This window comes from Argiope bruennichi, chromosome 10, assembly GCF_947563725.1.
Source record: "Argiope bruennichi chromosome 10, qqArgBrue1.1, whole genome shotgun sequence".
Classification (NCBI taxonomy): Eukaryota; Metazoa; Arthropoda; class Arachnida; order Araneae; family Araneidae; genus Argiope; species Argiope bruennichi.
In genome coordinates this window covers 91,709,027-92,239,134 of record NC_079160.1, presented here as the reverse complement: position 1 = coordinate 92,239,134, position 530,108 = coordinate 91,709,027, and the positions used below count along the sequence as shown (strand labels likewise).

The window sequence follows — 530,108 nt, the reverse complement described above, 5'->3', positions numbered from 1 at the left end:
GCTACCGTAACTGGCGTTGAAAATTCATGCATGCGCATTGTGTTCTGATTGTTCACAATTATTATCAACGAATGAGGACTAGATTTTAATTATTTTTAGGTTAGTTGTATGTAGGGATTGCAATACCGGTATACCGGGATACCGAATACCGGTATTTTGAACCATTTGTACAATTTTGTAATACCGGTATTCACAAGTTTAAATACCGGTTTTTCGGTATTTACTAGAAATTTTTAAAATTGTCGCCACTATATGTTCAGGTATCGCGAACATAGCAATATAGTATACGTTTTTGTTTTTATTTCTGCCTAACGGGCGAAATTAATTAGCAAATTGATGGCTTAATTAATTGTTTAAATCTAAATTAGCGAAACATGGATTAACCCTGAAAGAAAATATTGTATCCATAACGAATAATGGAGCAACAATTATGAAAAAAGTTGGAAAGTTGATTGGTGCAAATCAGCAATTGTGCTATGCCCATGGAATTCAATTAGGAGTAATAAATGTATTATACCAAAAATATAAAGAACAGAAGAATCCAAATACTGTGGATATAGAAACTTCGTATTCCGACTTTGAAAAGAGTAAGAGTGAGAATAATATTGACAATGAAGATAATGACAATGTAATTGTTGAAGAAGATATTGCTAATGAGGATGAAATATTAACCTATCAAGAATTGCTTCCTATAATTTATAAAGTTCGAAAAATTGTTAAAATATTTAAACGTTCCCCTATAAAAAGGATATATTACTAAAATATATACTAACTGAAAATAAAACAGAATATATGTTAATATTAGATTCTAAAACACGTTGGAACAGTTTACTCCTAATGATGGAACGATTTTTGAAACTGAGAAATCCAATCCAAAAAGCAATAATCGACTTAAACCTGCAAATTAATTTTTCAAATAGTGAATTCGACTTAATATCCAGAACTATATCAGCTCTACTTCCAATAAGACTGAATATTGAGGCATTATGTCGGAGAGATTCTAATTTTATTAACAGCTAATACAACAATAAATTTCATGTTGCAGTCACTGAAAGAACAGCACACATCACTATCTGAAGAATTATATATTTGCATTGAAAAATCGCACAGAAGAAAGGCATACCGAAATAGAAAATGTCTTATGGTATTTACATAATTTTAATGATTTTAAAAATTAAAATGAAAAGAAGAAAAGAAAATAACCAATTCAAATCTGATTAAGTTAGAGTAAAGTTTCTTAAAAAATTTTTCCCACAAACCTATCCACATTCAGAATTCGATTCAATTATCGAAGATTATGATGTCACTACTGTTGATAGTGAAAAGGAATTGTCTCTTGAACAAAAATTAGAATTAGCGATAAATAAAAAAATTTCAACGAACCAAAATACAATACAGAAATCAGCTATATCCAAAACCATTCGACGAGAAATCGATTTATTTGAAGATGAGGGATTTAGAGGTAAATACTTGGAAAAAGTATATCGCGCATTGCTAACCGTACCACCAACTAGCGTAGATGCCGAAAGAGCGTTTTCGGCAGCTGGTAATTTTTACACAAAATTACTTTTAAGGCTTAATGACAGTACAATTGATGCATTATGTGTTTTTAGATCACATTTCAAAAATTTGTAATAGTACCACAGACTGAATAGTGATACTTACACTTTTTTGTGATTTAAATAAATAAGATGTTTCTTTGTTGTTTTTTCATGTGATTATATACTGTTATAATTTATAAGTTACAAATTCTTTTTTGTGATATTTTCACTCTCTAACAAAACTGGCAAATAAAAAAAGAAACACCTTTATTTTCTTTCTTTTTTCCAAAATTTCTAATACCGGTATTAAAACCGGTATCCCGGTATTAAGATTTAAAAAATACCAAATACCGGTATTGAAATTTTGGTCCGGTATTGCAATCCCTAGTTGTATGCTTTTGAAATTAAATTGTATTTGTTAGTTATATATTTTTTGTATATGTTTATAGTTTTAAGTACAACGTTTTTTAAGTAGTTTTTTAACCTGTTTTCTACCGATTATTTTAAACGATTCATTTTATTTTCTTAGTGTTTGATGCATTTAAAATTAAACATTGTTAATTAATCGATCTGCTCATGATGAACCTGAGAAAATTTTGTTGACAAATTCTTGAGATATTACATAAATTAAGAAAGATATTTTTTAGTGCCTATAAAGTTTAAATGCTCAGTGACTCTGTTTTCAGTAATCATATTATTAAAAAATGCTTTGTTTCAGTAAAAAATATTATTTTAATAATCGCAGATTAATTCTTTCCACTTTAATTTTAAGCATAAATTCTACGGGAACTAACAGAAAATTAGAGAGATACATATTACATTATGACTGAAGGCCTTTATAATATTATGAGTGAATTATATGACTATCAAAATTTGAAGTTTTAAAATATTTTGATGAAGAAGCTATTAAAGTAGGAAATGCATAAAATATTTAGTTATTAAATTTTAACGAACATTAAGATTGGCGAACCGGCTGGTCGCCAAAGGCGGCTAGTTTAACAATAAAATAAACTCTGATTACACCGAGGCTGAATTAAAATAATACGGTCAGAAACGGCACGTTATTCACATGCACGTGGGAAAAAAAAATTGAACAAAAAAGTATCTAATAGGGCGAAAATCAAGGTCAAAGAATAACGAAGAATTCCGGAATGCGCTCATCCTTTCGCGTCTCTCCCGTTAATGAGATGGAGTCGTCGGAAAATGGTCGTCTCAGAATTAAATTTTAAACTAAATCTGTCAAAGGGATGATTGCCTGTCGGTCAGTATTTTCGCACGCATGTAACGAGGAAAATCAAAATTACTTAAATAAAGTTTAGAGCGTTACTTTTTTTTTTCCACAAAAATTGTATTTTTGTGTCAAACCTTAAATTCATTTCTATCGGAAAAGAAAAAAAAAAAAAAAAAGTCATCCTAAATGCACATTCGATTTTCTTCTCTTTACTACGAAATACAACTCTCATGTGTAGAATTCTGAAAATAAAAATCGTAGAGTGGATTGTCTTGTCCAGGTCCAGTGGCTTATCGAAGGTAACAGATGCCCCTGCCATATTAATAAAATTTTGATTTTGTTTGAAATTTGAGATCACATAATGAAAATTATGTATATTCAAGACTTAAGCCAATATTCTTCTGAAATCGATACTTTATCACACTAAATTACCATCGCGCATTATAGGCAGTGATAATTTAAGTCAACATGCTTTAGATAGCTTATGTATTAAGTAAATAAATTAGATAATAAATTAAGCACGTAGATAGTTTAAGTATTTCTAGGGTTACAAGTGACATCTTAATACATATGTTGTATAGAGAACGGCATAACACGTATTTTTAAAATTATTATATAGTTATATGAAGAAACTCCGTGAAATTTGAAAATTTAATTTTAAATTTATTATGTAGAATATCATTTGCTGAAATTAAAAACCGAATCTTTTGCAAATATATTGTTACGAAGCTTTCAATTCCACTACTAAGTCCGTAAAGTCACCAGGTTCGCCTGTAGTGGGTGTATGGTGTGAAAACAATCGGCAGGCCTCAGTAACAAACGGCAACGACTTTTATTAAACAAGGACAACACAGAGAAGACAAATGTACACAGGCGAGACGAACACAAGCAACAGACAGCAGCACACTACAACACACAGTAGTAATTGGTAGCAATAACAACTATAGCACACAAAGCGGCCAGACAGAATTCAGCAGGAGAAGGGAATCTACGTAGCTTCACCCTACGACCTCTCTTAATGCCTGCAATTCTCCAGTGTCTCCTCGCTTTAACTGTATCCAGCTGTCGACGCATTACGACACGACTGGCTACTCCACACACGACACGATGCTGCTTCCACAATAAACGCCAGGACTCTGCACACAGCCCCGTGAGCTCCACACAACGCTTGTTCTACGTTATCCTCTGGACGACTCGATACTTGTCTATGACTCCGAGCGTGCAGCTCGAGACTGCCGGCCTTTTATAGTTCCGGAAAGGTGGATTCTGGAAGTTTCCAGTAATATCTATTTTGTTGCCAAGCTCTGAGATCACTGACGCGGCACCCGATCAACACTCATCAGACCTGATCGTTAAACGGTTTTTCTAGTGATTGAACTAACCGTCCTGGGAAGCAACATTACAAGTTTGTAACAATATTTATTTTTATTAAGTCTCTGCACTATCAACTTGAACTGATTATAATAAGTTTTGATTGACCTTATTTGGACCTTTTATTGATACAATATTTTGCATTAATTTCATTGACATTTAAAAGAGCAGTCGTTTAGAAGGGAGAATGAGTCTCATTGATTGCTTACTCATAAATGGTTTAAAAACTTTATCTACAATTTAAACAAGAATAAGCTGTTTTCAGAATTATATTAGCCGCTTTGGGGCTAATACAATTACGAGGGACTGTTTGCCGACGATATTAATTTAATAACGTCAATCAACTTTCATGAACTACATCAATTGAATTTTCGATTTTAAATTATACGTGCATGATAAGGATAGAGAATTCCGATTGGTTTGCTTTGCATGTATGCACTATGTTTTTTTTTTTTTTTTTTTTTTTGCAAAATCGACCTAGTCGTTGAGGATATGTCACGGTTTTATTTTGCGATATCTTCTAGAAAATGAAAGGGCGTGTGACCAATCGTTAATGCCGTACCTAAACATCACGAGCTTTTAAATGAAACTACAATTGGTGAAATAGGTTCAATAATTTGTATTAAGGGACAAACTGCCAAAAAAAAAAAAAAAAAAAAAAAACCCAGTGAAATGGTGTTGTGGGGATAGTCCCGAAAGCGGAAGTTAGAGGGGAACAGGCGATCATCTACTGTTTATCTAGCTGTAATGAGATTTCACAAGAAATGAAAATTGACGTAATCGGACTAATAATTGGGCTGGGGAAGGTTAGGGCTAGTTCTTTCATTTTCCTAATTATTATCCAATTAATTTGAAATCAGGCTGGTGATGCATTTAGCTGTTATGAGTTTTATATTAGAAGAAAATAAAACACCAAAAGGCAGGAAATGTTTCAAATATAAATCTTTTTGGAAATTAATAAAAGAACGTTTAAAAAAATATTATATTAATTTAATAGATTCCAAAAAAAAAAAATGTTCATTAAAAAAATCATCTTTAAATTATTGTTCTCGAAATTAGTGATTAATGATTGCTCTCGATTAATTCGAAATCGGTTTATTTTTGGACATTGACGTTTTCGAATTTGACGGGTCATCTTTTCCTGCATTTATTTTAAACACTAAACCCAACATCAATGATGACTCTTTTGGACTGAGCCCGCAGTCTTATATGTTTTCCTCTTTTGACATGACAAGTAAGTGTTTGTTTTCCCATATTATTTAAGGTTTTATCTTCTTGCAAAGCGAGCTGTATGCAGTAAATAGATTTTGTGGAACTTTTCGAGCCCATTCAGCAACATTAGGATTGAATTTTTTTTAAAAAAACCGTCCAATTCATATTAAATACGGATTTTGAGCAGCTCATTGTTTTTTTAAAAAAAGTCTCTAATCTACTTTGAATAGTTTCTCAGATAATAAACAAACCATTCAATAAACTCAAGTATGGTTGACTTAATACCACCGCGCTGCTCCCGCAGACTGAATGTCACTACTCCCAACAGAAAAATGTATTCTATTCTATCATGCAATCTCGCGGATGCTCATTAGCTGCAACTCGGGAATCTCATGGGGGAAAAAACAAAAACAAAAAAACAATCTTGTAAATCGAAACTGGAATAATCTATATTATATATATATAAAAGCGAGAAAAATGGAGGTTTCCCCACTATACAATTGCGAACAGTATTGATTTATTTTTATGAGCTATGACTATGATCTTTTATTCTTGTAATCCTTAGAGATCGGCATTTTTTAGATGGAAAAAAATAAGAAACTTGAAATTCCTTGTATTTTCCCGGTTTTTCATGAAAATTTTCCAATTCCCCTGCATACTTTTTTAGACGATTTTTAAACTTCCTGAGTTTACCCCTTTTATCCCTGTGGCATGACAGCCATGATTAATAATTGCAATGAGTCGTAAAATCATTGTCACTGAATGCTACAATTTTGTATATTGTTCAATGAATTAATTGTGATTTGTAAAAGCAGTTGAATATTAATATATACGAACTTAACATTCCTCTAAAAACATGTCATTTATTTTCTTTAATATCCAATTATACAATTTTAAATAATAGTTTGATTTAAGTGAACAACAGATTTTGATTTGGAAGAAAACTATTTAGAATGAAAATATATTATTATACATTTTTGATTACAAATGAAGCTAGAAGACAGTTAAAATTTTTTTTATAACACAGTTTGGGTAATCAAATTATAAATCTGTCAGCAACATGCATATGACAACATTTCAATGTCAACAGTAAGTATATCGGATTCTTTCTTGGTGAAAATAATATATCTGGAGTTGAAAATTTATCTGACTGCTTTTTTTTTTATCTAATTAGTACAAGAATATAAAAATTTATTAACTACAAAAAATTTCACAAAGGTTTTTAAAATCTTTTTTTTTAGAAATGTCCCTTTTTTTAAACATATGTAATAACGTTGTACATGATTTCCAGTAACTGAAAATAATCATTCGAAAGAATTTAGAATTATATTTTAAGGCAGCTTTAAAACTCTTCTTTAAAAATTGGAATCAGGTTATAAACAGGAAGTCCTCTGTCATTCATCAGGAAATACTGCCATTTAACCCATTATTTACCTAATTATTTTACCATCAATTTTTTTAATGTTACTTTTGCAATATTGGTTAAATTTCAGTGAAAGTGCAGAATAAACATAAGAGAAAGAAAAACACTTTTAATTAATATAATGAACAATAAATTATTCTTAATATCTGTCTTTAGCTAAAATCTACCGATTGCTGTCTGAGCTACACTTTTTGCAATCTTTTGAATATCACCAGAAAAAAATCATTATGAAGATACCAGCCTGATTAAAAATTGTACTTTTAAATACTATCCTTAAATGAAGAGTTAATAAATAGTAATAAACATACAAAAAGACATGTAATTCAGTTGTAATAGTAACTTCCTTGATTAGGTTTATTTAAAGATTTCAAACTATCACATTGTTTACTAATACAATCACAATGACATATTTAATTGTATTAATGTTTCAATAACGATTAAATATATATTTATTGAAATTTATTTATTTTTTCATGTGAAAAAACCATTACAGATACATAGATGTAAAATGTAATTAATTTTTGTTATCACTATATCTGTAAAGTTCATCCAGAAATTTTCGATATTAGTTTGTCTGGTATTAAACAACATAGCAAAATATCAATACAAACCACGATATAAGAGAGAATTATTGAAAGGTGTTTATAGTATAAACAGGAATAGATGAAAATGAAATCGTACATATTTCTGTAAATACACAGATGATTTTAAATCCTTATTTTTCATTCTGAAGAATTTCACACACACAAAAAAAGCAACACCAGCAAAATATTTATTAATGCTCTATTGTTTAACTTAAATATGTAATAAAGTCCTTTTGTGTAATTGTAAGGCTTCCTGTTCAGATAAGTTCTTTTCAATGGGTTGAATTTTGTTGGTTCAATGGTCAAACTTACTTTTGATTTCTGGCCATAAACATTTCAATTCCAGTTTTCCATGAAGATGTTAAATTTTAAACTGGTGAAATCATACATATTTCTGTTTCTTGCACAAAAATTGCACAGATAACTTTAAATCCTTATTGTTCATGTTGAAGAATTTTATTAAATAAAAAACAAGCAACACATCAGCAAAAAATTTAATACTATACTATTGTTTAACTTAAATAAGCATATAAAGTCCTTTTGTGCAATTTTAAGACTTCCTGTTCAGATAAGTTCTTTTCAATGGGTTGAGTTTTATCAGAAGTCAAGTATAACTGTGGACGCTTTCCATGAATTCCAAACACCACTTGAACCTAAAAATAAATACAATTATTAATTAAAAGTCATGCATACTTTTTTTTCTGCTTAAATGTAGTGAAAAATGTTAGCTGCATTGATAATACAGGAAAATGTATAATGATTCTATTTCTAAAGGCCAAACAATTTGATCCACAGCTATCAAGATTACTTATATGATTGCTGAAGGTGGCTAAACCAAATAAACTACAAATGGCCAGAAATTAATTTTCAATACTTTTTACCTTTACTTGTTGGAGGCATATGTACAATTAGGGAGTAAATCATTAACTAATAACCTAATATAAAGTATTCTTCAGTTTTCCAATCAAATTGTTACATTGTGTTATGAATAGATAAATGCTAATAAGGGAAAATATGGGGAAATAAATTATTTAATTGAAACATAGGTGTAGAAAAAGCTATTAGGCATATGATGAAAATATGAACCCAATACTTTAAGCTTTATAAGCGTTAAAATGTTTTCATGCAAATGTGATTCTTAGCATTTAACAAAGATCAGTACAAATATAATTTTCTAATTTTTTAAAAATTTTGTTTTATTAGTTTACTTTCATATCTTGAAATCTATATTCATAACATTTATCTAATTGTGTGAAATAGCATGTAAGGCATGTGAAATTAATCCCCAATAAAATATCTGTTTAGGTCAAAACAAAATAAAATAAATTTGAAATTTTTATCACATTGCAAAAAAAAAAAAAAAAAAAAAAAAAAAATATGCATCTGAAGCTATTTTTTTCTTCTGTTTCTTTTATTATTTATTTATTTTCTCTGCCTAGCTACAACCTAATGTCTATGAGAAAAATAAATCTAGTAGTAGATTAAAGATATTTTCTATATATGTTTTGGTGGATAGAATAAAATGGAATGATTAGTTTTAAAATATTATTCAAAAGGATATAGCGCAAAAAACATATTCTAATAGAAAAATTAAACAATAAACAATTGTTTAAAATCAATTGATATTTCTTACATTTGCACACTTAATTAAAATTACTTACTTGACGAGAAAGAGCATCACTTGTTAAGATATATTTTCCTTTTGGATTTTCTAGCAACACAGAACAAGTACCAACATCACAAAGCTCAATGTTTACAAATCTAAACAAATTCATAAGTTAAATTTTTTTTTAAAATAAAAAATGGAAATATATGAAAAAAAAAATCGCTTATTTTTAAAATTTCAAAAACTATCATTTTTATTAAGGCACATTTTACAATTTAATAATTTTTTTTATGAATTTTAATATTTTACAATTATTTATTTTTTCTTTTTTATGTATTGTTAATAAACAACCATCTGTTAATATTACATATAATTCACACAATTAAAAATACATACACAAAAAAGAATAAAGAATCTTTTCATTCTTCAAAATGATACAAAATTTTTTTAAAGCTTATAAAAAACAAAGAAAACAAATTCTTAAATTTTGGAATATTAATAAAAAATAACAACAAAATACAAAGTCACTAAAGTGCAATTAAGATTTAATACCCATTACTAAACAGATTAAACAATGCCTGATCTTATTCTTTTTCTCTCTCCCTCTTTATTTTCTGGTAGATTTCAGAAAGATAGGAATTCTTTCTCTTAACTCGATAATACCTTTAGATCCTATTTAACCATAAGGTATTTAAATGATTTTTCTTGTTTATCATTTTGTCTAAAAATCAATATGCATTCCCAAACTTTTAAGCCATTTTCAGTTGATAAATATCATTCATTGCACAGATTTTGAAGTCAAAATGTTATTATTTTGATTTTTTTTTTTTTGCTGTTTTATTTTTACTAAAGCAATAAATTAGATAGTAATTTCTTTATATTTTATAATATTTAAATTTTCTTTAACAAAAGTTTAAAAATACATAATTAAAAAAATTGCTGAAATCTATTGTTTAAGTTGAACATCAATGAGCTAATTTTTAATTTTTTTAATAATAAGATAAAAATTAAGGAAAAAAAAAATTAAATGCTGACAGGGACAGTGCTGAAACATATTTTTTTATAAACATTTATATATTAAAGTATCTTAATTCTCTTTTACTTCTGCTTCCCCTTTGTTAGTGTAAAAGCACTGATTTATTATAAAATGCACTTTATTTGTTAAAAAAAAATTATGTAACTTACATAAATAAAAAAATGAGCATTGTGTGAAAGCAGAAGTTGAGAGAAACAGGAACTTTGATACAAGGTCACATTTAAAAAACAATACAAAGTATAATTTTTCTTTCATTCATAAAATTTTAGTAGTTTAGGGTTTCTCTTACTAATAACAATAAATATTATATTTTTAGCACATATGACCTAAAAAAAGTTTTAAAGCATTTTCTAACATTAATTATTTAAATTTGAATTTCATGCTACCAATAAGAATGCCACAGTATTAATAATGAAGTTAAATAAATCAATATAAAAAAGAATTCACGTACTTGCAAAATGGTTCACCATTCTCTTGATCAACTTTTAATTTTTTCCTTTTATCTCCATCAGAGTTTGTATGCTGATTAGGTGGGGGAGAGCCATTTGCTGTGCATATAATTATATCTAAAGCAGCATCTTTGATCTGTTCAAACACAAAAACATAATTAATAATATTTTATGTACAAGTAAACTGAATGAAGCATACAGACATACCAATTCAATGTAATATATTGCTGGAAATCCCTAAAAGTATGTCGATTCCACAATATCACTAGCAAAGATGACTAGATGAGATTATTCATTATGTATTATTATACAGAAATGATAATAATTAAAGTATTTAATTAAGTAAAGAGATTATTCATTAAAGTATTTTTTATACAGAAAGAAGAGTAAAAATAAAAGGAAAGGAATAAAATTATTTCTGAAGAAAAAATAAATAAATACAACTTTGCTACTTCTTTATTGAAATACGTAGACCCTCTAAATGGGGAAGGGAAGCTAAATAGGTCGATTTCGAATTGTGCATGTGGGGTAATTGATGGATTGGTGAAAACTTAATCACTTTGTTTCAATATGTGTCAATAATATTAATGTATATTAAAATAAAATTTTTCTGAATATTTTACAAGAGAAAAATCAAATATTTTATTATTCACATATTTATTTTTGCAGAATGGTTATACATATAGAATTATATTTATTTAATAGTAATGCTTTAGATGACACAGCACACAAATGTATTTATAAGAGGCATTTCACATTTCCAAGTATACTTTCTCCTTTGTATAGGACCTTACTTTTCTTAGAATAAAAAGTAAAGATTTTTTAAAATCCTAATAATTGTTTGCCAACGGATTCTAAAACCCTCAGCGCCCATTCCAATGCATTAGAATGGGTTTAATTTGTCAAAATAGGGGAAAGAGGAAATGTTTACATTTAACAATAAAGTAAATTCCAGAAATACACCCTTCCATGTGTCACTTAGAGAGATAGAACCGCTGAAAAGTGGTTGTCTCAAAATACTGAAACGGACAGTACAAAAATATTTTATTATTGCTAATATCAAGAAAATTATAAAAGCCATACATTTTTTAAATATTATCATTCAAGAAAAACAACTTGACTACAGATAATATATTACCAATTTTATTTAATTGGGAATTATTGCATCAGAAATTTCAGCAGTACCAAAATCATGAATGCACCATAAAAGCATAACTGACACATTGAAGTAACTGATAGAAATAATAGCAATGGAAAAAAAAAAGTGTACATTTAATTAATAACTTCATATTTTTGTTTACTATTTAAAATAAAAACATTTCTATTAAGTTCAAACAAAGATTAATTTCAAGAAGAATTTTTAATCAACAGTTTCAAATTTCTCAGAACTCCCCATAAAATAAAATGCTAAAACAGAAAACAAGCAAGAAAATAACATCAACTAACTTACTTGTGATGTTTCTTGAATAATTATATTGTTAGGTGTTTCAGAAGGTAATGGTTGAAGAGGAACCTTCAGAGTATTAGAGATGAAGTCTTTGAAATTTTCTACAACTTTACCCAGATTATGGGTAAGGGGTTTCACACCAACATAAACACAAATTGGATCAGATGGTACCAGATGAGCCTGTAAATAAGATATAAAATAGAAAAAGTAAATATTTTTATATATCATCAAAACGCTATATATTCATCAATTTGGATTCGGGGTTTGTATTTGAAAGATGTTAAGCTCCACTTTTAAGAAGATAATAAATTTTATAACTTTCTATTTTAGTACTGAAAAAAATTCTTATATATTTATATTAAAAGTATAAGAATTTAATGGTTATTAATGTAATTAAAATCATGAGTTTGATCCTTCTAATCAAAATTCTCAACACAGCACTAGATTGAAGCCATTATTTTGTGCTGTTAATTGAACAGCAAATCAAAACATATTTGGAAAGTGAAAAGCAAATTTTAAGAATATTTTTATCATTGAAATTTTTGAATGAAATGCTTTTCATGCCACAAAAATCTTAATAAAGACATTAAAATACCACTTTAATCTACATGAAGGGGATAAATAAAAGGTATCTTTACGATCCTCGGATATTATTTCACCTGATTTTCAAATGAAATAAATAACTATTTGCAATATATCTAGATACAGAGGTTGTACGTAAAAAATATCCTTTATGTATAAATCTACAAATATCCTTTAAAAAATCTACTAGGAAAGTTGAATGAAATAATTTTATTCTGACACTTTTAAATCAAATCAAATTTTATTATAGAAGACTCAGGAAAATTTGACATAATATGTGGATATTTACTGAAAATTTTGAGTGGTTTTAAACCTAACAAATATCAGCAACACAGATAAAATTCTATTACCAAAGAAATAAATGACACTTTTGCCATGTTTTAAATTTATATTATTACATATTTCTTAAATTGATTATTTTTCCAATTTGTAATTCTTCCCCTCCATCACTAAGGCTTAAAATAATTTATAAAAATAAATAATTTTTGATATAAATTATCAATACATCCAAATTTTCTACTTATGTGAATCATATATAATTACTAGTTAATTTTTGGCACCAGCCTTTTTGTCCTTAAATTAATTAAACTTAGAATGCATTTATTTAAAATCTCACTTGTTATTTGATAAGTGAAAAATATTAATGGAATAAATTTACTACAAACAATTGATCATGAAAATTAAAAAGTATATTTACTATGAAAAAAAAAGTCAGTGATAATCATACTTTGAAGTTAATGCCCCCCCCCCAAAAAAAGAAATTCTTTTATCTTAATTTTAACCATGAAAAGTGCATAGGATTTAAAGGTTTGATGGTACAAAGTTATTCATTTAAATTTCATCATAATAAAGAAAACATTGTTAAGGTTTGCGTCAACTTAAATTAGAGAAAAAAAATCATATAAAAGTTTTATTAATATAAAATTCCAAAATTCATTTTTTAATTAAGATAATGTAAAAATGATTTTGTGAGATAATATTTTCAGAATAGCTGGGAAATACATGTTTGCTTGTGATTATATTTTAATTAGTCTTATACTTTTATCGTTGCTAATGATTATCTTTGTCTTGAAGAGCATGGGTGCTAAATTTCATCAAGCTATTGTGTGTCCAGCATGCGAACACTTCCAGACAAATGTCTATGTTTATGGCAGTCACTAAAGAAACAGGTTACTGTAGGAAAAGTTCATTTCGCACAGGTAGAAATTAATTCAAGTTTCTTACATTGGCATGTTTAGTGCCAAATTGGCAATATTTAGTATTATATTTAATTTTTGAAAACATCTGATATTCTTGTCATATGTAAACAATGCACAAAAAGAGAGAGGGGGGGGGGGAATTAAGAAATCTCAAGCAGAATCATGCATGATAAAAAATTTATTGTTTTTGTTTCATTTGTTTTAAACTTACGTAAGTAATTAATACCAAATTCTGAGGTGTAAATATGAGGTAATCTGTCTAATTTAACATAAAAACAATAGTATAATTAATTATAGTTATTTCATAATTTTTAAATAAGGTTGTTTATATTCTAATATAAAGTAAAATGTTCATTGTTAAATATACTTGAAAATTTTCGAAATTTATTTTTTCTGAAGTATGTACTATTTTCCAATACAAATATTTTCAGTTTTTAAAAAATCTGCCTTTTATTTGCATTTTTCAATATGCAAAAGCTTCTTGCAACATAATTAATTTTACAAAGTTTATATGTAAAAGTATCCTGAATTTGAAAATAATTCGTGTTCAGGCACGTTCCAGAGATCACGGACTTAAAGGAAAATCCAAATAAATAAACCCAACATCACTTTACATCATTCTGCGAAAAAAGCTGTAAAAGTTTGTTTTAAGATAGTATTCCAGATCGCCATTTATTAATGTTCTCCGGTTTGAAGGGGGGGGGGGAATCTAATTATTTCAAAGAAATCTTTTTCTCACAAACTGTCATTTCAAATAATAGGGTGATAAATGAGATTTTCTTTTCAATTTATAGCAGTAGTCATGAGCAACGTAGCAATAAACTATCTATAAATTTCTAAATTCATTTTATCATTTTGGGGTTGAAAATTCTTCACTCCTAACGTCCTTCAAATTTCTGTTCAAAACCCATTAATGCTGGTTGAGAATACTCATCAGTCACCGTTTTATTATCACAATCAGTGCACCGGAGTAGAAGAAATCTCATAAAATATTTTTATTATTTAAGCTCATATTAACATGCATAAATTTTTAGATTCTTGGAATTATATATAAGAAGGGAAACTATTAAAACAATAGGCAGACAAAAAAACAAGCCTGAACAAACGTTTTTTTTTTTCTTTATTTCTTTAAAAAAAGTGTAAAGCACTTCCTATTATGCAATATTTTCTACATATCATTATATTGTTGAATAATGTTTCACAATGAATATTTAATAGAATTACTTCTTAATAATTAATTGCATTTGCTCACTGAATTCCAGGAAAGAAATTAAATTGTTTAAATCTCTAAATATTTTCATATAGTATAATTTTTAATTTCAAAGTAATTCTTTTTTCTTTTAAATTTAAAATATTTAATTTCGAATAATTATTATTTTGCATTAAAAGTAAAAGCTTAAAACAATTTTTTTACTCGTCATCTTTTTATCTTGAAAATGATTGTGATAGGAGATAATTGAATTATATCTGTAGATATAAGGAAATTACTTAATAATTTCGATAAAGTACTGAATTTGTAAAATATATTTCTTTTAAAAATAATGAAATTCAAAGTTTCCTGCAAGAACTTATTTTAACTTAAATCTACAGTTCAAATACAGTTTCCAAATAAGGAATTCAAAATCAATAATCAGTTTAACTTTACCTATATAAACACTGAATATAATTTGCTTAAAATGTTTCAGATGTTTATTTTTTTTTTAAAGTGATCTTGAAACGGATTTCTATATTTTCATAGCTTGTGAGGAAGAGGAACTTTCAAAGATTTTGCAGCAGCTTCTACGGAGCAAAACTTTGTTACATTATGCCCAATTTTACATGCTTGTGATTTTATCCAACCTTTCTTAAGGCATTTTAGAATGTCAGAATTTGAGATAAGAAAACAATTATTAAATAATCAAATGCAGTTAGTATTAACCCAAAGAATAAGTTAATAAAATATAAAAAAAGTAAGATAAGCGCATATAATGATACATACAATTGCGGTTAAAGCAAGAAGACGAATGAGCAACAGCTTTTTCTTTTATCTCTTTAAATTGACGTCAAGCAGGGAAATAAATAAATATCACCAGACTTTTGTCCAATTCCTCCTATTTAAAATGGATCTTCCCTACAGAAATTTGTTTTTATAATGCCTACCGTAAAGATAGACATTTGTCTGGAAGTATTCTTGTGGTGGACACACAGTATGTAGATTTGTATAAAAGATATACACACAAAATTTCATCTTTATATAGAAAAATGTTTTTCTATAAATTATTAAAAGGATAAAATTACATCCAAGTCATGGATTTTTGATAAGAGAAGTAATAAATTTCAGAACACATTCTAAATAGGTTTCAAATTCTAATAGGAACAATTCAAAATAGATTTTAAAGAGTATTTGTTATTAGCAGAAATGTTTTAAGAGATCTTCCATATTTAATTTCTATAATATAAACAGATTATAAGGATGAAGGAAAATAAATGTAAAGATATACCTTTTTCCTAAGTTTTTGAACACGATTGATGACTTCCCTAGCTGTGCCTTCATCTACCATCTCTTGATTACGAGTCACATCCAACAGAACTAGAACCTTTTAAAAAAAAAAATATCACCTATATCTTATTATGTATTATTTATTGTCTCTTACTTTTTAATTACTTTGAATTGAGCACAAAAATAGGTGAAGATTAGGAACAAGCACATAACATAACATTCTTTAAAGGTGCTGAGCAGTTTTATTATCCTAGAATAAATTTTGATTTAAATATTTTATGCACACTTAATGACAATCTGATGCGATTCAATCAACAGTTTACTTTGCAACCCTTCTTTGTCGCCAATCAGATTGCTTGGAGCAACAGTACAGTAAAAATACTAGTTAATAACCCTTTTTTTAATGACTGTTTCCTTAATGAATATAATAATTTTGTAAGATAATACACCAAATAAAACCCATGGCAATTATGCAAATGGTTAAAAAATAATATTGCAATCAATAACCCTCTAAAAATTTCCAAAAGGTATTTAATTCTATTAAGATGTATTATAACAACTTCACAATTCAAAATGAGGGGATGTGATTAAAAAATGTTGCAACTTCTGTTGCAATGTTGCCTGCTAAACAAATGCTGCAGGAAAGGTGACTTAACTTTTTATAAAAGTAGAATATACCCTTAATTGGATAAAAATAAATCCTTGTGAATGCAAAATATGTACTTGGAATTATTATTATTATTTTTTTTCAATAGAGAATCAGGGGAAAAAAAAAAATGGACGAGTTACATAAAAAAAAATTATTATTTTGATTTTAATTACCACTTTTATAAATATTCTTATTGTAAAAATGGTGTATATTTTTGAGAAGAATATTCAATGCATGATTAAAAATTCTTTTTCAGCTACATCATAATTAAATATTATGGGTTTCGAAAACCTGAAAAATCAATAAAAAAGAAACTTTCAAATACAGTTTAAAGGAAGCAATAGTAACAAATTCAAAGAGTAAGAATAAATAATAAAATTCAATTTAACAATGAATATCTTTTCAAAAAATTCAGAATGTAATTAAAGATACTTATATTAAACTTAAGGTGAAAAAATTAAAAAATAATATATTCTATGCTGTTGGTATACAACATTTTAAAAATTTACTACCTCTCCTGCTGAATGAACTTGGTACTTCTGAGAAAGTTCAGCAGCTTTCTCTCCACTGAAGCTGTGCATCAACCTAATGTCACTCTGTCCCAGTGTCTGACCACATACTGTTATTTCACCTTCAGATATAAAGCGTTGAAGATCTTGGCTTTTTAATTCCTACATAAACAAAAATAAAAAATAAAAATCCCAATAAAATAATTTTTTAATTTAATTATTACTCATTTTTTAAAAACGATATAGCATAATTTTAATTTAAAATTTTCTTGGTACTTTTCATTTAATCCAACAACAGAGAAATGTTCTTTAAACACACCACTTTTGCCCACAAAAGTTATCAATGCCAAGTTAATATGCTAAGCACAGCAACCTTCCATTTGCTATTTTTATGTTTCTACTCAGTGTAAACCTCTTCAGCTTAATGATTTTTAATTGTTATTTGAAATTGAACTCTATTAATGAATTAAAAAAAGCATTCATAATGATATATAAAAATTATAAACAAGAATTTTATATTTCTAGAAATTTATTTCTTCTTGTATTTTTTTTTTAATTTAATGAAATCTAAAAAATATTATAAATTCTAATCTGAAAAGAAAAAAAGGTTTCTAAAAATTATGTAACAATTTATATCTCCATTTCAAATTTCATTTTCTAAAATAAATATTATGACTTACTTTCACAGCCTGGGAGATTGCTTTGGACTCAGAACGGAACTTCTTTCCTATTTCCTTAACATCAGGTTCAGCCCGTAAAACAACACCATAATTCTGCTTTTCCCTTGTAACAGTCAAGGTTTTAATATTCAATTCCTATAAGAAAAAATACAAAAACAATATAAGAAGAAATACAAAAGCAATATGAACAAACAAACAAAATAAATAAAAATAAAATTAAAAACAATGTGACAATTCAATGAAGTTATTGATAATGAAGCAAGAGTGGTAAAATAGTTCTTTTTAACAGTTTCAAATGTACTGATACATAATGCTGTAAGCAGAGTATTTTGTTTATTTACATATCCTTATCATTTTTTACATTTTTTGAAATTTAAAAAAATCTTGTACACTTGCAAAGGAAAAAAATTGCTAAAAATTAAATTTTAATATTAAAACAATAACTGTATACTAATTAGATACAAACCTCCACAATGTACCTTTCCAGAGATTTAACATCATCCAAATACTGTGAATCTTCATGTACAACCACAAGTTCTGATAGAGGATACTGCAAATAACAAATTCAGTAACATTTTAAAGTACAAAATTCATATGAATAGTTCAATAATATTTAATTATACAATAAAAATATCATGAAGGGCACTAAAAATGTGAAAGATAACATTCAACACATGAATAATATGAAATAAAAATTTGACTGTATAATAACAATAATAATAATAATATAATAATTAGTATTAGGAAATTGTAATATGTAAAGTAAATTTGTTTTAAGTGAATGAAAGTTGGAGAATGTAATATCAAAACCAAAAGTTATAAGAAAAAGTTTATATATAAGAGTTTTAATTAAAAGAAAATTTCTAAAATTCAAAACTATTTTAGCAATAAGAGACATTTCATAAACATGAAACTACTAATCATTATTTACTTGAAATCTTGCTGACATACATAATTCAAACATAAAATAAAACTCAGATCAATTCATTCAACAAAGCATATAATTTTAGAACTTTATTTCTGCAAACATACTTATACAAGTAGCAGTACTTACTTTGATGGGCAGAGTGTTTCTTTCTCGAATTAAACGTCCTATATCAATTACTTCTTGCATTCGAGAAACTTTCCTTTCTACCTCTTCATTGATAAACTGTTCTCTAAAGATATATATCAAATTAAGAAGGTTTCAGGGGAAAAAAAAACCCCTTTAAAGTTATAGTACAAAATTCAATATATAAATTTAGTTTCTTTTAATGAAGTATCAGGGTCTCCAGAGTTATACAAAGGGGGGAAAAAACAATTTTTTTACAACCTCATATTTATTATCATACTGTTTTCATATGATAATTATAATCTGAAATCTACTCCCAAAGTTCAATAATAATAGCAAATACTTTTAAGCATAGTTTATCTGATGAATCAGACATTCACTAAAAACCAAATAAAATAAAAATTATAAAATCAATAACTATTTCATTATTTGATTAAAAAATAGTTAGATTCATACACAAAGATCAAAATAAATCAAATATTCAGGACAATGATTTCAAAATATCTCAAGAATAATTGGGAATTCACTATTTTAACTTAAACTGAAAAGGACTATTAAAATTGTGTAGTTTATTATTGATTATCATAATTTAATATCTTTTAAAGAAAAGATTATTTATTAAATATGTTATAATGCATATAAATTATATATCAATAGCTTTAAAATACCAATAACCTATTTATTTTTATGGAAAAAATTAACAAAATGCGATTTATAAATTTATGTGGAAACATTAGTGAAATGAAAATACAGGATGGCCATAAAATATCTATGTCTGTTTATCAGCATCTACAGCTAAAACTAAATTAAAACTTAATTTCATATACTGACTATAAATAGCATGCAGAAGCAAACAACATGAAAAAATTTAAAAGCAAAAATCCGAATAGGAGTGCATTTTTACAAACTGGAATGAAAGTCGTAATAAATGCCAAGAAAATGGAGTGTACAAAATTTCATTAATGATTGAGTAATGAAAACTGAACATAGAGAAATGAGTGTCATACACAGAGAAATTAAAAAAAAAAAAAAACTTTTATTAATCAGGATAAATGCATTAACATTAACGAGTACAAGATATTGCATCAATAGCTTTTAATAGCCCCTCCCCTCCTCAACAGAATTCATCTTCTCTTATCTTTCATAATTTGCATACAAAATCTGATGTTCCATTTATTAATTTTAGCTGCAGATGCTTCCAAACATGGAAAATTACCTTACGTTCACTATGTATTATACCTGTTTCAAAAATATCAAATCACATTTTTTTTTTTTTAAATCAAAACACACAGATATGTCTAGGGAGTTAAAATACTTACTTGTGTTGAGGGAAAGTCAAGTAGTGAATACTTTCTTGATGATCATTTGTTTCTTTCAGAACTTTTCTTAAGTTTTGATAGACATGTTCAGTAAAGAAAGGAGTGAAAGGTGCCTATAAAATAAATCACAACATTAACTTAAAGGGCCTATTTTTAATATTTTTATATACATTCTCATGTTCATATAACACATTTCACGAAGAATGGAAACCAAGTTTCTTGATACTAAAACTACATTAAACAGCAAAAAACTATTTTGTTATAGACACACAACAATATTGATTCTTCCAATTCTACATTTTGAAATTCAAGTGCAATTTAACCTTATACTTATGTTACATTACAATATAGTAGAGATGAAATTAAAATATTGGAGCATATCTGATAATATTCAAGCAAGCAGAAAATACAAGAAAATATTTTAAAAATTAATTTATTCATTACAAAGGTGATAATTAATACATGTTTACTAAAGTAGTAAGAATTAATTAAAGTGATCAATTTATCTCTTCATGTCTCAGTCATGAAGCTTTCTGAAAGAGCTTAATATGGATCTTAGTGCAAAATTATATGTTTGATATAAACATGTATAGAGATATGCAAAAGGATGTTATTTTCCATGTAAAAACTAACCAAAACAATTTAAAAAATTGAATGCATTACAAGTTGCACATTTACTTGAAAAAATATATGAGTGACATTATAAGAGATAATATGAGTTGTACAATGTGATGCAGTTGCCACAGTGATAAATTAACTATTAAAAATATGTTTGTTTGTGGTTCCACTTCTGCGGGAATGCCCTTATTAAGCTATTTGCAATAGTCAATAATATTTACATACAACATTGTTATATTTTATGAACCAAAAACACTAATTGTAGAATGTGACACACTTTTTTTGCATATACTGTATACAATCTTCTAAATTTCTTGCTCAAATGAAGCACTCTCTTGGTATTCCAATTTTTTCTTTAAAAATATTGTTTATTTGTCTTCATTTTTAAAAAAGAGGGATGTATTAAGTGAAAAAAGATATTAAAAATTTTGTCAATAAACATGTTAAAAAAAAACTAAACTTTTAAAAAAATTCTATACATATGTATAAAATAAAAGAAATAAGTAGACTTATTTATAGATTTATTATTTATGACTGTATTTATTACTTGCTATTGGTAAATATCTCAGTTGTTCTATAAAAATAAATAAGGAACAAATGCACATAATGGGTTGAATCTTGTAATCCACATTTACACTATTTCTGAGGAGCACAAATGAGATGTTCAATGAAGATAATTAGCATTTGACAAACTTCATCAGTTACCTTCCCAATTCTTTTTTAGAATGTATGAGCAATGCTGCACATTTTTTTTTAAAAAAATTGTTTATTTCATTATGTTTTTAGTTTCTATGTTTTAGTTTCTCTAATATTATGAGATATTAATGATAACACTTTTATTAATTGAAAATTGTTATTCATCCACTTTTTTTTTTTTTTTACTAATGTCTTTTCATGCAGTTAATCATTACTAGAAGTTTTACAAGGGTAAATTTCAAATACATTTTTCTCTTCCTTTTTTAAACAAAATAATTGCAAATTTTGTAAGAAATATTTATAAGGAATTAAATGGAATAAATAATTCTTTATTTTTAAAAATGTAAGCAAAAATTTCATAAAAACTGCATTTTTCTTTTCTTTAATTCTGTTTCCTTTTACCTTCACCAATGCCAAAGGAAAAAATTTTAAGTTCATTCTCACTAATATCCAGCAGACAAGCACTCAATGCCATGCATATATCACTGCCTTCTGAACTGCATTATTAAAAAACAAGACATTTAATTAAACAAATTAACTATATTAATTGACTCAAAAAAAGAGGTACACTGAAAGGTTGCTCCCATAAAACATATTAATAGCTATATACATACATCAACCCCCCCCCCCTCCTGCCATCATGATCAAAATATTGAGCATAATGTATTATACTGACATGATAAGAGAACTGATTAAAATTAATTTTAAAAAATGAAATTCTAAGGATGTTTAAAAACTTATTCTACTTTATCAGAGCAATCTTTTGTAAAGCAGTAAAAATATCTGTCAACAATAAAAATAACTAGACAGTGTACCTTCCAACAATGGTTATCCAGTCATCTGTAGCACTTTCAGTTATATTACGTATAAAGAATATCCATAAATTATTGAAGAATAGATATTTCCTAAGTATTTTAATTTCTTAAGCAAAACATACTCAAAATATTTAACAGGCATTTATTATTGACTAAATATAGCATTAAATAATTCGATTTTTTAAAAAATATACGATTTTGTTGATTAAATAAATAAAAATTCGTTAGACATTTACAATTTTTAAAAGCATTAGATAGCAAGCAACTGCACTTTTTTAAAGTCACTATTACTTAATTTAACATTATAGCAAACTTCCATATGCTTTTTGTAATGAACAGCGACTACAATGTATGACTTCCCTTGATAGTGACTTTTGTAATCGTACAGAAATAAGAATCTGCTCCCCCATCCTTTTTTTTAAAAACCCATTCTAAAAATTATTTTTCATTGATGTGAACAAGGATTCAAAACGTAAGTACTTCTGTTTTTTTTTTTTTTTTTTTTTTTGTAGTTCTTTATAATTTTTTACTACATATCTGCTAACTTCGTAGTTTTCATTTAATTTTTGTAGCATCTATGGAAATTTCATAGTTGTTGGAAGGTATGAGACAACATAATTTGTAATTCAACATAATTTTAAATACGTTTAATCACTTAATATAATTTTTAAAATGTTACCATCATTCTGATCATTGTGTAAAGAACAGAAAATAGAGTTTCCAAAGCTGTTTTGCAATCCTCTTGACCACCATCACCCTGTAATAAAATGAGTTATTAGCAGAAAGATTAAGAATGGAATCACTCATTTCAAAGATTCAAAATGTTTTAAAAGTCAACATCTACACTTCAGCATAAAATTTTTCACACAAAGATGTCTTCATTTCTGGAATTTGCAGTGCAAAATATATAATAATAATAGCAATAATATATAATAAATAAAATTTACAAAATGGTAAGGCACATAACAGTAAACTACAGATTATTATATATACCACAAATATCAAGGAATTTGATGTTGCTTTAATTATCAATTCTTCAGTAAATCAGTGTCTTTTGCAGCTTATCATTAATAAAAAAAGATTTCAAATAAGACTGACAGTTAAAGTTAAACAAATTATATTTCTCAGTAACTGATTAATCAATAAGTTGATTGCCCATCCCATTTTCAAGTTTCTTAGTTCATGATTTCAATTATGTGTTGATAAGTCCATAAATAAATTACTGAATAGGTTGGGACACAATTTTATATATAAAAATGGAAGAAAACAATAAAAAAGAATGCAAATTTTTTGAAAAGCCCTTAAAATCCTAAAGAAGATATATATATATATATATATATATTTGCTCAACTTTTCATAATTAAAAAATAAATCCAATATCAGTTTGAATTTTTGAAATTCATAATAAGTTTTTTAGATGGATTTTATTAATAGACAATATACTAAAGTTTTTTTTTTTTTTTTTTTTTTGCTAATTAAAATGTTTACCTTCAATCTTCTCCTGTTCATGCGCACATACCAGTTGGTAAGATGATCTACAAACTTCACTAACCTAGGCACAACAGTATACAAACGATAAGCTGCAAAGAAATAAAATAAAAAATTGCTTAACAAGAAATTTGATTAATTTGACTTCTAAAACAATCCAAAAGAACAAAATAAAAGCATGAAAATCATTCAACTGAAAAAAAAAATTATAATGTAATTACTAAAAAATTCTTTTCAATAAAAAGTAAATTGAAATTTAAAAGATGAAAAAGTTATATTAGGAATTAGATTAAATTAATCCATATTATAAATTTCAGCAAGATTGCTTAAGAGTTGTATATGATAACAGAACATAATACAAATTTGCTTACATTTAAATCCCTGTTTGAAATATATATATTTTTTTTAGTAAACTGATAGAATGGCATTGCAAATCATATGTTGCAAGTCAGGAAATAGAAAACAGCTGTGCTTCTATTTATTTCTATATTCCTCAAAAACATAATTTAGTAAATTTTGAAAATACAAAACACACTCCTCCTAGCATTTCCTCTTTTTTTTTTTTAGCAGAACATTTTTTTCAAGATTTTGATAACAGATATAAAAAAATGATAATATTTAAGGGGAGGGGGAGTTAAAAGTAAGTAAAAATATTAAAATCCATTTACAAAATATTTGCAATAGAAAAATTCTGGTAGCAAAAGCAAATGCCTATTTAGAACTAAATGAAGAATTAGAAATTCCTATTTATTAAAATTCGAATGATGATGCAAGATTTTAAAAAATGCTACAAGAAATAATTATTGGTAAATTAAAAAACTAAAATAACTTAAAGATACAAGAGAAACTGGGTTATCCAAGTTCATTGAGATCATGAGCACATCAAAAAATCAAAAACTTGAATAATAAATAAAAAACATTAAATTACAAAACATTAACTCAATCATACGAGCATTTTTTATATGTTTACATAGCCATTTACCCCCACCCATAAAATTGCATGGAATTTATTCATATAACCATCAAAATGGAAATGTCTTTATTTACCCTCTCCCATCCCTAATTAACTCCTTAAGCAGCTAATCATTTCCCGTAAAAACATTTCACAAATTTTGTATTATGAAAATCAATATGCATTTTCACAACATTTTCTGAAAAAAGATGTAATTTTACTAAACAATTAAAAAAAGAAAGATTTGATTTTGTGGCTTATTAACAAAGAACCAGATAATCATTTTACTGCATTGCAAATATTCAGCACTAAAAACTACAAATACAAAAATGGTTAAAAGATGATTTCTTGAAATTAAAGCAATAAGGTATAAAATTACTCTCGCCAACCTTTCATTTCCTTGGAAACAAACGCTACCAAGCTCTGGGTAAAAGACAAAATCCAACAATCCATTAGATTCTCAGTATTCACATTGTCATGCATTTCTTCAGAGTATATGAATTTAGCATTCCAATTCTGAAAATAAATAAATAAAATAAAATAAAAAAAAATAATTAGTTAAAATCAAAATTAAAATTGCAGAAAACAAAAATTTTCATTGCATTTTTGACATTTCTCTTCATTTCTTCAGAAATTCAATGTGTGTAAGAGTCAATGTTAGTGAAGTTGCATAAACACACAGTACAAAACCAACCATACTAAAGTTAAAAAACAGCCTCCCACAATAATTTTCAGCAAATGCTTTTTTTATAATTTAGAAGCTGATAGGCTAACACAGATTAAAAAAATAACTTTGGCTCTTGCACATAACAAAATCCTATTTCAGCAGCAACCCATTTTGATAAAGAAGTTATGCATAAACGTTGAATTAAATACAAATAATTGATGAGTATTTAACAGACTGACATAGCTTAAAAAAATATCATAGGGAGGCAAGATGTATTAATCAAAACTCATTTATTTCTATATAAAATTATAAAACTAATGGTCTGCAAAAATGGAAAAATATATAAGAAAGTGCACATAAATAGGAATGCTCTCTTATAAAGTCGAATTAAAAAGCAGTAAAAAAAATAATTTTTTATGGGGCACACAACTAAAACATGATAAACAATGAAATACATATTTATCAAAATGATATAAATGAAATGGAAAATAAAGATATGATTTTGCTCATACCCCTCCCCCTTTTTTTTAATAAAGGAAAGGAAAAGTTATATACATTTTTAATTTTCTAAAGAATTCTAACTTTCAAAACAATTAGTTGAACACGACAAACTTATTCTCAGTAAGTACAAATGCCAATTCAAGTTATAATAATCAGACTTTTGTGAAAAAAATTAAAACAAGATATTTATTAAATAGGTTTCAGTCTATAATGGGTACATATTTAAAAAAAAAATCAAAATTATTTTAAAATACTAAAAATGGTTATACATTTCAAAATATAGATAAAGATTCAAATTGATGAAGCATTCCAAAATCAGAAACTATACAAACAACTTATCTGTTTCTAATAAAGCTCAGAATAATATAATAGAAATCAAAAAATTAACTTCAAAACTGATAGAACAATGTTCAATACATACTGCTAACCATCTAAATAACAAGATTCACAGAAATTAAATTTTAAAATATTAATCACAAACACTTACCTGTTCATACATATGAATGTTTTGAACTAAGAATCGATAAGAATTATACCATGGAAGAAATACATCTTTTAATATATCACGCACACCTTCTTCTTTAAAGCATAGAACTTCAGCTCTCACAACAGGAGAATTAATCAGATACAGCCTGCAAAAAAATGTTTTTAAACACAATTATTTGGATTTGGACTTTTTTATTCTTACAATTTGTCAAGCTATTGGCAGTTTACTTTTATAAGCTGATAAATTAAAGTAAAACACCAATATGGTTATAAATATATTTAAAAACAGGTATAATGATAAATCCTCTCCAACAAATAATAAACAAAATTTTAATTCAACTATTCAATTTGCAAATAAAAGTTTTAAAATAACAAAATTTCAAGAATGCTGTTACATAATTAAAATAAAACCAATCACTAAACAGATGTTATAATTTTATATATGCAAAAGCAAAATAAATAAAATCTCACATTTGAAAATAAAATAGTATTAGGAGTTCATATAAAAATCTAAAGCACATTGTCAAAAGATTTATTATTTTACCTTAGAGCATCTGCTCCATATTTATTAACGACTTCCAATGGATCAGGATAATTTTTCTTACGCTTACTCATTTTTTGTCGGTCACTAAAAGGAAAGTCGCAAAAAAAGTTACTATGATTTTCTGAAAACATCAAAATGAAAAATATGTTGCAAAACTTAAAAATAATTTACATAAACAAAACATAATACATGCAATCTCTAAGAAACACTGAAGAATTTTCCAATCATCATATTGCTCTAACAATAAATAGCAAAGCAGTAAGTTGTATTAAATTAAAATGACATTTTATTAAAATAAGTTTATTTTTATTAAAAGTAAATTAATAAATTTAGAACAATTTTAAAAAAAACAATGGAAATTTATTTTCAGCACATAATTTTTAAAAAAAAATTAAGTTCAAAAAAGAAAATACTTTATGACATAGTGAGTAAAATTTTAAATATAAAATATTTTGAACACATATAAAGACTGCACAAATGTAAAGTTTCTATCTATGTATGTAGTGATAACAAAATGACAAACAACGCACACCGCACACACACAATACCGAACAGTTCATAAAAACTCAAGGATGAATAAATTCTGCTTTAAAATTATCAGTCAAATATTGAACCAATAATTTCAAAGACACTATTGTAAAATAGCATTTAAATAAGTGAAATATGAAAAATTAATATAAATATTAGGCATATACTTTGCAGCTACTTAATTGAATTTTCGTATATAAGATTGTGAAATAGTAATATAATTAAAATTATTTCACCAAAAACCTGCTCTTAGAAGGGGGGGGGGAGATAGAAAAATAGTTCAAGAATTAGTAGTTAATATTTTGAAAAAATTTTATTTCAAATATATTCAAAATAATGTTCTTAATGCGAGTTCATTTCAATTTTAAAGGGGCAAATGTTTTTAGTGAAGATGACCAGAGGAAGAAGAGAAAAAGAAACAGCATAGTTTATTTGATTTTTGTTATTTAGATAATGGCATGCAACAACAACAACAAAAAAAATGATAGAAATACTTTTAAATTAATTTACATACCTTGCTAATACTAATCCATTCACAATAACATTTTTAAAAGGAGCTTTTCCATATAATGCAGTGGAAATCACTAACAGAGTGTAGAACCTAAATAAAATAATCTATTAACATTAAAATAACAAACATTCCAATAAATGTTTAATCAAATTTGAATCATAATACTAAGTAATCAAATATAACAAAAAAAGGCAGATCTGCTTGCCCTTGACATAAATTTCATCCCTAGGTAGAGTAGAGTATCTTGAAGATTAATTCAATGTTTAGATAAATGCTAAATATATCATTATTGCATTGTCTCTTAATCATGAAGATGATATAATGTCTCCCCCTCCCCCCCCAAGCAATAATTACCTGAAATTTAAAAAAAAAATCATTTTAAAGCAATTCCATACAAGACCTTTAAAAATGGATTTTTTTTTTTTTTGCAACTAAAATGCAGAGAAAACAGCACATAAACTTTTTTTTTTTTTATCAAATTTTAAACAGAATTAAATGAAAAAAAATTTTGCTATAATAAGAGAAAAACTTCTCATCATCATCCAAGAATTTCTTTTTTAGTTACTCAAATAATACAAATCAAAATTATTTTCAGTCACAATTTTTAAATTTTTCCCCCCAAATTCTAAAAATTTCATAATAATTAGTCTTTTCTACATAATATTTGGTTTATTATAAATAGCTTAGTTCCAAAGTTTTACATTGATACAAGGAACAATATAAATTATTTAAGTCAGCTGTCTTATTGGAACAGCTATCTCCTTAATACTCGAAAATTCTTCATTACTTACCACCCACGAGTTTGATCTACTCCTTCTGCAATGAAGTCAGCTGGAAAACCTTCACTGAATTCTTTGACATTTTCAAAAGGATAATGAACCTGTGCATAAGGCATGCTTCCACTTTCAAACCAACAATCAAATACCTCACGGACTCGATGCAAAGGGCCCTTGCCTCGAGATGAAGGAATGGTCAATCCATCCACACTGAAATAAGATTTTAATGTTAAGTAATACATAAACCAAACACAGTTTAGTTAATCATCTGAAAATGGAGCAACGTTATTTAAAATATGTGCAGTAAACAATGTTAATTATTATTTATCAAATAACTTTTTTAGTATTTTTCATTTCTGGCCACATTTCAAACTTAAAATTCTTGCAATCTCTTTTTAATAACAAATTTTTCACAGTACCAATTGTATAATATAAGAAAACAAAAGTATAAACTATTATTGAACAAAAAGAAGTTTAGATAACATTTATATTAGGCAAATTTTAATGATACTTTTCAAACTAATTTGATTTTTTTAACATTGAAGAACCTAGTCAAGATACTTATTATGAACCTTTTTTACAACCTTAAGAGCCATGTGCACTGTTTTTGCAGTTGAAGACCACAGTTTAAAGAAATCCTGAATTACAACTTTAAAAAAATTTAATACGGCTCTTATTAAATATACGGAGTGTAATATTCAGAGCTGTATAACAAATGACATCAGAAGAATTCTTATGCAACGGGATTCTCTAAACTGTGTAATGATAGTTTAATATAAATTAATGCTACACTTTTCATTCAAGAATAAATTCAGATAAAGACAGTTTTTTAACTTTACAAAATTAAATTCTTTAATAAGTATTCTCAATTTATCAAATTATTGTGTACAATGCACATGCTTTTTTATTCTTCCCTTATAGGAGGTTTTAAAACCTTATCTACTGACATGAATTAATGATTGGTCACAAAGTGCATTTACAGTAAACTGTGAACAGTTTCAAATTGATAAACAAGGGAAAAAAATGTGCAACATCATAGAAATTTAAAATAATTAAAACTTCACTTACGATTCCCGGTGAATATCTGTGATTTTCTGATTAGTCAATTTTTCCAGTTCTTCAATAGAGCCAACACAAACCACCTGAAAATTTTTTATCAAAAATTTGCTATGGGCAAAGCATAATTTATACTCTAGAAATGAATATAATAAGCCATAATTATGCTTACAACAAAAATTTGTCTGAAAATATATATTGATAACAAATAATTTTTGAGTTCAGATTTATTATTTTTAATTGCTTTAAAAATAAATAAAATATTTACAAAACTATAATGATATACTTTCATTTTTTTTACAAACAAAAAACAGTCAATTTTTGGATAAAAGTATATCTTTTTAATATTTATGTTCTTAAATAATCAAGTTAATTATTTGATTCGAATCATTGCTTAAACATTGGGTATAAGATTTCAAAGTACAATATGTCAGAAATATTTTAATATCATACTATATATTAAAAAAACATTTATCATTAATACTTGAAAAGCATTATCATTATAAATAACAATAAGATAATCCTCATAAAGCGTCATTTTGGTTAAAAAATTCTAAAAATTATTTCTCCAGTTTATTCAAATCTGATAGATACAAAAATGAACGAAAAATAAAATTACAGACATAACTTTCTTGATATACAAAGTATGAAGCTGGCTAATACACTTGATATAGTTGCAACAAGTGGAGAAAAAAAACCCCCTTTGATCTAATTTACATAATTTATCACAAACAAAAGCACTTCACATTTTTGTTCTAATTTTAACCTATGTACTTCTAGTACCCTTAGCACTTACAGTAAACTGATTATATCAGCTACATAAATAGATATTTTATAGTCTAAAAATTGTCAATTCTTAATAAATGCTTTGAATATAAAATAAATAAATATCTGATAAAAGAGGAATGAGCCAAAGTTTCTCGAGTTATTAAATAACAGTATCATTTTCTTCTATCACACTCATATCAAACTGTGCACACTCAGTTATTGTTTTCATCACAAATAAAAATCTATATGATAACATTTATTTTGTTAATTTAATAAATGACACGAAAATTGTATTTTTTATTATGGACAAAAAGAGAAAAATCAATAAATATTAACCAAACACATATTTTGCTATTTATTTTTACTTTAGTTCTTATATGTATCAGACAGCTTTAAAAATAGTTTAACTTTCATATTCTGATGTTTCATTTTCAGATTTTTATAAGATATGTGCATGTTATACACACTGCCTAGCTTCATCATTGGCAATTTTAAGAGAATACAATATTTATTAAATACAACAGATTGTTATATAATTCAGTTTTAATGGCAAATAATATTTTAATGCATAAATGAATACCAGAAATTAAATATAAACTTTTATCTTTCTGTTTATGAAATAGCAATTCAAAGCTTTAGCTTAATCACAATAAGTTCTAATTCAAGAATATGTATCAGAATACTAATTACTTATACAATAATATACTTTGTTTAGAAAGAAATTTTAAAGCAAAAAATAAATAAATAAATAAAAATAAAAAAAATAAAAATAAAATACTAAATATACTGCACCTAATAATGATATAAAATTTGTATATTATATATTTAAGATACAAAATTTAAATACATTTTTAATCTTAAAATTGATACATTTAAAAATTAGAAATAATTTTCTTGAATTTTTTTTAATTGGCTTGATTACTCTTTTCCCCAATTTTATTATGTTCTATTTCAAAGAAGTTAATTTTGCATTTTAATTTTACATTTTCTTTAAATAAAATTCAAGTAAAAAATTCTTTACACTACTAAGTATATGACAACATATCACAAACTTGGATTTATCCACTTTTGAATTTCATTTTTCAAAACTTAAAATTTTATTAGCTACATATAGAATAAACAATCGAAATATTATAACACAAAAACATTTTTCATATCTTACTTCTTCTCCGTCATCACTAATCCAAAGAGGAATGGGTGTGCCCCAGTATCTGTTCCGTGATACAGCCCAATCTCTTGCTTCACTCAACCAGTTGCCAAATCTTTTTTCTTTTACAAAATCAGGAACCCTGAAATCATTAAGTTCTCCATTTTATTATTCACCAAATCAATAGTTTTACACTATATGGTGAACTAATGCATAAAACAAGTTTAAAGGAAAGTTAAAAATTAAAAATACTTGCTACATATTTTTTTAACTCATAAATGATTAAATTTTATAAATAAAATCTATCTTTCACTCTCGCAGAGATTCAAAGCTTTCTTTGGATGAGAATCTGAGGTGGTTAATATTGTTACAAACTAGTAATGTTGCTTTCCTACACAGTAAATCTCCTTGTAGTGAAGATAGTTTTACAGATAGCTCTTAATAGATATCAGATTAATAACTCTCAGCTTGAGAAACAAAATTATAGAATTTAGAAGCTACAAAAAAATCTTGGAGTCAGTTCCATTAGGATTGAAGCTGCATCATTTATTCTAGCAGCTTTTGTACCCTATTTTATAAACTATACAAAACTGCGAAACAAAGTGGATAGTCAATTGTGCTGTGTTAGAGTAATCTGTTGGGAGAAGAAACAAATTGAAAGAGGTGAGCAGTTGAACAAAATTTTTCTCCTATAATTTCTCTCTTATCACTTTGTGCTGTTACAATTGTTTTATTAACGAGTTGCTGTAAATGCTGTTTAATATACATTTTAACTGTGCTTTGTTATTTCTATATTTATGTAGAATGAAGATACCTCGTTCATTTCTGTCCTTCCACTGAACAATATAGTGACATATTAAATGAGAAAGGCTGATTAATACTCAGAGGCATAAATTTTAAGAGACATCATAAGAAACATTTTTTAGAAAAGAAAAATTTTTGTATTTAAGGTAATTATGTTAACAAATGTGATGCATATTAAAAATTTTTTCTCCATGACCATCTTTTTATTAACCATTAGTTTAACTACTACATTTCATCTGCAGAACACAAATGGGTTTATTTACCAGTAAGTTTCCTGGTTAGAAGCAACCAGCTGATCCCTCATGTGTTCCACTCGAATGAACCAGGAAGGCACAGCACGATAGATAAGTGGTGTTTCAGAACGCCAACAAAATGGGTAACTGTGTTTGGTAGTGCTTTGATGGACTAGACGCCCTATAGATTTAAGATGTTTGATAATATTTTTATCAGCATCCTAAAATACAGAAAGGGTATTATTCAGAAAGTCAAGTACTAAATGATATTTTTCTTATGAGACTGAAAATTTATTACATTAAAAAAAATGTGAATCAAAATTATTTTACATATGATTTACTTTTTAAAAAAAGGATTTGCAAATGCAAAATGCATCTATATATGCTAATGAATTAATAACAAATTTTAATTAACTAAACAAATCAATACTGGGTTGCTTTACTATGAAATTAAATAATTTATTATACAGTCTCGTATTTTTCATTTTTGATATACGACTACTGGCAAAAAAATAAATGAAAACAATAAAAAATTAATGTTATGATCAATTTAATGACTAACAATAGATTTTTATCAGATGTGTTCTTAAGCACATGGGAAAAATAAATTATAAAAGTTTCACAATACCATTATTATAATATTTTTTATTACAATTTCTTAATACAGAAATATTTTTATAAAGCATGATAAAATTAAGTAGCGTTTGAACAAGATGGATAAAAATTCAAAGAAAAGAAATGTTAAAATGTTATTTATTTTTGTAAGTATTACCTAACAATAAACAAAGAATAAGTTCAAAAATTATAAACACATGGTAATAAGCTTGCTTACATAAATTTATCAAACATTGTATACAATTCCCTTTTGGCAACTAGCTAGTTTGCTTGAATTATTAGTTAGCTAAGATTTTGACTGAATCTTTAGTAAGTAACTTACAAGGAGAGGACAGGAAAATTAAGTTTGGAATGGGATTTTGTATGATGGTAATATATATACCTTCAGGTTATTCATTCATTAAAATTTTAAAGCATAATAACTAGTAAATTCCAAGAAAACAAACTACTAAAATCATAAAATATTTTTAAAAAATGATAATTTAGATGTGGTTTTAAATATATATATATATAGAATTATTTAAATTGAATTAATAACAATATATATTCAATTAAAAATATTACTAATTTTAATAGTGCTTAATTTAATACATAACTAATCATGATAATGTTTATTTTAATGAATCACTAATATTCAATTTAATATGTTATTAAATTATTATGCAAAATTATGCTCAAATCATGGTATTTGAATTATAATTAAATTTTTAAATGTTACAATATTTATAAATGTAATTTTAAAGATGATTAATAATTTAGATAGTTAATATATGCATAATATCAAAAGTTTAAAATTTTATGACTTTTACCATAGTAAAGTTTTTGTTCTAACTCAACAAAACCAAATTTATATCAAAAATTAAAGAGAAAAGCTAATAATTTATTAAACATATTGGCAAACCTTCTCTATTAAAATTGGAAAGAAATAGTAAACCGCCATTAATAGGCAGGCGGTCCAAAATTTTTAAGAACATGATATGTGATGCTTGGTACACTGCCCAGCTTTCAGACAAAAGAAAAATATTTTTGAATATAAATGAAACTTGTTTTCTAACAGATTTATTTAATGATGCTCTTGTGAACAATCATTAGTTATCAATTGTGTAAGATATTTAAATGTGTGTTGTTTTCCAATGATTCTACAATAAATACCATTTTGGATCTCTTATATCATTAAAATTTAATGAATGTAGAAAAAATTTCTTGAAATACTGATTAAAATTTTTTTTTTTTATGCCAGTAATTATAATTAATATTTATCATCACTTAAGTTATATTTGTAGTAATTTTCCTGCTTAAAAATTAAATCATAATTAAAACATTATGGAGTATGAAAATTATTTTTAATAAAAGAGAATAACATATTAACAGGGGTGTTTGTGGGACCCCAAAAAATCCCCTGAAACTTTTACGGTCTTACTACCGACATTTTGGAGTTTCGAGAAGGGGGGGGGGGGAATGAAAAATTACAATTATGAAGTATTGAATGACCTAATTATAAAAGTTCAATGAATTACTTTTTTTTGCAAAATTAATAACCATAAATTTTTAAACATATAAACTACTACATTTTATGTAAATATTTTAAATTACCTGAATTAATTCTTTAAAAAAAAATTATCTAATTTCTGCTGCTTTTTTTTATTTTCTGATGTTTGTGGGCTTGTCTTTCTTTTGTGGTGAACTTCATAATTGCAGGAAGGTTGACTTTTATTTTCCTCATTTACAGTTGAAGAAATTTCCTCGAGAACTGCACATGCAGAGGTAGAAGCAGTTTGCTTTTCTGCTAATGTAGAAGGTTTTTCAGAGACTTTTATAGGTGACTCATCTGAAATACATGTTTTTAAGTCCTCTTGATATGTTTTCCAATTTCTGTTCATATTGAGTAAGAGATCTTAGTGAATTGGATCAGTCATTAGATTTTTTGAGCCATATTTTTCACATGAGGTTTCTTTAGAAGCCATTAAATCATATTTAATAGTCTGCACTGCATCTAGGGAATCAATCTTAAGAGAGGTTCTATAGTCAGTGACAAGTGTATCCATTAAGTTGAATGCACTTTCCACTAATGGGCCATGGAAGCAGCTAAGGCAGGCTTTGACCAATTTAGCCAATGTAGGATACTTATAATCATTTGTGAAATCATTTTTTAAATTAAAAACTTTAGACCAATATTTATCAATTGTACACTTGACTTGATTTCCACTTTCATCAGATGTGTAGAGCATTTCTTTGGTGATATCAATATCATTCTGGTATAACCTTATTTCAGCTTCTACTTTTGACTTTTCATTATCACTAAAAATATGGGACATAAAAGGTGATAATTTTTCAAAAGCTAATATTGTACTGGTTTTACCTCTTAGCTCTGGATCTAATGCTGTAAAACTAATTAGATATGAATTTTTAAGGGGTAATTTCTGTTTCATATGCTGTGCTGTATTAGTATAAGCTTTCATCAGAGAAATTTGGAATTCTTTTGCTATTGGATGATTTTTTGATAATTTCTTCAGGAGAGTGGAAGCTTCTGCACCAGTAAATATTACTTTGCTAGGTAGATGGAATTCTGGATTTGTGACATCAACCTTTAATAAATCATCATAAGATGTGAACTCTATATTTTCTGGCTTCATAAAAAAAGAGAAAAATTTTGCCATCAATTTATAAATACTGGAATGTATTAAATGAAGCATTGGTTTTTTTGTTTCAAATAATTTAATATATGTGTTGAACTCTGGTAATACTGCTGAATATACTGCCATATGCAATAAAGTTTTGTTTTGCATAACAAATAACCATTTAGTATTCTTTTTATCCGAGCTAAAGCATCCTTTGTGAGTTGTTGGAAATGCAAGCAAGAATACACCCCTTCAACAATTTTTTTTTTGAGCTGCAGAAATATTTCTTTTATTGTATACAGTCTCAACATAAGAAAAATAATCCCCTTTATCAGTTTTATCCAAGTAGTGAAAATAAAATGCAATAAGAGCATCCCACAGATCTTTGATTCTTTCTAAAACACATAAAATGTACACCCACCTATGGTCTGGTCTCTTCAAGGGCTTAAGTTTTTTAATGGCAAGGGATTCACAGATTTTGAAAAAATTCTCTTTTACTGCAGCTTTTCATATCAAAATAGATGTCATCAAACAAATCTTCTAAGTATCTATCAAAACAAGAAGCAAATTTTTTTGCACAGTTATTAGCTGTGTGACATGTGTCACCATCAATATCTAATAAGTGGGGTGCTTTGTTTGATCGTAGTCCGGTTTCAATACCCTTTTTTTTTCCACACATGGTGTTACATGAGTCCATTAATACACTAATTAAGTTTGTCCATGGAATATTATTATCTTCAACAGTATTAACAACTGCTTTAAAAACAGCTTCTGAATTGCAAGATTCCATCTTAAGAGATGCAAAATGATGAACTACAACTTCATTTTGATTGTTGTCATAAAACTGCACCAATATTGCCAGTATACTTTCTTGAGCATTGCTAGTACTTTCATCCAAATTTAGAGAAAATGGAGTCTCCTTTAAAGTTTTAATGATATTTTCCTTAATAGTTTTTGCGAGCCCATATTTCATCTTATAACATGCAGCAGTCCTGGACATTTCCAACGAGTTTAGTGCCGTCTGATCGCGCCTCGACTGTTTGCAGAGTTCAATTAAATTGGGAGCTACATTGACAGAAAGAGAATTCTCGGCGATAAACGAAGTTATTAATACCTCTTGGCATGCTTTTCTTGTCACTATATCCGATGGCCGAGCATCAGTCTCCAGTAAGTCATCAGTATTTTTTGAATTAGCATAATTACTTAAAGTCATTGAATGTCTAATGCACTTTGAATATTTTATGTGCGTCACAGTTTTAGAATGATTTGTGAAAGCCTTGAATCCTTCCCTACCATACTTCAGCAGTGAGTTACAAAAAACACAATATGCTTGTCCAGCAACATTTATTTTCTTGCACCATGTGCCGATGGTATCCCCATTACCATCTCTCCGTTCAATCCAATTCCACCTAAATGCATTCCGGACACCTTCTTCTAATTATATAATATCACTATTTATATCGAGAAATTTCATAGTGAAATTCTCTTGCGTACATAAATAAAAAAATATTTCAATAAACGAAACGAAAAATTTACACGTGCATCAATAAATGAAACGAAAATTTTACACAGCGGAGAAAAAAAAGTTGCGAAGCGATCAATGACAAATAGCTAATACGGCGAAAAATCCCCCTTCTCTACTTATTGGCGCCACGCCAGGAGAGATAAGACCTTTGAACCCACTTGCCGAAAAGAATCCAGAAGAGAATGTCCGAGAACCAGGGGAATGAGTCATAACTCGCAATAAGGAAAGAACAAAAAAGAAGTTTTTTCCCCCTTTTCACGCATTATCACTGCCTTTGGAGAAAGAAAGGAAAAGTTTTCACCACACACACTGACCTTGCGTTTTCTGCTTTCAAAGCAAACAAAATTACCCAGATCAAAATAAATAATTCATTATTATTCCTTTTGAACGACGATCCCCGGAATTTCCGGGTATCGAAGTTCAAAATCCCCGGAACACCCCTGTATTAACCGAAACTATCTATAAATTATTAATTTAATTTAAATATTTTTATAATTAAAAAAATGCATCTATATTTATAATTTATTGCTTTTAAGATTTAAATTATAATTTGCATATTAAAAGAGAAAACAATTTTTGCTTAAAAAAGTGAATAACATCGATAATTGAAACTATCGATAAACTGATATTTTAATTTAAATGATTTTGAATAGTTAAAAATACATTTAAATTACTAATCATTTTTCATTTACAAATTAAATTATAATTCAAGAGTTAAGATAATAATTGGAAGAATTAGGAATTCTGTATAAAGAAATGAAAGACATATTGATTAAAACTATTTGTAAATTGTTAATTTGAAATATTTTTGAAAGGAAATGAATTCAGTATTGAACCCTGGTCTCAAGGATGAAAAAACAAAAACTCTATATTAAGTGTACTGGACAGTCACTTAACGTCCTGTACAGTCATATTAACTGTACAGGACGGTCAATAACAGTTATAAATTGCTAATATTTAAGCTGTGCTCAAAGTTTAAGGGTTATTTTCTGGGAATTCACTTTAAAATTTTAATGAATGAATATCTTACCGTCATAAAAAATTCCATGTCAAACTCAATTTTCCAACCTGTGCCTTCTCCTTGTTAGTTTTAGCAGCTTCATCAACAAAATATTTATAAATTTTAAATTTCAATAATGTAATTTGCACTAATTTAGCAGGTCTATACAATTATATTGTTATATTCTATTGTGTTATATGCCTTTCTAATTTTCTATTAATTTCATTAAAATTTTTATGTTTAATTTTGAAAGGGAAATGATTATATTTCAACCAGTTTCCCTGATTCAAACAGAAAAAAGTCAGCATATTTTAATAAAAAAACAAGAATTCAAGCTAAAAGAACACATACTAAAGATGTCAGAGTTAAAAACTTGCTTATCTTTGAAGTTAAATCTTAGCTGATTGCCACAGCATTTAAAATTTTTATTAAGAGCATGTGTTTATCAGATTTCAACATAAAAAATGAAAATCTTCATAGTTTGATTGCCAACAATAGAAGAAGAGGGGGGCAGGGAGGAACCAAAAATGAATGATTAGTAGAAACAATGAAAACTATTTGGGCTTTATTTACAACAATAAGAATATTGCTATATAAAAAAAAAAAACCTTCACATAAAAATTTTAAAGCAACTAAACTGATATTGTAGAAAAGATAATTTTTTAAACTATAAAAAAGTTAAAGAAAATCCTTTTTGTACAAAAATATTCTAAGAAATTATCGAGAAAAAAAAGATTAATTTTTAATTAATAAATTTTTTTTTAAATCACTCTGAGGTGCGCATTTTCATTCTATATATAATAAAAATTTTAAATTATAAAAATATAATATAATTATAAAAACATAATAAAAATTTTATTTTTAGTAGAGAGATAATTACTTAATCAAATTTATACTTTAAAAATAAGAATCTTCAATATTTTTTAAAAAATATCAACCTTATTCCTTTGACCACCAGTATTAAAGCTGTCAGGATTATCCTTCACATTTTAAGAAATCATGAAAAATTATGAATTTCAGGCAAAATCTTCAATAAAAAATGAGTTGTGCAAATAATTGAGAGTCGAAAAAGTATATTTCAGAAAGGGAATGAATTTATATCATTGGTGCAAAATGTGGAAAATCATCCTTATATAAAACAATATTATGTGATTAATTATACCATTCAGATTTTAGTACACTGATAGCAGTGTTTTAAAATAATGGAAAAACGTTTACCAGAGTACCCATGATGGTTATCATTTAACCTATGATAACTCAAAAATATATATATATAAATATTTAATCAAACAACATTTTACAATAATAGTTTTCTACTGCTTTACTCAGTATATATATATTATATATATATATATATATATATATATATATATATATATATATAAATGTTAACTAAAATGCTTAAATTAAATGTATCCTATATGAACTAGTTAATGGGCAACACATTTAAGAGCACCTAATGAAAATTATGTCTACTTGTTAATATGTAATCTAATTTTTTATAGCAAAAAAAAAAAAAGATTTTACCTTTACATACTGTCCTTTGAAATCAATGACAGGATCTACAAATTGTCCACTTAAATCAAGAGGGCATACTATCTCTTGATCCTTGGTGATAACACCATTGGCTAAGCATACACGGTAATCATCCTAAAAGAAAGGGGGGGGGGAGAGGGAGTTGAGAATCATAATTTTTGTTGAAAATAAATATGGGAAGAATAATAGTAATGGTTATTCACAAGAAAAATTAAAACCTAAAACTTATTATTTTCATTTTCAAAATATGCATCCATGCATGTATATTCACATTTATCAATAGTTTAACATTAATTAATGCAGTTCTAGAATGCGTCACTAACCTATTAATATTATTAATGTGTTGTTAACTGATTTTATACTAACTTTTATTCATTATAAAAATACAATTGAATTTTTTGATCTAATATCAAAATATTTAATTACACATGCAAAATAAAAATAAATAAATATTTTTCAAAAAAATCCTAAAAAGTACTAAGCAATTAGTGTTTATATAATTTTCTTAGCTGTGGAAAAGAAAATTTTCAAAACATTCACAATAATTTTGAAAGGTAGTTAATAATTAGGCTTAACCATTCAGTGTTAATCCTTTTGATCACGAGACTTCCAGTTCTGAGGAAAACGTTTTGAAATGTATCAATTCACTTTTTGTGATCCAATCTTTAAAATCCTAGGTATCTTTGAATCTTATAATATATTAAAAGCACAGGAGTTACAAATCTTTCATACTCATGGGAAAATTTTTAAACAATTTTTTTTTTTTAAATTACAAGTAGAAGTGCACATGAAGTTTAGAAAATGTCCCTCATGTTTAAATGAAATGCAAAACTGGCTGGTTTTATTGAAATTAAATCAAAGCTTCAGAAATACAAAATCTCATCTAATACATATAAATTAAATACAATCAATATTTACCTCCCCAAAGTAAGGTGCTTGATGAACAGCCCCAGTACCACTTTCTCTGGTAACATACATATCACACAATACTCGGAATGCACCGCGACTTTTGTACTATAGATAAAGAAGTATATGAATTCAAATTATCATTTAATAAAAATAGAAAATGACAAAAGATAAATTTTTTTTATACCTGTTTAAAATATGGAAAGAGGGGTTCATAACCACAGCCCTCCAAAGTTTTACCCTTGAACCTATAAATAAAAATCATTTTCCAGTAAATATGAAGCAATTCTATATTAAAATATTGTTTCATTTTTGGCTATTTACAGAACTGTCTTTGCTGAATGAAAATTTTTAATAAGTGACAGTTGTTATGTAAGTGTATTATGAAAATTCATATTCAATCAGAAATGGCCTAAAAAATTCAAAAACATTATAATGTAAAATTTTTTTAAATTATATTAAAATGTAAATCTGAATTAAATTAATTGTATTTATTTGAGATATTTAGTATAATATTTTATTACATAATTTAATTTGTTCCAGATATCACCATATAAAAGATATGAATTATTGAATAAATTTATATTATGGCAAGCTTAAACATAGATAAAATTACATTTCATAATTATCAACATTCATTACATTTTACACAACTTGCATCAAAATATATCAAGGAAATCCAAAATATTAGGATTTCCTTGAATGATTATCTTTAGTGGAGCTATATTGATTGATAAATGACATAATTTGTCAATCAATAAACATATCCCCATTAAGAGTTCAGAGAAAAAATGATGTAAACTTAGGAAAGAGGAATGTAAATAATAGGAAACTACTTATATTATTTATTACTTGGACTTAATTTGGAAGGATCAATAAAAAATATTGCAAATGAAGGAAGAACTTTAAAAATCAGAATGCAAAACCATTGTAAATCTATATATCTAAAATGAAAGTATGAAGTCAAATCTTCAAAAGTTATTTTTTTAATATGATTGCTTTATTGTACAACAATTCATTTTAAATCCCTCCTACATAGAGATAAATGTTTTTTAAGAGGTATGAAACAGTATGAAAACAAAGAATTCCCAGAACATAATTCAATTTGTTCAGTCATCAAAAGGTTCAGATTTATAGGTTCAGTTTTTTAGAAAAATTCAAAAAAAGGTCTGACAGAGTAAAGTGTTCCTTGTCAAAAAAGTTCTGAAGAAGTATAACTTATTATAAATATAAATGCAAATTCTAATCATTCAGTAGATATTTAAAATTCTATTTCTTAAAATTGCCATTAAATTAATTTGGAAATCAAAAATATTAAAATAAATTCTATATATTAATTTTCTAGCCTAAAACTAAAATTGAAATAGCATTGAACATGGCTTTCTTTCAGGTGAAGGAAATAATGAAAAAAATGTTAAGAATAAAGTAAAAAAAAGCGAGAATACCTTTTTGTGGAAATTTAGCACTCTTGGAAAAAAAACTGCAATTTAACTCCAAGTTTAAGAGTATATATAGTTTAAAAGAACATAACTATACTTTTAAAGTATGAAAACATTGTAAAATAATTTCACATGATAGACAACAAAAATTAAAAATTTTAGTTCAATAAATTCAATAATAATTTATTTCATGGAGAGAAAATCGTATTAATGTTAAAAATGAATGCAGAACAAGAAAGTGATTAAAATATACATTAAAAATGTTATATTATCTGTCTTAACTTATTATTTGTTACATTATCCGTTTTGTTTTGATTTTTAAAAATCTTACTTTTCTAAGACAGTATATTCAGACTCATTCTTGAACAAAGCCTCTAATCTGGCCTCCATCATTATATATACCTTTTCAGTTGAGTTATCTGAAACAATAACATGCTTCAATCCATTAAAAAAAAAAAAAACTATATATTTCTGCAAGTGAATGCAGAATATTTTTTAAAAAGAATGTCAGTATTTAAACATAATAGAAGCAAACATGTTAGTTTATTTATTGATTGTATATCAATGCTCGTTTTGGCTTCTTAAAGATGTGCTAGAAGGAACAATCCAAAAATTTAAAAAGAAAACAAATTAGGAATATCTACATTTCAATTGAAAAATTCTTATTTAAAAAAATGAATATTAAAATTATGTTAATCACATATTCACATCAAGTTAATAAAATTAATTAAAAATTATACATTTACAAAATAAACAAAAAAAATTATAAAGAAATAGGTATGTTCCAAATAATAATAATAAAGTCAATCAGAGCAAAGCATAAGAGTAAAAGAAGATGTCAATAGATCAACCATGTACAAAAGCAAAGAAAATTCATTCCCCTACAACAAATATATAACTCACTACAAAAAACTTTTAGAAATGATTAGAACTAATGTTTGCACAACTTCGTTATAAAGTTGACTTATGATAAATCGAGAATTGATTAAAGTGATGATGGCCATATAAGTACTGATATCTTTTTACTGGTAAAAAAAACAATAATAAAGAAAATCTTAGTCGAGTTTTATATTAAAAAGATAAAAAATTAAATAAATATTTATTTGCTTAATTAATTTTTTTTCTTGTAAGAATTTATGAAATTTTTCAATGTAGTCAGTCGGTCAATGTAGAGTTAACGATTTTAATGTGAAGTTGCATGTGCACACAAAATGAAATTTCCATTTAGATATCTCATTTTTATATTTGTAAATGATATAAATGATGATCTTATATTGTAAATGATTATCTCATATCATAAATGATTACTTTATATTATCATTTATGGTATGCATGTTATATCAATCAATATGCAGAGTAATAATCATAGGGTAAAAAAAAGATGCAAATAAGAATATTTTAGCACTGATTTTGGAATGCTTTAAAACTTTATAATCAGTATCATTGCCAGCAGCAAGTAACAGTTACTAAAAATTTCTTGAACCAAACAGCAAAGAAATAGAGTAACCATACAAGGAAAATTAGTTCAAAATTTAACAGATATTAAAAAAATATTTCATAATTATATAATATTAAGAAAAGTATAATAAGTTTTGAATGAAAACTTATACTTATTATATATTAGTTTTCAATGAAAACTTACCTCTGACTTTGACATAGTCCTCATCTGGATTGAGACAAATAGACATATTGCTTGGCAATGTCCAAGGAGTGGTGGTCCAGGCAATTAAAGAAACACTAGGATCCTTGTCTAATGGGAAACTGACAATCACTGCAAATAAACATATCTCATCAAAATAAACCTTAAAAGTATTGAGAATACAAAAGTGTGGCATCCAAGTCATGAAGCTTTTTGTAAAGAATTAGTAATCAATCAAAAGATAAAAGGTAACATTCATACTCCTGAAATTATCCAAAATGATTATATCATTAACTTGTGTTTAATATGATCCCTATCCTATAATAGCAAGCAAATAATCAGTTTTCAAAATATTACATAACAGCATATCAAACAATGATTTAAGATCAGCTACACTTATTGGAAACTAACTGAGTATATGAAATACTAATAAAATCAATTAATATTAATACTCCACATTTTCTTCGATCCAAATGAATACAATGATAGAATTAATTTAATATTTGAAAACTCAATTACTTCAGTACAAATGCTTAAGAAAATACTTCTTTGAAACACTATATAAAAACTCAATAGACATTTAAGAACTAACATGGTCAGGTTAATTAAATTACAATAGAAAAAACTTTTGATGGCACTTGTACATTTCAATGAAAATAAAATAAGATTTCAAATTCTTGATTAAAAATACAATACAGCAACATTTAAGAATATAAAATTAAGAGAATCTGTAAAATAAAATTTTCAACTTTTAAATATACTTTAAACATTCATCAAAAATACTATAATTTGAAGTGCTTTTTAAAATTATAAAATTTATGTTTTAAATAAATATAAAATACCCACTGCACAGAACCAGTTTAAAACAAATCAGAAGTAAAATAGGAGATCTCCACATCATTTTATAACATAGAGAAGACCTGCAATAACTTACCAGGATTTTCAGAAGACATGCATTAATATAACTATATCGCAACACAGTTTTCAAATTATGTTTTGTTAAACTGAAACAAGGCTAAGATTCGTCTATTTAGTGCATCATTGTGTTAATTTAAAGTATAACTGCACTAAGGAATTTATATTTATTATTATAGGACTATCACAATTTTCATGGGAATTATTACATAAACAAAAGTGTATTTAATGTAAATATATTCAGATATTTGTTAAAAAAAAGTAAATTAAGTTTCAAGCAATAATTTATATTATACTGACAGATATCAAAATAGAAATTCTTAAAATAGTAGAAAAATGCATCCAACTATCAGTCCAAGAAAACTAGCAATTTAAACATATTCACTTTCAATTATCCACTTTAAATAAGAATATCATGGTAATTTAAAATATATCTTGAATATGAGATTATGATCTATAATGTTCATCGTAGCAGAGGTATCTTAATCACAATCTTTCTGCAATTATGCACTTTAAATAAGAATATTCTCTGTCATGTTAATTTGAGAAATATCACGGATATGAGTTTATTATTTTTAATGTTATTCACAACAGAGCATTTTAATCTAAATCTAACTCTTTTTTTAATTGGATTACAATTTTTTTTAATAAAGAGAGAGTGAAAGAAAAGCAAAAGTAGCAAATGAGTTTTAAAAAAAATACCAAAGAATAATAGGTAAACATATAAATGCTGAAATAAACTCACCTGCAGGGTCCACCACCTCCTTATAATTCTGGCCTGATTCAAAATTAGATAGGGGTGTGCTACAAGCTGTTGAAAATGGCATCACCTAAATAAAAATGTAGGTACAAATTTTAATTACCCTTAGTACAGTATACAGGATGCTTTAAAAAAAAAAAAAAAAAAAAAACCTCTTGTAAAAAATGTTAAAACAAATTTTTTGTTTTCCCCCAATGGAATATAAATCAAGAAATGCTATTTTTCTGCAGTCAGAAAATGTTTTAGTCCAAATTAGGCTTTGAAATCATTGATTTCAAAATTTAATGATTCCATTTTGATAATGTAACTCTTGAAAAATTTTTAAACTCTTTCAATACTGAAAAGCTAAAAACATCCTTTCATGTAAAGTCTGGTAAATGTCCGAATGCCTAAATATTTCTGCAAGAATTCCTTCAGTATGACAGATTGAATACTCCAAGCAAATGTTTTGTTCATTAGCATTACTCACCTTTAAGGGTTCAGAGAAATGAGGGATGATGTAAAAATTATTTGAAGACATCATAAACAAAAGATGCCTGCAAAAGTACTCAGATTTTCTAATTATTAGTGGTCCCTGAACTCCAAAGGTATTAGGGATTAGAGGGCAGTGAAAAGCATCATATCAAATACTGCTATCAGCTACAAAATTAATATTTTGCTACCAAACTCAATAGCAGCAAGAAATTTGTTGGATTTTTTTTTTAAATGTACATTCAGAAAACAATGCAATGCATGTTGTATAAAGCATGGTATCATGGAGGTACTTGAGAGTAATAATTCCATTCATCAATTCTAGGAAGAGAGGGTTAGGACATTCTAAGAAGACATAATGTTGCATTTTCATTTTGCTTTTTAAAATCAAATATAACGAGGAGAGCGGAGAAAAATATGTAATAGAAAATTCAAGCCTACAGTGTCATTTGAATATCAATCCTTGTGTACCTAATATATATATATACAAGTCATTAAAAGATTTATTATAGTATAACCACTTTTTTTAAAATTTTTTCTTTCAATCTTTTTAATATATCTGATATTAAATAATTTTAAAACTATATACGTTGTTAATATTTAAATAAAATTTATCTTGGTTTTCTCTATCATCTTTCCAATTTGGCTACATATTTTCAAATCATCCTAAATAAAGTATGTACAAGAAACTGAGCAAATTAGTCCAAAGTAGAATTCAATAATTCTCTCATTTTACCATTTTATGTTCCCATTATCTATTAAAAGGATATATTAATTTTATTAAAACAACAACAAACAAAAAAAAAACAATTTCTAATAAGAAAGGAAAATTTAATTGTTTTAGTTCTAAAACAAATATTTAGAATAGTATGATTTATTTGAAAAGATATTAATAATTCCTATTCTGATTGTTGAAAAGAATCAAAGTGAAAATAAAAATGACAGATTTCATTAACTAGACACATTTACCTCACGGCTCAAAATTAATGAAGTTTTGTTTTTTTAAAATCATAATTCTATAAAATGATTCATTGAAAATATAGACAAGAATAAAACCTTTCAAACCAGTCTTGAATTATATATATATATTTCATGATGATAGCAAGCAGTCAGAGAAAGATACCAGCATAACATTTATCAAAATAATTTGCCAAACATATATATATATATACATCCACAAATTAAATGATTCAAATAAGATATACTTTTGGAATGTTAGGCTTTGTTTCTGATTGATATCTAATTATAAAAAGAAAACTTATTCACATTTTAATGTAATGTTAATGAAAGCATTTAGATTTATGGAAAATATACAAAATTAATAACAATCACAATTACATCTCATAGAAAATACGATTTAAATAATCATTTTCAAATAATAAAATATTTTTTATTAATTATTTATTTATAAATAAACAATAAATATTTTTATTAATAAGAAAATTATATTTTGATCAGTAGATATTCACATATAAACTTTCAACTTTACAGTGGACATACACTCATTAAAGTAAAGATCAGAAAATCAATTATTTTTAACTTTACAAATTTATCATATACTGAAATAAAAATATTTATTCAAAACTGAAATAAAAATATTTATTCAGAAATGTGTACCTTTACTCCACGATACACAAGTCCCTTATTGTAGAGCTGCTTGAAAACATACCACACACTTTCCATAAATGAGGGGTACAAAGTCTTGTAGTCATTTTCGAAATCGATCCATCTTCCCATGCGACTAACAATTGTCTAGAAAAGGAGGGGGAAAAAAGTTCATGAATTGGACTTTATTAATAAAAATAAGCAAATATTCAAACGGAATAGAAAAAAATGACAAGAATATGAAATATTCTTATTATATTTTTAAGAAATATTTTAGTTTTGATTTTTACCTCTCAAGAAAAACTTGCACGGGATTAAATTTTGTGAAAATTAGAAGTAACAAACACAAGGAATAAAATATAAGAATTTTTTTTAATTATTAACTGTCTCAACTATTAAAATTTTGAATAAAATCTAGAATAGCATTAAAAATGAAATTTTTTGGAGAATAATATGCATTGTTTTTTACAATATTATATTACAACTTGCTTGCTGATCATTAAAATAAATACTTTTTTTCATATGGAATTCAAGTATTACATTTTTCAATCCTGACATTTAAATTTTTCAGTCTGAAAGGTCTAGAAAGATATATTAATATTTATATAAGACAAATAAGTTCAAAGAATATGCTTGAAGAACTTTAATTTAAGGAAATTTATAAAATTCAAACATTTATTTTGTTGTTGGTTTGAAGTAGTAATTTAAAAACAACATACATAAAATATTTACACTGATCCGAAATTTGTTTGCTGAATGATCATTAATATTTTCCTGAATTATTTAAAACCGATTAAGTAATCTTTTTAAAAAGCTCTACTCAAGACTGTTTTACTACTCATATACAGAAGAAAACTCGCATTACTTTTATTTTTATAAGTTTTCCCAGTTTCATAAACACTTATTTTAATACTCTCCTAATTACAAGAGAATAATATCTTAGATAAGATACATCAATTCAAATTTCAAGCCCTTTAACATTATATTTTAAAAATCCCATTCCATTACTTTACACTCAGTGCATGTCTTCTTTATTCTTTTAAACATACAATGTTACTAACAAATTAAAATACAATAAGAAATCACAGGCATTAAATATTTTATCAAATGAAAATACTGAATGCCGTTACCTCCCATTCCGAAGCATAACGCATCACAATCTTTCTGCATTCATTGTTGTAATTTTCTATGCCAAGTTTCTCAACATCACTAGGGCCTTTAATGCCTAAAGTCTTATCAATCTCATATTCCTAAAAGAAAATAAAAAAATAAATTTTTGGCATAGTCATCAAAGGGAAAATTCGCCACACACCTTAATATAATTAAAAAGCAATTTCATAATGTTAAATATAAAATCTAATATATAAAAATGAATTTGTGTTTGTTCGTACCTCATGCGTTGCCGTACCATTCAACTGATTGCAATGAAACCTGGCCAACTTATTATTTGTACCTGTCCTAAGGTTATAGGCATGGTACAGTTATTATATCCAATATATAAAAATGAATTTTTGTTTGTTCATACCTTATGCTCAGCCGTACATACCGATTGCGATAAAAAATTGTCTACCCTAAAGCATTTGAATAATAAAATTTTAAAAAATATATAGAGAGAATAAATATTATTTATACTTCTTTATGTATCGTTCAATTCCAATGAACATATTCATTTTCAACAAGAAAATAAATATTCTTTTTATCAATCTTATTTAAACAAAATAACTATTTCAAATGATATTTCTAAAATTATTTCTTCTGCGTTAGCAACATGCCGGGTAACAGCTATTTTACAATTAAAAAAAAAAAAAAAAAAAAACCCAGAATTAATGACACCGGAGGAGAAAAAAATTGTTTCTTCCCAAAACATTTCTTTTAATAATCTCAGTTTTAAAAATTTACTCATAATTCATAATATGAGTCAATAAGAGGAAAGATGGTGTTAGTGGGTGTCAGATAAATTTCAATGTACATACTAGATGATAAAAAAAAATGAGATAATTATAAAAAAACATAAATAAAAGCATTTATTAACTTAATACAAATGAAACTCAATTCACCAGAATTACCATCAATTGTTAATGTTAACAAATTTAGTTGTTTCTTCCTAATTGCATGTTAAGAAAGGGGAACCATAAAATGTAAAATAACATAAGATACTGAGAAAACATTCCACATATTTATAAATTTCACGAGCTTTATTGCAAGCATATCGTTCTATAACTAGAAAAAATTTATTGAATCATTATTTTCTTAGTGAATCATTACAGTCTTAACACATTATAAACCTTTCATAAGTTTTAGTTTAGTTTAGTTATATTAATGTCCCGTTTGAAGCAACACTTGGGTTATTTTGGGACGGATCTCGTAATTTTGAATCGCGGTCAGATGACGAGGACGACACCTGAGCTGGCACCTCCCTCTCCACACCAGCGGGAGGACGTTTGGTCAGGACGGATTTAACGTGCAACTGACCCCCTTACACGATGGTTCTTCAGTGGAATCGGATCTCGAACCTGAAACCCTCCGGTTCCGAAGTCGACACCTTACCACCAGGCCACGGCCTTAAACCTTTCATAAAACAACTAATATAATAAATACCACTGATTAAATTTTTTATAGTTTTATTAATTTAGAACTAAGTAGCTGCTATTACAACACAACTGGAAAATAAATAAACTTTTTCTTTTTTTACTACATATCCATTCATACCCAAAGATTACTTCCTCCTCCCCGCCCACACACACAAAGGAAAAAAAGAAAAGTTCACACAGCAACTTTAGGCACAAATTTCAAATCTATATAAACCCAATATATATATGAAATTTGCAATACTATTTGATAAAGAATCATAAACTTGGAATGTAAATATAATATCAATAATTCTTTTCATTTAACTAAGAAATCAGGAAAGTATTACATGCCTTATTTCTGCAAAAGTGAAGAAAAAAATCAAATAAGATGCTGTATGTAAATTATTTCAGTATGAAATTGATACAGTAATTTTCAGTACTTTTACTATCAATTAAAATTGCATGCAATTTTCCATAAGTGTGTATGTATTGTTTAAATTTCATCATGTATGGTTCAAATAGAAACCACTATAAAACCTATTACACATAGAAATATTTCTTCTACAATTACAAATTTGTAAGAATTAACATTGTAAAATCAGAAATCTTTTAATATCCAGGAAACTTAGAGATATTTAAAATAATGACATATAAGAATGCATTATCAGTCAGAAACATTAAAGACACAAGTTATTAAAAAATTTATAAGTATATAAAAGATATAAGTTACTAAGTAACAGCAAATCCATACTTGTATAAAGCTCAATGTGTGTGTGCGTGTTGGCGCTCTACAGGCCAGACTGTTTGACCTACAGCTACCAAATTTGGCACATGCATACCTTGGAGGTTGGGAATGTGCACCTGGGGTCCCTTTTTTTGAATGTTTAATTAGAATTTTAATTATTAATTAAAAACTAACTTTCCTGCCAAAAAATCTTTTCATTTCCCCACTGCCAAATGAGTAAGGCTTCAGTTTTTTCCTCCCACGCTAACGAGAATAGGCTTAACATACTTTCGGCCGATTATTTCAAACGATTCTGTTTATTTTCTTAGTGCTTGATGCATTTAAAATTAAACATTGTTAATTAATTGATCTTTCAGATTCATTCTGCAGTACTTTTGAATTAAAATAAAACAGTATAAAGGAAATGAAAAATTTCTAATCTGCCCAGCGTTACCCCAACTGGCGTAGAAAATTCACGCATTTGCGTTACCATAATTGGCGGTGAAAATTCACGCATGCGAATTGTGTTCTGACTGTCTGATTCTGTTTTCAATGGATACGGCCTTGATTTTAAAGACTTAACATGTTTCCGCCCTATTATTTCAAAAGACTCTATTTATTTTTTTAGTGTTTGATACATTTAAAACTAAACATTGCTAATTGATCTGTTCATGATGAATCTGAGAAAATTTTGTAGGAAACTTCTTGAGATATTACATAAATTTAGAAAGATATTCTTTAGTGCCCATAAGGTTTAAATACTCAGCAACTTTGCTCATATCAAAAAATGCTTCGTTTCAGTAAAAAATGTTCTTATATTAATTGCAATTTAACCATTTCCACTTTAATTTAAAGCATAAATTCTACGGGAGTAACAGAAAATTAGAGAGATACATATTACGTTATGGCTGAAGGCCTTTATAATATTTTGAATAAATTATATAACTATCAAAATTTGAAGCTTTAAAATATTTTGATGAAGAAGCTATCAAAATAGGAGTTACATAAAATATTTAATTATTAAAAATTTAACGAGCATTAAGACTAGTGAACCGGCTGGTCGCCAAAGGCGGCTAGTATTAAATAAGTTCCAAAATTGTATTTTCAAAGACTTGATTTCAAGAAATAATAAAATCTAAATTAATAGCTTATTAAAAGCTTGCTATAATATAATTCTGAACTAGACAGTAAAACAAATTCACACAGATTAATGCATTTGTTTAAAGAAATGAATATAAAACTTAGAAAAAGATGCAGAGTAATAATAGGATAATAATAAATATGATCATGTTGAACTCATCATTTTTTTCTACTTCTTGCTGTAGGGCATTGTTGGAGGTATTCAAAAATAAAAGACAGAATTAATCATTTAAAGTTTTTATTATTAAAAAGTAACAACATTGAAATTTTGCCAGTTAATACAAGAGCAAAAACATAAAGGTCAGCAATAAAAAAATTGTAATAAATTATTTAAAAATATTACAAACCACTGGAAGTCCATGACAATCCCATCCAAAACGTCTCTCCACATGATGTCCTGTCTGATGGGCAAATCGAGTTACAATGTCTTTAATAGTTCCTGCAAGAATATGGCCATAGTGTGGAAGACCAGTAGCAAAGGGTGGGCCATCATAAAATGTGTACCTAAAGAGAATGTTACTATTAAATTTCAGCAGCAAGTGTTGCAGTCACTAATACAAAATTGTGTATAAAATTAAAATTTATATATACAATGCATTTTAATATGAATTTAAATTTCAAAATTTTATTTTTTAATTTTTTAAAATTATTATTTTTATTTTTTGTTGAAGCATACATTTTTGTACAAATATTTCAAAATCAAATATTTCTGTAATATTATGTCATATGTTATATATTATAGAAATAGATATTGTTTAATAAAATATTTTATATTATAGAACTATATATGATTAAATATTACATAATAGTGAATTGTCAAAATTTAAACTTAAGACATACGTAGAAATATATTTAAAGAAAGTTTAGCTTTATTTAGAACAGATATTAAAAAAGACTGAAAAAAGAAAAAGAAATACATATAACATTTTCAGCAAAATGTAAATTGAATTAAACAAAAAAATGGATATTTAATAAATTCTTCTAATTTTCTTCCAGATGTATCTCATTTGTTATTGATTGGTGAAAGTCGAGTTTTTCCCCTTCCAAAATCCGGGGGGGGGGGGGGCAAATCGAAATGAGGACGAGATGCTTCCGGCATGGTAATTGGATCTCGCCACCCTGAAGGGTACACTAATAGGTGGGGGATCTGACTCCTCCCATCGATGATGGGTCATACTTCCTTCGGAGAGGGTTGTACTGTGGCTGGTGACGGCCCTTAGGTTCCTGCCAATGTTGCTGTTGCGGCGGTCCGGTCATTCAGTTTTATGGTTTAAATCCGTGTGACTTCGTGGCGGGTCGGAGAGTTAGATGGTTGACTTTCCCCCTTCCAATTACGCAATTTTAGAAATTGAGATGGATCCCATTGCTCATAGGAAAATTAAGACAGATATAATATTTTACAATCAGCATAAAATACACGAAAATTTATTTTGATATTTTTAAGAATTTCTACAGATTATTACATTTTCTTAGAAAAATAATTCATCACAACAAAAAAATTACAAAGTTTTCTATAAAACAAAATAATACTGCAAAAATATACCTTGGCTTTCCTTTAGACTGCTTCAAACAATTTTTAAAAGCTTCAATATCCTTCCAAAATTTTAAAGTTTGTTCCTCGGTTTTAGGAAAATCAATGTATTCTGGAACAGCTTCAGCCATTTTGTAGTAAGCATGCAAATCTACAAGAAAAGGATTACAATAATGAGTAATAATGATGATTTTAAACAAGTTTTTCATTTTTCTTAAACTAGTGATAGCTGGTACATCAAATAAATATCCATGAGGCAGTGGCAGAGTAAAGGAAAATAGCATCTAGATTACAAAATATTTTCATTCTTCACCATCAAGTTGTATAGCATGAATAAATAGCATACTGCTTAATATTGCTTTTTATATTCTTTCACCATATCTGCCTTTTAAAATATGACATAAACACATTAGTGTTTTGACTCCATGGCACGAAGACTGATACCCAAGGTATCAGATTCCTCCTTCAAGCCTCCAATTGCTATGCCACTGACATAGGCACAATACCAAAATAAATAATTTAGCTGTCATTAAAATAGCAAGAAGAAATTGTTGATTCAATTGTGAAATTAAAGCAAAATTATTTACTTTGTCAACAGCATTTAGTTACAGTTAGTATGCAAATAACAAGAATCAATTCATTTTACGAAGATAACAATAATTGCATGATTGAATTAAAGGCACTATTACTTTAGCTAACATGTTAGGATGACATCCCTTCTAAATATGTAATAAAAGAGCCAGTAAAATATTTTTAGAATATAAGTAATGCTGTAATAAAAAGAAATGAAAGTGAAAAAGTATGTTCACATTAAAGAAATTAAGATATTTATGAAAGTAGTTATTTTTAAAAAATTAACTCAACCTATATGCAGTTATTTGTATGTATATAAAATATTCTTAAATATTTGATAAATTGAAAATGTAGCATAAAACAAATGTTGCTTTATTAAAAATTTCAAGAAAATTAAATATAGTCAATATTCCAAATGGATCAGTTGGTTGCTAAAGGAATAATTTTAAATAAAAAGAAAGATCCATGCCCTTGTGACAAAAACTAAATGACAACCTGAATATTACTATCTTATAAAAACACATAATTTTAGACCACTCTATTGATGGTCTCAAAGAAGATATGTCAATCAGTGTTCAGATTCCCAAAGCTGATTGGCCTAAGATTATAAAAAAGTTGATTGTTCAAAAATTCTAATAATCAAAAATTCATAAACCAACCAGACAGATCAGAGAAGATAGAAACTTCTTTTCTCTTTTATTTAAACATTAGAATGTCAAGAACATTTCACAGAATATAATACGAACTGCATAAAATTTATAATGTATAATTTTTTAACTATATATATTAACTGAAATAAAATAAAATATTATTTATGTCATTTAAATAATTATGAAAGTAATTTTAAAAATTGAATTTTATGATGAATCTGATTCATTTTTATTGAATAATGTGAGATGCTGCATAAATTATGAATATTATTATGTACTACAATAAAATATCAATGCTGAATGATTTTTTTTTTTTTTTTTTGCATTTATATATTTTTTAAATTTAATTTCAGCAAAAAAATTACTTCCACTTTAAATTGAAATTCTCATTTTATGGGAGCTGAGAAAAAATTAGAGATACAAAGATACAACAACCATAATAGTACAAGTTATATGATTATAAACAATTGATGTTTCAAAATATTTTACTGAAGAAACTATTACAAGACCAAGTTACATAAAATATTTAATTAAAAAATTTGGCTGTCAAAGGCGGCAAATTTTAAATAAAACAAGAATGTTCTTGGAAGTAAAAGAATATTTACAGTAAAATAAATATGATTTTATCTATTACTATACTTTTCAAGTAAATTATTACTATATAATAATGATTTTAGTTTCCGAATCATTCACATATAACATGAACACATTCACACATGAAATGAAAGAATGGGCAACAAAAGTAAAATAGGGGAAAAGAAAAACTTGTTTCAAATATTTCCCAATAAAATATTTCGAATTTTTTAGAAAATTATATACATAACTGAATATTTTTTAAAAAACAATAAATAAATCTAAGATATAATAAAACATAGTTTCTTCATAAATTGACAAAAAAAAAAAAAAAAAAAAAAAAAAAAAAAAAATAGCAATCTAAAAGGAAGTAATTTTATTTATTTATTTTGTATGGGAATAAAATTGATATGCATCATTCAAAAACATTTTCCCATTTAATAAGTTGGCTAGAATTTTTATCTTTTCCAAATTAATATTAACTTTTTTCAGACTTACATATAATGAAACATCACTATAAAATAAATGAAATAAATAATCTCAACATAAACACTGAAAGATAAAAATACCAAGCTACTCTTCCAAGTTCTAATAATAAGTTTATTTGTTGTCAGTAACTTAAATGTTCCAAATATCAAAATGATGAGGCAATATTACATCACTATAAAAATAAAGTTAAATATGTCAAAGATAAAACATGATGAGCAATATTACATCACTTATGAATTTTTATAAATAATGCGATTTAAATACAAATGAGCCCTAACATAGATATTTACATAAAAATTAAAAACTATACAAATTGCACTACATAGTCTAACAAGGAGAGGGCACGGGGTTGAAATCTGAGATCGAGATGAGACTTACTATAATGGTAGTATATATTTAGAATGTTCATTCATGAAAATATTAAAAGGCAATGACCAGTCAATTTCGAGAAAATGGTCTTCAAACTTTTGGTAATGCTTATATACTGATAACTTGACTCCCCTCCGATGATCTCGATGGCATGGTTGTCTAGGTAACCATCTTGTATGCAGGTCAGGATTTGAACCTGGCTAGGATTTTTCTTTTTTTAATAACTTTTATTCAATTAAAAATTTACAAATATTCTTAATTAATATGTTTTTAATTTCTTTCATCTAGAATAAATATTTATTATCGAAATGCATAACAATAAAATTAAAATTTTAAAAGAAAAAAATGATAAATTCAGATGCATTTTTTAAACAAAATAAAATTATCTAAATTTAATTAACAATTTACAGTTCGTTTTAATTAATATGCTACTTATTTTTATACAAGGATAAATGTTTATTATTTTAATACTTAAATTGTAATATTTAATAAAAAATAGTAACAAATTTAACCTAAATGGTGATAATTATTAATTATAAATACTCACATTGTAAAAAAAATTATTCAATATTTCTAAAAAATTATTCTATACACATTTACTTTCGATTATATACAAGAATCAGAATGGTAATTATAGTAAAAACATTGGAAACAAAATATATTTCGGCATCTTGCACACCCGATAAATGATGACTGTCCACAAGAGAAAGGCTTCTTTAAGAGATCTATGGGAAAACAAACTTCATTTGCATTTAAAAAATATCTCTCTTTCATCAGAAAGTTGGGCAGCGTACCATGCATACCTTATCATCTTATTAAAAATTAGTGATGACAATTGATTGTGTACAACTGATTGAATTTTTACACTATCTTCGCAAGAATTTATTTCTTGATCATGTTCCATTAAATAAGAATATTATATACACTTAATACAGCTTTGAACCATCTGCCTCAATAAATTAACACCTGCTCTCTACTATTTCTTTTGATTACTGCAGTTGGGGATGTTTGCATACATATTTAACAAATATCAGCTGCTCCCTTCAATTTTTGATATAAATACAGCTTGGTTGAGTTAGAATGATAATTTACTATTATTAAAATCCAAGAATTTGAAAATTAATTGTTTGAAAATGATGCAAGCAAGTTAAATGATCAGTAGCCATTAATGCTACATTTTTAATTATTTTTCCTTCAAACATTAAATTTTAATTTAAGCATTAAAAGAATAAACATTTATACTTGCATAAAAATAAGTAGCATTTTAATTAAAACTATCTGTAAATAGTTAATTAAATTTAAATAATTTTATTTTGTTTAAAAAATGCATCTGTATTTATATTTTTTTCTTTTAAAATTTTAATTTTATTATTATGCAATTTCGATAATAAATATTTATTCTGTATGAAAAAATTAAAAACATATTAATTAAGAATATTTGTAAATTTTTAACTGAATAAAAGTTATTGAAAAAGAAAAAAAAAAAAATCCTAGTCAGGTTTCGAACCCTGACCTTCTGCACACGAGATAGTTACCTAGACAATCATGCCATCGAAACGGGAGTCAAGTTATCAGCATATAAGCTTTACCAAAAGTTTGAGGACTATTTTCTCGGAATTGACTGGACATTGCGTTTTAATATTTTCATGAATGAACATTATAAATGTATACCATCATTATACTACATCTCATCCCGATCTCAGATTTCAACTCCGTGCCCTTCCCTTGTAAGGATGAAAATTCATCAGTAAGCAATTACCAGGTATTTTTATTAATTTATTGTAATTCCCTTACAGTTTTCATGAAAATGTTAAACAACCTGGTGCATGCTGCTTCACAAAACAAAATAGAAAAGATGTGAAATTTTATTCCATTATGGTCCAAATTCTATATTTGTCCAAAATTAAACTTAATTTTTCATCTAAGATTAGCAGATTTTTTCAAAGATTAAATCAGTATGTAAATTGTTATGAAATATAATTTTATAACTACTAAAATGAATACATTCCTGGTATCTATCGACTCTTAATTACTCTACAGAATCTATATTGAGTTAAATTTGGGTTGATAATAAAAGAGATTTAGCTAAGCTGTTATAATTATGTGATTGAATTATTGCACCTAGAACTGATAAATTTGATGAAAATATTCATCAAAAGGATCACAATAGGCTTCAATATGGCATTTATTAACCTCTGAATTAATCAGGAATTAAATAAAATTATACTATTTTAATACATCAATAAATTATATCAAAACATGTCCTCTTAAAATTTAGTATCTTTTCAATTGTATCAAAGTACTAGTACATTATCTGCATACCACATATTGTCTTCCCCACAAAAAAACAAAACAAAAGCAAACATATGTTAATCTTTAGACTATTTTTGTCAATGACACATGGTTATGCTTTAAGTTTATCAATGGCATACAATCAAGTCCAAAATTTACAGTTAATACACAAGCATTAATATCAATTTAGTTACTGATTTACCCCTAAATCAGAACAATATAAAAAAAGTTTTTTTGTGTGTGTCATTTGAAGCAATACTTTCCACTGTTTTAATGAAAATCATATTAATTATAGTTTTTATAATTAAATATTTATCTGCAATCCCTTCCATTGTTTCAAGGCATGAAGACATTAAAATTTTTTTTTTATACATTGTTTTATTTTGGGAACTACATGATAAATTAGCAAAGAATAGGTAGATTTCTTAGACTGCTCAAACAATAAAGTTACAGTTTTCTTTAAATTAAACAACTACAAGTTATAAAAGTACACTCAGAAATTAATTTATTAACAAAAATAAATGCAAATATTGGGATTTGTATTAGCTCTCTACCAGGCAGAGAGCTACTATTGGAGTTAGAAACTTCAAAAGAAATCAGACAATTTTTGAATATGTAACCTATTTCTAAGCATTGTTGGGTTTCATATTATGACGTACAACAATATTTCACTGCTTTTTCAACTTGGCTTATATTTTATTGTTTTTTTTTTTTTTTTTGTAATAACTGCAGATTAAAATATAAATGCCTTTTATAATTTGAAGATAGAAATACCTTACTAAAGGTGCTTTGGGTACGTAAACAAATAAGATATTTTAAATGAAACAAAATCAGTATCCCTAATGAACAAGTTTGTTACCTAAAGTTATGAATCCCTAGAAACAATCTAATCAAAAAGTAAATCTTGTGTATATATTAATCAGACCTAAAATTATCAATTATGATAAAAGCATAGTTTGAAGAATGTTGAGTCCATCCGGTATTTTTTTAAAAAATAAATTAATTAAAAATTAGGTAAAATGCAAGAATTTTAAAACAATAATTTTGCAAAGTTTCATCATAAGGAAATTTTTATCAGTTCAGAAAGTTATCTAGTATGATACCAATTTAACTGTGTGGAAATTTTTTTCTAGAATTAAAAGTTTTTATAAAAGATATTTTTAAACATAATTAGCAACATAATGAAACTAAAATTGAGAATTTATTGTTTTTGCAAATACTTATAATTTCTTATACTGTTAGAAACTAATGCTTAATATAAGTAGTTTAACTGAATTTTTACCATTTAAACTTTTATATTAAGGATTAAATTTTATGTGGCATCACATACCCAAATTAAGGAAGTGCATAAATATAACAAAAAGATATACTCAACAGATCATTTCTATTGAACAAATAAATAGTAAATTAGTGTAAAGATTCTTAAATAGTGTGAGTTAAATGTCTTTCATTATTTGAAACTTAGAAATATTTTACTGAGGAAAATATTAAATTTAAAATAAGTATAAAGAATTTAAATGAAATTAAACATAATAAAAATCCCCATCAAATAAATAAGATGACAAAAGTAACTATGATACAAACAGAAATAAAGAAAACCAAACATGCTTGTATAGTTAACTGCTACTACATATGCTTAGGAAATTCATAATGACAAAAATTTTATTTTATGTTCATCTGACACAATTTGAATAGAAAATGTCCTCTATTCTTACTTTATGTTCTTGATTACCTGTATTCCAAATTAAAAAATAATTTTTCATATTTTTCTACAGAAAGAAATATAAAAAAAAAAAAATTTAGAAGTTAGAAAAAAAATTTTTGTGGCAAATACAGAGAGTAAGTAGTATTGTTTCCCTCCCACATGGTAATTCTTTTAAAAAAGTGACATAAAAGAACTAAGTTCTGTCCTGATGGAGCACAGTAAGACAAGTACTTGGGAATTCGTCTCTGTATTTCCCGATCATTATTTCACTGGCTAAATAAAAAAAAAAAAAATTTCAAATAAATTCATAAATTGTTAAAATTTAATTCCAAAATAAATAATTGAAACACTGTTCTTATTTCTTGCTCCAATTATATGGTCTGAAGAATTAGGTGTTATTCTACATCCAACAATCGAGACGGCTTTTCCATTTTTAAATGTTGCAGAGCTTATTTTAAAGCAGTTTTTCATTAATCATTCAAGAATGGATATATCTCTACTTTTAAATCTCGACGATGACAGGTTTCGATTATGTAATGCTATTTGTATATTATTTCATGATTGAACTAATAAACGTAAAATAATGGACACTATTAACAGAGGTAAGTTTAAAAATTCAAAAAAACAAACCGAAACAGCTTGTAACAAAACCATATACAATATAAGAAAAATACTCCGGACAGTTATCACACTTACTCGAGATTCAATTCAATGGTATGTATGCAAGTAACTTCTGATCTAAACACTGAACCAGAAATAGTACTATAGCAAATAATTCGAGAACAAATTATATTTATAAATATCGTGTATTCATATAATAACCTGAATAGACAAACATGTGGACGTATCAATAAACATGTGCAAGCCGCACGGTCTTATTTTAACCAATCGAAAAGGAAATCCATTGTTATGTTACACGAAGGACTTATACAGAAGTGACGTAACGGAAGTCAGGAATATGGCTGATGAAACTTTCTGGAGATTGCATCACATAGTTTTCATGTTCGACATGTGCTATGTGGAAAAAAATACATAACAATAATAATAATTGAATTCTTTTATGATATCAAAATTTCACACTCAATGGAAATTATTAAAAAATTACATTTCTTTTCCTGAGGTCCTCCCCTAAAATTTAGATATATGATTATTATTTGGAATCTGAAATTAATTTCCATTTTTTAATTTGTTTTTATTATATCTGTTTAAGCCCAAATTTATATTGTAGCATAAGCCAATAAAAACACTCTTCTGAATCAAACCAAATTGATTCGCGAATGTCCGCGAATTGGTATATCTGGATCCAGACAATCACTCACGAACGAACGACATAAGAAAATGTGGTACAAGTTCATATCGTTCACTTGGATGTACCGTTCTTTGCGAATTGAATTATCGGGAACGACTCAACTTTAGAACCATTGAGACATGAATGAGTCCAGTTTCCCAGTTCCACGTGTGTTTAATCGAGTCGTTGCTTCGACATTATGATTATCTTTGCTTTTTCTTCAGTTATATAACAATAATTTATATTTTGCATGTGAATAATCTTATGGATCTACATGGTTGAACAGCAAGGATGAAGTGTGTAATCTAAGTTTTCTTAAATAGTTTGATTGATTTTCAAAATTCGTTATATCATTGGATGTCAAACATCATTTCGTGTGAAGTAAGTGTTGATAATGAAATGTGTTCTCATACATGATCATTAGTCTAAAGCTGCTTCATCCAGATTTCCAAAAAATATCAAATAATAATTTATTTTTTTAAATTATCTACTGAGAATGAAGACAGTACCCAATTCCAGTCTTGCTTGTACTGATAGTAAGTCGAATGATATTAATTCTAATAAATGTGATGTAGTCAGTAATAAAGATATTCTTGATTGTCAAATTATTTATGACAATCAAGATTTATCTACTGTGTGCCCTCTGTGTAATAAAAAATGTAGAACTAGAAATGTGATTCGATACCATATGTTGACTCATACTAAAGAAAATCCATTTTCATGTTATCAGTGCAACAAGCAATTTCCATTGCGTTGTCATTTAAATGAACACATTCTTACACACAGAAATGAAAAATCTTATTTGTGTGAAATATGCAGTAAAGTGTTTTCTTCTGGAAGTGCATTACGCTATCATACATTTGTACATATGAATGAAAAAAACTATAAATGTAATCAGTGCAAAAAAACATTCTTTCAAAAATGCCAACTAATGTCACACAAGCGTACACATTCAAAAGAAAAATCATACATATACAGTATATGTCAAAAAGAATTTTCTCAAACTAGTAGTCTTAATGCACATTTACTGACTCATTCTAAGAAAAAACCTTATATTTGTAAGATCTGTCAGAAATCATTTTCTCAGCAAGGTAATTTAAATTTGCATTTGCTCATTCACTCTAAAGAAAAGCCACATATTTGTGATGAATGTGGCAAAGCATTTACTCAAAAAGGTAATCTGAAAACACATTTGCTGACTCATTCTAAGAAAAGATCCTATGTATGTAAGATTTGTCAGAAATCATTTTCTCAGCAATGTAATTTAAATTCACATTTACTTGTTCACACTAAAGAAAAGCCACATGCTTGCGATGAATGTGGCAAAGCATTTACTCAAAAAGGTAATCTGAAAACACATTTGCTGACTCATTCTGAAAAAAGGCCCTATATGCGTAAGATCTGTCAGAAATCATTTTCCCAACAAAGTAATTTAAACTCGCATTTACTTATGCATACTAAAGAAAAGCCACATGTTTGTGATGAATGTGGCAAAGCATTTACTCAAAAAGGTAATCTGAAAACACATTTGCTGACTCATTCTAAGAAAAAATCCTATGTATGTAAGATTTGTCAGAAATCATTTTCTCAGCAATGTAATTTAAATTCACATTTACTTGTTCACACTAAAGAAAAGCCACATGTTTGTGATGAATGTGGCAAAGCATTTACTCAAAAAGGTAATCTGAAAACACATTTGCTGACTCATTCTGAAAAAAGGCCCTATATGTGTAAGATCTGTCAGAAATCATTTTCCCAACAAAGTAATTTAAACTCGCATTTACTTATGCATACTAAAGAAAAGCCACATGTTTGTGATGAATGTGGCAAAGCATTTACTCAAAAAGGTAATCTGAAAACACATTTGCTGACTCATTCTGAAAAAAGGCCCTATATGTGTAAGATCTGTCAGAAATCATTTTCCCAACAAAGTAATTTAAACTCGCATTTACTTATGCATACTAAAGAAAAGCCACATGTTTGTGATGAATGTGGCAAAGCATTTACTCAAAAAGGTAATCTGAAAACACATTTGCTGACTCATTCTAAGAAAAAATCCTATGTATGTAAGATTTGTCAGAAATCATTTTCTCAGCAATGTAATTTAAATTCACATTTACGTGTTCACACTAAAGAAAAGCCACATGTTTGTGTTGAATGTGGCAAAGCATTTACTCAAAAAGGTAATCTGAAAACACATTTGCTGACTCATTCTGAAAAAAGGCCCTATATGTGTAAGATCTGTCAGAAATCATTTTCTCAACAAAGTAATTTAAACTCGCATTTACTTATGCATACTAAAGAAAAGCCACATGTTTGTGATGAATGTGGCAAAACATTTTCTCAAAGAGGTAATCTGAAAATACATTTACTTACTCATACAAAAGTAAGACTACATACATGCGTTTTTTGTGAAAAATCATTTTTACAAAAGAGCCATATGTATTCTCATCTCCGTATGCATACTACAGAGAAACCCTATAAATGTGAAGTGTGTGCTAAAGCATTTTCTCAGAAAGGTAATCTGAAAACACATTTGCGTATTCATAGTGTGTAACACATTATTTTACTTAAAAAAGTATAATTGCATATTTGTTAGTGTGAAAAATCATTTTTACAAAAAGGTACTATGTAATTTCATCTTTGTATACATATTGAGACATGTAGAATTGCATGTATGTGTTTTTTATAAAAAATCATTTTTGCAATATATATATATAATATTCTGATCTCTTTATGCATACTAAAGAGAAACCCCAGAATTATGAAGTGAATGTTGAAGCATTTTCTCATAAAAGTATTTTGAAAACACATTTGTATACTCATATTATGGAACATATTAATTTACTAATATAAGTAAAATTACTTATTTGTTTTTATGAAAAATCATGTTTTACAAAAAGGCAATATTTATTTCCATCTTTGTAGGTATAGTGGAACATATGCAGAGTATGTTAAAGCATATTCACTCAAACCTTAAAAAGCCATTTAAAGATTAATTCTAAGGAAAAAGTTCTTAATCCAAATGTTGAAATAATTACCTGTAATTGAAAGTATCATTATTTAAATTTTATTATCTTAAAGTTATTATTTAACCTTTTTGTAAATGAAAGATTTGTGTTCTGAGAACTTAAAGAAAAAAGTTTGCATAAATAAAATTTGTTGAGGGATAAATAAAAATTAAATTTGAAGGATTATTCCATTTATGAGAAAAGCATTTAGGTCATTGCAGAATTAATTTGAAAACTTTATTGTTAGAATTTTTCTGAAATATTTTATAAACTAATAAATTTGAGAATTATAAAATTTTTTACTTATCTTAAATAAATATATATGGAAAAATGTCTAAAAAATCACAGATTCTATTTTATACCATATATTAATAAAAATTATAAAAAATCTTATTCATAAAAAATAAGTTTGAAAATAATGAAAAGGGATCAGTATCTCAAAAAGAAGACAGTATATGATATTGTTTGAAATAAGGACGTATGCAATATCTAACATGAATTCGATGTATGCTACTGTTTTATAGTTTTTTATGACTATTTATATGGAAACTGTGCATCATCTATAACATTTTCTCCCATTTTTATTAGAGTAGTTAATAGTCTGTTCTACTTTAATTCTAAATCTTAAAGTTAGAGGTTATACTTATGCAGTGAACTTTCTTTCAGGCATATAACCTTCATAGTCCAAAAATTTGTTCCACAACTTTCCTTTTAAGAAATGCGTCTTTAGTCCATATTTATTGTTGTAAAAACATTGTCATTCATGACAGTAATATCCATCATTCTAAAAAAATACTTTTTTACAGATTTTCAAAATGATGGATCTTTATTTGTGTTTAAATTGTCAAAACCTCCCATGTATTTATTATAATCTAAGCTGCTTCAAAATATCCTTTAAGGGATCTTTTTAAACTCTTTCTTCCATATTTAACCAAATAACATGATACTAATACTAATACATCCGTCCTCCCCTTTGAACAGAATCGTATTTTTATTCTGCTCCACATTTAGTTTTTTCTCTTAAGCTTTTTCTTGTAATATTCTTCAATATATTTTTCCTGTTCTTAACAGTTCCAAATAGATTTATCTTCATATATTCTTAGTATATGGTAAATAAGGGGAAATTTTAAAAAAAATCTCATCACCTTACAAATTATGTCCTTTCTCCGATAACTCGCTAATGAATGTTCTTATTACTCATTGTCTGTATGGTGAACCATGGTCACTTGCTATTAGTCTCTTCCCCATGGTAAATTAAAATGTTCTACACATATCCAGAACTCCGTTCGGATAACTTGAAAGTTTTTATTTCATTATAAGATCTTTTGGAAACACACTTTTTTCTATATCTTAGTTTTCTATTCCAAGCAAAAAGTTGTCACTTTCTAGAAAATGTATCAGGAAAAAAATTCATTTATCATTTGTTTGTGCTTTTCTATTAACTGCCCTTTTCTTTTTGCCATTAAAGCTCATATTTTGTAAAACAATACCAAATATCCATTTCAATGCTAACTAAAATCAAAAAGAGGAATAAATAGAACTTGTAAAATGATAGATAATTTCCCTCCCCCTCCCCCTCTTATTGCTAAAAAAAGTATCCTGTATAAGTAATAAAGTGAATATGCATATATTTATACCACTTGTTACAATTAGAGTCAACTTTTTATTTATATCTCTCAGTCCCTAAGAATCTGGCTAATATATGAGTAACTGTTAGAAAAGAAATGTGTTTGATGAATTAAATTCTTTATTCCATGAAATTAATTACTCTGTTGTAAAATAATATGCACTTGGTTGACACAGCTAGAAAAATTTTTAAAAAATGAATGATACATGTTCAATCAAATTTTAATATCATTTGATAAATTTTAAATCAGAATGATAAAACTTAATGGTAAATTTTGATCATAAGTAATTTATAAAAATTATTTGATAAATTACCTATGTTATGATTTTTAATTTTCAAATCTATGTGCTTAGAAACTTATCATGGCCACAAAATTCCATACACTGCTTTCATTTTTTAAAATTTGAAATTGCTCAGTTGTTTTTTGAAGTTTTGGTTATATTGTTTTTATGAATTTTAAATGACCAATAAATCATAATACACTTTCTCTTCGACTTACAAGCAATTTAACTTACAATTACAAAAAAATATATTTCAAAGTGAAATGCAATTTTGTGCTGTATTTTTGTATAACAATGCATAATATGTATTTTTTCTTATAGTGTTATTTTTGCACAAAATATATTTTTTCTTATAGTATGTGATGGTATAATGCTTAATATGCATGTATATGCAATAATTATATTTATACAGATTGAATTGCTGTATTTTATATATAATTTTAAAACCTTTTTGAATGGAAATATGTATATTTTTTTTGTGATTTGTTATCTGTCAGAGAGAACAGAATAAGCTTTATGCTAAGGAGTTTGTAATTAATAAATGAATTCTTGTTTATATATATATATATATATATATATATATATATATATATATATATATATATATATATATATATATAATAAGTTATTGTTAAATCTAGATATAAGAATATGGTGTGGCTGCCAAAGTTGACTTTTTGGGGTTACAATTTCTCTTCAAATATAGTAATCTTGTAATTATTATTAAAAATATAAACAGCTGCCAAATGTGAATTTTTTGAAAACATTCTTTTTGTTTATCGTCTGTAGAATATAATGGCGATATTATTTGATTCTGCCCTATTCCTTAAAAGAACAACAATAACATTACATATACAAGTGGTAAAAATCACCATTTGGCCTAAATCAAAATTGAAACATTTATTTGCTACCATGAAAGAAAAAAAAAAAAAAAAGATATATGATTTATTTCTGTATAGAATGGGGGTGCATATTTTAGTTTGAATTGAGAAAATGGATATGACTAAAAGGATAGAAACAGATGGCTTTATCTATTGTTGCAGAATGTTTGGCATGAATGTCCATCACGGTAATCCATTCACTGTCAGGGAAATTTACAGACGCTTAATTTTATAGCAGTTTCCTACGAGAATCTCGTAAATGGATTAAAAGGTTTATGAGAAAGGGTGATTGATTTGAGAAAAGCAAACTATGACTCGGATTTTAGTTCTTATATATATCCTTGAAGATGAAATGGATTGTGGATGAAATAAATATCTTTGAGTCAATAGTGGTTGATTAGAAGTGTTTTTACCTTGTGGTATGTGTGCTTGTGAGTGGAAGTTAGCTTGGTTGATAGGGCGTTGGATTCGCATCCCTTGGGTTACAAGTTCGAACCCGCCGGCCGAAGACTCTCCGTGTGTATGGTGGCTGACGCACATATAAATCTGCCGTGGTCAGAAAGTCCTCCATGTCGAGAATAATACCACTGGGAGTACTGGTTCAGAAGTGATCGTTCTCTGATTCAGATCTAAATTACAATCTGTGGATGAGTGAATGGAATGCATGAATGAAGTCCGCCCGTAAAAAAAGTTGTGACGTGTGGGTAGCTAAGTCGTACTCTTGGCCCTAGTTGGTGTTACTGAAAAAAAAGAGGCGCGTATTCGGCTTAAATCGCCGAAATAATCGATAACTGTTAGCGGGCTTGTAAAGTGTTATAAGTTACAACAATAACAGTATTATGCTTTTAGGTGTAGGTATAGCGGAGACAGGTAATAGGGATATGATTAGGGTTGCGGCAATTTACGATTTATCAAAAAAAATCGATATTTTTAAAAATTAATTTTTTTTATATAAGTTCTTGAAAAATATCGATGTATTGGTATCATGGTGCAGGATGAATCGCGATACAATAAATCTATATTTGCTGTTAATTTGTATTTTCGTTTTGGTTTCCGGTTAGTTTTTTTATTTATTTATTTGCACTTTATTGTTTTTCAGCTTCATGCTTAATTTTTGTTTATATATATATAATATGTTAATATTTATTTCTTTTGTTAATATTTTTACTTTTCAAGGCTTTGTTTATGTATATCGGTGAAAAAAGTCTGTTCTTTTCTTTTTAATCCGCATACGTTTCTGTATTATGCACTTTTATATTTCTAAAAGTGTTCTTGTTTTATATCTCTAAATATATATATATATATATATATATATATATATATATATATATATATATATATATATATATATATATATATATATATATATATTTCTAATTTGAAAGACATTTTTTTATGGCAAATACATTGACAGAAATTATGAAAAAATTAAAAAAAAAGGTGCCTTCTTTTCTTATGAATTTATTGTGTTCTTTCTTTTATTATAAAACATTAATAATTTCTATTGTAACATTCAATTTAGATTATTTTGGAATTTTGGTGTAATTTACAAATCTATTTTCCCCCAATTTTTTTCCCTATCGTAGTGTTTATTATCGTTTCTTGTGGCCATCCAAAAAGTACTTTTGGCTAAAAATCACACCATGTTCTTAAATGTTATACATTTTTGAATTTATAAAATAGTTTTGATGTAAAAGCTGCATATTTTTGTCATATTTTGAAGCAATAAAATTCACAGTGATATTTTTATATTATTGTCACATTTTCTTACTAAAAAGACATGTTATATACCTCTGTGACCAAAGAGAGATAATCCGTATTTAATTATAAGTATATATGATTCAATTTTAAGAAAATTTATGATATTCAACAATATTAAATGCAATAAGTTGTGTGGGAAGAGTAGGTAATCATACATATAAGATATGAAACATTTGAATTTCAGTTTTTATTCATTTTATTATTCTTTTGTTGTTTTCAACATCAACTCGCAATCGTGAGGCTTTTTCATCTTTTTTAATGCTAATTCGCCCGGGATGTCGATTCTATTTAATTTGAATTAAATACTAAATGGCACCTTATGCCTAAAGTCTGGATTTTATTTATTTTGCTCAAAATTTAATAGAAATCTACAAATTTGGTATAATAACCGTGTACAAAATTTCATCTGTCTAGCTCAAAGCGTTTTTGAATTATCGTTAGCACTGACAGATAGATGGATTTTTTCTAAATATATGTCTTTTCGAAATCGTGGAGGTGTAAAAACATAGAAATTCGTCAAAAGCCCGAGCTCGATTCTTTTGACGATTACAATACTATGTATACAAAAAAGTAATGAATGATTATTATAAGGATTATTAACTAAACAAAATTTTAAATCTAAGCTACAAATTTTATTATAAATTCTAAATAGACAACTTTTGAAAACGAATATTAAAAAACGATGTTTTACTGCACTATTACTAAATTTTTGTATAATAAAATGCTATAATTTGTTTTTCTTTGAATCCTTTTATTCACAAAATCATAAAAAATAATAAATTCTTACCTACTGATTAATAAACATGAAATCATAGTCACAATGGCAAATGTAACTTCATTCTCATGCAAGTTGCATAATAGAAACATCTAATCTTATGTCCACAAATTGACTCTGTTTCCTCAAATTAAGCAGATGAGTGTATAAAGAAAATATTGCTCTTGTCTTAAGAAGGTTTTTTTTTTTTTCCTCACTTAAGTTAAAATACAAATTCTGTATAAACTTCAGAATTATTAAAATGCATTGTGCAAGTTTAATAAAAGTTCAGATATTCATTGAAATTACTTTTAAAATAAAGATAAAAATCTCATTTGCATTCAATTAATTATATTTTTTCTTTCGTATGTGATAATTCAAGAAGAGCATGCATCATTTCCTAATTTTTGTCAATATAAAAATTATATTTACAAAATATAATATGTAAATTATGTAGCAGTAGGAGGTAATCATATATATAAGATCTTAAACATTTGAATTTCAGCTTTTATTTATTGTTCTGTTATTGTTTCCCGCATCAACTCGTGAGACTTTTTATTCGTTTGTAAATACTAATGTTCGTTTCAGTATCTTGAGACGACCACTTTTCGACGATTCCATCTCACTAAGGGGTTAGACGCGGAAGGATGTGCGTATTTCCGGAATTTACTTTACTGTAAAATGTAAACATCTCTTCCTTTCATCTTTTCTCTCACCCCTATTTTGTCGAATTACACCCATCCTAACGCATGCGCAAAAGCGCGGAGGGTTTTAGAATTCGTTGGCAAATAATAGCTCGCCAGGGATGTTGATTATACTTAATTTCATTTAAAGTGCTAAAACATTTGCCGAATTATCAGACACCCAATCTGTGCTATTTTAATAGTCTTGCATATGCTGTTCTTTGTATATATGAACATACCTAATAGAAACGAGTCACATGACATCATCGCGCTGTGAAAAACATAATATCTCTTTTCATCAATCTTCGAGATATTATAACTTTTTCTTTTTTTTTTATTCGTCATGTAACCTATGCAGATATTAAAAGGAAAAGAAATCCTGTCAGCAAACTGGAAGGCAAAGTAGATTCCTTGTCATTTAAGACTGAATGAGTTATAAAATTTAGAATTTTAGTTTTATAATCAATTCAGTGGCTGCCTCGGGCAAGTCGTCCATTGACTGGCAAAGGTTCCTGGAGATAACCTTTGAAATGGTATAAATATATGTAAAATATTCATATTTTCAGATAATTCGTCTTCTAATGTCATGTTGTATTTCATGGTACTAAGTATTCACCCTGATTCTACACGGATAAATAACAGAAATTTTCTTTCTCAAATTTCAGTATTGGAAAAAAAAAAAAAAATAGAGGGAATGGGTTTTGAATTTTATTTGGACACCAATTTCTGTAAAAGTCTAACCTTATTTTTAAAAAAAAGCAGGATAAATCCCCCCAATCACAACATTAAACCACCGCAGTTGTGACAGCTTTCTTCATGTCAGTCACATTGGTACAACAAGTAGCATCCTTTTGTACAAGATTCTTGCTTCTTATGGACAGCCAAAAACCCCACGTGTTGGCCGTGCGTGGCAACCCATTAGATGGGCGGTGCACTGTGGTTCTCGGTATATCAATCGGCTGGCAGCTAGCCGCTTGAGTGGTTAATCTGCTAGGGATCAAGCGAAGGGGTAATTTCTTGAGCTTGGCTTTAAAGTGGTCACTGTCCCCGGGGGTGATTCCCAGCGTATAGGTTCCAGCTAGCACCAAGGTAAGCGCCGAAGCTGGGGATGTCCAGAGTCGGTGGCTGCTTTTCTCTTGCTGGGCTCCATGGTGGGCGGTGCCGTCAGACCTGAATTTCTATCAATATCGTACGGGCTCCCTTCAGTGGGCAACAAATTACCTCCAACACTTCAACAGCAACAAATTCTCCTACATTTTTTTTTTTTTTTTGTAATTAAAAGATTATTTGACACTAATGAAACATTTCATTCAGTTTCTCCATTTTTGGTAGAAAAGACCATTACTAGTACTATAAGTGAAGTATAAAGCCCTAAAAAGCTCAGGTCCGGTGATTTACTGATCGAAATATGTTCTTGTAAGCAATCCCAAAAGATTGTTAAAATGAAAGCACTTTCAAATATCCCAGTTATTGTTTCTCCCCATGCATCTCTGAATTCCTCCAAGGAGTCATTTCCTGTGGGGAGCTGTTTAATGTTCCGATTGAAGAAATCACTAAAGATTAATAAATATAGAGTTTGAGCCATGTACGGCGTATTTCTATACGTAGAGATGGCCAGCTCCTGAACACAAAACATTTAATTTTTACGTTTAATTCCTCTAAATTGCTAGAACACATAAAAGTTAGTTATATGCGCCTTGCTGTTAGACCTTATATTCCCAATCCATTACATTGTTTCAAGTGCCAACGCTTCAGGCATTCTAAATCTTCTTACCACGGGACATTGACTTGCGCCCATTATGTAGAAGTCGGTCATGACAGTACTGATTGCATTGCTCAAGAGATGTATGTGAATTGCAAAGAGGAGCACATTTATTTCTCTCGGAACTGTTTCGTCTAGAAGCAGGAAAAAGAAATCATTTCAACTAAAATAAAATTTAAAAAAAAAATCTTATCAGAGAGCCCAAAAATTAATAAAATCTAAAACTCTACCGCTGGAAATGGTTATGCTTCTGCTGTCAAAAAAATTATCTACCATATCCACTCAATGGGATCTAAATGATCTACTTCTGGCATTAGTTTGAAACAGTCTGACTCTGCACCAGTAATATGTTGTTCAAATAATCTATTAATGTCTTCTGCACGCTCTGTTGCACCAGTTTGTGAAGTCATTTCTGCTTCACCTGATATAATAGTTATAAACTTGTTACGCACACGAAAAAGTTGAAAAAGGCTTCTCCTGTTAAAACAAAAAATGCTACCAAAGGCTGAAAAAAATTTCAAAATTTTATATCGCATTGCTTTGTCAAAATCCCAACACAGGTGCATTATAAAATACTCCAGATACTTCTATTCAAACCAAAATGCTTCCTTCAGCTGACACTGTTACTCCTTCAAAAGAAACAAAAGTGAAAAAGTCTCAGGAATTGATGCTGATGCCGAGATGAGTTCCTCCTCTGTATCGGATGGTGACACATTGAATATAGCATGTCTGAAGACTTGGAGGACTCACCAGAAGTTATTAGTTCACCTCCTTGCAAACCCAAAAGAGAGAGAAAAAAAAGTATATTATTCCGACAAAATACCGAAATATTTAGCCTTTTTGCATCATTTTTTTTTTCTCTTTAGAATGGTTTGTTATTTATTACCCCGAGTTTTCTTTTGGCTTTACCCCAAAACATAATTTCGTATATATTTTTAATTCTACTTTGTTTATTTAGACAATGTTAAATCCTTTTATCTATTTGCTTTACATTTCTGTCGCTCTAATTTTTATCCAAAATTTAATGTTTTAGACGTATTTTCATCTACCGTTTTGCAATGCGAAAATTTACTATATTTTACTAATTATAAATTATACCAGGGAAAATTTCAATGTTTTTAGAATTTTAATCTTTTATACATCACCATATATTTTACCATCACGATCTTGTTTATCGGCCATACGTTTTTCGCAGTATGACCAAAAATGGCTCTTGCGCCAATAAAACCTACCCACCTACCCACCAACCAAGAATTGAAAACGTTTATCAAATCCTTTCCACTTGACGAAATGCTCTTTCTTTTTTCCTGTGCCTCTGCTTTTCAAAATTTTTTCTATTTTCCAAAAATTATTAGCTGTTTTTATCACTTTCTGCAATCCCTGCTCATAAAATCGCCCTTTCGCTAATTCGTTTTCTCAAGTCTTGCAGAATGTAATTAGGTGGGTTTGAAGGAAATCTTTTTTGTATGCTAAAATCCTCATCAGACCAGTTTGGTAAAAATCCTCTACGGAAAATTTTGGTAATTTTAGAAATTCTAACCTGATCTCCTTGTTAAACTTATATTAAACTTTGCGTTTTGAATCGTATAATTTGTTAAAAATTAGAGACTAGTGATCTTCTCTTACTTAAGAGGGTGCAAACCCAGTACTGCGATGAACCCTGTTATTGCAAGACTTTAATACATGTTCTAAAATGTTTGTGTATTTATAGGAACATCTAGGAGTAAAAATACGAGTAATTTGTTTTTTAGAGTGCTGTTGAATCTCCCAATAACATTTGCTTTATATTCACTGTGAGAACTGTAATGGTTTATACCTTGTTTTTTAAATAGTTCTTGCACTAATTTGTTATAAAATTCAGTTCCCTGATCTGTTTGTAAGTTTCGAATTTTATTTTTCACTTTTTTTAAACAATTTTTTAAAAGCTCCTACCAAAGAATGTGCATTTTTGTTTTTCAAGGGTATTGCGTAAGCATATTTTTTAAAAAAAAACATCAATTGCAGTTAAAATATATTTAAATCCTTTATTAAATTTAGAGTATTTCGAAACATCCACTAACTTACACTGCATCAAGTTCCAATGCCCTATGATAGCACTTGCCTCCTCTTAAATCTGAAATGTATAGGCTTGTGAAGGGTATATACATCTTGCGTCATAAACCATTCCTTTGTTTTCTGCGGTGTCACATTCGAGGCCTTTGAAAGTCTTGCAACTCTTTCAAACGAAGCTGCGTGCTTTATATCGTAGTAAATATTACTTAATATTCGATCCAGTTGTTGATGGTTTGACTTCGCATTTTCCATGATGGTTCTGCTTCGCGTACAAGAGCTCTCTACCTTGCTGACTGAGATCGTAGGCGGTTAAAAATTGGGGTTGAAGATTTGTAACTATTGTCTTTTTCGCTCTGGTCGATGTCGTTGGAAAATAAAAGGGGAAGTTTCAATTGATTTCAGACGTTTTCGATATCCTCGAATGCGGGATATTAACTTCTTTGATTGCTCTCACAAATCTTTCAAGGTGTTCCGGCTTCTACTTGTTTTTTCGAAATTCTCATCACGTATGAGAACAAATCTACAATTTTCGAGCCTTTTATAGGAATTCAATTTTCTCTCATATCTCCATATTCGTTGATATGATACAGCAATCAATGATACAGCCGCGTTTCTACAATCACTAGTATATATTTTTCATAAATGCGATGAACTGCATATATGCTATCTCACATTATTTCATCATCGTCATGCTCTGTTGGCTTTTCTTTATCTAATTTTGATGTTGATTGTCCGGTTATGCTGACTGGAATGGGTGGTGGTGGTTCTCGTATAATCTTTTTATATCTCATTATTAACTGAGATAATAGTTTATTATGTTGGTCATTAGGTAATTCGGATTCGTCAAATAAATTCAATATGTTTTGTTCCAAATCTGATCCGAGTACTTTTGGGTGATGGTATGCAGCTAATAACTCAGAAGCAACCAAAGCTATTTTTTTTAAATGCTATTATGGACTGCACGACTGACCATTCTAGCTACAGCAGATGCAATTGCAGATGGTAAAAATATAGTAAACAATATTTAATGGTAAAAATATACCGGCGATTGATCAGAATTTTCTGGTGAATGTTTTTGTATTAATGAAGTATAAAGTGAAGCATCTCCTGTATATATGTTTTCAAGAACCGATAAATAAAACTAGAATTGTTCTGTTTCATATGTATTTATTTATTTTATTATCTCAAATCCTATTACAGATAGCTCGACCTACCATTCCAGCTAAGGCTGAAACAGCAGCTGGAAGTATTAGCGGTAAAAATCCTACGGTTTGATTCGCCATAATTTTTTTGTTTTTGTTTAATGCAAATTGATCGACCAGCAATTTTCTGATAATTTTTTTATATATTGCAATTTTTTTTTTTTACATTCACATGAATATTACCTACAAGCACGTTCAAACAAATTTCGCATATTGACAGTATTTGGGATTTGTCTGCATTTTGCATCAGTTTTCTTCTTTGTTTTGGAGAAACTATTGATAATAAATGTAAAAATGAATAGTTCTTCTTCAAGTATTTCATCATTTTGGTCTATATACCCAATACACACCACTACTATCTGGAAACAAATTGTCACGCAATCTGTATTTCTCTACCGTTAGGAGATGGAGGTCAACTACTAAAGAAGTAAATGGTTTCTCTGTCGCCTATCAAAGCAATGAATTTGGCTCATATCTCTTGAATTTTTAAATAACATTATATATCTAAACTAGCTGACCCGGCAAACGTTGTTCTGCCTTATAAATTATTTCTATTGAATATTTTGGTTGTTAACGAATGTATAGGGATGGGATCTATGACAGAAAGAGGAATGGAGCACTGTAGACGATGATCGCCGACAAAAACTAAAAAACACCAACCATTTATTTTCTCAATACAATGTATTTCATTAACTTCACGAACATAACATTGTTTGATCTCTTAAAAGTTAAACGTAAAGTAAAAAAAGTAATATATTTTTTTGTCCTAAAGTATAAAAATGAAATAAAGAAAATCAATATTCATTTCGAAGAGCAATTGAGTATACGATAGTTTTTCTCAGTCCGTCTTTAGACAACACAAATGAGCTCGATATTTTGCCCACGCGAGAACGTGCCTCGTGTGAAAAATATGGTGTGCCCAAATCTAAGCCGCAAACAGACATCGTTTGGCCTTGTGACTTATTGATTGTCACTGCGAATGCGAATCTAATAGGAAATTGAACGCGTTTGAATTCGATTGCCGCGTCTGTGAGAATCATTGGAATTCGTGGCAGCAAAACATTTTCGGCTAGGAATTTACCATTCAAAATGGTGGCTTCGATAACGTTTTTCATCAATTTTTTAATGACCAATCGCATGTCATTGCACAGCCATGGTGGGTTCAAATTCCGAAGTAAAATGAACGGAGATCCAACTTTCAGTCGTAGAAGGTGTGGTGACATGCCTGGCAAATCCAATGAGTTCAAAAACTCTGTTGGATAATTTACAGCTTCGTTAGCATCGCAAACTATATCGATCAATTTGTATGATACCAAGTCGCCTGGCAACGACTGCTGTATCTTGAAGTTTAAATCGTCGACGTCCACATTTTTTGCTGCCAAAATGGTTCTTTCTGCCAGCCACGCATGATTTATGTATTTTGTGCGTACATCGGGAAAAATGCGGTCAATGAGAGCATTTTGCGAATCAACGATATTGCAGAAATTGTGGGCCATTTTATGCATCCAATATTTTCGTAGACAGCAACTTTTCCATCACCGATATCTAACAATTGGTCTGAGAATGTGTCAGCAGATGGAACTTGTAGCATTTGGATGCGCATGTTTATTTTTAGCTGGACTTTTTCAACATTACTTCACAGTGGCGATGATTTCAAGCAAGCGTTGGTCTCCTCATCGCACGGTGAAAGTGGATAGGAACACCCTAATTACCTAGCATTATGAAATATACTTTACGACCTATTCTCATACGTACCAAATAGACATAAAAAATTTCTTGAAAATCGGTCGAGCCGTTTCGGAGGAGTATAAACACAAACACCGTGACATGAGATTTTTATATATTAGATTAATATCTCGCATAATTTTACATTTAGGAAATAAATTTTGCAAAATTATAATTACACTTTTATTGCAGTGGGTGTGAAACCGCAGTAAATAAATCAGCAGTTTTATCATTTAAATGATGCATAACATCATCGATTATTATCAAATCTGTTCCTGTGTAATCTTCAGGAAGACCATGAATAAATTCAATGCCTGGTTCTTCAAGAAACCAAGGAGAACTATACACCTAACACCATTTTATTTTATTGAAGCCCTTATTATAATTATTGTTTTTTAGAATTTTCCGCACCAATGATGTTTTACCAGACTAATTTTGCCCAACGATTAAACACGTACTTGGATGACTCAGCATTTTTAAATATATTTTTACAATCCAAATTTTTTTATAAAACTAAAAGTAATTGATTTGTACTCGAATTTTTATAGTTTTTGAAATGTAACAACGATTACAAAACTGTATAGTGGTTACCGTTAATAACCACCAAAAACATATACTAGATTCGAACAGAGCTGGTCTAAAAAAGAGGGTTTGGAAAGTGTTCAGTGAACCATCCAAGCATCTAATCCTAGAAAGAATGCAACTATTGAAGCTATAAAAGTGTTTTTGAGACCTAATCAAGAAGTTCATTCACTTACTCAAAACGTTGGAAATGGACTTATCATTCAAAGGGTGTAAATCCCTAAAAATAGTAGTACGATAAAAACATGTGAACAGAAACAGGAAGGTCGGTTGGGTTAGGAATGATAAGCGGACATAAATAAACTGCACACTGCTCATATAAGGGAAGACAAATCTAAAAATTACCATTCACATATTATGTGAGAAGCAGACGGTTCGATTGCAACATAAGAAACATATGCGATGTGCGCAGCAGTCGCAACAAACGTGATGTATGCAACAAATGTTTCAACTGCATGTCCAGAAAATGACATGTTTTTGACAAATAGTCCAGGAGATGACAACCTATACTACTCATGTGAAAAATCTCATTAAAAGGCTTTAATCACATTCTAAAAATATTTACAGTTATAAATATAATTACAATATAAATATAATTTACATGAAAGGAAATTATATTATAAACTATAATTTACATGAAGGGAAATATCTACAGTAATTAATAATAGTAAAACAATTTATAATGCCACTTTATTAATATTCCAATTCCTCGAAATAAAGTAAGCAAATCTCGAATATAAAAATCATGTTAATTTTATTAAATATGTAAGTAAAAGGTTGTTTCCTATTAGAGACTTTTCTAAATTCTTTCGATTTCTCACAAATAACTTTTCCCTACTCATTAGACTATTTTGTTAATAGTGAAAAGCCTCTGATTTGCCAAACAAGTGCATTAACTTTATATTCAATTTCAGCAATTCCCTTTTCTAATCTAAATCCAGTAAAAATAACTCCAACACATGTGAAACCAGCTGAAAATGTCTCCCCAAGAAAGTTATCATCATCCCTCCTTTCGGTATAAAAAGCAAGAACGTAGGATGTGGAATTCTAGAGTGTACAGTTTTTTTAAAATTTTTTACAGAGGCACTGTATAGTAATAACAATAATAAACTGAGTATGCTCAGAAATTTTTGAAAGCCAATTTCCAAAATTTGTAACATAGCTACAATTTTAGAAACAAAATTACTTGCCAAATTTCACTTACCTAAGCCGTTGTGGTTTTCTGTTACAATGTTTATGTGCATGCGAACATGATGACCGACAGACGCTCAGTTCGTAGATGCATTTAGTATAAAATTTTGATATGGATGTATACTTTAGGTGTTAAAACTGTGCCAAATTTTACCGATGTAGCGTTTTGCGTTTCGAAATGATCATATTCACTCTGTATTGTATTCACAAACAAACAAACAAAAGAAAATCACGGAAATGGATTTTGCTCACAATTTGAAAGAAATCTGCAAAGACAAAGCTTTCTGCAGCTCAAAGCTTTTTGTGTTATGTTCAGACATAATTCTCAAAATGTTTTATTCGGAGGTTTGAATCATGAAGACCGGGCAAAGTCACGAGTTCGAATTGTTTGGTAATTACATTTCTTTCTCTCTGAATAGTTCGTATACAAAAAAAAAAAAAAAAAAAAAAAAACATTGAAAAATTCATCACGCTAAGAAAATACTGTCTATAATCGGACAATTCTAATTTGGTTAAATGGGATTTTTTTTTCCGCATCGGGGGGGAGGGGCACTTTTAATGATGCTCCGCACCTTGAACAAATTCAAAACTCTCTTGAATTTGAAAACTACAGTTACGTTTTTAGCAGTTGGAAAGTTAGTATATGTTTAGATATAGTTTATAGCATAAGAATTGTTCCTTCAAGATATTATTTATTCATTTTGTTGTTTTTTGCAGTCTTTACAATGTTCTTGAATGAATCCCCATCTTTTATATAGAAAGATGCTAGCAGCCATCGATTCATTGCATTGTTCAAATTACAGAACAACCTGAAATAATTCCTATTCCCATGTAGTAAAGTATGTTTCTTTTTATTTGTGATTTCAGATGCATTTCAAACAACATATTTAAAAAAAAAAAAAAACTTGGTAGCAATGAATAAAAATTTATTTTGAATCCTAGTTGCTAATCATAATGCCATTTGTAACTATTATCCATCCATCAAAATATATAACCATCCATGCCACCTGTAATTCTAGGCAGAATTGAAAATTGTGGCTTATATAATTATCAGATGAGAAATCCTAACTTCTGTTTTGGTGCCAAGATAGATTTATTCTATTCATCGAATTAACTGATTTATCAGTGTGAGAATAAAGCTAAGCATGAATAAAAATTAGTTTGGGATAATAAACTTCATATTTTATTTAATTTTTTTTTATGTTGGATTATAGAAAAAATTAATGAGATTAGGTCTACAATTTTTATTATTTTATTTCAAATCAATTTTAATTATTAGTTGTGATTTGAATGCTTGTGAACATAATGTAAAGAGAAAATTGTTAATGTTATTATATATTTATATCTAAAGTGTATTATGATTAATATTATATATATATTTATTTTTTAAGCAATATGAATTTTACTACAACTTACATTAGTTAATGACTGAGAATCATGTCTAAAATATTATTAACAGAATAACAGCCCGTCTAGACAGGCACATCTTCTAGTGTCAGCATAAAGATGAAAAGATTAAAACACAGACACTTAAAATAAAACAGAACGATGTGGGGGATAAAACAGATTTTATTGCATTTACAGCAACATAACATACAGAACGTAGTCTGTTCATTCTTTCATTCATGAAAAGTTTTAGTTTTCAAAGTGAAAATAACTTTAGAATAAAAGTACTCAAATAGTCAATCATGTTTATAACCAATAAAACTGATTTCAACATTTTTGAAGTCAATAAACCATCAAGTTATGATGATCATGCTCAAAAGATTGATTAATACCAATTAAAATACTCATCTGTTGAACACAAAAGTAAAATAATTACAATAAGTACATTTATATGAATACAAGTGAACAAGTGTGTTAATTTCATCAGAATGTAGAAATTGAAAACAGAGTGTTAATGGATAAGAATTAACTGATGATACTCAATTAAAACCACTTGCTAAATCATTTAAATGTAATTAAAAGTAAATAAAAGAAATGTCTTCCATGAAGAATCTCATTGCTATGCATTATGCTGCCTATAATATGAACACATTACTTCACACTCCAAAATGGCCGAGGCCTTATAGCATTCTATTAAAGGTTTATAGATATCTAATTTTTATTTCCTTTATTTTTTCAGGCATCCACAAGTTACTTTTCTTTTTTAAAAAGAAACTAAAAATACTGTAACATAAAAATAACCAATCGATAATGATAAATAAAAAGAATTTGAATCAACGTTACAAGAGAAAATGCACATAAAACCAGTCTGGCTTTAAAGCATGATGAGCAACAACTTGTTCACAATAAACATGAAATGCAAATGTTGCATCGTACATAATAAAATATCACTTGATTAATAAAAGCTGTTAATTATATCTTTAATCTCCCACCACCATTCATTACTTAACACATAATTCAACAACTTTATTTTATTCATTTATTCTACAAAGAGAAAACATATGGAATGTACCGATTTGTATATAACAAAACAGATATACACACACAAAATATTAGTAACTGTAAATCTAACAACTCATAGAACAGCGATTGCTGGGCAGATGCATAGTCAAAATTTCTTTTTTTTTTTTTCGGTTTCCTGGGGCAGTCTATAGTGGTTGCCATTAGACTATTATACTTGTCAGCATCTGCCAACAATCTCTAAAATAACCCTATGGCACAAGGAATCAAAATAATTAATTTCTAAATAGACTCTGAAAATTCGCAGGCGACCACTGCAGAATGCCCGGCAGGAACACAGCTTTAGCTTGCTTGGTATTATTATTATTATTATTTTATAATCATCATTATTACTTTTTTTACAACTCCAAACAGCAGTATTATTGAAATATTCACAAAAAATAAGAGAAAAGCCGTAACGGCACAAACTGTACAAATGTTCCGACTGCTAAAATAAGTACACTTATACACCCAGCCAGTAATAGACATCACAAATAAGTCTCTCGCTAAGTCCTAAGACAGTTTTAGGTGACTACAACAAGCATGCTTTAGAGATACGACACATATATGTTAGATACAGACAAAAGGAAAAAATGTTTCAAAATTCCGATATGTGTTTTCCGATTTATCATGATCTATAAATGATGTGCAAGAAGGGGAGATATTTATAGTATTGAGGGTCTGCCAAACGTTAACCTTTACTGCCTGGATGAAAAAAATAATTTATACATAGGTCAGGGTTTGCCTTTACGAAATATGTTACAAAACTGGTCCACCTTACTAAATGCATTGGGCCTTTTAAGTATAAATAAATGAATGAAATACATTCAAGAGGTATGCAATAGGTCCAATGAATGTGCTGAATGCTCATCAGATATCTAAAGCATATTTTGAAAATGCAATAGTCATAAAATAACAAACATATAAAATGGATTTTTTTGAACATTTATTATACATTTGATGGATAAGTGCAATCATATTAAACATCTATCTAGTTTTAATAAGAATTTTCAATGAAATTAAAATAACTGGAATATTTTTTAATGATAATGTAATAAAAATTTTGAATCAATAATTATCAGTGTAAACACAAACCCTGAACCATGGCAAGATGCACACATCACCATGCTGCAATCTTGTGCAAACAACTACCATTTTCAGTAATAATAAATTCCTAGCAGCTAGGATTGAGGTGAAAAGAAATGGAGGGATATTAAATCCAATGGCGCAAAAAAATAGGCTAAAAAAATCTGGTAGTTACAATGTGCTCATTGACAATTTGTGCTGACAACAAGGTTGTGAACGGTTCTCCACACCGTAAAGGTTAGGCATTTGTGCAATCATATTCTCAGGCAAGGTTCGATATATCCAAGTTAGCATTTACGAAGCATAGAAATAGAAAAATGATAGAAACAAGGAAGGCTTTATGAAAAAAAACAAAGAACTGGAGCTACGCGTTTATAATCTTAAGAGGGAATTATCTGCAGGAACTCAAATTTACCACTCGTATGGCACTAAATATGACACTGATAAGAATATAAATTGATGCCCTAATAAAGATGATCCCTTCATTCAATGAGAAATCATATCGCAAGGAAAACTGCACTAGATAATTTACAGAAAAAAGAAGAACAACGGATTGCTCAGTGAAAACTAATCCGCTGTGAATGTTCGTGTAACGATATCCGCATACAAATTTCTAAAGTAGCTGGTGTCCTTTTATTATTTTTTTGAATTAATTTTTGTATTTAATTCTTCAGAGTGCTTTTTTCCCTTTTCAGGTGCGTGCCAAACAGCTATCTCCGGAATGCATGTATGTGGATACGTCGAAGGGAATTTCAGACGCTGCTCAAAAGTTGAGAGTTGAGTCGTCCCATTCCAACTCCTTGGTCTTTGCTTTGCCTGCAGTTCCTGCATCCTCCTCTTCCTCAGAGGACTCACCATCATCACGGTAACTGCTACCATCATCAGAGCTGTCGCTGTCCTCTTCCTCATTGAGGGGACGAGCAGCTTGCTCTTGCTCAATTTGCTGCGAGGGAAAAAAAAAATTCAAACATACGTTCAATATTATGGTAAAAGGTATTGTTAAAATATTTTCATAAAAAAAAAAAGAAAAGAAGACAAATGTAGGAAGGCCACAATAACTTATACAAAGGATTAACTATAAACTACTAATTGTATTTTAACATGTTTGTAAACATAGTATAAGCATTTAAAATGTTAGTTACCATGATTCATATCTGCGATTTAAATATTCTATCTATACTCTGTTTCACCCCAACTTGGCAGTATTGTAAAAGGTAGAAAATGTGACGCTCCGCGCTGGGAAAGAGTTCCCCATCCATTTTGACTTTAAAACAACTAAAATGCGCTGAAATTTATCAAATTATATCATAAATTACAGATATCGTTTTTTTTATCAGCATGTATTTAAAATTATTCTCAAGTTAGAAGTGCTTATCTGTTAAATATTTTGTAAATAAAGCGAACGAATAAAACCAAAAGATTGACATAATGAATTCCACTTTGTAGAACCGGTCTCCAAGGTCAAATATTTGGCGCGGTTCTCTTGTACGCCCTCGCCAGCTATCCATTTAGTTCTCACCGTTATTATCATCACACGTACATTTTTTGCTCTCGCTTTTTAATTAACTGATATTTTTTGATCTTGTTAATCACATTCATTTTCGATTGTTGATATTTATTCAAGTCGTCATTTCTAAAATGTCTGAAAAAGTGTTATCCCCGACTACTCTCTATACACCTTCAAGACGAGGGAAACCAATAAAAAGTGCAGCACGTAGAAACATATTAAATGTTTATTCTCGACTCCGAGAAGAAAACCCTCAAGACTCTATCAATCAAATCGTTGACAAAGTTTCGCATCTTACGGGCGTTTCACAAAGAACAGTTTTCCGTTTGAAAAAAGAAAAAAAGGCATCCAGTCCTTTAAGTACCCCTGGAAAGAAGCGACCAGGCTTAGAAGGTAAACAATCAAGACTTATAAAATATGATGACTTTACCTTATCCTGCATTCGACGAAAAATTCATGCATTTTTTCGTAGAAATGAGATCCCAACATTAGATAAAGTGTTAAAAGTTGTGAACGATGATAGAGATATCTTTTCGAAAAACATCAGCAGAACAACGCTTTACAGAATATTGAAAGACTTGGGATTTTCTTTTGAAAAAAGAAAAAAACACAAGCGTTACTCCTAGAGAGACAAGATATTATTTTGTGGCGGAGGAATTATTTGAGAAAAATTGCTCATTATAAGAAACAAAACACGCCCATTTATTATCTTGATGAGACATGGGTAAATGAAGGCCATTCTCAGAGTCGAGTATGGCAAGATACTAAAATTAAAAGTAGCTATGAAGCCTCCTCTTCAAATTTAACAGTAGGTTTGTCGGCACCAAAAGGAAAAGGAAGAAGACTCATTATTACACATATTGGAAGCGAAGAAGGTTTCGTCCGTGATGCAGCTGAGATTTTTATTGGGAAAACAACTGGTGACTATCATGACGAGATGAATGGTGATCATTTTGAAAAATGGCTAGAAAGTGTTCTTCCTAAACTGAAGAAAAACAGCGTAATCGTAATGGACAATGCTTCTTATCATTCTGTAAAAATGGAGAAAATTCCTACAACTTCTTGGACTAAAAAGTCTATTCAAGAATGGTTATCCCAAAAGCATATTTCATGGGATAAAGACATGATTAAAATCGAACTTTTGCAGAAAGTTTCTGAAGTGAAACATTTTTATGATATATATCGAGTAGAAACTATTGCAGAAAAATATGGACATACAATTTTCAGATTGCCACCTTACCACAGCGAGTTAAATCCTATCGAGATGATTTGGAGTCAAATTAAAGGACATGTTGCACGCGAAAATAAAACTTTTAAGCTTAATGATGTAAAGGAGCTCGTAATCCAAGCAATACAAAAAGTAACAATTGACAATTGGAAAAAATGCATTAACCATGTAACAACAAAAGAGAAAGAAATGTGGGAAATTGACGGACTTGTAGAGGAAGTATGCGAAAACCAAAATTTAATAATTTCCATGAACAGTGATTCAAGTGACAGTGAGGCAGAACTAATGAGTGCTGATGATTTTTGATGTCTCATTTATAATGTATATTATAATTAATATATTTTTTAAATGTTCTGAATAACTTTAGTAAGTATGTTTTTTTCCCCATAAAATAATTTATTTCTCTTGATATTCTCAATTACTTCGAATTTTAATATTTTACGATTTTTATAATACAATAATTTACGATATTCTGAATATTTAGCGTATTTATATATTTGTAAATACTTGATTTTCTGGATTAAATTAATAATGTTTGATTTTTAAATTTGATTTTCATGAATATATATATATATATATATATATATATATATATATATATATATATATATAATATGCAAAATTATTTATTATTAATATAAATACGTTAATTATTGTATTAATTCGAAAATTTAAATTTTTAAAAATTTCTTCCTTTTGTTAATTTTTAGACTTTATTGAGAAAACCGTAAAACATTTGAAAAAAATCTCAGTTTAACGTTACTTTTTATTAAGCACTGCATATTGTTTCATCGCAAATAATGTCATACATTGTTATTAATGCAAGGCTTATTACTCAAAACCATTATTATATTTTGTTTAACAGTTCTAAACTTCAATCTCTGAAAAATCAACTTCTTGATATTGAATATTCAGTCAAGAAATAAAAACTTTAGCCACTCTCACTTATGCATTGCTTTCAATTATGTGGGATTTTAATAGTCATTCAATCGCGTATAAATAAGTATAAACTTAAAATGAAATTATTTTAATAAATCAGTAAAGTTATGTACCAATAATATTGAACAAAATAATGAAAATAAGGTAAGAATAATTCTGATTTAAAATGACAATCTAATAAAGTTAATAAATATTTATTATTTGGCGAAAAATTTGGGCGATAAAATTTCGCCTAGCGATCTACATTTCTTGTAACTTTGTATTTTAAAGTAACCCAGTTCCCTTGACAACGACTGCGATTCGGCATGCGTAGAATATTCACTACTGCCAAGTTAGGGTGAAACAGAGTATAATTATATAATTATATTTTAATTATTTTTGAGTAAGGACCATCTAATAAGTTGAAAAATGTAAATCATAAGCATGAGTGGGTAGCCAGCACATTAATATATTTATGTAATTCTTTTTAATACACAAACTTTTCTATTTATTTATCTTAAATTTCATAAACATGCTCCATTTGTTATTTACTTTCCTTAAAAAAAATTCAACTGCAAGACAATACGTGAAAGTTATCAATTATTTAAAGTCCCCCCCCACAATACATATTCAAATGATTGCAATCCATTTTTATATTTTTTTATATATTTTTATTTAAACTAAGGAATAATGTAATTACTTTTTCATATTTTGAGTAAAGATTAAAAGGAAAATTATTTTTAAATTTTAATTAATTTTTTTATTTTTAAAAAAAGATTTAGTGGTTATATTCATAAATATAACAATAATAAAGAATAATACTAATATATCATATGCAACTATAAATCTCCTTCTCTATTGAGTTTTTGATATAAAAAATTTCAATTGTTCTTTTTTTTCAATATAATAGAAAAAAATTAAAATTACTTTAAACTTCAAAATTAGTTTAAATGTCATTGAAAACAACAGGAAAAAAAAAGCATATAAATTACATATTTATAACAGTATAAAATACCAACAGCTGGTTTTCTAGTTACTTATCCCGCTCTTTAAAGATATGAGCACAATCATTTAAGCTTACAATTTTATTCCTTTACAAGTCTAAATATAAAATAAGATGGTTAAAATAATCGAAATTCTAAGGGAGGTAAGAACTTACATCCATTGGGTTGACTATGATCGTAAGAGAGGAGTCATCCCAGGCCATCTCTTGGTCCTCATCACGAGTCTCTCGTGACCTATGATGAGCTGCACGAATTCTGATCACCCCGAGAACAATCATGAACACTAAGAAGCCAACACATACAACAATAATGATAGCGACAGCATGACCTACAAAAAAGAAGTATATATTAATTATAAAGATTTTTAAATAGCATTTTATTTTAATTAAGAATTTTAAATTGTATCCAGCACATTGATGATTTTAAGGAAGTTTATACTTTAATGTATTTTGTATCTGATGGAATGATCAATATTAAAAATTTAATTAAAAACTTGTTAAATAATTGCATAAAGAAATTGAAACATTTATATGTTCAGAGGATGAGATATTAATTTATTTCAACTTTGATCTAAGACCAATTTTATTTTAGCAATAAATTTTTGACTATCAGAATCAAATAATCAAAAATAATAGATAAAATATCATAAAATTTTAAATTTAAATTGGCCTTTCAAACTTTTAAAAATTACACATCGAGAATTTCAATTTTGTGATTGCATTTCCATGCAACAAGAAATATAAAATGTTACATAACAAAAACAAGATTTCTACCTTTGAAATTTATTTACTTAATTTCATAAAATATGAAAAACAGTAATTGATTTTCTTTTCTGTATTATTCATATGTTATTAAAATAACAAAATAAGTTACACAATTATTATTATTATTTTTTTTAAAATCTGCAACAGTGGGAAGAATGTTATTCTGATGTTCTCAAAATATTTTTAGAAGGAATTTTGCTTTAGATTAACTTTTAATTCAGTTAAAAAAATATATATATTTGTTGCATTCAACTTCAATAAAAAGCATATATGAAGTCAGGGGAAGAGAAGGCATCTTGGTAAATAATTATGAATTGCATAATCGGTAGATTTATGCAACTTAAAATCTGCTGAAAGAAGTAACTTGGAGGAAAGCCAGCTAATATATATATTTTTAATTACATTCCTCACTTTTAAATGTAATTTTATATCTTTAGGAAGGAGGAGAGCAAACTTAGCCCATAACATTTCATTATAATAAATAGCTAAATTTTTATTTGCTTAATCAATCACTTAAGCTGATGTTTAAGAAGAAATGATAAAAATAATACAGTTAATAATGCAACATTAGTAAAATAAATATTATACAGTCAAACAAACAGTAATAATAAGTAAAAAACAATAATGATGACAGTAATAGTAATAATCAGTCAAAAAAAGTTCTTACATTTTGTTGCTACTAATCTAAGTTTAATGATATTTTTTTCAGTATTATTTCTCATATCCATTAATTTTGATATTAAACCTATGACGACTTAATTATGAGATTGTCCATTGATATGTAATAAAGTAGACAAAAGTATATTATGTACAGATAAGCAAAACTCACTAGCTGATGTTTTTGCAATGGCCTCAGTGCCTCCTCCCAATTCATTATCCATAAATTCAGCAGCACGTACTTTTGCCTCTTTGAATTCCACCTTATGGTCATGCACTTGGGCGTGGTTTACGGGTTCAAGGGCTGGTTTGGGTTCTGCCTCGTGACCCGGTTCTGCTCTTGGGTGAATGACAGTCAACTAGATGAAAAAACCATAATTCAATGTTAAAAATCTTTGACAAAGTCCAAATTATTTTCAACAAATGAATAAACTGAATTAGATTTTATGTTTAGAATATCTAATTCTTAACTAAGGGTACTATCAATGTCTCAAGGCCGAATACAAAAAAAAAGGGGGAGGGTAATTAAAAATATATCAAAGCATAAAATTGCTGATGGATCTCCGTACATCTGCTGATGTCCACTGCACATAACAATGAAATAAAAGAAATCACAAATCATTGATTGATTGATAATTGCAGGAATGCAAGGCAAACCTTTTGAGAATAGCAAGAGCTAAATGGCTAATGAAATACTAATTCTAAACTAATATTTTGACATAACTTATTTGAATATGAAAAAAATCTCAAAGATTATTACTTAATTTAAAAATGATCATATTTATTATGCAAAAGTCATAGTAAATAAGCAATCAGAATAGTCAATAACAATAAAAAACTCACAAAATTCTCAGTTAGGAATAGTTATATTCAATGTCTCGATTTTACTACTATAATTACTATAATTATTGTTATGTACACTATTTGTATTATTGAAAAAGCAAACTTTAGGCAATTGTTTAATTTATTCTATAAACCTAGTCAAGAATAGGATCATTAGTTGGAATATGATATTCAATATCATTCAAAATCCTATTAAGATAATCCTCCATCCATTGCTGTGTGTGTGTGATATACAGGTTGGTTATCCATTTTGAAATGGTCCTAAGGAAAACTACTGGACCAAATGTTATCAAACTTAATAATAATTTAAAGGAGGTCATTGAAATTTCTTTTCTGCTAAAAAAAGGTTCAAAAACTCAGCACCAGGGTGAGATGGCGCTGTATACAATATTTTAAACAAAACAGGACATGAAGACACCAGTTTAAAATATGTTTAATCATTTCTGAAACGTGCAGAAGCAAAACCACTGTTTATGGTGATAATCTAAACTATTTGGAGGAACTGAAAGATGTGATACACCAACATGTGTGTAACACTCCTTCTGATACGCTAAGAGCTACTGGTGAGAATGCAATAATATGATTTAAATTACTGTCAGAAAATGGATATGTTCTTTGTTCAGTGTGGATGCCACATTAAACAAGGAACGTTTCTGAACATGTACAAGCTTTGTAACATGTTTCAGAAACGATTAAACAAAATTTTAAACCAATGTCTTCATGTTCTATTTTTTTTAAACAATATTGCATACAGCGCCATTTCTCCCTGCTGGTGAGTGTCTGAACCCTTTTTTTTTTTTTTTTTGCTGGAAAAGAAATAAAAATGACCTTCTTTAAACTATTACCAAGTTTGATAACATTTGGTCCAGTAGTTTTCTTTTATGAGTATTTCAAAGTGGAGCGTTAATTATAACCACCTTGTATATTATATATATACACACACATAAAACATATTTTAGCAGTTGCATGGCTGAAAAGAAGAATCCTTTGAAATTTTTAAACTTTGCTTTATTTCACCATGGGAGGTATAATTTGCAAACAAGTAAGAAGTGATAAGATGCAGGAGTCTACATCACAACACCAGAGACCAAAAATTTTCCCTTCACTGGTTTTACTATGAGATTCCTTTGACACATGTAGTCTGAGGAAAAGGAAATTTAAATATCTTTAAAAGAATGTTACACACATTGGAGATTTTTATCCCTTTACTTGGGGCATGGGAAAATGCTGAAGCGAGTAGTTTTATAGAGCATGTGTTAAATTAATTAAATAAAAATGTGTCAATTGGACCATGAAATAAGAGACCATTTTAGAATGAAGTTAATATGGGCTAAATTATGTAAATTTGGAAATTAATTAAGATTTTAATCATATTTAGATATGTCATTACATATTATTTATATTATATATATGTATGTGAATTTATAAATAACTCTTGGCAACTTTCTTTTCATAATTTTTCTTCAAACTAAAATACATCTTTTACTTTTTTACTTTCAAGATCAAAAAGCAAGTATAAAGCTATATGATTAAATTAAAAATGACTGTATAAATATATGACAAATCAGAACATTTAAAATATCAAATAATAAAATTATGTATATTTTTGTTTTTTAATTAATACCGTTAACAAAGTAATAAAGCTCATTTTTTGGAGCCAAAAGAAAACTTTGTTGAGAGTCCAAATAACCAATAATAAAGATGCAAAATTTTGGATTATGAATATCTTAAAATTCTTATTAATATGCTAGCTGAAATAAAATTTTACTAGACAGTATCTACAGAAATCTATAAATTAAAAAAAATCATACATCAACCAGTTCCAATGAAGACATAACAAAAAAAAAAAAGTTTTACACAATAAATAAATGATATCTATACTCACAGTTTGAATATACTCGTTGCTGACGAATCGACCATTCAGCTCAGAGCAAACCAACTTGAAGGCACGGTTAAGGTAGTAAGCAGGTTTTCTATTATAGTATACTATTTGTCTCAGGATGAGGTCATAGTTGTGAATAGTATCTGCTCCTATATACATCAATTGAAAGATTTAATCATTGCAAAATAATAATAATAAAAAAAGATGTTTCATAAAACAAGCAAAAGAAATAACATAAAAATGAAAAGAGAGTACTATTAATATCAATTCATATAATTAAAAAAAGATAGATTTTGTAAATATTGAGAAATATTAATTATTACATACCATAGGAAAATAGTAGCAATAGAATAAAATAATAGTTAATGAAATTTTGTAAGCTGCTATCACAGAAAAACATATTTTTAAAAATTCAACGTCAATGAAGTTTCTAAGCATTTAGGAGCATTAGTTATTTATAAATAAAAGTATATTTAAAGAAATTTTACAAAAATTATACATAATTTCTTGAAAACAAATGAAATAATATTGATAAATTGCATTTCAGAATTAAAATAATTTTATATGTTAGTGCGAACAAAGTACATTAGCATATTTGGTCAGAATATTTCAGTTTTACATTAACTGAAACATTCAACAAAATTCAATTTAAATTTAATGAATTAAAAATTATTTTATGGATGAGTATATCATAGAAATATATTATGATTTTAGATAAAAAGTGGTAAATATAAATTAATTATAATTCATTCATTCCTAATAGATATATTCAGAAACAAATGACAGTGAAAAAAAATTATATTTGAATTAAATTATATTTAAACTGAAATATAAAAAGATTACAAGGGTAGAAATAAAATAACTACATAAAGATATATTTCAGTTGCACTGCTGGATTAAATGAGTATATTCTATTCTTGATATGCTATCTATAACAAAGCATGATGGATTATCCTTAATGCATATTCTAAAGATAAAGTGATATAATTCAACTAACCAAAGATGACCAATCCATCCTTATTCTCTTTGTGGTGGATTCCCAAATGAGTCATTAGGCTAATGGGTAGCTTAAAGTACTCATGATCTGGGTTGAGAGGAGGATAAACTTGCACACTACAAGAATCCAGCTTATGGTCGAGAGAGTTGAGGCCTTCATGCATCTCCTCATCTTGACTGACCAAGACAGAGACAGAGGCAAACAGCTGGATACCTTGCTTGAATGCTTCATACTCACGGGCAAGATTGGGTGTACCATTGATAGTAATACTTGGCAGTTCAGGTTGAAGGACCATGATGTAAGCTTCCACTGGTGGTACTTTCACAGTTTTTCCTTTAGCACATCTGGATGGTTATGCAAGAAGGAAGAAACGTTGTTCATTTGTGATTTTAAAACATGGAATGGAACAATACGGAACCATCTATTTTTTTTTTATGATAATGCTTTAACAAATGCCAATAAATAGTCATTTATGGGATCGGTAGTAATTACATTTGAAATACTTAATGCATATTTTGAAGTATGCAACAAATAATCAATCTAATATGATTTATATTGAGATAATTCCTATGAATTTACTCAATAAAAATGTAAAAATATAACAACTAAATGAATGTCTACTGTAGACATAATTTTATTAATAAAGTAAAATCAATATTTTTCTTAACTATTGAATTTAAGTGTAATAAAAAATTAAAATGTTATTAAAAATCAAATGATCTGGCATAAAATATATTCAAATCAATAAGAAAACATTACTTATTAATATATAATAGGGAAAAATACATTTCAAAACATAAGTTATTTAATGTATAAGTGCAATATTGACTGAATGTAAATGTTTTGTAATATTTTTAATCCCTCCCCAACTTTTCTTTGAAAATTGCAAAAAATTCTGAAGATGTAAATAATAATATTCATAAAAAGAGTGGAAAAGCTTAACATCGAAAGCACTTGTGTTATAAAAAAAATAATTTGATTCAAAGTCAGAACTTGAAAATATGCTTACGTGACTGTCGTGCTGAGCTGAACACTTCTTCGACCAGGAGTAGGAAATTCTCGGGAGTTTACATATCCAACACGAGATATTAAATCTTCCAAATTGGTTTTGCTGTTGCCTTCTACCGTGACTTCACTTAGATCTGAATTGGTCAAAAGCTCCTAAAATAAGATTTTTAACATATTATTAAATAAAAGTGAATAGATAACTTCTATGATTCAAGTCAACCAAAAAATAAACAATTTAAAAAACAGTAAATGTAAAGATTTTCAAAAAATGATAAAAATTACTTCAACATATTTGAAATAAGTAGAAATTTTAAAACTTAAAAAAGAAAGAAAGAAATGAAGAGTGATTGATCAATGCAGCAAATATTAATTTAAAATAACAGAAAAATTATTTTTTGTGATATAAATATTAGAATAAAACATAGTTCTATTTTTAGTCATTAATCAAGTTTTACTATATATATAATGTTAAATGTTTGAAATGTTTTTTTACTTTTCTCTTACCATCTCCACATGTGAGTTATAATGTTTAATAACTCACCTTATGATGTTTGCAATTGCATATTGCAATGTTTAATAACTAAATCTCCAACTCATGACATTGCACCTATAAGATTCAGTACACTATTTCAAAAATTTAAAACAGAAACTAACCATTCCGGGCTCTAACAGATCTGCAGGTGGCACTTCCAAACCTTCTTTGCAGCGATGTAAGCAGGCCAAAACTTCAGCACTCTCAGTGCGACCCCTCAGTACTGATAAACCAGCAAGGAAACCATGGAAATTAAAGGCCATCTTTTCATCTTTTCCTGGGAAAAAAAAAAAAAAATGTTAGTTTTAGAAGTATTATTAATCCCCCTTAATAATTCAATAAAAAAAATCTTCATTAAGCCTGCAGATCATGAAGGTAAAACACATTTTAGCAGATAATTTGGAAAAAATAATTAAAAAAAAAAAGGATTTTGATATACTGCAAAAATATGTTAAAATTGGTAAGAGAAAAAGCCAGCGATTTCACATGAAATTACAAAGCTTTGGCCATTCTTTTAGATGCCTGCTCAGCATCTTGACAAAGGTTAAATACTGAATTGATGATATCAGAAGGATAAAATTATGTTATTCCACAAATATTTATTTAAGATCCATGTATTTGAGCACCAAAGAGTAAAATTTATACTTTTAAGACAAATTATTGAATATTAAATAGGAATTATTTATAAATCAACTTTTTGACAGTAGTTTAGTTCCAAATTTTTAAAAAAATATTTAATGTAATCAAACATTTATGAACATATGATTTAATTCAGATTTTTGTTCTTTAATTTGCAATATATATAAACCCTGTAATTGTAACTCCTATTGCTTAATTATTGCTTATATTGTGTAGACCATTTAATCAGATTTTTTCCCCATTTCCATTGTGTATAAGTTTAAAAAAAGTATGGCTAAAGAATAAATTAGCTGTTCCCAGGTGAAGGAAAAAAAAAAAAAAAAAAAGAACTTTGAATTATCTCTTTACCTTGCCAACAGGCACCCACAACAAAGGTAGTATTGATATCTTTTGCTGGATGTAAAGGCCAATCATCAACAATGTCAGGATTATTTGTCTGGATTTTGAAGAGCTGTCCATCTACGTAGAGATTAGCCTAAGAGAAAAAATTTCATTTCTTAGTATCATAAAATTCTAAATGTACAATTACCACAATGATGAAATAAAAATAGAATATAATAGTGAATAATTAAATAAGTGAATAATAAAAGACATCAAACATGTTTAAGTATAATAAATGAATGAAGCAGATTCATAGAAAACTGAAACAGCAATGAATGAAAAAAATTAAGAGAATTGTTAATAAATAATGATAAATTACAGACATTTACAAAGAAATAACTTCATTTTAGAGCAAAAATATGGGATAAAAAATAGGAATATTCAATGACATTAAATAAAATATATGTGTGTGTGTGCTGGGGAAGAATCAGGTGATCTACTAATAAGTCTTCAAAAACTTGTAAACACACAGACATACATGTGACTGAAAAAAATTCAAGAAGTCTAATTTTCCTTACACTATTTAATTAGATTTATTTTTGAAATAAATAATAAACATAATAATAAAAAAAACAAGATTTTAGATTAAAGAAATTGAAATATCAAAATTAATTTATTTTCAGTACCAAAATACTCAAATAATCACTAAACCATTCAAGCCATTTTTCAAAATGACTTGTGCATTTGATTATAAATCAGATTACATTCAACTGCTTTATTTTTAATCCACTTGGCAAGTACTCAACAATTCCATTTAGAATGATTTTAAAAAAAATTCTGTATAAGCTGCAGTTAATATGATTAATTGCTTGTTAATAATAAGCAATCAAAAAGATTAATCCTGAACTTTGAAAAATTAAATTAGTGATATTTAATTTGATATTTTTAATTTATGTAAAAATGAATAAAAAACATTAGTTAAAAGATTCTTTTATAGTTAACTGATCTATTATGTTAAAAGATCAAAATAATCTAATGCTCAATTTATCTAAATAAATATCATATGTTAACTTAGAAAAAAAAAAAAAACTATGGAAGAATCTCAAAGAATAAGTTCTTACTTCAGGGAAATTGACACTGACAGCATAGTGATGCCATTGGTTATCACATACTTCAGGCATCTTCCAGCGCCATTCTGCTGGTCGGAAAACACTAGGGCGTTCTTGGTAGAATTCTCTTCGGAGCAAAAGGATTAATCGGCAGTTCCTCACAAAAATAGAGTAGTGGTGGCGGTTCATTTCTAAAAAATAGAAAGAAATATTTTAAATCATAAAAAAACAAAAACATTATTACTAACTTTAAGAAAACAAACTAATAGTATAAAAAAATTTGCAACTTTTGGACTAAGTAAAAATCGCCAATAACAGTTTTACATAATTAAATTACAAATACTACAGACCACTCAAATTATAAAATGAGATTAGACTAGAGAATATTCTGAATGCAAGCATATCTTGTTAATTTGTGTTAAACTGGTTAGTGGAGATCTGGATTGCGTAACTGTTTATTCCTTAAAATCAGCACCACACATTCAATATTTTGAATACATAATCATATACATTATAGACTAAAAACCTTCTGAAAACGAATTGTATAAAATAATTTTGTGGACAGTGAGAAGTATCTATGAAAACTATTATATTCATTGTTACGTAGGCAATCCAACTGCCAAAATCATACAGCCCTTATCAATAGGTTTTTTATTCAAACATTGGTATGTTTGAATAAGGAATTTGAATTGGTATAACTTTGTGGAATTTAGCAGTTTTTTTGGCTATATCTAGCAACATTTGAAGGCTTAGAACAATACTTTTTAAACCTACTCCTTTCAAAATTCCAGATTCTGAAATAAAATAAGAAAAAGGGAATTTAGTTAATTATTATTAATAACAAATAGCTCTGAACCAATCAGCACATTTTTTTAAATGAAATTTTTTATATTCAAGAATTAATTAAAATATTTGAGGAAATAATTATTGATTATAAAAAAAATGAGAGAATTTGAAAGAAGAATAACCCACAGGTTTCTCCAGTTGTAATATTGTTTAAAGCAGCAGTGCAATTAAAAGTATTTCTTTATCTCAAAAGCAAAGTTATAGAATTTTATGAGAAAAACCAGAAATACTTTGGCTCATATTGCCAAAATTTCAAAAGTTTTGAGTTAAGCAGTAATAATGTTGTCTTATTTTGAAAATCCTAATTTCCCTAAGATACAACATTTGCACAAGACTAAATCATCATCTTAGCGATTGTGCATTTTTGCAAGATATGCATGCACTTTTCTCCCAACTCTTATGTTTATTATTATTAATGAAAACAACATTAATTTGTTTATAATTTAATGATTAAACTTATTTGTTCAAAAAATAAGTCGAAATTATTATAACGAAATAGAGGAAAATGCAATTTTGTATTCCCATACACCATCAATAGGTCTTGCCAATTTTTATTGTTGAGTAATAATCAGGTTTAATTAAACAGGCTAGAAAAAATTATTAACCTTTGTTAATTAACTTTATTATAATTCTTGACGATTAATTATTATTAATAAGATTCATAAATTGGATTACTCACTATGGTCATCCGCATTACAGATGATATGTTCCTTCATGTGAGTGTCATTGTGGTCAGGGTAGGGTTCGTGCTTCATCCAGAAAGCAACGGTGAAATTGTCAGTCAAATTGTGGTTCAGGGTGGATTCAGGGATAACAACTGCATTAGATGTTCCATCGAACTCGTATATCTGATCGCTTTCGTGGCCATCATCGGTGGGCAAGCCCCTCGTCCATTCTGCTCCAATACCTGGACTGGGCAGCAGGTCAACACTATCAGAGCTGGCACCTGCAAGAAACAGGACATATTTCGTTTATTTGGGAAGTTACTCAACTTATAAAGAGGTTTGTACAACCAATGTTAATAGCAACATAGTGCATATTTAATACAAGAATATCAGAAAAAAAAATCAATATTTTTTTAACATGAATGCTTTCTACTAATAGGCAATTATGAATTAAGAATGGGAATTCGGATAGAAAATTAACTTCAAATTACAATATAAAGTTAAACTTATTAACTTGATTTTTTTCCTTCATTAAATATGATAGAGTATTTTGAATAGATATTTTATTGGTCCATCCTTCAGTTTCAAATTTAGTTTTCAATACATTGGACTAATTCTCTGATTCTTTCATTATATGTTTTCATCATACTTTTTAATGAAGTTGTCTGAAACATTACTACTTAATTAAGTGAAATTTATGAGAAATGGGTATAAAAACTTCATAGCCCTCATCATATTTTAAGTAGCCTATTAATCGCCAAAGCATATTGTTAAAAAAAGTTAATCTTCACAACGATTACAAGCAACAACTTTTCGTACATTTCTAAATGACATTGTAAAATAATTCAGAAATCTTTGCAAATATCAATTAGATAGCATATTTGAAACAATTAATGAAAACAAAAGGATCTGAAAAATAAAGGATAAGTGCAAGAAATAAGAGTATCTCAACTGATGCAATCACACTAGAGATAAATGCGCAGACATAAAATCGGCGCCACTATAATGTGGAATAAACTGTTTTGTGATATCAGTAAAAGATGAATATGCACTTCGAAGTCCTAAAAGAAAATTTTAATACAATTTGCTACAAGCAACTGCTTTTGCTGTGCGAACTTGTTCTTCCAGCAATTCCTTTCATAGAATAGATCATTCTATAATTCGAAAAAAAAAAAAAAAAAAAAAAAAAAAAGTGTAATTATCAACAGGTTCAACCATTTCGTGGCAAGGATAAGACAGCGCCAAAGGCATGACATTTTTTAAATTCTTCCATGATTTTTATCTTAAAAAAAGTGAGATATATGTATTATATTTGAATCCCATGACGCTCGCTAAAACTGGCGGCCGAAGTCATCAGTATTTCCCCTGCTGTACTACTGATCTATCTCATTATTTACTAAAATTACAAAGACAGTTCTCATACAGCCTTAAACATGTTTCATTTATATTACTCAAGATTTACAAAAGTTGCTGATTATTTTACAATTTTTCCCGCATACTCTTTAATACGAAGACGTAATACCCCTACAATCCTCTTAAAAAAATATGCTCCTCAGGAACTCCAGATTTTGTGAACTCAGATTTTTATTTTCAGAATACCGCACATTAATATTTTTACTTTGAAATATAGTTAGAAAAGATCTAAGTATGCATTTTAGAAGCCTTTATTGAAAGACAAATTTGACAACGGATCACAATTTTAGTAATACGATTGCATATTAAATATCATTTCTCTAAGACATTGTGGTTTTTGAGTAATCACGTTTAGACGCATGCGACTACACAGACGGTCAACTGGCAAACGGGTTTTGTACAAAATTTGGCACAGATCTATGTATGCGTTTAGTGGTAAAATCGTGCACCGATTTTCATCTATTTGGCTTCCTACATTTCGTAATTATGTTGTACTTGGACAGTAAGACAAACTTCATATGAAAAGTCTTCATTGAAAATTTGGCAGAAATCAGTGCGGTAAATTACCACACATATTTTGATGTAAAAACAATACACTAAATTCTATCTGTCGAGCTCAAAGTTTTTTTGAGTTAGACGTGTTCGCAGACAGACATAACGGCACAATTGTGTTTTTCAAACTTAGAGAAGTGTAAAACATGAAGATTCGTTAAAATATCGATATCGAATTTTTTGAATATTACAATAATTTTTTAAAATTATAAACCTTATATATATGAGAAAAAGAAGTAATTGCTGGAACCTCTAACGCTCCAAATCTTAGTGTATATATATATATATATGAATACGATAATGTAAACAAACACTATCATTACTTAATTGGAATCCCCTCCCCTTGCGCTTCACTTAAATTGCGTTTTTGCGAACAAAATTCAAAAATGCAATACGTCTTGTTTCAATCAAAAAAATATCGCGGAATTCTTGTTTGCACTTCATCTGAGATTAGAAAAATAATTCGCAAATGAACTTTTTAAAATCAATATCAAACAAAAGAATTCGAAAGCACAGAGTTGCAATTCCAAAAAATTTCATAACGATCGATCGGGACCATGCGGGCAGGTGTGTTCTCCCTCCCTCTCTCCCTGTTCATCAGTAACAGGACTTGAAGGTCAAATCATCTACCTGCCTAGCAACGGAAAACATCACAGGCATCTGGAAAAGTCGATAATATTTTTTTCCTCCACCTTTCTAATTTTTATTTATTTTCCAGAAAACGTGCTATTGGTAAAAAAAAAAAAGCGGAGAATCTCCCCATTTTTTCACAGGGTAGCGAAGGAGTGGACCAGATCAATAGCGCCGCTACAGGTAAGAATCGAAGGTTATTTCCCCCATCAATCTTGTCAAGATGGTTTAATTAGGCAAGCAGCAGTTGCAAGAATCGATGGTGGTCAATACCAATTTCGCATTGGCAAACATAGGAAAGCGGAAAGGATTTCGTTTCGATCAATTGTAATAAAGTAAAACACTCTCTTACGTCGGGATAATCTTTATTCTTTTTTTTTTCTCTTTTCTTTACTAGTGGCTTTTCTGGCTTATTATTTCACTTTCTCACCTGCGAAATATAAAAAGCACTGTAACTATAAAAAAAAAAAAATTCGATTTCGAGATTGTAAATGTTCTCCATGTTTCAAACCTCTTTGAATCTAAAAAACACATTTTTGGAATTACGCCGGTCTATATGCCCTGAACACGAGAACTCAAAACATCTTGACCTAGGCGGATGAAATTTGTTATGTAGTCTCAACTTCACATTTGCAGATTTCTCTCAAATTCTGAATAACATCCAAAGGTTAAAAAAAAAAAAAAAATGATAAACAGCTGTTTTGTCCAAATTTTTTGAAGAAGCAAACATGATACTAAAAAAGATAAACTGGAAAAATGAGATTTGGTGCCCAATTTTAGCTTTTAATTGTATGATCATAAAATTCTGAGGAAAATCCGTGAAGAAATTTACTATCCGTGGATCTGTTCTTTCAAATACATGCAAACACGTGGTAATTTAAAAACGCAAACTCTTAAATACCAGCAATTTAGTAAACAGTTTTAGCATATTAAATCCTTATCAAATTTTGGACCAAATATATCCAAAGTTGGCAGTCTTGACTATGGGCTTTTGTAAGCACGTGAAGTGGTAATTCAAAAACGCAATGACTTAAATAAATGAAAATTGGTATGTGATTTTGTGATTATGATTGTTCAATTAGTAAGGAGGGGGGAAAAAACCCGTCAGACATATTTGGTTTTCTTTACTATACTATGAAGTACACAATTCTTGTCGTCTTCCCTATGATCTGGGCGTCCCGGTTCAGGCATAGCTGTTCTTCTGTGAGGTGTGTGAATGTGCCCCCCCCCCGTAAAAAGGGGTTGTGCAAGCGAATGTGACGCATGAAATAGCTAAGCCATACTCTTGGTCACAGTTGGCGCTACTGAAAAAACAAGAGACGCTCACTCGGCTTAAATCGCTGACAGATGTTAGCGGGCTTGTAAAGTGCCATAAGTAACAACAACAACAACACAATTCTCGTACGCGGAAGGGGAGTCTGAAAGTTAAAAAAAAAAATTAAAAAAAAAAAAAAAGCACCCGTGGCTTTTATGGCATTGGCCAAGATCCAAAATTTTATGCTTAGACACGATAACATATATATCAGAAAGCATGCGAAAATTTCGAATTTGGCCTATCGTGAATCTGGTGTATGACCACTCCTTTATGACTGTTTGATTTCGGGTGCGGGCGAATATATCCTTTCCACTAAAATGAATTCATTGCTTGCTGCCGAAAGGTGGCAGCTGTTCGTAAAAGACAATGATCTTCCAATTCCTTTACCAACAGAGCAAAACTTCCTGGTAATAGATATATGATTTTAGGGAAAGCTGAAAGCGGTTCATTTGAGAACTAAGTGATCATAATATCTCAGCATTAAAATAAACGAACCATTTCTCACCTATCACAATCATCTATTTAAAAATGAATCAAATGCGTATAACTAATTTAAGCCTTCCTTCAACTAGTGCGGTGGCACTCATATAATTTATAACATATTCCGAATCAAACGATTACGGAAGCGAAGTGACATCAAATAATCCTTATTATCATTAATCACTATAAAAAATCATCAAATAATCATAATTCGTCGAATCTCTGCTATTTAAATAGATAATAAGTTGATTATTTATGAATAGTGAATCAAACTGGTTCACATTTACCGTGGATGGCCAACAGAACATTGCTGTCTTTAAATACGAAATTCGCCTCACGTAAATTTTCAATGCATTATTCGTTCACTTACAGCTTTGTAAATAACACACACCTTGAAACACATTCTTGCCTTTGCGATAATAAAAATGCCGAAATTGGACTTTCCCTCCTCAATGCTTGCATTGACACTAAGCAAACGTAATTAAATTGATGTTGATGGTGCAAATACAAATACTGGCGAAAGTATAACATTTAAAGGGATCTCCCTCATAATTTGAAAGGTTGATAACAGTACTCAGCACAAATAACCAGAAAATGGTAAAAACATTTTGAATAGCACATTAATCACAAAGATGAAACAACAACAACAACAATCGTATAGCGTTATGATACATTTTCCTAAATTAGTTATGTTTGAAAATCATTCAGGGTGATCCCAAGGATGTGCAGACTGTGTTGCCACATAGGATGCCGAAGTTGTAAAGGTGCCATTTTCTTCATAATAAATTTGAAAAATTTATGTGCATTGTATGACTACTGGGATACAACAGAAAAGAGAACTAACCAAAAACACAGAACTGAGGATGAGAGCTATTCTGCTTTCCTTTACATTATGTTTCGGCGAAAGATAGGTAAATCCCTTCATTATCTTTTGCAGGTAGTCATGCCTCACTGGGATTCGCGAGTTTCTTCTATTTTGAATTTCCACATTTAATCCCATAAGGTTTTAAATAGATTAAGTGTCATGTCAAGAAAAGATTTGCATTGATCATTTTTAAGCCCAAACAATTAAAAAAAAAAAAAAATCCTCTATTGCACTTTAAATATTCCTTGCATACAAAAACACCACTTGTGTGTATTTAGACCCAACAGAGTTAAGAATGCGGGAATAGTCCATACAAGAAGCGATAAAATAACTTCGTACAGAGCATTGTATACTCAGTAAATATCTCTGAAATCCCTACAATATCAATAAAACACCCAAAATTCAGTAAAGTCAGTGTTGCTAATTCATTTAATCTTATATCGTTTAGTTACCATCGGCCAGATCCTTTTTCAGAAATGTTTTTGAAAAATTCACTTCCACGGTAGAGTTACTAAATCAATGTCAACATATTCCCGATGGCTAGCAAATCTCTGTTTTCCAATGCTTCATTACCACACGACTCGGCTCATTTCACTTCAACCCCCAATGAAAGAAAACGAACATCTCTCCTTCCGATTAAACAAACCTTAATGTTTGCACAGCAGGCCTTCCAACAATAAAACCCACCATTTCCCAATCCTAATGTGCATCACCCTACTTCCGCCCCAGGTAACCGGAAGTAGAGGGAATGCACTGAAACAACACAGGGGCCCGCTTTAACAAGATTAACTAATTGAGACAGTGCACAGCAGTACCACCACACACTCCGGTAATTGATCTTCTTATCTCAACCGGCAGCGCATTCATCAAAACAAAACACAGTGCAAGTTGATCAAACGACAGCAACCAGACCAGGGGGGACATGGGGTTTGTTTGAAAATTGCGCTGTGCCGGGAAAGGTATCTTTTGGATGCTTAATGTGCAGCACATAAGAGTCAAAGGCGGCTTTGTTGTCAGCAGGTGACATGTTTATTAATCACTATTTTATGATGGAATTCTTTTCGATAATGGGCACATTTATCTAAATAATTAATATTTTCGAAATCAATAGTGTTTTGGTTGTCTGCATAACTCGATGTTTGTATTTGTAAATTGAGTTTCTTTCAGGAAACGAGCAAAAATTCTTATTTTTTTGTGACGGTTTAGGATAAACAAGTTAAAAGTATATTAATTTCAGAAAATGCATTTTTTAAAATCGCAAATAAATAATGTGACATTAAAAATCCTTGATGTTCAAAAAATGACTAAGAATATATATATATATATATATATATATATATATATATATATATATATATATATATATATATATATATATATATATATATATATATATATAATATCTATCTTATTACCACAGCGTGTTTGTTTTAAAGTAAATATCTGGCATAAGAAATGTATCAATTAATTGAGTAACTGCAGAAATAAGAGGGAATTTAGCAGATTTGGTTTCCCATTTGTTTCAATGCAATAGCTTATTTTCGATCTGTTAGAAATTGACCAAAGCTGAAAACAAAAATCTGAAATTAGTGAAGGATTTTACTATAGCTTGTCTATTTTAAAGTTAATACCAGCCATTAAAGAATGTATGAATTAATCGAGTAACTATAGAAATAAGAGGCCCATCAGTAGATTTAGTTTCCTATTTGTTTCAGTGCAATAGCTTACATCTTTTTTGTTAGAAATCGACTAAAACTCGTATCAAAAACCTGAAATTAGTGCAGGATGTTAAAACTATACTTTGATAATTATATGCTTGATATACATATAAATCGATTATTATACATGTTTTTGCAACGATGATAACTACTGATAAGTAGCATTTATCTCATTTTTGTAAACATGTAATTTTTCTCTTTTTTGTAGGTACCCTTTTGTTTTTCTATAAATAAATATTCTGCAATTCGGTTTAAGCACAATAACATTCTGACTATTACGCAATTTTTATTTGATAGTAACAGAAAATCTTGGAGTACGAGGAGTTTATTACATCCGTAGTGAAAAAGTATCCTATCATTCTTAAAGAAGTATCCTATTCATCTTACCAGCAAAATATGAGAAAAATCAAAGATACGTCTTTTTAAAATGCTTCCTCATTTTTATTCTTTATTCTTACTAATATCCAAAATCATCAATTAACAAATATAGTATAGCTATTAACTGTGCATGATCGAAAGATCATGATGCACAGTTATCTTTATTCCTACTAATTTCTAAAATCACCAATTAAAGCTATAGTACGGTTGTTAACTGTGTATGATTTTCCCCATCTTTATTCTTTATTCTTACTAATTTCCAAAATTATCAACAACTATAGTATGGCTGTTAACTGTGCATGATTTTTTTTTATTTTTATTCTTTATTCCTACTAATTTCCAAAATTATCAACAACTATAGTATGGCTGTTAACCGTGCATGATTTTTTTAAAATTTTTATTCTTTATTCCTACTAATTTCCAAAATCATCACTTAACAGCTATAGTACAGCTGTTAACTGTAAACAATTTTCCTTATTTTGTCAAATGTCAAATATCCTCCAAAGTTTTTTAAATATAAAATCAAATTCTCTGGCTTTATAAGTTCTTTCTACCGATCTTTAGACATAACTTTCTTTATCAAATAAATTCTTAAAGAACGTTCGCGTGTCCAGATCTATCCTTAAATAAAGTCAATATATTTATTGTCGAAGATTCTAACTTAAATCTAGCAGACCCGGATAAAAGCATAAAAACTGGTAAAAGAGCAGGAAGAAAATCTGAAGCACGAAAAGATGAAACAAGCGACTCCTTACATGATGTATATGAAAGAGTCCCAACGGGCGGTCCATCATGCGCTCCACCCCTGAGTAGTACTTGACCACCCCCTCATCCATTCTTCCTTTTATCCATCATACAAAAAAATCTCCGCCCCCAACTTCAATGAGACCACCATTTGGCTTTTTTATTATTTTCCAAGACCACACGCGAAAGAGAAAAAAAAAATATTGAGACGGAAATATTCAGTCTTTTTTCCATATATCTCTTTTCATTTCTTTTCTTTCCTTCCCCTCTTTTATAAGGCATACTTTTTCAGCAAAAAAGAATCTGGAATAAATTCTGTCACCAAATTAAGCAACTGATCAACTTGTAATATACATATTTTTTACCAGACTTTAAAGGACTAAGAAAGAATTAAAATAAAAATGAGGTTTAATTTTTTGAAAACCAAAGTTTCTTTGCATTAATATACAATATTTATTCGAAAAATGAAAGAAAGGGGGGAGGGGTAGAAAATTACTGTACAGCGCCGGGGTTATGTTTATGAAGTAGGCTATCAGCATATATATAATCGTTTACTGCCGTCTGTAACATTGGGCGGAGTTTAAAAATATCCATGCCCATTTGGTCTGCGTTATTATCGGAAACACAAATCCCAATTTATGTTTTTGTTACCAAAAAAAATTTGCCACTTTTTTTTTTATTGCGCAAGTTGATTTTTTTATCTATGCGAGAATAAAACTAAGCATGTATAAAAATTAGCTATGGGATCATAAACTTCATGTTTTATTTATATTGGATTATAACAAAAGTAAATGAACTGAGGTCTGCAATTATTTTACACTCCGCTCGTGGGCTAGCTGAAATTATAGTAATTATTTTCTTTCAATTTCTTTTTTTTTTGAAATCTACATTTGCCATTCCATTTTTTTCTGCTAGCTAATCATTATTTGTTTAGATCCTTTATAATCATTAATTCTGATTTGAATGTCTGTGAAGTTTTTAGTTTATAGAATTTCGAGCTTGTATTGCTTATTTTTTTAATGTTATTTCATATTTACATCTACAGCCGTTACTAATTATAATTAATTTTCTTTTTATTTCTTAAACTCTCTGCTACTGTGTACACGATTTGCCACTACAATTTTTGTTACTAATACGTGACTGCCGCTTGACTCGCTAGTGCGTTATAGCTACGATACAAATGTATCGAACCATTTATCTAATTACACAACCCTTTCTCGATTATAGTTAAGATAGCAAAGAAAGAAGTTATCTGATTAGATGGATGGTCCAAAACCTGCCGTGAGTCTGTCTGCGAACATGTTTATCAGAGACAATCAGTTCTAAGATATTATTAACAGGATAACAGCCGTCTAGACGGGTACATCTTTTAGTTTCTATATAATGGCTATTTGGAAAAGAGGAGAGGTCCGTATAGTATTTTTTGTGTGTGTATGAGTGTTTTATATCAATACGTTTTTTCTATACATTTTCTCAATTTATATTTGAGAATTTTATGTATGTATGTTTCTTGAATGTGTGATATTCCTTTTTAAGGGACATGCGTAAAAGGTGCTAACCGCCTTGTAAAGTGACAAGAAAGTTAAAAAACGACAAATCCACAGGAAGGACTCTAAAACTATCAGTTCCCGAGTGTATAAAATGACTTCTTGGAAATGACTACATTTGTGAATATACGAGAAAAAGTATTTTATGATCGCCAATTTTGTTTCTTTTAAGACTTCTTTTCAATTTTGTTTAAACAACATGGATTTTAGTCAAAAAAAAAAATCTTCTTGTGCCATAAGTACAATCATACTCGGCAATACATACAAAAATTGAAACACGGCCCAAGTAAAGGTATTTATTAAAAAGCGTTCTCTGCCAAGATATGCTTATATAGTGACTTGCACGGCCAAACATTATATACTCGAATATAAAAACATAAGAATAAGAATAAACATAACATAAGAATGTGTTGCTTAAAAAAAATAAAAAAATTAGGAAATATTTTAATTGTACAACTAGTAGGGAAGAGGAAATTTAATAAAATCCATTAATTTGCACTTTAAAAATGATAATAATTCATTAATGTACTTAATAATATAGCTAAGCATACTGCATTTCAATATTTATGATGAAGAATAGTCTGATGAACATACGTCAGTCTCATTTGATGCACAAACGTCCCAGTGTTATGGCGCCTCTATGCGATTATCTAAAATCGCTTAACGGTTAAAACTCAGCCTTAACACGTTTTCCTCCAAAAACTGGAGAGAAAAATTGAGTGCGATTGCACGTAAAAAAAACTGTAACAATGCTTAAAATGGGAATGGTCTGCTTTCTACAGCTTTTACTTCTATAGCTATTAAAAATTTGTGGGGAAAAATACGTCAAACTATTTTTATATATATGCGACAAATATTTTATTATATAGGCAGTTATGACAAATATTTTATCATATCTATATCGTTCAGCTGTATCTGAAGAATAAAAATTTCCTAATTAACATCCGTTTGATAAAACATAGAAGAGTAGAAAGATATCTATGTCCAATAATGAAGCGATTTTCTTAATGTCTTAAACTATAAATAAAACCTTGCGCAAAAAAAAAAAAAAAAAAAAAAAAAAACCCCTCGAAAACATTATGGCATAATATTTTAGGCTTAATCCGCATTTTCTCTATATTTCAAAAATAATTATAGTAATAATGCTATGCCCCAAAATAATCTAAAAACATAAAATGTACTGTTGAAAAAAATTGTATGAAAATAAAAACGTATATTTTTGAAAAGCTAATTCTTTAAATTTTAAAATGGTGTAAAAATGGTACTCGTGTACCATTACATTCCGAAATCACTGAGAAGAAAATTTACATTTCGATTAATTTTTTAAAATTAAAAATCTTATTAAAATTTTGCAAAACCTCTCCTTAATGAGTACTATTAACAAAGAAACTGCATGTCAAATTATATATAGCACTTCATAATATATAGCACTTCCATATATAGCATTTCGCAACTTTTACATCAAGCATGCTGATTTTTTGTATATTATAATTCACAAAATATCCAGTATATAAATAATATCAGACTAAATTTGTTGACGAAATTGTTATTAATACATGAAATCAAAATTTGGCTTATCAAGGATGTCTTTTTTTTTTGGTTTCGAATTTTTTGATAACACATCTCCTCTCCGTAGTTAAGAAAAATTCTGGAAATTCATGAATCGAGCTCGAAATGACAATCAATAAAAACGTCATTTCGAATCGACCAAACGAAACAAATCAAGAAGTAATTTGACAAATGAAGAAAAATCTTCGAATTTATAATTTACTTAAGTATTAAAAAATAACCGTATTCTCTAGAATTATTATTTATTATTTTTTTGTTTTATTATTATTATTATATAATTTTCCACAACAATCATCCTCAGAAGCCAAATTATTAAACTTCTTTATTTTTTTGATAAAAATATAGATTTCTTTCTTCTTTTCCAAATAACTCGCAGTTAAGAGAACCTTTTTCTATTCTTCTATGCAATTTCGTCTAGAAGACTAGAATCAAGATTACGACGTTGACCATAAGACGAATCAGTATAAAAGAAGAGAAAAATCTTTTCAAACTCCACTACTGCATATAAAATATATATACATATATCGAAACTTCTTTCTAATGTAATCATTTTTGCCTCGGAGTATTTATCGGCGGTTTCACCGACCAGATAAAATGAGTCATCCTCAGCAAAATCGATGAGCGCGACATCGATGTATGATAACTTCTTTCCTCCCGCCCTCCAACATCGCCAGATCGATTTCCGATTTAAGGGAAGTCTCTAAAATAAGAGCACTATCTCCCCTTTTCTTTACTTTTACCTCGATGCTTTCAATTATTACCAGGCCTTAAGGGACAGCCTCCTTTTTTCAAATTTAACTGCCATGCATTACTACCTAATGTCTTTATCTCTCGCACACATACATAAAAAGACGAATTAGCTCATCAAAGATTAATCAAATTTGTATAATAACTCCATTAAAGGAAGGAAGGCTTATTATCTGCTCCCTGTACTTTCATGCGTGTGACCTTCGGGCTCTTACGCAACCAGGGCATAAATCATTAATCACTTAATCTCAATGTTTCGTCTGGCAATTATGCGAATTGCAAATCTAATTCTCAAAGCTTTCGATATTAGCATAACGACCGGGATGGAATAGCCTTTTTGCGAAAACAAAATTTTTTACAAAGATAATAGTGAAGAGTTGGAAAAAGAATGAAGTAGAATAATGTAATCCATTATTTGTGAACTTTGTAAAACAGCTTTAATATTTTTATGAATATGAAAATGATATGCTTCAGAAATTATCAAAGTAAATCACGGAATGTCAGCAGCATGCAAGGTATTGTATAGATCAGATACAAAAATCCTAGGTTCTTTTACGCATGCGCCAGAAAGTTGTTTTCATCAAAATAGGGGTGAGATAGATGAAAAATGGAGGAGGACGACGAGCGTGACATGATGAATGAAGAAATTGGATTGCATTTTATTTTGTTATACAGTAAGCCCCTATTATCAGTGTAATTAGTGGTGTAGCAACTGCGGGTAATCCACAAAATTGAACAAGCCATATGAACAAAAAAATACACAGATTTCGAATTTAAAAAAAATGATAAAGAGAAAATGGGAATTGCATGCATCCAATCGGACGAGGATCAAGGCTTAACAAAGATCATCTGCCTTCATCTTACAGCATATCACTCCTCTGCAGGGCAAAAAAAAAAAAAAAAAAAAAAAAAAAAAAAAAAGTAGTTTTGGTGTCTTGAAACGAACAGTCTATGGGTACGGAAATTTTCCGTATTTTTATGCATGCACCAGTCGGCTTTGATTTCACCAAAATGGAGGTCATATGAAAGATATTGGAAGAGATATTGAACTTGGATCACGTATAAGGTAAATTATACCTTAAATAAATTATACAGATGTATTATTATTTCAAAGTTGAAAGGTTTTCCAAAATAACGATGGCGACAAACAGACACCCGAAGACTCGTATTTCCTCAATCAGCTCGATTATCAACATTTGTTTATATAAATGCTTTCAGGCAAAATTTAAAAACAAAATAAATTTTACAAACACTTTTATTCTGTCCATAAATAGTTAAAGAATTTATATCAAAATAATTAATCTAACTTACTATGTGCAGTTCTAATATCTAAATTATGCTTCAGATATTATGATAAAGAATATTGATTGAGAATAAAGAATATTGCTTTAATCAATTTAATAAAAAAAATTTGGAAATACAATATAGAATATATTAGGTGTTAAATATAAATAAAAGTGGAAGCAAGTTAGTAAAATATTCACGTTAAGATATTTATTAATGTTCTTAATGCTAGTTTTATATGTCACAGAATTTCAAGCCTCTTTCAAAATGCTTAATGACATAATTATGAAAGTATCGATGTTTCAAAAACATTAAATGCTATAAAGGAGTTTAAACTAACTGTTTATATACAAGGTGTCCAAACTAAACATGGTCAAGAGCTAATTTCTAAACATTTTGAGATAGCTGTATACTTAAATATGAGGAAATGCTTTAAATGCTGCAAAGAAATACATTTTGTGTTGTTTGAGTTAATAAATTTACTGCTGTAAAAATTACGTAATATGAATACTTATACAGTCCCTCGATTCTATAAGCCATATTTAGCAAAAGATTTTTGCGACAATAAAATTTTAAACAATAAATGTTTTAATCTTCTGCGACTAAAATTGACAAAGTTTTGATGCGCACTACTTTCCAGCTAATCAATGACCATCGTTTGATTAGCCGATCTTTTTGAGAAAGCAATTGAAATGGTCTAAAAACGTCAAAAATAGTGATATTACAATGCTTCATAATCCGATCAGGTGAAGAGAGCCAGGAAAAGAAAGAAAGAACACATTTCACTAACGATAAGACAGCGAAGCCGACTTTGATTGTAGCCAAATGCTAATTCAGCCTATCTTTGCCTGTATTTGTAAAAATTACATTTAACTGTTTTGATGCCACCTTTTTGCCTCAATCAGTTCTCAGTTATAGTTTGAATTCATCTAATTTGACAAAATTCCCATCACTACGGGGAGGGGGGAAGGATATGAGTTCTCCCTCAAAACAATGCACTCTCGTTGGCGTATATTATTTTATCTATTTTTGTCCTGTTTGATGTGGGTTATTTACATTAACTTTTCTAATCCAGATAATGCTTGCAGAGCCAATCCAGTAACTCTAGGTCCGTGCATCACTGACACATGGCACGATTTCAACGCCTCAAATACCATATATGGGTATATAAACTGATTATTTTAAGTGGTATAAATTAACACCTCCATTTGATGATTTATAAATGATTAAAAAAGAAGTTTAAATTATATTCATTAAAATATTTAACCAAAACAAGAAAAGCTGACCTATCAATTTCATTCATGGCACGTATTCTTTAATAGCAATTAAAAGTTTTTCTGACATCCTGTTTTCACCAACAAAACAAAATCATTATCAACACGGCACATCAAATGTAATAATGAAGTACTAAGCAAAAATAAATAAATGAAAAAAAATAAATTGGGGTGTTTTTGGTAAAACCAATCATTGTAAAATTTTCATTATTTGTGATCAGCGCATTAGAACAAATATGCGCGAATTTCATAAAAGCATTCTATATTTCCAAAATTCGACTACCAGACTCCATATTGGGTTGCGTAGGAAGCCATCGTTTGGTGAAAAGCGTCCAGTTTCATAAAAATAGATGATATAACGCTGATGGCATGTGCACTAAGAATAGAAATGCCCTAATTGAAAATTTCATATAAATGGGAGGGGGCGTTGCAGCTTCTCCTCGCCCATCAGCCATACGAAAAATCAATGAGCTGAAAACAATACCCACATGACACACATCAAAACAAACAAATCAAATAAACTCCAATAAATTCTGCACAATGAAAAAAAAAAAAAAATCCCGCCCACGTCGATGAAAGAAAGCTGCAAAGGCTTTTATATTTATAACCCGGCGTTTGTCGGGCGATAAAGTTCGGAATCGGTTCTATTTTCCCTTGCAAATACGCCGAGAAACCGTGCTCGCGAATAAAAGAGACCCCGTTGCGAAATTCTGGTGGAAGTGGATCGTCTGCAATCTCTTCGGAATTTTTGGTCCGTGATGAATGGCAAAGGCCAGAGCGAAGAACAAAAGCGGAATATAAATCAGACGAATTTTCCCGTTCGAGAAACTGGAAGTTCAGTGAACTGTTTCTCAAAATATTAGAATGCCGAACAGTAAATAGTGACTGGCGTCAGGGGGTCGGGTGTGGAATAGTATAAAAGGAAACAAAGTGTTATTTATCAGAAGAATGTTCATGAAATCACTAATATAAAGATCAATGCGCAGTTTTCAAAACGGATCTTTTTTTTACAGTAACTTTTGAAAAATTAAGTGTTTTAAAAGGATTCTGTAATTCAGATTTACAAATAAATATATATCCTGAGCTGATCAATGATGATAATACTAAGAATAAAGTTTTGCTGTATAAATTGATGGTGTGTTTTCAATTAACATTTTTTTTTTATCTTTGCAATTTGATTTTCTGGTCTGACTGGATTTCAGTGACAAAATTAATTACATATTTCATTTAATCTGCATGTGATTTAATATTACCAATTAATAAAGTATGCATTTATTTCTACTAAAAAGGGAGAAAAAAAATTGAAAAATGATTTATGAGTTGTTTTTTTTGGGGGGGGCGGGGCGATTTAAACTCCTCTATTCTCTATTGACAGTTTTATTTAACGCCAAAATGTAATAGCGGTGCGAAATATTTATAATCATTTTAAAAATCTCAAGAGAATGAATCAAAGTTGGCGTCCAATCCCATCTCCGAAAATTTTACTTTTTTATTGTCGCCAATCTTCTCTTCAAATCTAATAATAAAAGGGTCGTTGTCAACAGAACACTTCTGCTGTATAAAGAAAAATCACAATCTCCACTAAATAATCTCAGTAAATACATGAAATATTTCATAAATGAAAAATGTATTAAGTGTAATAAGTGCAACTGACTTGGATACCCTTTTTATTGCCAGTACTCAACTTGAACAAAATGGAACTTATGAGAAATTTAGCTAAATACTATTTTAGGTCTGGTTACATATTCTCCTCAGAATGAAGTTTAGAAACAACTTGATTCGGGTACATTAATTCTGCAGCTGCAAAATGGGGCTTAGTTAAAATCTCGGATATTTAACTAAACAGCATTTTAAGTCGAACTACAGAAACTGCTTAGTAGTGCTCTGAGAGTGAATTGGTAAAGATTTAATAACTTTGAGGACGCAGCGAAAGATTTCTAACAAAGGAATTTAACACAAACTATCTTAAATTAATGCAATTTAAGGATAGAGAAAAACACAACCATTTGGTATTGGCATATAGGTATACATTTTGCGATGAGTTAAGATTATTTTAGAAATTATTTTCGAAGAGAATCAAGTACATGTTTTAGTCTTCAACCGTTTGATTCTGAACAAATATATTTGGAAGCTCCATACAAATCTGCAAGACTGAGTAAAAAGCATTATTAAATTTCACACATTTAGCTCGTTACATTTTTGAATTGTTGATGTGCATACTAATACTAATAAATAAATTTCCAGCTGAAGGATTTCGTTTTAAATTTGATACAAATCTAAAACTTAAGAACAAAAACAACAACTCAAATGATTCGTCAAGCTTTTTCGAACTCAGGAAGGACTGGATTAAGATTTGAGAATTCATTAAAATCTAGGGGTATCATTTTTAGACGATTAAACGATTTCTTTTTTTAGAATTGTCAGCGGTATAGAAAGGAATAGGACTGATATCTAATGGCACAAGAGTCAAATCTTGCCATGTTATGTCTAACATACGGTAAAAATGTACACTAATTTGTTTGGAACAGTAATAGTAAAAAAAGTAAAATCTGATTAGTAAAATGGTGTAACAATATCTTTTAACATTGTAAACAAGGAGTTAAAAGTGATTAATAGAAATGTTAAATAAAATAGTAAAGAAAAAAAATACTTCAAACTTAAAATGATTTTGGTGGAGATGTTCACTAACGATCATTCCGAAATTCCAATGAACAAGATATAAAAAGAACAAACGCTGAAAACGAAAATTAAGGCATTCAGAATGCCATGTGAACTTAAATAATGGTTCACGTGGCATCTCCAGCAAACAGAAGCATTTGCACCAAATAAAAGATGTTTATAGGTAAAACGGGTGTGGCCAGTGCATAGTCTAGTCAATTTGATGTCTAGCTCTTGCAGTGGAAAACAAGGCCATAATGAGACATTTATTAACGGCAACATTCCGACTAAGATGATATTAGGATCGTTGGGCTAAAAGGAGCATTATGCATGTGGGCAAGAAAGATATTAACTTAATTGTCAAATAAAATTTAAAAAAATTAATTTATACGAATTACAAATAATTTAAATAATATTAATATTTTCCCAAGTACAATTAGATAAGTTCCTATCTGTTTCATTAAGTACAGTACACTCCCAAATATCCGGCCTAGTTTTTCAAGAACTAAAAATTATAAGTTTTAACTTTTATTTTAGGGTTACCTTTTCATTTGAGTGTATCATTTTTCAGTGATAAATAAATTTGAGTCAATTTTCTTAAGAATTAGGCTTATGATTTACGTTAATGTTTTGTTTACGTTTCTTGCATTTAAATTTGGCATTGCAGAATTTATGTTAAAATGGGAGATATCTTTAAAAGTATATCTTTTAACTTACTTTTTCTCTAATAAATTCATAAAACATGCAGTGTAGTATATAATCATATATAAACTGTCATTACAGAGCCTTCTATTTTAATTCGACTCGTTACTGCCAACGGCTTCGGCGATTCGCCGGGCCGCGGCTCCATTCACATTCTACGTGGCTTCAGATAAATGAAGGGAGAAATTATACGTATTTTCTGTATATTAATAAGAAGTGATAAACATAAAAATAAGAAGTGAAAAAATACGTATTATAATCGTAAGTTTAGGTATAAAAACTTTGTTTTCTGGTATTGGAGGGCAAAGAAAGAAATTCGTAGGACCCTGGCCTACCCAGCTTTTTTGTTATCCGATCTGCCCTTCCACCGCATTAGGTCGGATACTCGGGAATGTACTATAGTTTGTTAAAGCATTTATTAACAGCGAGTGTCTGTGTAGATAATATGTGAATAATGCAGAATCTTTAGTCACAATAAACAAATAAAAACATAATTTATCAAAAAAAAAATCAACCAAAAGTAAGTTAATAACACATTGTTAAGTTATGTGAAACGACAGCGATCAGTTTATTAAAAGAAAGGCTTGCCTGAGATCGCAAAATACATACATACGCCACTGTACTTCATATATGAGAAAATAAGCAGCAGAGCCCAGAAACATTTATCTACTACATGATATGCCTCTTTACTACAGAGACTGATATATCATTCTCCACAAAAATGCTGTTTACGACATAAAACCAAAGGGCAGCTAACAACCGAACTAAAATCTCCAGTACCGAACACTGCCCAATCGCAGTTCTAAAGAGAACAGCGTTGTCAGTGGCGGCTGAAAATAACGACCTCTAATCACTTCCCATCATTTCTCGTGACAGCACCCACGACATCACTACCGGACCCTCGGACGGACTAACTTTATGAAAGCCATCAACTCTCGGCCATCAGGGTCAACGCAGCTGCGTGATCGGACGCCATAAATAAAAGACAGTAGGACAACACAAAAAGGCCATGCTCGGCGGTTACACATACTCATCGACCAACGCAATTAGGAGGATGCCTAACTTGGTTACTAACATCTAATGCTCCAGCGGGTACCTGTTAGCAAAAGTTAGCAGGGAAGAAATATTCACGGGAATAAATGGGGACAATAACTCAAAAGGAAGAAAATATATAGAGAGAGCAGAGTGGATATCTTTCTTAGAAGGAAATGAATGGATGGGTAAAAGAATATCATTCCGAGTAGTTCAAGGACTGAGATTTAGGAAGAAAGAAACAATTACTGCTACTGAATAATTCTGAGCATGTGATTTTAGAACAAAATGCTTGCCTTATGTCTATAAAAATAGGATTTTAAAATCAACTAATTTATGAAATAAATCTTAATGACATTTCACACTTTTTACATTAATAGAATCCTCTAAAATCCATTATGTCTATGTTAATATGTTGAGTACTTCGGTGACTGATCTTCGTTCGGCAGTTTTTTTTCCCTTTCCTCAGCAAATATTTAGGTACGAATCACATACTGATTACATATGAATATTTTTCAATCTTAACTACAAATGAACTAATCATTTAAATAAAAATAAATCATGAATGAACTGAATTTAACATGTTATTCGAACTGGTTAACATAATAATTGCATTGTTGATATTGGATATTAGCCGACCGTATTCGTATAACGTCATATAGCGCCATCTCACAACATTTTGAGGTACCAGTAGGCTATCATCCTATGGCAAAAATGAAAGTACCATAAAAACTGACGATATGGCGCTATATGACATTGTCAGCATGAGAGCAGATAGAAAAAGCTAATAAGCTTTTTTAATAATTAATTATTAAAAAAATGCTTTTAAGGAAAGACACCTATATAGATAAACTTAAAAAGCAAAACATCTAAATATAAAATTTGATCCAAATCGTTAGAGCCGTTTCCGAAATAGAAGAAATAAATTTATATGCATACAAGAATTGCTCGTTTAAAGTTACAACTGATTTATTTTCAAATCAAATTCATTAAAAGATACCTCAGGTTAAAGTGTTTAGAATTTTCCGTTGGTATATTTTATCAATGGATCGCCTAATAATCATTATGTGATCTTTTTAAATCAATTCTCTTCCAAAATGCCAAATTAACATTTAATTATGATGCTAAATGTTCTTACTTTTTAAATATAAAATCAACTAACATATATGCATATTTTTAATATATCGCTACTTTTATTTGAAAATTAAATTTAAATAATTTATTTTCTACACTTCTATTTTTCAATTAAAAAGGCATTAATAAACAGTACCAAAATACAATTAAATTATAAATATTACCCATCCTCATCAAGAAAAATATTAAAATAAAGTATTTTCAGAGAAATAGGACAAAAAATATCAATAAAAAATTAAACTTCACAAAATAATTATAATAAACGGAATAGGTATTTAATAGAAGCTGCAACAAAATATCATACCAGGAAGGTTACTAGAAACAAACAAAAAAAAAAAGTACTTCTGAACCTATGATTGGATTTGAATGAAACGATATACAAAATGAATTCAATAAATTTTAACAGTAGGATCTAATTATGTTTCGAGAACTGTTATTCCAAATCTCATTTTCCGAAACTATGAGCCCTCCACCATCAAAACTAGCTTATGAGTGCAAAGTCTTCAAAAATCCAGCTCTAATAAAAACTTTGAAACAAGATTTATGATGCCTGGATATGTAATCTCAAACCTGAATATTACGAAATCTCACATTCTCTCCTAAATGACATTCATTTATTTATCCTGGTACAATTCATGCTAGCCCATTATTTATATTCCAAGATACAAATGTCATGAAACTATCATTATTTTCACACCATTAAATTCAAAAACTACCGCAACAATTTCCGAAAGGTCATCTCCATAATAAATGGCAGCTGAAATTGATTAAAATAACTTTCCATCACCCCTCAGTCAGCCGTTAACCACAACAAATTAAACCAGTTTAGCGCCAACCCATTCCATTTATATCCACAAGTTCATTTACCTTAAGGAAATGACGCATACTTCGCCAAATGATGACGCCAATTTTGAAGCTAACGAATACTTTTCGTAGAAAAGTCCACTTCTACGTTAACAACGCAAACTAACTACCGTTTCCCTTGAAAACTCTTTCCCAAAAACTTCAAAGCGGCCCGCAAGAGCCCAATAATCAGGCGAACGTCGATTCATGTCTTTTTTGAAAAATAAAATCGCATTTTTGCAAGAGCAGCCAGAAAATCTCGATCAAAGTGCATTAGTTTCGGAGCTTATTAAGGGGTTGAAAATAGGTGGATAACAGCCTTTCCAGTGTGCTTAATTCGAATTTCGAAAATCTTTTGCTCTAAAAATGCCTGGCGCGCGTTATTTTGGAGATTGCAATTCTGGGGAGGGAGAAGGTGTTTTCTTTTCATAAAATCTCAGCCACTTCACTTCCCTCCCCCAACAGGAAAGTTTGAAGAAAATACCGTAATGGCGTTATCTGCTCCTTTCTAGAAATTTATTAAATTACCGGCCGAGCGGGAATAGCATTTTAATTAAAGGCAAACTTTCCAAGTCAGTAAAAATGTTGGAGAAAGATAAATTTCAAAAGAGAGCGTTGGGGGAGATTTTAAAGAAGATCTGCTTAAAGTTATTATTACTATTTTGGAAGAATAGGCGGATTCAAAAACGGAAGAATTAAATATGACAAAATAATCTTGAGAGAAAGAAGACATGCAGAGAATATACATAATAATGCTTTTGGATAAGTGAACACATTTTGGAGCCATGTATCTACTAATGCTGGGCATTGCTACGAATAAATGTAGCGTAAATAATGCAGAGAATTATGCTAATTTTACTATTTAACATTTTTTTTCTTCTTTCTATTCAAAATTTACCAAATTTTCAATATGATCTTTTGTTTGCTAACATTTTTAAAAACGAACTAGCAGATTTATTAATCGAATTTTAGTTTGTTGAAAATAAATTTTGAAAACTAAAAGATAAAAGAAATTGGAAGAATTTCGATCACAGAGAAAGGACATAAAATGAATTTATAAAAATTAGAACTTTTTATAGAAATCTGGTAAACTAGAATTTTTATAGAAATGCTTTTCTAGAATTCCGGTGAAATAAAAATTTGTTTCATTACACCACAAATAATTACTTCGCTAAGTTGAAATATGATGATACTTTTCTTCAATTAGTGAACGTGTAAACACTTTACAATAAAAGAAATGGCAATTTGTAGTTTGAGTATCGAAATATCAATTGTCATAATTTCTAGAAGTGCGATAAACTAGAATTTTTATAGAAATAATTTTCTAGAATTGCTTTGAAATGAACTTTTGTTTCATTACACCATAACTAATTACCTCGCTAAGTTGAAATCTGATGATATTTTTCTAGTGAACTAGTGAACGTGTAAAACTATTTTACACTTTACACTAAAACAAAGGGCAATTTGTAGTTTGAGTATTGAAACATTTTGCCAATGAGACGCATGGCTGTTAGATAGTTTCTTTTCTGTTTTGCTAATGAGGACCTTCTTAAAATGCTACAGTTTCATTGAGATCTCAAGTGCAGAGCCCCCCCCCTCGACTTCGTTTAAAAAAATTTTAGTGGTGTTTCTTGTAAAGTGCGTTTTTTAGAAAATGGGTAATTTTTTAAAGATAATTTCCAGAAGGCATCATTTTTGTGCGTAAACGTCAATTATATAAATTTTCAGAAGTACTTTCCAATTTTTTATGTCGTTACTTACATTTTAGAAATGCAAATATTGTTATAAATAAAACATGAAATTATTGATTTTAGCGATAATTTGATGGCTACGCTTAGATTCTGCACAACAAACACATTAATGAAAAAAATTAATTTAATTTGTTTAATGTTTATGATTTAACTATAACCCAAACAACTTTGCTCGATTTTTTCCCCTGCTTCCTGTCATACATATGATTCTTAGATGAATGCACAAAAATAAATGCCAGTCTTTCTAAAATATTTTAATCAATTTCTCGCATCGATGTCTAGATGAAATATGCAGACCTAGAAGATAAAAATCTACAATTGCTGCATTGGTTTTACTAACCTCCGAAATTTGTCCATTTCCAACGAGTGCATAGGGAGGAAAGCAACATATTACAGAAAATTACGATTCAAACTTTTTTTTTCTTGAAGAAAATTCAAATTCTAATTAGAATACTTTTTTTTTTATTGATGAAAGTTTATCCAAGACCCATATAGAACACTTTTTTTTTTTTTGATGAAACAACCACTAAACGAAGTGTTTTAGTTTGTGTGACGGGTGTCTAGTCTCTATCCCGTTGATGACAATGCTTTTTCCGTCGTTTTGATGATGATTTAAAAAAGAAAAGGTCTACTTACCGCATAATTTCCTTTGTGATTCTACAGAATAGGTGTCTCGGTCGCATCCTTTACCAATGTGCCTAGTGGCCAAGGTGACTTTAGTAGCCACTCTCTCCAATTTGCATGGTACATCGCACAGTTCCAGGCGAGCCTCAGGGAACAAGGGCCTCCTGCCAGAGCCAGGAGTGTACTCGATGCGTTCCCGAACCCCTAATGAAAAAGAAGCAAAAGAATTCAGAAATAATTTCCTGCTTCTCGAAAAATTACAAGATTACACGCTATCAATACAGTTTATCAGTAAAGTTAAGTATGTTTAGCAATTGATATAGGAAAATATTTTATGGCATACCTCTACGCATTTTTGTCTAACAAATTTTTGCATAGTTCATCACAGAAAATGCAATTAGTTACATATAATTTATAATTATTGTAGACAAGTATATAATCCCCAGATCTTAGTTGAACCTACAATCGACAAAGATGAATACCAGCTGTCAATATCGAAAATAATGGTTCGCCTCCACTTTCGCCAGTGCATCAAAGTTATCGGAAACGGAAAGTTTCAAAATTTTTCTAAATAAAGGAATTTATTAAAGAATTGAAGTTAGCCAATTAGAATTTCATAATTTGCTAGGCTTCGTTCTTATAGGTCGATTTAAATATTAATTTAAATGCCAATGTATTTTCGTTCAAACAGTTCTTACGCCATTATACTTTGACAAATAGAATTATAGAATATCACAGAAATTGAATTCAGTTCTAGTACTATTCAATAAGTCGTTAAAGGTTTACAATATTTCAAATTTTCAAATCAGGTAAACGAGATGAATGAAAGCATCAATATTATGGGGGAGAAACAATTCAAGCTCACGTGATACACATCGAATAAGAGCCATTGAATTTCATTACGTATCTTTTAACTGTAGTCACACAACATGCAGTTAGAGAGATAATAAATATGTGACATTATATAGTGACTCCATTATACATCGTGTCCGAGAAATCTTGATCATATTACAAAGTTATGTTGCAGCATGGTTTAAAAAAAATCATGTAAATCGTAAAATAGAAATTTTTAGGATAACAACTATTGGAAATGTCCACTAGGAGTACTAATTAAGGTTTTTATAATATTCATCAAAAGCAATAACTCGATGAACTGGTTTACAATTGTATTTCTCATTTTTTTCCTATTAAATTCTAATTAAATAACATTTTTATAAGAATTTTGCCTAAAAAGTTTTATTTCACAACATAGTTATTTCTCAGAATCCGATAGATGGCGGTATCTATAGCCTAATGCTGATTTAATGGGAGCATTTCATTTAGTCGTATTTTGCGATTTTCAAAATTTAATTTTTTAAAGTGAGGATGTGAAATGATTGTATGCATCAAATGCTTTGTAGTAATCTGCAGGATTTCAAGCAGCGAAGTTGCTATTCAATTTACAACACCTCAAGCGCTTGAACTCGGATATACTTCTGCGCAATCAAAGGATTTCTTATTGACTTCAGGAGTTTAGTATGACTAATTAATGATATTTTGTTGCTATACTTTATGGGTGAAAAACAATTTTGAAATCTATCCAAGATTTTTTAGAGCCCTTCACTGTTTGCTATTGACAAAACATGTTTGAAAAAAGCAGCGGGAGTGATTTATCCATTTAACTATCTTTGTTCTGAACTCATCGCATTAATTTACATTCAGCAGACAAATTGAATGGATATTGCTCAAAATTAGGTTTAAATCCACACAATTCGTGTAAAGACCATACACCAAATTTCATTAGTCTAGCTCAAAGCATTTTTGAATGCCTCTGCCACAGACAGACATAATGCCAAAAAGTGTGTTTTTCGAACTCGAGGAGATCTAAAATGCAAAGATTCGTCAAAATCTCGAATTCGATTAAAAAAAAATCATTACAATACTTTCTCTAAGGATACGAGAAGCAATAATGGCAACAACCGCGAAATGTGATGTAGCTTTACCTTTCCATCCAATCCTGCAGACTCTGTTCACTTTGATGTTGACTGTGGCTGGCTTGGAGCGCTTCATTCCGCAATCGTAAGCCACGACGGTCAGGATGTGGTTGGGGGCATTCTCCCATGACAGGGGTTCGGTGTTCTTGATTCGACCTGAAACAAGAAATATTCAGAGTAAATAACAAAAGATTGCCCAAAACATAAAGTTGCTTTTTTTCCCTAACAAGTGCAAGATACTTTTTGAAATAATTTTGATATTTTATCAATATTTTCGCGTTATTATAATAGTTAAATCATTGATATTAATTAAAATAAACAGTTTAAGAAAGCTTATCGGAAGAAAAGGGTAATTTTTTAAAAACGTACTGTTTTTATCTGTATAAAACAACGCTCGTACTTTTACTGTTGAATAAAATTTGTTGCTTCAGCCTATTTAGTCAAAAATTTAGATGCTTGACTTCTGGCACAATTCGTTTGGTAAAATAAGCTATAAAACGATGTATAACTTTTGTTTGTTTCTAATGATTGTTCAAGAATCTCTCACGATCAAGACGCAAAATACGTTTTCAAATATTGTATCTTAAAATTATAATTCATTTTTGTATGAATTTAAAAGAATTATAAATTTATTAATATTCATAGTCTCCTCAAACATGACGAAAACTGAATAACTGGCCATATATGTGCGTCTGACCGCTTCTATATGAACATTTTGGACCACTTTCACACTTGGAAGCACTTTTCATTAATCAAAGTATCACTTTTACACAATACGCACTCAATTTTCTTTACTTATTATGAAACATAAATTTCCCAGTACAGTGGATGAATGTTGCTTAAAAACAATCGAATTAGAAAGTTTCTTAAATTATATTCCATTATAAGAAAATTAATAATTCTAATGAGGGAACATATGAAAAAGATAAGGGCATATTTTTGTTCTATCTCTTATCATAAAAATCTTATGAAAAGCCAATCAATTATTAAAAAAAATTAAAAACCAAATATATATATATTATATATAAATTTTATACAGAAATACTTATAAAAAATAAATTTATGCAAAGCAATGCAAATACAAAAGACGCTTTTAAAATTAACTTTTTAATGAATCCTTTATTACACATTTAGTGGAATTATATGTTTACTCACGGAAAAATCACATATTAAAAGAGGAAAATTTATGAATACAACATATAATAATACAAACTTATGCCTTTGTCAGCGATATAAACTCTACTATTGAAAGGACACAATTTACTTCACTTATTCGAAATATGGTATGGATTTATTTTAGCATAAAGGACCAGAAAACTAATTTATGCTTGGAAGAGGATTATAAACTTTATAAAAAAAAAAAAGAAAAAAAAGAGCGTGACTAGATCTAGCAAACAGTTGATTCACGGGATCTCCTAACATATAAATATAGATTCATCTGGTAATACGTAATTCTGTCGTAAAACTCGCCAATTACTAATAGATAGAGGGAAAAAAAAAATCATCACATTTATATTACATGTGCAAATTGTTTTTTAAGTGTGGATTTAAGAAAGCTAAATAAAAATTTTCAAAGATTAAGTAGATTACTAGAATGGTGGATGAAGACTCAGAACAAAACCGATAATCGAAAGAATAATAAAATAAAAGATTTTATAAAGAAAATTACAAAATTTCTTTCTTTAAATTCGCAATTAACTATCCACTCCTTTAAAGTTAAACTAATTTTTCAATTAGTAAGCTACAAACTAATACAAAAAGAACAAAAAACACGAAAGGAGGAAAAAAGGCCTTTTGTTGATGACGCACAATGTGACGCCATTTGGTAAAAAAAAAAAGTGTTGCGAAGATATAAGAAAAAATCTCATCCTAGTACAGCATTTTTTTGCCCACGTTAATTTCGTTTTGAAAAAAATAATAAAACTGACCAATGAAATGTCACCGAATCAAAGAGAAGAGACAAAACCAAAACACACTTTTCTAAAGCGTTCTTTCAGAACGGCAAAACATCCTTGAAAAACCAGAATACAATTTAATTAAAAACTTTCAGAAAAGTAACCTTTTTCTCAAAGAAAGGGCAGAAAATGAAAATACTCCAACAGAAAGGGAATTCTTAGTATAGAATTTTTTCAAACCAAAATCATTTTGACAGGCCTAACGATTTAATTAAGGAGAGGCGTGAAAAGGTTAAAATTAATTCCAAAAATATAAACGAGCATTGTTAAATTTTTTTTGCTTGCGTAAGAAAGGTTACAGCATTTTGTTGCTTAATAAAGTCATATAAGGATGAAAAAAAAAAAATTCCCAACTAAGATAATAAATAAAAACAAGAAATAAAAAGCATCAAGATTTTAATTAAAAAATATTCATAAGTTATCTGAAACATGTAAACTGAAGAACCACTTCGCGGATTTGAAAGTATATGTCACTATTATTTAGATGCTATCATAATATTTATAAGTTGAAATACTATTTATAAATCTGCGACATGCGAAATGCATGATGAAACAAATCGTTCAAAAAGCTCTTAAGTGTTAGACCCAGAGTTACTAAATTGTGCATATAGTTACTTCTTGGATTGTGAACGCTCAGTAAGAGTTTTTTTAAAATAAATTCTAATTATATTTTTATTAAAAGATTAATCATACTTTTAATATTTTCATCAACAATTTTGGAACTTATTTACAAAAACTTTTTATATAATACTTTATATATTATACATAAATATGGCCTTTTTAGTGACACCAGTCTTATTTCCGTATGATTTTTTTTCTCTAATTGTAATTAAATTTTCAAAAATGTTTAAAAATATACTTTCCACAAAATTTTTCAATGTTTTAATTAATAGATTTATATTTAAAATATTTTGAGTGAGATGTGATTATATTTACATAATACATTTTATCTAATTAGCAGTAAATTTTAAAATAAAGTTAAACGAATAAGGTCTAAAATATGCTATATCATGCTATGCTATGTAATTTCGGATTAGAGGTTCCATTCTCCTTCATTCACTTTTAATATTATTGGAGAAATATCAATGGAAAGTTGTCTAGAACAGTTATAGCTAGGTATATCTAATCTTATAGTAATTTTAGGCCATACTGATTAATGCTTTGTTCTATACATATTTCTAATCAACACATATATGGCATATACAATAAAGTTTGGTATTCTTTTAAGGTAAAAAAAAATTTTTTTTAAATTTCTCTCAGTTACCATTTACCATTAGTTTGTTTTCATTCCCTTTATATCATTAATTAACAATTTACTATTTCCTTTTAAAATTCTTACATACAAATGTCGTAGAAAAAATTTAAAATTATATCTAAACACTTTTCCCTTAAATTTTTATATTTTATACTGAGTGTCCACTTTAATCGAGAGTGAATAGATAATATCTATACCGTTAGAGATAAGAAAAACGCTTTAAACGGTAGAATAAATAATATTGTTTATAAATATACTGAAGAAAAAAATTAGGAAACCTACATTTTTATATAGTTCTCCATACATATTAATTGTATTTTGTAGAATACCTAATCACACTAAAATAATAAATATGAAACTACTTCTGTGATTAAAAACGACCCTATTAAAAAGCTTAATCAATATTTTAAACGATTTTAGATAATTTCATTGATATTTCGATGTAAATCTACCAATCAATACATGGCGTTTTTTCTAGGTGGCAGCTCTGTGGCCTAAAGCAATGAAATTCAAGGCTTCATAACTCGGTAAATTTTGGTCATGGAAGAAGAAAGATTGTTTAAATTGTCATATTATAAATATTGCACGGAATAAGAATATGAAATATCCAAGAAGATATCAATGTCTAATTCGGTAGCTCTGGATCCGATAATCTGCCCTTTATAGCATCTTGTGTGATTTTAAAATTAAATATGTTGCAAGTTAAGATAGTACTCCAGCCTATAAACATTATCAAGTTATATGAATTTATGAAGTTCTAAGATGGCAAATGATAAAATCAATAATTTCGGAATTAAATAGAAACTTGGCAAATGAAATAAAATGATACGGATGGGGTGAAAAACCAAAGAAAAATGACAGAAATAAAATTTAATTTAATAATGGAAAACGAAATATATAACTTAAGAAGATACAGCAACCAATATGTATAATTATTAATAAATGTTGCAACATTAAAAAAACACATTTTTATTCTCTATTATGACGGTCTACTACATTTATATACATTAAAAAAAAGTTCTACTTAAAAACCATTTGTAACTTCCTTTGGGAATTACCAATATCTCACAAAATGGCAACATTTTCCTAAAGCCTTTAAAATGCACTGCTATTGCCTTTAAAGTTCAAAAGGTTGCTGAACTCAAAACTGTACATAGATAAATTAAGTAAACAAACAAGGAATACGAGGCAGAATAAATTCGTGGAGCAGTTTAATCCAATAGTTCCCAACACAATGGTTCTCAGATGCGTAACTTAAAGCGCCCTCTACCGACCAAACAAGCAGCTGCAGAGCCTATTAATTTTTATTATCTTTACACGGCACACTCCAGGATGCGGCCACTGCTGTTTGCATTTAATTAAGATGTTGGATTCCCTCAAAACAATCATGCGATGTTTATAAGTTACGCTAAATTGCAATCTAACGAAAAGTTGGATTTCTAAAGAACCAAATAGAGAAAGAATGAAGGGATGAAACAGTTAATGCTGTTGTTAGCAAGAACGGACATAAATTCATGCGCATAATTCTTATTAATTTATATATATACTCTTCTCCATTAGAAAACGAATTAACTCAAGCTTCTTGAATAGACCAGGAACATTTCACTGCGCAGAATGTTAATTGTAAATTATGTTTTTTCTTTTTAATGAATTAAATTTCAGGCATTAGGAAACTTCCTTTGGTACAACAGGATTAATAGCTTTTGAAAAGATTGTACATCTTTAGTAATCGTATTCACATACATATTCTGAAGTATGTTTGTAAGAATTCAAAATACATTTGAAACATTATTATAAACAAAAATACCTATGCATTAAGGTTTTAATTATATTAAAAGCGAAGCTCAAGTTATATTATTAACCATAGAAGGATTTATGATTAGCATTAATTAATTAATAAACTATAAACAAAACATAGAAGTGGAAAGATTCTGGTAAAAGAAATTATTATACAGCGTAGCTAAGACAAGTTAGCGGGGATGAAATAGTAAGAAATATGCAATATCAGGCCAGTTTGTTTTGATAAATTAGGAGAGATTAGAAACAAAATATGTCAGATCTTTCTATATTACGTTTTTTAATATGCGATTGAAGCAATATCAATAACCAGCAGAGGGAGTGGGGATGCAGAATTCAACACAATTTTATTTACTACAACCTTATAATTTATCTGAGACGCATTCATTATTACATGTTTTTTTCTTTTCAGTACATGCAATTGTCTTACAGAGATAAAAGACCAGTGGTCAACTCGTCAGAGCACTCCTTAACTTCACAATTTATTGGGCAGGTTTATAACATCATTCGCTTTGCCACAGTTACATCTGCTAAGCCAATAAAATTCACTTAAAAAAACAGCTATCAACATTTTAAACTCAATCAGACTCAAATTAAAAAAACAAGGTGCTCGGATCAGGATACGCCCACCAATAAATTCTGCACCACCAAGGATTATATTTCCAGAGATTAAAAGAAACAATACTGTTTTCTTTCAAACGCAAGTCTGTTAGTTTGCGTGTTGATTTCACGATATAGTGCGTAAAACGATATTTCAATGTACATCAGCTACTTATTCTTGCCTGGAAAATTATCAAAAGATATTGGCAAAAATTTCATTCTTGTTTTAAGAAAAAGAATTCAGTGGAATCTATGATGCCTATTTTCGTCTGTCGCGCTTTCTTTAATATTGATTTTAATAAAAACTCATATTGCTTTTTAACTTACAAATGGCAACCAATCGGCTCGCAAGAATCTACATTACTTATTTTTTTAAAATAATTACGAACAGCTTTTCATTCTTCAATATAATATGAATGAGTATGTTATTGCGTCATACCCCCCCCCCTCCTTTTGTTTCATTTTTTTTTCTGTTTAGATAGAAAAAATCATAGTTTGGAACTGCTATTTTTGGAAATTTATATTTATATATTTAATGTTTCAAGCAAAAAATATTGATCTTTTTTAAAGAGATGTGTGGCCATAAGCAAACTAAAACTATTTTAATTATTATATTTTATATACAGAATCTGCATTTAATCATGAACCAATATTCTAAACCATTTGAGATGGGCATATATTTACCAATGAAGAAACACTATAAATGTCAAAGAATTATATTTCATGTTTGAATCACGAAACCCGTAAATGAAAAAAATTACAAAATCTAAATTTAAACAATCCGCCAGTAGAATAAGAAATATTTGGTAAAATTTTCTTATCTTTCTTCTTTATATTTTTTTAATCAATGGGTGTGTCTAGAGAAAACGCCACCCACTGAATGGCGAACCTTCCTCGAATCGATTGTTGAAACTGTCTAAAATAGTAGTATTCAAGACAACATAACAATGGTCAGTTTTATTAACAAAAGAGAGAAATTTTAACTTGTATAAAAAATATTCTAATATATTTACAAAATTCACTTTGGTCCATTTTTTTAAATATTACTGTAATTACTAATGTACTAATGTAATTACTTGTTTAATGTTACTAATAATTACTGCTTTTAATATTACTGCTGAATATTGAAATCTAATATATAAAATTCTCGTGTCACAGTTTTCGTTGCCATACTCCTCCGTAACGGCTTGACCGATTTTGATGAAATTTTTTGTGCTTATCCGGTATCTATGAGAATCGGCCAACATCTATTTTTCATCCCCCTAAATGTTAGGGGTAGTCCATTATTAATTAAAAACTAACTTTCCCGCCAAAAAAATCTTTCATTTTTCCCAACGCCAACTTTTCCGCCAAAAAAATCTTCCATTTTCCCCATCGCCAAATAAGTAAGGCATCAGTTGTTTTTTTCTCCCAACAGTAATTAGGCTAGGGTTAACATTTTTCGACGGATTATTTCAAACGATTCTGTTTATTTTCTTAATGTTTTATGCATTTAAAATTAAACATTGTTAATTAATCCATGTTTCACATTCATTCTGAAGTACTTTTGAATTAAAATAACACAGAATAAAGGAAATTAAAAATGTCTAATTTGTATAGCGTTACCCCAACTGGCGTAGAAAAATTTACGCATTTGCGTTGACGTAACTGGCGAAGAAAATCCACGCATGCGCATTGTTCTGATTGTTGGCATGACAACCAACGGACGATTTAAATTATTTTTAGGTTAGTTGCATGCTTTTGTAAGTAAAATGTATTTATGTTAGTTATATATTTTTTGTATATGCTTATAGTTTTAAGTACATCGTTTTTTAAGTAGATTTTTTTAAACCTGTTTTCGACCGATTATTTTAAACGATTCATTTTATTTTCTTAGTGTTTGATGCATTTAAAATTAAACATTGTTAATGAATCGATCTGTTCATGATGATTCTGAGAAATTTTTGTTGACAAATTCTTGAGATATTACATAAATTAAGAAAGATATTCTTTAGTGACCATAAAGTTTAAACGCGCAGTGACTCTATTATCAGTAATCATATTATTAAAAAAAATGCTTTGTTTCAGTAAAAAATATTATATTAATTGCAGATTAATCATTTACACTGTAATTTAAAGCATAATTTCTACGAGGGGTAACAGAAAATTAGAGAGATATATATCACGCAATAACTGAAGGCCTTTATAATATTATGAGTGAATTATATGACTATCAAAATTTGAAGTTTTAAAATATTTTGCTGAAGAATCTATTAAAGTTGGAATTGCGTAAAATGTTTAATGGTACGACCGAAGTTTTATCCCCTGCTTGGCGAAATTTTTAAAAATCGCAAACAACGGCCTTGCGAAATGTTCAAAAGCAAAGAAGCAGATGTTCAATTATAGTGCATAATAAAGATTGCCAGCTTTGGTGCGTTATCGCAACTTGGCGAAGAAGGGGGTTAAACTCCGGTTAAACCTATTTAATTATTAAAATTTAAACGAACATTAAGATTGGCGAACCGGCTGGTCGCCAAAGGCGGCTAGTAACATATAATTCTTTACCTCGTTTCACATATTTTTTATATTTTCGCCTTTTTCTAATAGTTTAGAAATTAGCCACCTGGCTATGATTAGAGTGAACACCATGTATGCGACTTTATCGCACTTCTTATTTTAGGCTTTATTTAGTTTATTATATTACGAGATGCATTAAAAAACAATGTATTAATATTCATTGCCTTTATGCTATAAAGTATTTTTATACCAAATTTACCAAGAATTAGTGTTACTTTAAATTAAATGTTCCCAATCCCAATCAGGGTCCGATTTAGCCTATCTGGGGCCCCAGGCAAAAACTTCTCTCCTCCCCCCTCTGCTTTTACTACTTTAGTAATGAAGAACCGTGCATAGAACTTGTCTATGGTACTTTTCGTTAATTAATTCAAAATGTCATTTAAACTTAAAACACTCTTAGTCTTAAGTCGAAGTACCAGATTTAACCAATGAATTTAAAATGCAATATGACAAAGTGCCAAGGCAAGATTTATATTAGAATGCTTTCTACAACTATCTTAAGCATTTGTCTATAAGAGAAACTCCTAAATCTCATAAATTAAATATTAGTACATTTTTAAAATGAAAAATATGCAAATTTCTCAACAGTTATTTTTATATGTAGGAGTATTTAATTATTTCTTGCATTTATTACATACAAACAAAACAAATTTCACTATTTAAGAAAAGTAATTATTTTATCAGCCTCATTTTATTATGATAAATATTTGGACATTAAAGGTCGAATATTTATTCTAACAGAATGAAAAATATCCAGACCGATTCATTATTTAAATTCCAGTAAAAAGATAATTTTAATGTACACGCATTAAAGATAAATTTTACATCCAAGGTGGATATATATTTATATTCGATTAATTACTGCATGCAAACTTAAAAGAAAAGGCAGGAGGGGAATGCTCCATACTTTTGTTATCTTTTTCTTTGAAAAGCAATGTTATTTTAACTGATTTATTATTTTCTTTCCATTAATTGAATAAAGATCCATAAAAAAATATTTTTTCAAAACAACTAAAACATTTCTGCATCTTACTTCATAGATACATCGAAATAAAGTGTTTTTTACTGTTACAGAACATTGTATGAAAAATGAGACTAAAACTATCATTTGTGTAAATACATATTTGTACTTTTGATCATTTTTTCATATCATACCACACCACTAAATAATGTTTTCTTTTAAAGTAATTACACAACATTATGCTAGGCTGTATTATTACTATGTAAGAAAAACAGAATAATATAATTTATATTGACTTTGAATGATTACGCTTATTTTTTAAACCTACCAAATTTTAACATGTTTATTACTTAGTTTTAACCAAGATTTACTATTCTCTCAAAATAATAACAATAAATAAAGAAAAACATGCATAATTAAAAATTCAATGTAACAGAGAGAGATAATAAATAATACAGTAATATAACTTTAATTTTGCAATTACATACAATATTGTTATGAGACAATTTTTGCATGATAAATCAATATTATGTAAAAAACTTACTGTTCGGTAAATATCATAATCTAAATCTGTTAATAGACATTTAGCAGACGATTCCTTTTCAGACATTTTATAACAACTACTATTTTTATTTTGTTAAAATATTATTAAAAAGTAAAAGCAAACGATTTTTTCTTTGATAAACATATTTTGTTAACATTATTTCGTTTATTTTTTTGGTTAATAGCCGATGATCAAGTGTAAACCTTCTGGAATCTGGCAATGTTTGTAAGATATGCTGTTAAGTTGAAAGAATAAACAAGCCGATGGAATTCTAAAATGCTTGGAGTATTATTTTAGTTTAAAGAATTTAAGATGGTCTGCAAGCTATAGTTTGAAGCTTAAGAAAACGGGCAGTTTTCTAGAAAGCAAGCTAAACTTTCTATTTATTCATAAATTGATACTTAAGTTGTATTATAATAGATCTTTTCCTGTTTATTTTTCAGTGTTTTTTTTTTTTTTTTCCTAATTTTATTTTCACCAAAACTCAATTACATCATCATAATCAATATTTCTTGTTATATCAGAATTTAAACATAACAGAAAATTGTGATAATTTTCCTTGAAGAATACATGATTTTATGGGAGATTTTAAACTCTTCAGCAATGAAAAATATCTTTCACCAGTGCAGTTTGAAACAGGTAATGAAAAAAATTTGGAGTGCTCTCTCAACGTTATAAAATAAAGATGATAAATTAATTTTTTTTAAAAACATTTTCATCATATCTAATGCCGTTGCCTGCTTATCTACTAAGGAATGGAAATGTTCCAGTTCATCAGGGAACTCATCATTTAAATCAGAAGGATGCCTTACCAATTCCTCCGCTTCAGTTTTTAAAAAAAGTTTGATTTTGTGTTTATCAAACACGAAAATTTATTTCGTAATTTTTCATATGGAATTTCACGATTGGTTAAGTTTAACATTAATGTATCACATAACATGTTTAACAGTTAATAATATATTGATCACATGGCTCAAGATTTACATCAGGTGCATTTCCATCATCTAACAACCCACTTCGAAGTGTAATTTTTTTTTCTTCTTTTTCTTTTTACCTCATACATACTGTTTTCTGGCAAAATTTCTAGCGCTTCAGCTACATATTTCTCAAATTCATTTCAGTGCACAAAATCTATTAAAGATCAAATAATGGTGATGCTATATCTAACTGTGCTATAGAATTATGGAGAACTTTACTTGTTTGATTTAAACTTTGTAATCTGTATTTAGTGCATTTTCAATGTTTAGTAATCTATACTCATAATAAAGCTCAATGTGTGTGTGTGTGTGTGTTGGCGCTCTACAGGCCAGGTCATTTGACATACAGCTATCAAATTTGATACATGTATACCTTAGAGGTCGGGAATGTGCACCTGGGGTCCCTTTTTTTGAAATTTTAATTAGAATTTTAATTATTAATTAAAAACTAACTTTCCCGCCAAAAAAATCTTCTATTTTCCCCACCGCCAACTTTTCAGCCAAAAAAATTTTCCATTTTCCCCACCGCCAAATGAGTAAGGCTTTAATTTTTTTTTCTCCCAACAGTAATAAGGCAAGGGTTAACATTTTTCGGCGGATTATTTCAAACGATTCTGTTTATTTTCTTAATGTTTTATGCATTTAAAATTAAACATTGTTAATTAAGCCATGTTTCAGATTCATTCTGAAGTACTTTTGAATTAAAATAACACAGAATAAAGGAAATTAAAAATGTATAATCTGCATAGCGTTACCCCAACTGGCGTAGAAAAATTCAAGCATTTGCGTTAACGTAACTGGCGAAGAAAATTCACGCATGCGCACTCTGTTCTGATTGTTGACATGACAACCAACGGATGATTTAAATTATTTTTAGGTTAGTTGCATGCTTTTGTAAGTAAAATGTATTTATGTTAGTTATATATTTTTTGTATATGCTTATAGTTTTAAGTACATCGTTTTTTAAGTAGATTTTTTTAAACCTGTTTTCGACCGATTATTTTAAACGATTCATTTTATTTTCTTAGTGTTTGATGCATTTAAAATTAAACATTGTTAATGAATCGATCTGTTCATGATGATTCTGAGAAATTTTTGTTGACAAATTCTTGAGATATTACATAAATTAAGAAAGATATTCTTTAGTGACCATAAAGTTTAAACGCGCAGTGACTCTATTATCAGTAATCATATTATTAAAAAAAATGCTTTGTTTCAGTAAAAAATATTATATTAATTGCAGATTAATCATTTACACTGTAATTTAAAGCATAATTTCTACGAGGGGTAACAGAAAATTAGAGAGATATATATCACGCAATAACTGAAGGCCTTTATAATATTATGAGTGAATTATATGACTATCAAAATTTGAAGTTTTAAAATATTTTGCTGAAGAATCTATTAAAGTTGGAATTGCGTAAAATGTTTAATGGTACGACCGAAGTTTTATCCCCTGCTTGGCGAAATTTTTAAAAATCGCAAACAACGGCCTTGCGAAATGTTCAAAAGCAAAGAAGCAGATGTTCAATTATAGTGCATAATAAAGATTGCCAGCTTTGGTGCGTTATCGCAACTTGGCGAAGAAGGGGGTTAAACTCCGGTTAAACCTATTTAATTATTAAAATTTAAACGAACATTAAGATTGGCGAACCGGCTGGTCGCCAAAGGCGGCTAGTAACATATAATTCTTTACCTCGTTTCACATATTTTTTATATTTTCGCCTTTTTCTAATAGTTTAGAAATTAGCCACCTGGCTATGATTAGAGTGAACACCATGTATGCGACTTTATCGCACTTCTTATTTTAGGCTTTATTTAGTTTATTATATTACGAGATGCATTAAAAAACAATGTATTAATATTCATTGCCTTTATGCTATAAAGTATTTTTATACCAAATTTACCAAGAATTAGTGTTACTTTAAATTAAATGTTCCCAATCCCAATCAGGGTCCGATTTAGCCTATCTGGGGCCCCAGGCAAAAACTTCTCTCCTCCCCCCTCTGCTTTTACTACTTTAGTAATGAAGAACCGTGCATAGAACTTGTCTATGGTACTTTTCGTTAATTAATTCAAAATGTCATTTAAACTTAAAACACTCTTAGTCTTAAGTCGAAGTACCAGATTTAACCAATGAATTTAAAATGCAATATGACAAAGTGCCAAGGCAAGATTTATATTAGAATGCTTTCTACAACTATCTTAAGCATTTGTCTATAAGAGAAACTCCTAAATCTCATAAATTAAATATTAGTACATTTTTAAAATGAAAAATATGCAAATTTCTCAACAGTTATTTTTATATGTAGGAGTATTTAATTATTTCTTGCATTTATTACATACAAACAAAACAAATTTCACTATTTAAGAAAAGTAATTATTTTATCAGCCTCATTTTATTATGATAAATATTTGGACATTAAAGGTCGAATATTTATTCTAACAGAATGAAAAATATCCAGACCGATTCATTATTTAAATTCCAGTAAAAAGATAATTTTAATGTACACGCATTAAAGATAAATTTTACATCCAAGGTGGATATATATTTATATTCGATTAATTACTGCATGCAAACTTAAAAGAAAAGGCAGGAGGGGAATGCTCCATACTTTTGTTATCTTTTTCTTTGAAAAGCAATGTTATTTTAACTGATTTATTATTTTCTTTCCATTAATTGAATAAAGATCCATAAAAAAATATTTTTTCAAAACAACTAAAACATTTCTGCATCTTACTTCATAGATACATCGAAATAAAGTGTTTTTTACTGTTACAGAACATTGTATGAAAAATGAGACTAAAACTATCATTTGTGTAAATACATATTTGTACTTTTGATCATTTTTTCATATCATACCACACCACTAAATAATGTTTTCTTTTAAAGTAATTACACAACATTATGCTAGGCTGTATTATTACTATGTAAGAAAAACAGAATAATATAATTTATATTGACTTTGAATGATTACGCTTATTTTTTAAACCTACCAAATTTTAACATGTTTATTACTTAGTTTTAACCAAGATTTACTATTCTCTCAAAATAATAACAATAAATAAAGAAAAACATGCATAATTAAAAATTCAATGTAACAGAGAGAGATAATAAATAATACAGTAATATAACTTTAATTTTGCAATTACATACAATATTGTTATGAGACAATTTTTGCATGATAAATCAATATTATGTAAAAAACTTACTGTTCGGTAAATATCATAATCTAAATCTGTTAATAGACATTTAGCAGACGATTCCTTTTCAGACATTTTATAACAACTACTATTTTTATTTTGTTAAAATATTATTAAAAAGTAAAAGCAAACGATTTTTTCTTTGATAAACATATTTTGTTAACATTATTTCGTTTATTTTTTTGGTTAATAGCCGATGATCAAGTGTAAACCTTCTGGAATCTGGCAATGTTTGTAAGATATGCTGTTAAGTTGAAAGAATAAACAAGCCGATGGAATTCTAAAATGCTTGGAGTATTATTTTAGTTTAAAGAATTTAAGATGGTCTGCAAGCTATAGTTTGAAGCTTAAGAAAACGGGCAGTTTTCTAGAAAGCAAGCTAAACTTTCTATTTATTCATAAATTGATACTTAAGTTGTATTATAATAGATCTTTTCCTGTTTATTTTTCAGTGTTTTTTTTTTTTTTTTTCCTAATTTTATTTTCACCAAAACTCAATTACATCATCATAATCAATATTTCTTGTTATATCAGAATTTAAACATAACAGAAAATTGTGATAATTTTCCTTGAAGAATACATGATTTTATGGGAGATTTTAAACTCTTCAGCAATGAAAAATATCTTTCACCAGTGCAGTTTGAAACAGGTAATGAAAAAAATTTGGAGTGCTCTCTCAACGTTATAAAATAAAGATGATAAATTAATTTTTTTTAAAAACATTTTCATCATATCTAATGCCGTTGCCTGCTTATCTACTAAGGAATGGAAATGTTCCAGTTCATCAGGGAACTCATCATTTAAATCAGAAGGATGCCTTACCAATTCCTCCGCTTCAGTTTTTAAAAAAAGTTTGATTTTGTGTTTATCAAACACGAAAATTTATTTCGTAATTTTTCATATGGAATTTCACGATTGGTTAAGTTTAACATTAATGTATCACATAACATGTTTAACAGTTAATAATATATTGATCACATGGCTCAAGATTTACATCAGGTGCATTTCCATCATCTAACAACCCACTTCGAAGTGTAATTTTTTTTTCTTCTTTTTCTTTTTACCTCATACATACTGTTTTCTGGCAAAATTTCTAGCGCTTCAGCTACATATTTCTCAAATTCATTTCAGTGCACAAAATCTATTAAAGATCAAATAATGGTGATGCTATATCTAACTGTGCTATAGAATTATGGAGAACTTTACTTGTTTGATTTAAACTTTGTAATCTGTATTTAGTGCATTTTCAATGTTTAGTAATCTATACTTATAATAAAGCTCAATGTGTGTGTGTGTGTGTTGGCGCTCTACAGGCCAGGTCATTTGACATACAGCTATCAAATTTGATACATGTATACCTTAGAGGTCGGGAATGTGCACCTGGGGTCCCTTTTTTTGAAATTTTAATTAGAATTTTAATTATTAATTAAAAACTAACTTTCCCGCCAAAAAAATCTTCTATTTTCCCCACCGCCAACTTTTCAGCCAAAAAAATTTTCCATTTTCCCCACCGCCAAATGAGTAAGGCTTTAATTTTTTTTTCTCCCAACAGTAATAAGGCAAGGGTTAACATTTTTCGGCGGATTATTTCAAACGATTCTGTTTATTTTCTTAATGTTTTATGCATTTAAAATTAAACATTGTTAATTAAGCCATGTTTCAGATTCATTCTGAAGTACTTTTGAATTAAAATAACACAGAATAAAGGAAATTAAAAATGTATAATCTGCATAGCGTTACCCCAACTGGCGTAGAAAAATTCAAGCATTTGCGTTAACGTAACTGGCGAAGAAAATTCACGCATGCGCACTCTGTTCTGATTGTTGACATGACAACCAACGGATGATTTAAATTATTTTTAGGTTAGTTGCATGCTTTTGTAAGTAAATTGTATTTATGTTAGTTATATATTTTTTTGTATATGCTTATAGTTTTAAGTACATTGTTTTTTAAGCAGTTTTTTTTAAACCTGTTTTCGACCGATTGTTTTAAACGATTCATTTTATTTTCTTAGTGTTTGATGCATTTAAAATTAAACATTGTTAATGAATCGATCTGTTCATGATGAATCTGAGAAATTTTTGTTGACAAATTCTTGAGATATTACATAAATTAAGAGATATTCTTTAGTGCCCATAAAGTTTAAACGCTCAGTGACTCTATTATCAGTAATCATATTATTAAAAAAATGCTTTGTTTCAGTAAAAAATATTATTATATTAATTGCAGATTAATCATTTACACTTTAATTTAAAGCATAATTTCTACGAGGGGTAACAGAAAATTAGAGAGATACATATCACGCTAGGACTGAAGGCCTTTATAATATTATGAGTGATTTATATGACTATCAAAATGTGAAGTTTTAAAATATTTTGCTGAAGAATCTATTAAAGTTGGAATTGCGTAAAATATTTAATGGTACGACCGGAGTCTAACCCCCTGCTTTGCGAAATTTTTAAAAATAGCCAACAACGGCTTTGCGAAAGGTTCAAAAGCAAAGGAGCAAATGTTCAATTATAGTGCATAATAAAGATTGCCAGCTTTGGCGCGTTATCGTAAACTTGGCGAAGAAGGGGGTTATACTCCGGTTAAACCTATTTAATTATTAAAATTTAAACGAACGTTAAAGTTGGCGAACCGGCTGGTCGCCAAAGGCGGCTAGTTTTTTTTATAAAGAGCTTTATCTTCATTTCTAGTGGAAGGAGTTTGCTCTTGATCATCTGCCAAATAACTCAAAGAGTTTAGATCCGAAGCATAGTTTTGACGCAATGCTTTAGTAGCATTTGCATCAGCGCACCATTGTGCACATGAACGATTTTTTAAAGTCAGTTTTGCGCAATTGTGAAAATTTAGTTGAATTCCGCCCAAGAAAGTTCATGGATTTACGAAATATAATCTATCGTATGAACGCAAAAAAATCTAATGAAGAAGCTAACATAAAACTGACGGATTTTAAACTGTACTGATATTTTGTTTTAAAAAGGTTCATTAAAAAAGGAAACATAAAACAAACTTTCTATTCTCTTTGCCCCCCCCCCGATGTGAGGGCTCGGGACTATTGCCTCGTATGCCTCTGCTTTAGTCAGGCTCTAACTCCAATCTACCTAACAATTATTTAATTATTAATTTCTTTAGTTTAATAACATACACTTACAGATATTACTGCTTAAATTTAAGGACTAAAAAAAATCACTCCTTCAAATCCTGCAAATCAAATTACTTTTTAAGCGTTACTAGCAGATAAAAATGACCACATTCGAATATAAATTTTCCAGTTAACTCATGAAAGGTTGAATATCCAAGATTGAATTTGAAATTAACTTTAATTAAAACACATAAAAAAAGAAATGATATTCAATGTGAGTTTAAAAGTTGGATAGAATTTAGCTCATTTCAAAAACGGTGAGCCTTTATAGGAGTAAGAAGAAAAATATGAATAAAGAATACGGTTCATTTAACATTATGGATTCCGTTTTTCATCCTATTAAGTCAAATACTGCCAATAACAGATGCGTCACCATCTTTTTAAAACAAGAATTTAAAAATTCATTGCACATCGCAGACCTTACGGGACCCGCTGATAAATTCTCCCCCCTTTTTTACATATAAATTCATTTAACTCTCAATAACTCAATTCTTCAAGGAGGTAAACGATATTACCATCATGCAGGGGAGGAATAAAAAGCTTTAAAAACTCATCTCGGCTTTTAGCATCACGAGCGATTTGAAAAATTTACATACCACTAAAAGCGTAAGTGGAACCCCCAGGCGCTGCTGTCAAGACTAATTTGATACGTCGAGATCTCCCATCCACTACATTTCGGAGGAAGAAACATAATTTACAGAGAAAGCCACCCTAGGGAATCGACTCCATTCAAGTGACCCGTTCACAAGTGAACGGTATCTTTAAAGGGAACAATGGTTCAAGAGATAAAAGAACCACTCTTCGGAAAAGGAGAAGCTACCATATCGAATTACAGGAATGAGAAATTTAAAATTATTCCAACATTTAGCATTTGAATCGCAGAAAGCACAGAATTTTTTCCCCTTTCGAATCCTTTTCTTCAAATTCGAAAGGAAAGCGCAGACGATAAATTCTGGAATTTAAATCATCTGTAACATAGACCAGTATTGAAATCAGGCCATTCCAGAAGCTGCGATGGAATATTATCGCCATATGAAGTGTATATATTAAACTTCCGCAGGAGGGGACGAAATGGAATTGGTTGATGTTGAAGTACCCGTGCATTAGAGGACAAACGATACCTCTAAAATTCGAAGCTTACCATAAAGCAATCAAAGCTCTAACGCAGGATCTCCATTTTCGTCAACGCACTCGAGCGTAATTCGCTTTGAGGGAATGGCAACGAATCGTCTTCGATGTCGGAATGGAATCTCGGCTTAGCGGTGTTAAAATTTCCGAGTGAAAAATTCCAAATATACAGTCTTGGGAACACGGTTACAGTTTTCGATTCAGTCAAGATCTCTTCTGAGCAAGAAACGCTTGAGATTTTAAACGAACACTAAGAAGGGGTTTTGCTTTATACGACAAAAGAATAACTGTATCGGAAGAAAGAATAAAACATTACAGCAACGAGTTTTGAAAAAAAAAATATAAAAAAAAAAAAAAAAAAAAAAAGAAAAAACGACCATAAAATCCACAAAAATGGATTGATTTTTTTATATGTAAAATATAATAAGATTTTTAAAGGCAAAAAAGGGAGAGCAGGGTTGAAGTGTTTTATTTAATACAAAATAATATATTAAAAGGGATAACAATATTTAAGTTTAAAAAACTCATATTTTTGAATAAAACCAACCAGCCCATCAAAATAGTAAAATTTATTATATCGGCAATAGGCATTCATATTTTGTATATTATAAACAAGGAAATTTAAAAAAATAAATATTTCTATCAGCAAATTAAAAAAAAAAAAATGTTAGCTCGAAGGTTGTTAATGTTAAAAATGTTTAGCCTCGAAGATTGGATTCGTATTCATTAACTCTGTTTCAGTCCAAGCTGAGTCGCTACAATTCATACCACAAAATGGCGCTGTTCCTACTGTTAGTGCGCGCGTATTTGTAACATCTGCAAGCAAAATGATTTTTAAATAATTTCCTAAGTAACAGGAAAATTTATAAAATGAAATGAATGCGTTTTAAAACTATAATTTTCTAGAGTTGCAAGCAATTTTTAAGGCTATTTACATACACACAAATTATAAGTACGGAATTTAACGTAAATAAGTGTATTTTGAGACAACTTTCATTTTTAATATCCTTTGCGAGAGACAGATTATGTATTTTTCCCAATTTTTAAGAGTGCATATCCCTACTTGCAATTAAAAAGAATGCGTGCTGCATAGTGGTGCTCGTTCTTTTCATAACAGGTAATTTCAACTAGATCTATCAAATTTAGAATTTTGCACAGATATATTTTGGAGAGTGTGAATGTGCATTTCGGAATTTTTTTTCTTATATATATATATATTGCATAATTTTCTACAACAGATTTTACTGCTGGAATGAAATCCACATTGCTTTCATTGCCTCATCAAATATTTCATCGCATGTTTTTCTTCCAATGTTGAAAGCTAAGGAAGGAAGTTTTTACTTGTTCATTAGCTGCATAATTTACATAAAGAATCAGACAGTGAAATTCTATTGCACAGAAGGCAACGTGCTATTAGGAATAAATGAACTAAGTCACTTAATTAACTTATATTTTAATCACATTATGGTACCATGGGAGTTATTAAGGGTGCCCATAAGGATAATTTTGCATACAGAAAATATAAAAAGTATAAAGTTACTAAAATAACATGAATTTCATTTCCACTAAAATTTGATGCTTAAAAATAGTTTGTTGGAGGATCCATGAGTTATGAGAAAGAGATTTAAATGAAATTAAACGCAATCAACATTTCTGGTAAACCAGCTAGTTACCAAAAGCGGGCAATAAGCAGAGAAAGTTTTGAAATCTTCGCATTAAGTAAGTTATGTGCCATAAAAAAATTATTTCAATTCAAAAATTATTTCAATTGACATTCTCAAAACTCAAAGAAAAAAAAAACATTTTAATAATGTAAATTTTATTTCCATGTAATCTTTTAAATTAAATTTAACATACAATCTCAAATAATGTCTTTTGTATTATGAGGAAATTCAAATTAATTATTTTATCAAACTATGTTATCTTAATATTAAAATTAAGATAAATTAATTTTTAAGACAATAACTATGTTTAACAATATGTTTTTCACTTCTGCTTTTATTTCGTAATGTAATGCGCTTTTAATTTCATGTGCAGTAATTTGTAGTAAAGTAAATGGCATTAAATTTATGTTTTACTGACTTATCAAATATCAAGGTAAAATTTTAAATAAATGCATTTCATTTTAATAGTTTAACGGACAGAAAAGACAAAATGTCAGTAGAACAAGCTAGTAGCCATAGAGACTTGATTGCGATTAAAAAAAACAAAAAACACATGTATATTAATCGAGTAAGTTACAAAACAAACAAAGCAATAACAATTGCCCATGCTAATCAGCAGTAGTCACAACATACTACAAATATCTATATGTAGAAGGCCATTGTTTTCGAAAAGAAAATAAAAACATTAGTCCAAAAGAAAAACGGCACAATAAAACTGAAAGACGTTAACAAATGAAAGCACAACAGTTTGGGGAAAAAAAAAAAAAATCAGGATATAAGTTCCCATTTGCCTGGAAATCACATCCTCTTAATGGAGGACGAAAAACAGCACATCGTTCCACAGGGAACAAGATGGATAAAAATTTGCATATCCATTCTATGGTGGATCTAGGACAAACCATTGCCACCGGAAGATAAAAAAAAAAATAAAGAAAACCCTCAGTATTTACGCCCGCAATCGATTCAGCCTGGGGTTGAGCTTCTGGAAACCCAAGCAAAACAAAATGGCACGGGAAATCTTTCACGGAAAACCCCCTTAATCCGGCGAGAGCCGTATACATGTCTTAGCGCCCGCGTAGATTCATCAAAAAGGAAGACGGCGGAATTTATGGATGAACAGCCATTTTCGCCTAGCCACATTTTATGACGTGGCTAGCTCCCGCGGTTAAAGTGAAAGACAGCGCTGGGAGAAGAATATATATAAATAAAAGAATTTTGGGATATATGGAAAGGGAGATTGGTGGGTAGCTATGAGAATCACATACGAATAAGTTTGCTTCTTAAATGATATAAATTTGGAAGCTATTTATATTAGAAAGATGTTTTGTTAGTAATAAATCAACAAAGCCATTTCACGTAAAACATCTGCGTTCCAACATCATTGGTGACTTGACACAATTATGAGATATTATTTTATAATAATGTTTTTGATCATATAATTTAGAATATCTTTTTTATAACTATTTTTAAACGCAATTCTGAGTTTAAAAGATATTTTCCCGGTAAAATTTGATTTGCAGTTCACAAGTTTCTATTTGCTATTTACGGAAAGTAACAATGGAAAATATGACAATAAAAGTCATAAAAATATTTCTATATTTGAAATTTTATATCGCGAGATAATCATTTACATGTTTTAAATATGAAGGGGAAAAAAAAAAAAAAAAAAACAGTCTCCAGCCTCAAACATTAATCGGATTTCTACAACTTTTAATTTACACGAAAAGTTCTTGATAAGTCACCATTTGTCGCCCACTATATTAATAATTAAAGTAATTAATGTTAACTAACTTTGATGAATTGAATCTTATCACATCAAATGAAAATACTACTTTAAGGCAAGTGACTATTGTTCAGGATGAATTCTTAAAAAACGATTTTACCGTTACTTTTACTGATTACATTAACCGTTAAAATTGTTTAATCATTAAAAGTAACGGCTAACTTAAATGCTTAATAATAATGGTTTTTAAAGAATAATAATTGCAATAATGACAAAATTGCAAATTAAAAAAACTTTTAACCTAAATTTAAAGTGTATATAACGAGTTTTTTAAAAAAAACCTCATAATACAAGAAATTCAAAATTCCAAGATTCGTCTAGAATTTGAAATAAAAAATATTAAGGAAAGCGCAAACGAATTTAAAATGCCGAATAAACTGTGTCATGATATCTTTGAGTCGATGAAACAGCACCTAAAAAACATAATTTACATTATTTCTAAAGGCATTTATTTTTTTAAGCGATAGAAAGCCGTGTGAAAGATTCGACTGTACAGATTTTATTCAAGTTCTATTATATTCCCCTCATGAAATCCTCAAAAGGAGGAGGGGAGAGGATAACATCTCATGTTTTTCTATTAATTTAAGACGCTCTTTTTCACAAAATACAAAAACCAAACAATACAAACCGATTTGCTATAACCAATGCTAAATTTATTCAGAACAATACCAGCACTTCCATTTTATCCAAATGGAAAACTTCAATTATTTCCAAAACTTGGCATTTCCCAATTCTTTTCTCCCATCGATAAAGGCATAAAGGAGACATCGGTATATCGACCACATAATCGATTCCAACACGTTTTATAGGAAATCGAAACTAAACCAGAACGACATGGATATTACCCAAAGAAAGGAAATTCTCCAAAATTTTAATCGCAACAAATCCCGGCACGTTTGACACTTATAACCGAGTATTTAGAATCCATTCTGGAATATATGCGGGTATTTTCCTTCCCGAGTTAATCAGTACGAGAATTCTCGGTTCTCTGGAGCTTTTAATCACGTTTAACAAGAGGCAGTATTATGAGATACCATTAGCAGGGCACAAGAGGGTTTTATTCGATGACGGTTTAAATTGAGAATAAAGGTAGAGAGCTCCATGTTTTATTACGCCCAATAAATAGTTCTTAATATGATCTTGAGGTATTAAAAGTAGTTGATACATTTAGATAGAAATTAGCTTTTAATACTAATAATCAAAATGTTATGAAGTAAAAATATCCATATTTAAATTGGAAAATTGATTACTTTATGAATCTTTTTTTATATCTCACAAACGGGTATAAATACGTAATATGCCAGTAATGCGGTTGTTTGCAGCTTTTAACATCGGTAGTCACTAGCTGTAGCTCAAAGACCAAAGGAAAAGTAAAGGCCGATTCAGCTATGAACATAATATGAAATGTTGCAGGATCATACGCGCGTCTGGACAAGTGATTTCTGAACGTATCAATATAAAATATTTACTTAATTATTTTCTCCCCTACCTGGAGCAGGCTATATATTTTTTTAAAATTTAAAAGGGATTTTTTTTTAAATAAATAGAAATAATTCAACGATTTTTCTCCCTTAAGCCTATTCAGTCGTTGTGCAACTACTTATAATAAATATCACAAGAAAATATATAGTGCACCGTTCATTTCTGTGATGTTCTGGTTTCACCAAAATTGGAACTACAAAAGGCATATCCAACAAATATAAAATATGCCAGGTCATGCAATAATTATTTAATACCAAGGGATTATATGAATAATGACTTTTTCTTATCTTTAAACCTAAACTGTGCACAGGTCGTTTCAAGAAAGTAAAGCAGAAATTTACCAGAAGAAAATTTTAAAAAGGAATTTAATAGTAACTCCATAAAATACTTTAGCAGTAAATAAATATAAAGTCAAATAAGTGGGTACTAGCAAATCTTGCAAAAAATGTATATAAAAGATATTTTCCGATTCTTTCTTACTATCGATTAAAGTGTAAAGGTGGGCACCGATATATCGATTCCCACATGCTGTATTTGAAATCGAATTCGAATCACCGATGGGATATTCCAAGATTCGACAGTCCCCACATTCGAAACATATAACCTAGTAGTATTTAGAATTCATTCGCTGAAATATGTGGGTTATTTTCCTTCCCCAGTTAATCAACACGTGAATTCTCGGTCTTCTGGTGCTTTTAATCGCGCCTAACATGGGGCAGTGTTATGAGACATCATTAGGAGGAACTAGTTGGCGCAGAATGTGTTTCATTCCCTAGTGGCGTCTCCTAAAGTGCACCCGGGGGTGAATTTACGCCCTGTATTTACGGTTTACGACCCGTAAAGAGGAGAAACTGTTTCTAGTTTACGCGAGGAACGCTGATCTGGGATCAATCGCAGCCATCTTGGATATGGACTGGACTGAAATCTGTTTCATGACTGTAAATTCGAGGAACTGCCATGAAACTGCAATCCAGAAGGATACATAAGGTTTTAAAGGATACATTCGGAAGTATTACTTTGTAGTCCAAATGCCACATGTATCAATATTACAGAGAGAGTTGTTTTATTTCATTTCCCGATGGAACGAAATGCTATTGAAGTGGAGCTGATGCAAATTAAGAGGGTATCGCAACAACGCTAAAATAAAATGAAACTCACGAATTATATATATATATATAAAAAAAAGCAGCAGTGAAGATGTCATTTACTTAAAACACTATTAATGCAAGAAAGAACGATGTAGAGAACGAGAAAAAATAGCAAAAAGTGAAAGATATTTTTCTTGAGCATGGCAATTATAACGAAGTGACAGATAATATAAAAAAAGCATAAGGAATTATTGCAAATCATTTTCATTTTGCAATGTGAAAATAAAGGATACACAATATTACACTGATTTACAAATGCAAATAAAATGTTATCGGATGAGAACTAAGCGGCTTTTTATTATGAGCCTATATGGATAAACTAAATATAACAGAAAGAAATTTAAATTGTTTTTTTTTTCTTATTTGGAAGATATTGATAGATAATGTTAATAATTAGTTACAGCTAGTTTCTAGAATAAAGATTAAATCTTGTGGACACTAAAAATCTTCAAAATTATTGAAATACTGTCATCGAATAGAAAAGGGAACATTTTCCTTTCACCAATATATGCACAGATATAAAGGAAAATTTATGTAAAGAATTACAGGCTAATAAAAATTATGAACTTTTAAAAGCCGCGATTTTTCAAGTTATTTGGTCAATTTTAATATTTTCATGATTACTAGGCTAATCTTAATTCATTAAATAGATTAATCCCGTTATTTCAGCATTTTAAAAAAAGAATATATATAAATATATATTCCTTTTTTTAAAAACTAATTTAGTTTTTTTATTTTTTTAAACTAAATTAGTCTATACTACTTTATTCCAAAATCTTCTCTTATTCTTGACTAAACCCAACTTTTTTTATTTAATTATTACCAACACGCGCTCGAAAAAAAAAAAAAAAAATCCTTTTTCTTTGTGTCTCATACCACGATCCAAGGGATACGAATCCCCGATGCCTATGCAAGCGTTCCAAAAATGCCTAAGATTCCCTTTCCTAAGTCGACGTATATCAAGAAAATCCCTAACGGAATCTCATAAAACCAGTAAAGGGAAAATTTCGGTCTTTTGCTATTGTACCGCGACATGAACAGATGGCTTTTTATCATCGCTTCTTCCCTGTACGAATTTTATAACTCCCGGGATGAAATAAATCGAAATTAAAATTCTTCTTTTCGGTCACGCATTTGCAAAATTATATATAATTTTAACTATGTGCAAATTACAACGGGGGTCTCCCCCGCGCTTCAGATATTATTACTTATTATAGAGAAAATAAGAAGGGGAAAAAAAAAAAATTCTGTTTCATATTTTAAAATTCAGAAACTTCTATGAACACCAAGCGTACATTTAATCAAAAAAAAAGATAGAAATTTCAAAAAGATGCATGCATCTGATTATAAATTTAAAGCTGAAATCCTAACAACTATATTTGAATTTTGATATTTATTTTGATTGAATCTACATAGAAATTTATATTCGAAAAATAAACAGAATTTTCCGAGAAAAAAAAATACTTAACATTCTTTTAGATATTGCAACAGATACCGAATAAACGATAAAAGGGGAGAAAAAAAAAAAAAAAATCGAAATTCAAATAAAATTCGACGTGCTTCTGATTAAAAATTCAAAACAAAGTTTTTGCGAGGGAGTTAAGATTTTGTATACTCGATCCTGCTACAGAAGGCTGCGAATTTTCAGAAAATGCGACTTGTTCGTCCTTTCTGTCCCAATCTTTTACAGATCGTAAGAAACAAATAAAGAAAAAAAAAAGTGACACGAAATTCGATTTCGTCGCATCCGTGTTGTAAAAACAAGTAAAAAGTAAACAAAGGCACCAAACATTGGAAGCAAAAGAAATCCCTCAAAAAAAGATTCTTTTTCGTTCTTGTTGAAAGCTCATTGCGAATTCTTCAGCACTGAATAGAGTGATTTGCGAATTTGGAATTTCTTGTTTTGTATTTATTATTATTTCCCTTCTCGTTGAACGAGTACGAAGACGGGAGAATTTTTGAAATTCTGAAACCTCATATATCTCCTGTGAAGATCTGAGAAAAAATTGCAATGTTTTATATTCACTTTGAAAAGGCAGAATAAAAGACATTAAATTGAAACAGTTGTTTCACTTTTATCTTTCGCCAGTATTCTGAACCTTTCATGAGAGCGGTTCGTTCGCCAAAATGCTGCTTCTACAATTTTATTGAAAAGAATCAATTATTTCTCACGGATATAAGATATCGAGCCGGAAGAAATTTCGCCAAAGTAAGAAGATACGTATTTGGGGTTTAGTGGTGCAGATATGGTTGGCTATAATGCGCCAAACAAAATTCATCAAGAAAATGCTATTCCCTTCTCTATTAAAATGGCTTATAAAAAATATACGAGTTTAACATATAGAACGATAATAGCAAATTGAGGATGAGCAGAAAAAACCATCTTATCTAATTGTATCCTTAATCTTTTCTTCCTTAGTGATCATGTTTAATTAACCCTTTCACGACGGAATTCCTCCAAAGCGAAGCCGCAGAGAAGGAATTTGCACCAAAAGTATGCACAATCATAAGCTGTATTTGAAACCTAGTGAATCAAATAATTTTGTAGCAGTTTTTAACTGTCTCAGAAATTCTACAAGAATGTTAATAGTTTGATGGCTAATGGAATTCCATTCATGCTCAATTGTGTTACATGAAATACGCTGCAGTAGTGCACATTTAAAATCCATTGCTCTATTTAAGGGGGGGGGAGGTGAGCGTGATTTCATCATACGGGTTAGGTAATTGGCATTTACACAGTATATGGCACGCCTTTCTGTTTGCAATGTTCTACACTCGGAGACACAAAAAGTACACGGATGAGAGGCTGCCGTAGAAGTAAGGAAGCTCTCGCTTCCTTAGACTAAATTAATGTTGTGGGTTTTAATTATCTATATTCCAATGATGTCATATACTTGTTGGAGAAGTAGCTAAGGTGACCTGGCGGTGATTATGTACGATTGAATGGTAACCCTTAGGATCCAAGCTTAGAGTTTTGTATACTTCTATCATCGCAATGGGTATTCAGATCGCCAGCGGCAGTGTATTAGAGAGGAGGTAATTCGGATGTTATATCTGTTATGATGTCAAATTTGCTACCGTCCTGCAAAATATCAAAAATATTACTAATCAATGGGGCACTCAATGGATGCAGATGGCATCGGCTGTCAAAGAACTCAAAATTTTGGTATAGTTGTAACAATATTCTTATATAAAGAATGCTACGTGGATGTTAGTGTTGTTGCGGATAATAGTATTAACTCATATTCACACGTTAAACATTAAATGTATCGCTTCAATTTAAATTTTGGAACCTTTGCGTACTACGCAGAAAGAATACGGAATATAACATCACAACACAGCGTGAAACACTGTACAGTTAGATGTGCGAAGTGCGCAATTACATGTAACGTGATTGTGATATCATGTGATTTAACTCCATTTGTGCATACTGCCAATGCTATTACTTCATGTGATATTTACTAAATACCAGATACAAAAGGTTGAACACATAAAGCTAATTCTACAGGTAATGGTGGTGAAAAGGTTAATTACTTTGTCATATGTCCGTGGCAATCGCTCAATTCAATTATTAGATTTATAGAGTCCTAAAATCCGGCGCTTTTCAATTTTGTTTAAATTAAAGAATAATTAAAATGGCATAGTATGTTCCGTTTGCCAATATATTCTATGATTTAGACATTGCCGAAATTTTGAAAGCAGTGATATCTTAATTTTCACAAAGCAGACGGAAAATCATTTTCTAAGATTGGGTTTAGTTTGACATAAACGAGTTCATTACTTTCATCAATGCCAGAAGTTTCTCAAATTCATCAACAGATGACACCACTGGTACAGAAGCAAAATTTATTTACCGATTCGCAGACAATCAAGTTTTGAAATCATCAGAATAGTATATTATCGTGTAAAGAAGACGCAAGCATGCATAATTGAAAAAATCTAGCTAATCAGAAAATCGATCATTAAATTTGATCGTTAAAAACAAGAAATGAGCTAAATAAAAGTGTTTCAAGAATATGAATCAAATAGTTCAATTAACATTAATCAATCAGCTATATCAATCCATTTTCTACACATCATTAATGCTTAATTATTAATTTAGTATGAAATGTCTCATCAAGCTTACCGAGGTTTATTTTAGATATGCTTGGTGATTTATTTTAGATATGCTTGGTGATTTATTTTAGATATGCTTGGTCCAGTGATTAGATAAATAGGACGACATTTTACTCTTTAAGGTTCTGTCATATCAATAGAAAAACATCTGACTTACGATAACAGATTCAATATATACCAGATTCACGTAATCTTCGATTGGTACCAAGTTTGGGTTTAGGATCTTCCATTCTTGAACCCCAAACTTTACTACTATTGGGGCAATAGCATTATTTAGATCCACAAAAGAGAGAGAGAGAATAAACAATGTGGAAAGAAAGAGTAAAGCAAATATCAGAAGAGTTCGAAATAATCAAATGTACCCCATCTAGCAGGCCTAAAGTACCTCGCTGGCGAACAAGGAACCCTAACAACTGTGTTTCCTATGCTTCAAATAAATACAAATTCATTCATCCAAAGATGGCGGCTAGCAGCTTCCACCTAGCAAAGGATGCTTTATGGGGAGTAAATTCGCCGCTGGCAGTGATTAGGTTCGAAAGCTCGCCAACTACCGGAAGGTGGCACAGAAAACCAAGAGAAAAATCCATGATAAAGAAGGATGGCAGCTTTTCTTCTTTCTTTCTTTCTGCGAGTTTAATTTCGCGTATTTCATCAGGACCAACGACACTTTACGGCAGCTTTTATGTCAAAAAGAAAGAAAAAGGGAGTGTAGGAACCCGAAACCATTCCACCCCAATTTTAAGAGACCGGGAAGATGGTTGCCGTCAAGCCAAAAGTTGCTGCTCTCGGCGGAAGGTAATTTAAGGAGCTTCTTCACTAAAACCGATTTTTTATTATGTGATATCCCTGTTTTAAATTTTGAATAAAAAGAAAATTATCCTGCTGAGCACGAGAAAATTGATTTTGGCTCGCAATATCTGCTCATGAATAATACGAGAGGCGGGCAGATTTTATTTCCTTACGGTATTCCAGCCCATGAGAATTACCTCCACTCTACCCCTACTTCCATTAAAAAAAAAAAATCTTTGGATAATGAAAAAGGTTTTTATTCATTTATTTCAATATTTGAATTCTGACATATTTTAATTCATAAGCCTCTCTTCCTCCCCACACACAGGCAGTAGATAAACTACACCAGCAAACAATTGTTTCGTTAAGCCAAGAGAATTTAACTTGCTGGACGCAGCTAATGTGTGCGATTGCTAATTATGCCAATAAGTAATTTTATGAGGCGATTATCATGTTCTCTTATGTCAATACTGCATGAAAAAGAGAGGAGAATTACCAAAGTGAAAAGACAAGTATAGGTAACCCTACACACATTCGAATGAGGGGGATATTTCATTTAATAGTTTACAAAGGATAAACAGTCCTAAAAATTCTTATTCTATGGCGATATTTAAGGTTTCATTGGGTAAGTAATTTTACGGTTAAATGGCAAATCAGATACATTGTAAGTGAAATATCATGAATTATTAAAAGTTAAATAAAAATAGATGATTATGCATCGTTTAGCGTTAGCATTTCAAAAATAGCACAATTTAGAAATAAGACTTTTTTTTCAGGTAAATTCCCTCATCATTTAATGTAAAAAATGCAGGTTTATTAATGGGAAAACTATAGGCAACTTTTATGTGTTTCTTTAAGATTGAGCAAAAAAAAAAAAAAAAAAAAAAAAAATGCTTTTGTGGGAAAATAGTCCCAATTATATCAGAAGTTAAGTTTACTACAGAATAGAGAAAATAACCAAATCCTTCATTTGAGAATGGGGCATTTGATTTATTTTCCTTAGTTAACGTTAAATTGCTAATAAAAAAAAATTCTGAAGTATTTATATGCAAGAATTATCGAAGAAAGAAAAAAGGTACAATTAATATGCTATTTCCCACATTCTCCAAGAGACACATTAAGACATGTTTCTCATTAATAGATTTGGACCAGACTTTTCTTTAAAAATTTAGTAAGGGGAAAAAAAACACCACTTTTTACATCCTGGTCAGTTTTGAGATTTACTTGCACTAAAACGCTGAAATTTATCGATTAAGGAATTAAAGAATTAAGAACTGCTAACCTTCCGTTGACGGAGGAAACGAAGAAAAGGAGGGGGGGGGGGGGACTTTTAAATAAGTGAGGTAAAATGCTATTTCAGATGAACTATCAATGGGTCGCAAGAATATATACTTTTCGGGATAATAATAAATACTAATTCTTCATAGAGAAAAATGAAAAAAACTGACAACTGGATTTGTATTTGTTTCACATTTTACACTATTAACAGTTGAAAAATTAGTAGAAATTCGAAGATAACCCCATTTCTCTTAAATCAAATAAATCTATAAAAATCAAATTTCCTCACATCAGCCGAGGGAAACTTTAATTTTTTCCCTTTATGTCTGGGAAAAATCTTTAAACTCTTAAGCTTCGAAGAATAAAGTAAAAAAACTGGAAGAATTATATTAAAACAAAAATTAGAATTGAGTAAGGTGAGATGAAGCAAATTATCGATTTTTGAATTTGCAGTTTGGTCACGCTATCTAAGTCTGTGAAGAAACAAATTCAATTAAAAACTCTTCAAAAGATAAATAATGTTTATTTTCAACGAACGATACATAACATAGTGATGGAGCTATGAAATAATTTCATAAATTTAACATGTTTTTAAAAAAACTTTTCCATCTTTTTTTAATTATATATTTTTTATTTTTTCATACATAATTGGTAAGAGCAGATTTTCAAACATAAGTACATTACGATGCTTGCGTTAACAAAAGGTTTTTAATTTAATGGTATTATAGACTGGCACATTATCAATAAATCGCGGCACGTATGACGCAAAAATGATTCAAAATGCTCTACAGAACAGACTTTACTATCTAGTGCTACACACTTTGGAATGCAAGCCCTTCTTGAGTAATAATATTCAGTAAGAAAAATTTTCACTATATTTTTAATTAAAAAAAATCAATAAAAAATTGCGCTTTTTCCTTTAATAATTTCGGAGCATGTTATAGCACAATTTTTTTTACATCAATTAAAATTTAAAATTTAAAGTAACAATTTTATTTCTGTACATTTTTTTCCAATTTACTTTTTTAACAATATTTTTAAAGCATGCATTATAAAATACTTATCATTTTGGTAGCTACATTAATAAATGCAAAGTTAAAAAGGAAGTAATAAACAATTTTTTGCACTCATATTATTGTTGCCATTTAGTTAAGACGGAATTTTCAAAATAAAATAAAATAAAACAAATTAACGCATTATTATGCTAAGATATTTCGGACTAGAAGTTTGTACTTTCTTTAAATACTTCTACAAAAATAGCATACATGTCGTTTTGCAGTTACGACTAATGTACACTGAAGCCTTGAATAATAAAGTGAATACTATGTGATTCCCCGACCTTGCAAGAGGCCATGCTTGAAACTTGATGGGCCGCCGATGAGCAGCTCCACCCAACATGAAGGAACAAACTACATTTGATGACATTGGACCTTTGCAAACAGCAAAGAACCCTCTAGAGAAGACGCATATTGGTACAGAAAAAGAATAAGTGAATAAACTTAAATAATAACCACATTTTAAAGACAAGATACATTCAGATATAAATAATTTCAATCAAAGGACAGAAAAATAAATAAATTAGAGTTAAGAAACTAATTGTTATTCCATGATTTCACAAATTGAAACTATCCCAGAAAATATGATAAAAAAAAAAAAAAAGACATTATCCGTTTACTGAAACTAAACAATGAAAAAAGGAACAAATATCAGAAAGCAAAACAGAAGACTGAACTTTTAATATTTCAATCAAATGTAATGCCTTCATTCTTCAAAATTTCCTTTATTGATTATGTCTTTAGAGTTCATAAATAGGAAGTAGTTAAATGCGATGATAGTAAGAAACGCATCCCAAATAATATTTCGTGACATAATTGTTATTGTAAAACAATCCAGAAATTACTGAAGCGCTATAAGTCGTCTGCTGTACAATGGATAGCAATTGGTTTAAATTCATATAGCGAAGTACATAAATAGGTACAGATTCAGGTGCTTGTGATCCCCTAAATAAAAGAAATAGCAGTTGTTGGTTCCTGAATGCATATCTAAGAGCAATGGCAATTCGTCGATTATCAAAGCAAACTAATATTTTATCAATATGCACACATTATTTATCCCTAAAGCTATTCCATTAAATAGAAAGTGCTTAAGTCATCTAGTTAGCGTATTTATCTTTCATGCCAAATATTAATAATACAGACTAAGCAACTCTCAGACTCTGTTTTCCTGGGGGATGCGGCAGTTGCCATGGATACTTGACGAACTTGCGACTTCTTCCTTGTTCTCCCCGGATGCAATAACATCCCCTCAGGAAGTCATTACTTGCTCTTTTTTTCCCTCTCCTTTCGCTGGTACAGGCGGGTGACATTCTCTCCCCAGCGTCCTATTCTAGAACTTTCGCTTATCTGGTACACAACGGTATGAACGACTTCAGTTAATTGAAGCTTTGATTGGGGGAAAATGTAAGGACGAAGATGCCACAAAAGTGCATCCATTTTGTTTTATTTTGCATGCCTTTTTGTAAGGCTAAAAGCAGTTATAAAGCATGGCATGAAGAAAAATCGTTTTTACCATTACGTCGTAAAGATTGAAATAGCATTTAAGTAGGTTGATTTGTAAATATATATAGTTCAATAATTATTAAGAAAAGAAATACACTTTGAAAAGAAATTTAAGGAAGGAAAGATATAAACTTATAATAATACATATATTTAAATGCGGTGTAAGTTTTTTCCAACGCGATGCTTACAGTTTTATTCAATTATATATTTCAGGGTATTGTTTCAGCTTAACTCTTTCACTACAAATCCAGCCCAAACTGCCCATGCAAATTCTATACTCTCGGGCCCGTTTTTATTTTAAGCGAAGAGTGCAGGATGTAAAGCGATGAGATCCTTGGTGATAACTTGTTTTACATTCTGTACATCTGATTTGAAATAGAAATTAGCCCTTCAATAAAGAATTTGCACGCCCAGTAAAGCAGGGTCAGTAGTAAAAATAGTTAATAGATTATTCAAGTAAAAACCTAAAACATCTCTATATTCACTTTAAGAAATCTAATTGATTATTAAGAAAATATTTAAAGAAATTACAATTTGACATTAAAAAAATTTAATAATCTCGTCTGTTGCCAATCGGAACGTCTCGATACGAAATTGAGTATTTGATTTCAAGAGGAATTTTTGGTTGTTGTTGATTTTCATTTTTTAATACTAATACCGATTTACTTATCCGAAGTATCCAAGTATTTAAAGTGTTCGAAAAAACTTTACTAATAAGGATTAAGGTGTTTGAAAAAACCAACGGAAAAAAATAATGGACTTCAAAGAAATGATAAAATAAAAGGTGCTGAATTTGATTTTTTAAAATTTAAAATATTTTAACAGTAAATGTTTAAAAAAACTCAACAAAGGAAATAATTTAAGGTCCATTAGTAGATGTAGTTTAGGAAGCGAAAAGTTGAATTTATTTGATGCTATTTTAATCTCTCATTGTACATCCTCTATAATTACAAATAACTAGGTTAAGGCAATGGGAAAAAATACCCATTGCCTTCAGCAAAATGATACAACAAGCGTAGGTAATCACTGGGGAATTCAATAAAGGATTTTTTTTTTTTTTTAAAGTGTACTAGTAATTTCAGCGCCAGCAAAGCAAATACGTAAGCCGATTTCAGAATTTCAATGCAAACTTCTGAAAATATAATCTTAATAGGTATAAACTGCCTTCAGCAAAATGATACAACAAGGCAGAAGAGGGGAAAATAATACTGCAAGGAAAAAAACCGTCTTAAAGTTTATTTTTTGTGAAGATGTGAAAGGAGGAAAGAGGGAGAAAAAAGCCACCCAATTGTTTGACCGAAGAAGACTTAAGAAATAATAATAAAAAAACAAACCCTATCCTAAAACGAATCGAACAATGGGAGAAAGGGAAAAAAAAAAAAAAAAAAAAAAAAAAAGCCAATACTTTCGGTGCCGAGGAATTACTATTTTTGGTTCTCTTTCTGAATCTCGATTCCTTCGATCCCTAAGACCTGTGGGAAAAGCACACGCTGGAAGAGATTTTTCTTCCATCTAATTCTTCCGCGGCAGCCTTTATCGAATTCTTTGAATCCATTAAAACAAGGGATAGAAGGGGGTTTGGGGTAGGGGTAGGGAAGAAAGGAAAAAAGAATGGATAGCTTGAGTGAGATGAGTTTACAGATGTGTTCGGACCAGTTCCCAGAAGGAATTTCTCGCGTAAGAACAAATATTGGAGGAACATAAAGTTTGTAAGAACTTTTAAAAATATCATTAAAAAAATGGAGAAATTATCAGACTGAAAGATGGTTTTGCAAGATTAATATTGCCAGTAAGTTAGGTGGTTATAATATAAGAAGGGAGGGGGTGTGAGTAACTCATGAATGGTATAAAAAATACAATATTAGCTCTAAATTTTTATATTTCATATATTTGCAAGAGATTTATAAGAAATTGGCAAAAATTTGAAATTAAGAGTTTAATAAAAATTTGATAGAACTATAATATTCTAAAATGAACATCAGCTGAAATTCTGGATGAAAAATTTAATTTTGCCTAATATTTGTCGAGTTAATAGGTGAAGTAAAAGTTAAATTATTTTAAAGTCAGGAAGTGTGTCAATTAAAATATTTTTTTTTATCACATCATCTTGAGTTAAGAATACGAGGTGCAAACTCAATGCACGCATATAAATTGAAAATGAAAAATAAGCATTTACCTCCCGTTAGTCATAGATATTGTTTAAACTTAAAAATAACTTATCACCAAACGCTTGCTAATTGTAAAAATATTCATCAAACTGATGACACGTTGGAGAAAGGAAGTGGGGGGAGGGGTTTGTGCTTGAGAAATATTATATTTCTGTTTTGTTAAGATGCAAAAAAATTCTGTGGATTGCCGCATTTACGAATTCTCACTTGAAAACAAAAACTTTATTGCAGCCAATATCTATAATCACTGCGCCTAATAGACGATTAATTGTATGCAGAGACAGGGTTGCCACTTAAATCTGATTTAAAAAAATCCCTGTGTTTTCCTGGTTTTTTCCTGTACATATATTCAAAATGAGACGAAATGCGCGAATAGCACTCATGTGCTAGTTATAACTGAATACGGTTATAAGGAGTGGAAAAAGCAGGGAAGGAAACAAGAAATTAACATTATTCCAAATAATAGCATTAAAAGAAGATTTACATTAAAAAACCAATTTCTCTTTATTTATTTTCTAGAATTTAGCAAGACAAAATTTATATATTAAGGGGTGGATATATTACCTCTCGTGCTCTTTAATTGTAAGTTGATCAAAATTAAGGGATCAGATGAAATAAAACACAAAACATTTTTGTTGTCATAATACGGTCATTCAATGAATACTTAACAAAAACATTACAAAGCAAAATGATTTTTTTTTATTTATTGATTTTTCCCAATTTGAGTATTTGGCCCTCAATTTCTGCAGATTTTTCAATTATTAGTTTCATGGAGCTAATGGACTTAATCCAAAACAAATAAATTACGACATTTCTGTACGACTTAACGAATATTTTTATCTATTTCACATATGTTAAATAGTTAGTGAACATATATGAAAAATAGTTCCGATATATCATTGAATGCATTAAAGGACGAATGTGGTACAATATGTTTTAATGCCCATAATACTTAAAATAACCCATTAACTTAAAATTCCCCGTCTTTATGAAAATTTTCAAATTCCCCTGCATTTTCTCGGTTTTTTCCCTGTTCTCCCGGTGACATGCCAACTCTAAGAGAAGTCTTGCTTTTACATAAGTATTACACTTGTGATTCAGATTTTAAAATATGAAATACCGAATTTAATTTTCCCTTTAGTATTAATAAGCTTTTCTTTGAAGTGGTAATGATAAAAGAGACTTCACCAATTAAATTGCATTTTGCGTTTATTTCATGCAAATTCTGCATTTCAATAAGAAGATTTAGTCTTTAAAAGGAAGTTCTAAAATTCATTACATTTTAAAATCTCTACATTCACTCGAAGTAGGCCTCGGGAGATGTGCAGATAATTCCACTTTAAAACTTCTCGGATGTCACACTGAAAGTTTGTTATGATTAGTACTCCTCCCTTGTATTCTGCTAAAGCGTGTTTAGGACAAATTTTCTTTCTAAAGTTATTTTCTAAATGAAACAATACATGGTGTCTGACCCATGAGAATCTGAAAAGTACGAGCTTAGTTATATTGCACAGCTGCTATTTTAATAAACTCATTACAAGATATAATTAATTGTTAATTGTATATCCAGACAACGCGACTCGTTTGCTCAAAAATATGTATTCTTCTCTAATTACTTCTAACGAAGTGAATTTTCATGTGCCTTTTATGCGAGTGATAATAAATGAACCTACAAGAACACACTCTAGGCGTGTTATGGAGAAAAAAAAGGTTTCAATCTTGGAATTGCGCCGTGAAATAAACAAGACGTTTTAAGTTTCATATTTAATTTTAGCATTAACTCTGGCATTTTTTTCAGCTTGTTACATGAAAAGAAAAGTTTAAATGCCAGAGTTGAAAAATTAAAAACTCTGATTACCAGAGACGAAAATAACTGATTTAAAAACTTGCATATTTTGGAATGAAGCAGGAGGATTTTCCTTTTAATTTTTAAAATCCCGACAAATCTAAAAGAAAGTTGTGTAAGATTTCTTACTACCTATACAGAAGGAAATCGGCCAATCAAAGAAGTTTCATTGTAAATAATTTTTTCAGTCAAATATACAAACTTTTTTTTTTAATCAGTAAATTTAACATGCCCCTTACCTTAAAGGAAAAACATTAAAAAATCTTGAAAGATAATCTAAATCATTCCGAGATGAAATTACTACACATACATTTATCAGATATCGAACGTTAATTTTTTGAATAAATTGAAAGGTTTTAAAAATCAAATTATTAGATAATTGTTCGCTTTATCACTACATCACAACCTGATGATTGTTTTAAACCAAAGGAAATAATCTCCTCAAATTTTTTTCACACTCTTTCTAATAAACATATCATGCCAGAGAACGCCTTGCATGACATTGACGTACAATTGTTACAAAACACTAACTTCTGGCGTGAATTGAGTGTTTTTACTGAATCTATCGTGTCATCCTTGGCGAGATTTTTGACAGTTAATCCGATGCAAACGATTAATAGTATCCGAAAATCGCTATTTGTGCTTTAGACACGTTTTCCTCAATCGATTGAAACAAAACTACACATGCAGTCATAAAATTCTATACCAAATTTGATATATTTAAGCCATTGTGTTTTTGAATTATCGCGTTTACTTGTTTCTGAAAGTACAGACCGACAGACTCGTTGTTGGATTTCGCTCAACATTTGACAGTTGTCTGCACTATAAATGTTAAATCTGTTACCAAATTTTATCTATCTAGTTCTCTTCGTTTTGTAATTATTATATTAACTTGTATTCGAGCAGATGGACTTTCTCTGAACAAATCTTACTAAAATTTGATAGAAACCTGCAAATTTTGTGTAAAGACAATATACCAAATTTCAAACGTATAGCTCAAAGTGGTTTTGTGTTATCTTTGTGTCACAAAAGAATTCTAATTTTCTAAAAATTCGCTTATCGAACTTTTTCACCATTATTATACTTTTTCTATACTACGTATACGAGAAAGTAAAAAGTTCTATTTTAAGAAAATATTTGAATATTTCTTCCAAAATTGATTTCCTACAAATGTTATACAAAAATTGCTATTATAGCGTATTAAAAGGATTTTAAAGAAATATTTGTTCTGTAGGACACTGCCTATTATCCTGAAAGCAAAACAAATTGCCACTACTGAAGAAAACAGTTTCCAGACATCGCCCCGAGCTGTGTCTTACTTAACTAACAGTTACAATTGAATGTTTCAGCGACTGTGGGTGACCTAATTCATTTATATCAAAAACTAAACAAAAACAGTGAAGAAAAAGAAATCACTGCAGATGCTTTCCAGGGCTGGTTACTTTTTATTTGATCCATAATTTTACCCGAAAGACCAGATAGCTGACGCATCAAAGGACACAGATGCAACAAAAGACGACGACGATAGATGATTTCCAGTCCAAATGACCAATCCTTCTTTTACAAGCACGAGATTGGATTTTTCAGTAGCGGAAACAAAAACACAGTAGCGACGTTTCTTTAAAAAACTTTTTCATCACAAGAGACGGATTCCAAGATGAATCACTTCCTGATGCAGAGCATCTGAACCCTGCCCTCCACCAGATGGGACTCGCTGGAATGATTTACAAGTGGGAAACACGAAATCTGACCTGACCTACTCAACCTCGCGCGAGATGGTGGCAGTAATTCAAGACATGTTTGGCTGCAACAATGGAACACGAATTACTCTGTTTATATGACTAATAAATACTATAAATTATGGGGAAGTCATGTATGATCGATGCGTTGCTGCTTGTTTTTTTTTTTTTCTCTTACAGAATTTTAGAACTTTTTCAGATCTTTTTGTGTTGACGTGGAAGGCATGATAATGGAAAAAGCGAAATGGCTCAGAAGATTTCTTCTCCTTCCTTTAAGCTACAAGGGTAAAATATCACCAAAAACATCACAATATTTATTAAATAAATCATTTTTTTTAAAATATGAAGCTGTAACAAATGTGAAGCACTTGCAAACAGTACAATCCATACATTTCTACACTAGCTCAAAGAGATGAATTTTTACTAAAAAAAAAACCAGGAATTAGAATGTCTGGGGACACGACAAGACATATATGATGCACAGCATGGAAAATGGTCGAACATTTTTTTTAACTGATGAAATCAGATCTTAAAGGCATTCATTAGCAGATGATAAAACTGAGGGGATATACGATGAGCACTATGTTGTACAAATATTTAGATCAGAGTAAATCTATTCAGCATCGTACATTAATTACTCCAACCCGCACTGAAACATACTATAAAATCTGAATGATCACACCGCTGAGACAGCATTGGCGGAAACTAAGATTGAGTCCTAAGGAACTCACTGGCCACGGTATAACCCTTCCGGTGGGAAGCACGTCCTGTCTTTGATAGGGGATAATCGACCCCACTCCATTTCTGTACTCCTCCAGGTGGCGAGAGCCTGCTATTAAGTCGGAAGCTACTCATCCTCATATCTGATGTGCCCTCAATGGGAAAATTTTATTCAGCATGTAATATCACAAAGTAAATAGCATATCAATGGTATGATATCCGTCAAACATATTTATAATATGAAGAAGTAGGTGGAATTTCGAGACAAAATGATTAAACAAGGGAAACATTACGATTTGAATAATATTCCTCAATTATAACAATATATATATTTTTCTTTTTTTTACCCGTTAGTACACATATAGGGGCTTTTAGACCTCATTGCTTCTTTCTTTCTTATTTTTTTTTTAATTTTTAGGAATTCTGGAAATTATAAAAGCTTGTACCAGTTATTTTCCGTACCTTCATAGGGGAGCAAAAAGAGAAGGGCTGCAGAAACCAGTGACATAGGGTTATTTTTTTTTACAAAAGGTTTGGGGTCAAACTGACACATAAATGTATTGGCACTTCAGATGTATTTGATGTTATCGCTATGACAGCGTACTGACATGAGAGACAGAGATAAAGAGATCTTCTCGCAAATGCTTCTACCGATATTGAAAAAGATGATATTCAGATTCACTGGTATTGATGAAACTTTGAAAAATAACATGATACACAATCGGAACAAGAAGTTGGTTCAAAAATTTTGAATATCGTAAGAAATCTGATAGAGAGTCCTTTTTCTTCTCACGAAAAATGTTCTCGCTTCCTTCTCGTTCTCTTATACAAAATGCCTTCTCTTTTAATATGCAAAGACTGTTTTGAAATTTATGACAGTCTTACGTACTTCATTCAGAATGTGATGATAAAAATTCATCACATTCTGAATGAAGTACAATAAAGATAGGTATATAAAAATAAAGGGCAGAAGTTATGCATTTTCCAAAACTTTTATGTATAAAGTTGTGTATTTTCCAAAATAATAATAATTCTTTGCCCATATTTTATTTTTTTTATGCAATATAACAATCAAATGAAGAGTAACTGTCTAACAATTTGGGATTAAAATGGTCCAACAAGCTTATTAATGTTCCTAAAATGGATGAGCTTGCTGAAGAATTGATATAAAAATAAATATCTTTTCAATTCAATATTAGGCTTTTATAGATTGATAAGGGAAACACTAACCTTCCTGATCGATGGTGAATGGCTGATCGTTGGTGAGTATTTCGTATTTGCAAATGTCGCTGAACTTGGCAGAGCAGTCGTTGTCGTCCGCTTCCACCTGTACGATCTTGTCGTAGAGCCGGTCCTCGTCCACGTCCGCGCTGTATGTTTCTTGGACGAATTCCGGAGCAAATTCGTTTATGTCCTCCACCGTCAGGTGGACGGTCACGCTGCAACAAAAGAGAACAATACGTTTAATTCGAGATAGACGGGGGGGGGGCATTCTTTTCATTAATACAAAGATGTTTCAAGGTTTATCAGAGTCATTTAAAAATGCTAATGAGCAAACAATATTTGGCTAAACGTTCAATGAAAAATTCAATATGCTTAACATTTAAATTATTTATCTTTAAACTTTACTATCAATGGATATAAAAATGAGATAATATCTATAAGAACACACACAATCCATCCTGTTAAATGTCCTATTACTAATCGTCACAAAATTATGAAATAGCTAAATTGGGAATTATTTTTTTTAATTATAATTCACAGAAATCATAAAACTCTTTTATGAGCAAGTTGCACTAAAAATATTGTGGAGAAGACTTACGTAATATAAATATAGATTTTATGATCAGTTAATTATATTAACACTATTTTGAACAAAACTAAGGCTATTTTAGGATGGATCAGGTAACTGATGACGGAAATCGTGCCTCATAAGCGATGTCATTATGATTTTTGTTTTTAAATTACAGTCTCATTAATAAGTAAATATCAAAGTCAAAGAGAAATTTTCAAAAATTTTAATTTCTGAATTTTAGCACATCAATCTGGTAAAAAGTAATAATGAATAGACAAAGGAAATGTTTAAGAAAGAAGGGGGGGGGGATGGCCTATTAGCAGCCAAAATAAGTCATCTTTCAAAATTTCGTATTTTATTTACATGCGATTATTTCAACAGTGATATTAGCAACAGGGCGAGTAATCAAAATTTATCTTAAGTACTTTATAAGCAACTTTTTACGAAAAATCTTACTAAAGCAGCTTTATATCTAAAAATTATCTTATTACACTATAATTATGTGTATTACAAAAAACACTCTTAACCTGCTATTCTATTAATATATCAACTCATTTGGAGAAAAAAGTTAAAAACATAAGAAACTAAAACTAGAATATAAAAATCAAGCTAATTTTATTCACTATATAAACAGAAATTTTTCTTTTATGTCAGAAATTTCATTAAATCTTTCAAATTATTCAGATTTCTTAAGTAATAAATAGCCTTTTTTATATCTTTAGCAAGAAAAATAAGTACCTGGGATAAAGAATATAAACAGGTTATTAAAAATAACCTAAAAGTTTTAAATGTTATTAAACATAACCAGTTTTTAAGGACTTTTAATAATGTTATGACCTGTAGCAAAACATTGACCAATGGAGTCAATTTAAGCAAATGAGTACATTAAATGCGATGCACCAATTTAATTTCGTAGTTCAGTGATTATTTTGTAACATGAAAGTTCCAAGGTAGCATGCAATTAGTCGCTAGGTAATATAAGAAGTTATTTCTACATATATAACTCGCAGCTCATGAAAATTCTCGATGCTATGTAAAAGTTAAGGAAAATGCTTACTTTTCAGATGAAAGCCCATCACATCCGACAGCAGCTATGTCAAACTTAAAGGCTTTTCTTTTTTCGCAATTAAGTTCTTTCTTGGCGACCAGTTTAGCTTCGCCAAGGGCCTTGTCCGTGATTTGCACCATGAAGGGGATTTCGCCATGGTGCTTGTTCGTAATCGTAAAGCTGCACACTTCATCTGAAAATAACAAAGACACCTTCAATATTTGACAAAAGCTGCACTAGTGGACACTTTTTTTTATATTTCAGGTCAATCCAGTTTAATAGTGGCCAACACTGAAATTATTATTCCTAGAAATTAATTCTCATCAGTGAATGTAAAGATTTACCAATGAATACGCTTCACAGCAACAATTTTTCGATACTAGAATTTTCAACTTATTGTTGCCCAAGAATGATTTGTGTAATCTGCTAGCAAACAGCGTCATCTAGAACGTTTTGTACTATTAATAATGTCATTTAGAATGAATAACATATATACTTATAAAACTATTGCATTTCATGAAGTTACACCTAGGTTGCGCCGAGAATACGGAAAGCAATACAAATGATACTTAATCCTACTAAAATCTAATTATTCTTTAAGCGTATGGAAGTTAAGACGTAGAAAAATTATTTTAATATGATTAAACCATATAACATTTTACATAATGAAAAGACATAAAGCCAAAATTTAGTACTGTAACAAATAAGAGGACAACCCTCTAGCGGCGATGGAGATAAATAGGTATTCAACCGCTAGCCGTTGGAAATGGAATGTCGTTAGGATTAGCCTAAATGGTGTGAATTGCCTTGTTTCTAATTCCTTGCAACTATATCCCATTAGATCTTAAATATAATTTTATTTTATTTGAGCTAATCGGCGTCTGTCATTCTTAAACCATCCAGTTACAGCACTACCTTTATGGGCCATGGTAACAAAGTTATATGCCTTAAATTTTTTTATAGAGTGATGCAGCTTTATTTTTTACCTAGACTGTAAAAGTAAGAAAAATATCGGTAAAGCACTGATACTTTTCTAGCCATCAAATAAGCCCCCCCCCCAAAAAAAAATTACTAAACAAAACGAGTCGTACAGTATTTAGAAAACACGTGAAATATAATTGAGATAAATAATTATCATTTACAGAAGAAAATTCTACAGGTAGGTATTTCAGTACTTTATGCATATGCTTCAAGAATATGTAACCTATTATAACATCTTATGGGAACGAATTACAATAAATTTGCAGGGCAGTCTGAAAAAGCTTTCAAATAAAGTAATCAAATTTCTTGCTATAAGCTTAACTGATTGTGATGTCATATAACAGAGCGTTTTTCCCTTATTCATTAATTATATATTTTATTACAATATGTACAGTTCTTAGTTTCTTACCTAAGCAACAATGCACTACAAATAAATTCAAATAGGTTATTACCAACCCTCTGGATTAATTCTTTATTAAATTAATAATTACAATGTTTCCATTCCTTTTTCTATACTGCTACATAATATTACTATAGTTCTCCTTTTAACTGAACATTTTCATTCTTATGATGAAATTAAAAAAAAAAAATTAACAAGAGAAGGTGTAATTTAATTAAAAGCATTTGTTTTGATTATAAAAAAAAAGCTAATTAAGTAAAAAAAGATTGTAAGAAGCTAGTACAATACTTTCTTTGTTTAATGTGTAAAAAACAAATATTTATATTATCTTCTGGAATTTCAGATGCGTAAAAACATGCGAAGTATTTCGTATTCAAGGTGGGGGGGGGGAGAGAAAACAAAAGAAACATTTATCCATCTGAACTTATTTTCATGCATTATTTATTTAAGCTATGAAAAAAAAAAAAAATCCTTATTTTTTTAAGTCGCATTTTGTGTTTCTTTATTTAAATTCCATTTTTTTTTAATCAGTTGGAGGAAAAACAAATTAGTCTCCTTCTAAGGTTTTTTTGCAACAGATTTGAATAATCCTACAGTTAATTTATATCTTTAATTTTTAAATCAGCTTTTGTAATGAAATGGTCTGATTAACCTACAGAATAAAGAATGTACAAGTCTCATTTTACACCAAAAAAAAAAAAAAAAAAAAAAAAAAAAAAAAGGGGGGGGGGTAAAAATTTAAAGGGGGAAAAACATTTGACTACGCAATATCAATATTCATAAAACAGTATGACTGAAAAACTTCAAAATTTCAACTCATTTTGAACTGAGAATTACACAGTTAATGATTTAAAAAGATACTGATATTTTTTATAACAATTTATCATAAAAAAATGATCATCCATGCTACGAATGAACAGAATACAGCAGAAAAAATCATAATTTAATTGAATTTATTCTATTTCTGATAGATTCAAAGAAATTCAATTTCTATATGCTGGTATTTGATTTATAAGTTACTTATTATTTTTGATTATTTTTAAAATCAAGCATAAAATGATTTAAGCAGCTACAGAATTACGATAAAAAAGATTTTCCTCATTTTAATATATAAGAATATTTAATAGAAGAATAAGAAGAAAAATACACAAGAATAATATATAGTTAAGATGTATTTTAGTCAATACATTCGTTCAAACAATATTTGATAGTTCACTTTTACAAAAGTAATTTTAATACCTTTTGTAACGGTTTGCTATCGTTCATTTATGTAAATTAAGTAACTGCAGTCGGATTGACGGAATCTATATATCTTCCGAAGTTGTACAATTATAGGGTAAGTGATTAAATAATTAAAACTATTCATTTGGATGAACATCACATCCTATACTTACCAGAATATTTATTAGCAAGACTCACAATTATTAAATACTATGCAATATATATATTTCTATAAATATTGTTGCTTAAACGTTGATATCTCTGATTTTCTATCCACTTTTCATCAGAAAAAGCTTTCCGTAAAAGAATGGGGGAGTGGTGTCACTGTATTACCTCCTTTCTTACAAGTACGCCAGAGATACTCCCAAAGGCCAACAAGTTCGATAAAAAAAAATCCATTAGACTCTCTTTCAAACTCCCCAAGCAACAGAGGCAAGGTGGCCTAAAACTAAAAACTTTCCCTACTTTCCAGCCTGAAAACCCAACTAAAAATATGCATCCCATATCGCTTCGCTCCATTTTCCAGCAGGCAGGGCACTCAGCGACGGGGCCAATTGCGTCGCAGGAGATTTGCAAACATGCTCGGGTACTCCCAGAGCAAACAGTGCCATCCATCTAGGGCTGTCTGCTGTGTGTCTTGCCACGATCCGTCACTGTCAACCACTCCACACCCACCCAAAGGTGCTACCACCCTGGGAGTCTCGAGTTGCAGATTTGTTCCCTCTGCAAACGACAATGGCGTTACCGAGAATATTATGGATTGTCTTAGCAAACAGGAACACGACAAACTGCACTAAGTTATTAACAAACAAGAAAAACTCTGTTTTTAATCACTGATGGATAGTTAGAAATAAGAGCTTACGTTTCGAACATACTGATTATCACATCAAGCTTTTAAAGACATTTCTAAATGTGCGCTAGAATCACTGACATGTCACCAAATAAATTGTAAATGCTAACTTATTCCGAGCTATTCTGGTTTTTATCAATAAACAATACCTCCAACTAGAAAGCAACATTTACAGACATTATAGCTTATTTTCTAATATTTGTTATATAGTATTGACATTTAGTGACAAATAATCGTCAAATAAGGTGCCAAACCCAGATGCCTAAAATTAAAGAATCTTTCAAAATCTTCATTGCAAAATGGCAATGCTTTCGTTTAATTGTTTAAAACGTCCAATTAAGAATCAATTTACGAACAAAAGATTACCTCTAGGTTGGGCTTTACATGAGCATATATGGAATTTTTCACACATTTCGTTTAGAAGTCATACAAAGCTGATTTTTAAAACTTTAAAATTGGGTAACTTATTTCTTTATATACATTATTCACATCTAACAAATTCAAATAATCTTTCTTTTTTTTTAAAAAAAAAATCATTAAACAATTAAACATTTCGATTTTATAATCTATAAATAATCATTAAAGTGCAACTAAATGTTGTACCTACAATGCATTTAATTCTCGATACTTTTAAGAACTGGATAAAGTACCGTAAAAGAATCGGTATATAGAGCAAATATATAGCTAATGCAATGTACATCTAAAATGCCACTTTAAACTGAATATATCTAGTCACAAGACTGTTGACTATCAATGGACACCAAGTAGCTATATTTATAATACTAAATTGCTCACATTCTAATGCTAATAAATACATTCTAAAAAATCATTTAGCGCAGAAAATCCTAACTGATGGTATCTCAAAATGTATACTTCAATGAATTCCTTAAGCTTGCAAGATTGCTATCTTTCAATGAATTCAAATACGAAATTACGAAAGCACTAAAGTTATTAATAAATTAATATCGGGAGTGATCTCTCCATAATTTTCTAGTATACATTCTATTAAATATTAATCTATTAAATTCTATTAAATGTATGAAATATGACTGGCATACCTCAAAATATGAACAACTTTCTTAACAGAGCATTCACTATTTGAAGAACGGATACGCAATATGTATAAATAGCGATGGCGTATACTTTGAATAAAATATTTCATGTTTGTCTGCCAAGGTACAATTATTTTCTTTAAATATTTCTTATTTCGTAATATAAATTATAACGCGGCATACCTAGTATTATCAATCGCATTTCATTGACGATCAACAGTTATGGATGAGCTTATTAGCATACGACTCCTGGAGATATTTCTTGAATATTAATCGCTGAAAAGCCGGCGTCCTTGCGTAGGGGTAACTCATCTTCCCCATGATCTGGGCGTCCCGGGTTCGAATCCCGGTTAGGGCATGGTTGTTCTTCATCTGTGTTCTATCTGTGAGGTGTGTGAATGTGTTCCTCTGTAAAAAGGAGTTGTACAAGCGAATGTGTGCGAGTTTCATGAGCTGGAAGTCAGACTTCTGCCTTCGGGTGCTCAGGTGTTCTTTACCCTCAGAAGTTACTGCACTCGCTTTCCGTAGTAACGCGGACACGAACGTCTTTTTCATCACCGATTAAATCCAAAATTTGGCAGAGAACTACAATTGTAGTCACGAGATCGCATATCAAAATTTATTAATTCAAAGCGTTTTTGAACTATTGCAGCATTTTGTGAAATGTGATTCAGAATTTCATATGGATCTGTACTTTAAATACTAAAACTGTAAACTAATTTTTTTCTTCTTCTAAATTGTTACGTTATTGAATTATCGCGTTTGTATACATATATGCTTGTGAAAGTACTGATCAACACTTGGTCAACTCTTTGGTGGATATATCAAACTACGTAATAAATTTCATTTAGGATTTTTCGCCCATTTTGTAGTTATCGCTTAAACTTGCATCCGGACAGCCGTACTTCCTCTAAATGGATTTCGTACAAAATTTGACAGGAATTTACAAATTTGGTATACATACAAAATTTCACTTGTCGAGCTCGGGGTGTTTCTCAATTTTCGTGCCCACAAACAGACAAGATACAATTTCAAAAATATGCCAAACAGATGAAACGAGGAAATATATCAAATCGATGAGTTTAATTTTTTTATGACTATGGTACTTTCTCTTTTATATTTCAGGTACATGGAAGTAAGAAATCTATCAATTTAATTATCTGATAAACTCAACTAAATTACAGTCTATACTCGCAAATGGACAGAAGAAAAGTTTTAATCTCGAAACATTTTTAATAATTTATAATCAGCAACTATACACGAGTTCAAACCAGACCACACAAATAACATTTTACATACGCTGTGTGTCGCTTGGAGACTAAGAAATAGATCTTACCGTCAACAACTCGTATCCTTGGTGATACTTCCACATTTCTTCCGTTTTCGCGCGCAATAGCATGGTAGCCGACGTCCGGTTTTACATTTTCAAACCGAGGACCTGCAACAAAGAATATAAATATGATTAACACACTTCAGAAAACAATCAGGTACATTATAATACCAATAAAAGTACAATTATAAACTACAAATGGTAAAAATCTACTTAATACAGCAATTCTTGTGTTATTTTATTTATTTTTAAGGTCATCTCTTCTGTAAATTCGGTACCTTCCAAAATTATTCTAAGATCCATAGTTATTTCTAAAAATATCAAAAATATGCCAAATTTCTAACTGATTGATTAAAAAAAATTGAAGCGATCTTTCACACCTCGAAAAAGCGTAGGCGTGTCAGATTTCATTACAATCGGAGAAAAACTTAAGACATTATATATATATATATATATAACACATTCACATTATATAACAATGTAAAACTTGGCGAACGACGCATTGATTTGCTCATCAGGGGATGAAACCAAGGTGGACAGTAAAAAGAATTATAGCATTTTCTGTAGATATTATCGAACAATGAAGAGAAATGATACCGTCTTCAAGGATTTAACGAATTCTTCATGAGGGTAGAAGCCTGATGCAGCTAAAGTGCATCATGTAACAAGACTTTAGCAAATAAAGCATTAATTTGAATGGGGTGGGGATTTTGTGGGTTATTAGTCGAGGGTTAAAATTTTTTGGGTATTAAGCAGATATCGATGTAAGAATAAACTGCAAATTGAAAATGCAAACAGTTTTTAAATTAAAAAGTGGCAAGAGCGAATATGAAAAATAGATATTTATTTTAAATAAAAGATAGCTGGAAAAAAAAAAAAACCCTTTATTTTATTTGTTATTTCTGCTGTTATATTTCAATTTTTTTTTTCTCTCTTTTTGTTTGTGCATATATGTAGAATAGTTACGAAATAGTTCTTTCTTTTATAATTTTTTTCAATCTATACGAATTCACATTACATAGGAATGTGTTATATGGGAATCCACCTTATGTATTATTAAATATATTAAAATATATTGTGGGATAAAGATACGCAAAGAAGTTTTGTCGTTTGTTCACCGACTGACTATAAATAATTTCAGATTTTTTTCCTTTCCAAATGCAAAGGGATTTCTTGCTAAGATAGTTCTGCGCCTGTTTATTCTTGATATTTTTGAAAGGCATACAAAAGTCAGCAATACACGATCAGTTTAGTACAATTCTAATATTTTTACCAAACATACATATGCAGTCTGGACATTTTTTTTTTAAATTCAGAAGAAATACGTTATCCAAACATTAAATACAAGATATCGCCGTGTTCCGTTTTTCTCAAAAGATACCAAAACTTCTACATTTGAATACTTAAAATACATACCCGGTTATAGAGAAGATCTTTGCTGTGCAAACAACCCGAAGACCAACGCGGGCAGAAAAAAACAGCATTCAAAAAGGGGAAAAAATATATATATATATAAAAAAAAAAAACCCAGCGTCGAATCCATCTCACCAAACGATATTTGTCGAGAAAAAAGCAAACAGAACAAGACGACGGGAAACAGCATCTTCGAAATGAAAAAAGTTCTAAGAAAGAGGAAAAGAAGAAGCGGGATAGAAGAATACAACAAAGTGCTTTTCGAACAGTTGGAAGATCCATGAAAATCGAAATTAAATACCCAGTAAGAGAAACGGGGGAGGAGAGAAACGAATCCATGAAAATTCAGCGTTTCCTTTATTCCGAAGAATAATAGCAGATGGCGCAATACAAGGGAAAAATACTTCAACTACTTCTTTGCAGGGAAGCGGGGAAATGATGAAGTGGAAACAAATATGGCGATGGAATACTTTTTTTGGAGTCAAACAATGGGATATGCGGGTTTCTTATTCTTTGACATATTTTTATAAGTGAGGCGATTTTCTTTTTCCACACTTCAAATTTTTAAATAATACAAATGCACGCTGTTCTTATGCAAACAACGCAATTCGATTATAAACGAATTTATTTGCATTTAATATAATATAGATATAAATATTTCAAATATGGGCATGATGTATATTGACAATGGAAGATTTATTTCGTAAAAGAAAATATATGTTGACATTTAATACGTTTAATTTAAAATTTAAAAACATATGTAAAAAAAAGTCTCAACATTAAATTTTATAATGATCATTCAAATAAAAATATTTTAAATATGCAACGTTTTAAAAATTGATTAAAAGGCCTAAAATAATTTCTCCTAGGTACATTTATAGCTACATACAGATCGCACTGAAAATTTGAAAGTTGAAAATTCATAATCAAAATTAGTATAATATGTATGGGCTAGGAGAAATTATTTTACTGTCTTTAGTCTTTTTAAAAATGTTTATTAAATTTTTACTACTTAAATAATCATTATCTGGTTTTCCAATCTTGTGAGAGTGTATGGAATTACAACAGATTTTAAACTAACTTCATAAAGATTTAATGACTTGGCAGGGCGCCATCTGTCAGCAAAGAAAGTTTTTAATTGATTGCAAAATTTGCACCAAACAGATAAACAAATAGTCAAGAAAGTGAGTTAATATTGCATTGTCATCCAATTCTGAATTATATTTATGGTTTCAAGGCTCTAGTTCATCGGGAAGCTGTTTTAAAATCGATTGCAAAATTTGTATCGAACAGAAAAACAGTCAATAAATGAAGGTTAATAAAATGCATTAGTTTGGCATAGATGAATAACTTTAAGCTGTACAACACACTTCATAACTATTACAAATTACATTTTCACTTACAACTGTAACAAATTACAATTAATGTGACGATGAACAAAATAATGTAAAGATTAAATCAGTAGTTAAACAGCCTTAGAAAAAGTCCAAAGCGAAAAATCAATGTTATTCATGCTTGCTTCCAATACGGTTAAGTACTATATGTTTTTTTTTTTTTTTTTTCCAATCTTCTGCAGTTTTGTATTCCAAAAACTAATACGATGAATAATTATACATATATAAGTATAAGGATTTCTTTTAATGCTTAGAAAGCTTAAAAAATATATAATTCCTGATTCAAAAACTCTTGCATTAAATAGGAATTCAGTGAGTGCGAAAATATGCACACGATGCATCCTTCAAAATAGCAAGTCATACTTGACATGATAGTAAAAGAGTAAAAACGAAACTGCCAATTACAAAGAATCAATGACATAACACAAAGCGATTTGCCTGTTCAAAGGCTTGTACTCAAATATCAATGCTTTGCGATTAAAGCAAATGAGTTCTTTGAGGGTTAACATACCAGGTTTGATTCAGCACTGATATGAGATCCCATAATACAACACACACAGTTTTATATTACTCGCAGGGAAAGTTGTCGAGATAATTCTATTACGTAGAATTGAGTAACTTTGCACTTTGATATATCGAAAACTTTTCCAAACAAATTTCAGAGCAATGCGATTCTTCTCGACTCGAGCGAAATGTGGATTTAACGAATGTCCAGGGTATGTGACGAATTAATTATAACTAATAAGTGGACACCCAATCTGCAGCTGGCAATCTGCCACGATGCAATTAAGTCTCCCTTCATAATAATTTCCCAACATTCGGTGGAGAGTTTCCTTTCATCCCAAGAATGATTGTTCCGCAATTTCGGCAAGACAGTTATTCGAGATTTTATCACGCAAATGACAAATGCAAGTGATTAAAGATCTCTGTAGAAGTATCTTTCCTGCACGCTCACTACGCGCACGGAGAAACCACCCGTCCAGGGTAACATGCAGCAGATTTTCGTGACAGAAAGGGAAGATCTTAATTGGAAGATCTTTAAATTATGTCAAATATTTTGAATTATGTAGAAATTCATGACGTTACGTTGAAATTTAATTTTATTTGACGCAACGAAATAAAGGCTTTGTAAGTTCTAGGCTGGAAGCTGGCTGGTTTTGCAGTAAATAAAATTTCCTAATGGAAATAATAAAACATCTGGTGAAGATAGTCATAAAATATGTATTTATATTTCATGGTTTCACAGTTAATTTTCAAATATTTGCAATTTACATTCTGCCCGCATAATTAAGATGCATAAACCTAGTTGAATCTACTCACTTGTCAACAAGCGGGTTTGGTTTCCCCGCACTTTCTCGCATAGTTTCCTATAAATATCTTACCCCCCCTTTTTCTGCATGAAATAAGGTAAGGCTGCGAATAACTTACATGGCACTGGTGAGTAAGAGTTACAACAATATAAATCTTTAGCGAGAATCTAGAATTTTTACTTCTATCTCAAAAATGTGTATATTGGATGCCTTTTTGGGCCGATTGGCACTAAAAATACTGCTGTAGTCACAAGACTATATATGGGATTACACGATCTAAGTCAATGCGTTTATATTATGAGGCGATATTGCCATAGAAAAAATCCGTCCAGTGGATGTAGGATTAAAAGTCTAATAGGTTCAATAACAGATAATGGCTCTTTATTTCACATGAAAACACGAAACATAGTAAAAAAATACACACTATTCACTATCTGTAGAACAACAGGCAAACAGCAAATCACTGTTAAACAATCGTTATAACAAAAAACGTTCAAAGAGAACTTGCCGGAGATTAACCCCGAATTTCTAGATACTAAAAAGTCGTGGATCAATAGAGAAAATTCACTCAACTGCTTACTACCTTCATTCGATTGACCCACTCTTGTCTGTGCGGATCCGCTTTTTACAACTTCCGTGATACTGCATCGAATGTTCAAAAACAAACGGAGGGAAGCGAGTCCTAATGGAAATATCGTCAAAATTCGAGTAATTTCGGGTACAATACGAGAAAGTATGTACGAGTAGGGTATGTACAATACGAGAAAATATGTACGAGTACGTCATGTACAATACGAGAAAGTAATTTAAATGAAAATATTTTCTCATCAGCTATCTATGAATCTCTAATGACAGATATGGGTAAAAATCTCATTCCCCAAACTTTCTTCTGAATATTTAAATTAGAAATAAAACTTTAAATGTGACAGACCTCAATGAGGTATAAATGCTTTTGGAAACATTATTACGTAAAGCAAATACTGCATTTTAGTATTAACATTGTTCCGATAAGCATGTGTGATTCGAAGTTCTTTCTATTAATGAATGTCTCAGTTAATCAACATCAAATGCCATGAGAAGTAAGAAATCCCGCCTTTTAAAATTTATTTAACAATAGGGAACTTGCTTTTCACTAATATTAAACCTCTTTACCAAAATTTATTTAATACCAGAGTTCCGACATTTTCTATTTTTATCTCCCTTAACAGCTCTTTTAAAAGAACTTTTTGAACTCCATACCTACAAACTCTAGCGAAAATATTTTCCGCTCTCATTGCCTCCTGCCTCATAAAAACAAATATAAAGTAAATAAATATCGCGGAAGGAGCAATAAAAAAAGTTAAAAGGTACACGATTACTTTTTAAATTAAGAAACGTGGCCGATCTGACAAAAAGTAACAGCTCCCTTCCCTCCCGCAAGTTCTTTGAATATCCCACACATGCTTGTTCGTCGCAATATAAGAGAAAAGTTACCATTCATACGCTCCATGTTGACATTTTTCATTTAGGGCTTGGCGAGAGAAAATTTTTCAAAAAAAGAAAAAGAAAAGCGGAAGACATTTACACTAAAAATCACGCTCGAATTCTTTTCAGAACGTTTCAAAAATGTCGTCCGGAAAAAGAACAAGCGAGAATATAACCCAACCTCTCTTCTCTACCCCCCCCTTTCGAAACGACACCTCAAATATAGAAAACTTTAAAAAGTTGCAGACGAAAGATTAAGAAAGTAGAAAAGGAGGAGGATGGAAGATAGGTGGAGTGTTGAAAAAACTTTTCTTGCCACATAGGGAAAAAAGAAAGACAAAAATAAAAAAAAGTCTTAAGAAAATCTCAGTATAAAAAAAGAAAAGAAAAACTGAGAAAAACGGGCGGGTAGGGGAAGGAGGGAAAAAAAAATCGCAGCTGGCGGAAATTGCTTAAGAAAAATCGCTCGTTTTAGCTTTAACTGCAACTGCACCAGTATTCTAAAAGAATCCGGTAGCAATTGCATTGTTACCACGAAACAAATAAAGAAGAGAAAGAAGACATAAGAGGAAAAAATAAATAAAAGTCAAAATTAAATAAATAAATAAAAAAACAGCCAAGATTTTGGGAGGGGGAAGGGGGTGAAAGCAATCAAATTGATTTTTGCATTACCATCTTTTTTGAAGAAATTCGACAATGCTTTGAAAAAGAAAGAACATTTGTAAAGAATAGGAAATTTTCTTCCCAAATCAGGGACATTTAAGAATTCAGTGAAAGGCGACAGACTCCCTGGTCGATTAGAATTCAAATTTGAATGCACGTGTTGGGAGTTGCTAAAAGAAAAAGGAAGGCCTCATTTAGTTTAATTCATTAATTCACAGTAGTTCGGTAAACTTGATTTTCTAAACAAATCTCATTGGAAAAGTTTTTTTTTTTTTTTTTTTTTTTTTTTTTAAAAAGAAAGTCTTCTTCAATGAAGTTTCTAAACAAAGACTTTTCACAGTAAATGAATTCAATTAACACTTTCAATCAGATAGAAGAGTACAATATTAACTAAACGTTATTGCAGAAATTTGAATTGTACGTAATCTCAACCTTTAAACTGTAAAATCTTTTAATCTTCGATACTAATAAGCGTTATGGAAATATTTAATGACAAAATAAATTTAGATTTAATTACAAACTGATACAACTATGAAGCCAAAAACCAGAATTATATTGTACAAGAACAAATTCAAGTATATGATTGGAAATAGATAGTAAGAAGGATTATGTGAAGTGATGGGGAAATAACATTATTCAATTCTGTTAATGAAATTTTGTAGGCAGAATACTTAATATACAGTTCCACGTGCACATAAAAATTCAACCACCTCTTTGAAGAATTTAATTGTATCCCCCCCCAATATATGAATATGTGTTGCGAATAATTAATACATTAATTTTCAACTGCATTTCAATTATTAACTGCATTGAAATGAAACGAAATATTCTATAAAAATTACAGAAAAGGTACAAGGGCTGTTCAAATAAAAAGGTACGAAGCGACACAGCGGGTATAAATGAAGACTTTATTCAAAGTATAGACCATAGGCCTGAGCACAACGATCCCATTGATTAAAGAGCCGAAGGATTCCTTGTTCCCAGAATTCCTGTGGCTGTGACGAGACCCAGTCCTTCCCACCGTCCTTGAGTTCGCCATCCAGATCAGCTACTTGTTGAATTCCTCGAGCTCAGAAGAACTCTTAACTTCGATGTATACTGTGAGACACTTCGAAGACTACTCAGGTCCATCAAGAACAAATGACAGAGGCTACTCACGGAGGGTGTGGTTCTGTTCCATGATAACGCGCGTCCACACGTCTCCAGGGTCACACACGCGGAACTGGCCAACTTCAAGTGGGAGCAGCTCGAACTTCCGTCCTACAGCCCAGACATGTTCACTATGCGACTTTCACTATGTGTTTGGTCCCCTGAAAAAACATCTGAAAGGGAAGCGTTTCAACTCGGATGGAAGACCCAGTCCTTCAAGGACACTGAAATACTGGGTCTCGTCACGGTCACAGGAACTCTGGGAACAAGGAATCCTTCGGCTCGTTAATCAATGGGATAGTTGCGCTCAGGCCTATGGAGTATACTTTGAATAAAGTCTTCATTTATATCCACAGTGTCGTTCCGAACCTTTTTATTTGAACACCCCTTGTACAACAGTATGAAGTTAAAATGGAATATTAAATCGCAAATCAGCCAGTAATACAGACTGTTTACAATAATTCTCAATTTTACCTTGATCGCCTAGCAAATTTTGAAAATATCTATCACGACTTATCCTGCGGCTGACAGTTAAATAAATAAATAAACAAATAAAAACCCAACAAATAACCAGATGGTGAGCATGACTTTTCAAAAGTAAGTTAGTAAATAAATAATTTAATATTTTGTTTATAAACGAAGTACAAAGCAGAATTAAAAACATAGCACTAATATTTTTTTAGTCAAAGAAAGCGATATACTCAAAAACATATATAATTCATATAGGTACGAAGTAAGAGAAAATTAAATATATATACACGAAATGTCGATCTTTATTATACAGAATTATTCATACTGAATGAGATAACAAGAATGGTATATTTTGTATTCTATAAATGATTTATTTAGCCGAAACTACAATTATACGAGTTATAAATTTATCGTTGTGGCAACAGAGAAAATTTATCCAGTAAAGAAATCGCCGCTTTTAATGATGGAGGAGAAAGCGCTCTTTTAATGATGTCAATTCAGTTGCTGTAAAATTCTTTAGATTTAATTAACTTTTTAAGTAAATTTTACAACAATACTTTTATTGTCGTGAATGAAACTGAAATCACTTTTAATTTTTCATCAAATATTTGATCGCGTGGTTTTCTTCTATCTTTGAAAGCAAAAGAAGGATTCAGTTTAATATCGATGTAGTTTACAAGACACATAAAAAAGCCAAATTACAATTTCGCGAAATTTAGAAGACAGATCAACCGGATATAATAGGGCTAATGCTTGTCATAGCACTAGTCTCCATTAGAAAAGTTCATATATAAAAATAACATATGCAAAACTATTAAAATAACATGTCTGTGAATTTGTCGGAATCAAGGACATGGATTTATATCTAAACAATTTAACCGACATTAAATATAACCTATACTCCCTACAAACCACCTGGTCGCCAAAAGGACATTAAATGCGCTAATGTTGGGTTAAAGAATTCTATATTTATTTAATTGTATTCAAAATCATGATAATGGGTATATGATGCCATAGCACTAGTCTCCATTAGAAAAGTTGGTATACAAAATGAAAATAATATATGCAAAACTATTAAAAAATAACATGGCTGTCATGACCGAGTATTTTATGGAATCAGGGACCTGAATTTAAACAACTTATCGCTCCAATATCTTTAGTGGAATCAGCTGGTTGACAAAGACAACTAGAATTCTATATTTATTAAACTGTATTTAGAACCATGATAATTGATATAATGATAAATGATATATGCCACCTTACACTATGAAATAAGCTGCCACTAGGTATAGACAAGAGCAACAAAGAAGTCGCATAGCAGGTTTTAAAGAAAGATAAGGGTCTAGAAATTGCTTATGCAATAGCCAACACACCTAAAAAGACCATAAAAATGAATAATGCCAATGGTGTTGGTCATTAAGATTCACTTTTTATTATCCACCAAAACAAATGTGACTCAACAAGACTAATGAAGAAGTCTAATCGCAACACGAAACCTTAGATGGAAATGGAAGAACAGGTTCAGATGCAGCTCAAGGTCGAAGGCTCTGCTAAGTGGCAGCTGCAGAGGAGACAGCTGGGGCCAGCTGCACCTGGTGTGACTTACGCGAAGATGGCTTCCCCTCTGGCAGGGCACGCACGCAGAGATGGGATCTTTCCGAAAAAGGGTTGTTTACCGCACGACAGACGTGCCAGGATATCCACAGCCTTAAGTACAATAATAAAAGAAACGTATGGATACGGCGCACATTGGCCTTTTCAAGATACAGCCAACAGAAGCGCAAAAAGCATTTCCCCCAATAAGGTTCCACAAATAATCTCAGGATGAGTAGAAGTGCTCAAGCATTGGCACTCAATAATTGATCTAATTTCAGTCAGCACTCAGATAAATTATGATCGAATAGAACTGGCCAGACAACACATTTTAATGTATTAATCTGCCATTTTTTATGATGAGTTGATTCGCTAGTTATATTTACATCCCATTTTGGAGACAAACAAATGCTATTTATAGTTCTGAAGGGTACTGTGATGATAATGAAGGTAAACCAACTACATTTTTTTCAAACAAACTTAAAGGTGACGATGGTTTAATGAAGAATTTAACGTGTATAGGTCAGAACTAAAAAGAATCATTCATAGTATTGACTCAAATGAATGTTCTTAAAATACAAAGAGGCAATTTATCTTACAATTTCATACGGTCGAGTTTAAGCTCCAGTGTTGTAAATCAGATCTTCTATTAACTTGTCATTTTAAACTTTTATAATTTTTTAACTTATAAATTCTAAGATATAAATAAATTTATTTCGTGAATCTCAAAAATGGCTCTAAGGATTTGGACCAAATTTTATATTTACATAAGATTTTGCTTTTTAAGTTTAACTCTATAGGTGTCTTTCCTCGAAAAAAAAAAGCGATTTTACACTCGACCCTTAACCACAATATTTTTATAACTATAAGAGCCTTTTACTATTTGCTCTCATTCTGATAATGTTATATAGCACCTTCTCGTAAATTTCCGTGATACTTGCATTGTTGCTATAGATAATAATCTATTAGTACCTCAAAATTTTGTGAGGTGGTGCTGTATCACATTATGCCAATACGAATATGTTCGGCTCACATCCAATAGCAACAATGTAATTATTGTGTTAACCAATTCGAATAACATGTTAAACAAAGTGCATTCATGATATTTTTATTTATTTATTTAAACGATTAGTTCATATGTAGGTAAGATTGAAAAAATATTCATATGCAAACAGCATGTGATTCGCATCTAAATATTTCCCCCGAAAAAACAAGATTTTACAAAAAACAATGCCGAACGAAGTTTGGTTTCTCAGCAACTAAATTAATATAATAAAAAAATACAGCAATAAATTCGAGAACAATTCATCCTAGTCAGAATAATATGATGCAATCGATTTTATATACTGCTCAGTAAATATGTACTGCTGAAAGAAAATTTTTAGTTATCAACGAAGAAAAATGGGCCAAGGACTTTTAAAAGTGCCGGTTGCACTTAATGTCCGTACCGGTTTCCGAAAAAGACAACAATTATGATGGTTTTGCTTTATTTTTAAATCTAGGAGATTGCGAGGTCTCTCGTATCTAATCAGTATTTCGATAATTTACAGAGTTTGTTCATTTGCTGATAAGATTAGACAAGAAATAAAAAGATGTCATAGATAATAAGCATTCAAGGCAAATTAATGATGTCAACATACTAATTTCTAGTTTTTCTCGAGTACTGGAGTTGTAAAACTTTTTTTTTTAATCTTCATAATAAAGCGTTTGATATTTTTAATGGATTTAATATCTATAGGGCCCGTATAAAAGGCGGATATTCTGTTGGACCGAGTTCTCCTCTATCTAGATAAGGAACCAAGATACCATCTCAAGATCACAGAGACTTCAAAGCAATCGTGAAATCCGTTCTCTTATTTCTATTTACTGATACTGATGAATGAAATTACTTTCAAATATTATCAAATAACAGAACAAGGCTGAGATTTTATTTAAATAGCTCCCGTAAAAAACTAAAGGATCGATTTCTTACATTAAACTAACAAAATTAAAGAGTTCGTTAACAACAAATTATTTTTTGTGTGAAATGTACCGATAAATATAAAATTAACTGCAAAGAATCTTTCTAAAAAAAACTGAAGGTTATCCTGCAATTTTTCACAAGTTCACAAAGTCATCCACAATTTTAATCTTGAAACACTAATATGCAGCATTAGTTAATTATATTCCAAATAAATAATTATAAAAAAATATTTTTCAGATAACATCTCGCAAATAACTACCGGATGGTTCGGTCAATAAGTTTACCTGTTTGTTTATTGCACTGTTTTTTAGATGGGAGGACGAACCGGTTGGCAGGCGACCATCTGCTGCTCTAAACGACAGATGGCGTGCCCGCACCTGTGCTTCAGGTGAACCTTCGAAGAACTGGATCGGTGGAATAGGTCACGTGGTAATAGAGATTTTGTTTACGAATTTTTAGTTTCAATTGCACATTCAATGAATTGATTAAGTGGTTCATGAATAAGAAAAGTAGTTATTATATAAGTTAAAGTATTCCGACATTCCAGCATGGAAAGAGAGAGGATACTTCAGATTCTATCCGTTTTATTATTTTGAAGTATGCAGTTTTTAATTAAAACCAGCAGAGGCTGTTTCTATGAAACATTCTCTAAAATTTCCTACTAAAAGATGTTATCCACCACCAACCACCCATCCGATAAAAAAAAGAAAGAAAAAATTGTAGACTTTGGTCAGGGCAGTCAGTTCCATCAATATCTAAATTTTTATTTTCTGACCCCTCTCTCCTCCTCTTCCTCGGAACGCTGTCGCTTCGTGCTCTGTGGTATAATGTAGAAACCGAGTATGTTTTTTTTTTGGCATTTTTTTTTTCACTGATTGAAATAAAATTTGAAACAAAATTATAGTTTTAGCTATTGGATCAAAAATTAAATTTATAGTGGGCGTGTTGTGATTTTGCCCGGTTTTAAATATAATATTTTCAGTCTACACAATCACAACTACACTATAAAATTTACAAACACACATAGACAATTAGGTTAAAGAAAACAGTATGGTGGAGGGATTCCACCGTTTCCAACCGAAAGCATTTGGCGTTAGCGCAAGGGTTGCGCATAGGAAAAAAGTCGACCTCAGTATGCAGGTCTCCTGTTCAACTGCTTGTCTGTCAACGCCACAAGGGGCTTCTGTAAAACGCCACAAGGGGGCGCTTTCTGATCAAGGGAAAAAAGAGGTGCTACAAATTTCATTTATCTAAATCGTTGCGTTTTTTAATTGTTGTGCTTATGCATACGAAAACAAAGACCAATAGATGGATTTTCTTCAAAATTTGATAGGGATTTACATTTTAGATACTACATTTGTATACCAAATCTCATTTAACTAGCTCTAACGAAATATTTATTTTCTATTTAATTATATATATCATAACAATTTTTACTTGGATAGAAAGACAAATTTCATTTAAAACATGACAGAAGTCTAAAAATTTGATGTAGCGATGAATGGGCATGGGAAAACATGAGTAAAAACAAAGCAGTATTTTGGTTGCAGACGAAATCTAAAAAATAGCGGATGCTCTTCTAGATATAAATGTAAGATATCTCACTATATAAGGATGTGTAAATAAAGCCTAATCAATTAAAAAGAATGATACCTTCAACCGATCAGTTCTTTTAATATTAAATTCTATCGCAGTATTTAAAATTTCTAAATTCATAGGAAACATCAGAATAGCATAATACCTAAAATTAAATTTACCGATAAAAATTGGAATAGTAGATATCAATTTTTAATACAGCATGAATTTATATTTCTTTTTTTTAATCTCAATCTTTTCTTTTAAAATCAATTAACCCTTTCAAGGGCCGTGGGAAGTATGCTTCCCGCCAAATTTATCAATATTTGTATGAAATTATGAAAGTTGGCATAAGTTCTGAGAAATTTTTTTACAAAGACAGAAATTTAGATGCTTCAGTTCTTTATCTTACACAAAATGATGTGTCTTGATCTATTACTTAATTATTAATTAACCAAATTAATTAATTAATCAAATTAAATCTATCTAATAAGTTAAATGAATCCCTTTTCTTATTCTAATTTCAAGCCTAAAAATATTTTAACATAATATGACTAGAAAAAAATGGCCCTTTAAAGGGTTAAAACAAAAACGTAAATTAATTTTAAGATACATATGATACTATTTAAATCTTGTATATCAAAATATATGACTTTCTATAAGCAAAAACACGTACTTCTCAATACAATACATTTTTCTTTTTATTAATGTGTTTCTAAGTAAAGAAGGAAGAGTTCTTATTTCATTCATAATAGTGTAAGAGGGAAAACCGACTGCTTTTTAAAATTAATTCCCAATATGCATGAAAACTGGTTCGAAAATTATTTTTGATCTTTAAATGCATTGCCATGACACACTAAAAAGTAAAAACAGTTTTAAGAGTTAACGAAATTTCTGTATCATAAATACATAAACGAAATTCTAATCTCTACAATGATGTTTCACATAAGAAAATATATTTTGGAACACTTTCCGAGAGCATTCATTTCGCCTTATTCCTCAATAGTAAGGAGCATAATAAATAATTCTTCTGATATACATATATTTTTCACAACAATAATAATAAGTACAAAAAAAAAAAAAGATCGCAAATCAGTTAGACATTTAAAAATTAAAAATACATGAACAGTAAGTAATACTACAACTGTTGCAAATCCCCTTCTAGGCTTTCTGTCAACACGATACTGTTGAATAACAGTTAAAATCTCATATTCGTATTTCCAAATTGGTAACTGTTTCCTAGAATCTCATTAAAAAAACATTCGCAAACAAATTAATTTTAAATTTGTATTCAATTTTTCCGAAATGAATGTAGTTTTTTCTCCACTTTTATGTTTATTCTTACTATCATTATTTTCAGATTTAATGTTGATGAAAAGAATGCAAAACTAACTCTTGCAACGAAAAGAGGGGGGAAAAAATCTTATCATGTGTGAAGGCCATTAAACACACATTTCTTCGAAATATGCAAGTAAGATTGTGCAATCACTGGTACAAAAACATGATTAATATTCGAACAATTTCCTTCTGACAATTGGAATTTTCCGAAAAAAAATATTTCAATATTTTCCTCAAAATAAACATGCTAGCGGTAAGGGTTCCATTGTTTCCAATTATCCGTTAACTTCGTTAATCGCCAAACGACTTTTAAAAGAACAATAAATAGAATAAATAAAAAAAATGTACCGATATTTTCATCCAACTGTATATTGAATTTCAACCTTGACGTTGCAGAAATAATCTTAAGATTTGTTGTTATGCATTTAATACTTTATCAGTGAATAAAACAAAAAAATGTTCATGTAATTAAACTATAATAACACAGAAAAGATTCGAATTTCGAAAGAACTGGAACAAAACATTCTCTGCGGCGGAAATTCGAATCTGCTGGCTGATGGCCAAACGATAATTTTTTTTTCTCCACGAGTCGAGTTGAGGGTGTCACGGGCTGGATTTTAATTAGCAAATTACGTAGTAGAATCGATAATCTTTTTACCGGGTTATTGGATACTTAATACGGCGACGATGGGGATTGGACCAGTCTGATGTTTTGCAAGAGCGCTGGAGAGATGTGAAATAGTTATTTTAATGAATTTTCGGGGCGGTTACAGTGTCAACCACTCACGTTAACGATCCGTCATTTGCGTTTAAGTGCAGCCCTGGCGTCGAGGCTTTTGTTTTATAGCGAGCAGGTGTTGGCAACGAGACAGTGAAGTTGCTTTGCTGGATGATGTGTTTATTCGGGATAGTATTACGAGACATTAAAGAGAGAAAGTGCAATTTTACATCGCCCTGTTGCTGTAGAGTAAATTTAATTTGGGTAAGGGCATAAAAAGCTTGCTAAAAAAGCATTATAAAATTGGATTTAGATATTTGATGAAGCATGCTGATATTTTTAGACCAAAGAACTAATGAAACTAAAAATGACAAGGTGAGATGTTCCAATTTTCTTGTTCAAATGCTCTTAAGTTAAACAACGAACTCAGATGACCAATTAAGATCAATTTTACAAATATTTATAAATACCAGAAAAGATGAACTTGTACCACAGATATTGTATTACAAAAAAGTTTATTTAAATTCAATATCTGAATACACAATATGTATTTACTGCACAATAAACATCTGGTTAGAATATAAAAGTAATACTGAATGAGTTCTGATCGTAAGACATTTCACGTCTCATTCACCTCTGCATTTCTGTAAGATAACTTCTAATCTAAAGGAACTTTAAAATCTTCATGCTATTCAGATTATTAAAAAATTCAGTTTAAGAAAGAAGAGTTTAACTATACTTGGGTGCGGTCAAATGCATATAAATGCACTTGATTTTAGGTAGATTCCTATAGGAAGACTATCTACTGAAATAGTTCTCATGAAAAGAGTTCGAGAAAATTTCTTCAGTTCTTCACCGATCATTGTTTCTATATATATAACAGGATAACAGTTCGTAAATGGTCCATCTAGCTCGAAGGGAGTGGAAATAGCGGGGGTGTTGAAATTTTCATTTCGCTATAACTTTCTTAATACTGAAGATAGAAAAATAAACCCAACTAGCCAAATTAGAGCCTCAATTAAGACGAACAACTTTTGTATTTAAAGTTTTTCGATAATTGCAATATTTTAAAAGTTAGGGGATGAAAAGGGATTTACACACCCTAATTTCAACTGTTTCTGACATCAACAATTTATGTTGCTAGATTGTAATTCAAATGTATAGGAATCTACCTTTTCCTTCCAACCTGCTGAGAAGAATTTTTGAATATTGCCCTAGAATTAAATAATTAAAGTCGAAATTTAAATACGTATTGGTGGTCAGCCTACAACATTTATACCTAAAGAACAAATCATACACTAATGTTTCACCCAAGCGCATGTTTGACCAACCACATTTTACCCCACGCAATAACGGACAAATTCTGCACTGAGCACGGCTACGAAGTATCTTCACGGGCAGTTCAAAACCCATACCTCCATCATCTTAAAGGCTATATCAGACATTAAATTTGAAGCATTGCATACATATTTTGCAGAAATTGCTTCTAAGCCTTTAAGGCGACAAGCATGATGGTCAGAAGGATGCGAGACTTATTCAATGATAATTTTCAACAGGTCATAAAACTCCTTTGAGATTTCGAGACTGACTGGAAAATCATGGGCTACTAGGTTTCTTAGCATCGCCTTCTCGGATTAATAGATGGGAATGCGATTCCAGAATTGTGTGATTGCAAATTCATAATGAATTCGATAGGAAATTTATTGCACTACCAGTAAATCTCCCCCCCCCCCTAAACAGTTTCGCCATTAACGGAAACCACGCAATGATCTAGCCTCGAAATTTCGCTAATGAACCATTTTCCATAAAGAAGAATAAAATAAAAAACATTTAAGCTGAAATGATTCCGGTAACAAGAAGATCTTAAAAAAAGCACTGGTCTTTTATCCGTGGAACAAAATCACCCTTTACAATTAAAATTTCCGCATAGTCGATGGAGAGGAAAAAAAGAAAAAGACAGCATTCGAATCTTTTAGTTAAAAACTAAAATTAAAACTTTTCCCTCAAGCGATTTGCCTTACAAAATTCCTGCACCGGAAGCAAAGTGGTAGAAGGAAACCACCTATACCCCTTTTTTCTGCCCCCCCCACCATTACTAACAAATGTAATGGATTTAACTAAGAGCCACATCAACACAAAAGCCATCCAATCGCCCCAAACAATGGACGAATAGAGTGGAGTTGAGCTGCTTCCCTCCTGGGTAACAGATAATTATTCTCCCCGAAAACAACACAGGGTGCGAGTCGGGAGAAGTTGGCGTTTAAATCAGTGGAGGAAAAGGGGTGCATCATTAAAAACATTCGAAAACCTTTTCTCCGAACAAATAAATGCATTCGGCAGCCCATTAAATGGGAAAGGGTCTCAACAATGGCCTTCGTTTCCTCGAATGGAAATGCGGTTCATAATTAATGAAAGGTTTGGGAACGGTCGAGGAACACCTTCCCGTTTTTAAATTCGGGAAAAGATACGACGTTTCATTCGCTCGAAGATATTTAGTCTACGAAATTTCATTTAAGTCTACGTCGGCTTATATTCGCCTCATTAGAGTGCGATTAAACAACTGTATTTTATCCGTCCTGTCAGCGTTAGCAGTTCTTTATTTTTAAATAAACTTCGTTAAGCCCATGTGATTAGAAACATGTTTTGTAAATTCTTATTCCAGTAAATCAGCCAATAGCTTTTTCCCCGCTTTCAACTTTGCCGTTACATTTGGGCAGTGGAATACTTCAGCTAACTCAAATATAAGAGGAGAACACAGTCATTAATTAAAGAAAATTCTTAAAGAAATTATATAGTTGGTTGGTAAAGTCAATTTAAATAGTTTATATTCTTCTTCTTCTTCTTTTTTTATTTTTTTTTATTTTCAGACTTTGACACTTGTATTTCTAGAGACAACATATCCGAGTCTATTAATTTTTCAGCTAAATGTGACTTTACTTAGACAAATCGATATAAATAATTTTCACACAATCTTTCTTAGTATGTTGGGTGACAATACAATCATAATGAATGTAACTGTCATACTAAAATTATTCTCGAGGATCAGATATATATATTATATATATATTATCAGCGAGATTCAGACGGTCGTTGCACACCTATCTGTGTTAAGGGAGACAAGCATTTATTTTATTTTGTTGCACATCTGTTTCAAAGTAAATTTCAATGGCGAAACTTATACTCACGGGACATAAATCAAATGCCAATTTATCTCATGCGCATTTTGCTGGAGTTGAAAGGATGTAACAACAAAGCCAGAACTGGATTATTATACAAACAAAGTAGACGGTAATCTGGGAGCCTGCAACTTCGTTTTTTTTTCTTCTGTACTTTGAAAGAAATTTAATTAGTTGCTCTCATTTAATTTAAAGAGAACATGGCAATTTCAGAACATGTACAAATCAAAATCAAGCATCGTCTAAATTTTGGTACATCCTTCCAGCTGCTTTCCTATTTATTTACCCTTTGCAAGTTTTACATTATAGTTCGTTTCAGTATTTTGAGACGACCATTTTTCGACGTTTCTATCTCATTAAGGGGAGAGACGCGGAGGGATGAGCGCATTTCAGGAATTCTTCGCCTTTCTTTGACCATGACTTTCGCTGTATTAGATACTTTTTTTGTTCATTTTTTTTCTCACGTGTATGTGAGTATCGTGTCGTTTCTGACCGTATTATTTCAATTCAGTCTGCGATTAATCCGTGTTTATTTTATTGTTAAATGTAAACATCTCCTCCTTTCATCTTTCGTCTCACTCCTATTTTGACGAATTAAACACAACCTGACGCATGCGCAAAAGCGCGGAGGGTTTTAAAATCCGTTGTCAAACAATACGCTGCTTTATTATCCTAAGAAAGAGTGCTATCCTAGTGCTTTATAATATAATTAAAAAAAAAGCCAGATTTTATAATTCAATGTTATTCAGAATTGCATTAAATTTTTTTTGTCAATTTTATTTTATTATTTGTGCATGAGATATTAGAACTCTTTTAAAAATGATCCACAATGAACTGCTTTATTTTAAGGTGGCTAAATTTGTAACTTGAAACGGCTTACACAGAAATTAAGCTAAAATTATTAATAATAATAATAAATCTGTTTTGTAAGATAGAGAGGGGGTGATAAGGAGAGCACTGAGACTTGAATTGCTTAAAAGTTTTTGGAGTTAATTTAGCCCTTATCATAGCGCTGCATAAGAAAAAGATCAGCAATCGACATGCATATTTTATATTACCATCCTTAGCCACTAGATAATTCTGACTGGTGTGCATGATATAAAATATTTATGGACTCAATTACTGCAGCTTCCAGAAAAATTTCTGATTAAATTTTTTTTTTTAATGTTCTAGAATTGCAAAATAGTTATCGAAATACATTTAAACATGTGAGCTTAATTGCAAAATAGATGGGACATAAAGATTATAGTCAAACATTATGTCAATCAAGTTTGAGGTATATACAGTAAAAGTTACCTTGAAATCTATTTATCAATTACATATGAAATATTTTACTTAAATATTATTATATCTCAGAAGTGCATCAAGGATAAATGGCTCCTGCGGCAAGATATTATTTTTTGGTTTCAACATACTAGACTTTTAAAAAGGAACGAATGAATTAGTGTTTTGTCTCAACGGCGACTATATGATTATACCTTCCCTCCTTATCGCTACGTCTGTTACACCCGCGAACAAGGGTTATTGTGACTTCAGAATACTTACATTTAATTATATATTTAATTTTAAATTATTTTATTTGTGACTTAAAAGTGTATCCTAAAACCAAAGTTTCGAACTTTAAATGAACTAATTTCCATCTCCAACAACTATTTAATGATAAAATTTTGAACTATTACGAAAATTCGGCGCCTTTTGCAAAATCAGTATGTTTTGTGAAAGTTTAAAATTAAATAAATAATAATAAAAAAAAAAAAAAAAAAAAAAACTTCGTGAAATGCTTATTTTCGAATATAAAAATATTTACATTTTTAACATTATTGTACAGAGATAGTACAAATAATAATAATAAATAGCAATAAAAAAACAGTTGATATGCATAGTATCCTTCCGAAGAAACATTAATGCAGAATATCTTATTTTATAAAATTAAAAAATATCTAGAATTTTTGTCAATTTTTTAAATGGATTAAATCAAGATCTAAGCAAAAAGCTAAAGTATTCCACCGCATATAACTCCACAGCTTCTTTCGTTTGCGTATAGCACAAGCGTTCAAATTTGATAAAATAATTTATATTTGCTATTTCATATAACATTTTCCATCCGTATCTAGATATATTAAAATAAAACAGTACAGCACAAAAGGTTTAATAAAATTCTATACATATTAAAAAAAAATTGTTTATTTCAAGAAAACCGCAATCATTAAATTGCTTAAATATAATAAAAAATATAAATTTATTCAAAAATAAATCTGGAAAATGTTTTCCCTTCTACCATTTGGTTTTACTTCGAAACAAATGCAAGACTAGCAAATCTCATAAAAAGAGACATAAATGTAATGTACATTTCAATTTCTAATAAAATATATAAAACGACGCAATTACTATTTTTGGAGAGATTACGATGCCTTCTTAAAGCTCTTTTTCATGGGAACTTATAAAAAAAATTATTTGTTTAAACTTGTAATAAATTACTTTCCTTTCAAAGATACCCGGACAATAAAATATTTGCACAATAAAAAAAAACCCATTTAATTGATTAAAAATTTCCAGCAAATGCTACACGCTTTCAGATAAAATGTCATCTCCATAAACAAAAAGAATAGTTGGGAGTTTTACTTTAAAAAGAAAAGAAATCGAAATTTCATTTATTAATGGTATCTTAAACATGACAAATGGCCCGGAAACTTTACACAGCAGTAAGGAAATGCAATAAAAATAAAGCACATCTCTCTTATATCCTAACAATAATCATGGATTCTTTTTATAATCTTAAATGGCAACTTCTTTTTCTAAGAAATAAAAATAATTTAAACAATGAAAGGAAAACAATTTCTTTTCAAAAATTTAATGGGCTGGAACAGTCATTTTTCAACGGCATTAATATAAAGTATATGGGGTGAGTAGGGAGGAAAGTAAAATTCAATTAGAACCAAGAAAAGGTAAGAGAGTACATACCGAATTCCACGTGAAAAGTTGTTTAAAAATATTGAAATGATGCCGTGAAAAGTAGGAGAAGGGAGAAAGAAAGAAGAAGAAAAAAAAAAAAATCATTTAAACTAAATTAATTTTCAGAGAAGCAAAGTTAAAAATAAAGAAAGGGAAATCTTGGCAACGGAAAAGAAAATTGAAGTGAAGAGGAACAATGAAGAAAGAAAATTAAACCATCAGACGACGACCAAGAGGAATGAGAATTAATTTAAATTCGGCCGGGTGCCCTCAACAGCTGATTTCTTTTTGTTCGCAAAGAGTTCCCATTTATTTTGCTGCTTTTTCGAACATTTTTATGCACAGAATGAATAAGTGTGGCAGTAGCAAGTCGTCCTTACGATTTGTTAATGAAGCCAGCAGCAGACGATTTTGTTCCCCCGGTGTTCTTGGGATTCTTTTTATATATTTTCAAACATTCCAAGTCCCGGTCACAAGTTTATCATCAGTCATTTCAAGAAAATGGAAATCAATACAGGAAAGCTTTTAGCAAATGAATCGAAATTTTATATTCAGGCTTCAGTAGCGGTTAAAAGAGAACGACGGAACGAAAGAAATGAACTGAAAGCAAGCGACTAAAATATGCGCACAGCCGATAGATACCCAATGGACAGAAAAGAGAATTTTTTTCCCTATCTTCCATCCTCCAGAGCTCAAATAGGAAATGGTGGTTAATTATTTACGCTAACATGCATGGATCTTCAGAATTCTATCAACTTATTAATTAAAAGTAAGGATTCTGGCACTTTTTTTTTTTAAAGTCCCGGCCAAATTTTGTAAAAAAACATTGGAGTATTGTTGAGAGAATCTTTTTCGATTCTAAATGTCAACAATGCACTGTTCTGATGAATTATCAAAGACAGTATGATGATAATATAATTCTATAAATATTTAACCCCCCCCCAAAGTGAATACTAATACCCTAATAATAATATAAATTCCTTGTAGTTTTGTCAATAAAAAAAAATAAAAATAGGGGAATGTTGAAAGGATTATTCAACGGATAAGAGTATTAGTCTATCTCTTCGGAGATGCTTCCATTTCGTTCAGTCAGCTCGATAACAATCGTCTAAGAATGAATACCAAATAGCATATACAATAAATAATCTGCAATATTAATTCTTTATTACATGTAATAATAATAATAATAATAATTGATTTATCATAGGAAATTTCATTTGAATAACGTCTTATAAAACTACCCACGTATCCCCCTTTTTTATGAGTAAGTTTTAACAAAAGAAAATGGATATTTAATAAAGCATATGTGTTTTAATCAAGGCAACAAGAATCGAAATGAACTTATAAACATTCACTAAAAAAAGGAAGGTGTGTGTGTGTGGAAGGGGGGTTGGGGGTAGAAATCGGAAGAAGGAATGCGAATTCTGGAGGGGAGAAAGAGGGAGTGGCGGGTGAAAGAAAAATATCAGTGCCTTAGCTGGATCTGCTCAGGTTGCAGCTCCAGCGCCTCAAAATCTAAGAGCAGAAAACGGTTGCTTTAAAAAACAACAACATTCAATTAGTTGTGCGCACAGTGGGCTTTCATGGGTTATACGACAAATCAATATGACCTGAGTTTTTATATTCTGTTGGTACAATTCCTATCTTACTTTACATTTTTATTTTCGTTGACTACTGGATTCTCAGAGTGAGAAAATCAGCAAACAACATCGATGTTTCAAAGTGGTAAAATAAGAAAATTCGACTGTAAAAGAAATTTTAACTTTTGAAAAATAAATTCAGTGGTACTGTAACTCTGTATTTTGCGTTCATTTAGATTTGTAATTGAACAGATATCGACTGTATTCTTTCTTTCATGTTTTTTTCCCGAACGTTTTCAGTGACTATTTGCTATAAATACCTGCATAATTGTAATTGATTTCATGATACAGTCCAATAAAAATAAATAACGCAGCTTGAATACTTTTCGCAATCAATCTTCTACTCTATTCTTATCGCTAAGGTAATATCGCAATACTACGGAATTCCTAATATCACTTTACCCAAACTACCTAAACAAATTACGAATAAAAACGTGACAACAGAAGGTACCATAATGCAACAAACAACCGAAAAAGAAAAAAGAAGTTCGCGTGTATACGAATTCATTTCGATTCCACAAATACCCTTTTTTCTAGTATCTCCAAAATAAACGCCTATATTCCCTAAGAGCAGAAAAAAAAAAAAAAAAAAGAGAAGTTTCATCTGCAACTTTAACTCTTTTGTGTACGAAACACAATAACGACGGGAATCGATTCGCTCGTAAACGCAACCAAAGAAACTCAGCCGAAAAAGTAAGTGGAAGTAATAGTAGCAGTTCTTTTCCCTTCAGAATCGGAGAAGTAATTAGGAAAAGTGATCTACACCTGGCTTTCTTTTCAAGGGAAGAAAACGCATTTACCCCTTTGACGCGTGTGAAGGTCACTTTTTCAGCAGGGGATCTGATTAAAGATGGTGAGCCGATGAAAAGAGGACCGTGGATGGGATAAGTTCATTGCTTTTGTGTGGATCTCGTATGCAAGAGGGGATGCGTTTACTTATTTTTTATTGCAAAAAAAAGGGGATTGGTTGCGGAGCTGATGAGCGCATTTTCTCCGAAGGCGCAATCAGTTTTTGTGGAATATTGCGTAAAGAGATGAAGCGCAACGTCAGGAGAGTGCGAAGAAACTATGCGTCACATTTAATGAAAGTCTGCGTGGATTGAGGGAAATAATACGTTTCTGTAATGGAAAAACTTAGCCAATTTTGTGTTTCTACTGTGCCCCCCTTCACATACTAATGACGCAATAATTCATTCCCAGTGTCTATTCAATATATATAAATTTAAAATAATCGGTAAAAATATTTTTTAATCCCAACGATCAAACCACCTTTTTTTAAAATTATTTTTAATGGAAGTTCATGATGACCCTTAAATATGCAATCAGTGGTCACCTGCCCCCTCCCATCATCACGGCACTCTATTTTTGAGAGAAAGCTCAAAATGGAGATATTACCTTATACATTTTCCTGTAAGGAAAAAACCCTTGACAGCTATCCCTAATTATCGCACCGATTTTGTCAATTTTTATTTAACATGAAAGTTTACAATTCGTATATTTGTCAACGATGTTCACTTGTTCACCCATTTTCGAGAAATATCGCGATGCTAAAACCTTGACACACAGTCCTTAACTTCAACAACTGGACATATTTCGCTACTTTTGCAAATAATTAATCAAATCAATACGATGTCTCAAGAACTTTAAAAATATCTATTATTCGCGATAGAAACTGCATATTTAGAGCAATATCATACAGCATTTATGGATTAAATTTCTTTTTATTTTATTGTAATTCACGTTTAAAATAAACATTTCGCAAAACTCAAAGTTAAACAATTTGTTATAAGAGCAGAGAATATCGAGTTATGCATGTATAAAATATTTAAATGAAAATCACTATAACTAATATATTAAAGAAACAAATTAGTCCCAAAAGGCGATTAAAAAAACTTTAAAATCATTACGAACATTGAATATTATATATATATAATAAAACGTTTGAGAACTTGTAAAGCTTCTTCACAAATTTTTATCAGCTAAGTTTCATGAGATAAATATCATTTCCAGAAAAGACTTTTATATCTAAAAAAACTTCGAAAATTAATAATTAAAATGAAATTTCGTTACCGCTTTTGAAAATCCCATCTGGATTTTTAAAATGCATAATGGGACCATTTATCAAAGTATCTGCGTCAACTTATATTATATATATATATAATATATATATATATATATATATATATATATATATAAACGAGCATTTATTGTCGCTTTTCAAAAAATTAAACCCAATTTTGTAGACAATGCTAAATTTTATATGATGAATTCGAAGTATGAAACAAATGAGTGAGCTTTTTTTTACAGAAACATGATACTAAAAATATGTAATTTGTCCTATCCTTAAAATTTCTAAATATATCTTTTTTATTCCCAATATAAATCAGCATTTGCTTGTAAAAAGGACAATTGATTATATATTAAATTTAAGGATACGACAAGTTAAATTTTATGGTGCCAAATTTGATTATACCATCACGAGCCTAAGTGAAATTGGAACGAAGTTAAAGCTACCAAATACGACATTTTTTCCGTGTTCAATTCTACAAAAATCAATAATTCTTAATGATTCACTTTTTTTTTAATAGCAAATAACTCTTCACGCAAATATTTAATTCGAAAAACGCAGTCAAACTACTTGTAATATAAATAACATATAAGCATATTTTGCGAATAAATAATCCATATTTGATGTTAAAAAAACTCGTTTTATATCGGCTTATAGCTACACAAATTATAGAGAAGCAATATCATCTATCACTGAGGGGTATTTTTTTAAACTACTTCTTAACGGTTTTCTTATATTTTTTTCCCCCCACCAAAAATTCACTACACAAATATTGTATTTTCTCAACAGAAAAAATAAATAAATTAAAGGAGAAAAAAAATGGGGGAAAATTTTTTTTTCTTCCCCCCAAAATTATGAGCATCGCCATTACCAAAGATCTCCCATGTGGTACTTTATACGGGTATATATTTTTTTTTCAGCGGAAAACGCACCGCTAGTGAAGAAATGGATGTTTCGTGGCTTGCCTCATGTCTTCTCTAGTAAACTGTTCGGGGAAAAAAAAAAAAATCGACTAAAAAAAAACGGCAAGGAATAAGCAAAAAACAACTTAAAAAGTGTTTTAACAGCTCCTTAAAAGCACTTACAACTTCTAAAAATAATAAAGTAGGTTTAGAAAAACTTTACAGGAAGATTAAAAATCTTGGAATATTTCCTAGTGAGCATCTAAAAAAATTTACAGTTTGTAACTCACCGCGATTCTCTAAAACTACCAATAAAGAAAAAGAAATAAAAATACATTATTTAAAAAAAAAGTACACCAAGTAGTCAAAAGAGTGAAAAACAACTGTACGTTTAACATCCCCATATCCCTCGATGTGCTTCTAACAACTCTACCTTATTTACTAACTTTTTTTTCCACCAATTCTTCTCCTAATACGTATTGATTTCACATTAAGCTCTAATATTCTTTTTTTTTCTTTCTTTTTTTAACAACGTGGCCTCCTGTTTCCAATGATTCACTTTTTAGTAAAGCTTGGGTGTAAAGAGAAGTGAAAAGACCTTAGAAGGATATGGAAGAAATCAAAGTAAAAGAGAATATTGAAAAATTAGGGAAACAATAGAAAGCAAATATAATTAAACGATCTAAGAAATTTTTTCTAATCCAAAAAAGTGGCAAAACTGTCGATATCGGGTTTTTTTAAATAGCCAGGTTAATTTTTATTCTGCTGTTGTTAAATTTTGAATACGCGAATCGATAATTTTTAATCGATAATAATACGCGAATCAATAATTCACGAGATAAGTATGAAAAAAGCAAAATGTTTTATCCTCAATGCAATTCCCATGCAGATTTTATGAAGATATTAAGCATTATGGCAATAAAATAAATTCCAAGTTCTTTACAATTACAATTTGATTTGTTTTATTTAGTTGACGGTTCCGTTTTGAAGCGACAGAAAAGCTATTTTGGGATCGACATTTGTAATTTTAAGGCGTGGTCAGACGACGAAGATAACATCTCGACCACCACTCCCATATTATAATAGGGATATTAAAACATTGTTATTAACTGCTGCATGAAGTAAATGTTTCTCTGAGTAATTCGATTTTTCAGTTATTCAGACGTAATTTTTTTTTATCAGCATTATATTGGAACATGCATGCTGAATATTTTATGTCATTAGAAAAATATTTTATACCCAATATATGATTGATATTTGGACTCTTCTGAGAAAAAACTACCCATCATTCTTGCTTTATCAATAACAGATACGTCAAAGCTCTTGGCCACGTTGAAAGTCTCATATACAGGATCTATTTCCGATTCTTGCTGAAAACCATCTGAAGCACAGTTGTAATGTGAATTGTGATTTAAATTTCTGTTGTGATTTAGATTTCTTCCCGTTGATAATTTTGGATAGATAATGAATCAGATAACTTTTTTTTCCTTCTTTTTTAAAAAAAAAATCAATTTTCTGCTCTTAGAAACATGTCAAACCAAAATCGCAACATCTAGCAGCATGTATAACGAACTCCTTGCTATACAAGAGGGTTCAATTCAATTACATTAACATACCATTTTCAAGCAACACTAAGACTATTTTTGAAGACCATGTAATTTTAAACCTCAATCAGATGATGAGGACGACACACTAGCTGGCATTTCCTTTCCGAACTTCTGCGAACACCAACGGAAGAACATTTGGTATCGATGGAAATAATATGCTCCCAACACACTTTCACGTCGGTTCTATAACGGAATCGAAATTGGAACTTTTCAACATCGAAGCTATGATCATACCCTTAGACGAACGAATAAGAGGGTGCTGGAATTTCTCCTCCTTGTGGAAAGGCAGTACCTCTTTTAAGAGATGATTTTTTTTTTAAATATGATAATATACAAGTTTATTCTTTTTATTTTAATTTATAATTGCAACAATTCAATAAGACGAAAAAGAATAAATTTAATTGCCTGAATTTTTCAGATTTGTTTCACTCAGAATAGTTTTAATTAAAAATTGTAAATTATAATAATTAATTAAAAATTGTAAGTTGCACATATATGTTAGTATTTTGAAACGCTTCACCTGATGCCTCAGAGTCAACTACCAGGAATCTAGGTATAGAATATTCCGAAATCCCAATTCCCTTCTCTAAAATGTGGTCATTGATAGAGAAATCTGCAATAAGACGAATAAACGACACCATAGGGATAGCGATTTTCGAGATATTTATGAGGGAGCATATGCTCAGGGAATAAATGCATCTGAATGGCAAAATAAACACAGCATTTAAGAACCCATTTCCCACTTCGCCCTCGGCTTTATTAAAGACAGATTTACAACAAGGATCATCTCTCAAACGATACCCAGAAAATCACCCAACAAACACAACAAGGAAGGAAGATTCGCAACACTTATATCAGAAACGAGTCATCACCCAATGGAGTCATGTTGAAAAATAGCCTCCTTAGACTATTTACCCAACACCCCGAGACCGTTAAAAACGTGGGCTGTTTTCTTTGAAACGTTCTAACGGAGGAAAGAAAAACACCTTCCTCGTAGGAGGAAGAGATGAAAAGGTTCTCCCGTTTGGCAACTTTCAATCTCGGCCAGCCACTTTCGAGGTAAGGTAAACACGACCGGCTGTTATTCCAGCGCGCGGTAAAATAAGCCATCTCTCGTTAAGCTTAAGAAGGGTGACACAGCTGCTAACGACCACGGAAAGGTAATGCAGGCCGGCGACAATGACTATAAAAGGAAAGCGAAAGCGCCAGGCACGATCATAAGTCGCGATATCACGGTAAAATATTACAATGGTTAAAACAACCTGGCTAAGTCGTCCTTTTCTATCTTCTTAAACAAGGGAATCTAGTGACTCAAGAATCATTTTTGCTAGAGTATATAATCGGGTATAGTTATATATTACAGGTACTAGTATAGTTATATACTAGTACTAAATAAGCATACTAAAGTAGAGAAAATATAATCTATACACCTCATTTATATTTATTATCTAAAAATTTGAACTGAAGATCTTCACGAATATCCACATTTCAGGTCAATCTGAGTTTGAAAAACACATTTTGGCATTATATCTGTTTGTTTGTAAACACGATAGCTCAAAAATGTTTTAAGCTAGATGGATAATACTTGGTATATGTAGATTATGTATGTCACATCAAATTTGTAAATTTCTATCAAATTTTGAATGAAATCTATTAAGAAGAGGTCTGTTTATTCGACTGTTTGAATATAACTCCAAAACGAAGAGAGGATTCATACGAAGTTTGTGGATGTACATGTGAATTCGATAGAGACAAAGTGTAAAGAGCTAAATATATAGAATATGATACAATTTAGAGAATCTGGCCCTTTCTTGTCAAATTTTCAAATTTTTAAAATATTTTATCTTGCTTGCCAATTAATTATAGTATCGTCTCACGTGGTTTCCGTTGGTCGAGAAAATAGTGTCCAAAATATATATTTGAACGATAGGTTCAGTAAAAATGCTAGATTTGCGACAAAAATCTATTTCATAAATATTGCCCACTAATGAATGCTATGCAAGACATAAGCGGCTTTATCCAAGCGACAGAGGAGGGGGGGGGAGAGGGGGGTATAAGTCCTTACTGCAGAATGTGCTAGAAAATTTTGGGAAGGTCGGATTTTTGCGTTTTTCATGGGCTAATATGTTCGTTTATTTATTTGTTATTACAGCGTTAAATTATATTTTCTTCTAGCATTACTTTCATTTTGTATTTGGTATAGCATTTTCGCGGAAACACGGATTTTAGCGCTTTTGGAATAGAATTTTACCATTCGTGAAATTGATTAAATTTATATTGCATAGATTTATTCATTTTATTGTTTATTTAATCATGACTATTTTACTTCATGCTGTTTATATTTGGCAGAATTCATTATTTTATAAAGTTCAGCCGTTTCTGTTCCAAGACTTTGTTGTATCTGATTTCTATCTATTAGCGAGACCAGTATTTGTTTCAAACCAATTTCCGCCATCATTTTTGATTTGAATGCTCGCGAACATTATAAATTTAAAAAAGAAAATCCTACTGTAAGATTTTTTTTTATGTAACTATATAATTACATCTAAACTATATTACTATATATTTTTTATTTTTAAGCATTCTGTCAATGTGCATTATATTTTCTATTCCCATTTCTGTAGTTAATATGCGATAATCATATATGAGATTACTTACAGGGTAAGAATACATCTGGAAAGGCACATTTAATTTAAAAGACAAAACATGTGACATTTTTTTAATGATCCGTCAATTTTAGTTTGCTGTGTTTTTATTTACAAGACAACATTTTCCCGCCTTGCATTTATAAATGACTGCACAGCGAAACGGCAATGTTCAACAGGAAACATCTAAAAAAAAATTTTAACGCCATATATTTCTGAAGATTTAAGTATTTCTATAATTTTTCACATTTATTCATATGAATTCACATGAAAGCACTATGTTGCCAACTGCAGATATGAAAAATTAGAATAGTTTGTTTTATAATGAATATTGATAAAGTGACAAGCAAGAAGTTAATATTTTGCGAATTTTTATCAAGTGATATGGAGAATATATTTCAAATAACATAGCTTAGAAACACATTTCATAAAAATTAATCTTTCGAATATTTCTTTGACAGAAAATAAGTCGAGATATAGTCTCAAAAAATATTTTATGTGCACAATACACCTAAACACTTTTCGTGATTACAGACTGTGCACAACTATAAATGAACAGTGCAAAGTGTTTAGAAACAGTAACTACAATAAAGTTCCTTGTAACAGATAACAAATGCAAGATTTAAAGAAATAAAATAATTATTTTTCGAATCGTAACTGATTTGAAAATATACAGAATGGGCTTCTAATATATTTTAATAATTTCTAATATAGTAATCGTAAAATATTTTACCGTCTCACACCGGAACTTTTTCCTACCATTCAGTACTCACTTGCTGATCGTCAAAGGAATGATTCTAAGCGTATTTATTTCCCATAAACGACTCTCTTAACAGTAAATCATCAAAGCGGTTTCAACATTTATATGTGAGTAAGCAGTTGATCAATCTGGCAAAGGTAAGTGAACTAACTTGTTTTATGGTTCAGGTGATAAACCTGACTAAACAGTTCAAGATTCGTTTTTAATGGAAGGTTTTTCCAGTTTTTTGGCCTCATTGTTACTGGTCGTAAAATGGACAAACTCGGTTAAAATAACTTTGAGGAGTTATCAGGGAAATCGTATTATATATACATTACAGAACAACTGGGATATTATACACAAGACTAAATTTTTAAAAAAAGTATTTCGTATTTTGCTATTTCACTAACTGATTTAGACCTATGTCTGCTGATTGTAACTGATTCTACAGCTACAGTCATTGTTAACAGAAGCTTTGATTGATAAAAGTAGTTAAGTTTCATCAATCCAAGAAGATAGATTCATCAATCTGCAACTCTTCTTTGGGCGGAAAGAAACTTATGCAACCACATTTTCGTTATAAAAAGTTTTTTTAATTATTATTTTATGGTTGGAAAATTAATGAGAAAATGAAGCAATAATTAACTAAAAAAGAAATTCAATGATTTTTTTAAGAAGTAATTTAGAAATATTTTAAATCAAGTTCAGTTCGGTTATATTAACGTCTTGTTTTAAAGCAACACAAGGGCTATTTTAGTATGGACCTCGTAATCTTGAACAGCGATCAGATGACGAGGACGACACCTAAGCTGGCACCCCTCTTCTAATTTCCGCACCATACCAGCAGGAGGACGTTTGGCCCCGACGGATTTAACGTGTACCAGACCCGCTTACACGAGGTTTTTCGGTGGAGCCGGGTCTCGAACCTGAAACCTTCCATCACCGAAGCTGAGACTTTACCACCTGGCCACCGTGGCCCATTTTAAATCAAGACATTTTTGTTAACTAAGTTTGCGTACAGATATTGAATCAAAAAGATAAAAAGAAATGTAGAAATGTTGCAATTCTAATTCACAATGCTTCTCTTTCTGTACTACCCCAATTTGGGGACTGTTAAAGTCTTGCTTTCGATAATAATAATTTGAAATGGTTTCATAACAATAGTGTTATTGATTTCCACAATCACCAAAGTTTTATCATCATTTCCCGTCCAATTCTAAATATTAAAAACAAGTTTTTTTTATGAGGGGGTGCAAGATTTGAGCTCAGTTTCATATCGGTATATGCAAAGCGGATAAAAAAAAAATTCAGTGGTACAGGAAGAAAATTTTAGTTAAATTGGAGGACATGATATGGAATAAAATAGAAAAAAATAATAATAACAAAATAGAAAATCATAAAAAACAAAGACGGAAAAAAAAAAGGAACAGAGGATCAGCATTCATTAAAAGTACTCTTTATTACAACCTACAATACTTATTTCCGGATGAGAACAGGCAGTTTAAAAAAGCAAAGAGCAGAGATTAGACTAAGATTTTAACAGAACAAAGCAGGAAATTCTGTAAAAAAGAAAAGAAGAAAAAACTCGAAATATTTTAAAAGAACATCGGGTGAACAGGAAATCCGTGATTCGATGGGGAAAAAATTAACAAGCATCGTTTCAGTCCGGCCGGAACAGTGTTCGGATCGATGTCCAGGAAAATAAGAACAGTCTGGCGCCTTGACGGTCATTCACAGTCCGGTAAAGTGGCTGGTGTCCAGCAATAAGGCTTCACGTACCGGATAAAGTAGAATTTTTTTTGTTCGTATCTTTGTCCATCAAATCGACAGGTCATTCGCCTTTAAATGGGCTTATATATTATTTTCAATCGTGAAATTAACCATTATATTTTAAATATTAGAAATCTTTATATCTCATATATATACATCATTGTTTGTTTAAATCAGAAATAAGGTCGAAAAATTTTCAAATATCAATTTTTTTTCAAAGTAATATGATATTCTTGGAGTTTTTGTTTATTTATCAATCTAACAAAATTACAATCATTTTCTAATTATTATTGCAGTTTCAACAAAAAGAGTTTTTCTTTTGTTATTTTGAAATGCACCAGGAATGAAAATTCATGATAATTTTCTTTATCGAAGCAAATATGTTGAAAACAATCGAATGCTGTTTATTTTAATAATTCCCGTTCTTTATGTAAGAAGCGATAATTTTTCATTTATAAACTGCTCAGATAAACCGGATTTTCTCGATAAATTAATATTATTCACGAGTGAAATCATTCATAAAATACAAACTTTCAGTTTATATAAAATCAAACTAATTGTTAAATTTCGTGCAAATAAATTGATCTCTTATAGTACAAAGTTAATGAAGAAATCGCGAATATAACAACTTTACTTCAAATTCTCCGGTTTTATAAATTACAACTTTGATTTGGTTTAATGGCGAAAAGGCCAATGTTTCAAGGTACCTATCCCACAAATGTTTCAAAGTACCTGCCCGAATTTTGATGTTATTTAAAACCAATGAGTTAGAAAACAAAGCAAAAACATCGAAAGGCTTAAATTACCTTATCAATTCGTACCTCATGTATTTTTTACATAAGGTACGTTTGATAAGGTAATTTAATTTAGGTGGAGGTTATCTGCTAACAAGCATTCTTATGCTGCCGTCCTGACTTAGGGGTAGCGCGTCTTCCCCGTGATCTGGGCTTCCCGGTTTCGGGCATGGTTGTTCTTTGCCATGTGTTCTATCTGTGAGGTGTATGAAAGAGCCCTCCCCCCCCGTAAAAAGGGGTTGTGCAAGCGAATGTGCGAGTATTATTTTCATATGAGCTAGAAGTCAGACTTCTGCCCTCGGGTGCTCAAGGGCCTTTACGCTCAGAAGCTACTGCACAAACTCGGCTTGAATCGCTGACTTTGTCAGCGGGCTTGTCTATGACAAGTGCCATAATAACAAATATGGTTCTTATTTATTCATTTTTTTTTAATTCACTGCATTACTACCTAGACGGTTTTGTCAATAGATGTGAAAATTTGGGAAATGCAACTAGTATATGTTAAATGGACGAAAAACAAGGACAATGCGCACATGTAGGTGGACGCCCAGAAATTAGTCAATGTTTTTACATCAATTTGGTGCGTCCCTACGGCGAGCAGTCTTAAAGGACTTTAAATTTTGTATTATCCGCATTCTTTAAGGTATACAAAAAAGAAAAATAATAAATATGATAAGAGGGTTTATAAAAAAATATAAACAAAAAGCTTTCCGCAGTATTTTATCGCAATCTGTCACAGGGGAGAGATGGGAGAAAAACAATGCAAAGAGAACGTGACCATCTATTCAGCTATAAAAAAAATACAAATAAATTATATGTACATTCTAACATTTTCCTCTATATATTTTATATACCTGATAAGCCTGCATTAGAAAACGGAAAATAAAAGCACGTTTCAAAATTCACTCATCGGCGAAAAAACATCAGTCAACCTTCACCAACCATTCAAACTGCAAATGCCTACCTCTCATGCATTTGAAAAAGTAACACGCATCCTTTATCGAATACAAACAATAAAACCCATCCTTTCCAAAATAAAATAACATCCTGGTGAGGACAATAACACCAGAAAAAAAGTAACGGGGACTCTTTAAAGTGGTTTTGCCATTTCCTCCCAAAAGCATAACCTCGCATAGACATATTTAACCCAATTGCCCTTCTCCACCCCTCTAAGTGTCCTCCACCCCAGTCACGTTCACCCACATAAGTCACAGAGGAATGGAAGATTTAGTTGAGCATTTCCAGATTATAAAGGTACTCTAACGGGGCATTCGCAAGGGAGCAACATGGGAAAGAAAGGTATAAATAAAATATCACCAGGGCGTTTTTGATTTCTCACGACAACCTGCTAAAAGACACGATCTACAAGAGCAGACGTCTCCGTTGGGTGGACGGTTCCAAACGATTTAGGTCATGTCAGTCTGTGTTCATCATCCGTATGTTGAGTAATGTTCTTACGCAAGATGATTGAAATTAAGTATCAGATTACCTTTGTCGATCGAGGAAGAACCTCACCTTAATTAATCATTGCTTTAACATTGTACATTTGCTATATATTATCGAAATTCGGTCCAGCCAATTGCCAAGTGCGTTAAGATTTCAGATTTTTTCAATGTCCACATATTTTATAATTTCAGAAGCTTATCCGCGTTCTTACTTAGTCTCAGCAAGAATTTGCGGTAAAAGCATTTAATTATTAACAATAAAAATAAAAAGCAAAATTATACAATAATCATCAATAAAAAATATTCAAAGCATGAAATAAATAAAAAATTATTTAAAAAAATCATTACAATTTTTCATATTATATATATATATATATATATATATATATATATATATATATATATATATATATATATATATATATATATATATATATATATATATATAAAAGTTATTCATACTGAATAAAATACCTGTTCTTCATAACAGGTATAAAATATCTGTTTTCAAAACAGATATTTTATACCTATTACCCTACGAGCTGAGGTAGCAGACACAAATGCCTTCCCACGGGATTTACAAATATGTTAATAATTTGTTGATAATCTATATATTTTATGTCTTTTATATAAATTTTGTGTTTTTTGAATATTTATAATGTTTGTAAATTTAATTATTTTAAAAGAGCTGATTGGCATCATACACTATCATTATATCCGTCTTCTCTTAAATAAAAGATGGAAAAATCAGTTTAAAATTTTCAGCTGATGACTTTATCTACATTAACAACAATGTTAATTATTAATTAATTATTTGAAATCTCACAGTCAACATTTTTCAACATGCTATGCTTTCCAATGCATTATTCTAAACCAATCTTATGTATACTAGAAATCCGGATAATTCATTTTTCACGAAAAACAATTCTTCAATTTCACCCTTTTGTGCAGTTAAATGACAAATATATTTTTAAAATTTACATAAAAGACATAGTGTCCGTTACAAGTTTGATAACGCACAATTAATTTATAATAAAAACTAAATCAAAATCCATCAGACAGCAGCAATAAATATCAATACAATACGGGTTTTTTTTTTGTTTTTTTGTGGGATTAACATTTTTTGCTGCCTATATATGAATTGATGGGGGAGGAGAGAAAAAAATAAAAAATGCCCGTATATTTAAATTTTAAGTACCTAAAGAAGATACATTTTTTTTATGATACCATTACGATATAAAGAGATAACTCAAGAAATTATCACCCATTTTAAACAAAGGCGAAAAAAAAATGATACCTTGATGATATGCAAAAAGCTCAATGATCATAGGTGTCTTACATGCAGACAATGATTATTAGTGCTGTGTTGTGAATATAATTTTAGTTTATGTTAATGTGGAGATGAGCCACAATGAGTCAAAAATGACGAAGCAGAAAAACAGCAGACAAGATAAACAAAAAAAGAATGAATCTTTTCTTTGTAAAAAAGTAATTTTCAAATCGGGCTAGAAGAAACATTTTCTGATGAATTTTACTAATTTTTATTCATGTATGTACGCCCAGGCTAGACTCCGACATGCAAGGTCAATCCTGTATTCGTCCTATCCACTTTCACACAAGGTCAGAGCTGCATATAACTAAGTCCGGATTGTCAGTCACTTATTGAAACTAAACAGACTGTTCCAGACTGGGCTTACGAATAAATTTTGTTTCAGAAAACTTATAATAAAAGATGTGTCCGATTTAGCGAGATGTTTTATGCTCAAAGTTAGAGTAAAATTTATGGAAATTTATCATTAAGGACGTTTTCAATTCTTTTAATCCCAACTTTTGCACGCATGTAATTGCTCCCCTCCCCCCATTTACATGCATGCAAAAGTTCATATCAACAGATTGTCAACCCTAAAACAATTCTGATTCACAACTTGATAAAAATCTACACTTTAGAAGCTAAAACTGCGAAGCAAACTATAACATACCTCAATTGTTAAGTTTTTGAATTAACGAGTTTACATGCATACAAAAGTACAGACCAACAATCAACCTCTTGTTGGATTTTATTCAAATTTCGATACAGATCTATAATTTAAATACCAAACCTGTGTACCAAATTTTATCTATCTAGGATTTTATGTTTTATAGTATTCCGATTTACCTGTATTCGGACAAACAGTTTCTCAGAATGGATTTTATACAAAATTCGTCAGAAATCTATTAATTTGGCGTTAAGTCCACATACCACATTTCATTCATCTAACTTTCTGAGCTATCGAGTTCACAAACGAAGAGTCAGACACAATACCAAAAATGTGTTTTTCGGAACGTGGAAACCCATCAAAATGTCGAGACTTTCTTTTTTAAACGATTATAATATTTTTTCTTTCTTTATATACGAGAAAGTAAAAAAAAAAATTGTAGAAATTTTGGTCTGATATAAGTGAGTAAGTAACATTTCTGGAAGCCTTTCAAGAGCAACTAGTTCACATTTGTAATTCGTTTGAAGGAATTATATGAAGATTGGTCTTCTACTTAGACTGAACAGCCAATTCGCCGCTTAAGTGCATATCGATTTGTCCGATTAATATATTACATTAATCCCATGTCACTCTAAATAAGAAATACGTCAATAGAGCTTTAGCCTTGTTAAATAAATGTTTGTTAAATTTTGCTATAACTTCAACAGCTTGATACAATATATGGGAATTATAATAACTCCCATATTATATATATATATATATATATATATATATATATATATATATATATATATATATATATATACTACATAAATCTTAAAGGCATTTAATGATTTTGTTTTTAAATGCATTTAAGATTTTGGTAGGGGTTTGTTTTTGACATGTTCGAAGTCGTACTTAGGAACTTGTGTTTACACAAATTGGGAAGCAATGGCGCCATTCTCATGACCGGTGTGCTATCATTCTCCTACTAGCTGGTGTGATGTCAATGAAGACAGACCGCCCTAAATTCGAAAGCGTAACAGTGGATTTTTGCATTTTTTACGAAAAGAAACATCGCATATATGGTTGGGTTAATTGCACCACAGCAATGGTGTAAAGTTTAATAAAGATATTTGAAAAGAGCATTAGAACAGGCGTTTGATAAAGCTGCCAATTCTTTTTAAAAGTAAAACGTAAGACTGCATAAGTTAAAATTTTAATGCTAAACAATTCGACAGTAAATTTTTTGACTGACTTACAGTGTTCTACCCTTCCCATTCCATAGTACTTCGTTTCAACTAAATACTAATCGCTGGCTGAAGAATTTTTCATTAATAGCAAGGAAAAGCCAAAGTGACTGAAGTTCAAAGAAATGTATAAAAATAATTCTAGAAAGACAGCTCTTAATGGGCAGGAGAAAGGGTCAGAGAAGAAAGCCATAAATAGGCAAAGAAGAGAGACCATTATTTCACTCCAGAAACTTTTCGCAGAGAGCGTGCTCAATTGCCCGAAAGATGGCGCTGCCAAATCGAAAGTCATGAATGCGATCGGCTGCTGCTTCTACAGGTACCTTCTTTCAGATAAGCAGAGAGAGAGAGAGAGAAGAGAAAGTTGGAAAAAAAAAAAAAAAAAAAAACTTTTTTTTTATAAAAAAAAAAAGTAAGAAAAATGACGTAGATAGGGAGGGTCGTAGCACTTCTTCTCATCCGTGATGAGGGTTCCCCTCGCAGACGGGAAAGAAATCGATTTTTATTTCACGGAGGATGTTCTGGAGTCGAAGTTACTTTTGGAGTTCATTTCGAACAAGCTTTTATTTCTTTAGAAATAGAATACACTTTCGACAACGGAAAATTGGAGAGCTATTGGCCAATGTTATTAGACTAATAGATGAAGGCTTGAAATAAAAGTCCAGCAGAAAGTTTCGTCTGCTTTCTAGTGGAGAGATGTATCAGAAACTGGAAACTTTATTGATGTTCATACAATTGGTGATCGGAGCTTATTTAAAGGGCTGGTACAGAGTATTGAATTATTAAATGATAAAATTTTTAAAAACATACAGATCTAGTCTTTTGTTAGATTTGTAATTTGAAGACATGTTTCTTAATAAATACAAGAAAATTCAGAAGAAATTTGTCTGTGTTAACTGTTTTTTCATGTTGAGAAGAAACAGTGAAAAGAGAGAAAACTGCGGTATTTACACGGAAAAAAAAAATCTTCAAAATCGTTCTGCCACTTAATTCTTATAATTCAGAAGACGGGGGGGGGGGGGATTTTCTTGGAGTATGAGAAACTGAATAATAGTTCTGATGTTACCACAGATATAAAAGAAAACAAGCGTAAAATGTAAGGGGGGGGGGAAACACATTTTAAGTATAACTGCTTTACGAAGTTTTCGGTAGTATTTTATTATAGATGATTATACCTTGTTCTGCCACTCAAAATTTCTTATTACTTAGAAGAGGGGTGGGTGGCTGGCAGACAATTTTCTTTGTGTACGAGAAATTGAATAATCGTTTCAATGTTGCCAAAAATATAAAAGATAACAAGCATAAAATGTTAAGGGGGGGGGGGACACACATTTTAAGTATAGTTGCTCCAATGCGAAGTTTTCGGTAGCATTCATTTATAGACGATTATAACTTGTAAAGAATTATGTCAATATGCAATAAATACCTAAATTAATTAATATGGTAAGTAGTATTCCTCAAGTGAAAGCACTTGCTATTTATTATATGTCTCTCAGTTTTAGGGTTTCAAATGTATTTCACAAACTTTTTTTTGAAATTCAAATCGATAGTTATAAAAAGCAGCTATCTAATTAAAATTTTGTTCCTAGAAAATAAATTGCAGGAATACAATAAACCATGAGATAATTCAATGTTAACAGTAACTGTTCAACTTAACATTCAAAGATTCTGAGCAAGAGACAAGATGTTACATTAATGAAAAACAATTCAAATCAACTTAAACAAATCTGACCGAAAAAGCCAGGCATGAATCAGCCAGAGAGAAGGAAAGGATATTAATACTGCTTATATAATATTTTCTCGAGTAATTTAAGAGTAGGCTAGTTTTTTTAAATTCTTATTCATACAAGTAATTAAAAGGGTGGGAATGGTATGAGACAAAAAAAAAAAAAAAAAAAATCTCGTGCTGTCTTGACTGGATATTGAAGGACAGGATCCTTCTGAAGTTCCGTATAAAAATATGTAAAATGAATATATTTTTCATTGGTGTTATAAATGACGCGATTATCCATTTTAAACGATAGTAAAAAATATGTGTAGCGTTTACATTAACTCTACTACCTTCTCTTTCGATGCAAAGACGTTGCATCAAAGTATATTTTCCATTATTCTCATGGGTGTCATTATTAGATTGTATTCTAATGAGTGTCGTGTATTTTCTTAATTCCGTATTTCACAGGACAACACAAATATGAACACGAAAATACAAGACATAAAACGACACGAGAAATAGAAAGTAACGACAGGAAACTAAGTAAAAGGAAAGTACAACATTAAAACCAGGTCAATAAATGTTATATTTTTGAATAAGCAATCACTATTGTAGGACGCCCTCGTATCTTTTTAATCAGCTCGTAATGTAATAAATACTACTGATAACTAATGAAATGTGTCAATTATTGGATTATTACTATAATAGCCAATAAAAAGTCATATTAATTTATTTAATAAATAAAAATGACAATTAAAAAATTAACAACTGTAATCTTTCAGTTCAAAGTTTTCTTTTAACAGTTTTTTATTATTCTGAATTAAAAGAAGAACCAAAATAATTTATTGAGCAAAACTACTATGAAAAAAAGAAGTGAATTTAAAATTTATACTACAAAGGAAACTGTTAAACTTTATTTTTGTACCTCCACATTTTGTTAAACTTCCACTCTTAAATTGAAAAGATTTTTTTCTTTCTTTCTTTTTAACAGAGTGGAATTTCGATTCGAAAATTGTAAACAAAAAACATGCCTCTAGCGATATTGAGTTCCAGTAAAACAGCAACTGAATATTTATGGCAGCTCAACCATTCTAAACGTGGGAGGATTTATGCAAATTTTTATTTGTTTATTCTTGCATTTATGTACATTTTTCGAATGTATAAGATGTGTGGATTTGATCTACTTTTTCTTTTACGTTCTTAGTCAGCATAAGTTGAGCCTGCTTTTCTAAATGTTAAATAAATGATAATTTTTTTTTATATATTCTGAATTCCTCATTTCTAATCGCTATAATCACTGTACTATGTTTTATATAATGAAATCATTCTTAACATACTCACACAAGAAAATTTTTTGAACTTCAGTTATCGTAAGAACAAAACAATAATAAAGCGTCTACCTTAAACTGTGATACTTAATCTTGTTTTTACTTTTTCGTATATGTAGTATAGAGGAGGTATTGCAATCGTCAAAAAATTCGAACTCAAGATTTTGACGAATCTCAACGTTTTAGATTTCTTCGAGTTTTGAAAATTTTTGGGAGATGTCGAAGTATCCGCCTTTCTGTCTGTGACAAAGATAACTCAAACATGCTTTGAGCTAGACGGCTGAATTTTGGTATACGGTTTTTACAGCAAATTTGCAGATTTCTATCAAATTTTGAGTCAAATCTGTTAATAAGAAGTCTGTCTGCCCTGCTGTTCGAATATAAGTTAACACGATAGTTGCAAAAACCAAAGAGCTACATAGATAAAATTCTGTACACAGATTTAATTTCTAGTTCAGACACCTGCCAAATTTTGAGCTAAATTCAACTATGGATTAGCTGTCTGTCTGTACTTTCATAAACATTTAAACGTGATAATTAAAAAACGCACTGACTTAAATAAATTAAATTTGATATGGGATTTCCCAGTGCAGTGGGGCAAGTGCAGTTCTGTGTCAAATTTTTGTCTCAATCGGGTGAGAAAAACGTATCTAAAACACATATTCGATTTTTGGATACTACTAACGCATGGTATTATTAATCGCTAAATAACTCGATAAAGGATGACACAATAGATTCAGTAAAAATGCCAAATTCAAGCCAAGAGTTAATATTTCGTAACTATTGTATGCCACTGCCATGTAAGGCATTCTCTGGCATGACAAGTTATTAGAAAGTATGCGAGAAAAGGTGAGGTCCAGCTGGTTATTGGTATTAATCCTTTATTGAAAGTTCCGCACTCCTTATTTTTAGAAAAAGAATTCAGTAGATAAGTAATACAGAGAGAACACTATATGACTGGCATTAGTTTTATGTAATAACATAACGCGAGCGAGTAGTGCGGATAAAAACTTTTTAGAACATTTTAATACCTTTTAATTTCAAAAAATAATTTCACGCATAGAAGCGCTTTATCTTTTATACAACTAAAATACTAACTAAAAACAACTAACTAATAAAACGCCATCAGGCGGAAAGAATCATCAGATTCTTTATTTTATCATTACACTAGGGGTGTCTGGCTTCGTCAACTAACACGTTCCAAGTGAACAAGTTCAGCGACTTGGCTGGTCAAGTGTCGCTGAAAATCTATTCCTTTGGCACATTCTTGCCCGATTTGATGGGTTTGGCGAAGACATAAAAATCACGGTTTATGATCGCCAAGAAAAATTATATCGTCTCTCTCGTGCACTTTCAATCTTTAACGACTTGTTTGACTGCTTTTTCTTCGACTCAAATGCTTCTAATCAATGCTCGGTCCGAAGTTAAATATTTCCTCCTTTTGTACAAGGATAAAACCTCTTGTTGGTGTACCTATTAACTTTAATGGCTGATGGGGAGAGAACTTTCCCTTATTTGAATATCCCCCTCTCTTCTTTTAAACCTTTAAAAAGATTTTCGCTCGAATTCGGGAAAATTAGAAATGTCCTCTTTATTTATTCTGCTGATAGTTTCGTTTTCAAAAACGTCAAGAGACAGAAAGAGAAGCTCGTTTAAAAAGCCTTGCGGATTCTTAATGAAGCAGTTCTGTGCGTTTTCCTCCATCGAAAGACCATCTTTTGGCTTCACGTGAATGGCAGCAGCCGTCTCTATTTCTTCGCTTTTACTTATAATGATAGCTGTTGCTATGGCAACCGAGGCATTAATTGGAATGCCTAGTGACGTGGAAGGTGATTGGATCCCCTTCGTTTTATTGGACGTCGGTGGTTAAAAAGAAAATTGCAAAGGATTTTTCAATTTCATTTATTTGATTTTTTTTTAAAATACTGGACATGTGGCTAGACCGAGCACGTTGGTTACAAAAAGTTAATTTGAGCTATTTTTCGGAAACTACTTTGCAAGTTTAATTATTGAGAGATTAAAACCTTCGTATTTAACGACGACAATCCCACTTTGGCGCTGAGTTCTAATTTTTTTGTCAGGTCTTTGATGCCGCCGGAAAAATGATTTTATAATCTCCTTCACGAATAATAAATTCCACGGCACGTTACTATGCGCGTGAGAAAAGCCGATAAATACGACTTAATATTTATGATCTTTACACACATTCGTTCCTTTCTTTTCAGCTGATACGTAAAATCCCCTGCTATTTTGATTAATTAATGTCATCAGAGGCAGGTACAAATTTTATCATTTTTAGTTAGGATATCACGATGGGAGGGGAGAGAAAAAAATGGAGAGGGGTAAAATAAAATATTTTTAAACAGGCGATAGAAAATATTTCAATATTCTTTTTATTCGGCTCTTTTTTAAAAATGGGAATAAAATCCTAATTCTTCATTGAGGATTATAAATTCTTACATTAATAATTTTATTTATTCCTTTTTAAAATAAAGATTCAAATGGATCGCCAAAGTTGTCAGAATTTATTTTAATATTAAAAAGTTTTTTGTTTTTTTTTCAAAAATAAGTTGAAAAAATGGAAGTTTATTTCCTTGTTCCATAATCTTCAACAGCAGTAAAATATGCCATTCATTTAAATTTTAATAATTCATCCGATAGCAGACTGAGTACTACAGCAGTTAGGAATCAGAGTCGTGGGCAACCTGATGGTGAAGTTGCGGGAAAGACAGATACGTTTGAGTCTCGAATTTACATCAGACCTACCATATCTAGGGGGGGGGGGGTGGAGCATCGTGATCGTTAAATCTATTATTATGGATCACTTTGAAGGAGTTTGTGGTAATAAAGTTTGAAGCATGGAAATCATCCACATCATTTGATAATAGCTCAATTTAAAGATGCTCCTCACAAAACAGAATTCGTTTAATTTCAAAAAGGGACGCTAATCTATTTAAAATAAATAATAACGAATTATCTAGCATAGCAGCTTTTTGATGAAGAATAAACTGAAAGCTAATGGGAAAAAAGAAGAAGAAGAAGAAAAAAAAAAAAAAAAAAGGGTGGGGAGGGGGAGAGTTTTCGTTTGGTGTGATATCTTCAAACTCAGAGAGTCCTTGGTAAATTTTAATCGAAATACTCCGTCTTAATAACTTTTCTTAGAGTAATTCTTTTAACGTGCGGGCCATATAAGATTTGTTCACCATCACTTATTAGTCGAAAAACAAGTATCAATATGCTGGCAATGCAACTGTATCATGCCTGTTTTTTCATACTGTGAGAATACACAAATTTTAATTCCACTTTTTCAGAACTACTTTGTGTTCAATAATGCGCAATACTTGAAAAACTGCAAATTCACCTTTTTGTATTATTAAAAGAAATAGGATTTTATTTTTTGATAAAAACATTGTTCAGTAACTGAAAGTTTCACATCAATTTTCGTCAATTTGTAAAATTGCTTTCATCCTGACAAGCAATTAATATGAAGAAGTATAATCAGAACAATGAATTTTGGGTCAAAAAGAATAAATAAAAATAAAATAAAAAGACAAAATTAATCAAGCTAACAATCATTCTTATTTTATAATATGAAACGAATTTAAGTGAAAACGTTTTATTGCTCCTGCTACCAGGTTTTTTTGTTCCAAAGGAATTAAAATGACAATAAGTTAGAAGAATAAATTTCCAGTTTTTGACGTATTATTACTATTTTACATAATTTAATATATTAAATCATGTTATTTTTACCCATCAAAAGTTTAAGTATTACTGAAATATGATATGGCTTTTAAAAAAACCGAACTTCATAATATTATGAATTGTACCAAACAAAAATACCAAAAAGTAAAATAAATATAAAAAGTGTTTGAGAAATTGAAAATAATTAACACAAAATTATAATATAAAAGAAAATTAGTTGATCTCAAGAATGATAAAATTCGATTCTGAAAACACTGAAATTCTTATTTCCACGAAAAGACGTGCATCTGAAATGGCTGATTTATTCAATCCGAATCATTCGGATTGTCTCTATGAGGCGATGTATAACAATTTCAGTCAAATAAAATCATGAATAATATTTGGAATTTAATTTCAAATATTAGTGAAGATCATAAAAAATTTTCCGCATCATCCATTTTATATAGGATAATATCATTTCACACGACTTAAGAATGAATAACGGAAGTCAAAAGAAATCGCCTGCATTTATGCGTATGATCAAATATTCAGAAGCATTTTAAACACTGAATCAATCAATCAACTTTCCTGTGCAATGGTAGTGGTTTCTGAAATAAAGGTCACAATTCTATATATGATAAAACATTTCACACGATTTAAGAATGAATAACGCAAGCCAAATCAGATAAACCGTCTACATTTATGCGTATGATCAAATACTTTGAGGAATTTTCAAAATGAGTGCAATCAATGTATGAATCAATCAATTCTCCTGTACAATTTGTGTAGTATTTGAAATAAGGTCACAACTTCATATTAAAATTTTTTTTAAAATCTCAACGTCATACATTTTAAACAAGATAAAACCATTTCACATGACTAAAGAATGAATAACGTAAGTCAAATCAGGGAAACCGTCAGCATTTATGCGTATGATCAAATACTTTGAGGAATTTTCAAAATGAGTGCAATCAATGTATGAATCAATCAATTCTCCTGTACAATTTGTGTAGTATTTGAAATAAGGTCACAACTTCATATTTAATTTTTTTTTAAAATCTCAACGTCATACATTTTAAACAAGATAAAACCATTTCACATGACTAAAGAATGAATAACGTAAGTCAAATCAGGGAAACCGTCAGCATTTATGCGTATGATCAAATACTTTGAGGAATTTTCAAAATGAGTGCAATCAATGTATGAATCAATCAATTCTCCTGTACAATTTTTGTAGTGTTTAAAATAAGGTCACAACTTCATATTTAAATTTTTTTAAAAATCTCAACGTCATACATTTTAAACAAGATAAAACCATTTCACTTGACTAAAGAATGAATAACGTAAGTCAAATCAGGGAAACCGTCAGCATTTATGCGTATGATCGAATACTTAGAATAATTTTCAACAATGAGTGCAATCAATGAACGTTTGCGCTTCCTGAAGTAAATGTCACAATTCCATATTTAATTTTTTTTTTTAAATCTCAGTTTCCTTTCCAATAAACGTTTAGATGCAGGAAATCGCTACCAGGTTATTCATCAAAAAGAAAGGAAATTGCAATTTTATCTTCAAGGCAAAATGCTCCTTTTATCAGCTCATTCTATCTGCCGTCAGAAAAGCAAAGAAACCTTTCTTTTGTTTGCTATGCCCTTCAATTTTAAGCAAACTTTGCGTAATCACGTCCATTTCTCGTCTGATAACAGACGAGAGACACTCGTTCCGATGAGATAAAACTCATGATTCAAGATCCTTTTTTCAAGAGTAAGCACCAGATGGCAGGCTTCAAGAGATGCGAGGTAGAAATCTGTTGTTGATGGAAGGAATTGAAAGCACTTGAGCAGATTCTGCAGATTTATACAATTAAATTCTTGTTTTGAAAGAGCTGCGCAACAGAAGGTGATAATTTTGTCTGTCTTCACTTGGTGACAGCCATCAGGTATGTGCTCCCATGCAAGCGTCCACAATTTTTATATAAAAAGAGACGCTAATTCATCACTTTTCCCCGCACTCTTCCCCCCCCCCAAACAAGAAATCAAACTTAGTTAAAAGAATTGCAAGAAAATGAACTGATGTAATTTGTTTTATATGAAGCTTCCTAACAAACAAAAACTTAAATTCCACAAAAAAAAAAAAAAGGGGGACTAAAAAACAATTTAAAAATAAAATTCAGAGATGTCTAGATGTAGTGCTTTTTTTTTTTTTTTTTTTGAATATTTAGATCCGATATTTTTCAAATCATGATACGGAAATTTAACATTTGAAACGGTATTTTCATCCCTAATAAATACTAAAAATTACCTTATTAATTTTTAATGTTTATTAGAAAACATAAAATGAGGAATTTACTAACACGAGCCAAGTATGTAATATTATATTAGGCTCATAAACGCAACTAATTACTTTATTAGATTTGTGATAATCTTCAAAGAAGCATTCATCCAATCTTATGACTTTCAGTGAATTTCACACAAAAGTTAATAATTAATTATTTAACTTACTACCTCTCGCATTCTAATACAGAAGGCCAGAATATTTCAGGAAAAAATGGAACTTACCTAGAAAAGAAGAAGAAATGTAATTTAATTATCATTGAATAAAATATGGTAAAACACTAAACAAATCACAAAATTTTTTTTAGACGAAACAACATTTTAAATTATAAAATAATACAAGAAAGTGACATTATATAATTTTACTGTCTGTATGATTTTTTTTTCTTTTTTTTTGCATAGCTGCAAAAAATTTAAAGCGCGCGAATATCAAGGTGGAGAATAATATGCATGTTACTGTGTCCAGTTTTGATCCCAGATTTTCAAGTTCACCATCATTATATTTATTAGAATTTGTTTAATAAACTTGTGTTATTTAAAACGTATTTTATTTTCTTTATCTAATCCATAAAAAATTATTGAATATTTTGAAAAAAACTGCCCACTGGATTTTTACTTACAACGTGTTGATGAAGTCGGAATTTTCCAAAGACGCTGAGAATATATTAAATTCGAAAAACGTTGCCTTTGTGTAGGTCAGACACTGCCAAATCGAATTGATTATCCAAAGATATTTAATATAACCATTGTACAAAATTCAATGCATTAATATATACTATTTTACATATATTATATATCTATTTGCAAAGTACAATTGTACAATTTCAATTTTGATCATGCATTACGAGGAATTAATCTATTTCATAAAACAAGTGTATAACATAAAATGTTGCAGAAATCGTTAAATGTGTGTGTACGGTGACTTTAATAAAAGAAGTCGGAGAAATTATACTTTATTTCACGTGAAATATGAAGCAGAGAAAACAAAAACAAAGCCTAAGTGTACACAAAACACTGCACTTGTAGAAATTCATTACAGAAATTGCTAGTTCAAAGCAGTAATAGGGCTCAAAATGCACAACTGAATTTGCCCCACACTACTTCAGACAGAAAAATGATAATACCAGCGCTTTGCAGCCTGTAATATCCCAATATGGTATGGAGTTTTCTAGAACTATTTCCAGATCTTGGACTCTAAAGAAATAGAAACGAATTTCCTGTATTTACTAGAACTTTCAATTTCATCGCCAAAGCCACAAAAATTCTTCGCCAAATGGTTGCGGTCACTGAATTGATATTAGTATCTGTAGATCTCTCTTTTCTGCGATGCGACTAACATTGCAGGAAAACAATATAATAGACTTTAAAAATATGCGAACAGCAACGTATGAAACATCTGCTTTTTATAGAATTTTTAGGCATCTTTAGACAAAGATGAAAATAACTTGAATACTTTATTTACTTTTCCTAAGCATTCTACATAATTGCAAAAGCAGGAAAAAAAGCCAAGGATAAGGCTTTTATTCAAAACAAGCATCACGAATTATTTTTTATACACACTACGTAAATTAAATAATTTTACTGCGGAATCCATTAAATTTTATTTCTTCTAAAAAGCAATTTGTGATTTTAGAAACGCATTTAAAGAAAGTAATCTCATATTTAGGAAATATGCAAAATAACAATAATTGTATAGGCATGCTATTGGATGTTGGAAATTTAAATTTTGCCGGTTTGATTAAAATATTCAAAATAAAACACTAAAACATGAAATAAACTGCACGATACATACTGTAATCAGTTTATCACTGACGTTGAAATACACCCTTAAATTGTACCAGTTAAATTTTTTCAAGCCTCTTCAGTGAAAGAAGACCGTACAAAGCGAATGGCTGGAATAAATATGATACAATCGACACTCGCGTGGCTTCACTGTGAATGAAGGATTTAACACTTGATCACGCGGAAATCAGATAATGAGGCAGATGTAAGGTTTCAAATAATGCAAATACTTCTGCAGAAAAGGTGGCAGAATTGATGTCACTTGATATTTAGTCTTTACTTTCAAATTTTTATTTGTCTTATTTGACCTTAATCTCTATTACTCCCTTATACACGAAGCGCAAAACGGGAAAGTACTGTAATTAACAAAAATTCAAACTCAATATTTTGACGAAACTCCGCGTTGCAGGCCTCTTTCAACATGAAAAACACACTTACGGATTTATGTTTGTGTGTGAATACGATATATCAAAAACGCTTTGAGCTAGAAGACAGAAAATTGGTAAATAATCTTTACATCCACAAAATCCATTAAGAGAAAGTCTGTGTCCGGCTGTTGTACAAGACAGCGAAACAACATTAAAATATAAAATTTGCTACACATGTTTAACATCTGAAGTGTATACATGCATCAAATTTGAAACCAAATCCATCAAGGGGTTGACCGTCTGTTTTGCAGGCATATAAACGCGACAATTCAAAAACATAATAATTTAAGTAAATGAAATTTGATTCACAATTTTAACATGTTTTGTGAAGAGATTGTTTCAAAAAGTATGGATGAAATTACCATTTCTGCTACTTGTTGCCCAAGTTTATTTCAAGGAAACCTTGATGCACATGTCCGCACAAAATGTCTAAAAAGGAAATTCATATCTTCTCTAACAATGCCAATAAAAGTGATGAAAATTATATTTTTTCTATTCTTCATTCCTAAATTAAAATAATAGCTTTATCACGAGCTTATACAGCGTTGCTAGCTTAAATAGTATTTGTCAATCTACAGAATTCTTGGCCAAGGTATATAGTCTATACTTATAATAAAGCTCAATGTGTGTGTGTGTGTGTGTGTGCGCGTGTTGGCGCTCTACAGACCAGACCGTTTGACATACAGCTACCAAATTTGGTACATGTATACCTTGGAGGTTGGGAATGTGCACCTGGGGTTCCTTTTTTCGAATTTTTAATTAGAATTTTAATTATTAATTAAAAACTAACTTTCCCGCCAAAAAAATCTTCCATTTTCCCCACCGCCAAATAAATCTTCCATTTTCCCCACCGCCAAACGAAAAAGGCTTCAGTTTTTTTCTCTCCCAACAGTAATGAGGCTAGGGTTAAAAATTTTCGGCGGATTATTTCAATCGGTTCTGTTTATTTTCTTAATGTTTGATGCATTTAAAATTAAACATTGTTAATGAATCGATCTTTCAGATTCATTCTGAAGTACTTTTGAATTAAAATAAAACAGAATAAAGGAAATTAAAAATTTCTAATCCGCATAGCGTTACCCCAACTGGCGTAGAAAAAAAAGTCACGTATTTGCGTTACGTAACTGGCGTTGAAAATTCACGCATGCGCTTTGTGTTCTGATTGTTGCCATGACAACGTTATCAATGGATGATTTAAATTATTTTTGGGTTAGTTGCATGCTTTTGTAAGTAAATTGTATTTATGTTAGTTATATATTTTTTCTATATGCTTATAGTTTTAAGTACGTCGTTTTTTAAGTAGTTTTTTTAAAACCTGTTTTCAACCGTTTATTTTAAGCGATTCGTTTTATTTTCTTAGTGTTTGATGCATTTAAATTTAAACATTGTTAATTAATTGATCTGCCAAACTCTTGAGATATTACATAAATTAAAAAAGATATTCTTTAGTGCCCATAAAGTTTAAACGCTGAGTGACTCTATTTTCAGTAAGCAGATTATAAAAAAAATGCTTTGTTTCAATAAAAAATATTATTATATTCATTGAAGATTCATTCTTTACACTTTAATTTAAAGCATACATTCTACGGGTGCTAACAGAAAATGAGAGAGATACATATTACGTTATGACTGAAGGCCTTTATAATATTATGAATGAATTATATGACAATCAAAATTTGAAGTTTTAAAATATTTTGATGAAGAAGCTATTAAAGTAGAAATTGCATAAAATATTTAATTATTAAAATTTTAACGAACATTAAGATTGGCGAACCGGCTGGTCGCCAAAGGCGGCTAGTATACAATAATTCACAAATTTCAGATTTTGCTTGAAAATACTCGACCTTTTATAGGTTCCTATAGAATGCCGACGTTCCATACATAGCCGGCAACACACACACACACACACACACACACACACACACACACACACACACACACACACATATATATATAAATTAAAAATATAAAAAAATGCCATTTCACATTTATTTTAATCTAAGTGAAAATTGATCTACTTTAATGTTCAACCTTTAAATTGATAAGGATTCTATGCAACCAAAGTTTAAAATCAAGATGGTTGACAAGATACACAATACTCAATATATTATGAATAGGGTTGCTAGAAAAGTATTCCCTCAGCTTGTTTGCATTACCATATTGGCGACAAACTCAAGAAGCTCATTAAAGAAGATTTCAACCAAAAATTATACCACTTAAAATGATGCAGTGAACCATAAGAAGCACATTCACCATAGTTTGAGAAATACAGGCATGAAGGTTTGATTTAAAATTTTGATATTTTAATCCCGCAAGATCCATATTTGGCTATACTGAGCCAAGATTATGGTTTAATATGATTTAAAACTATAAAAGGTAACTCAAAATTATTCAAATTAAACAAATCGAGATCAAACATATACAGACCAACCAATATGAATAGCGCGGGCCGAGATAGCCTGATTGGTAGGGCGTTGGATTCGCGTCCCTTGGGTTGCGAGTTCGAACCTCACCGGCAGAAGACTCTTCGTGTGAGTGGTGGCTGGCGCACGTATAGATCTGGCTTGGCCACAAAGTTCTCCATGTCGAGAGTAATACCACTAGGGGTACTGGATCAGGGGTGATCGTTCTCTGATTCAGGTCTAAATAACGATCTGTGGATGAGTGAATGAAATGCATGAATGAAATCCGCCCCGTAAAAAGGGGTTTGACGTGTGTGTAGCTAAATCGTACTCTTGGCCCTAGATGGCGCTACTGAAAAAACTAGAGACGCGCCCTTGGCTTAAAATCACTGACTTCGAAAGTCAGTGCGCTTGAACATCACGAATAGCATTAAGCATAATGATCTACCAATCAATGGATAGAGTTTCAGAATTTTAAAACGAACAGCTATAATTGTAAAACAAAAGTAAATACACAAGAATAATGATAAAATGCTTTTCAAAACGTTTAGAAACAAAGCAAAACTACAAAGAAAAGTTAAAATTATTAAATAAGTAGGGGGTGGGGAAAAAACAAAAGCAAAAAAGGCAGCCTTTGAAAATATTAAAAATATTTGGAGAGTTTTATTAAAGTATATGAATTGAAAAAACGAACACGATAAATATTAAAAAAGAGCATTCTATCAAAATAAATTTATACTAAAAGGAACAAGAAAAACACACTGCTGCCCTTTCGTTGAAAATGAGATTTTTACGAGTCAAAGTGAGCATTTCCCATACGAAAGCGAATAGATTTTACATCAGCTTTTTGTAGAGGGAGGATGGGTCACAAAACGGTAGTATGTTTGACTGAATGCAACATGTCCCGAGCACAAAGGTTCAGTTCTATTTTCATGTATGTTGGATTTTCTAGAGGGCAGTACCACAGAATAGATACTGGAACGGGGGAGGGGAGATCGAAACACCGTTCTTTTGTTAACAAGTATTCTAGCGACATAATAAACATCAAGTGACGTGTAAAGCAGAATTGGGTACTACGGTTAAATAAAAATTAACAACCGAATGTCAAAACAACCTTTCCGACAGAAGAGGCAGGTGAGGACTCCTCCAGTAACGCAAGAAGCTGGTTGGCACCTGCACGTAAACCCTATGCATAAAATAGCAATTAAGCGCGCCCACCTGCGGATTCATTTGATTAAACATCAGCAAGCGAAAGCAGGTAGGTGTCAGGTGCTTTCCAGGAACATGCGAAACAAGGAATATATCAAAGCGCACGCAGAGTAAATGCGGAGGCAGGTGCCAAAGGATATGCTTAAATTCGATGTTGCAATACATATTGAATATATCCCTTATTCATTGAAATGGTAAAGACGGTCATCACGGACAAAGTCTATTCATTTTAATCAATGTTTAGATATTTCACATTAATGAGTACACGCATCTGATAGAAAAGCAATAGGTATATAAGCTGCACTTATCTATTTTCAAACTCTTTCATTTACCTTGTTTCATATTTGTAAAAACGGAATTTTGTAATTAGTTGTTTTACTCAGATGGGTATGGTAATAGAATATTTTAACATTTTCAGAAGTTAATTATTAGTTGACTTAATTTAAAATTTAATTCCATAAGAGAGGTCTTGTAGATAATTTGAGAAAATCCATATAGTTACAATTTTAAAGACACACGCATTAAAAATCAAAACAAAAATTCTACTTGAATATTATAGAAATAATACTTATTATATATATATATATATATATATATATATATATATATATATATATATATATATATATATATATATATATGAGTGATAGAGACTTTAATCTTTTGTATAGATAACTTTTTATAATTCTTATTATATAGTAAAATATGAAAAAAAAAAAAAAAAAAAAAATCATTCCAGAGAAATATTATCAACAAGGCTTTTTTTTTTTTTTTTTTTTTTTTAAAAGCTGTGTTTACTCTATCTTAATCGATTTAGTGGACAGTTGTCCGTAACAACAATGCTCGCCACTTTGGCTAGTATTAAGGAAAGTCATTTTTTATTTAAGGCGAAATCTTAATTATGGCGCAAGTCAGACGAAATTTCTTCAAACAACAGTTTTAATTAATTCAAGAGTGACGTTCTGGCAACCAACTGAGATTCCAAAAACGAATTATAATGTGACTGAAATGGGGGCAAATTCTAACCAATTTATTAAAGGAGACAAATTTTCTTCTCAAATTTGTTTTCGTTTCCATTTCTCATCGTTATGGTTACTGCAGCAACTTTCATTCAACTATGCGATTGAATTTTTGAAGCTGAATCTTGCTTTTATCATAATTGATTTAATTTAAACAAATGACTCATGAATGAATAATATATCCTGCTCACGTAATTTTGAAATTCCAATGAAAAGAATAAAATATATATTAACTAAGAAATGGGACAATTTTTAGTATCTGACAATATCGAATTAAAACATTATATTTTATAAATTCAATCAAATACATAAAAAATAAAAAATGTAGTACAGTAGACTCCCGATTATCCGCGGGCGGGTTATCCGCGCCTGCCGCACTAAGTATTTTTTATTTATTTATTTATTTATTGCTTCCAAACAAAGAAAAAATGCTTCCAAAGCAAGAAGCAAACACAACTGACTGATTTCTTCAAAAAGGTGTAGTTTTACAGTTATGCTTTTGTAATTACATAATACATTACAGTATTAAAACAGTACATATGTATTAATTTTTCTGTGTATCCTTGACGCCTCTCGTAAGTACAAAGCACTTTTCTGTTTTCATTAACAAAATGCATTTTAGGTTAGTTTTGAGTGATATACTAAAATATTAAGCGTTAGTTAAACATTTCCTGCTGTTTATTTTACGTTTTATTGAACATAAAACGATTTTTCAAAGTTTGTTTTCTCTTTCGCTATACCCGTTTTTAGCTTTTTTCGGATTATCCGCGATTTTTGTTATCCGCGGAGGCCGCGCACCCAATTCCGCGGATAATCGGGAGTGTACTGTACATTACTTTTTTTTCAATGTGTACTTATTATTTCTACACATGTATTTAACTTGATTCGTACTAATTCTTGAAATTTTGTAGTTATGTATTCTCAATGACATTGAATTATTTTAATACTTTCATAACTTAGCCATCAGCCATAAATATTCGTTTTAGTTAAATTTTGATTTCATACAAGTTGCACAACTTGGTAATGTATTTGATAATAAATAAATAAATAAATTTCCTTGGTATTTATGAAGAAGATCAAAAAACATTAAACAAAATAAAGGAGATAATAAAGAGAAGTTTTTAAAACGTTCTTTTATTACTCATAGCACTATAAAGTACTTAGTTTGATTTATTTTAAACAACAACAAAAAAAATAAAAATCTAGAAGTGAATCCAAAAATGTAAAAATACAAATTACAGGAGGGAAAAAAAAAAAAAAAAAAGAGGTTGGGAACCAAGAGAAAATGGATCCCCCTTCCCCTGTTTTCATTAAAACAAATTATGAATGTGATAAAAATTCCAATTTACCTCAGAGAATTTATGCGTTGACCATCCTATTTCTGATTAAAAGATTAATTTTTACTATCAAGCAAATTAATGTAAGAATGTTTTAAAATATTTAAGAATGGCTAATCCTTAACAATACTCATTAAATATCAAACAAAGTCACAATGTTTTTGTGTATTATTATTTAATTATCTTAACATGTATTTTGTATAACATTCAGCGCAAAAAATAAATAAATAAATAAATAAAGTTCAAATTTACTATTGTATCAGGAATATATATCAGGTACTAAATTAATCGAGAAATATAAAAGTTAATATTAACTTATAATAGCAATTGGTAGAGACAAACTTGAGGTTTACAAAAAAATGATATGATATTACACAACTCGCCAATGCAGAAAAACAGGATATCTTGAAAAGACCAGCATGTCCACTGATCATACCTGTAACCAAAGCCATAAATACAAGAGCACTAGAAAGATTGAAACTTTGTAAACATTACTGCCATTAAGTAATTTCAGAAATAATTCTAGATCATATGACAATTAACAGTTGTAAGAGTTTACTCTACAGAAAAGGAGTCGATTGAAATTGTTAAAAAAATGCTACGATTTTCCCCATCTTCATACAGAAGGTAATGTAACAATATGCGAAAACCATCTCATTGTCGTTTTATTATTATTGTTGTTGTTTTAAAAGGGAAAGACTTGAGAATACGTTGAATTAATTGTAGGATGACTCTTAATTTTTAAAGACGTGAATCACAACGGCACTTTCAAACCAAAACCACACCAAACCGCAAAATTATAAATAACGTTTACAGTGAGTCAACGTTTTATAAGTAAATTCATCAAAAAACACTCTTTGAGGACAAATAATAATGGACAAACCACAGAAAACGTTTGCGTTTTCATGGATTGACTTGAAGCAACATTGAAAAAACCCAACTTTAATTATGATAAGCAATTTCTCTTCCATTTTCGATTTAGCCGTATTTCTGCAACAGGGATTAAAACTGAGATATTATCCAATTATTCTTACACGCAATAATATTTACTTTGAAAATAAATGAAGATGAATAATTATAATCTCTGGAATATGCAAAATATTTGTTTAATCTTTACTTCCAGATCAGAATACGGTAACCTCTTCTTACATATCATGATATTAACTTAACAAAAAAATTATTTACTTATAAAATTAAGGATGTGAAAATTAAACTACAAAAGTAACGAGAAATGATCTTAGAAGTATTCAGCGTGTTCAAATGAAGCCACTACACCAAAAACTCAAACAAATGTAATGAGTTTTTCCTTCTGAGCAACAAATACACAATGAACTGAAAATGAAAAACTTCAATCATCTCCAGATACATTCAAGTTTTAAAAGGTCAAACGGTTTAATATTTTTTTCTCTCTTTCTCTTCAAAAGATTTCATTAAAAGACGGCGGTTACAAAAAAAAAAATTATTTTTCACAGAAGTCTGTTTGCCTATTGAGAGGTATTTGCACGAACTGACGACACCTCACAAATATTTGCACAAGCATTTTTCACGGAATAATAAAAAATATGAATAAAGAATGGCGCAAAATAAATCTGAATCAATATTAAAAGATAATTTTTATTTCCTTGCGCAAATACTAAGTGAAAATGTTTGTTATTTATTAAGACTGAATAATTTTAGACACTTATTTTAATTTTTACGGTTCTCAGGTTTACTTGGCGATTATAAGATTACGCCAAAAGTGCTAAGATAATGGATTTACTCGGCGATTTTCAGACTATGCCAAAATCGCCAATCTCCATTATACATAAGACGCCAAGATTTCGCTAAGATGAATGGAGACAATTAGCACTTTATGGTAATTTATCACGGCGGTTCTAGAAATGAACAAGTACTTTATTTTCCTAGACTTTACTATGAAAGGGCCGATTTGAAGAAATTTTCTTTGCTAAAATTATTGATATAGTATTACATCGATAAATGTTTTTTTTTTAAATACCGTATAAATAACAATAAATTTCGTGGCTTCAACAATTCTTCTAAGTTTTAATAGCAGATGCCTTATACATAGTTCATGTTTTAATAATGAAAATTTTAACAGAAAAACCTATCATCCGACTGTAGTACCGAATACTTTATAACAAAAATCAAGGCCGTAAAAATTATCTGGTTTAACAATTTGAGACCTTTAATAAGAGAATTTTTAACATTTTCATTAAATCATTCGAATCATACATAAAGGAAATATATAAATAAAATAGTGGTGACTGGTGTACATATAAAATAAATAAAGAAATGAAAATTAATGTTTTCCTTTATTTAAAATTGAAAATATTTTTTATATTTTCAGCTAATGGGGGTTATAATGCAAATTTCTTTTTTCAATTAATTACTAGTCAATTTAGTTTCACATTTTTTAATTAATTAATTTCTCAACTGTTTATATGAATTACATAGGAATTTTTTTAAGTTTCTTTTTAATATGTATGTCATGGGAAAAATAACGATAATAATAAAATTCTTGAAAAAATGACATTAAGTGTTATTAATGATTTGTTTAATTATCATGACAGATTATTTAATAAATAATCTGTAACAAATAACGTAATAACGAATATAATATTTTTTCACTCATTAACAAACGATGTTTGTAAAAATAACATTTTTATATTTTTATGCATGTAAAACAAACTACATGATTTCATACAACTTGTATGAAATCATTTATAATTCCATATGGAAAGAAAAATGTATCTACGACTACTGAATAATAAAAAATAAATAAAATGATAATATTCTTTTTAAATACACACGAGAAACAACGACATAAAAAAAAGATTAATTTACTACAAGCAGAATCCCCAATATTCACAAATCCCTAGAATGTTATAAATATGCTACATAAATGAGCAACCGACATTCTGTGCTGTCATCAAAATATGAATAAGTTAGGCACAATATCAATTCTGCCCGAAATAATGTATTCTCTTGAAGCAAAAAACTTTTCTTATGCATAACATAATGAGACACGAGAGGAGTAAATATGTCATATAGGAAACTTCTTATAAGTGCATTCATGCATTTTTAAAGATGTTTATATTTACGGGAAAAATAGGTAAGAAATAAATAAAGCCTATCAAACAGGGGAAAACAAAAATACTGTCACATATTAGAAATGAAGACGGTTCAAGTATATTAGTTTGATGACAAAAAACAACAAAACGGCGGAAAATTAAGAGATGAAACTTCTATACTAAGAGTAAAAGAAGACAAAAATATTCATTGGCTATTAATATAATATTTCTCACAATAAGCAATGCATTTTATATATCATTCCCGAGAACAAAGAAATTTTATATAATCCTGGATTTGTGGCAATTTATCAAGATCTTACATATATTGCAATGAATGAAGAGCATGATGTGGTTTGAAAGAAAAAATAAATCATGCATTTATTAGATATTAAGTTCCAAGTACGCTAGATATCATCAAAAAATAGGAACTGCATTGTGAATACTAAAAAGGCCAAGATGACTTTATGGTAAGGTCTAGGGTTTGACGGTTTTTCAAACCCGGTTTTAAAAAACCGGTTTTTTAAAGTAAATTTGTCACATTTGAAAACCGGTTTTTAAATTAAGAAAACTGGTTTTCTCGAACGCCTGGATATTCCTCTTCCTCAAAAATATAAACAAACAAATATTTCGAATTTTATCGGTTGGGACCGATTCGTCTCGCAGCTGAAGGCTTAGGCGACGAGATACCAATTTATTAACAAGAAAAGGTATATCTGAATTTCCGTTAAATGAACTAAAAAATTTAAACACTTAAATAAGTTTCAAATTATTATATGCTTTAGAAGAACGAATTCAAGAAAGAAGTAGAGGTAGCAACTGTTTTGCTGCACTCACACATTTCTACATAGTTCCGAGAAGAAATCTAGTGCACTTTCTTTAGCTTCAAAAACCAAAATTATTAAGTTATCTGAAAAGATGCTGTTGTCTAAAATATTTCCGAATTCTTATGTGGAAACCAATTCTGATGAAGAGCAAGTCGAAGAAACTACTCATCAGAGTAATGCTTTTTTTTGAAAGAAGCCATGGTGAAAAATCAATTCAAAAGTTTCTTGAAGACCCTGAAGAGAAACTTAAAAATTGAAAGACACTGAAAGTTGAATTTTCATTATTTGAGTCAACGAATAAAAGAACAAAAAACTTAGATTTGTTATTTGATGCCATGAAAATTATAAAACAGTAGCTAGTGAAGGATTCAGGCAATATTGCGCCCAAAATAAAAACAAGACTTAGCCAACGTTCAGTGAATACTTTATATTTTTTAAAATCCTATTTTCTTAGGAGAAATTAAAATTAGGTGAACTTAATATAAATATTATTTGAAATTTTTGCTCGAATTTTCGTTATTTTGTGTAAATAATATGTATATGTAATTCTTAATTTTTTTATATATATATTTTGACTTTGACATTGATTTCGTTTTTTGTTATTTTATATAAATTAAATAAAATATTTTCCCATATTCTAGGATTTTTTTTTTTTTGACAAATACAGTAGACTCCCGATTATTCGCGCCTGCTGCACAAAGTTTTTTTTTTTTTACTGATTTTTTCAAAAAGGTGCAGTTTTACAGTTATGCTTCTGTAATTACATAATACATTACAGTATTAAAACAGTACATATGTATTAATTTTTCTGTGTATCTTTGACGCCTCTCGTAAATACAAAGCACTTTTCTGTTTTCATTAACAAAATGCATTTTAGGTTAGTTTTGAGTGATATACTAAAATATTAAGCGTTAGTTAAACATTTCCTGCTGTTTATTTTACGTTTAATTGTACATAAAACGATTTTTCAAAGTTGGAATGACTGTTTTCTTTTTTGCTATACCCGTTTTTAGCTTTTTTCGGATTATCCGCGATTTTTGTTATCCGCGGCGGCCGCGCCACCCAATTCCGCGGATAATCGGGAGTGTACTGTATTCGAGAAAACGGCTAAAACCGTTTTTTTTTGGAAATACTGAATTTGAAAATCGGTTTTTCAAAAAGCCATGCCAATAGTATTCTGACAATAAACTAATTTTAGTATTAGCTTAACCAATGCATGGATCTCGTAACTCTTTTGGTGCAAAGCGATGATGTAATCCAAATTCGTTTCAGGACGAAGTCAAACGAAAAAGAGAAAGGGAGGCAAAGTCCCAAGAAGTAGTCCATGGGATTGTTGCGGTAACAATTCAGGAATACAAAATACCAAATTTATAAATGAAACAGGAAAGGAGCTTAAAAGCGAGAAGTTTGATCAATCGAATCATCGCAGACAACCTTTTCAACATTACACCAAGATCTTCTAAGAAATTCTACACCTCTTCCCAATCTTTTCTACCATCGTAATTAAAGAGATCCCCCCCCCTCCCACACACACACACTAGAATAATATTCCGGGCACGTCCGACGGGCTAATTCGATCTCCAGGCGAGAATTTCATCTTTTTAATTCTCTTCCTTTGCATAATCGAGTGCTGCGCTGCTGAAACATCACCCACCTTGCTCCTCCGAAGTAACCCGAAACCCTCCGAAAAGAGACGGAATAACAGAAATTCCGGAAGATATGGAAATGACGGAGCGTTACGTTTCGCACGAATATGGAATACCTGAATGTCAGAGGTAACAAAAGCTGCGAGGAGGAAACGGCAGAATGAGATTCAATTCATAGCGCTATTTTCATTATTAGATACAGATACGAGTTTGAAAGAGAAGTCGTTAAGTAGTTTCTGCATTCAATGAATTCATAATTTGAGCTGTAGTTCTATTAAAGAATAGTCGGAACTACGTTGAGAAGATTATTAATCTAAGAAAATAACTTAATTAAATGCTCACGTGCACGAAATCACGATGGTATATGGTCCCCCCCCCCAAGCGAACTCATATTCTGATGTTATGGAGGTAATTACGCCAAAAGTTAAACTAGTACACATTTAAAAATGCATTATTTTTAGAAAATTGTTTTTATATGAATTATCAGAGATCTTCTATAAGGTTATTAAGATTTCTGATCATTCATATAAAAGCCAAATCTTTCAGGGAAAATTTTCCTTAGTAATAATGTAATCCACGAACTCGGAAGTATAGTAGTTATGCCGAGTGGGATTCCATTCAATAAACTTAAATTGGAGTGTAAATACTTGATAAATTAGTAATTATACTAAAATAATTAATATATATTCAAATAATAATATAAGAAAAATATAATTCACAACTCAAATTTTATCCATTTATATGAATATTTTTCATAAATTATCTCTTCAAAGCCATTGGAAATTTAACTTTTGAAGCGTTTCTCATACATGTATGAAGTACTAACGTACGTGACACATAAAATTTTCTTATTATTTATTGTTGAATGATAACAAACAAATGTAAACATTATCTTCGTAGGAGCGCTTCAATGCACAATCTTGCAGCGCACTCAATCCCAATGCTTCGCTTAGCTAACAAACAGATCGGCAAAATATTATTAGAAATACTAGGAAGAGGGCTCGCATTGTCATTGAAACCTCTATTAAGGCAGAGGAAAGAAGACGTAAAAGAAATCAAAATGATAGAAATAAATGTCAAACAAAGGGGTTAATTAAGATCGGAAATAGGCAAAAACATTATCAGAAAAGTAATCGTTATGACTTACATATTTAAATTGATGTTTATATTATATATAATTTCTAATTCATTATTATATTATAAAAAAAGATTTTTGCATTAACTTAAAATCTTTATTAACACTATCAATTTTATCAACAAACTATTTTTTTCGTTACAGCTACTTATTTTTAAAACAATACATTAAAACAACGCTATAAATGCTTTGAGAAATTCAAATTCATCTACCAAAGCATTCAATCGCCTATTTTTGATAATGTTAAAATTTAGATTTAAAAAAAAATGCTTTCTTTGGTTATTAAATCTGGAGGATTAGGAGGATTTTCATTTTTATTTGACAATTTATACACATTTTAATTTGCCCGAACAGTAATTTGTAGTAAACTAATTCAATTAAATTCATTTTTTTCAGTTAATTAAATAACAATGTTGATTTTTTTTTTAAATCACAATATAGTACGCCTTTTATAATTAAAGTTTAACTGCCAAAGAAGTCAATAATTTGGAGAAACAAACAGGTTGCCGAAGGCGCCTTATTTATGACTAATACAACAGCAGTTGTTGAAGGAATACTAAATCGAATCTATTATTTAATAAAACCGTATTCTGCTACATTGAATATTGTTGCTGTAATCAACAAATGTAATATCAACACGCATATTTGGAGTTAGAATGATTTTTATTTCGTTTATATCTTTGCAATATAATCTGCTGTCTATAACAAATGCATGAAAAATTAATTATCGTCACTGTATAATATTCTTTAATTACACTACGAAAAAAAAAACTTCTCAAAAATAAATAATTATCTGAAATGTGCAAATTAAATTCATGAACTTGACAGAAATGATTAATTAATACCATAAAAACTTTGATCGTCTTTGTAACCTTCATTTCCACAGTACTACATTGATCGATTCCTCGAAATTAAAGCTAATTAAAGCATAAAAGTTGGCTCAAGTAATTAAAGAAAAGTAATAAACTCAATTAATTAACGCCATGTACGAATGCAAAGATTTTTCGGTGAAGGTTTGATGCATAAGACTAAATGAATTCTTCTCAAGTCAGATTCATAATGAAGTTATCCTGAAAAATGTTGGCCTGAAAGTTCCGAGTAAATAGTGAATTGTAAAATATAAAGAACCGCGGATTCCTCTTTATTAGCAAATCAAAAGGTTGAAATTTTATTTTAACGTTTTCTACAAATTTATATTATTATGCAATGTATCTGAATGTTCGGTGTTAATCCGTTTAGATAACCCTCACATTTACTAACGAAAAGATAAAATCCCATATCATTTTATATGCACATAGATTAAAATTAAATCCCTACTTAACTGTTTTATCATTTAATACCCAAATCGATTACATAAGAGTTTTGTAACAAAGAACTATACAATTAAAATATTTCAGGATTTAAGAATTCATAAATCAATAAATCACATATTTCGGCAAATTAACCGTAAAAAAGATAAACCAAAAAGTATCCAGCATAAAAGTTATAAATAGTAAACGCTGTTAGGTATATTGTAATTCTAGTAATCTAAACATTGATGATCCCGAAAAAGTTGATAATAATTCAATGAGAAAAACTACGATTTCTTCATATGGAATATGAAAACTTCATATGAAATGACCATTTAAGATCAAAATAATTAATAATTGCAATTAAGACTTAAATACCCTATTTTCAAATGATGAATAGCTATTATTAATATTATATTTATTAATTATATTTATAAGTTAATAATTATAAATTAACTATATTTAGGTGCAATAAAAAATTGCCAATAATTTAAGGAAGAAGAAAACAGAAATGCTTTTATCTGGAAAACCAAACATAACCAATTGCACTAGTAACATGATTTAGTCTTCACTACAAGAAATCGTGGATTGGTTAAAAACGTCATGGAAGCTTTTGACAAAAGCAAAGATTTATGTGTTCGCTCAACGGGCTTTCCGACTGCATTTTAATTTTTCACATCAGGATCAAGTTTCTATTACTCACGAAATTAAATTCGCTCAAATTAGTACAATTATCAGATGAAGTAAGGGGAGGGAGCACAGGAGAAGTTTAGGCACACAGCAGTGAATACTAACAAGCAACATCAGGATCAAGTTTCTACCACCCAGGCAATAAATTGCTTAAAATAGTACAACTATCAGAATAGTGCGAGGGGGGGGGGGTAGTGCACAGGAGAAGTTCATGCACACAGCAGTGAATATTAACAAGCTCTCATTAGAAATTCCTCTTAAAAGTAAATGGGCATTTTGTGGCGCCACTTCTAAGTGCACATTATTTCTCGTCGATTATCAGAAATTAAACTATGCGTGAACTTTGTAATAAAGTCAAATTCGACTACATAGTGAAATCTCCTAAGTCTTCCACAGGAAAATACAAGAATACAGTTTAGCTCAAGAACTCTTGGGTTATTTCTAGAGTGCTAAGCCACTCAAATACATTAAATGAATAAAAAGAGGCGTGGAAAAGCAAACCAACCCAAACATATGGCTACTATCATTTGCAACATTCATTTCTGTTATATTTCGAATTCAATAAAAATAGTTCAACTAAATAGCGAAATTTAAAAGCTTTTTAAGGAAAAGTATAAGAATGCAGTTCAGTTCAAGAACTCTTGGGTTATTTGTAGAATGCTAAGCAACGCAAACACATTAACTAAACGAAAAGAAGCGTGAAAAAACAAACCAAACCAAACATGTGGCTACTATCATGTGCAACATTCATTTTTGTTATATTTCGAGTTCATTAAAGTCAAGTTCAACTAAACAGCGAAATTTACAAACCTTTCACTGAAAAATATAAGGATACAGGTCAGTTCGTGAATTCTCGGGTTATTTCTAGAGAGCTAAGCCACCTAAATACATTAACCGAACGAAAAGAAGCGTGAAAAAACAAACTAATCCAAACATATGGCCACTATCATACGCAGCATTCATTTCTCAATATAACCTAGTATGAAAAAAAGGCTATTCGTGCGGGCCACGGTTTAGCAGAAACAAACAAAGCTTGCCCTCAGCGCATCTAATGGAGAAATTAAGAAGACAGAAACACGCAACCGCGAGCCCTGATTAAGAAGAAACGCTCGATTTGAAAACTGCCCTTAACACGCCACGCTCCAGAGACCATAAACACAACACTTTTTCTCTCCTCTTCCTCATCCCCATCTTTTTCTTCTTCTAGAAGAAAAGAAAACAGCAACAAACTGGGCACTTACGTCTTTATCTAAGGCACGTACCGTTCCGCCAGAAGAGACAATAGACACCGGCAATGTCTACCAGTATTTTATTATTTATTTTTTTCGAATGGTCCTGTCTATCTTGTTATGTTGCTACTAGTTTTTGCCTTTGAAAAAATTGGCAATTTTTTATTATTATTTTTTTTATGGGAGGTTACGTCTTTGGATGTCGTGAGAAAGCGAAAGAAATAGATAGTTAAAAATAGGGTTTAATATAAGGTTGTCAGGAAATGTCATGGATCAAGGCAACGATTCCTGAGAATTTCCTTCTCTTTGTATAGTTTCAAGAAATGTTTGAAAGTGGCATATCAAGAAATAATTAAGGGAGGATTAAGGTCATTAACTTGCTTCTAAAATTAAAGGCAAATTTCATTTTAGTTATATCTGGTTATAAATTTGTAAGTATCTAATTCTTTATAAGGATTACTGTAATACCACTTGGTGCACTTGGAAAAGAATTATTAATTATCCCGTTAGAAAAATTATTAGAAGAAAAAAGTTTTTTAAAACTTTGGGGGGGGGGCAAAATTTCAAAAGATGTGTTTTTGTCAAGTTATCAAATTGAATCCGTTAAAGTATACATATTTAATCTATTTATCTTGTCACCAATATCTCAAATCTAATATCGTAGATTTGAGATATTGGTGACAAGATAATATCGTAGATATTAGATTTGATCTACGACTTAGATTATCTTACATTTAAGTCGTAGATTATCTAACCAAAGTTGTAGAAAATATCATGTACATTGGCAGAGTGCTTATTAAATAAAATATATCTATCTATTATATAATTTTTTTTTATGTAAACATGCGTTTTATTCGCTTTGTGACTGGTAGATAGCGAATCATCTGAGTCAAGATAAGTGGGGTTTGTTTTGGGAGATCATTTGAAATATTTAATGAAAATTATTATTTTGTCATAATACATATTTGATGATGATAAGCACTTGATGGTGAAATGTAAAAAAAGAGGGGGGGGGGGTAAAGAAAAGTATTAACACCAAATGAATAGTAAATGAATTTAGAATAATATTATTTGATAATTATACTTTTAGACACACCGTTTGTGGAAACACTAATGAGTAGCCTTCCGATTTATTTATCTTTTTCGAATGACGGAAATTTTTTTATCTCTCGACTATCAATCGTCTAAATATCTAAGCAATAAACGTATTAACTTCACATTTAAAAAAAATAGTATTGGGCCGTCCAGCAATATCAGATGGAGAAAAAATGAGAAGAAAGACTGAGCGAGAATCTGGCAATTTGAAAAGAAACGCTGATTGTGAAGCTGCTAAACTGAAGGCTAAACGTAAAAAGAATATTTAGATATTGGAGATATAAGCAAGAATATTCGAATAGTGAGGTTTATGAGGTTTGAACGGAAACAGACCGATCGGAAAATGTATGTTCTCATTATGGAAAGATAAGCTTCCAGCATTGGACAAATAGCCAGTGTAGTTGAAAAATTGCTAAATAGAACTGACGACGAACATCGCGTAGAGTATCGGACAACATCAAGGCTGTTGAGCAAAAGGAAACAGGAATATTATATATATATATATATATATATATATATATATATATAAAGAGAGAGGGAGAGATGTAAATATATAATAACATTAGAAGTTCTGGTCCATAAATAGTAAGTGTTAATAAAAAAAAAACTGCCATTTAAAAAACTGTCCAAAAATTACACTAAGCAAAATCTTATGGATGTGTAAGGTAAATCTTATAAATATTAAGAAAATGTCTCAACAACAACAAATAAATAAATAAAAATAAAAGGCTCAATTTATGTTCTCTCGCTATTTCAATAATTGGTTTTTTTAAAAAAATAATCTAAAGATATAATATTCTTTGATGGCGTTTATTACACAATCAGAGGATGCTTACATTTAGTATCCCTGAAAATCAAAATCACTTTTTCTTTAATTCAGCTGTGGTCATGAGATGATGCACTACATTCATATAACTATTAAGAAATGCCAAGAAAAATCTTTACTTATTTATTAATAAATATTCCAATATAATAAACTAGAAAAATGAGCATATTTGAATAAGTTGGTCCATGCAATTACATCCTAGTAAAGGGTAACATGTGAACTACAAGAAAGATCCCTAAACTTTGACCAAATGACAAGAACAGCATAGAGTCCGAACTTTCGAGCTATGATACCAGATAATGCGAAGACATTTAACTCAAGGTGGTAAATGTTTCGTGCAGTAGAACCTTATATGTGTTGGGGTAGAATTCCATACCACGTCAAACCCCCACTATAAGCCATTATACACTGGAAAGAGGCAGTAGTGAATAACGACACCAAGAATATCACAAAAAACCTAGAAGAAAACCCCAAACTCCATAACTTCCCAGAATGTTGCAAAACTATAGTACAAGACCACCTGCCATCGAATAAAAGCAGAAGCATTCTTATCCATTTCTATACATGCCGTTCGACACATTCACATTTGGAAGGCTCACTTTATCGTTAGCTCACACCTCCCTCCCGTCCCACTCCGATATATTCAGAGGATGCAGATAGGGATGGACCAGAGGAAAGAATGTCGATAAAACCGTTCGCCAGCGAATTTATCGGACGAGGTTCCGGATCGTAATTTCGGTCCCAAACACGCGGTATAAATAAAATAAGAAGGACCGACAGATATAAAAAAGTGATCCCACCCTTACTTTAAAATGCATTAGGCTCGTAATCATGGAGATGAAAACCGAGATGAGGATCTAAACGTGCGTCCTGGCTTCGAGAAAAATGAGAGGTTCCCCCTTTTTTATTTCTTTCAGAAGAAAAACTGATTATCGTTTCCCTCATTTTTGAGTCTACTTTTTCTTGACGGAGAATAAAAATTGTTCCTTACGAAGGCATACTGTATTAAGGTGGTACCAAATTTTACGGACTAGGGAGGAAGGAAAACTTCGTAAATCCCACAGCATGAATAATTGGTTGGTCAGCGATGTTTTATGACAGAAATCAAATTTTTTCTACAAAATTAGCTGAAACTGGATCGATACTAAACGCAATAATTCGATGAAGAAATGTGAATTTAGATCATATAGAAATAAATTTTCAAAACTAGCCGTCTTATGCTGGTATGCTTATTACTGGCCAACTATGTAACATTTATTTACATTGTGAAATTTGTAGGAGAAAAAGGATTTAAAACATGTAGTTAAACGCTTCTAGTTACATTAACTGCCTTGTAAATTAAACAAAGAAAAAGATTATGACAAATTGTTAAAAATCCAATCACTTGTTAAGTGAATTCAAAATAGCAACTTCGATTCCAATGAATTTTTAATCCGACAGTAAGCTGTCATGAATAAGAAGAAAAATTACATGCGGTTTAAAACTAAAAAACCCTGTTTAACTTGATGCTTAATACAATAAAAATTCACGGAAGACAGGAAAATTACTACGAAAAAGCTAAAAACATTTGACTGTTAGTAATATTTTAATCTTAGATGTGCTTCTGGAATCCTTTCTAAACTTGGAGCGATACTTTAAATTAAAATCCGCTTTCCTTTCTAAACTTGGAGCGATATTTTAAATTAAAATCCGCTTCTCTTCTAAAATCCTTTATGGTGAACATGGCTCCATGTAAAAATTATTAAATCCGATAGAAAATTAAACAGAAAAAAACCAGCTCAATAAATAATACAAAAAGCGAAATGAAAAATAAAAATGCAGTGCTCAAGAAATATGTAATTTCCCCAACTGCGATACAAAGAATTTTGAAAAATTGTGATTTGGTTATTAAAATTTCAGAAAGTTGTGAAGACTATAAATGTAGTTTTAGTATAAATTTGAAAATTTTAATGTATGTAATGTAATGTATTTTAATGTATGTTCATATTTATGTATTGTTAAAAATAAATTTGTTCGACTGTTTAATTTTAAATGTAAATTTAAAAAAAAAAAATATTTTTAAAGCTCTCCCCTGTTGATTTTTTAACCCTGAAAATGAATCAACAATGCACAACTATATTCAGCGAGAAAATTATGAAAAATTTGTAATTGATGAATTTCTGTATATCGAATTTATTCCAGGAATTTTCAAGTTAGATATAACAAAGCTGTGACAATACATTATAAAAACATTTAACATTGTTCATTAATAGCTATTCTCAAGCAAATGGCAATTAGGATTAGGTCAAACTACTCATTAATATTTTTTGAAATGTTTTAAAACGTATTTTAAAAGAAAAAAAGGGAGGGGGAGGGGAGTTATCAGATGGTTTAAACACGAAAATGAATTTGCAAAGTGAGTAAAAATAAAACGTGCTTAACAAGTTCCCTAAAGTAGCAGTTTCCCTTATAAGCTGCCAGTTTTTTTTTTTTTTTATATAAAAATTGCACACAATTTACGTCTTTTATTAACGCAAGATGGAGCAACGACTTTTACTATCAAGAGAAAAAAAAATTTCAAAACCATCTCAAATACTTGATTAAAAAAATCATTAACCACGCTTTCTGAAAAAGCTTTCATAATTGAATTTTCAAAGCTTCTATAATATGAAGAAAATATCCAAGAAAGCAATTTAAATAAATATTTTTCAATCGAATAATCGAGAAAATGACTTGCTCCAAAAGGATTAATGGATAATAAAAATGGCCTTCGATTTTTGCCGCATAAAAAAAAAAAAAAAAAAAAACAGGCTGTCGAGAAAAATTATATTTTAATATTTCTTCCATCAGCAAATAATCATAAAAAATAAGGGGGGAAAATGATATTTCTAATACTTTTTTAGCTTCGTTGTAGGAAATAAATTTAATGCATAAAATACAAAATTTAACATTGTGGGATAAAATTATCAACTTGCAATATACGTTCATCAAATCAATTAAAAGTGCATCAATCAACCAACAAAATGAAGCATGATTCTCCAATACTTATACTGCTGACATTGAAGAAGAAATTGCCATTTTTTTTGTTTTGCGATGTTTTATGACAGAAATCAAATTTTTTCTACAAAATTAGCTGAAACTGGATCGATACTAAACGCAATAATTCGATGAAGAAATGTGAATTTAGATCATATAGAAATAAATTTTCAAAACTAGCCGTCTTATGCTGGTATGCTTATTACTGGCCAACTATGTAACATTTATTTACATTGTGAAATTTGTAGGAGAAAAAGGATTTAAAACATGTAGTTAAACGCTTCTAGTTACATTAACTGCCTTGTAAATTAAACAAAGAAAAAGATTATGACAAATTGTTAAAAATCCAATCACTTGTTAAGTGAATTCAAAATAGCAACTTCGATTCCAATGAATTTTTAATCCGACAGTAAGCTGTCATGAATAAGAAGAAAAATTACATGCGGTTTAAAACTAAAAAACCCTGTTTAACTTGATGCTTAATACAATAAAAATTCACGGAAGACAGGAAAATTACTACGAAAAAGCTAAAAACATTTGACTGTTAGTAATATTTTAATCTTAGATGTGCTTCTGGAATCCTTTCTAAACTTGGAGCGATACTTTAAATTAAAATCCGCTTTCCTTTCTAAACTTGGAGCGATATTTTAAATTAAAATCCGCTTCTCTTCTAAAATCCTTTATGGTGAACATGGCTCCATGTAAAAATTATTAAATCCGATAGAAAATTAAACAGAAAAAAACCAGCTCAATAAATAATACAAAAAGCGAAATGAAAAATAAAAATGCAGTGCTCAAGAAATATGTAATTTCCCCAACTGCGATACAAAGAATTTTGAAAAATTGTGATTTGGTTATTAAAATTTCAGAAAGTTGTGAAGACTATAAATGTAGTTTTAGTATAAATTTGAAAATTTTAATGTATGTAATGTAATGTATTTTAATGTATGTTCATATTTATGTATTGTTAAAAATAAATTTGTTCGACTGTTTAATTTTAAATGTAAATTTAAAAAAAAAAAATATTTTTAAAGCTCTCCCCTGTTGATTTTTTAACCCTGAAAATGAATCAACAATGCACAACTATATTCAGCGAGAAAATTATGAAAAATTTGTAATTGATGAATTTCTGTATATCGAATTTATTCCAGGAATTTTCAAGTTAGATATAACAAAGCTGTGACAATACATTATAAAAACATTTAACATTGTTCATTAATAGCTATTCTCAAGCAAATGGCAATTAGGATTAGGTCAAACTACTCATTAATATTTTTTGAAATGTTTTAAAACGTATTTTAAAAGAAAAAAAGGGAGGGGGAGGGGAGTTATCAGATGGTTTAAACACGAAAATGAATTTGCAAAGTGAGTAAAAATAAAACGTGCTTAACAAGTTCCCTAAAGTAGCAGTTTCCCTTATAAGCTGCCAGTTTTTTTTTTTTTTTTTATATAAAAATTGCACACAATTTACGTCTTTTATTAACGCAAGATGGAGCAACGACTTTTACTATCAAGAGAAAAAAAAATTTCAAAACCATCTCAAATACTTGATTAAAAAAATCATTAACCACGCTTTCTGAAAAAGCTTTCATAATTGAATTTTCAAAGCTTCTATAATATGAAGAAAATATCCAAGAAAGCAATTTAAATAAATATTTTTCAATCGAATAATCGAGAAAATGACTTGCTCCAAAAGGATTAATGGATAATAAAAATGGCCTTCGATTTTTGCCGCATAAAAAAAAAAAAAAAAAAAAAACAGGCTGTCGAGAAAAATTATATTTTAATATTTCTTCCATCAGCAAATAATCATAAAAAATAAGGGGGGAAAATGATATTTCTAATACTTTTTTAGCTTCGTTGTAGGAAATAAATTTAATGCATAAAATACAAAATTTAACATTGTGGGATAAAATTATCAACTTGCAATATACGTTCATCAAATCAATTAAAAGTGCATCAATCAACCAACAAAATGAAGCATGATTCTCCAATACTTATACTGCTGACATTGAAGAAGAAATTGCCATTTTTTTTTTTCCTTCGTATAATTCTAAGAGAAAATAGAGCATTTTAAGAGGTGGGGAATAAAGTATTTTATTCTAATAATTAATTTGCATTTAAGTGAAAAAAAGTCAAATTTTGGGTACCTAGGAATGATAGAAATGCATATTCAGAAATAATTAAAAGCACGATCTACAGTATTGGAAAAAAAAATCATTTAGCAACGACTTAAGACAGTGGAATTTGGATAATTCTCAAGAAATTGACAGAATCAAATTAAAATTTCCAATTATTCGAGAATCTGATTGTTAAAAAAATCTAGATCCCGTTAAAATTATGTCCAATAAAAGATTAAGAGTTCAAAAATAAAAACAACATGCTTATATTTCTTCGCCTCCTCCCTCCGAAATGATAAAAATATCAAAAATAATAAAATGGTTAATTTTTTTTTTTTTTAAATCATGAATATGGGAATTCTCCACATTTAACAATGCCGACATAAAACCGTAATAAAAGCGAAATATTTCCACTCAATAAAATTAAACAAGATATTCATTCGATCAAAATTTCAAATAACCAGAAAACGAACGCCAACTATAAAAGTGACTGTTAAAAAAATCCGGGGGAAAAAAAAACACGACTTTAACACTTTACATCGTATTACAGCAAAACCAATTTCACCTACAAAAGAGAACACTTGCTCAAAAATAAAGCTGAGAAAAAGAAAAGCACTCACAGACAATTTGACAACGTACGATTTCGTAAACAACAATCTCCCTCCCCGTGGAAAAAGAAGGGGTGTGTGGAAGGAAAGAACTTGTCAAATTCAACCGAGCGATTTAGAAGTTCAGCATCTGATATCTCACTGCCCCCCCCCTTGTATCTTTATTCACAAAAACCTTTTCTTTTCTACTCAAAAAATAAAAACAACGCATAAAAGTTCCTGAACAAACGGATATGGAAGGGGGGGGGGGATATTTCAGAAAAAAAAAGGGCTACATTTTGACAGAGTAGCCATCACAGCACGACGTCGGTCCAAGCCGAATAAGAAATCTAATATAGGAAACTGTCACAAAACGGGGCAAGCCTGTAACAGCTGCACCCTCCTCCTCGTCGCCAAAGTTAACGCCAAATTCCATACCCCCTCCCACCGTTCCAAATGCATTATTCAAGGGATGCTGTCGCATCTGCATAATGCATGGTGCGAACCGAAAATGCCTCCTACCAGACTTTGCCAAACTAGTGTTTCTTGGCGCTATTTCCATCCAATGAAATGTAATGCGGCGTTAGTGGATATCTCCCAACCTCAGAGCCTTTCTCTTGGAAATGAGATCAGTTCTGGGAGGGGAATTGTGATTGATAGAGAATAAAGCCAGCAGTAAATCTCCAGTCTAAATTCAATGTGCCCGCTACATGTGAGAGGTAATAATAATTTGCAGAAATACAAGCTTCCGGGAATAGACATGAATGTATTAAATTTCAATTCTAGGCCAGGATCCAAATCCAGTTGTTTTTAGGGTACTTTTTATCGATCTAATTTCTTCCGACCTTTAGAAAAAAGAAAAAAAAGCTTCGAATCATTAAGTCACCAATTTAAATTTAGTCAATACCATCCAACAGAATATTCGGCACTAAAGAGAAAAATGTCTATGATATTTCCACTTTTGTTTATATTTCTTCAGTTAAGCTTTCATCTTCCCTTTATCTGTATTAGATTTTAACACGTAATAAAAATTCCACTAGTAATTCTTTAATATGGAGAGTGGGATATTTTAATTTTTTTTTTTTTTTGTAGTTGTTAATGGAAGGCTAGTTCTTTCGAATATACCAAAGATTCATACTGATTTGTTTCAGAACTAGAAATCAAATTAATATTCGCATATTTCGCCATTGTGATTTTAATTCCGTTAAAACGTTTTAAAATATTAAAATGAAACAAAGAAACGAATAAAATTTTATGCTGATGGATTAAAAATAATTCTCCCTTCAACAACTAATGGATTAGAAATAAGATTAATAAGGAATGCAAATAGTAAAACTTAAGAAAATTCACATTTTTAAAAAAAAAGAATTTCGAATTTTTATTTAATTTACTTCTAAGCAATTTCTTTAAAGGGCGATTTTGTTTTGTGTGATTTTATAAACATAAAGGGTGTTTATAAAGTCCTGGACCCATTTTGATGTTTAATAACTCATAAAATAATAAAGATAGATTTAAATTAAGAACATAAATGGTTAAATAGACTCAAAAAGTTTCATGACCCTTGTCAATGAACTTCCACGTGTGCCCACTTCGTCCCACGGAGAATATCAAGTCGATAGTCAATTTCAAGCCAGGTAGCGACAAGCATGTCGGCATCCACAGAGCCATTTGCGCACATTATGGCGATTAACAATGCCAGAAACATGAAAGGATGCTTCATCGGAGAACATTATGCTCTTCAGAAAAGCAGCAGCATCTTCTATCCTTCTTAGCATATCTGTTGCGAAGGCCATCCTCCTAGGCCTATCGTTCGGTTCCAAAACTTGAACAATTTGAACTTTGTATGCATGCAGTCTTAATTTTTTCTTAATAACCTTGTACACCGTCGAAATTGGCATATCCAATTCTGTTGCCGCTGATCTCACAGATATTCTAGGATTGTGTAAAAATGTCTCTCTGACACGCTCAACATCAAAATCACTTGTGCAAGGACGTCTGGAACGTTTCTTATCTTCGATACTTCCAATTTCTAGAAAATTCTTTTTCCACCGCAAGATGCTGTTTTTGGATGGAGGATCTTTTTGGTAAATTCTTCTGAAATTTCCCTGTGCTTGCACTATCGATTTCATTTCTATGAACCACCATAAAATCTGTGCTTTCTCTTGTGGTGTATGCATTCTCCTTAATATCCGCTCGAATAAAACATCACATACAAAAGTACTACATAGAACAAACACATCAAAAGTAAACATAACATTGCAATAGTTGCCAAAAACAAAAAGAGAGAAAAATGCAATTAATAAGCAGACAATATTTAGAAAAGTACAGATATTTAGACTGGAAAATGAAATTATCTGAAATTAACCACACGCGCAGACGATATTTACAAAAGTAAAAATATTCAAACCTGAAAAGGAAAATATATGAGTTATTCCATCAATAAATGCCATAAGTTTGTTTATATCTTTATTATTTTATGAGTTATTAAACATCAAAATGGGTCCAGGACTTTATAAACACCCTGTATTTTATATCTTGTTATTAGGACAACATCAATGCTGCAAGATGAAAGTCACAGATTTAGCCTAGCCAAATGCGAAAATATACAAACCCCACCAGCCATCCACGCTATTTTGTAAAAATGGCATGATCTTTGTGTTTTTGGAAATCGAACTTGCATCAATCAAGAGACTCTCCTGGTCTTTAGACATTTAAATTCGCATCTTAAACAAAAATGACATTTTAATAAACATAAATATACAACTGTTTTTTTTTATTATTAATTTCTCTGAAATGACATAGACATGCAGTTCACAATGAACTAGAATGATAATTATTATTAATGATATTACTCATGTTAAAAGATTTTTCTCAAAATAATGAATAAAGCAGCTTCATCATTATTTTTCAACTATGGTAGAACCTAAATACTGCTCATTTTCGGATTCCTTCGATGCTTCTACTTCGATAAGGGGTGGCACACAGAAAAATAAGTGGTTATTATGCTTCCCAATTCTGCGAATAATCCGAGTTCACCCTATGCTAAATGTAACCACTTTTTCCTTTCATCTCTTTTCTTACCTCCCTTTTTGACGAAATGAGCTCCTCTTGATGCATGCGTAATAGAGCGGAGGGTTTCAACATTCGAGAATGAACAGTAATCATTTTCAATCTTAATCCCTAAATCGGAGGGACCCAAATAAGGTTCGAGTATTAAAGTTTAGACTGCAATCTATAAATTGATTTACAATCAATAAAGTTCAAAGGATTCTTAAACAAATAAGATAACATTTTTCCAAAATGGGAGGTAGCGTCTAAGTAAGAAAAGATCACTATCACATGGTTAAAAATGCACGACGCATTAAATTTAATATTTATAAATCCCTCAACAATCTTTATGCTCAACTTATGAAATCATATTGGATTCATATAAACGTTCACACACTATTGAAACGACTTTTTAAAAAAAAAGTATAAATGTCTGAATAAATAAACATAATATCTGCCCCCCCCCCCGCTTCCATTTACTCAGTCGTGTTTCCAAAATGTCTGCTCTCATATTCCATTCATCCAATGATTATGCTCTCTCTATTCTGGCGATAGCATTCTAATGAGTTCTCTTAAAGTCGCAAAATCCGCCAACACTGCCCTTATAATCGATCAATTCTACTTATGCACTTGGCTTGAAACCAGAGCCTCCTAGTTCGCCAAGAGCTTCCCTGAACACTAATTAAGCCCTCCCTTAATGAGCCGAGGCTCTCGGGAAAATGCCATACCTGTTCGTGACGTTTTTATGACGTCGTTAGAACGCAAGGTGTGTGGAGATTAAAACACCGCCAGGATATTGAAACCGCCATCGCGACATTTGGAGGTGGATTAGCACTTAGGGCGTCCAATAACGGCTATAGTTTGAAGCATCGCGTTTAAATTTCGTGCCATTATTAAATAACAGCTGAAGAGAGACTAGTTCTGTAACACCACAAATCTGAAAGAGGGCTTATAGGGAAAGTCAAAATGAAACCAGATATTACGATAAAGTTAATGAAATTAATAGAAAGACTACGCATTAGGTATATTTATGTCAATGATTATGTATAAAGAGATTTTAAAACTCTCAGGTCTGCTATGATTCTATTTAGGGTATATTATCTTTAAAAGGATAAATATAATACTGATAAGAGAATTTAATGTTGGAACCTCAAAACATAACTACAAAATAGGGAACTGTTAACTTGAAAAAGACAAGTTGCGGTTTAAAGTGATAGGTATAATCATTACCAATGAAATTTTTTCAAGTAGATGTGCCCTTTTTAGCTCTTTTAAGGAAATTATTTATAGAATGCATGCGATTAATAGAAATTTTGTTTTCTTCCAATAAAATAATTATAATTTGATAAATTATATCTTTCATAAATGGGAGATGGATGGATTTACTTCCTTTTTTTATATTTTATATAGATTTTGAGATGATATATGTTGGTTTTTTTTAATAGTTCAGATTGTATGGCATAGAATAGCATACAATACATTTTTTTAAAGATCGGTTTATATTTTCAGCTAATGCAAGACGAATGGTGTGTATTGGTTATATCAGGGAAATGGAAACTGTGATAAGTGTGCGTTTTCTACACCAAGGCAAGCACACGCGCAGTAAGAACGTCACTGTGTGGTGTGAAATGTAACGAATCTGGTTGAACTGAGAGAGGGAATTTCTCGCAGACAATTAGTATATATATGAACATGCACCCCTAACTCTCTTCAAGAATTTTATGAATGATCAACTGATAATCGAAATATTTTAATGCAATAAATCTAGTTAATTCAAAAGAATTAAATGGTACCATAAGCGCATACATTGCGTATCTTTTTCTTAAGAATGAAAATTTGAATTAAAAGAAATGATTTTTTTTTATTATTATTATTTCATAAATCCTTACTAATAAGAAAAATTTTCTCGATTTTCGGAGGGAAAAATTCTTCTGCAAATAAATTTTGTTCCAGATCGATAAGCGTAATAATAAGTGATGAATATAAACTGTGGTAAGCATTATTACCATGCTGTGAAGAAACAAAGTAAAACTAGCAAGAGTTATCAAAGTTTTGTTTTATTTAGATCCCATTTCGCAGCAACGCGAGGGTACTTTACAACAGGTATCTTTAATTTTTAACAGCGATCAGATGACGGTGACAATATCAGATGAGGCATCTTCTTTTTTGAAATTCTGAGTCAAACCATTTAATCCTGAAAGATTTAATGAACACCAAAAGCGCTAGGTAAATTTGGTTTCCAACGCTGGAAGGCCTTGAAGCCGAACCTTACCACTAGGTTAACCATGGCGGAGAATTGATCAAACTAGCAACTCTGCAGCAAAGAAACTTTCTTGTATGTCGATTTATTTTCGATATTAACACAAATACAAATTTGAATAAAAAGAAATTAAGGTTAAATTTTGAACAACCCTTCAAAAATGTATTAATGAATTGTTTTATTTACTAAGAAAGAAGATCGCTCGGTATCACTGTGACGTAAAGCCCATATGGAGATCAGTACTAAGGATTTACCATAGCGAATCGACATTAGAGAAATAAAAGTTTTCCATTACATGAGTTACATTAACATTCTGTAATATCACAGCAATGGAAGTTTATCCAATAGATTCGATTAATATTTTTCATAATGAATAATATTTGTAAAGAATAATCTCCGACGAGGAAGTCTGCCATCTCTAACATGACTATAATTTTAGTTGAATAATCACATTCTTTTGAATATCATTAATTTAAGCGTTGAAAGCAAGCAATCCATCACGTAGGCGGGTTTAGCGGTTTTGAGATTTAAGTAAATAGCTATGTGCCAAGCATCGTGAAAGTAGATACCATAGAGTATGGCAGGAAGAGAGAAAGAAAGTAACAAGAACCGTTTTTATCTGACCGAATGAAAATAGATGCGGTCCGTAAAAGCCTCCCGGCTTATCACGACCGCAAAGGTTGCAACACCAGAATATCATCTCCTGTGACAAATGACGCAAGGAAGGCTCGGTACAGGTGGTCGCGCATTTTCTATGGAATGCCTTTCAAGGAAATCAAATATATCAAAATTGAAACGGGTATCGACTTTTCGGCCATATAAAGTTGAAACTATCGAAACTTCCTTTCCAGTTCTTTCTTCTATAATATCTGCTAAAATAATTTTAGATGCTATGTTTCAAGCAGGGGGGGGGGATTTTAGCAGCTTAATAAAGTAAAGCCCCAGGGAAAGTGGAAGGTAATGATCTTATACTGCACTACAATTCATATTTCTACGTTTACATTTTCGTTATTAAAAATTAATTTTGAATGCCCTAATATTCATGTACTAAATTTCAGATACAAAATGAAAGATCCTAATACAGAAAAATTTATTTCATCACTCATTTTTTAAAATTAATTAACAAAGATATTTTCGTATTTCTTAAACAAAGTTATACTGATCTGCAAAATAAGCGTAGAGAGAAATAAAACCATGCAATGTGTGTGTGCGTGCGTGCAAACACATTTTAGCAGTGACTTGGCCAAATAGAAGAAACTTTTTAAATTTTAAAACTTTTCTTTATTTCATCATGGGCGGTACAATTTAAATACAAAGAAAAAGTGGTAAGAGATTCTTCAGTCTACATCACGACATAAGAGTAGAAGAGACTAAAACTTTTCCCTTCAGTGGTTTTACTCTGAATCTTGGTAGGGATTTCTTTGTGTAGTTTTAGGAAAGAGAAACTTAAGTATCTTTAAAAGAATGTTGTAAGCATTAGGGATTTTTATCCCTTCACTCAAAGTGTGAGAAAATGCCGAAGTCAGCAATTTTATAGAGGGCGCGTAGAATCAATTAAATGAAAAAGTGTGGAATTGAATCAGGAATTAAGAGAACATTTCAGAATGAAGTTAACATGTATAGCACACACTATATATATATATATATATATATATATATATATATATATATATATATATATATAGTTATCTAATTTCACAGTTCTGGATTTAATACAAGCCTGTTTTGACAATGATTTTTTTTAATTTTATTTTAAAAGTCAATTTTGCTTTCCTTTTGATTCATCTAGCGTGGGCGAAAGCGAAGGAAATAGAAAAGCAAGGAAGAAAAGAAACTGACGCCATCTTAATGCGGTTTTTTTGTGTGGTTTTTCTTCAAGTAACTCAGACTTTCCGTAATAACCTATTGTTTTCCGCTCCTACGTCTACGAATAATCGGAAAGAAGAATGACAAATGATCTCAACAACAATAAATAAATGAATAAAAATATTTTTTAAATGCAATCATTGTTATGTATAATATGTAATATTATTTTTATGTGAACAAGACAAACATTCAATGCCTGTGCAGGGCAAAAAATACACGGAAAATATTTTTAAGCGGAACTATTCACAATTATGTTAATGAGTTTCACAGATTTGCAAAATGTATACAACTAAGGCGCTTCTAAAAATTTTCCTTATTATGAAAATCGAACACTTCCATTTAACTTTACGAAATATCTCATTGAAAAGAAAAAGCAATAACATCAAAGATTAGTAAAATATCTTCCTTCATCTTGATTAAATCCATATTAAACGCTATCTGATTTATCTATTGCATGGTCTCATTTGCTAACTGAACTCTAAAAATCTTGCAGTGTAGATATTTCTGTCATCCTTATGGAAAACTTGCATACTAATTTAAGCATATTGCAACCGATTTTTATGAACAGAAAAGACTACATACACAAATATAAAATGTTTCACGTACTTGCCTATCCACTAGGTAGGTCGAATTTTAAAGCGGTATGTGTGTGCATAATATTCATGTTTCTGACATCAAAATTCAGAAGTCACTTTATGTATGAATTATAAAGAAATAAAGTAGACAAACTGAAATATTTGTTTAATTTTTTTTTCTTTTATTCGATTTGGAATACGAATCTTCAAATTATAAAATCAAAGTATCAAACACCGATTAAGGCGAGAGTTACATAATTTAAAACTTGAACTTGCAAAGGGATTGCCTATTGAAACTCGACTGCACAGTCATCATTTATAAAATATGATATACAAATGACACATACCACCTAATTAAATTGTTATGCAAAATAGCAAAGTGTGGAATGATTGAAGTTACTGAGTTGGCCATAGTAAAAAATATGAAATTCCTTTTATCCATTGATATTACTGGGTAAGATATAGAGGAGAGAAGGTAGTGATAGTTTTAATACCGGTTTTTCGTGTTTAAATAAAAAGCTGTTGGTGATCTGAGGAGAAAACTAAGTTAAAAAGTTGCAAATATTATAATAAAGATTTATGAAATGAGATCTTGAGAGTAATAATAAATTAAATCAGAAAACTTAAAATAAATAAACGTTTAAAAAATGCATTTCATTTTTTAAAAAAATTTGAGCGATTTTTTTTTTAAATTTTACTTCAGAGCATATTATATAATAAATTGAGAAAATTTTTAGATCGATATACCAATTATTATTATTATTATTTTGAAAAATGCCTTAAGTACTTATGAGCTAGAAATTGAGGAAAGAAAGTAATTATATTCTTAAAGATCTATGCTACATTTTTAAATGTTGCCATAACGATCGATTTTGAAAAAAATCTTAATTTGTGGTAACTGATTCTAAGAAAACATTAAAAAATATTACTTGCAAGCTTAATGGTTTTCGGAACACGAATTCAGGCTGGATAATTGAAACAAAACTAACTAAATTTAAATGTTCAATTTTTTCCACCTTCTCCTTTGCTTTCTTTTTCAAGTATAGATAGGAATTGATACTAAAAAAAATTCGGGTGAGGAAAATAGTGGCGGTGAAATAGAATAACGAAAAATTTTCAGAATTTTTCTGAAATAAAGAAATCCAAATGGATTATTTTTTGCGCGTGATATTTCATTCTTTAAAAGCAAGCGAACGTAGATCTCCTCAAAAGAACTTGCCGAACGTGATCAAGTGCTACCACGAGCTACGAAACACGATTTCAGCCTCGACTAAAATAAAATAATAATAATAAAAAAAGTTTGCAAAGTGCCTTGTAATCCGCTTCTGATTCAGTGTTTCCTTTTTTTTTTTTTTTTTTTTTTTTTTTTTTTTTTCCTCTCTCCTCCGTTTCCCTTTTGGCAGATTGGCCTGGCTGCTAGCGTGCAAGTTAACAAGGTCAAGAGACTTCCTTGCTGCACAGGTAAGAAGAGAAACAACTCAACTCCAAAGAGACTCTCAGCAGACGACCTTTCACAGTAAGACGAGGGTAATGGGAACGAGAGACCCCATTGCGACATTCCTTTTTCGAATCATTCAGAAGGGAAGGGAAGGGAAGGGAAGGAAAGGTATAGATCTTTTTTTTATTTTTCGAAGCGTCCTTTTTGGTGCAGACGAGAAAATTATGGGAAAACATGATTTACGATTCGAAATCGGTATCGTCGAGTCACGAAATAGCCTTTGTGAAGGGCTTGATTTATAGAAGGCACACTCTTTTTTTCAATCAGAGCTCCAAATACGTCTGTCTGTCAATAGACAGGACGACTAAAGGCTGGAAATGAAGTCGCAGAAGATATTTGTCAGAGAATGGATTGAATTTTCCCAATACATAGAGCTCTCGTATATCTCACCAAGGGAGTGATTTTAAATTTCATAGTATAGTGGAGGTCTGAATGAATGGCCCAAATTCTAAAATCTCACCTAATACAATTTGAAGATGCGATTTTTTTTTTGATAATTAAATACTTTTAATAAGAAGCAAACTTTGGCCAGCAATCCGTCCCTCGTAAATTTTTATATATAATTTAAATCTTAATTAATTTCCTAATTTTTAACTTGATTTACCCGTCTCAACGACATTCTGAAATGTTCTCTTATTTCCTGATTAGATTCCCACATTTTTATTTAATTAATTCTAGACGTGTTCTATAAAACTGATTTTCTCAAGTTCCGAGTGAAGGGATAAAAATCCTTAATGCTTACAACATTCTTTAAAAGATTCCCTTTTCTATGTAAACAGGTATCAAAAAAATCAATATCAAAATATCATAGTAAAATCACTGAATGGAAAAATTTTGGTCTCTTCTGCTCTTGTGTTGCGATGTAGACTGACATATTTCTTACCACTTATTCTTTGTTCGTAAACTACAACTAATTTGAAAAGTTTCTTCTTAGGCAACAGCAAATATATATTATATTTTAAAAACCTTGTCAAATAAAAGAAACTCAAATATCACGTACAAGAAATCATCTATATTTTTACTACTATTTAGATATGAATTAAAACGCTATAATGAATTAGCATCACAAAGCATCAAATTTTAAAATTCGAGTTTAAGCTTACAGATTAGAATATATGAAAAGAAAACATTTAAAATAATATTTTGTTTCAGAGCTGTCGTTTAAATAAGATGTCAGTTATGAACATATTGAAATAATTTAGAAGCTTGGGCGATTAAGCTTGGCGATAACACCGTTAAGGTATGACACAAAAAATAAATTAGCTGATTTCAATTTATCATATGTTTTGCAACCAGCTAACTTTTACAAGTCTTTATCATACAACAAACTTAGATGCTACATATCTACAATCGATTTGACAAATCCATCTACAGAATATACAGATGCCACCCTAATAATTTTGTTTATATCGTCAAAAAGCAAACCAAAAGTTAAAAACTCCCATTTCAAATCAACATTTTAAATTAAAACTACGGCATAAACACTGAAAAGAAAGTTAACATTCATGTCTAATAGTAATGGGTGAAGATGAAATATTTTCAAACAGCTTAAACTACGAATAAAAGAGGCAAATTCAAAAATTAAGATGTTAATATTTAAAATTAATATATTAATTTTCATACAATGCAATCTTTATCTCGACATGACTTTCCTACAAATTCGATTTATAAAAGTATTGAAAATAACTAAACAATAATCCATTAAAATGACAATTATATTTATTTAATAATATTTGTTAATGATCTCTCAAAATATCCTTAGATGACATCATGCTTGTCCTGTTGAGTTTCATAAAAGAACAAAAGCAAAACAAAACTTCCTAAAGATGTATATAAGAAGGGGGGGGGGAGTAGAAAGCGGGGACCAAACTTTTTATGAAACGTTCACGGCATAAAATAGAATGTCGAAAATAAAGTGGTTAAATTTAAAACCATAAATATACAGAATGATTCTCTATTCAATGCATATGCACAAAAAGCATAGAAAACAAAAAAAGTAAGCCATAACGACAGGGGAAAGAATGGTCGGAAACGCCAATCGAATGAAATAGAGGGCGCGCTTAGTATTTGGAATTAAGTCGCCAAGTAGAAGCAACCGTTTATAAATATTGAAATAGTGGACATATCGGTCTTGTTCTAAAAATCTCCACTATTGTTGTAAATAACCATGAAAAACTAGATATTTATGAAAGAGTTCACCAATGAATCCACCGTTCCTGTGTAAAAATATCCGAGAGGATGTTGTGAAATTGGACGTATGATCTATTGTTTAAGTGTAAAATATCCGTTATTGATATGCTATTTTTGCAAGTACACATATACTCTAAGTCGTTCCAGTGAGGAACGAAATCATAAGCGTTTCTGACTCGTTTATGCATCTTCTATTCCTTTAAATAGTTTGTACTCAACAGACTGGCCATGGTATTATCAAGTTACAGTCATCAAAAATATAAATGTTTTGAGCTGCATTTATCATTCGCTATCAATATCAAAACTTCACTCAATTATTTTTATGTGAACAAAGATAGTTATAAAAAAAAGTACCAGATAAATTGACATACAAAAACAAATATCATAAAAACTGACTTTCTGAGTTAATGTCCCATTTAAAAACACAGCAACAATAATGACAGAAAAAGAAACTCAATGAGGCTTGGCCAATCCCATTTATAAATAAAACATATTTATAAAAAGGCTCATCAAAAAAATTCGACCAGTTGAACCTCAAATTCTAGGAGAATTCATGACGTACTGGCCCATGAAACAGGCAATTTTCTAGTCACAGCCTCTTGAGCTACTGTTTACTTCCAAGTCCGAAATCAATACACCAATAGCTTCCTGAAGAAGCCAAAAATCAATTTATCCACTATCCTCCACACGACATAGTCCCCTCCAAGCGGGGGTGATGATAATTCCTACGAGGAGAATCAGAAAATGAGGAAGTGGTTGCCGTCTGGATTCCTTTTCCTCTCCCCTGCTTGCAACTGTTGCAGCTCTTTTATGTGCATTACCATTTAGACTGGGATGTACCAAACGGATTTTTTTCCGCCATTCTACCTTAAAAGTTCTTTTTTATGCGCGGGGTGCATTTTTAAGGGGGGGGGGGAGAAATCTACTGCAAATTGCATTTGGTTTCTCCAGACTCCTTTATTGATATTCTTGAAGGTGCATTTCGAGACAGACGTCGATGAGGGAGCTCCCAGTGCAAACGACCTTTTAATTCAATTGCCAATTCTCTAGCCAGTGCTACAACTCACTTTCATTATTTCTGGAAGCTATTTTTTTCTTCTCCCATCTCGTTTCTATGGCAACAACTTGTTATCAGTTTCAAGCAAACAAGCTGTTGCTGAGAAAAGTAGAACCCACTGAGAAAAGCAGATATACGACTTGTGAGCTTTTTTTAATGACTGGTGGGAAGCTTTTACGGCTTTAAATGCAAACAATAATACTAAAATCCAATTTTGACACATTTCAGTTTGTTTGTTGCCTCACATGAGACACATTAAGAGAAATCAAATGAATACATAATAAACTGTTACAGAAAAACCACCTGGAGTACTCTCCCTCGATTTTTTTTCCACTTATTTCCATTATTATGATTATAACGGCTTACTGGGTTTAATTTCGTCTTATAGAAAAGAAAATCCAGTACTTTTACGAGTTGATTAATTCTGCCACAATCTGAAATAGATTTATAATTCTGAGTCAATATCATGAATTGTCTAGCTCATTGCATTTTGCGTTTCACATACTCATTAATAGGCTGACTCACACACAATAAATTCTTTGATGGATTTAATCCTTATGCATATGGGCAGACATGACGCTAATGGATTTTGTCCAAAATTTGAGACAGAGCTATAATTCTGATTTATATTCCAAATACTAAATTTCTTTTGACCGATTCATAGCAGTTTTGAGTGAAATGAAATTTAATACTTGCATCCATTTCAGCCTTAAATCTAAATTTTCCGTTAATCTGTAATATTGTCATTCATTTCAACTGTCGGAAGGTCTATATAACCAAGTTTTAAATTAAAATACCCCCGCACCACCACCACCACCAAAATTTCAATAAATAAAGATTATATGGAAAGATTTAACTTTTAAAGATGGGGAAATTAATATTTAAAAAATTTCAATGAGATTGAACCATTTAGTTTCTAATAAATATTCGCTAATTATTAATAAGATCGTTTAAAGAAAACAATTTCAAAATAAATATGTCTAGATAATGAAAGATTATAAGGAAAGATCTGACACTTAGAGATGGGGAAATTAAAATAAAATAAAACTCCAATGAGGCCGGATCATCTAGTTTCTAACAAATATTCGTTTATTATTAAAAAGATCGTTTAAAGAAAATTATATGTCAAAATAATTAAGCCCATATTATAAGTAAATATCAGACTCTTAAAGAAGGGAAAATTAATACATAATAATCAACTCCAATGAGGCCGGACCATCTAGTTTCTAACAAATATTCGTTTATTATTAAAAAGATCGTTTAAAGAAAATTATATGTCAAAATAATTAAGCCCATATTATAAGTAAATATCAGACTCTTAAAGAAGGGAAAATTAATACATAATAATCAACTCCAATGAGGCCGGACCATCTAGTTTCTAATAAATATTCGCTTATTATTATCTGACAAATTAAACAGAAGCCGGACTCTCTATTAAATAAGATATCTTTCCCTAAGACAGCTGAGGGATGGAAGTTAGGTTTGTTTGTATCTGCCCATCGCATGAATCATGCAGGGGTGGACTCCTTCCAATACACTCCCAGAACAAACACTGGGCGGGCAAACAAATTACCAAATCAAACTAACGCAAGGAATTTCGGACCTCGGCCATTTCATTAGCCGAACGCTACAAATAAATGAATGAACGATGGAGAAATAAATAATTCCAAGACGCTTATACGTCTTAGACAAGCAGACTATCGTGGCCAGAGAAGAATATAATTTCTGGAGTTAAAATTATGCACCGTCTCAGAAATAATTTCCAGTATAAAGATTAGTTTGAAATTATTGTATCCAGCCGTGCGCTGCTATAACTATGTTAATATCGGGAAGAGAGGATTTTAAACGGCAACGATATTTGCATATTGTTCAAAACAATGGAACAATGCTCGTACAGCACAGCGATTTGTAATATCATTATTCATCCCCATTATTTAATTCAGATATTGCAACATTCTGTAAGCCTGAAACAGAATTTACATCGTCATAATCTTAAATATAGCGATTTATCGGTAATATAATAAGTGACTAAAGTAGTCTTTGACGAAGTCCTTTTAATTATAGTAATAATGAATGCATCCATATTTACCTAACTAATGAATATAACCATAAGCATTCTAAAAGTTCCACAAGTTTGTTTGTTTTTGTTAGTTTGTTTGTTATAATATATTATGTATTGTTTTATCCTTTTAAAATTTAAAAATGTATTGAATTGAATAATGCAGTTTATTAAATATGAATTTTCAATATTCAACTAAATGCAAACAGTGATAGATATGGCCAGGTCATCAGGACAATATCTACACTAACAATAAAGTGTTACAACATCGTAAGTATGAAACAGCAATTTGCCAAATAAAGTTTTTGATAATGTCCTTCTGATTATATCAATAATTACACCAATATCTATTTTATAAGTAAATGCAATCAAAGTAATTTAAAAATACAAAACGTTTTCTACTATAGCACATTATTCATATCTTTTTATGATAAATATTTAATTAAATAATTTATCAAATATGAACTCTTACGGCAACCCGTTATATCAGTGATATATATATAAACTATCACAAGAAGATAATGTTATACTATACAAACACTATCCCTAATTGTGCGATTTGGAGAAATTCAAAGTATTCTTAAATAAAATTTGCAAAGTTTCATAATTCTGACAAGTGAAAAACTCTTAATCACACGTGGGATCATCTACGCCCTCAAAATCTCAAACGAAAAGTCAAACAAACTGTTTGAAACAATCATCCAAACTACACCGTCAAAACGACCGTTTCAGTAAGAATGTCTGTCAATCAATCAAGCTATGCATTTTAAGTGAACTTGAACCTTTTTAATTCAAAGCATGAACTTCTGAATGACAGCACACAACTTCTTAAAAACGTCGCACTGAATCAGCAATCAGCATATCCTCACCAATAATGTCAACAGATGCAGACGAAATTATAATCGCCAAATTCTCACCAATCTCGCCAATAACCATCAACATTTTCACCATATTCTTATCAATAATGTCAATAGATGCAGACGAAATTATAACAGTTGTAACATTTCTAACACTAACAATACAGGTAGTACTGGTATACATAGAGGGTTAAATGCACCGACATTTCCTAAAATCAAAATTAAAAGCAATAACAATTTATTCCAAGATATTATAAAAGAAATGTGGAAGCTAGAACTACAAGAAAGCAAAACATTTATATCAGAGTACACAAATGGAATATTTATTTAGAAAGACAAGAGCAGCCAATTAAAATCTGGCAGTTTTCAAGAGACGATAAGATTCACAAACCGTGCTATGAAAAATGCATTCATCACCTCTCTCTATAAGATGAGAATTAGAAACTGGTTCAATAGAGAAAACTCAATTACTAGGAACAAAACACTTGCATACATGCAGCAGGAACTAACTTTAATTAGTACAATCCATTTAAAATTCGATTTCGAACGGCTTTTAATGGACGGACAAACACTCCAATTCGGACAAATCAAATGAAATGGCTCACGTCCACTGATTAGTTGCTCTCTACCAAGATGCTGAATGGAACCATAAGGCACGATAATTAAAAGCAGCATTCACATAAAATGAGATATTAATCGAAGTAGAATCGTGATGTAAATTTTAAATCAGAACAAAATGATAATTAACACATTACTGACCGGAATCGTCATATGACGTCTTTTGATAACTATTCGGTGTGGACAGGGAATGCCAAAGGACATTTTCTGATAAACGTACATAACTGACAGGGTATTAAACAATTTAATTGTGTTTGCAGAATTATATAATTTCAACTGTAATTTTCGATTTTTGAATATGAATTGTGAAATCTTAGTTTGCGAAAGGATACTAGTTTAAATGTGTACAAGTTGCTTTTTTTTTTTTTTTTTTTTTTTTTCCATTTACTTTATTTGCTTCGCGCATTCTATGGGTTACTTTTGCAAAAATTTTTTAAAATTTTACATTGCGAATTTTTCAGAAGGAAAATTTTCAGCTAAATTTTGTGATAATAATTCATTGCGAAAGTGGTATCGGTTTTCGAGATTCAGAAGATTACAAGCGTTCAAAATGTTGTTCTGTTTGAAATGATACAAATATCAGAATAAAAAAAGGTCAATAAACTGTATTTGACTGTAATTTGGAAAATGAAGACAATACTCGCGATGTTCAAGAAAATTATTATTTTGTTTTTTCGCACAAAAGACTGGATTGAAAGCAACCATTTATGAAATTTAGAAAAAAATGCAGCTGTGTCTGGTGTAACTATTAAATTTGATCACTGATAATGTGTTAGCAAAACGCACATTGTGGGTGAAGTAAATAATAATAATATAATTTTGAAAAAAATGACAATAAGATTTTTGAACTGCTTTTTCACAAACTGACGAGCATCATAAACAAAATGAAGTCATATGAAAATTATAATGGGACTTTAAAAATAAATTCACACGAGAAATGTTAGTGAAAACGAACACTAATATGATAAAGTTTCTGGGATTCAAATATTTTGATAACATAATCACAACATTTCATATCAATATATGACGTGATAAAATTGCATTTGTATCAGTTAAGAGAAATCGCCGGTGTTAGTTACTACAAAAAAACACCGATCAACAATGCGTCAGTACTCAAATATACCAAGTCAGTGTCTTACTTTATAAATAATGACAAATGCGTTGAAAGATAACTGTTAAATTTTTAAGAAAAGAAGCTGGTTTGCTAAAAATTTATTGAATATTGATATAAAATTACGATAATTCTACCAGAACAAGCATTTTGAATTTTGATGCAATTAAATAACAGCAAGTACATCGGTAAAGAATTTAAAGTAAAATTAAGGCTATTAAAATTGCACTGATAAATCAATCTATTTAAATTCCAACAGCAAAAGCTTCCACAGAATTTGTAAAATGCAAGTCAAGAAATTGTTTTCATAGTACCCTTTAAGTCAAGAAAATTTTTCGTAGTACCCTTTGTATACTTGAACACTATACAATACTTGAAGACTATACAATACTTGAACTATAAATTCAAGTATTGTATAGTCTTTTCTAAAAAAAAATAGCATTAATAAAATAAAATAAGGGGAATTTATAACCAAACTTTAATTCGCACTCTTTGTAAAAAAAGAAATGAGATTTTTTTTTTATTAATAATTTCAAGGACACTGCTTAGCAACTGCGCGACAACAGCACTTAAAATTTTAATCACGAGGAACATTACTTTCAGTTGTGCGCTTGACTCCAAAAGATTCAAACAGTTTATTCAAGCGTCCCCGAAACATGCGATTCCTTGTTACGTTTTCTATGAGACACATTACACTGCGCTCCCTTTAAATTTACATACAGGTATTTGGCATTCTACTATCCAAAATTTATTTTAATGAAATACAAAACAAATTTTAAAATTTCACAGTTTTCTAAAATTATAACAAAATTAACAAATTATAGCAATCTGTGGATTAGTCATCCATAGACATTAAAACTTTCTTAGTAGTATTAGTTTAATTTCAAATGGTTTAAGTTTAATAATTCATTACATTAATTTTTTTTTTCCAAACTGATTTGTTAATGCATTTCGACTAAGTTCGATTCACCATCTTTATGTTAATTTTAGATGCATTTATAAATTTCACCCAACTTCTTGTTAATTTCCCCTCATAACATAATGGTGCCCCCCCCTCCAATTCAGCAGAGGAAGGCCTAATGGTAAAATTTCCTCATTTTTATTCTTAAAATTATTTCATTCAAATGCGCAAAGATTAAGTTTATTTAAGTTAATTAAGTTTTTACTTGAAAAATAATAACGCTCTCTCTCGTGAATTTTCAGAAATGTATTAACAATTGGAACTTAGATATAAACAGAAAGAGTTTTGTGTTTATTATGCTTTTTTTAATGATGTATAATAATGTCTATAAATAGAATTCTGAGGCACTTAAATTGAGATCACTTACGCTATTTAATCATTTACAAAAACATTCCAAAAGAACATTGGCAAGCAGTTTAGAAATTTCGACAAGAAAATATTTCATACCTTTTTTATTATGCCGAATAGATTGAATAAAACCTCATCAGAAAATGAGTTTATAAACTTTGTGTATGCAAGGGGAGGGGGGCGAAGAAGATAAACACAAACGATTTTAAATTCGAAATTCCGTTAGAAACATTTCTTTTTCGTTTTCAGCTATCAATTCGAAGTTGTCAACAGAGAGAAAACGGGTGTTTCTTACGGTTGTACAAACGATAAGAGAGAAAATGTTACCAAACGATAATAAACTGTGCCGCAGACTTTCCAATTATCACGAGAAAGAACTCAAATCCACAGTTACGGTTAAAGGCGGAAGAGTGGGGGGAATTGCAGACGATATTTTCAAAGCACCGCCCAACATAAAATATTTCCCGAGGAGAATTTATACATATTTTTGGAGGAGGTTATTTTATTTTTTCATAGTTTAGCATACCGCAGAAACGTTAATGGTGCTTTAAATGCAAACGGGAGAGTTTTGAAAAGTATGTTATGGGGAAAATAACTTTTTTTTTTTTTTTTTTTGCTTCGGTGAATACGTTGGGGTATGTAAGAGAGGGGAAATTAAAGAAATAACTGTAAAATTCTGGAAACTTCTGCTGAATCATAAAAAGAACCGACTTCTTTGAGGCGGGGCTATTAGGAAAAGAGACTCTGTTATCGGTTGATTGCCTATCTTATATATTTGTCGGCATTATGAGAACATGCAGAAGTTGGGGAAGAAGAAAGATTCACAGGAAGTAAACCAAAATTTGAGATGAGCATTTCGATGTCTTGTTCAGTTACAAAAGAGATTAAATCAGTAATAAAAAAAGAAAATAATAATAATATAAAGATATAAATATTACATATACATCTATCAATAATTCTATAGAAATTATAGAAATAATTCTATAATTTTTAAATGGAAAAAATTACAATTAACTTCATTGCTTGTATCTATTCGACTTATTGATTAATTAGTAACAAAATTCATCTCGCGATATAATGCAACAGTTAATTTCAAAAAAATAACAAAATAGATTAACACTATGCCAACACGTCTGTTTCGGATCCTTTTGTTTGGCGCGGAAAGAACTTCTGTGGTCGGCGGTTTTTAAAGTTTTTCGCGAAAACATAAATTTTATTTTTATAAAATAAATAAATAAATAAAATAATTTTCAATAAAATGAATAAAAATTAATGATGAATAATTAAAATAAAATAAATAAAAATTCGCAGGACAACTACGTGGTGTCGCCGGACCGCATAGTGTTAAGATATCAAAAACTCAGATCAATCTTATCTCCAATAAATAGACCACGTTTTTGCATTACTTTATGCGTTTATTATTAACAAATTCGATTAGACCACTCTTCTATGACAATTAATAACGCAACATTTGATTTCATTAGGGTACATTTATTTAATATTTTATTTACATCGAAACACAATTACGATTTAAGGAACTTCTAACTTTAAGAAAACTATTCTACCATAATTAGAATGGATATTAGCGATACAGTTATGGGCACCAATGCTAAATTATAGAGTATCACATCTGAAAATAGACAAAAATCAATCTCTATGGCAACAAAATAAAGCAGGCAATCTCCGGGAAGTTTTCTCTAATGGTAAGTCATCTGATAGCTCTGTTAATCAAAATTATTGAAGATTTTCTAGCTAAACAATTTATTTCATTCGATACAACAAAAATTAAATAAAGAATTACGGAAGATATTTAACAAAAAAATCAACGAAACACCAAAAGTGCATTAAGGAACATGAGAGAGATATAGCGAGATGATATTTTATTTTTTGATCGAAGCGTTTTGAAGCAGCACGCTCTCATAATATCAGCTCACTGAACTACTCGGTGTCACTTCTGTACCGATTTTTCACGATTAATTAATCCGCCAACCAAAGATTAAAGGGAGAGGCATTTAAAGCATTTTTCCATTAGACCGAATGTCAATAGCATGCCGGACGATCCGATAAAACAGCCTTATCTAACTGCCCAATAAGAGAGGAGCTATTAGCGATAAAAGTGGGACAAACGTTTGGCGACCAATCCGCTCTCGTGATATCCTATCTACCCCCCCCCCTTTTCCTGAGGTCCTCGCAACTACTGTATAGTGGTCAGTGTCGAGGCAAAAACCAATTCGAGTTTCTGATTTAGGGACAACGAGTAGTGGGTTCTTTTGATGAGTGTAGTAAATGCAATACTGCCAAGAAACAAACCAGATACAATGATTTTCGGGGTATGGATATTTTTATTCAATAAGATATCCTTCAAGTCCAGAAAAGAAATGTTGACAGTGAATACAGTATGTCTCTAGAAAAATATCCTTCACTTACAAATAGTTAAAATCAAATGCTGTAACATATAACCTGATGGTAGCTTTTTCTAAAAGAGTTATGTACGTAAACAATGGGATTTTTGAACTCCAGGACGAAGTGCATAGTATATGCATTTAGTCATAAATTATGCAAATACAATAATTTTGTTACCTGAAAACCTCAGAGTGCTATAAGATTTTCTGCATTAATCATTCAATTTTTTTTTTTCTTTCAGAAAAATTAAAAAAAAAAAAAAATATTGAATATCGCAATTAAATTAGATATATCCCAAACTGCAAGAAGGAGAAAAGAAATAATGATTTTAATAACTAGAAAATTGGCTTTACTGGTAAAAAGAAATTATGCCGAATCTTAGAATAATGATGAATATTATATTGCCATTTCATATCCATATTAATTTTTTAATTCACTTAAAAAAATCGATTATTAACACAATAAAAATGGACCAATCTTCAAACAAATTCTTTATGTTCAAAGTTGTATTGAAGACCTCCTATTAAAAGTGTGATCCTTATTTACGAATTTTGATGAGAATACTCACTATTTAACTACGAAAAAAATTACCAATTATTCCAAAGTTAAATATATATATATATATATTAGACGCCCCTCTTCCCTTTATTAGCAAACTAATAGTTAACTTGAAAATTGTTGATGTGATCAAATTTTCATTATTTATGCCTATCGAGTAATTATCATTTTTTTCAACCAAATTATCTCATGGTTTAGAAGGAAATAGTACGAACAGAAAAGCAATGATGAATACTATGTTCTGATTTCTATTCATTTCACTACCAGTTTTATATAAAAAAAAAATGTAATTTCCGTAACTTTTCTATTATAATCATAATATTTAGACAGTTTTTAAAATCTCACATTTCACACTACTCATAATAAAAAAATATATATATAATATCTTTAGTTTATGTTTTACTATCACTAACTTTCATTCCCGTAATACCTTTCTAATAAGCTGGACAATATGATTTTCAGCAACCAGTTTAAGGATTGATTCGCAGAAAATGAAAGGCTGGCTTCTGCTTTTCTGCAGCCAATTCGAACAAAACAACTTTAATCATTCAATGCTTCTTGTCTGCGAACTAATAGCCAAATCCCCTAGAAAATTCCTACAAATGGAACGTTATTTCCGGCTAAACTTCCTTCCAAGCAATCGATCAAGTTTCCTAACCCTAACGAGATTGTTCCGAGCCACCTTCTGGGAGAAACAAAGGAAAACGCGGGAAACCGCTCTCCCACTGTTGCCACTTAGCCTTAACTCTACTTTGGTAGAAAACGCCGCGGCCCTCAAGACAAACCTAGAAGAGGTCTCCAGAGGAAAGATGCGAGGACATTTTCTCAGGAAATAAGGATCTGGCATTTGCTCAGTTTGGAGGAATGTTTATTCAATTTTGTCGTCTACTGCTTCGCGGAAATGATGACAACAAATATACCTTAAGAAATCGAGTAAAAAGTAAGAAAAATAAAATAAAATATAGAAAAAATCTTAAGGGACAACCACTGATTAAGCTACTTCCAACTTCCTAGAAAATCCAAACAGTCGTAATGAAATTTCGACATTTTTCTGCACATCTATTGGAAAAGGGTTTTTATTCCGTTATATTTTTCTTTGAAAGTACAGGAAATTTCTTCGGAAAGGGAATTAGATTAACCCATTCGGAGGGAGAGACGACGGTGGGGGGGGGGGGGCTCGAACTCATAAATCTGAAGTAATTGCTGGAACTAAGGTTTTCCGAAATTGGGTATATTTTTAGTTCTTTATTGGTTAGCCATCTTTTTACGAACTTGATTATTGCCATCTACAATGACATTTTTTTACTTGAATCAAAATAAAATCTGGCTTTAGACACATTTATGTTGCTTTCCCACCTCTTCCTCCCAATCCGAACTAAAACAATGACAGATGAAATATGAATTCCAAGAACAAACATTCATTTTCGATATAAAATTACTAATATAATGATTTTTAGGTAATAAAACTGAAAAATCATGAACTTTGATTCATCAACTGGCTTCACACAAATGCAAAAAATGTATTTCTTAGTATTTATATATTGATATAAACTTTTGTTAAATAATGTTAAAGCCTTTTTAAAAATAAAAAAAATCCATACACATTAAAGAGGCCAAAACCTGGTCTTAACGTTTTTGTTGCAGAGGCTTAATACGTTGCTCGAAAGTACAAATAAATAGATGAAAATAAATTACATAAGTGATTCCTTTTTATACGTGCCCGAAATCTTCAGTTTTTTACTATATCATAAATAACTCAATTACTTCGGATGTTCATGCTATATTCCTTCCCAATCACCTTTATTTGATAATGATAATTTACTCTAATCAATGATTTCTTGATTCTTTTTTATACGTGCCCCGAAATCTTCAGTTTTTTACTATATCATATAAATAACTCAATTACTTCGGATGTTCATGCTATATTCTTTCCCAATCACCTTTATTTGATAATGATAATTTACTCTAATCAATGATTTCTTGATTCCTTTTTATACGTGCCCGAAATCTTCAGTTTTTTACTATATCATATAAATAACTCAATTACTTCGGATGTTCATGCTATATTCTTTCCCAATCACCTTTATTTGATAATGATAATTTACTCTAATCAATGATTTCTTGATTCTTTTTTATACGTGCCCCGAAATCTTCAGTTTTTTACTATATCATATAAATAACTCAATTACTTCGGATGTTCATGCTATATTCTTTGCCAATTACCTTTATTTGATAATGATAACTTACTCTAATCAATGATTTCTTAAAGAAATAAAACTTACATGAACTCTTCAACTAATCAAATTCAGTGTAAAGCAGACTTACCTAAAAATAAAAAAGTAAGACAGTTAAAATACAAAAATCAATCAATTCAGACAATATTATTATATATGTATTTGGTATTTTTAATTTTTTTAAAAAAAATGTAAACTTAGTAAATATTAATGACTAGTAAAAACAACAATTAATGCTATATTTTTTAAAAAACATTAACGAGGTATTTTAAATTACGCTCATCATATTTTATATTTAGCAGCCTAATGTATGAAGAAGATATTTATGTTAGAAATTTCAAAAACCCTTTTAGTAAACTTAAATATTTTAAATCCCCCATTTAATTTTAACTAAAATTATATGGCATGTTTAATTGATCGATTAAATATAAGCAATAATTGAATTTTAAAGCGAAAATAAATTAAAAATTTTATTATACAAGGACGTTTTTATTCGATGAAAAAATTGCAATTATCAACTAACTCCCTTGTGCACTATTAGCTGGATAAAAACAACATATTTTCGAAAAAGAGAAGGACATATAAAAAAAATATTAAAACAGGAATAAAAATATTAAAAATAAATGTGATATCACTTGTGTGGAAAATAAATACACTATAATAGTTTTTATTCGTATATTAGAAGATGCGCCTGTCTATACATGCAGTTAATTATCCTGAACAATATCTCAGATTTCACTATCGCAGATTAATAAACGAAAATGATAATAGAAAATACCATGCACATTGGCAGAATGCTTAGTAAATAAATAATAATAAACTTCAGAAGATTTTAGATTAAATATGTAATAGAATTAGAAGTTTCGTTTTCTTGAAATGGGATCAGATGGTATGCCACTCTATTCACTGCTATCTCCAGAGGTTAAGAACCTTGAGTTCAAGCCCTCCGTGACAACACTCCCCTTAAACTGGCAAATCGACTGCCTGCAGTTTTTTGCATTATTTTGTTATAAATAGAATAACATTCATTATAAAAATATAAATCTTTAATCTTTTTGTACTCAAAAATGACGAATGCAGACTGATCCAGAATCATGTTATAGTCAACAATGACTAATATGTTCCCCTGAACGGAAAGTGCAAAGTTAGTCACGGGAATTGACGAGGTTGGAAATGCAATATATTGTTAATCAAAGGTGATTAATACACGGTGAACAGTAAAATCTGTGTTAATCACTGGTGACTGATATGGCAGTTAATGTGTTACCAAGATATAATGCGTACATTTGCAAATTAAACATAAATTGCACAAATTTTATTTACTTCTTGCTTATTATTTTCCAAACACTTCTTACTTGACGACACACAAAAAAATTATTTTAGTCTGCAATTGGAGGAAAAAAAGCGCCAAATTAAGCACAGCCAGATAATTTATTTTTAATTCGGTTCCATTTACATCACAAATTACATCTTTTAAACAGCTATTAAATAATTATGTAAACAAACAAAGAAATTATTTTCAATTCCTTCAGCGTGCTCGGTAGTGCATTTCATATCCGGGAAAAGCTCGCTACATATTTATAAGTTTTACACAGCAATAAAACTACCATAACGACGGAGACAAAAATCGATCAGGACATTAAAAGCGCCCCGAACACCAATCAACTGCATTGATCAACGTGTAGGTGAATTTGCTTTGTTTTGTGCGAGAGCTGAGCACAATCAATACCCCAGAACGAACATCGATTCGATTATTCACGCTAATTGGGAATGGCAGCAGCAGACTAATTGATTTTCCACGATAACCGGCCTGCTGGAAATTATTTTACATCCACGACAGTAGCTAACGAATAAAAGGTTGCATAAATAGAATTACGCACATTAAACACGTATGTGGAGTAATTGGGGAAAGAGCTTTCATTAATAAGTGAGTATCAATTAAGAAAACAAATGAAGCTGTAAAAAATTTACAGTGAGGAATTATAATCTTTAACCGTATCCGCGAAAGTAAATTAGGTTCAAATAATTAGAATAAAATACTTTTTAATCTGTTTGATACTTCAAAACACTGCGCGAAAAATGGATAATCTTTTGATTATGAAAAATAAAATTATATAATCTAATAAATCAAAAGAATCCAGACAATCATATAATATATTCAAAGTAAACTATCGATTATAAGAATACTGAAATATGGACAAACTTAACAGAAGTCAGATTTGAAAATGGAATTCCTAAAAGAAATTAACTTTTTCACAAATAATGAATTGCATTCCAATAAAATAAAAATTAAATTGTCAATTTGCATTTGGAAATGTCTAAGTTGATACTCTTTAGAGCTTTATTCCAAGATTAAATTATAGTATTCAAAATATTTTAATTTATATATGAATTCGAAGAAAAAAAAACAAGAAAAATTTCACCAAGAATGAAAAAGTGAAGCTATTTTCAAATAATTAAGATAAATACATAAGATAACCTTCAATAAATATTTTAATTACCTGATAATAAGATTAAAGCGCAGATTAATTTATTAACAATTCAAATTCAATGACCTGAGCTGTAAACAAATCATTACCAGTTGATAGTAATCAACCATGCTTTAGAAACACAATTGGTCAGATAACCCCTGGCTTCGCGTAAACATTTCGTGCCGGTTAAAAGTGCAGATTTATACGCTCACCTATCGTGACTGAATCCCTGAATAAACAAATAAATTAAGTAACATGGACTGAAACGGATAAGCTCTTCAATGCTTATCCAGATTTATGTGGCTTAACCAAATAAATTATGCAAATCAGAACAGAACACATAGCCAATAATCACAAAAATAATAATAAAGATAAATGCTGTTCGTTTCGGAAATACAAGACTATCATTTTGGATTTTATACCGAAAAGATTTATATACAGTGGGTAAAATAAGCCCAGTGTGAAGAGTAAAATAAACATTTTTAGAATTCTATACTAGGCCCTGATTTTCCGTCCTATTAGATGTGTTTCTTTTACTTTTACTGCTACCTAGCATTAATCTTTTTTTTTTTAATTTTAAAAATGCATCTTTACTGTTCAAATGGTAATTTAACTTAAAATTTGCTGACCACCGAATTCCGTCGATAACAGACATTCTGTTTTGCTAAATAACTGTTAACAACTCCATCTTTCATCTCAATCTTATTTTGACGACATTAACGCCACATGGCACATGCTAAAATCGCGGCAGACTTCTTTATCTGAGAATAGACAGTACGTACCGTTTGTGTGCCGTTACAAGTTTAAATCAAGTCATACATGTTAAATTTCCAATCATATGTACAAGCAATGCGTTTTCAAAGTTTCTGAAACAATTAACTTTAACTGACTGCAGATAAAAGACATCGGAAATTATTTTATATTACTTAAAAAAATGTGAAAGAAATGATAAAAATTTCAATAAAGTGAAATAACAATAATCCCTTCAAACAAAGCTTTTCAAAACCAATATATTCAAATCCTGAGAAAAAATTGCATTTGAAAAGTCAATGGAACAAACAGAAACTGTACTTTTCCGTTAATAAAATTGTAGGAAAAATATAGATATTAAATTGGTTTCGATTATAATTTGCAATTAAACATATAAATCCACATAAATAAATTGCAAGAATATATATGGTGTAGTGAATAATACGTTCACGTCCGATGATATTAAAATGATGCCAATAGCAAACGGTCGTCATTGCCGGTGACTTTAACGTGAAGCCACTGGCAATCTAATTGCTATTTGCCGATGACATCAGCATGGTACCATAGATATGTCACCACCAGATATTACGTAAGTTACTTGAATCAAATGAGAAAAATACAAATTTGATGGGTAAATTTTGCAAAGTTCCGTTACCTTTGGGGAACTATCTTGCTAGCTATCATCAAAAAGAACAATTTTAAATGAATGCAGATAATTTTGTTCAAATGAAGTTATTTAATTTTAACGAAAGTTTAATTTTAAAATATTATAATTAAACTAGAATATATTTTAATGGATTTTTTTCAATAAGCTTTATAAATCACATTTTTTACAAATATCATTTCATAAGAAATAGTAAAGTTTATTAGATTGTAAAGAATTTTGTGTTTTATAACTGTACTTTTTAATAAACACTTCGCATTAATTATTGACGACAGAGAAGAAAAGTGGGAAATGCGTGGACATGAAAGCGTTAATGAGAATCTAACATTGCCCAGATCCAGTCCCAAATAATATTTGTACCCTTCCAAATCTCATCTCTCTCTCTCTCTCAAAGCAATTAAACGCAGAATCACTCATAAAAACAACAATCGAGGCTTCTATGAAATTATCCCAAATGGCCACGGCCCAACTAAATTGGCGCTTGTACATCATACCCGCAATAAATTTTACAGCTGCATAATTTAACTGCGTCACAGTAAAATTCGTCTGCACGATAACCGGGCGTTATTACAAATGATAACGAGGCAGAAACGCGACGGAATATTATACAACATAAGCAAATTACTCGTCGGCCCCCGAGATTAATGGTGTCTAACAACCACTTGACGAAACCTCCCTTCACGTATATAACAGAATTATTACCATTCAGAGGACGAGATTAATGACTACCAGATAGATCCCCAACAGAGATTATAGACAACTATGAAAGTGAGTCACTACAGATGGGTCAGACCAGATGATACGAAACCTCATACAAGTAGACATGGGAGCAAACACACGAATCGGAGCAGGTAAAGGCTTAGCATTCATTTTGAAGGATCGTAAGCGAAACTTGATTCTCCGCTGATTGATAATCTTTTTTTAAAGTATAAGGGGCCAGCACTAGCCAAACGCGATTCTTAGTTCCTACAAATCATGTAAAAACAAATCTGCAGATACAAAATCGAATATAATGATGGATGCAACAGTATTTTTTATGGAAAAAAATGTAATTTTAAACTTAACTATACTCCTCTTAGTACAAAGATTATATAGACAACTACGAAAGTGAGTCACTATAGATGGGTCACTCACGATGAGATGAAATCTCACACAAGTAGACATACGAATGGGAGCAGATAAAGGCTAGCATTCATTTTGAAGGATCGTAAGCGAAACTTGATTCTCTGTTGATTGACAGTCTTCTTATAACATAAGGGGCCAGTACAGGCCAAGCTTCACAAAACGTAATTCTTAGTTCCGAACATCATGCCAAAACGAATCTGCAGATGCAAAATCAATAAGATGATAATGCAAGATAAAACAATATCAATAAACAAAAACGCAATTTAAAACTTAATTATATTCCTTTTAGTACAGAAATATCAAATGGAAACAATTCATATTCAATGAAATTATATTTTGTAACAATGTCACTATATATCGCAGTTCAGTTTAGATTACAGGACTGAAGTTATATGGATTCAAGATTCAATTCAATCTGTTATCTATCATACCCACGGATCTGGTGAATATTAAAAGTAGAGGAATCAAACGCCTTTCCAGCTAAAGTAGCACAATAGTTTGAAATGGGGATGATGCACATATCATTAGCCCAGAGTTTAAAATTACGAGACGCATTTCTAAACAGCCTTTGTGCAATTTCGAGATGGACATAAATCTGAGCATTGAATTAAAATTAAAATTATGGGGGTAACAGCTGATAATTTGAAAATCAAAATTAGAGTTTAAAGAGAAGGTTAACGATAGTAATTATTTCGGCAATTTACAGACAAAAAAAAAAATGTCAAATTTCTTGAGAAAATATTCAATATCTAAAAAAAAGGATACTCTGATCTGGAAATAACATGCAAATTGCAAAAGCCAGAACTGTGAGTCTATGTCGAAATTTGACATACCTTTTGAGAAACATGCGAAACAGATTTTCAAAATTGTAACGCATTTTGATAATTTTTATTTTCATTTCGATGAAGATTAATTCCATAAAGAATATCGATGAAGAACAATTCCATAAAGAATATCAACACATAAACTCTTAAAAATGGCTTCCTATCTGAATAAAAAAACAATTTATTGAACAGATTTTAAAATATAATGTTTAGATAATCAATATCGTGATTTTATTTCTGTAAATTGATGAAAAGTTTGAATCACTGAAACTAAAAATAAATTAATTTTTTCTCTGAGCAATTTTTTTGGGGGGAATGATACTAAACTAATGAATAATTAATTAGGAGAATAAGATAAAGTAAAACTCAATCCATTGTATATAATACAGAATATTAAAGACCTATTCTACTTTTTTAAAAATAGTTTCATTTCACTGGATATAATATTCTTTTTAAAAAATCAAGTTAGTCTGTGCTTAATAATAATATCTATTGGATTATGAGAACGGGAGGGGGAGAGAAAAAAGAAAACGAAAAGAAATTGCCGATATTCAAAAACGGCAAAGATTAAACGCACACGTACAAATCGACAACAGCTGACAATTTCAATTCGAGCAACAATTAAGGGTTCAACCATGTATGAGGGTCTTTGTTGCTGAGTTACAAGTCCGGATTACAATTTCTTGATTAAAGAAAAGATGTCAAAGCCGAGGAGCATATAGTCCCGAGAAAAGTCCTTCTTGCAGTACTTCCCCAGGAATGTTCGGGAAAGTACTTACCGAAGTGCTGTCAAATAGCGATGCACAAAAAGTTGGCAACAAAGAAAAGCGTCTCGTAATCCTCCATTCGCACTTAAGCCAGCGGTCTGTAGCCTGGCAACCAAGTCCGAGAAGTGACGTCATCAATCAATAAGCGAAGAAAAGGGAAGTGAACTCCGCCAGGAATGGGAATACAGGCAACGCCCAGTACAGGCCCCATTACATGCCGACAATGCAGCCAGGATTAATCACATCAGCGCCAAGCAATTAAAGGGTTCTCTCTCTTATTTTTCAATACTTCACCGCCAAGACCATTTATTCCGCCAAAAATCAAGACAAAAAAAATCACTATGTTCCTTGTTGGCATCCAGGTAAATTAAAAGCAGGTCAGATTATGTCCTTTCAGGATCGAAATGAATTGCAAGTCGAGCCAGTTCATCCATCTCATTGCATTATTATTGTACTTTATTTAATAACGGGTTAGTTGTTTTGAATTACTGATCTGCGACTCAATGTTAATGCAAGCCAAACGGAAAACTAGTTTCAGAAATCGTAGAAACAAAACAGATAAATGAACAGAACTTCAATCGAACAAATCATTGTTTATGTGATAGAAGTTTACGAAATCAAAGAAATGACCTCTTCGAATTCTTTCCTTATATGGAGATATTCATGAAATGAATAATTTTTATATTGTTATTATGAATGAAATATCTATCAAGTCTAACAATACATAGAAGGCCATCCATTAAATTTAGTTATATTTAAAATACTCAAATGAGACAAAGTGGAAATAAAACAGAATTACAGTTCAATTCCCTACCTCTCCCCTCTCCTCTGCTACTCATAAATACAACAGCTTTTTTTTTTTTTTAATAGAAACAATTTTCAAATTGAGGCGCTGAACAATATACGTATATAACCTTACGGTTGGTTGGTTGGTTGTTAGTGTTTTATGGCGGAAGAACCATACTTGATTATACTGCGCCAAGCAAATGGTGAAATCATACACCAAACTATAAAAAAATACATGATAAAATATAAAAGCAAAAATTATCAACATACAAATTCCAAAAAATAAAGTTCTAGTGCGTATAACGTTAATAAATTTAAATGAAACAGTGGTGCAAAAAACGCATTACATTGAAGCAATGTAAAAATCAGGCGTGGATAAAAGTTAAAGTATTAAATACATTTGTAAAAGCCAATGTATTTTAAAAATTTAAAGATGTTTGGGTGGAATTTTTCACCCACGAGATCTTGTAAAGTTAATGACGATGATTTAAAAAAATTTAAACGGGAGGAATTAAAAGATGGGCACTGGATTAAAATATGATTAATGGTAAAATCCACATGACATGCAGGGCACTTTGGTGCCGCCTCGCCAAAAATGAGATGGTATATAACCTTCCAACTTATGAAAATTTCAATTTCCTTTTATATATTAATTGCAAGCCAAAATTCACAGCAAAGACTCAATATATAAATATTGTTGGAAAATGATTGCCGATTACTCCGAATTTTTATTTTGGATCGACTAATTAATTTTAGTTGTTTTGTTCATAAATCGAATAATAAATTCCTTATTTATTGTCTACTTTAATTGCTGTGCTTTTTGTTACGTATATGTATTAGTAAACTACTAATAATAAATTGAGCAATTAAATACAAAAACCACACGGGAGAAAAAAACATGCACTAAGGTTTTTGAAATATTTTGAACTAACCCTCAGTAGAAACTTTTTTTCAAATAAAGTATATTCTATATTCACAAAATTTATATATATATATATATAATAAAATTTCTACCGAAATTGAATTTTTTTAAAAAACGAGTTACATTCATTGGAACTTCAGCTGAAGACCGCAGTTTTTAATAATAGATTTTTAAAATATAAATCTTAATCTAATGCAAGAAAATAATGTATTCTAATACCATAATACTGTGAAAATTAAAAGATAATGAAAATAATCATTTCATAATGTTGTTTTCCTGAAATTTAATTGATATCCTTGACAAGAGTCAAGTACCGTTTTGCTATATGGGTATCGAAAACGTTCGAAACTGAATATTCAATCTAACGCTCAGAGACATGCTTGAGACAAAAAAATTAAAACTTCATAAAATAATAAAACGTGCAAAACAATAACATTAAGAAGTAAAATAAGTTTGATTAACTGAAGAATAAAATGTATAATTCACACAAAAGAAAATGCTCTAGATAACAAAATACTGAAGAACAGTATAAAAAAATTAATCGACCTCAAGAATAATAAAAATTGGTTCTCAAAATGCTGAAGTTCACATTTTCACATAAATATTTCATGTCTGAAAGCAGAATTCATTATTTTCCATCTTATATCATTCCACTTTCATTTAATTCGTTAATAATGATATGATTTTACTTTTATTTTTGTAAGCGTATAATTATGTGACTTTTTCATGCATTGAACGATTTTCATTCCAAATTACAGAGAGCCTACTTGTCTGACATCCAGACAAACAAATGTGATAAATCAAACCGATAAACTAAAAAGCAAAGAGGTTTAATTATCTACCAAATAGAGGCAGTAGCTAACAGAAAAAGAAAGTATGGTCGATTACCTAAACGTCTAAAACATTATCAATACGCTGGTAACAGTCTTATCCTTATCACTATTTTGTTTACTGTCTCACGGTAGGATTTCTTTTAAAAGCAAAGATATCGTAGTATCGGCTTTGATAAGAGAGTAACTAGTTGTCAGTCACCCAAATCCTTTTATGTAATTAGGAGTTTAACAAGCGTTATTTATTTATAATTAAAAGATTAAAATAAATTAAATAAATAGTCAAAATATAGCACATATTTGAACAGCCTTTCTTCGATTTTAATTTTCGTTATTTTACAATTCACTGATGACTTTTTTTTTCTTCTGAAGCGAATTAATTTGGTGACATCGGAGATTACATGATGAGTACCTGACTGAATAGTTGAGCCAATAAAGCAAACGACCTGAACATAATACTTTAATTAATCTAACAGCAGGTTCAGTAATGACTTCTTCATAAGTGAAGTTCAAACAATAATAAATCAATGCCAAAATTTCCACCAGGTCAAAAATGTTCCAAAAACAATGACTTTATAATCCACTAAACAATGAGAATTATATTACACGTTATTTTCATAAATTTCTCCACAATAAACAAAATCCTGCAATAATACGAAAATTAGCTTGAGATTGGGTGCGAGGTGAATGGGAAGACTTCGAAGTCCATCTATCATCGGATATGCCCAAAAAAAAGTAACTATTTTTTTAAGTGAAATATATTAAGTATATTTTGCAGGATTGTTATAAATTCAAGTAAATTCCCTTGAAATAAATTCAAGACATTGCCAAAACAAAATACTACATATACTAATTGTTTTTTGTGAAACAATTAAACAACACAAATGGAAATCTGTGGATATGGCAATCATCATCTACTTAAATCATGGAACAATATTCTATTGCGTTTCAAGGTGATTTTCATAATTCTTTTACCTCTACTATGAACAAAATATTTTCTGCATTTCATATAAAATTCAATTTTGCACAAAAGGTCAGTGATCTTATACAAATTTTTTCTGCCTTAACGATGGTGGACCATTGTTAACATAAATACAGATAACATATTACTCTTGTAATGCATTTTTATCCTTGCTCTCTAACTTAACCCAGTTAGCTGTTTTTGACAAGTATAATCGTGATGGAAAAAGTACATTTTCTGTTATGACGAGTTTATTCGCCAAGAGTAATAATTAATCAGGAGATGCAAGCATATTTAACACAGACGTTAAAATCAATCAATAATTAATTAGGAGAACCGATTTAGATATGCATTTTAAGAAGAAGTCGAAACAGTTAACTAGTTAAGAAAATTGCTAAACAATTTTAAATTTAAGAATTTTTTAAAACGAAAACTGGATTTTAAGATATTTTAACAGAACTTTTTCTTCTTCAAAGGGACAAAAACAGATCACAATGATGTGTGAATTTTATGTATTCAAATCAAAAACGATACACAATTAATTAATTTTGCACAATTTTATATAATCAGAAAATTATTCTTCATTTATTAAAAAAACTCAGGGTTTTTCAAAGCAGAATTAAACCACATACCTGCGCAAAGTAACTAAATAATACGTAACTAACAATTTTTTTTTTCATAACCATTAAGAAATGAGAAAAATAATTTGGAAAGGACATAAAACTGCATGATTAAAATTTGTTAGTTTTTAATGTGCATACCTGGAAGAGAGCAATAATACACAAAGGAAAATGCTAGTAGCAGCGACAATAAATTATCAACAAACGAAAACTAATCATTAGTTGAAAAATTCCACTGGAAGAAGTAAAAACAAAATAATGCTTCATTTCCCGAAGGAAAAACCTAAATAAATGTTTCAAATACTGAAGAAGTAAGAAAAATATTTCTATGATGAATTTCTTCCGTGAAATATATTCCCGCAGGAATCAATGTTTTTACTTTCAGTGAAAAGAACAATAAAAGAAAACCTCAACAAATAAGTCCAATTTTGTTCTTGACCTGGAACAGTAAAATGGCCGACCATCTTTTCGCTAGAAGGAAATAAAATATTTCTTTTATTGCACACAGGACCAAATAAAAGTATGTTTATCGATTTCATTCGAATAAGATGAGAAAATTGCGCATTTCTTTTATTAGACAAAGCAACAAGCATTCATGTTCCCGCGCTTTTCTTTGTACTTCTCATTCTTTAAGAATTTTGTATGATGAAGAGCAGTAGCAAAGAAAATGCTTTAACATAAATTTTATTTTATTTTTTAAATAAAAATAGAATTTTCTGGCAATTTTTAACGATGAAACGATAATTTCAAAGTATAAACAAAGCTTTTAAAAAAATGCATATGAAAAATCCGAAGGCTAGGAGGAAAACAATACCATTTTCAACTGCAGACCAGATTCATAAACTGGAAATCTTTCCAAGAAAATATAGATAAAACCAATATTTCAAAGTGTTGTTCTTATACCATGTTAATGTTCTGTAACATTAAAAATTTACATTTTTTGGCTTCTGCCATTTTACCAATTGGTATTTATAGTTTACGACGAAACAAAGTTGATAAAATATTTTTAGATGCAATATTAAAATTGCTATGCTTTATGTAGTATATAGTTTTTATTTCATTTTTCATATTATTTCGAAAGTGGGATTTTCATGCATTTTATATAAATGATTGTACTATCCAGCTTTAAAAAAAAAAAAAAAAATTTTTTTAATGTTTTAAAAATAAGGAAATCTAAAGGATGGCATGGATTTTTATAATATGAAATTGTATTCTAAATATGTTGTAATAATCACAGAAAAATAAAGAAGTTAACTTCCTCATTCCGCGAATTCTTCACCAAGTTCGCAAAAACAACCGTTCGAAGAATTTTTGTAAAGGACATATCAGTCACCTGACGTGATTGGATTGCAAAAGTACATGTTGTTTTTCAATCGATGCTTGTTTTTTTTTTTTTTAAATTTCAAACAACCAAAACAATTTTATACCATTTTTTCCTTGATATAAAGACAAAATATAAACCCATCATTTGAAACCGTGTCAAAATTGTTAACATTTCACTATATTCCATTTAAACTGCCTCACGTTTTAAATTTCCTACATCTTGTTTCAAAAATATTATCTAAACTTTTATAGGAATGATTTTAACAGAGCATAGTATTGGAATCTAGGACTAGAATTGAAATTCTTAATTTTTAACTAATTAAAAAAAGCAAGACCATACAAATAAACTTTATTAATTACACATCATATTTTTAAAATGATTTTCTCCTGACATCTAAGAGGATAAATACTTAATTTTCTGAATTATCAAAACTTAATTCGGGCGGGGGGGGGGTAAGGATTTATAGTTATTAAACCCGTAATATCACAGCGAAACTTACAAATCTTAATTACTAAGTTTGCAACAAAAATATCCTATACTACATGAAAATTTAACAGATTGAGAACTGCAGCTAGACTAAAAATATATATGGAAGTGCGATTTTCGCTTACAAAAAAGCTTCACACAATAAAATATAGCTAAGTATTACAAAGAGTGGAAACTTTTCAGAATTTTTCATGAACAAAAATGAATACACTATAAAGTAAACAGAAACAATACAAAATAAGCAAATATAAGAAAAATAACGCCATAAACGACACATTTTCCGCTAAAAACTAGAAATTTTCCCCATTTCATTCCATTCCTATGCCGGTTCCTTTTTTTTCCGAGGGCCTTTCACTTCTCTTCCTCCACCCATCTCCCCCAGGAAAAAAGGTATCGCGTTGCCATTTTGAGTTCTTCAAATACCGGAGCTTTTTCCAACCTCCCAAAAAGGAAGGAAGGATTCTTTGACGAAAATGGTGCGACCAGGAATGCAAGAGTCTGGGGTGGAGGGTGGCCACTTCTTGGGAGGGAAAACTTTATACGCTAAAAGCACATTCTTTCTCGTAGGAGTGCAGAAAAACGACAAAAATGCTTTTTCGGAAGAAAACTTTTAAAGCAAAGAAGATGAATCCCGGTCAAAGTAACTGACAAAAGGGACTAAATTGGAAATTTCCATGTCTATGAGCGAATTCTTCAGTCAGGGAAGAAAGGGACAAGCTCTGCCGATGAGGCGAAAGATAAGCAAAAGACTGCACTCTCCTTAAATTAAACAATTCATCACTTTCTCTCTGGAAGGAATAAAATGAAATAAAAGTCTGCCGTATTTGAACTTGGCCGAACCATGAAATGAAATGTCACAAAAAGAAAAGAAATCCGCATAGGAAGTTCTATGATTATTGAATGCTAGTTAATAAATCCCGCTTTGACTATGCCAAAATCAAAAAAGTTCACTTGAAAACATACTGTGGAATGGAATAAATAGAAACATAACGTTAAAAAATGTTCCACCTATGTATATTAAAATTCAACTGAAAATATTACGGAACTGATGTTTTAAAAAATGAAAATGAGCCAATCTTGCAGAAAAATTTGTTAAGTTGGCAATAGAGCTGTTACTTCTTCCTCTATGAGAATATCAAAATGAAATCGCCCCTTTGGCTCCTAATTTTATCTTAAAGTGTGATATTTATACATATGTAATTTTTTGCATTATCTTCCGTAATTTATCTACTATATCACTATCTATCTATAATTAAAAATTAGTAACTGATTTCCTTTTCAATCAGTTTCAATAGAATTTATTAGTTCATGGTTTTGAATTTTGAAAATTCACACATAACGTTGAAATCCCAACTTTTCGTTTTTCTCACATTATAAAAGAATAATCAAGTTTCAAACTTTTTAGTGCATTTAGTTGAAAAGATCTAATTTTATTCAAAATTTCAGGCGACAAATCTACATTCATTGGCTTCAGCACAGAGAATGACTGATAAAACGAAACAGGTTCTATAAGTAAAAATCAATAATTATAAGGATGCACAGTATTATCCAGAAACTAATGGTTATGTCGGATATTTTTTTTTTTAATTAACAAGTTTAACAGATTGATTTTTCTATGGTGGAAGGATATTACTGTTGGTATATCTTGTAAAAAGATAACCAGCGTTCAAAATTGATGTTGAAGACGCGACGTATTAATTTTATATTTTTTACGTTATAATAGTAATGAAGGTCAAACTTTTTTTTCAAGTATATGTTCCAGAAATATATCAAAGTCAGCAGAAACCATCAAAACAAGGAATAGACAATACAATGCCACTTCCAAAAGAATATTAAATTATATCAACATGCCTAGATCGATTGCTTCAGGCATAGGATAGATGTTGGCAAATGAAAAATCTTTGCTATCTATCACATTGCGAAGCACACTGCAATTCATTTTTCATGTTACTTTCAATAATTTTGTTCATCCCTCACTATTCTGATATCATTGGCGGTGGCTAGATTTTCAAGAAACATGATCTTTTCAATTTTTGCGCAACTTACGTGTTCACATTCAGCTATGTTCCACCATGCAAATGAATTCTCATTAATCTTATTGCCGCCTTTTGACGAGCCAGACTCGCGAGACAAATTAAACCACTCAAGGGAATACAATTCAAAATTACCCTCCTGCGGCGACACAATGGTTCGCCAGGAATTCAGGTTATGCTTAATTTCAATTAAATCTCCACTGCATAATTTGCTACTGATTCTCACAACAAATATCATAAAACATCAACTGGTGATAGACATTAAGACTGTGTCATTTTTTATAACTTTACATGTCTTCTGTTTACTTGTGCATGGACATTCCTAATGGAATCGAGTCCCATGGTTGCTATTAAAAAGGTAACTGTGTGGGTTCGTTCTCTCTATATATATTTAATGCGCAAATAATAAACAAAATCTGCAAATTGAGCAGAAAACCATAGTATATCCTTCATATCTTTCAAATAAAAGAAAATTATGAGATTAAATATTAGAAGAAACAATGAAATTGGTATAAATATAACAATAAAAAATGCTGATAAAATTCAGATAAATACTGCAAGGCTATAAATTAAATCCACATGATTAAAAGTATCGTATTTTAAATTTCAATATGTATAAAAATCAAATTTGCGCTAAAATACTGTCTGAAGTAATGGCGAAAAAAGCCAAAATTTCTCTTAATTTCATATTAAAATTTCCGAAAAGTCACTCCGAGACGCAGTTCCACTTTTCACAATATATATGCTCTAAATCTAGTAGTACTTTAGATCAAATAGTTAGGCCTGTAAAGCGCCAACAAGCACATTTTCTTTTATTATTAACAACGATAAAGATTACATAATATTCTCGTGCATCTAGATAATTCTACTGAATAGCACATTTTCTAGATTCGAATATGTGTGGAAAAGATAAATGCTTAGATAATGATTAAAAATTTTTGATACATGATGAGGTAAAAGTTTTACATCAGTTGAAGTTAATATCTAATCGCATCTTCAGAACTGAATTTCGTTTTAAACAATACAAAAAATTAATATATCTTTCGTTACACAAATCAACTGCTTTATTCTGGCGACAGTGGCGTCTACAAAATGGATCTTCAGAACTACTATCTTTAGAAACAAAGGAGGTCCTTTTATCTTTTCACTTCCGTTTCTCTACTCTTTGTTTACTCACAAACAGTACAGGTATTACGAGCACGCGCAAGTCACATGGTCTAAATAATTTATAAAAAAGAGCTTTGTTATTGTACTTAAAATGTAGTGATGGTTTCAATTGAAAGAAAACACACTGAATTTAGCTGTTAGGAGAATTAAAAAATCGTTTTCTCAAAACAAAGTTTTAGACCAAAAGTATTGTATAAATTATATATATCGCAATGGAAGTTAGATTTTTAATTAAAAGGTCTGTTTACAAAAGTTAACAATAACATGTTACAAAAATTCCTGCATGTAATTATTAATCATGTAACCGTTCTTCAGATAATTTCATTTTACATTAGAATCAAGTAAAAAACTGTGTAAATACATAAAACTAGCCGCCTTTGATTTTTGCTCCTTAAATTGCTCGTTAAAATTTCAAGTTACATACAAATATTTTATGTAACTTGTTTTTAATAGCTTCTTCATCAAAATATTTTAAACTTCAAATTTTGATAATTATATAATTTACTCATACTATTAAAAAGGTCTTCAGTCATAATGTACTATGTGTCTCTCTAATTTTCTGTCAGCAAACTTAAAATTTCAGCTTTAAATTAAAGTGGAAACAATAAACTGCAATCAATATAAAACATTTTTTACTGCAACCAAGCATTTTTTTTTAAACTATGAGTACTGAAAACAGAATCGTTCAGCATTTAAGCCTTACGTGTACTACAGAATAAATTTCCGAATTTATGTGGTATCTTAAGAATTATTCTACAAAACTTTCTCAGATTCATCATAAAATTCAGTTTTTGGTTTTACTTTCAAAAGGATTTAAATGACGTTAATAACAACATTTTATTTTGTTTTTATCTATAAATATACTTTTAAAAAAATTATGAAATCTAAATTAATACAGTCCTTTGATCCTAAGGAATCCTATTCTGCAAAATATTCTTGATACTGCTACTTTTAAATAAGAAAATGAACGTTACTATCTTCTGCTATGAAATATAATTTGTTCATGAGTTTTGAACTGAATAGTTTGGAACAATCAACCTTTTCATAATCCTAGGCCAATCAGTCTTGAGAAATCCTGGGTGCTGATTTGCGTATCATCTTTGAGACGGTCGATGAAGTGGTCTAAAATCATCCGTTTTTATTGAATAGTGATATTCAAATATTCATAAATCAGCCAGTTTTAGAGACCGATTTAGTTGATTGCAGTGCAACACTTTTAAATTAAGATATTGGTGCATCAAGAATATTTTGATAAATATCATTCGTCATTTATTAGAGCATTTGTATACTCAAGTTACATATAATAGAATTATTTGCTTCATTTAGACTATTTTGCTACATGTATTTCTATTCTTAAAGGTTTACAAATTAGCCGTTGGGCCTTGAATTGAAAACCATGTTTACCTTACATAAAGCTGATTTCGTGAATTAATAATACATATATCGTAAAAGAACATAGAAACCTTTTTTGCATTTTTTTAAAAAGACAATATCATATTTTATATTTATCTCATTTCACATGGACACGTTCTGACATTATATTTTTTACATTACATATTACATTTTTTTTATTTAATTTCCAGTAACAGTTAAAATTATTTTTTAATTAGAGCTTTTACCAGTGTGATGGCAACACGTTGATAAAAGCTAATTTTCCCCCAGCATGCTCGTGCAGGTTAAATTTTATTTTTTTTAATTTAATAAAAATAGAAATTTAATTTATATTTTAAAACATTGGTATCAATGAAAAAAAAATATTTTTTTAAATTTTAACTTGATGTAAAAATCATTTTTGTGCTGTAATATTTTCAGAAGTTATAGCGGAAAAAATGCCAAAATTTCGATTAATTTTTAATTAATTAAAATTCTAATTAAACATTAAAAAAATCGCTCCGAGGCGCACATTCCCGGCCTCCAAGATATACACATGCCAAATTTGGTAGCTGTAGGTCGAACGGTCTGGCCTCTAAAACGCCAACACACACACATTGAGCTTTATTATAAGTACCGGATGCTTTATTATAAGTACAGCTAATAAGCTTTATTATAAGTACAGCTGTAGTAGATGTGCCCCATCTTTACTACAGCTGTATTCTGTAGTAAGCATTGTCTTGTATTGTAACTAGAAAAGATGCCTTCTTACAGTAGATATTGTATTCTCGATACGGTAGATGCTATCTTAAACATCAACTGTAGTAAAGATGTCTTGTATTAGACATTAGTTGTATTCTGCTATTGCAAAATTTCTTTACTACAGTTGTATGTAAAAAATATAGCATTATTATAACAACAGTTCGTGCGCAACTATAAATAATCATCATTGATGTTAAAACTCTGATTCCAGGAAAGTGAATCGAAAGGAGTGAATGGCTTCAGCGTAGAAATTTGTGCATTCAGATGTTTGAACATCCATTGTGCACAAAACTTCACCATAATCAAACTTTTTATGGACTATGCGATGCACAGTTCCTAGTCCACAGTTTGATAATTCAATTGCAATTTCAAGAGTCGTAATCTGACGATTCTGTCGTATGAGTTCCTCCACAGTCGAAATCGTGGCACAATTGGTCATGAAGTCTGTTAGTCTAGATAGGGAGTGGCAAGTCCTTGATGTTAACGCGTCCCGTCTCATAACGCTAATATTATTGGAATAGAGTGCACCATGAGAGACGCGTTATCCATAACCTCTTTCATCCTGCGCAAAATTTGTGAAGCATGTGCCCCTTAAGTGCAAAGAAATTGGATAACTACTCTTCATGTCTCTGAAGGAATCCATTGCAATGCCCTGAGGAAACTACTCTCTAGAAATGAGGATATTAATATGAAGTCTTTAAACACGCAAGCGCAACTGGGAACATCAACACGCTATCCATCGTCTAACACTCTGGAATTTAATATTATAACAGCTAAGATCGTCTTATAGCAATAAAAGTTTTAAAGATTAAAACACAAGCTCTTCGCTATTTTTACCAGAAGAAAAGGAGGTACCTTAGTAGACTAAACGCGAAAGACGAGCAATTTTTTTTCTATAGAATGCAGAAGCAATCCACTCGTACAAACTGAAATGTTGTTCACCCAAATCAATCCTATTTTAAAGGAGTAAAAAGAAAAAAGGCAAAGAATCTGTAGATGTCTCGTGCATCAAGCACTATAGGTATCCCTAAATGGATTCAAGTCTAGAGATAGTAGAGGCCAAATCATGTCCACCAATGCCACAAAATCATTGCATTTGTACATGAATAAACCATTTAACATACGATGGTATAACAGTAAAAGGTCTTGAATATTATTAATTATTAAGACACTTGAATCTTCATTTCAGACCAATAACTGTCAGTGACGTTCTAGCAGCTGATCCGATTTCCATGTGTCGTTTCTGACATTACAGATGGTATTCGACGAAATAGCATTCTCATAGTGTGGAATTATAAATGGGTTTTATATATGCATTTGTTTTTATACGATTTTATCGATACTAATATATCTTACAAATAACTGACACGTGTAGCAAATAACAATAAAATTCATCAAAAGTACAGCAATACTAGTATAAATATTTGAAAATGTCATTATAGTATAAAGAAATTATGTGTTCATAACATAACAACAATAATAAAAAATCTTTTTTTAAAGGGGGTAATAGACACGGTTTTAACATTCGAGATATGTTTTATAGCGATATGGAATAAAATTTAAACCAGTCTCAAAAAATAAAGTTGTAATAAGAACAAAAACATTCTGAATAAACTAATGGCGCAAATAAAACTAAAAAGGGATGGAGGAAAGTTCAATTTATTATAATGGTTTGAAGTACGTAAGAATAGCTTTTCGAACAACTTTCCACGCGATTGCGTCTAAGAGAAAAAACAAAAATGGGACGCTTTCCAAATCCACGCTTTAAAAACAAAGAAATGAAACCTACCAGAAACACGCTTCAAACACATTTTAAAACATCAGCTGAAGAAGAAAACGGGGATTTCGGGGGTTACTTCACGAAAATAAATAACTTTTCTCGTAGGCTCACTCTCTAGATCTCGAAGTGCTCCAACTCACGTCTCCTTCACAAAAAAATACGATACAGACGGTATAAAAAAAAAAAAAAAGTGGGGAACACATACCCCTTCCCCTTCTTTTCTCATTGTCTGTCCTCTTTGGCAATCCCCTTCAAGAGATAAGGCAACTCCACGCATAAGAACGTGGTATCCAGTAACAGAAGAATCCCAACAACTCAACTCTTTGCAGACTATTTTCATATCCGACGGTCTATGGACTCTCAATTTTTTTTCCGCTCTCTCATCTGGATTCGAATAAGAAATGGGAAAAAGGATGATTCGGAAAAAATAAGATAGTCCTACTCGCCAGTAGCATCTATTTTCTTTATTTTTACCAAAGGAATAAAAACTAGATGAATGAAACTTTTTCTGTCACAACCATAATAAAGCGAATGAAGAATAAAGTTTTTTTGGGGAGGATTGTAGTAACTGTAAGCAGAAATATTCTTGTCCGAACAACTGGAATGAAGAACAGATAAGAAATACTTGGTTTGGATGATCCTCAGGGGGTTCTGTTACAGGAAACGAAAGGAATGGTTTTTTTGGAAGTAGTAGCTTATGCTTGAACTGTATTTTACAATGTATTCAATCCCTAAAGCATCACATTTCAGTTCTCGAATTAGATGAAAAACCGGAATAGGGCATTATTTTTTCAAGACAATCGGCACAAAAAGCAGTTTCGGCGACGAAGCGAAGATAATCTTAGAATGGAATAGCTACCAAGGAGGAAAAATAGCACTTAAAAACTTGTTCAATGCCAAATAGGTTTAAAAAAGAACAAAAAGATCGTGACTTTTTCCAGTACAAAAAATAACAAAAAACCTTGACAAAAAGAATAGCACAAAGATTCAAAGAGTCAAGAATTCAAAGATTATAAGTTTAACATTCCTTTCTTTCGTACTAGAGCAGTGGTTCCTACAATGTGCCTTGCGGCTTATTGGGGAATCCTCCAATTTCGCAAAGGGACGCCATGAGACAATATATAATTTTGACAAACATTTTAATTCTCTTTCAGAGATTACGGATTTTCGGAATGAAACTTATCAATTGGATTGAAAAATATACTTCAAAAACGATAATATCCATGATTTTACAAGAATTCAAGATTTATTTGAGGCCACAGCTCTATCAACAAGAAAATATTTCAACTGAGTTATTTGTGATACTACAGTAGCTGCTTGAATTTAATTGAGTTTTTTTTGCCAGTAAAAGATGAATATTCACCCCTAAGCGTTAAAAACTTTCAATACGTTGCTACTACCGGTTTTTCGACTGGTTGCTGCATTTCAAGAATAGATAATCCCACTTTGAATATAATTTGAGAAAGTAACAGGCTGATCAATCCCTGTGTTTTTGTTATGTATTTAAAAAATGCCCTATAATTTTTTATAATATGATATGTGTTTTATTTATATTTATTAATGCTATACAAAAACTACTGACTATTTCGCACAAAATATTTTTTTGTAGTTGTTTATAAGGCGCATTGGCTAAAATCCGGTTCCTCTTCAGTAACAGAGTACTGAAAAGAATTCGAGAATAAAGAAAGGCAAGGGTAGCTGATTTATTTAGAATAAGAAACGTTCAAAATAAAAACTCATGATTTAATTTTTTTCATGTGTAAGAAAAGAAATTGTTCAGGTGTTTAACAGTTACAACAGAGCTTGATTAATCTCATGTAACGTTGCCAGAATAAAAACTTATTTTAACCAAAAAATACAAATTAAGAAAACTCTGGTCTAAAAATGGGTAATGGCAGTTTTTAAATTAGAAATCAAGAATATTATATTTGGTCGTTTAGTAACAATTATTTAGTCGTTTTAATAAACAATTCCTAATTGTAATAAAAAATCATTAACAAAGCAATTTTAAAATTTAAAAAAACGCAGCATATTGCACTCTGAATACAGCAACAATAGAACAAACCCCTTTCTTAATTCATAATCTTTCGGGTTCAAACTTCATTCTAAATATTGAATAGCGTCCCCCCTCTTTTTTTTCCCTTTTTCCCCACTCCTCTTGATCTAATAACTGTAACTTTAATCAACAAGATGTTAAATCGCCTGAAAATTATGCTCCTGAAACAAACGCTTACTTAGCAAGAAATCAAACTATCATCTCATAAACGCATGGTCGATAAAATCAACCCTCTTTCGAAAGTATAAAAGTTATAAACGCCTCTATTTATTTTTAATATTTATCCTGTTGTGGAGAAAGCAGTGCTACCTAGTCATTGCTACCTACAAGGAAATTTTCGAAGTTGCTAAAAAAAATAATTGAATATTCTGCCTAATCATGAAAAAACGAATAAAGAATTGATTTACAGAGAATCTTCCAACTCATTTTACCGGAAGTTTTTATACTTCCGAAATTAAGGGAACACGAAAAGATTCCGAAACTAAAGAAGATATTATCAAAAAGAACCATGAATATATGTAATGGGAAATTTTATTACGCAGTGATTTAGAAGTTGACATTGACAAAGAGATTCCGGGTTAGTTCGCTTCAGAATAAACAGCAATTTGATTGAAACTCGGGTATAGACCTCAAAGTGTTAACCAAACTTCAACAAACAAACTTTGAGCTAGACCGGTAAAAGTTGGTATATGGTCTCTATTTGTAGATTTCTATCAAATTTTGTACGAAATCCATTCAGAAAAAGTATGTCTGTTCGAATATAAGTAACAAGATAACTACGACATAAATAGAGCTTGATGGATAAAATTTGGTATACATGTTTAATATTATGAAGAGTACACAATTAAGAAAACAGGTCTATCAAGAAATTTTAGGGTCTATCCTTCTTTACTTTCCCACGCATGTAAATGCGATAACTTACATATTTGGAATCTGTTATGTGATTTCGTTACTACAAGCTTTATGTCAAATTTCGGTTTTTATCAGTAGAAAAATATGCGGCCAAGATAACCATTTGGTTTATTGGTACCTTTGTATTAGCTGCATTCCAGCGATTTATCTCAAAATAAATAAACAAATAAAGCCAAAGATCGCACTTTAACAGGTTGTTTCGTAACTAGTATTCGCCAATCGCATGTGAATACAATACTGCTCGCCAGTTGCGAATATAATGCACAAATATATTTATACCAGAAAGCTTCGGGAGACTACTTTTACTAAATAGAATTTGCGAACAAAATTCAATTCTGTAAAATATTTCAAATAAATCTTCATATGATAAAATACAAATAACCACTAATGAAAGCAATACTAAATGTCAAATTTCCAATGAAGTCTCGAAAAGCCTGAATTCCATTTAAGATAATTCTATTTCCACCGTGCTTTGTACGAATGCTAATTCTTATTTCCATAAATACAAATGCAAATTAAAGCAGAGTAAGAGCAACCACCGTCTGATGCAACAACACCGATCCTCAAAGAGCTCAGAACGCGGTTCATTGAAAGCATTATGCAGTCAAATCTCATTAAAATAAGGCCAACCAGGTAACCGAAATCATTCCATAATCTTGTAAATTACATGTTATCCAACAAGATGGAAGTTGTAAGCTTTCTTATTAGAAATATTAAAAACAAAAATAACTCTTTGTAAGGTTTCTAAAAGGTTCTGTCAACAGCAACCGTTTAATACCTTGCAATTTTTATATATTTGTTCGTTTAAATCTTCAACATACATTCAGTTCGAACTACATAATGCTCAATTTAATAATCTTAATCACAAAAAAAAAAAAAAAAAAAAGTTTTAGAAATTTTTTTTAGAGCGAAAAAAAAAGAGGGATTTCTACCAGACATAAAGGATATTTTAATGTACGAGATGATTTGGTTATGTAAAATATATCTTGAATTATCTTTTTCACTTCTCGAAAAGATTATTTCTATTAAACTATTTCCAAGGAGCAATAATTCTATATTTATTAGTTGCGCACTTTAGGAAAAGAGCAGAATAATAATAATAACGAATCAGAGGAATCTTCATGTATCAAAACATCTCTCTCTTTTTCTATTCGAAATCCCCGATTCTTTAAAAGTTTCCATATGTTGAACAGAATTTTTATGTATCATACAAAAACCTTTAGACATAAATATTATGTATATCTATTTTTGTCAAAAAAATGATTATTACTTCTGCATATAAGAAGGAATATAAATTTACTAAAATGAAAGAAATCTGTTTCATCTACAATAAAAGTTCTCTGAAGATGTTTATAAAAATAATAATAATAATAATAAACACTCGCTAGTGAGTCGCACGTTATTCTTAGCATCTGTTCTGCGAACGCTTTACCTAACTTCGAGCGAATTTTGTTTAAATTTTCAGGTTTAATTGTCTTATATCCCTAAAAGGAAATCTAATTGTGAAGCAGAAGTTCAATTTAATAAAAGATATCGGAAATGGAATAAAAAGTTAAGACGGTAAAAGTAAAAAAATATTTAATCCAAAAAAAACACACATTAAACCACAAAAAAATAATAGGGAAAAAAAACCACAACACGTATTTCTGTGCTTTGAAATTGATTTCTATATATCGAATTTTTTTCCCGAAAAGTTTGATAAACGGACGTTCGACTGTACTTTGAATAATTAATAAATGAATCAGAATAAGAAAAGAAGAATTTTGTCAATAAAAAAATAAAAAGTAGCCCTTCAGCTAAAATAATATGTAATGACAGTAAGAATATTTTAATATTTATAACTTAAAACCCCAAAATAATTTAATAGGCTACAAAATTCATCTAAAGCCATTGACAAGCGACGATTAAATTTTTAAGGCTGGATTATATATAACTCCTTTTTCTTTCATAACGGGGGAAAAAAAATAGTATAAAATACTTAAATGACGATAAAATTCCTATTTGTTTGAAAAGAATCAAAAATTGGTTTAAGATTAAATCTGCTTAACATATAAAGATAATAAACGATGTCAACACAATGTAAATTAAACAGAAAGAGGAAAAATAACGTTTAAAAAATCCAACAGGAAAATGATAAATATATTAACTTAAACACCCATTATTGTGACACAATTTTTATTCTTTAGAACACAAGGGCTTTTATTCCGGGAAGGAAAAAAAATAATAATAATAACCGTAAATAATTATTGATATACGATCATAAATCCGAAAACTCGTGTTTAAAAGACATCAACCTTGGAAAGAAAGTAAGGACAGAAAAAAATAAGTTTATTCAGAAATAGAGAACCAATAGCTAGACACACACACACACAGAAAAAAAAACATGTCTCCAGACACGACACAGCAGGGAAAAAAAATGGTTAGTACACAAGGAAGGTTATTTTCTTTATCCAAGGTTCGTAGAAGCCATACGTTTATGAGGATAATTAACCTTCACACTTACGAAAAAAAATTGTAAGAAAATTTTTTTTCCCCTTCTGTTGACGTTCATAAAATTGCACTACAATGGAGATGTAAAAACAATTCCGCTTTAAAACCAGAGATCCTAATGAATCGCGAATCACACAAATGGCGTGAAACCTGACGCAAATCCCTTTCCTTGGACCTAATCCCTGATGGTGTGCCAGTTTTCTCCCTTTGAACACACGACCTGCCATCTTCTCTTCCAATCCCATTTGGTCGCTGAACTGCCTGCCTTCTGGAGTCCGTCCAACCCGTGCGCTCCCAATTACCGCATCTTAATACTCTTGCTTTTCGAGTTCTGAGAAATCTCATTTGCAGCTCTGTTTGAGAACTAAATTATGGAGTTGCTTGTTTACTTTTATTAGGCTTACATGAACCAAGAACTTTTAAAAGAACTGAAGCAAGAGTGTGGATATAAGAAATTTAGGTGAAAAGTTCTTGAACCTTTTGTGATCTTCTCCAAAACGGAAAAAATAATAAATATATAGCAACAATTAAATAATAAAGCAGCATTTTATTACTAAGCATTTTAATTTTTCAGAAATTTATAATGATAAATTTTACAAGAAAAATATTCTTCCATTATTTCAGCACATATATATTAATCGGTCATCTAGGTCTTTTAGTTTCCTAATCTAAACCTAATCCCTAAATCTTAAAAAAAATTAAATCCTAATCTAGTATGCAGATGAAAATCCAATTATAGATGGCATTTGTACGACAAAAAATTCTGACATTAAGGGGCAAATACACAGAAAATCAACATGAATTCTAAACAACACATATTCAGTATCAAGATGACAAACTAAACGATTTTTAAAAACACTAGTGTGAATACTTGAATTGCACCAGTATAGTTATAGAAATCCTGATTTTGATACCCCTCAGGGGCTCACCTACTATAGGTGAGTACGGGTGTCCCAATCCCGAGGTACCCAGGGATCTATACTCCCTTTATGTTTATACTCCTCTTCGCCTTCTGCTTTCTGCTTTGTTTTTTCTTTCCCTCGACGGCAAGCGAGGGAGCTCTCCATGAGAAGCTGTCGCCGCTCTGTTTGCTTCTTGCTTCTCATGGACAGCCAAAACCCCACGTGTTTGCCGTGCGTGGCGACCCATTTGAAAGACGGGTGGTGCACTGTGGTCCCCGGTGTATCAATCGGCTGGTACCTAGTCACCTGAGTGGCTAGTCTGCTAGGGATCAAGCGAAGGGGTTACTCCTTGGGCTTGGCGTTAAGGGTGGTCACTGTCCCCGGGGGTAACTCCCAGCGTATAGGTACCGATTAGCACTAGGGTGGATGCCGAGGTTGGGAATGACCAGAGCCGGTAATTGCCTTCCCTTGTTGGGCTCCGTGGTGGGCGGTGCCGTCGGACCCGAATCTTTTATCATATCGTATGGGCTCCTCCAAACGTGGTCCCTTCAGTGGGCGTCGCATTGTACCAATTACTTCAAATTATGACCATCATTTTGATAGTTTTTTTATAGTTAAGCGTATATCAGAAAAAAATGAAACATTTGAAACGGTATCGCCATTCTTAGTGCAGAAGGCCATCACCGCAACTGTTGGTGAAGTAACATCAATTAAAAAGATGCGATCTGGTGACTTGTTAGTAGAGGTCAATTCTCGAAAGCAAGCCCAGAATATACAGAAATTGAAAGCACTTGCAACGATCCCAATCAGTGTCAGCCCCCATGCATCATTAAATACCTCTAAAGGTGTTATCACCTGCGGAGAGATTCTGAATCTCCCTATCGACTATATTACAGATGAATTAAAATCACAAGGAGTTGTGCATGTCCGCCGAATTACCATCAGGCGTGATGGAGAAATTATTGATACTAAACACCATATCCTAACCTTTAAATCTCCAAAACTACCCGAACATATCTATGCAGGCTACATCAAATTACCAGTAAGACCGTACATCCCTAACCCCCTCAGATGCTTTAACTGCCAGCGTTTTGGCCATTCAAAGGCAAACTGCCGCGGGACACTCACTTGTGCTCGATGCGCAGAAAAAGGTCATGATAGCCAGCAGTGCGCCGCAACAGAAAAGTGCGTGAACTGCGGTGGCGATCACATGTCGTACTCCCGATCCTGCTCACGTTGGCAACTTGAAAAACAGATAATAAGTCTAAAAATCAAAGAAAGTTTATCTTACCCTGAAGCTAGGCGGAGGGTTATAGCTCAAAATCCTACTCCTGACAAAACATATGCTTCTGTTGTACAAAGGACATTTTGTGCAAACTGCTCTTGCACAAACTGTGTTAAAAACACCACTAAAACCAAGCAGCCAAGTAAAGCCTCTTATTCAGATACCGAAAATTCCATCAGCAGTACCCCTGAAACTCCAACAGTTTTAAAAAAGAAATCTAAGAAAAAAGCTCAAAAATCGCTGACACTGAAGCTTGCAAAACGCGGCCATTCATTACAAGATGTTACTACAAAATTAAAAAAGTCAACATTAAAAAATTCCGTCGCTTTCGGGCTTGCGACGCAAGGTAATGTCCATAAGGACTTAACGTCCATATTTGGCATGCCAAATAGCCCTGATATTAAATTACACCCTTCTGGTGATGAGGATGATTTGGAGATGAGTTGCGAATATGAAGCAATTCAAACAAATGCTTCTAAAGCTTCTTCTTCCAAACTGCTTTCTTAATGGGTACCTTCCTTTCTTGGAATTGTCGTGGTCTTAGAACGAAACTACAAGACATCAAGTCAATTATCAACACATTTCATCCCTTTTGCTTTGGCTTCCAAGAAACTTTCTTGAAGCCAAATATGCCGTTAAAACTGCGTGGCTATAATTGCGTTCGGAAAGATGCAGACTCTGGATCTCGTAGTTCGGGAGGAGTCTGTATTCTAACATCAAATCTGTATCCGAGCACACCTCTCCCATTACACACTTCCCTGCAGGCTGTGGCTGTGCAAATTCATACTCGAACACTGGTTACAGTCTGCTGCATCTACTTGCCACCACATGATGTCATAAGTCAGCAAGAACTTAACAAAATAGTAGACCAGCTTCCTAAACCGTATTTATTAATAGGCGATTTCAATGCACATAGCACCTTCTGGGGCTCAGAAAATACGAACTCTCGAGGGAGACAGATTGAACAATTTATTGCTAATAACTGTCTCTGCCTACTAAATAACGGAGAAAAAACATACTTCCACGAGCCAACACGTACATTCCATAGCATCGATCTGGCCATTTGCTCTCCTGAGTTATTGCCATTACTGAAATTTAAAGTCGGAGATGATCTTTATGGTAGTGATCATTTCCCTTTGATTATTTCCCAAGTCGATAGAAATAATGGAACTCGTCCTCCACAACATTTCCTTTTCGAGCAAGCAGACTGGTCCGTATATACAAAATTGGCAGATATTACCCAGGCAATGGTCAGTACGACAGACATTTCGGAAACGGTGCAAAATATCATTGATGTCTTGATTAACGCCGCTAAAAAATCCATTCCTCAAAGTTCACCAGGTTTACGAAAATTTCGAAGACCTTGGTGGAATAAAGCATGTCACGACAGTTTCAAACAGCAGAAAAAATTATGGAACATCTTCAGAAGGTACCCGACGACGGAAAACCTTGTCTCATTTAAACGAGCCAGAGCCGTTGCTCGTCGTATTCGACGACGTAGCCAGAGGGAGTGCTGGATAAGATATATTTCCTCCATTACATATCGCACTCCAAGCAAACAACTATGGAATAAGGTAAAAGCTGCAAATGGAGTTTATCAGGAGTTTTCATTTCCTATCCTGAAATCCGGTAGTGCAACATATTCTTCTCCATTAGATATCGCTGATATTCTCGGACAGACTTTCGCACAAGTCTCCGCTGCGAAATCATATTGCCCTGATTTCGTGGCAATTAAGAATCGCGCGGAACAGATGACTTTGAATTTCCAAGCTCGGAAGCTTCGTCCGTACAATTGCGATTTCCAGATGACCGAATTAAGAAGGGCATTGTCTCAAGCTCATGATACTAGTCCCGGTCCAGATGGAATAACCTATAGTATGCTTCGCCACTTGAGTGTATCATCGCTCTCCAGTCTCCTGTATCTATTTAATAGAATCTGGAAAGAGCAGACTTTCCCATATCAGTGGCAAGAGGCTTTTGTGATTCCCGTTCTGAAACCGGGAAAGGACCCAGAAAATCCTCTGCACTACAGGCCTATCGCTTTAACGAGTGTTCTTTGCAAGACACTTGAACGTATGGTCAACGCCCGTTTAATCTTTGAATTGGAGAAAGTGACATGTATTCCGCTCTTGCAGAGTGGTTTCCGTAAGGGGCGCTCCCCAATTGATAATATCGTCCAACTGGAAACCTACATCCGCAATGCTTTTGTACGTAGAAACCATCTTGTCTCCATTTTCTTTGATATAGAAAAGGCGTATGACCGTACATGGCGATACGGAATTCTTCAGAAACTTTTTAACTTGGGTTTTAGGGGAAATCTTCCAATTTTTATTCGAAATTTTCTAACATCTCGAACTTTCCGAGTTCGTGTCGGCAATTTTTACTCCAATTATTTTATTCAAGAGGAGGGTGTTCCACAAGGGAGCGTCCTCAGTGTTACGCTTTTTATCATCCATTTTAGTGACATACTTAATCATTTACCACCATCTGTGCAGGGAAATTTATACGTTGACGATCTGCATATCTCTTGTGAGGGTAGTGATATGCGTTTAATTGAACTTCAACTGCAAAATGCAGTTAATAAATTGAACAAGTGGTGCGAGAAAAATGGACACACTCTTTCTGCCGAAAAGAGTAAATGTATGCATTTTTGCAGAAAACGAAACCTTCACCCTGATCCTTCAATCTATATACGTAATGGCCTGATTCCAGTTGTTGATGAAGTGCGGTTTTTGGGTGTATATTTTGATAAAAAGCTCACTTTCCTTCCGCATATTTTATACCTTCGGAAGAAGTGTGAGAGATCACTCAATATCCTCAAGGTACTTTCTCGCACTTCCTGGGGTGCCGATCGCACCTCCTTACTTCGTATATACCAGGCTGTCATTTTATCTCGGATTGACTACGGGTGTTTCGTATATGGCTCAGCCAGATCTACTGTTCTGCGTCGACTAGATACCGTGCATCACTCTGCTCTGCGGATTTGTTCGGGAGCTTTCCGCACATCGCCAGTGGAGAGTCTTTATGTCATTTGCCATCAGTTGCCTTTGGAGCTGCGAAGGAAAAAACTCTCCCTGCAATATCATTTTCGAACGCTGTCTCTTCCACAACATCCTGTGGCAAATACGACTCTTCCTGCTACTCTCCGCAGAATTTATGATGCTCGTCCTTCTAACATTCTTCCCTTTTCTGAGAGAGTGAAAAGCATACTTCAAAATTTGAATTTGCAGTTTCCTGAAATCCAGACTGTTGATTTCCAAACTTTTCCACCTTGGGATATTCCCAATTTTTCCTTTTTAAATCCTTTTAGTGGTTTCATAAAAGATACAACTGCTCCAGTGATTTTTCAACAAATTTTTTGGGCTCATCGCAGTCAGTATCCTTCCTTTGTGCCTGTCTTCACTGACGGTTCAAAGACAACCGAGCATGTTGGTTGCGGAATTGTTTTTGATTCCGACATAAACAATTTCCGTCTCAATACATCCTTTTCAGTTTTGTCAGCCGAATTAGTGGCAATTTCTCATGCTCTGATGAATATATCATCCTCACCTGAGAGACAGTTTTGTATATATACAGATAGCATGAGTTCTCTGGAAATCCTCTCTCAATTTAATCCCCATACAAATCCAGTTGTAATAGAAATCTTGGGACTTTTGAAAACTCTTCAAAATAGAGGTTTTAATATTTTATTTTGCTGGATTCCCAGTCATATGGGAATTGCTGGCAATGAGCAGGCAGATCATGCTGCAAAAACTGCGTCTTTTCTCTTACATCACAAAATACCATACAGTGATGTAAAGAAATCTATTACCAATGGGATTTTTACTCTGTGGCAAGAGACATGGAATATGCAGACACAGAATAAATTGCATTCTGTTAAACCTGTTATTGACACATGGCCCGTTTTACCGATGCGTAGGGCTGATGTAAAATTGTCTCGCCTACGTATTGGACATACTAGGATTACCCACAAACACTTGCTTTTCGGAGAAAGGGCACCTGTGTGCTCCTCATGTCACACCGAATTGACAGTAGGTCATATTTTGATTGAATGCCCAGCTTTTGAATCTCATCGCCACCATTTTTTTCATCTATCAAATGCTACTCTCCCAGAATTGCTGGGAGAGAATTATCATCCAAATATTTTTAAATTTTTAATTGCTATACAGCTTTTACCATGTATTTGACTTTAAAAATTTCCATTTTTATTATTTAAAAAAAAATGTCATATTTCGTCTTAATCTGTTTTAGCTATTTTATATTAGTTTACACATACGCACACTTAATTTTATACTAAATTCCAATCATCAACAGGGCTCTACTTTTCACCATAAGCATGGCGCAGTATGGCCAAGAATGGCCCTTGTGCCAAAAAACCCAAACTAACCAACCAACCTGATTTTGATAAAGCTGACTCCACATTCCGTTCTCTCTTATTTTTTCTTTTCTTTCCAAATTTCAGATTTCAATTATAATAACAATTATCTTGGAATTCTCCGAAATAAAATACCTCCGATTAAAAAAATGGTGAAAACTCAATGTGAAATTTTTAGCGATGATTAAATTTCAACACTGAGTTACAAAAAAGTAACCAGTTATCTCCGGCAAAAGGTGTTTTTAATCTAATTTTATAAGCAGAAATCAAAAAGTTTGAATCCTAAACATAATACAATAAGATATAAATTGCCACTTCAAAAAGCTGTCTATCTCATTAAATTTCAAACAATGTTTGATAAAACGCATTCTTATTAAGTTTTGCTTATAATGGTTTCCATCGAGCCATTTTTTTTTAAAATAATTCCTCTTACTTATAATTTTTGTTCTGGGGCGCAATAAAAAATATTAACAAATGAATTGTTAAACATGATGCAGTAGGTATCAAGTTTATTTCACTAAGCAACATTTTAATATTCTTATATCCTCTAAAATCAGAAGGAAACATAAACAGAACATAGTTATGTCTGTAATACAATCATTAGAAATTTTAATAGCTTTATTAGCAATTCAAACTGCATCCACCTGTTATATAGGCGATGATTAAAAATCACGATCGCAATTATTTTAAACCTAATAGATCTAACAAACAACTGACATCGACTTGAAATTTATATAGAAGTAATGTAGATGTGATAAATAATAATAAAAAAAATTATATTTAAAAATAATTAGCAATACCAAAGAGCTAGTTTTACAACCCTAAACACCAGTTCGAATTTGCCATACGTCATCAATAATCTACTGACCATCAACCACATTATTCAAGAGAAAATTTCAAAAACGCAAATTTTACTGTACATTCGCCATGGAAATCTGATCAAGTCCTGCCCCCAACCATAGTCACTGTTTGATTTTGTCATTTTTTATTTCAAATGAAAGTTAATGATTCCTATTTATGTCATCAATGGACGCCTGCCACTCACTACCCTGCAATTTCGACAGCTAAACTAAAGAAAAACATTGGCAGAGCTGTAACTTTCAAAAGCTGAACAATATCAACAATTTTATTCATCACTTTGAAAATATAAACATCAATCGGAATACTCCAGCTTTATCATGCAAATATAATTTCAAAAAAAAAAATTCTTTTGCTGTGATAAGATGTAGCTATCAAAGTTGTGAACGTAACTAATTTATTATTTATTATAATTAACATTAAACGTACCAGCATTTTCACAGATACATTGAAACTGTCATTGGAAAACAGTCATAGGTATGTTAGAGGTAAATTTAATATTAATAAAATGGGCGAACATCTGGTCCCTGGAAGCGGCTAATGTATAGGTTAGCGTTAAAATATGAAATTCGTTGCTTCATAAAGTAACTGAGTATATTATATATATATATATATATATATATATATATATATATATATATATACACACACCGGAAAACCTGCCTACTCCAATAGAATCTAATCAACCGATGAACTCACTACTCAAGGATGTAGTTACAAACTGACCAATCACTTCAAATCGATATAACAAGGGAAAGGCCCCTAATCAACGATGCGAATGGTAGCTAACTAAACTTTATACCAATAACGAAAATAATTGATAACAGCCTCCTTATCTTCAGCAGGCCATTACGAAAGAGAAATTAAGAGCACCACAGCCCGGCGAGCAACTTTCCAATTTTTATGGCTATTCTGGTAATAAATTAGCTCTAAAAATACGGACACAGTTCGCAGTAAATCAGAGCAATGGCTCTCATAAATCGAGTGTCTGGTGGAACCGTGCGAACAGGCTATCAGGCAGGGCAGCTCCAATATACCTGCAGTGACAGGTAATGAGTGGGGTTGAAAATAGCAGAGTGCAGCGAACTAACAATTCATTCGCTTCATGAGAATGTAGGAAATAATGTCAGCTTAATAACGTTTGGAAATTATGTAAGTAGTTACAAAAATCTATTTAGGATTTTCTAACTTTATTTGGTTTATATTATTTCCATTGAATAAACCAATCACACTACTCGGGATTAAAATATTTTAAAGTTTATTATTTTTAATCTTTTCAATCACAATATTATTTATTAATTATTTTGTAAAAGATGACAAGAGATTTTAATGGAATTAATTTTTTAATTTAATTGTATAAGCTTGAGAATCTCTTAAAATCAATAAAAATTTTTACCAAAAATATTTGAAAAATACAACAAAAAAAAAAAAAAGAAAAAAAGAAGGCCATTAAATTAAGTTACCTAGCAACGAAGAATTTATAAATTTCTTTACTTCCGCATCGTCTGCATTTATTCAACTATTTATTTAATATTCATTAATTAAACTTTAATTAATAATTAATGAAAATTTAATGGAAGAAACTGCACAAAAATGAAATTAATATTATTAAAAGGTAAAATTTTGAATATTAAGATGGCATAAAAATGTTTCTAGTGAGATAATAATGCTCCTAAATCATTGAGGGTAAAATTATAAATGTAATTAGATTTTACTAAATTGAATATTTAATTAACATTTGCACTTTAAAAGTTGGCAATATTCTTTATCTTGCCTTAAATGTAGAAAATTTGGTTGAATTCGGAGGAGAGTTAGAACAGGCATGCATATATAACTTCTATTTATAGAAAGTTTTTCTTTAGTTTTATAATTATTTAATTGTATTAAAAGGCAATAATTAATTAAAGTCCAATTTTTCTTTGTCACATAATGATGGAATAATTCTCACAGATATGAAAGCAAGAGAAGATTGGTTTCCAACAGAAAAAACTGGTTATAAAGTCGCTAAAAGCAATGATAAAATCATCCTCCATTGTTATTTCAAACCATGGCACAGATTCAATTTTCTTTTCTTTTTTTCTTATTTATTATTATTTAAGGAAATATGTGCAAATGTTGTATCAATGCGAAATGCCAATTTAAAAATGTGATCCACGAAATTTGACAACAGTTAGATGAAAATTCAAATACCTTTTTCAATTCCTAATATTAGTTCACACTCTCCCTATATATATTTATATATTTTGTTCAAATTTTCAATCGTTAATAAAATACTTTTTATTCATCCACTCAAGTTCAAATACAATTTTTTAAACTTGTAGTGGATGACACTTGATGTTAATACAGTTTGTTTTTCCATATATTAATTCATTAATTAAATTTTTCCAGTAATTTCTATTTGGTCGCCAAATGGTCGCAAAGTTTGTCGCCAAGCTCTGAGATTTTTTGCTGTTGTTGTTGATCTAAGCAGGAACTGAATTAAAAAAAAAAAAATTCATTACTTGTTGTTATTATTTTATCATTAAAGTGTGTGGCATTCATACTAAAAATTATGAACTCTTATTGTCTTTTGCATGCAAGTTAATAATACTGTTAATACATTGTTTTAATGTCAACTTGGTCACTTGGTATTTATTACCTCTATCTTTACTACTAATAATATATTTTTTGGCACTCTACAGGTCGAATCATTTGATCTAGAGCCGACAAATTTGACACAGATATGTTTCGGTTGATGGGAATGTGCTTTTTGGATTTTTTTTAAAACTAAATTTCTAATTAATTAAAAATTAAGCGGGATTCATATGTTTTGCCTCAACAACTTCTGAGAATATTATTGCATAAAACTGAATTGTGCACCATTTCAAATTCAAAAGTTTGTCACTGCTACTAATAAAAATAATTTTAAAATAATTTTTACAATAGATTTTATTGTTGAACTAAAATTCCAATGATTTTCATCGTTCTATCAAATACTTAATAGCATGATTTCCTTTTGCTGTTGGAAGCTAAGAAAGAAGGATTTCTAAGTAATTTACATGAAAAATAAAAAGGTGCAGGTAGAAGGTTTTTTTTTTTTTTTTATCCACCCTGAAAGTTACGTTTTTAATAGCACTATAATGTCATAGGACTTGATTCTGCTAGGTAGATTCATATACAAAAGAAATAGAACAGAGCTGACTACAAAAACTACACGGCTTTGACGCCTGTCAAAATATTCTGCTTAAAAATATTTTCTGAGTGGGAGGGGGGGGGCTGATCATGGACACAAGTTATGTATAAGAGATTTAATTGGAAATAGCACAAAAAATAACCACAGCGAATTAACTGGTCACCAAAAGTAATAAGAAATCCATATTTCCATACAACGTTATTTAATCCCTTCATTAAAATTCAATAATTAAAATACTAAACATAAAAAAATAACGTTGCGCCATTTAATTAAATTAAGTCAACGTGAAAGAGATAATCATTAGTGGCATTTAGAGCTGAACAAAAACATGATAAATATACAAAAAAAAAAGTCGTTTCAGTAAAAATGATATTTAATGCATCTCTATGGACCTAAGTTAATTCATCATGTTCTAAAACACTTAGCTTGACATTTTCGCTTTTTAAAAAAGTTATGGGGAAAAAAAATTAAAGATCAGAGTTTCCTACACACTTTTAAATAATCAAACACTAAGATGAAATAGCTTCTCCAGTTACAAAAAAAGAATTCTTCGTCTACCAAAAAAAGAAGAAAAAAAAAAAATCTTTCAAACTTAATGTCAAATTTAACCAAAATTGGATTGGACTACGAGGAACTTTATTGGCCCTCATCAGTCTTCTCCTGGTTAAAGGTTTCAGTTCAATCGCGCTTAGTGAGTTGCTGGGTTGACAGATTTTTGCATGCGCAGCACGAAAAAAAGAACCGCTCAACTGAAATCTGTTATCTACAGAGTGAAAAATCGATAGAAAAGTCGTTAATCACAAATCGCCATTTTGGCAGAAAGAAGCGAGATGACAGAATAGATAATAAAGAAACTGCAAAAAATGCAAAGAACCCCCAAGACACTCAATCGATATTCATAGTTATTTAGAACAATACAAATACAGTAAGATTATTTAAACTATAGATGCGAATAACAAAAAAAAAACAGATTTTTTTTTCATTGATATAACGATTGATTCTATTTAAGACTCAAATTATGTTTTGCTCTCATTTAATTATTTGGAGTTTTTAGGAATAAGAGCAAACCATGAAGCCATTCACAAGTTATATTCAAATTTTTCATATGTTTGCCTGTATATTGTTACTAACCAACGATTAATGATTTATTAAAACTAATTCAGGCTTTTGCAAATTTAAGCAGTAAGGACGAACCTCGTAATTCCAAACCATTGCATGATAATGATGATGACACCGAAATGACAATTTCCTCATCACACCAACATAAAAACTGGAATGCAACTAGTTCAAATTCGCGATGGATTTTTGATGGAATCCGGTTTCATGTCCGCAATTTTCAACACGGGAAGTAAGATTCGTTGCCAAACCAATGCATCTTTAAATTCAATCGCGATTATTAAGTTAAATGGCGACAACACATAGAAAAATAACTTTTAATACTCAACACACATTTCGAGTAATTTCATTTTTTTTTTAATTCCCTTGCGGATATTTTTTTCTAGTTTATATTTTATCAGTCAACATACGGAATGAACTTATTGGCGTCTTACTAAAGGAATTGCAATAAGAAATGACAACTAAAAATTTAATTTCCGTTTTGGGGGAGGTAGTATAACATAAACATCAATATTTTAGATGTTACGAAATTTAGCAGAATTGTTACTTACATTTTAAATATCGGTATAATTAAACTGTTTTTTTTATTATAACAATGATAATTTTATATGTCAGAGCAAAATCCGCAAAACATTTCAGATTTAATTCAGTAAGAATAACACATTTTATTTAACGGGTTTATTTGAAGTGGGATCAAAATAAGTAGCAAGACACTCCGGTCGAAATTATCTTAACTTCTGCATCGCTTCAAGAAAAGCAAAAAAAAAAAAAAAAAAAAAAAGGAAGGGAAAAAAAAGCATGAATCTGCTGCAATTAATAAATATAAGGCATTTTGCCTTAAAAAAAAAAAAAAAAAAAAAAAAAAAAAAAACTTAAATTTGAATAATTTTAAAATTCTGAATTTCATTGTTTCTCTAAGACTTCGTGAAAATTCTATCTAAGAAATTTAATTAAAATTCTATCAAATGTCTGTAATAATAGGCCCTTTTCAAAACACGTTGTGCATACTCTAAATCGTGGGTTCGTTATTAGAAGTAAAAACTGTGGAATGTACAACCAAATAAAAAACAAGACTTTTCAATTTTCTGAAGAATCGTATCGCGACATGAATAAGACCTTCTTAAATTTAAACAAAGAAAAAAAATATTTTATACCTAAAAAAAATCAATTACCAAAATATATCCTGAATAGGCATACCTTTCAATCAAATGATTTTTTTATAGATTTGTGATTTACTATTTAATACTGTATTTAAGTGTGTATTGTTGGCCTCCCAGAATTTAATAATTTAAAACAATGAAAAATTAGAATCTTTTTTTTTTTTTTTGTGTTAGCAGTTGCAAGATGGCCATAAAGTACTTTCTCAAGACAAGATATAAGTCCAGTTTCTCGCTGAGCCCAACAAAATCACGCCGATCTTCTAAAATACTCGCCAAAGTTTCCTATCTTGAATAAGTACAAAATACGTCACAAATGGCTTTCAGGTTTATCAAGGGTAAAAAAAATTGTCAAAAGTATATATTTGCTGGGCAACTCATTCTACTAAAATTGAACTTCGGTGAACGGATATTAATCTTAATTTTGCTCCGTCTACAGACATCTGCAACTCAAATAGATTAAACCAAAATAATTCAAATACAGACTATTGAAAGCATGGAGAATTGAATCCCTCAAAAATGTAACAAAAATGTGTTAGATGAAATTTATTTTCTCAGGACGCTATACAGAGTCAATATAACAATGAATGGAAAGAAAATGTATTATGCAAAATTTCGTCGCTGTTACAGTGATACAAAATGTATATACAGATATGTATAATAAATAATATTCAGAATGAAAGTCGCAGAAAATGGTCTTTTATTAATCGACATTACGGTCCCGGACATATAAATTTTTCAATATGTTTACCTTCTCTGTATACAAAATAACGCATAGCCAATCTTTAAGACTCTTTTTATTTGAGTTTATTCTGTTTATTAGTTTAAACTGCAAATGCCATCAAACACGAATTATTTATGGCCATCTGCATATTTTAAAATACTGTTTTGAGATTGGTCCCCGATAATTACAAATGATGCAGACTTTAAAAGAAAAAAGATTTGCTTTTAACACGACCATCAACATTAATATACAATTCATATAAAAGAAATATTTCTCTTCGCACAAATAATCATTCATCGATGAAATAAATACAAAAAGGAAGCGACATGCAAAAATATAAAATTGAACAAGTAATTTAAATGCATGTTAGGTTATCTCACTCTTTAACCTTGGACATTGCATACCTTTTTAACAGACTAGAAAGAATTTCAACTTTTTTTCCCCCCCGTTCACTCTTTCATCCGATCGTCTGGAGGATGACGTCAGCTCCGGTTAGGTAATAATGGGTTTCAGAATTCCCATCTATGGTGGTGCCAGAAGAAAGGGATTGCATTTTTAAAACATAAGAAAAGTGGTGTTAGATTTTCAATTAAGAAAAGACGAGTTGGATGTCAATGCCTTTTGACGCGCCGTGAAAGACATGGGAAGGAGTAGAAGGGGGGGGGGGAGGGGTAAAATTTCTCAAGGCGAAAAGTTAGAATCTGACAATTTTTGTTAGAAAATAACATTTTTTGCTTTCTTTTTCCCATTTAACAAGAAATTTAAAAATTTTACAAATTAAATATGCAAATAAAGAGGTTGAAATAAAATGTTTCACAATAGACAAATGTCAGACAGACTTTTAGGTAAATCCTTTGATTATTTACTTTTGGTGAACAGAAATTTACAAGCAAAAATAGAAGAAAAACTACCTTCTCCTGTCCAAAAACACAGAGAATATGTTTTCTAAAATGAAAAAATAAACATTTTTACAATGCCATGAATTACATTTAAAAAAACTAATAAAGGTTCGAGAATTAAGATTATTAATGAAAATAAAAAAAAATCTAAATTTATAAAACTCACAAATTTCTAAAATTACTTATACATTACGCAGCGTTTTCAGAATTAAAGCATTTACAGTACTAGGACTAATAAAACATGTAAAATAAATTAGAAAATTTAACAAAACAGATTAAATGCAAAGAAAAAAATTTTATATGTTGAATAAAAAATTAATTTAATATATCAGATTCAACGACAATTTTTCCAAGACAAAACTAATTTTTTACATGATGTAAAAGATCATCGCCATAGGGAAAGAATCCTGAATATCTGTTATAAAAATTATATTTAGAATAAAAAATATAAGAGAAAAAATAATGAATACGCGAAAGATGCACATAAAAAGCATATGTTTAAACTGATATTTAAAACATTTTCATTACATTTTTAAAAAGTATCCCAAAGAGCCATTATTAAAAAAGTTTTAAAATTCTATAACTAAAAAAACAAAACAAAACATTTTAATGTTAGCAACCGTCTTTTTACATTTATGATGGACTTTTTTATATGTTTACTTGGCTAACACAAAACTAATAGCTAGCCTTTTTTCCCTCTAAATTTTTGCATTTTAATCCAAGGTAAATTACTCATTGCAAAAAATTATTATGCATACTTAGCTTAATTAGCATTTCCATCCTTAAAACTTATTTTCAGAAACCTGAATAATTTTCCATCACTGCACTTTAATAACTAATTGCATATTAAAAAGAAAAATGTCACTTCAGCAAAAAAAGCAAAATGGCTTAGTTGTTGCTGAAATGATCAGGGAAAAGCCATAAGGTCCATTCATTTTTATGAAACAAGTTTCGGGGTACCTGAAACAAAAGAGGGGGACAAAACCGAAAGAAAAAAAAATGGGCAATTACCTATACACAAAAAAAGCATTCATTAAAATATGCAAATATATTAGATGGTAACTATAAGGTGTTGATAACATTAAAAATTACTCAAAACACCTGTTTGAATTTCAATCACGCTTTGACCTGAACTTTAGAAAAATAAAAAGATCTGCATAATCGACGAAGCATGACGGTCGACCTTTTCGAAACAGCAAAAATTATAATTACAATGCAAAATCTCACCAGAGATCAAAATGAATAAGATCTTTTCTAAATAAAAATGATCTTTTCTATTATGCTCCATCATTCTAACTTTCGTATTGTATTTTTTGAAGTCATTCGAAAAGATAAATTGATATGCAAGTTTTGTACGCAATGTCTTTGTAAGCAAAGTTCGCTTGAATGCATAAAGCGTTATTGATTATTACATAAGAATCTGAAAAATATTATTTTAAAAATGTACAGTGGCTATGCTTTACTAAATTTAATATACGTTATGCAATAGGATAAAATCATATGATATCAGTCACATGGCATGATTATTTATCTTTTATAGCACATTTTTCATACTTTTACTGATACAAATTCCACAGTAAAAATAAAAATTAAGGCAACAATAGTTGGTTAAAAAAATAACTGGTAGCTTTTGAGTCACAAAGGGTAATTTGTATCTATGCATAAAGCATTATATTCTAGATAGACATGTATGTATGAAATAATTTCTAATTGATTTATGTTTTAAAAATAATTTCCTAATCGTTCGAACTCTGTCTTCACGGTAACTTTTAAGCTGAGCGAGTATTTCTTTTTCCTACGGAAACAAAACATTGAGCTTGCAAATTCCTTTATAAAACTCTATAAGTTCAAACTATGTTCTCACGTTCTGTATTCTTTTTCTTTTACCCATCCTTTCTATTACTTCATGCTTTTGCCACGGCCTGGACAAAGAAATTTTAAGCAAAGCTAAAAATTTGATTTTTTTTTTCTTTTTTTTTAACATCTGTTTCTAAACTATATATAGTCTACATTTGAACAAACCTTAAAATCTTGAGCTCTGGTTGAATGATGAGGATGACTTCTAGCTTCTTTGTAAGTTTCAAAACCTAGAGTCACTGCAGTTTTTTTTTTTTTTTTTTTTTTGAAGATTTCAGTCTCGAATACATGGCTTTCTAGCAACGGAGCTAAGATGTCATCAAAAGTAGGGTTCGACGTTATTTTCAGAATCACTCTGACGGTGCCCAAGTTAACAGAAAATGCCCAATGTTGCCCTTAACTTTTAAAGGAAAATCAAAATAAAAATGCATTATTTTTTGAGAAATCTACTTTCATTAAATGTATTCATTATGTTTAAATACACATTTCGAGCAAAGATGCAGTAGAATTTCAGTCAAACTTGTTTTTGTGCAGTAGTAATAAGGACATGTGTGTGTGTGTGTGTGTGTAATATTTTAAAATCTAATTTAAACATAATTAATTTCCTAACTTTCAGTTTAATTTAGCTTATATCATGTTCATTCTAAAATATTCTCTTATTTCCTGCTAATTTCATTCTAAAATATCCTCTTTTTCCTAAAAAAGGGATAAAAAATTGTCCAGCAAGCACATTCTTATAAAAGATCCCTGTGTTTCCCTTGTCTTAATCGGCGCGTGTAGAGAAATTCCTATCAAAATTTCATTGTATATAAGCACTGTGAAAATTATTTTCCCTCTTTTTTTTACTTTCAGCTTTTGTGCCGCGCTGTGAGCGGACGTGCCTTGTCCGCGTTGCTTGTCCTTAAATCATGTCTCCCGGCATGAAAATAAAAAGAAGTTAAAAAAATTCAAAGTGTCTTCTCACTCTTCGGCCACGACTCTGAGTCAAAAATATTAAATGTTTACATATATATATAATCGCACTAAAAATATTCAGAAGTTTCACAAACAGCTATAACCAATTATTTTATACAACATATTAAAGAGAGAGAAAAAAAATTATGCCGTGAAGGGACATAAAAAAAAAAGTCTCACTTAAAAAATCTTTCAAAGATTTATGAAATAATGAGAAATAACTTTTCAAACAAAATGATTAATGACACATGGATTTTTTTAATTTAATTTTTTTTATTTCGAACATGAAGAAATTTTTAAAATAAACAATATTCAATACACACTAATCGTAATCGTCTTGAGATAAATTCAAAATCACTTTTAACACTTGAAGATATTCAAGTTGATTTGTTTTATTTTGGAATATTGTAATTAGTTGACCTGACATGCATTTACAGAGAATACCATACACATTGTATTAGTGTACATATGTACACTGATAGAAAACATTTATAATGGGATTACCGTTGTAATTCATATACCGCATTAAAAAAGGACCCTATACAAAAAGATTTGACTCTATGTATAAAATAATTTCATGAATGATGCTTACACTTAGATAACGAATGTCTATATACACATAATTCATAATCGAAAGCGACTATCATAATTAATAAATTCTGATAAAACTGTTGTATTGATTTAATAACTAAAATATGTTCTATTGGATCAACAAATGCTTCTAAATTTAATTTCAAACTACAAAACTCATTATTTAGTTTTGAAAGAAAAAAAAAAGCATTTTAAAAAAGAAAGAAAATAAGATAACATTTAAATGCAGAAAATCGTCAAAATACAAAAAGAAACTGCACTTTAAAAAAGTTTTTCATTTCCGTGATTCAAATCGAATTGATGAGCTAAAACCAGTTCTTCCAAGTATTTCCTTATTTTTTAAAGAATACCTTTTCTGTGACTGCCCAAGCAACAAGATAAGCAGAATACAGAAACCCAAGAAGAAAAAAGAATTCCCCAAAGGAATCGACGGCAGATTAAAGAAAGATGAACCTATCTCGAAAACGCATGAGTGAAAAAAATATCTTCAAGAAACGTCAGCGATAAGTCGAAAAACGGATCTTAATGTCTGAATGACACTGTAAAGATGATAAAAACGCTGGAATTTGACAACGATTTCCTCAAATGAAAAAGTATTGAGCAATCCAACGATTTAAAAGGCAGGAAATTCCCGAGATTACGGGTCAGTCGTCATAGAAGGAAATTAACAAGCAAAATAATTCATCCAGCGAGAAACAATCATCGTTTCCAAGTAAGGATGCAGGATACGGCGCAGTTCAGTAATTAAAGTTCGTGTTTTTGTATAGTAAAACGGACATTCAGAAAATTTTCGGCATAATTATGAAGGTGATTTTGAATGTTTTAATGGAAAAAAAAGAAAAATCTTAACAATCCAAAATCGCTGTTCATGCTATGTTCGTTTGGTTACGGTTCCAAGGTAAAACTAGTGGCGCAACGAATAAGTGGAGTCTAGGGTATAATGCGATGATTTTTTTGGCCTTAGTCGTCATTAATCATTTAGCAAATGTAAATAAAACATAAAATATAATTGTATTTTTTCGCTCCATTATGAGAAATGGTTTTAAAAAATGACAAATACAAACAAAAATTTCGTCTAAGTGGCGCCTATATTCCACTCCTCATCCTTTAATCACAACTGCACTGAATAAAACCGGAGATGCGAGTGTGTGGTGGTGGAAAAGATATGAAAGTTTAATTTAATCTGAATTTAAATAAAATTCTAGATATCTGATTTTACCACTGGAGTAATCACTCGTTTTAGAATCACGAGACTGTCACTTTTACACGATTTCCCCCCCCCCCCCAATGAGAGACGCGATACATAGGCAGAAGAGAGCATTTTCTGAGTTATTTGTTAAGTGTTATTCTTCGTCGCATTAATGCTGCGTTTTTTTTAATTATTATTATTTTATTCTTTCCCCGATGTCATTTTGGAATGAATAATTTTATTTTCGTATCTGAGAACAGAACAATAAACGAGTATACGTCCATAAAAAGATGTAAGAAAAGCATTTGCAAATACAAATGATTTTCCTTTTCCAATTTTAGTCACTATTTGTCGATCCTATAATTTAAATGACTATTTATTTATTCATTGTTTTATAGTATAGTGGACACAAATTTTAAAAATAAATAAAATTGAAAAAATGTCCTTTAAAACTAGGGCTACCTCAACAGATTGAAATAATTTGACAAATTGTAAAGGATAGAATTCCCTAATTGGATAAAAAGGAACAAAGAGAACCAAGAGTTTAAAATCGGACTGACACAGATAATTCGGAATGCTTGATTACTTTCATACAAAACATTAATGTTAATAAAAGCCTTTACATCACGCAAATTTATAATATTCAAAGAAATTATGACACTGAATTGTCGCAATGTAGCTGAAATGAGTGAGCATATCTTATGTATAATTAGAAGCTGGGAAGAATAATTTTCATAACCGCTTTCTCAAGGCAATCCTTAATTTCTCCACATTAACTTCAAAATTAATAACGAAAAAGAAAATAATTAATACGTTAGTGTATCTTCATAAGTACAATTTTTCTGCGCGCAGATTTCAGAATTTCAAAATCAACTAAACGCAATAAATTTGGGAAGAAGGATTGAAAGAAATACTGTAATCAGTGTTTATTTTATTTCTCTTTCTTCTAAAGTTAGAATACTTCAGAACTGCGAGAAATTTCAAGTACATCTCCTATTTGGCCCAATCACCTGATTCCTTTTAGGCATGATTGGCATGTGATATTTATGTGCAGGTAAATATAATTAATGTATTTTTTAAAACATCGTTTGTATTTGATGTTGTATTAAAACACTGTTTATATTGATTGGATTTATTTAGTCATCAATGTATGCAATAGAAGATACATTGAAACTACATCTTTCAATAAAATAATATCTTTCGAATAATGCATCCAATCAGATTGATTTAGGGGAGAGGGGAGGGCAGATGATACGCCATTTAGAATATTACCTACAATTAACAGAACTTACCATGTACTTACAATTAACAGAAATACTGAATTTTGTAAAAAAAAAACATCGGGCGAAGTTTTAACCTATCCGATAATTATTAGAATAAATGCAAGATTTGGATAATAAATGAAAATAAAACATTAAAAGTTATAAGACAAAAATAAATCAAGGCAAAAAACAAAAACAAAAGTAAGGTCTTATACTGCGTGACAACGTTTTTTAAAAAAGTATTTACATTCCTCTAACTTTATCAGTTATCAACAATTATAGAATGCAATTCAGGATCAAAACTGAAAGATCATAATAATTAACTGTCTTCTCATGTCACGTCGCCATTCAAGTCGCATAATATTTTTAGTTAAGTCGTTACAAGTTTCGATGCAAATATTTTATTACATACCTACGTAATGTAATATATATAATGGCAATTCTGCAGAATATTTAATAAACATGAATTGTATCTATAAGGTTTTGTGAGCATTATAGATACAATTTACAAAGAGTATATATACGAACTTGCCAATAAAGTCTTGTGTTACAATGTTACAACATTAAAGAAACGGAAATCAATAAGCACCAGCTTAAAATTTTTAGTTTGTTGCAAAAACGCATTATCGAAAAGCATATAAAAAAGATTTTCAAAAAATTAATGACATCCAGAAAACAATAATAAAATCAATATTGATGAAAGCAAATCACGAAAAGTGATAGAATAATCGCGAATTTAAACAGCTTTTGCAAGATTATCTTTTGTTCTATATAGATTTTGAATCTACGAGGCATTGCTGCGTTGTTGTATAGATAAATCTGAATAAAAACATATGATCATGTCAGGTAATTTGGGATAATTAAATAAAATTCTTTACGAGAACTATATGAATTAAAATCTATAAAATGAACGCATTGCAATTCTTTTTGCTTTGCAATTCCTTTATTTGTTTATTTTCTCATTGAAAATGAATTCACAGCGCCCTGTTTTATTTATTTTTTTCATATCATTTCTGTATTGGAACACAAATACAATAGCGTCTATAAGGTCAGTCTATAGGGCATATACCTACAGCCGAGCTATATTATATGTAGCCCAGATTTTGTTTTCTTTTTAAGCTGAATTAAAATATTATTACTATTTACATACGAATAGGTATTACATTTGTTCTTTTGCTGTATAAAAATTTCAGCAATCTGCTTATACACTTTATTTACAAAGAATCTCATTCTACATTTGTACCTGGAGCCACAAAATGCAAAGGCAACTTACATAGCTAAAGGAAGCACAATCCAGTAAAGGATGCGACTAAGTTCGAGGTGATTAAAAAAAAAAAGCGTTCGAAAACAGTTATAAATTTTAATATTTGCATAAAAAAGATTGGAAAAACATCTATGAAACTAAAATATACAAGTAGCATTTTTTTTTAATTCAAAGGGGGCTATTTTTAGCTAAAAAGAAGTATAAAATAAAAATCTAGTTTAGTCTGATTTTTAGTCTGAACGTTTTTCAAATGATGCCTCCAAAATTTTGTATACAGATTAAGAAATGTATTAATCTAGTACCTGAACTAAAAAATAAGCTGTAATTCTAACCATTTTTTAAATATTGAGGTTCGACTGATAAATAACAAGAAATTTTCAATTTTTCTCACATTTTGAAGCACTAAAACAACTATAGAATACTTCTAAATGGGCAGATTACTTAGTCTCTAGTTCAGGAACTTCAGAATATATTGAGAAATTGTTATACCAAATTTGAAACAAAAATATGTATTGGATTTTAATTTATAAGGTTTCTTGTAAGAAATTTCTGTCAAAGCTTAAAATTTGAGAAATAGACCAAAAAATGTAAAATAGCATTAAAACGTATGTCAATGCAAATATAAAAATCAGTGCAATTTCTCCAAAAAAAGAGACTTGGAAACAAAATTCCAACTGTTTTAACGGAAGAAACCCGTTCAAACATTAGATTTATTAAATTTAAAAAATTCAGAATTTTGCAAAAAATTGATTTTTTTAACGTAGATACCTATGTTAAGTGAATATTCAAAGCAAATAAAATTATTTTGAATTCACAGAGGAAAAAGATGAATTGAAGTTAATGTGCAATACGTCGTACATAGCACGAATAAGTAAAATAAATAAATAAATGTCAGACTTGCAAAATAAAAGTGAAAGGAGAAACCATGCAATGAATAAATCCATTTGCATCATCTCAACTGCTAAGCGCAGCAGATGTTTAGAATTCATTTTCAGCATCACCTCGCAAAAGGGTTTATCGCCACAAGGACAGGTGGCATGTAAAAACGAGAATTATTTAAATTAATTGACGCCCCTATATTAAATGGCACCTGACAAAATAAAAAGTAAAAAAAATACCGAGAGTAACTTCATATACATAACACCTGCAGACAATGGGCTCTTTCGAGCTTACTGACATCATTTTGTATCCTTCGTATTCAATAATACAGAAATAAAGAAAAGAGAATGAAGGGTTTTATTATTATTATTATTATCTTTCGAATCTACGAAATGGCATTGGTTCGAGAAAAATTTTATACATAAATTTTAGATATATGATGAAGGAACATGAACTTCGTACATGAAAAAAAGACACAATAAATTTAAAAACTCTTGAATATGCGATTCGGACAGCTTACAAGTAAATTCAGAAAGTGGCGAGGAAAGAATACACCAAGGAATTGAACAATGATTTAGTAGAGTCAAATATTGCAAGACTTTAATTCAGTATTAAAAATCAAGAAGAAATATGTGCTTCAGAACAAACATTATCCTGTCCTCCAGAGAAGAGTGGTAAATACTTTACAACATTTATAAAAATATGAAGCAACAATTTTCTTTAAAAAATATTTTATACCCTAGAAATTCAAACATTGTTATTATTTTGCATTTTTAATTAAATACAAAATATAATGAGCTTAATAACTATATCTCGTGTTAAAAATATTTGCTGTTACATGTTTTAAATAAACCATAATAATGAAGCAATGTCCAACTACTTTTATTCTACCGATAAACGGTAAACAAAATTATCTTTTTCATCTAATTCATCTAAATACTTTTTTAAAAAAAGTGGAATTCAATAAAATTCCCAATAAAAATGATTTCAAGAAAATTTAGAAATGTTGAATATTTTATACCACCCGCATACATAGTTAAAGAATTGTTATTACTAAGAGGGGGGGAAAATCCCTACTCTCATTCGGCAAATAAAATACAATTTTCTTTTCCATTCTAAAACAGGAAATAATGGGGCGGGGATTATTTCTTTGGTCAAGCTCATAAGAAAAGAGGGGGGAGGGAAACAGAAGATGAATCTAGAATATTTCAGAGAGTGATTGTGATTTTTTAAGAATCGCGCATTCCATTCCGAAAAACACTTGTTCGTACAAATATGCACAAAAAGAGAGAGAAAAAAAAATCAAGATTCATTCAATATCATTTTTTTTCTCCTTTATTTTAATTATATTTAAACATAGAAATCAAATATCTACGGGCATAAAAAAATAGACCATCACATATTTCTTTTCCATTATAATATTCAATTACCTCTCTAGCCATTACAGATAAAATACAATTCCTATTAAGCACTCGAAAAGCAATTTACCTTTTTTAACCATAATTTACCATCAGCTAATCTGACGCAGAAAACGCAACATGACAACTAATTAACAGCGACGGTGCAAGACACGGAAAATTAACTTTCGGTAGAAAATCTATCTATAATAAGGAAGACCAAAAGAAAAGAAAAAAAAAATTGTCCAAGTCATTTTATTCCCGTACACAAAGGCTTTTGCAATTTTTAACCCAAGAAATTCGAAAAAGAAACACGAAGCAATCTTGGAAACAGGCCAGTGGTGCAGAGGCAACCATTTATTTTGCACAGCTATTAGAAACAGAGCTTATCGTTTTTGTCATCATGGTTAATGAATTATTGGCCCGAGGCAAGGCCTAATGCAAAATTAATGCAGTGCAAGGGAAGAGGAAAGGGGGGGGGGAGTATTATTCCCTCGTCATGACCGAGAAACGGTAAACTCGACTTATTCTTACCCGATTTAATTGAATCATATTTTTGATTATTCACAAAATCATATTCAAATCTTGCGTAGCTTCACAATAATAAAAATAAACTAAGGAGCCAGAGTTTTAAAAAATGACGTCATTTTTCGGGCCTTTGTTGTCGAGCGAAGTACACTTTGTTGCAAAGCGGACTGATTTTGGCTTTTGGTCTGAATGTTACCGTATATACATAATAAATGTAGGAAAAGACATTAAAATTTTATTATCTAGATACATTAAATTATTAAAATTTAAAAGATGCCACAACGACTCATAAACACACCATCTCCGTTAAAGTAAACAGCAAAAAATATAGCTATGATTAACATTTGCGGTTTTCCGAAACTTACCGAATGGGATGTTGGATTACTGACTTATTGGCAAGACCCAAATGCGAAAAAAATACCACGTTAATAAAATCGGAAACGTAATAAAAATTATTTTGGCCATTCATTGTATTATTGTATTTACTGATTATTTTGCTACCTAAGGAGATGACATTACGAGAAAATCCAAACGAACATCAGTCATTATTTATTAGAATTTAGTTTATCACTTTTAAATAATTAATAAATTAGTCGAAATAAAAATGTAGAATCAAATTAGAAAAAAAAAACTGTTTTTATGCAACTATAATACTAAATTATTCAAAAATTGCGAAAAAAAAAAGTGCGGTATTATCGTATTATCTTTCAGAAAAAAAGAAAGCTGCTCAGCAAATTAAACGTGCATAGATACTACCAGGGTATTCTAAATCTTTGGAAATTTAAAACACGCACTCACACACCTCCCCCCCCCCAAGAAACAAATTTAAAATGCAATCACATTGAAAATTTATATATAGCAATAAATATGCTTGAATATAACTTAACAATTTAAAATATGCTTGAAATAGATATCAAAGCCTGAAGCAAGATTCAAGCCTGAAGCATACAAGGCCACAAATGTGAACTATGACCATGAATTACTGTTTAAACGTAACTCAATATTTCATTTTAAAAAAAGCATACACTTCCTAATTAAAACTGCCAGTGATTCTTCAATTTGCTGTAACAATTCAGCAGCAAAACTGCACCGAAAATGCTTACACAATGAGAAGTAGACTTAAACATTATTTAAACTGGTAAATGACTTCCATAGGCATCATTGAACAAGTCAGTCACTTATTAATGAATACTTTAATACCACAAGGAAACTAAACAAACTATTTAAAAAATATCCTTTACCTTTAAAAAACTTTCCTTCAATGATTTGGTAAAAAATTGAAAGAAGGTTTATTTAATTACGAAATACTGCAAAATTAAAAATATATTTACATATGTAGCGATTCACTCATCACATATCACAAAACATATTATATTTTTCACATGCATTCACAGTAACAAAGCACATAAGATTGCTTCACCCCCTCTTGTGATCTGTTTATTTCACAGTCAATGAAATTAAATAAATAAATTTGAACATCTTTCAAAATCTACTATATTAGTTACAAAAGATAAAAAAAACTATACATCATTTTAATTTTAAAAATAATGTGGCCTAGCCAATTTAATCAAATAAAATGATCACGTAGTATTTACACTGGGTAAATACCATAAATTTGTAGTAACAAAATAACTGAAAAATAAGTAAGATACATTTTTTCAATACTTTTTAACAAAAATATTATAAAAGAATATTTTGACTATTTATTTTCCATTAAAACTTATATAAAAAAAATTTAAATACTTTATTCTTTTTACTTATAATTAATGCAAACTCAGTGGTTTTCTTTAAGTGTACTGATATTTTGTTTTAACTTGCAAATTTTATCAGATTTTTTTTTTTTTTTTAATTTAACACTGAAAAAAGCAAAAGATTTTAGAAGCTGTCTTAAAATATTACAACTTTTCACTGATAAACTTAAAATTTTTTTTTAATAAATGTTAAGAATTAGTCACTAATTTGTGTGGAAATTACGTAATTTAGATTAGTAAAAAATAATTTATTTAAAGTCAAATATAAAAGTTCAATAAATAACATATATCACATGACAAATAAATTTAAAAATTGTGACAAAATTGTACGTTATGTAGAATAAGTTATTTTAATCCTCATAATTTAATATCTTCCTTAAATCTTATTTTGATGGTATTTATAATTTTTAGAACTTTTTTTTCTAAATGCCTATGATAATTAATTTATTTTTACATAATTTCTGCACTAACTTATAGCTATATAAAAATATAATTATAAATGATTTAGATAGCAATAATTTTAATGCTTGCATTTTTTTTGGTTTAATATCATTCGGTGAAGCATTTGATTCAATGAAGGCAACAGAGGAATCCATAGGTACAATAAAAATAAATAATTTATTTCGGCAGCATATGGAAGAATGTAAAAATATCACAAACAACAACTACGGATAGATAAAGCAAAAGTAAAACATTTTTGCATTTATTTAAAGCAAAATATGTAGAGGGGATAAAAAAAAAATATTTTGCCCCAGCACTATTTAACCATTATAGATCTTCAAATTATTCAAATAATAAAAATTAAGAAAGCACAAATGACAAATGAATTTCTAACAGTTTTGTTTAAAAAAACATTCAAATTAGAACAGATAAAAAAAAGTGTCAAAATTTTACCAAGATGTAGTTAAGATATTAAAGATGTGATGTAAATAGTGGACTAATGGATGTAACTAAAACTAATGTAAATAAAAGCATTTATAATATATATAACACAATTAAGTATGTTTAGCAGAAAGTCAAATTTTATAATTAGAGAATACTTTTTAGTATAATCATAACAATCCATTCTTTATATAAAAAAATATTAATGATAAGCTTTGTTTTAACCTGTCTGAACTGGAATATTAAATATCAAAAAGAATATACTTTATTTAAACTTATAGTTCTACAGATTTTAACTAAAAATAAAGAATTTGTAATCCTAATTCAGATAGTTAAAAAAATTAAGTTAATCATAACTGAAATTGTTATTTCAGGAAATTACAAATAAAAAATGTTTTATTTTTTCAAATACAAATAAAAATTTCAAATTAATATTAGAGTGGAAAATTATCAATCATTTGACCTTCAGCTCAAAAAAGAAAATTTATAAATTTAAAAAAAATTATTAATTTTTTTAATACTTAGGACTAAAAAAATAAAATCCTTATTTTTTCATCACATTGAGAGTTAACTGTTTTATGTGCATAATATATATTTTCAATATCATACTCATAGAGCCTGCAATTTTTTTATACTGTTCAAAAATTCCCTATGCTTTGTCATTAAATATTTTTAAGAATACAGCAAATTCAAAAAGGAATTAATTGAAATGGGTGGTTAATTAAAGAAAAAAGAAATTTTAAAAAAACATTATAAATAATAAAAATAGCTTTCAGAGTCAAATATTTAGTATAAATAAAAACTACTGGTTATACCAAAATGTAATAAATGACTTAATATCCTCAATTTTAAAGGAATGTCTAATTGAATTTTAAAATATTTACAATAAATATCTAGAAATTGGTGATTTTTTTTGTTGGTTACCCATTCAGACATTTTCACATACTAAGAAAATTTTTACTACATCATGCAATTCATTTCATTTTTAATTTTTTTACATTCAACATCATTTACTAAAGTATTTATCTAAATTTGTATATTTATCTTTTGAATTTTATTTTATGTTTCAAGTATGTATTTATAGCAATAAATAACAGACGGAAATAATAAAAAGTCTGCCGATTATTTAACCTACTATAAAAGAAATAAAGACATTTTGAGCATATACAACATACTTATCAAAAAAACATTATAGTCATTTACCTCCGAAAAAAAAAAAATATTGAAGCATTATTTTACGATAACACCTGTACAGACTCGAAAACTTGAAAAAGAATTTTTTTAAAGAGAGATGAACATTTTCAGAATTTATAAAACATGATTTTTCAATATTCTGAAAAAAGTGATTTTCATTACAATAGAATCAAACACTAATTTCAAAACTAAGCAATATACTAAGTGATTTAATTTTTCATACTTTATGATTTCTAAAACATTATGAAAGAAAAATTTAAAATACAATTAAGTTAAGTTAATTAATGTGAGCACTAAAATATCGGCAATCGTATGTCAAACGTATCTGTTTTGACAAGGTCCATAAACAAATACACAAACAATCGCAACAACAGAGAAACAAAAAAGAAGAAAATAATTTTTGCATGTTTCACAGATCATTATCATCGAATATAATTATCAGATTATTTGCAACACATCGGAAACCGGAGTGTTCTATTTTATCACTAAGATGATACACACTAAGCCTAATATGAGAGCTGGGTATATGAAAAACAAGATTCCTATTCTCTCTAACAGTGCAATATCCTAATCATGTAATTCGAATCGGTGTTGAAAAAACACCTGCAATTTTCATTCAAGTGTTGCTTTGCCTCACTGCAACCACATAAAAAGAAACAGACCGAATAGGGTAAGATGAGAAAACGATGCAAACACACACGTACTACTAGAACGTCTTCAAGAGGGGGAAAAGACAGCGTTGAAAATCGGTCGTTCATAACAAGAATTTTTTACTTACCTCTAGCAAATGCGACGCTGATAATGCAGGCTATGATAATTCCAAGATGTTTCATGCTTACAACATGTAAATGATCACAGTATATCCAGTTCGAAAGTTATTAAAATAAGAATTTTTAAATGCTGGTATTCTTCCCCTGTTCTACGGTACAAGCTATACCGACTGCTTCAGATCGTTTGTTTCCCCTCGTCTTGCCTACACTGTAGGGTTGCTGCAGGTGAGATCTCGCCTGAACGTCATTGGCGCGGAAATTGTGTCGCCAATTCAGGAGTGGCGATCTTCAATAGGTTGAGTGGGTAAAGTTATTAATTTTTACGCTGCATTAATTAAATCGAATTCGTTAGTCATTCTAGTGTCAAGAAAACTCCTGTAGTTGCATGTTCTGCTCTTGTAGCTCAATAATTCGGTTATTTCTCCATTTATTTTGTGTCACTTTTGTTTAATAAATGAACCATATGTTTTGACTGGAATTTTGGAACTATATATCCTGTGCGCATTTTGAGGCAAAATTAACAATTATCCCTGACACGATGGTGAAAGATCCAAATATTATTTTTATAAAATATATTTCGTCAAAGAAGCAGAAAATTGAGTCAATCCAGCTATTCTTTAAATAGTTCATCTTCGTAGTTAGCTAATTTCTATAAATCTATTCTCACGAAACAGTCAAATCAATGAAAACGCTGTGTATACTCTGAGTAAAGATCTAAATACTCATTTTTAATGATGTAAGAAGTAGAAAATTGAGTCTATTCAGGTATTCTTTAAATAGCCAATCTACATGCTTTTCAGCTTGCTAATTTCTATACATTGAATCTTCTCCTGAATCGGTCAAATGAATGAAAACGCTATGTAAACTCGGGTTAAAGATCTAAATACTAATTTTTAATGATATAAAAGCAGAAAATGTAGTCAATTCTGTTATTCTTTAAATCTGTTATTCTTTTAATCTTCCTTTCTATAAATCTACTCTTCTCGTGGATCGATCAAATGAATGAAAACACTCTGCGTACACTCAAAATACAAGCCTAAATACTAATTTTTAATGATATAAGAAGCGAAAATTTAGTCAGTTCAGTTAATCTTTAAATAGCCAATCATGCTGCTTTTCAATTAGCTCATTTCTATAAATCTATTCTTCTCATGAATCGACCAAATCAACGAAAACACTGTGTAACTCAGGATACAGATCTAAACACTAATTTTTAATTATATATTTCGACAAAGGAGCAGAAAATTTAGTCAATTCAGCTTTAAATAGCCTGTCTCCATTCTTTTCATCTAGCTCATTTCTATAAATCTTTGCTTCTCATGAATCGGTTAAATCAATGAAAACGCTGCATATATTCGGAATAAAGATCTACACACTAATTTTTAATGATACATTTCGTCAAAGAAGCAGAAAATTGAATCAATTCAATTATTCTTTAAATAACCGATCTTCGCTTTCAGCTAGCTCATTTCTTTAAATCTATTCTTCTCATGAATCGATCAAATCAATGAAAAGCGCTATTTATACTGAAAAAAGACTTTCGGCAGTTCAAACGTGTGTTTATTTTTAATGGTGTTGCCCTGCTAAACACCAATAAAAGTAGTTTTGTTATTATATGAAATGCTAAAAAATGATATCATTTCCGAAATCCCAATTAAATAAAAATAAATTTGAAATCTGAAGCATTTAAAAAAAAAATTATGTAAATATAAATAAAAGTGAATTAGTTGTCAAAAAGTTGGCTTCAGAATTATAATGAATTCTCACATTTTAGATCTCACTGATTTCGGAAAATCATTTTTGTGATTATGCATATCTACGAATCCGATAACTCAAAAATGAAAAGAGTTAAAAGAATGACACCTGGTTTTTTTACACGAAAGCTATAGACCTATACCGACTTTCGGACAACATCGGATATGGGCGACAGAAATTCATCAATGGAATTTCTGTCGCCAATATCCATGAAGTATTTAAACCAGCTGTGGTATTCTACACAAATCTTTCTTGCACAGTCTCTAATAAAGTTGAATTTGTGTTTTATACGCATTTGTTCCGAACCGATTGAAACTGTTTTTGGTATGGCTAGTATTGTATATTCAAAAAGGCGTAGTGAAATTCCCTGTATAATATGGACACATATTTATTTGCAGAGTTACAAAATAAATAAATAATAATACGAAATTCTTTACTTAACACTCAAAATGGAATGACAATCTGAGTTTAAGGGTAATTGCGAAACTACGCAGTTTTCATCCCGTGTTGTTAAACTTTCCTGAATATGATCTAATGTATTTAAAAATCACTGATATAAAATTAAATAGAAATTCATTTAAACATTAGCAATCTATATTCTATATACAGTAGACACCCGATTATCCGCGGAGCGGATTATCCGCGCCTGCCGCACTAAGTGTTTGTTTTTGCTTCCAATCAAAGAGAAAATGCTTCCAAAGCAAGAAGCAAACACAAATGACTGATTTCTTCAAAAAGATGTCGTTTTATAGTTATGCTTTTGTAATTACATAATACATTATAGTATTAAAATAGTACATATGTATTAATTTTTCTGTGTATCCTTGACGCCTCTCGTAAGTACAAAGCACTTTTCTATTTTCATTAACAAAATGCATTTTAGGTTAGTTTTGAGTGATATACTAAAATATTAAGCGTTAGTTAAACATTTCCTGCTGTTTATTTTACGTTTTATTGTACATAAAACGATTTTTCGAAGTTGGAATGACTGTTTTTTCTTTTGCTATACCCGTTTTTAGCTTTTTTCGGATTATCCGCGATTTTGGTTATCCGCGGCGGCCGCGCCACCCAATTCCGCGGATAATCGGGAGTGTACTGTACAGTAAAATTCTGCATAGAGAGTCACAACTGTTTATTTAAAAAAAACTTCTAGTTCTAGGATAATAATAAATATCTAGTATCTCTGATAATAGTCATTTCTTACTAGATATTTGATCGCTTTTATCTGTATGCATAATATCAATTTAAATTGCCTATGTGTTTCTCTGTTACTAATAAAAATTTGTATGCGTGTTGGAGCTGTATAAGCCTGGCCGTTTGGCAAGTAAACTATCGAATTTGGCACATATATGTATCTTGGAGGTTAGAATGTGCTTTTCTTGGCAATTTGTTAAAAAATATTAATTTGAATTTCAGTTAATCAAAAATTAATTTGAATTTCAAAGTTTCCCTTCATAACTTCTGAAAATATTATTTCACAAAAATGAATTCTTACACCATTTTGACATTTAAAAAATTCTCTTTTTAATGATACTAATTTAATATCAGTAAAATTTTTCCTGAATTTTTAAACAATTTTGAATTTTTTTTGTCTAATTTTTAACAATAGTTTTTTTACATTGTTGTCTTGCTATTCAAATAATTTTCAGTCTTTTTAAAATATGTATAGGGTACAAGCAGAATAAAATAATGAAGTTACAATGCCTCGAAATTTATATAATAGATGAACTACACATTCAAATTCTAATAGAGCTATGATGTACGGAAATTGGTTTTCATTAGAAAGGTTCATGTACACAATAAAAGAACGTATGTAAGACATTAAAATAATAGGCTTCAATGTCTGATCAATTGACAGAATCGTGAACATGAAGTTATATCAAAACAATTTAATTGGAATTAAATATAGCTGATATCCCCGGCTGACCAATTGATTGCCAACAGCGACTAGTTGTTGTTAAGAAAATTAGTAATGTAGTATTGCAAGACAAGGTGTTGATATAGTTATTTCTAAATATTTTCTAACAATTTTTTTGTTTAAAAGTCCGTATTGATATTCATTAAATCGAATTCCCCGCATTTCAATGAAGTGGCATTGCTTTAATCTGTATATATTCGTCAAATCCGACACATTTGGTTTTGAAAAAAAGATTTTTTTTTAACATAGTGAATCAAATATTTCTACGAAAATTATCCTACAAGTAGCAAATAAACTACTAATACATTCATCAGAATTGGGCGATTCCCCCCCCCCCATAATTGTGTTAAAAATAATTTATCTTGAAATTTTATTTTAAAAGATTCTCAAAAATTGACGAAAAAGTACGCTTTTTAGTTTATAAGGAAGGGGAAACGTTCTAAATCATAATAAATTAACATGCTTGGGAATCAAATGGTGTTAAATTTATGAATGTTAAAGCGAACGCTGAAAAATTTATAGTAATCTTGATTTAATGCACCATCAAATGATTCCTCATATTCACACGAAATTATTTTTTGTGATATATTTCTAATACTCAACTTATATTTAAAATAAAACAAAGAGTATATTTTCTTTCAAATATTTCGTTATCAAATCATTTTATATTTTCATATAATACGATTTCAAAAATAGTAGTAATCTAACAAATATTAATTATAAGCTTTTTATTTTATTATTTTTTGTTATTTTATTATTATTACTTTTTCGAAAAGAAAAAAAAAGGTAGAATCCGTCGTAAATATATTATAAAAAACAATTTACCTATTGAAGCTAATTGTGAGTTAATTTGTAATTGAAAACAGTTCCTTCATATCATGTAAATGTATATTCACAGAATGCTTAGCTTAGTGTTTTGATGGTATCACTTCTAAATACGTTTTTTTTTTCATATAATAAAAAAATATAAAATTAGAAGCGTTAAAAACAATTTAACAAAAATAAAACAGTGCACCAAACGGAACTTTTAGGATCTTAGCAAAAACGAATAATTATAAAAACTCATTAATTAAACAAACTCAACACTACGATTGCAGAAATAATTTAGATGGTATGTTAAATTTTAATTACCTATCGTTTGAAATCGAATCGGTTTGATTGTTCAAATAAATATAAAACTGTTTTTAGACCGATTAAAGAAATGAAATCTACAGCAACTTTTAATTCTGAAACAAAATGAAAAAGAGATTAAATGAAATAAAAAAAACAGACGAACTACTACTAAAAAACGGTATTTTGCAAAATCATATAATATTTCTCAGAGTTCAAAGTGTATTTGAAGAGACATGTTGAATGTGGTAACAATATACAAACTAAGTATGGAAAAGTATATTTAAGAGGCTATAGGACCTTTAACAGTTAAAAGAGATCTCGGAAGTTGGTCAAATGTTGTTGTTGTTTCTTATGGCACTTGATATGGACAAGCCCGCTGTTACGAAGACAACGATTTAAGCCGCTGGGGGAGCGTCTCTTGTTTTTATAGTAGCGTCAACTAGGGACAAGAGTACGACTTTGCTACTCACGCATCACTCATTCGCTTGCACAACCCCTTTTTACAGGAGAGCCCATTCACACATCTCATAGATAGAACAACGGAAGAACAACCATGTCCAAACCGGGACTCGAACCCAGGACGCCCAGATCACGGGGAAGATGCGCTATCCCTATGCCAGGATACCGGCTGGTCAAATGTGACTCTCCCTAACGAAAGAAAAAATTCTAAAACTTAATACCACATTTTTAATAGGCATTTAATTTTATAATTATGATTATTTAAGTCTTTGTAATAATTTTCAGTAATTAAAATATATATGAAAAAACCTGTTCCTTATAAACTATCAAGGACAGAATTTGCTTGTGCGCAACGTTTTTCAGAACATATGCAACTTATATTAGCAAATGTTACCCCAATTTATTCCCAAAGGACATACATTGATAATTATACAAAAGAATAAATGTGTTAATAGATTTTTTGGGTTTTAATTTATTTTTTATGTTGTTAAAACATGATAACGCTTTCTTAAAAAACTTTTTTAGCATATTAGCAAGCGCTGAAAAAAAATATGCATAACAATAGTCTCATTTTGCACGATTTTCTTTATTATATGTATACCAAGCATACCTGGAAAATTTCATATTGATACGATGAACCACTTTTGTTTAATCTTGCTTGAAAGCTTTGGAAATATAGTTTTGAGAAAAATGGCTTTTAAGTAAACATTTTTTGAGTGAAAAATCAACAAAAGTCTTCACGTTTTTGAACTAATTAATTGTTTTGACTAAGCTTTTAAACTAATTAACGCATACACAAATGCAATACTAAAAAATATTTGGAAGAGTTTAGGCTATCAAATGAAATTATAAAATGTTTTTTTTTTTCCAAAATTATAGGTTTAAAGAACCTATAGCTTATTAAATAGCATCGATACTGCCTCGTTCAGTGGTGGCGGGGTGGTCGGATGTACACAAGAAGCCCATTAAATAAATTATTAATTTGCGTAATGGATTCGAGCTTTAAGCAATGACGTAAAATATTGGAAATAAATTTTTTTTAAATAATTTTTTTAATATTTAAAGCTAGAACATGAAATATGGCAATAAAAATTATAACTGAGTAGACGTCTTGATTTCAGAGTATTTTTTCCGTAACCTAAGTAATGATAATTTATTTATTCATATAATAATTCTTCTATATTCATATTTTGAACTCGATAACTTATAAATGTACAATATGAACACGGCTTAACTAGACTGTTATTTTTTTTAATACCATTGTAATATCATGGAATATGATTCTAATTAGATAGGCACTTATAATAAATAAATAGAACAAGAGTGGGCATTTAAAATATCACTCTTTAATGTCTGTCAATATTTGATGCTTAAAAATATGCTTTTAAGGAAAGCATGAACCTCAAAGTTAAGAATAAGAGATTTAATGAAAGTTATATAAAATCAATATTTCTGTCAAATGAACTGGTCGCCAAAGATGGCTAATTGGTAATAAGATTCAAAGCAAAATAGCCCTTTCTTCAAGCCTCTGTAGATTTAATTTTTGTTTACACACTTTTGCTTTCTGAAGAAATAATTTGTTTAAATCGAAGTATATTTAAAATTGGTATTCAGTCATCTTTAACACTACTTGAGTCTTTATCGCTTTAGCCCATCTCGGATCATGCAAGTAAGTGCTTCTAAACTTCAAGAAGATGGAGCACAGGAGATTTTATCTGTGGCATTTTCTTAACAAAAAGAACGGAATAGTTTTAACAAGATGTCAGATGAGTAATTTTCAATTAGCATTCCCCAATAAGATACGGTTACTTGGAAGCGCCTTAGAAACCAAGTTTTGGGTTATCTCAGGAATTCTTCCCCACACAAGAGTGATTTCCGATCTTGGGATGTGATCGATTCCCTTGGGGGTCGTGAAACAACAGAAAAGGAAACGCCAGAGTAGTAAAACCAGAATAAAAAATTATTGGAACCAAAATAAGAAAAGATAAGAAAGAAATAAGAAAGATCACCAGATAAATAGATAGAAATAAATACATAAGTGCTTTGATGTTATATATTTAAAGATCCAGAATTTATTGAATGTGGGATAATGGTAGACTGAAAAGGCTGAAATAGGTTTATTAAAACTTGCATAAAAAATTGAGTCACAAAAATGTAACGCTGGGGATAGTAATTAGATATATAATAATAAAAAAATATTTAAAAACTAATGCTAGGTATCCGATGGCACCTTAAATATTAGATAAATCAATTTATGTAATGTTACAATCATATGATAAATGTAACAATATATGCTATTTAGCATCTAACTGCGCATTCGCTTAAACCCTAGATTCACAATTACTCCACGTTGCGCTAATGGAATGGTGTCACTCCAAAATTAAATATCAGATCGAAAATACTGTTACGAATCTGCGATGCGGCTTCCCAGCATAGTGGTTCCATAGGAGGTCCCAGAGCTTGGCGATAAACTTGGCGACCATTTGGCGACGAATTTGGTGACTTTGGCGCCAAAATAGATTATACCCGAAACATTGAGAATTGTCCTGATCCGTCCAGTAGGAACGGAGATATGCCTCGAACGTTCCTGATTGGTTGAGAGGCTTCTAGCCAAGCCTCCTGAGACCTATAAAAGGAAGCACCTGCAACTGCCGGGGAGTCGACGGTGAGTCGAGTGGTGAAACAGTGGTGAATTGAGTCGTGAACCGACGGTGAATTGAGCAGTTGTGAACCAGTGGTGAATTGGGTCATGGACCAGTGGAGTCGAAGAGTAGTCGGAAGCGACGGTGAAGAACACGTCTTCCAGGGACTAGCGGAGCAGCGACGGAGTAGAGCTGCTGTGTTTACTGTTGCATGCTGCACGTCTCGGCTGAAGATAATCGTCTTCTGTGCTGTATATAGTTGTCGTCTTTGTGCTGTCCTGTGTGTCTTCGTGTAAATAAACGTCGTTGTTTTATTTTCTACTGCCGCTTGGTGATTGAGCGTTCTTCACACCATATAACTTCCACTATCCAAACGAACCCCGGAAATTTCGTAACAATACATTCAGAATTGGCGTGGTGTCGAGTGGAAGGCTGGGTTTTCAACCCTTTCAGATATCCATCGTGTTGTCGTGTTTGGTCAGTGAATGCGGCCGAGGAGAAAGAAATCTGGCATGCATAAAGAAGTCCCGATTATTCTAGCAAGTATTCACTAGGGGAGCTGGCGTTAAGTGCTCGTGAATGATTGACTACGCTAAACTGTGTAACCACATTGGACTGGTTAGAAATTCTTCGCTTAGAGATCAAGAGATTACTGATTCGATAGCCGATGCCGTCAAAGACTAACTGTGAATGTAGCCCTATTTATTTTTAATTCATTCGTTCAAATATTCTACCTCCACTGTGGTGTTGAGATATTTACAATGAAAGGGAATCAGTTGTTGATTCCCACTGACAAAGAAGAATTAGGAATCGCCAACGTCAATTAACACTTCAAATTTGTGCAGTCTATCAAGAAAACAGCCTTGTACCTTCACAATAGGATATTAATCTAAATAAATAATCCTATTCTGTGAGGTTACATCCGTTTCTTTCCTTTAAAATATAGAATGGATACTACATTCAACTCAATGTTTTGATGCAGAATTTGGAAAGGGACTGCAAGCACAGGTGTGAGTTCCTGTCATCTCACTGCAATTCTGATTTACGAGGTATGCCAAAATAGCCCTCATGTTGCTTCAAAACGTTAATATCATGAAAGTAAATCCTACATCAAAATGGTTCGACATTTGCCGTACATCTCTTCATTGTTGCTAATTATTATGAAATATACCAGACGAGAAATACGTGTTCCTTCTATTTAACTTTCTATAATGTCGAGAAAAACAACTCAAATTAGAAAAATAAAGGCAAGTTTTTACGGTAATAATTTTCTAATTACTGAACAAAGTAAGTATTACATTTCTTAACATATTAATCATTTAATTATTCATTTTTTTGATGTTATCGAGTTTTATGACTCTGTAATAGTATTTCATTTACGAATTACAATCTTCCGGAATTAATCTTGTTACTTTCTCATCAGAATATGGAATTATTGAAATTTAATTTAAAATTTGTACAAATTAGAAAAAGAAATCTGATCACTCTAAAAAAACGAAATATTCTCTTTGATACAATTAAAATTGGATCTGTTCTAATTTTTGTTTTAGAATTTTATTAAAGAATCTGTGAATTTAGTGAGATTATTATTGTTCTAAATCATTTATTCCTAATTAATGAAGATATATTATTTATTTCAGTAGAGTTTCCGATTAAAAGTATGTTTCGATTATCGCTGATTATTAATGACCAAAACAGCAATAATTCAGTAAAATTCATCTGACCAGATTTGCATTTAAGACGTGGCTGATTCTCTCTCTCTCTTTCTCTCTGTGCTGTGTTTGTTGTGTATTCTTTGTGTGTGTGTGTGCGTGCTTGTGCGTGCGTGTGCGTGTGTGTGTGTTTCAGAATAAGGTATTTTCAAATACTTGATTCGGTTTTTCTTTATACTCTTTTCTTGAATCGAAATTCAGGATCGCAAGCTGATCATTGTGACTGCTTGTTGTGAGTTTAAAGTATTTGCTTGAAGAATTTAATTGAGACTAATTCATTATGTTTCAAAATAAATTTGATATTTCAAAACATTTATGTAAGATTCATCGGTTTACATATCAGGAAGTGTCCATCCGTTTCATTAATTTCTAATTCTGGAGCATTTTCAATATATCCTTTCTTTTAATTTCAGGTTATATGGGTGGAGTGTTCAGCAGCAATATTATTTATAGAAGAGAATTTCATCCCTAATTAGTATCTTGTTTTTATGAGCAATTAAGTTTTCAAATTTAATCCTGAATTGGGGGATTGGGCTTCTTAGGGTATTAAAGTATTTTTGATCTAGAAACAGCCCTTGATATATTTAATTATTTTTTCAGAGGATGATTTGATAGAAAGTTTAGGTGGCACAATATCGTTTAAAATGCTAAAGTCTTATTAATAGTTTGTTTTTATGGCCAATTAAGCTTTTCAATTTAATTTTGAGGTGGTGAAGTGGGCTTTTACTAATATATTTATTAAAGGATAATTTTGAGTCTCGAAACAGTCTTGGGGTATTTATTAATTACTGAAAGGAAGAGCAAACATTAAATTTAGATGTAGTCTAAAGGTAACATATCGTCACTTCTTCATATCGCCAACAGGCACCAAGTAGTTAATTGTAAAAACAAGATGGACAACTGTTGATTATTTGAATGTACCGCTAATTGAGTTTCAATTAATGAAGCGATCATAGTTACCTTTTATAGTTTAAATATACTTTTCTTTTTGCCAGATAATTCTTAGTTTTGTTAAAATTTTATTTACAAACTTACAAGGCTTTGTTGGCCACATCATATATCTCAGCAGCCATCTTGTTTTATGGCTTTGACAACTTGACAAATGTTGACAATTTGAATGTACCGCTAATTGAATTTCGAAAAAATAAAATTATCGATGTAAGAACGTTTGAATACTTTCAGTGAAGACATTTTGCTTTCTTAGGAACAAAAAACATATGCCTGGAACGGATTTTTCTTCACTGAATATATATTTATCAATTAACATATCAATCACATATCAATTAACAACAGTTATATTTGGCACACAAATTTCGGTAGCATTTTATTCGTTAAATGTTACATACAGTAGGAACAATATCCTTTCGATAATATGGTTGTTATTCCTGCAGTGGCAATTTCGAAAACCGCTACTGTATGATTTGGATCGTTAAAAATATGTTTTGATGTAAATATTAAATAATGACATTTAGAGCAAACTTCCGCGAATGACGGTGCTTAGTCTGGTATCAAGAAGTTGAACAATCAGCATGCTTCTTTTAATAACTCCGGCCAGACTAAACAAAAATAAATGTTGCAGTCCATAATTAATTATTCTTTCGTTTTGCATTCTTTTGATAGTAACGGTTTAAACGACTACGTTGTTTTTTTCAGTAAAGTTTTTTTTTTGTCTGTTTTTGTTCTGACTTACCTCCTCCTTTCTTAATTAAAGCCATTGTAGAGAAAATTACTTCTTATTATCTTGATATGAAAATATTTTTTCTTTGAAAACAGATAAAATTAGCTGGCAATTAAACTATGTTCGTTAATAAATTTTAATAATGTATTTACTTCTCCCGCTTTATTAAATTTGCTATTAACGGTGAATACAATACGAATTCCTCGTTATATCCATTTAGTGAAAATTCAACTAAATTAGTCTTATATAAATAGATTCGTTAATTTACTGCATTATGGTTATTTTCACTTTTTAACTGCATTACCCAAGGGAACAATATACACTAAATTTACTAAAGACGAATCTGATACCAGTTTCTGATGATATCCATTTCATTGAATATTAAACTAAATTGATTTTATTCATATAGATTCATTAGTTTACTGTACAGTTATTTTCACACTCTAATAGAATTATTCTTGAGAACAAACTGGTATTACTCAAGTTATTATCTCAAGTTAAATTGTACTTGATATCATAATATTGAGAATAATAGAATAAATTCTACTAATGGCGAATAGAATACAAATTCTTCTCTATATTCAATGAAAATGTAACTAAATTAGTTATATATATATATATATATATATATGTAATGATATTTTAAATATATATGTAATGATATTTTAATTCTAATTTCAATTTAATTAATTTCCAAGATTTTATTTTAATTTAGCCCATCGTAACTTCATTTTAAAATATTCTCTTATTTCGTGATCCAATTCCACTTTCGGTTTAATTACTTCCTTTTAATTAATTCCTTTGTAAAAATAATGCGCCATCAGTACTACGTATCAAATGAAAGTGATACTTCCGTTGTCCTTGTCAAAGGTCAACATAGTATTCCATCGGCTCGTGGCCGGAAATCATATGTTATATAAGACTAGCGATCATTTGTTTCGTCCCTTTCTTTCTTACTTCTGCTTTTGTGACGCGCTGTGGCGGACGTGCCTTGTCCGCGTCTCTGCTTGTAAATAATTATGCTTTCATGAAATGGATATTAAATTAATTTAAAAATGTAACATATCTCTTCAACGTCTTCGAAATTGCATTCTGCTTCAATCAAAAATATGTTACACACACACACACACACACACACACACACACACACACACACACACACACTCATATATATATATATATAGAGAGAGAGATTCATTAGCTTGCTCCATTATGTTTATTATTACTTTTTAACTGTATTGCTTAGGGCGATAATATTCATTGCATTTGCATAAAATCTGTTAACGACGAATCCGATACTAGTTTCTGATGATATCCATTTTGTTGAAAATCAATTTAAATTTTATTCATGTAAATTCATTAGTTTGCTGCACAAGTGCTTTAACCTTTTAACTGAAATATCCTTATGAATAATATTCAATAAAGGCTATAAATTTGCTAATAGCGAATTGGATACGAATTTCTAATGATACCTTCAGTAAAAATCCATCTGATTTTATTTTATTTGTATAAATTTGTTAGTTCACTGCATTAATTCACTGTTTTCACATTTTAACTGCATTACCTAAGGCAACAATATTTATTATATTTCTCCTAAATTTTACTAGCGATGAATGCGATACTTCTGATGATATCCATTTTAATGAAAATCAATCTAATTTGGTTCTGTTCATATAGATTCGTAAGTTTACTGTGCTGTTATTTACACACTTTAACTGAAATATCCTTGAAAATAATATTCAATAACTTTGCTGTAAATTTTCTAATAGCGAATTCGATACGAATTTCTGATGATATCTTCAATAAAAATCCATCTGATTTGGTTTTATTTATATAGATTCACTAGTTTACTGTATTATGTTTTCATGTTTTAACTACATTGCCCTTAACAATATTATTACAAATTGCAACTTGAATACATTCTTGGAAGATTGGCTAATTTATAAATATGTTGAATGCAGAAAAAAAGAATTTGTCTTCTATGAAAAAGAGTTATAATGCACAATTTTTATTTATTTTTAGCAAACAAAATTCGCAAACATTTGTTTTTGCTTTACTAACTCGAAGAATTTGTTGACTAACATTTTTCTCTAATATTTCAATGTCTGATTCCTTGAGCGATAATAACTGCGAGATATTTATCGCTTTTTTAGATGATATTTGCTAGGTCATTTGATATGACTTTTCATTATATACACTGTTAGAATTACCGTCTTATAGACTGACTTGTTATTGAGTTTTCACTGACAGGAAGAGGGGGGGGGGTAGGAATGGTTTAGCACAAACATATTTTATGCTAGATTACTGACAAGATAGATTGCAGTTTGATTAACAGATATATCATAAGCATCGAATGTACTGCTGATATTGTGCTATGAAATTTCTAATATTGCTGTTTATGGAGAGTTTGAATTTATTTAGCTATAAATTACTATTCTTTATCAGATCACTGATAATATGGCTTTCTTGAATTAATAATTAGATTAATTTTTCGGTTTAATTTGTATATTTTCAGTATTGCAATAATTTCGACCTTTCAGTTAAGTATGAATTTTGGATCTGGTAAATCTGGATGATTTTTGTTCTTTTCCATAGTTTTAATTATAATGTTTCCGATTAGCGAATCCATTGCAAATACAAACTTAGTGTTATTATTATTTTTTATTTTTGTTGCAAACATTCAAATAATTGTAAAAAAAATAAAAATTATATGGAAATATCCATAAAGACCCAGGATTATGAAAAATAAAGTTTATTTTCCAAGAAATCGGCATAATTTTGCACTGAATTCTTATCAAAAACAGCAATACTCTCATTTCGCCCACGAAAAGGTTCGCCTTTCACAATTTCAAAATGTTGCCATTGTTAAAGCGCTTATCTTTAATATATAAATTTATTTTTAAAGAAATATTTTATTCAAATTTTTTGTAGTGAAAATGAATATGAAAATAACATTTATATAAGCTTCATCATCATGAAAATAACATTTTATTAAGCTCATAGGATCATAAATGTGTTTCTTTAAAATAGCTCTGTAAGTATTGTAAAAATATTTACAACGAATGTAAGGGTCACGCATTTTTTTGAGTGTTCAATAATAAACAAAATAAATATAAATATCATTTTTATAAACAACTGTGCACGAAAATACACTACAAAAAGGTGTGTGAAATGAAAATTTGAATCCGAAATGCGTAACATTTTGGCATGATAATGTTTTAAGTCTGAATCGTTTTTAATTCTGTTTTATTTTGTTTCATTTTTTCATTCAATGTTTTAAGTCTATTTTATTTTATCTTTGGAGGTTTCATTTTATCTCTGGACCAAGTTCTTAATTATATAGTAGCTATAACTTGTACACAAAAAGAGAAAAGTGTTTAAAATTGTCATAATTTGCGTGGATATAAATGTAAACTTTATTTTGCAAGTAGAAAAAAGAAACGTTTGAATTTTTGCGTTAGATTTATTTCACCATAGGAGTCACAATTGGTACAAGAGAGAAACGATGATCAAATGGCGTCTCTTTACATCGCGATACAAAAGTAAAGTGTTCGAAATTTTTCCTTTCAATGATTTTAATGAGATTATGATTGGGATTTCTTTACCACGCGTCAGTTTAAACAAAGGAGTCTTAGGTATCTTTTTAAAAAGATGAACTGGTTTTAAAGATTTTTATCTCTTCATTCTTTGCGCGGGAACCATGGAGTCAGCAATTTTTTAAGGACTTGTTTAAAAATGATGAAATCAAAAGGTGGAAATTGAATCAGGAAATAAGAGAACATTTTAGAATGAATATGAGCTAAATTAAGATAAAAACTAGTAAATTAATTAAGATTCAAATTAAATTAAAAAATAACGTTACATAAATATTATAAATAAAACAATGAAACGATTGGCTCTAGAACATTCTTAGAAATAACTTATTCTTCTTTTAGGCATTTTAGAATTTCTTTAGGATATTGTACAAGATTTAATTCTCATTCTATCAGAAGATGTTCCAGTCTAGACGCTCTGAGATGCACATTGACAGAATAATTAAGAAATCATAAATTATAATTTGCAGTTCAGTTTAGATGTAAATGCATAACAACCTTGGAAGTTTTGTTTCCTTACAACTGGGTCTTCTTTATCCAAAACGCTCATGAACACTCAAATTGAAACGAATCGCTACAATCGGATTGTAAGAAATCGTGAGCCACTAGTGAAACAAAAATTATAATCAAATACACAATTTTTTAAAAGTACTGGAAAAAATATTAGCAATAAATTTCAATTTTGCTATGAAGGAAGAATGTAATAAAGCAACTAAAATATAAGATAATAAAAATTATGGACCTTTGTTATTTATATATGCTTAAATTTAAAATGCCAAGTCAATTTTAATTCTATAAAAATCTGTCTAAGTAGCTGGACTCCAAAAATAGACACTAGCATTTCTCATCCGACACTGAATCAGAACAAAAGGGCGGGGATATTTTTACTCTCGCCCAGCTTTACAGCTGACAATGGACAATTATATATACTAATGCCAATTATTCATTCCAATTTGGATAACGAATTTTTTTTATGATGGTTATTCCTTTTTTGTTTTTGCAACAGTGCATATACGAATATAAAAAACATTATTTATTTTTTTAAACCACTTGAAACCATCCTATATAAAAAAGTTTTTTTTCTATTCTAATGTATCTTAAGCTGTATATTGTCAAAGACATTGTAAAATTATCGTTGCATTTCATGATTATACAATAATTTATTTGATAGTGAAGATTGTGGTCTGGGTGAAATGACTTGAAGACTCATGTTGTCTTTTATGTGGTTTATTGGTAACATTATATATATATATATATATATATATATATATATATATATATATATATATATATATATATATATATATATATATATATATATATATATATATATATATATATATATATATATATATATATATACTAACATCAACAGGGGGCCACGTGATATTTGATTGCTCCGCCCAGGAAGATCACGTGGTTAACTAAATTCTTAACAGACATATCTGGGTAGAGTGAAAAAAAATCCCAACGGAGGCTTGAGTAATCTGATAAATAAGCAATAAATAAATTTTATTTTGCTAAAAATATGTATTAAATAAACTAAAGCAACTAAAAGAGAAAGTTGAATGGTCGTATTAACCGATAACAAAAGTCGGGGAAACTTATCTTATAATTAAAAATAATTTACATAAAAACATAAATACGCCTAATCAAATGGTATCAGTGGTGATAATTTTCTGTTAATATTTCAACAGAAAAACTCATTTTTTAAATAATGATAACAACGTCTCAAACTGATAATATGTATTTAATTTTATCATTTTTTTTCGACATATTGGCGGGTAATGACAAATATTTGAACACTAGAAAATATGCTCATCTAGACGAGCTTTTATCATGTTAACAAAACCTTAAATCTGATTGTCACGGATTAATCAACGGAAGTTAAAGTAGAAAATTTCATGCACTCTGGTAGAAAGCAAATGAAATAAAAAAAAATTATAAATAGCAGTGTACTTTCGATGTAAATATATAATAACATTAAAAATAAATAAAAAAGATCTGGAATTCTATGAACTAAAAATATTGACGAGCACTCAAATCAAATTTGATTATTAAAAACTAATATAAACGAATAGTGATCTACTGGCAGAAAAATAATGTGTGGTCAAATTAAAAAAAAAAAAATAGTAGGAATAACTTTACACTGTCCCGTGATATGAAAATATAATAAATTAGCATAGAAGAAATTGCAGATCTCAGCTCAGTTACCTTTGCTACAATATGTATTTTTTAAAATATCTAAATCAAGCATAAAATTTGCGATTCTTAATTAATTTTTATTAATACCGAGTTTTATTCCCACAAATAAAAAAACCCTGTCTGAGCGCCAAGAAGCCTAATAGAATTTAGGATTTCGCATTGGCGGGAATATTTTTAAACTCAGCCCAGTGTTACAGACAGCTCTGGGAATTAAATATATGGATGTATCGTTCGGTGGTTAAAAGACACTTGAATTTTTGCTAACTTGATATTAGCCAAATGCGCCAAAATCTCACGCTAACATTTAGCTATATTCCTTCTATGTTGGCACCCATTTTTGGCTCCAATATTTTAGCTTGGTGACGAGTTTTGAGGTGCGTGCTAATGCACCAGTACTAGTCCATTAAGGGTGGCACCAATATTTAGTTTCTGTATTTGGCTACTATTTTTTTTCTCCGATGCTGCTAATATTTGTAGACAACATAGTGCTAAGTACCAACCAGTGTTATTATTTTAAGCGGGCAACGGCTGGAATGCGGACAGAAAAGTATCTTTTCCTTGATAAATTTCCTTTTCGGGCTCTATTTACAAATTATGATATTTATGATCATTATCATTTTACAGACGGCGTTCGAAATCATATTCTTGCATCGTTTAGTGCTACATAGAAGGCATTTGAATTTTCAAGTACTCTTTCATTAATTCGGCATCAGCCATATGTGCCAAAGTCTAACCAATAATTTGGCTACTACTTATAGCTACAATTTATACCAATATTTTAGTTTTTCGACAACTTGCTTGTCAAACAGCATTAGTTGTCCGTGTTTGCTCCTTTGTCACCAATATTTGGAGATAGCGTAGTGCTTGGTAACAATTAGTATTAAACGTGCTAAAGGAAATCATTAATCAAGCTGGTATCATGCTAAAAGAAAAGTACCTTTTTATTGAAAAATTTCGTTTTTGTACTCTATTGGAAAATCATGATATTATGAGTCATTATCATATTAAGAATGTAAGATAACATGTATTTTTAAAAATGTGAAATGTGAGACGTTATCTTATGAATAATCCGAATTCTAATTATAATACTTCGAGCCATTATTGTGTAAGAAGTAGATGATATATATTTTTTTTTCGTATTATGAGATTTCACAAATTGATAGTAATTAAATATTTTTAACCTATTGTACTTTTTACACTTTTATTGACTATGATGAATCATACCTGAATTACACATCAGAGATGATTTTCCAAAGGACATTTACGCTTAAATAATTCGCTTTTGTGATTATGATATGTTACAATATTTTTAGTATGCTTTATATAAAATATTATTTTTAAAATTATAGTATTTCGAATCATTGTCATTCGGGAAGTTTAACAAACTATTTTAGATTAAACTATGGTATTTCGAGATGATATCGAGCAAAGAATTCTAAATGAGTATTTTATATTTAGACATTTTATGTCATTATTGAATGGAAATTTCAAAAATATACAATATTTTATTTAGTTTCGATTATTCCTTAACACATTGAAAAAGATTTCATTTCTTTTTGAATACCCTCAAGATATTTTAGTCTAAAACACGATATAGACTGAAACAATAAATTTTAGAAATCGATTGAAAATAAGTTAGAGATTTTTGAAAGTAAATTTAAAAAAAAAAATTAATGTTTATTTAAACAATGTTTTTATAAGAAGACAAAATTCTGGAAATATTTTTTTTCTTTACTTCTTCCCTCCAAAATTGGAAATTAAATGTGCCAATCTTTGCCTCATATTTTCATCAAATTGTTTTTTTATCAAAAACTGTATTAAGTTATTTAATGATATTATATGATTTATAGAAAAAAATTATTCATTTTTACATATAAAATATTTTCATCAGTCTTTAATAATTCATTTTGATAAGCTCAAGTCAGAATTGCCGATATGGAATGTGTAATTACGTCGATTATGCTGGTACCGATTATGTAATTGTACAAATTATGACACTATGCCAATTATGTCAGGCAAGATATATACAAGATATACATATTATCTACTATGTATATATCTTGAGTTCCATGGAAAAAAATCACATATTTTTTTCTTAAGTAATCAAGATGCTCCTCAAAGATTATATTTGATACTTACGGTTAATCTATGTATATCACTCGTTCTTTATTCAGTAGAAATTTTAGTTTTATCAAATTAGTTTGCCTTTTTTGTACTTTGAAGTATTTTTATCTAAAGCATGGAAACTGCCTAAAATTTTCAAATCGAGATTTCGTTAAACTATGAAAAGCTAAACTTTTCTGCCCAAAACATCCATTTTTGGTATTATAATCAAGCAACAGTTGCCCGTTGCACAATCATATATCCTGATGTTAATAATAATATTATATATAATATATGGTATGACTCCAATCATCTCTCCTAATAATAAAGAAAAATGTGTGTGATTTGGTGTTCTACAGGCCAGACTTATCACCTAGAGCTACCATTTTTGGTATAAATATAATTTGGAAGACGTAAAACTGCTCTTTTGTTCGATAATAATTATTATTATTGCTATTTCATTCAATTAAAAATCAAGAGAAATATTTTAACCATTTCCTATTATTTTTTCTGAAAAATATAACTTTACAAAAAGAACTTTTACTCTGTTTTAAAAAATAAAAAATTATATTTTTAGTGAAATGCATTTATTTATTCTCCGATCTTTTTTGTATTTTATTCTTTAAAATTTATTCTTTAAAATTTATTTTTATTCTTATTTGTATTTTATTCTTTTTATTCTTTATTCTTTAAAAATAAATTTCAATAAAATCATTTTAATGTTTAATCAAAAATTTTTTATCAAAAGTCTTTTGATTTGCTTCCGTTCTTAAAAACAAAAGAGGAAAGACACTGTTTAATAGCCTCATAGTTCGCATAAAGAATAGATTACAGTAAAGTGAAAGATAACATAAATTTAGAACAAAGATAATCCGTTAATCCACTTTTATTGTTTTAATAACTAGACAGAATTTGTTTCCATTAGAATAGTTCATTTCCATAATAAAGAAAATAGTTGCAAATCTTTTAAAATAGCACGTTTTTAATGTATTTGAAAATTTATTAATGATTAATAAGATTTGAAAATCTATTATGAACAGCAAGACACGCGTAACAAGTTTAGTTGAAATTAGACAGTTTTTCGGCAAATCAGCTGGTCGCCATAAACGGCTAGTTATGAATAGGGATTGCAATACCGGGATACCGAATACCGGTATTTTGAGCCATTTGTACAATTTTGTAATACCGGTATTCACAAGTTGAAATACCGGTTTTTCGGTATTTACTAGAAATTTTTTTAATTGTCTCCACTATATGTTCAGGGATCGTCAGCATAGCAAAATAGTATACGTTTGTTTTTATGTCTCCCTAACGGACGAAATTAATTAGCAAATTAATGGATTAATTAATTGCTTAAATCTAAATTAGCGAAACATGGATTATCCCTGAAAGAAGATATTGTATCCATAAAGATTAATGGAGCAACAGTTACGAAAAAAGTTGGAAAGTTGATTGGCGCAAATCAGCAATTGTGCTATGCTCATGGAATTCAATTAGGAATAATAGATGTATTATACCAAAAAAATAAAGAACAGAAGAACCCAAATACTGTGGATATAGAAACTTCGGATTCCGACATTGAAGAGAGTAAGAGTGAGAGTGATATTGACAATGAAGATAATGACAATATAATTATTGAAGAAGATATTTCTAATGAGGATGAAATATTAACCCATCAAGAATGGTTTCCTATAATTTATAAAGTTCGAAAAATTGTTAAGATATTTAAACGTTCCCCTACAAAAAATGCCATATTACAAAAATATATACTAACTGAAAATAAAACAGAATATATGTTAATAATAGATTCTAAGACACTTTGGAACAGTTTACTCCTAATGATGGAACGATTTTTGAAATTCAGATATCCAATCAAAAAATCAATAATCGACTTAAACCTGTAAATTAATTTTTCAGATAGTGAATTCGACTAAATATCCAGAACTATATCAGCTCTACTTCCAATAAACAATACAGAGGCATTATGTCGAAGAGATTTGAATTTATTAACAACTAATGCAACAATAAATTTCATGCTGCAGTCATGAAAGAACAGCACACATCACTATCTGAAGAATTATATATTACATTGAAAAATCGCACAGAAGAAAGGCATACCGAAATAGAAAATATCTTATATCTTATTTACATAATTACAATGATTTTAAAAATGAAAATGAAAAAGAAGAAAAGAAAATAATTAATTCAAATCTGATTAAGTTTATAGTAAATTATCTTAAAATGTTTTACCCACAAACCTATCCACATTCAGAAGAATTCGGTTCAATTATCGAAGATTATGATGACACTAATGTCGATAGTGAAAAGGAATTGTCTCTTGAACAAAAATTAGAATTACCTATAAATAAAAAAAAAAAAAATCAACGAACCAAAATACAATACAGAAATCAGCTATATCCAAAACCATCCGACGAGAAATTGATTTATTTGAAGATGAGGGATTTAGAGGTAAATACTTGGAAAAAGTATATCGCGCCTTGCTAACAGTATCACCCACTAGAGTAGATGCCGAAAGAGCGTTTTCGACAGCTGGAAATTTTTACACAAAATTACTTTTCAGGCTTAATGACAGTACAATTGATGCATTATGTTTTTTAAGATTACATTTCAAAAATTTGTAATAGTACCACAGACTGAATAGTGATGTTTACACTTTTTTGTGATTTAAATAAATAAGTTGTTCTTTTACTTTTTTGTGATTCTTATATACAGTTATAATTTATAAGTTACATATTATTTTTTGTGATATTTACACTCTCTAATAAAACTGGCAAATAAAACAAAGAAACACCTGTTTTTTTTTTTCTTTTTCTAAAATATCTAATACCGGTATTAAAACAGGTATGCCGGTATTAAGATCTAAAAAATACCGAATACCGGTATTGAAATTTTGGTCCGGTATTGCAATCCCTAGTTATGAACAACGGGAACACTGTGTATAACACATGTGTCACATAAACGATAATCCCCAAATCCCAACACACACACACACACACACACACACACACACACACACACACGCACGCACACACATATGTATATTAAAATTACTTATGAACAATATTATATGTACACATCTTATTTTAATTGCTAAAAATGATTTTTTCTTCGGTTTGAAAAGGGGACTTAAAAGTTCCAAACTACACTCCCATTGTTATTTTCCAAATTTTTATATATATCGTTTTTCTTTTTTCTATAAAATCGATTCGGATAATTAAAGATTCGAAAAGACTTGAAAATTCATTATGAAAATCAGGTCATGTGTAACAGGTTTAATTGAAATTAAACTTAGGTAGTTTTTTGGCGAATCAGCTGATCAGCACAAACGGCTAATTGTGAACAATGTTAACCCATATGTGTCACATAAACGAGAAACCACAAATTAAATTATGCATTTATTGAACACACATATATATGCATTAAAATTACGAAAAATATTACATGTGTTCGTCTTATTTTAATTGCTAAAAATTATTTCCTTTAATTAGAAAATGGCGCTTAAAGGCCTTCAACCACTCTCCTATTCTTATTTTCCCAATTTTAATACATGTTGTTTTACTTTTTCCCACAAAATCGATTCGGGTAGTTAAAGATTCGAATAATTGGGTTCAGATGATGAAATTTCTGCTGTAGTAAAATCAAAAATGGCCTTTACAACTGAAAATAGTCATTATAATGTGTTGCAATATTTCAGGGACGGCTCGATATATCTTGAAAGGTAAATATTCATTCGTGCGTTCACATGGAACAAGTTCATTTTCCCCCATAATTGCTACTTTTCAAATAAATTTGAACTTTCTGTCGAGAGCTACTAGAATGAGTAGAATATCGCTTCATTGTAAAATGTGTTTTCATTGTTTGCAATATAATCATATTTTTTTTCAACCTCATTTCAGTTATTTATAAAATTTTTAACTATAAATATATTAAACAATATTTTGCATTGCATTGTAAAATGAAAAGTTTCGTAAAAATGTAGGATAAATTTAATTTTCTTTAGAAAAAAAAATGCAATACTCCTTGACAGATGTTCATTAGTTACAGATATTCAAAAAATAAACTGATTTTAAAATTATAGCATTTGTAAATTTGAAAATTTTTAGAATTGGAATTTTTTAAAATTTATTCTCCGAATCATTTTAATAGAATTTGAGTAAAAAGAATCGAATAAGATTAATAGTTGTTGCCTTTATTTGATGTTTGATAAGTTTCTAGAATAAGTTCCGTTGTAATATGCTGCATTGATAAAGCGATGTAAAAGTGGGATCATTGTAAAAGAGAACATGTGCCATTTTATGGATTTCACTTTCACCATTTTTTAAACAGGACTTAATAATGTATACTATGTGATGAAATAGAATTATACTATCACAATTATACTATATATTATACGTTCATAAAAAAAGGAATATTTTATAATAATTATGAATCTTCAAATTTTAACAAACAACTTTTAATTTCTTCTTCAGTATATTATAAGATTCAGTGTATTATATATTCAGTGTTTTCTGCAGTATATTATGTATTCAATATTAATTCAGCATTATAAATGGTGAATATCAATTTTAAATTGAAATAAATTAGTAATCTATAAAGCAAGATCATAAATTTTTTTTAATAAAAAAATATGAAAATAAAATAAAAGGATAGCATATTCAAAATAAGAAATTTTAATAAATAACACATAATGTATCAGTAATATTTTATCAGAAAATAGACTAAAACTCCGGGTTTCGACAAAAATTTTAGAATCAGATTGAGGTTGTTTAATATATGTAATAAATGCTTTTTACCAGATGCTAAGTATGTTAAATGGGTATTAGATTTTTTTTTGGTAAAAAAAAAAAAAAAAATAGACGAATCCTGAAATTAAAAAAATTATACTGATAACTGCAGGAAGTTTTGAAACGGAACCGTTCCTAATACCACAGATTCCTTTTTATTTTTTAGATATAAATTAATTTGCAACTGATTAGATTGTTTCTATTGTTATGCGGAAGGAGATATTTGAATGTTCTTAACCTTTGCGACACCTTCTATAACCAAGAATCTAGCTCTCACATTTAAAGTATTTCTCTAAGAGCAATATTTAAAGTATTGCTATGATAAAATAATTTAGCTTTACGAACGTATCTCAACCAATCTTAACAATTAACACGCTAATCGCCAAGTGAAGCAAGCATGTTTTATCTTAATGACTGTTTTTATACAAATGCATGATAATTGATAAACCGTGGCCTTTTGAACAAAAGAAGCCGATTGGTTCTTTTCCTTTATGATATGTTTTTTTTTTGGTTAATGGCTTATCATTATCTGCTTAGATATTTGGAGTGAAATCGCTGAATTCATCCTCGTATTCATCTGTGGAGTCCAGGAATTCATCATCCTTTTCATCGGTTATTCACATAACAAGTGAAAGTTAGTAATATTAACTATTTTTTGAAGCAGTGATTTATTCAAGAGTTTCTGTAGGTCATTATTATGACGTATTGACAAGACATACAATCCCAGAACTTTAACAATGACAACAATTCATTTAAGATACATATAGAACAGAGCACTTCTACATTTAATTCGAGCTGTTCTATATTTATTAAAATAAATTTTACAAACGTTTGCATAATCATCCGTAACTTTACAAACTACTTGGTCTCTCCAAACTTGTTCTCACCCCTTATGATTTCTGGTATCAACTTTTTTAAAAGACCATGTTTGTCGTAAAAATCTAGTGATTCTTTTTTGATGTTTTTTTTTTATTCTTTAAAATTTCCTTTTTGATAATTTATTTCTTTTTCCATTTAATAAATGACGAGTGTATTATTGAAAATATCTGCTCAAATTTCACATTATTTGGGCTAACAGAATCCCCTTCACAATTCTCCTCTATACCATTTTCACGGCATCAAACTGATTGTCAAAGGCGATTATATAAATAAAATTGAAACATCTAAATTTTTATTTCCAGTAGAAATCTGAATTATGAAATAGATTTTCAGCTTAATTTGCGCACAAATATTAATAAACTTATAAAGAAGTTTTTAGTGGAAGTTCCATTGCAATTAATTAAATGTTATTTTTTTAAATAATTAAAAACTAAATTTTGTGCAAAAGCATATGCTTTATAGAAGATTTGTTATGAAAAATAGATTTAAATTTTATATACTAAATATGGAAGTGAAGCATTTATAAATATAAATTTTATTTTTTTGGCATTATAAATATGCTTTTAGATTGCAAATTATTTTGTTGTTTTTTGTCACTTAAAAATTATTCAAAACTTGACTACTTACCTGATTTTGTCAATGAAGAATTGAATTAAATGTTACAGATTTAAAAATTATGATATTTTATTGAAAAAATAAGCTTTTTGCAGTTTGGAACAATATTTTTTATTTAGAAGTTACGAGATATTAAAATTCTTTAATGAAGCAGATTTTCTCATTTTATTTCAAATTAAAGTTGCAGACGATTTTTTTGTATTATAATATTTTGTGTAAAAGAATCTTTTTCATTAAAAATGTTATCTGTAAAGTATTTAAAAAGAGTTCGTTTATTGGTCTCTAAAGAATATTGCAAGAGCTAATATTAAATATATTTTTACTTTCTTGCATATAATTTCTACCTTATGTGGCTTTAAAATTTGATTTACTGTTTGATAACTTTAACAACTTTATTAAGAATTTTATAACTTTAAGCTTTACAATATATGCTATATTATATTATATATGAAATTTGGCTCGCAAATAATAAGTAATGTTTTAATGAAGGTTTTATAGAAAGTTATTTAATTCACTTTCATGAAAAAAAAAACATGATCATAACTCTACTCCGAACAATACTAAGTATATTAACTAATATATACACTAAAAGTAATTAAGAGAATTTAATACTCCAAGCTTATGAAGTCGGTTTTCATTTCCGCAAACTTCAAATTGTATATAATTAAGATTACATATTATTTTAAAATACATTTTCATGTTTGCATTTTATTTTATACAAAATTTAATTAAGTTTGGAAGAAGATTATTTAATCATTTGTTAAAAGGAAGTAATTTCGCAAGGAATTCTTATCATAATATTTGTGATCCATTTCATTTCCTAGAAGTTTTATTTAACGTTTTAATTTTCTACTAAATTATTTCTTTATCATGTTACATGATGACAATATTTTATTTCGTAGGTTCATTAAATTAAATAAATATATTCGCCAAGTTATAAGAATTAATATCTGCTTTGAGAGCTTCATTTTGCTAGAATTAAGATGCAAAAAGATTTCAGTATGATTAAATTAAAAATAAAGCTTTCAATGCAAGGTAAAAAAAATTATGTTGGTAAATTTTAAAATAAAAGATATCAACAGTGTCATAATCCGGTAAAGAGTATGTTTATTTTAATTAATCTTTCATTACAGCTAAAACTATAGGTATAATAATAAGCGAATTGAATATGCCTTGAATATTTTAATAGGGTCAAGTTTATAAGCCTGCATTTGTCTAAAGGGTGTCCCAAAATGAATGCAAGATTTGAATTTGCCACCATTCGTAGAGTAAAGTGTTGGAAACCCTATTAAAAAAACTATTTGACTGTCAGTAGTTTAAAGTTAGTAAAAATGGAGCGTTACACGATAGACCAAAGTGTCTTCCTTGCTGAACAATATTTAAAAAATAACCAAAGTCTGGCGGTACATGAGCGAAAATTGCAGAATTGGCCTCCTAGATCGGGTGATTTAACACCATTGGATTTATTTTTATGGGGTTATTTGAAATCAAAGGTCTATTTCAAGAAGCTCACAAGTACGCGTGCATTGAAGGAGGAAATTCAACGTCGCATCAACGAAATTCAGTTACATTTATGCAAAGTCGTCATCTAAAATTTCGACAAAAGAGTACGTATGTGCCTACAAAGCCATGGAGGTCATTTGCCCTGGTTTTTTTTTTCATACATAATTCTATCCTGTGTACTTTAAGATTCAATAAAAATATAACAATTTAAAAAAATCCGTGCTTTTTATTTAATTCAAATCTTGCATTAACATGTTGTGCTATCATTTAATGCTCCATTTTCACTAAGCCTAAGCTATCAGCTGTCAAATGATTTTTTTAAAATAGGATTGACAGCCTTTTACTGCACGAATGGTGGCAAATTCAAATCTTGCATTAATTTTGGAATACCCTTTATACATTGCTACATAAGACATGCGTGATGCGGTTTTATCATTAGTTGGTGGGAATGGTAGCCCTAAAACTTTCTCGCTTTTGAATATAGATGTTATACCCGTCGCTCAAAATTGTGAACCATGGGCAAGGCCGTGAATACTACGAAGATTCAGATTTTTATTTTCAGAGTCCCTCATATGTGTTGCCTGTTTCGTAGTATAATAAAGAAAGTTGGTATTCTTGTGTTAATTACATGGCATTGGCAGACAATAATTACGGAATGTAAATCTTTGACCTAAATCTAGTGTGTGACGATTAATCGCCGGGATGCGCTTAATACAAAATTGTCAGAAAATCGAATCGCATGTGTTTTACTGATAGATTGATTTAACTTTTGTTAAATTTTCCAATAGAACTATAACTATAATCACAACATAACATAACAAAATTTATTTATTTAAGTCTTTGAGTTTATGAATGATTGAGTTTACACTCTTGTAGAAATACAGACCAATAGATGGTCAAAGTTTCCACATGTTTAATTAAAAATTTACATTTTAAATGCTTAAACTGTGAATCAAATTTGATATACTAAAAATGTTATGTTTTTAAATTATCGTGTTTATAAGCATGTAAAAGTACAGACCGACAGACAGTCAATCCCTTATCAGATTTGGCTCACCATTTGATGTGAATCTACGTTTTAGATGCTAAAACTGTATACCAAAATATCTTTGTCTATATGTTTTGTAGTTATTTTTTTCATTCGTACTGTGTTCATTTGTAATTTGATGAAAATTTTCAATTTTGGTCTGTGTTACCAAATTTCATCTCATTAGCTCTCAAGGATTTTGCATTATTGAGTTCAATTCTACTCTAAAAGCCAGATAGATAGACTTCTTCTGAATGGATTTTGTGCAAAATGTGATAGGAGTTTGCAACTCTGATCTGAAATTTATGGAACAAATTTCACTCGTCTAGCTCAAAGTATTTTTGAGCATTCGTGTTCCGAGACGGAACGACATAATTCTAAAAAAATTATTTTCGAACTTAGAGACATTTTAAAAGTGGTGATTCGTTAACATATCGAGTTCGTTTTTTTTTTTTTTTTTTTTAATGACTAGAATACTTTTTTTTTTTTCTTGTATATTTCATATAGCAAAATGTAAAAACGGTACAAAACATTGTACAAAACAAATTGTTGAACCAAGAAATACCGAATTTTACAGGTAATTACTTCTTAGGTAACGGATGCTCACAAAGAAAGGCCTTTTTAAAATTTTTATTAACAATTATTCTTAATTTTAATATTTGTCCTCAATAATTTCGAAAAGAAATTAATAAAATAAGAAATAAGAAATATTTTTGCATTACTTTAAAATTCAATAAAAAAAAAGGTTTTCAATAATATCAGTTTTATTATTCTGTAATTTGTTTCTCTAATTTTAATAAATTTCAAAAAATACTTTAAAATACATTTTACAGCAATAATTTTCAATATATAATGCGTTTATTCTCAAGCGTATTACAACGATATGAATTGCATTTCTTGTATGTACGTTATTTCTGCTATAGTTGAGAATTAATTTGAAAATTATTATTAAAAACCAGTGGGAGTGGTCTCTCAAAAACTTTCTCGCATACTCTCTGATAAACTTTGTAAGGTTAGAGATCGTCTTACATGGCATTGGCGTGCAATAGTTACTAGACAGACATGAATTTAGCATTTTTACTGAATCTATCATGTCACCCATGACGAGTTATTTAGTTATTAATTCCTGGCATTCTTTAATGGCATCTGAAAATCGAATTTGTGTTTTAAATTCGTTTTCCTCAATCGATTAAAACAAAGTTTTGACACAAAAACTGTATTTGTAGTATCAAATTTGATCTATTTATATCATTTCGTTTTTGAATTATCCAGTTTATTTGTTTCTGATAGTACAAACCAACAGACAGTCGAACCGTAGTTGGATTTGGCTCAAAATCTGACAAGTGTCTACATATAGATGTTAAATCTATCTAGTTCTAGATAGATAGATGTTAAATCTATCTAGTCCTAGATAAATAGATGTTAAATCTATCTTATCTTTAATCGAATTTCATCTATCTAGTTCTTTTTATATTGTAATTATCGTATTTACTTACATTCGAACAGCCGGACAGATGGACTTGCTCTAAACAGATTGTACTCAAAATTTAATAGAAATCTGCAAATTTGGTGCAAAGACTGCTTACCAAATTTCAACCGTTTGGCTGAAAGCATTTTTGAGTTATCTGTGTTGCAGAAAGACAGATGGACATTTTCCAAAAATGTGTTTTTCGAATTTGGGAGGTGTAAAACGTGGATCTCGAGTTCGAATTATTTTGTCGATTACTATATTTTCTATATACTTTGTACACGAGAAAATAATAAACGAATCAATTTTAAAACTTTATCATGCCATATCGCTTCGTACTAGAGTTTCGAATCTTCTTTAATTTTTTTTCCAGAAGTATCGCTACTAAAAATTGGAAATAGTGAGATACTGTTAAATATTACTCTAAGCAATTAAGAATTTGATTTACATTTATTACACATTTTAATGTCCTTTTATCTGATTAGAATGGCTACATGCATCGATCGGCGAAAAAGTAGCAATTAACCTGTTAACCGGGTAATTAACTTGTATTCAGTTCGTTTTACATTGAAATATTTCCTTATACCCAGTTAACAGGTTAAAAATGAATTTCTCAGCTTTTATTACAGCATATATTTAATGATAAAAAATGAAAAAAAAAAGAACAGTAGTTTATATCGTATAAACTTAAATTCATATTTATTCGAATATTTAATAAATAAACTAAACATTTTCAAATTGTACTGAAATATTCAATTCCATAAACGTTTCATTATTATTGTTTCAATAAATGCTACCATTTAATTGCTATTTTGAAAATAAAGCATTTAGAATAAATAATTCGCTGAAACTAAATTCAATAACTTTATCTTATTGATATTTCCATTGACATCAAATACTTCAAAGTAATTCTTTTTTGTACATTAAATATCTAAAAGGAATTCTTTGAAAAATGCTGACAAATTGAATAATATTATTTTTATTATTTTTTTTCTGACATTCAGGAAATTAATTTCAAACCAACTACAAGAAAATTTCAGAAACAGCCAATGACTTTCGTCTTCTGTTCTTTTTATTCGAAACCTCATTTCCGCTTTTAAGTTATATTGAAAGTGATAGGTAAAATATTTCATCTCGAGTTACGAAATAGCGTGATTTTATCTTGAAGTTGGGTGTCAAAAATGAATAAAAAATGAAGCATTAAAAATATTAGAAACTGTTTCACGTTACGTGTCGGATTAGGGTGCGGTCGGTTTTGTTCCATCAGTTTTGCAATCTTTTGTGAAATCTGTCCGAAAAATCTCTTTGTATACATTTCTTTTTTATCTTGGGAAATTTTCTGATGTTGCATATTTTTTATTACAATGTGTTATGCTAAAAGAGGTGTGGTGGCAGTGCAATCTGTTTATTTTTTTTATCCGGTCGTGATTCTGTTCTTAATTTAGATTGCCACAGAACCATACAATATTTTTACAACTGAGCAAACATGTAAATGGAACTTGGAGAACATTTTTCAAGCAATCCCTGACATACATTTAGAAAAGTTTAAATATAATAATCTATTTGGTGTTGTTCATAATATTAAATATTGTAAAAATACTACTCTTTTCCTCAGAATAATTTTTAGATGGTTATTTAGTCTAATATGCTGCATAAAAATATGACACACTTAGTTTTATGTTTTTTCTACTATAAAATATGCGTTTTATTGCATTTTTATCAGTTATATGCATATACAGTGGTGGCCAAAAGTGTGGACATTTTTTGAAAGTTTCATGTTTTTCAACTTTGCGTGCTTGTAGAATATATTAATTTTCACTTAAATACAAATGTTTATATATCAAATTGAAGGTAATTTAATGTAAAATTTAAAAACAAAAACAGTATTACAATATCTGTATTACAAAAAAAGTTACGCTCATTTTAGTAAGATCTATCTTTGATTTGCATTTTTTTAAAGTGATACTTACACGATCAGTACTTAGTAGGATAACTCTTGTTTTCTAAGACAGCTTCACAGCGTCTTTTCATCGAGTGAACGAGTGTTTGGAGTTCATCTTTCGTAATCACATGGTGTCAAGAATCAATTATAGATTCAATAAGTTGTCTTTTATTGGAGGGACGTTTTTTTCGTACAAGAATTTTCAAACGTTGCCTCAAATTTTCAATTGGATTGAGATTCGGACTGTTTCCTGGCCATGGTAATACATCTATGCCTTTATTTTGAAACCATGCTTTGCATACTTTTCCTGTGTGGCATGGAGCTGAATTCTGCTGAAAAATAAATGGTGATTTGTTGGGGAAGAAATCCCCGATGGAAGGTATCAATTTTGGTTCCAGGACAGTTTCGATGTATTTTTTGGCATTCGGGATGCCATCAATCACTTGAATTCGGCCCACACCATCTGCAGACATACATGCCCAAATCATGGCATTTGTTGTTGTATTTATAGTTGCTTCAATGCAATCAGGATGAAGCGCTTCACCTACTCTACGTCTCACGTATTTTCTACCATCACTTCCAAAGAGCGATATTTTAGTCTCATCGCTCCAGATTACTTGCTTCCATTGATTTTCTGTCCATTTAATGTGTTCTTTTGCCCACTTAACTCGTTTTTCGCGTTGCTTTTGATTTAAATATGGTTTTTTCCTTGGAATTCTAGCTTGAAGTCCAAATCCTGATAACCTTCTTCTTATTATTCTTGAACTTACTGCAATACCCGCTGCATTCATTTAACATCTAATAGCATCTGATGAAATTTTTCTATCTTGAAGGCATAGCCGTTTAATTTTTCTATCGGCAGTAGCACTTGTGCATTTTTTTCGGCCTGATTTGGCCTTATTTTCCACTGATTTCGTTTTTTCATAACGTAAACAGAACTTTCGTACACCAGAACAAGTCACTGAACCAGCAACTTGTCTTGCAATTTCAGCATAAGAGAGGCCATTTTCTCTCAATATGACAATTCGGCTTCTTTTTGTAGATGTCCAATCAGTTCTTGTTGGTGACATTGTTTAAAATTAGTTTAATTAAAACAAAAGGACTTAAAATATTCAAAAACAACAATACTCTATTTAATTGTACTAGTATACATCATTCCGCAAAATATTTCCACAACAATAACTCTTTTACCATCCAAATAACCTAAGCTATAGTTACAGACATTTGATGGATCCTCAGAACAGTGTTTGTGATTGGCTGGTACTCTTTTATTACAAAACACGTTATTATTCAAAATGATTTGTGTTTGTTTGTTCTACTAAAATGAGTGCAACATTTTTTTGTAATACAGATATTGTAATACTGTTTTTGTTATTAAATTCTACATTAAATTACCTTCAATTTGATATATAAACATTTGTATTTAAGTGAAAATTAATATATTCTACAAGCAAGCAAAGTTGAAAAACATGAAACTTTCAAAAAATGTCCACACTTTTAGCCACCACTGTACGTATTTCGTTCTATGTTTTTTACATTATATTTGCATAAAAATATGATACATTTTTATTTTATAGAAAATTAAGAATAAATATTGTGCTTAATAATATTAACAGCATTATCTGTACTAATAATAAAATTGAATATGCGTTGCTTTTATTCGCGCTATACAGAGCAAATCTTGAGCTTATATATACGTTGGAGATGAAAAAGTGCTTCATTTGTTTTTTAGAAATTGTTCAGAAGAATTTACTTAAATAAAAAACAGCAACATTATGAAATTTTTTCCATTATAATTTCATCAAATTTGATTGAGTAAAAATTAAAGGAGCTAATATTAATATGTTTTACGATTTATAATTGAAAAAAGCAGTTAGGCATTTAAGACATTTAGCGAAGAAAGAAGTGATAGTTTAGCTCAATCCGGTTTTATATATATATATGTGTGTGTGTGTGTGTGTGTGTGTGTGTGTATGTGTGTGTGTGTGTGTGTGTGTATGTGGTGTGTGTATGTGTGTGTGTATGTGGTGTGTGTGTATGTGTGTTTTTAGCATATGTTTTGGACTTTATATCAAAAGTAAATGTTGCACACATTTGTAATTTTTGCTGTTTTTTTAACCAAAAACACAAAACTTTCACACATCAACTATGAATATTTAAATAATAAAATAAAAATTGGGATTATTAAATTACAAAATGAGTTATCAACATTTTTGAATAGTTTTTGATCTATGAAATGTTAATATAAAATTTATTATTTTGCAATGTTCTGAATTTGGATGGGAATTATAATTTCTTGTTATAGAATCTAAAACCGCAGTGTCAAATGCAAACAAAGAAGTAAATAAAGTGAATAAATGGAGTCAATTAATGCTTATTTGTTGCACGCTGAATGAATCGCGGCTGTTCCATTTTGGAATTCATTGAATCGTTTAATATCATTGCATTTCCTGAAGTTAAATGCTCTATGGTATCCGCATTCATGCTTGCCATGGGACAAGGATATAATTCCGATGGACTAATAACAATACGCATTAAACAATAAGTATTTTAGTTGAATGAAAAAATTTTTTACAAAATTTCCATTCTTCGCTTTCTTATAATTAACTTAGTGTTATTGCAGTTGTGGCTTGTAGCAATGGTCGTCAGAAAATCACAAAATCATACATTTATTAAAATTCATACCTTTGTTAATAAATAAGCAGACATTATTGCACAGTAGAATATTAAGTAAATATGAAGTATTTCGCTTCAATTCAACTTTTTTCAAGTATTTTAAACATTTTTTTTTTTTGTTGCAACATTCATATTCTAGGAATTGAATCGGTTGTTAGCTATTCTCTTAATGAATCATTTGAATTAAATCTGGACTAATAATTAACGTTAAATGCAATTTTCATAATATATCTTTTTAGTTTTTTTGGATTGCCATAAAAAGGAAACAACTGTTTTTGTTCCTAAAAGAAAATAATTTACGAAATACCAAACTATTTACCCATAGAATTTTTTTATTGGAGATGTGTAGAAAGTATAGAATACAAATATATTATAAAGGTAAGAGCTATTAACTTGCATATGAGTTGCAATAAATTCAGTTGGAAATATTACAATGTTGGAACATTAGTAGTTTATTGTTCGTACTGCATAAGTGAACGTAATCTGTGTTCTATTCTATATTTTTTGGAAATGTTTTTGCTCATTTGTTAGCAGAATTTTGTTACTTCTGTTGTTTTATAAGATGGTTATAGTGCTCCTAACTATGAAGTAGAGTATAGATTGAAATATAGAATATAGATAGAGATCGTTATAATGTTCCTACTATGAAGTAGAGTATAAAATGAGCTTCCAAATAATGTAATTGCTCCTAAAATATTACTATATCCTCATATAGAATGTTTTTGTGGAATATCAGGTAAGACAGAGGATATGCAACACAGCAATCTACCTTAGCATGCTGTAATACAATATATATATATATACTATATATATATATATATATACCATATCGTAAACTAAGTTTTTGAGTCTATTTGTCCGGTCTTCATTTTATGATCTTTATAGAATGGGCGTCCGAACATCTGGTTTATAGACTGGCTGTCCGAACTAATTTTCTAAATCCATTCGGTGTGAAGAACTTAGAGGCTTGAGGTTTATTGGTCTGATCTTTTATCACACTTCTTTTTCATATAAAAAAGTTTCTCTTAAAGAATGTGTAGGTAAGAAAAAGGAATAGAATGAAATAAAAAAAAAGCAATTTATGGCAGGGGAAAAAATCATGGAGAATGAAAGTTTTGAGGAAGTAAGCCACAATCCTTTAAGTCTTTCAGTCTACATGATTCGTCAGCTTTCTTAAGACTAGTGCTCTCAAGAGACAACGATGGATATACGACATAACAGCATAGATCTGATATCACAAATGTGGAATAGAGTTTTCATAATTCCGAATTTCACGAAGTAAGAGGATGAATGTGTGAACAGTATTTCCATCTCTACGTGTAAAATGAGCAAAATGACAACATGGCACATATTTTTTTTCCTAACTGTTTGTGGAATTAATTTGAAAATTTGTTTACATGTCCCATTTCGTTTGCCTTATTCTATTTACTTAATCCCGTTTTACAATCACAATCTTCTTTCTTTCTTATTATTTATACAGTAGATTTTTCTTGATAGTTTTAAAATATTATATTCAATAAGAAAACAACTGAACTGAACTGGCAACTGAATTTCCATTACCATATTTTATTTCAAGATATATTATTTCACACTGCTGCTGAAAAAGAAAAGGAATTCCACATACTTTCATTCATTACCATCATTCGCTGAAATACTAAACTAAATATCGCTACAACTAGAAACGTTAATGATGGTGGGAAAAAAATGCCTTTTTAAGCTTCTTGTGCAAAAATTATATTGAGTGGAAGTATTGTCATTGGAGCGCTACTGATAACATTTTTGTTGTAACAATTTTTCATTAAGGTGTACGTACACACCTTACTAGATGATTATTTTTTAAATTTTAACTTTAAAAATCCAAATTTTTTCACAGTAGGTTATTAATATATGTTTAAACTCATTTCAGTGAGAAAAAACCATATTACACTAATAATTAATTAATTAAATAATATTTAATGAGCTAATTAGCATATTTTTTAAACATGATATCTTAAATTCTAATTTGTACAGACACACAATTATAGTTGGAAATTAAGCCTATTATTAGTCTTTATGTTGTCTGCCTCAATCAAGTTATAAATATATATATATATATATATATATATATATATATATATATTACAAACTTTTTTATCAACGATAAATAGAAAAAGCGAGATTATTTCTGTAATTGTAACTTTTAAATAGCTATAAAAATTTATTTCTATAAATATAACTTTGATTGAAGTACAAAACATTCACTGTTTCATTCAAATTATTTTGATATATAAATAATTGAATTTGGTTCAATTTCTTGTTGAGTTATGAATGTTTGAATGAAGCAACACAATGGAAAAGTATCATTCTTCATAAAATGAGTTTAAAAAAAACCTTAACTAGAGTTTTTAGTGAAAGTATCTCATGAAAAATAATTATAACTCGAGAAATATTCCGAATATTGACAACATCTTGCTATCGTTTGAAAGCTAAAGGATCAGAGAACATTTTGAAGCAATAATATATATATATATATATTCGATATTTGAGCGATTTTAGAAGTTTCCAGTGTGTACGTACACCTTAAAGTGGCTTGGTGAATTAAAATATTATCCATAAAACGCACATAACTCTCATTTTAATCCAGAAATAAGTTTTGTGACAATTGCACGTACAGCAAACACAAGGAGAAGCATGAATGTAGAAGAAATCTATTTAACAGTTGTGAGCTGTTATCATTCAATTTAAGCTAAACTTTCACCGATGTAACCTGCCTTCTCGATATTTAATTTTTTAAGAGTTTTTTTTTTAATTATTCAGAGTATCCACTTTTAAATATGTGGAATATTGTGATGAGTGGGGATAGAACCTGGTACCTTGTGGTTCACAGCCCAGTAACATGACCATGATGCAAAAGCAACAGCTCGGGTAGTGTAGCTGTTAACTGACTTATCAGCTTTCACCACAGACTCTCCCTCCAGTGAATCGGAGGTGAGACGAACGATATGGCTTTTGAGTGGTGATGCATTGAGTTGTTGATTCTTATGCGCCAGTACCCATTTGAGCATTTGAGTTGCGGTGAGCGTGTGTGGGTGAGTGGTTGCTGATGCTGTTGCTGCGTCAAGTGAGTCTGACGACTTTGTGTTGCTGGGTCAAGTGAATCTGACGACTTTTGTGTTGCTGCGTCAAGTGAATCTGACGACTTTTGTGTTGCTGTGTCAAGTTAATCTGACGACTTTTGTGTTGATGCGTCAAGTGAGTCTGACGATTTTCGTTGCTTTTAGATGGCGCCACAACAGCTGTACGAAGGTTGAAGGTTCATCGTACGAGGACACCAATGTGGAATATTGTGATGAGTTAGGATAGAACCTGGGACCTTGTGGTTCGCAGCCCAGTAACATGATCATGTTACAAAAGCAATTGCTCGGGTAGCGTAGCTGTTCTGGCTTATAAGCTTTCACCACAAATATTTTATTTTTGCAATAAGTTAATGAGAATCTCTAATTATCAATTATCGACTTCTTTTCAAGACTTAGTAAATACAAAGTTTTATGAAAATGAGATTTATTTGGATTCTAATATAAAAATATCCGAAGTTACTATTTTAAAATCTTCTTAAGTCAGCGGTGTTGGTTCTAGTGGGTATTTAAAAATCTCTTAATTACTGCTCCTAATTGACGTCTTTATAGAGTTATTTGTGTCGTTTGAAAAATAATCATTTTTTAATTGCATGGTTGTTAAGTCAAGTTTACAATATGTTAAACATAAAAAGTACAACAAAATTGAACTATTTAAAAATGATTGATAGCATATTTATATATTGATAGCATATTATAGCAAAAAACAAAGCTTTGATGAATTTATTATTAATTCGTTTAGTAATGCTACTGGCAATGACCAGTTAAGTCATTTTTAATTCTTACGACCAATATTAATAGATATCAGAATATAAAATAGAAAGAAAAGAAACAAATTATGCACAAACATGGAAAACTGTAAATTCAACATTCATAAACGCAGACAAATAATTTAATATAAAAAACATCGATTATAATTTTTGTCCTTCAAAACTTTGGTGAAAAAAAAAAGCATTGTATCAAGAGAAATGAGTGCCACACAGTCAGAAATTTGGGCTTATATAATTTATTTAATAAATCGCTTCACTTCAGTGAACATCAATAAATTATCAGAGTTCAATTTTCAAAAATGTTTACACAAATGGATGAATGTCACATAATGAACAACATCATGTTGCTATGTCATCGGGATTTTTAATTAGATGTTATCAAAAGTTCGTCAGAGAATGAAAAGAAGTTGGGGGAAGGAAAGGAAAAAAATTCAAATTTTTATAGGATATGACAATGAAATAGGGGAATGAGAAATGGCTCAGAGATACTAATTTATCTGTAATGACAAAGAAATTTTAATTAAAAGAATTAATGAGATTACAACACTTTTATTATGAATCTTCTAAGGCCATGGCAGGAAACTTGAAATAGACAGAGCAGCAGTTACTGAATATTCAATAATATGCAGAATTGGTACGGATCACATGCGTTGACACACTTTTCCACTTTTTACTAATTTACCTATAATGACAAAAAAAATTTAATTAAAAAAATTAATGAGATTACAACACTTTTATTATGAATCTTCTAAGGCCATGGCAGAAAACTTGAAATAGACAGAGCAGCAGTTATTGAATATTCAATAATATGCAGAATTGGTACGGATCACATGCGTTGGCACACTTTTTCACTTTTATCTATTATCTTCACTACACTGCTCAATAAGTTCTTAAGTTAGAAGATTAGATGAGTTGATGACATTTAATTAGATGAGTTGAAATCGCTAGATCCTAAAATGTCATATTAAAATGACCTTCAAGTACATGATGCGGGAAATGTACGATACGATTTAATTACCATTGTTTTTATGCGCCGTTCTCCTTTAAAGCATCGTTTAAGCAACTGGTTAAACACTGCTAACATGTGAAAGCAAAAATTTTATCTCTCCGAAACGATAATATCTTACTTTATTTGATTTGCATAATCTACCATTGTTAACATTGCATCGGCTGCTTACTAAGTGATTTTTTTTTTTTTTTTACCATTGAGATAAACTTTAATGACGGGTAGAAGTTAAGGAAAAAGATTAACATGCATCTACAATGTAGAGATTAACAAATTGAAATTTATTCCTCTAGCTTGGTGCATTTTTCCACAAATTCCATCTAGATCTGTAACGATTGTTTTAAGTATCGTATTCGAATTCACCTGTTTCACAGACATACTGACTTCTAGATTTGTCAAAAATTTCATATAAATCCACAACTTGAATATAAAGTCCTCGTATACTATATTAATCAACCATTTGTTTCAGTTTTTGAGTTATTATGATTGCAGACAGACATTTAGACCACAAGATACGATTCAAAGTTATGTTTTGGACTCAAAGATATTTAAAATGTAAAGGTTCTTCAAAATCTGTAGAAATTTTTTTTTAGAACAGTTCAATACTTTGCAATTATTTGAATTCAGGTTCTTTATAAGTTCTGCTTTAAAATGGCCATAAAAGGAAAAATATTGGACAAAAAGGTTATTAAATCTATCAACATAATACAGGAGAATATGGGATTTTTTCTTCAAAAAAAAGTTTAAAAATACTTTGCTTTTACTTTTGGATAGTGGGACTGTATGCAATACTGTTAACGGACATTGGTCATGGAGCATTTTGTAGACTGATGAGGCTCATTTTTTTATATAACCGTTTGTTGATCTAAAAGAATGCAATGGATCCGGGCGGATAGCATATGGGATTTATCTGGTTCTAAATATGCAGTTATGGATGTTGATGTCCCCATTTAGGTAAAAATGAGCCTCACCCATCCAGAGGTTGTTCCGTGATCAATGTTCTTTAACAACATTACATATAATGCTTTAACCCGAAAGTGGTTAGTTTTTGGACTCTTTTGGGGAGGGGAGGGGAGGGGGTGGGGGGGGGGCAGAGTTCTATCTCAGCAAAGAGTTTCCATATTTTTTTTTGTAAACTATTTACCAGATATAATTTTATTTTGTTTAAAATATTTCCTTTTATGGCCATTTCATAATGAGTCTTAGTTATAAAGACTTGCACTCTTTCATTTGCTACAGTCTTTAATATAATTCATATGTGAGGAAATAAATTTTTTTCAAAAGGATTCCATTTCTTATTCACTCAATCTACGCATTGGATGCTCAGTGCTCACTAAATCGCCCAACCATTACAAAGAAACATTAAGTATCGTCTTGATGTTCTTTCTTTATCTTCCATAGGAAATTTCGTTGGAATATTGTATCTATTGATACGGCGAACACAATGAAAGGCTGATGCAGTCCATAAAATATTAAGGTTACCGAATGGTCAGCAAATACGTCTGACATAAGTCCATTGGGAAACTTCAGGGCATCATATGAGGTAAGGATTAAGGGAATAATAGGCATTATTTTTCTAGAGATCAGAGCTTTTTCCTCTTGCAGATCTTATTAACCGAAAAATAATTTTGCAATCAAATTTTCTTAAAACATTTTTGGTCTCTAATTCCAGTATGCATATAGATAGGGAAAAAAAGTGAAGAATTTAAAGTATTAAATTATGAATCTGAAATTCATTTTAATTATGAAAATAGAATTTATTTTAATTATGGAAATAGAATTTATTTTAATTATGAAAATAGAATTTATTTTAGTGCAATGATGGCAATACGTGCAGCTTTATAGCCATATAAAAGGAATTGAATATATCAACTGGCATTTATGCGATGCAATATAAAAATACCATGAACAGATTTAAAAAAGGTTTAGTTTTCATTTTAACTTCAGATCTTTTAGTTCTGAAGCGCCTGAAATATCCTTTCAAGTTATGTTGTTGTTGTTACTTATGGCACTTTACAAGCCCGCTGATAGATCTGTCAGCAATTTAAGCCGAGTGAGCGTCTCTTGTTTTTTCAGTAGCGCCAACTAGGGCCAAGAGTACGACTTAGCTACTTCATGCGTCACATTTGCTTGCACAACCCCTTTTTACACGGGAGCACATTCACACACCTCACAGAGAGAACACAAAAGAACAACCATGCCCGAACCGGGGCGCCCAGATCACGGGGAAGACGTGCTACCCCTATGGCAAGACGCCGGCCCTTTCAAGTTAAGTAATAGTACCTACCGAATTGCTGAACGAAATCTCATCCTCCCCTCAGTAAAGTACGATCGATTGAATACCCGAGTGACATACTTAGTTCGTTAGGGGGGCTTGCGATGAAAGAAGAAAGGACCGAATCGATTTCCCTATTCCTATTCCCTTATAGTTATCGGCTTGGCATAGTCCTGCTTTGGATATAAAATTCTTAAGAATATGAACTACCATTGCGGTTTTTGACAGACTTCTGCGATTTCTCTTATATTTGGAAGATGGACTCAATCGTTTTATTTTTCTGCAGTTACAGAGCTCATAATCTCTTGAAATAAGAAAGTCAAATTTAACTTTTCGTATTGTCTTCAATTTAATCTTCAGCTCGAGTACGAGAATGAAAAGTACGAGTCAAGTACAAGATTGAATAAAAAATAAATAAATATCGGATTCTTTTCTCCTCTGTTAGCAGAATAAACGATGTTTAACGGGTTAATGATCGATCCCCTGAAGTAGTTCGTATCACTCAATTATGGGTTTTGATGTAGCTTGAGAGAATTAAAGATCGTTTTTATGTTGCGGAGTAGCTTGTTATTCCTGTATTTGTTTGGATTCATATTACAGGCTTTGATATTTATTAATATTATTTTTATGTTATTTTTTATTTGATTGCAGGACATTTATATTATTTTTTGAAGTGTATTTCCATCAATCTAAATATTTTCATGGTGGTGAGCAAGTCTAGAAAGGGTGGATTGATTCACATGTCCTCCTCGTCATCTGACCATCATTGTAAAAAAATGACGTCGTTTATCAAAAATTAGTTTCCTTGTAGTTTCAAAAGGGGACGTTGACAAAACTAAACTAAACTAATAGATCGGACTAACAAACAAAAAATTGACCTAAAATTTCTTAGCCAGTTTAATTATTTTATTGGGGAAAAAAAAAAAGAATTTTTTATTGAATATACATTTTGGATAATTTCCAGTCTAGAAAAATTTTAAAGATCCTGTTTTTTTAAAAGCTTTAACCTTTTAACTGTTTAGCCCGAGTGCTATACGTCCATCAATTTATCAAATTTTGATAGTTGTAAGCAAAAAATAAACCATTCATGACGATTATAATTCAATATTAAAATTATTTCGAATACATAAATGTCAATTATTCAATGGATTTCCATTTAAATAAAAAAAAAAATATTCCCAAAATAGAAGGTGTCATCTTAGTCGATAGTAAAGAAAATAAAACAGTTAAGTGGTAAATAAATTGGCAAGAAATAAAAAGACAAGGAAAACCACAATAGGAAACTATTCTAAAGTCACTTAATATTCAAATTAAAAAAATATTTTATAATCAGCGTGAGTTATATCGATACGCTTAAACCATTATTTTATGCATCTTTTTCACAAGAAATACTGTTTCGAAATATAAATTTGAATCATAAATTATAGTTCAACAAATAAATAGATTTTTAAATTAAAAAACTTATATAAACTGATGACGATGATTTATGAGATGAAATTCGTTGTAATATAAGCTCCAAAACAAACTTAAAAATAATTAAATAAAAAATGCAAGCAAAAAAATAACTATAAACATTCTTTTTAATAAATATGCTTCTTTTTAAGATAAAAACACTCATACTTACCGGATACATAAGACTACATGTCAGGTAACTTATTTCTTCACAGAAGCAATTTAAAAATTCATTTTATTTTATATATAAAAAAAGACGCATTGTCATCCTTTTGATAAATGATGAAAAGCTTAAAAATATATATTGATATAAAATAATAAAATTGCAATTTAGAGAATAAAATTTTGACTGAATTTTTTTACAATTTTTTTTATTATTATTTTGTCTGCTCTCATTAAGTTCTTCCAAGTTTCGTTGATGTTTTAAAACCTAGTTATATAGTTAATAATAAACTCTGAAGTGGAATAAAGTTGTTTTCAGATAATTACTGAACTCGTCAAACATTATGTTCTTTAGATCAGGGGAACAATTGGTAAAGTATTATAGGGAATTTGTTCTTTCAAATCCATTTATGAAATAACAATTTTGTATTTTATTTCAAATTTATGTTTTCTGTTTCATATTCTTACTTTCTCATGTGTACAAATAATTGTCTCATGTGTAATAATAATTGTGTATAATAATTGTAATAATTGTCAAAAAATTTAATTCGATATTTTCACGAATCTTCACAGTTCAGACTTCCGTGAATCGACAATACACATTTAAGGAATTATATCTGTCTGTCAGAGAACAAGATAACTTAAAAATACTTTTAGCTAGACGGATGAAATCTAGCATGTGATCTATCTATACATAAAATTTGATGAAAAATCCATTCAGAAGAAATTTTCAACTTCGTCTGCCTTAGAGCAAGTGAAAAAAAGAATTACAAAAGGTAAAGAACTAAATGGATGAAAGTCGATGCGCAGTCTTAGCATCTAAAGTATATATGTGTATAAAATTTTAGAACAATTCTCTTAAGGGGTTGACAGACTTTCTGTCAATGATTTCAAATGCTTGTAAATGCGTTTAACTCAAGAATGCAATGATTTAAATAAATAAAATTCGATATATGATCGTTAAGGATTGCAATACCGGTATACCGGGATACCAAATACCGGTATTTTGAACCATTTTACAATTTTGTAATACCGGTATTCACAAGTTTAAATACCGGTTTTTCGGTATTTACTAGAAATTTTAAAAATTGTCTCCACAATATGTTCAGGGATCGCCAACATAGCAAAATAGTATACGTTTTTGTTTTTATGTCTCCCTAAAGGAGGAAATTAATTAGCTAATTAATGGATTAATTAATTGTTAAAATCTAAATTAGCGAAACATGGATTATCCCTGAAAGAAGATATTGTATCCATAACGACTAATGGAGCAACACTTAGGAAAAAGTTGGAAAGTTGATGGGTGCAAATCAGCAATTGTACTATGCTCATGAAATTCAATTAGGAGTAATAGATGTATTATACCAAAAAAATAAAGAACAGAAGAATCCAAATACTGTGGATATAAAAACTTCGGATTCCAACTTTGAAGAGAGTGACAGTGAGAGTGATATTGACAATGAAGATAATGACAATGTAATTGTTGAAGAAGATATTGCTAATGAGGATGAAATATTAACCCATCAAGAATTGCTTCCTATAATTTATAAAGTTCGAAAAAATGTTAAAATATTTAAACTTTCTCCTACAAAAAATGCCATATTACAAAAGTATATACTAATTGAAAATAAAACAGAATATATGTTAATAATAGATTCTAAGACATGTTGGAACAGTTTACTCCTAATGATGGAACGATTTTTGAAATTTAGAAATCCAATCTAAAAAGCAATAATCGACTTAAAGTTGTAAATTAATTTTTCAGATAGTGAATTCGACTTAATATCCAGAACTATATCAGCTCTACTTCCAATAAAACTGACTATAGGGGCATTTTGTCGAAGAGATTTTAATTTATTAACAGCTAATGCAACAATAAATTTCATGTTGCAATCATGAAAGAACAGCACACAACACTATCTGAAGAATTATATATTACATTGAAAAATCGCCCAGAAGAAAGGCATACCGAAATAGAAAATGTCTTATGGTATTTACATAATTATAATGATTTTAAAAATGAAAATGAAAAAGAAGAAAAGAAAATAATCCAATTCAAATCTGATTAAGTTTATAGTAAATTTTCTTACAATTTTTTACCCACAAACCTATTCACATTCAGAAGAATTCGGTTCAGTTATCGAAGATTATGATGACACTAATGTCGATAGTGACAAGGAATTGTCACTTGAACAAAAATTAGAATTAGCAATAAATAAAAATATATTCAACGAACCAAAATACAATACAGAAATCAGCTACATCCAAAACCATCCGACGAGAAATTGATTTATTTGAAGATGAGGGACTTAGAAGCAAATACTTGGAAAAAGTATATTATGTATTTATAACAATATCACCAACTAGCGTAGATGCCAAAAGAGCGTACAGCTGGTAATTTTTACACAAAATTACTTTTCAGGCTTAATGACAGTACAATTGATGCATTATGTTTTTTAAGATCACATTTCAAAAATTTGTAATAGTAAAACAGACTGAATAGTGATATTTACACTTTTTTTGTGATTTAAATAAATAAGTTGTTCTTTTACTTTTTTGTGATGTTTTATATACTGTTATAATTTTCAAGTTATATATTTTTTGTGATATTTATACTCTCTTATAAAACTGGCAAATAAAACAAAGAAACACCTTGTATTCTTTCTTTTTCTAAACTTTCTAATACCGGTATTAAAATCGGTATCCCGGTATTAAGATTTTAAAAATACCGAATGTTGGTATTGAAATTTTGGTCCGGTATTGCAATCCCTAGTGATCGTGTGATTGCAATTGTATTTCTATGATAAATTTTGGTTTCAGCCCATGGGGGGAAAAAGGCATCCAAATTATGTATTTGATTTTCTGATAGTGGTATATTAAATGCTTATCAGTGATTAATCATATCTCTATTCAGGAATATGTGATACCTATATCGGGATAAATGCACCTATATTCAGGAATTACTCTAGATTCACCCCAAGTATCGATCTTCCGTACCTATTGTTCACCAATCGAAAAAAGATGCTCAAAATATATATTCGATTTTCTTTACAATAATATGAAACTCAAAAGTCCCATTTTTTGGACTTTGAAGGGGAAAAAAAAAAAAAAAAATGAGCTCTCGTGGCGGTTATGACCTGCCCAAGCTTTGAAATCTTATCCAATATTAAAGAATAACACCTTTATTAGGGAGTATGCGAGAAAATTTTAGGGAGACCACTTCCACTGATTCATATATATTTTTTTTTATTTAAAAATTTTCTGAGTCGCATGTGCGAAGAAATTATATACAGATTTTTTTAGGTCATTTTAAATTATTTTCTGTAGTAACAGTTTTGAATTTTCAAATATTAAGACTTGAAATATTAAACTATATTAAACTAAAATAATAAAGCGTTTATTTTGTAGTTACTTGGAAAACAGTTGATTCCAGTTTCTCGCAAATAAAAAAAATATTCAGAATTTAAATTGAAAAGAAAATTCCAGCAAAATTACTATTTATACATTTACATTTTTTCAGCAAAATGTAATTACTATTTAAGTATAGGATTTGACATTTTTTAAATTAATAAAACAATATTTCATTTTTAGAACTCCAAAATTATTGAATATAAAACATGCAGAAGGTAATTAATTAAGAATGCTTTTTGAAGAATGTTCTAAAATCTGAAATTCACTCGATTTTAGTTTGAATAAGACCAAATATATTACCCGATGCTTGCAAATGCAAAGTTATAAAACCACTCCTCCCCTACGAATATAAAATACTGTATTCCAAAGTTGCGGGGCCTTTAGGCGGTTGCCTACTTTGCCTGTTTCAAAATGCGGCTATTGTATCTATTCTTGAAGAGGTGGATTTTCCTACTAGACAAACTAGGCACCTGCCTAGGCTTCTGAGCTGACGGAGGATCACAGAGAGCTCAATTCAAATATTAACATATAAATTAGTGATTATAGAAATTAGTAACATTTAAGTTCCGTGATTTATAAAATATTAGGATAATATTAACTCTTTCTCAAGTACAAATGGACGGAATTTCTATCTATTTCAGTACATTTTGTTAATACTTACTACATAAGTAGTGAATATTATTCCAAATGTAGATGATGTGCAATCATGAATTACAATAATTAAAAAACCCACATATAGGTTTTCACAAGTTTCTGAAATGAAAATACAATCTAAAATTAAACATCTCAAAATGTGAAACTAAATTGGCTGATTTATTAAAACAGAAGGCATCATAGCGCGCGCATCATAACTAGGGCTCTGAATCACTTGAATTCACCACTAATAACTGACAAAATTTTCAATCATGTCAGCATTTCTAAGTAATTCTTGCCACGTGTAAAAGTCGACTAGCATTCTTTATTTAATCCGCACTGAACGAAATTTATGCACGAACCGGATCCTTTTCAAACTATCTGACAACTCAGCTGCGCATATATACTCGTGCTTTACGACTCTTGCGTTAGGGTTCTAATTCTGCGAATAATAAGAGTGCTGTTTGTCTCCTGCATGTTTCAATTTACTCAGACCCTTTAAATTAAATTGTACTATCGCGCCAATTTGTTTACATTGCTTTCACATTTTTTTACTTTTCCATTTATGAGCATAGAGAAAGTACTTCGTAATCGTAAAAAATTCGAATTCAAAATTTTGACGAATCTTTACTTTTAGATCTCTTTGAGTCCTAAACACGTGTTTTTAGCATTATGTCTGTCTCTTTGTGGATAAATACTGTAATTCGAAAACCTTTGAGCTGGAAGGTTGAAATTTGATATATGCAATTACGACTATTGCATATATCAAATTCTGAATGAACATCAAAATTTCTATCAAAATTTGAATGAACATTAATAGGAAGTCCGTCCGTCTTGCTACTTAAGTACAAGTGAACTCGGTAACTATAAAAGAGAATAAGTTAGATAAATGAAATTTGGTATACAGATTCAGTATCTAAAATATAGAAATTCATCATATTTTGAAATAAATTCGCCAAATGGTTTCCGTATGTCGATCTGTACTTTCGTTTGTGTTAACTCAATGACTTTTTGGTGGATTGGTATGCGTGAGGATAGAACCTGGGACCTTGTGGTTCGCAGCCCAGTAACATGACCGCGATACAAAAACAATTGCTCGTACAGCGTAGTTGTTAACTAGTTTATAAGCTATTCACCACAACTTAAATCAATAAAATTCGGTGTGATATATTGTGATTACAACTGCAATTTTGTGTCAAATTTCGGTGTCGATCGACCAAAATGTATATTTGCATATTTTTGGAATATTTTTGGAAAATGCATATTTTTGGGTTAGATTCTAGAAAAATGTTAGATTTAATCTATATTTCGTAATTGTTCAGCAATAATACTATGTAAGGAACTCGTAGTTTTCATGTCCACAATCGTATGCGGATGGAAACGAGGTACGACTTATTGGAAAGTGTGCGAAAAAGCTTCGGGGAGACCATTTCCACTGGTTTTATGGTAATATCATGGGACTAGATTTCATATAATTACTTCTTATTTAAATATTATTTTCATTAACAGGTAAATATTTATAAATAAAAATCATAAATAAAAAACAAATCCAAATACTATATTCCATGACATATGGATTTTTTTAATAAGTTTATTTTTCATTGTAAATTTTTAAAAAAAAAAAAGACAATGCTTACTAACGAGGTATATCATCATTAGAAGCATATCATATTCGAGTAAAAGCAGGAAAAAATGTTAAATGAACCAAAAGATCTTTCTTCTATAGTTGGAATAAATAATGCCTCGCTGTCTTGAATAATGGTAGGGAAAGTCTTTGAAGTTTACGTCACCCACTTCCCATCGATTTCCATGCGTACGACGTTGCGTTTCATAGTATCAGACGGAAAATCGAATATGAAGTTCGAAGGTCTTTCTTTCAATCAATTGGATACAGATTTGAACTCTGTTTATGCTGAAAGGCCCAGGACATTCATTCAAAAAAACTATGACGGGCGATTGAGACATATGGTTGTCACTGAGAAATTTTCTCTCCTTTCTATAAGTGTGATTGGCTGATTACCATATAGGTATGGGAGGTTTTCTGAGAATTATGAAAGGATGCCTAAACATATATTTGTTTGGTAGCCACCGGTGAAGAGGTTCCTTCTTTTGTATATAAATCCTTGAAGAAAGCCGCCTGTCAGTGGGATTTTAAAGAAGGGTAAGACATTTTTAATAACTTTGATAGAGATACTCGGGCGTTCCTATATTCTGAGACACATGAATTCGAAAGCTTTAGGAATGAGAGGATTAATAAAGATATTGTATTTTGGTCATAAAATTACATACCAAATTTCACTTATCTAATTCATTTTATTTTTGAGTTACTGCATTTTTAAGTTCTTATGAATATACAGATATTGATTTGTGGTTGCTTCGGTAGAATCAATACAAAATTTCATACACATCTGCATTTTGGGTTATAAAAGAATGCCCCAAATTCCATCTAACTAGTCTTTTACATCTCTAAATTTTCGTGTTCGGGACAAAACACAGATGAAAGGACAGATAAAGAGACTTTTCTTTGACGAATTTCATTTGAAATTTGACAAAAATTTATAAATATATTATTAAGGCCATATACCGGATTTCATCTCTCAAGCTGAAAGAATACTTGAGATATTGTGTTCACGTATTGGCAGGCAAATAGTTAATGGGGTAGAAAATCAGTGTCGAATTGACTAGGGGGTCAAGAGGGGTGTAAATGCTACGTCATGATTTTTGTAGCTGTCAGTCAAACCAAATATATTTTCCATTTTCTGCAATATTAAAAAATCATTGATTCGGAATTCGACTTCCACCATTTCGTTTTCCGTTTCACGATAGAAGATGATGTGCTGACTATTGAAATCCCAGACCATAAAAACTGCCATTTTGGGTGAGGAAACGGATGCTGTTTTATTCTGAAAATATTAGATATGTCCTTCATTAATTGAATGGATATTGTATCATAATAAATAGCACCGATAAATTTTTTTTTTTACTTCAGAAACAACGGCTGCTCATGTATAAGCTTCACTGAACTATAATACCCTGAGATATTTTCAGTTTTTCGAATACAAGTTCATACGATAATTACAAAACGAATAGAGCTAGATGGAGAAAATGGCATTTAAAGCATAGATATCTATCAAACTTAGAAACGGAACTGCTGAAAGAACTCTTCTGTCGTCTTGTGTTTTCTCAAGCGTGCAAGTAAAACAACTCGTAAGCGGAATGACTTAAATAATTGAAATTTGTTATATATTCTTGTGACTACAATTTGTGATCTGTGTTAAGTTTTGATTTCAAGATTCAGTCAGAAGGATGGCGTCTAAAGTATATATTCAGTTTTCTGGTTCTAATGCATTAATTGAGTCCCAACGATTAATACCTAACAGATTCACAGAAATTCTCACTCTAATGAGCATTCAGAATCTAGTCCGAGTTCGTTAGTGGATATCCACCAACGAACTTGATGGATATTCACCAACGAAATCAGACGAGATTGTTAATGATGGAGTTTTAAAATCTTTAATTTCTCGTTTTTTTGTTTTTTTTTAATTGAAGATTACTCAAATTAGATTAATTTTTGCCTTGTCATAACAACTTTTGCCTTCAAAGTTTTTTAGTCTGTTGTAATAGCTTGAAAATAAGAGATTGAAAATTTATCACTCCCATTCCCATAGCATCCACTTTTTTTAAATCCAAACATGGGAAAATTTGTTAGAAAGCTGTCATTACCAATGCCAGTATTATACGATATACATGCTATAGTTTAAGTCCTTCACTTTCCTGAAGGCAGTCCCTCCCCCCCAAATAGCCTAAGTGAGGAAGTATCTTCTTTACTACTAATAAAAATGAATGTGTGTATGTATGTTTACGCTCTATATGCCAGGCAGTTTAACTAACCATTAATAAATTTGATACAATGGAGGTACCATGATGGGTGGAATTCTGCACTTCGCAGCGATTCTGCTTTGAAACTTTAGCTAGAATTTTAATTAATTAAAAATTAAGCAAAATTTTGATGTTTTTTGAGATTACTTACAAAAGATTTTGCTGCAAAAATATGATTTTTAAGCCAATCCAAAATTTCAAAATTGATCTTTTTAAAGATGCTAATTTAATAGTCGTGAAAATTTTTTGATTTTTCACATTAAAACCACTTTTTTTTGTTCTTTTTTCAACTAAAGATTACATCGTTGACCTGAGATTAAAAAATTTTTCATTGTTTCATCAAATATTTAATAGCCAGAATTTCTTCCATTATTGAATGGTAAGGAAGAATGATTCTTTCTAAGATATGTGGAACATATAAGACAAATTATACGCCGAAAACTACAAGATAGATGAACAAGACAATTGAGTTTTTAATAGCGTTATGATATCAAGGAACCGGTCTCCATTTGGTAAGTTCATGTATATGTTACCGTTAAAGTTAGAAAACCGTTAATGTGCATATCACCTAGTTAATCTGCAGATTAACTGATTTGCTTCAGTGAAGTGCGGAATCAAGTGTTTTCGCATTTTAATTAGGTGATGTGCATATTAACGGCCACCGTATCGTTAAAGTTCAAAATTCTTCACCCCCACCTCTTATTTTCTTTCCATACTCCTACCCCCTTTCCACTTTTAATTTGGTTTCGCCAGTGTTTGGTCTTCGCCGGTTGCTTTTATTTCTCATCATTTGTGTTGGCTGCCAGTGCTTACCATAGCTAATTCTGTTTTCAAACTGATTTCTGCTTGGAAGCGCATGAATTTCTATTGTGATTCTTTTAAAACAGTTTTACTTTCAAGCAGATTTATTATTTAATTAATTATTTATTAATTTAATTAAAAGCAGAACATTTTTAATTCAAGCAGATTTATTATTTAATTAATAATTTATCATTTTAATTAAAAGCAGATTTTTTTAAAAACTAGCACATCAACTAATGTGTTTATTGTTTGATTGTATTAACTTCATTCTTTAGATATCAAAAAATAAATAAACAAAACTTAATTTAAGTTTACAGAAGTGTTATTTTGTTCCAACAAAGATCTTAGTTTCTATAAATTATTATTGCATTTCTTGATTGCACAATAATTTATTTTTTACTGAAGATGGTTGCATGGTTGAAATGACTTGAAGACACATATTGTCTTTTATGTGGTTTATTGGTAACATCCACAACAAAGGGTACATGAGTACGCCATAGTGTAGTAGGCCTAGAGAATTACACATAAAATTTCTCGGGAGAGAGAGAGCCGAGATCACACTCTCCCTAGTACAGGAGTCAAGTTCGCTTCTAGTGGGGGGGGGATATACTAACATCAACAGGGGGACCACGTGATATTTACATGATTATTGGCAGCTAACTCCGCCCAGGAAGACCACGTGGTTAACTGAATTCTTAACAGTTTCCCTTTAACCAGTGCCTAGCAGGTAAAGCGCAAATTAATGAGTGTCTTGTAGATAATGTGCAGATTACTTAAGTAATTTGAGAACTGATACAATTTACCGCACTTAACCAGATCAGCCTAGTTAATGTATAAATTAGCTAGCTAATCTGCACATTAACCGATTTCTGCACTTTAGCGACAACTTATACATTAAACAAAAATTATGTAAGACAGTTTAAATAAAATGATTTTAATGTTTATCTAGTTGACGGAATCATAGACATGGAGTTACATTTAAGTGATTTAACTAAAGTTAAATTTTACCAATATCCAAGACAATTTAGCTGATAGTCGACAAAGGCGACTGTATATTAAATACAAAATTTAAATGATCTAACATCTTGAGGATGATTATTTGATCTTGATCAATGATCTTGGCACCGTATATTATATAGTTTTGGACCTTATTAAATCTAAATCCTGCATTGCTTATCTGCTTTTCCAATATATTTTGTCCTCTTCGCTCCAATTCTTATGAAACTAGAGAAGCAAAAGTTGGAAATGGATTTCCTTATACTTTAGGACAATTGGAATAACCAACGTCATCCAGCTTGCCAAAAGGAATTTTGTCTTATTCTTAAAGAAGCCATTTCGATTTATTTCCGTTCTCGATTCTACCAAAATATTTATAGAGAATGAAATTTTGATTCATTGTTTAAATCTTGAGTTTAGAACTGTAAGCTATGTGAGTTTTGTTGAATTAAACCTTTTTCTAAAATCCAAATCGATCACAAAAGTCGAGGCAACTTTTCTTCTTGATGGATGGCATCAGAGTTTCGAATCGCTCTTCTTCAAAAGGATTTGCACGCCAGTAAGAGAGCAAACTCAACGGAAAAAAGTATCACAAGGCTTTATGGCTCAGAATAATACCACATCTTGACACGCAAAAGTCTATCATTGACTTTTATTTTGCTAAGGCTTTAACAGTATATTCATACAATATGCATGTAATAATTTCAAACTGGCTACGCTGAAAAAGTAATTTTCTGATCACTCGAACTCTGGCTTCTCTGTGACTTTTAAGTTTTGCGGGCTATTATTGTTCCTATAGAATCAAAATCCTGTGTCTGCAAATTCTTTTTTGAAACAATATCACTTTTCAGAGTCACTCTTCTTGACTTGGACAATAAAATATCTTGATGATATATAAAAATTAGTTTTTTTAATTATGAAAATTAAAAATCGTTAAAGAACCACACAACTGTTGATTCAAAGTATATTTTTACACACCTACTCATCAGAGGCTTTGGCACTCATTGCAACAATCAAATCAAAATTATTCTAATTTACATATTCACAATAAAAAAGAATCAGCGAAAACCAGATTTCAAGCCAATGGTTTCGAAACTTGACTTTAGTACCACGCTCGTTACACCTTCTTTAATGTCAACGCAATTTATTCTATAGTGCTAGAATCTCGAATTAATAACCTATACTATTTAAAAATAATGTTTGTAAAATAGTGTAGGTAGAGTCCTTATAGGACCATCTATAACAATGGTTATCAAGATTCTTATCAAAAAACTGTAATTTGGAATTTGTAGATCATGATAACCAATTCAGATATGCAGAATCATGATAACCAAACTCCAGTTCGCAGTTTTTAAATAAGAATCATGATAATTATTGCAGATATGCAGAATCATGATAATCAAACCGCAGTTTGCAATTTCTACATAAGAATGATGATAAAAATTGTTATAGATAGTCCTATAAGGAATCTAGCTAAAACAAACTATTATTCAAGTATTATTTTCAATTAATATAGGTTATTAGTTCGAGACTCCAGCATTACAAAATAAATTATTTCGATATTAAAGAAGGCGTCGCGAGCATGGTACTATAGTCTTTTTTCGAAACCATTGGCTTGAAATCTGACCTGAAGATCCTTTTAGAGTTGTTTCTAGGCAGTTATTTCAAACAAACATCTTTTGTTACCAAGCTGTGCCGATTTATGCTGTATACAGTCTAATGCTTTACATACTACTGTTCTATTTCGTCACGCAAGGATGTGACTTTTTAATTCCGGAGTTAAATAGTCTATGCTTTAGCATGGTGTTACTTAGTTGAATTAGCCTTAATTTCTCCTAGTAAATTCGCATGCTTCTTCCATTGGAATAATTTATATAGAGAATTGATTCTGATCCGATATAAGAAGATACTTTTAAAAAGTATATTTGAAATAATTTGCCTAGGGCAGGTGTCAATTTCTACAGTAAATCAGTGGCGTAGCTCTGGATTGGAACGAAATAGTCTAGAAGAGTATAATAGATCTGAACTTTAGTCTTAGTTCGGTTTTTTATGAAGATTCGACGCCAAATTCGATAATCAATGCGGAAACAAGTCAAAATTAGCAAAACGTGGAGTAGGAGGTTTGATATATCTGCATCCCAATTTCTCTCAATCGATATTTAAATTGGGAACTGTGAATTCATTCTATAAATGAGTACAGAAATGCGATTGGAGTAATCAGTTATAAAAAGCAATAACCGGATTCGTGGCTCTCTCGTGAATGCACAATGAAGGTGACTGTACAGTTACAGAGTATTTTAGTAACATGTTCAAGGAAAAGACAGACTGAACGGATGCTAGAAGTGAAAAGATTAGCATGGCATGGAAATATTTGTGAAGGTTTAGATTAGAAGGATATACTAAAAAAAGGAAATGATGTAGAATTATTGTAAATGACCGATTGAAAGACATAAACTAAAAAAGGAAAAGACGTGGAGTTATTGTAAATGACCGGCTTAAAGGGATAAATTAAAAAAACAAATGACGTTGGGTTATTGTGAATGACCAATTTAAAAGAATAAGCTGTGAAAAGAAATGATGTGGAGTTGCTGTGAATGCCGTCATAAAAGGATAAATTATGAAAGAAAATGACTTGGTGTTATTGTGAATGACCTGCTTGAAAGGATAATGTAAAAAAGGAAAAGACGTGGTGTTATTGTGAATGAACGGCATTATATAGTGCGTTTCCATTAGTTTTAGATTCAAATATGTTGAAAGGAAAGAAGCGTGAAATGCAAAATTCTGAATTCCATTGATGTTTTACCTTCCTCTAAGTCAGTGATGGTGACTTTGGAGTCAAATCACGCTTATTTACTTTCGCTATGCTTTTATAGTATAGTCTGTAACAAATCAGATTGGCAATAGGCAGAAAGTATTCAGTGTGACATTATGCCGTATTAAATATGATAGTTTCTGAACTAAACTTTCTTGTAAGTCTTATTATTTAAAATAAAATGCCTTTAATCACATTGAAATTGTAAAGAAAAAAAAAATATTATTTTGGAAAAACTGTTTTATTAGAATATTGAAAACAAATATTTTGTTCATTTTAATCTTTACTTTTTAGTCTTTAATTTATAATGCACTAATATATTTATATATCGTGAAATATTGAATATGGTTTTCTCAAATTCTCTGTATGGAAAACTATTCGTATCGAAACATTTAATCAAGTTTATTGATTAATCGATGCTGCATAATCAATCGGGAAATAGTTGAAAATTTGAAAACTGCTGTACATCAGGAATTAGATTAGATAAAATTGATTTCGAAATTTCACCTTCACAAACAGGAAGCAACTTAAGCTAAATTAATGTGTATGGAAAAACCGAATTTTCTGATATCTGTAAAAAATATATGGTACTGTTCCAGACTTAAACTAACCATTCCCTATTTATTGACATAACAATTTCGGGGAAAAATTCTTTACATTGAAAAAAGAAAGATTTTTAATTTTTGAATGAAGAATTGGATACATGTACTTATTTCTTTCATAAATAAAAATTCAAAATTGGATTGAAATTTCCATCTTTTTTTGAGAATAAATTATGAAATTATTCCAATATTTTTAGTATCATATAATAAAATAAATGTCTTGTTACTACGTGGTAAAAATATTTTAATGTCAAGAACAGCTTAGAGAAAGTAGCAATTAAACGCCAAATATGGCAACCTAGCAGATTTATTTTCTACCCGATTCTGCTGGACGTTTCTCCATCCACACACACCGAAATCGTGACGTCACGCGTGTCACGTGAATGTATTTGCCGCTTCTCCGCATGCGCCAGCGGATGGATGCGATCGATAATATTATGCGAATCTCGACGATAAATAATTTTCGACGTAACGCGATTTATTTTCGCATAATAATACATAACAAATGATCACAATTTCAAGGAAAATAATAAAAAAAAGTTGGAAAAAAACTCCCCGATCACTTTCTTTTAGATTTAAGCTCTGAGATATGATCTCGGGTTTCCGCTTTGAAAATAGAGCTGTTTTTGAACGAACATTTTATCCCTTTTTTGACAGTTATGAAAATAATAGGGGGTATTTTGGATTCGTAGAACGAGATTGCACGGGCGAAACAAAGGACTATTTATTACTTATTCGATGACTTTTTTTCGAAGAAGTACGAAAATAGCAAGTATAGAAGGGGATTTTTTTCCCTCTTTACAAATTGGAATAACTATCTCTGTATCAAATTACTTTTTAAAATAAAAATTACTTGCTTTGGAGGATATTATTTCATTCTTTAGTAATTTCTAAAAATTAAATGTGTCAATGCATATTAAATTGTTAAGACGAAATGAATTTTATTGTTATTGGGTAACTGATTTAAAGTACTGCTTAAAAAGTGACATTCTGCTTTGAAGTGATTAAAATTAATGATGTGGTCATTTTTTAGTAATTTAAACTGTTATGTCACAAAACAAACTAAGCAACCAAATAAATTATTAATTATAATATTTTTATAAAACATTCCAATGGAAACATGATACAGTTTTACCTTATCCTTTAGAACACGATTTATTTTCGAATAATTAGGAGCAGATCTGATCTGATTAGTCAAATATTCGGATGATATGATAATTGATGAAATACGGAGGCGGCGAGAACCTCCCTTCCCCGCAGAATTTTGGGGAACTGTTATGTACTTATTTAATGAATACAAAAATAGTATTGCTGCTTTCCCAACGTCGTATTAAAATATCACTGTTCGAATCTATTAATGAAAGTCAGTTTTTATGCGAATTTGACTCGTTTGTAATCAGTAAGTTTTTGTTTACTGATTCTTTTTTTTTTGTGTGTGTGTGTGTGTGTGTGTGTACGAAATATGTATTGTAATCGTCAAAAAATTCGAATTCTAGATTTTGACGAAATTTCCATGTTTCAGAATTCTTTATGTCCGAAAAAACACGTTTTTGACATTATGTTTGTCTATCTGTGAACACGATAATTCAAAAACGCTGTGAGAAAAAGCGATGAAGTTTAGTATGTGGAGTTAGGATCAAATTTGTATATTTCTATCAAATTTCGATCGAAATCCATTCGAGGGAAGTCATATCACTAACTCTCCGACTCGCCCTAATCCATACGGATAAAGAATATTGAATGACCGGACCACCATAACACCAACATTGTCGGGAACTGTGGTTGAGTCCTAAGGGCCATCACCGGCCACGGTACAACCCTTCCCGAAGGAAGTACGTCCCGTCATCGATGGGAGGTGCTCCCCCATCTATTTATGTACCCATCAGGGTGCCGAGATCCAACCACCATACCGGAAGCATCTCATCCACATTTCGAGCTGACCCTCCCCCGGGGTTTATCCATTCAAGGAAAGTCTGCCTGTCTGTCTGTTCGAGTATGAGGAAATATGATATCTACGAAATAAAATGCTATGCAGATAAAATTTGGTACGTAAGTCTCAGTATCTAACATATAGATTCTTATCAAAATTTGAACCAGATTTACAAAACTGTTGATACTTTATCAGTCCGTACTTTCGCAGGCATGCAAACGCTATAATTCATAAACTTCATGATTGATATCAAATTTAAATTCAGAGTTTGTTATCTTGTGACTGCAACTGTAATTCCATGTTCATTTTTGCTGTCAATCGACCGCCAAAAAAGTGTTCAAAGCACATATTCTCACGATAGCTTCAGTAAAAATGAGATTAACTAGATTCAAGCCAATGATTTACAGTTCGTAGAAATCGTTCGGCAATACTATTCAAAATACTCGAGGCCTTATCCAAGGTCTACAGTTTTTTTTACGGGGCTGGGGCATAAGAAATTTACTGGGGAGTACGAGAAAATGTTTCGGGAAAAACACTCCCACTGGTTTATATTCTTTTTCTTCAGAGTTATACAGATGGTTAAACTATATTTGTAATGTGACTTCTGGTTTAGCATTATTTTTCGGTTAAGGTGCCTGTTTTTACGAGATGGAGCTATATGACTGTGTGTGTTTGTGTGTGTGTGTGTGTGTAAAATTGTGCTTTTGTAGCAAAGACACCTATATAGATAAGCTTAAAAAGCAAAATCTTATTTAACGATAAAATTTGATCTAAATCATTAGAGCCGTTTCCGAGATACTCGAAATAAATTTATATTTATACACAAGAATTGCTCTTTTAAAGTTGTAAGATATATTCTCGAGCAAATTAGCATGGTCCAATTTGTTTTGAAGTAGACTTACTGACTTGCAAATCTATAGCATGACAAACTTGATGTTAGATTGAGATGAGAAATTTTTTCAAATTTTTTCCATTCATTTTAAGTTTAAATTTTTGTAAATGCAAGATATTTGAACCCGATTTTCTTCAAAGCTATCTACTAACTACATATTTTGTTATTTCAGATTGTCATAATTGTTATTTAAAGTTGCAAATATAAATAGTAAAATAACTTCAATTGGGTTGGGGGCGGCGAAACCTGCATTACTCTATAAGCCCCTGCAACGTTAGTACGGCCCTGATATGTCCTTTTTTTCCTTCTAAAAATTAGATATCTTATAATTTTCTTTAAATAATTTTATTATTTTTCTAATCTATTTAAAATTTGCGTTATTACTTATGATTAAATTATTAATTGCTTATGAATAAATGCTTGATTACTAATGATTAAACTATAAATTCTCTTACTATATTAATCACTTATGATTAAAGGATTAATTGTTTATGATTAAATAATTAATACTATGATTCAATGATAAATGCCCTTACTATAATAATTACTTATGATTAAAGGATTAATTATTTACGATTAAATGATAAATGCCCTTACTATAATAATTACTTATGATTAAAGGATTAATTATTTACGATTAAATGATAAATGCCCTTACTATAATAATTACTTATGATTAAAGGATTAATTATTTACGATTAAATGATAAATTTCCTCACTATATTGATTACTTATGATTAAATGATAAATTCCCTTACTAGGATAAATTACTTATGATTAAATGATAAATTCCCTTACTAGGATAAATTACTTATGATTAAATGATAAATTCCCTTACTAGGATTAATTACTTATGATTAAATGATAAACTTCCAAATACAGTCAATTAAATTGTATTTGACATGCGAATACTTCCAGAAAAGCAATAAAGCGTTTAATTCATAATTTGTTATTTTAAGATTATCGATATTGATCCATAATCCATTTACTTTTTTAACTTGATTATCGGAATTCCATAGTTATACAAGAAGTTCCAAAACACCTCATACACATTTGAATGAGAGGTCGAATACATAGATAGAAATCATTAACATATGAAGAAGTATAGTGGGAAAAGGATAGGTGGCGCTGTGCTTTACTTTCCAAGGTCAGGACATAAAGGTTTCCCCATTGTAGATCTTCGTCTAGGTGGTAAACATTTTGCTAACATTGAGCTGTCTGCTAAGTCAGAAGTAAAATAAAAATATTTTTAAAGATAAGTAAATTTAATTGCTGCTTTCGGATTTATACTGAAACAAACAAGTTCTTAAACATTTTTTTATTGCTTTTTTAAATTTTTATTTCGGAAACATGAAAGCAAAGTTGTAGATAAACAGAACATATTTTGAAGAAGATCGGTCACATTAAAAGTTATTCTTAAGAGTTGGCTTTTAAAGCTCTGTTTCTAATAGGATAGACTATATATAGTTAACTATCATTAAAGCTGAAATTTAACTTTCGAATAAATACAATGCATCTAGGTTTATTTCAGTTTTAATATTCTTTTTAAACCTTACTCGCCAAAAATCTTTTTTATTCTCTTTCCAGTATTTCGGGCCATTTGTCAGAAGGCGTGTCCTACTAGTTGAAAATCACTGTCACGGATTTTTCTATTATTTCACCGAAAAGTAATTATAAGACAAGAAAAAAAAATATATCCGTGTTCTGAATAAGAAGGACACTTTTCTAAAACACGTTTTATAGAGCAATAATTTTTATTGTTGTATTGCAAGGGCTGTATTATTAGGTTAAAAATATAAAATTACAAATTTGTCAAATATAAGGGATTAGGTAAAAGGAAAATGCAAATAATGATTTTCATTTAAATTATAAAAAGTTAAGCACTTCTTTTTAAGTGTGAAATATATGACTGCTTAAAATACATTTCTAATAACTATGGTGTTATTTGTAATAAGGATTGTGAAGAGGTTTAGTTTAATTACATTAACGTGCTGTTTTAAAGCAACACTAGGGCTATATTGGGGAGGACCTCGTCATTTTGAACCGCGTCAGATGACGAGTATGTCACCTGAGCTGGCATCCCCCTCTTCAAACTTCCACACCACATCAGCGGGAGGACGTTTGCCCCCACCGGATTTAAAGTGCCAGACTCGCTTATAGGATGGCTATTCGACGGAATCGGGTCTCGAACCTAAAATCCTTCGGTTCCGAGGCTTTACCACCAGGCTACCGTGGCCTGGATAGCGAACAGGATAATATTTCAATAATAAAATAACGTTTCGATAATCTACATGAACTAGAATTGATCCTTGTTGTTCTAATTCTGGGACAGAGGTTGTAACAGATGTAGCAGAAACTCTTGTTGAACCCAAGTGAAAAGCAACAATAATTATTTCTATGTGGAATATATGCTTGCTAAAGTTGTGAATACAATACTAGTTATTAAAATGCAAATGTTTCATTCTGTAAAAGATTGTTTAACACACTGTAGAAAATTCAATCTCCATGGAAGATAACTAAGTTTAAAGAATATGTTACACGATATTTTAACAACGCTTCTCCTAACTGGTGGATAAACAGAATTAGAAAAGCAGTCTAGTATTACCAATTAATTTGCACTGGATTTGAGGTAAGCGTGTCTCTACAGGAACGAAACATTCAATAATATTAATAACTAGAAGATATAACCGTCTAGACAGCCGTTATCGAATTTATTAAGAATATCTGAGATCGGTTGAATTTATCTCACCAACCTTGTGCAATTATCTCTCTAACCTTTGATATCTTGTAGTGGTATCATCTTTCTCCATAGTTTTCACGACCACTGAAGTCATAAATAATCATAAATAACGGGAGTTGTTTCCTCAAAACTTTCTCGCATATTCTCTACTACACTTGTCGTACCAAAGAACGCATTGCACGGCACTGGTGTACAATGGTTACGAGATATTAACTTTTGGCGTGAATTTAGCATTTTTAATGAATGCGTCGTGCCATCCTTGGCGAGTTATTACGCGATTAATCCCTGGCACGCGTTAATAATATCCAAAAATCGACACGATTTCCGAACCAATCGAAACAAAACTGCACTTGTAATAGTCTACAACGAATTTGATATATTTATGATATGTTTCTGAAAATACAGACCGACAGACAGTCAACATGTTGTTGGATTTTTCTCAGAATTTGACAGGTGTCCACGCTATAGATGTTAAATCTTTGTACCAGATTTAATCATCTAGATCCCTTTGTTTTGTAATTATTGTGTTAACTTATATTCGAACATACTCCTTTCTGGATAGATTTTACTCAAAACTTGATAGAAATCTGTTATTAGAAGTATACAAATTAGGATGATATACCAGATTTCAACCATCTAGTTCAAACTCAATTGGACTCAAGTATATGTGAAAAAGTGAATTTGGCTCTTTGTCCCAATCCGGGTCAAGTTAGTTTGAAATTTAGTATACAATTAAGAGATTAAAATTGTAATTTTTAAATTCAAATTTAGGTTTCAAACAATCAGCGGATAAAATGCATTATCATTCTTTCTTTACTATATTCCGTAGCACAAAATTCGCATTTGTGGAATTTTAAAAATAAAAATATTAACATTTGTGATGCTCATAGTTTTGCCAAAAATGTATAATTCATATGTAGCAGAGAGGTTAGTAAATCTATTAATACTATTCAAAGAAGTAATATTTCAGGAAATGCAGCAAATTTTGTCAAAAATTGAAATTAAATAAAAACTATTTAATTTCAGTTAATGTTTAAGAAAGGCTATTTCAATGTCTCTCCAACAAAAAAATTTAAATTTTAAATTTAAAAATAATTTCAGGCAAAATAAGAAGTATAAATTTTTTTAACACACTCTAAATACTATTTAATTGAAGGTACGGGCTGATTTTAAATATAGCCCTTTTTCTTTCGAAAAAGTAATTACAAGCTCATACGATTTTGAAGGTCGTATTATCTTTGTTAAATCTTTTAAAAGGCAGTACAGTATTTTTTTATTGGCAGCCAAAATTAGAAATGGCGAACTTACCATCTATATTATTTTAATACATAATTTTATTTTATTCGTTTTAAATCCAAAGTATGTGCGCAACCCATTGTCCTTGACATTAGGTAATTGCTATAAGCTAATTTATAAAGCATAGAATTATAAAATAATGTAATTCTGCATGAATATTATTCTAAAATTATACTTGATTTTATTAAAGCAAGTTAGTATGAAAGATTCTATTAATTAAATTTTTATGAAATTATCATACAAAGAAAATCTGATGACCTTGATATACTTGTCCTAGAGCTTTGAGACATCTAGGCAGTACCTTCTTTGCCAAACAATTAATTCGGACTTGCATGTAATCATTTAGAGCCATGCACATTAGATTTGAGATATGTAGAAAACCTTGAAAATTTTGCATTATAAACAAAGTTTAGCCAATTTTCATTCCGATAATGTTATTAATTACTGTGGTTCTAATTATCAGTGCTACATCGAGATTAAAAGACTCCTGTCAGAAAGTCTGTTCAGTCGTTAGTTAGAAATCGATGAAAATAACTTACAAAAAAAATCTGATGACCTTGAGATTTCTCCCCTAGCTTCGGAACATCTAGGCAGCTAACTCCTTTTCCAAAAAATTATGCTCTTGAAATCTTTGAAAGTATTGCACACACATACACACACACAAAAAAAAATCTGATGACCTTGATTTCTCTCCCAGAGCTTCGGAACATCTAGGTAGCTATCTCCTTTTCCCAAAAATTATTTCAGACCTGTAGGTACTCATTTGGAGCCACAGCACATCAGATTTTTACACAGCAGACAGCACACAAAATTTCGTATTATAAGCTAGAATTTTAATTATGATAATGTTAGTAATTGCTGTGGTTCTAATTATCAGCGTTACATCGAGGTTAAAAGACTTCTGGCGGAAAGTCCCTGCTGAGTTATTCTCTGAAAATTGCTGAAAATATCATTAAAAAAAAAACTGATGACCTTGAAATACCTCTTCTAGAATTTCGGAACCTCTAAACAGTTATCTTCTTTTCCAAAAGATTAATTCTGAGTTGCACGTATTCATTTAAAGCCATAGTTCACCAGATTTGGGATGCATAGAAGATTATGAAAAGTTTTCATTATAAACTAATATTAACCGATTTTCATTATGATAATGGCATTAATTATTGTGGTTCTAATTATCAGTGGTACATCGAGATCAAAAGGTTCTTCCTGACGAAAAAACATTCCCCGTTGTTCTCTGAAAATGAGTTGGTTGAAGGAAATTGAGTTCTCATCTGATTATAATTAAGATCGAAAAATTTTTTTTTCCAATTTTTCTGCGATCCGCAAATTTTATTTTGAATGCTGTATTAGTTTTGTATTTTGACATGTGATTTATTTTTTAGCACCACTTTATTAAAATTTGTGACTCGTTTATTCAAATTTTTACCATTAGTATGTATTTACATAAAATTCCGATTTCCGAATTTTTAGATTTATCAACCGCTTCCTGTAAAATATCGAACTTCCAAAACAAGATTTACTGCGTAAATTGGAACATAAAACATGCACGAGTTCATGAAAAAAAGTTCTTGGAATAAATCAATAGAAACAATGACATTGTCTAATAAAGAGAAGAACAAAAGAATTAATGTTAATAATAATTTGAGTTGCTCTCAAAAAAATTCCATTAAAATAAATTGAGCTACTTCTAAACTTTTTATTGCTTTTTTTTCCGAATAGAATTCTCGTTCATTGCTGAGTTTATTAGATTTGCGTTGTTTTGGCTCTTTGGAATGAATTTCTTTTCCGATAGCAATTTAAATTCACTCTTGCAAATTGAAGGGAATGTTCGAATCCGCCGTGCGCACAAATCGTTATAAAATAAAATTATGGATTTCGAGTCGAGCGATATCATTCTGTTCGATTTATTCAAATCTTAAAGAAAATGGAATATGGAAGAATTATGGTCAGACGATTATTTTGACTAGTCTTTTGGGGAATAGAAAAATATCGTTTGGACGAGTGTTATTTCATTCTAAGTTACATTCTCAAAAGAATTTTGGATACAAAATATCCTCGTTTAAGTTATGAGTAGGCACGTATTACTTTTTAGCTTACTGTTCTACAAAAAATATATTGTTTTATTAGATTGCTAAAATGATTACAAGGTAAAATCTTAAAGAATTATGGGCAGACGATTATTTTGACTAGTCTTTTTTGGAATGGAAAAATATCGTTTGGACGAGTGTTATTTTATTCTAAGTTACATTGTAAAAGAATTTTGGATACAAAATATCCTTATTTTAGTTATGAGTAGGCACGTATTACTTTTTAGCTTACTATTCTACAAAAATTATATTGTTTTATTAGATTGATAAAGTTATTACAAGGTAAAATCTTTCTGAAATACTTTACAGTTTTTTTTTTTTTTTCATTTATGTGTTCGAAATCAGGCAAGTCATAAAAATCTCTTTAAATAAAATAAATAAAATCAACAAACTAACAACGTTCGCTTATATACTTCATTTTTTCATAAAATTGACACGGGCAAAGGGTTAGTAAACAACATGTACTGTTTTGCACAGTATGTTTATTTCTTTATAAATGAGATATACAAAAAAAAATTGTAATCATTAAAAAAAATCGTATTTGAGATTTGGACAAATTTCCAAGTTTCAGACCTACCTGAGCTGGAAAAATACATTTTGGAATTCCGTCTATCTGTGCCCACGATAAAAACAATTTGAGCAAGATAAATGAAATTTGTTATGGCATTTTTATACCAAATTTGTAGATCTCTATCAAATTTTAATCGAAATCCACGATCAAGAAATTTCTCTGTGTGATTGACCGAATTCAAGTCGATTTAATAGTTAAAAAATGTAAAAAAAGACTTGATAAATAAAATTTGGTGCACAATTTTAATGCCTAAAGAATATAATCGCATCAAAATTTGAAACAAAATGCGTGCATCTGTAACAAAAATAACTCAAAAACGCTTTGAACTAGGCGGATTAAATTTGGAACATGGTCTTAACACAAAATTTGTAGATTTATATGACATTTTGAGTAAAATCCGATTAAAGAAAGTTTGTCTGCCTTACTGTTCCATTACAAGTTTGTATAGTAGCTACAAAACGAAGAGAGCTGGATAGATAAAATTAGGTGCATAATTTAAACATTTATAGCGTAGACGCCTGTCAAATTTTAGGCCAAATCAAATAAGGGGTTGACCGTTTGTCTGTCTATATTTTCAGAAACATGAAAAGGTGATAATTCTAAAACACAAAGATTTAAATATATAAAAGTTGGTGTGCAATTTTGTGACTAAAGAATAGATCTGTGACGAATTTTTGTTTCAATCTCTTGGAAAAAGCATTCCGCAAAAGTCAGTCTAAAGCGAAAATTCGATTTTCATATATTACCGCATGCCATAGATTCATCGCCAAAAACCTCGCCAAAGATCTCACTACAGATTCAGTGAAAATGCTAAATTCTCGCCAAAAGTTAATATTTCGCAACTTGCCAATTGTATATCAATGGCATGTATGGCATTCTCTGCCATAAAACCTTTATTAGAGATGTTATGTGCGAAAATGTTGAGGAGATCATTGTCTCTAGTTAAGATATTGTGCTTACAAACAGTCAGAACGGCAGACAGACATAATTCTAAAAGCTCTGTTTTCGAACTTGGAGAAGTCTGAAAGATGCTTCAAAATCTCGAGTTACGATTACAATACTTTCTCTTTGTATACAAGAAAACAAAAATGCTGAAATCCGCACATTTGCTGCAGAACTAAGAACTGAGCTATTAAAGCTTTTTAAAACTATTATTTCGCTTTCTGTCTTTAAACACATCGGATCACATTCCCGTTAAACAAAAATGACTCCCATGGGGAACATTTAACCGGGCATTTAGGAACAGTTACAGTGTTTAGGAACTAATGATAAGGAGGATTTATAAAGAAAGGGGCATTGAAAAGGATTTTCGTTAGTGCTGCTTGATTTCTTAGATATACCAGTATGCTGCTGCGACTGATTCCTCGAAATAAATACTAAACTGCAGCTCTATTTAGATAAAACTTCCCTTCATTTTAGTTTAGATAAGAAAATTCTAGATTTTCTTAAACTTTTTATTTAGGAATTGAGTAACGTATAACACAATTTAGCAAATAGGAAAGTTGATTGAATTTTCGTTCGTATTTTGTTTGTTATTAGTTTTTTCTTTTATTGTTAGTGTTGACTCAAAACAAATAAATAATAATAATAAAGAAAGCTGTTTGGATTTATATCTTGATCATTCCATGAAATGTGTTGGAATAGTTTAAAAGATAATATTTTATCACTTTTTTGTAGTGAATTTAATGGAGTCTTTTGATTTTCATAGAAAAATTTAGTTCATAATTTCTAGTGCATTTGTAAACGAGCAGTTAATAGGATTGATTACCATTTCGATTCATCACCAGTGAAGAAAAATTTCATCGCTGTTTTCCAGTGAATTTAATGTAATCTTTTGATTTTCATAGAAGAATTTGATAAATTTTGTTCATGAATTATAATGCATCTGCAGATGAGTAGTTAAAGGATTTAGGCATAGAATTCTTTCTCTTTATTATAAACTCAGCAAGGTTAAGCATTTTGATTTATATTTTGATACTGAAACAAAAGATAAAAATGAAATATTATATATATATATATATATATATATATATATATATATATATATATATATATATATATATATATATATATATATATATATATATATATATATATATATATATCTTTTTCCTTCACTTCGCTATAATTATTTTGCTTGTGTGTTACCGTATTTGTTTTATAAATCCATGATTAGAATTTCTATTCTTTAATGAAGCTAATCTAATCACCTGAAAGATACATTATCACTCATAATGTAATGCTTAAGTTTACTACCCTAATGTCTAAAAATAACCTAGGCATAGAATTCCAACCATTTATTATTGTACTAAATTGAAAGTATTGATTCAGAAAGGTAAAACGTTTTAATTTATATTTTGATGCTGAAACAAAAGATATAAATGATATATTATATACAATCACCTCCTTCACTTCTCTGCAATTATTTTGCTTAGGAGTTACCATATCTTTTATATCATTTCAAGATTAGAATTTCTCTTTTTTAATGTATCTAATCAGTCTCCACTCTAATCACCTGGAAGATACATTATCATTCATAATATAATGTTTGCTCATATTGCTAAATGTTGTTACCCTAATGTCTAAAAATAATTTAAGCATACAATTCTTTCCCTTTATTATTGTGCTAAAACGATAATATCGACTCAGTATTTTAAAGCTTTATAATTTATATTTCGATACTAAAACAAAAAAAATATAAATGATCGTAAAAATATAAGTTATCGTATCTGTTACATCCTTTCATGATTAGAATTTCTCTTCTTTAATGAAGCTAATCGGTTTTCTCTCTAATCACCCGGAAGATAAATTTATTTTTCTGACATATATATCACCCAAATTCGGCATATATATATATATCAAAAATGGAATTATAGTTGTTAAGTACTATAATTCTTGTTTGAGAATGGTTTAAAAAAAGTGATGCATTTCCTTTTTCTTTATTAAAATTCTCGTTGGAATTCTTCTTTGCAAGTACTTTTGGAAAAATAAAAGATACAATTTTAATATTTGACGCAATGAGAAGGGCAAGAGAATACACACAAAATAATACAAAACTAAGTGATTTGGCAAATATTTAATTACTATATTACCATTGAAATAAATTAAACATATCCGCATGTCCTTGTAGAGGTTCAGAACACTTATAATAAAGATTTATCATCACAATTCGAAACCTCTCAGACGAGGTCGAAACATTACCATATCCAAGATTCATGGGCGACCAAATGCCCCTTTCACCCCGGGTGGCCATTCACAAAAGCTGTTTGTTTCGGCAACAATCTACTGCTGCCCATTGTTCTTGTCATCGCAGAGAGATTGCTCATTAAGTCGTTCGTCTGCCGAGAGGAAGGAACCTTCGGATTGCTACCGGAAGGAAGTAATCCAGAAGTGGAGCATCCTTCTCCGGAAGGAAACACGACTTTCCTTTCGATGTCTTCAAATAATGCCGCAAGTGACCTTTTGGATTTCGATAATGCCGAGGACGCAGTTTGAATTGCGGCCATTTGTAGGTAGCAAACTTCCTTTCCAAGTTTAGAGATTTACAGTAATCCATCGCTTTGACAAAAGACTTTGTAAGCTTCCCTGACATTTCCATCTTAAAGGACTCTTGTACAGAGTTCGAATTGAAAGATCTTAAGAGATATAATAATGAATAATGATTTAATGGAATTTAGATAGCTAACACAAGAACTTAATTTTAACCGTATTATCGGCCACATATGTTAACACAGAATATGGTTTATTGATAATCAACAAATTGACTAAGCCTCGAAGAACTTTTATAGAACTAACCTCGTTGTCAAACTAACGAGTAAAAAATACCCCTCCCCCCCAAAAAAAAAATCACCAGTGGGAGTGGTCTCTCTAAAATTCTTTAATGCATACTCTCTAATAAACTCGTAATGCCAGAGAACGCCTTACATTGCACTGAAATACAGTAGCTAAGAAATATTATCTTTTTACGTGAATTTAGCAATTTTACTGAACTTGTAATGTCAAGCTTGGCGAGGTTTTTTGGCGATTTATCCATGACAGGCTTTAATAGCACCCAAAAATCGAATCGAATAGGTTTTTCTCGAACAATTGAAGTAAAACTGCACAACTGGATCACTTTTTCACAAGATTCCATATCCAATTTGATATATTCAAATCACTCTGTTTTAGAATTATCGCGTTTATACTTTCCTGAAAGTACAGACCGACAGACAGTCAATTCGTAAATAGATTTAGATCAAAATTTGACAGGTGTCTACATCACTTTAAATGTTAAATTTGTGTACCCATTTTTTTCTATCTTGATTTCTTCGCTTTGTAATTATCGTATTAATTCATATTCGAACAGCTGCAATTCCTATGAACACAATTTACTCCAAATTTGATAGCAATAGGCAAATTTGGAGAAAAGACCATATACCAATTTCCATTTTCCTAACTCAAAGCTTTTTTGAGTTATCTTTGTCAAAGGCAGACAAACGGACATTTTCCAAAAATGAGTTTTTCGAACTCAGAGAGGTTTAAAATGTGTAGATTCGTCAAAATCTGGAGTCCGATTATTTTGACGATGACTATACTTTCTCTAAGATAAAGTAATAATGTTTGTAAGAGAATAAAGTAAGATATTACTGAACTGAATAGTCATAATCGTGAACTGGCTGTCATTCGATGAATTTCGGCTTCACAAATTCAAATTACAGCAAATATGTTATTTGAAATAACTTCAATTCTTCTCACAAGCAAATTACTTATGATGCAGTAAAAAAATTCAGAAGAATTTAGAATTGAAACATTTTCTGTAATTTATTGTGAAAATCATAATGTTTCAAATGTGTATTTTGGAATTAGTTCCACATTGCAGACTTGCGTCCATTTTTCTTTTACACAAGGATTTTCTTCTAAAATTATACTAAAAAAGCCAAATTTTTATTTATTCTTTTTGTAAAAGCAATTATTTCTCAAAACGGGCACTTTGAAACTGATTTCCAATTACAAATGTGTCCTTATAAGAACTGTTTTTATTTCTTTATTCTTTTAAGAGAAAAACCAATGCTTTGATCAACGAGAAGGAAACTTTGAATGAAATAAGTAAGTAATAAATAAGTTCTTAATAAATTTATTTTCGATAGGCTGGTGATGGTTATCCAAATTAATCTCAATTTTGAATTATTCTTTTTCTAAAAAAAATATTTATAGTGCTATTGCGTTTTTATGTTCTCTTTCTAAGCTTTCTCATCATTTAGAATATTCTTTGTCGGTAGGCTTTTGAAAAACATATAAACAATTTTGACTCCTAGATAGTCTTTATTTATTGTATTATTTTAGCTGTTCAAAACTTTCGAGAGATATTAGAAAAAAAAACTTTAGTTGATCCCCAAACCTTAACAATTTAACCGATTTCGCCAACGTGCTGAGTTGCTAATCAATCAGCACTTCCTATGATTATTATTCAATCCTAGTTTAAAATACTATTCTTTCATGATAAGGTGTAATTCATCACAGTTTATTGGCACGAGTAGATTATTACTATTACTAAAACTGGCGAATAGTTAGTCGACGAAATAGGCTAGTATAAGCTTAATTGATGTAAATAACCTATCTCAAATTCTAACATCAAAACTTTTTGGAATATCTGTGAACTAAGATATAAGGACGTTAAACAAATCAACAATTCCCGATTTTGAGCCGAATGTTGTGGCGAAGAACTTCAAAGAATTTCTGAAATAGTTGCCCAAGGGAGTTCGAAGAAAGTTTTTCGTTTGCAATGCAAATCTAGATCTTTCTGTCTAGAAAAGAGGAATGAGGTGTGCGGTCTCACTTTTCTATACAATAGACGCCAAACTTGTTTTTGGTGGATCTAAATTATGTCATTTTTGAAGATTTGCGAAAAGTCTTTTTTATTCCGTAAATCTACATTTATTTTCAATTTAGGGGGCTTTCAATTTAGTTTTTCGCTGTAAATTTTTTTATATATTCTAATTTAAAGTTCAAAGTTAATGACATTTTTTAAAGAACTTTGATTGATTAGTTATAAACCTTATGCATTTTAATTAAAAAAATCATTTTATAACTGTTGTCGAATTTCTATCATTCGTGAGTTTCAGTGGATCCTATGTATATTTCTTATTCTAACTGTTCTAGTAATCTTCACTAAAAGTTTTGTGAATTGGTAATTTCTCATTTAAATTCTCAATTATTTTCTCCAAAGAAGGATCAAATTATTCAAAAGGAACTAAGTAATTTCATTCAAACCTCTCTCAAAATGGCAAAGAGTTTAGTTATATTAATGTCCCGTTTTTAAAGCAACACTAGAGCTATTTTGGGACGAACATTGTAATTTTGAACCTCGGTCAAACCACGAGGACGACAACTGAGCTGGAACTTTTATCTCCAAACTTCCGCACCAAGCCAGCGGAAAGGCATTTGGCTCGGACGAAGTTAATGTACAGCAGACCCGCTTACTAGACATTTCTTCAGCGGATCGGGTCTCAAACCTGGAACCTTCCGATTCCGAAGTTGAGACCTTATCACCAGATAGCTGCGATCTCCAAAATAGTAAAGAAAAATATCTCAACGAATGTACTTATTTTACCTTATTGAGAAGCAATGTACAAGCCAATAAATATTTATAGATATAAAACGCTAACGTACGTGGTACAGAAATCACTGTAATTATATATTGCGGAATGCCAACAGCCAAGAAAAAATAAATCACTATATTGTTACGAAATTTCCGGGCTCGTTTGTATAGTGGAAGTTATATGGTGTGGAGAACGCTCAATCAGCAGACGGCAGTAGGAAATAAAACAACGACGTTTATTTACACGAAGACACACAGGACTGCACAAGGACGACAACTGTATACAGCATAGAAGACGATTATCTTCAGCCGAGACGTGCAGCATACACAGCAGCATACAACAAGACTCTACTGCAGACAGTAGCGCACAGCTTAGTTCAGCACTAGCTTGACCCCGTCGCTACTCTGCTGATCCCTGGAAGACCAGTTCTTTACCGTCGATTCCGACTACTCTGCTCTAGCAGCTGCGGCTGTCTCCTTTTATAGGTCCCAGGAGGCGGGGCTAGAAGCCTCTCAACCAATCAGGAACGTTCGAGGCGTATCTCGGTTCCTAATGGACGGAACGGGAAAATTCTCAATGTTTCGGGTATAATCTATTTTGGCGCAAAAGTCGCCAAATTCGTCGCCAAGTCACCAAATGGTCGCTAAGTTTGTCGCCAAGCTCCGGGACCTCCGACGCGATACCTGGACTCCGTCCAATACAGATGACTGTAAAACGGTCTTTCTGATGATGGAACCAATTATGCTGGGAAGCAGCATTACAGATTCGTAACAATATGAATGTTTTACATTACTTTATTGAACGTTTATCCATCTGCACATAATGCAACACTTTGTTAATGAATGAAGGTGAAAAATATTATTAGAAATGATCTGAATAAGGCGTTTCAGCCACATCATTTACTTAGAGGAAGGAAAGTATAAAAGAAATAAAAGACAGGTGCCAGACACAGTTTAATCTGGGGAGAAAATAGGCTCAACATTGCCAGTTGGGTAATCTCTATGACTGTTTATTGATTATCTTCCATAACTATTATATCCCAAAAAATAGTGTTTGTGTCATCTTATAATTCCAAAAATTATGTTTAATGATACCAACTTCATTTTTGTGTAATGATTTCTTTGTTTTTAATGTGATACACGATTTGTAATACTTAATTTTTAATGTAGTGAAATTCGAACTCATTTATCAAGTCACAGCAGTCACCTTTTTTTCCCAGGACGATTAAAAAAAATTCGTTATTCGGGCATTAATTCTGAATCAGGGTTTTCATTTACGATTTTATTTGGCAACACATACTAATTTTAATTTGTTCGTGTTACCATTATTTTCACATTTTCAATTAAATTCATGTTTTCTTAGTCTGAAAGAATATGCATTTCTCATTAATATCTAACAACCTCTAAAAAAACCAATAATTTGAGAATAAGTTGGTCACTAGGGGTTTTGGGTTATAGTTAAAATTTAAACGGTGTTTTATTTTGAAAAGGATAGTAACACGCGTGGTAAAAACAAAAAAGCATGAGATGTAAATATACCTTCTTAAATTTTTGCTTTTCATGTTTTGTGCCATTTTTTTTCAATTGTAACCGGACAACTTTTCCAGCTTGCCATCTAGCGGCCGCTCGATAAATCTTCAGTCTGTGCTCTGGAGTCATAGATGGAAGCATGATGCTTACCCTCAAGAATTGTACTTTTTCCTTATATGTTTGTATTAATTGTTTGTCCTTTAATGTTTCATTAAAAGAATTAAAACATTTAAGCTTTATTCCTTAAGAGTTTTGTTTTTTCCTAGCAGGAATAGTTTTTGGCGCCCAACGGTAACTAGTTTTGTTTGAGGATGCACAATTTTATATTATAGAAAAAGAATCAAACACATATTTTCAAATAATATTTCTTTCAAGCTGACGACGCCAGTCAGAAATTTCACAGCAAATCTAAAATTTAATGCAAAGTTTATAAAATTTTATCTGTCTAGCTTGATGTGTTTCTTATTTTCATATACATGCAGACTTATACAAATACAATATTCTTAATATTGTTTTCGGATTGATTCAGATATAAAAAGCTGAGATTCCTCAACGAGTCGACACTGAATGTTTTTGAAAATCAGAGTTTTGTATGCTTCGTATATGAGGAAGCAGTAAGAGAGAGTGTAAAATTCTTACTATTTCATTTGCCTACGTAATTTTATCGAATCACACTTTTCTGTTAATACCTTTTTCTAATGATATTCTTTAATAACGACTTCCATTTATTTTTTACTTCTACATTTCTTATTATTACATTAAGAATTGCATATATTCAGAGTATTAAGAATTAATAATAGATTAAATAATTCTTAGTTCTATAGATTATTATTAATTATTTGTATATAGTCATTTATAAATGAAGTCACAAACTCAATTGCTCTGATGACTTTTCACCCTTATAATATCAAGAATTCGCTATCAGCTTTCATTTTAATATACGGCGAATTGATTTTAAAACATTTCATGATTTTGAAGCACTGGAACGAAATCTTTAAGTGCCTGAGCAATAAATGTATTCAATATCTGCTCGTTTTGCTTGGTTAATCCTGACAAGCAGACTCTTATTCGACTTTGTTGATAATTGCCCCTATATCCACACAATTTTGGCTGGATTTATTTCTCTTATTTAACAGCATAAGTACTCCTTCCAATGAAGTCACCAACGTTGCACAGACGGTGCCAAGTTAGTACACCAGCAAGAAAGTTGTATTTTCCCAAATCACATGATTTTGATTAAAAGATACTAGTTATTAATTAATTAGTTAGTTAGGAATAAGAATAAATATTTTTTACAATGCAAAAACGAGCATCCTATTCGATAAAATTAAAATTTACCAGAATTATAAAAAAAAAGGAAATTTATTCTGTACCAAACAATTCTTTTTCAGAATTCAATACGCAATCCTAAAACAATATACAACTCATACATCCTGTCATCAATGTTCGACATTTATTGTCTTGTTTTGAATATACTGTTATGATTACCTGATAAAGATCAAAACCTGTTTTCGAAACTACATTTCATAATCAAACAGTTTGGAAAAGAACACTTAAAAAGTTGAATCTGTGGAGTTTCTTAGCAGGTTTGTTTGTTAAAATCAACTGGGGAGTGCTGAAAATTTTAAACTGCATTTTCAGTATCCCAGTATTCCAAAAAGTTTATTATTTTAATATCATATTAGTTGTTTGGAATTATTCTTTTTAATCTAAGACTACTAAGAACTCTGCTACTAACATAATAATTGTTAACTTTTAAAGAACGAAATTTTCTTAAGTTTGTGTTCAAAACTCCATTTGCAATAAAAATTGCAACATGAACTCAAATTTATTATCATGCCATTCAAAACATGACTTAATAATATAACAAACTTTAAAAAATGATGCTATTATGTCTTTTTGAGCATAGTTCACATTTTATACGACTCCAACAGCAAAAAGAATAATAATATGCGGTATATGTCAGAGTTAATTGCATTGAAACGGCAGCTGGCGCTTTGAGATTCCAAATTTATCGTCTGCATAAAGAGAAACGGGACCGCAGAGAGTTTTAAGTGATCTTCAGCCATTGTGTCGCGTGAGCGAAATGTAACAGTTTCGTTACCCCACCAGCCACGGATAATATTTTTTCATTTAATGCGAGAAACGGTGGCAACAGAATGAGTTTGTGGATGGGAAACAATTAGAAGGATAAATTTGTGGTGTCTGCATCGTCAAAAGATGAATATCATTTGATGGAAAAGATACAGAGTGGAAAAGATACAAGACAGAATTGTCTCAAAAAATGCTTTTTCATGGATGTTAAATTCTTAATGATTATAATACTTATAAAAAAAGAATAAAAAGTGATAAAAAATAAATTTTCTTTAGACAAAAAACGTACGGATAGTTTCTTTTCCTGTATGCTGCCTTCATTTTTTTGTAATGTGAGACTATTTTCGGAAAAATAATTTAATTTCAGATTTATTTTTATTTTGCATTTTTTCCCCTTTTTTCCAAGACAGAAACTATTAATTAAAAAAGCAAAAAAAAAAGCATAATTAAACTAGACTAAATTTATTATTTTTAATTTAAACAGAGATTTTATGCTATGTTTTTTTTTACTTAATTATATTTAAAATTAATGCATTAAAATGATAGTTCATTCATTACATTTTATTTCTCTACTTTCTTTTTTAAAATTTTAATTAACTTACAGAAATTATTTATTTCATATCCTACCTATAATAATTAACACTACTTCGAGAAATGTAGATTGAAAAATATGAAGGGAAAAAAATTATTTATTTCCAATTTTCATGAAAAGTAGGAGTTTGCTGTTTCTTAGATAATCGCCTTTACATTCTGTTTTTAATATTTTCAAGTCGTTTAAAATATCTTTTTTAGTCCCTTCTCATTATTGGAATTAATATAAGAAGTTTCCTGCATTTTCCCTCTTCTGGTTCCTTGAAAAGTCTTAAAGGGGGTAATATTGTATTTTACTTCCTTATAGTACTCTGATTATTGCAATTGATATAAGAGGTTTCAAGCGATTTTCACTCCTTTTATTCCATGAAAAGTCTAAAAGGGTGTAATATTGTAATCTCTGTGACAATTTGTAAGCAATTACTCATGACTGCATTCACAATTCACTGATATATTCAAATGTTGTCAATATCTATTATAGTTATTTTCTAATCATTCAGTCTTTAATTAGTAATAGCACATTAAAATGTAAATTGTAACATTAAATTCAATGCAAATGGCAATTATATTGTAGTGGCCCTTTTGCTATAAGTGGCATTTCGTAATAAAATAAGGATAATGACATTTTTAAGCAATAGCAGCTCCATAGGAAGAGCTGCCAATGAAAAGTGAATTAAATAGGCCAATTAAAAAGAATTACACAGTAATTGGTTTATTAAAGAAAGCGAAATAAACTAATTTTAAGTTTAATCAAGGGCAATATAGGCAGGAATGCCAGAAAATTTTACTAAATAACACCATTTGTTTGAATTTAACTGGCCATTACAAACCGTTATTATTCTGATCGAAGATGAAGCGCATGCAGGATGGAGCTATCCAGCAATGCTGAGATGGCAGTCATGTTTTCAGACCAGTTGTAAACTGACTCACGGTCTCAAAATCGTGATTACGTTTTCTGAAAGGTGAAAGTTTTTTTTGAAAGAATGAAAAGTGAAAAAGACCAGAAAGAAATAAAATGGTTGTAATAAATATAATTGTATTTTATCAGTTATATTTATTTTCTTTCTTCTCATTATTGATATGTCTTCTTTCGCGTGTTACGAGAGAGGCGGTAATATAGACAGATTTGGCAAATTTTAATTTACGTTCGTTTCCTAATTTATCAAAATAGACTGGTCTGATATCAAGCAATTTTTACGTCATATCCGTCAAGTCATCAAAATTAAACTACATGTGGGTCATCTGAAGGAAATGACAGAGTGGTCAAGAGCGGATGTAGACTAACATTTCAAGGGTATTCATGTTCAAGAACATATCTTTCGGGGGGGGAGTAATAAAAAACACCAGATCAGATGTGAACAAATTGTTAAGGACTGAACTGTACCATTATGCATCGTATGACTTTATTTTAGATACAAAATAAGAGCTGATATTTTCAAACAGTTAATTAATATCATAGAAAACCAAAAGGAAATATATTAGTGCAAATCGTTACATAATGCTTTCCTGATTGTCAATCGTCAACATTATATTTATTCTAAGCTACGATTATCTAAAGGGGAAAGTTGGGAAGAATGGGATAGCTTTCACAATTTTCTTTTTTAAATTCATTAGTTTTGACTTACAAAGAGTGCAGTTTATAAAAATCTAACAGTACGTTCTTTAATTTATTTAAAAAAATACAAGAACAGCAAAATGCAGCCTAGCTTAGTTGCTAAATTAACTTTTATTTGCATAGTTAAATATTGCAACATTTTTGTCCCACACCTCCCTTATAGGACTCATATAAGGGAGGAATGGCACAAGGTTTAAAAAAAATTAAAATTAATAAATATTGTATTTTGATATCTTTTTTTATTCAATAATTTATGGTTTTCACATTCCAAACAAGAACCGATTTTGAAATCTTCATTGGAGCTACCACATCATGAAAACTTCTCTTCTTAGAGGCTTTTTCTTCCATATTCATGGCCTTTTTATATAAAAAATACATAATAATTTTTTTAAATTTAGAGCGACAAAAGCTTTTAATAATAACTCATGATATAACTTCATTTTTTCATTACTTAATATTTATTATATTGCTTATTACTTTATTATATTTACAGTAGAATTTCCCGTAAGAGAAATTAAGTGGTAAAAAGGATTTTACGAAGAAAATGAAAAATAGAATAAAACCAATTTTTGTCATCAAAAGAAAAGAAAAGAAAATTATAACACATTGAGATGTCTAATATTTATTAATTTACACGCTAGCCATAATAATATCCACGCTAATTGTTCTAACATTTGTTATTTTTTTGCAAATAAAAACATTATTAACTTAAATATATACAAGTAGAAGATTGAAATTATTCCTTAATGCCCAAGCGCAGAATCCATTTCAGTTCTTACTTTCTTCATACAATTTTTACTCAATCTGCAAAAATGCTTTTTCCCATCATAATTGTAAAAAGTTGGTTCGTTCTTCATAATTTTTTTCTTGCCATACAGTAAAATATTTGCATACTCACAAAGACAATGCTTTTCTTCTTTGAAAAAAATCTGAAAAAATAGCATTCTTCTGATTTTTACTTTTTCAAAAAATTTTATTATCTGTTACAATTTATGGATGATTTATTTTAATGCATTCTGATGTTCCAATTTAGTTTTCAGCAAATATTCTATGGAACTTTTCGGCCATTAACCATCAAATTTTTATTCCTCTTTTTACTGGATTTAGAATGTGTAGTTTACTAAGAAAAAAGTATTTAAAAAATGAGTTAAAATAAGTTATATAAAGATGAAATTGGTTTCTGAAGCATTTTAAAATGTTAGCAGACGATATAAATTGTTTTTCATTTCTTGGAATAAAAATATATAATTTTGTGTAACAAACGATATTTAAAAAAGGCAAGCATTTATATAATTAAAAAAAAGATAAAATTGATTTTTGGAATTTTTTTTCTATAATTTAAGAGAACGATGGAAATTATTTATTTTATTGTTCGTGACAATGGGAATAAATATCAAAATTTGAATCCTTTCAAGCAATGGATGCCTTGTAGACGATTGCGTTTCTTTCAGTGCTCAAACGAATTCGTGTTTCTTAGAGAATTTAACAAAATATCAACGATTAATACTTGCAGTTTGAAATATAATGCTATTGAAAACTTGTATTTTTTAAATATTATTGCCTATCATGTTCTTTTAATTTTATAGAAAATAAATCTAGTTTTAAAAATATATTTAAAAGGCCTGGAAATTCAAAGAAACTTTTGAAAATATACAATTACTATAGTTTGCAATTGAAAATACTATGTCAAATAAATAAGATATAATATTCACTCTAAAGCAGACATTTATTATGATCACTACGAATGTGAATTTCTATGAAAAATGAATAAATACCTTTATTCATCAATAAATTTTTGATATTTTTAATGTGTTTCCTTGGCAAATATTCGTTGCTTTGAACTGGCATCGAGATTAGAGTCTCGTTTTAATATTTTGACCCAACAACTAAAATATAAAAAATTTAAAAAAGGTTTCAAATTGTTATTTTATTAACATAAACAATTGTAAGAAATAATATTTATGAACATTATAATGGAAGAAATAAAAATGTTAAAGCTTGAGTCGTTTAAAAAGATGCTAAAAATGGATTGGAGTATAAGCATCGCATTTATGAGACACTTTAAATTTTTAATGAACGTTTGAGATTGTTTTTGAAACCATCACAGTAGCTTGGTTTATTTTAAAGTATTACTAACGGTTCACACATGAAAGATTTTATTTTTATCTTCATATTTAAAGATGAAAAAAAAATATACTTATTTAAACTATTTTTGCTTTTATAAAATATTATTTAACTTTTTTACATTTATTATTTTCTATTACTAATTTTTAATTCATTATGACCTGTAATTCTTATGAATAAGAGATGTAATATCTTCCCCTATACACACGAAAAATAAAATTAAGATCTGCCCTGCGTAGCAATCTTTAAAAATGTAGTCAATGCTTTTATTGTTCTTTTTATCAAATAAGAATTATTTATATTTTGCTTTTATCAATATTGGCAAAATTTCAACTAAATTTCTTTTTTTATCAATGTTAACAAAATTATACTTAATTATTTCGTTATTTTTAAAATGACTCAACTGTTTTAACTCTTTCAAGCTTAAAGGTTTATTCCCTAATCTACTAATATCAATATCTTTAATACATGGCGGCTTAATTTTTAAAGTTTAAACATATACTTTCTTAAATATATTTATATTTTAAAGCTTAAAAATTCAATCACCATGAATTAAATATTTTGCATAAGTGATTCAGGAATTAAACTACCATGCTTAAAAAAGTTCATAGCGCCAAACTCGCCAAACATTCAATTTATTAAAAGGCCGCCATCTTGAAATGGGATTAAAGAAATAAAATTCTGATATATAAGTCGTTTTTTTTATGACTTAAAGAATATTGAGGCCAAATTCGATGAAAAAATTTACAAATAAAGACACGAAATGCCAAACTGTTGAATTGAAATATGATATCGCTCCACTCGGTTAATAATAAACATAAAATTATGCAAATCATTTTTTTCTCTCCAATTTAATAACAAATTTCGTCTCTAACATAGATAAAAATTAATCGATTTATTTATAAATAAATTTCCAATATATTTAAATATTGCATTTTTATCAGAGCATCCACGACTTTCGAAGATTTCTGAACCTTATGTTTATCACAAAATAAATGAAAAATTGACATTTTATATTTGTAAAAAATGACTTTGTAATTTTAATTTTGTAAAAATTGAAGTTTTTTACAAATATGAAATTTATAAATCTGGAAATAGTGCAGTTAAATAAAAGTATAACGAAACGAAAACGATCACCAAAACGAAAATAATCAAAGAAACTAAATTCATTAATATCTGTCAAGTTCAAGCTCGCTACATCCTAATACATTCACTAAATCCCAACCATCCATTACACGGAGACAGTTGATTAAGTGCTAAACTCTCTCCCAAATTAGAGGAACATTGGAGAAAATTACCCGAAACAAACAAAATCTTCTTTTCAATTTCTCTGGAGCATCCAGGCATGGATACGTCTTCTTCTTCGCGAAATTCTAACTGGTTAAACACCGAGTTTCCGTCCTAACCAGTCGTTACCGATGGTTAAACGATGGCGAAGAAAATTAGGAAGGGTCTGTCTACGAGTTTCGCTGGGAATGGTCCCGTTTGCAGCTTGATATCGAGATGTCTGTCTCAGGAGAGGGGGGAAGTGGTAGAGTGTAATTTCATAGGTGATCACATCGGAAGATCTTAAAAGTCTGGGGCAATAAAGTTTTAGTTTTGTTTTTTTGAAGTCCTTTCGTTTTGTTACCACTAACTCGGTAATTTGGCCTTGTTTTCTTGTTGGTTTCAAACAGTACTGAAAATTGGGACGTTGATAGTTCGGGGCTTTGAATTTCTAGGATGCAATTCGGACAAAAAGTGCACAGTTGAATTTAACTCCTTAATGTAATTGGAAATGGAATTAAGATTATGAATTTTGAGAGTTTGCTTGAAATTTTGATTGTTTGGGGGCTTTGAATGTCTTGCACCCGATTAAGACAAAAAGTACAGAACTAAATTTAATTCTGTTATGTAACTGGGAGCTGAATTAGAAATATAAATTTTGCTTTATAATTATTTTCATAAAAGTGAAGAATTGACCAAACTGAAAATCAAGAGCTTCAAGTTGTGGAGGATATTCTATTCATCCAAATGACGCAAAAATTGGACAATATGTAGTACTGAAGGGGATGAGTTAGTAAATGGTGATTTTTCCATTATAGTTATAGAGATGAATAACTCATTAACATTACTTTTAAAGTCGCATTATTGTTCTTATATCGATTTTGTTTGCTTTTCCATTTCGAAAGTTCAGTGCTCTTTCCTTAATTTTTCACTTTGAGAGTTTGCTGATCAGTGAAGAGAACAATGAAGAAATCATATTGAGAATTAATATCCTAAGAAAGCAAAATTTAAAAAAAAATTGATTATAATATTGGCAAAAGAACATGACTAAATGGTTGCATAGATGAAAAGTTTGTGCTTCATCAGAGCAATAAAAAAAATCATGAATTGCGTATGAAAATAAATAATAACCAGTAGGAATGGTTTCCCCAAAACATTCTCGCTTACACTCTAAAGAACTTGTCACGCCAGAGAACGCCTTACATGGCACTGGCGTACAATAGTTACAAAATATTAACTTTTGGCATGAATTAAAATTTTTTTAACTCTATCGTGCCATACTTGGCGAGTTTTTTTGGCGATTAATCCCTGCCATGGGGTTAATTATATCCAAAAATTGAATCTGTTCTTTAGAAACGTTTTTCGCAAAGGATTAGAACAAAGTTTTGATACAAAGCTGCACTTGTAGTCACAAAATCCCATGCCAAATTTGATGTTTTTAAGTTCTTGTGATTTAGAATGATCGTGTTTACATATTTCTGAAAGTACAGACCAACTAGCAATCAAACCATTTTATAATAAGGTTCAAAATTTGACATATGTCTACACTATAAATGCTTTCTGGCTGCCGAATCTTATGCATCTAGCACTTTTCGTTTTGTTCGAACAGCCGGACAAACAAACTTTCTTTGGACAGATTTTACTTAAAATTTGATAGAAATCTACGGTCTTTACAATCTTTGTCAAGACCTTATTCCAAATTTAAAGCATCTAGCTTAAAACGTTTTTGAGTTAACTTTTTCACAGATAGACAGACATTTTCCAAAAACTGAATTTTCAAGGAACGTGAAAATTCGGAAACGTGAAAATTCGGCAAAATCTGGAGCTCAAATTTTTTGACGACTATTATACTTTCTCTATGCTACGTTTATGAGAAAGTAAAAACTTATTGAAATTAAAGAAAATTGCACAGAAATGAAATTATTATCATTAAAAATGTAATTTTTTCATTTTAAGATAATGCAAAAAAATAATGAAAATCCAGAAAATTTGATGTATTATTATTTAACTTATATTTGAAAAACACTTTTTATACTTTGAAAAGTTCACAGTGATCTTTCTCTAAGTTGAAAAAAAAGCTTGCATAATAAATTTCATCAAGTTTGGGAAAACTGCAGATTTGTGTAAACGAAACTAAAAACAAGATTAATCTTTATACATAGAGGCCACTATTTTTGGTATTTTTAATGATGCGAAATTGAAAACTAAATTGCTCTAATTCCACTTCTAATCTCCCAAGTAATAGCTGAAAGTAAATGAAACTTTAATATAAAGGCCTAAAACTTTTCTCTAAAATGACAATTTCAAGTCAGACTATCTCTTTCTTTAGGAGTATTAAGAGAAATATTAGTAGATATTTAGATAATATACCCAGATTTATCTATGCATGCGTATACCCAATGATTACTCACTACAACATTTATAGGCTTAAGCTCAAATCTTAAGCTTTTTCTTCGCGAATTTACCTTTACTTTCAGATTTCCTTCATTAAGAAGATGTCGTTTTTAAAAACTTATTTTTATTCATTTTCAAATGTGCAGTTATATTTCTCCACATTTATATTTTTTACTCGGTTTAAAATACCAGCTGAAATAACCGAATTCTGACTTCACATGTATGAAGTATTTACTTCCCATATCTTTCTTCTTCTTTGTCCTCTATGGACAAAAATCAGAGGGAGATCTTTCTCGCATATTTTCTAATAAAGGTGTTATCTCAAAAAACGCTTGGCAAGGCATTGGCGTTCAATAGTTACGAAATATCAACATTTGGCGTGAATTTAGTATTATTCTTGGCTCTATCTTGTCATCCTTACCAAATGACTATTTTTGACTATTAATTCCTGAAATGCGTTTAATAATATCCAAAAATCCTATATGTATTTTAGACGCGTTTTTCCCTAACCGATTGAACCAGCACTTTTGACACAGAATTACATTTCTAATCACAAAATTCCGTACCAACTTTGATGCATTTAATTCGGTGTGTTTTTTGAGTTATCGTGTTTACAAGTTTCTGAAAGTTCAGACCGACAGACGGTCAATCATTTGTTAGATTTGGCTCAAAATTTGGTACGTTTCAGAACCAAATGCGACATATAACTATTCCTCCTACAGTAAGTGCTTTTAAAAAATATTTTTAGTTTAAAATAAATTTTTGATTAAAAATAAATCAAAATTTTAGCTCTTTTCCTCAATAACTGCAGGACATATTATTTTGAAAAATACTTTATAAATTGAAAAAAAAATTAGTTTGCTAGTTATATAAAAATTTTACTTATATAATTTATTTTTAATTTTAATGATTTTTTTTTTAAATTTTAAGAATTTTTTAATGAAATTTTTAAAACAGCTGTTACTGTTAAGCAGAGAATTAAACTATTATTGAAGATAATAATAGTATGCTTAATTCTGATTTTTTTTCTGATTCTGCCCTTTTAATAATCTTTCTAAGCATCTGTATTATTTCTGAAAAATACATAGAAAAAAAATTATTTCCAACACCACTCGGAGGTACAGAAAAAGGACGATGGTCATTTCAACACCAGTCAGAGGTACGGAAAAATAACAAAAATTTTGTAGCACCGGCAAGAGGTATAGAAAAATGACAAAGGTCATTCCAATTTTGGTTAGGGGGTATGAAAAAATGACAAAGGTCATTCTAACACCGGTAAGAAGTATGGAAAAACGATAAAGGTCACTGTAACACCGATACGAGGTATAGAAAGAATGACAAAGGCATTGTAATAACAATAGGAGGTATAGAAAAATGACGAAGGTCATTGCAACGCCGATAAGAAGTATAGAAAAATGACAAAAGTCATTGCAACACCGGACAGAGGTATTGAAAAGTCAACAAATTTACTTTTAATAGCCTTACAAATTTTATAGGAAATTATGCATCCTTATAGATGAGTATAAAAGAAACATTTTACTAATTAACATTTTTTCACTATAGGGACCGTGCAAAAAATACATTTTTGTAATTTTTCATTTTTTTTTTTCCTATAGAAGGACGCCAAAGTATTTTAATGCAGTTGTGTTTCGTATTTGATGAAATTTTGTAATTCGAAGTATATGTCTAATTGCAAATACAGGCTTGTTCCACTTTTTTTGAGGCAGCCTGAATATGATGTCTATGGAAAGTATATAATAAATAATTCTCATATTTCATATTTTGAGTAAAAACAACTGGCCTGTTATAAAATGGACAAATTTCTAAGCAATACTGATGTTTCATATAATGTCTGTATCATATCGTATCGATAAACTAAAAAAATAAAACTTTTATTAAATAATAATATTTATCAATTCCTTTTTACTTTCTCGTATACGTAGTACAAAAAAACTTTAGTAATAGCAAAACAATTCGAATTCCAGACATTGACGAAATTCCACGTTTTAGATTCCCCCGCTGAGATCGAAAAACACAGTTTTAGATATTGTCCGTCCGTCAATCTGTCTGTGGCAAAGACAACTCAAGAACGCTTTGAGTTAGACGGTTGAAATTTGGTATACGGTCTTTACACCAAATTTGCAGATTTCTATCAAATTTTGAATAAAAATCATTCAGTAGAAAATCGTTTGTCCAGATGTTAGAATATAAGTTAACACTATAATTACAAACTTAAGAGAGCTAGATAGATAAAATTTGGTACACAGATTTAAAATCTATAGTGTAGACGCCTGTTAAAGTTTGAGTCAAGTCCAACAACGGGTTGGTTGACTATTTATGGGTCTATACTTTCAAAAATAGGTAAATGAGATAGTTCAAAAATGCATTGACTTAAATATATCAAATTTGGTATAGGATTTTATGACTACAGGTGCAATTTTGAGCAAATTTATATTTCAATCGGTTGAGAAAAACGTGTCTAAAATATTAAAATTTTTGGAAATTATTTAAAGCATTCAGGGACCAAATAACTCACCAAATAATCACCAAATAACTCGCCAAGAATTACATAATAGGTTTTTAAAAAAAATGCTAAATTCACGCCAATAATATCACGCCGAGTTAATATTTCATAACTATTGTACGCCAATGTCTTGTAAGACGTTCTCACCCACAACAAGTTTATTAGAATGTACTAATGTTTATTAGAATTACTTTCTAATCGGTGAATCTTGCCCGGAGATCCGCCTTGTTAAAAGCTAAAATATATACATGGCCAATCGGGCTATTCAAAGTTTTTGTAGCATGTAATTCTCCGAAACAGTTAAATTAAAGCGATATTTTTTCGTGTAGCACTGCACTTAAAATGAGAAGAAACGAAGTGAAAAGCATCAAGTAGAGCTGAAAAAGCGTTTCCCGGTATTCAAAAACAAACGGCTTGATTTCTCTTGATGACTTTTCACAGAAGCAGGAATTGGATTTGTTTGAAAAATCTACGCTCTGCTTCTCACGGAGGTTAGTTGTTTTACAACAACTTTTTTCCTACAATGGAATTTTTGAAAATTACTCAAGCATTTAAAAAATTTCTTTCGAACGGCTGTGAATAAACTGTGATTAAGGAATGTTTTTATCTCAAATGGAGCTGAGTTTTTTCTTCTGAAAAGATGCTTGTAAAAAAAACACATCGGAAATTCTAATAGATAAGAATTACTGTTTGATAAAATTTATTTCTGGCGATAATTTGCCAAATGTGACAATTCAGAAAATTAAACTATAATTCTATTAAATTAGAATTGGATGCTCCTCAAGCGAACTTCGATTTAGCGACAGTTTTTTAAAGTTTTTATATGGGTGAAACTTTTTTCGAGAAGGGTCTGATGGAACCGTACAGTGTCTAAACAATTACTTCAGCCGACTTGAACTTTGACATGAAAAAATTACATAGCACAATCTTATTGATTTAAATTGATGAAATGACTTTTCAAAATAGGCTTCTAAGCTTGAATTTGAATATATTACCTGATAAAGGAGAGATGTTATCTGAAAGTTGAAACATTGGTTTTCGCGTTTATATAAAAATTATTAATCTGAGAAGAGAGGTTTAAATTATAAAGTTGTAGGTATTTAAAAGATTACGGTAATTTAATACGAAAAGGAGTAAATTTAAAGAAATTGAAAAGTTGGAGAATTTTATTTGTTTATATATATTTATTTGAGCGAAATTAGTATTCTATTTAATAAAGAGTTAAAAAGAAAGAAATGATTCCTAAAAATTTCAGATTGATACCAACAGTATTTTTTGAAAAAATTTGACTTCGTTAAAAAATTACTGTTGTCGGAAAAAATACCAATAAATACTTTTCCTAATAATCAGATTCGCGGACAAAAAAAAATGATTCTATTAATTTTTTTTCACTTTTTCAAATAGTATCATAATGGTCTGTTTTCAGTAAAAAGTCTTGAAAACTAAATTAAAAAATCTTATTTTGTAGTTACTATTTCTCGAAAAGCATTAAATAATATATTTTATATGTAAATGGTAATAAAACATTTAAATGTATGAACATTTACAACCGTAATGGAAAAAATTTAATTAAAATGACATTTAAATGCGTTTAGGTTTAATAATGAATGTAAAATGCTAGCTGCAAATTCAATTATCTCCATTTCTTTTTGGATAATCAATCATTATAATATTATCTGAAATTTAAAAAAAATCCATCATTTTTAATGAAATTATTTTTGGTCCGTTTTCGCTGAAAAGTGCTTAAAAGTCTTTTTCAATAACCCTGTTTTTTCCAAAAATATCAAATTTTCCCCCCCCAAAAAAATAATAATAAAAAAAAATGTAGGTATAGATATAAACTTTCAGCTGTTACTCCCTTCTTGGAAGAAAAAAATGGGAAATGAAAATGATATCATAAAAAAGGAAAAATTTTATAATTTAATATGATATTAAATATTTTTTCTTTGCTCCAAAGTTACTGCAGAAAAATACCAAAATTTCTGCTAATTTCTAATTAATTGAGTATTTAATTAAGTTTTGCGCTTTCAAATGTTGGCAGTATTATTTGTCTTTATTGCAAGAATGAGTGTGTTATATTTAATTGAAATCGACCATGTCGCTTAAAAGATGTGGAACATACATATATACATAGCCGTAATGACTTTTAATGATCTTAAAATAAAAAGGTTAGCAAATTAAAGACAATTTTAACAAATTTAGGCAAAATATTTAGATATTGGAAACTTAAAACTATTATTGGATTTTTATTTTATTTATTTATTTATTCATTATGTCTCTTTAATTACCGGCTTTATATCCATTTAAAAACTGCATTTCGATTACCAAAAGTTATATTTTTCTTAAAACTGAATTTTATGTGTTAATAATTGTAAATTTTTATATATTTTTTCTTAACTTTCTATCCTTTTTCTAAAAGGTTAAAAAAAATATTGTTTCTTAGTGACGCCAGAAACATCAGTTTCTGAATGTCCATTGTCCATTTAAAACACACACACACACACACACACACACACACACACACACACACACACACACACACACACACACACACACACACACACACACACACACACACACACACACACATGTATATAAAGTTAAAGTACAGAGTTAGTATCCGAAAATGTGGAAAAAAATATCCCTTATAATGTACTTTGTATATTTTCTCAAAATATTTAATAGAATTTTTATTAATCTTTTTATATTAAAATTATAAATAAAAAACTAAAAATTAACAAAACTATCGCATCTACTTAAGTATTTAATTTAATTTCACACTACCTGGAGTTTTAAAATAATCTTGGCATCGGAGAAAGGGAATTCGATCCTAATTAAACGCAAAGTAATTTAAAAATAATTATTAAATTGAGAAATATTTTAAATCTTTAATATGTTTTGAAATATTTTCTTTAACAAATAACTATTTTTTTAAAATATACATAGATTTTATTAAAGACATAGAGCCCAATAAGCAATGAGCAATAATTATCTAATTTTTAGATGGACGGACGTGCATTAAATTTTGCATTAATTTTGATAAAACAGTTTCATTTAAATTGACGATTCTTCTTTGTAAAGATGAAATTTTCTAATCCGTTTATCCCTCACTTCCTGATGTGCTAGAGTTTGGGAATTTTGCATTGTTTTTGTGTTATCGATGACAGTTCGCTATTTTAATATTTTCAGAAATTCATTATTAGTTAAACATTAATTAAATTAAATTTTGATATCACACCAGAGCCACTACCGAGTAGTGAGTTTGAGGATAAAAGTTAATCTCAAGATCTAAAAGTGAAAACGAATTGTAAAAAAAAATCTGTTTTGTGACCAAATGAAAGTGTATTTTTAAAAATTGTTTTAATTAAATATATTTTTATTATCTTTTAACATAAATTCCAAAGCTCAGGATTTACTAAATGCAATAAAGTTTAAAGATCTAAAAATTAATTAAAAATATGTGCAATGGACGCCGTTTAATATGATTGCGATTAATATTATTATTTGTTTATATTTTATAAAAATTCTCTGGTTCAAAACTCACATATTAAAATGTACGCAGAAGTATCGCATCATTTCATCGTTTAGTATTATCAGATTTGAAGTGGAAAATTGACCATTCTTTTAATTTCAGCTAGTTTAATGTTGAGATTCGAGAAATTTTTCATTACTCTAATAAGGCGATACAAGGAATTATTTTTCCTTTTTGATATGGTTTATATCCTTTCATCTGGGCTAGAGGAGTCTGAATTGGTTTAAAAGAACAACAATGCTGCCAAGTGTGAATTGAAATCTGACCAATAATAAATTATTTCAGCTCCCGTTAACTATTGAGAATAGAGTAATTTTTCGTTCTCCTTATAAGAAAATACAAAGAATTATTTCTCGGTTAGGATAAGGCTCATATTCTTTTAATTTGAATAGAGCGGTCTGGATTGGTTTAAAAGAATAACAATGTACCAGGTGCGAGAGGAAATCTGAATAATCTTGCACTACTTCAATCTGCTTTGTAATATTCAAAATCAAAATAGACTAAATAAGGAATGTTAAATAATGAAATTCATAAATTTTTTTACAAATTCTATGAAGTTTATTTTAAATTAATTGAAAACAACGCAGAGGGAAAGATGAAAAATTTGCAGCCTCTTCTCTATAAATTTTTAATTTACCGTTTCTTTATGAGCAAGACAAGAATTAAAAGTTTATGATTCTGACAGAGACAAATGTGTTGAAGAAAGCCCTCCTATACACGCCGAAATGAGTCAAGTTCTTGATATTTTGAAATGCGACGCTCAATAGATTTTTAAAAAGCAAGTAAGAACAATATATACCTGAATTGTTAAGGAATAATTGTTGACAAGTAAGTACGAACGATATATACGTGAATTGTTAAGGAATAATTATTGACAAATAAGCACAAACGACATATACGCGAATTGTTAAGGAATAATTGTTGGCAAATAAGTACAAAAGACATATACGTGAATTTTTAAGGAATAATTGTTGACAAATAAGTACGGAAAACATATACGTGAGTTGTTAAAGAATAATTGTTGGCAAATAAGTACAAAAGACATATACGTGAGTTTTTAAGGAATCATTGTTGAAAAATAAGTACGAACGATATATACGTGAATTGTTAAGGAATAATTGTTGGAAAATAAGTACGAACGACATATACGTGAATTTTTAAGGAATAATTGTAGAGAAATAAGTACGAACGATATATATGTGAATTATTAAGAATTAATTGTTGACAAATAAGTACGGACGACACGATATATACGTGAATTGTTAAGGAATATTTGTTGACAAATAAGTACGAAAGACATATACGTGAGTTGTTAAGGAATAATTGTTGCCAAATAAGTACGAGCGATATATACATGAATTGTTCAGGAATAATTGTTTACAAATAAGTACGAACAATATATATGCGAACTATTAAGAAATAATTGTTCACAAACAAGTACGAAAAATATATACGCAAACTGTTAAGGATTGATTATTGCCAAACAACAATCAATGCATGCTTTTGATTGTTATTTTTAAAATAAATTATAGATAACTCTGAAGTAAGTGTTTTTTCTCTGATGTGATACAAATATATTTGATTTTATCCAATTCTATTATTGTTATTGAACAGTTAATGTCATCAAAATTCTTAAGAGTGGAAATGATCAAATTAAATGACAACTATTGTACTATTTTTTTATGAAACAAAATTTAACTCTCAGTGTCATATTTAAAAAAATATATGCAGTACACTCCCGAGTGTCCGGCCTAATGTGGGGGAAGGACAAACCGATAACAAAAAAGCTGGATAGGCTGAAGTTCTATGAGCTCATTACTTTGCCCACCATTAACCAGAAGACAAAGAACCGTATTTTCTCACTTCTTATTGTGTAATAAGCTCTCCATTTATCTCAAGCCATTTAGAACGGAACGCGGCCCGATGAATCATAGAAGCAGTTGCCAGTAACGTGTCGAGTTAAAATAGAAGACTCTACACTAGTAGTTTATATATATGCTTACATACTGTACTGCATGTTTCATGAATTTATTAGAGAAAAAGTAAGGTTAAAGGATATAAACTGTTCACATTTTAACACAAATTCGGCAATGCCTAGCTTAAAGGAGGGAAACATAAACAAAACGTTAAAGCAATTCGTAAGCCTAAAGAATATTGACTCAAACTGATTATATTTTTTATTGATAAATGCTTACCTAGATATGAAGAGGTAACCTTAAGATAAGAATCAAAACTTTACAGTTTTCAGTTTTTGAAAAAATCCTTAATAGATGACTGCTTCTGCCACACCTTGCCTTCCTCATTTCATTACGATAAAAGAGAACTAGGCCGGATAGTCGGAAGCCGGATAATCGCGAATCGGATACTCCTAAGTGTACTCTATATGAAAAAGAACGAATGAATTATTTGGTAAATTCTCAACGATTATTTTTTCAAATTGGCACTCAAAAGGAATGATTTAATTTTATCTTTTCTCAAATGCCTAATTATAATTAAGACACAAATAGGTAAAATTAAAACCTTAATATAATTACATTTGAATTTTTAAATCTGAAATATAACCATTCGAAAAAAGAATAACAATCCATTGTTAAAACAGCGAACTATTCTTTAAAAGCAATACTCTTTAAAATAGCATAAATCTTAAGAGTACTTTCAAAGTTAGATTTTGAAATGCACATAATAACGGAAATCCTTTCAAATGATTGAAAATATTAGATACATTTAAAAAGCAAGGATGGATTTTTAAATCTGAAATTTCAACATATAGAAAGAAAATATGAATGTCGTTTTAAAATGACTTCGTGCAAGGAATAATTCTTGAAACGACAGAGAAACTAAAATACTTTAAAAATAGATTTTAAAATGGTACATCATAAAGAAAAACATTTCAAATAGTAGAATATTTTAGATGCACTTAAAAAGCAAGCTCGAATTTTGAATCTGAAATTTTGTCATATGACTAGCAAGGAAAATATAGAAATGGAACTCAAACGGCAAAATGTATTGAAAAATTTTAAAAGAAAAATGAATATGTAGTATAAATATCGCGATATAATCATGTTTTAGTCTTGATTCGTCTACCTTTGTTTTATTTTTAAATTGTCTTTTAAACATAAAGAAACAATAAAGCGCAAATAATAAAGATATTTTGTATGTGAATGTAAATCTAAATACTAAAACAATGAAAAATATTGTAAAATTTTTGTAATTTTAAAAGTATAATTACAAAAATTTATAAAAAATTGTTAAAATAAGGGAAAAATTTGAAAGGATATAAATTTGTTAAGCTGAAAAGCTTATTTGTTAAATTTGAAAAGGATGTAAAAATTGTTTTTATCCAATAATATGTACGAAAGTTATTGTGGTAAATGTTTAAGAAATTTTCAAATTATGCAATAATATATAATTTAAATTATTTTTGAAAACTTTGTATAACTTTTAATCAAAATTCTAATTAAATTTTTGAAAACTTTTTTTATCGAATATTTTTTCAAAGACTAATTGCATGTCAAATGTGATAGCTCTAAGCTTAATGATCTGTCCTATAGAGCAGTTACTATAGTTACTGCAAGACTATACTATTATACGATGATATTTATTTATTTCATATCATAATTGTATAATATAATTATGTTTAAATATACTATTATATTGATGTTATTATGTTTCTTATTATTTGTATTTATACATTTATTTATTGCTTACCTAGTTAACTTAATTTTTACATTTGAATAATTTTAATCTCAAAATATTGTTATTTAAATTTGAAGAAAAAAATTGTTAGACACATACATCTACAATATATCTTTCTATCCAAGAATTTCATATTAATTATATCCAACTCTGCTTTAAATTAAAGAGATATTTACAGAGCAAATTAAACGAAAAATATGTACTTTTACCAGAATAGCAACCCTAATATAACAAGAGGTATAAATAGTATAGAAATTCTATATTGATTTATTTTTTCTTTATTACTTATTATTTTTCATTCTTATTTCTCTTTTATGTTTATTTAAATTTAATTATATTTATTATATAATTACAATTTATATTATAATTTAGTAATATTTATTTACTGATTTGAAAACACTTAAAATTATCAATTTTCAACTGAATTTTTTATTTAATATTTAGAATGGTAATTTGTGTAAATATTTTAAATTGTACTCTGAAAAGGTTTTTGATAAAGTAGTTAGAGGTGCGGTTGAAGTGCAAGATTGTGATGGGGATAGCTTAATCCATGTAATACCCATTAAATTGGTAAAATATCCTTTGTTTGTAGATACCGGGAAATAAGATGCTGTTATATTATATAGAGCATTTCGAACAATTCTTCAATCATACCTATCGCATAACACAATTATAGATACGATGCTAACATGTTAATAGGATCATGTTAAAAAAAAGAGTTTATGTTATAAAAAAGAGCTATTTAGAAAGCATATACGTGATTTTTACATTTTTGTATATGAAGTACAGTAGCATTGTAATCGTCAAAAAATTCTAGATCGAGAATTTGATGAAACTACGTTTATGATCTCTCTGAATTCGAAAAACTCATTTTTGGAATTATGCTTGTCAGTCTGTTCTTTCCGTCTGGTTTTGAACATGATAACTCAAATATTCGAGCTAAATAGATAAAATTTGGTATATCTACGTACGACCGAATTTATAGATGTATTTCAAAATTGAACTTACCAAAATCCCATAAATTGAACAAAATTGAACTGACTGTTCAATTACAAATCTGTCATGGTTGATTATCTGACATTGGATTTATTCATTTATTACTGTCTCGTATGAAAAATATAGGAAATGTTTGTACTAGTCACAAAAATTCGAACTCGAGAATTTTATGAATCTCCACGTCTTAGACCTTCCTGATTCCGAAAAGCACAATTTTGGAAATATGTCTGTCTGTAAACACGATCTCAAAAGCGCTTTGAATTACTAGATAGATAAAATTTGGTAACTTGTAGATTTCTATATGAAAAAGCTTCTGTATGAAATTCATTTTGAAGAAATCTGTCTGCCCAGCTTTTCGAGTCAGGGGAACTTGATAGCTCCAAAACTCAAAGAGCTAGGTGGATAAGATTTGGTACTCAGATTTAGCATCTGAAATATAAATTCTTATTAAATTTTGAGGTAAATCCGTTAAAGGGTTAGCCGTCTGTCATTTGTAATTTCATATATATGTAAAAGTAATAGGTCATAAATGGAATGACTTTAATGAATGAAATTTGGTATGGTATCTTGTGACTTCAACTATTCCATATCAAATTTCGGTTTGGTTTAGTACGAGTTAACTCGGTAACAACAAAATGTAAAGAGCTAAACAGATAGAATTTAGTATGTAGGTTTAGCAACTAAAATTCTTTTTCTTGTTAAAGTTTGAAGCAAAAGATTGATTATCTTTTGGTTTGTATTTTTCGCAAGCATGTCAATGCAATAATTCATAAAATCAATAACTTAAATCAATGAGATTCAATCAATAACTTAAATCAATGAGATATTTCAACTTGAGACACAACTGTAGTTTCGTAACACGTTTTGTTTCAATTGGTCAGCAAAAATGCATTTAAAATGCATATTAGCATGACAGTTGAGTAAACATTTTAGATTCACGTCACGGATTTATATATACCATATCTATTGTTCACTAATGCCATTTAAGTCATTTGTAGCCTTACAAAAAGTACAATTTTATGCGGAGAAAGGGGGACCAAGATTTATATTGGGAGTACGCAAGAAAGTTTAGGGGAAACTCTTACTGCTGATTAAATATGAAATTTGTATCCGAAAAATATAATAAAATGTCAAGCCAAGTAACGACACATGAAGTGGGATTTCACATGCATATTCAGAATCAGTAAAACCAGCCTGTTAGAAATCTGCAATTCTTGATGTTCTATTGCACTTCCGTTAGTATCAGATCGTTAAATGGAACACTGGTTTAGCCCCACTGTTTATCTAAGCAGTGGATAAATCTTTCCGGATCAGAAGATTCCCTTCGATGCGTTCGACATTCGTTCCGATGCATTAAGTAGATGGCAGGCTCACTGTCTGCAAACCCGTATCTTTATCGTTTTTATAAAGTTTTAAAAGTATAGACTGGAATTTTAAGTTTCTTTGCAATTTCAAAGTAAGATCTAAGTTTGTTTGCATCGATTTGTAAAAAAAAGTTTTTGATTTCTTAGATTGGTGTATCGGAATTTCACGGCGGCATGTTTCCTCCAAAAGAAATAAAACTTTTAGATTGAAAGAAATTCTTTCTCATAACTTAACCCAATAGACAGAAATTCTCAACCGTTTTATAGAAAATTCTCATTTAGTGGACTTACTAAGACTAATTTTTTGGAATTATAAATATATGATTAGAGAAAAAAATAAATTATTTCAATTTGAAAATGAATTTTTTAATAATAACTAAATATAAATCTGAGTTCTAGATGTGAAATTTGGTTAGTAAACCTTTATATTTAATCAAAATCTGGGTGAAATCTATGTTAAAATAAACGTCTTTAATCTGGTGGTATTAACTTACCACCAAATTAAAGTAATTGGTGATAACTTATTTGCTCATAACTAAACATTGATGATTACCAATAATCATGGGAAATTATACATAATTACCCGTTTCTTGCATTTACTGTTGCATATACGAGGGCTGTAAATAAAACAATGATAAAGTAGCTTTGCAAATCCCAGAACACTAGACATGCGCACACAGGATATCAGAGCAGTGAGATGGCGCTATTGTCGATGTGTAGAGTACATGAAAAAGTCTATGTAATAAAAGGAATTGTTGTAGCTGGGAAGTGGACAGTGTCGCTTATACCGCTGTTAATAATGTTTACAAAACGCGACCAGCGATGGATTAAAATCGAAGTTGTCCGTGACAAAAATGTATAGCAAAGTCATCAAGAATTATCTGAAGCCTGTGGCGAGAAACGTCACTTTATAAGACGGTTGCCTGATGTGTCAAAGCGTTTAATGTAGGTCAGGAAGAGACTGTGGGTTTGCATTGCACAGGTTGGACATCCATTCCTCAGTATCGCTTTAATATTTCAGACTATTATTTCTGAATTTTGCAACACATCTGGCCCTGCTATACGGTTCAAACTTCCATGGTTATTATGGGACAATCTTCTTATCATGTTGTATGACAGTGCTTGTTGTCTGGTTGTTCAAGATCTTTTACGATGGTGATTTTGAGAGGTGTTGGAAGATTCTCTGTATGATGAGATACGTACTCTCACCTGATATGAGTCCTTGTGATTGCGAACTCTTTCCTAAGTAGAAACATCCCCTTTGAGCCATCCGACTTCCTGACGTGCCGTTTGTGAGCAGAGTAGTCGGTCTCTCCGTCGCCGACACCAACAAACAGCACTTTGGCCAACAATATCCTATGGCTTCCAGACGTTTGGTAAAAGGTACAAGATTTTGTTAATGATAATATTGGAAGAACGTAATGTTAATTTGCTTGAATGTTTACTAAATTTTTTTCAGGTATGTCGTTATTACTGTATTTACCTCGTATGTTCAAATAAACATAGGCGAATGAAACTCCGTATGTGGCCCTTGTATCAAATTTGAAAATAAATTCCAAATTTTGAAAGACAGCCTTCAAAGAAAAGTTTGTCTGTTAACAACTCAGAAATATGACTATTTAGATGAGTGAAATTTTTTGTACGGTTCAGATATTAAAACTGTGATTTCTTGTTAAACTTTGGACACAATTCAACTAATAAAATGGAAAAATCGAACAGGTGTTCTTAATTCTCTTAACACGATATGTTTAAGCCTAATGCGTGGCTTGCTGTTAACAGAAGAATTCCAAACGTGGCATTTCAGCCAAATGGAATTAAGAACCATTTAAGAAAAGCAAATCTTGCAAATTCAGTAAATAAAAATTAATATGATATTTAATAAAGTTTTTATGGTTAAAAGTATTGTTCATTCTCGGATTCGGAAACCCTTCTAATCTTTGCGCATGCGGCATGAGGCGTTTATTTTGTCAAAAAAGGAGTGGGAGGAAAAATGAAAGAATGAGATGCTTATATTTATCAATACAGTGAATACAGCTTAATTGTGGTATTAGGCTTAATAACTGCTCATCTTCATTCATACTACCCCTTAGCGAAGCACAATCGTCAAACAGAGGTAGTCTGAAACGGATTAGAGTTTTCATTGTTTATTAAGTTTCTTTAAACGATAGAATGAAAATTGTCCTATTGATCATATAACGTCTTCAGGTGGCAAGAACTCTTTCCCTTACTGCATGGAAAATGTCTCATTATTTTTAAATAGCTGCCTTTTGTGACCAGCTGGTACGCTGGGAATACTGGTTTTATTTTTCACTTTCAAAAAATTCTTTTAGGCATAATTTGATGTTCGTGATTCCTCCGAGGAAATAATTTTAAGCGTCAAATTATGACAGACATCAAAGATGTATTTATTATTTTAATAGTCTTATGCCTACTCTAATTATTATGCATATGAAGCAACCGAATAGAACCAAGCTTCCTGATATCTTAGCATTATCAAAAATATAACTGCCCGTATGATTTAACTTTCGTGGTACTATAACTTCATTTTCTTATTCCTCAACTACAAAGATATTATCAGAATCCTTCTTCCCTAAATTTCAGTGATGCAAGAAAATCATGCGATAAAATATTTGCGGAACAATGAAAATAGTTTGAATTACTAAGTGTGTCTACCACCTTTATAGAGCTTAACCGGCAAGCCAAGTGTCATTTCCCAAGTACCATTCTTTCCTGGTACCATTTCTGGTAGTATAATAGAAAATGAGCGATATAATTGTAGCTTACAACCAGTTGCAGTATTCTCCCTTAGACTCTCGGGTATATTTAAAACAATATAACACATTGTTGTCCGTTCTCTTTTAAAGAGCCTGGAACTCTTGAGAATATCATGGAGATAGGGGAAGGGGAAGAAATAGGCTGCAAATACCAAAACTCACGGACTGTTCGAAAGTGCAGCTGCCCCACCCCGTCCTTCGAAGAACCTCTGTGTGTTACGAGCGTGTGAATATATGAATCGATTCGATATATAACGTATTTTTTTATTTCGTTATATAATGATGAAAATGAGGAAGAAAATCGAGAACCGAGTATGAATAGTGAATGCTTACCTTTTAATCTATTGAATATCTATAATATTGATAACATCTTTTGGTCATAAAATGTCCTACCAAATTTCCTTTTCTAATTACCTGCTTTATAATGTTAGCATGAGTGCAAAAAAAAAAAAAAAAAAAAAAAAAAAAATAGGCAGAGAGGCAGACAGTCCATTCAACGGATGTGATTCAAAATTTGTTCACATCAACGTAAGTGATGACAAAAATTATGTAATAATTTACTTTCATTTGACATTTTGCAGTTTTCAGTTTCATATACACGGGCAGTAAAACAGACATCCCTAAAATAGATTTCGTTCAAAATTCAAGAAAAATCTATGAATTTGGTTTTAGAATTTCATATAAAATTTCATCTCTTTACTTGAATGCATTTTTGAGTCATTGTGTTCAGACAGACAGACTGTCATAATCACTGATTTTTGTTTCTCATGCTCAACTAATAATTACTTATAGAAGAGAAGATTATAATGCTTTCTCTTTGTATATTTTATATATAAGAATTATTACTTTTCTAACAGCTGCATTCCTAAATGGAAGACGACAAACTGGATATCTGTAAGACTAATTAGAACCTTATTAAGACTCTAATTAGTCTTAGAACCTTATTATCGTTATTCATAGACAGATGAACAGACTGCGTAGTCACAAAAATATGTTTCTTGGGCTCAGCTAATAATCATTTACAGAAGAGAAGATTACAATACTTTCTCTTTGTATATTTTATATACAAAAAAGTAAAGAGTTATTACCTTTCTGATAGCTGCAGTCCTAAATGGTAGACGACACACTGGACATCTGTAAGACTAATTAGAACCTTATTAAGACTCTAGTTAGTCTTAGAACCTTATTATCGGTATTCATAGACAGATGAACAGACTGGCGTAGTCACAAAAATATGTTTCTTGGGCTCAGCTAATAATCATTTACAGAAGAGAAGATTACAATACTTTCTCTTTGTATATTTCATATATAAGAATTATTACTTTTCTAACAGCTGCATTCCTAAATGGAAGACGACGCACTGGATATCTGTAAGACTAATTAGAACCTTATTAATACTCTAATTAGTCTTAGAACCTTATTATCGTTATTCATAGACAGATGAACAGACTGGCGTAGTCACAAAAATATGTTTCTTGGGCTCAGCTAATAATCATTTACAGAAGAGAAGATTACAATACTTTCTCTTTGTATATTTTATATACAAAAAAGTAAAGAGTTATTACCTTTCTGATAGCTGCAGTCCTAAATGGTAGACGACACACTGGACATCTGTAAGACTAATTAGAACCTTATTAAGACTCTAGTTAGTCTTAGAACCTTATTATCGGTATTCATAGACAGATGAACAGACTGGCGTAGTCACAAAAATATGTTTCTTGGGCTCAGCTAATAATCATTTACAGAAGAGAAGATTACAATACTTTCTCTTTGTATATTTTATATACAAAAAAGTAAAGAGTTATTACCTTTCTGATAGCTGCAGTCCTAAATGTAAGATGATTCATAGAATATCTCTAAGAACTAATTAAAACATTTTCAAGACTGAGCTTTATTTAACTAGTGCTTTAAGGCATTGTTCCACTACTAGCAGAGCCATCAGACAATTTGCATTTAAATCGTATTTTTAATGAATTTTGGAGTCATGGCAACAGAATCGGATTAAATTTTCTGTGAACTTTTGTGTCATATAGTATTTATACTTGCATATATATTGCAACATATACCTGATATACGCTATGGATTTGTCGAGTCCATTTTTATGGATATTACAAAACCCGCATTTCCACTATGGAGTTCTTTATTTGAATAACCATTACAGCAGAACAAGGCCTTCAATACACTAAGAAATACCGGAAGTGAAAAATAAATAATTGACATGGTTTTTCGAAAAATTTTTATAAAAAACTTTCCGAATTTATTAGCGATTGTTATTGTCCTCTGAAGCTTGTTAAAAAGCCATTGTAAAATGTTTTGAAAACATGTAAAACACCTACGTATGGCTTTATTCTTGTAAAAAAGTATCACATAGGGAGTTGTAAAATAAATTTCTTTCAGTTATAAGCGACATCTTTTCAAAATAAGCTCACAGTCTCTTCCGTCTGTATAAATTTTGAATAATAATGCCACACGCGCTTTCAAACACCTACGTAAAAGAGAATTCATTCAAAATTTTCCCAGGGGAATTTTTCTTTTGCTGTGGCTTCAAAGAATTTAGAAAACAAAACATATAATTTTTTTTCGCTCACGTAGGCGTTATAGAAAATTGATATTTGAAAGGATATAAAGGTGGAAATAAAAAGCATCAAAGAATAGAACAAAGTTCATTGTGAAAAGTTGTGAATACATCTTATTAAGGTTAAAAGTGTTTAAAAATATCAAAGTTAATTTTTAAAATGTTAAAAATGTGATATTTGATTTTTATCATAAAATTCTATTCATGAGTATTTAGAACTCAAAAGAATAGAGTCATGTAAAAAAAAGTTGTGAGATACAAGTATATAAATATTTCAGTATTTCAATATTTGTTTACAAGTTACAAAAAAAAAAAGTGTAAAACCCACCACTTGTGAGAAATGGTGACTTGTACAATATTTTAAATGGACATTGGCCATGGAGCATCCGGTGAACGAATGAGGTCAATTTTCACCAAATTGGGAATAACTTTAAGATTTGGGCCAAATACGCCTCATATGACATCCAGCTAGTTGTTATCAAACTTGGAAATGTTTTATAAGAGAATATCAGATTTTCGTTTCCGCTGAAAAAAAAAATGGAAAAACTCACCACTTGTGGGAAATGGTGACTTGTACAATATTTTAAATGGACATTGGCCATGGAGCATCCGGTGAACGAATGAGGTCAATTTTCACCAAATTGGGAATAACTTTAAGATTTGGGCCAAATACGCCTCATATGACATCCAGCTAGTTGTTATCAAACTTGGAAATGTTTTATAAGAAAATATCAAATTTTCGTTTCCGCTGAAAAAAAAAAAAAATGAAAAACTCACCACTTGTGGGAAATGGCGCTTTGGGCAATATGTTAATGAACACTAACATCTGGTGGACGGTTGAGGCTTATTTTTAACAAATTAGAAATGTTAAATCCATAACTTTGGGCCAAATGAACCTCTTATGACATCCACCAAATTTTAGTTTTCTTTAATTAAGTCCATAGTTTCTTTTTTAGTTTAGTTTTTTTCTTTAGGTTTCTTCTGATTGCAATGGAACTCAATGGATAACATAAAAGATTGTTCGGCCAAATCCTGCAGCTATGTTTACTGGCATACCGTTACGTGTAAAAACGAGCCTCAACTGTCTACGAGATGCCCCATAGCCAATGTCCATAAGCAATATTTCGCATAGCACACTTACTCACAAGTGGATCACACCTTGGGGTACCTCAGATATGAGGACGAGAAGCTCCCTGCATAGTGGTTGATTCTTGCTACCCGACTAGGTACAGAAATGGAAGAGATCGACAACCTCCTACCGATGACGGAGCGTACAACCTTCCCGAGAGAAAGGTTGTACCGAGGTCGATTAGAACTTAGCCCCAATGCTGTTTCGGCCGTCCGAATGCCTTTAATTAGGAGGGGCGGAGTAGTATTGTGTGGTTATCCACAAGTATTTAGTTAAACATTTTTTTGCGAAAGTAATATCCGATGTTCTCCTGTAAACCATTGACATATTGGATAATTTTTTGTCTAAAGTTTTTACTTTTTTTGTATACAAGATATAGAAAAAGTATTGTAGTCACCAAAAACTTTTCGGCAAATTTTTGACATTATGTCTGACTGTCCATCCATCTGTTTATTAATCTATGACAAAGATAATTCAAAGCATTTGACGTAGACATGCAAAATGGTATATAATATTTACACGAAATTGCAAATTTATATGAAATTTTGAGCAAAATCTATTCAGAGGAAATCTGTCTACATTAGTGTTAGAATATATTGTCTTAACTACGAAATGAAGAGAGCTAGATGGATCAAATTCGATGCACAGAATTAACATCTGTAATATAAACATGAAATTTTGTTTGTAGAAAAATGAACGAAGGTGGATTATATTTCTTTGTCCACAGAGCGTTTTGTTTCTTTTCTTTCAATAAATCAACTACAGCTATATTTTAAGATATCTTGCTAATGAGAACTAAATTACCATCATTGATTTATTTGTTAGATAATTGATTTGAATTGAGCACATCCTTGTCTGTATATTTATAGTGTCAATTGTTGGATCCGCAACCAAAAGAAAGAAAAGTCTTCATTCTTTCAGAAAGTCAATTTTTAAACAGGAATAATAATAAATTTTGGTCAAGATATTAATGTTAATATTTATAGCACTTAATTACGCATATTCTAACATCACATGTTTAGTTAAGAGATCGAAAGTTTATCATTCATATTGTTATTTTCTTTCATTTGTTCTTTTATGTATACATTTGGGTTCATTCTTTTGTTTTTCCTAACTTGCCTTATCACGCATATGTAAAATTGATTTGACAGATATACATAATTCCTTACTTTATATCCCTACTAAGGTCCTTTACTACTGATGATGATGTCGTGGCAGGGGAAGGGGGTGCATTAGCTTCTGGGAGTAAAGACCCCTGAGCTCCCGAGGGAAGAAATCTGACTTCTAGCTCTTATGAAAATGAAACTCACACATTCGCTTGCACAACCCTTTTTTACAGGCGGGTACATTCACACATCTCACAGATAGAACACAGATGAAAAACCACCATGCCCGAACCGGGATTCGAATCAAGGACGCCCAGATCGCGGGGAAGATGCGCTACCCCTATACAAGGATGCCGGCTCCTTTACTATTGCTCCACGCAAATAAATATTCTCTAAAAATTTGACTAACATGGCTAAAATAAAATATATAAAGATAAAACTACAATAGAAAACAAGAAGTATTAAGTTACAATTAAGATTTATTGTTTTTACAAGCGGGAACATAGGGCGTGGTATTGTGCTACAAACTGATTTGATATCAAAAGTGTGACCGCGTTCAGTAAAGAGCTGGAGGGATCTCAGCTCTTTACTGAACTGACAACTGGTCCACAACTTTCTAGCATATTCTTTGATAAAGGTATTATCCCAAAGAACGTCTTGCATGACAATGGCCTACAATAATAATGAAATATTAACTTTTGGCCTAGTTTTGTTCTTTTTATTGAATCCATAGTGTTATCTTTGTTGAGTGTTTGATAATTACTCCTTGGCATGAGGTTATTAGTATATGAAAATCGAATTTGTGATTTAGAGACGTTTTTCCCAATTGAATGAAGCCAAAATGTGACACAGAACTATAATTGTAGTCACAAAATCTCACATCAAATTGGATACATTTGTCATCGCGTTTTTGAATTATCTCGTCCACGTGTTTCTGAAAGTACAGACCAACAGAGAAACAATCCCTTACTGGATTTGGCTCAAAATTTGAAAAAGTGTCTACACTGTACATGTTAAATCTGTGTACCGAATCTTATCTATCTAGCTCTCATCATTTTGTAGTTATCGTGTTAACTTATATTCGAACAGACGGACTTCCACTGAACAAATTTTACTCAAAATTTGATAGAAATCTCAAATTTGGTGTGAAGACCATATACCAAATTTCAACCGTCTGATTCAGAACGATTTTGAGTTACCTTTGTCATAGACAGATGGTTATTTATCAAAAATGTGCTGTTCAAACTCAGTGAGGTCTAAAATGGGGAGATTCATCAAAATCTCGAATTCGAATTTCTTCCTTATTACTATCTTCGTAAACAAAAAGTAAAAAAGAATATGGATATTTTCATTTTCTGTTTGTAAACAGCAAGTTTATTACGTCCTTACAATTTTCGCCTCTCTCAAAATATTAAATATCTTTTACTGAGTTCTTTAAGGCAGCCAGCTTCTGAGTTCTCATCAAGTATAGCGAAACACAAATATTGGTTTATCTTTAGAGATACAGTTATTTTCGACTGATATAATGTCTATTATTTTTTCACATGATTTAAAAGAAAAATATAATTATTTTTACTTTGTTTTTGCATCTTTTTAACTGAAAAAAATGTAGTAATTTAATAAAAGCATGAAGTATTAATTATGAAAAGTAAATGATTGCTTTATTTTAATATTTAATATCGGCTTACTTTCCAAATTTTTATAATTTTAAATATAAGAAAATATTTGCGAATTCTAATAAAATTGCTTCTTTTAATCACAAAAAGAACGGTTTATTATTAAAATTTTCACAAAATACAATTCATTTAACTAGGCATATAAAAACGGCAAACAGACAATTTTTTAATAAAATTCATTTTGCATGTTAAATTTCATTATAATATGTGCATTCCGAAATTTTTTTGAAAGTTTCATTAATTTAATATAAAAACTATCTCGATACTAAATTTTGTACAACCATGTAACAGATATCAACTTAATGAGTAGAAGTTTTTTTTTTTAATTATTCAAAACAAACACATGTTTTAACTAATCTATGATATAAAAAACATTTTTAAACAAAATAAAGTAAACATTTTTTAAAGAGTTACATTTTATTTTAATGCTTCAATAACGTTTTTTAAAAATCTTGTTTGCTTGTATTTAATGCTCGAAAAGTACATAACACACAGATTTGTTTAGCAAAGGTGGCCAGTTCTTTCTCTAAGTTAAAAACTTCAATTTTCCTCTTACAATATCTACATCTGTATGTTAAGAAGCATTGAAAACCGAACCACTGAAACAATTACATAAAATCGTTTCCTTCTTTACCCTGGAAACGTCTATCAGCTGGAATCGCATAATTTGATGATTCTTTAGATTACAATATCGATGAAAATAAACCAGTGGTGGTGGTCTTCCCTAAACTTTCTCGCATACTCTCTAATAAAGATGTTATCCTAGTGAACGCTTTGCATGGCAGTGGCGGGAAAAAATTACGAAATATTAACATCTTGAGCAAATTTAATATTTTTTCTGAATTTATCGCGTGATCCTTGACCAGTGTTTAGGTGATTAATCCCTGGCATGCGATCAAAAACATCGAAAATTCGAAATTGTGTTTCCGACGACGTCCCATCCAATTGAAACAAAAATTCGACATAAAATTACACTTAAAGTCACAAAATCACGTACCAAATTTGATACATTTAAATCATTGTGTTTTTGAATTATCGCATTTATATGTTTCTGAAAATAAAGATCAACAGACGGTCAATCTCTTGTTAGATTTGGCCTAACACTAGCGTCTATACTAAAGATCTTCAATTTGTCAACCGAATTTTATCTATCTAGCTCTCTTCTAGTAGTCTTATCTATTTAAAAGTTATCGAGCTAAGTTATTAAGACGGACTGACTTGCTCTGAACGGATTTTGTTCAAAATTTGATAGAAATCTACACATTTGGTTTTAAGCCTGTATATTAAATTTTATCCGTCTAACTGAAAGCGGTTTTGAGTTATCTTTGTCACAGACAGGCAGACATTTTTCTAATATATGTTTTTCGAACTCAAGATAGATTCAAAACATGGAGATTCATCATAATCTCGAGTTCAAATTTTTTTGACGATCACTGTATATTCTCTATATTTCGTATACGAGAAAATAAAAAGATTTAAACGTAGAAACCATAACAGATACATGCTCAATGCAGTTGTTTTAACATTACAGAAGCCCCAAAATTCAAGATTGGATAAATATTTCGAACTGCCACCGAATGTCAGATTAACGGATTAGAGGTTACCGTTTCGTTTCGTTTTTTTTTTTTTTTTTTTTTTTTTTTTTAAATCGGAAAGCGAATGTGATAAAAAAAAGTGTATTAAGATTCTTATGATAAGCCTACTTTGATCGAGGTCAATAAAAACTTTATTGTTCCATGGATCTTCACTGACTGAAGCATTTTCGATTTGAATTTTTCAGTGATTAAATCTTTTTCTCTGATTTCTTGAATCTCTTATAAGCCTAATTCTAAAATATAATATGTGATTCGAATTTAATTTTTTTAGTTCAAGGCCAAGACTAAAAATTGCATTTTTTTCAGAATATTTATCGATACATTTATCTATACATGGTATCTCCAAAATCATTTTAAAATAATCTTTATCGTCCTTAATTTTTCGAGACTATCTGCTATACAATATATACAAAAAATCACACTTTTTGAATTTTTTTAAAAAATTATGTTTGAAGTGTTAAGAAGGTCTATGAAATTTATTAACTATTTTAATAATAAATATTATTTATTTACCAAACTTTTACAATCTTTAAGGCTGGCATTCGATTTCTTAAGCATTCGAGATGATATGAACGAATGCCAGCGGAAGGTTGGAACAGAGACTGGAGTTCTAAATATTGCGATTGAAATTCTAACTGTACCTTTTATGTTCACTACCATGGCTCATACCCCAATGCAAAAAAATTATTACTGCCATCGGTGCGAAGGCAATTCAACCTTACAACATTGCTTTACCCATTATGGAAGAAAGAGCATGTTAGCTCAAATGGAAGCTACACATACAAGAACGCGTATGCTCTCTTGTGATGCTTGCATACATATATTAAACTAGAAATTAAGCTGTCTTTAAATTTCACGATAATTATAATTACATGAAAGAATATGAATTAAAAAAAATCAATTGACTGTGTTTAACATTTTAATGTTTTTTAAAAATGAAACTTTACAAAGTGTACGTGTTTTGTTCTCTCTTAGCGTTATCAAGTGAAAAATAACTCCACACATTTAACACTTTACATTTCTTCAAGCTTACAAAGTGTATATATTTTCTTTCTTAGTTTAATTAGCAAAGAAATACATGAAAGTTCTTAACCTTTTAGCTTTCTTCAAACTTGCGTATCATTATTCTAAAGATTTTTCCGCATGAAATTTTATTTTTTAAAAAAAGTAAACAGAAATTGAATTAAAACATTTTGATAAACAAGCCAAAATTATTTTATTGTGCTTGAATAATATCTATATTAGTGATATATTTATTTTCAAAACAATTATTTTTATGCATGTCAATTTAGTTTAAAAAATAAATGTTCTTGTATCTCAAAGCCTGATAGTCATTTTTGTTTCAAAAATGTTACAGACACTCATAGAAAACTTTTAGGCATTTACTTTCAAATTGCCAGTGATAACAATTTAGGAAAAATAAGCTATAGAAAATGAATCAAGAGTAGAGCCAAGATTGGGAACTTTTCCAAAATGAGATGATAATGATATATATATATCTGCAGGTAAATTCTTTGGGAGAAAAAAGAATTTATTTAAACCAAATGTTTCTATATATCACGAATCATTAAACTACTTTTTATACAAAAGTATCAAAAACACTTTGAAATAGCAGTTCAGGGAGTTTCTTCTTAACTACAGAGGATAGCATTTTATGTGAGGAAGAAAAAGTTTTTTAAAAAAGACAGAAAGAAGAAAGTAAAAAGTTAAAACTGCATGTTCCTGTATCACGATTAATGAAACCACTTTTTATTCAAAATTTCAAAAGCAGTTTTGAATGGAAATTTTAGGATCTTTCTTCTTAACTACAGAGGATAGCATTTTATGTGAAAAAGCTTGAAAAAGTTGGCACAAGAAATAGTTGCCGATACTTGTAAAATCTTTCTATAAAGACAATTGCACTGATATTTATTTTTAGGTTATGATTTATTATTATTATTTTTTTTTTTTTGCAAAAACAAGTTGATTTCAATCTGAATGTTCCTGTATCACGAATCATGAAACTACGTTTTATTCAGAAATGTCAAAAACACTGACTTCCTGTGGTAACATTTTAGAAAAAGAGGAAGGTAAAAAAAAAAAAAAAATGCAGAATAAAAAATAATTCTGATTCTTAAAAACTTTATTTATCACGAATCTTCAAACTATTTTTGATTAAAAAAATGCCAAAAACACTAACTTCCTGCGGTAATGTTTTCGAAAAAGAAGAAGGTAAAATAATTAGAATAAGAAATAATTCGGATACCTAGAAAACTTCTTTATCACGAATCTTAAAACTATATTTCATTCAAAAATCCTAAAAACTTTTAACTTCCTGAGGTAGTATTTTAGAAAAAGAAGAACGTGAAAAAAACGCCGTATAAGAAATAATTAGGATGCCTAGAAAGATTCTGCATAACGAAGATGGCAATGATATTTATCTTTAGTTAATTAAATTTTTTGATGGGAAACAGCGAGTTAATTGCACCATAAAAATATTCTACATTTAGAATAACGAAATTAGTTTTTGTTCAAACATATCACGACATTTTGCCGTGAAATTCCAAATAATTTCTTTCCAACTCCAACATTTTATATAAAATAAAAAAAAAAGAAAAAGATACATATATTGCTCAAAAAAAAAAAAAAAAAAGTCCAAGAAATAGTTTTGGAAATCTTGCAAACTTCCACCGATCCTTGTGTCACGTTCTAGAGATGTCGCTGTAATCGCTGTTCTTTTATGAATGACATTCTATCTGTTATCAGGCAGAACAGGAACCTTAAAAAGAGCCAACCACTGCCTCGGTGGATGATACAGTATGTAATTCCTGGCCCAGACTCAAAATGGGCGTATGTTAAACCCACTACTTTCATAGACTGCGCCAGTTCCCATCTTTTTTTTTGCTCCTTTCTTTAAAAAAAAATAGTTTGCGATTCCTCTACCACTTCTTTTTCATTTAGTAGAAGAAGGAGGGAAGCGTGAGCGTTCGTTGTCTGTATTGAAAGTAGGCGTATGTTTTTTATTTTTAAAAGTTGGAAAAGATCTTCTCCATTTTCTGTTTTTGCAGCTGAAAAATGATCAAACTAGGTCATTTGCTGCACTTTGGATTCTAATTTTTTTTTTTAGTCTTTTGCGCATTTGGATTCGGATGGGTTTTATTATGACTATGTGTCTGGGTGGCATGGAATAAATTACTATGGTGAGAAATTGCTTTTCGATTTATTTTTGTTGGATCATGTGAGCTATATTTCTCGCTACAAAGTGCATCAAGGGCTGTCTGTTTTTTGGACGTGCATTGAGCTGTACACTCACGACTTTTTTTTTTAGATTTCCTGAACTTCACAATCTCAATATTTCGTTTCATTTATTTTTTAGATTTTCAGGGACAATATCATTCTTTATAGACATGTTTTTATTTTGTTTTTCCGACAAGAAGAACACGAGAGGAAAAACAATAAACTTGAAAAAACTTCGACCTTGAGAATTTCATATATCTCTATGTTTCAAATTTTCATGATATCGAACCTATATAAACACACACACACACACACACACACACACACACACACACACACACACACACACACACACACACACACACACACACAATTCCTTGCCAATGAAATCTTTTTTATCATTAATGCTCATTCCTTCAAATTAAAACTAATAATTAAAAATACTTAAAATATGAAAAAATACCGATACACTGATAGGAAAAAAGAAAATGTCCAATACAGAATAATAATAATAATAAAAGACTGAAAGAACATATCAATTTGATCAATAAAGAGAGAATATAATGAATCTTTACAAAATAATAAGAACTGCAGCCCTCAACTCACTGATGTTTGGCATTTATTCATGCTTAAGTTTATTCACCCACTTATAAATCAGTCGATTTAAGGATGAAATTATCCATCGCAGTTTCTAGACTTCCAAACAGAAACTGGGAGTTCGCATCTTATAATAACGCAGACCAAGAAGACGGCGATTTTTGTAATATCGCCCGGTGTTACAGACAATGGTGGACAATTATATACATGACGATTATTATTTTATTTTTTGTGAAACATTACTATAGACTCAAGATACGAATTCATCCAAGAACTATCGTGTGTGTCCAAGCTATATACATTAAATCCATCAAAGTGAAATCCAAATAGTGTGTAAGTTTGATACCAGATTTGGTCATCTTTTCCCTATTCAGTTCTCAAAATAATACTCTTGTTCATTCAAAATGAAATATCTATGCAGTTGAATAAAATCTATGTTTTTTATTAATCCAACAGATTTTTACTTTTCACTGACTTAATATAACTTGAATACAAAAGAAAATATGTATTTAAGAAAGATATGGAAAAAAAATCAGATTTTTTTTTTTAATATTAGAAAAAGGTGTCTATTCAAAAACCTATTCTAATACAAAGTCTCAATTACAGGAAATAACATCTTTTGGTGTTTAACTGACTAAAAATCTGGTTTCATCTAATTCACCACGAAACTTACAAAAATGTGTTCAGAAATTGTTATGTTTTTGATATGATGCTATAAATGATTAAAATCTGAAAATTGAGCAATCTGATTCTTTCAGAGAAGCTATAGTTTGGTACTTAATATGACCTTGAGAATCGAGGAAATCGGTTCCAAATGTGCATTTTGCGTGAGCATAGACACTTTGTCTCTCTTTGTCCTTTGACATATATGACCGCTATTTGTTGCCGCCCCCCCCCCCCCTCTTGCTAGAGACATAATGATTTTCACATTAGAACTGATTATTTTCTTATTTTTAATGCTTATTTCAGTTGCGTTATGCGGTTCAGATAATGTTTTTTCAATTATTCAAAGTTTATTACAGTCAAGGTTTTGTAAAATTTTAACATTTATTTCAAATTTTTCACAGTACACTTTTGTGCCAACCATTTTTCCTCCAAATGCATTAGATGACGTAATGATAATTTCTTCGTATGAAACAAATGAATAAACCATTGGAAAGGACCGCAAAAAACTCCAGTTACTTTGTGAGGAATATATCAATGAGAGATGCAGAGTGCTAGGTGATAAATCATTGGAAATTGTTTTGTTTTTCAGATTATTATGTGAAAAATAATTTTAGAAAATTAAAGTTTTTACTTTAATGATTTTGAGATCTTTTTTATATGGAGCTACGATGATGCAGGCATTGGAATATTTTGTAGTAATCAAATTTTGAGCCACTAGGATTCATTTTTTTAATGGAACAGATGAAAATTTAAAAAAAATTGCCTTTTATTATTTAAATTTTTAGTTAAAATTTAAAATTTAGGCTTCAATTATTTTTATTAATTTAAAATTTTGGCTTTCATTATTTTTATTAATTTAAAATTTTGGCTTTCATTATTTTTTATTAATTTAAAATTTTGGCTTTCATTATTGTTTAGATACAGAAAAATTCAAGCTGAAAGTCTCATGCAACGATTTATGAATAGAGAAATAGACCATTATTAAAACTAATACTGACCACTATTCTATTACAACCAATATCTTGCAACTTAGAAATACATTTTCTATAAAAAGAAATCCTTATTTGATGTTGCGTGAGCTGTTAAATATATTAGTGAAACGAGTAAGATGTTTAGATCCAGTACCGAAAATAGATCATTTTCCCCATTTCCTTTCCTTTTTTCTTACTCAGAATTAAATCTCTATACTTTTTTAGAGAAATTATGACTTAAATTTCGATTACCAAATTTTTTCCTCATTTTACTTTTCCAATCACAGTTGGATTGTATCCGTATTTTCCTTCTGATTTTGTTATGATAGACTATTTTGGAAAAACCGTCTTACATCCTTTAAAATCTTTATATTTTTCATCTTTTCATCCCCTATAGCATAACATTTATGAGAACTGTACCTACATTTGTAAATATTGATGTCAATTGTGAAATTAAACGCTAATTGCATTTCAATTATGATCTAACTTCATTTCCTTTAACTTTGCGTTTCAATTTTTCCCATTGTTTATATTAAATATCTTCATATTTATCAGAATTCAAAATGCCTTCTTTTACTGAAGGAGATAATTCTACTGGGGAGAGACTCAGATATTGGATGAGAACTGTAAGAAGGTTCGGTCTTCTCCGATGGAGGTAATAGTGGGTGTGGGGATGAGTTACCAGCATGCCACTGCCGAGTCGTACCGCTTCGTGAGTGGAGGGCGTATGGGCTGCATCGTAACGGGGACCATTCTGTGTGCAGTGCATAATTTATTGCTGTGCTGACCTTATCATTCAGCTCTTCGGGGTGGGCGGACGTAACTCCTTTGTGATTTCTGAAGGTGACAGTCAAATAGCTGTGTTTTCCTTAAATGTCTTTCAGTTGGAATTTTTAAATCCCTTCTATTGCTTAATTTTTATTTGTAAGCTTTTTCAAAAATTTTGCCGGTTTCAAATGCTGGTCTATAATTTCAATTTTGGTTTACTGGTTTATATTTTCAATTATCATACTTCGAAATATACTATTTTCTACAAAATAATGCTTTTAGAGAAATATGCTTTAATTCTGAAGCACAGATTAAAAAGTTCTTGCATTTAAATAACGAGAAATCGAAAAGGTTTTTCTCCACTGATATTCTAATTGATGAACGTTTTCTGATATTTGATTAACCTTCCCCTTTCAAGGTTTTCATAATAATAAAATATTTACTATCGTTTCTTTTTTCTCATATAATGTTTGGTATTCTATTACAGTAAATACCAAACTTTTAACACTAAGCAACTCGGATCTTTTAATAATGGCATACAAATATTAACAGCGAACCGCAATAATATTCAGATGGAATTTTAGAGAAATAATATAGGTTATTCGTTTCGTAAAATTATAAATAAGCATAATATTTTATAAAGCCTACACATGCTAGTTTCGTATTATATTTAAAGGTATTTTGTGCAACCCCAAATACTGCATACAAGATATCTATCCATTCTGAATAACAAGAAATGGTGATTAAATGAAACATATTTAACATAATCAGCTTAATGAACGATTTATAAAACACTCAATTTAAAGATAATGAAATACTCTATAATAATGTAAAAGATGCATACGGAAATTCAGTCTTAATGACGGGCAGCAAAACCGATCTTGCACAATGTGCTTTTGAGAAAGTAGTTCTTCGATTTTCAAGGTCTTATTAAGTGTTAAATATACGATTTCTACTATAGTTTTAATTTTAACTACTCATGGCATCAAATTAGTGCTAATATAATTTCTGATTTTGTGTGAGAACTTAGACGATATGAAGTTTTAAACTCATTTGGGCAGCCAAGGATTTAATTTAATTTAGATAAGATTGTGAATAAAAAGTATGTTTTATAATAGGAAATCTTTGGACATATAAACATTTGAGTATCGTTATTTTAATTTTTTCCCATCTCCCCTACACGTATTTGATTATGAGATTCTTGAAAAACACTTTTGACTTTCTCTCGATTCCTAATTGTACTCTTATCAACCAGGATATAATTACGCAAAAGTTGCATGGTTGATGGTTACATGGTTATAAATCTGTCAAGTGAGTGTATGGCGAGAAGTTCAACAACCTCGATAGCTGTTTTATTCCACAAGAAATACGAAACTCATACAGCAGAACAAAGTCGACACATACACAGAGGAAGTACTTGTAGAAATCAACATCAAACACTCAAATAGAAAATCTCTAAGTAGCAGCAAAACGCTCAGCATAAAACAGGTGGACAATTTGCTTTGCGATTAATGCTCCAAAGTAGGAAGTGATTCGATAAACTGACTGTTGCCTATACAATTCCACGGTAACCTCATCCTTCCACGTATTCTCCACATATTCCAGAATTTCTCCTTTTGGATCTGTAAGATTGTAATTAGTTCCATGGTAATATGTGGACGCTTCTAGAAGAACCCAGAAATTTGAATTGTAATTGAAATATCGCCTTTCTTCCTGTACATCTGATCATTTTCCCTTTTGTCACCAAATTTCTCATTAAATCGCCAAATACTCGCCAAGTTTGTTACCTTGAAAGGAGGTCATTGATTCGACATCCATTAAAAATATCTCTAAAACTCCTTACCTTTTTATGAGTTTAATTGCATAAGAAATCAATATTGCAGATCTGTAGTAGTGTCATCTTATATTTGTGCTAGTGTTTTGAGAACTGTTTTCAGTATTTCTGGTCAAAAATCAAAAAGTGTTTTTTTTAAATATCTGGCCAATAATTGTGACTACCTGATCGTGTATTTGTCTCGCTTTTTGCATTTTTATATACATATAATAATAAAACAAAAAAAATGATGAGGCAGAAATTAAAATTCTCCAATAATTGTATAGTGTAAATTTATTTGAGGGTATACCGCCAGTCTCTTTTCAAAAATAAAGTTGCAGTGGCTGTAAAATTGAAAGTATATATATATATATATATATATATAAATAAAGGTTTTTAGTTCTATACATCCTCTTAATTTTTGAAAGCATTTCTTGATTTATTTCAATAATAAGGAACGTTTGGGAACAGTGCGTATTAATTTACATATAATAAGTTCAATTCATTTAAAGCACAATCAGCATTTCCAATGAACATGTCGATCGTTGGTAGCTAATAATAAATAATGTAGGGATTGTAATTAGCGTTGGAACTAAATTTATTCTAAAGGTTATTTCATGATTAATTTCATGAAATGTTTGATAATGGCAAAGAGTTTGTCTCATTAGCAGCCATATAAAGCAAACAACGGTTATATAATTTTAAACAGATATAACTTGGAATAGGCTTAGAAAATTAAGTTATCTTTCGAGTTTATTAAGGTTAGATTCAATTTCTAAAACAGGTAGTGAAAATGATATTTTTCATTTTATGAATCATTCATAAAAGATTAAAAAAGTTGCAAAATCCTTCATTGAAAGCGAAGGTCTTCAGTAACAAAAATATAAAATAATAAATATCGAAAATTAGCATGTAAGAATTCCAAGCAGACATGGTCCTTGTTTTATTTTTAAAACAAACATTATCCAAATTAGAATGGATTAAACCGAACTAGAAATATGTCTAAATTAGATAAATTATCTAAATGAGAATTTTTTTGTATATTTTTGTTTTAATTACAAACATTCTAATGAAACCAAATTAGTAAATTGGAATGGAATGAAATAGAATTAAATTTTATTCAAATGAACCATAATCCACATTCTTGAATTTTTCATTGTTAAGTTTGCCAATGAATAAGTGTTGATTGATTCATGTAACTTTTTATTCAGACGAATGATTGTTCCAATGAAACCCCCAGAAAGTATGGGATTTTTCAAGACACTTACACTGATTACAAACCGCTATTAATATCTCGTATAACAATATAAAAAGAAACATTTGCATAAATTTATTAGGAAAAATGAATAATGTTTACTACGTAATAATTTTTCCATAGGGCTTCCCTCGATCACACTGGGAAGATTCTTGCTCTGGGCTATTTCAAAAACAACTGAAATATCTCTTCGCATAATCACAGTAATAATTTCTTTATGTGACCTCCCTTGGTCACACTGGCAATATTCTTGCAGCAGTACATCTCACTAGTATCTGAAACATCTATTCACATATTCATAGTAATAATTTTTCTATGAGACTTTTTTTCGTCACACTGGCAACATTCACGCTGTAGTTTATTTCACTATTATGTGAAACATTCTGTTTTCGAACTCAAATTAATAATTTCTCTATGTGACTTCTCTTAGTCCACTAGAACATTCTTGCTGTAATGCATTTCATTAATATTTAAAGCATTCTCTTTGTTTGCTAACAATAATAATTTCCCAATGTGACTTCTCTTTGTCCACTGGCAGCATTCTTTTTGTATTTCATTTCACTACTATATGAGACATTGTTTTTGCATGTCTTCAATTCATATTTTATTTTCCGCAAAGTAAGTATTCAGGCATAATTAAAGATATTTCTCAATGAAACGCAGCTACAAAAGATATAATTTCAGACGATTTATATAGCCAGAATTTATCGTTTCTGGCATAAAATAGATTTCAATGCAGATGTTAATTATATGATCAAAACTTAAACATTTTTTTTGTAATATATCCAAATTTTTTTCACTCTCATTGTTAAGCAAGTTATAGCTATTTGTAATTGGTAAAATAGTTTGAATCATTCTAAACTAACACAAATCAGATTTTTGTGTTTGTTTCAGAAAACAGCGCCTGTTACTGTGGGTCGATTTTATTCCGTAGAGGGAGAATATGTATTGAGTAAGAAGAGAAGATTTAAGGAAGGCCTTTGTGCAATATTACTATCCATTGTTCTCAAAAAGTAAACATCTCCTTTCTCCATTTTGAACCTCAGCCTTATTTTGATGAAATCAAACACTATTGGCGCATACGAAAAAGCAGGGTTGATTTCTGCATCTGATAACAGAAAGTAACTGTAATATAATAAGTAATTTCCATTTCCTTGTTCCTTGACTTTATAATTGTCTACATTGATTATAAATTATAGCATATGCATTCCACAGAAAGCATTGAAAACCATTTAGAAAACAATTCAAATAAATGCTTATGCGGGAAAATTTGTCATGCATGTTTAATGATTTCAAAGTGTGTTCTGTTTTAATTTATTTATATTTCAACATACTACGAAAAATAAATAAAAATAATTATTTTTTAAATGTTTCATCATATTTTTCGAACATTTTTTTTTTAAATTAATCGATTTAATGTAATATGTAATTTGAAATCCATTTACTGTAAATATGATTTTAAGATTAGCATTCCATTTGAAAATTAAAAAAATCACTCCCAATATTAAATTTTTTATGATATTCAAAATACTTTTTTTGAATACCATAATTTATGATAGTTTGGTATTCGAGGTTTTATGCATTTTTTCGTAATACCATTTTAAATTCTTCAATTTTCCGAATATTTGAACTAAGTAGAGCTATCTATTTGCTATTTCATTTCGTCAATAATAAAAGAATTAAAATTCGGAAAAGTAAAGATCAAATTACTATGTCATCATGTAAGAGAAAAATAAATATAAAAGTTCCTGAAAAAAAAATTGAGCTAGGTATCCGAATATAAAGCAAATACAGAAATCCATTACTAGCAAAACGTCCAAAGAAAAATTCTCTTTTTCCTGCTGTGAGGAAGTCGTTTAGTGCACGTGAAAGATATTTAAATATGAATGTAAGTTAATCAATATCACAAAGTCGAAAAACTCAACCTTCACATTTAGAATCAGAAAGCAATTCGACAGTCCCATTATTTGCGAAAAGAATTCATTGTCGAAAATTCAAATCCTCATTTTAATTTTCTTCCATGCGAAGTTCTTTCTCTCTCTCACTTTTGCAGAACTCCGTTTGACAGATTAAATCGAATGACAAGTACCACGACATGAATGAGATTAACGTTGCCAATCTATTTTAGGTAAAAGTTACGTTTAAAAGATTGATCGTCTGCTACTGTCGCTGACGCGAATTCCAATTCAAAAAAAGAACGAAAAAGTCTCAAATCGATATCTTTTGTTCTTACTTGAGTTTAAGAGAAGATTTAATTTTTTTTTTATGTTTGATTTTTAAATCTTTCTTCAAAGAAAAAAAAAAAGAAAACCCAGTAAACCGAAAGAAATAAAAACTCAATAAACCAAACAATAAAAAGTTAAAAAAAAAAAGAATAAGAATAAGAACGAAAATTTTTGTTTATTTACACTTGGTTTACATTGGAAGAAATATCTCAAAGCAATGAATTGAATCGAACAAACTCGACACATTTCGAGTCCGTCTGTTTATCATGGCTTTTCAAAACGTTCAATTTTTCTATTTTTAATGGCATCATATCTGAAAAATTCTCTTACTAGTTTAGTTGATCCTTTATTTTGTGTTTGCCCAAAACTATGGATATTCAAATGCTTTTAAAAGCTTTTGTAAAAAAACATTTCATTTGCCATAAACAACAGCGAAGCGTTTTAAAATATGGACAGGCATGAAAAACATGACAACAACAAAACTCTGCTCTTTTACGATATTTCCTTCTGCCTTATTTATTAAAATTCTCACCTATAAAATTCCAAGCTGTTACTCCGAAGATAGTGGAATAACAAGCAGTTTCGATAGGAAGACATTTTATGATTTTACGTATGTATACAGAACATAAAAAAATAACCTGCTTTACAGTATTTTTAAAAGTTTTTTTTCTACAGTTTACGATTTAAAACTTGAGTTCCCCTTATTTAAATGAATTGCAACTTACAGTAAATCTAAATTTGTGAATTTTATTTCCAAATTCAAAGTTAATTGTTTGAATACTTTTATTTTTTTTTTCACTTTAAGCACAACTGTTGTAATATTTTGGCCTTAAAATATGGAGTATTGAATTTTTATTCATTGTGACAAAAATTTAAGATGAACTGAATATTAAGATTTGGCAGTAATTTAAGATAAATTGTATAAAATAGATAAAGGTAAAAATTGACATTAGGAAAGAAAACTGCATAACGTATTTTTTGAATGAAAAATCTGGTGAATATACCAAAATAAAAAAAGGAGAAAAATTGATTGATACAATTTAAATGAATCGGAATTTTTGATACATTTATTATAATATTTTATTTTTAGTTATTGCTAAGGAATTTTATTTTAAATAATGCTTATTATATGGTTTAATAATTCTGTAACATAGTTTTCTGCTTTACCTGCTTTTATGATATAATTTGGAGCCCCATTTTTTTTTTATTAAAAATGTATTTTCTACTTTTCATAAGAGAGTATTTTTAATACATTTTTATTGTTTAAAATTTTTAAATAACTTTATAACAATTTAAGTTATTAGAAATATTTTAAAATCTTGTAAAATCAATTTTTTTCCTGAAAATTATCGAATTAATTTTTCTCCCGAATTCAATTCGAATATCTCCTCTTAAATTAAATCAAATTTCTCTAAAATAAATCGACTGATAGTAAAAATATGACACTGCCACTGAGAAAATTTAGAACTCAAGTATAACGGGAAACGAATGTAAAATCCATTGGAAATTTTCATCTTTACAAACATAAAAAGGATAGTAAAATTCAACGAATTAAAGACAGATAAATGCTATTAAAGAAAGTAAATAAATTCTGAATTTTAAAAATTCAATAAGATGTATAAAATAGTGAATAAAAACAAAAGTTTATGATTCTTTTAAATTTCTTAATGTTACAGACGATTAGAAAAATAGTTTGATATGCACAAAACTGCTTGCAAATTGTTAAATTTCAAGTTCTCAATTCGTATTGAACAATTCTAACTTTCAAAAAGATATTCCAATTCTTCAGAATGATATAAAAATAGCTATACGTCGGCTGATGTCATATCGAAAGATTTACGACCGATGCAATGACACATTTTATTTGAAACTTTGCGCAACAACTTTTAAAGAATGCATTTCACTAGAAGAGAAATCCGCTTTCTTTTAAGATCAGATACCATCTTCGAATTGAGTGCGGACTCGTAAAACATTCAATATGTCTTGTGGAAGCTCGTAAAACTGTGATCGTACTTTCTCGATTTTTAAACAGACATTTAAAACGGCGTTAAGAGTGAAATTTATTACGAATATATAGTATTGACAGTAATTTTTGTGAATCAACTGTATCGACTGTTCAATGTTTGTTAAAAATTAGAAATATTTTTCGGAATAATTTGTTATTGATATAGTTTCAAGAAATGGAACTTAGTTCATGTTTGATTTAGATCGTAAGTTCTCAATGACTTTCACTGCAGTTTTTATTGCTTCATATATTTGATTCGGTTTGGTTGGAATTTTATAGCACAAAAGCATTTTTGAGTTTTGCTATGGCAAATTGAATGTTAAAAGGTACGACTGCATTTTACGGAAAACAAATCAGGAGTTAAAAACTGTGTATTTAGGTGAAATTATATTTATGACTTGTTTTGAAACAATACATAATATGTTTTGAAACGGATTTCTTACTATTGTCCCATGATGAGAAGACGAGAACAAAGCTTGAGCCTGAAACCTTTTCTTCAAATTTCCTCGCCACATCAGCTGAATTTTGCCCCTGTATTTTTAACATGCACCAACTTTGCTTCCGTTTTAAAATCTTTCATCAGATATTTAATATCAAAACTTTCTTCTATGGTCAAAAGCAAAGGGGGAAAAAAAAACTTGTATTGTACTTTGCGGTTTACAGGTGCATGCGAAAGTCCGCCAAATAATTTAGACCAGCGTCAAGATCTGCGCCAACTTGCTTATAATCTTGCTCTAAAACTTTTTTGGTTTTTTTTGGCGCAGTTCTAAATTATTTGGCGACTTTTCACTTATGACCGACTAAATAAAAAATAGCTATTGTGTTTAACACAGAGAAGTTTACAAGAAGAATTAGGAGGTGAAATTACAGTAGTACAACAAAAATCACAAGATAGACGAACCGGACTACTTCCTTTTTAATAACATTTTGATATAATGGGACTCATTTCCATTCGGAATGTTCTTATACTCAGTAAATAGAACAAGTATATGGCTATAAAAATAACATGGCTTTTATGCACGTCACAGATTGATGTTTCAAAATACTTTTAGGGTATCAAAAACACCAAAAATGTGCGTAAGAAATTAATAGAAATTAAATAGCCCATATTCCCGATAAACTAGCTAGTCGCTATTGGCGTTAGTCTATACCAGGGGTGGCGAAACTTTTTGGATCAGCGTGCCATTTTTGCTAAAGAAATGTCCAATGAGGTATAGAAGTGCCGCCAAATAATTTTGGCCTGTGATTATTGGGAAGATAAAAAAACTAAATACTAAAAACTCAAAACTCTTTATTTACTACGAAAAAATACATTTTGTGTTGTATAGTAGTTTAATTGTATGTGTAATTCAAATTAGACTTCTTTTGTTGCAGATTAGATGACAAATAACTCATATTAGGATTGTAAGATGTGCAGAATGCATGCTGAATTGGAGTCATCTGCCAAACGATTTCTAAGCGAGTCTTTAATGTTATTCATCTCTGAAAATGACTCGCAGGCCTAGATGAAAATATGCTTAAAATACTTCAATACAATATGCAACATCTTCAAACACTTAAATGTGCCTGGAATCGAATTCCATGTTTCCAAAATTTCGTTACTGGCATTTTTACTTATGTTGCTTGTTAATCTTTCTGTTTCATTCAATTCCAACTTTTTTCTTGTTTCAATAAATGCTTGGATCCATATTGAACTAAACTGGAAATCAATCAACTGCATTTCAAATTCTTCGATTTCCAACCAATCGAATTGGGACACATTCAGTTTATGAAATGACGTCACATGTAAGACATTTTGCAAACCGTTTTGATCGGCGGCGTGCCCAAAATATTGTGTCGCGTGCCATCGATGGCATGCGTGCTACTGGTTCGCCATCCCTGGTCTATACTTATAATAAAGCCCAATGTATATGTGTGCGTGTGTTGGCGTTCTACAGGCCAAATCGTTTGACCTACAGTTACCAAATTTGGCATATGCATACCTTGAAAGTCGGGAACGTGCCCCTAGGAGCTATTTTTTGAATTTTTACTTAAGAGTATAATAAATTAAAAATTAAGAGAAATTTCGATGTGTTTCCGCTATAATTTTCGAAAATATTATCTCACAAAATTTATTTTTACATCAAGTTAAAGATAAAAAAATAATCTTTTCAATGATGCATATATTTTAACCTACGAATTAAATTTCTATTTTTTATGACTTTTTAAAAATAATTTAATCAAATTTTTCAATAATTTATTTCGCACAAAATAAAAATAAAATTTAACCTGCATAAGCTAGTTATGTGTACATGGTAAAAAATTAACTTTGATAAAAGCTCAAATTAAAAAATAAGTTAACTGTTACTGGAAATTAAATCAAGAAAAGTATACTATTCAACACGTGTCTGTATGAAATGAAATAAATATAAAATATGATATTTTCTAAAAAAATAAATTCAAAAAAGGTTTCTATGATTTTTTTACAATATCTACATTATTAATTTAATGAACCAGCTTTTTTTAAAGGCAAACATGGTTTAATATATACTTTTTCGATTCGAGGCCCAACGACTAATTTGTAAATTTTTAATTATAGAAATACATGTATTAAAATGGTCTAAATGATGTAAATGATTACATTTTATGTAACTTGAGTCAATAAATTCTCTAATAAATTACGAACTTTTAGCTTTTGTCTAGCTTCACTACTCTGTGAATTTAACAGAATATTCTTGAGACACTAATATTTTAAATAAAAAGAGTCCATCCAAATCAGTTACTAAAACTGTCTGATTTATGAAAATCTAAATATGACTATTTAATAAAAACGAAGATTTTAGACCACTTCAACAACCGTCTCAATGATGATACCCCAATCAGCGCAAAGGGATTCTCGTGACTGATTGGCCTAATATTATGGAAATGTTGATTGCTCTAAACTATTCTATTCAAAATTTCAGAAATCAATCAGATGTGATAGCAAAAAATGGATTTATTTAAAAAAATAAAATTATTTCTTTAGAAGTTAAAGCGTCAAGAATATTTCGCTCAATAAAATTCCTTATGACCAAAAGGTCTGAGTAAAATTTAGATTTCATAGTTTTTTGAAGCATATTTATGGACCGAAACAAAATACATTGTTATTCATATATTTAAATCTTTTAGAAAGTAAAACTAAAAAAAATGAATTTTACGATGAATCTAAGAAAATCTTTAAATATTACATAGATTAAGAAAATTATTCTATAGTGCATATAAGATTTAAAGGCTGAACGATTCTGTTTTCAGCACTCATACTTAAAAAAAAAATTCTTGGTTTCAGTAAATTTTTTTATATTAATTGCCTTTTTATCATTCCCATTTTAATTTAAAACTGAAGTTTTACGGGGCTGACAGGAATTTAGAGAGATATATTGTGTATTATGGATTAATACATAATGTTTTATAATAGTATGATTGAATTATATGACTACCAAAATTTGAAGCTTAAAAATATTTTGATGAAGAAGCTATTAAAAGACAAGTTACATAAAATATTTAATTTAAAATTTTAATGAGCATTAAGATTGGCGAACCGGCTGGTCGCCAAAGGCAGCTAAAAAAGGCAAATGTGTATGCATCTTATTCGTGTTGTGGAGGACAGACTTAATAGCAACATGTAGTTCAAATGCAATTTGAAGTATCGAAATATGCAACTAAGAGGAAAGCTATTGATATTTTGATCGAAATAAAAAAAAATAAAAATAAAAAAAAACATTTTGATGCTTCCCATTCCCTCCGAAAACTTTGAAAAGTATTATTGCACAAAAAGAAATTTTACATCGTCTTAAAATTTAAAATATTTTTTTTTATTGAAGTAAATGAAACAGTCGTTCCATTTCCATTAATTTTGATGATTAAAAAAAACCTCTGCGGATAGTTGAGACAATCCTTTTTATTGTTAAAATTAATTCTAAATAATTTTAATTGCTGCTTGTAGTATTTAATATCGCATTTTTTTCCAGTATTAAAAATCAAGGAATGTATATTATCTTTATGCGTATATGTATATTCTCTTTTAATATCGTTGGAAAACTTTTTCAAATTTCATTTTACTCAAACTTTTATGGAATTTATAAAATTGACCTATTATAACATTCAGTACACTAGAAATTAATGTACGTCGAACCTGTTAGATGTTAAATGATATGCGCTGATGATGCAGAATAGGAAATTTGGTAGATAATATGTCCACCAATATTATACCAAATAATATGCCAAATTCTTGTTAAAAGTCCTCAATTGTCGTGATAAAACATTGTATATTTGTAGCAAATTTAAAATTAAATTTTTAAAAGTGAAAGGCCACAAATAAATAAGATATTTGGAACCTGCTAATGTTTGATCTTTCTACGAAGCTAAGTGCCCAACGATCTATATTTTGCAACCACACTTGAAAAAACACCTTTGCTATAGTGATATCTATATTTGAATTTCGTAGAATAATTTAGAATTTTGAATGTCTAAAAATTACTATTTTTTTATATAATTTTTCGGTGACATAAAGTGGGACTACAATTGCTTCAGACAGATACGTTAAGAAGCAATGTGACTACAAAGCAGCAACACTTTTATTTTATTAAACAATGCCATTTATAAATTATGAGTGCGAAAAAATACTAAGCCACTGGCGCCCATTAAATGTGTTACGCCAAAGTTATTGCTGAATGATTTAGGCATATTCCCAGTTGAAAATATGTCTATATTCCGATTCTCCCTCCTTGACTGTTCCAATATTAGGATGGAATCTTGCAAGTTCAACAAAGCAGGCGATTTCGCTGAAAGCAAACATTGATGCATTTCACTTCAATCCACACCACGTGCGAAAGCACTCTAGATGGCAAATTTCGACGAGAGTACGGAAACCCACACCTCCATCTAACCAAACACAAGCCCTCATCTCATGAAATAATCAGTAGACGCAGACGATATGTATTGTCTATACCTTGTCTTCCCCATACATATGCTCCCCTCCCCTTCCATTACTAATAAACATTTCGAAATTCGAAGCGCTGAAGAGAGCTACAAATTAATATGCAGCACAGGCCTGGATTAAATTCAAAACTATAACAGGGGGGACCTGGCAACCCTTTGGCGTCGTCTGTATAATTGATTAAGAGAAAGTGGATTTATGTAAGCGAGAGTTGGTAACTAGTGTTACAAATTCGGAATGCTACGAGGTATTAGCAACTTACAACAAACGAAAATGTCCTCCAGCTGTGTTTTACTAAACTAATTGTGCGTTGTTAGCAAATAATGCTTGAATATGATCAAATCTGCTTATTATGTCAGAGCTATTCGATTAGATACTGTTTGCTTAAAAATATTTTGTTTATATAACGATAATGAAAAGAAGATGAAACTAATAAACAGCTTCAAACTGATTTCTGAAATTCACTTTATTGCCTTCAGGCCTTCTTTGTGAAATGGCCTTCTTGTGAAATGTGAACTGGCTGATATATCGAGAGTTTCTTGGAATGAAATTGTTTAAATATTGATTAATGATGAAAAATTGACTATTTCAATAAATTCTATCAAAACTTCGTTGATTTTTTTTAATAAAATAGAATATAAGATCATAATTTCAGGTATTTCTAACATAAAATGTATCTGTATCAAATTATAAAGTTATCAAGCATCGAAGTTTTTTATATAAAAGACCCATTTAGTTAAATCAATATAACACAATAATAATTTCTATCAATCGCGAATTTTATTTTTAATTATGATAACAAAAATCTGTTGTACCAAAAAAATTTAAATTTTCATAGTTCCGCGAAAAATCAGAAACTGTCACAAACTATTTTTTAAAAGATAGACAAAAATTTTTTTAAAAAAATTAAATATTAATAATTTTTAAAAAATGATAAAAAATTTAATTAAAGATTGGGAGTGACAATTTAATTTATGTCTGCAGAAACGAATATGAAAGCAGCCGTTTTGAATAATGAATTAAAATATAAATTGACGGTTAAAGAGGAAAATTTGAAACAAATTTTTAACTGACAGAAAAATGTAAAGCGATTTTCATATAAAAATACATTTTATTTGAAAACTGTTTTAAGTTTTACAAATTTGAGAGTCATTTATTAATTTTAATAATTTAAAATAAATAACTAAATAGCTCGCTTTCTTATGCTTGTTAATTTTAATAAATTCTAATGTTTCGATTATTTTTGGCCATTTTAAATTGAGTTTTCTAAACAAACTTTAAGCACTGCTATATTATTTCCTTGCTTTTAATTCTATCCTTGCACAATGGAAATATAGTTTTCAACTAGTAGAAAATAATCAACCACCGAACTGATCTTCACAAAATCATAATTTAAGCTTCGCCTATGCTTCATAAAATTTGTAAGTAAAATTTGAAGAAAATCTATCCAGTATTCTGCTTTTTTTTGTTGATTGTAATTGCTTAAATAAATGATATTTTAGGGAAATTTACAAGCCACTTTAGAATCTATAAATCTATAAATTTACAAACCGGCTTTTTGCATCTATAAATATAATCTTGTAGCTCTTAGAAGTTGAAAACACAAACAACAACCTAGATAGACGACTTTTTGAATTGCTTTTTTTACGTCATTGCTATAAATTTGCGTTATATTTTGATTGAAATCTACTGCTGGGAAAGACGAATCTTTAAGGCTCAATTTATTTTATCTGTATATAGAGAACCCATTGAATCCCTTACCGCATTTCTCTTGATTCCAGCTAAAACTATGGAAATTGTATTTATATTAGTAAAATGGTTGTGCACTACACGATGAAGCCACTTACAGTACCATCTGGTGGCAAAAGTCGGAGTTAACGTTAATATCTGGAAGAGGTACAAAACAAGGAAAAAATTGCCAACTAAAAGAGTTATAAAACGTTATCAGATTAGTGAAAAAGTGCACTTTACTAAGAAAAAGAAATAAAAACACGTATTTGTTTATTCGTGATATTCGATACTGCCACAAAACATTAAAAATTAAAAAAAGATGATGTTATAAAGATAGAAATAAATATTTATCATAATATACCTTTATTTTCCGTATACCAATACCAAGAGTATACGAAGACTCTTATAATATACCAAGCGTATTTTTATTAGACTCTTGTATCAATTTCATTTCACAAACATGTTAGCATATAAATTGGTGCACTAAAAACTAGCGATAGTAATTTCTACTAATAGTAATATGAATGTGTGTATTTGCGTATTGGAATATTCAATATGAATGAACATTCCTAGTAATAATAAATATTGTTACGAATCTGCGATGCGGCTTCACAGCATAGTTGGTTTCATAGGAGTTCCAGAGCTTGGCGACCCTTTGGCGACTTCGGCGCCAGAATAGATTATACCCGAAACGTCGAGAATTTTCCCGATCCGTCCAGTAGGAACTGAGTTACGTCTCGAACGTTCCTGATTGGTTGAGAGTATAGCCCCGACTACAGAGACCTATAAAAGGAGCTGCAGCTGCCGGGAGTGGGGATGAACCAGATCGGAGAGAGTAGTCGTGGACCAGTGGAGTCGAAGAGTCGTAGTCGGAACCGACGTTAAAGAACTGGCCTTCCAGAGCTAAGCGGAGCAGCGACGGAGTGAAGCTAGCGCTGAACTAAGCTGTGTGCTACTGTCTGCAGTAGAGTCTGTTGTATGTTGCACGTCTCGGTTGAAGATAATCGTCTTCTGTGCTGTATATAGTTGTCGTTCTTTGTGCTGTCCTGTGTGTCTTCGTGTAAATAAACGTCGTTGTTTTATTTTCTACTGCCGCCTGGTGATTCAGCGTTCTTCACACCATATAACCCCCACTATCCAAACGAACCCGGAAATTTCGTAACAATATGAATGTTTGTATTTGCGCATTGGAATATACGATATGAATGAACATTCCTAGTAATAATAAATATGAATGTGTGGACAAATCGCTTGACCTAGAGATCCTAAATTTAACACAGATATATATTATTGAGTCTTGAAATGTGTACTTCTTAGAAATATTTTTGAAATTCTATTCAGAAATGTAATTATTTAAAATAATTAGACTCTAGATTGTAATTTAGACTCTTATCTGCGATTATCCTTGAAAATACTTTTGCACAATAAATTATTTTTACAGTGTTTTAATATTAAAAAAATGGTTTTTTAATGGTATCAGTTCAATAACTGGACAAATCTTGGATTATGACAAATATTTAAAATATTTTTCTTGCATTGGTTTTCAACAATCGATCAAGTGGTACTGAAATTCAAATCATTTTCAATGTTTAATCTCTAGCTTTCTCCTCTATTATTAGAAATTAAGGAAGACGATTTGCAGTCTTTTTTATGTCAATAATGACTATATTCCTCTATTCTATTAATGAAGATTTTATTGTTTGAGTAGTTTACATGATGAATAAAAAATGTGAAGATATAATACTCAGAAAATGGAGGAATTGGGCCATTACGTCTTTAATAGTGCTGTGATGTTATGATCATGTCTCCATTATGAGACTCATGTACACATTGAACAAAACATGAGTAGCTCATTAAAATAATACAGCTTCAATGTTCAAGAAAGGGGTAGATAAAAGGTATGAACCAGCTAATCATTAGAAGTGGTTAGTAAACCATAAAGAGTTCTGCAATGTTGGTGGAAATGTTGCACACGCTTGATGTTTAAATTAGTCTTCAGAAAAACATATTGGAGTCATTTTTCTTGCCGAGAAAAAGTTTTCTCCTTTTGATCTTTTCAGATGACACAATTTAGGAAAATGTTAAGAAATGAATATGCATTTTAAGTGTTTTGTTTTAGGTATTAAAGTGCCCAAGGTATCTTTTCGTGCTAAACTGATAACGTTATACTATTTCCTCTGACAATTTGGCCTAATCTTGTATGTTTCGAAGATGTAAATCTATTTCCTCCATCATTTAAACTGTGCTTTAATTTGTTTCATTGCGTAGCATATATATATTTTAAAACACTTAGGCAACATTTTTCAAGACTATAGCTGCCACCATTTTCGTGAAAAGGAAAATAACGTGAATTAGAGCCCAATTGCGGAAGGTTTTTCTTCTTGTTTTCAGAATTTCTTATTACAAAAATTAAAATATGTTCATAAGTTTCTTATGTAAGTTTTATAAGTTTAATACTTTAAACTAGATAAATTCCTTATGCCATCTGGAATTAAATTATACTGTTTATTATTACTGAATAATTAACAATTGCATTAATTACCAACAAACATTGATTAAACCCTCTTCTTTTTATATATTTTTTTTCTCCTTTTTGAACATGAGATCACTAATTGAAGTACTTATAATAAATATTTATATCAATGAATGCTGTCATCATGTAATAAATATTTAACATAAAAGATTCGGCTGTATAAATTAATATGATGTAAGAATTAATGTGATGTACTTAAGGAGGAGATATAAGGAATTAATGATACCTCGCGAAAGAATAGGAAATGGTGAATATAATGGTAAATGTTTGTATATTTTATATGGTGTATGTTTATGTGATTGGCGAATTATAACGGTGAATGTTTGTGCATTTTTATACAAATCTACAATATTTATTCAATTACAATTACAATTGTCTTCCTGGCCTCTATGACAAGATGAATATAATAATCAACTTTGCTTTCTTGTCTTCAAATTTCACAGTTGATTAAAATATGGTAATGAAAAAAATCTTCGGTATATTTTAGCAATATCATCCGAAAAAATTATCTGAGAAGAAATGTTTTTATCATATCTTATTACTAATAAAACTTGTCATTTTAATTTTTATCAATTTCGTTTCTGAACTTTTCTCTAAAGTTAATATTTTTTAATTTAATTTGATGCACATTTTGTATTAAGGCCTTTATTGTTGTGATAAGCCGGCGTCCTGGCATAGGGGTAGCGCGTCTTCCCCGTGATCTGGGCGTCCCGGGTTCGAGTCCCGGTTTGGGCATGGTTGTTCTTCTGTTGTTCTATCTGTGAGATGTGTGAATGTGCCCTCCTGTAAAAAGGGGTTGTGCAAGCGAATGAATGATGCGTGAGTGTCAAAGTCGTACTCTTGGCCCTAGTTGGCGCTGCTATAAAAAATAAGAGACGTCCCCCTCAGGCTTAAATCGCTGTCTTCGTAACAGCGGGCTTGTCAGTGGCAAGTGCCATAAGAAACAAACAAACAAACATTGTTGTGATAAAAATAAAAGCTAATTTCGTTGCTTCAACAAATCATTCAGTCGCGCATTTTTGATATTGTTAAGATTTAGGTTAAAAAATTTGTTTTCTTTGGATGTTAATTCTGACGTAACAAGTTTTTTTAAATTTTCACGCACAGTAATTTGTCATGGATAATTTCCCTTAAATTCATACATTTCAGCTCTGTTAAATAACAAGATAAAATTTTCAATAAATCCAGTTTGATAGCCATAAAATCTATATTTCTGACGAAGAAGCTGGTTATCGAAAGAGGATATTTATGGAATAACCAGCGGGAGTAGTCCCTCCCCCCCGGAAAAAAAATTTCTCTCATACTCTCTATCAAACTTTTCATACCAAAGAAAGCTTACATGGCATTTTCGTACAATAGTAAAGATATATTAACTTTTGGCGTGAATTTTAACATTTTTACCTAATTTTTCGTGTCATCTTTGGCGAGTTATTTGGCGATTAATACCTGGCAGGCTTTAATAATATCAAAAAATCGAATCACAACTGATTGTGATAAAGATTTGATTCAAGATTGAACTTGTAATCAGAAAATCCTATACTAAATTTCATATATTTAAATCATTGCGCTTTTCAATTATCATATCCGCGTATTTCTAAAAGTACAGACCGATAGACAGTCAACCATTAGATGATTGATTGTCTGTCATTATTTGACAGGTACAAATTATATATATATATATATATATATATATATATATATATGACAGGTACAAATTTAACATTATCTACATTATAAATGTTAAATTTGGGTATCGAATTTTTTCTAACTCTCTTCGTTTTGTAATTACTGTATTATATTCCAACAGCCAGACAGACGGACTTCTTCTGAACAGCTTTTACTCAAAACTTGACAGAAATCTGCAAATTTGATGTGATGACCGTATACGAAATTTCAATCGTCTAATTCAAAGCGTTTTTGAAATATTTTTTTCACAGACAATTGGGCATTTTCTAACAAAAATGTTTTTCGAACTCAAGAAGGTCTAAAACGTGGAGATTCACAAAAATTTCGAGTTCGAATTTTTTGACGATTATTATACTTTCTCTATTACTACGTAAATGAGAAAGTAAAAAATGGAAAGCAGTCACATAAAAACACTGGTTAAGAATTTGCACTAACATTCACATGAAATTGCATAATCATTTAATTAAATCCTTTGTATTAACATTAGATAATTTGTTTTAATTTTTTCTCTCACTTACATGCTTCATATGACTTTACCAATTTGAAACGTTAAACACATTTATTTGAGTACACGCTGCAGAGAATATAGCACGATTGTTTTCATGAGATAAAATTTCTGATATTATTGATGGAAAGATTTTTCTTAATCCTTTTGAAATCTTTAAAGAGGCTTTCTGAAAAGAATGAATTGCAATACGTTATCATAAATCTCATAGGGGATATTTTATATAACAGTTTTCTCTCTTCTACATATCCACCAGCAATGGCAAATTGAATTATAGTTACTACATTATTAATTCTCTATGGAAATACATTATTCCATTCGATTCCTAAATTACCATTTCCATTCGCTGCTCTCCTTCCATCATCTGCTACTTATTGAAGCAACTTAATTAAATTGGAGGACAATTCAGTTAGTTCACCAATATAACGCGAAACAGGACACATCTTCAGTAACATTTTTATACACTGTATCCATTGTTAATGTGACCCAATTGCTACTTTCTAAATCGTTAGAGATAAATATTGTTATGAAGAAGTTAGTTGGGCATACTTTAGAATTTCCAATATGCTTATAAATTGATAGAAATTTTTTACCCATCATGAAATCCTGAAATATAGGTAACAAAACACAAATATACGGTGTACAAGAGCAGCGCTTTCAGAAATGAACAGCACATAAGCTGAAAATTGTTGCTAAGAAAGAATACTGAGAGAGAACTTTCTGAAGATCAACACATTAAAAAGAGGCTTCAATCAATTACTCATAGCCTTTTATTGCACCTGTGAGATGCATCGAATGTTCTACGACAAACACTGGAACTCCAGTCATAGTGGTATTATCGCCAAGTTTCTAGAATATTCTAGGTCCTTATTTTTGTAGCTAAGGCTGGAGGTCGTTGAGCTGGCATCCATTAAGCATCTTTTAGAATTATCGGTAGAATTTTTTTTTCTTTTATCATGAAACTAACTACGCAAAGTAGCAATATTGCAGACCCGTAACAGCTCATATTTTCAACTAGAAATAGGCTATACAGGAAAAAACGAATTATAAGTTAATAAAAAACTGCATTAAAACATCGCGAAATCTAAATTTTTTCCAGTTTGTTCCTATTATTCAAATTTAATAAATCATTTTTAATATCCAGCATTTTAAACAATAGGTGCTGCCCTACACTGGAACTAAAACTGATCGAATTATGTAATTTCCAATAACAGATGAATTTAGACTATTTCGATAATTTTCTTTATAGCAGGGGAATATCCATTAATCAACGTATAGAACTCTCTGGGTACGGTAGCCGATAGGCCAAAAGGAGTTTTGATTATTTATTGTGATGTTTAAAACATTACATGACTTGTATATTTTGTTATAAAGGGAAGAAACTGTCTTCCATATCCCCCCCCTTTTATTAAATGTTTAATGATTATATGTTTGTTCATTGCCCATTCTTTAGATATATAATTAAAATCTTTAAATGGTAAAATCTATTACCTTTCTGGAGTATCTTATTCCTACATGTATAAATACAAATTACCCCCCCCCCTTAAGTGGAATTTTATTTTATTTTTCCGATCCAAAAAATAAAATATTATTCAAAAAATCTGTTACAAAAGAGTTAGGACTTTATTAAAAAACTTTATTTTGTAAATAATAGATTTTGTTTCAACAGTTCAATGTTATCACTTAATGTTATAGATAGTTCTTTGAAAATCTTATGAGTACTTTCTAAAATATTTTACTTCTAAACATAGTAATTTCAAAAATTGAACCCTTAATTCTAACGATGACAATGAATCGAAATTAGTAATGGCATAATAAATTATTTCATTCCAACAAATTCTGTTACTTCACGATTTCTACTTTTTTAGTTGTTTCTTTTTTTCCTATCGTTTTTCTGGTCACTTGAAATTTATTCTTTCAGTTCCCTCACAATTAAATTATAAATAATGCAAGAATTTATACAATTAATTAAATATTTTTGAAGACAATTCACAGCAAATTACTTTTAACGAGCTAAAGTTCTACAATTGCTGCTACTTGTTTATTTTTACGAACCCCGAGTTTACTCGGCGATTCTCAGACGATTACATCAAGAACGCAACGATAATAGCAGTTTTCAGATAACGCCAAAATCGCGAAGTTTCATTATGCATAAGACGCCAAGATGTTTGTATTGACGGGTTTACTTGGTGATTTTAATATTACGCCAAAATCGCCATCATCAAGTTGTTTTCGCATTTTATTTTGGCGATTTAATACGGAGAGGGGCCATAAAAATAAGTGAGTATTAAAATACTTAATTTTGCTGCCATTATTATAATAATACTCTTTCGACTTTATTTCTTAATACAGGATATTTTAGGCTTAGTTTCATCATATACTGAAGAGATCCTAGTACACATTTTAGACATCACATTTAGAGTACACATTTTGATCAATTGTAACCAAAATCTGATACAGTGTTACAATTTTTAAATGAATATCACATGAAAAAAAAATTTCTTTTCTGAACAGATATTTTTTTTTAACTTTTCATTTTCGCATTTATCATTAGAAAAAAAACTGACTATTCATGAGTGGGCAGATATTTGGTTCAAATTCCATTTCAAGCTGACGTCATTTCAGTGCCAAAAAATAGTTTGTTTTGTTTTAGTGTTACCATCATCTCAATCGCACATATAGACAGGAAGACAGATTTTCCATTGGTGTATTTCGCTAAAAATTGGATACATGTTTATAATTTCAATGCAGATGGTTAATCAGTGACAAATTTTCGAATCTTGGTTCATCTGCAATTTGTGTGACTAGATCATATGTCAAATTTTACCGCTCCATCTTATTCTGTTTTCGAATTATCATGACATCATCCACATAGAAAGACAGATAAACTCCCATGGCTGTATTTCGTTGAAAATGTGATACATTTACTAATTTCTATCTCATACCAAATTTCATTTATTTTTGAAAAAAAAAACGAATTAACTGACTTTAAATGTTGTTCCATGAACTTGAACCAATCTATTTGCGAGCAGGTAGAAGAAAACACAATTCAAAATATATGTCTTTCCAACTTTAGAAGATTAAAAACATGGAAGTTTTTTAAACAGTCGCAAACAGATTTTTTGGCATGTAAAATACTTGCTCTTTTCATACTTTGTAAATCAGAAATTAAATCATAGGCAGTGGTCTCACTAAAATTCATTGTATACTCTCTGTTAAACTTAATATGCCAGAGAATGTCTTACATGTCAATGACATACAATAATTTAGAAATATTAATTTTTTTTTGTGTGAATTTAGCATTTTTACTGAATCTATCATGTCATTCTTGAAGCGTTTTTAGCGATTAATCACTGGCATGGGGTTAATAGTATCCAAAAATCGAATTTATGCTTTGGACGCATTTTTCGCAAACGATTGAAACAAAGATTTGGCACAAAACTGCATTTGTAGTCACAAAATTTTTTACCAAACTTAATATATTTAAGTTATTGCAACTATCGCGTTTAAGTGCTTTTGAAAGTACAAAACAATAGATGGTGTCCTCATTTTTGGATTTAGCTCAAAATTAGATAGGTGCTTACATTATAGATGTCAAATCTGTATCTTGAATTTTATCTATCTTGCTCTCTTCATTTTGTAGCTGTCATGTTAACTTATATTCTAACAGCAAGGCAGACGAATTTCCTTTGAAGAGATTTTACTCATTTGATAGAAATCTGCGAATTTGGCGTAAAAACTGTATATCAAATTTCAATCGTCTAGAGTTTGAGTTATCTTTGTTACAAACAGATGGATGGATATTTTACAAACGTGTGTTTCTGGATCTCATGGAGGTCTAAAATGTGGAGATTCGTCAAAATCTCGAGTTCGAATTTTTTTACGATTACTATACTTTATACTGTGTATGCTAGAAGTAAAAAAATAATAACTAATTGTAATTAAGCTAGCATTCATTGAAAAAAACTTCAAGTTCTAATAGGCATCAAAGCAATGCGATTCGATAAGAAACCTGTTTTTTTTAAATGATGTTGAAGCGTCAATTCATCTTTACACTAATATTCAATTGAATCCTGTAAATGAACTGATACTGACTTGCTTGAATTCTTATTTTCTATTGAACAAAACATAAGTCGAAATTCTGATTTCTTGATGAAGGAAGAATTACTCAATAGTGAATAGGCTTTCTTATCCTAAACAGGAATTTCTTATACACCGAATTATTTCGTTGCCTTTTATTCCAAAGAAGTATGCGAATCTGCCAAACAGCTCATCGATCCGGATTAGCTAACTCCTCTAAGTTAATGAATATTTAAAGGGAAAATAGTTAAAATTCCAGTCAGGAGAGGCAATTTCATTGTCTTACAAATAATCATCATTCCTTTTCTAAATATTTGACTTTATACTGCATCTTGGATTTAATTAGCTTTTCCAGAGGCCGTTCAGTGAGATGCAATGCATTGAGTTTTAAGCCCAGAGACTTCTAAAATATATAGAGATATAAGGAATAAAATGTAAATATCTCCTAAATAAATTTGATTTTTCCAGTTCATGAATTAAAAGAGAAATATTATAGAGTAATATATAAAATGAATTAAACTCATAGAGATCCATTTAATTTATGAAGATTAATTGAAATGATGATGAATAAAGTTATTTTTAATAGAAAACGTATGTTGCTTCCACTTAATACATTTAATATTAGCTATCCAGATGTCTCATGTTTATGTGTGTGTCTTCAACTTGATTTTAGTACGTTCTAACAATGGAAGCTATGAAACGTTAAAATATGCCAGCAGAAGTGGACTACACAAAACTTTCTGGCCCACTCTCTAATAAAAGTATTATCTCAGAGAACGCTTTGCATGGCATTGGTGAGCAACTTTTGGTTTGAATTTAGCGTTTTAACTGTATATATCGTGGTCCTTGATGATATTTTTATCGATTATTTACTGGCCTGCGATAAATAGTATCCGAAAATCAAATTTGTGTTTTAGACAAATTTCCACATACCGATTGAAGCAAAAATTTTATACAAAGCAACATTTGTAACCACAAAATCATCTACCAAATTTCGTATATTTAAGCCATTGCATTTTTAAGTTATCTCATATTTCTGAAAGTACAGACCGACAGATGATCAACCTGTTGTTGAATTTGGCTCAAAATCTGAGAGAAATCTGCATTATAGATGTTAAATCTATGTACCAAATTTTATCTGTCTAACTCTCTTCGTTTTGTAGTTATCGTGTTAACGTTTTGCGGACAGCCGAACAGACAGACTTCATCTGAACAGATTTGCGCAAAATTTGATAGAAATCTAAAAATTTGATTTGAAGACCGTATACTAAATTTCATCAGTCTAGCTCAAAGAGTTTTTGAGTTATAGTTGTCGCAGATAGACAGACATTTTTCAAAAACATGTTTATGGAACTCAGGGAAGTGTCAAACTTTTTAGATTCGTCAAAATATCGAGTTCGAATTTTTGGATGATTGCTGTACTTCCTTATACGAGAGAGTAATAATAGGTGAAGAATATTTGATTGCTGTACTTCCTTATACGAGAGAGTAATAATAGGTGAAGAATATTTGAATATGAAAAATAAATGGAAATCATACTCAAAGCGAGGAGAAATATGTAATTACAAATTTTAATAATAAAAAATACAATAATGTTCTATATAACTCTTTATATAAAATAGAAAACACTTCAAAATTTTACCTTATATAAAATAACTCAAATTATAGAAAGATATATTTATTATTTTACACAAAGAAACATTTTGAAATTTCTCTTTATATAAACAAACAGTTTTACAAACAAAAATTAACAATAAAAATTGTAAAATAAATAAATAAAAATTTGTATATGACTTTATATACATAAACATATTGTATAAATACCTGCGTATTATTATATTTAAGGAAACGCTCACATCATGGAACAAAATATAAATTACTTTATGTAAAAAACACTCATTTTATATAAAGAAATACATGTTACTTAATATAAAGAAATTGTGATAGAAAAATCAGATAAATAAATATGTATTATTTTATATTGTTATTGAAAATATCTAAAATCCTTCTGTGATTTATGCTGTGGAAACCCCAATAGGTCCAGTGATGATTTGGCGACGTTTTTCCTTTTTCTGCAATAAAATGTAATGATTTGACTAAACACTGTAAAATGTAATAAGTAATAAATAACCAAAAATAGATTTTAAAACGAATTCTTAATAATACAATTCAAAATAAAAATAGTACTTTTTTATCAAAAGAAAACGATTAAGACTATAAATCAGAAAATAAATCCCAATGCATATTAAATAAAAAAAATCTGAAATATTAATAAAAAATTATAAATGCATTATATATTCGTCTTATAATTTCCTTAGAATATTTATTTCAATGTCTCACATTTTTGCTATTTTGTTTCTTTTTCCAGATTTTCAACAAAACAATATTTTATATTTTTAATACATATTTAAAGATGTATTTTTAAATTACTTTTGTAAATTTTTACTATCTAATTGCCGATATTTCGTGTTCTGATAAGAATAAGAAACACAAATAATTTATTTAACATTGTATATGACTATGTCTCAAAGGATTTGCGATGAAAATTGAATGAAATTTTTTGCTTATTTATGATTTTTTTATGATGGATAAATTGTAAATAAAGGAAATAGAAAAATACTAATTAAAGAAAGAGGAGAAAGAAATTAGTTTTTGATATATTCGAGAATTGATATTTTCTCATTTTTGTTCTTTTTTTCAAAAAATTTGTACTCGTTGTAAAATGTTTTGCACTTTGGTTTTGCAATAATAGCAGATTTTCCGAGTTGTGAAGTATTATAGTCTTAAGCATTAATAGAATAGAAATACTTTAAAATCTTTATGCTAATAATAAAAACGAATATGTCTCTATGTATATTTGTTTTTTTTGATGGCGTGTTGTATGACAAACTGTAAGAATTGGAACTACGAAATTCGACTCATATTACACTGAAAGTAGGAAATTAATCGGAGCGAGTTCTAGAAATAATAAGTTGAATTTCAATGAAATAAATATAAGCACAATTTTTTGATTTTTTACTATAATTTCCAATAATATTGTCATGGAAACAATGATTTTATACCATTTTAAAATTAAGAAAAAATACTTTCTATTGATAAAAAAATTTCTTTTAGTGAGAATATATTCACTATAAGATATTTAAAATTGTAGAGGGATGAGATTCTTAATAAATTCATAATGTTCTTCTACATTTCAATGACAGTTGCTTAATTATATTCTAAGTTCCACATTTCATAAGACAAAAACAAATACTAAAAACCCACTACACTTAATTAGAACACAATATAAGAAAGATCATGGGAAATATACCTTGATATTAATAAGGTAACGCCATCTGTTGTAACAAAAGAGAAGGTAGAAGAGTTATGCAACCGCAACAAAACTTAAAAATGAATTTAAAGAAAAATATCTGTTTCCGAATCAGGAAAAGGATAATCAGGATTCAGGTGTACAATAGAATCTGGAAATAAGAAATAGTTTCACTTCAAGTTGTTTATTTCTTTTTCATGAAATATTACTAGTTTTTCATGAATTTCAATTTCAAATATATATATATATATATATTCTAATATTTTTTGCAATTCTATATCAACTTATAAATTTCATTACACACCAAGTTATGAACATTTTGAGCTAAGTATAAAACATATATTTTAATGAAGTATAAATACGATTATAACTTAAAAGAATGAGTATATTCTTCCTAATATCTTTCATTTGATTTATTATCATAAGAACATTTGGTTGTTTGGATTTTGCATTTCGTTAAAGCCGATTATCAGTATTTTGCCTCTTGTATAAAGAAATGCTACATTAAAATGCAAATTCTTGAGTGCTTTTTGACTGCAATAGGTATACATTAATTTTTTGCATCGATATATGTGAGTTCGATTGTAAATCTAATATTTTGGGTTGAATATGTGAGTTATTGTAAATCTAATATTTTGGGTTGATATATGTGAGTTCGATTATAAATATAATATTTTAGATCAATATATGTGAGTTCGATTATAAATATAATATTTTAGATCAATATATGTGAGTCAGATTGTAACTCCAATCTTTTGGGTTCATACATGTGAGTCCGATTGTAAATCTATTATTTTTTTGCCATATAATATCGGCTTATAAGTGTCATTACATTCCAAATTATGGATATTCTAACCTACTTATTAAGTATATGTTTTATCGAAGTGCAAATAACTTAAAAATAAACAAGCGCTTATATTCTTCCTTTTATTTCTAATTTTATTTATTATCATAGCAACATTTGGGGGTTTTGAGTTTGCATTTCATCCAAATATTTTATCAGTATTTTGCCTCTTGTATAAAAAAAATCAATTTATTAAAATAAAAATCTTTGATTGCTTTTTTGACTACAATCAGTGCGCAAGAATTTTTTGGGCGGATGATTTTCTTGAATCTATTGAAATTTATTCTATACGAATTTTTTCTATGGGGAATCTGATATTCCTCAAGCATTCATTGCATAGAACTTTCTGTATATAGATATTCAATATTTGAGAGGGTTTGAACTCGTATAAAAAATTTTCGTTATTGTATAATCAAAAATTTATAGACTGATCTTATATAAATTTAACTACACGCAAATCAATGAATATTTTGATCCATACATATAAATGAAATGCCAAAATATTTATTTATCTACTGTTTGTTATTTACATTTAGTTATCGACATCGATCTATTCAAAATTTAATAGATACTATGTATCTTTAAAATATTTGATATATCTTCACGAGTGTATGTATGAGATTTGAGATTGCATTCTTTCGCAATCGTCTGTCAATATTTTGACTCGGAAACATGTATTATGTCAAGATGTAATCTTTCACTTCCAATCGATCATCTATTAATCGATAAAGAGACTGAACCGCAAAACTTTACTACAACTCAACTCAGCTCTTTCTCCCTCTCCCCCCAAGTCACATTAACAAGTTTACAATTTCGCATCGCGTTTCATATGAATGACGTCCGCAGTAAAGAAGCAAACCAGAAGAAGAGGAAGAAGATGAAAAAAAAAAAATGTTCTTCGTGATGGAGCCCGATATAGAACAATATCATCGATCGAGCTTTTTCGAGCGAAACACACACCGCAATTTGACGGATGAACAGGTTTTGGAACTTAGTTCTTTATTTTTTCTTGTTTTTATTTCCTGCAATTGACTTTTCTGTCCCCTGGAACAAGAGCGCCAAATGGCAGGGTTGACTTATCGAGTGTCGTCGTCGGTCAAACGACACGAGATTTTCGTTTGAAGGGCCCATTATTCATGTGTAAGTAGACGCCACTTGCCGGGGAAATATTGTCTGGAGGCAGCAGAAAAAAATGGTTGTTTTACGATTAGGACTTTTTTTCTTCCTAAAAATTATGATTAACTATTCTTTGATATATCTGTTAACTTGAGATCGACCAAATTTAAAAGGAAACTTGCCTGTTAAAGTTTGTTTTTATTGGAATTATTTTTGAATTATTTTCCTTCTGATACTTCATAATTTTTTTTATTTATATTCCTTTATGGAGTTTAATTCCTATTGTGTGAAAAACATACTGTTGATGAAATCGTCCTGTGGGTGTACAAAACACGAGGGTAATTAGAAAAAAACTCTGTATTACACTACAAAATATGAGGCATAAGTGGAGAAAATACAGCTGGGGCATATACAAAGAACAGCTTTTGTAAAAACTTGCAACACAAGCAGGCAGAAAATAGCAAAAGTGCTCAGAGTGCAGAGCTAGATTGCTCGATTTCTAATCAAAAATCCAAAGTGAAAATCCACTCTTTGTTTGATAGTGGATTTACTATTGTAATATAGAGCCTTTTATACTCACCACACTAACTACGGTATATTCTAGGATCAATGGATATCGGCTTCTAATAAAGATATTGCCATAATTTTTTTATTTTCCAGAAACTTCATTTTTCCGCCAAATTGGTCGCCAAAGTTGCCATAGTTTTGCCATCCATTCTAAATCCGTTAAAATAGCTGTGAAAGATAAGACAATATTACGTAGCAGAAAACAAAACTGCGTAGGTAAAACAATATTACACAACAGTAAAACAGTGTTACACAAGAGTAACTGCGTAGGTAAAACAGTATTACACAACAGTAAAACAGTGTTACACAAGAGTATCTGCGTAGGTAAAACAGTATTACACAAGAGTAACTGCGTAGGTAAAACAGTATTACACAACAGTAAAACAGTGTTACACAAGAGTAACTGCGTAGGTAAAACAGTATTACACAAGAGTAACTGCGTAGGTAAAACAGTATTACACAACAGTAAAACAGTGTTACACAAGAGTAACTGCGTAGGTAAAACAATATTGCAGATTCATAACAATGCATTAATGCATGTGTTATAAGTAGCATTTGTCATTATAAAGTGAGTACTATGAACTAGATCGATCTATTAGCAGGAGCAGGTGTAAATTGTGTAATTCGAGGTAGCTGAATGTATTGGTGGTAATGAATTGAAAGTGTGGTGGAAAAAATATCATTTGGAGTCAATAGATAAAGGTTGTTTCAGGTTTAGGTTCTACTTGACTAAAATTATGATTAAATTTTCTTCATTATAATTGTTCTTTAGAGTTTAGCAAAATTTTAAAGAAAACCTGACTCTGAAGTATTTAATGGATACTCTTTTGAGTGATTCCACTTAAATTATTTCATAATTGTCTTTTCACACCTTCTTAAATTTTAACTTATATGGCGTGATCCAATAGAAATATATGATAATGAATGTTTTTTGCAAGGTTTGTAAGTAAAGTAATGGCAGCATATCTATAAAACATTTTTTAATGAAGCTGCAAAAAACGTGTATTACATTCTTTTAATATAATCATCAGCAAAGTCTTGTACCTTTTGTCAGATGTTAGGAAATCGTAAGATGCCATTGGCAAGGTGTTATTTAATGATGTCAGCGAACCTGAGCAGTACTGAAAGTCTCACAGACGGCACATCAGAATATAGGATTCCACGTAGGGATTCTTTCAACTTAGCAAAGAGGTAGTAATCACTAGGACACATATCAAGTGAATATGGAAGATGTTTCAATACATATCAAGACCCACGTCGCAAAAGATCATTTACAGCATTCCATGTACTCCATGACAACGAACACTGTCTTGCAACGCGATAGGAAGATTATGCCACAATAAATGACGTTTTCTCGTATAACTGAGAGCAAGTAGCTCTATATACATCAGTTTTAATTGTGTTTACAATTTCTCCTTGAGATCCAGTAAGCTTACGAATAACATCCTTGTAGTAATTTGCCATAATCAGCATAACCTTCAACTGACTAAATTTCTGAAGAAATTTCCGTGGGCATGGTGAACCTGAGTGACCCCAAGATTAACGCCTTAATTTAGACGTATAGGCTCAAACCCACGTCTCATCTACGTCGATAATAAGCTACATGAATGAATCTCCATCATCGTTGTATCTGAGCATGTGTCTATCAAACAGTATATACCGGTCCCATTTCTCTAGGTCAGAAATGGAACCGTCAGAAATATACGATCACTGATTGTTATTTGTTGTAAACATGATTAATTGTGGTAGAAACTACAATTGTCAATTTCAATACTAGACAACAACTACTCTTCTACTGGGTCGATGGTTTCATGCGCTCTAGACGTTGAGCAACAGCGCCACCTCACTGCTCCGATATTCTGTTTGAGCATGCCCGATATTCTGTGACTTTCGTTATGTTGCCAATGCTTTTACAACCCTTAACATGTGTTATAATAAGGATTGATTAACACAAACTATATAAGATCATTTGCTGGAAGAGATGTGCATTGAATGTCTGAAGATAATCGAAGTAGGGAGGAGAAAATATCGTCTGGTATCAGAGAAAAAAGTTGTTTTGACGATTAGGTTCCTCTTGTTAAAAATTATAAATTATTAATTTATGTATATGTTAGTTGAACTTCAGATAAATTGTAAATAAATATTGAGTCTAGAAGTGGAAGCGTAGGCTTATTTGAATTATTTCACTTCTATAATTTCAAAGCTGTACTTTGAGTTATATATTTTCTTGTATTTTGAATTCTTTGGTGTTACTTAATAGAAAATATGTTTCGGCATATGTGTTGTTATACTTACATGTGATATCATAAAGATATACTTTGCGTTGTTACAAAGATTTGTGTTTTTATAAAGACCATGTATTAGTAAGTTCTGTGATAAAAGAATAACACAAATTGAACAGACCAGTTTTCAAGAACATGTGGAAATTGTATGGATATAAATATCTTTCTTAATTTGGTTTGTAATTTCTTTTTTTAAAATTTATAATTGGAATTCTTCACTGAGTGAGAGGTCATCTCAAGAAAGGAGACTAGATTTAAACACCGACAGAGCGTACATAAGTCATTTGTAATTTTCAGAATATGCTCTTAATTTTAGGATTATCTCCCTCTCTATATCTAGAACACATCAAATTTCAATGCGCAGTGAATATGTACCAATGTGTGTGTGCTCCTGTGTGTTTGAACTTAAACTTCTATCTCTAACCATGACATGCGTCAAGGTAAATGTTAATGTATATAATCTGAAGATTCGTTGATGAAATATCTATGCATTCATCAAAGATTTCTTTAATTCCGCCTGTGTCGTGGGATTTCGGTGATACACTGCATTCTTCAAGTGATTCCTTGGAAGAAATCGCATGAAGTGAGATCTGATCATTTGGGCGATGATCAGTTCACACTCTTGCAGGTGGCTAGAAGACCATTCAATGCATAATTGCAGTTATCCAAACATTCCTCTAGGAAAACGAAAATTTGGGCGATTTTATGAGCTTTTTCACTCTGTAAATCAAAATTCCGGTTAAATCACACAAGGCATTATAAGGATATCACTATATTCATGGAATATTTTACTGAACCACTTGAGATGTTTGATACTTTACTTAAAAAATGGGATCAGCTGTCATTTTTCTTATTGTAACTTCTTTTATAATAATTTTATGGGAGGCAGGAAATTATTATCATTTCTGATCAAATGTCAATTATTGTGCACTTCCCAAAAATACAAACGTAAGACAAAAAACTAAATATTTTTCATTAATTTTAAAACATTTTAAATTACATAAAAAAATTGAATAAATTTAATTATAACCGGATAAATCTTTAAAAGATTGTTTTATAAAAATTTAATAAAAGTGAGCAAAAATGACTTATAAAAGTAAAAGCAAATAAAAATAACATATAAAAGAAGTGTTAAGGGGATTCAATTAAATCACAATTATAATTCTAATCATAAAATTTTCTACTGAAATTAAAAGTATAATTTCTTTTATTGATGTGTTAATTTCATTTACAGAAAGTTTTGATTTAGTTTTGGAGAAGATAAAATCTAATTTTTTTCACCTTCATTCATTTTCAATGCAGAAATGACACAAACGATAAATTTGATGTGATTGTTTCTGATTTTTTTCTTTTTAATTTAAAAACATTCAGACGATTAATGCGTCTTTTAAATTCTTTCATTGCTATATTCAAACAAATATTTCTAAAAACCTTTTCACTTATTATAATATGTAAGTGATAAAATGCTCTGTTTATGATATTATTTATATTGGGGTATATGTATTCATATTATAAAAATCTAAGCATTATGCAAAGTATTATACAGCCTGTTTGAAATATATTTTTAAGCACTTTTAGCATGATTAATTTTCATTAAGGGATGTAATGAAACTATTTATTTATTACATTGAACAATTATTTCTTAACACTTTTGCACATTTCAGAACTTTTAGATACACAGAGGAAACATTTAAATATTTAAAGACTTTATTTATTTATTTTTATGTATAAGCAAACGCGCAGCTATTTAACAAATTTCTAACATAATTTTTAAGGTATTCGACTAAGTTCGGAAGGGATGTTTAAAAAAAACAAACAAATATTTTAATGTTTATATGATATTTTTTTATAAATATAAGGATAAAATGAGGAATAAAAATGAAATTATTTAAATAAATATGCAGCGTTTGAAGAAAAAGAATATTTTGATGTAAATTTTAACATTTATTTACAATAATTAGGGTTTTTCTAAAGAAACAAATTTTCACAATTTTTCATTTTTCTTTGTAACATTGCATGTGTAATATATCTTAGACTGCAACTAACTATTATCTAAGAATTATATTCAAAAATAAAGCTTTTGTATGTAATATATGAGATTATCTATGAAATTCAGGAATTTTTTTCAACAATGTTTACATTAAACACATCATAAATCCACTTCTGGAGCCTTCAACATCTAATCCATCGTTTATTATATTCTCAATAACATAATGAGGACTTGTTATGAATTTCATTAAGACTTCTTGATTATTTCTTGAGATATGACGAAACTCGTACAATAGAATTATGAAAAAACTCGTTCTTCAGAAAGTGCATTTAAAGTTTTTAAACGTTTATAAATAAGCAATACTTATGTATAAATAATTTGCTATAAAGTGGCTTCTAACTGACAAAAAGACAAAATGACGATGTCATAGGAAACAGAAATGCACTTATTTTTTAAAATCGTAATAATAATAATAATAATGCGAATTTTCATCCAAATTCATACTCTCAACCTAATTGGTTGCCTTTAGATATTCTTGATCGTATTTAATATGATAACAAAATTCAGCTGCAATTATTTTTGATATTTCATTTTACAAGATGAAGTATTAGCAATTTGAGAAGTATGAATTTTTGTTAACATTCAGAATCAGCATAACTAAGAAATTAAATTCTCATTGAATGATATTGTTTCATCCCCTTTTTTGGCATTTCTCCTCTAATAGTCGTTTCCATTCTCCTCTAATTATTTTTAGAACAAAAATATTAAAAAAAGAATACTATATGTAAATATTTCATGAACAGTAATTTTATTTCTTATTAGTTTTGACATATTTTTAAAGAAAAAATACCGATTCTTTTCTTCATATACAATAAATAGCAAATTGGATATTTTTCTAATGCATTTTTATTTTTATCTTAATACATAAACTGACTTTTCAAAACCATCAACATTTACTAATTTATTATTCATTTTTCAAATTTCTTATTGCCAATTAAAGTAAGAAGAAATTCAATACTTTTGAAACTCATTTGTAATTCTTTCATTCCCTCAGATTACTGAAAGCGAAACATATAAAAATGTAATGCATTTATTCTTAAAATTGGTTATTGCTTTCCTAGTCATTTCTGGTAAATTAATACAAGCCGATTGTCATAAAAGAATTTATTTTCTGTTGCCAGTTCTAAATATTTAATTTGAAAGGCAATAAACAGTTTGATTATCTCTTAAATTCAGACAATCAGATTCGAATAATATTTTTTGAATCACTTTATGATTAAAAAATATATATTAGTAAACAACCAAAAGATTTAATTTCTTTTATTTAGATAATGTTTTTAAATTTTTTGTTTTTTTATAATCCCAATAGTTTTATATTTTTTAAACCTATTTTAAGTTAGAATTTTTATTTTAGTAATAGCAATATCTCGCTTTTTTCTACCAGTACTTCCATATAACTATATTTTGCAATATTTTTATTCCATGTACTTATAAACTATATATAAAATACTTTCTCTTTTTCTTGAAATGTTACTGCTTTTCTATAATGTCGCTATTCATAAGAATTTTTTTTAATAAAAAATCTGAAAAAATATTCACTTAAGCTTGTTTCGTTTTTAAATCTGAAAATAAATCATCAGCGAAAAATAATCTGAAAAAAATTTGCTATTTTTGTATTTAATCTCTATTCTGATTTATTGAGATGTAATAATTCCACAAGACTGATTGCTTTGTAATAATACGCGAATTTCTATTTGGTTTTAGATTTTAAATTATTTTTTTAAAAACTTTATCTAATATATAAAACTGAATTTTTGTTTCTTCGTATTTTATACACTGCCATCTCGTTCATCCGATTGCGATAAAACTTTGCCAAATTTTTGCTTGCGCTTGCGCAAAGGTTATAGGTTAGTATAATTATTATATCTAATTTATAAAAATAAATTTTTGTTTGTTCATATTTTATGCGCTGCAGTTCCGTTCATCCGATTGTGATAGAATTTTGCCAAATAATTACTTGCATTTGTGCAAATAGGCATAGTTAAGTTATTAGCATTTATTTTGAACACAATAAAATTTACAAACAAATCGTTCCATACGATTCAATTATTCAAAATTATTTTATAATTGACAAAAAATAAAAAAATAATAAACGGAAAACGGTACATGCCTTTCGGATTTAATCGCACATTTATCAAACAAAATAAAATTATTATCATTGATGCCAATCAATGTGAGACAAATAAAATCGAAAACATTTATTGCAAGCGATAATTTTTTTTCTTCTTTTCTTTAATGAATAGTCGTTTGCAGAAAATATTGTCATTCAACGTGCGCAATATTTTGACTGCGGACAATCACATATTATTTAAAATTTAATTCACGCATACAAAAGTAAATTATTATTCTCGATACCGATCAAGATAAGTTATATATAATGGAAATTTTCCAGTTCAAACAATAATTTTTCCTATTTATTCAGTGAATCGTCATATTAATTTTCATCAAAAAATATGCCTTCGAAACTTTCTTCACCTAGTAGATCTACCGGCTCTGCATGTAGAAATAAGCGAATTTTCAAACAAATGAGGAACTACAAGCAAAGAAAGGAGCAGATCGTTTACGGATTGCAAATTCACGTATTTCAGAATCTCAATTTTTTTTTTTTTTTTTTTTTTTGTCGAAGATGGAAAAAAAATATTGTCTGCCCTAAAGCACTTGATTAATAAAAGAAAAAAAGTAGAGGAAATATTTTTTATACTTTTTCATATATAATTCAATTAGAATGAACATGTTAATTGTCTACAAGAAAATAAATATCATTCTTTCTATCATTCCTAATTAAACAAAACAGCTATTTTAAATTTCAAACGATATTTTCAAAATTATTTCTTGCAAATTTTGAATTATTAAAAACAGACACTTTTTCGTATGAATCTAATTTGATATTTACGTTTTGAATAAAAGCTTTGTAGCAGTAACTCTACTGATATGAAAATTGAGTGATTTATAGCGATATGAATATTACTATTCTATAAAAAGGGCGGTTTTAGACCAATCAACAGACCGCTTCAAAGAAGATATGTCAATTAGCACTCCTAGTTTCCCGAAAGTTAACTAGTCTAAAGTTACTAAATTGCTTGATCATCTTAAAATAGTGATATTCGAAACTTCATAACAAGGTTGGATTCGGTTTGCAGAAGACAGATACTTTGTATTGATTTAAAATTGGAGTACCAGAAATATTTTACTGAAAGTAATTCCTTAATACCAAAGGATTTTATAAAATATAGACTTCATAATTTTTCCGAAGTACATTCATTGAGTGAAACAAAATAAAATGACACTATTTACGTTATTTAAATTTTCTTTAGAAAATAAAACTAAAAACTGAATTTTATGGTAAATAAGAAAAATTTATATTCAGAAATTCTTTGGAATATTGCATTATTTAAAAAAAGTATTCTGTATTGCACATTAGAGTTCAATACTGAGTAGTTCTGTTTTCTATACTCATATTTTTTTTAAAAAAAGAAAACATGTTAGTTTTAGCAAAAAAATAAATAAAATGATTTATTCGTTTTCACTTTAATTTAGAGACGAATCTTTACAGGAACTGACAGAAGTTTGAAGAGATACATAGTACAATGAACAGAAACGAGTAAGGGCTCTGTAATAATATGTTATTTGATTTCGGAAATTTGAAATTTGAAAAAAATTTGCTGAAGAAACTTATTAAAATATCAAGATATATTAACAATTGGATTGAAAATTTTAGTAAGTATTAATCCCAGAGAGTCAACTGGTCGCCAAAGGCGGAAATCAGAAAATAGTAGAATAATTAGAAATAATGGAGTCTTAGCAAAAATCTGTTATAATTCTTAGAGAAAGACAATTTAGAGACGGATAAACATTGCTCACATGCCAATACTAATACAGGCGTTAAAGACCACAGGAATAATTTATTTATTCTCCCTAAGATATTTCATCCACGCCTGTAAATAGTTTATTTCTCCAGCAGGTTAAGGAAACATCATCTTGACCTTTCATGTCACCGTCCAATCAACATTCCAGGGATACCATATGGGCAACAAGTTACTTTCTTCGATAACTTCTTTCCCTTAACTGGAAGACTTTGGCAGCTTAAGATGTCCAGACGTTTTAATAATAACGGATCTAAACTCTGGTGTTATTAGATGAAGGGATTGTGTTTGAGCTGTTAGAAATAACTTGGAATATTTTCTCTGTTTATAAAAGATTAATTTGGATGTTTAGGTAATGGATAGAGTTGTTTTGGTGGTACTAAGGTAAACCAAACTATATAGTCTAAAACCTACGCCCCACTAACACCGAAAATTGTACCGATTGTTTTGACCAATGAGAGAACGCTTCTTTAATATAGATAAGATACCAAAACATAACTGCCAATCATTGAAAACGTATTGACAATATATAAAGGGCCATGCCATATTATACAAGTGAATTATTTAGTGTGTCATATTGTCACTATAGAAGCATATTATTGCTATAGAAACCATTTTTCGACCATAAGCTAATTGTACTGAGTATGAAAAACAACAACAACAAAAATACCATTTAGTTTAAATATAGCGTTACGAATTTGCGTTATTGCTTCACTGCGCAGCAATGAAGGGAGTTTTATGAAATTGCAATGGCTACTGAATGAAAGCCAAGTCAATGATCCCGTAATTGGCGACAGATTTGGCGAACCTTTGGTGACGAATTCTGTGACAAAATAAAGGTCTCCGAATACTCTAGGTGATATCTCTTATAACACTCGACTTCTGATTTTTAATCTAGGACTTTCAATGCCTTGTCACTGGAGCTATAATTGCAGCTAGGGATTTAAATATTTTGTAGCCCACAGCAATGCACATTATCAGACTCTTCTTTTAATGAAATGAAGAATTTAATTTCATATTTTAACACATTTTTAACTTGTTCATGATTTATTTTAAGTTATTCGTTTTTTATTTTAATTATTTTTTGTGAAAATCTGTTATATTTTTAAGCATATTTATTTATGCACTTTTTTTTCTATATATTGTGGCTTATAATTCCTCGGTACTCAACAGTATTATCGAAGTAGATATTCAATATTATATATTGTTACAAATCTGTAATTTATCCGGCACGGCGTGCTGAGCTTGGCGACTATTTGGCGACTTGGCGGTGAATTTGGCGAGTTTGGCGACTAAATGGATAATACCAGAAAGTTCAAGAAGTTTCATGATCCATCCAGTAATAACAGAGATACACCCAGGTACGCCCTGATTGGTCTGCAGTTTCTAGCCCCGCCTCCCGGAACTATAAAAGACGAGCACTCTGAAGCTGCGAGGAAGTCGTGTGGATCGTCAGAAATGGTGTGTGCGAGTGGTCGGAGTCGCCGACGAGTAAACAGATTTGAGAGGATCAGACAGCAAGCAAGCTGCTGAACTATTAGAGATTAAATGCGCTGCGTCATTACAATTGAGTGGCGGTATTTGTAGCAGAAGAAAATTTTTGTAACAATATTTTAATAATTTAAGTTTGTTTAATGAAACACAGGACCTCGGCCTATTATACTTGTTTACGGATTAATATTATCAAATATTATTTAATTAAAAGAATTTGCACATTTTACAAAACTATTAATTTGGTAACTAAAAAAAAAGCATTCTAATCAATTTCTTTGAATCACTTTGTAGGTTTAGCAGCTTTAGGCAGGTGTCTGCTCTGTCTTCTTGGAAATCCTCACGGTGTAAAAGATTAGACGCACAGACAGGCGGATCCATTTGAGAAAAAGATTGATCGAGTGAACTAGCTCCCTGGAATGTTATCTCCAACGAGTTATCTCTATGACTTATGACGAATAAAGTAGCTAAAGTAGTAAAGTAAAGTAATTATGACGAATAAAGTAATATGACGAATGAAGTAGCTAAATCGTACTTGGCCCTAGTTGGCGGTACTGAAAAAACAAGAGACGCTCACTCTGCTTAAATCGCTGACAGATAACTGTCAGCGAGCTTGTAAAGTGCCATAAGTCACAACATACAATATGCATGCTCACTAAATTTAAATTTCATACAAACTTTAAAACTATCCATAGGTTTTAATCTCATAGGAAGTTAAAGAATTAGCATAGTTAATTCGTGTTTGACTACGTTGTTTGAAAATTTCTAAAATATCTCAGATTAGGCTTTGGGTCAAACGAGTGTAACATAGTATTTTCATAATTAACACGAAATAAAATAGCTGAAGGAAATGAAAAGCTGTAAATTTTCATTCAAAATATTCGCCATATTACGAATATTAGAGTAAAGTCATACTAATTTTTGTTATAAGCCATATTTAGAAGAATTTTCACTACCTTTCAATTCCATTCATCTGAAGTAGAAATATTGAAACATTTCGAATTTTGCATTATATAAATAAAAATCATAAGTATATTACATGCCTTTTTTTCGCTTTTCAATAATGTATCATAAATTAACAAGTTAAATTGATTAATTTAGTTTAGTTTAAGGAGAAATCTTTTTCAATTTTATAATTCAATTGTATTCTTAAATAAAAATGTTACATCATAATGAAATCCATTTCAAAAGATACGATGCGTTCAAAATTAATCATTTTGATTTAATGTTGATACTAAATATTTCTGCTTCTTTATTTCTATCAAATTAGTTTTTTATTCATTTGCATTAAAAATTTTTCAAAGTATGGAAAGGAAATAAGTGTACATAAAGTTTTCTAATTTATTTGAGTATGTTAATATAGATGATGTTAAAAATAGTCAAAGTTTGGAATTCAGCCTTCAAGAACCTGTAACTATCAAAAATTTTTAATGCAATAATTTCATCTTAATGAGACGCTAATTCGCCTAAATTAATTTAGTTTCCTTTTTTCAATAGTAAAGAAGTTATGGGGAAATGAAAATTTCTTACCCCCCATCCCCCAACTCCTTTGAGTAGATGGTCCATTTACGAACCGAATTGAAATTTTTAAGATCATCGGTGATAATCTGCAGAAATCCTATCATGAGAACCATTACAACTACTAGTGTTCCTATAATAAATCTAAGTATGAAAAGGCAACTATTATAGCTTTAATAAAATAAAGAGCAAATGATACATGAAATTAATTTTTATTCCAATTAATAGATTAAAAACCGAGGATTTTTTAATAATAAAATTACAAATCAAATGATAAATTTTTAATTTTTTTCATAAATTTTTATTCTCTGTATTTCATTGAAAGGAGAAAGAATCATGGCAAACGATAATAAAATTCTTCAAATATTTTTGAAATGTAGACAATTTTGTTCTTACCAGCTGATACAGTTTTTTTTATGGCATTTGTTTGTGAACAGCAAAGCTTTTCAATGATATTTTTTAAACTTTGCAGCAAATCTGTTTACATTTTATTTTTATAATACTTTTTACTTTAATATTATTTAATTTACAATAATTACTGAGCTCTTCGGTAACAATAAAGTCATTATTTTTTTACAATATGCAGTATTTCATTGTTTTTGTCCAATGAATGAAAAGAATTCGAAAACATAGAGTAAAAAAGGAATTTATCTTTGTCTTCCACCTTATTAAGAAGGATCTTTTTGATATCTTTTAGAATGTTTCTGCCTGTAACAGTTTATTTTTCTGGAGAACATCTTCTAATTTTTAATGAAGTGACTTTCTTGTTGTTCTTGCAATAATTATTATGAATATTGATCTTAGAGACGTAAATAATATGCAGTCATTATGATAGCTATTATAGGCACAATGGGATTATAAAAATGGAAGAGATTTAAGAACGGGATATTTATATATGCATCTGAGAGAAACAAACGGGAAAACAAAAAAATTAAAGTGAACCTTTAAGTATTCATTTTAAATAGTAATTTTATTTAATTTTTTTTACAAAAATTTTATCGTGTAAATATATTTCTGGTTGTACATACTCCATTAATTAAAAATCTTCATGAATTGTACTTATTCTTTATTATAAACTTTCTATCTTACCTTATTTAATATTATATATAATTTCAGTTGATCGTCGTTAGTGAAATAATTTGCAAAAATTCCAATTTATTCATTTATTTTGTGAACTTTTCTCAGCTTCGTCGTAGCAATACAATATATGTGTATAAGTGATAAGGAAATGCATCAAAAGGGTTCATTAATGCATTTCCTTAATGCAAATTCACTATAATTAAGTATTCAGATGCGGATGTCTTAGTATCTGTATTATGTAAACATGTCTGGGGCCTTGTATATGAAAATTCTTGTTAGTAAATTACGATAACAAGCACTGGCATTATTGATTTCGTTTCGAGTCTTAATAAGTCTCGTTTTGATTGTACTTTTCATGTAATTAAACTATATGAAAATGCAAATTATGTTTTATCTTCTTATTCTCAAAACATAACTAATATGTATTTCCATTTAGTAAGATGTAGAACATAGCACTCTCGACAAAATTGATAATGGTACCATGCATAGATTTATGAGCTGACATGCTATGAATAATCATTAAATACGAAGCAAATAATCAGATAAATTGTTTGGAATTTCATAATAAGAGAAATTAAATGTAGTTATGCTAAAGGGAACCACCTCCAGAACGCATGTATTGAGGCAAAGTTTTATCAAAATGTTGCAGAAAAGATATTAATGTTGCAGTTTTTCAAAATTAGTAATTCCTTGATGGATATAAAACGAATGTTTTCTTGTATATCTAACAAATTATGAAATTTATACATTTGCTTATTAAAGCAATTTTATAGAACTTGAAAGTTAGTTAAAATGCAAATTAATTAACAATTAAGCGGGTTTTTAGCATTTTTCAGCTATATTTTTCGAAAATATTATCCTGATTTTTATAATCTTTAAACTTGATAAAATATATTTTTTAATGATATTAAGTTCATTTCCGCACAATTTTTTAAAATTTTAATTATTTTTTAAAAAAAACTTAATTTGATATGCAATCTACTAGAATATTTTTTTCATTGTTATGATGATATTCAAATTAATTTTGTGAGTCTTATAAACTCTGCAAATGTAAAAATTAAAATAAAATATACTTTTACAAAAGCAAAAATTAAAATAAGAAATTGCTGGTTTTGACCACAAAATCCGAAATAGAGTTTTCACTTCCACTCTCATTTCGTAATAAATACTATAAAGGAAAATTATGTTCCGTCTTATAGGTATATGATGAAAAATCCAACAGGTTAAATAAGAAATTACGATGCTATAATTCACACGTAAACACGATGCGCAGGTGACGAAGCAAGTGCAGAACGGCATTTGTAGAAAACAACAATCACAAGCAACAAATTGGTAATGAACAACCGTAACAGCTCAAAACGCTCACAGAGAGATAAATAATACAAAGAGCGACTTTACCCAACTATATAGTCTCTGGAGTCGACTATTGTCCATGCGCCTCAGCTTTTTATAATTCCAGTGACAAGACATCGAAAGTTCTAGAACAAACGTCAAAACTCGTATCCTAATCGTTATTGCGGGGACTCTTGCATATTTGAGATCCTTCATTTTTGTAACCAAATTCGACACTAAATTTGCAGCCAAGACAGGGAGTCATTGACTCGGTATTGGGGATTGCAATACCGGTATACCGCGATACCGAATACCGGTATTTTGAGCCCTTTGTACAATTTTGTAATACGGGTATTCACAAGTTTAAATACCGGTTTTTCGGTATTTACTATAAATTTTTAAAATTGTCTCCACTATATGTTCAGGTATCGCTAACATAGCAATATAGTATACGTTTTTGTTTTTATGTCTCCCTAACGGGCGAAATTAATTAACTAATTAATGGCTTAATTAATTACTTAAATCTAAATTAGCGAAACATGGATTATCCCTGAAAGAAAATATTGTATCCATAACGAGTGATGGAGCAACAATTAAGAAAAAAGTTGGAAAGTTGATTGGTGCAAATCAGCAGTTGTGCTATGCACATGGAATTCAATTAGGAGTAATAGATGTATTATACCAAAAATATAAAGAACAGAAGAATCCAAATACTGTGAATATAGAAACTTCAGATTCCAACTTTTAAGAGAGTAAGAGTGAGAGTGATATTGACAATGAAGATAATGACAATGTAATTGTTGAAGAAGATATTGCTAATGAGGATGAAACATTAACCTATCAAGAATTGCTTCCTATAATTTATAAAGTTCGAAAAATTGTTAAAATATTTAAACGTTCCCCTATAAAAAGGATATATTCCTAAAATATATACTAAATAAAAATAAAACAGAATATATGTTAATATTAGATTCTAAAACACGTTGGAACAGTTTACTCCTAATCATGGAACGATTTTTGAAAATGAGAAATCCAATCCAAAAAGCAATAATCGGTTTAAACCTGTAAATTAATTTTTCAGATAGCGAATTCGACTTAATATTCAGAACTATATCAGTTCTACTTCCAATAAAACTGACTTTTGAGGCATTATGTTGGAGAGATTCTAATTTATTAACAGCTAATGCAACAATAAATTTCATGTTGCAGTCACTGAAAGAACAACACACATTAGTATCTGAAAAATTATATATTACATTGAAAAATCGCACAGAAGAAAGGCATACCGAAATAGAAAATGTCTTATGGTATTTACATAATTCTAATGATTTTAAAAATAAAAATGAAAAGAAGAAAAGAAAATAACCAATTCAAATCTGATTAAGTTAGAGTAAAGTTTCTTAAAATTTTTTTCCCCAGAAAACTATCCACATTCAGAATTCGGTTCAATTATCGAAGATTATGATGTCACTAATGTTGATAGTGAAAAGGAATTGACTCTTGAACAAAAATTAGAATTAGCGATAAATAATAAAATTTCAACGAGAAATCGATTTATTTGAAGATGAGGGATTTAGAGGTAAATACTTGGAAAAAGTATATCGCACATTACTAACAGTACCACCAACTAGCGTAGATGCCGAAAGAGCTTTTTTGACAGCTGGTAATTTTTACATAAAATTACTTTTCAGGCTTAATAACAGTACAATTGATGCATTATGTTTTTTTAGATCGCATTTCAAAAATTTGTAATAGTATCACAAACTGAATAGTGATATTTACACTTTTTTTGTGATTTAAATAAATAAGATGTCTCTTTACTCTTTTGTGATTATATACTGTTATTATTTATAAGTTACAAATTATTTTTTTGTGATATTTACACTCTCTAACAAAACTGGCAAATAAAAGAAAGAAACACATGTGTTTTCTTTCTTTTTCCAAAATTTCTAATACCGGTATTAAAACCGGTATCCCGGTATTAAGATTTAAAAAATACCGAATACCTGTATTGAAATTTTGGTCCGGTATTGCAATCCCTACTCGGTATATATTCAGCATTGATTACTGTATTTGTGAAATTATTTTTGTACTAGGTTATTTACCTTACATCGAAGCGATATCGCAAATTCATAGCAACGCCCTTTTCAAGCTGCACGAGCAGTAACTTTAGTTCCCTGATATAATTAAATTTATATTTTCATTCATATAAAATGAAAAGATGAAATTTTGCAAAAATGCATTTCATATTCATAATTTAACATCCAGAAAAGTTAATGTTCCTGGGGAGGGGAAAGTGATGGCCAAAGTTGGATTGTTATTTATGAAATATTTTCAACCACACGATCTACTATTGATATTGCAGAAATACTAATATTACATAAATAAAGGTACAATATGCAAAAGGAAATAGTGATCCACATAACAGTGGTTTTTTTAATGCATATATTATTACCATTTAAGTAAATTTATGGTCACGTGATGTAAATGGATATTTCGCATCCTTTAATTTTTGGTGTTATTTCCATGTTATTAAAAAATAACAAAAAAAGTTAAAGGAAATTCGAACTTAAGTGGTATAATTACTTTGTTTTTGCATTGTTTTTAATACCAAGCTTTTAATTATATCAACGGCAACGTTCGCGTTGAAAATCTATTCAATACCATCGTAATATTTGTCTCTCTCTCTCTCTCTCTCTCTCTCTCTCTCTATATATATATATATATATATATATATATATATATATATATATATATATATATTTCCAAAACTGCAAAAAATTATTCAAAGGATAACTAGTATGAGAATAAAATGGTATCAGTAAAATAAAATTTATTGTAGTTTATTGTTAAATAAATTTATTTAATTTAGTTTATAGATAATATGACTGTCTATTGCAATTTGTAGATAATATGCTTGCCTATAAATATAATCATAGTGAAAGCCACTCCAAGAATGGAACTTTGTTCATAGGAATTATTTGGTTGAAGATATATGGCCTCTCGAAGATAGAATTTCTTTTCGATATGATCTTTTATTTAGAATTAGAATATAATATGAGAATCAGTCAAAAATTAGTTATTTTGCTTGAGAAAACAAATCGAGAATGAAACTTTAGAGTAACTTTGTATCCTAAAGTTATATTGAAAATCTTCTTTTAGATGACTACTTCCATTATTAAAACATTTGTCAAAGCTTGGCACAATACCTTCTGAGCAGCAATCTTAGAATTCGTGACAGTTGATAGTTTTCCTTCGTGCTCAGCGCCCTCAATACCTGTATGCGCATTCTCAAACATGTTGCAGTACTTCGCCATAATTTGATACGCCATTGCATTTTCAGTACATATTACATGCAATTGCCAATAAACATCAGGAAAGTAACAGTGCAATGATATATATATTGGCTATCAGTGCAATGTTATGTATTACGAAAAAAGTGCATTAACACCTTTTTGCTCTATAAAAAGAATCGGGCAAGCATTTCCAATTTGTAAGTCACTTGAAAGCCGAGACATGCTTACGACAGGTTACCAGGAATATTAAAATTGTCGTGTGAAAGCCACGAATTTAGATAAATGTCTAAAATGTTGGCACAAAATTTCATCACAATAGCCTTTTATCGAAAATTTTTACTGAGAGACACAATTGACCCCCCCCCCCTCTAAATGGAGAGACACAATACGGAGAGATGCAATTGAACCTCTTTTTGACAGACTTATATATATTTTATTCTAAAGGACACCATAGTTATGAGTTATGTTCGCACTTAAATAGACTTTTCTGAAATGAAGAGCATTTCAATGATTTTTGAATAAAAACATTAGATATTTATTAAATTTAGATATTGGTAGTGTCGTGACGTCATCTTTTTTTTTTTTTTATCAGTGCCATACGCAGGAACGTAATTTAATGCATTGTTTTGACAAATGACTTTCCGTCGCCATTCCTCTTAAACAAAAATAAAGAAATAATAAAAAAGACGGAAACTCGTAATGAAATATTTAATACTCACATCTGAAACGTGAAAAATGACTGAGGTCCATTTCTTCCAACAATTTTCTACAGCCCATAATTTTCCTAATCCATTACTTCGGCTCTCCTCGATATAAATATTCTTTTAATTTTCCAACAATCAACTAAATGTGCTGTGGAATTAGAAGGAGATCCATGTTTTATGTAGCGGAACAGGCCAGAACATAATTATGGAAGACAGTTGCCCTTCCCCCCATCCCCCTTTCTGATCATAAAATGTAAATTGATTTTAAAAAAAAAGAAAAGAGACTTAAGAAGGTGATTGTTTTATTCTCAGAGTATGGAACTTTTATTATTTCTTTTCTTAAATTTGTGTTGTTAAAAAAATAGGCAATGATAATAATTCTAAATAGAAAAGATTAATTATCATGGATGAATGCATTTAATTTAATTCAGGTCTTTTGCTTTGAATATTTTCATTGCATGTCCAGCCTCTAGTACTTGTGCATTACTTCCATATAAAGGAAGTTCTAAAATTAACGCAAAATTTGAATTTGCCACCAATCGTTCACTAAAGTTTTGTTAACCCTGTTAAAAAACCATTTGACTACTGATAGTTAAGGGTTAGTAAAAATGGAGCGTACACGATGAAACAACATGTTAACGTAAGATTTGAATTAAATAAAAAGCACAATTTTTTTTCTTTAAGTTGTTATATTTTTATTGAATTGTAAAGTACACAAGATAGGGTAATGTATGGAATAAAACACGGAGCAAATAGCCTCCATGGTATTGCTGGCTCATATGCAATCTTATGTGGAAATTTTCCATGATCATTTTGCATAAATATGGCTGAATTTCGTTGATGCAGCGTTGTATTTCTTCCTTCAAGGCTTATGGGCTTGTTGGTACAGACTTTGTACCCCCAGAAAAGGAATATAACCTTTAAATATAACCAGAAAAGGAATATCAAATAACTCCAGAAAAGGAAATTCATTGGTGTTAAATCACATGATCTAGAGGGGCAATTCTGAAATTTTCGAACTATTACAACCAGACTTTCATCATTTTTGAAATATTGTTCAACAATGAAAACACGCTGTTCTATCGTGTAACGCTCCATTTTTACTAACTCTAAACTATCAGCTGCCAAATGGTTTTTTTTATAACAGGGTTGCCAATACCTTACTGTAGGAATGGTGGCAAATTGAAATCTTGCATTCATTTTGGGACACCCTTTATTAACTCAGGAATCAGCATAGATACAAAATGTCTTTTCTAATTGTGGTCTAACAGTTCATTTCTAAACTGTCAGATTACTTCCATATTTGATCTATGATATCAATCGGGTAATTGGTGCCTTGGAAACGTTTTCAATTTAAGATGATGGTTTACATATGATAAATATGAGGTTTATATTTTTTAAGCGCAGAATCTTTTCTATAAGACTCATTAAACAATATTTTTCTTCACGATCAAAGGATTTACATGCGAAACTTTACCTTATTAAACCTGAAATTTGTATGCTTAAAAAATTATTTTGTTGCAAATAACTTTGAGAATTAATTATATTTAAAGGTGAAATCTTTCAAAAAATATTCAGCCTTAAGTACGTGTAATTAAAACAATCAAATATTACTTTTCTGATTTACAATATATATTTAGTAATTTGGGGAGTGTAAATATATGCTTGGTTGATTATATATGAAAATTCTTATTTTAATCAATCCAATATTAATTTGGATTGATTTGATATATTGATATTGACATTGAACAGATATCTATTTATGAATTAGTGCGATATTTTTTTCCTTATCTTTCGATTTTTAAATTAATTTTTAAGATTTCTAATTTTTTTACTTTGTATTCAAGATGATCCCCCCTCCCCAAAATTTAACAATCAAAAAGTTTTTTTTTCCATTTTTCAAAGAAAATATATATATATATATACTACGATTTCATAAACCGTGGAAGTAAAAATAGAAACCACAAATCTTCGTTGCTAGAATTCTTGAAAGCTACGAGAAGAATTGGGTTTTTTATTTCTAATCTATACATGTATTTATATAGATCTATCTATAAATATATATTCTTTAATATATTTTACATCAATCTGAAGTATTTGTCTAACCTTAATGAAATTTTAAAATATAATCCTAAAGACAAGGAAAACGCTACTGTTAAATTTTCTAACCTGTAAAATTTGTTTTTATAAGAAACAAGTCTTTAGTGTTTTTCAGCATATCTCATAAATATAATCCTATAAAAGTAATTTTTGAACTATCTTAAAATTAAAAAGAAACACTTCTTTAATAACATTAATTTTTTTCTCTCATTTTAAGGAATTTTTAAAAATTAAATTATATACAATTTGTAACATTGTTCATATTGTTAGGATGAAATTTAAGTTATTTTTATTGTTTTATTAAACTATCTAATCATGCACTTTTGTCAGTAAAAAAAGTTAGGTAATTTTTTTTAATATTAAAGTAAAATTTCCAATTCTATTTTTATTTCATCGAGTACTGAATTTTTAAATTTGTACATGCAGTAATTTGTAGTTAAATTATTCTTTGAAATTATTATTTTCAATCTCATCTAATAACAGGTTACGGTTTTAAATAAATGCATTCCATGTTATAGGTTTAAAAAACCAAGAAAAATAATATTCCAAATAAATGAACTAGTTTTCAAATTAGGCTATTGAAACAACGTTAATATTTAAGTTATACTAAATACTGAATGGAATGCTATACCGTGGCGTTGATAAACAATATTGAGTGAGACAGTATTATGTGTTTTTTTATTATAAAGCCCATGTTCATATTTGGAAGGAAAGTTCAAAGAAGAATGGGGTATGGAAATATTTATCATAGCTAACAAAACTCACTACATGAGAATATTCTGACATTTGTAGTAGTAAAGAGATAAGTGACGTTTTTAAAATAGAAGTACCTACTTCTCTCTGTATACGGTTATTAAAAGAAGAAACATATTTAAAATAGATATTCTTAAGGAACGACAATAGAGCAACGCATACGATATGTCACAAGAAAAATAAAAATAAATTAAAATATTTCTTTGCATTCTGATAATCATGCAAAAGCAGAGCTGTTGTTTGTAACGAAAACGACGACAGCTCTGGGAAAGTCTTTTGGCGAGGTTCAGTATAAATAATAGTGTTTGTTTCAGTATCCCGAGACGAACCCCTTTTCGACGATTCTACCTCGCTAAGGAGTGAGACGCGAAAGGATGTTGATTTCAGCCCCATTAGATACATTATTTTCCTAACGTGTATGTGAGTGTCGTACCACATCATAATATTTTAAATGAAAATTGCGCATCGATTGCTTATATAGTTTTCAAATGTCAAAAAAGCTTTCGGGAGTTGCACGACTATGTTATTTATAATATTATTAAATGTGATCGAGTTTATCTACTGATGTTAATCTTAAAATATTATCAAAGAATTCAGTAACAAATTAAAAAAAGGAGGTGTTTTAACTTAAATAATAATTATTATTTTGTGAAAAAAAATTCCTAACTTTAATATTAGAAATCTTCCATTCATTCATCACAAGTTTATGTTTAGGCACCGTACAGTAAATAAAAATTGCTTTGAAGTATTTTATTATGCATTAATATCCATTTCCGACAATATTACGAGTTATCCGTGGCTTTTACACTTACAAAGTCCGCGTATAATCCGAAGTCATCTTATTGCTAAATGTAAACATCTTCCTTTTTCATATTTTCTTTCACCCCTATTTTGATTAAATAAACGTATTCATGACGCATGCGCAAAAACGCAAAGTGTTTTATAATCCGAGAATGACAATAAATCCATTGCTGCATTGCAGCTTTCATTTCGTTGTAAATTCAATAAAAGACTACTTCCTCATAAATAGGTTTACATTTGGAACAAGAAATTTCTAGATGGCTGCATATGTGAAGGAAAAAAAAAACGCTTGTTGGTCTTGCACGTCAGATGAAAAAGTGAACGTATTCGAACTATTTTCGGAAACAACTATAAGAAATTCACAAGTAGCAATCTTAAAGTGTAGAATCTTTAAAAGCTATGCCTTCAACCTCTTCAGATTCTGCTAGAATAAATTGCTACAGTACTGACTTCGATAACCAATGAATGTCTGTCCAACGTATATTATCAGATTACCCGTTTTCAATACTCAGCGTTTGCATTTTTCTCAAAATTCTTGCACTCTATTATCTTTCTTGCTTGATAAGACACCTTATGTCGAACTATTTGTATTTTTAAAGTTTTATCTATTTATTTGAATCTTCATTTCATTTTAGATTTCCTCATCATATTCAATTCAACGACTGCTTTAAAATGGTATAATTTTTCCTATTGTTTAACGCAGCACAGTCAACATCATGGCTCTTGAGCCAAAAAAAAAACAAACAAACGAACATCAATAACCAGGAACCAGCTATTTTATGTGGCAAGAAACGAAATTCCGACAAGGTGTTTGTTTCATTAAAAAAAATGAGCTCATGTTGAGTGCAGATAATAATATTTTGAATTTTTCCTTTATCAAGTTATGTATTAATTCGTTATATCTGTTGTCTTTCATTAGAAATAAATATTTCAAATCTTCTTATTTTCGCATGCATCTCTGTTATATCTTTTTGTTCATTTGGTTAATTAAACTGATACCTTATAATGATGAAAAGATATTAATTGATATGACTGTTCATTGACTTTCGACTTAGCACAATGAGTTGATGTTAAAACACATTGTTTGATTATAGTTTAAGTTTTTTTTTTAAATTCATAATAATTATAATTAAAGTTGAACTTTTAAAAATTCGCAAGAAAAAGAATCACTAGTCAGAATGACCCAATATATTATCCCAGTATTCGTGAAGCAACAGGAATTGGTTTAGCGAGGAATATAACTCAACATTTTACCAATAGATGACGCCGTGGTTGTCATGAAATGCTAATATAAATACATCACGTGTTGCAGAGTACTCTTAGTTCAAATCCCATCCAGCAGTACAAGATAGTGGCATAGCGGATAGGAAAAAGTAAGTTTTTAATTCTCCCTCTGCCAAATATCGTAGAAAGATCAAAAATGCAATGGATGTTTAATTGTTGCAAGGCCAAAAAACTATAGAAAAGCAAAACTGAAATCAGTTTTTAACTATCCTTCGACCAAAATCTGTAAAAAATGTAAAAAAGTGATATCGGGTTTTTAATTTTCCTTAAGAAAAAAAACTTTAGAAAATGCAAAAACTGTTGAACCATCAAGACAAGGAAGTGAGCGACGACTTGTTTAAGAAATATTCTGCCACCAATTTCTCTTACCAGTTGAAAGCACAAAAAACATGTTCTATAACAAATCAAAGTGTTTTAGCATTGGTATAGTGATTGTGTTATGCAATGCTTGTTTTCACCTGGTTGCCTTGGCGACAAAGTTGTTTGGAAAATGGCAACTGATAACTCGGCCATTAAAAAAACAAAGATTCAACTGCTATTGCAGAATGTTGGAATGTGCTAAGGCGCACCGTCTGGCATTCGAATTGTGTTACACATCCGCGTTGTAGCAGTGCTGGAATGAACTGGTTGAGCAAAAGAGATTCATAATGTGTCCCAGTGACTGTATAGGTTGCAGGATTCAAAGGACCAATCTTATCGAAAAGGACTGGGCCAGTTATAAATGCTGCTTTAACTAAGCACCACATGGTGGCTTTTTGAAAATGAAGAGGCAATGATTGCATATGGAGCAGATTCTCTTTTGCCTGTATTCTGCAATATTGAGAATTGATGGAATCTTGGAAATGGAAATGCACTTCGCTTGTCCACAAATATTCCTTAGCCATGCATTGACCACTTCCATTCGATCAAGAAATTAAAGGGCGTAAACTTCTTGTTTCGGAAGGTCAGCAGGAAGCAATTCCTGAACATTCGTAGTTTTGAATGGGTGCATTAAGGATGTTTCGTAAAACTTTGTGACAGTATGTCTAAAGTTCAATATATTTTCTGTGCTCTTGACATTCTCAAAGACATGCCTGGTGCTTCTTGTAATGCTGTAGCAACATCTTGAACTGACGTTGATGATTTTCTTCCTAATACCACATTTCACATCAAATGAACCTATCTCTGTGAATTTCTAAATCATCTTCTTCAGACCGAATGTGATCATCTGACAAAGGCCTTTCTTAAACCCTTTATTGTGTGGGATTTCTTCAATGCATTTTCCGCACTGTCACCGTTCTTGTAAAAAGGCTTACAAGTATATCCCGATTTTTCAATGATAGAGTCATAAATTATCTCCTCAGATACAGAATAGGCAGAACTACATGTTCTTCGCCTTTTTATCAAAAGTTTATGTCTGCACGTCAAATCTTTTAGTGCCTTAAAATTAGTAACATATTTTTTAAAGCAATCGTTTTTAGCATCTTAAAACAAATGTAGCTCCATCTATTAATCAAATTATGAACTACTTTTGTTCTTTCTTTCGTAAAATAAAATTCAAATTCTTCAAGTATACTCGTATCCAAGTATTCAAGTATACACAAGTTGAAATATAAGGTCATTGTGACCAGGGATTCATTTTTTTTATCTTATGATAATACCACTTGAATTATAATGTCCATATTAAAGATGCGCATTCAGTTTCGTCTTTTTTTACTTTCTTGTATACGGAGAATAATAGTAATCGTCAAAAAATTCGACTCAAGATTTTGACGAATCTCCGCGTTTTAGGCTTTCCTGAGTTTGAAAAGCACATGTTTAGAATATATTTGTCTGTTTGTCTATCTGTTTGTGATAAAAAAGACAACGATTGAAACGCGTTTTGAATTGGACGGATGAAATTTGGTATACGCAGATTGCACCAAATTTATAGTTTTCCTTCAGACGATGTCTGTCCCTCCGGCTGTTCGAATTTAATTTAACGCAGAAATTACATGAAGGAGAAAACTAGACGAAAAAAATTCGATACAAGGAATTAACATCTATAGTTTAGACATTTATCAAATTTTGAGACAAATCCAACCAGGAATTGACCGATCGTTGATCTGTATTTTTAGAAACATATAACAGCGATAACTCAAAGACACAATGACTTAAATATATCAAATTTGGTATGAGAATTTTTGACTGCAATTGTAATTCTGTATCAAATTTTGGTTTTGGTTGGTTCTGAAAAACGCGTTTAAAACAAAAATTCGATTTTAAGATAAAATTAACAGCTTGACAAAAATCAATCACCCGAAAACTCGCCAAGGATCATACAAGAGATTCCGTAAAGATGCTAAATTCATGTCAAAGGTTAATATTTCGTAACTATTGTACGCCAATATAATACAAGACGTTCTTTGAATTACTTAAGGCCCGCAATTCTTTGGCGGGTGTGGGAGATAACAACTTTATTAGAGTATGCGAGAAAGTTTTGTGGAGACAATACTCTCAGGTTAAATTAAAAAAATTCTATAGTTTCTATCTAGAAATCAAGAAATATAATCTCAATTCGACTGAGTGGAGAGAAAAAGTTGAATGTTTGAAAGTATTGCATGGCTTTTCCGCTATTTATCATGTGATAATAAATATAAATACATATAATGTAAACATAATAATTTTTAAAAGCAGAAGGCAGATTCGATGATAGAGAAGACACTTTGCATTTTTAAGTTCCTTTTATTCTCTTTAAACCATCCCAGGAAGGCATAATTATTTACAAATAGGAGCGACGAGAACACACAATACAGAACGACACAGAGCGAAAAGAAGAAATGATGGAAAGCCGATGAACATTTTATACCTGGTCTTATGTAACATGAGATTTTCTGACACGTGTCGATTCCGATTGGAATTTCTCGCACGTGTCGACCTTGACAAGAGAAACAGAGGGACCCTTTAGAAGAATATTCTAATTCCTTATATTCTCTATTCCTTCACTCGGCACTTGGGAACTGCTGACGCAATCAGTTTTACTAAACTTCAATAGAATTAATTAGAATTGAAATTAGAGTTTAAAATATAATTACAAACATATCTAGAAATCTTTATATTCATTAAACAAAAATGTGTCGAAGCTACGCGCATGTTCTGAAACATTCAGAGAAAATAAATCTTGAATATGTGAGCGGATGTCAAATCCGATTTTCGGAAATCTTCAGAACGCAAGTAACGTTTTCAGATATTTTAAAACACACATTAACTAAACTAAGATTTCGAATTCTAAAATAAGTTAACAAAGACAGTAAACCGTTCACTGAAAACTCCACTTAAACTGTTACAGCTAAGATCTTGTTACTATTTCACTTCCGAATAAATTTAAACTAACTGTTTGCAATATGTAGGGAGGTAAATAAATTGCTTTCTACAGAAGCAAAACAAGTTCCTTCTTAGAATTAAAGGGCAAAAAATACAGAAATGGAAAAAGACAAATAAACAAAACCATAATCTAGGAATTACAAATAAGATTCGAAATTCTAATCTCAAATGCTTTTGCAAAAACAAAACGGCAGACGATTTTGTTTACTGCCGGTTTTATCAGCACTAACTTAAAAAGAGAGAGAAAAAAGAAACAAATGAAAAAAAAAAGACACACTTGATTTAAATAATGTTCGCAGACCATTAAATCGGCCATTTTCGAGGAAGAACAATTCGAAAAATACGTTCTTTAGGGGAGTAGCTCCATAACATCATTAGCGAGTTCGGCCGTCGCAGTTGTCGGAATTAGTGAAAGACAACTATCTAGGAATAAAAAGAATTCCAGAAAGGCAATATAAGGGCTGCTTTATTTCAGTCGCGTCATGCGATGTGAGACAGTATTTCTCTTGCGAAATAATGATGGAAAATGGCTGCCTATTTTTTCGAAATTTTGACAGTAGATGCATAAGAAAACATTAAAGGACATCAATTCATGAAATAAACGCCATATTAACTCCTCGAGGAAACAAACAATAACTGGTTCATTTATTATTGCCGTTCAAATCTTTTACTTTATCTTTGTTGCAGTTTATAATTCTGCAACTTTGTTGCATTGTTTTAATTATTTTTGGTAACTTAAATATTCTATTAATTTGTATCCTTTGGCAAATGTAAACTTTTCATAGAGTCAAAAATCTCGGAATGATTTGTTTCGATTATCAAAATGAAACATATATCCCGCGCTTCCTTTTTACTGCCATGTAATTGACCATTTCATTTTCTGTTAAAATTTTCATTTATGGCAACATTTGCAAACAGCCAAGAAAGTTTGGCAACTTGATATATTGTAAATATCCGGTATTTCACCAGCACGGAGAAAATAGTATGCAACATTCTATTATTTTTTTTCTCTATGATACACAATGAAAAAAAAATTATATATTTTTTATACCTAGTAGGTTTTTATAATTGATTTAAGTTGCTACTTTGCATTAAAAAATATTTTTTTTTTATTGAATCACAATTTTGTAAAGTTTTCCAGATCTTTCCTCACTGCTTTACTATAGCATTTCGGTTGAAGATAGCTTCCTGTCGCTTAAATTGCTCGATACTGTTTACAGAAAATTCTATAATTCCTTTTTGTAGTCCATAATATTTTAATCCCCTGATACACAATCAATATGCCTCATGCCTTGTTTCACATTTTATTTCCACCTTTATTATTGATTTACGATTTATTTCCACAACTTTTCTTGAAATAATTTTTTTTTCGCATTCGTTTTATATGTTTATCTTTTTATATGATGCACTTTTATTTTTTATTTACATTTAGTTTCGATTTTTACTTTGTTTCTTTATTTGTTATGTTATATTTTTACTTGTATTTTCTCTTTTTCTTACTTATATATATATATATATATATATATATATATATATATATATACACGCACGCACACACACACACACGCACACACACACACACACACACACACACACACACACACACACACACACACACACACACACACACACACATATATATATATATATATATATATGTGTGTGTGTGTGTGTGTGTGTGTAAGTAATAATGAATGTTTGCTCAAGTGTCTTTTATATGAATCGACAGTTTCTGCCTGATACTGATGAAATTTGGTACACATGTTCTCTATGGAAGACTGAAGGTTGTTATTGACTTTTCAAAGTTCAAATAAAATTAAATACATGAGAACTTCAAAATATTATTTTTTAACTACATTAATTCACTTCCGTAAAACCTTCCTTCAGTTTTACTAAATTTTTATATTATAATTTAATGCATGATTTGTAACAACGGTTTAATTGTTATTTTTAAAAATCAGGTTAATATGATTGTTCCATCAAAAATTTATTTTCGTGTTTCTATTGATTGAAACAAAAGACTGAATGTTTTGATTCAGTCAATGCTTAATATAACATTGAAATTAAGATAAAAAAAATCCTGCTTCAGACGACAACTCAGAAATAGAATTCTCTCTTCTGCTCTTTTTTGTAGTGCATACATTGTTTTAAAAATATACTAATTTGTAAGAAGAATAATTCAATTGATTTTTTTGAGTCTTGTATAATAATATCCATAATTTAATAATAATTCAGAATCACACGGAAATCGAACTGTAAAGTAAAAATTTCCCCTTGACAATTATCAAACACATCTTAAAAAATAATATACATATTACAGGAGAACACTAAATGACGCCGACAGTATGTCACAATGACAAGAGTGTAAGAGACAGTATGTAAGGAATGGTGGCAAAGAAGTAAAATTGTTCATAAGCGTTTTGCATGATGCTCAATTCTATAACTGAATACTTATGACACACAGAATGAATGTGGGTGATTTTTTTTATGTGGTAGAATTTTCTGCCACCTGGAATGTGTTGTACTCAGATGGAAGTATCCAAGGTGCTTGGAATCGCACAAAGTGTCGTCTCGGATGGAAATTACGCCTAAAACAAGCAAGGAAATTTGTTTAGAACTATTGGAATCAATTCAAGGAAAAGTTATAAAATATTATTCAATCAAAAAGTATTTCAATATTAATGAGCTTAAATTAAAATTTTTCTATGTTGGGTGGAAGTTATCGATTGAAAGACAATCGCTAACTTTAATAATTATAGTGCTATTTTTGTCCGTTTTTTTCAGTATTAAGTACCCAAATAATTTGCTTAAAAAAAGAGAGAAAAATATAAAATGCATAATGCTACATAAAAAAAAACAAATTATATATCTAATCTGAGAATTATTATATAAGAATTAAAGTAGTATTTTACCAATAAAACCATAGTAATAAACATTAAACTATTTATTAAATATTGTTTCATTTTCTTACAAGATTTTAATTTAAAAAAGAAAATACTAAAAACATCAGATAGCAAATAAAATAATTAACATTTTTTTCTTTCTGTTTGATCGATTTTATATTTTTATCAAGAACTTATTCCATTTTTAAATTTAAGTAAATAAAATTTCGTTCTCTTTTTGCCTTGAATTACTAAATAAAGGCAAAACTCCTCAGTAGGATTTTCACTCCGTTCAAGTTATCCATGTATTTATTCAATTAAAAAAAATCTCACGACTACACATTCACAATTTCTCTCATTGAAAGGCGTCTGAAAATGCTAATTCAATTCAAGATCCTACGCAAAATCGAATAATGTGAATTTCAGCGAGAATTATTTATAAAACAAAGAAATGGTGACTCCCAACCGGAATTTTAAATATTTACCTTTTAAATATTCATTAAATAACCGGTGTTGGCTAATTCAGATCGATGGATGGTATACAGATTAGAAAAACTTTTGAGAATAAAAGATTTTGGAATAATTTCTGGTTTCGGGAATTTGATATTCTAAGGAAAAAGTGCCCATTCATCTCAAAATAATACATTTTCTTCTTATAAGGTTAAAAAATGTTCTTATTCTTCTTACAACAAATTGTAGAATTTTTCAGTTGTCATTTGCTGCTTTAAATTGCATTTTAGGTAATGACGGGAGAGTTAGCATGTTAAATTAGACTTGTGTATTTAAGTCGATAAGAATGTCGATTTATGAATTTTGAGTTTAAAATTATCTCTGGATATTTGGCTGATTTCTTTGGAAATTCAAAAGGATATGACAAATATTTTAACAGATGTGAAGTTATTTTGAAAGAAACGTCATAAATAGCCACGCCCTCTATGACTGTTTTGCTTTTAAGTTTTTATTAAGAAGCCATTAAGTTTTTTGCTTTGAAGTAAAGCAAACACTTTTCCATAAACGTTATGATTTACTTATAGTTTGTTTCTAATTTTATTGATTTTATTTGTCTTCTCGTGTTAACTTCTGCCCAGTTACCATTTTTTTAAATCACCTGCTGCCATTTTTTTAAAAAGAAAATTAGTTTTTAAATGATTCCAACTCAATTTGATGCCAACCATTTCTTTGATGGATTTGGAAATGCTTTGAATTAATAGAAAAGTAGACTTCTTTTTTTATAAATGGTACGAGATTTAGGAGGCTTACATTTTTCAAATAACGAAGTATCGAAAAATGGCGTTCAATTTGGCTTCTAATTTGCAGTGAAATCGAAATAATGGCATTATTGGTTTTACTCGAACGTTTTGATTTCAAGTAAGTGATGTTTACAACCGCTGTTTTACAATATAATTTTGTTTCATGCAAAAAAAAAAAAAGTTTTGATTAAAAAGGTGCATAAATATTTTTAAATTCATTTTAATTCGCTTCGTTTTTTCTATTTAAAAATGGTTTAAAGAAATTTTTTGTAATTATCATTTAATTAAATTAGAATTACTATAACCATGGATGCAATAAAAAATTATAAAATTATTGCTTTTTTATCTACACATGTTTTGTTATAAAGGATTCCATCTAAGCTTTAAAAATAAATAGTTTGTTATAAATCAGTTTAATTATAATAATTCTGACATTGAATTCTGCCAAATTTGCTCTTCTCCGCTCGCTTTTATCAAAATTATATCTACTACAAAATGCTTGAAGTCGAACATATTTTATTGAAATTGCTTAACACTCTTCAGTAAACTCACAAAAATCAACTTCATGCAATTAGCGATTTATATGTAGAAATATTAACTAGGAAAATTTTAAGAAAATAAAAAAAATTGGTATTTTCAAAAAAAAAAAAAAAACTTTTAAATATTTGAGAAACTATTTTTTCTTAAGCTCATTCAACATCCAAAATCGAATCTATAATTCTAATAAGTAATTTTTTTACAAATGTTGCTCCTAAATTCTAATAAATATTAAGAAAGATTTATTGAAGGAGTTTGAACGTAAGAAGGATTTATTAAGAGGCTTAATTTTGTATTATTTGAAAACAATGGTCCACTTCATCTCTACGATATTACGTAAGCAGTCAATAGAAGTGAACCTTAGATTTATTTTGCAAACTGAATTTAAACTAGCCTAATCATAGGCAAGAGAAATATTTTAATAAAATTTATTTATAATAAATGAGATAAAGAAATTTTGAAAGCTAAAAAAAATTTTAACCTGACATTATTATTATTATTTTTTTTTTGAGTTTCCTGTTTCTTAAAATTGATGCAAAACATGAATATTTAATGCTGATTGTGTATGGAATTTTGAATTTTCTGTTTAAAATTACTAATTTTCTATTCAAGTTGCTAACATGCATTTAAGTCTGCACGTGTATTCTTTAAATATAGTTTGTATTTCTCTTAAACTCTATTTGTATTTCTCTCTCTCTATTTATAGCTTATTGAAAAATATTTCTTTTAAAAAAATTCGTTTGGTGAATTATCAGCAATTTTACGAGAGAAACATATGGAATAAAATTCTTTAGTTCAACAAATTGCTTTATTAAAAAAAATAAAGTAACAGACGATAATTTGATACTGTAATGAGATACCGTCAAGTTGCAAATATTAAGTATATACTTTTTTTTATCTTTCCTTAAATTTTTGTACAAATGCAGCTTTTAATAATTCATTTAAAAATGATAACTTATTAATGGTATGAATATTTATAATTTTATGATTCAAATTTTACTCATAAATATTGAGGATATAAAACATCTCAGTTACTCCAACCTGGCTAGAGAATTCAGACAAATCTGAATTACCAGAATACAGCGACTTCTTTAATCCTTATGTTCTTCTTGTAATATTGCTGATAATTCATCAAGTAGTTTAAAAAAAGAATATTTTTTCAATAAAATATAAATAATATTTTGGCAGACACATAAATAATATTTAAAGATTATACCTGGAAGCTTAAATATATATTAGCAATTTGCAATAGCAAATAGTAATTTGAAAATTCCATACGTCATGAGCATAAAATATTCAAGATTTGTATCAATTTTTAAGTAAGAGGAAACTCAAAATAATTTTTTTTAATGAAACAACAGAAATTTAAATGCATGTTAGTAACTTGTAGTAGAAAGATAATAATTTTGAAAGGTGAATTTAAATTTCCATACATAATCCTCATAAAATGCACAAGTTTTGTATCAATTTTTAAGTAACATCAAACTCGAAACAATTTTCAGGTTAAAATGTTTTTTCAGGTTTCAAAATTCCTGTATTTTATTTAATATAAAGAATTCTTATTGAAATATCTCTCTTGTTTATGACTTGCAATTTTATATTCGATTTGAAAAATAAATCTTAGACACACTTGTATTGATTGCGTATATAATACTATAATGGTGCAATGGAAACATGTTTTTTAAACAATACAAAATTAAATTTCTTAATAAATCCTTTTCCCGCTTCCAGCCCTTTCAATAAATCTTTCTCATGCTCACAGCTTCTTCTAAAATTCCTTATCATGCTCACAACTCCTTCAATAAATCCTTCTCATGCTCACAACTCCTTCAATAAATCCTTCTCATGCTCACAACTTCATAACATCCTCATGCTCACAAATCATTCGATAAATCCTTCTCATGCTCTCAACTCCTTCAATAAATCCTTATGATCAAAACTCCCTCAATAAATACTCATGCTCACAACTCCTTCAGTAAATCCCATGCTCACAACTCCTTCAAAAATCTTTTTTTTGGGAGTAAAATATATAAAAAAAACTATTTAATAGAATTACATATCGGATTTTGGATATTGTACGAGTTTAAAAAATAATTTTTTAAAAACTTAAATGATATTTTTTGGAAAATATGCTATATTTTTCTGATCCAACTGAATATATCTAAGTAAAACTTCCTATTTTCCAGTCTAAACCAATAATATTCTTTTGCCAAATTTCAAGATTTGATGAAATCTTGAAATTTGGAACCGAAACAGAACAGAACAACCGAAACAGAATTTGTATTTTGAATCTACCATTTTGCTATATGAAGCAATATAATTCCCATTATGCTTATTGTTATTGGAAGTTATGAAAAGCTAGCTGAATCTCTTTTTCGCAAATTTTTCAAAATTTTCATGATAGACTTTAAAAGCTACTAAAAAAGAAAATATTTTACTTGATTCATTTCACAGCTTTTGAAGCCCTATTTATTTTAAATCACTTTATTTCTGTCAATTAAATGACCAGAAATATTTTTGTTTCATATATTATTTTAAAGTATTTCAAATTTTTGTTTAAATTTTCATACATTGTCAGCTTTTAGGAACTATTTTTAATTAAAAACGTAACAATAAGCTGTTTCAGTACCTTTTTATGTAAAATCCTGTTACCTAAAAAGCCTATAAATCGTTATCTGTAAGCAAATAGAAAATCATACAGACTAGTTTATATTATTATCTGCACAATAAATAATATGAATCTCAACAGGCGCTATTTTGATACATAAGATTTAGATCGATTGTAAATCTCTGTTAAATACTTCTCGGAGCAAAAAAAAAAAAAGAAAAAAGAATGGAATTTTTGGTAATAAATTTCCATATTGAATGCTATAAATTATTTTTGCAATATTTTATTGCAAAACTCAGTAATTGCATTCTTAGTTAAAATAAAGTTTTGTGTACTTTAATTTAAAGTAAACTCAACACGTTTAAATGACTGATAAATATACATTAATCTTTTGATCTTTTCTGTCTTTCATAATTCAGTTTGTTGCCATTCAAGTGATTGAAATGCGGAATTAAATTAGATACAGATGTGCGAAAAGATATTATCTTTCACTCCATTGTTTTCCTTTCTGCAAATCGTTTGCTCAAAGATTTCTGATTTAAAAAACGATACTATAAATACATTTACAGATAAACAAATCGTTAATCCTTTCATCAATTTACTTTTACGCTGAAAGTAGAAGTGTTAGGAGATAAGAGAAAAGTGATTTTCAATTAATATTTCTTGAAAAGAGAGTATTTAATTTGCTTCTGAAAATTCAATTCAGTTAATTGAAGTATCTACACAAAAGAAAAGATTTCAAAGAGCAAGAAGACATATTTTTCAATTTAATGAATCAAATATTAATTCTTTTAAATATCCAAACATAATCTGCAATTTAATACGTATTGTTTAAAGTATTATCGAAATACAAATATTAAAGATTAAATTTTATTCCTTAAAATTATCTTTTCTTGTTTAAAATAGAATTTCTTTAAAATTCATATGTTTTGTACAAACATTTTGTTATTTGAAGTTTCGCTTCATTTATTTGATTAAAGCATTACATACAATATTATTATTAACGTGATTAAAATTAAAGATGTTGTATTATGTAATAAGTTCACCACTTTTTTCACTCTTTTCTTATTACTTAAAATATTTGCTAGAGAGATTCAAATATTTGTTTGAAATAATTTAATAATCATTTTATCTAGAATGTTTCAGATTATTTTAATCATAGCTAAAAAAAACTACAATAAGCAAAAGATAATATTTTTAGCCATAATAAATTAATTCGGCCTACGATATATTTCTCAATTATTTTATTTTAGTTTAAGATTAAATAAGTCTGAGAAACTAAGAATATGAATTTGTTCATTTAAATATTTAAGTTTTAAATTTGCGTATCATATTCTTTTGTGAAACGAACCAGAATAGATTGCACTGATATATTAAAATCTTCTAAAAATTTTTCTGTTCTTTTTTCTTCTATTTTTTTCGCAATCGTAAATTTACAAAAATTACGATTGCCAAAATAACAAAAATGCAATCATAAATTTGCAAAAATAAAGAGACAGTACTTTTTTGCGAAACATTTAGATGGAAAATGTGTACATGCTTTTTTTTAAATTTTTTAAAGCATCAGTCAATAAAATGTGTTTTTCTTTTCTGTATTTAATTCTTATGAACCGGAAAAGACCACAATTCAAGGAAAATTCGTAAGTATTTCCTGAGCTAAATAACGGGGCATAGTTAAAAAAAGGTAAAAAAAGAATTCATACCCTCAAAAAATAAATTATATTAAAAAAATCAAAGTTTTTTAAATCAAAATTTTTTAATCAATTTTTTTAAAATTTAGAAATGTTTGTACAGAGTTCAAGTAAGTAGTAATTAAAACTAGTTCTTTGCTGCTTAATACTCAAAGGGACAAATCTTTTTGAAGCTTTTTCGTTAGTCTGAATTAGCGCAATTGAAAAACAAAAGTTCAAAAGACGTTATCAATTAAAGCATATTATTTACTGATAATCCCACATAGGCCTTATATGGCACTATAATCATAACTAGTTGTCTTTTAAATTCTAACATATCTTAATTGAGTTTTTTTTCTCAAAAATGTACATATCCATGTATATTTTCGAAAGCTTGAACTCCAATTCTTCCTGAGTAAAATCAATAAATAATACAACTGGCAAAAAAAAAAAAAAAAAAAAAAAAGAACCACAGTCTGAAAAAATGCAAACAAGTTTTAAAATTCTAATCCAACAAATTTATGAAAACAAATGGCAGACGATTTTATTTCCCGATGTTTCATCGATATGATTTTAAAGAGATGCAAAAAAATCATACAAACGATGGAATATATTCTTTTAAATAATATTTGTTGCCTGTTAAGCTATCAATTTAAAAAGAAGTACATTCCAAAAAATTCTTTCACAAGGGGAAGAGTTTAATAACACTATTAACATGTTGGTGCATCGCTGTTGTTGGAATTAGGAAAAGACAGCGAGGCAGAAATGAGAGAAATTTTCATATTAGTCACATCATAATTGCTCCAACCTCATTCGAATGCATCCATACTAATGAATAAACGTGAAAGGTTACTTCACCCGATCTAAAGCATTCAGATAAATTTGAATGCCCAGAACACTGGGGCAGCATGACAGTATCAATAAGTTATAATATTTTAACTGTATTTAAAGTAAAAAGATACAGACACAAACTGTATTGAAAGAATATATGTGGAAACTTAAATACATGTTAGAAACTTGGGAAAGAAAGATAGTAATTTTGAACAGTGGATATAAAATTCCAAACATAATCATCATCAAATATTCAAGTTTTGTATCAATTTTTAAGTAACAGAAAACTCTAAAAATATTTCAGGTTAAAAAAATTTTTTTTATCGACTTTCCACTTTCAACTTTTTCAACATTTCACTTTCCGTTTCCAAAATAAATTTTTGGCACACTCATATTGATTGCTTACGTAATATCTTGACGATGCAATTTAAACATGGGTTTTAAATAATACAAAATTAAACTGTTTAATAAATCCTTCTCGTGCTCACATTCCTTCAATAAATCTTTTTTCAAGTTCACAACTTCTTCTCTCACAGCTCCTTTAATAAATACTGCCCATGCTCACAACTCCTTCAATAAATCTCTCATGCTCACAACTCCTTCAAAAAATCGTTCTGAAGCTCACAATTCCTTCAATAAATCTTTCTCATGTTCACAATTCCTTCTAGATATTTTTCTCAAGCTCACAACTGCTCCAATGAATCCTTCTCATGCTCATTACTACTTCAATAAATCTTTTCCATGTTCACAACTCCTTCAAAAAATCCTTCTCACACTTACAACTCCTTCTATAAATTTTTCCCTTGCTCACAACTGCTTCAATAAATATTTCAAGTGTTCACAAGTTTTTCAATTAAACTTTCTCATGCTCACAATTCCTTCAATAAATCTCTCTTTATATTTACTTCATGGTATGTGGTGATTTTTTTCAATGGTGAAAAACAGATTGAGTTAGATATGTAATATAAATAGATTTTTTTAAAAATTATACGAAAATCCGTTTAATAGAATTATTGATCCGATTTTGGATATTTAATGAGTTTAATAAAAAACAATTTTTCAAATATTTAAGTTATTTTTTTGTAAAATATCCGATTTCTTTCCCCATCCGATATGATATGTCCAAGGAAACATTTATATTTTTACAAGCACTAAACCACTTGAACAAAATTTCAAGATTTGTGATTGTTCAGATAAAAATTATCTTTTTCTGTATTAAAATGGCATGGAACTACCCAGTACCAAAAATTTATGCCTTATTTATCTATTAGAGCAAATAAAGATTTGAAAATAACTTCACATTCTATATACTATTTGAAATGAATACATAAATTCCACTCGACAAAATTCGAAATCAGGCATGATAAAAAATACATTAGGAGTTCTTCAGGTTTATCTTCTGTAAGTCATATATAGTAGATGTTCGTTGGAAGCATGGGGCATAGGCTTCATATGCTCTCCATTGAAAAAAAACCCCTACATATTACATTAAATATTTTTATATTTTTTATTTATACATTTACAAAGCCTGTCCTTCACTATTTGAGGTTCGCAGTGTAGAAAAAGATGGTTTTTCCCCTGATGGAATACGTAAAAATGTTTACCAAATATTTTGAATTTTCTTTAGTTAGGAAATAGCGGTGAAATGCAAGTGTGGTTTTCTATGTTATGGTTACTTTTCAGAAGTCGGTATTGGATTGAATAACATGGAAGTTTGCAATTCAAGATTGATGTTGCTTAAATTTTTTTTCGGAAAATACGAATTTATAAAGCAAAATTGTATTTGTAGCATCCTAGAAATGATTATTTAAAACTAAAGAAAATTTTGAAAGGGGATAGAATTGAAATTGAAAAAAATATTGCAACATAATATTATTGAGATATAGTGCATTCAGCTATAGATTACCTCTATTATTTCGCCATTTCAGCTGAATTTAAAAATATTAGTTGAAGAAATATTTTGTGAAATAAAAAAGACTCTAAACTTTGAAATATGTGTGATTTTAAATTCGTGTTTTATGTATAGTTTTGAAATATTATTATTTGAAGAGGATATGGCATTTCAAATAATGTTATTTTAACCAAGGCTCAATAACTATCTAAATATTAATTATTGTGAAATAAACTAAATCATAAATGTTTAACAAAAGCAGGAATATAATGTATAATTACTAAGTTATTTAAATGCATAGATTTTTTGAAGGGTTATGGTATTTTAAATATTGTTATTCTGACTCAGGTTCAACAATTATCTAATGATTATGTCATTATTATTAAACGAGAATTTATAGTAAATGTCTAAGAAAAATGGATATCATGTACTCTAATTCATAGATTAAATTCGCCTTTTTTCTTTATGTATAATTTTTTTTATCCGATTATAATGAAAATTGTGTTTAAAATATAGTTTTGAATTGTTTGAAAATTTGTATTAAAATAAAATATAGTTTCTATTTTGAACCCAACATTTTGCCATATTAAGAAATATTAGTAAGCAATTCCCATTTTTCTTGTTGTTAATGGAAGTTATGAAAGTCTAGCGGAATCCCTTTTTAGCAAATTTTTGAAAATTTCATGATAAACTTTAAAGGCTGCTAAAAAAAAAAAACGAAAATATTTTACTTGATTTATTCCACAGTTTTTGAAGCAATATTTATTTTAAATCAATTTATTTCTTTCAATTAAATGCCCAAAAATAGTTTTATTTCATCTATTATATTCTGTAGTATTTTCAAATTTATGTTTAAATTTTATGCATTGTCAGCATGGATGAAATATTTTCAATTCACAACTTATCAATAGGTTTTTTCCAATGCCTTTCTATGTAAAATATTCTCTTACATAAAAAAGCGTATAAATCGTTAATTATAAGTAAATAGAAAACAATACAGACTTTACTATTGACTGAACAATAAATAATAGGGATCTAAAGTAATATTATTTTAGAATATTAGATCCAGATAGATTCTAAACCTCTGTTAATTACTTGTGCCCGAAAATTAAAGAAATGTTCTGGTAATCAAAATATTGTTTACTTCAAATTGTTTTGCAATATTTTATTGCAAACCTCAATAATTACTTGCATTCTTAGTTAAAATATTATTTTGTATACTTTAATTTAAAGCAAACTCAACACGCGCAAATGATTGATAAATATATATTTATCTTTGGATCTTTTCAGTTATTCTGAATTCAGTTTGTTGAAATGCGGAATCAATTTAGATTCAGATGTGAGAAAGGATATTATTTTTCACTCCGTTGTTTTCCTTTCTGCAAATCGTTTGCTCAAAGATTTCTGATTTCCAAAACGTTAATGTAAATATATTTTTGAATATAAACAAATCGTTAATCTTTTCAGCGGTTTATTTTTATGGTGAAAGTAGAAGTGATAGAGTATGAAGCCAAGTGATTTTCAAATCATGTTTATCCAAAATAGAATATTTAATTTGCAGCGGAAAATTGAATTCAAGTAATTCAAATATCTACACAAAAGAAAAGTTTTTAAAATGCCAAAAGATATATTTTTTAATTTTATGAATAAGAGTTTAATTCATTTAAATATCAAAACATAAATCTTTGCTTTATTACGCATGGCTTAAAGTATTATTGAAATGCAAATATAAAAATTAAATTTATTCATTAAAAATAACTTTTCTTGTTTAACATAATTTTTTTTTCAAATTTAAATAACTTTATAGAAAAAATTTATTATTTGAAATTGTCTTTCATTTATTTGATTAAACTAGCTTTAAAATACGATATTATTATTAGTATTATTAGAATTAACGGTGTTGTATTATCAAATTGGTTCACAGCCATTTTTTACGCTTTCTTATTACCACTTAAAATATTTGATAATGAGATTTAAAATATTTACAAGAAATTGAAAATATTTCCCACATTTAATTTACTAGAATTTGTCTTAATTGTTTCAGATTATTGTAATCAATGTGATTTATAGATAGCCACATTATTCAAAAATATTGTTTTTAGATATAATGAATTAATATTTGCCATGATATGTTCCTCGATAGTTCTATTCTAATTTAAGACATCTGAGAAAATTAACAATCTGAATTTGTTCATTCAAATGTTTTTTTTTTAAAATTTGTATACCATATTCTTTCTGCGAAAATAATAAGAATAGATTACATAGATTTAATGAAATCTTCTATAAAAATTATGAATAATTTTGCAATCGTAAATCCGCGAAAATTACGATAGTAAAAATCCAATCTTAAATTTGCAAAAATAAATAAACAGTAGTTTTCTTGCTAAACAATAAACTGGAAAACTTATATGGGTTTTTAGAAATTTTTGTAAATCATTCATCAATATATTCTTTTTTTATATTTCATCCTTATGACCCAGAAATATATTTGCTATAATATGTCTTTTAATTAATTTGCTGATATATGTCCCCACATATGTCTTTTAAAGTACTGTAACCGCAAACAATTTTCTTTTACATTCTGCCAATTCTTAATTAGGGTTCTTCATCTTTTAAATGTACAGGATGATCAAGAAATAACAGGTGTTCGGAGCCCTATAGCGTGTTATGTACTGGACGAAATATAACAAAATTTGACCACCATACACATTAAAGTATGTTGTTTCGATTTATCGAGAAAAAAATAATCAGTACGGAAAGACGCCGATAGGGGAACTTTTGGGGCTGCAACCGAAAACTTTATTATATAATTTGCTTATATGGGTATTTTGTGACATGACATAGAAGGTAAAAGGAAGGGTTGCGGGAATTTAAGCCATTCTGCGTTGTCACTACGCGCATGCGCTTTATTAGTGAAGCTGCTTTATCAGCGAGGTGAAAATGCCAGTGCTGCTCTTCGTGAATACCAGCAGTTAAAACAATTACATAGAGGACGGATGACCATAACTAACTTCCTGTTATTTTTTGATCACCCTGTACTTAGCAATATGCTTTCTAAAGATTTAACTGAAATTCTCTCTGAGTTAAAAAATTAATAAAACAATCGGAAAACAAATAGACACACAATCTAAAAAATTGTAAGCAAGTTTTAAAATTCGATTGGAACATCTTTTACAAAAACGAAATTGCAAACGCTATTATTTTCCAATGTTTTTATCGATATGATTTTAAAGAAATAGAAAAAAAAACAATGGATAGATATATTCTTTTAAATAATGTTTGTTGACTGTTAAGTGGTTCATTTAAAGAGAGGAAACAATTAAAAATATATTTTCACTTAATAAGGAGTTCTATGACATTATTAGAGAGTCGTTTGTCGCAGTTGTTGGAATTAGCGGAAAAAAAACAACTAGACTAGACAGCATTGAAAGAAATTTTCGAATAGCAATATAATGGTTGGTTTTTTAAACACCGCCAATGCCACATTAAACAGCAGTTTCTTTGCGAAAAATAAAATTTCGACTATATAAACATATGAAAATACAAAATAAATAATCATTTCACGAAATAAATGTCACATCAACTATTCAAAGTAGCAAATAATAGCTAATTCATTTATTATTGAAGTGGAAATGTGTTATAATGAATTTATTGGTAATTTCAAAGTCTTATTTTATCTTCATTGTTAACGTCGATGTTTCATTTTTTTGGTGTTTTAAAAGTCCGATTAATTTTGCATTCTATGCATATGCAACAATTTGTCCATTTTCTGAGTATTGCATTTCCACAAAGTTTTTCTTGATAAATTCGAAATTTGAAAAATGGTGATTATTGTATGTATGTTTTAATGTAATGATTGACTTAAATAAAACAAACATATGAATAATTAAATTTTGAAACTTACGTAACAAGTATTTTGTTTCGTCGCAAATAAGGAGGACATTATCACTTCTCTGGAATTACTTGTATAAATTATATTGTTTATCTAATCTTGTCATATCAGTTTCAGTTCTATTTCAAATTTCAGTTTCAATCAAACGAAAAAATTTCCAACCAAGTATTCGATTTCTGGTACTTCTGTATTAACAGAATTCCAAACGCCAAACGATTATGACTAAACGTCAAAAAACTCATTGTAGATTGTAGTATAAGTTCTTTAGAATTTTATTAACTTATTATCAAACTTATTTCTTTCATACAATTCAATTAAAAATACCGAAATTATTGAAACCCTTTTTAATTAAGAATCCAATATTCATAAATTGTATAAAATTCAAACACTAATTTATGCGGCCTCCTTCTCAATTCATTGCTTTTTGTTGAATGCCACCTAAAATTCTAAATGAATTCGAAATCCAGTATAAATTGTAATATTTAAAACAGGAACGATTATTATTTTTAAAACCATGGAATTCCGTTTAAAAGCTAGAAATATTAATATTTCCCCTTTAGATATTCATTAACTAATTCTGTGTTAGTTAACACTAATCTATGGACTGTACTATAAATTCGGCACTGCATCGGAATTAAAGTATTCGAAATAGTTTGTCCGCTTAGATTTTCCACTTCTAAATGGCAAAGACCATTCGTCGCAGGATAAAGCTTTTAGGCCATCCGAAGGATCAAATATCGCTTTACTCTCTGTCAGAAAATTAGGGGATTTTCTCATTTTATTTGCTGCATTCAGTTGAATTTTATCGCTTCTTAAGTATAATTTGGATGTATGGATTTCAAGTTCTTTCTTAATGCAACCGATAGGATTTAAAATATTTTATTTTAATGTCTTCTAATTCTTCTTCTTTTTTTAAATGTGAAATGCCTTTATAAAATAAATGTGAATATTAATTAACTAATCTATTATTTGAAATTATATATTTTTATTAGAAATATTTTAATGCAGAAATTTTGGAAATAGAAAGCGGTTTGAAAATAAGAGAACTTTTTAAATAACTAAAAGAATAATTGCATGAGATATTACAGAATCAATATAAAATTATTAAATTAAAGATAATCAGTATATATAGTCGTCCACTGCCGTCTGTAATGCCGAGAGAAGTTAAAAATATCCCAGTAAGTTCGGACTACAGTTTATCGGATCTGTCGTCCCATTTTTGTTAAGTTTAGGGTGGTGTCTACCAATTAAGACAATTTTTTTTATGTTTAATTTGACAGATTTACATGCTTGTGAATAAATATTAATTATGAGATCGTTAACCTTATATTTACATATTTTAGGCTGTATTCTAACAAAGGTTAATGAGCTGAAGTCTTTAATTTTTATTACATTTATTTGAACTGATTCATAATATTCTTACTTAATTTGTAATTTTTGCTACTATTTTCTTTCAGCATTATATTTCTTCAGCGCATTGAAATATTTTCTGTTAGCGGATCATTATGTGTTTTTACCCTATTTTAAGGATTATTTTCAATATGACCGTTCGCTATTAAAACGTTCGTTATTTTAAATATGATCACAATGGATAGAGAGATCCCAATGCAAGCAAAATAAATAAATATATAAATAAAAAAGAAAGCCGTTTTAAGATTATTAAACATTTGCTTCTAAAATGTACTACAAATAATATTTTTTAAATTCTCAAGTTCCCTGTCAAGGAATATGTGATTTTCTAACAAAACTTTTATTAGATAATCTGTGACTATTTTATCTGAAATATTGTCAGTAAATATTATCAGAAAAGTATCTGTTATGTTTATTAAATAATTGGTGTAGATCAGGATATTTCATGTTTCGAACTTTAGAATCAGACTGATTCACGGAGTCGTGCCGTTTTTGTCTCTAAATGTTCCCTAAAATTTGTTTCAAAATTCAAGCTTTGACCAGGAATAGAAGAACAAGATTTTTTTTTTTGTAAAAAACATAGGCTAACAAACTCAGAAGACGACTGCTATTGGGATCATTTCATTAATAAATTAAGAATGCACCAGTTAAGATGTAAAATAGGGATATAATGCAATAAAAATTATATATATATATATATATATATATATATATATATATATATATATATATATATATATATATATATATATAACATTACAGTTGCATGAAGAATAACATTATAAGTCATAGGTGGCAAGACAAATTCAAAAGCAAAAAGAAAAAAAAATATTATCAACATAGTATCTTAAAATAATTTAAATTAAGTATTCCAAGGATTTGCTATCCAAAGTTACATAAATCCGTACAGTTACGTTGTTTTACTACTTAATTTTACCTCCCCCCCATTAAATTTATGTTGTATACTTAATTAGGTACATCCTTTTCTTTCATAGATTTTTTAACTATTTGTTTTCAGTTGAAACAGAATATTCAGTACTTATATTACTAAAATATAATCTTTTTAGCTATTTGCTTAGAAAAATTTCTTTATATATTAAAAACATTCCTTTTTAACAGCGGTTAAGATAATTTTAAGTAAAAATATTAATATAAATATAAAAAAATTTCGAATTTTCAATAATTTATTTAAATATTTATTTTCTCGTCCAAATATGCAGTAAGTATTTCATAAAATATACAAAATATAACGAAATATAATGCCATAAAACTATCTACGTTATAAAGATATTCATTTATATTTTTAAATCTGAAAAGAACTGAAAGCACCTTCAAAAACTGCATATTATTTGAAGCGAATCCATAGATTCTATATATCTGAATTCGAACTCGGGTGTAATAAAGAATAAGATATCGAGTTCAACAATCTTATTTTCTCTGCAGGGCACTGCGGATTTTTCTCGGGAACATGGGACACTGTTTTTATACACCTCGGCTTTGGGGAGAAAAAAATATTTATTCATATAAAAATATTTTTTTACCTTATTTTGCACTGCATCTTTACCATTTACATAGCCCTTCCTGAAATATTTGAGGTTCCCTGTGCTACAAAAGAAACTCTTCCCCAGATGGAATCCATAAAACGTTTGGCCAAACATTTCATCGATTTTTTTAGGGAAACAGCTGTAAATTGTGAGTATTGAAATGAGGGATTTTTTTTTTGTCTGTAATGTGAAATTTTCAGAGAATGGTATTGGATTGAATGACAGAGAAAATTTGTTTTTTATACTTATTTTGTAAAAAGTATTTGATTTATTCTAAGAATTATTAATAAATACGAAAATGAAAACGGAATTGGAAGTAATCTGAAAAGGGTATCAATGGCACTTGAATGCAACGATTCTTTTTTGAAATTACTTTTGTTTTTACTACCTAAGCTGTGTTCTGAATTTAGGATGAGCAAGAATTAACTCCCCGAAATGTTCTCGCATATTTTCCAGTAGAGCTCTTATCCACCTTCATCCGCATTATTACATGGTTTCGATAAAATAATCATAATAATAAAACCAAACATATGTCTTATGTTTATTTTAACCTTCAAAGTAATTCTTTTAATTGGTGCATATTCATTTTAAATTTCGTTATGAAATAAATTGGAAGAAAAATATAACTTTCTTGTTTTAATTAAAGGCATTCTGACAGAAATGAAGCAAAACTGGTGAAATTCTTTATCTTTACATATAATAAAGATAAATGTATGTTTGTGAGTGTGTGTTGGGGCATTATAAACTAGATTTACCACAATTGATACATATATACTTCGGAGATAGGAAATGTGCAACCAGGAGCGAGTTTTTTGAAATTTCAAAGAATATTAGTTAATTAAAAATTAAACAAATTTTGACGTTTTTCGGCAATAAGACCCGAAAATGTTTTTTGGCAAATATAAATTTTTATAGTTCCTTTTGAAACCGAAAACATTTTTGTCATGCACAAATTAAAAAAAAAATCTGTGATATTATTTTTTGCCATATAAATATTTTTAATATTTTTAATTACTTTTTATAAAAGTATTATACGCATTAGTGGGAATTATGATTGATTCCTAAGGACCATCATCTGTAGCGGTTCAATTCTCGTAGGATGATCGTCTCGTCATCGGTAGGGATTAATTAACCCCAAACCTTTTCTGTATCAGTTAGGGTGACTAGAACCAACCACTATACCGCTATTATTCTCCTACCAATTTTCAAGGTGACCCTGGGAGATAGACAAAAAATAAGAATGATTTTAATGAAAGTTTTGCGAAAACTTATTAGATAAAAACAGGATGGTAATTTAATCTCGAAAATATTAGTTGTTATAATTAATACATTATAATGCATTATAAAAAGTTGTTTCATAACTTATTATATTATTATCAAATTTATTTTTTCCTACTATTTTTTTAAAAAATATAGAAATTATCGAAACTAACTTCTTAATTACAAATTCAATATTCAAACATTGTTTAAAATTCAAACAAAAATTTATATAGTCCCCCTCTCAATACATTGCTTTTTGCTCAATGTCACCTGAAAATGATAAATGATCCGAAATCTAGTTCAAATTGTAATATTTAAAAGAGGAACGAGGATTATTTTTGAGACCACGAAATTGCGTCTGAAACCTGGAAATTTTAATTTTCCCCCGTTAGATATTCATTAGCTTATACTGTGTAAGTTACAACTGATCTGTGGACTTTTCTGTAATTTTGGCACTCCCTCGGAATTAAAGAATTCGAAATAGTTTGTCAGCTTAGATTTTCCACTTTCAAATAGCAACACCTTTCCGTCGGAAAATAAAGCTTTTAGTCCATCCGAAAGATCAAATATCGCTTTACTCTCTGTCAGCAAATTAGAAGATTTTCTTAGTTTATTTGCAGCATTCAATTGAATTTTAGCGCTTCTTAGGTATAATTTTGGATAATATACATGGATTTCAAATTTTTTCCAAAAGCAACCGATAGGATTTAAAATATGTTATTTTAATATGTCTTCTAATTTTTTTTTATGTGAAATGCCTTTATTAAATAAATGTGAATATTCATTAACTAATATATTTTTGAAATTATATATTTTTAGTAGAAATATTTTAATGAAGAAATTTTGGCAATAGAAAGTGGTTTGGAAATCAGAGAATTTTTTTTAAATAGCTAAGAGCATAAAGAGATAAGAAATGACAGAATCAATATGAAATTATTAAATTAAAGATATTCAGCATATATAATCGTCCACTGCAGTCTGTAATGCTGAAAATAGTCTCGTGAGTACGGTCTACAGCTTTATCGGATGTGACATCCCATTTTTGTTTCGTTTGGGGTGGTGTTTACCAACTAAGACAGTTTTTTATGTGTACTTTGACTGATTTACATGTTTGTGAAAAAATATTGTGAGATCATATGATTCAAAATATATTTATACTTTTTACTCTGGACTCTTACAGAAGTTAATGAGCTGAATTCTATAATTTTTATTACATTTATTTGAACAGATTCATAATATTCTTACTTCATTTGTAAGTTATTGCTGATACTTTCTTTCAACGTGATATTTAATTTACATTTTGCATTGCAATATATTCTGTTAGTGTATTATTATGTCTTACAAGCCGACCTTGAGAATTATTTCCAATTATAAGGTTCATGAACTTTATGGATGGAGAGATCCCACTTCAAGCAAAAATAAAACAAAAGCAAACCTTTTAATATAAATTAATATTTGCATCTAAAATGTGCTACAAATATTTTATTTCTTAAGTCTCTTTTAATGTGCATGATGTTTTCTAGTACAACTTTCAGTAGATAAAGTGTGACAATTTATATCCTGCCAAATATCGTTAGTAGGGAAACGGCTCTTTTAGATGGGCACTTAATTTAGCATTAATCAAAAAATAGTTATTATGTTACTTAAATAATTTTTGCAGGTTTCATATTTCTAATTTTAAAATTAGAATTAATTTTAAAGTTACTTTAGAATTATGTCGTTTTTGCTTCTTAAAAGTTCAAGGAGGCTAAAAAATTTGTTTTCGAATCTAAGCCTTGGATGGGTGCAGAGGAACAAGATATTTCTTTGTAAAAGAAAATGGGTTCAGATAGGTATTTCAATAAAACATTATAAAATAAAAATGAGAATATGCCATGAAAGGTGTAAAAGATCAATTAAATGGAAAACAAATTCAGAAAAATATAACATTACAATTATGTGAAGAATAACATTACAAATCATAAGCAGAATGACAAATTCAAAGATAAAAAAAATGAAATTTTAACATAATATATTTAGATTACTTAAATTAAATACTTGCTGTCAGAAGTTACATATATCTCCCATGCGACATAAATCTCCACGCAGTAGTATTGATTTACTACGCTATTTTGCACTCCATAAAACTTATGCTGTATATCTAATTAAGTACATCTTTTTCTTTCATAAATCTTGCAAATATGAATAACATTTGATACTAAGTATTCAAAATTCATGATATTAAAATATAAAATTCTTAGCTATTTACACAGAAAAATCTTTCATTGTATTAAAAACATTTGTGTTGAATATTTGTTAAAATAAGTATTAATACAAGTAAAAATTAATAAATGAAATAAATTGATAAAATAAAAAATTAATTAATTAATTAATTAATAAAATATTAATAAAAATAATTAATAAAATATTAATAAAAATAATAAATAAAATATTAATAAAAATAATAAATAAAATATTAATAAAAATAATAAAAACATTTCGGATTTTCTATACTTTGTATGAATATTTATTTTCTCATCTAAACATGCATTGAATATTTCATAAAATATAGAAAAAGATAAGAACATATAACGCCAGAAATCCATCTTTGTTATGAAGATACTCATTTATACTTTTAAATCAGAAAAGAATTGAAAGAACCATCAAATACTGCATATTATTTGAAGCGAATCCATAGATCCTATACATCAGAATTCGAACTCGGGTATAATAAAGAATAAGACATCGAGCTCAACAATCTTATTTTTAAGCAAGTGTGCAAATTCACTGCGGATTTTTCTCGAAAACATGCGACACTGTTTTTATACACCTGGGCTTTGGGGAGAAAAAAATATTTATTCATATAAAAATATTTTTTTAACTTTATTTTTCGCTGCATCGTTACCATTTACATAGTCCTCCCTTGAATATTTGAGGTTCTCTCTGCTACAAAAGAAACTCTTTCCCAGATGGAATCCATAAAAAGTTTGGCCAGAATTTCTTCGATTTTTTTTGTACGAAACAGCTGTGGATTGTGAGTATAGAAATAAGAGTTTTTTTATTCAGTAATGGCAAATTTTCAGAGATTATTTATGGAATAAATAACAGAGAAAATGGAAATTTATTGAATTTTTTTCCATAGAAATATTCACTTATTTTGAAAATAGTATTTGGTTTGGTTTTCAAATGGATTTATCCTTTCTAATTTAATTTTTCCTTTATTGCATAATGTTGCAATATATTTGTAATGTCTTTTTTCTGTTTAATACTGAATTTCTTCCAATCAGCATCTTGCGAAATAGCGTATATAGTATTTTCTATATCACAATTTGACTTTCTACATGATTATATAACTAAACGAGTTTAAATAGAAAGTCGTGCGTATTATATTTATTTTAGCTTTTAAAGTAAGTCTTTTAATTATTACATATTCCAAGTTAGATTTTACTATGAAATGAAAGGAAAGAAAAAAAATAATTGATAAAACGTGCTTCATATGCATTCTCTTGTCACGTTTAAAGGTATCCGAAATTTTCTGAGAAACGAAGAAGAACTTTTTATTTTAGCACATTAGATTCAAAGAAATTGTAAAATTTTGCTAATTACTACTATTTAAAAATCTACAGTAAATTCCTTTGCATTCAGAATACTGAATGCTCGAAATTACGCAGTAAAATTATGTTGGGAAAACTCGGTAATTATTTGTGTTCTTAACTTAAAACAGTGTTTTATTCATTTTTATTTAAAATAAACTTTACACTCTTAATTGATTAATAAATAAATTGAATTTCTCGTTCTTCTCAGTTTCTAAGAATTCACGTTATTTCCATTCGAGTAAACGAAATACGAAATTAAATTAAATTGCGGTTTCTGAAAATAGTTTCTTTTTTCTCTAAATCGCTTTTTCATTCCTAGAAATCATCTGCTCAAAGAATTTTGATTTCTAAAAAAAGATTGGATAAAACGAATTAAAGATAAAGGAAATCGTTTGTCCTTTGACATTATTTTGTTGATGAAATTAAAGATATTTGAATATCCTTACCAAGGAGTTTTTCCGACAACGTTCCGGAGATGTAATAGGTTTAATCTGTATCAGAATAAAATGTACATATGTGGATGCGAAGTGAACTGTTAAAGAAACAATGCATTAATTGGAAAAAAAAGACATTTGATACAGGATTTTAAGATTATTATGTCTGCCTAGAAAAATTGTGTTTATTGAAAAATAATCAGAAAAATTATAATTTTAGTTTTCACAAATGTATATTTAATAAACAAGGAGAATTATATAAAATTGACTTTTTAGCCACAGCTTTATTAAATTATTCTTGTTTTTGGATAGACATATGATTAAAATTTATTTCTTATTTTATAGATTAAAGTATATTGAGTTCCATTATTGCAAATGTAAACGGTATAGTGTTTTTTTCAGAGAAGAAAAAAAATGTTTGAATTAATTTGAATTTGATTGGAGATAATAAGAGCCCTTTGTTCAATTTAAAATTTAAATCAATAATTCTGGGAAAACGAGAAAAAGAAATTTAAAAATATAACCAAAACATTAATTTTTCCTCAATCCTATTAAAATAATTTATATATATTAGTAACCATTGGCATAAAATGCAGTAGAAAGTTTTTGTGCAGATTTTATAATATTAACTTAAAGGAAGTAATAATAATATAAAATTGCTTTCATGGTGTTGTTGTTGTCAAGTGACAAGTGCAATAAAAAATAAGGGGGAAAGGGTACGTGCTTTTTAAAAATGTCGACTATAGATGTATATCTATACTTATAATAAAGCTCAATTTGTGTGTGGTGGCGCTCTACAGGCAAGGTCATTTGACATGCAGCTATCAAATTTGGTACATGTATACCTTAGAGGTCGGGAATGTGCACCTGGGGTCCCTTTTTTTGAAATTTTAATTAGAATTTTAATTATTAATTAAAAACTAACTTTCCCGCCAAAAAAATCTTCCATTTTCCCCACTGCCAACTTTTCCGCCAAAAAAAAATCTTCCATTTTCCCCACCGCCAAATGATTAAGGCTTCAGTTATTTTTTTCTCCCAACAGTAATGAGGCTAGGGTTAACATTTTTCGGCGGATTATTTCAAACGATTTTGTTTATTTTCTTAATGTTTTATGCATTTAAAATTAAACATTGTTAATGAATCCATGTTTCAGATTCATTCTGAAGTACTTTTGAATTAAAATAACACAGAATAAGGGAAATTAAAAATGTATAATCTGCATAGCGTTACCCCAACTGGAGTAGAAAAATTCACGTATTTGCGTTAACGTAACTGGGGAAGAAAATTCACGCATGCGCATTATGTTCTGACTGTTAACATGACAACCAACGGATGATTTAAATTATTTTTAGGTTAGTTGCATACTTTTGTAAGTAAATTGTATTTATGTTAGTTATATATTTTTGTATTTGCTTATAGTTTTAAGTACATCGTTTTTTAAGTAGTTTTTTAAACCTGTTTTCGATCGATTATTTTAAATGATTCATTTTATTTTCTTATTGTTTGATGCATTTAAAATGAAACATTGTTAATGAATCGATCTGTTCATGATTAATCTGAGAAATTTTTGTTGACAAATTCTTGAGATATTACATAAATTAAGAAAGATATTCTTTAGTGCCCATAAAGTTTAAACACTCAGTGACTCTGTTTTCAGTAATCATAGTATTAAAAAAATGCTTTGTTTCAGTAAAAAATATTATTATATTAATTGCAGATTAATCATTTACACTTTAATTTAAAGCATAATTTCTACGAGAGGTAACAGAAAATGAGAGAGATACATATCACGCTATGACTGAAGGCCTTTATAATATTATGAGTGAATTATATGACTATCAAAATTTGAAGTTTTAAAATATTTTGCTGAAGAATCTATTAAAGTTGGAATTGCATAAAATATTTAATGGTACGACCGGAGTTTAACCCCCTGCTTGCGCAATTTTTAAAAATCGCCAACAACGGTCTTGCGAAATGTTCAAAAGCAAAGGAGCAGATGTTCAATTATAGTGCATAATTGATAAAATTTCTTCTTATGAAATGACGAGTAGCATTGGCTGCATCTAATTATGAAGAAACTCTAATATCACGCAGTGGTCTAAAAGTTCATCTAATCGCATACTAATACTACTTACGATCCAAAGGATTCAAAAGATCATTGATTGGAGATCAACATCCTTTTAAAAACATCAACGGGATTTATTCATTAAGGTTCAACAGAAAATATAAAATCAAGAAGTTACTTTAACAAAATTTTAAAAGCACAGAAAGTATTATAGTGTCTATTCTCAGACATTTCTGAAACTCGTAGCAAACAAACGTCGCTAGAGCGAAAAGCAAGCCAGAGAGCGGGAGAGAGAGCGGGAGGATATATCCGGGAGAATGGATTCGGATATATCCTTACAAAAGCTGGCATCCGCTTTTATATGATCTCATGGCGATCACGTGATTGATTTACATGTACATACAGATTTACATTTGCATATTGCACGGTAGTTACGACTCGAATCAGAAATACCGAAATCTTATGCTAATTAGTCAGATGATTGCATCTAAATAGTTTAATCTTAGACAATATTAAATTAGCACGAGATTATGATAATTTATTATTTACGAGATGAATATGTTTAAAGATTAAAAGAAACAATTTCTCAAGAAAGAACAGAAGCAAACTATGCTTTTGTTTATGCAGGCATTTTCGCGTACATTTCGAACTTTGGCTAGGAAAACTAACCGAAAAAGGTAATAATAATTACGATTAAATTATCTTTTTCTTAACAATAATAAAGATTGCCAGCTTTGGCGCGTTATCGCAACTTGGCGAAGAGGGGGGTTAAACTCCGGTTCAACCTATTTAATTATTAAAATTTAGACGAACATTAAGATTGGCGAACCGGCTGGTCGCCAAAGGCGGCTAGTGAATACATAAAATGAACAATCATTTCATGAAATAAATGCCACATTAACTTTTCAAAGTAGCAAATACTAGCTGGTTCATTTAATAATTTTTGATGATCTGAAAATCGATAATTTTGCATTCTATGCATATGCAACAATTGTTTCTTTATTAGACCAAGATTTCGAAGAAGTTTTTTTATGAAAAGAAAATTACAAAAGTCGAAAATAAACTACTTTCTTCTCTTTCTTTTTCTTTCCATTGAATTTCCATAAAACTTTTCAAGATAAATTCGTAATATGAATACTGCATGCATATCATATTTTAAATAAAATAAAATTATTGATTTCAAAAAAAAAAAAAAAAAAAAAGAAAGAAAGAAAGAAATAACTACATTTTTAAAATCAGGCAACAAGTATTATGTTTCGTCGCAGATAAGAAGGACATGATGACTTATCTGAAATCACTTATATAAATGATATTTGTTAGCTAATCTTGTAACTACAATTTCTATATTCAATTTCAATTTCAATCGCAGAATAACAGGATTTCCAAAACTCATATTCGGTTTTTGGGTACTTGTATGTTAATAGAAACCGAATTATAAATCACCAAAAAAATCGTCAAAGTTTGTACTATAATAAGTTCTTTCGTAATTTTTTTATATTGACTTATTATCAAACAGTTTATTCCTATTTAATTACGAATCTAATTTTTCGACATTACTTAAAATTCAAACAAAAACTTATATAATCTCCCATTCAATTCAGTACTTTTTGTTCAACGTCACCTGACAAAAATGCATCCGAAATCCAGTACAAATTCTAATATTTAAAACAGGTATGATGATTATTTATAAAACTATGAAATTGAGTCTGAAAACTGGAAATTTTAATATTTCCCTCTTAGATATTCATTAACTAATTCTGTGTTAGTTAACACAAATCTGTGGACTGTTCTGTAAATTCGGCACTCTGTCTTAATTAAAGTTTTCAAAATAATTTGACAGCGCAGATTTCCCACTTTTAAATACCAACGCGCTTTCATCACAGAATAAAACTTTTAGTCCAAACGAAAGATCAAATACTGCTTTATTCTCTCTCAGCAAATTAGAGGATTGTCTCACTTTATTTGCTGCATTCAGTTGAATTTTAGCGCTTCATTTAAGTATAATTTTGGATGTTGAATATGAATTCCAAGTTCTTTTAATGCTACCGATAGGATTAAAAAAATTATTTTAATATTGTAATATTGTAACATAGATTGATGAGCTGAGGTCTGTAACTTTTATTACATATACTTGAAACTGATTCATATTATTTTCACTTTATTTATAATTTATTGTTAATATTTCTTCTTAGCGTTATTTTTAATTTGCATTTTGCATTACAGTATTTTCTATTGTTTCACGCCGATGTTAAGAATTATATTTCCAATTTTTGGGTTCATCATCTACAAGCAAAAATAAAACTACAACACCTTTTAATATTATTAAATATTTGCATCTAAAATTTCTTACAAATATTTTTGATTTCTTAAGATCCTGTCAATGCACATGAGATTTTCTAATAAAACTTTCATTAGATAATCTGTGACAATATCATGCTAAATATCGTGAGTAAACAACAATTATCAGGGCACATCATCTAATATTAATCAAAAAATATTTGCTATGTTTATTAGATAATAGTTGCAGGTAAAAATAAGATTTCGTATTTCTAACTTTAAAAATTAAATTGATACATAGAATTGTGTCGTTTCTGTCTCTTAAAATTCAAAGAGTCCCAAAAACTTGTTATTGAATTTAAGCCTTGGATAGGCACAGAGGAAAGAAACATTTCTTTGTAAAAAAAACTCAGAAGACTACTGCTACTGGGTTATTTCATTATGAAGAAGAGAGATTAAATAAGAATGGGTATGAAAGGTGTAAAAGATAAATTAAATGGAATACAAATTCAGAAAAAATAAAATGTTACAATTATGTGAAGAATAACATTACAAATCATAAGCAGAAGGACAAATTCAAAGATTAAAAAAAAAGGCAATTTTAACAAAATAAACTAATTACTTAAATTAAGCACTTACTGTCAGAAGTTACATAAATCTCGCATACTGTCATTCATGCAGCAGCGTTGTTTTACTACTTTATTTTGCACTCCATTAAACTTATGTTCTATATTTAATTAGGAGCATTTTTTTCCTTCATAAATCTTGCAAATATATATATATATATATATATATATATATATATATATATATATATATATATATATATATATATATATATATATATATATATATATATATATATATATATATATATATATATCTTTTGATACAAAAGATTCGAATTAAAATATAAAATTCTTAGTTAGTTGCTCAGATTGTATTAAAAGCATTTGTGTTATTGATTGTTAAAATATATTAAAATATTAATAAAAATAATTAAAAATTTCGGATTTTGTATAGTTTGTATGAATATTTATTTTCTCATATAAACATGCAATGAATATTTCATAAAAAAGTACAAACCCATAAGAAAGATGTGAAGATGTACATAAAGAATAAGATGTCGAGTTCAACAATCTTATTTTCTGCAGGTCCACAGCGGAATTTTCTCGGAAACATGGGACACTGTTTTCATACATTTGGGCTTTGGGGAGCAAAAAATATTTATTCATATATAAAAAAATTTTTTTTCTTGATTTTTCACTGCATCTTTACTATTTACATGGCCCTCCCTTGAATATTTGAGGTTCTCTCTGCCAGAAAAGAAACTCTTCCCCTGATGGAATCCGTGAAAAGTTTGGCCAAAAATTTCTTCGATTTTTTTTTAACGAAACAGCTGAAATTTTGAATATTGGAATAAGAGTTTTTTAGTTAGTAATGGCAAATTTTCTGAGATTATTAATGGAATGAATAATAGAGACAATGGAGATTTATTGAATTTTTTCTTTAAAGTATTCACTTATTTTGTAAAAAATATTCAATTTGGTTTTTAAAAGTGTTTTAGTCTTTCTAATTTTTCCTTTATTTCATAATGTTGAAATATATTTGTAATATTTGTTTTTTTCAATAGAGAGTCGTTCGTATTAGGTTTATTTTAGCTTTTAAAGTAATTCTCTTAATTAATACATATTCATGTCAGATTTGATTATGAAATAAAATGAAAGAAAAAATAATTGATAAAATGCATTTTCTTGCCACGTTTAAAGGTATTCGAAATTCTCTCAGAAATAAAGAAAAACTGTCTATTTTAATATATTAGACGCAAAGGAATAATAAAATTTTGCTAATTATTACTATTTAAAAATAAACAGTAAATTGCTTTGTATTCCGAATACTGAATGCTAAAAATTATATGGGGGAAAACTCGGTAATTATTTGTATTCTTAATTAAAATACTGTTTTTCTGATTTTTATTTAAAATAAACTTTTCTCTCTTAAATGATTAATGAATAAACTTTCGTTTCTCGCTCTTTTCCGTGTAGAAGAAGAATTCGCTTTGTTACCATTCGAGGCGGATGAAATACGAAATTTCATTAGATTCACGTGCCTGGAAACAGATTCTTTCTCGCTAAATCGTTTTCGTTCGTAGAAATCGTCTGTTCACAGAATTTTGATTTCTAAAAAAAAATTTAATAAGAATCATTTATAGATAAAGGAAATCGTTTGTCCTTTTTCGTTGATGAAAGTAAAAATATTTGAATATTCTTGCCATTTTCCGATAATGTTCATTAGCAGTAGCATGATTAATTTGTATCTTAATAAAATGTATTAATTAAAAGAACTGAACAACAAATAAAATTGTGAAAGGCACAGGAATCTAAATTGTTATATTCGTAAATCAGCGTTGAATCGTTAGAAATATATAAGCTGGTCGTTATTTTTCATTCCATATTTGATTGTTTTTAAATCCTTAATTATTCATAAGTTAATGTTTTGTTGATTATATTATAATGTAATTAATAAATGCAATTTTTCCATTAGAAATTCTTTTTTTCTTTAATGAGTTTGATAACATTGTCATGCGTCACTTCAACATAACTTTTTTGACAGGCATTTCGAAATAAATATAAGCACATAATGAGCATATGTGCATGAGAAATGAATATTTAAGGAATCAGTGAATGAACTCATTTCATTTTCACAAATGTATACATAATAAATAGTAAAATTTATGCAAAACTGGCTTTTTTGCTTTAATTTTATTAAATTATTGCAGCTTTTACATAGACATATAAGTGAAATTTATTTCTTGTCATATAGGGTAATTAATGCAAAATTCCAATATTGAGGTTGTTTTCTTAGAGAAGAGAAAAGTGTGACTGAATTTTGAATTTGAAAAGAGGTAATATGACCCTTCCACTTTTTCAAATTCTAATTTAACTCTAAATCACTCATTCTGAACGAGCGAGAAAAAGGAAATAAAAAATATAAACAGAAAGATATTTTCTTCCATAATCCTATTCAAATAATTATTAGTTAAATAAAATGTTTATGTGGACATATATTAAAGTAAAACAACTGTCTTCGAATACGTAGCAAGTTTTAATGCAGATTTCATTATGAAATTAAATAAAGTTTTCTGCGAATTATAATAAACAACTTTCTTTAAAAGGATAACGAATTTCAGTATTTTTTAAAATTTTGATTAATTAGAGTATCATGTGGCTAAATGATGAAAAGAGTAAGAGTAATTGTGTAGACCAAACGACAAGGGCAGAAACGAATATACCACAAAAAGCGTTTCCGCAAATTAAATTTCCACTTAGAAAATTCATTTAAGTATATTCCATGATGAAAATATTCTATGTTGTTATGAAACTAACCAAATGTCAAATTAAACGAATTGGAAATAAATATTGTGAAAGAAGGGGGATAAATAATTTTTTGAGAATAAAATTTCAGTTATACCAGTAAAATTTACATTTCGTAAATCCAAAAACAGCATTTTTTCTTTCTCGTGTACGAAGCATAGAAAAAGTGTTGGAAAAAATAGAAAATATTGTGAAAGATGACTCTTTGCGTTTCAAATTTCCGAAAAATATATTTTTTGAATTATGTCTGTGACAAAGAGAAATAAAAAATGCTTTGACCTAATCTCATGAGATTTAGAGTATAATCTTTATACAAAATTTATATATAATATTAAGTATATTAAATATTTCATTATAATATTTAGCAGGTAGTTTCTATACAGCTCTAAATTATGATTAATCTCCAACTTTAAAATCTTTTAAAGTCTGGAAAACACATTTTGGAAAATATGTCCGGAAAATAAGAACGGTAAATCAAAAAAGTATTGAGCTGGAGTAATAAAACTTTTATATGCACCAGAACAAAATCTGTGCGACATCCATTTAGCGGAAGTGTGTCAGGCCGGCTGTCCGAATAAAATTTAAAAAGATAACTACAAAACGAAGATATCCAAATACATATAACTTTGCACACAAATTTAACATCTAAATATTTCTATAGATACCTGTCAAATATGGGACCAAATTAAAGAAGGGGCTGACTTTCTGTCAGTTTGTATTTTCAAAAGCATGCAAATGCGTTAAGCCTAAAATTCGATGACTTCAATATATAAAAATTGGTTTGTGGTTTTTTTCAACTAAAATTAAAATTTTGTGCCAAATTTTGGTTTTAACTAGTTGGGACAACATTTCTAAGGCGCATATTCAATTTTTGGATATTTGTTTCTAAATGTTAAAGATTAATCGCCAAGAATAAGACGAAAGATTCAATAAAAATGTTGAATTCAATAAAGGATCTATATTTCAGAACTATTATTCATTAATGCCATAGAAGCTATTGGCAGACCCAGATGCCAGAAGGCATTTACCCAGAGTTCACAATTTTAAGATAAGGGAGTGGAATTATACCTTTATTAGAGAATACGTGACAAAGTTTTATAGCGACCACTGTCACTGTGGTTTTTTTCTTTGGTCAGTTTATTAATATTAGAAATTGATAACATTTCATATAAAGTTAAACAATTTCGTTTCATTTATTTTGTTACATTCAATAGCTCTGTTAGATTCAAAATCTTTAATTAATTTTTATAATAATATAATAAGTAAATTTTTCATCAAGAATACAAATATATCGAAGAATTTTGAAAGAATATTAACTGCATATCGGACGATAATAATGAACATAAAAATTCTAGAAGCAATCAAAGTTATTATTAAAAGTCACTATTAATGTTTTAAACATTTTTTTTTTGTTTTACGGCCCAAACTGCTATCGATATTAATACAAAAAAATAATAAAAAAACAGTGAAATTAAATTTTTTCCCTTACACAAAATTTAATTTTAAGGAAATTATTTTTAAAAAAGAAATGATATATTTACATAATTGATGGAAAAATTTGAAAAAGATTTAAATTTAAATTTAAAATACTATTAATATGAGAAAAAAAGTGGTTTAATTTTTGTTTTTTTATTATTTGAAAACCATGTTTCCACTGCATCTCTAAGACATTGCATAAGCAAACAATATGGAATTGCCTAGGATTTATTTCGCAAACTGTGTTTATGAGAAAAAATATTTAAATAAGATTTCTTTATAAGCCTTATGTTGAAAAACATCTTTTTAACCTGGAGATTGTTTTTTTAAGTTTTTTTTTTTTTGTTATTTTAAAATTGAGACAAAACTCGAATATTTGACTTTGATGAAATATGGAGATCTAATTTCACAATTCAAAATGTCAGTTTTAATATTATAAGCTATAAATATAAATTTAAGTATTAAGTTTTAAATATGGTTTACTGCTTCCTTTAAATAATATTTATAACTTATTGAAAAAAGTTTTAAAAAAAATCGTCGTTGGAATAATAGCAGATTTTTGAGAATAACATAGAAGATAAAATTCATTTGCTTTATTTAATCATTTGCTTTATTGTTTTATTTTAAATAAAAATGAAGTGGAAGTTGATGATAAGATTCTATAATGAGATTCCGCCAAGATGCTAATATTAAGTATAGTTTATACCATTATTGATTTGATACTTGATTTAATATATGACAACTTAATAATGATATAAGTATTTGTAATATCATCGTAATACCGTTATGGTACTCCAGCTCTGTTTGAATATATCCATATTAAAGGATAACCATGAAAGGTTACTCAGTCTCTCTCTAAGGAATTCCAACAAACCTGAATGTCCAGAACACCATGACAACATTGGTGGCAACTATAGTTGTATTCCAAGGGACATCACCGGTCAAGGTGCAAACTCTCTCGTAGGATGCATGTCTTGCCATCGTTAGGGGTTAATGAACCCCGCACCATTTCTGTATCAATTAAGGTTATTTGAAAGAACAACTATCCCTGAATCATCTTATCCTCATTTTCTAAGTCTCTTGGGGATAGACTAAAGAATCTGAAAGTTTTCCAAATCTAATTAAATATATAATTTCCCATACGTTAACACACACACACACACACACACACACACACACACACACACACACACACACACACACACACACACACACACACACACACACACACACACACACACACACACACATATATATATATATATATATATATATATAATGCAATACTGAATTTTGTATGTTTAACTTCAATAAAGAGTCAGGTAGAATTTCTTCGAAAGCAATGCACATCTTTCCTATGCATCTGCTCTTAAAAATATAAAATAAAAATACATTTTGCATACATAGGACATTAAATATTTTATTTCTTATTTGTACATTTAAAAAGCCTGTCTTAGAATATTTTAGGTTTGCAATGCAGCAAAATATAGTTTTTACCTCTGATGGTACCCATAAAATTGTTCTCCAAATACTCAAATTTTACTTCAGTAATATATAAATATCAGGAAACAGCCGTAAATTGCAAGCACAGATATAAGATATTTTTCTGCGTTTGGTTACTTTTCAGAAAATAGGTTTTGATTGAATAATAGAGAAATTTAGATTTCACGATATATATCGATTATGATTTCTTTCGGAAAATACGAATTTCTACAGCAAAAAATCCTATAAATAATTAATAAATTATACTGAAAACACTAAGATCGGATAGAACAGAATTTGTAAAAGCGTTGTAACTTAACATCGTTCAGATATTGTTCATTCGTTTTTAGATTATTCCTATTCTTTTACCATTTCAGCTGAATTTCAAAACATCAGCTGAAGAATCATTTTGAAGATTCGATAGAATCTAAAATATGCAATTTGTATGACTCTAAACTCGTATTTTATGTATATACTTGAAATATTTTTATTGGAAGGTATGGGAAGAGGTATATGGACGGGAAGGTATATGAAGGTTTAAACATTAATATCAGGAATACCAAGCTTCACTTAGCAGTTTTCCTTTTTGTGTTTGTAAAATCATGTTTTTTCGGAGAAAACATTTAGATAATATTACTTATGCGATTATGCGAATCCCATACTGATTACATACTAATAATTAAATAAATAAATAAAAAAAAACCTGACAAATAAATAGAGGCACAATATGAAAAATGCAAATGAAATTTAAAATTCTAATCGAATAGTTTTTACAAAAGCGAAACGGCAGACGATTTTACTTGTCATTGTTGATATCGATATGATTTTGAATAAATAGAAAAATATCAAACAAATGAATGAATATAATGTTTGCTGACTATTAAGTAGTCCATTTAGAGGACAGAACAATTCGAAAAATACTTTCAAAAAGGGAAGAGTTTTGCAATAGCATTAGAGAGGCGAGCCTTCGCAGTTGTCGGAATTAGAGAAACACAACGAACTAGCAATGAAATTTTCGGAAGGCAATAAAATGGCTGCTTTTTTTCAATATTGCCATTGCTAAGTTAAACAGTAGTGAAATAATATGATGAAAAGAAGTGTACGTTCTTTTTCAAATTTCTGATAATAAAGCATAAGAAAACATAAAATGAGCAATCATTTCACGAAATAAACGTCGCATTAATTTTTCAAAGTAGTTAATAATATCTGGTTGATTTATTATTGAACTAATGATGTAAATAATGAATTTCATAGCCATTCTAACATTTTATTTTACCTCCATTGTTGTTAAAGTTGATGTTTCATTTTTTGGATGATTTAAAAATTTGATTCATTTTGCATTCTACGCATATGCATCAACTTGTTTCTTTTCAGACAAGGATTAAATATAATTTTTTTTTCTGCTATGAAAGTAAATCAAAATGACGAGGATAGGCCAATGTCTCTGTTTCTTGCCATCTTTATGTTATTTAAATTTCCATGAAACGTTTCTTGAAATTTGAAATATGAATTTGTCATGATTGATTTCAAATAAAAAACGAATAAATAAATGGATACTTAGGTGTTTTGTCGGACATTATTGCAAATATTTTCTGTCATCACACTTCAGAAGTATGTATTTTCATAATACTTTCGAAACTTGTGAAATATTTGCATATTAGTAAATTTTTCATATTGGATTCGTCTTTTTTTATAATTAATGGGACAATTAATGAATGAAGGAACCATTGTAATGTAATCGGCACATGCGTATCACATTTTTATCCATCTAAATTATTGCTAGGATAACATATTGCCTATGTCTGACTTTCTGTCGTCTATAAAGATCCTTTACTCACCTGATAGTGTAGGATATGTCTAACGATTGTTGTTAAACTTTAGATATCTTTATATTTAAGATGGGGTGAGATACCAGACCTCCAACCCTAAACATTCACCTGATTGTGTTAATTTTTAATGCTATGAAAATTGATGCTCCCATTAAATGTCACTTTCTTTGAAATATCATCACTAATCACTTATTTTTCAGCACCTACCAATTTCAAGAGGAACTCCAAACCACTACTGCATTATACTTTCTCAATGGGAAAATGCTGCAACAGAGTTTACATCCAATCTTAGCATCTATTTCCCCAATATTTATTTTATTTAGAAGCCCATGCTCTTTCGATTTGTCACCAATGTGCTTTCACCTTTTGTCTCAAATTTTCAACAGAGAAAACAAACTGAAGTTTAAATACAGCTGAAGTTAAATACTCGCTTACTTCCCTCTAAAAATTTATCCATGAGTCTGCATAAATCTGCTGCCTGCTTAATATGGTGAATTGCAATTAACACGAAAACATATATAACATACACATTCACGATATATTCGATAACGATAGAAGGATCGACTTAAATGAGACTGGCTGGAACTGAAACTTGCGAACATTTTCCTTCTTCCTATGAGAAAATATCTGCGCATGCTCGAGACGGCATCGGTCGTGTGCATTCTCTTCCACAAACATTACTTATTTTTTTCTCTTTTGTTTAGTCATGCTTCTGTTTTATTTCTTTTATTATTCGAAAAAATGTATTCCCAGTTTATAAATTTAGCTCACCCCATCTAGTTTAACACTCATTAATTAATTTTTCTACTTTCATATTCTTTTAACGTTATCTCCTTGTTTGGCTTTCATTTCAAATATAATATTTAAATTTTCTCGCTTTCATTCACTTCATCTGTTCACCGCCCCCTGGGCAAAATGCCAGATGTGGTTAATCGCCAATGTTGGCTCGCTTTTACTCTTTTTTTGGCAGTTAGTTAAAAATAATTTAAAAACAGAATACAAAATACGCAATATACATTATTGTTCTATATATTTTATTGTTAGTGGGGGGGCGAGATGAAAATTTTGATTGAAAACTGGGCCGCGAATAGTGAAAGGTTGAGAAACGCTGGTATATGCAATCGAGTACATTTCTCAGTAAAACCCATGTGTGTCCTGTGATATGAATCACAGGACACAAGTGCAATCACTTGTGCAATTGATAAGAATAATTAATTTCCTTTTATAAATATGATTTTCTGTATACTATTTTATTGAATTTTGGATCTCGTCCATCCCATTTATATTTTTGGACTTTTTTTTGTTGGAAATTCTTTAGACTAAAAAAAGTCAAACAAAAAATAGCCAGGCTTATGATGGTATTCAAGTAGAACATACATTTTGAGTCACAGAAATAATGTACTAATTGAACGTAACATCCATTTTCAATTAAGGTGATTTCCTTGAACTGAGCTGAAATTTATCCACAATTTTATTCAATTCAATGTTATCTTTAAAAATCTAACTATCAAATTTATTTCTTTAACTCTCTTCAATTAAAATATACCGAAATTATTGAAAATTCTGATATCCAAACATTGTTCAGAATTAAAACTAAAACTCTCAATTCATTATTCTTTGTTCAAAATCCTCTGAAAATGCTAAATAAATCCAAAATTCCGTGCAAATTCTAATATTTAAAAGAGGAATGTGGATTATTTATAAAATCATGAAATTGCATCTGAAAGCTGGGAAATTTTAGTATTTTCCCCTTGTATATTCATTAACTAATTCTGTGTTCATTAATACAGGCCCATGGAATGTTCTGTAAATTCGGCATTCCAGCGGAATTAAAGTATTCCAAATAGTTGGTCCGTTTAGATTTTCTACTTTTAAATGGCAAAGACCATTCATCGCAGAATAAAGTTTTAGTCCATCAAATGTTTTATCCTCTGCCAGTAAATTAGAGGATTTTCTCAGTTTATTTACTGCATTAAAACGAATTTTGACGTTTCTGAAATACGAGTTTGAATGCTAAATATGAATTTTGATTTCATCTTTGTACAACCCAATGGGATTTAAAATATTTTATTTTAATATGTCTCCTAATTTTATTTTTATGTGAATTTTTTATTAAATGAATGGGAATATTTATCAACTATTACTTGAAACTATTAATTTTTAGTAGAACTATTTTTAATGTAGAAATGCCGTTATATAGAGGTTTTGGAAATTAGTGTCACAAATAATCATTTAATATTCAAATAATGATTATATCAGTATAATACTATTAAATTAGATACAATCAGTATATATATATATATATATGTTGGGTGAAGTTAAAAATGCTCCTACTGCCGTTATATCTTTATCGGATGCGAAATTTCTGTGTTGCATTCTGTCCATTATCTATTTCATTATCGGATCCCAATTTTCTGTTTTGGCATTAAACAACTAAGACATGTTTTTAATTCTTAAAATGATTCATTTATATAACGCGAATAATGCTATTTATGAATAAAAGTTATGGTATCGTAAATTTCACATTTTATTTAAATTTTTTTATGCTGGATTGTAATAAAGATTAATGAACTGAGGTCTGTAACTTTTATTATTTTTACTTGTGATGATGCGTAATATTCTCGCTTCATTTGCAGGTTATTGCTAATACTTTCTTTTAGAGTAATTTTAATTTTGTATTTAGCATTGCAATTTTTTCTGTTAGTGGAGCATCATTACTTTGAAACCGATTTTAGGGATTAGTTTTGATTTGAATATTCGGGAACATTATGGACAAAGAGATCTTACAGGAAAAAAAAAACTTTCAATATTACTTAATATTTACACCTAAAATCTACTATAAATATTATATAGTTTTATTTCTTAAGCTTCCTGTCAATGTGTATGAGATTTCCAATTGCAACTTTCGTGAGATAATCTGAGAAAATCTTACTTGAGATATTGTTAATAAGATAACAACCATTGTAGATCAGCACAACTAGTATTAATAAGAACATCATTTATTATGCTTATTAAGTCATAAATATTGGCGAGGAGAAGATTTTATGTTTTAAATTTCAGTGTTAGGTTGATACAAAGAGTTGTGCCATTTATGTTTCATAGTATACAGGAAGTCGCAAAAGTTTGTTTACGCATTTAGGCTTCCATCAGGCTTAGAGAGACAAGACATTTTTTTTTAAGTAAAAGAACATTGATTCCGAAACTCAGAAGACGATTGCTACTGGGATTGTTTTATAAAGAAATTAAGAAAAAGGTAAAAAAGATTGATTTAATGAAATAGAAATTCAGAAGAACATAACATTACAATTGCATGAAGAACAATACTATAAGTCAGCAAGATTCAATGGCGATCGAAATGCAGAATTAATAAAATATCTTAAGGGTATTTAAATTATTTATTCAAAGGACTTGCTGTTCGAAGTTAAATAAACTTCGCATACTGCCATCCAAGTAGTTGTGTTGTTTCATTACTTGAATGTGTACTCTATTAAGCTTATGTTGTATATTTAATTAGGTACATCCTTTTCTTACACAAATTTTAGAAATACTTGTTTCATTTCATACAGAATATTCAACGCTTAATTCTATTTAAACACAAATCCTTCTGTTTTATACTTAGAAAATTCTTTTAATTTATTACAAAATGTGCGTATTCAAAGTTTTTTAGATAATTTTATATTCATATATTAACAAAAATAAATAAAATAATAAAATCTTTAGTTTGTTTATATTTTATATTAATACATATTTTCTCCTCTAAACATGTAATAAATATTTCATAAAATATGCAAAATATAATGCCAGAAAACCATCTGCATTTTAAAGATATCCATTTATATTTTTAAATCGGAAACGAAATGAAAGCACCTTCAAATACTGCATGCTATTTGAATCGAATCCATAGATTTTATACATCAGAATTCGAACTCGGGTGTAATATAGAATAAGATACTATACTCAACTATCTTATTTTCTGTGCAGTCGATTTTTCTTGGAAACATGCGACACTGCTTTTATACACCTCGGCTTTGGGAAGCAAAAATATTTATTCATATAAAGTATTTTTACTTTATTTTTCACTGCGTCTTTACCATTTACATAGCCCTCTTTTGAACATTTGACGTTCTCAATGCTACAAAAGAAACCCTTCCCAGATGGAATCCATGAAAAGTTTGTCCAAACATTTCTTCGATTTTTTTATGGAAACATATGTAGATTTTGATTATTAAAATGAGAGATTTTTTAATCTGCAATGGAAAATTTTCAGAGCTTGTTATTGGTCTAAATATCAGAGAAGGCATGGATTTAAGATTTATACTACTGATTTGTTTTGGAAATAAGTATTTCTTTTGTAAAACGTATTTGATTTATTGTAAGATTGAATAACGTAAATTGAAATGGATAGATTCAGAAAGAACTTTGCTCTTAATGCCGCTTGCATGCAAATACTCTCTTTTGAAATTATTATTGCTCCTTCATTAGCTAAGTTTCGCATAGAATTTAGAAAAAAGAAACCAATGGAGTTTTTTTTAATTAAAAAGAATATGAAAAGTTAGTTTAATTTAAAAAAAATACCTACGATAAAATATTGCGATGCCAGTTTTCTTATTAAAGTAATTAATTGATTAATTTAATATCTTATTTATACCATTAAAATAAGTCTTAAATTTCTTCGAAGCTCTATTGTGATGCCGTTTTATGTCTATTGTGATGTTTATTGTTT

The 530,108-nt window shown here is 29.7% G+C and overlaps 3 protein-coding genes across 3 annotated transcripts; 1 reads left to right on the top strand and 2 right to left on the bottom strand.

The window, feature by feature from the left end:
- Positions 1 to 7,842: 7,842 nt before the first annotated feature.
- Positions 7,843 to 61,512, bottom strand: LOC129988003 (isoleucine--tRNA ligase, cytoplasmic-like). The gene is made up of 31 exons (XM_056096070.1): positions 61,300 to 61,512; positions 53,965 to 54,103; positions 52,769 to 52,925; positions 49,118 to 49,237; positions 48,000 to 48,134; positions 45,897 to 45,981; positions 44,240 to 44,368; positions 42,929 to 43,016; positions 41,346 to 41,406; positions 41,171 to 41,266; positions 40,244 to 40,366; positions 32,989 to 33,179; positions 31,937 to 32,063; positions 30,019 to 30,092; positions 28,966 to 29,160; positions 28,178 to 28,264; positions 27,136 to 27,219; positions 26,593 to 26,737; positions 25,327 to 25,453; positions 23,986 to 24,077; positions 23,177 to 23,254; positions 20,369 to 20,481; positions 19,053 to 19,155; positions 18,465 to 18,548; positions 17,999 to 18,133; positions 17,322 to 17,480; positions 16,162 to 16,257; positions 11,904 to 12,080; positions 10,456 to 10,589; positions 9,024 to 9,123; positions 7,843 to 8,015 (listed from the first exon to the last, which is right to left on the bottom strand). Exons 2-31 carry the CDS (start codon positions 54,081 to 54,083, stop codon positions 7,875 to 7,877), a joined length of 3,555 nt encoding a protein of 1,184 aa, XP_055952045.1. The 5' UTR covers positions 54,084 to 54,103; positions 61,300 to 61,512; the 3' UTR covers positions 7,843 to 7,874.
- A 557-nt stretch (positions 61,513 to 62,069) lies between these two features.
- LOC129989504 (zinc finger protein 91-like) lies at positions 62,070 to 65,118 on the top strand. The gene has a single exon (XM_056098076.1). The coding sequence runs from the start codon at positions 62,388 to 62,390 to the stop codon at positions 64,446 to 64,448; it is 2,061 nt and encodes a 686-aa protein (XP_055954051.1). The 5' UTR covers positions 62,070 to 62,387; the 3' UTR covers positions 64,449 to 65,118.
- Positions 65,119 to 81,828: 16,710 nt separating this feature from the next.
- LOC129987972 (calsyntenin-1-like) lies at positions 81,829 to 321,889 on the bottom strand. Its single transcript, XM_056096022.1, has 16 exons — positions 321,690 to 321,889; positions 171,187 to 171,288; positions 165,356 to 165,539; positions 163,734 to 163,942; positions 123,097 to 123,243; positions 121,127 to 121,318; positions 97,869 to 98,135; positions 96,356 to 96,534; positions 95,262 to 95,388; positions 94,397 to 94,551; positions 93,744 to 93,895; positions 92,735 to 93,078; positions 91,741 to 91,886; positions 89,185 to 89,371; positions 87,747 to 87,919; positions 81,829 to 83,877 (listed from the first exon to the last, which is right to left on the bottom strand). The coding sequence occupies exons 1-16, from the start codon at positions 321,742 to 321,744 to the stop codon at positions 83,698 to 83,700; spliced, it is 2,799 nt and encodes a 932-aa protein (XP_055951997.1). The 5' UTR covers positions 321,745 to 321,889; the 3' UTR covers positions 81,829 to 83,697.
- Positions 321,890 to 530,108: the final 208,219 nt, after the last annotated feature.

Excerpts from the sequence above, each read along its gene's own strand:
- LOC129987972 (XM_056096022.1), bottom strand. The coding sequence starts at position 321,744 with ATGAAACATCTTGGAATTATCATAGCCTGCATTATCAGCGTCGCATTT. Across the intron at positions 165,540-171,186 it reads AAGGATACGAGTTGTTGACG|ATGAAGTGTGCAGCTTTACG; the intron begins GTAAGATCTATT and ends TGTTATTTTCAG. Across the intron at positions 93,079-93,743 it reads CAGCTCAGCACGACAGTCAC|ATGTGCTAAAGGAAAAACTG; the intron begins GTAAGCATATTT and ends ATAACCATCCAG.
- LOC129988003 (XM_056096070.1), bottom strand. The coding sequence starts at position 54,083 with ATGGCTGAAGCTGTTCCAGAATACATTGATTTTCCTAAAACCGAGGAA. Across the intron at positions 43,017-44,239 it reads GGACTATGTCAAAGTCAGAG|ATAACTCAACTGAAAAGGTA; the intron begins GTAAGTTTTCAT and ends TTATTGTTTCAG. Across the intron at positions 26,738-27,135 it reads TATGGAGCAGATGCTCTAAG|GCTGTATCTGATTAATTCTC; the intron begins GTAAAATAATAA and ends ATTTTTTTGCAG.
- LOC129989504 (XM_056098076.1), top strand. The coding sequence starts at position 62,388 with ATGAAGACAGTACCCAATTCCAGTCTTGCTTGTACTGATAGTAAGTCG.